This window comes from Trachinotus anak, unplaced genomic scaffold, assembly GCF_046630095.1.
Source record: "Trachinotus anak isolate AG129_WGS33_773 ecotype Australia unplaced genomic scaffold, CSIRO_AGI_Tana_v1 ptg000001l, whole genome shotgun sequence".
NCBI classification, from domain to species: Eukaryota; Metazoa; Chordata; class Actinopteri; order Carangiformes; family Carangidae; genus Trachinotus; species Trachinotus anak.
The window spans coordinates 21,700-596,110 of NW_027273852.1; the positions used below are offsets into that span (position 1 = coordinate 21,700).

The 574,411-nt window shown below is 41.2% G+C and overlaps 27 protein-coding genes and 1 long non-coding RNA gene across 74 annotated transcripts; 17 read left to right on the plus strand and 11 right to left on the minus strand.

The window, feature by feature from the left end:
* Positions 1-23,922: 23,922 nt before the first annotated feature.
* Positions 23,923-48,664, minus strand: col6a3 (collagen, type VI, alpha 3). Of its 5 annotated transcripts, XM_071475258.1 has the most exons (15): positions 48,231-48,664; positions 40,132-40,234; positions 38,985-39,617; positions 36,676-37,272; positions 34,356-34,946; positions 33,597-34,229; positions 32,891-33,481; positions 32,169-32,774; positions 29,911-30,513; positions 29,195-29,797; positions 28,059-28,652; positions 27,319-27,903; positions 26,561-27,163; positions 25,519-26,106; positions 23,923-25,399 (listed from the first exon to the last, which is right to left on the minus strand). In XM_071475258.1, exons 2-15 carry the CDS (start codon positions 40,214-40,216, stop codon positions 24,756-24,758), a joined length of 7,956 nt encoding a protein of 2,651 aa, XP_071331359.1. In that variant the 5' UTR covers positions 40,217-40,234; positions 48,231-48,664; the 3' UTR covers positions 23,923-24,755. The 5 variants fall into 5 exon arrangements, with proteins under 5 accessions (XP_071331359.1, XP_071331445.1, XP_071331535.1 ...); XM_071475344.1 differs by having other exon boundaries at positions 25,259-26,106; positions 48,231-48,662; XM_071475434.1 differs by lacking the exon at positions 23,923-25,399 and having other exon boundaries at positions 25,987-27,163; positions 48,231-48,593.
* Positions 48,665-69,014: 20,350 nt separating this feature from the next.
* Positions 69,015-105,166, plus strand: mlphb (melanophilin b). Of its 4 annotated transcripts, none has more exons than XM_071475701.1 (16): positions 69,015-69,172; positions 71,753-71,905; positions 82,234-82,455; positions 84,596-84,735; positions 87,120-87,167; positions 88,785-88,840; positions 90,786-90,878; positions 91,738-91,849; positions 92,700-92,941; positions 96,449-96,532; positions 98,926-99,213; positions 100,134-100,283; positions 100,382-100,450; positions 100,794-100,842; positions 101,389-101,483; positions 103,361-105,166. In XM_071475701.1, the coding sequence occupies exons 2-16, from the start codon at positions 71,781-71,783 to the stop codon at positions 103,385-103,387; spliced, it is 1,800 nt and encodes a 599-aa protein (XP_071331802.1). In that variant the 5' UTR covers positions 69,015-69,172; positions 71,753-71,780; the 3' UTR covers positions 103,388-105,166. The 4 variants fall into 4 exon arrangements, with proteins under 4 accessions (XP_071331802.1, XP_071331978.1, XP_071332072.1 ...); XM_071475784.1 differs by lacking the exon at positions 69,015-69,172 and adding an exon at positions 70,511-70,659; XM_071475877.1 differs by lacking the exon at positions 101,389-101,483.
* Positions 105,167-109,215: 4,049 nt separating this feature from the next.
* On the minus strand, positions 109,216-112,724 carry LOC139620471 (ras-related protein Rab-17-like). The gene is made up of 5 exons (XM_071476101.1): positions 112,278-112,724; positions 111,151-111,302; positions 110,923-111,048; positions 110,736-110,829; positions 109,216-110,335 (listed from the first exon to the last, which is right to left on the minus strand). The coding sequence occupies exons 1-5, from the start codon at positions 112,456-112,458 to the stop codon at positions 110,205-110,207; spliced, it is 684 nt and encodes a 227-aa protein (XP_071332202.1). The 5' UTR covers positions 112,459-112,724; the 3' UTR covers positions 109,216-110,204.
* A 2,450-nt stretch (positions 112,725-115,174) lies between these two features.
* Positions 115,175-158,515, plus strand: lrrfip1a (leucine rich repeat (in FLII) interacting protein 1a). 17 transcript variants are annotated; one of them, XM_071477548.1, is made up of 28 exons: positions 115,175-115,776; positions 130,499-130,585; positions 135,099-135,116; positions 135,291-135,362; positions 136,611-136,652; positions 137,846-137,896; positions 138,174-138,209; positions 138,993-139,049; positions 139,650-139,691; positions 139,835-139,891; positions 141,885-141,944; positions 142,540-142,623; positions 143,247-143,309; positions 144,226-144,303; positions 145,371-145,469; positions 145,913-145,939; positions 146,318-146,443; positions 147,437-147,508; positions 148,258-148,428; positions 148,686-148,778; positions 149,033-149,125; positions 149,281-149,373; positions 149,644-149,788; positions 155,736-155,785; positions 156,812-156,932; positions 157,018-157,097; positions 157,190-157,294; positions 157,382-158,515. In XM_071477548.1, the coding sequence occupies exons 1-28, from the start codon at positions 115,687-115,689 to the stop codon at positions 157,487-157,489; spliced, it is 2,220 nt and encodes a 739-aa protein (XP_071333649.1). In that variant the 5' UTR covers positions 115,175-115,686; the 3' UTR covers positions 157,490-158,515. The 17 variants fall into 17 exon arrangements, with proteins under 17 accessions (XP_071333649.1, XP_071333517.1, XP_071333349.1 ...); XM_071477497.1 differs by having other exon boundaries at positions 115,552-115,776; positions 145,371-145,508; positions 157,382-157,635; XM_071476232.1 differs by lacking the exons at positions 155,736-155,785; positions 156,812-156,932; positions 157,018-157,097; positions 157,190-157,294; positions 157,382-158,515 and adding an exon at positions 151,619-154,795 and having other exon boundaries at positions 115,552-115,776; positions 145,371-145,508.
* Positions 158,516-160,698: 2,183 nt separating this feature from the next.
* On the minus strand, positions 160,699-163,613 carry tyw5 (tRNA-yW synthesizing protein 5). Its single transcript, XM_071477671.1, has 8 exons — positions 163,416-163,613; positions 162,619-162,773; positions 162,454-162,523; positions 162,321-162,365; positions 162,103-162,240; positions 161,797-161,884; positions 161,572-161,688; positions 160,699-161,063 (listed from the first exon to the last, which is right to left on the minus strand). Exons 1-8 carry the CDS (start codon positions 163,494-163,496, stop codon positions 160,744-160,746), a joined length of 1,014 nt encoding a protein of 337 aa, XP_071333772.1. The 5' UTR covers positions 163,497-163,613; the 3' UTR covers positions 160,699-160,743.
* Positions 163,614-163,695: 82 nt separating this feature from the next.
* maip1 (matrix AAA peptidase interacting protein 1) lies at positions 163,696-166,667 on the plus strand. Its single transcript, XM_071477812.1, has 5 exons — positions 163,696-164,104; positions 164,237-164,308; positions 165,136-165,262; positions 165,388-165,538; positions 165,633-166,667. Exons 1-5 carry the CDS (start codon positions 163,721-163,723, stop codon positions 165,709-165,711), a joined length of 813 nt encoding a protein of 270 aa, XP_071333913.1. The 5' UTR covers positions 163,696-163,720; the 3' UTR covers positions 165,712-166,667.
* Positions 166,668-166,878: 211 nt separating this feature from the next.
* pgap1 (post-GPI attachment to proteins inositol deacylase 1) lies at positions 166,879-185,622 on the plus strand. Its single transcript, XM_071477930.1, has 26 exons — positions 166,879-167,212; positions 168,297-168,450; positions 170,353-170,528; positions 171,877-172,048; positions 172,395-172,555; positions 172,825-172,877; positions 172,973-173,039; positions 173,218-173,323; positions 173,512-173,570; positions 173,923-174,006; positions 174,394-174,446; positions 174,599-174,650; positions 174,731-174,808; positions 175,432-175,507; positions 175,593-175,666; positions 175,755-175,806; positions 175,886-175,952; positions 176,036-176,141; positions 176,259-176,297; positions 176,580-176,764; positions 176,891-177,121; positions 177,210-177,345; positions 177,570-177,620; positions 177,735-177,946; positions 178,648-178,752; positions 178,843-185,622. Exons 1-26 carry the CDS (start codon positions 167,081-167,083, stop codon positions 178,979-178,981), a joined length of 2,820 nt encoding a protein of 939 aa, XP_071334031.1. The 5' UTR covers positions 166,879-167,080; the 3' UTR covers positions 178,982-185,622.
* A 456-nt stretch (positions 185,623-186,078) lies between these two features.
* hecw2a (HECT, C2 and WW domain containing E3 ubiquitin protein ligase 2a) lies at positions 186,079-226,778 on the plus strand. Of its 5 annotated transcripts, XM_071478134.1 has the most exons (32): positions 186,079-186,387; positions 187,131-187,221; positions 188,050-188,561; positions 197,884-198,589; positions 202,150-202,257; positions 202,536-202,630; positions 203,899-203,965; positions 205,088-205,257; positions 205,368-205,507; positions 205,896-205,996; positions 206,076-206,923; positions 208,520-208,832; positions 208,949-209,041; positions 210,047-210,197; positions 210,645-210,751; positions 211,094-211,218; positions 211,674-211,859; positions 212,054-212,188; positions 212,485-212,605; positions 212,707-212,803; positions 213,018-213,101; positions 213,249-213,331; positions 214,746-214,866; positions 216,012-216,125; positions 216,718-216,870; positions 217,399-217,497; positions 219,012-219,141; positions 219,262-219,408; positions 220,825-220,939; positions 222,668-222,753; positions 223,040-223,152; positions 223,469-226,778. In XM_071478134.1, exons 4-32 carry the CDS (start codon positions 198,211-198,213, stop codon positions 223,578-223,580), a joined length of 4,593 nt encoding a protein of 1,530 aa, XP_071334235.1. In that variant the 5' UTR covers positions 186,079-186,387; positions 187,131-187,221; positions 188,050-188,561; positions 197,884-198,210; the 3' UTR covers positions 223,581-226,778. The 5 variants fall into 5 exon arrangements, with proteins under 5 accessions (XP_071334235.1, XP_071334148.1, XP_071334410.1 ...); XM_071478047.1 differs by lacking the exon at positions 188,050-188,561; XM_071478394.1 differs by lacking the exon at positions 188,050-188,561 and having other exon boundaries at positions 186,080-186,387; positions 212,503-212,605.
* Positions 226,779-227,747: 969 nt separating this feature from the next.
* Positions 227,748-239,993, plus strand: stk17b (serine/threonine kinase 17b (apoptosis-inducing)). The gene is made up of 7 exons (XM_071478711.1): positions 227,748-228,302; positions 231,691-231,903; positions 232,950-233,088; positions 234,457-234,583; positions 235,021-235,069; positions 235,455-235,634; positions 236,572-239,993. Exons 1-7 carry the CDS (start codon positions 228,181-228,183, stop codon positions 236,807-236,809), a joined length of 1,068 nt encoding a protein of 355 aa, XP_071334812.1. The 5' UTR covers positions 227,748-228,180; the 3' UTR covers positions 236,810-239,993.
* Positions 239,808-246,830, minus strand: cunh2orf69 (chromosome unknown C2orf69 homolog). The gene is made up of 3 exons (XM_071479392.1): positions 246,000-246,830; positions 242,957-243,195; positions 239,808-242,679 (listed from the first exon to the last, which is right to left on the minus strand). Exons 1-3 carry the CDS (start codon positions 246,297-246,299, stop codon positions 242,202-242,204), a joined length of 1,017 nt encoding a protein of 338 aa, XP_071335493.1. The 5' UTR covers positions 246,300-246,830; the 3' UTR covers positions 239,808-242,201.
* A 256-nt stretch (positions 246,831-247,086) lies between these two features.
* ftcdnl1 (formiminotransferase cyclodeaminase N-terminal like 1) lies at positions 247,087-253,983 on the plus strand. 6 transcript variants are annotated; one of them, XM_071478926.1, is made up of 6 exons: positions 247,087-247,196; positions 248,782-248,900; positions 249,250-249,345; positions 249,782-249,937; positions 250,607-250,795; positions 252,242-253,983. In XM_071478926.1, the coding sequence occupies exons 1-6, from the start codon at positions 247,153-247,155 to the stop codon at positions 252,676-252,678; spliced, it is 1,041 nt and encodes a 346-aa protein (XP_071335027.1). In that variant the 5' UTR covers positions 247,087-247,152; the 3' UTR covers positions 252,679-253,983. The 6 variants fall into 6 exon arrangements, with proteins under 6 accessions (XP_071335027.1, XP_071335108.1, XP_071334947.1 ...); XM_071479007.1 differs by having other exon boundaries at positions 247,122-247,274; XM_071478846.1 differs by having other exon boundaries at positions 247,137-247,274; positions 248,710-248,900.
* An 846-nt stretch (positions 253,984-254,829) lies between these two features.
* Positions 254,830-317,146, plus strand: LOC139621701 (nck-associated protein 5-like). 2 transcript variants are annotated; one of them, XM_071478589.1, is made up of 14 exons: positions 254,833-257,169; positions 269,547-269,682; positions 276,915-277,005; positions 279,795-279,950; positions 284,142-284,210; positions 286,825-286,863; positions 288,286-288,405; positions 301,428-301,607; positions 301,760-304,662; positions 304,987-305,101; positions 306,180-306,249; positions 310,669-311,055; positions 311,989-312,084; positions 314,017-317,146. In XM_071478589.1, coding segments are annotated over exons 2-14 (4,257 nt in total). In that variant the 5' UTR covers positions 254,833-257,169; positions 269,547-269,653; the 3' UTR covers positions 314,019-317,146. The 2 variants fall into 2 exon arrangements, with proteins under 2 accessions (XP_071334614.1, XP_071334690.1); XM_071478513.1 differs by lacking the exon at positions 314,017-317,146 and having other exon boundaries at positions 254,830-257,169; positions 311,989-314,010.
* Positions 317,147-321,511: 4,365 nt separating this feature from the next.
* LOC139622807 (ly6/PLAUR domain-containing protein 1-like) lies at positions 321,512-340,240 on the plus strand. Its single transcript, XM_071480455.1, has 3 exons — positions 321,512-322,825; positions 324,668-324,799; positions 337,295-340,240. Exons 1-3 carry the CDS (start codon positions 322,654-322,656, stop codon positions 337,534-337,536), a joined length of 546 nt encoding a protein of 181 aa, XP_071336556.1. The 5' UTR covers positions 321,512-322,653; the 3' UTR covers positions 337,537-340,240.
* On the minus strand, positions 339,392-370,024 carry gpr39 (G protein-coupled receptor 39). Of its 3 annotated transcripts, XM_071479763.1 has the most exons (4): positions 369,149-370,024; positions 368,682-368,800; positions 367,722-368,413; positions 339,392-340,239 (listed from the first exon to the last, which is right to left on the minus strand). In XM_071479763.1, the coding sequence occupies exons 1-4, from the start codon at positions 369,359-369,361 to the stop codon at positions 339,746-339,748; spliced, it is 1,518 nt and encodes a 505-aa protein (XP_071335864.1). In that variant the 5' UTR covers positions 369,362-370,024; the 3' UTR covers positions 339,392-339,745. The 3 variants fall into 3 exon arrangements, with proteins under 3 accessions (XP_071335864.1, XP_071336019.1, XP_071335938.1); XM_071479918.1 differs by lacking the exon at positions 369,149-370,024 and having other exon boundaries at positions 339,393-340,239; positions 368,682-369,063; XM_071479837.1 differs by lacking the exon at positions 369,149-370,024 and having other exon boundaries at positions 339,395-340,239; positions 367,722-369,057.
* A 1,470-nt stretch (positions 370,025-371,494) lies between these two features.
* LOC139622597 (solute carrier family 35 member F5-like) lies at positions 371,495-387,050 on the minus strand. 2 transcript variants are annotated; one of them, XM_071480026.1, is made up of 16 exons: positions 386,721-387,038; positions 386,002-386,116; positions 385,532-385,673; positions 384,537-384,686; positions 383,802-383,864; positions 383,570-383,651; positions 382,656-382,846; positions 381,198-381,279; positions 380,964-381,051; positions 379,689-379,753; positions 379,475-379,579; positions 378,386-378,545; positions 378,098-378,188; positions 377,111-377,265; positions 375,097-375,196; positions 371,495-373,203 (listed from the first exon to the last, which is right to left on the minus strand). In XM_071480026.1, exons 3-15 carry the CDS (start codon positions 385,664-385,666, stop codon positions 375,115-375,117), a joined length of 1,449 nt encoding a protein of 482 aa, XP_071336127.1. In that variant the 5' UTR covers positions 385,667-385,673; positions 386,002-386,116; positions 386,721-387,038; the 3' UTR covers positions 371,495-373,203; positions 375,097-375,114. The 2 variants fall into 2 exon arrangements, with proteins under 2 accessions (XP_071336127.1, XP_071336216.1); XM_071480115.1 differs by lacking the exon at positions 375,097-375,196 and having other exon boundaries at positions 386,721-387,050.
* A 241-nt stretch (positions 387,051-387,291) lies between these two features.
* sympk (symplekin) lies at positions 387,292-398,283 on the plus strand. 2 transcript variants are annotated; one of them, XM_071479464.1, is made up of 27 exons: positions 387,292-387,451; positions 387,756-387,887; positions 388,563-388,628; positions 388,920-388,973; positions 389,120-389,193; positions 389,300-389,426; positions 389,585-389,834; positions 389,941-390,111; positions 390,300-390,539; positions 390,658-390,809; positions 390,899-391,049; positions 391,611-391,833; positions 391,915-392,065; positions 392,178-392,413; positions 392,544-392,625; positions 392,714-392,827; positions 392,938-393,085; positions 393,989-394,149; positions 395,163-395,271; positions 395,360-395,460; positions 395,600-395,690; positions 395,998-396,099; positions 396,517-396,704; positions 396,800-396,976; positions 397,072-397,161; positions 397,353-397,532; positions 397,899-398,283. In XM_071479464.1, exons 2-27 carry the CDS (start codon positions 387,825-387,827, stop codon positions 398,064-398,066), a joined length of 3,669 nt encoding a protein of 1,222 aa, XP_071335565.1. In that variant the 5' UTR covers positions 387,292-387,451; positions 387,756-387,824; the 3' UTR covers positions 398,067-398,283. The 2 variants fall into 2 exon arrangements, with proteins under 2 accessions (XP_071335565.1, XP_071335644.1); XM_071479543.1 differs by having other exon boundaries at positions 387,318-387,367.
* A 708-nt stretch (positions 398,284-398,991) lies between these two features.
* Positions 398,992-401,875, plus strand: LOC139622693 (uncharacterized). Of its 2 annotated transcripts, none has more exons than XM_071480242.1 (8): positions 398,992-399,325; positions 399,779-399,868; positions 400,060-400,139; positions 400,254-400,369; positions 400,461-400,558; positions 401,207-401,275; positions 401,361-401,419; positions 401,570-401,875. In XM_071480242.1, exons 1-8 carry the CDS (start codon positions 399,134-399,136, stop codon positions 401,688-401,690), a joined length of 825 nt encoding a protein of 274 aa, XP_071336343.1. In that variant the 5' UTR covers positions 398,992-399,133; the 3' UTR covers positions 401,691-401,875. The 2 variants fall into 2 exon arrangements, with proteins under 2 accessions (XP_071336343.1, XP_071336427.1); XM_071480326.1 differs by having other exon boundaries at positions 399,000-399,325; positions 401,234-401,275.
* asnsd1 (asparagine synthetase domain containing 1) lies at positions 400,889-405,675 on the minus strand. The gene is made up of 3 exons (XM_071479671.1): positions 404,278-405,675; positions 403,821-404,002; positions 400,889-402,141 (listed from the first exon to the last, which is right to left on the minus strand). The coding sequence occupies exons 1-3, from the start codon at positions 405,673-405,675 to the stop codon at positions 401,895-401,897; spliced, it is 1,827 nt and encodes a 608-aa protein (XP_071335772.1). The 3' UTR covers positions 400,889-401,894.
* asdurf (ASNSD1 upstream open reading frame) lies at positions 405,597-406,587 on the minus strand. Its single transcript, XM_071480588.1, has 4 exons — positions 406,371-406,587; positions 406,075-406,128; positions 405,881-405,956; positions 405,597-405,736 (listed from the first exon to the last, which is right to left on the minus strand). The coding sequence occupies exons 1-4, from the start codon at positions 406,443-406,445 to the stop codon at positions 405,696-405,698; spliced, it is 246 nt and encodes an 81-aa protein (XP_071336689.1). The 5' UTR covers positions 406,446-406,587; the 3' UTR covers positions 405,597-405,695.
* Positions 406,588-412,147: 5,560 nt separating this feature from the next.
* Positions 412,148-421,222, plus strand: slc40a1 (solute carrier family 40 member 1). The gene is made up of 8 exons (XM_071481779.1): positions 412,148-412,501; positions 412,624-412,691; positions 412,984-413,143; positions 413,484-413,599; positions 416,098-416,224; positions 416,580-416,825; positions 416,936-417,574; positions 418,106-421,222. The coding sequence occupies exons 1-8, from the start codon at positions 412,468-412,470 to the stop codon at positions 418,420-418,422; spliced, it is 1,707 nt and encodes a 568-aa protein (XP_071337880.1). The 5' UTR covers positions 412,148-412,467; the 3' UTR covers positions 418,423-421,222.
* A 4,128-nt stretch (positions 421,223-425,350) lies between these two features.
* Positions 425,351-439,128, minus strand: wdr75 (WD repeat domain 75). The gene is made up of 21 exons (XM_071480714.1): positions 438,972-439,128; positions 438,597-438,726; positions 437,389-437,454; positions 437,022-437,121; positions 436,330-436,454; positions 435,939-436,009; positions 435,625-435,741; positions 435,371-435,459; positions 435,003-435,161; positions 434,639-434,698; positions 433,829-433,944; positions 433,398-433,573; positions 433,093-433,250; positions 432,089-432,269; positions 428,897-428,991; positions 428,714-428,809; positions 428,133-428,302; positions 427,307-427,366; positions 426,664-426,810; positions 426,375-426,466; positions 425,351-425,983 (listed from the first exon to the last, which is right to left on the minus strand). Exons 1-21 carry the CDS (start codon positions 439,055-439,057, stop codon positions 425,764-425,766), a joined length of 2,514 nt encoding a protein of 837 aa, XP_071336815.1. The 5' UTR covers positions 439,058-439,128; the 3' UTR covers positions 425,351-425,763.
* A 1,812-nt stretch (positions 439,129-440,940) lies between these two features.
* On the plus strand, positions 440,941-457,479 carry stat4 (signal transducer and activator of transcription 4). Of its 4 annotated transcripts, none has more exons than XM_071480838.1 (24): positions 440,941-441,080; positions 441,227-441,355; positions 442,469-442,604; positions 445,726-445,824; positions 446,663-446,803; positions 446,900-446,978; positions 447,135-447,220; positions 447,333-447,484; positions 448,629-448,787; positions 450,047-450,139; positions 450,256-450,315; positions 450,654-450,674; positions 451,183-451,276; positions 451,493-451,537; positions 452,479-452,562; positions 452,647-452,745; positions 453,024-453,159; positions 453,369-453,421; positions 454,064-454,158; positions 454,295-454,431; positions 455,525-455,716; positions 455,830-455,875; positions 456,071-456,176; positions 457,189-457,479. In XM_071480838.1, the coding sequence occupies exons 2-24, from the start codon at positions 441,228-441,230 to the stop codon at positions 457,210-457,212; spliced, it is 2,265 nt and encodes a 754-aa protein (XP_071336939.1). In that variant the 5' UTR covers positions 440,941-441,080; position 441,227; the 3' UTR covers positions 457,213-457,479. The 4 variants fall into 4 exon arrangements, with proteins under 4 accessions (XP_071336939.1, XP_071337026.1, XP_071337118.1 ...); XM_071480925.1 differs by having other exon boundaries at positions 451,186-451,276; XM_071481017.1 differs by having other exon boundaries at positions 446,711-446,803.
* A 1,634-nt stretch (positions 457,480-459,113) lies between these two features.
* Positions 459,114-468,561, plus strand: LOC139623174 (signal transducer and activator of transcription 1-alpha/beta-like). 3 transcript variants are annotated; one of them, XM_071481237.1, is made up of 24 exons: positions 459,114-459,235; positions 459,352-459,558; positions 460,132-460,276; positions 460,382-460,477; positions 460,716-460,793; positions 460,898-460,976; positions 461,058-461,146; positions 462,013-462,164; positions 462,326-462,478; positions 462,593-462,685; positions 463,399-463,458; positions 463,553-463,576; positions 463,699-463,789; positions 463,966-464,007; positions 464,308-464,391; positions 464,543-464,644; positions 464,924-465,059; positions 465,906-465,946; positions 466,128-466,204; positions 466,398-466,537; positions 466,821-467,000; positions 467,305-467,362; positions 467,479-467,540; positions 468,291-468,561. In XM_071481237.1, exons 2-24 carry the CDS (start codon positions 459,434-459,436, stop codon positions 468,413-468,415), a joined length of 2,232 nt encoding a protein of 743 aa, XP_071337338.1. In that variant the 5' UTR covers positions 459,114-459,235; positions 459,352-459,433; the 3' UTR covers positions 468,416-468,561. The 3 variants fall into 3 exon arrangements, with proteins under 3 accessions (XP_071337338.1, XP_071337417.1, XP_071337503.1); XM_071481316.1 differs by having other exon boundaries at positions 459,146-459,235; positions 459,349-459,558; XM_071481402.1 differs by having other exon boundaries at positions 459,152-459,235; positions 459,322-459,558.
* A 2,514-nt stretch (positions 468,562-471,075) lies between these two features.
* On the minus strand, positions 471,076-508,610 carry glsb (glutaminase b). Of its 3 annotated transcripts, XM_071481527.1 has the most exons (18): positions 508,189-508,610; positions 502,380-502,476; positions 502,060-502,181; positions 500,306-500,435; positions 499,029-499,108; positions 498,223-498,386; positions 495,492-495,550; positions 490,173-490,205; positions 489,203-489,261; positions 487,949-488,015; positions 487,089-487,139; positions 485,701-485,877; positions 484,552-484,683; positions 483,358-483,450; positions 473,880-473,941; positions 473,463-473,539; positions 472,742-472,805; positions 471,076-472,408 (listed from the first exon to the last, which is right to left on the minus strand). In XM_071481527.1, the coding sequence occupies exons 1-18, from the start codon at positions 508,494-508,496 to the stop codon at positions 472,261-472,263; spliced, it is 1,923 nt and encodes a 640-aa protein (XP_071337628.1). In that variant the 5' UTR covers positions 508,497-508,610; the 3' UTR covers positions 471,076-472,260. The 3 variants fall into 3 exon arrangements, with proteins under 3 accessions (XP_071337628.1, XP_071337788.1, XP_071337712.1); XM_071481611.1 differs by lacking the exons at positions 471,076-472,408; positions 472,742-472,805; positions 473,463-473,539; positions 473,880-473,941 and adding an exon at positions 482,559-482,845; XM_071481687.1 differs by lacking the exons at positions 495,492-495,550; positions 498,223-498,386; positions 499,029-499,108; ... (2 more) ...; positions 502,380-502,476; positions 508,189-508,610 and adding an exon at positions 491,220-491,373.
* Positions 508,611-509,330: 720 nt separating this feature from the next.
* Positions 509,331-516,946, plus strand: fkbp7 (FKBP prolyl isomerase 7). 2 transcript variants are annotated; one of them, XM_071481979.1, is made up of 5 exons: positions 509,331-509,712; positions 510,128-510,279; positions 512,073-512,200; positions 513,137-513,208; positions 515,194-515,326. In XM_071481979.1, exons 1-4 carry the CDS (start codon positions 509,360-509,362, stop codon positions 513,167-513,169), a joined length of 666 nt encoding a protein of 221 aa, XP_071338080.1. In that variant the 5' UTR covers positions 509,331-509,359; the 3' UTR covers positions 513,170-513,208; positions 515,194-515,326. The 2 variants fall into 2 exon arrangements, with proteins under 2 accessions (XP_071338080.1, XP_071338003.1); XM_071481902.1 differs by lacking the exon at positions 513,137-513,208 and having other exon boundaries at positions 509,345-509,712; positions 515,194-516,946.
* A 4,853-nt stretch (positions 516,947-521,799) lies between these two features.
* On the minus strand, positions 521,800-543,748 carry LOC139624294 (uncharacterized). Its single transcript, XR_011692372.1, has 3 exons — positions 543,480-543,748; positions 523,249-523,352; positions 521,800-521,938 (listed from the first exon to the last, which is right to left on the minus strand). It is a non-coding gene; the product is annotated as an uncharacterized lncRNA (long non-coding RNA).
* Positions 527,166-538,510, plus strand: LOC139623673 (alpha-tectorin-like). Its single transcript, XM_071482106.1, has 18 exons — positions 527,166-527,237; positions 528,713-528,788; positions 529,033-529,100; positions 529,653-529,883; positions 530,022-530,087; positions 530,473-530,560; positions 530,934-531,172; positions 531,434-531,587; positions 531,881-531,959; positions 532,040-532,102; positions 533,477-533,682; positions 534,737-534,868; positions 535,606-535,793; positions 536,026-536,174; positions 536,410-536,655; positions 536,965-537,127; positions 537,461-537,547; positions 537,815-538,510. Exons 2-17 carry the CDS (start codon positions 528,743-528,745, stop codon positions 537,545-537,547), a joined length of 2,205 nt encoding a protein of 734 aa, XP_071338207.1. The 5' UTR covers positions 527,166-527,237; positions 528,713-528,742; the 3' UTR covers positions 537,815-538,510.
* Positions 543,749-550,403: 6,655 nt separating the features above from the next.
* Positions 550,404-560,087, plus strand: LOC139623726 (uncharacterized). Its single transcript, XM_071482235.1, has 18 exons — positions 550,404-550,423; positions 550,590-550,665; positions 550,910-550,977; positions 551,523-551,753; positions 551,892-551,957; positions 552,345-552,432; positions 552,806-553,044; positions 553,306-553,459; positions 553,753-553,831; positions 553,912-553,974; positions 555,350-555,555; positions 556,312-556,443; positions 557,183-557,370; positions 557,603-557,751; positions 557,987-558,232; positions 558,542-558,704; positions 559,038-559,124; positions 559,392-560,087. Exons 2-17 carry the CDS (start codon positions 550,620-550,622, stop codon positions 559,122-559,124), a joined length of 2,205 nt encoding a protein of 734 aa, XP_071338336.1. The 5' UTR covers positions 550,404-550,423; positions 550,590-550,619; the 3' UTR covers positions 559,392-560,087.
* The last annotated feature ends 14,324 nt before the right edge of the window (positions 560,088-574,411 follow it).

The following is a 574,411-nucleotide window of genomic DNA, read 5'->3' on the forward strand; positions in this document are numbered from 1 at the left end:
AACAAATTATCACCGAGTGGTGGGCTGTCTCTTTCTTTCTGTTTCTTGCTTTTGTTTTTTCTTTTCTCACAAGCACCTACAGCTGGCCACTTCAATGTTAAACAGCAGGGAAGCACACCAGCACCTCTGTTCAAATGCACACATGCAAGCTAAACAAGTATCAAACTTCATTTCTCTCCCTCAGCGTAGGTGAAACAAGTCACTTGGCCCTCGAGGCGAGAGGCCGCGCTAGTTCACGTACCAAGTACAGTTGGTGATACCGCGGTGACGTCAGTAACCACAGTCTCCACGGAGGACTGGAGCTGCTGTTCCACATTGGGAAGGTCAGTGAATTCAGACACAGACAGAGCGTTACTGGGATGGTGGGCTATGTCCTGCAGTTCTCTGCTATCAGAGCCCCTGGTTCCAATTGTAAAGGTCAAGACACCCAGCCGTTTGAGAGCAGAGGCTGGTGCATCAACACTGTCAGAAGACCTTCCACCACTTAGCAATATCAGGACCTGTGGAACTCCTTCCAGGCGCCTGCTTCCGGCAGAGGCAGTGAAGACATTATCCCTCAAGTACTGGAGAGCTGCTCCAGTGTTGAGGGTTCTTCCGCCTTTGTGCCTCAAACCTCTGACAGTGTCGAGGATCTGGCCTTTTGTGGCGTACGTGTTCAGATAGAACTGCACAGTTGGATCTCTGCTGTACTGAACCACTGAGACGCGGTCTTTGTTGTCATCCACGCTGAGTGTCTCTACTACTCTTTGGACAAAGTCTCGCATAGCTGGGAATCCAGTCTTAGTGCCATCAGATCCATCCAACAAGAACACAACGTCCCTCCCCGGACGCTGTTTCTCCACTAGGGAACATAAGATTTGAGACACGTGTTTAGGTTGGTCTGTCAAATGTGTCCTGCGTGGAATTCACCTGCTGAAAGCTAGCCTCAACCTTTGCCACTTACTCTACAAAGGTGGCACAACTGTTTTGCCAAAGAGGCACTGGCTGACCTGAACTTAGTCAAATACACTTTATCACATGTCAATTAGCATCCTAGCATAAGCTTGGAGTGTAAAAATGGGTCACTTCCTTACCGGTTACCGTTGGCGTCATGGCCGTGGCCTTCACTAGCACTGTGCTCATTGCAGAGGAGAGCTGTTCTTGGACAGCGGGGAGGTCACTGAACTCAGACACTCTTAGAGCAAGACTAGGGTCATGTGTTATCTTCTGCAGCTCTCTACTGTCAGAGCCCCTCGTTCCAATGCCGATCACAGAGATGCCCTGTTGTTTGAGAGCAGAGGCTGGGGTATCTACACTGTCAAAAGACCTCCCACCACTTAGCAGGATCAACATCTGTGGAACACCTTGCAGGCGCCTACTCCCGGAGGAGTTTGTAAAGACATTGTCCCTGACGTGCTGGAGGGCTGCCCCGGTGTTGAGGGGTGCGCCTCCTTTGTGTCTCAGCTCTCTGACCGAATCCACAACATCCTCCTTTGTGGTGTATGTGTTCAGATAGAAATTGACCTCCGCATCTCTGCTGTACTGGACCACAGAGACACGGTCTTTGTTTTCTCCCACATTGAGTTTCTCCACCACTTTCTCAACAAAATCACGCATGGCAGGGAAGCCATTCCTTGTGCCCTCAGAACCATCCAGAAGGAATACGATATCCTTTTTGGCAGTGTCAACTGAGAAAAGACAGGAAGACAAGAAGTGAAAACCTTTGCCAAAAGTACACTCCTGAACAAATTATCACCGAGTGGTGGGCTGTCTCTTTCTTTCTGTTTCTTGCTTTTGTTTTTTCTTTTCTCACAAGCACCTACAGCTGGCCACTTCAATGTTAAACAGCAGGGAAGCACACCAGCACCTCTGTTCAAATGCACACATGCAAGCTAAACAAGTATCAAACTTCATTTCTCTCCCTCAGCGTAGGTGAAACAAGTCACTTGGCCCTCGAGGCGAGAGGCCGCGCTAGTTCACGTACCAAGTACAGTTGGTGATACCGCGGTGACGTCAGTAACCACAGTCTCCACGGAGGACTGGAGCTGCTGTTCCACATTGGGAAGGTCAGTGAATTCAGACACAGACAGAGCGTTACTGGGATGGTGGGCTATGTCCTGCAGTTCTCTGCTATCAGAGCCCCTGGTTCCAATTGTAAAGGTCAAGACACCCAGCCGTTTGAGAGCAGAGGCTGGTGCATCAACACTGTCAGAAGACCTTCCACCACTTAGCAATATCAGGACCTGTGGAACTCCTTCCAGGCGCCTGCTTCCGGCAGAGGCAGTGAAGACATTATCCCTCAAGTACTGGAGAGCTGCTCCAGTGTTGAGGGTTCTTCCGCCTTTGTGCCTCAAACCTCTGACAGTGTCGAGGATCTGGCCTTTTGTGGCGTACGTGTTCAGATAGAACTGCACAGTTGGATCTCTGCTGTACTGAACCACTGAGACGCGGTCTTTGTTGTCATCCACGCTGAGTGTCTCTACTACTCTTTGGACAAAGTCTCGCATAGCTGGGAATCCAGTCTTAGTGCCATCAGATCCATCCAACAAGAACACAACGTCCCTCCCCGGACGCTGTTTCTCCACTAGGGAACATAAGATTTGAGACACGTGTTTAGGTTGGTCTGTCAAATGTGTCCTGCGTGGAATTCACCTGCTGAAAGCTAGCCTCAACCTTTGCCACTTACTCTACAAAGGTGGCACAACTGTTTTGCCAAAGAGGCACTGGCTGACCTGAACTTAGTCAAATACACTTTATCACATGTCAATTAGCATCCTAGCATAAGCTTGGAGTGTAAAAATGGGTCACTTCCTTACCGGTTACCGTTGGCGTCATGGCCGTGGCCTTCACTAGCACTGTGCTCATTGCAGAGGAGAGCTGTTCTTGGACAGCGGGGAGGTCACTGAACTCAGACACTCTTAGAGCAAGACTAGGGTCATGTGTTATCTTCTGCAGCTCTCTACTGTCAGAGCCCCTCGTTCCAATGCCGATCACAGAGATGCCCTGTTGTTTGAGAGCAGAGGCTGGGGTATCTACACTGTCAAAAGACCTCCCACCACTTAGCAGGATCAACATCTGTGGAACACCTTGCAGGCGCCTACTCCCGGAGGAGTTTGTAAAGACATTGTCCCTGACGTGCTGGAGGGCTGCCCCGGTGTTGAGGGGTGCGCCTCCTTTGTGTCTCAGCTCTCTGACCGAATCCACAACATCCTCCTTTGTGGTGTATGTGTTCAGATAGAAATTGACCTCCGCATCTCTGCTGTACTGGACCACAGAGACACGGTCTTTGTTTTCTCCCACATTGAGTTTCTCCACCACTTTCTCAACAAAATCACGCATGGCAGGGAAGCCATTCCTTGTGCCCTCAGAACCATCCAGAAGGAATACGATATCCTTTTTGGCAGTGTCAACTGAGAAAAGACAGGAAGACAAGAAGTGAAAACCTTTGCCAAAAGTACACTCCTGAACAAATTATCACCGAGTGGTGGGCTGTCTCTTTCTTTCTGTTTCTTGCTTTTGTTTTTTCTTTTCTCACAAGCACCTACAGCTGGCCACTTCAATGTTAAACAGCAGGGAAGCACACCAGCACCTCTGTTCAAATGCACACATGCAAGCTAAACAAGTATCAAACTTCATTTCTCTCCCTCAGCGTAGGTGAAACAAGTCACTTGGCCCTCGAGGCGAGAGGCCGCGCTAGTTCACGTACCAAGTACAGTTGGTGATACCGCGGTGACGTCAGTAACCACAGTCTCCACGGAGGACTGGAGCTGCTGTTCCACATTGGGAAGGTCAGTGAATTCAGACACAGACAGAGCGTTACTGGGATGGTGGGCTATGTCCTGCAGTTCTCTGCTATCAGAGCCCCTGGTTCCAATTGTAAAGGTCAAGACACCCAGCCGTTTGAGAGCAGAGGCTGGTGCATCAACACTGTCAGAAGACCTTCCACCACTTAGCAATATCAGGACCTGTGGAACTCCTTCCAGGCGCCTGCTTCCGGCAGAGGCAGTGAAGACATTATCCCTCAAGTACTGGAGAGCTGCTCCAGTGTTGAGGGTTCTTCCGCCTTTGTGCCTCAAACCTCTGACAGTGTCGAGGATCTGGCCTTTTGTGGCGTACGTGTTCAGATAGAACTGCACAGTTGGATCTCTGCTGTACTGAACCACTGAGACGCGGTCTTTGTTGTCATCCACGCTGAGTGTCTCTACTACTCTTTGGACAAAGTCTCGCATAGCTGGGAATCCAGTCTTAGTGCCATCAGATCCATCCAACAAGAACACAACGTCCCTCCCCGGACGCTGTTTCTCCACTAGGGAACATAAGATTTGAGACACGTGTTTAGGTTGGTCTGTCAAATGTGTCCTGCGTGGAATTCACCTGCTGAAAGCTAGCCTCAACCTTTGCCACTTACTCTACAAAGGTGGCACAACTGTTTTGCCAAAGAGGCACTGGCTGACCTGAACTTAGTCAAATACACTTTATCACATGTCAATTAGCATCCTAGCATAAGCTTGGAGTGTAAAAATGGGTCACTTCCTTACCGGTTACCGTTGGCGTCATGGCCGTGGCCTTCACTAGCACTGTGCTCATTGCAGAGGAGAGCTGTTCTTGGACAGCGGGGAGGTCACTGAACTCAGACACTCTTAGAGCAAGACTAGGGTCATGTGTTATCTTCTGCAGCTCTCTACTGTCAGAGCCCCTCGTTCCAATGCCGATCACAGAGATGCCCTGTTGTTTGAGAGCAGAGGCTGGGGTATCTACACTGTCAAAAGACCTCCCACCACTTAGCAGGATCAACATCTGTGGAACACCTTGCAGGCGCCTACTCCCGGAGGAGTTTGTAAAGACATTGTCCCTGACGTGCTGGAGGGCTGCCCCGGTGTTGAGGGGTGCGCCTCCTTTGTGTCTCAGCTCTCTGACCGAATCCACAACATCCTCCTTTGTGGTGTATGTGTTCAGATAGAAATTGACCTCCGCATCTCTGCTGTACTGGACCACAGAGACACGGTCTTTGTTTTCTCCCACATTGAGTTTCTCCACCACTTTCTCAACAAAATCACGCATGGCAGGGAAGCCATTCCTTGTGCCCTCAGAACCATCCAGAAGGAATACGATATCCTTTTTGGCAGTGTCAACTGAGAAAAGACAGGAAGACAAGAAGTGAAAACCTTTGCCAAAAGTACACTCCTGAACAAATTATCACCGAGTGGTGGGCTGTCTCTTTCTTTCTGTTTCTTGCTTTTGTTTTTTCTTTTCTCACAAGCACCTACAGCTGGCCACTTCAATGTTAAACAGCAGGGAAGCACACCAGCACCTCTGTTCAAATGCACACATGCAAGCTAAACAAGTATCAAACTTCATTTCTCTCCCTCAGCGTAGGTGAAACAAGTCACTTGGCCCTCGAGGCGAGAGGCCGCGCTAGTTCACGTACCAAGTACAGTTGGTGATACCGCGGTGACGTCAGTAACCACAGTCTCCACGGAGGACTGGAGCTGCTGTTCCACATTGGGAAGGTCAGTGAATTCAGACACAGACAGAGCGTTACTGGGATGGTGGGCTATGTCCTGCAGTTCTCTGCTATCAGAGCCCCTGGTTCCAATTGTAAAGGTCAAGACACCCAGCCGTTTGAGAGCAGAGGCTGGTGCATCAACACTGTCAGAAGACCTTCCACCACTTAGCAATATCAGGACCTGTGGAACTCCTTCCAGGCGCCTGCTTCCGGCAGAGGCAGTGAAGACATTATCCCTCAAGTACTGGAGAGCTGCTCCAGTGTTGAGGGTTCTTCCGCCTTTGTGCCTCAAACCTCTGACAGTGTCGAGGATCTGGCCTTTTGTGGCGTACGTGTTCAGATAGAACTGCACAGTTGGATCTCTGCTGTACTGAACCACTGAGACGCGGTCTTTGTTGTCATCCACGCTGAGTGTCTCTACTACTCTTTGGACAAAGTCTCGCATAGCTGGGAATCCAGTCTTAGTGCCATCAGATCCATCCAACAAGAACACAACGTCCCTCCCCGGACGCTGTTTCTCCACTAGGGAACATAAGATTTGAGACACGTGTTTAGGTTGGTCTGTCAAATGTGTCCTGCGTGGAATTCACCTGCTGAAAGCTAGCCTCAACCTTTGCCACTTACTCTACAAAGGTGGCACAACTGTTTTGCCAAAGAGGCACTGGCTGACCTGAACTTAGTCAAATACACTTTATCACATGTCAATTAGCATCCTAGCATAAGCTTGGAGTGTAAAAATGGGTCACTTCCTTACCGGTTACCGTTGGCGTCATGGCCGTGGCCTTCACTAGCACTGTGCTCATTGCAGAGGAGAGCTGTTCTTGGACAGCGGGGAGGTCACTGAACTCAGACACTCTTAGAGCAAGACTAGGGTCATGTGTTATCTTCTGCAGCTCTCTACTGTCAGAGCCCCTCGTTCCAATGCCGATCACAGAGATGCCCTGTTGTTTGAGAGCAGAGGCTGGGGTATCTACACTGTCAAAAGACCTCCCACCACTTAGCAGGATCAACATCTGTGGAACACCTTGCAGGCGCCTACTCCCGGAGGAGTTTGTAAAGACATTGTCCCTGACGTGCTGGAGGGCTGCCCCGGTGTTGAGGGGTGCGCCTCCTTTGTGTCTCAGCTCTCTGACCGAATCCACAACATCCTCCTTTGTGGTGTATGTGTTCAGATAGAAATTGACCTCCGCATCTCTGCTGTACTGGACCACAGAGACACGGTCTTTGTTTTCTCCCACATTGAGTTTCTCCACCACTTTCTCAACAAAATCACGCATGGCAGGGAAGCCATTCCTTGTGCCCTCAGAACCATCCAGAAGGAATACGATATCCTTTTTGGCAGTGTCAACTGAGAAAAGACAGGAAGACAAGAAGTGAAAACCTTTGCCAAAAGTACACTCCTGAACAAATTATCACCGAGTGGTGGGCTGTCTCTTTCTTTCTGTTTCTTGCTTTTGTTTTTTCTTTTCTCACAAGCACCTACAGCTGGCCACTTCAATGTTAAACAGCAGGGAAGCACACCAGCACCTCTGTTCAAATGCACACATGCAAGCTAAACAAGTATCAAACTTCATTTCTCTCCCTCAGCGTAGGTGAAACAAGTCACTTGGCCCTCGAGGCGAGAGGCCGCGCTAGTTCACGTACCAAGTACAGTTGGTGATACCGCGGTGACGTCAGTAACCACAGTCTCCACGGAGGACTGGAGCTGCTGTTCCACATTGGGAAGGTCAGTGAATTCAGACACAGACAGAGCGTTACTGGGATGGTGGGCTATGTCCTGCAGTTCTCTGCTATCAGAGCCCCTGGTTCCAATTGTAAAGGTCAAGACACCCAGCCGTTTGAGAGCAGAGGCTGGTGCATCAACACTGTCAGAAGACCTTCCACCACTTAGCAATATCAGGACCTGTGGAACTCCTTCCAGGCGCCTGCTTCCGGCAGAGGCAGTGAAGACATTATCCCTCAAGTACTGGAGAGCTGCTCCAGTGTTGAGGGTTCTTCCGCCTTTGTGCCTCAAACCTCTGACAGTGTCGAGGATCTGGCCTTTTGTGGCGTACGTGTTCAGATAGAACTGCACAGTTGGATCTCTGCTGTACTGAACCACTGAGACGCGGTCTTTGTTGTCATCCACGCTGAGTGTCTCTACTACTCTTTGGACAAAGTCTCGCATAGCTGGGAATCCAGTCTTAGTGCCATCAGATCCATCCAACAAGAACACAACGTCCCTCCCCGGACGCTGTTTCTCCACTAGGGAACATAAGATTTGAGACACGTGTTTAGGTTGGTCTGTCAAATGTGTCCTGCGTGGAATTCACCTGCTGAAAGCTAGCCTCAACCTTTGCCACTTACTCTACAAAGGTGGCACAACTGTTTTGCCAAAGAGGCACTGGCTGACCTGAACTTAGTCAAATACACTTTATCACATGTCAATTAGCATCCTAGCATAAGCTTGGAGTGTAAAAATGGGTCACTTCCTTACCGGTTACCGTTGGCGTCATGGCCGTGGCCTTCACTAGCACTGTGCTCATTGCAGAGGAGAGCTGTTCTTGGACAGCGGGGAGGTCACTGAACTCAGACACTCTTAGAGCAAGACTAGGGTCATGTGTTATCTTCTGCAGCTCTCTACTGTCAGAGCCCCTCGTTCCAATGCCGATCACAGAGATGCCCTGTTGTTTGAGAGCAGAGGCTGGGGTATCTACACTGTCAAAAGACCTCCCACCACTTAGCAGGATCAACATCTGTGGAACACCTTGCAGGCGCCTACTCCCGGAGGAGTTTGTAAAGACATTGTCCCTGACGTGCTGGAGGGCTGCCCCGGTGTTGAGGGGTGCGCCTCCTTTGTGTCTCAGCTCTCTGACCGAATCCACAACATCCTCCTTTGTGGTGTATGTGTTCAGATAGAAATTGACCTCCGCATCTCTGCTGTACTGGACCACAGAGACACGGTCTTTGTTTTCTCCCACATTGAGTTTCTCCACCACTTTCTCAACAAAATCACGCATGGCAGGGAAGCCATTCCTTGTGCCCTCAGAACCATCCAGAAGGAATACGATATCCTTTTTGGCAGTGTCAACTGAGAAAAGACAGGAAGACAAGAAGTGAAAACCTTTGCCAAAAGTACACTCCTGAACAAATTATCACCGAGTGGTGGGCTGTCTCTTTCTTTCTGTTTCTTGCTTTTGTTTTTTCTTTTCTCACAAGCACCTACAGCTGGCCACTTCAATGTTAAACAGCAGGGAAGCACACCAGCACCTCTGTTCAAATGCACACATGCAAGCTAAACAAGTATCAAACTTCATTTCTCTCCCTCAGCGTAGGTGAAACAAGTCACTTGGCCCTCGAGGCGAGAGGCCGCGCTAGTTCACGTACCAAGTACAGTTGGTGATACCGCGGTGACGTCAGTAACCACAGTCTCCACGGAGGACTGGAGCTGCTGTTCCACATTGGGAAGGTCAGTGAATTCAGACACAGACAGAGCGTTACTGGGATGGTGGGCTATGTCCTGCAGTTCTCTGCTATCAGAGCCCCTGGTTCCAATTGTAAAGGTCAAGACACCCAGCCGTTTGAGAGCAGAGGCTGGTGCATCAACACTGTCAGAAGACCTTCCACCACTTAGCAATATCAGGACCTGTGGAACTCCTTCCAGGCGCCTGCTTCCGGCAGAGGCAGTGAAGACATTATCCCTCAAGTACTGGAGAGCTGCTCCAGTGTTGAGGGTTCTTCCGCCTTTGTGCCTCAAACCTCTGACAGTGTCGAGGATCTGGCCTTTTGTGGCGTACGTGTTCAGATAGAACTGCACAGTTGGATCTCTGCTGTACTGAACCACTGAGACGCGGTCTTTGTTGTCATCCACGCTGAGTGTCTCTACTACTCTTTGGACAAAGTCTCGCATAGCTGGGAATCCAGTCTTAGTGCCATCAGATCCATCCAACAAGAACACAACGTCCCTCCCCGGACGCTGTTTCTCCACTAGGGAACATAAGATTTGAGACACGTGTTTAGGTTGGTCTGTCAAATGTGTCCTGCGTGGAATTCACCTGCTGAAAGCTAGCCTCAACCTTTGCCACTTACTCTACAAAGGTGGCACAACTGTTTTGCCAAAGAGGCACTGGCTGACCTGAACTTAGTCAAATACACTTTATCACATGTCAATTAGCATCCTAGCATAAGCTTGGAGTGTAAAAATGGGTCACTTCCTTACCGGTTACCGTTGGCGTCATGGCCGTGGCCTTCACTAGCACTGTGCTCATTGCAGAGGAGAGCTGTTCTTGGACAGCGGGGAGGTCACTGAACTCAGACACTCTTAGAGCAAGACTAGGGTCATGTGTTATCTTCTGCAGCTCTCTACTGTCAGAGCCCCTCGTTCCAATGCCGATCACAGAGATGCCCTGTTGTTTGAGAGCAGAGGCTGGGGTATCTACACTGTCAAAAGACCTCCCACCACTTAGCAGGATCAACATCTGTGGAACACCTTGCAGGCGCCTACTCCCGGAGGAGTTTGTAAAGACATTGTCCCTGACGTGCTGGAGGGCTGCCCCGGTGTTGAGGGGTGCGCCTCCTTTGTGTCTCAGGTCTCTGACCGAATCCACAACATCCTCCTTTGTGGTGTATGTGTTCAGATAGAAATTGACCTCCGCATCTCTGCTGTACTGGACCACAGAGACACGGTCTTTGTTTTCTCCCACATTGAGTTTCTCCACCACTTTCTCAACAAAATCACGCATGGCAGGGAAGCCATTCCTTGTGCCCTCAGAACCATCCAGAAGGAATACGATATCCTTTTTGGCAGTGTCAACTGAGAAAAGACAGGAAGACAAGAAGTGAAAACCTTTGCCAAAAGTACACTCCTGAACAAATTATCACCGAGTGGTGGGCTGTCTCTTTCTTTCTGTTTCTTGCTTTTGTTTTTTCTTTTCTCACAAGCACCTACAGCTGGCCACTTCAATGTTAAACAGCAGGGAAGCACACCAGCACCTCTGTTCAAATGCACACATGCAAGCTAAACAAGTATCAAACTTCATTTCTCTCCCTCAGCGTAGGTGAAACAAGTCACTTGGCCCTCGAGGCGAGAGGCCGCGCTAGTTCACGTACCAAGTACAGTTGGTGATACCGCGGTGACGTCAGTAACCACAGTCTCCACGGAGGACTGGAGCTGCTGTTCCACATTGGGAAGGTCAGTGAATTCAGACACAGACAGAGCGTTACTGGGATGGTGGGCTATGTCCTGCAGTTCTCTGCTATCAGAGCCCCTGGTTCCAATTGTAAAGGTCAAGACACCCAGCCGTTTGAGAGCAGAGGCTGGTGCATCAACACTGTCAGAAGACCTTCCACCACTTAGCAATATCAGGACCTGTGGAACTCCTTCCAGGCGCCTGCTTCCGGCAGAGGCAGTGAAGACATTATCCCTCAAGTACTGGAGAGCTGCTCCAGTGTTGAGGGTTCTTCCGCCTTTGTGCCTCAAACCTCTGACAGTGTCGAGGATCTGGCCTTTTGTGGCGTACGTGTTCAGATAGAACTGCACAGTTGGATCTCTGCTGTACTGAACCACTGAGACGCGGTCTTTGTTGTCATCCACGCTGAGTGTCTCTACTACTCTTTGGACAAAGTCTCGCATAGCTGGGAATCCAGTCTTAGTGCCATCAGATCCATCCAACAAGAACACAACGTCCCTCCCCGGACGCTGTTTCTCCACTAGGGAACATAAGATTTGAGACACGTGTTTAGGTTGGTCTGTCAAATGTGTCCTGCGTGGAATTCACCTGCTGAAAGCTAGCCTCAACCTTTGCCACTTACTCTACAAAGGTGGCACAACTGTTTTGCCAAAGAGGCACTGGCTGACCTGAACTTAGTCAAATACACTTTATCACATGTCAATTAGCATCCTAGCATAAGCTTGGAGTGTAAAAATGGGTCACTTCCTTACCGGTTACCGTTGGCGTCATGGCCGTGGCCTTCACTAGCACTGTGCTCATTGCAGAGGAGAGCTGTTCTTGGACAGCGGGGAGGTCACTGAACTCAGACACTCTTAGAGCAAGACTAGGGTCATGTGTTATCTTCTGCAGCTCTCTACTGTCAGAGCCCCTCGTTCCAATGCCGATCACAGAGATGCCCTGTTGTTTGAGAGCAGAGGCTGGGGTATCTACACTGTCAAAAGACCTCCCACCACTTAGCAGGATCAACATCTGTGGAACACCTTGCAGGCGCCTACTCCCGGAGGAGTTTGTAAAGACATTGTCCCTGACGTGCTGGAGGGCTGCCCCGGTGTTGAGGGGTGCGCCTCCTTTGTGTCTCAGCTCTCTGACCGAATCCACAACATCCTCCTTTGTGGTGTATGTGTTCAGATAGAAATTGACCTCCGCATCTCTGCTGTACTGGACCACAGAGACACGGTCTTTGTTTTCTCCCACATTGAGTTTCTCCACCACTTTCTCAACAAAATCACGCATGGCAGGGAAGCCATTCCTTGTGCCCTCAGAACCATCCAGAAGGAATACGATATCCTTTTTGGCAGTGTCAACTGAGAAAAGACAGGAAGACAAGAAGTGAAAACCTTTGCCAAAAGTACACTCCTGAACAAATTATCACCGAGTGGTGGGCTGTCTCTTTCTTTCTGTTTCTTGCTTTTGTTTTTTCTTTTCTCACAAGCACCTACAGCTGGCCACTTCAATGTTAAACAGCAGGGAAGCACACCAGCACCTCTGTTCAAATGCACACATGCAAGCTAAACAAGTATCAAACTTCATTTCTCTCCCTCAGCGTAGGTGAAACAAGTCACTTGGCCCTCGAGGCGAGAGGCCGCGCTAGTTCACGTACCAAGTACAGTTGGTGATACCGCGGTGACGTCAGTAACCACAGTCTCCACGGAGGACTGGAGCTGCTGTTCCACATTGGGAAGGTCAGTGAATTCAGACACAGACAGAGCGTTACTGGGATGGTGGGCTATGTCCTGCAGTTCTCTGCTATCAGAGCCCCTGGTTCCAATTGTAAAGGTCAAGACACCCAGCCGTTTGAGAGCAGAGGCTGGTGCATCAACACTGTCAGAAGACCTTCCACCACTTAGCAATATCAGGACCTGTGGAACTCCTTCCAGGCGCCTGCTTCCGGCAGAGGCAGTGAAGACATTATCCCTCAAGTACTGGAGAGCTGCTCCAGTGTTGAGGGTTCTTCCGCCTTTGTGCCTCAAACCTCTGACAGTGTCGAGGATCTGGCCTTTTGTGGCGTACGTGTTCAGATAGAACTGCACAGTTGGATCTCTGCTGTACTGAACCACTGAGACGCGGTCTTTGTTGTCATCCACGCTGAGTGTCTCTACTACTCTTTGGACAAAGTCTCGCATAGCTGGGAATCCAGTCTTAGTGCCATCAGATCCATCCAACAAGAACACAACGTCCCTCCCCGGACGCTGTTTCTCCACTAGGGAACATAAGATTTGAGACACGTGTTTAGGTTGGTCTGTCAAATGTGTCCTGCGTGGAATTCACCTGCTGAAAGCTAGCCTCAACCTTTGCCACTTACTCTACAAAGGTGGCACAACTGTTTTGCCAAAGAGGCACTGGCTGACCTGAACTTAGTCAAATACACTTTATCACATGTCAATTAGCATCCTAGCATAAGCTTGGAGTGTAAAAATGGGTCACTTCCTTACCGGTTACCGTTGGCGTCATGGCCGTGGCCTTCACTAGCACTGTGCTCATTGCAGAGGAGAGCTGTTCTTGGACAGCGGGGAGGTCACTGAACTCAGACACTCTTAGAGCAAGACTAGGGTCATGTGTTATCTTCTGCAGCTCTCTACTGTCAGAGCCCCTCGTTCCAATGCCGATCACAGAGATGCCCTGTTGTTTGAGAGCAGAGGCTGGGGTATCTACACTGTCAAAAGACCTCCCACCACTTAGCAGGATCAACATCTGTGGAACACCTTGCAGGCGCCTACTCCCGGAGGAGTTTGTAAAGACATTGTCCCTGACGTGCTGGAGGGCTGCCCCGGTGTTGAGGGGTGCGCCTCCTTTGTGTCTCAGCTCTCTGACCGAATCCACAACATCCTCCTTTGTGGTGTATGTGTTCAGATAGAAATTGACCTCCGCATCTCTGCTGTACTGGACCACAGAGACACGGTCTTTGTTTTCTCCCACATTGAGTTTCTCCACCACTTTCTCAACAAAATCACGCATGGCAGGGAAGCCATTCCTTGTGCCCTCAGAACCATCCAGAAGGAATACGATATCCTTTTTGGCAGTGTCAACTGAGAAAAGACAGGAAGACAAGAAGTGAAAACCTTTGCCAAAAGTACACTCCTGAACAAATTATCACCGAGTGGTGGGCTGTCTCTTTCTTTCTGTTTCTTGCTTTTGTTTTTTCTTTTCTCACAAGCACCTACAGCTGGCCACTTCAATGTTAAACAGCAGGGAAGCACACCAGCACCTCTGTTCAAATGCACACATGCAAGCTAAACAAGTATCAAACTTCATTTCTCTCCCTCAGCGTAGGTGAAACAAGTCACTTGGCCCTCGAGGCGAGAGGCCGCGCTAGTTCACGTACCAAGTACAGTTGGTAATACCGCGGTGACGTCAGTAACCACAGTCTCCACGGAGGACTGGAGCTGCTGTTCCACATTGGGAAGGTCAGTGAATTCAGACACAGACAGAGCGTTACTGGGATGGTGGGCTATGTCCTGCAGTTCTCTGCTATCAGAGCCTCTGGTTCCAATTGTAAAGGTCAAGACACCCAGCCGTTTGAGAGCAGAGGCTGGTGCATCAACACTGTCAGAAGACCTTCCACCACTTAGCAATATCAGGACCTGTGGAACTCCTTCCAGGCGCCTGCTTCCGGCAGAGGCAGTGAAGACATTATCCCTCAAGTACTGGAGAGCTGCTCCAGTGTTGAGGGTTCTTCCGCCTTTGTGCCTCAAACCTCTGACAGTGTCGAGGATCTGGCCTTTTGTGGCGTACGTGTTCAGATAGAACTGCACAGTTGGATCTCTGCTGTACTGAACCACTGAGACGCGGTCTTTGTTGTCATCCACGCTGAGTGTCTCTACTACTCTTTGGACAAAGTCTCGCATAGCTGGGAATCCAGTCTTAGTGCCATCACATCCATCCAACAAGAACACAACGTCCCTCCCCGGACGCTGTTTCTCCACTGGGGAACATAAGATTTGAGACACGTGTTTAGGTTGGTCTGTCAAATGTGTCCTGCGTGGAATTCACCTGCTGAAAGCTAGCCTCAACCTTTGCCACTTACTCTACAAAGGTGGCACAACTGTTTTGCCAAAGAGGCACTGGCTGACCTGAACTTAGTCAAATACACTTTATCACATGTCAATTAGCATCCTAGCATAAGCTTGGAGTGTAAAAATGGGTCACTTCCTTACCGGTTACCGTTGGCGTCATGGCCGTGGCCTTCACTAGCACTGTGCTCATTGCAGAGGAGAGCTGTTCTTGGACAGCGGGGAGGTCACTGAACTCAGACACTCTTAGAGCAAGACTAGGGTCATGTGTTATCTTCTGCAGCTCTCTACTGTCAGAGCCCCTCGTTCCAATGCCGATCACAGAGATGCCCTGTTGTTTGAGAGCAGAGGCTGGGGTATCTACACTGTCAAAAGACCTCCCACCACTTAGCAGGATCAACATCTGTGGAACACCTTGCAGGCGCCTACTCCCGGAGGAGTTTGTAAAGACATTGTCCCTGACGTGCTGGAGGGCTGCCCCGGTGTTGAGGGGTGCGCCTCCTTTGTGTCTCAGCTCTCTGACCGAATCCACAACATCCTCCTTTGTGGTGTATGTGTTCAGATAGAAATTGACCTCCGCATCTCTGCTGTACTGGACCACAGAGACACGGTCTTTGTTTTCTCCCACATTGAGTTTCTCCACCACTTTCTCAACAAAATCACGCATGGCAGGGAAGCCATTCCTTGTGCCCTCAGAACCATCCAGAAGGAATACGATATCCTTTTTGGCAGTGTCAACTGAGAAAAGACAGGAAGACAAGAAGTGAAAACCTTTGCCAAAAGTACACTCCTGAACAAATTATCACCGAGTGGTGGGCTGTCTCTTTCTTTCTGTTTCTTGCTTTTGTTTTTTCTTTTCTCACAAGCACCTACAGCTGGCCACTTCAATGTTAAACAGCAGGGAAGCACACCAGCACCTCTGTTCAAATGCACACATGCAAGCTAAACAAGTATCAAACTTCATTTCTCTCCCTCAGCGTAGGTGAAACAAGTCACTTGGCCCTCGAGGCGAGAGGCCGCGCTAGTTCACGTACCAAGTACAGTTGGTGATACCGCGGTGACGTCAGTAACCACAGTCTCCACGGAGGACTGGAGCTGCTGTTCCACATTGGGAAGGTCAGTGAATTCAGACACAGACAGAGCGTTACTGGGATGGTGGGCTATGTCCTGCAGTTCTCTGCTATCAGAGCCCCTGGTTCCAATTGTAAAGGTCAAGACACCCAGCCGTTTGAGAGCAGAGGCTGGTGCATCAACACTGTCAGAAGACCTTCCACCACTTAGCAATATCAGGACCTGTGGAACTCCTTCCAGGCGCCTGCTTCCGGCAGAGGCAGTGAAGACATTATCCCTCAAGTACTGGAGAGCTGCTCCAGTGTTGAGGGTTCTTCCGCCTTTGTGCCTCAAACCTCTGACAGTGTCGAGGATCTGGCCTTTTGTGGCGTACGTGTTCAGATAGAACTGCACAGTTGGATCTCTGCTGTACTGAACCACTGAGACGCGGTCTTTGTTGTCATCCACGCTGAGTGTCTCTACTACTCTTTGGACAAAGTCTCGCATAGCTGGGAATCCAGTCTTAGTGCCATCAGATCCATCCAACAAGAACACAACGTCCCTCCCCGGACGCTGTTTCTCCACTAGGGAACATAAGATTTGAGACACGTGTTTAGGTTGGTCTGTCAAATGTGTCCTGCGTGGAATTCACCTGCTGAAAGCTAGCCTCAACCTTTGCCACTTACTCTACAAAGGTGGCACAACTGTTTTGCCAAAGAGGCACTGGCTGACCTGAACTTAGTCAAATACACTTTATCACATGTCAATTAGCATCCTAGCATAAGCTTGGAGTGTAAAAATGGGTCACTTCCTTACCGGTTACCGTTGGCGTCATGGCCGTGGCCTTCACTAGCACTGTGCTCATTGCAGAGGAGAGCTGTTCTTGGACAGCGGGGAGGTCACTGAACTCAGACACTCTTAGAGCAAGACTAGGGTCATGTGTTATCTTCTGCAGCTCTCTACTGTCAGAGCCCCTCGTTCCAATGCCGATCACAGAGATGCCCTGTTGTTTGAGAGCAGAGGCTGGGGTATCTACACTGTCAAAAGACCTCCCACCACTTAGCAGGATCAACATCTGTGGAACACCTTGCAGGCGCCTACTCCCGGAGGAGTTTGTAAAGACATTGTCCCTGACGTGCTGGAGGGCTGCCCCGGTGTTGAGGGGTGCGCCTCCTTTGTGTCTCAGCTCTCTGACCGAATCCACAACATCCTCCTTTGTGGTGTATGTGTTCAGATAGAAATTGACCTCCGCATCTCTGCTGTACTGGACCACAGAGACACGGTCTTTGTTTTCTCCCACATTGAGTTTCTCCACCACTTTCTCAACAAAATCACGCATGGCAGGGAAGCCATTCCTTGTGCCCTCAGAACCATCCAGAAGGAATACGATATCCTTTTTGGCAGTGTCAACTGAGAAAAGACAGGAAGACAAGAAGTGAAAACCTTTGCCAAAAGTACACTCCTGAACAAATTATCACCGAGTGGTGGGCTGTCACTTTCTTTCTGTTTCTTGCTTTAGTTTTTTCTTTTCTCACAAGCACCTACAGCTGGCCACTTCAATGTTAAACAGCAGGGAAGCACACCAGCACCTCTGTTCAAATGCACACATGCAAGCTAAACAAGTATCAAACTTCATTTCTCTCCCTCAGCGTAGGTGAAACAAGTCACTTGGCCCTCGAGGCGAGACGCCGCGCTAGTTCACGTACCAAGTACAGTTGGTGATACCGCGGTGACGTCAGTAACCACAGTCTCCACGGAGGACTGGAGCTGCTGTTCCACATTGGGAAGGTCAGTGAATTCAGACACAGACAGAGCGTTACTGGGATGGTGGGCTATGTCCTGCAGTTCTCTGCTATCAGAGCCTCTGGTTCCAATTGTAAAGGTCAAGACACCCAGCCGTTTGAGAGCAGAGGCTGGTGCATCAACACTGTCAGAAGACCTTCCACCACTTAGCAATATCAGGACCTGTGGAACTCCTTCCAGGCGCCTGCTTCCGGCAGAGGCAGTGAAGACATTATCCCTCAAGTACTGGAGAGCTGCTCCAGTGTTGAGGGTTCTTCCGCCTTTGTGCCTCAAACCTCTGACAGTGTCGAGGATCTGGCCTTTTGTGGCGTACGTGTTCAGATAGAACTGCACAGTTGGATCTCTGCTGTACTGAACCACTGAGACGCGGTCTTTGTTGTCATCCACGCTGAGTGTCTCTACTACTCTTTGGACAAAGTCTCGCATAGCTGGGAATCCAGTCTTAGTGCCATCAGATCCATCCAACAAGAACACAACGTCCCTCCCCGGACGCTGTTTCTCCACTAGGGAACATAAGATTTGAGACACGTGTTTAGGTTGGTCTGTCAAATGTGTCCTGCGTGGAATTCACCTGCTGAAAGCTAGCCTCAACCTTTGCCACTTACTCTACAAAGGTGGCACAACTGTTTTGCCAAAGAGGCACTGGCTGACCTGAACTTAGTCAAATACACTTTATCACATGTCAATTAGCATCCTAGCATAAGCTTGGAGTGTAAAAATGGGTCACTTCCTTACCGGTTACCGTTGGCGTCATGGCCGTGGCCTTCCCTAGCACTGTGCTCATTGCAGAGGAGAGCTGTTCTTGGACAGCGGGGAGGTCACTGAACTCAGACACTCTTAGAGCAAGACTAGGGTCATGTGTTATCTTCTGCAGCTCTCTACTGTCAGAGCCCCTCGTTCCAATGCCGATCACAGAGATGCCCTGTTGTTTGAGAGCAGAGGCTGGGGTATCTACACTGTCAAAAGACCTCCCACCACTTAGCAGGATCAACATCTGTGGAACACCTTGCAGGCGCCTACTCCCGGAGGAGTTTGTAAAGACATTGTCCCTGACGTGCTGGAGGGCTGCCCCGGTGTTGAGGGGTGCGCCTCCTTTGTGTCTCAGCTCTCTGACCGAATCCACAACATCCTCCTTTGTGGTGTATGTGTTCAGATAGAAATTGACCTCCGCATCTCTGCTGTACTGGACCACAGAGACACGGTCTTTGTTTTCTCCCACATTGAGTTTCTCCACCACTTTCTCAACAAAATCACGCATGGCAGGGAAGCCATTCCTTGTGCCCTCAGAACCATCCAGAAGGAATACGATATCCTTTTTGGCAGTGTCAACTGAGAAAAGACAGGAAGACAAGAAGTGAAAACCTTTGCCAAAAGTACACTCCTGAACAAATTATCACCGAGTGGTGGGCTGTCACTTTCTTTCTGTTTCTTGCTTTAGTTTTTTCTTTTCTCACAAGCACCTACAGCTGGCCACTTCAATGTTAAACAGCAGGGAAGCACACCAGCACCTCTGTTCAAATGCACACATGCAAGCTAAACAAGTATCAAACTTCATTTCTCTCCCTCAGCGTAGGTGAAACAAGTCACTTGGCCCTCGAGGCGAGAGGCCGCGCTAGTTCACGTACCAAGTACAGTTGGTGATACCGCGGTGACGTCAGTAACCACAGTCTCCACGGAGGACTGGAGCTGCTGTTCCACACTGGGAAGGTCAGTGAATTCAGACACAGACAGAGCGTTACTGGGATGGTGGGCTATGTCCTGCAGTTCTCTGCTATCAGAGCCTCTGGTTCCAATTGTAAAGGTCAAGACACCCAGCCGTTTGAGAGCAGAGGCTGGTGCATCAACACTGTCAGAAGACCTTCCACCACTTAGCAATATCAGGACCTGTGGAACTCCTTCCAGGCGCCTGCTTCCGGCAGAGGCAGTGAAGACATTATCCCTCAAGTACTGGAGAGCTGCTCCAGTGTTGAGGGTTCTTCCGCCTTTGTGCCTCAAACCTCTGACAGTGTCGAGGATCTGGCCTTTTGTGGCGTACGTGTTCAGATAGAACTGCACAGTTGGATCTCTGCTGTACTGAACCACTGAGACGCGGTCTTTGTTGTCATCCACGCTGAGTGTCTCTACTACTCTTTGGACAAAGTCTCGCATAGCTGGGAATCCAGTCTTAGTGCCATCAGATCCATCCAACAAGAACACAACGTCCCTCCCCGGACGCTGTTTCTCCACTAGGGAACATAAGATTTGAGACACGTGTTTAGGTTGGTCTGTCAAATGTGTCCTGCGTGGAATTCACCTGCTGAAAGCTAGCCTCAACCTTTGCCACTTACTCTACAAAGGTGGCACAACTGTTTTGCCAAAGAGGCACTGGCTGACCTGAACTTAGTCAAATACACTTTATCACATGTCAATTAGCATCCTAGCATAAGCTTGGAGTGTAAAAATGGGTCACTTCCTTACCGGTTACCGTTGGCGTCATGGCCGTGGCCTTCACTAGCACTGTGCTCATTGCAGAGGAGAGCTGTTCTTGGACAGCGGGGAGGTCACTGAACTCAGACACTCTTAGAGCAAGACTAGGGTCATGTGTTATCTTCTGCAGCTCTCTACTGTCAGAGCCCCTCGTTCCAATGCCGATCACAGAGATGCCCTGTTGTTTGAGAGCAGAGGCTGGGGTATCTACACTGTCAAAAGACCTCCCACCACTTAGCAGGATCAACATCTGTGGAACACCTTGCAGGCGCCTACTCCCGGAGGAGTTTGTAAAGACATTGTCCCTGACGTGCTGGAGGGCTGCCCCGGTGTTGAGGGGTGCGCCTCCTTTGTGTCTCAGCTCTCTGACCGAATCCACAACATCCTCCTTTGTGGTGTATGTGTTCAGATAGAAATTGACCTCCGCATCTCTGCTGTACTGGACCACAGAGACACGGTCTTTGTTTTCTCCCACATTGAGTTTCTCCACCACTTTCTCAACAAAATCACGCATGGCAGGGAAGCCATTCCTTGTGCCCTCAGAACCATCCAGAAGGAATACGATATCCTTTTTGGCAGTGTCAACTGAGAAAAGACAGGAAGACAAGAAGTGAAAACCTTTGCCAAAAGTACACTCCTGAACAAATTATCACCGAGTGGTGGGCTGTCTCTTTCTTTCTGTTTCTTGCTTTAGTTTTTTCTTTTCTCACAAGCACCTACAGCTGGCCACTTCAATGTTAAACAGCAGGGAAGCACACCAGCACCTCTGTTCAAATGCACACATGCAAGCTAAACAAGTATCAAACTTCATTTCTCTCCCTCAGCGTAGGTGAAACAAGTCACTTGGCCCTCGAGGCGAGAGGCCGCGCTAGTTCACGTACCAAGTACAGTTGGTGATACCGCGGTGACGTCAGTAACCACAGTCTCCACGGAGGACTGGAGCTGCTGTTCCACACTGGGAAGGTCAGTGAATTCAGACACAGACAGAGCGTTACTGGGATGGTGGGCTATGTCCTGCAGTTCTCTGCTATCAGAGCCTCTGGTTCCAATTGTAAAGGTCAAGACACCCAGCCGTTTGAGAGCAGAGGCTGGTGCATCAACACTGTCAGAAGACCTTCCACCACTTAGCAATATCAGGACCTGTGGAACTCCTTCCAGGCGCCTGCTTCCGGCAGAGGCAGTGAAGACATTATCCCTCAAGTACTGGAGAGCTGCTCCAGTGTTGAGGGTTCTTCCGCCTTTGTGCCTCAAACCTCTGACAGTGTCGAGGATCTGGCCTTTTGTGGCGTACGTGTTCAGATAGAACTGCACAGTTGGATCTCTGCTGTACTGAACCACTGAGACGCGGTCTTTGTTGTCATCCACGCTGAGTGTCTCTACTACTCTTTGGACAAAGTCTCGCATAGCTGGGAATCCAGTCTTAGTGCCATCAGATCCATCCAACAAGAACACAACGTCCCTCCCCGGACGCTGTTTCTCCACTAGGGAACATAAGATTTGAGACACGTGTTTAGGTTGGTCTGTCAAATGTGTCCTGCGTGGAATTCACCTGCTGAAAGCTAGCCTCAACCTTTGCCACTTACTCTACAAAGGTGGCACAACTGTTTTGCCAAAGAGGCACTGGCTGACCTGAACTTAGTCAAATACACTTTATCACATGTCAATTAGCATCCTAGCATAAGCTTGGAGTGTAAAAATGGGTCACTTCCTTACCGGTTACCGTTGGCGTCATGGCCGTGGCCTTCACTAGCACTGTGCTCATTGCAGAGGAGAGCTGTTCTTGGACAGCGGGGAGGTCACTGAACTCAGACACTCTTAGAGCAAGACTAGGGTCATGTGTTATCTTCTGCAGCTCTCTACTGTCAGAGCCCCTCGTTCCAATGCCGATCACAGAGATGCCCTGTTGTTTGAGAGCAGAGGCTGGGGTATCTACACTGTCAAAAGACCTCCCACCACTTAGCAGGATCAACATCTGTGGAACACCTTGCAGGCGCCTACTCCCGGAGGAGTTTGTAAAGACATTGTCCCTGACGTGCTGGAGGGCTGCCCCGGTGTTGAGGGGTGCGCCTCCTTTGTGTCTCAGCTCTCTGACCGAATCCACAACATCCTCCTTTGTGGTGTATGTGTTCAGATAGAAATTGACCTCCGCATCTCTGCTGTACTGGACCACAGAGACACGGTCTTTGTTTTCTCCCACATTGAGTTTCTCCACCACTTTCTCAACAAAATCACGCATGGCAGGGAAGCCATTCCTTGTGCCCTCAGAACCATCCAGAAGGAATACGATATCCTTTTTGGCAGTGTCAACTGAGAAAAGACAGGAAGACAAGAAGTGAAAACCTTTGCCAAAAGTACACTCCTGAACAAATTATCACCGAGTGGTGGGCTGTCTCTTTCTTTCTGTTTCTTGCTTTAGTTTTTTCTTTTCTCACAAGCACCTACAGCTGGCCACTTCAATGTTAAACAGCAGGGAAGCACACCAGCACCTCTGTTCAAATGCACACATGCAAGCTAAACAAGTATCAAACTTCATTTCTCTCCCTCAGCGTAGGTGAAACAAGTCACTTGGCCCTCGAGGCGAGAGGCCGCGCTAGTTCACGTACCAAGTACAGTTGGTGATACCGCGGTGACGTCAGTAACCACAGTCTCCACGGAGGACTGGAGCTGCTGTTCCACACTGGGAAGGTCAGTGAATTCAGACACAGACAGAGCGTTACTGGGATGGTGGGCTATGTCCTGCAGTTCTCTGCTATCAGAGCCTCTGGTTCCAATTGTAAAGGTCAAGACACCCAGCCGTTTGAGAGCAGAGGCTGGTGCATCAACACTGTCAGAAGACCTTCCACCACTTAGCAATATCAGGACCTGTGGAACTCCTTCCAGGCGCCTGCTTCCGGCAGAGGCAGTGAAGACATTATCCCTCAAGTACTGGAGAGCTGCTCCAGTGTTGAGGGTTCTTCCGCCTTTGTGCCTCAAACCTCTGACAGTGTCGAGGATCTGGCCTTTTGTGCCGTACGTGTTCAGATAGAACTGCACAGTTGGATCTCTGCTGTACTGAACCACTGAGACGCGGTCTTTGTTGTCATCCACGCTGAGTGTCTCTACTACTCTTTGGACAAAGTCTCGCATAGCTGGGAATCCAGTCTTAGTGCCATCAGATCCATCCAACAAGAACACAACGTCCCTCCCCGGACGCTGTTTCTCCACTAGGGAACATAAGATTTGAGACACGTGTTTAGGTTGGTCTGTCAAATGTGTCCTGCGTGGAATTCACCTGCTGAAAGCTAGCCTCAACCTTTGCCACTTACTCTACAAAGGTGGCACAACTGTTTTGCCAAAGAGGCACTGGCTGACCTGAACTTAGTCAAATACACTTTATCACATGTCAATTAGCATCCTAGCATAAGCTTGGAGTGTAAAAATGGGTCACTTCCTTACCGGTTACCGTTGGCGTCATGGCCGTGGCCTTCACTAGCACTGTGCTCATTGCAGAGGAGAGCTGTTCTTGGACAGCGGGGAGGTCACTGAACTCAGACACTCTTAGAGCAAGACTAGGGTCATGTGTTATCTTCTGCAGCTCTCTACTGTCAGAGCCCCTCGTTCCAATGCCGATCACAGAGATGCCCTGTTGTTTGAGAGCAGAGGCTGGGGTATCTACACTGTCAAAAGACCTCCCACCACTTAGCAGGATCAACATCTGTGGAACACCTTGCAGGCGCCTACTCCCGGAGGAGTTTGTAAAGACATTGTCCCTGACGTGCTGGAGGGCTGCCCCGGTGTTGAGGGGTGCGCCTCCTTTGTGTCTCAGCTCTCTGACCGAATCCACAACATCCTCCTTTGTGGTGTATGTGTTCAGATAGAAATTGACCTCCGCATCTCTGCTGTACTGGACCACAGAGACACGGTCTTTGTTTTCTCCCACATTGAGTTTCTCCACCACTTTCTCAACAAAATCACGCATGGCAGGGAAGCCATTCCTTGTGCCCTCAGAACCATCCAGAAGGAATACGATATCCTTTTTGGCAGTGTCAACTGAGAAAAGACAGGAAGACAAGAAGTGAAAACCTTTGCCAAAAGTACACTCCTGAACAAATTATCACCGAGTGGTGGGCTGTCTCTTTTAAACAGCTGGGAAGCACACCAGCGCCTCTTTTCAAATGCACGCATGGAATCTAAAAAAGTATCTAAAACGATGAATGCTAACCTCAACATTTACATCAAAGATTGCACAGCTTTTTTATCAAATATGTACTGCCTCACCTGAGCTTAATGAAATACTCGACATGATCTTGAGATTAAAACTTCAGTACCTTTCTTACTGAAAGGTACTGAAGTTTTAGTGGTATGAGTTCTCATTGGAGTTCAATTTAAAAAAAATTTGCAAAAGTTGGAAAGATTGCAACCAGCTGATGTAGTCCTCTTCATTTTTATTTGGACGTGAATTTACTCTTGCCTGACATATTTTCATTCACAATATTATATCTTATTTTCCAAAACAGAGGAATCAAACATGGCTTGACGTTTGTTTTTTACAGCATTGGCCATCCCCATATATGTGGTTTTATTTTTATACACTGTGCTCCTACACTAGCCACCTACACTTTACATTTCATCTGCTTTTCCTTCTATTGATTTCCCTCTTTAACACCACAAGGTTATTTTGTGCTCTTATTATAATGTTAAAAATGGAAATAGTTTCACTCACATGTATCAGAACAAGATCTGTATTTGAGCTTAACTTGAATCATGCAGAATACAATAGCTGTATAACATCTTACCCATCAGTTCTGTTTTTGAAATTTCTTTTTTCCATTTTTCTTCTGTAATTGCAGAAATAACTTGCTCTTGTATATTTGGAAGTTGAGCCATATCAGAAACTGATAAACTGTAACTTGGAGCATATGATATCTTCTCCATTTCTTTGTGGTCAGAGCTTTTTGTTCCAATAGTTAATATTGTGACATTGCTTTCTTTTAGAGAAGCTAAAGGCAAATCCACACGGTCACTTGATGGTCCACTACTTAAAACAACAAGATATTGTGGCACATTTTCTGAGTATCTGCTCCCTGTGGCAGCTGTGAATACATTGTCTTTAACATATTGTAGAGCTGCACCCATTTTGAGAGGTCTTCCACCTTTGTGTGAGAGCCTTCTGACAGCTGTTAGGACATCTTCCTTCCTCTTGAATGAATTCAGAAAGAAATTAGCTAGTGCCATATTGCTGAATTGAATCACAGCAACTCTGTCTTTTTTTGGTCCAATGTCAAATCTTTCTATTACTTTGTGCAGAAAATCTTGAATGGCTGAAAAGGCATCTCTGGTATTATCAGATCCATCCAAAAGAAAAACTATGTCTTTTCCTTTTTCATCACTTTCCTCTGTTAATGAAAATAGATACGATGAGATGAAAACAGATTGATGATGTTAATAATAATCATCATAAATATATTCAATGGTGGTTTCTGTAAATAATTATTCAAATAATCTAAATTCTTACCTGCTTTAGTTTCCTTCTCAACTCCCTCTTGAATAAGATGACTCATCAAACTTTTCTGAATACGAGGAAGATTTACAAAGTCAGGAACTGAGTAAGCATGATTTGGGTCAGAGGAAATGACTTGCATTTCAGCTGAATTTGACATTCTTGATCCAACTGCAAATGTGACAACCCCTGCAGCCTTCAGCATACTTGCTGGGCCTCGTGGAGAATCTCTCGATCTTCCACCAGCCAATATTACAAGTATCTGCTTGGCACCCTCATGATGTCGACCTCCAGCGTCTGAAACAAACACTTTATCCCTCACAAACTGTAGAGCTGCTCCAATGTACTGTGGCCTTCCGCCTTTTGGTTTTAGGCTTGCGATATGTTTAAGGACATCATCTCTTGTGTTGTAAGTATTCAGATTGAAATTGAGTTCAGCATTGTTGCTATACTGAACAACAGCAACTTTATCTTTTCCTTGGTCCAGGTCAAAAATGTCAACCATTTTTGCAACAAATTCACGTATAGCAGAGAATCTACTCCTGACATCATCAGATCCATCAATGAGAAAGACAATATCTCTATTCACGCTGGAGCTGGATCCTAGAAAAGTCCACAATCATCAGTTTTGTTATATATATATATATATATATATATATATATGTATGTATGTGTGTGTGTGTGTGTGTGTGTGTGTGTGTGTGTGTGTGTGTGTGTGTGGCCTTGTTCTGCTATATTCTTGGGGTCTGAAAATTGGGAGTCCATTATACTTGACCAAAATGCTGTATCCCAAAACTTTAAATGGCTGTTTAAGGGTTAAGATTTGGGTTTAGGGATAGGGTTAGAAATAGGTTTAGGTCAAAGCAACAGTAAGGGTTAGGGCTAGGCATTTTGTTGTGATGGTTAATGTTACAGTAAGGGGCTAGGGAATGTATTATATCAATGATCGGTCCCCATGAATATAGTAAGACAAGTACATGTCTTTGTGTGTACATAAAATTAGAGATTTATCAGAAATGAAATGATGTCAAATTAATTTATATGTGTTTTCACTCACCTACACCAGGGCTGGCTGTGCCTTTGTGAGATGCAATGGCTGAGAGCAACTGTTCTCTCACAAGAGGAAATTCAGACTTCTCCTTGATAAAATACTCGGCTCTAGGACTGTGTGTTAATTGCTCCATCTCCAGTCTATCCGCATTATTAACGCCAACAGTGAAAAGGGCAATTCCATCCTTTCTCAGCCTGTCCACTGGACCTAAGACATCGTCCTCTGACTTTCTCCCACTTAAAAGAATCAGTATCTGTGGAACTCCCTGCTCAGCTCTGCTTCCAGATGAAGCCGTCAACACATCTTTCTTCACATAATCAAGGGCTATACCAGTGTTCACACTGAACCCTCCTTTCAGTTTTACATTGTTCAAATGGCTCATGACATCATCTTTCACTGAGTATGTGTTCAGGAGAAAATCAGTAGTGGGCTCTGTACTGTACTGAATCAAAGCGACTTGTACTTTGCTTGGACCAATATCTATTGGCTTGACAAATTCTTTGACAAAATCCAAAATTTGTCTTTCACTTGCTTGCATTTCATTAGAGCCATCAAGGAGAAAAACAATATCAGCTCTTAGGAGTTCTAATTCTGCAATTATGGAAGGGTCTGTAATGAATACAAATAAACATTTTACAAAACCAACATCTTTGCTGTAAACAGAAATATTTGAATATATGTTCTTATATAACCATAAAACTTTTATGTCCACATAAATGGCATCTCTAAAATGTTAAAATGCAAATTATTGTTCTACTTCTTACCAATAACAGTTGGAAATTCTGTTGTTTCATGAGTGCCCTTCAATGTTGCCTCCAAAGATGGTTGTATGCTTTGCAGATTGTTAAAATTAGTCACATAAAAATTATGTGCTGGTGTGAAAGCAATGGTTTGCATTTCCAAAGTATCAGCATTCCTTGTTCCAATAGTAAATGCCTTTATTCCATTTTCTTTGAGTGACTGTGCTTGGCTTCTGACATCATCCACTGATCGCCCACCACTAAATACATACAGATACTGGGGGACTGATTCTTTATGTCTGCCTCCAACTGAAGCAGCAAAGACATTGTCTTTGACAAATGTCAGTGCATTGCCAATCTTGAGGGGCCGTCCCAATTTATGCCTCATTGTTCTAATAGAACTGAGCACATCCCTCTTGGAAGAATAGGAATTCAAGTAAAAATTGGCAGTGGCATCACGGCTGTATTGAACAACAGCCACTTGATCTCTGTTCTCACCTACAGTTAAACTTTCAACAATTTTTTCTATAAACCCTCGTATCTCTTCGAAGCCATTTCGTGAGTCATATGATCCATCAATAAGAAATACTACATCACTTTTCTTGGAATCTGCAACACAGAAAAAAAATGTGGAGACAAAGGCGATATGATTTTCTTAGGTAACAGGTAAGCAGCTGCAATGACAGTCAACTTTGATTCCCCATTCTCTTTATTTCTTAATGAAATAATGTTTTTAGTGAAAAGGTAAAAACTTTAGACCTTACCAAAACCCTTTGTGGGAGCAGTTTGCTCTAAATGGTGGGAGGCCTTTCTTAACAATGACAACACATCTTGTGTAACAGCAGGAAGTTCCTCATAATCAGTAATGGAGAGTGCATAATTGGGTTCATGAGATAATGTCTGTATCTCTAGGGTATCAGCATCAGTTGTTCCAATGGCAATTGGAATGACACCAATTTCTTTCAGCATTCTGACCGGGGTTCTTATGTCATCTCCAGATCTTCCACCACTCAGTAGAATGAGTATCTGTGGAACTCCCTCCAGGAGTCTACTTCCTGACTTGGAAGTAAATACATGGTCCCTCACATACTGAAGAGCTTCTCCAATGTTGTGAGGATGACCTCCTTTGTGACTTAGACCTCGTACTGCATCAAGGACACTATCCTCTGTTGAGTAACGTCTCAGGTTGAAATTAGTTTCTGCCGTGTCACTGTACTGAACCACAGCCACACGATCTTTGTTTGCATCAATGTTTAGGTCTGCCACCATTCTCTGCACAAAGTCTTTAATATCTGGAAATCTTTGCTGAGAATCATCAGAACCATCAAGCAAGAATACAACATCTCTTCTGCTGAGATCTGCAATCACACAGACATTTAAACAAATTGGTTGATATAAAACTTTTGATGAAAAGTGCAAATGTTCAGTTACCCCCCACATGCACAACAGCAGACCATTTTTGTTTTAATGCAGACCCTCTCATTTGAATCTCTGCTTGACAGAAATGGGAAGGACCACCAAAGAACATATCGGTAATCAAGTCCAAAAAAGGTGAATTTAAAGTATTTAAGGAATGGGTTGACAAAAAAAATAGCATGTTACATTTAAGTTATTTTCAATGCGAATTAAAAAATTTTGTGATGGACAAAAGTGAAAATTGTTTTATTTGTCTAAATATGCAAAATATTTGTTTACAAGAAAACTGTCATATTTCACTTAATGATCCAACATATCTGTGATCTGATGGCCAAGGGATCCAACAGCCAAAAGGGGTACCAGTCTGTTACTGTCCATCCTTGACCCCCAATTGAAATGAATGATTACAGGCCTATGTCAGTATGACAATGCTGATCATCTTAAATTGTGCACATAGTGAAAGATCTTGTCATTACAGTCTTACCATATGATGCTGGTTTAATAGCAGGGGTTTCAACCTTTGTGGTGGCAGAAAATATTTGTTGTTCAATGCCTGACAGATCACTGGAATCTGATGCAAAGAAAGCATGACTGGCTTCCTGTGAAATAGACTGAATCTCAAGGGAATCTGCATTCTTTGTTCCCACCACAAATACCATCACACCCATTTGTTTCAAGTTTTCTACGGCATTTCTGACATCATCACTGGACCGTCCACCAGTTAAGAGAACCAAAATCTGAGGGACACCTTGTTGATGCCTACTTCCAGAGGAGGCTGTGAAAACATGATCCTTGACATACTGGAGGGCTGCACCAGTATTGAGGGGTCTGCCTCCTTTATGCTGTAGACTTCGCAGATTGTCCACAACATTCTGTTGTGTTTTGTGTGTGTTCAGAAAAAAATCAGCAGAAGGTTCCCTGCTGTACTGCACCACTGAAACACGATCGTTGCCCTCATCCACACTGAGATTCTCCACCATTCTCTCAACAAAGCCAAGCATTGTCTGAAATTCATTTTGCATTTCATCTGAGGAATCCAGTAGAAATACAATATCACGTTGAATGGATTCAGTTAGATCTGCAGAACCTTTCACAGACACAAAGATGATGCTCAGTTAGAGTTACACATGAAGTTATTCAAGATAGATAGATAGATAGATAGATAGATAGATAGATAGATAGATAGATAGACAGCCTTACCCAATACATTCTCTGGTTTTGGTGGTGGTTGTTGTCGAGGCACCCTTTTCACAAATGACACAAGCTGATGATAGACGCTCCCAATATCATCAAACCGCAGCACAGAGAAAGCATAGGAAGGGTTATGTGCAATCATTTGGAGCTCAAGTATGTCCGCATTTCTTGTACCTACACAGAATGGAACAACTTTGTCCTGCTTTAGAGCCACAGCTGCACTTGCAACATCATCCTGAGATCTTCCACCACTTAACAGAATCAGTATCTGAGGGATACCTTCTTGATGTCGACTCCCCGAGAAATCAGTGAATGCATTATTTTTCACATAGTCCAGGGCTGCCCCAGTGTTTAGGGGTCTGCCCCCTTTATGGTTCAGCTCCTGAAGAGCGTTAAGAATATCTTGTTTTTCCGTGTAGGTGTTCAAATTGAAATGTGTCTGTGGATCTCTACTATACTGGACCACAGCAACACGGTCTTTGTTCTCACCAATACTGAGTGTTTCTACCACTCTTTGGACAAAACTTTTCATTGCTGGGAAGCCGCTCCGTGTGTCCTCAGACCCATCCAATAGAAACACTATGTCTCTTTGAGGGGATTCTAGTTCAACTAGAAAAGAATAGGAAAACCTTGTTTAATAATAACATAATAACATAATACATCAGTGTGGTGCAAGCAATACACATTAGATGGTTGGTAAAGCCATAAGAATAATTCAAACTACTTACTGCAATAAACAAGGTGTTAGATACCAGAGCACTTAAAAAAGGTAGATGAAATAATTAACAAACATGGAGAAAACTACAAGATGAGAGAAAATATTCCTCTTTCACAAATGAAAGATGGAAAGAGCTGAATAAAAGATTTCAGTATTCTTTATATCTAAATATTCAGTCAATGATGTGATTATCATTGGCTCAAGGAAGAGCTTAATGATGCCGATGTGAGGCTGTCAAGAAAGGCTCTCCAAGGCGCATGAGGAAAGAGGTTGAGAACCAAACAAGAGAGAGCATCAGGAAATTGTGTTTGAGGCACATGAAACTGACTGACATTCTTCAGAAGATAATGCAGTTTCATGATAGTTCAAACCCTGAAAGACTTGCACTAAAATGTAAGCGGGGAGTCTGATTCAGCTTCAAATTAGCAATGCCTCTTACCTACAACAGTAGGCAGCTCGATTCGTATTTCCGACTTGACAAATGCAGCTATCTCCGGCTGAATGGAAAGAAGTTCACCAAAGATGGGCAAGTTGAAAAGGAATCTGGAGGAGAGGGCAATTTTTTGAAGCTCCTCCTGTTTAGCATTTTTCATTCCAATGGCAAAAGACAGAATGCCAATTTGTTTTAAGTCCAATGCAGCTCTGGAAACGTCATCACTGGATTTGCCTCCAGTCAGTAAAAAAAGAATCTGAGGGACACCTTCTAGTTGTCTACTCCCAGATGATGCTGTGAAAACATGATCTCGCACAAACTGCAGAGCAGCCCCAGTATTCCGAGGTTTACCTCCTTTATGGCGAAGGCTTCTTACAGCGTAGATGATAGCCTTTTTGGATCTGTGAGTTTTTAGATTGAAGTAAACCGTGGTGTCATTACTATACAGCACAACAGCCACTCGAACCTTGTCTTCACCAATGTCTAGCTCTTCTGCCATTCTTCTGATGAACTCTCGAATAGCAGGAAGTCCATTTCTGGAGTCATCCGATCCATCAAGGAGAAACACTATGTCCTTCTTATTGCTCTCTGCATTAACAAGGTGATACAAAGAGAATTCATGGACGTAATGAAGACTTTTCTACACTCATGCATAGTCATTAGCATGAGAAAGAAACTCAGAAGCTCAGGGGGAAAAAATGACCAGAAGAGCACATATGACCTGTTGCCCGGAAAGAGTTATTTCAAGCAGAACTGCCAAAGAACCATCTTTTTTATCAAAAAGATGTATGAGAGAACATGGCAAGTTATCTTCAAAGTACCATTAAAAATGAACAATTGGAAAGAAGTATAAACGAGAGCTACATCTGGAAACCCTTAGAAATGCATAACAGTTGATTTTTCAAAACAGAGTAGATTTTATATCAACATTATTCATGAATATCATGCAAGAGAAATGTGTCATAATGAATCATTCATGATCTTATCATAAATTGTTGGGAATTTATGTTGATTAGAGAGAGGAGAGACTATCCTAGAGAGTAAAAGTTGTAAAAGTAAAAGTAACTTTAAGTAATCCAATTTCAGGCATATATTCAAATGTGGAATTCTTACCTACTAAATCAGAGATTCCAGTCATGGTTTCCTTGGTGTCTTTGTTTATGTTCAGTGTAGCAACAACTTGTGACTGGATTGAGGCCAACTTGGAGAAATCATTGACCTTGTATGTAAAACCAGGTTTGAAGGTAATCATTTCCAACTCTGCAAGATTGGCATCTCTCACTCCAACTCCCACTGACACAATTCCATGGTCTTTAAGAGCAAAAGCTGGGTTTCTTACATTATCAGCAGATGGTTTGCTACTTAGAAGAATTAGGATCTGGGGCACTTCTTCCAATCGTCTACTGCCCATGGAGGAAGTGAAGACACTGTGTCTCACAAACTGGAGAGCTTGTCCAATATTAAGCTGCCTTCCTCCTTTGTGCCTTAAATTATCTATGGCATTTCTAATGTCATTCTTGGTCTTATGAGAATTTAGATAAAAGCTGACCTCAGGGTTATCAGCAAACTGAACCACAGACACTCTGTCTTGGCCCTCACTGCCAGAGAGGCTCTCCACTATGCTCTTAACAAAGAGTTTTATCTCTGGGAATCCATGTCTTGTGTTATCAGAGCCATCCAGTAGGAACACAATATCTCTTTTCAGAGCATTGCTTTGTTCTAAGACATAACAAATAAGATTAGATTATTCTGATTAAGCACCAAAAACCAGCAGGAGTTGTGTTGTTTTCTCACAGCAAGTTTCACATGCTAATAAGAATCAAAAGTTTTCTTACCTTCATTAATGACGATGGTTAGCTGTTCCTTTGGAAGGCTCAAATAGTTATTGATCCTTGATGGTATGGTGGTAAGCTCACTGAATTCCTTGACGTTGAAGGCAAAGGAAGGGTTGTGTGAAATGGCCTCAATCTGCTTTGGGTCTGCATTCTTGACACCAATACCAAAAGGTATGACTCCGTCTGTCTTCAGGGCACCAGCAGGCTCCTTCACATTATCTCTGGATCTGCCTCCAGTCAAAATGATATTAAACTGAGGGACGTTTTGTGCAGCTCGGCCACCATTTCTTTCAGAAAAGATGGTGTCCTTCATGAATCGTAAAGCAGATCCTGTGTTTAGACTACGTCCACCAGCTGGGGTCAACCCTCTGACAGCTCTTAGCACTTCATCTTTAGTTTGATAAGTGTTAAGGTAGAAATTTGGAGTTGGCTTCTCACTGTGTTGAACCACTGAAACTCGTACCCTGTCAATCCCAATGTCAAGTGGTTCAATTACTTTGATGATAAAATCCCGGATGGCAGCAAAATCTGCTCGAACGTTGTCTGAGCCATCAATGAGTATGGCAACATCCCTTTCACCTCCACGAACAGCTGAGGGAAAACAAAATTAACTGTTATTCGGGAGACTTTTGATCCTACAGTTTGCTATTCTGATATCAAATTTACTTCATTAATAGAAATATTAATTTCATTAATAAAAACTCACCCGTTTCTTCAGGTTCTTCAATGATTGTTGTTACATCTGTATCACCAACCACAGTTATCAGCTTTGGCATGATTACTTCAGCCATAGCTGGTACATTTGAGAAGCTTGGCTCATGGTAACCCAAATCTGGAACGAAGGCAACTGTCTTCAGGAGGGCATCATCTGCTTGCCCAGAACTGACTGTGAAGGTCAAAACCTGAGCCAGAGCCAATCTGTCAGCTATACTTTTAACCTCATCATGGGGTGGACCACCTGTGATCAGAACCAACACCTGCTGGACACCCTGCCTCCTGCGTGACCCGGATGATGACTGGAACATTGTGGCGAGGGCATGTTTCATGGCAGCTCCTGTATTCAAAACTGAGCCTCCCATCAGCCTGAGTTGAGAGATTGTATTCACAACATCTTGCCTGTTGCTGTAGCTGTTCAAATAAAATTCAATTTTTGGATTTTCAGCAAACTGCAGGAGACCAATCTGGACTCTCTCAGGACGTACATCTAGCTGGTTGACCACGTTGATCATGAAGTCTCTCACGTAGGGCCAGTTAGTGCTGCCAACATAGTTTGAGCCATCCACAAGAAAGACTATGTCTCGAACTACTTTTTGAGTCTGCACTGTGGTTATCTCCACCACTAAGAGAAAGCACAAAAAACAAAAATTACCCATGTGTATGTGTATTACATTTTCAAGTTCATATTATGAATTCTTTTTATGACTTTTTGAAGTGTATAGAATATGCCTAGAAGTGAAAGGATTACCTGGCTCAGTGGGTACTTCGGTCACCACCACCCCAGCTAGAGTGGAGAGCGCATTAACAATTGCCTTTGGGTTGCGGCCCAGTGCACGGAAGTCCTTCATGAACACAACGCTGTCAGCAAAGGCAATCTGTTTCAGCTCTTGCTCACTGGCAGCCTTGGAGCCTGCAGCCAGAGTCAATACGCCCATTCGGAGCAGAGCCGCAGCAGGTACTTCCACACTGTCACTCGATTTTTTACTGGTCATCAACAGTAAAAGCTGGGGTACCCCTTGTTGAATACGACTGCCCCTCTCAGGCCGCAGCATATTTGTCCGCACGAAATCCAGGGCTGCTCCAATATTGACCGTTTGTCCAGGTCTTGGTTTTATAGCACCCAAAGCAGCAATTACAGAATCCCGGGATGAATGGGCGTTGAGGTCCATCTCAAGTCGAGGGACATTGCTGAACTGGGCCACACCCACTTGAACATCATCTGGACCAATAGGCATGGTGTCAACAAACCGCTTGATGAATTCACGCACAGAGTTGATTAGTGTTGCACCCATTGTACTGTCGATTAGGAAAATGATGTCTCGTTTTCCAACTGCCAAGACTGAAAAGAAAGGAAAAACACATTAATATAAAAGCTAATTTTAGGTAGTGTTATAATAATAAACCTGTAAATGCTAAAGGCTAACAAAGCCCATTAATGACATTCTGGAATTAGATTTATATTTGTATTTGATTATTTGGGTTATGTGTGAACTAATACTGACTTACTAAAAAAAAGGGGGATGCCATCTGAATGTTATATCAAAAATATATAGTTCGTAATTGATGTTCTGACAGTTACTTATACAAAAGACAGAAGCAATCTAAAAGCTATCAATTAAGTTTAGAATAAGAGAATAAAAATAGAATAATAAATGCTCAATGACATTAATGATTAATCAACAAAATTTAAACTAAAAACATTGCAGAGCAGAGACTAGCCTGGAAGTGGCACTGGACCTTGGCTCTTAATGGAGTCTTGTTTCCAGTGGTGACAGTTGATTGATGTCTACATAATTCATATAGTTCATAAAATCCCTTTTATTGTTCTCAACACTGCAATGCTTGTTAGACCTTTTGTGTTTGACAACAAACAATTGTATTGAAAAATAAGCTGCATATCTTTTGCATTAAATTATATCATTTAGTGCAGGAACTTAAAACTTAAAAATATTAAGCTCTACCAAGGAATATTTTGGGCATACATGAGATATGATATGATATGATATGATATGATATGATATGATATGATATGGACACAACAAATTATGAAGTTTTATGCAGCTTTTCAGATCATGGACTGTCTGTTGGATAAGTCACAGACTGTTTAATGAACCAGGTTCTGAATGGCATGGTAAGGTATCAAAGACTTTCAATTATAGGGGAGTCTGGGGGCAGTTGAAGCAAGCGACAGTTGCAACAAGTCTTATTTCTCCAATCAGAAAGATCCTAAAGTGATGACACTCTAGTACTGCACATGCTCGGTTACACCATCCACACATGAAGAAGATAGAAGACAGTTGTTGCTTTTATTGAAAAAGATTTGTTTTGGAGGTATGACTGCTGTGTTTTTGTTACACTGTGCATTATGTTCTGTCTGGCTGATAGGGTGGGGACAGTTGCAGCAATTTGTTGTACTGTCCCTAAGCTAAGCAGCCAAATCAAAACAGAGCACATTTTTATTCAAAATAGTCAATATGCAGCTAATTTTGTCCCATCGCAAAACAGATGCAAAAATAATTGCTCATTTTAACAAAAGACAATACAAACAAGGTATTTGTGGAATTATTTTGTTAGACTGTCATGTTCTTAAAATATATTTGGTTCTATGCCAAACAAAACTCAATAACTGTTCTATGATAAATATTATTAAATAAATAATTAACTAGAATACTATTGTATAAATGAATAATACTACAGTATGTTTTTTGTAAAACAATGCATACTTTCAGAATACTATGCCTATTGAGAGAAAAAGCAAAAGTTAATTATGTATATGTACATGTTGCAACCATCTGTGATCCCTGTTGCAACTGTCCCCAGGGTTGGGTTTGGTTGCAAAATCTAAATTTTGGTATGGAGTGGGTAATTAGCAGAAAGATGTAATTTGGTTGGTCTAACCCAAATAGTATCTGAGTGACAGAGGAAAATGCAAGAAGTTTTGCAACCAACCCAAGTCTCCCCTACTTCTCAAACATATCTTACCTTGCACACTAAATTAGATTCATTACAAGCTTTTAAGCTTTCCATAACCAAAGTGCCCCGCCCACATTTACAGAGATGTTACATACCTTCTGTGAACTCATTCTGAACTATAATGGTGCGCTGGACCACCCCGTTAATGTATGGGAACAGCTGGTCACCCATGCTTGCCACTGCTCTGAAATCAGGGGCTGACACGACAAAACTTTTGTCTGTAGCAACTGCTTCCAGATCTGCAGTGGCAGTGTCACCAATCGTCACGCCGAATGTGATAACGCCAGCCCTCTTAAGGGCCCGGTCACCAGCACCAGTATCATCAGTTGATGGCCCAGCACTGATAATCACCAGCATTTGGGGCACACCCTCGTCTGCCCTGCCCCCAGCTGCTGTGCTCAAAAGGCTCTCGGCCACATCTTCCAAGGCAGCCCCCAGGTTAGATTCGTCGCCCCCTGAGTAGGCAAGGCCCTTCACAGCTTCCAGGACTGACGATTTGCTGTCATAGCTATTTAGATAGAACTTTATCTCTGGGTTGGCGTTGTACAGGGCTAAGGCCACCCGAACAGTGTCCCTGCCCACATCAAGGCGCTCAATGATTCTCAAAACCAAATCACGAACAAAGGGGAAGTTTGCTGCTCCAACGTTCTGTGATCCATCAATTAAGAGTACTAGGTCAGCTGAATCTTGCTCTTTAAGGAGAGAGAGAGAAAACAAACAAAATGGAACTTGTGAAAGCGTTAACATAGTGAGACAGGGACAAAGAATTCAATCAAAGAACTCGTGCTAGCATGTCATTGCATGTGTAACATTCAGAGTGAACAAATCAATAACAACATTGCAAAATACATCATACTGCATGTAGGCTGAACCAAGGAGATTTCCGAACATGATGTTAGGAAATAATGCTTTGCACTCTTTAGTAATGTGATTTCTTTTCCCAATCACACAACAGTAATTTGGATTATTTTTGGATTACACTATTATGAATTGCAACTACTGATAGGAGAATAATCTCCATATCTTCTATCAGTAACAGTTTAATAAGACCAACACATATTTATATTTTTCACATATCAGAGGCAGATTGGAGGTCTGACACAATGTAAAGCAAATTGAATTTGAAATCATTTTGATTGTTATTTGAGTTGTGATAAATAGCTAAAAAAAAGGTTTATTGTGCCCGAATGACTGGTACTTCAACTGAAAAGCTAGCTTTTTCAAGTATTTAAACTGTTTAGAAAATAAGGAAAAACAAGGATTGAATGTACCGAAATTAATAATGAATAAAGTATTCAGGATGCACAGGCAGGTTTGAGCTGCCCCTTGTATTAGCTCCACTGAGTTCAGCCATCCCATGCAGACTCTTGTTATGGACCTCAGATAAAGTGACCAGTCATGACCCTGTGGTTCATCCTTGGTGCTTACAGGTTTACAGTACTTGAGAATGTATTACATGGGATCCTTTATAAAATGAGTAAAATCATTTATATAGTGGTAATGCTCCCAATCTATTACAAACTGCAATAACAATGTCTTCCTGGAACACGTCTTTCACTTTTGCATGAACAACTCTTCACTTGACTTCGCCTTTCTCATTCCAGTATGTTATTGTGACATATTACACATAATTTCTGGACATCTACATGTAAAAACATTCTCAAAGTACTTCTCCTGCAGGTCAAGGATGATTCCAGGCAGATTCATCACCGTTTCAAATACACAATATCGCACATATTTTACACAGATAGACATTGTGACTGATAAAGACAAACACACATATGCAAGACACATAAGCGGTGGTGCGTGGTTAGCTATTGTTAAAAGCTCATTGACTTTGAGGTGGAATGTTTTAAAGAGTAGGGCATCTCTGAGGCCAAGTTCTTTTCCAAAGGTTTTCTGAATGATTTTTTTTTTGTTTTCTGTTGCTGTCTGTACATGTGTCCTCTCACCTACAGCTGTAATACAAGCAGGCATTATGTGAAAGTGGTGTCTTAAATTATGGTTATGATTAAGGTTATTTCTGTATGCCAACACAGTACTGAAGTAAGTACCATATTTAAAAGCATCTGGAACACAATCCACATACAACATGGCTTTGCACAAGCATATATCTGTGCCATTATCACAAACTGAGTACCCTATCCTAAGATGCAGTAGGGGTGTCAATCACATGCAAATCGTACTGTGATTTTTTTAAGCATTAGGGACATATTAAATGTGGTAAGACAAAACAAGTGATGTTAATTTTGCAGGTTGACAGTGAAAGGTTATTGTGGTTAAAAAATATTTGACTGTGTTAATAATAAACTCCGGTAACGACCACATATGCAGCAGCTTAGCAGCTTCTTCCTGCACATGTGGACACATTAGTATAGTAGTGACACTGGTCCCATTTCATTACCTGTCCCTCCTCCAGCCACAGGGGCCTCATTTGCCAGGGGAATACCCCCTGACCGGGTCACTGCGCTGCAAATCCCCACTACTAAATCTTGAATTATATCCCGCAAGGACAGGAAAGAGTCTACACTGAACACATGAGTGTCATGGGGCTGGCTAGCCATCTCCCTGAGCTCCGACTCCACTGCATCCTGAACTCCAACTGCAAACACCTCCACGCCTGCCAGCTGCAGCACCTGAGCTGGCTCGACCACGTCATCCTGGGAGCGGCCGTCTGTTAGCACCACCACCACCTGGGCCACCCCTTCAACAGCACGGCTGCCAGATGCAGTGGTCAACTGTGTACGTATGAGGAATTCCAGGCCCAGGCCAGTGCGGGTGCCCCCACCACGATATGACATAGTTTTGATGTGTGCCAGGACTCCCTGTGTTGTTGGGTAGCTGTTGAGCTGGAACTCAGTTGCGGGCCTGCTATTGTACTGCACGAGGGCAAATTTAAACCTGTCCCCTCCAACCCGGTGCAGCAATTGTATCAAGTTGTAAAGAAATTGTCTGACATGCTCAAAGTTCTCCTGTCCAATACTCCAGGATGAATCCACTAGAAAGTACATATCAGCTGCCAACCCTTGTCCACAATCTTCGGAGGAGAGTGTTTGGAGGACAGAAGTGAAGACCAGTGAAAAGGATGCTTGGTGTTTGCTATCAAAATATCTGTAATGTTTAGGTCATTCTAAGTTTGACAGCATCATTCTGCTCTAACACTCCTTGGGCCTCTATTCAGATTTTTTGTCCCATATTGAGATACACAGTTTCAATTCAGATTTCATGATAATAATAATAATAAATATAATGGGAAAATAGCTAGTTCACCATCAATGCTCATTAGAATTTAAAAATATTCTATTTTATATATATATATATATGTTTTAGTTTTTGAATATCATAAGCATGAAGCATAAATCCTACTTTTCTTTACAGTCCAGATGTAGATTAAATATTTTTGGAACGGCAAATATAAAATAAAAAAAATGAATTAATAAAAATCGTGTCCCTCTGAGCACTGCTGAAAACTGGAAAAATCATTGTCTGCAGACCATCTGCAAATTGAGCACACTACTGACTGCAGCTGAGATTGATTTATTTCAACTTACCTTCCTGAGCATCAAGTTTAGGGAGGAGTCCTGCAAACAGGACACCCAGAAGGGCGCATAGCGGTAACAACCGATGCCTCCTCATCTTCAGAAGAGAGGACACCTGTGAAACGAGAAACATAAAAAAAATCTGATTATGAACCAGGAAGCAAAGACCTATTGTAATACATCAAGCAAGTTAAATAAGCACATTAAATGAAGAATTGTTTGAATATGAGTGTCTCGACAGTGAACATTTTACATGAACATGATTCTATACAAACTAGTGCCTTCATATTTCCAGAGTAGCATTTAGATCATGTTCTTGTAGGGATATCCTATTTGAATGTTTTTGCAATCCCTATTTCACCACACCACTTCTCTAAATATAATACACAACGTTGCACAAGTTTGCTTCTTTAGCCAAGAGTGTAACATTTAATCTTTGACACACCACACAAGAGAAAAAAACATCTCCTGTTGCTTTACACTGGAACAAATCATTTTCATTACATCACAGTATCATCAGGCAGAAGCCAGCATGTACCTCCTGTCCAAACTTGAAAATGATAGCATAGTATCTATCAATAAAAGGTTGCTATATTTGAATCAGACTGAAACTGTTAACTTTTGTGCTTGTGACCATCGACTCCCAGTGTAAGTGAGGGAGCTGCAGTCCTGTGTTGGTGCAGCACAGAGTGGTGATGATCAAAACCACCTGTTAAAACTACCAGCCAATGTGCTTTAGTAATTAACTCTGCTTGGCAATGGCTGAATTTTCCAACTCATAAAGTAATGTGTTCTCAAGTGTTGGAGTGTTGGACTGGAAAGTCCACCTTCGCAACAGGGGTGTGCGTTTTCTATTTGCTTCATATGTCAGTGGTTGTGCTAATGCAAACTCGCACTCTCTGTACTGACAAGGTTTCAGGTTTATTTAGCCCCACCCCCCCATCCCATAAATTGAGGATTGGTTTCTTAGGTTATATGACGTATGAATCCCTGGCTGTTCTGAATTTTCTGAACACTTGATTTTCTTTGAATCGGTCAAATTGATTCAAATGTGATTAAATATTGTCTCTAACCTCACCTTCCTTTTTCTTCAAGAGGATTACAAATACAGTTGTTCACAAATCTTTCGCTGTGAATAAACAACACCAGAACCATTCTCAACACAAACACACACACACACACACAATTATTCCTTAGTTCAGAAAGCCTAAAATGTCCTCATTAAACCAAATTTTCCTCATTGTAAAATCATTTCTCACAAAGAACTCACATACACACACCCCCGCACACACACACACATTTGTGCTTTTATACTTGTGAATAAACCCTTAACTTCACCCCGACCCCTACTCTAACCTTAACCCCAAAACCAAGTCTTAACAGTCAAGCAGCCCTATGAGAAGTCAGGAATGTCTTTACTTCTGTGACTTTCTGGGTCTGAACCTCAACAACAGTTCAAGTCCAAGAGCACACACATGCATAGACACCCAACCTATTAAATTTGAGACCACCCTGAGGTGCTAATGTGGGTGCAGAAGTACACCAGAGCAGCCAGAGCAGGAGCATTAGAGCAATTTACTTCAAACTGTAAAACTCTGATCCACCTTCATAATGGCACCCAAATTAACCAAAACTTCCAACTTTGACCTGGCAGACTCACATTAGTGTAATTAGAGGGGATTTTCATAAAAGCATATAAACACTAAAGTGAAAGTAGATAACAGTACCTCTGCCTGCTGGCAGACACTTTAAAAGCTCTAGCTCTAGAGAAAAAAAAGAGGTGTTTGGATCATAATTCTCACCATAGTATGTCCATTTTTGGGGGGAGAAAAGAAAATGTACACTAAATGAGTCATGGACATTATAACTGTGACAATGTCCTCTAGTGGAGAATGCAAGTATAACACTCCTTAAAAGGTCCTGATTTTCTAGAATAAAGTGGCACATAAAACCTGTGTACTGGTCATCTGTCTGTTATCATCAGCTTATCTAATCAAATATGGAGTCACATGAAGCTTATCTAAGTGGGGAGATGCCCATGTCTCTGTGTGTGAAACAATTCCCCCACCCAGGGAATCAAATCAGCAACTTTTCAGTCACAACCCTGCTTCTATAAAATTTATGCAATCATTAGTATCAATACAAAAAAAAAAAAAAAAAACGTTATCCACAGGCCAAATTATATCAAAGCACGGGCATAACAGACAGTGGATTCAGGACCCAGTTACTCTCTGATCTTACCACATTGTTTCAATTTAAATTAAATTAATTTTTGCTGAAGAAGAAAAGAGATCCTCTCACAAGAATAGGAAAGTCCATGGGTCAGCATGGCTTGAATCAAAGTCATCCACAATACACAGAAATAATGAATTATAAACATATGGCTGCTGCATTGATGCAACACTGCAGCCTTAAGTTTGTTGGAGTCACCGTGTTTATACTTTACTGTGTCCAGTGTTTATGCGGACCACACTTTGCAGATGGCAATAAAACTCTGAAAGTCTAAACTGGTTGGAAAACCAGTAACAGTAGAGTTGTACTCTGTTTTTGTACAACAAAACATTAGTTAATATTTACATTTACATTCACTCATTTGGCTCTTACCCAAAGTGACTTACAAGTGATATTGGCCATACAGTTAAAGACTGAGGAAAAATACTGAACTGAAAATATTACCGGCAGTTGCAGAGTACTATATCAACAAAAACATTTGCCCACTGTGAACACTAACTGGGTGGGGTCCTTCTCGTGCCCGTAAAGATGAGGATGATTGCACATTTCAGTTTTCTGTAACAATCTTTGTAAAACAAACATCTAAATTGCTTGAAGTGATTCAACCAAGTAAAGAAATATGTGTCCCTGCATTCCCCCAATGCTGTCACTGTCCGGATATAGGGCCTAAATCACTGAGTACCTTTATTTCAAGGAAATCTAAGCTCTCTTGGACAGTCTGACAGATGTTTGTGTTCTGCACTCATGCTCATGTGATTTCAGGTCACTCAAAAGCCACTTCTCTGCAGAGTTTGCCAGGCCTGGCCAGTGTGTCAACATTATGGCTTCCCCTCGCCGCCACAGAGGAAAACATGGTGGAGTCCTGTTTTCTCTGATATAAGCATCCAAAACAACAGCAGCATGGGGAATTACATTATAGGGTCAATTCAGTAAGAAAGTGGAATATTGATGTATTTTTGTGCAACTACCAAGTGACAGAAACTCTAAAACAAGCTGAACGTCCAATCACATTTGACATATTATCACCTGATACCTTAGAATTTCTTATTTACACATTCAACATTAGCAACATTAGCAACAGCAGCATTTATTTGGTGTCTTGTTTTGGGCAACCTTTTGGTCTTGACTAACTGCTGACGGAAATATCTGTCTATTTAGCTGCTACATGCTTCACAGTGTCTGTTACCAATGGTAACTGTTTCTGCCTCCTGTTTGGTGGTGGACAGGCGGTGCACGGGGGGATTATTAGAGGTTTTAACGGCTTCCTGCTCCTGGAAATGACGCTGATGAGAGCAGTAAGAAGCAACCACAACAGCAAATTCAAGTCATTAAACCAAAACAATGAGCTAAAAGCTGCAAAAACATTTTGTTGAGAAGCATCAACCAGCTGCAGAGGTGGTTGATAATTCTCTGTGGGTTCGGTCCTGCGTGTCACACATTGAAATAGAACTAAGATATAGAATAGCTAAGAATAGAAACAAAACTAAGATGCAAAAAGTAACTTGCTCATAATTTCCTCAGCAACGAGTTTGATTACTATCAATCCTTGTTAGCATCTTAAAAGGATTATAAAGTATCAGCCCAAATTATCATCATCAAACATGCTTGTGGATTTCCCAGAAAACTCACTAACTCCATTGTTAAGTCCTTCTTTCTGTAACACCTCAGAGAATTTTACACTCTGTCTTTGTATGTGCCCTCACTGATTTCAAATTATTTAATTTGCATCGAGCAATCCTGATGTTGAAGCCTATGTGATCCTTTCAGCCCATTTACTGTGGGTGTCCCTGGACCAGATTCAAGGGGGTAGGGGGAAATCAAGATTCTTTGCTTTGAGTGTCATTTTGCCATTGCTGCCAAGTCTGAAATGTTTAAAGCCTGCATTTAGGGGCTTTAAGAATCTGCAGATATACATGGGCTCTCCAGGTATATCTATCTTGTTGTAAGGCTGTGAAGGACATATATGTACACGATCATGTCTAATAAAAACAAAACTGTAAAGGATGAGGAGTTACATGCTGTTTTCATGTTTGTGTTTTTACATGTGTGTCCAGCAGTGTGTAATTCAGTCACCACAGTAAAATGTTCAGTTTATATTATCCACTGAGTAGAACATACTGCTCTGTTCACTGTATGAAGTGAGTGCTCCTTGCTCTGTGGGATAATTTATAGACAACAGCGTCAGTTCGCATTTACAGAACCAGACAGACCCTGCTGGTGCTCATGAGCGCACTGAAGCGCGTTCTGCAGCTGGACCTCACACACTCTTTTACAGCAAAGACCACACACAAACACACTCACACACACGAGTGCCATCATTGTCAGTGACAGGTAGCAATGTCATGTGTATGTTCACCCATTGCACTGATGGACCTTTGAGGACAGGAACAGGGAGGTGGTTCAGTCTCCTCACAGTAACAGAAGATGTCGAAATAGGTCTTTGTTGTTGCAATGGGTACATTTTCACACTGGTTTAAAGCCTCTGTAGATAGAGACGCTTGGCTTCACACTCACTGAGAAAATAAGAAAACTGCGAAATATATAGCCAGCAGTTTGCCAGTATAAAAAAAAAACAATGACAAAGTGCTGACTACAAAATAGAAGGAATAATAGAAGAAAAAATAGAAGAAAGCAGCTATAATTAACATATTTATATTAACAATGAATCACAAGACTACTCATCAATGAAAGGGGTCGTCTGCAGTGACAAACCCACAGAGAATTATTACCAAACTCTGCAGCTTCCCTCAGCAGCTTTCAGCTCATTGTCTCGGTTTTCTGACCCGTAGCTTTACTGTCTAGTTTCACTCTCACCTCTCTCATCAAAAGTCACTGTACTGTGTCTGCTCAGCGCCAAACAGCAGCTGTGGAGCATTTAGCTACAAGAGCCAGATCTTTCCCTCAGGGCTTAGTGGAGAACAGAGCTAATACTGAATACTGGATTTACATCCATCAAGTATGAAAGTTTATTCCGCATTAGTGACTTACGTTCAAATGCAACACTTTATTCTAACACTGAAAGGGGTGTCATGTTTATGTTGTGCATACAGTGAATGTTTTACCAATTTAGACATGTGCATTAAATCTTTACTTTCTGTCTACAAAGAATCCTGAGTTGTACATCCTGCCCCACTGGCACAGCTGCATTTCTTTGGCAACTAATTCTTCAGCTACAGTGCAGAGGAAGTTATATTATACCCCCCCAAAAAAATGGTGAATTTGATCCCTGCTGATGTTGTTTATTATTTCATTTTTGTCTTAATTGTGCCATTAATTATAAATGGTTTTGCAAATCAAGCTCACACCACCATACACACACCACACAAAGGACATTACTCAGCTTGCTCTAAGCAGCAGGAAACAGTCCAAGATCATTTGCATTTAATAAGAAAGGCTTAATGTGCAAACCACATGTCATGCCCCTGGGCTCAATGGATCACCCTTTCAAACTGGCTCAGCTTTAGCAGCTCCCTCAACACTTTATTACAAACTGAAAAATTAGTGCGTAAGAATTATACTGTCAGCAACGATTATTGATTCCATTATGCATAAATCAGTTCCAAAGACCAGTTTTGTTCTGTGTGTGCAAGACATCTCTTTACAAACTGGTGACAAATAAGTGCGGTCAATAGGGACGGGGCTTGTTTCCACACACTCAGTGTAAGACAGCTCTACACTGCCACTCACTGGCTTCATGCAAGGAAATATCACAACGTGTGAGACAGCACACATCGTCGTGCACCAGTAAACCTCCACTTGTATGAATCAATCACAGGGCTATATGGACCTGTAACCCCCCCTCTGCCCCCAGCTGGAAGGATGTGATGTGCCAGGTGTGGCACAGATGAAAGGAGGATTAATGATACAGTTAAAAGAGGGAGGGGGAGACAGGGCGGGCAGGCAGCTCCACACAGCTGATGTGTGTTAGTCCGTCTGACATCTAGCAGATGTGTGTTCCAGCACCATGGTCAATGTGAGCCTGCAGGCTGGCTCAGTTCAAGTATTAAAGTTGACACTCATGCAGTATTGGTTAGGATGGGAGAAAAGAAACACATGAGGAAAAGGCCTGTAGAAAACAAGCCAATAGTCATTGTTATCCGCTGAGTAAGGTCAGTTGATTTATCTCTCTAGACTAGTGGTATGTTCTCAATCAAGACATTGGAAATCCCAAGAAATGACCTCAGACACTTACTCTCTCTCAAGCCCAGTGCTCCGTCTGACCAGTGTATGACAGTGATATTCATTGTTTGCATCCGCTCCAATTATAGATTCTTTAAAAAGAGAACACTGGAGGAGCTCGTCCCTGAAGCTAGACCTGAAAAATGTTCCAACTTTCCAGACATCTGTGCTGCATCATGGAAAAAAAGACAAAAGTCTGGAGGGAGTGGACGAACAATAAAACATCCTAATACTGATTTATGCTGTATCTCTAAAAGCCTTTTGTTAAGAATCATCCTGATGCACCTTCGCCAGTGACAGTTCTGATGTTGGGCCCAAAGGGAGCTGCAGCACCGTCATAATGCCGCTAGTAAATTATATGAAAGTACTTCAAACAAATAAAACCAAATTTGGAGTGCACGCCAACTTTCCTCTCGCTTTTTTGAACAGAGACCAAGTTCTTCCTTAATGTATCATAGCAACGGGGTTACATGCAAACATAAAACTATGTGGAAGCAGTAGCTCATGAGAGTTATGACAAATTTCCTAGGTAATTTCATTATCATGCTACTCAGAAGAAAAAACAAGAATAATTCTCAGGAACTATTGCAAAAATAAGAATTCATTTGTGCACCAAATCCCATAAACACACACACACACACACACACACACACACACACAAGGAAGACACAGCTAAATTCCTCTGGCTGTCCTTGGACAGTCTTGTTGGAGAGGTGGAAGATTAATGACATACACCTGGTCCACTAAACCCTGCAGCCCACCACCACCTCCACCACCTCCACCCACTCCATCTCTTTTGTCCACTGCGCCCAGAACCCCTTCTGGTTCTCCTGGTACATCTGGCCAGTCGTGTGGAAAACACTTTCTTCACACTTTTCCACTCTTGCATTGGTTTCAGAGGGTGTGGTTTTGCCGCTACTGCTGCAGTGGAAACATCTACCCGTCCAACTACTCCTCTTTGGAGCTCTCAGTTGCGGTTGTGGAGATTTTGAAATTTGGATACTGTGTCATGAAAAAAAAATTCCATATTAACTGAATTACTTAATTTCAGAAGTGCACAGAAATGAGTTACTGAACCACAATCTGTTCCATTTCTTATCCCTTCACATATTTAGCAGATTATGATAGGAGACTTACATAATCAGCTGTCTTCAGATTATACTGCAGTTTTCACTCTCATCAAAAAACCTTTAACACTGAGTCACAGCTAAAGACCTCACATGTGGCATCTCAGGAATTACATATTTTCATCTCATGACACTTATTAGACATTGAAGCTTTGCAAGAACCAAGAAGGTCCAACAGAAGAGAAATATTTTCAAACTTTTTGATAAGAAAAGGAGAGCGCACACGCCCCTCACACTCCACTCACATGCATCATACATAACATTGCTGAGGTTTCCTCCTTCACCCTAACTGCGGCTCACCTCTTGCCCTTGCAGCACTCTGACCGCTAAAGTATAGGCTTCAGTCAAGCTGTTAAACGCATACTGTCTGATATTTATGAGCTATAAGCCAAAAACGCTGTGCAAACCTGTGATTAAGACACCCATCATAAGCACTCATGTTACGACTTAACTCTATGCTCAGGTCAATGCACTAGTTATAATTGACATACAATGCAATCAGGTCAATCTTTTATGGTGTAAAAAGCAAGAAATTAAGCCGTTATGCACAAAGCACATGTCCTTAAAACTTACCCTGAGCTGAAGTAGCTGTACTCCACTGTATTTGTTTTTGAAGAAAAAAAATTATATCAGTTATGTGAAATGACTGCAAGCTGGACTTTAGGTCATTATCCTCCTGGTAAATTCCTCTTGCTGGCTTTTCCAGCACCTCCCGAAGGAAGGCAGCTGAGCAAAGCAGTGATAAGAGATGTAGAGAGAAAGGGGTCCTGAGTGAAGGGGGGAAATGGTTGAGACAGAAAGAGACAGACACCCTCCCGGTCTCAAACCAGAGGAGCTGTGGTGCTGAGTTCAAGGCTGGGATGGGACAAACTTCCAAACTGCTGGAGTGCTGCCACCTCTCTCTCCCTCCTCCCACTTTCTCTAAAGAAAGGGAAAAAAAGAAAAAAGAGGCGGGAGAGAAGAGGAGAGGAGAGGGAGAGCGAGGGGCTGAAGAGAAGTAAATGAAAACCAGACACAGCCCTGTTTGGTCTGGATGTGAGCAGTGGGGAGGATGATGTCACAGATCTTCTAACCTTTTCCTACATTTTGCCATTTCTCCCTGTACCTCTGTAGGGCCCGTTTTCCTTTCTGTTTTAAAAAACTAAAATTTCTATAATTAGCTTTAAAATCACAGTTGAGTAAAAACATATTATAGTTTGAGTAACAACGGCTGCATCCATTTGTAAAGTGATTTAGGCAAAGCAAGTTTGTCATGAAGCTGATAATTAATGACTGATTCATCCTGTCACTTTACGTCCCACAGTCTCGTCAGCTGATAAATATGATGTATTGTCTCTGGACCATCTTTGAAAGAAATCTCACCCAATTAAACAATTAAACTCATAAACATGTTCTGGCAGAGTTTGAAAATGTGAAGGAAAACAGGGGCACGGTGCCATGAATGTAATTGTTCCGTGTGCTATAGAATAAAAATTAGCTATGAAGCTAAAAGGCAAATGCAGCCTATTACAACAACATTCATGAGTTCATTTGTATAAACACCACTTCACAGACGCACATGTTGCACAATATTTACAGTAGATGTAACACATTACATTACGTCTGTGATTTCATTCGATGTTTTAGTTGTGTCCCGGCTGCATCTATACACTAATCACCTTTCTCAAACTCTAGTACCTTCACACTGGGGAAAAGCAAAAATGAAAATTATACAAAGTACAAATAAAATTTGCAACATATATTTTAAAATAGGTCATTTTTTTGTACTGCCCTCCTGTAAAGAACAAGCCCATTGATCATCTGCGCAGCAGGTTATTTTGACCTATTGTTACGTTTTGTTGCACCTTCGCCAGTGACAGTTCTGATGTTGGGCCCAAAGGGAGCTGCAGCACCGTCATAATGCCGCTAGTAAATTATATGAAAGTACTTCAAACAAATAAAACCAATTTTGGAGTGCACGCCAACTTTCCTCTCGCTTTTTTGAACAGAGACCAAGTTCTTCCTTAATGTAGGTCATAGTAATTATGACAGGAGTAAAGGAAGAAGTCTGATAACAAAAGCTGTGTCCCAGTTCAGGGGCCATATTCCTTCAGAGGCTGCATTTGAAGACCAATAGCTAACGGTACAACTGTTGAAAACAAGGGTCTTGAAATTTCAAGAATTTGTGAGAAAAAAAAGTCATGTTGTGTCAAGGTTGCCAGATGACAGCAGCCACACTTTGCAACACAACGGTAAGGGCGGACAGAGCTGGTGACACAAAGTGAAAATCCTCCACAGACCAAACCATCTAATTTCAGCTCAGCCTTTGCGGCACAGACGGCATCTTCCGAAGGTAACTGTATGTAGAGCAACCATGGAGTAACTATGACAACAAAGATCGCCAAATGTTAAGGAAGTACCAGAATCTTTTCGTAAACCTAACCAACACATATTTGTGTCTAAACTTAACCGAGCCAAGACGATTTATTATTGTAACCATGACAGCCAAAGTCACCATAGGGGCACTACTTCAGGAGACAATCTAACCCATGGGTCGAGGGTTGGAGCCCTCAGCTCGACAGAGTGTTTTAGCCTCTTGTTCTCATCCAGCAGCAGCAGGAAGCTGTTTTCAGTGTGATAAACCATCTGTACACAACCTGCCCAGAAACAAGCAGCTCAGACACAAAATTGTGACTAGCTGGTGAACACACTGGAGCATTTAGCAGCTAAAGAAAAAGATATTTCCCTCATGAATTGGTGGTAACCAAAACAGAGCAAAATTTTATAAGGTGATAATATGAACATGTTGTGTTTTTAGTTTGTTCAGCTTTAAAGAAGTGCAAGTCATAATGTCAGTGCTAGGTTTGTGTACTCATCATTTACATGTCAACATCAGTACATTAGTGTATAGTATGGAATCTTTTATAATGTATACAGTGAACTACACGATTCACGAAATGGAGCCAAATAGAGGTGGAACTTCTGCAGCATTTTTCAGTCAGTGAGCTAAAACAGACTTTGTTCCCAGGGGTCAGTATGCTGTGAACTTAACTTCACTCACTCACATCTGTGTGAATAAAAGTTGAAAGTTGAGCTCCAACATCAGGTAAGGTAACCTCTGTTACCCCACTGAACTCTCTCTGCTGTTACACTATCTCTTAATTCTTCAAAAAGAGTGAAACTCCAAAATGCACCATATGGAAGTATTTACAACACTGGTCCCGATGCATCCATGTTCTGTTATTTGCTGCAGGGCTGCAGTGTTATGATGGTGCTAGGCAACCGCTGCTGTAATGTCCATTGAGTTACAAGCTGTTATACGTTCAGAGAGAAAATGAAGATCTGATAAGCAGCAAGAATGGAACAAAATGATGCTTAAACTGCTGCTGTTAATGACGTTTTTTTTTTTTTAACAGTGCAAATCAGTTCTTATTTAATGCATTTATATACATTGATTTAAGATCAAAGCAAGAAACGGGCCGATCAGCTAAACCCAAATATTTTTTCATCATTAGGAAACATTTCTTACATATATTCCCTTAGGAGTGAGCGCTAACCCAACGCAGACCCTTCAAAATCAAAACCTCACTAACAAGAACTAATCCTTATATTATTGGGTGATCTTAATGTCACGCTCACAGCTTTTAACAATTGTCTGAGTTGCAGACAGAGCTGACATCTGTGTTGAAGGGGTTCTTTGATGTATGCCACCAAGGTGACTTCATGTGGGCGGATGAAAGCGCAGATTGTTTCCTGTGATGCTTTAACAACTGCCAGCTTTCATAACACGGACAGGTATGCGACACAGGACAGATTAGAAAAAAGACTGGACTAAATGGTCATTTTCTTCAGCATCTAGATGACGTTTAGGGTGTGGTTGTAAAGGTTCCTACAGTATGTGGAAATTATGAAAATGTATCCTAAAGCCCTGTAAACCCTGTGAACACACAGTCAAGTTTATTTTATTCTCAAATAAAAGCAAGAGACTCCCCTCCACATAACTGAAGTATTCACACTGCTCTCTGGAAGTTGCTTTTCTCGCCTGTGAAGACGTTACCATTAGGAACAAACTGTTCACTGGCCTGTTTGAGGAAAATGCATGTGTTGATTCAACCAACATACTTATTTCCATTGGAGCATAAGCAAATAACTGGGTGGAGGTGGGAAGGCCTTAGCTCACTCGTACTGTGTCTGATGAGGAAAGTATTAATACTCACAGGAACAGTAGATGCTCAACAGAAGGAGCTGCAAATGGGAGAGAGAAGTTATTTTCTTTACCTTTTTAAAGCTGCCTCCCTTCAGCCATGACCCAACGTAAGTATGCACATGTGCTCACATGTTCTGGTGACTGATATTAATGCTTCCTAGTGTCACAAGGAAATAACTAATCAACTGACTATAGACTGCAACTGAAACTCACGTTATTAATAGAGAAGCAAAGCATCTCTTACCATAGTTAATATTAGGGGAGTGATATTTACTGTCTAGTATCTCTGTCTCCGGATACATTTTAAGGCCCTTACATTTACTGTATATCAAAATTCAGTTCAGAAAGATTAGATTAGATTAGATTAGATTAGATAAGATTTTTCAAGGACATCTGTAATCTGTGATCTGCTTGACAGCATGACCATGTCAAATCTAACTTCAGTGATGAAGAAGTGGGACGTGTTCATACTGGCCTTCAGCAGACATGAGTTCACACAGTCCAGGGGAGGTCAGGTGCCAAATGTTCAGTTTTACAAACGGCCTGGTTCAAAAGTACACCAGAGGTCTACAGAGAATTAACTTCTTTTTTTTCGTCTTTGAATTGGATGATATAAACATTACTGTTAAGTCCCCTATGACTGGACATATGTGGGGCACCGGCCACTGGTACCAAGTCAACTTCAATCCATCAAAAGACCCCACAGTGCTCCCCTCTACTGATCTGCTGTTTGACATAAGACCAGTAACATTAATGGCTGAAACACAAAGTCATGTTCACTAAAGTCAAACCCTTTCCTTTATATTCATGCACATGGTATAATACTAACCTGCACGTGTGCTGTACTTTCCACTTTCTGAATGACTTTGATTCAGTACCACCCAATGACTCAGGAAACTATGACACAAGTTATTTTACACAAGGATCTATGGTCTCTTCATGCAGCAGAATAAGTAATACCAGTTCAACAGTGAACTGTGGAAGCATTGCATATAAGTGTATGGTAATGTACAGACCAGTATAGCAACAATAAAGACAAGTGTTCTGTCCATATCAGTAGTCATCAGTACTGTTACTTGTTCTGTCAGATATCTCAGCTATTACCAAGCAGAGACGATGGGGCTTTGAGTTCTTTTTGGTGCTTCCAAAAGGTGGCCATATCCAAAAACCAAGCTACTGTTCATTTCCTGAAGTGGGATATAGCGATCACATCTGGACACACCACCTAAGGCATCAATCCAAATATGGAACTTATCTAAAGATCATTCTGTTGAGTCCTGAGTTGAATAAGTGGCGAGATCATAGGCTTCCGGTGCAAAATGCTGAGCAATCACTCTAAGTTTACTTGAAGGGGGGGGCAGAGGCCACTTTTGTTTGCTTTTTGTTGTTGGAAGGGTAGTTTGAGCATGGTGTAAAAGCTGTGATTCCCCTCAACAGTGTTCATATATACATATATGTACTATTATTAACACTTAATTCTAGGGTTTTGCACATGAAGGGTCTCTCACAAGGGTGGAATTGACAGCATGGAGAGCGGCCACATTTTCACTCGACATTCCAGGCTACTGAAGTCAAGCTTCATTGTTGCTGACCTTATCTACTTTTCAGTAGGAGCAGCCTCAGAGGAGGCCTCAAAAACTTTTTCAGCACCCAACAAGCAATTAAGATAAAATGAATGGGACATATTATCCATTATTCTATTATTGTAGTACATCCTTCGCCTTAACAGACCCAAGACTGATCCGAGAGTCTGGTACCCCTTTGCCCCACAATAAGTAATTCTGCATTTGAATCCCACCATAACCTGTCTTCTGTAATTTGTGAACACACTGTTGTTAAAGTAGAACGAGGTTTTAATTAAACAATATTAGTAGATTAGTTGGACGTTTTCTGAATCATTTCAATGCAAGTTTTTTTTTCAGTAGGGCAGTTTTCATTCCCTCTGTTCTGTATTTTATTTCTTTAACAATTAGGAGGATTTTCTTAAATGGGCCCAAAAACTCTAAAATGTCATTGTATCATTGTAGTTGTTGAGGTTTTGTATAAACTTGTGATGGACTGCGCACAAGGGAGATGACACATTTCACTAAGCTGCCACAACTTAAAACAAGTAAATGTGCTTTGTGGAATTGTGATGAAGAAATAGTGACATCTGTGTTTCCTATTTTAGGATCTCCTCCCAAGGAAGCCGTACACAAAATGAATGCATGCAGGATACAACAGCAGTCAGTGGTTTTTCTTTGTTGGGAAGACAGCTTCTGATTTTGAGCATAGAAGGAGCAAATAATTGTGTGAGAGTGCTGTATAGGCATAAGATGAAGTCAAAGCATATTTCTCTTATCATGACTTTACATAAAGTTGGAGACTTGCCAGTTTGCTGGGAACTTCCTGCAGTCTAATGATATCACATCATCTGATCAGTCACGGAGAAAAAAGAAAAACAAGTTTCCTTACACAACACACCCAAATAACCAAAATAGACTTTGAACATTTTGCATGCCATTAATCCACTTCACGCTGCCTGAGTGACAGGCCTCGCAAACACACAGCTAAACCTTCTCAATACCACAGGAAAATAAACCATAACAGTACAAAATGCAAAACAGGTCTACCCTGATAAAATACATTCAAAAATAGAAAAGGCTGTTAAATAAATATTAAGTAACGGTAACAATATTTGATCAAATAAATTGAATAATTGAATATAGTGATTAACGAATCTGTTGTGTATTATTTCCTGTTTTATTTTGATATTATCCTCTTTGTGTATCTGTTGGTTGATTTGCTTCCTGCCCTTGTACCTGCCCTGCCCCGGTTCCTAATTACCCTTGCCTTTATTTGGTCTCGAGCTGTGGCCCAGTTCAGGGGCCGCATCCATCGGAGGACACCGTCTACGAAGGTTTGCCTTCAAAACCATCACAGACCGCAAAGGCCAAACTGAAATGAGATGGTCTGGCCTACAGAGGATTTTCACTTTATGTCACCAACTGTGCTCACCCTTGCTGTTGTGACTCAAAGCACAGCTCCCTTTGCCTAGCAACCTTGACAACAAATAGTTTATATTTTACAAAAACTTGATTTTAACAGTTGTACCGTTAGCCACTGAACTGAGCTGACGTAATTGGTCTTCAAGTGCAGCCTCCGAAGGATGCAGGCCCTGAATTGGGACACACCTTCTGTGCATTTTTTTTCCCTGTTTTATTTTGAAATTATGCATCTTGTGTGTCGGTCGGTTGTTTTACTTCCTGTCACTTTGTCTCTCCTGCCTTTGTGATTGCCTGCCCCACCCCAATTAGTTTCACCTGAGCTACTCACTTTCATCCACTCATCTGCCTGTGAACCCATCTTGATTCATTAAAGAGTCTGCCTGCCTCTGTGTATCTGCATTGGATCCATTTCTCCTGAGTTCCTGACTTCATTGTGATCAGATCAACATAATGTAATTTATGTAAACATCTATATTTTGACTTTATATCAATATTATTATATTTATATTATTATTTATATTATTATTTTTGAATACACACAATGGAAACAGCAAATACACATCAACCAGTGTTCCTACTAAGACTGATATCCCCATTAGGAAGTGGATGCAGAACTGGATCTACCACATAACTCTGACAGATGTTCCAGATGTGTGATGTGTTCAGGTGTTAGAGTAAATTGCTTACAGATGACGCTGGGAGAGCAGAGTGGGGATTGGAGGCAGAAGGCAGTAAAAGAGAAAAACACTGGTCGTCACTGAGTGAGGAAACAGAAACTTATCTGTGTGTGTGTGTGTGTGTGTGTGTGTGTGTGTGTGTGTGTGGTGATGATGATGCTTAAATGTGCATCAGTATGTGACTGTTTTACCATACCTGTGTAAACCAGTTTTCTTCTGACAGTTAAAATAACATTTTTGTCAAGTGAGGTCATCTGGGTCAGGCATCCGGTGTTGGTTTGGCCCTTGGGGTGAAAACACTTTCATCAAGATAAAGGTCAACAGTAGCACAGTTACATTAAATAAAATTCTGACACATCTAAATTTTTATGTTTAGTACATTTTGTTTTTAAACTAAATACTTTAAGTCCTGAATGAAATTAGCTTGCTCGTCTGAATTTGCCATCCCAGTTGTAATGTGGACCATGTTCTGTCAACTATGATGTTCAAATATATGTGCATGTGAGATGTAATTTCATTTGTTTGATTTAAATTGAATTTGTAGATGGATTTTTTTATCTTTGGACAGAGCCAGGGTGTTAGGGTCAGTTGGTGCAATGCTAATCCAAGCTAAGATAACCTGCTTCTGGCAGTAGCTTCATAATTTAGTGTATACTGATTGTCTCAACTAAGTGTCTGCAAGAAAACAAATAAAGCATATTTTACAAAATGTGAAACTATTCCCTCAAGGTTCAGCATAGGGAATGCATGGTCCTCACAAGTGTACAAGCACAAACGTGTGTGTATATCTACTTGTAAAACTGTTTTGGTGCATATTTCGTGTAACTTTTTTTTGTTGTTGTTGATTTGCATGCTATGTGTTTGTGTCACTATGTGTGTGTTTCTGTGTGTGTGTGTGTGAGTGAGGCGTTGCTAAGGGACAAGCCCAAGAACAAGGCCAAAAACTATTTATACAGGCCATTTCCTCTAAGGCTGAACCCAGCCTCTTAAATCTGCCAAAGACCTGACATTCAGCTGCACATGTACTCATCACACTGCATCTGTTTAATCTCGAACGCTCCAAAAGCTGCATTTTATCTCCATTGTTTGTATTACTTCAGATCAGCAGTGACGATCAGGGTGAGGCAGAGAAGCTCCTTGCTCCTTCTTTTTCCTTCCTTCATCATCTCAAACTAACTCAGCATTTCCACATCAGAGGAAGTTATAGACAAACACTGAGACATGCAGTCATTACTAAAGTTGGAGCAAGGCATAAAACAGTCTTTTATTTAGCTATTTCTTCACAGTGGGAGGTTCCCACCTACTGTAATGTATTTTATCTAAGCATGTTGTTTTGTTTCTGAAATAAACAATGGAAACCATAATTGGAAAAACGTGGATGATTACGGTGAGTGAATTTGGGTAAAATGCTCTCAGATGAAAAACATAATTTAAAAGAAACAAATGTTAAATATATAATTATCTGCACTGAGCTGCTAATCATTAATGAACTGGCTAAATCACAGGCCCAGTTTTACTCATAACAAGAACATGACAAAAGGAAAGTGGTGCAGAGAACTAGAACAATTTTCATATGATGTAGAGGGAAAAAATTGCATCTGTCATTTGAGCTGAGCTGATATTAACAATTTCTCCAATTATGTTTGTCACTCTCTGTTGGGTCAATAAGAAATGGAGGAATTTTGAAAGCTAAATAGAAAGCAGACAGGCCAACAACCAGCCAAGAGGGAAAAAAACAAAAGACAGAATGTTTTAGGGCCACAAGGAGTTATAAAATGGAAATGTGTTGCACACATGAGGCGCGCACAGCTGTTTACCATCCTTCAGTTATCCTATTTCCTTTGATTTCCCTGGCTCTTATCAGATTAAACACTGATACTCTGGAATGACACCAGACGGTCAGATGACCTGCAGTGGTTGACATCACACTGACGTGGCCTTTTATTTCATCCCTTCATATTCAACTGGTCTGGTTAATTTGCGCACTGCAGAACACTAAATCTGTAAAAACTTAGTGAAAAAGTGGCGGGAAAAAAATCAGTTACAGACAAAAGCAGTCAGTGAAGTAGCCAGTGGCTTTTAGTGGAGTTTAGCTGAGTATTCTGTTCATTCCAACAAGTTGTTCAAATGTACCTTAGAAACTGTATTAAATATTACAAATAATAATTGAACAATACAAATTATGAAGTAAAAGGAATAAATTAAAGGAGAAACTCTGACTTTAACCCTACAAACACTCCAGTCAGCCTTTGAATGAAAACATTAAGGCTCATGCAAAAAGCCGTCCCTCTCTGCCTCTGGTTGTGTAAAGGCCAAACAAAACAATGTTATGTCATCATCCTGATCTCAGATATCATCACTGGGACTGAAAGCTCCACGTAACACATTAAAGTCTTAGAGGAGAAAAGAGGAGTCTACAGCCGTGCTAGCAGTGCTGAGGCTGAACTTGTACACAGTGTTAAAGCTAAATGCTAGCATGTGCATGCTAACGTCTTAGTAACAATACAATTTGCTAATCACAAATAAACACAGCTGAAGCTGATGGAAGTCTCGTTCATTTTTTCCAGTATTTAGAGAGTTTCATGGTATCTCTCCAAATTTCAGTCTGGAACAAACTGAGAGACAAACTGACACATTTTCAGAAATACAAACCACTCAGTAATATGAACCTGTACAAACCCTCAGCACTTCCCCTTTCATGCTTAACTGCAGCAAAGAAAAGAGAGCGCGTGCACTAGACTCACATCAGACTCAGTGAGCATTAGCCTGTTAGCTTGTTAGCCTGTGGATATTACTCCTTATTCCTGCCAAGTGCTGACTTTGGAGAGACTTGATGTTGCAGTTTGTTCAGGTTACATAACTTTTAGAGCCTGTTAGTGTCAATAATTATTTTGCATTTTGATTTAAATACTTTTAATGTCTTCAAGCTATTTTTTTCTGCCACTGTCATGATACAACATGCATACAAGTTGTTTATCTTTGTTTATGTACTGTAAAAGTACATATGTGCCATCAACATAATTATCACAGTAAGTTCAGCAAACACTTTTTGATAATTTATCAGCTGTATGTAGCCTACAGCTTACTGGCATATTATGTTGTGGTGTCCTGCACTTGTGGCCTGAAAGATGCGCAAAACTAATACTCAAAATTTTCAATAGCCTACATTAGAGGTCCACACCCAGTATATCATGTACCAGGGGGGAAAAAAAACAGTAAAACGTCCCAGCACTACTTGCTGCTCTCAACACTGAACTTTTAATAATGTGTCTTAATGTGCAAATGCACATTATGTAACAGATTATTGTGTTTTATGAAGACTTTGGTGCCAGTGCCTTACACAATAACAAAAACAATCTGGTTTAAATTGTAATTATGTTGTAAAGTGTATATGAAACCCCATGAAGTTAGCACTTACATTACACTCAGCTTGTTATGATAAATTCTGATGTAGAGCTAAGCATCTATGTATGAATGCAAAACAGAACAGCATCAACACTGAAAACGAAGCCATTATCTAAAATAAGAGATTTAACATCACTGTGTCTCTTATCAAGGCTCCTCTTTGGATGAGAGGATTACTCATGCCTCAGAAAATGCAAGCTGCAAAATGTGAAGGAACAAGTCATCTCTGTCCAAGTGTTATTAATCAATTATTTTTCTTTGAAATGTGTTCACATGGCTCCACTCTATTTTTCTTTAAAAACCACTTTGGGCAAAAGAGCTCACTAACATGACCAGTCACATGATGGACACATATTTCCACAGCCATTTTGGGTTTGGCAAACCTTTCTGGAATATTCCTCCCTTAGTTTTTCCCATAGCCGTGCTACAACTCTTCCTACATGACAACGACCTAGCAACTGACCACACCTTCTTCCCACACCACCCACTCAATCTCACTGGGCGGTAAATGCAAAAATGGGACCAGATTCTGTAATTTTGTAATGAAGATCAAATCTCACTGAGTGTCTTTGTGGACAACAAATGCTTTGAAGACTTTCCGTTATTAATTGTTTTCCATTAGGATTTTTGGCATGAGGGAAAATGTAATTTACAATTCTGATAACTCAACTTCAAGCTTTCCGTAAATGTCTATTCTGCAAAAAAAAGTAGCTGCAGTTTCTGTGGCTCCCTCTCTTCCCCACAAAAGAGGCAGGGACTGAATGTCTTTCCAACACTTAACAGTTGCTTTAACTTGCCTCTGGTGTATCACATCTCCCTCTCACTCTGCCAATGGCAGCCGCACAGCCCCCCCCCCCCACTCGTCTCCAGTGCTTCCCTGACTCACCCATCCAGCTGAACAATGCCCACCATTGAACTCTCAATGGGTGTCTTTAATTGACGGCTGGAATCTTTTAATGGTGTTGCCATGGCTACTCCATAATAAATTACATACGTTCATATTCATGAATGAAAATATATTTCAGCTGGATTCAAGATGGAAACGCGGTCAGACTCTGTGTTGTAGTCCTTAGTTGTCCTGAAAAGTCCCCACAGTTGCAAATGTTTAGGAGCTGACTCACTACATCGTCGCCTTTTCCACTCCTGCTCCATGAGTGGTATTTACCTTGAGAGGTTATAATTTCCATGATTTGGATAAATGAGTTGGCTTACTTGACATCTGGCAATAATTTTTGCTCCTTAGTCTTACAGTTTTGTTCTCCCGTTTTTCTTAATGTCCAATACAGCATTGCTGACAGTGTTTTATGGTAAAGAGGAGGAGATGAGGGACTGGGGGTGGCCGTGGGGGGTTCTGGGTATAATTAATTAAGAAGAAATGTGTGCTGATATGTTTAAAATGATAGTTTTGGAATTCTGCCTCATTAAACACTTTAGACCCTTGTGATTTTGTTAATGAGCACAATGTGTTGGTTGTTGCTTTAAATCAAACTAAAGTTACAGCAACATGGATACTGACCCAACAGATTGCAACTGGACAAACCTTTCAGACAAACATGAATAATTTTAAAAGAGCATCCAACTTGCTGTCATAACACAAAGGATATCTTACAATCTGCACCATGTAATCCTGAAAAACCTTAACTATGTAGCAGGGTGCACAGTGTGGTGGAGGGGATGCAGCCAAGATGTCTGACAGCATGGAATAATGTTTAAGACTATGAATTCACTGCTTTACAGGTTCACTTAGGGAAACAGTTGTTACATAATGGCAGAGGCACGACAATCACTTCAACATGGTAGTAAAGCAAACACCACTTTGAATGGATGCATTTGCCTTCACACTCAGTGCTGTATTTAAGGACAACCAATTCAGGAAGCTGTTCTGACTGCAAGTCAAAAGATCACTGTTCAATTTGGAAAACTAGAGTTCAGTGATTGAACCTTGCCCACTCTACATCATATAAATGATTTATCCTAATTGTGCAGCTGAAGTCCTTCACTGCAATCTTGGAGTGCATTGTTTTCATGTTCTCTAGTTTGCTTCCTCTCTTCCCTAATTCCAGGTGCATTTTATTATTATTAAGAAATCATCTACCTTTCCTGTGTGACCTGGAATTGTAATGCCACCATTTTTCCAGCTGATCCAATAGGAAATGGGTGAAGCAGCTTCAGGGTCTCTGAAGGAAACTTTGTATTTTCATGTCATAAACACAAAGACCACATAAAACCCACTTTGCCCATACTTAGAAGCTGCATAGAGCATTATTTATTAACAGTAAAACAAACAGTATTCCATGTTCTACATCTGATAATGCCAACAATCTCACTGAGAATCAACAGTTTGCAGTTTCACACAGTTTACAGCCTCTTGTAGCTTACTGTTCTAGTTGTCCAGATATGTTGATGAAGAGGTGGCAGCTCAGGAATAGTAGACTGCACAGGACCATACTTCTGGTCATATAAATAGGTGTCTGTTTACCATAACAGACTGATATGAAAGCTCATGGCTCAGTTTTTTCCGTGCGTCTCTGTCCACTAGAGGACAGAAAAAGCTTTTAAAATGAATATCCATAGTGATCACAACACCAGCCAGCGCCTAAATGTAATTAAGTTCATGTGTATTCACCCAGTGAAAAGTTTTACAGCTTATAAATGGGATTTTCTGAATAGTTTTGCTTGCTACCAGTCCTAACAATAGCACTATTTATTCTGAAGTCCTCTGGCCAATATCAGAAGATCATTCTAGTTTATTATAATTGGATCTTATTAGTGAAAGTCTGTCCATAGTTTCTAGTAATAGAGCTGGGAAGTCAGTGACATGGCTACAACAAAGTCCAACAGGCAAGAAACTCAGACAAACAAGAGGTTTAATCAGATTATCTGAACTACTACTTTTTGGTAATGCCCTTTAGTGCACAGGAAGTCTGTGGGGTACACAACTACACTTGGTAAGGTTGGTCAGAGTTGAACCAGGAAGTCAGTCTGTACTCTGCTTGTGCCTCTCGCCATATTGGACTTACTTTTAGCAATGTTGTCACGTTTAAAGATTCCAGTAATTCACCAATATAATCATGACTGCTGGAAATAATGATCAAACCTATGAAAAGAAGAAGTTGAATCAAACCATAATTATTCTTTTATGTCCGAACCCATCAGAGTTGGTGTGATATCTAGACCTGTCAGGTTTTTTTAAGGTGTATCACCAGTTTTAGGAGTTTCCTTTTATTTGCTTTGGTATATTACATCTTTATTATTTTCTACATTTTCTCCATTCATGTAATTTCCTTCATTCATGACTCAGCAGGAGAAACATCTCCCGTCTAGAGCCAGTGCAAAACGCTAGACAACTTGGAAAGACTGCGATGAAGACCGTGATGATGCACACAGCTGTTGCCCTCAGCAACTCAGTGTTTTTGAAGGAAGCATTGCTGGGAACAGTGGACCCTGAGGACATTCAGTGATACACCGTGTAAGGGGGAACTTTCAAAGATTTTTTTCCACTTAAACTGCATCCTCAGGATGACATTATATCCTACACCCAATCATTTTCAGAACAAGGCTGGTAAAATAAAGACTTACATCTTACTGCTTTGATGTATGCAGACTTTGTGTGTGTTTATTTGCAGCAGCTTAATGGTCCCATATTTTGCACCTTTCTGATGTTTCAGTTGAAGTTTTGATATCCTTAAGATATCAGAACATTTCCTTAACATTTAACATTTTCTGTCTTGTAGCTGCAAGCTATGTGACATAATCACTGTTTGCTGTTGTGTTGTTAATAAAGTTATTTTTTAAAAAGAAAAAAAAAGCTGGACAGAGGGCCCAGGTGGGCCATGCTGGGGGCATAGCTTACAGGTGACTGTTGCGGTGACATGAGAAAATTGCAAAAAACCTGACGGCTCGTTTCAAGGTACAGCTTCTGAACACGAGCTGCGTGCATTTCACTGTGGACTGAAGACACACTGAAGACTTGGCACTTTCACAGTATTTATATAGCATCTAAACCAAAGATCATACTGGAAACTTTTCATGCATCATTTCTTCATGCAGAGCATAGACATAGAGCTGTGAGTGTCATCGTAATTTCTACAGTTCAGTTAAAAAGCTATGATTATTTGGCCTTACGACCATTAAAACTGTCAATATGTTTTATAGTTTTAGAATCAGTGCTGTAAGTTGTCTAAGTCTAAGCAGAGCTCCTCAAATCTAATAAGAAAAACTATACTTTAACTGTATTTGGTATCATTTAAGTATAGGTTACAAATGTCCCCCCAACAAAATACATCTTTTGTAAATGCCCTCAAGACACCCCTATTGGCACAACAGCACAATTTTTCTGTCATTTATCAGCAGAAATGAAACAGTTTTCTGATTCTGTGATTGAGGATTGGTTGGGTTTGGACGCAAAAACGCCTTGGTTACAGTTCGGGAACAATTGTGGCTACGATTAAAAGAAACCAACATTGAGTGTTGGCGGGAAACTGAAGTTTAACTACAGTCTCCAGTGCCGGTTTTGTTCCAGGCAGACAGGACCCAGAATTCCTGCAGCGGCTACAGGGCTTTGCCTTTACCGGGCTTTTGCTAAAAGGACTGATGCTGTTGTTCTTGGAAGGACGGTCTCAGCAGGTATGAGGAAAAAAATGAAGCTGAAGAAGACTGAAGAAGACTCCCCCTTCCTTTGTCTGTCTTTATATTTCTTGTTTTCTTAAAAAAACTTTCACACAAGATATAAAAAGAGAGAGACAGTTTTAGTTTTTCCTCTATTGTATGTAACATGTGACAATCTGAAAAGACCCATATGTGTTACAGCACTAAAACTGTCTCTATAATGAGCCTTTGTCACTTGGTCCAAACAGCTTTCACATTAGAAAAAGAATGCATTGACAGCCAGTAGTGCCCAGCTGGAAATGTGAAAGGAAACTTTTCCAGCATGAAGCCTCCAGAGTTTTACAATGGGGGATTCCTATAAAACTACTGGCACAATAATCCCTATTAGAGAAAACACAAAGAACCTTTGAATATTAAATTTCAATCTCTGTTACAGTTCACAGTCGTACTTCACGTTTTTTACATGTATCAATTGCTTTTTTTATTATGTGAACAGATTGTAACATTACCTATAAAGTGAAACTTTCCCAGACTTTCTCAGTTGCCTGTAACACCATGTGGACTGAGTTCTATGTAAGGACTTAATTTTCTGTAAAAATCCAAAAGATGTGATGTTTATGCTCGCTCTCACTTTCTACCACTCCCCTACAGCGTCAAGAGTGTGCAAAACCAGCTAACGTTAACTTAGAAATGGAGTCTGCTAACGTCAACAAACAACAATTTTACCAGCACAACACAGACTCTAACACAAACTCCAGATAAGCAAAAAAAAGAAGATTTTTCTAGTGCCATACATCAGGGGAAAACTGGGTCAACATCAGCAGACAACAATATTACATTTATAAGTCCTATTTCAGAAAAACAGAACATTATAGTCTCAAATATAGTTTATAGCGAAACCTCAGTGTCTTCAGTTTTGTGTAGTCTGACTGGCCATCGGGACTAATGGGACAAATCCTGGTGGGCTCCTGCATCAGTGGGCCAGTGGACTATTGAAAACATTAATAGTTTTTACTGTTGCTTTCTGTCCCCTTACTGGCCTTCTCGGTGTGCCTGTCATTCAGGGCGTGCATTAGAGTGTGTTGCATACATGTTGCAGCAGATCAGCCCTGGCCAGTGGATGCTCCCTCCATGCACTCACCATCACGTCACCACTGGTCTCTTGTCAGTTAATCCCATTCACACTTCCCATGGTCTGGTGGCGATGGAAGGATAGACTGCTCCTTGAATGGCAAGAATCCCAGCGTCATATAGTGTTTAATTTCTGTCTCAGTCCAACCATCATGTCACTGTTTCGGCTGATGCCCAGGTTTGCTCACTCGTGCCCATGGAGTGTGAGCACACAGCTCAGGATGCTCACTGCAGGTCACTGGTGCCATTAATAACCAGGGTTTCCTGAATGTTACACGTGGAAATTTTAGGTGCAATTCAAATATGACGCACCGATTCAACCATAACAGTCTCCACTCACCATGTAATGCTAGATCTTAGAAAGATTTATGACAGAACCAAAAAACTTACTCAGACTTAATAATTAACATGGGGATGTTTCACTGTGTAAGGAAAAAGCTCACACATACTGGTTTTTGTCACTGTGGGACTATTTCCTCCTGTTATGGCGAGTGGAGGGAGGGGTGGGGGGGCGGGGGGGGTGGGGGGGGGGGGTGACCATTTCCTCCTGTTATAGCCTCAACACAGCATTAAAAACAGGCCCCTTTCCTGCTTTTCAGTGATTACTGGAGAGGAGGGCAAACACTCCAATGATAAACCATGAAGACATAATCAGTGTGGCTCTATCAAAGGGAATGCTTATACTGGAAGGGCCTAATCTTACAGTGGGAGAAAAAAATCAGGCATCAGAAGGAGATGCCAAAACCACATAATGATGACTGGTCAAGAGAAAAAAATGCTGATAAAGTCTGTGGTTGGTTTAAATTCTAACTGTTTGGTTCATCTTTGGGACAGAGATCTAGTTTAAACCAGGTATGAATGGGGGGGTCATGTGATCCCTATCTCTACAGTGTTCACTCGTTCCTTAATCACACGTCTGATAAATTCAGTTCTGAGATTACTTGATTAAGATAAAGATAGTTTTAACTGGAGGGATGATAGCCTCGATTAGTGCCTCTCGTGTGTTGAGTGTTTTGTTCAGTGCTGTGTGCACACCAACAGGGGGAGGTTTTGTTCCACCCTTCAGAGAAGTCACTTGTAAACCTGAGACTAGTATTGATATTTGTTAACTATGCTAGTGTTGTGACTATTTTTGGTAATGTCTGTCACTCAGTCTGTCCACCACTGAAATATCTCAGCAACAACAACATTAAAGTTCTTGTTCCTGACGACTATTCAACCCCTCTTGTGCCACCATGAGGTTGACATTTGTTCTTCAGAATGAAATGTCACAGCAATTATTGGATAGATTGCCACGATCCCTTAATGACATTCCCATCAGCCTCAGCTGTATATATGCTAAGTGCTAATTAGCAAATATTAGCATACGGACAACTTAAGACAAAGATAACAAACATGGTAAATCTTACATAAACTGAGCGTCGGCATCGTAGCATTGTCACTGCGATAGCAATGTCTCGTTTCACACAGCTCAAAGCAGGTATTTGAGCTACTTTACATCCTGCACTCAAAAACACACCAACACACTGTCTATCAGTCTCTCCAGTAGGCTAATGTATTTACATTGTGCATGTATGCGAGTGTGTGCATGTGTGTGTGGCTATGTTTGTCCACTAATGATATTTGCTATCTTATCTTTGCTTATGCCTCATATCTTTTACAACAGTTGTTTGCACACACCACAGTTGAAGGTTACAGATAATTTAAGACGTAATTCATTGTATGCATATAAATGGCGCAAACAGGATATGATGTCAAACATGCATAATGAGTACAAGTAAAAGATGACCTGAGCAATTAATTTATTCCAAAATGAAACACGCTATATGGCTTTTGGGAGAATTACACTTTCTTCATTCTTTTGGACAGTGTTGTGTGTATATTAGCACTCTGTGATATATTTCATATGACGGATACCCTCTGTCTCAAGTTAACTTAAAAAGCTCCGGTGGGGATTCTGCAGGACAGCACAGGAAAAGGGAAAATCAAACATGCAAACTGGTTGATCACGTGCTCTCCAGGATTTTTATACACATTAGCTTGTTTGCACTGGGAGTTATCCAAGATAAAAACGGGAGAAATTGAATGCTAACATACACAGGGAGATAACTGCAGGAACTGACTGTGCTGAAGCCAAACCTTTGTTGTAGTGCTGTTCTTACTGAAATCAAAGAGTTTGTGTTTGAGGCTCTTGATGTTTTAGGGGGATTTCCACACATCTGCCAGTTTAAATGATGACCAGCAATGTTGAATCATTTTAAAATGTCTTCAAATGATCATCAGCGCAAAAACCTAAAATGGAAAAATAATCTTTACTAGAGAGGTAGAAACTGTGTATTATATATAAAATATATTGCACAAGGTTTTACACATTAGTTTACAAATTATCAGAAACTTTACAAGTCTCCACAAATGTCCACATATTTAACGTACAGCAGATATTTAAATTATGTCACATCAGTGGTAATGAAAAACGGCTGAGCAAAAAAATAAATAATACAAGTATATAAATTGAAAAAGTTGGTCTGAACTGCCTCCTAATACAGTTTTATGTTATAAGCTGCTAATGATACTGTCTATATGTTAACAGCAAGTTAACAACATTAAAAATAAATTTCTACTAATTATACTGAACAGTTCAGTTTGTATGACACATACAGATGATTTACAAATTGCATGAGCCACCCAAAAATTGACACTTTATTCCATAGATTTAAGATTTTTTGCAAATTTTACACACTCAATTAGTTCATTTTATCTCTAAAATAAAGTGGTATTTTCTTTTAAAGGTGCTCTGAAATTCTTTGGTAATCATTTTAAGTTATGTTTATATTCAGTGTTTATCACCAAAACATATTCTGTGTGTCTGACATTTTACAAACATGTTGCTTTTCTGCAAAATGCATTTGCAAAGCTGTTGCAAACCTAAGATGTAGGCAGCCGTCCTCTTCCCTGCCTTTGCAGACACATTGCTGCATGTCTCTGTGTTTTACCGCTGCCAACTGTCAATCAGTGGAACAGTGTGAAATCAGCTGCGGGAATGTGTATGAGGTCACCTGCAGGGTTATTTGTGTGCATGAACATTAGAACAACATTATGCATGTGCAATCTATAAACAAAACTTGAACCCATTCTGAAAACCACTGCTCAATATCACTACTAGTGGCCAAAAACTTTCAGGTTAGATGTGCAATATATATGTACCCAATGTATTAAAGCACAAGACCATTTCTCACACTACATTTAAATTAAAAGTTTTTGTAAAGCCAACAGTTATTTCAGGGAGCAGGAGACTGACCTCATTACCATTCAAGCTCAGCCTTTATTGTGGTTGTGTGGGGAAAATAACTAGTGTGCAGTAAGTAGAATATAATAAACTTACAAAAATGTGAAGTGTAAAAACACTCTGTGTGACTAACATCTTCCAAAAGCCTGTGTTCATATTTATTTACTTCAGTGGAGGATGACAGGGCCTGTTGGTTGTGCAAACAAGAAAACTGGACTGCTGGACGGGTCACATGGCTCAAATCAACCTCTTGGAAAATATAAACCACCAAGGGAGGAAATGAGAGCTAGTCCTTATGTTTATCAGAAGAAAATGAGATAAATAAATGAACAATGAAAAGTCTTCCAACCTCAGCCCTTTTGATTTTCACATTCATTTGGGTTCTTCCTACAGACTCTGAGTGTGTGTTTGTTGTAATTGATTGGGAGTCTAAAGTGGCTGCCATTACTCCCTCCAACTCTGCTTCCACATCATATTAGAGTAACTGTAATGATATCAACATATAAAAAACAAATGTAACTTCTGAGTTGTAATCCCTGGTTTAAATATTTGGTTTCATATATGCAACCTGATTCCTCGCTGACGAAAGAAGGTGGACCCACCCACTGTGCAAATAACAGTCTTACAACTACATTCTGCCTCCAAGTAAAACAAGGAAACCAACACTGGGTCAATTATTAACAGGGAGGAAATATGTAGAAAAAAAGAAATTAAAAAAAGTAGTATTCTATAGTCATTCTCCCAATGTTTTTCCTTAAAGAATTCATCACATCAGCATAATAAAAAGGTGTCGCTTGTCAATTAATGCCACTGACATTTTGCTTCATTACTCTCTCCTGTATCATAGATCCATGGAATGTGACCAGGAACTTAAGCCCAACTGGCCTCGGTATAACCTCATGATCACTGCACTTTACTGTCCAAATGTCTAAGCAACAAAATGCCCCAAAAATAATTGCTTACAAACTAATTGATTTACCATTAATCAGGTACTTTCCCAGCATAAGTGCAAAATAAGTCTGCAGTGAATGTCACCAGACGGGGCAAAGCACACAGCCTGACCCTTTGAAGCAAAGTCAAGGGAGGCGGAGGGGAGGCTTGTCTCCCTCGCTCTCTTCCTTCTGGTTAACTAGACATGTGATTAGCATTACTGTCTGCTACTTAGTTTGCCCTGCAGTCAGCCTGGTGTGCCTTCAGAGGAAATACTGCCCAAGGGTTACTCAGTCAACACCAAGGTATGTCAGATTTACATACACTCATGTCGTGATGATGTTAAGAAATGAAAATTACTTGAAAGCATCTGACTGTGTTTTAGTCTGAGATGTGTTAATGCGATTTTAATCCCGTGGCTTCTTTTTTTTTTCTCTTTTCTGCTACTTAAACTTCAGTGGAAGGCAATGATTTGATGACCACACTGAGCATTTCATGTTCTTACTGGAGATATAATTCATGTATAATTCATGTCTTTGCTAGTTTTCTGAAGCAAATGCCAAATAGCCTTTGTGAGCTCTCATAAATCTGCTGAAAGACTGCAGAGGGTGCCACGTTGAAAACTCCATATAAGAGTGGTTTGAAGTTGAATAAAATTTCAAATGTGTGCTTTATCTGTACTGTTCTTTTGCTGGTAAAACTCTTCCAGGTTTGTGTGTCTCCACACCTGTTATCAAGCCCAACCTTCCCTTTGCAAACACAAGGAGTCCTTTAAGTGTGCACCTGTTGAGTTGTTGTGCATCAACAGCAAATTTAATGCAGAAAATCCTTTAAAGATATAATACAAGCCAGACTTTATTGGCTAAAAGATGAAGAATAACATACTGTGATTAATATTATTGTAATTTTTTTCTTAATGCTTCCTTAATACAACAGAGTAAGATATCAAGTTGCGCACACCCACTAAGCAAATACATATGGAGCCCTTGTGTACTGCGTGGCCATTCAAGTGTAAGAATTTAACTGTGGGAAAGTTGTAAGCAATGTTTTTTAAGCTGGATGAGTGAATGATGGGACTTGTTTTTCTGTCAAACTTGCTTCTTTCTACCATTGCTGCTCACTTGCATAAGCCGCAATTAGATTAGGCTGCCCAATCATTTGAGTTTTCTTAAGTGGCCTGTGGAAAACAAGACAATTATGTAATGTTCCTGAGCATTCCTTTACTCTTCCTGCATTCACTGGTACTGATCGTGTGTGTGTGTGTGAGGGAGCGTGGAGGTGTGTTCACATGTGTGTATCGCTCTGTCAGCTTAAGTGACATTACCTCATCCTCATGCATGAAACCCATGCAGTACGAAATCATGTGAAATATTTGGGTAGAATCCATTAAAAGAGACTTAAGAGATAAAAGTCCTGCAGTAAAAATCACAGGATAGATGCATGTGGCAGAGAGGTTTTAAGCACCTAATCTAAATGCCAAGTCATTGACCCATGATCAATACAATTATTCTGGTCTGCTTTGTTTGGACAAAACAGCAGCAACGTATCAGACTGACAAATGTTTAGATATCTCTGGCCCATGACCAACAGCTTGAGAATAACTGGAACACAAACACAAGAAAGCTATTTCATAAAGAGAGTGGGGAAACATATCAGAAAACACACTTTCTAAAGAGCTGCAGCAGTGGCCTTTTATTCCAATGCTTAATATGACTTATTTTCATGCAAATAATTATCTAAGGACCACGGGGACAAGAAGTCACTTATAACACCTCAGAGAGCGAAGGTCAAGGTGAGCGTCGTTCTTTAAACAGCAGTGAAGTAGTTTTACTTGTGTAGACCCGGCCTTTTACCATAAGCGGGCAGATCAGAAAACAGTCAAAGCATTTTGATAACATCAGGTAGGGTTATTTTGAAAGACGCTAACAAACAACTTATTATTATTGCTATTGCTACATAGCTGACGTTAGCATTAACAGCTGTTTACTTACCAGTCTAATAGACAAATGAGTTCAGCATCAAACTTCATTCCTTTATTCACCAAGAGCTGTCTCCAGAGGTGGAACAAAACACTTTCCTTGTACTGAATTTAGCAGCTAACCAGCTAGCTTTGATAGCGATTCACTGCAGCCTCCAATCTGCTCTGAAGACGTCGCTGCTCAGAGGGATTATTATAACCTCTTGTACTATAAAGACAACGATAACCGATCTGTTGTTAAGCGACAATCACCACCAACCGCACCTGGCGAGAAACCACGTTCAGCAGCAGAGAAAACCCACAAATAGCCCCTTCAAAGCTGCACTATTGAATATTGTTACATTAACAATGGCTCCAGTAACTATATGTAACTATGTGTGGGTTGCTCATAGGCTCTAAGTCAACATCAATGAGTCTGTCAGAAACTATTCTCAAGCTGTTGAGTCAGACCTGCAGAGCCATTAAGTGTGCAGTAAAGTCACAGATGTGGAAGATGTCAAGACAGCACAGAAATTGTTTCTTTGCTTGGAGTTTGTTTAAAGACAGTTTAGGGTTTTCTCATGCAGATTTTACATGGTTAGTCAATATTCAGCCTTTGCACTGGCACATGAATTTGTACCATGAACATGCCATGACAATCCCTGACCAACTGATTTAACACTGATTTCATGTTTCTTAGTGTTGCATAGAGTCACAGGCAGGACAGAATGCAGGTGACCTGATTTTGAGTGACCTACTTTTATCATCTGTAGTGTTTCCACTGCGGCTGCATATTGTTAAATTAGATCAAAAATTAGTATCTACATAAAATTCTCCCATCTGCTGACACAGTTCTTGACACTGTTAATGCCTAGTTGAACTTAATTTGCAAAGCAACCAATTTTCATGTTTTTTTTCCCCATTGTAGCCCAGCACCTGGCAACAAATTCAAAATTATGCCCGGTACCACAACAGGGAAGAAGCTGGATCTCTCCAAGCTCACAGATGAGGAGGCCAAGCATGTGTGGGAAGTTGTCCAGAGAGATTTTGACCTGAGGAAGAAGGAGGAGGACAGACTTGGGTAAATTAAAAAGAGTTTTTTAGAGTAATGACAGCATCAAATTGATCGTGTCTAAGTTACTTGGATGTTTTTCTCCATTTCCATGTTTATAATTTAAACTTTAGCCTCATTATAGTGATCAAATACAGACAAATAATTGTGTTCTATTGAAATACTTTTCATACTGTAAAATCTATATAATTAGTTTATATCACATGTTCTCAGCTGTGTCTTGTGTTTAGTGCAGTTTCTTCTTCATCCCTGTGATTTCTGGAATAAAAATCTGTTATTATTATTACAGGGTTATAAGTAGTGTTTTAGAGTTAAAGATGCATACAGCCAGATTATTTTTTCTGAGCTGGTTGTTACTTCATCTCTAAAGCTCCTGTTGTTGCAGGTCGCATAAAGAACCAATTTAAACGTTGCTTTAAAAAGCTTTAATAAGTTTAGCAAATCTAATTTTCCATCCAGGACACCTTGATTACTTTGTAACTGCATAATTGAGAACTGTCAACAGAGTAACCACACAAATGTCAGTTTTTAGCCTAGTTAGCATCTTGAGGAATGGTAAAGCCATTCAGTAGGTTAATCCAGACTCAAATAAACAATGATTTTGTACAAACATTGATGGTTTCTGTAGACAATGAATCCAAGTGACTTTGGTGAGACTCTACATTTTCATCCAGAGTTTTTGGTTTACAGTGTTTGTCTCAACATCAGTTGGATGGATGGACTAATTTCACCCAATCATCAGATAACTCAGATAACAAGCCCACCACTTCAGGGACCTGAAAGTTGCCCACAAACATGCTCGTGCCTTCACCTTTCATACTCATACAAATGTAGCCTATACGAAAGTGTGCACTAGTTATACACAGAACAAATAAACACATCCTAATACTCAATGTGTAACATTAGCATAATAAAATAATTAACACATGTTCATTTTTTCCATGCTAATTATTTTTTAAACTGCTAATAGAAAGACAGATTGATTCACATTGGATTTTATTTGTGGAATAAGTTGTGTATTTACATATTTTTCCACAATTCTTTTTGTACGTGTGGAAAGTGTTTTATATTTACAGATTACGTATTTACACACAGATTGTCGATCTGTTCCCACAAATAATACTGAGACGAATCCATGCCCAAAGCAGTGAAGCTCTGATTGTCAGCCTGGTGTCCAATAATTTTTAAAGTCAGAGTTGTGGTCCTACGCATCAATTATGGGGTAAAGGTAAATACTAAAATGTAATGTAACAGTCAAGCAGCAACCTCAGGGTAAAAGAATGAACCTGCAGTTCCTCTAATGACCACTAGAGTCTGACTCAGTGAGTGAGTCAGTCCCCACAGACTCCCATGTTAAAATGTCCAACTTTACAGCAGAAATAAACATGTTTACAGCCTGGAACAAAACACAGTTTTGGTCTCGAGAGCTAATTTCCTCCCTCATGACAACAGTCCGTTGAACGGGGACAACCAGCATGCACCACACACGCCCCACCTCTTTGCCCATTTTTCAATTAGCTGAGCGTTCGGCTGAGTCAGACTCTTCCAAGATGGTGACAGCGGCCCAGTTTACTCTGAGCTTCAAAACCACTCTTCAGAAACCTGAGGGTGATGTCACTGAGGCCATGAGCTCCAGGTCATAACAGACCCAGACTGTTCTGGCAAAACCCCTCAGTGCCTTGAACTGTAGCAGTATGTTCTGCCTTGGTAATGCAAAGGATCTGTAACTGCTTTCTAAAGTCTAAAGAAGATTTGTTAAAGATTTGTTTACCAATAGGACACTATAGGAATAGTTTCACATGGTGCTTCACTGCACTTTATATCACTAAGACAGGGCACTCAGGGTGAGCCAGGAATCACATGGGATACCGTAATTGGCAATCTGCTGTTTTTTATTGAGATAACGGATGATCAACCAATTTGTTGGATTTATATTTAGTGAAACTGAGCAGACATTGCATATAGCGCCGAAGGATGGACTAACTTTGTTGAGCTGCACGTCACAAACAGATGATTCACTCATTTGCTTCTAACTCACTGAGATACTGCTGCTCACATGTCTTCTTGGCAACAGTGACCAATGGATGGTTTAGATATCAAGCTGTGGGTGGAGGGGGTTTAGAGGGAATTTCCCCTTAAATTTGGATGTGGGATGACCTTTACACAGCAGCAGCAGCAGCAGCAGCAGCAGTAGCGGCACTACCTCTCCTCCATGATGAAATGAAGAAACCATTCAGTGACACATATGTTAAAGCAAGTTTTGCACCTGTTATGTGTATCTCTGCAATATCTGTATACCTAAAGTTACAAAACTCATAATGATTGAATGCTAATTGCCATTGATAAAATTCTTGATGAATTTGAGATAGGGCCCCTCTAAGAGAGGACATCACAGCTGTATAATAAAAGGTTATAGGAACCACTTTCAAGCCATTGTTCTTTCAGTTTTTTGATGCAATTCAGTGCATATTTCTGCTCCACAAAGACTGCTCCTTTTAGAAATCTTTGTAAATTTATTAAAAAACAAAAACTGAAAAAGTATTCAGACCCTTAATTCAGTACTTTGTAGAAGCCCTTTGGCAGTAGTCACAGCCTCTAGTCTTCTTGGGTAAGTCTCTATAAGTTTATACACCTGGATTTGGGCAGATCCTCTAACGTTCCATCAGATTGGATGGGAAGTGTCTGTGAACTGTCTTCTTCAGATGTTCTTTGGGGTTTTAAGTCTGGCTTTGACTGGGCCAATAAAAGGCAGTGAGGATTGGCAGTATGTTTCAAGTCAGGATTGTGCTTAAAGGTGAACTATCACCCAAGTCTCAGATCACGTGCACTCTGGAGCAGGTTTTCTTCAGTGACCTCTCTGTGTTCCCTTGTTCTAACCAGTCTCCCACTCCCTGTTTCTTGGGTTATTGGTCACCTCTCTGATCAGGGCCTTTCTTTCCTGGTTTCTCAGTTTGGCCAGATGGTCAACTTCTTCTTTCCTGGGAGCACCCAGAGTTTTAGAAATGGTTTCATACCCTTTTCCTGATCTATGCAAAAATGGCATTTTTTAAAATCTACAACATACTAGTGTAAAAGGTGATGGGGTCTGAATACATTCTTAATCCACTGTAAGTATTTTTCTAAGCTCTTAGACAAAGTGATTTCTTGTTTCTTTACACACAACCATGACCTCCAGGGAATTATCTGTGTTGTTTCTGTGTTGTAGATCTAATCTGAACCATTTTGAAATGTTACAGTTTTTGAATTCATTATTCATTCAGAAGATTTTCCATACTTCCTTGTTTCAGGCAGAGACGGATGAATGATCCCTGCTCAACAAACTAAACATAGTGCTATTGTTTGTGTGCATGTGCATGAAAGGGTCATTTTACACTGATTAACTTGCATTACCTCTGGAACCGTCTTGTCTCCATTCTACATTTCCCGCAATGAATGCAGACAGTCAGACATTTCTCACAAAGTGAGTTTAGGCCATCTTATTTTGTTCTATGTACAGTTTCATCAATGTTGCATATTCTTGAGGATTCACTGCTCATTCAAGAGCTGACCAAGGGATTTTCTGTCCTATAGGGCCGCACAGATGGTTTTTCAAAAATACAAGGACAACACTGTCTACAAGGACAACACTGTCCTTCAATTTCAGCCACTTCGGTTGCAGTTCCTGCCAAGAATCTTCAGCCATTTGTTTTCCATTCAAATGAGCTGTTGTTTGCAACTCAGGCAACTGGCGTTTTCATCCACGGCCTCTGCAATCTATAAATAGGTTCTGATCCTCATGTGGTTTACATATAAAACTGTCACACCTAAATCTTGTAAAGCCACATATGTTGGACCACAAAATGAAATGACTTATTTTGGCATTGATTTGTCCAACAAAATAACAAAAGTCTTTTTAATTGTTTTTTATTTGTGTGTGTGCATGTGCGTGTGTTAGAGCTTAGGGGTTAATTTATTTTAAAATTATTAGTCTTTGACTTCTTTCTATTTTTTGCTGTGTGAATATGTAAATAGGCAACTCTTTGCTCAAATGTTTGCTAACCTTAAAAACTCTGCAGAACCATGGCAGACACACAGATTTCACTTATTTCAGATTGAACCTCTTTTTCCACTTCAATCATATAATTTCAATACTCAGTATCTCTCTGGATTGTTGTCCCCCTGTTCTTACCTAGATAATAGATCCATAATAGTTACAGGTCAATCTTCAAACTCTATTCTCTTTCTAAAATCCTGGAAAAAGTAGCATTTACAGTACTGTTGTTTTATGTGGCTAAAAACTACATTTTTTTCAATTTTTAGATCCTCCATCGGCTGGATTGTTCCCAGTGGTCTGTAATTTGTTCAGTTCTCTTCTCCTTTTACTCCATTGTACACCACATTCCCGTTTGGTCACATTATTCAAAAACACAATGTTTCTTTCCACTGTTAGGCGGATGACACACAGATCTATCTCCCTCTAGAACCTCATAACAACAAACTCACTGACTTTAATCCTGCATCACTGCAAACTTTCTCCAGCTCAATGTCAATGTATCTTAAGTCATAGTATTTGGACCACAACGTGATTTTTCCACGTCTTGACATATTTTCCCCTTTTTTTTTTCAAAACATCTTAAGCCTGGAATATACTTGCTTTGTTAGTTTCGACTTTGCTACATAGCTAACATTAGCATTGACAGGTGTTTACTTACCAGTATAGAGGAAACAGAGTGAGTTCAGCATCAAACTTACATTAAACTATCACATCTTTACTTCTACTGAAGTTAGCACAGTAACCAGCCAGCCCCGGCCCGTCTTTCCACTAGTGACTCACTGTAGCCTCCAATCTTCCCTGAAGTTGTAGTGCTGCTCAGAGGACATATTATAGCTTCTTGTCTTGTAAGCACAACGATGGCCAAAGCTCTTCTCAAGCAACAATCCCCACCACCCACTCCCAGCATGAACCTCATTTGGCAGCTGCACAAACTTGCATATAGCCCCTTTAATTAATGCAGCTCTTAGGAGCAAGAGTATAAACAATGTCACAAAAGGAGGACCACATTACTCCCATTCTTACCTCACTATATCAACTCCCAGTTAGCAGTAGAATTTAATGTAAAATCCTGATGTTTGTTTATAAATTGTTGAATGGTTTTCGTGCAGTCAGGGACTGGAGATCTTCTGGACAAAGACCAGTGCAGTGGGAGCAGGACTTTCTCTACAGCTGCCCCTCTTCCTTCAGCCTAATGGTTCCCCCCATCTAATGAGATTTTCTCACTTCAATCTCTCTCTCTCTCTTATTCTCACTTTCACTAGCCCCGTGTAGTTTATGGTAACTTGGCAGACAATCAAATTGACCTAAGAGAGAGAAAAAGAGGAGACTAGAGATTATGATGTCAAGATGAAAGACTGAGAAAAAAGCGCACTGGTTCAAACTTGGGAAAGAACATCTGAAACAGCGAGTTAAGTTAAACTAGAGAGATTTATGTGGACAGACATGGAGAGAGAATCACTATGTATGGGAACGCTCAGACACAGACAGCTATGAGGCTTCAGAGCGTCTGTGAAGACCAAAGTAACGTCTGGCTGACGCACCCAGATTCCTGAGCTTTGCCAGTTAAGCAAAACTGCTGCAGTACCTGCTTTTAATCAAATGCCGTGGAAAAGTGATGATTTAGGGACAAACTAAAGTGTATTAGCTGGTAAAACTCCCCAGAACATCTAGAAAAGTATCAACAATTTTTAGAGTAAGGGTTATTTTTATGGCCTTCATTTTTTCAATTTGAAAGAAAGAAGAGAAGGAGTATCTCAAATAAGACAAACTGTGAGTTGGAAAATGAATCATTTGGCTTCATTTTAAGGGGGTTCTTTTTGAAATTTTATTCAAAGTGCTGTTGTGCAGTTTCTCTTTATGTACTTTATCACCGTGACTGTAGTTCCTGACAATATTTGAATATTCCTGTTGCACGTTGGTTTTACATTAACAGTTGTATCAGCAGTTTGTTTGGCTGTTTATTTTAGACTAATTTAAAGAGATAATATGAAAGGTAGCAGTGAATATTTAAAGCCACTGTTTTTACATTACCATGGTGTCAAATATTATCTACAATGTGAGGACAATCATCACTCAACTCTGCAGTCCCCATCCCGTCTTCAGAGCATTTTAGGATCTTTCAGCTCATTATTTTGGTTTTACGACTGACAACGTCATTGTTGTTTCCCGCAGCAGCCTTCAAATGAAAAACCTCTGAGAAAGCAACTGTACACTACCAGCGAGGCTAAACAGTAGAAAGACAAAGTTACTGACTATCTGGTAAAAACAGTGCAGCATTTTAAGAGCCATATGTTTCCCTTTAGTGGAAGTGGGTGGAGACCAAAACAGAGCTAAAAAGAGCAGATATTAGCCTTGCATTCAAAAACATGACTCCAAAAAAATCTGAATGGCTATGTGTCTTTTTTTGCTTTTGTTGGCTGAATACATTTACAATTCATACCTTAGTGTTGCCCCCAGAAAATTAAAAAACTGCTGCTGTAATCTTATTGTGTTTATGCTGAGTGTAAAAAAGCAAAGCAATGTTCACCTAATTAACAAAGATTTCAGCAAAATTAGATGAAAAAAAGACAAATTTCTTAGTACAATATCCACTTATTGGAAATATTTCATAGCTTTCAGCCTCATCTCATGACCTTCTACTCAGATGGAAATCCCTAAAAGGTCCATGCAGCTTAACTCACAACCCCTGCAGGGGGCACCACCCTTACTCACAAACTCTCACTCTTGGTAAGATATTGCAGTGCATAGTCATTGCTATTTAACCTTGCCGGCCATGTGTCAGTCCTTAGAGGGCTTGGAAGTTGCCTACAGCACACATCTTATTTGAATCATAGAAGGGCATCTTGTATCTCAGATCTGTGGGATTTGATGTTTCAGAGGAGGGCAGATTTAACAGATATTATATTTAAATCGCATCGTTAATGGCCAGCAGCTGTATCTGCAAAAGATTATGGGATACCTACAAAGTATCCCATTTATCCCAATGATCTGGGCTATAATTGACAAAGTATGGCCTTGAAAAAAACTTTAATAAACAATAAACATCCTCTCATCCTCAGTGATTGTCTTGCCAGACTCCACCCATGCTGTGTGACATTTGGGACTTGTTATCTGGATTTTTTCCTCTCCACTACTGTCAGCATCTCACAGGGAGGAGCAAGGCTGCTGCTTTTCCAATAATCAGCACAAGTTTGCTTTAAACGCTGCTGAAGAAAATGTCTGACTCAAGGCAATGAAGGCATTCATGACACACGTGTGAGGAGCCGCCAAGTCACACAGAAGGGAGGAAGGATGTCTTTGTTTGAGCAGGGTTTAGTTTTACTTCTTAAAGCTTCTGAGCTGAATTCAACTGAGGTTTTTGGTGGAGGTATAATTATTAGCTGCAGACAGATTTAATTTAGTGCGATTTCTCTCATTCCTCAAAAACTGATGAAATGAATGTATTGAGAACATTTCAAGAAAGAAAGTAACTTTCTACAATAACAAAGTAAGTGTTCATTTATATAAAGGAAAACTAATTAAAGGCTGAAATAGATGGAGTGTTTTGGCTAATTTTAGTACAATTACTGGAAATGAATTTGCAGAATGTTACTGTCAAATATGTTATTAAATAACTCATTACAACCTGTCATTAGTGAGAACTCTAGCAAAAAGTCGCCAACCACCAACCACCCACAGTGTTTTTTATTCTGCCCTGTTTTTATACTGAGCAACAGAACAATGGAGATCAGTTTTTTTTCTTTTTTCCTCGTAATATGAGGCTTCAACAAAATTAGTATTTATTTAAGTTTGACTGTTTCATTTACCCTGGGACACTGGGTCAAAGACATGTGAAGCCTGAATCATATAGTGTCATTCTACCCAATTTTAAGTATACTTCGCTGTGCTAACTGTTTTTTCTGTACTGTTCTCCATAACAACAATGAAGCCTGAGTAACAACAGTATCAACCCTTTCACCACCTCAGGCTGCTGAAGTCCTCTATAAGATCACCACTCTAAGAAGGCCTACATTACAACATATACAGAAACCTATATGAGGGTTAGGTCTGTCCTAAGTTCACGGCTCTGGTTCCTGGACCTCGGTTTACTCCAAAGTGAAAACACAAATGAGAAAGGTTATGTTTTCACCGGTGTCTGTTTGTTTATCCGTCGGCAGGATTAAGCAAAAAGTACTGAGCTGCACCAGCTCTGGTGAAGGGATGTGGAATTGTTTCATCTCTGTCTTTAACATTGCAAGATAGGAGATCTTTTGACCTTTCAGTCAGTATTTCTCCTTGGTGGAGGTGTGTGCTGTACAGAGAGCCACCCTCTTCTTCATTTTGTTGTCGTCTGTAACCCTCAACCCTTCAATCATAACAGATTTATGAAGCTCTATAGAACTAATCTTCTCCCAAACATCCACCTTTGTTGCTGGGTAAAGGTCATATTTCACCTCGTATTATTAGATTAGGAACATGCTAAAATAAAAAAAAACTAAAGTGTAAATTCTTCATAAATTCCAAGATTGTTATCCCTAGCCTCACATCTGGTTCACCTGTACTGGTAAATTAACATACACTGTAAATCAGGAAGAATTGCTCTGTACATTGTGGGCCATAATTCAAAGTGTCAAAATGTTTTGGAAAAATCCAGCACAGGACCACATTAAAGAACAGACAGATACATAGTGTGGGGGGGTATATAGAGTAGCAGATATAAAAGTAAACACATTTTAACACAGTTATCAATGTTGTACCCATTAAATTTAAATCAGTGAAGCTATATCTAATCTATTTCAATCTTTTTTTTCTCATTTGTAATGGTTGCACTCAGTGTTTCCTGGAGAAGCACTGCTGTACTCTGTGCCCTTACTTACTTTTCCATGTATAAATCTGGCACAATACTTACACACATTTGCCAAGACGAAGCCATGTGCTGACAACCATGACACCACTTATGTTCACATGAGCCTTTGACTTATAAAATCTTTGTTTTTCTAGCTGTTAAAACACAAAGTGAGTAATAAGTTAGAAATGTCCCTTCACGTGTATTCTCCATAGTTACCAGTTCAGCATTTTGGGTAATGAGTTTATTTGTTTTGTCTCTGAGAGATGAGTGGTGAAGGACATGGTTAGCCTGGCTTTACATAAATACTGGAGCCCGCCTGGCTCCGACCTACAAGCAGCTTAAAATCTGTCTTATTTTATGTACCTAAATACATAAACATGATTTTGAGAGTGGTGTTATAAGTATTTCTTGACAAACAGCAGTTTATCCATCCAGATAAAGTCAGCACAAGTTTTGGGTTGTGTCTTTGTGCAGGCATGACATTACCAAATTTGGCTGAGTCTCACTTTAAACAGAGAGCAAACAGCGTTTTGAGCCAGTATGGACTTAGACCACAATTTGCAGCAACGATTTCCTGTGCCTAGATGTGCATTCAAAACATGATTTAGCACTGATTCCTGCAGCCAGAACAAAGCAGTATTGTTAGTGTTTGTCCAGATTTAACAGAAGCCATATCACTAATGGCCACCAGATGTGTCTGCAAAGGGTTATGGGATACAGAGTATCCCATTTATTGAAAATGATCTGCATTAGAATTTACCAAACCTATTGTACTAATATATAAAATATATATTAGTTAGCAGCAGTCCTACAGTTATAAGCAATGCTTCAATGTCAAATACAGACCTTGGTTGAAGGCCATTTGCAAGTACTTATCAATGTTTTTTCTAACCTATCTCAGATTAGCAGATAAGTGTTGCGGCACAGTTACTACAGCACATGTCAGCATAGTCCACATCTTTACTGTATTGGTCCCTGAAGTGAAAATAAGTTCTGTATATTAACCACAGGACATCAACCTGTGACACACAGACACATTAAAGTTGTTTTCCTTTAAGAAACACACTCATCTCTTTTACTGTATTGAGCAGCTGGGATTTGTCTCATCTTTAGCTGCACAGCTCTTTTTAACATATGGTCTTTTTCTTTGTAAATGTGTGAAAATTAATTATGGCAGCGTTTTGGCCCTACATTAAGAGCAGATTTGATAATGCTGTCTGGAGACAAAGAACTTAATGAGAAAGGGGCCATGAGCACAGGTTTTAATGTTTGTGTTGTACCAGATGTTAGATCAAATTTGCCACAGGCATCAAAGATGGCAGATTTTTGTTCTTGTACATTGTTCTGTTAGCTGGTAGTTTGCCTGCTTTGAAGTCTCTGAGTACAGATGGTTACATAGAATTTTTTTTTTTTTTTTTATGTGCATTGGTTGAACTGTGCTTTCACTCTTCCATATTTCCAACTTTGTCTTTTTAGGGAGCTGAAGACCAAGATTGAGAGGGAAGACACCAAGAGAGAGCTGCTGGGGAACCAAACCAGTGTGACTGAGACTCTCTGTATTCGCTGTCTCCAGCCCTTCAAGTTCCTGGTCAACGGCAAGCGTCAGTGTCTGGACTGCCAGCTGTACATCTGCAAGTCCTGCGGCCGCTACAACAAGAAGGAGCATGGCTGGGTGTGTGACCCCTGTCGCATGGCCAGGTAGGAAATGACAGGTTAAAGACATGAAGTCTTGGGTAATCATGGTACTGTCAGGTCAGAATGGCTGACAGGCGCAGCAGTGTGAGCTTCTCTCTCAGAATAAAAACTTGTGATAAGAATGTGTTGCTCACTTGCTGCAGTGCATTTTTACGGATGTCATACATATTTTTCTACTTTACATTGGAATTAACCAAGTGGCAAAATTGAAAAATGAAGCCAACAACTACAGTTCCTAAATTGACCACTAGAGTCTGTCAACAGTGAGTCAGTCCCCACAGACTCCTGCGTTAAAATGTCCAACTTTACAGCAGAAATAAACATGTTTACAGCCTGGTACAAAACACGGTTTTGGTCTCTCGAGCTAATTTCCTCCTTCATGTCAACTTTGCTTCTTTCCTTTACTCACCAACAGCAGTGCAGAGCAACACCAACGTTAACTCTTGTCTCTGTCACATCTTTTCTTCTACTGAAGTTAGCATGCTAACCAGCTAGTCCCAGATAGGGATGCACCGTAGCCTCCAAACTGCCCTGAAGATGTAGCGATGCTCAGAGGGCATATTATACCCTATGAACACAACGATGGCTAAAGCTCTTATCTAGAGACAATCACCACCACCAGCTCCCACCAAGAAAAAACATTGTTGGCAGAGAAAAAATTACAGACAGCCTCTTTAAGAGTCCTGAGGCACCTGTTGACACTTATTTCAGCTAGTCTAGACTGTGTCATTGGTTTTCAACAAGAGCACTAAATCCTCCTTCACAAGAGTAAGACATTGCAAAGGGAAGTATACTTTTAAAGCATGTACTGACACCTTTGGGTGAACCCCCCAGCTTCAAATTAATAACGATTGTCACATTGGATTGTGTAACAGCTGGATGTCTCAGGCTGGCAAAAAAACCACAGACATTACATCACAGAGACGCTTGCCTGCTCCATACGGTGCCAGATCATGCAACATAATTCAACTTTGCGTGACCCCGTTTGCATGAGGCGACCTCCCAAGGGGGTACAACCCCGAGGTTACATAACGTTCACTCTGTGTGGAGACATAGGCACTGTATGCATAAATTCAAGTCTTAAATCATGTCTTTGTCGTTCTAGACAGTTGTGATTCTTCCCTGGCTGAGGTTGTCTCTGCTGACCTGCAGGAAAGTGCATGTGTAAACTAAACATTATACTTAAGGTGCAAAATGGGATGTAGTCTAAGGATGTTCACAGGTTTATCTGAACTTTATTGGAGGACTGGGTGCTAGTGTATAACTCCACTAGGCTTTTCACTGCAAATCTTATCAGTCTCTCATAAAAATTAGATAATGCTATTTGGTAGTGGAGCCAGTTTCATTGCACCAGAGTCTGAAGCTGCTGATGGGATTTTGACATTAGTCAGTTTGATGAAAAATGACAGCAAAATGCAGTCCAGGTCAAAGAATCAGTGGAGTTATGCTTTGAAGTTGCACTACAGAGATTTTTCATACTTGAACTGTCAGACATCAACTCAGAGAGGGAAGCAATTGTCCAGCTGCCGATGTGCACGTGAGTGTGAGAGCACTTCATTGATCCTCCACTGATTCACTAGCAAGTGGCCATACTTTGGTCTAATGGAAAGACAACTAAGGTCCGAGTGTTTGTTACAGTGCATGTGTGAGTTACGTGTCTTTGAAGATTCAATGTCTTTGACTGCACACACAGTATTTTATGGAAACTTTCAACACAGACACGGCTAAGATCTCCTTCACTGCACATGGTTTTGCTGCAGCACAGAGCTCCATATGTAGCCATTACACTATTGTTTGCTCAGGTGAGGCTGAGCACTGACGCCCTTTCACTGAACTCAGCCATTGTCTGGAACATACTGTGTGCTATGCATCTCCTGTTAGACCCTCACACTGACACCACGCTTTGCTCACCATAGCAGTCAGAGGTGGACAAAGTACACAATTGCATCACTTGAGTCAAAGTATAGATACTCGTGGTCAAATATTGGGTTAAAGTACAGTACTCAAGTAAATGTACTTCGATACTGTCCACCCCTGATGGCATTCAATAATTCCTTGCCCTTGCTGTTTGTATTTCCAGGTATTTAGTGTAATTAATCTGGTTTGTGTATAAATTCATGTCTCCATCCGTGTCCTCTAACAGGGTCCTCAAGATCGGCACCTTGGAGTGGTACTACGAAAATGTCCGTGCCCGCTTCAAGCGCTTTGGCAGTGCCAAGGTGATGCGATCGCTCTTCAAGAGGTTGAGTGGGGAACACAGTTGCACTCAGAGTGACCTCGGAGGTGAGTGGTCCAGTTTTTATTCTCGGCGTAGTTTTCTGTATAAAAAGTGTAATGATCTACTACTGAACTGGTTTTTGAAAGATTTTAAAGGTTTAAATCCTTAATCCACTTTTGAAAATCTGCATGTGATAAGTAAATGAATAATACTCCCACTAATTAAATACTGTCATGGTGGCCTGTCAGCAAAGAGATTAACCTCCAGCAGATGATTGAAACCTCTCAGTGGCCAGCAGTCAAACACTGTGGTTATTGTGGGCAGCCGCTATTGTGGGAATGTGCATGTAAATGTTAATCAGAGCGAATCAAAGGTTACAAACCCGGTAGAGTGTCAGCTCTCAGATCAAGGCTGCTTTGAAGGGGCAGCCTCAACAAATTTCCATCTGTTCCACTCATTTCTTTACAAGCCCCGAGGAGGTGCTGCAGGTCAGGAGTTGAGTGTGCTGGAGCTGCAGAGCATTGCTGGAAGTCTCCTTGAGCTTACCATGAGAAATCCCCAATAAATGAAAAGCCTTCAAGGAGATTCAACAGCTGCATATTGTACTGTAACTGCATGGAAAATGCGCATCAGATTTGTATCTGGTACATATTTTTGTATCAAACTGGAATCACACAGTTCAAATTAGTAAAACTTCATGACCAGTGCGTCACATGTGTGAATGGTGTCAAGTTCATGAATTGGACTTGGAAATGCATTTTTCCTGAGAAAACTCATGGACCTGATAAACAACAAAATACTGATTCTTTATTTTCATGATCAAAACCAATCGTATGCTGTGGCTTCCACCCAGTGGAACAGCTACAGGACATTAGACAGCACTGTCTGCCATCAGAATAAAGAACACCAATTATCAATCAGAGAGTGGTGTTCGTTTTTCCAGTAGAGTCCAGAGCCTTGGGGAATTTTTAACAGGGAGCACTCAAGTTGTACTGACAGCTCATAGTGGCCCAGCACTTTACCAAGACACTTCATGTGTCGGAGTTTTCCCTTAATTTGTCACCCATCTGCCTGTCACCCTTCATTTTTGTGACACTGAGTCACCAGAATGAAGTTTCCTCTCTCCTTTCAGATAGTGAGCCGTCATCAGCAGGCTGCCAAATCTGTCACAGGGTTTAATCTCTTCCATCTTTCCTGTTTTTCCGGTTCTGGCTTGTCGGAGCTGCGCTGAGTGCTGTCACAGACCTAGTCTCTCAGGCCTGGAAACAGCTCAGGCTGAGTCCTCCACTGTCAGGTTTTTATCCTTAATTAAGTGACCAGCGGCCTTGTAGAAATTCTGCCGTATGGGATATACACACTGTCTGCTGCACCTTTGGAGACATTATCACCAGAGGTACTAATGTGGTGGAAAAGTCCTGTTTATGTCTGCTGCTCATGTTTAAAGTCTGATGCAGTGACGGTTTTACTTGCCCACATAGCATTGTCAGTGTCCTGCAGCTACACCAAGAGCAGATACAAATTGTCTGTCAGCTTTACGCATTATTACACACAGCAGGTCTCCGAGTCAGAACATAGCATCAGGAGATCAATGAATTACGAGGAGACAGCTGGGACCTCTTCTACTGCTTACGCTGAGTCACCCTTGAGGATTTTGGTAGACAGAGCTATACAGAGGGAGCTGGTTGGCTGGCTTAGCCCAGCAGGCCTTGTGATCATCCAGTCACATGGCTCCCACTCTGTGCCTGGAATTGAAGGATCCAGGCCTGCAGGGCTCCAGCGACCAGAAGCAGAGAGAGAGGGAGAGAGAGAGAGAGAGAGAGAGAGGGAGGGACAGAGAGCAAAACTTTTTTTTTTGTCATGTACTGATGTGGATCCAGCTCCTCAAATGTGCACAGATGCAAGATGTGGTTATGAAACATGCTCATATATACACATGTTAACAGATGCATCATGTTCGATAAAGCCAGCAACTCATCATATGTAGAGATTCATGTGACCACCTGGATTAAATTCAATATGCAAGACTGTACACACACACACACGCACACACACACTCTATTGGTGTCTTTTTACTGTATGTATTTCGCTGTGGTCCGCTAGGCCCCTGTAGCTCGGAGGGTGTCATCCTATGTGTACATGGGGGAATGTAACAATGATGCTACAACAGCGTCTTTGTTCATACTCATTGCATAAAAACAGTTTAATTCTGTGAGTTGGCTACTTTAACCCCAGCTCCTTCATTTAATGCTGCTACTGCTGCCTCTGCTTCTGATTATCATTTTTATGTGGAAAGTATCTGAATTATCTCAATTTACTGAGTGATTTTCTATCATTAATGAATGGCAAAATTCTCACCTCATTCAGTGAGAAGGTTAATTCTCACTTCTAAGTTACATTACGTGAAATTTTAATGCAATAAAGTAAGTCTTCTCTCCTCTGTGTTTTCCAGAGCCCCATGAATATGACACACAGAGTATGCCTGATGTCCACGTCCACAGTAAGTACACTAAATGGACAACCCATACACAAATGTAATATACTGTATGTACATATGTTGAATTTCTATATATGACCTATTAGAAACTGGAACAATTTCATATATTGACATATATATTTAGCCAATAAAATGCAGTATGTTTATGCATATATACTTATTTTTTAATATAAATATATATCCATCCCAAATCCTGTCAATATATGTTGAGAAATTATTAAGAAAAACACATAGCATTTTTATATTTATGTTATTTTAAGAATCTTGCATATATATAGCCTATGGTTGCAACCTGTTATACCAAATAAAAATTAATCATATAGATATTTTTGATATATGTACATATACAAATTTTACTATGGGCATTTTATATATGTTATAAACGTATATCTTCATATATTCAGAGGACGTGTATGTGTGATAATAATCAACATCACTCTTGAAATAGGGTCATATATGTCATGTATTAGGCTACATTTCTGTATGGAAATCAGGGAAGTTTAGATATTGTTGACAGACATATATCTTTTGATTTTAAGAAACAACAAAAACAACAACAAGCAGTTATGTTTAGTTATGCAACCATGTGAGCATGCTAACCTTTGCCTCAAAACTATGCATCAAAAAAGACAAAGTAATATCACTTTGTTTTTATGGGGGGACCCTCTGTCAAAATGTACCTGATTTATATTTCTAAATGACTTTGTGTTTCACCAAATTACAACAAACGGGTTAATCTGAGCCCACACATTTCCTTCACCCCTGGCCCTCCTAGAGGGTTAATCCAGCGTGTGTGGTCCTCTTAAGATCCGTTCTGGAGTCATGTCAATGTTTCATAACCAGTGCATTTTCATAGCTGCCTATACTTACAATAATATTTTGTCTGAATATCTGTGATGATAATTCTAAACAGTTTGATTCTATAAGATTAGTTTCAATATTAAAGTTTCACATTAGACTATTAATATGATCTATTTGGACTCTTGAATGTCTCATACAGTGGGTACAGTGGTTTGGGAGCAGACCAAAAGGTTCTGGTTAGGCTGGAACAGTCAGTGCTCGCTTGGCTTTTATTCACAGTGGCACATCAAGAGAACAGGAGAAGAGCCTGGGAAGTTGTACTCAGGGATATTTAAAATTGTTAGTGGAAGTTATCAGTATTATTATGTCATTATCATCAGAGGTTGTTGCAAAAATCTATTTTACTTCATACTGGAGATTATAAAGAATGAATGCAGTAACTGTTCACAGTTTTTACTGTTATGTTGTTCTACATAAGCTTCCAACGTTATCTCTGTCTGTTTATCTATGAAGCTTCATCTTGACCTTTTGCCTCTCTGCAGTTTTTCTTGTTCCCAGTCTCTCCTCCTCTCTCTGTGTATTCAAGAAGGAATTTATTAATAAACACCCTCACATAAAAAGAGGCTAAAAACACATGATGTTCCTTTCTTATGCCTCCTAGAGCTGTTGTTTCTCTGCCTGATGGAAGAGGTACCGTGTGCATCTCACTGCAAAGACAAAGTTTCTTTCTGTTTCCAGAAATCATGCGCTTTCTTGTGCACCATCCAGTTTTTCTAAAAAGCTTCAGGTTAACAGTAACATGCCTCCCCTCTTTATCAGCAGATGGATATGAGGACCACAGTATGGATGCAACAGATTCACATCACTACAAAGGGGTACGGCAACTCTTTTTTTATATACATATATATATAATTTTCCTTAGAGTTAAGAACTAATAGTATGTGTGCTTCTTTGCTGTGCTTGCATTTCCTTATTAAATGCCTAAACTTTCTTTGCTTGTTAAGAACATTGAATAAACAGGCATCTTGCAGCCATTGTGTTGATAGTAAAGTTTTAGTGGGTTTGAGGGCAGCAGAAAAGATTCCAGTGATATGCATCATAAAACAAGAAACAGAAATCAGATTTTACTCACACAGCAGGTCATTTGCAGTTCTGGCCTTTTTCACCGTGCAAACCCACAAACAACACTGTACCTGATTTACTCATGTTCTGTTGATTTGTTGCCCACACCTAGCATGTCTGCTGTTTGTTAACGAAGATGTGTTTTGGTGAGGGAAATCAAAGCTCATTTGCAACACACACAATTTAATTCAGGTTGAAAGTAGCATTTTATGTGCATATGTTTTTTGAAACAAGGCTCCGCTGCAGGCAGCACTGATCTTCGTCACACTGACAGCTCCTTCCTCCGCTGAAAAGCAGAGGTGTTTTCTGCACGTGTAATCTACGTGATAAGACCCAGCCCTCACGAACAACTGGAGCGCCTTGAAAGTTGGTGACGTCGAAGGTTAGGCATGGTCGAACCGACACTGGCTGCTATGTATTGTGGGTAAATACCAGGCTGTCAAACAAAATCGCAGACATAAAAGAGTCCAAGAGGAGTTGAAAGAGCCTCTGGTTCAAGTCCTGAGATTGTAAAAAGGGGCACGGAGTCCACTGGAATTCATCATAAAACCAAGTCTTCTCTTGTTTATACCACAGTCTCTGTGTAATGTAGGAGCAAAGCTTTGTTTATTTTCAATCACTGCAGCAGCTGTCAAGTGGAAAAATTGTTGTCGGGACTCTTGGGCTCTGCAGGGTCTCTGGATGCTGTGGTTTTTTTTCCAGTGTGATTAAGGTTTTATTTATATCTTACATGATAGACTTTTGATGGATGTTACAGTAAGACAGACTGTGAGGAGGCCAAGTGGTGCTTCCTGCATCCCCTCTTTGATTTCACTCAGACAGAGGGCAGAGAGCCATCTGCTGTTCTAAAAACAGTACTGCCTTTTGAGCCACTCAAAGGAAACGTCATTTTCACCTTTCCAAAGAAGATGCAACACAGGTTAAGGTTTAGCATTTGAAGCTGGGATTCAGTGTCTTGCTCAAGGATGCCTATGTAGAGAGAATATTCTGTTCCTTTCTTTCTAGGCCTCAGAGCCAAATAGCATAGAAGATGTTCTCCTAACCCCAGTTTGTGTCTTTCATGTATTAACATTACATTTGTATGACAGAGCTCAGCAGTTAATTTTTGTGAAAAATATAAACCTGGTTATCTTCGTTGTTTAACAACACTTACCACTGTTCTGAAGGTGATATTAAAGATATATATTAAAGATATTTAATAGTGCAATTTTAAATATTATTATCAGTTTTACTGGTTTTGCAAAAGTTTTAGGCGCTAAAAGTAAAGTTCAAAATGAAATGATGAATATATGATGCTGCATGTTGTTGTCAAAAATGAACTGGGAACCAATCAGATGCCTCCTGATGTTTTCCATGATGTATACGAATCTAAACATTTAAAAATGCCTAAAACTCTGTATATTACTTTCTACTAATTCAAATTTTCATATGAGTAAAGTTTTAATATTTTGCTTATGTTTTATAAAAAGAGCTATGGCAAATGTAAATTCTGGGTATCTGGGTAGGACAAACAGTCATCCCCTGTCATGCTGAGTGCGTCAATGTGAGAACTTTTTGCAGTGGCAGGTTTTCTTTGGGATTGTATCCTTCCTCTCCTCTTCATACTTACCTTTTAATTTTTATCCTCTTTCTTACCTCTTTGCTCTGTCATCTCTGTCGGTGGCGGTGGCGGTGGTCATCCTTTTCTGCTGTCAAAAGATAAAAAAGGCCAAAAGGCGGCTAACTGTCGATCCCTTTGATTTCCAACTGGGCTGCGACTACTCCATCGATTCAAGAGGACACTCCGTTCAGGTAGAAGCTGGACGACTTACCACAACCAGCTTTTTCCCAACCCAAACTAATCTGCATGTCGGGTCCTCCTCCAGCCTCTTTTTGTTTTCTTTCTTTGCCAAACATTGTCTGCTTTTGCGAGACTATATTAAATTAGTGTTGAGCCCAGTCATTATTCATTCCTTTATCTGGCCACAATATGCCCATTGTGCACAACCAAATGTGCATGCGTGTGTGCAGTCTTGTCAGCTCATTAACAGAGTGCTCTGCATAAAACCAATGGAACCACAATGGTTGGATCACAGTAGACTATAAAATCTCCAGTGTTTCTATCTTAAAAGTAAATTTGATGCACAGTGAACGCCTGAGGAGCAGATGAGATGTTGTAATACTGGCAACGGGCAACGGCCAACATTATGCATTAACATAAACCCATGTCAGTAAAACAGCAAGTGAATAGGTCAGTTTGCTCAGTTGTAATTTTATCATAACGTTTATCAAAACTGGGTGGTATAACAAATTACTGCTGTGCCAGCACTTGAACCAGTACTTTAAGATCTTTGTGTAATTACAGTATTTCTATCATTAGTAAGTACAACAACTTTATCCGATCTGCATGCAGAGCCTGAAAACAGTATGTTCTACCATTAACGTACATAAATTAATTTATATATTGCCTAATAAATGTAAAGCAGCAGTAATATTTTCCAATTAACGCTGCCAATTTCATATCTACTGCCTTCACCCACTTCCTTTCTCTCATACACCTTTTATATGTCAAGTTTCTAGCTCGCCAGAAATAACATCAGCAGCTAATGTGAGCAACTTGTCAGAACAGTTCACCATCCTCATTTTTTTACCTCTCCACCCTCACTCCCAGGCCCCAGGCTCCCATGACGCCATGGTCATGGATGTAGAAGTGAGGGACTCGATGCTTGCTGAAGCAGATATGGCCTCTGTTTTCCACCAGATTTTGGAGGAGCAGCGCAAAGGTTTGGACTTGAGAATGGCTCCACAAGAGAGCCACAACAGATGATATGTTCAGAAACTCATACCGTACAGTTCAATAACTATGTTAACCTACAAAGTACAAGGAAACTATAGCTAGCTAACTAGCTAACTAGGCTACACAGCGCTGTACAACTATTGGCTTATTGGAAGAACAGCAACTTGTGTCCACTTAACTCAAAATTTAGTATTTGGTAATCGTTTGTAGTTGATACAGTACACCACTGCTTTGATAATTCCAGTTCTGAGCTATTTCCTGTACAAGGTATGTCAGTGTTAGCAGTCTGTTCATCAACAATATTTTCTTCTTTCTGAACATTTATTTAATGGTGACATGTTACGTGGTACTCTACAATCTTTTTTCAGTAAATATATTCCACCTTTAAGCTACGAGGCTAATATTTGTTGAGTACTTTGTGGTATAAATCCAACATGGCAACCTAGTGATAAGATCTGCTGTTCTTTGGGTGGATTCGTCTGTTGGATTTTGTTGAGTTAGATGAAAAGAATATGATAATAATAATTGTGACAATAAAGTAATAAACCTATGAAATACATACTGTGTGGGAATTAGCTGATATCTCATGGTTGTAAAACCTACACCACTGTTTTTGGACTATAATGCTGATGTCCTCATATGGGGTATTTTGACATTTTTCTCAAAACCTAAAAGAAAAACATATTAGCCAAAAAATGTAAGCTATAATAATCAGTGTTACATATTCTATACTATTGAAAGTGAAGTAACATTTTAATTTTGCAGCCATGAAATTGAATTGTACCTTAAAAAAATATTCCTCACTTCTTATAAACCCTTTTTTTGGTTGTGTTTAGATGACCTGCACTCAGACGGCCGGACTGCCCCATCCCGCTCCATCTCCCAGCTCAGCTACTCCTCATGTGGCAGTGGTAGTGCTGGGGGACCCCGGGGCAGCAGCAGCAGCTATCTGCCTGGCCCTGATGATTCGGAGGAGGAGCACGACCACTTCCAGCTCTACCCGCTCTACCAGCATCACCTCGGCCCCTGCAGCCACACGTCTCAGGAGAGCCTGAACTCAGCGAACGCTCCACCACAGGTCTTTAATATTATTGCCTCTCATTCATCCTCAGTGCATTACGTTCACTTGGCAGCTGCTTTGGGACCCTCATAAATACAGTTTAGATGGTTTTTTTTAATGTTGTCAAGGTTTTGTATTCTGTGGGTGGAGAAAAGTCTTTATTATACATTTGTGTGTGCATGCCATGCCTATTAACACATCCACACATTAGAAATTGGAAATGTGACATTCATAGTTTATAATGTTCAACCAACCAGCCAAACACCACTGCTCTCAGATCTCTCATATCCACCAATCAACTTTTTTATGTATATTCAACCCATATGGCTTTTAATAATAGTAAATAAAAGTTTAATGTTCAAGATTTTTTTCTTTGCCACAGTTCACAGAAATCAAATCTTTTATCTTTTTTTAGTATGGGATAAACTGAAGAAAACATCTTAAAGCACTTTAAATTATTACTATCCAAATATGGGAACTACTGGATAGAAGTGTAGACCTAGCTATTGATTTGATTTCTTTTAAAGATACTTAAGAGATGGTATAGTCTGTGGAAGGAAGACGCAGGACAATGACTAAAGTTTGACTGCGTGGTACAGCTCTGAGCTGACTGTAATGTGGCATGTTGGAAAGAATTGGCTTCATTTATATGTGCCAGTAAAGGGCAGGACAAGACCATAAACATGAACCTCATCTAGGGCAAGATGAGGTTCATGTTTGGGTTACATGAAAGAGGAATCGTTTGGCACAAAACCCAGCATAATGATATGATCTGTTCAACAATTAAATGTGGTTTGGAGTCACATTTCTGAAAGACAACAGCAAACAAAGTGATTTCCCTTCTTTCCCTCTAGACCTATCTAGCAGTGCTCTCTAACACACACACACACACACACACACACACACACACACACACATTCATCAGGCTGACACGTTATTGAGTGATGGAGGAGAGACAGCTGCTACATCAGAGGACAGTTACATACATTACATCAGTGTCTATTTATGTGTTGGCAAACAACTCAGTCCCTGGAAAGGATCACAACAACTGTTACTGATCTGCTCATGAGAAGCAGATAAACAAACTTTGTTTACCATTAGTTTGACCGACTTTGAGGACAAATCAATAATTCTACATGTGTCCTCATGTGTCCTCTGCTTTGGAGTTTATGTATCTTTGAGTTGAGAGACTCTCTGGAGTTCCTGTTTAGTATGAATAAGTATAAGTATAAATCTGATGATATGAATCAAAATATGTTCTTTGTTGTTATTAGAGATAAGGAATATGAAAACAAAGGATGTATTGAGTTCTGTGGGTGGGTGGGCCGGTGTTATCAGACCCAGCCGGCTGTGTGCTGATTTCCACCTTCAGTATCTTGTGTCATGGCAAATTTGTCACGCAGCTGGGCAACACACTGCGAGAAACAAACAGGACACCAAAGACAACACTCAGCCCAGATACGTGCCTGTCAGACATCAAAAACAACCGTGACATTTCTCATTGGCTATAAGTTCATAGCTTAGTCAGACAGCAGGTGCTCATCCTGTGCACGGGTGCTGCACTCCGTTCACCTGATGCTGATTTGGAAAACATTCGAGCCAGCAATTTCACTTGAAAGTCCAGTGACGTGTGCAATTTGATTATGTTTGTGGAATGAGACATCGGGATGAGTCAACAGGCCCAGACTCTGCACAGGCCCGAGGCACATGAAAGATGGTGTAGAGAAGAGTTACAGCATGTTTACAGGATTAATACACAGCCAAGTGACAAATTAAAGGGAAATGTGTATAAAAGAGCAGAGTAAAGGTAACAAATGTAAGTATTTCCATAAAAGGCACGAGGACTCACTGACTGGTGAATCATACGCTGTGGTCTAAAGTAGAGACATATGGGAGATTTTGAACATGACAACCAAACAAAATATACAAAAAGGTTCAGCAAAAAGTCTATTTAAAGGAGCTGCTTGTAAGTTTTTTTATTGCAACATAGCTAACGCAAACATTAACAGCTGTTTACTTACCAGTCTAGAAGAAACATTGTGAGTTCAGCATCAAACTTCAGGCCTATAGTCACCAAGAGCTGTCTCCAGAGGTGGAAAGAGACACCCATAGTCTTGTCTCTTGTCTCTATCACGTCTTCTTTCTTTTTCTTCTACTGAAGTTAGCATGCTAACCAGTTAGCTTGGGCCTGTCTCATCACTTTCCAATAGTGAGCCACAACACAACGATGGCCAAAGCTCTTGTCAAGCATCAATCACCACCACCCACTCCAATCAAGAAACCACGCTTAGAGGCAGAGAAAACGCACAAAGAGCCCCTTTACAAAAAGTAAAATGATCAATCAAAGTTAAAGCCACAGGGGAAAAAAAGTAATTTTATTCCTTTAGAGCTGAACTAAAACTTGGTAATTTGCTTCTTCAGGACTGTGTAGGTGTGGGTTGATCAGATTTGATTTCATTGGCTTGGAAACATTAAAAAGAAACAGCCCACAACTGTTATCGAGTTTGTTTTATTTAATTTGGCTTTGTCTGATTGGTTAATGATAATATGTGACTTCATCTTCTGCGCCACGTCTTCCACACCAGTGAGAAGAGCTCAGAGAAAAACTCAATACAGAAACCTTTCATGTGGAATAACCAAAACCATGTATTCATGTAGGAACCCATCAGTCATAATAAGTGATTAAGTGATTGAGAAAATATGTTTTCAGGGCCTTTAAACATCAAAGTTGTTGTGCCAGTCATTACCAATACCAATACCAATTAAATCATGATGTTTAGGTTATAGGCGGGAATAGGTGAGGAATAGGGCCAGGGTCTGGGAATCCTATGAAAGAGGGGTTAGGGAGGCTGGATTTGGACATAGTCTGAGAGGAACCGTTGTCTCAGCGGTACAACTCAGGTCACAGAAGTGCTTTTCACATCAAAGATAGGTCAGATGACTGTCTGCATGACTTCCTGGCTCGACTCTTCCTGCCTTCAGGAAGCCAATGGAAAAAAAGTATTATTGCATTATGAACCATTATCCAAGGGAACATTTCATTTATTTCACATGTGCAAGAAGACAAAGTGTAACTTATATGGTGTCATTTTTCTAGTAGGCTGTATTCCTTTTCCTTTTTTACTCTAAGTCAAAATGTCTGGACTGTCATGGTGTCGCTCAGGTTATTTCATAGAGAGGAACCTTTCCATTATAAAATATGATCAGATGCGGGGATGAGGTGATTTGGCTGGGAGCTCAGACTCTGATGTGACTTTGTGAAATCTCATCTAAACTGATGGCAGTCTGTGTTCCTGTGCCAATATGTCTTTTGACTTGTTCAGGATAAGTTTCTTTGTTTTTTTGTTTGTTTTGAGAAACTACGATGAGCTAACTACATATATTTTGTAATTCTCTTGAGCTCTCCAATTTATGTTCCTTAAAACCATCAATTTAACACCTCTGATATCCTGCTATCTGCTAATGTTTCTTTCAATATTATATCTTGTCTTCATCATCTGACTGTGGTCTCTCCTCTTTCTTCAGATCACTGACATGAACAGACGCATGTCAGCCATCGAGACCCTCCTGAACCGCATAGAACAGAAGGTCACCTCAACATATGATCAGGTAAATCCATTAAACCTCACAACACAGTTTCTAAATCACCATCATCATCATCATCATCATCATCATCACCAAATGAACAACAAACCTCGGAGCAGCTGTTGTGGAGGGAGACTTTGGGAATTGCATGAGGAGGAGAATGATGTTTCAAACAAAAAACATTGAAACAGCTGGTAAGAGCATGTTTACATGTGTGTTGCCATAGCAACGGGGCAGTGACGAGTTTCAGCTGGTCTGGTCAAATGATATAAAGTAGAAACTATTCAGACAGTGAGTAACAAACACTTTTATCTTGCTCCGCAATATCACTGTTTTGGTTGATTCTACTACCAAATGACAGACGAAGTTAGCACCTAGCTAGTCATAAGGTGAGTTTCCATCCACGTGTCTTTAAGTACATTTTCAATTTGTACATAAAATAAACCTGAGTGGAAATTAAAAGAACTCTCAAAATATCGTACAAAGGGTTTTTACACCAGGCTGAAGTGTAAACATTAGTGTATTGATAAAGGCAAAATGCAAACAGACGTAACCAATAAAACATGACGTACATGAAGCATGTGACCTAAATATTCAGACTTAAGAGACTGAAAACAGACCAGATGAAACATCAAATCTGTGGAGAATGAGAAGGAGACTGTTACGTTCCTTAAATTAATACATGAAACAATCATCAATACCATATTTCCATCAAATCAGCACCATCAGCTGTTTTTCCTGACGAAGCAGCTCCTTATATTTGTGAAAGGAAAGTGCATTAGTTTGAATTTTCTTTAAAATTAGCACTGTATTTGGTTGGAAACCCACCTACTGTGTGAGCATTCAGCAGCTAAAGGGCCAGAGTCCTCTAACTTGCTGATAAAGATGAAACATGACCTATAGTTTTATTTATGTTTCTTTAGTTGTGTAGTTTTTATAATTCTTTCCCTCCAAATTAAGAGGCAGCCAATTGTTTTCTGATGACGAAGAGGGGCACACAGTGACTCATATTCCTCCCCTTCTCACCAACAGTGATGTTTCATGTGGGGTTGATGTGTGGTTTTAATCGGGATGTGAGACCTGAAATCCTCACCAGTGAGCCAAGCCACAAAATCAGCAAACTAAATGAACACAGAGCTTAAGCTCGTATGGTGATTAGTGGCTGTTCTGCTTCACATGAGAGCAGTATTTGATAGACTCATGCTTTTCCACTCTTGTAGCAAATCACAGTTTATATCACTTTGCATATTGCACACAGAGAGCAAAGTCTGCATGGATTATATCTGTGTGAATGTCCATGTGAAAAGTACTGCAACCTGCTAGTTCCTGTTTGAGATAAAACGTGTGACAGTGGCATGATCGGGGAGGAGCCTATCCCAGCATGCATTGGGCAGAATGTAGAGCAACACAACTGGACAAGACACACAGCATGTGTCTGGCAACTTTTCTGTTCTTGCACAACTCAGTGATAATGGCTGCACATTTACCTCCTGAAAATGTAAATGCAACAGATCTTCATTTTCACACAGAAGTAAAACAGGTTTCTCGTTTCAGTCAAAGTCAGCAAGAAATGAGTCAGTTTCACGAAAACTCAGTAAAATGGTCCTAAATATGCACATGATGCCTACATACATGATATCACGCTGAAAGAGTAAGGCTAAAACTACACAACTACCACAACAACATCCTTGGCTAAAAGTCAGATTCCTCTCCAGTTTTCATTTTCATTTATTTTCATCTATTTATTTAAGGACAATGCACATTAATTACCATTACTGTAAACGTGCCGGTGTTAGCCAGCTGGCTAATTTTCAGCTGCAGATGTTTCAAGATTCATACACACATTCAAATTTACAGCGACACCACTGACGACAGCAGCAACAACAAAGAGAAAATCAAAAATGTAAAGATGGGCCATGCAAAGCAACTGGAAGCAGCAAAATATTAGCATACTAATATAACAAACATTATTGTTATTAAAGCTAGTTAGATAAAGTGATATAGCACAGTAAAAAAAAGAATTAGTTTATTCATTACGCTGCAGAAAACATACTGGGACAAACAAAGGATTTACTTTCTGCTGCTATTTTTCAACAGATCAGGTCTCAGGTCGAGTTTGGCTGAAGTTGCTGCAGTGTAAACTTTCCCAAACATAATAAAGAGCAGGATAAGAATCAAATCAGGAGGGCTGTGATCACATTGTCACTAACTAAGACCACCAAAGTGATCCCTGCTCAGTCTGTCTTTGGACTGTGGGAGAAAACTGGAGCATCCAGAGGACACACACAAAACCCAGTACACATCCATACATTTTAATTGATCTAATGATTCCCATCAGTCATTGAAGATACAAAGCTTTATCTTTCAGTGATGGTATCTTTCATTTTTTCTCTGCTCTGTTCCTACACACCAACCAGGCTTCTCCAAACAGCAGCTCTCCTCTTCCTCAGTGGGAGGAAGTGGACCTAGAGGAGCAGCAGCTCAGGCAGAAGCTGCATGAAATGACGGACAACATCAGTGACCACAGCCTCACCTCTGATGAGGACGAGCCCAGCAGGCCTCATTCCTCACAAGAGATCCCAGCGTGGAGGAGCCCAGAGTGGGACACCAAGCCCTCCAGACTGCCTACCAGACCTACATCCAGAACGAGCATCGTGGTCTCCAGACTGGAGGAGGAGCAGCCTCTGCAGACATACTCTCAGAAGGTAGAAAGAAAATAAATGAGCAAAACATCACTCGAGGAAAGTTAAGCATTCATATTTAACTCTTAGTTTAATGCCAGAGTTCATCAGTAACATACACACTGCACATCTGGCTTGTTGCAAATTCTGTGCTTTAGAAAAACAGCCTGGCTCATGAAATTTCATACCACCTCTGCTGGAATCCAGTTCAAGCACATACTGCAGCCATAAATCAAGTCACTCAGCCTTGGCGTTTATTTTTCCTTTGCATCCGTCGCACCCAGATTTTCTGAAACTGAGAATGCACCAGAAAAATAACTCCGTCTTAGATGCTGTGCTGAGTTGCCTGAGCTGTTTTCACTGGTATTTCTTTCTCTTCAAAATAGCAGAGCTACAGTGTTCTGGTGAGTAATGACATCATGCATTTTCACCACCGCTTTACTACAGTCCTGTTTGAGCTGCATTCCCTCTCTTAAGGGTTTAAAGTATTGCATAACACTGGAGGCAGGGAAACAGATGTCTCTGAAGTTTCAACCTGATAATGTTACCAAGAACAGCTCAACCCAAATGTAGGACACAGACTCTGAGCTCTGAGCAATTGACCTGGTGACACTAGACAAAAAGTCAAAGTATCACCAAAGTTATTATAATTCATAATGTCAAAATATGACAGAAATGTCAACCTTTCTCCTCAGGGTACCAATTTACATTTACAAAACTTCATGACAATAATCTGATAGTTATTGAGATATTTCAGTCCACAGTGATGGACCAACCACCTGATAGCCACACCTGACCACATGGCAATAACATTATAAAGTCTGGCTTTAAAGTGATGTTTAATTGTATTTTTGGCTCAAATAAGTAGCTATTAGACCAGTTTTTTAAAGTGAAAAACAAATGAAGATAGAATCTTCTCTCAGATCAAAACATTGCTCTTGTAGATGGACGATACCACAGATGGTGTGGAGAGGAAGTGGCACCCCCTAGAGGAGGGATCAAAGACAAGCTTCAGAGGCTCAACAGCTTTACTTGTGGAGCTGGAAGACCAGGTAGCTCAGGCAGCTGCCAACGTCCAGAACGCCCAGAGTGAGGTGAGGAAAGACCAGACGCTGAGTTAAGCTTCACTGGCAAATTAAATTTGTCTTGAAGAGTCAAAAACAATCGTCACCTTCTCTCTTCTTACCCGAAGGTCTCCTACATAGAGAACAGGATTGCTGCTCTGAATGCTGCTGGCATGCCTGGGGATAAAAGGAGAAGGGTAAAGACATTTAGTCGTTCATTTTATTTCGCTTTGAGTCAGGGCTGTTTAAAATTATTGTATGAAACTCTTTGTTTGTGTTTCCTTTGTTGTAAAGTGCACATATTGGAGTTATTATTAGAGACAGAGCTACTCTCAGGCTAGATTTAATCCTAATGGTTGATTCCTAACTCTGTGGCCCCTCCCTCAAATCAACCAATAGCGTAATTTCTATCTGCACAGCAGGTCTGTCTCTGATAAATATTTCTACTCTGCAAGTTGCCAAAAAGGCTGTATACTTTCTCGTATTCCCACATCTTTTTTTTTTGTCTTTCTCATTGTCTCCCACGTTGGTGTCTTCTAGTCTGCAATCCCGATCCAAGCAAGGAGACTTTCCCACAACCTTCCCACAAGTAAGAACCAGCGCTGCTGCCCTGGAGCTTGATCCCCAGGGCCTCACAACTGCCTCAAAACATCTTAACCTTGTTAAACTATAAGAACATGAGTCAACCAGTGAACCGATGAACACTGTGTCCTATTGTAATTCTGGCTTTAATTTTCCCAGCTGGATAGCATAAACTCGGTTCTATAAATGGTAGATTATTTTTAGGCTGAAAAGTGGTTATACATAAGTTTCCAGGGTATTAAATAATTTTTCACCCAGAGATTTTGTCCACAGAGAAGTTCAAATGGGGAACTGGGAGTCAAGTGCTACTGTAACTTGTTCTGTAACCAATAGTTATTAAGAGAGGAGTGTTTCTAATTCACTTTCCTCCTGATTAGTGTCCCTGACAGTAAGGTTTTTGTTGTTTCTATCATCCAATCTGCTTCCAGTGTCAGGTTACTAACAGAATTTCATAGAGAACTGTAGTCTGACATCCTAACTGTGCTTTTTAAAAAAAAAGAAAGGAAGAGCCAGTAGAATATGGATGCACAATGCAGTTGCTGTTTGTCTCCAGGCCAGGTGGACAGGTTTGTGAGGAACTCCCTCTACAGGGGCTCCCTGACGCAGAGGAACCCAGTGGCCAAGCCCAAGACTAGGGCAACCTGTGCGGTATGACCCCGCTCTGTGGTGCTGGGTGCAGTGAAGAGTTCACTTCCAAAATTACAAAGGCAACCATTTGGAAAAAACAGCACATACTCCAAAAACAATAATCAGGGCAGAAACTGAATGATGATAATCTAGAGACTCTGTATCTCTGTATACTAGAGACTTAGGGCCACAGGCTAAAGCTGGATTTATGCTTCTGCTTTACAGAGCTACTCTGTATCTATGACGCTACATGTGTGTGTGCTCTGAGGCTACACCATGGGCTACATCGATACATGCCTCCTTAAAGGTGCTATATGTGAGTTTTCTTTACTGCTGAACGTGGTTTCTTGCCAGGAGCGGATGGTGGTAGTGATATTGGTCACTTGCCGACAGCTTCAGCCATTATTACATTTACAAGACAAAAGGTTAGAAATTGATCATCTGATCAGTGCTACTTCTTCATCCTCTCATGCTGAACTGAGGGAAGACTGGACCCTACAGGGACTCACTGTCACAAAATAGTATTACTCGTGAATAGACTCTTGGCAATAGTTTGAGACTTAACCTTGGCTATGTAGCAATAACAAAAACTTACATAAAGCACCTTTAAAAATATAACTGCACATCACAGTTTGTTGAGAATGAAGACAACGGTGATGAAGTTAAAGAAAGACTGAGATTATATCAACAGCTGAAATCACACTCAGCTAGAAATGTAAATGTACACTTAGGTACATTAACTGCTTGCATTAAATCCAGCTCTAGCTTAGAATAAAGACTAACTCTGTCTAAAGGTTAAAAGAAAAAACCTGCCTACCAACTCAAATTAACATTCTTGGAAGTCACTGCTCTTTGCCAAGACATCATCCAGCACACAACTCGTTACAACTTCTCACCCTTCAGCTCTAACGTGTTAATTACAGACCATCAGGGATGGAGGTAGCTGGATTTTTCTCCCTCTAAGAAACTGATTTCTTTCCAAATGGTGCAATGTTGGAAATGAACTCTTTATGTCACGATAACGCTGGGCTGTGCCTGCTTTGACTGCTAGATCATCTAGTGGCTGGTTTCCAATCAGGCTTTGTGGTGGTTTGAAATTGCATTTTCTTTTATTCGTGCTTCTTCCTGTTCAGTCAGGGAATATGCAGATTCTTGCATAACTGAGGATGTACGCCCAACGTGCAGACTTCATTCAAGCTAATAATACATATTTAAATTATTTATTTATTTATTTATTTTACACTTGGGAAAGGTAAGGACCAAGTCTTTCTGAGCATTTTTATTTATTGTGTTGTTTGTTTTTTTGGTTTTTAAATTTCACTTTTGTTTTTATTTCATTTTCGTTTTGTTTTGTTTTGTTTTGTTTACATAAACATAAACCAGCATAAACTATTGATATGTACCCATCAAGCCTACATACTTTTATTTCCTAATTTGAAATAAACCAGTGTATGGATCCTGTCTGTGAGTTTGTGATTCAGGCTCCAGCAGTCCAGGACCGAGCCACTGCCGTACACTGGTTTATGAACACTTTCACTTTCCTTTGATTATCATTGATTTCGTTGCTTAGTTCTCACCCTCCATGCAGCTCTCTACCCAGCTGTGATATTTTTAAATTAATCAATGGATAAAAATGGTTGAAATCTGTTTATTTTAGGTTGATTTCCCTTCAATTTCTTTTCTTCAGCCTGAGTAATCACACACAATATCACATGATGATTCATAAGTCTTCAGTAAAGTTCAGCAAATTTAGACATTACAGACCTGTTATACTGCAGTTCCTGTTCTCGTTTAGTTTGTAACAATCAATCAGTTAATCCAATCAAAGAATTAAATGATTGATCACCTCATTATTAATCAACAAGTCAATCACTGCCTGTTTCTCTCTCTTCTTGCAGAAACCAGTAATGACACAGGGGTCGTGAGGAGGAGGCTGTCCATCATGTGACTGAGCAGTTTTTCTTGTGATCACACTTTGCCAGTTTATTACAGTTTGTAATAAACTAAAATTTAGTTGAATGAATTTAAGTCTTGTTAAAGAGTTTATCACTTACATCAGCTGGAGTGGGACTGTTTCAAGTTTTATTTAAAAATGTTTCCCTCTGATATTGTTATGTTATTTTACCATATTTATATTGCATTATTATTATATGTGATAAGGTGTAATTAAAGTGCTAGATATGCATCTTAGGGTATATATTAGATTTTGAGATTAATTTACACTCATGTAATTTGTTGTATACACAAGGTATATGCAACAAATTACACTAAACAAATGAAAACATGACATGAAATCAAGACTTTTAGTCCTATATGCACTTTTTCTACAGCTGGTGATTAACCAGTCCAAAAACAGGACTATACAATTTTCTAAAAAATGTTTTTAATGCTTTGTGAGGTTTTGTGTACGGAAGCCCTGGAAGACCAGTTTTTGTTTTTTTTCCATCTGTAAAAGCAGGTGATTTTTTTTTTTTCTAAGTTTGTTTTGTTTTTCACTTGCTCAAGTTAGTGTGTTTATTTATTAGTATTTTTATCAGGATTTGCTTTTTTATTTATTTAGTTTTGTTTTGGTTGTACTCATTTTGGCCAGTCAAAATAGGACTTAGTGTATTCATGTTTCCTCCTAGGTGACTTTTTAATTTCTTCATACACTCTCAACACAAGGTACATATAATGCACAAGTAAAAATTTTCACTTTCCTTTTAGGGCTTCCGTATAAGTTCATCAGTTTGTCAAGGATTTATTTAAAAAACCATTATAATTGGACATACAATTGAAATTATGTTACAGTAACAACAGCAGGTTTAACTTGTTATTTTCAGGTATATCACTTATAATGTATATGAATAAGATGAATACAGAATATAGAGACATAAACATGCAGTGGGGCACCCTGGAAGCCTAATGGTTCATAACATAACTGCAACACCTCCCCAGCCAGAGGAACGTTTTTTCCAAGTCAAACCCAACTCCCTCCCCATGTTTCCTGTCTCCCTACGCTCAAAGAATGATCTTTAAAAATATATATATACCTATAATTTCTGTATTGTTACATAATATCAAAAATCTATTCCTATTATAGTTGTTAATTTTCTGCTTTTCTGTATATTTGTCCCAATGAGAGATTTTTTCTTTTTTTTTAAAGCTATTTTTTCCATAATTGGTAGGTTTGTATTGAACTTGAATCGTAGTGTGGATAGACATTCTATATCTATTTTTCTTATTATCTCTATGATCAGTTGATTTCAACAGCAGTTACCTTTCTGAGGCACATAATGGATGCAGATGATAAAGGAAATTATTGTTTTTGATAGTTTTTTTGAAGATGATTCAAAGGAAAATACTGAATAAATTAATGGGGACACAGAACGGTTGCAGATGCTTCCAGACCACTAATGTTACTGGATGGTTCGATGAGGATGACACTGATATGACTCACATCCTATGGCCTTGCAGTCGCAGTTTTTCCTTGGATTAGTCACTCGTCTGTAGCTTTTAAATTGTATTCTGTTTCACTTTATTTTGTTATACAGTTTGAGATCAGCATTTTTACTACTGACAGAAATTCACCACTCACAGTGCCAACACTGATAAATCACTGCTAAACAGATTGTCTTAAGCCTCTGTTTAATTATACAACTAATTCTAGTTATTCAATAACATTTGTTGTATTATTAGTCTCATTAAATTATTTACAAACTAAACTAATAGTGTCTTTTTTTCATTGTAGCTACTAATGTAGTTTGAGATACATAGTTTGATAAATGTTATATCAAATATCATCAACAAATGACACAACAGCCCTGTTGGTCCCTGGAATCCAGAGGGAAAATTTTGTCAGAGGGCACAGCGCTTAACATAAGCTTTTAGGAAGTGGGACACTGCAGGAAAACTATTCCAGAATATATTAACAGTTAAGTAGGAATACACAACATTTCCACGTCCATAACATGTATTAAACCTATAATTTTGCTTTTAATCATTAAAAAAAGTAAAGATTAATTTGGTAAGTGAAGTGCAGAATCATCCCAGCAGCAACCAATGATAAGGATCTTGCAAATTGTAATGTTAAAGATCATTAAATAGATTTCTTTGTTATAATATCCTCCTAGAACATCCTCTTAGTTCATTGTTTATGTATGTAAAAATGAACTGGGAGCTGTGTTGGAAAGAACTTTTTGGATTTGGTGGTTCTGTTGGAGCACTAACAAAATCACTCAACGTAAATGCCAAAAAGCTGTAATTTTCCAATGTAAGTCTTTTGCATTGTAGGAATAGTGGGCTACATATTCTTCTTGCAAGGTGGATGACATCAGCATGTCAACACATTGCCACCCCTCCCGCTGGGATATAAAGAGATGATGAAACAACTGATCAACTGAAACCCACAGAGGTGCATCCTCCTTATAGAGCAGGTGAGAGCTCAATCAGAGGAAACACTTTCCCTGTCTGTTAGTCTTTTTATAATCACTTGTTGCTTTTGACCAGTCACTGGGAAGAGAAGAAGGATTTGCTTTGGTCAAGTCGTCGTTCCTGCACCTGCTCAGCTCTTGTGGCGTTTACTAGGATATAGTGAAGAAGAAGCCAGTGAAGTTTGCTTCTGTAGCTCAGCCATCCTACATTCATTGTTGCCCAGAAGTAAGTTTCATGTTTGCTCAATATTATTGTGATGTTTTTAAGTGAGTTGCAAAACCCGGTCAAGTATTTGTTAGTGAAGAGGTAATACAACCATGAATTCAAGGCAAAGCAGAGCCAGAAATTCAATTCAAACAGTCTGCTGAGATTAAGGGGGGACACTCATTCAGAAATAAGACTGATCCAAAGTCCAGACAACATGATGTGCATGTTGTTCTAGCTCTCATCCTTGTTCCATCTTTCAACCCACGCATCCTCTGGCGCAGATTTCTCATCTTTGTTTTTTCAATTTTCAAACATGGTGTTCATTTTGAGGCCACTGTGTTGGCGATGTGGTCGATGAAAGAAAATTACAGTTAACTGAAACGACAAAACAAGCAGATTTGTGCATTCCAGTGATTTGTTTTTGTCATGGGCATTAATACCTGCTGTGGAAACTAATGCCTTTCTACTTTGTGATTCCATAATACATTTTTCTTGCAGTTTTCTTTATCAGCAAGGACCACAGGATCAGTCCAGCCACTGTATTTATTTCATGCCTATCAGCTCTGATGGTATTCATTATCAGCTGACATGGACACTACAGTATCTACTGGAGTTGGATGTGATTTATTTAATTTTTTATTCTTTTGCTCCAGGTGAAGCTGCAATGAGGGTGTGCGCAGTACTCTTTGCTGTCCTGCTGTTGCTGAGTCAAGCTCTAAGCAGCTCTCATCGAGAAGGTTCAGTTATTATCAGAAGTAAGGAATCCTCAACTAATGAGGAAAATTATATGGAGACACAATGAGGTCAAAATTTAATGAATAAATATGTCATTATGAAACAAAAAATATAAATCATATGAATAAATAGACACAAAACATTTAACCATGAAATTGTAACATAAACCAATACATGTTTAAAATCCATCATGTGTTTGTTATTTTAGCACATTATTTATTCATGTTTATTGGTGGCCATTTTTATTTTTAAAATGTACTTTTTCCAAGAACTGTTTTATTGTATTTCTACATAATCCTTATCTTAAGTAATCCAGATAAACAGCGAGAAACGAGTTACGTGATTGGCTGTCACACAACCAATCACATACATTTTCATAAAATTTCATAATGTCGTATTAATTATTTAATTCTGTACACTTTGTGTCTCCATTTGTTTAACCCTATTCTTTTCACTCTTTTAAACAAGAACAGATACAAATGTGTTTTTTCTGTTGTTTTCTCCTCTGTTGTTTTGGGCTGGAACTTTATATCTGCATGACTGGAGCTCAAGTGTGAAGTGAAGTGACATAAAGCAGCTATTCCTCTTTGTATATTATATATATATTATATTGTATATTTGTATGTTTCTATTCATCATATTAACATTGGACCAAATTGAATGATAATTACAATTATTAAAAGCACATAAAGGATACAGTATTATATCATGTTTCAGGGGTTAAGTAATTACTTTGCCCTTATGACTGCAATGGTTGGATGACAAAATATAGGGAATTGTTCCGTTTAATATAACAAATTTGCGAGACTTGATGGGACTTGTCTCTTCTTTCACGTCTGTTTTTCATCTGTGCTGCTCAGATCCAGACATCGATGCGTCCTGGTACACTGGCAGAGGGATCAGACCTGTGGGGAGATTTGGCCGAAAAGCTGTGAGGAGAAATGAGCATCTGGCTTTCGTCACAGCCCGAGTTTACAGACCAACAGCGAACAGTGACAGCAATGTTTGGATGACACAGTGAAACAGCTCTGGATGGTTGAATGTCTTTTCTCATTTTTCAGTTCTCACATTGGTTTTGTTAACTAAAGATGAAAACTTAAGGAGCACCCTGGTGGGCGAAAGGTTACACCAAATAACTGCAATGTCTGTGGTTTGAATCTTTAGATCTTTGTCATGTCCCTTGTTTCTCTCCCCCATGTTTCCTGTCCACCTCTTCGCTAATAACTGTCCGATAAAGGCAAAAATGCCAAAAAAAAGTTGTATGAGTGAGATATTTGTGTTTTTCTTCTTCAATGCAATATCATGGTCAGTTTTAAGATTGCAAGCCTTGTACTTAGTGAGTCCTGGAGAGGGAGTTATATGTAATACTAAATGAACTACATGAATGAACAACATGGAAGAATAAAGTCAGAATGCAACCAGTGTTTTGTTTGAACCCCTTAGTTTTCACAGCAGCTGTTGCACCTGTAACTACACTCAGCTGTGATGTAGCATTGTATGGTTCACGATATACTGTGTTTTCAGATAGTGACCAGTTCACTCCAGTGAAAGTTGCTCAAGAGTTGTGTCCAGTAAGAAAGTGTTTTGCTGACCTGGAAAACTCCCCACACAAATAATCACATCACTCCCATTGAACTTTGTGGCTCAAATTATAATAATTTATGAATTCATAAGGCACAAAATCTGCTAATTGTTTTGCAGTTCTGCCTTGTTATATATGGAAAAGTCTTTATGGTCCAGTGCAATTTCAAGTGTGGCCACTAGGGGGCATGGATGTATCACCGGACTCAAAGATGGCACCCATGGACTCGCATGAAGACACAACAGACTCCAGTAGGCCACGTTTCCTTAGCCTTGCAAGCTGGGCTACTTCCTGTTATTGGAGATTAGAATTATTTCTGCAGCAAAGGGGATACACGCCTTTCTATTTCTTAGTTTTGACCAAGTGGCTGCTTTAGTCTAATTATTAGGAAGAACATTTCTATGTAGAAACAGTCGTTATTAAACAAACTCAGGCTAACTCAAGACTAACAGCTACAAGAATCAATGCAAAATATGACATTACCACATTTTCAATACACTTACATTTAGTTGTTTTTTTTAATAAAAAGTGTTAAATGAAAGAAAACCCACAGCCGATGGTGATGTATAACGGCCATTGATGTTCAGACAACAATAACCATGCAGATTAGCTTGTGAGTGCTAACTCTGCTCACGCTGGCAGCCGCGTCACTGCACTGCCAGGATTATTACCCAGGGTCATGAAGTTCTTCATATTTAGTTTTGCTTTCCAATCATCTTGTGTGCCAGAGACTCTTTGTTGTGTCACAGTCGAGCACTTAATTCCATTGTGCACTAAATTCAGTCAACTTTATCATCTTTTAAATAACTGACAGACTGCAGTTTTTCATTGTTTTATTTCTACTTGACTTATATTCATAGTTCAACAGTATAAAAGTAAGAAACACTTTTGACTTTTGAGATCATTCAAGAAGGTTACACAACATCTGCAAAATATGAAACAGCACAACTGAGGGTTGTTTTATATCCACAAGATTTATATACTCATAATGACGACCAAATCATCCCAGTTTTATTTCTTACTGTATTTCATCTTCTCAGTATGAGGTTTTTTTCTTTGTCCCAGTGAAGCATTCAAACCAAACAAGGACCAGCGGCCCCTCTGGCCCAACAGAAGTTTGGTTTTAATCAGCATAATAAAGCCCCTTTTCAGTGACGATTTATTATCTAAGATCTCTGCTATGGTTTAAATCATATGCAGTAAAAAATCTACACTGCCGTGCTCAGTTTTTTCTTTTTTTTTTACACTTTTTACGTGGGAAAGCCATGTTAAACAAAATTTTAATCATAGCAGGACATTTGTACATAGCTTAAAACATGTCTGGAGAGGAACTTTAAAAACAACAATCTCACAGGTGTACATAACCGTAAATTAGGAAATTTAATGAATCAGCATTAAGACAAAGAGTTGCTCTAAATAAAAATATTACCTATATTTTTTATACATTTTAGATTTTTCTTTATCATTAAAATTATTTAAGGCAAATTTCTGGGGCCTTTCAGTTCCCATCCACTGCAGGATACAGACTGAGGGGGCTCACAGCCTGCTGGAGGCTGATCCTAAACCCACTGAGGTGTAGAGCCTACAATACATGTAGGGTGTAATATAGACCCTTAGCTAAATAGCCGTTAGCGTTAATTAGTGTGAAGTAAAACAATCTGAAAATGTGTGACTCGGGGTCTCTAAGCCTTTCATTGGATTTTTTTGATGTACTGATACCAGCTGACTAACCTGGTGTGACTTTAAACTGATCGAGACCAACAGAGAAACTAGCCAAACGTCGACAGGATTGACGGTCACAGGGGTTATGGCCCAACTTTGCAGCAGGATGCGAAGGGAGCGAATGTGTGTCCGTGATGCAGATCCACCAGCGGAGTCTCCTTCCACTCTGGCAGACCTCCCTGCTGCGCTCCGACACACTCATACACCCTGTGGGCTGAGTCAAAGCTCTGTTACCAGAGACTTCACATTCACACTTGTATTACACAGAAACATACAAACATTTTAGAGGCTAGGAGTTCCAGCAGTTAAAGAAAAGCAGGACCTAGACTTAGACTGTATTTTATCGTTTTCAAACTGCCAGTTAATCACAGAATGATGCTGATGATGAAATGCATTTGCTCCTCGTGTTGGTATCTACTGCCCACTGGTGGCAAACGTGTGGTCTCTCTTTACATTTGGCCTTTATTCCCAAGATGATCCTCACCTGGAGACCCAGTCGATAGCCTTAACCTTCATGGTCTCTATTTGAAAGTATTTGATTGGTGGGACTTTTCTCAGGCCAGTCTCACAACATAACAACTTACTTTTTGTAAATTATTCCTCACATCACTTACCTATAGCTACAAGCAGCTCGCTGATTTGATCCCCTGACAGTGCTGATGTTTCTGTAAAGAATAAACCTCTGTCACTGGCCAAAGCCTGTCCTTCCTGTATGATGACAAAGAAACCATGATGACAGAGTAAGATACTAAATGCGGATCTATTGTGATTAAGTTATTACGTTATTTTCTTTGTCTGTACCTGCACTGAGACTTCCCTCTCCTGATCCAGGTCTCCCTTGTTGCCTACCAGCCACGTGACAGTAGATCCTGGGATGTAATGTTTCTCAAGCTCTTTCAGCCACACTTGAGCTCTGGTAAATGTTTCCTATGGTGACACAAGCACACACAAGTACACACAATGGTACATACACAGGCCAAGATAAGACAAAGTGAGTCACTTCTGTGCCCGTGTGTCTGTTCCTTTTACCCTTTTGCTGATATCGTAGATCACGAGTGCAGCGTGGGCTCCTCTGTAATACAGTGGGGTGACACTGTGGTATTTTTCTTGCCCCGCCGTGTCCCATATCTCAAATCGAAGGGTGACATCACTCAGATGCACCATACGGGTCAGGTAGGCACCTGGAGGAGCAGACGGCAAAATGACACCAGAGGAGATTCGTTTGCTCTCCAGTGAGTCTTCAGAGATGATCCTGACTGGATTATATTTGTGATATTTGCAGGTTTTTGGGTATCAGCAGATCAGAACATATGTATGAAGCATGTTGTCAGTTGCATGAAACAATATTAAAGGTCCCATATTGTATAAATTGAGATGTCCATGTGTTTTTTGATTATAACGCAGGTCTAGGTAGGACTTCTGGAACTTTGTGATGTCACAACAAAGCAGTCACCGCTCTCAGCCATGCCCCAAGTTAAAGTTGGACATTTTGGAAAATAGGTTTCACTAGAATGAGATGAGATGATTGATGTCACTCTCATGGCTCTACGTTATTTGGGCCAATGAAGCTGCAGCCAGGAGACCGTTAGCCAAGCTTAGCATGAAGACATGATGAAGGGTTAAAGCTGTCCTGGCTTTGTCTAACTGCAACAAAATCCCCATACCAGCTCTGCTGAAGCTCATGAGTTAACTTGTTATTTCTGGTTTGTTTGAACAAAAACTGAAGTGTAAAAACAATGGTTTTAGTTGTGGTTTTTCCACTGTTGTTGGCCAAGAACACAGTCAAGCACACACATCTCTGTTAAACCACAGCTTGTTGTTTTTAAACTTTGTCTTTTGTACAGATTAAAGAAACGAGGTTTAGCATGTTAACAAATGTACTCAGAAGTGCTGAAAGGTGGATTTTTTTTTAAATTTTGGACCAGGCCACACTAGCCACAAACTGTCCCCTGGCTGTATAACGTTATATTTAGACATGTGCAGAAATGAAAGTGGCATCAAATTTCACATCTAAGTCTCAGCAGACGACCAGATAAACATATTTGAAAAAATATCAAACTATTTCTTTAAGTTAAATCTTAAACTCACACATACAGGAATTTTCAGTGTCAATAAACATTGTGTGTGATAATTAACCACTGCTGTCACAAACTCACAGCCAACAGTAGGTGATGCACTCCTGAACTCATCTTTGACAAATCGCACTGCCAAACTTGACTTTCCCACACCAGAACTTCCCAGAAGCACCATCTTAACCCTGAGGGTCCTCACCGGTCGACGCAAAGTGTCACTGTGGAGTTGAGCTCCTCCTGGCACCCGCGGGAGATTCTCCCCCATCAAAAGACTTAGTTAACTAGAAAACAACAAGACAACACAGGTGGAAAAGACAAACAGCAGAGTCCAGCAAAGTCCTTCAGCCCTGATCCTGTAGGTGTTGTTTTCCTGTTAGGAAGCAGCAGCTCCTCCAAACAGAGTTAATACGTTGTCTTTGTAGTTGGAGTCTGTGTCTGTGCCAGCTTCGCCTTGGTTTACAGAAAATAAAAGTAAAACCAAAGTCCAGTCTTAACTTGTAAAATGCCAACAGCATAATCTCACTTCCTGGTGTACACTCACTGTTGAAACACAAAACTTTCCAGACTGTTATAAATTAGCAATCATCACCTCATACATCATGATTTTATTGGTAAAACTAATTGTAATGTTTCCTGTTAGTGACACAAAGGAACGTTTGCAAACAGAAACTGAAAGGCTTTTGGGAAATTTTGGTCTTATTTCCAAAGTTTGGTGTTGTTTCCCTTCTACTCAGCAATTTTAATTCACACAGATGAAAACAGAGGCTGTGTTCTGATTCTTTCGAGTTCATTTTCAAACATCTCAAAGAAAAACACGTCATTTTCGAACTATTTTAAACAGCATTCTATCAGCACTAAACTCCTGTATCAAAATGTGTGTCTTAGTATTTTTCATGTAAAAATAAGTCATTAGAAATTCATTACAAATTATAGGCAGAAATGTCTGCCCTTTCTTAATGTGCATGGGTCACAGAGGAGTTCTGCACAGGCTGCAGCGGGCCCATTTTCTCCAGGTCATGACACTGTATCCACACATGAGGGCAGCATAGCATTTATTACAGCCTTGCTGCAATAATAATAGTATTCTTTGTGTATTGTCACATTTTCTAATATGATAAATACTACACTGTAAAGACAGCATGAACAATTCAGCCGTGTTTAGATAAAAACTAAAAGTTGTGTTCCTATAACATTGCAAAAACAAAATAATTCATATTGAAATTATGAATAAATAAGAAAATAAATAATGAATAATTAAACTTAATGTGTATATTACTCAATTCCACATTTCTTGACAAAACAATATTGATTTGACATTACATTTAGACGGATTGGAAAAAAGTTTCTGCACATTTAAGGAGTTCAAAACTAGTATCACAAAATATAAAAATATCTAATGAGGTCACTATAAACTCAGCCCTGACTGTCCCAGACACACTATACTGGACTGTTACATCAAGATTATGGTATCTGCATTGTGTTTGACCGGCAGTGTAAAGCCATTCAGCACTGAGGTCTCGTCTATCTCTTTAAGGAACACAAGACTGTTTTTAGATCCGGCTGGTCATCATTAAAAATAGCAGAGGGAGTGTGAGAGAGTGAGATAGCCCATGCGGGAGCTGCGGTTTCTGGTTGAAGCTAAACCTCTGAACATGTATGGAGTCCCAGTCCAGAGGTTGATGCTGCATTCAAGCAGTCTGCGTAAAAATCCTGACCCTGAAATTTCACACATTCAAGGGTTTTTTTTATTCACAGATTCACCATCAGTCATTCCTCTTTTTTCACTTATTCTGGGTAAAGTGAAAAAAACTAATTTAAAAGAAACTGGCATGTGGGCAATTGGCATTGTAAGATTATAAAGAGCAGACGTGAAGCTTGTATTACTGAAATTTAGACTTCAAATGGGCCTATATTGGCTTCAATCTTTAAAAAAAGACCCTTTCTCGACAAATCCATTATATATTGTTGTATTTAATTTTCCAAAAATATCGAGATATTAATTAAAGATTCCACTGTCTGGCAGCGTTTTTACACAGCACCACACAGTTCGACCTAAAATAACTTTTACCTTTTCTTGTTTTAGTGATTATTTCCTCTCAACGAAATGTCACTGTCAAACATCATTGATGCTGACTGACACAAATTAGATCACAGACCCACATTTGATAAGATTTTATTTTGTCCCAGGATTTTTAATAAGATTTTTGCTTTACTACAGAAAGTGTTTGAAACCCACGACCAAAATGGTCCTACATTTTGTCACTGTGTTACTTATGGTGAAATTATAGTGAAAGTAGCCTAAATTACTCCCCTTTTTGCTGGGAACCCTCAGGCACCCCCCCTAGGACCACCTACACCAGACCCCATTATGGGAACCACTGCCATACCCGAATGTAATGTATTAAATTTCCATATAAGAAATATATGTCAAATAAAAACATGTGTAAAAATTCAATATGAAACCTATTAGTAAGTAGAACAATTTCATATATGAGGTATGTCTAGCCCATCCAAATGTGTATGTTTATGTGTGTATGCTTATGAAACAGACAAATGTCACATAAATATATATACATCCCAAAGCTTGTCAGTATATGTAGATATTATATACAGTGGGGTCCAAAAGTCTGAGACCACTTTCCCAGAATGGGAAGATAGACATGTTTAAAATAAGTAAAATGTAGAATTAACTTGGATATATAAATTAAATATATGTCGTTAACATATATGCTCACAACATGTTATACCATATTAAAATTTATCATACCGATATTTCTAATATGTGTACTTAAAGCTTTCTGTATCCAGAGGATGTTTATATGTGGTGATAATAATATATCCCACTAGTGGTAAATTAGGCCTGATATAGGGACATGTATGTGATGTTACATTTCTATATGGGCTCTGCATTTCCATTGTGGTTCCTTGTGAAAGGACCTGTGTGACTGAGGCAATCCATATATCCCACATCAAGTGAACGCATCTCGACAGTGTACAGGTTTTGAAGTCCGTGAGTGTGAGTCCCTGCCGTGGCGCCGCTAGATGAACATGAGCCCATTAAAACACATTTCACCGTGGCTCATCTGCTAGTTCATCTATCATCAATCTTGCGGGTGTGGAGCTGTTTTTATCTCCACAGAGTGACGGGCTGGGCAGCGGGCCCGGGTTAAAGGACGGTGAAAAGTCTGTGACTGAGCCCGGCAGTGAACGCCTCAGTCGCGCACGTGGGGCAGCCGTTGCCAGTAACCGTCGCCGTTTGAAGCGGACTCGGTCCCGACCGGACTGCGGCAGGAAAACGGGCTAAAAGCGGACCCATGCTGTCAGCGCCTCCGGCCGCGGTTTGCTTCGACTTTTTCGTCTTTTAACGTGATATTTCAGCGACACATGAGAACCCGGCGGCTCCGGCTGCGTCTCCGGCTCTGTTTGGATTACTCGGTGCGCTGTTGAGTGACTTTATCCGCGGCGAGTGGGTCACTGCCGTCCGGGGGAAAACATGGGGACCCAAGGCACAGGACGGAAAAGATCCACCAAGAAGGAGAGGTCGACGGCGGAGGACGATGCCCTGAACCTCATCGCCAGAGAGGTGAGCGGAGGATTTGGTCTAACGTCGAAAAAGTCTTTCCTGTTAGGTCTGAAGAGAGTCCATGAAGTGGTCTTCCTCCTAAAGATGAGCATGCTTCAGCCTGACAACAACACACTGTTAGATTTATGTGTTTATTTAATATACTGTTTTTTTTATGTCTAAACCCGGAGTTTTACAAGCACAGGAAGTTTCCATTGACCAAAATAGACTACCAACTTCACTCAAACTGTAAACTTCATAACTGTCTTTAAGCGACCACACTTTTGTTGAAGTCTTTTTGTCGTTTTTGACCATTTTCCTAAGTATGCCCCAAGTTTTCAGATTGATTTCCCACCTTTCAGGCAACTGTTGGTTCCTATTCTGTTGATACAAGATGGACATTAAGTTGTAGACACACATGTTACCTGGTAAAATAGCTGCTAGTAAGGTGTGTTGTGAAATCTCCTTTTTGGTTGGTCCATCTTGTTCAACACCAACATCACAATACACAAGCTGAAGAAGAAAAGTAATATGAAATGCACGCCTGAATGGACCTAAGAATAGAGGGATAGCCAATTAATAATAACATATCAAACTGTTGAATAATTTATTTTATTGTGCAAAGAAAATAACATTTCATTGCAGCAGGTGTGATCCAGCTGGATGACATCTTTTACTGAAGACGCAGATAAGATAAAGCTGTCAAAAATTACTGTGATGTGTTTTTTGCACATGCATTAAATGCTGGTTTTGCTGATCATTGTTTTACTGTAGAGAAAGATCTATCCGTCCTCTAGACTGCATGAAACACACGACCCACAGCAGATTAAAAATGGTTTAAGCCTTTCATGTGCTAACCTGCAGGAGTTATTGTGCTACCCCTCAATAATGCAAGTCTGGAAACCCTCTGTTGTTTCTAACAGGTGGGGAAGTCATGTTGTGACAGGTTTACACTGTTTCAAGGTTTCTAATCTCTGTTTCATGGCGAGTCTAGTGTGGCAGGTATAATGTCTAGTGTGTCTTGGAGACTTAAGTTTCTCTGTTTGAAGTGTAATACCCTGCACGCTTTTGTCTACGCTTGTGCCTCTGAAGTGTGAAACACAACATCTCAGTGTAATTTCAAAATAAAATACCAACCATTTAAATAAAGCAAAGCAAAACCTGACATTTACTGTTATGAAGCAACATTGTGCCTCTTTTCTCTGAGGATATAAAAACCTGAACTCCACCAATTCAGGGCCGCTCTGACAAACTTTCTTCAGTTGGGAGGAAGTTGGGTCTGTGCTAACCCAACCCGGATGTTTCATCAAATTTGCATATCACTTTTAACTGACACGCACATCCTCTGTAGTCATCACTTCTGTAGCTGTGAATGGTTGTGGTAATGGTCCTGAAAACTGCAGAGGTCTGGCTGTTTGACTGTAATCTGCTCTTTACTGCTTAGCTGACTATTTGCGGTGGAGTAGTGCGTCTGAGGTTGCACATTCTTGTAGCTGGTAATCGTTTCTTGTTGTAGTTTATTTGGAGTGGCAGGACTGTCACCTGGCTTTCAGGAGATGAGGAGTATGCTCAGTGAGTCAGCAGCGTCAGATAGACAATATCCAAATTGAGATTCCCTCTGCTGGATGAATCATCTGTTTCTAGTTGTAGCGAGTCACAGCTCCAACAGTAAAACATTAATTGCTGCCAGTTCTGTGCAACAAAGAGAAAGTCTGTGGCTTTAAAGTAGCATAGGGGTCAAGTCCCTCACTGGCAGTCCTCTGACAGGATGGTATGTCAGCGCTGATGAGTTGGCCCATTCTGAAAAAGAGTTTTAAAAATAGATGCTCCTGAAAGATCAGCTGTTGCTGCAGCCCAGTTTTAGATTGGGTCTATGGGTGGGGGATGGGGATGGAGGAGGAGGGATGTGGCTCACCAACTGGTCATCCTGCCAGCTTGAAAATGGAAAATCTGCATGGAATTGATAGGCAATGTAACAGTAATTTAAAGTTTTGGTCCATCAGTATCAGAGGGTCCAGAGAAACTGCTATTGCTGTAAACCTGGACCAAATGGGAGGAGACCACACAGCAGGAAAGAATGTCCTCACTGAATACCAGAGGGCTGGTAACTCTGCACTTTAGGGAGTTGGTTCCCTACGTCTGTCAAACAGTTTAAATCCACTTGTAAACATTCAGTCGTACTGCAGCATGAGGATGGCACAGTAATGAGCGTCACTGCTCTTACATGGACTGAAAAAGTTGGGCAGTGACTGTATTTAAACTGTTATTACCTTAAAATATCTATCTCGCTGTCAAATCAATTCACAAACATTGTTTGGGCTTTAATTTCTGTAATGGAGGGTGGCATTCGGTGGAGTTAATCTAACCTCGTCTGCAGCATTAAAACATGTCATCCACCAATCCAAGGGTTTCATTATATAATCCGACTCTGATTTCACAAAGAATTAGGCATAATATTTAATCAAACTTTAGAGCCAAACACAATGTTTTACCAAGGGACCTGGGCCTTTAAGTTCTTTAAGCCCACTGATGTAATTAAGAAATCAGGTGGTAGCAGTGGTGTAGAGTCATATGTGTGTCACCAAACTAATATCAATGTGAAAAGTGTAACAAGACATTTTGATGCATTAAAGTGGGACAAGCACCGGTATCAATAATAAAACCAATGATGGCTGAATTCCATGCAGCTACTTCAGGTTCAGGGTCCTGGTGTTGTTCATGCTGCGCTTGGGCCATATCCCAAATTTAATATATCTGTACAGTCCAGCCCAAATACCAAGATATATGATGTTAGCAAGTCAGTCATATGATTATATTGTGCTATCTTATGTTTAAGTACTTTTTCCTTTAATCAAACCTAGTTCATGCAGGCTCACTGTCATCCGTTACATATACTTGAATAGACTGGAGCCATCATTAACACCTCTGCCTTTATTACTGTGACAAGTCGAAACATCTTCAATGAAAAAGGTCTGTTTGTTCTGCCCTGCAACAAGCTAACAGAGTTAGCAACATGTCAGTGTGAGTCTGTACACACCCACACAGTCCTGAGTAAAGCTCTTATCAGGAAAGTCACCTGTGGGTTTATCATGGATGTACAGGGTCTTTAAATCAAGGCACTAACTGCTTATCAGCAGCAGCCTCAGCCCACACTACTGATTAGGTGTTACCAACTTGACTCAGTATATTCCACAGTTTGGAGAAATACAGTGACTAGTAGCCTGCCCATGTCTCTGAAAAGACACAGCAGCTAATTGTAGCTTTTACCAGATCCATCTGTGGAGAAGCACCAGCAGTTTAAAGGCGATAATTATCAATAAAGCTTACAGAAAAAAAACAGGAAAATGCAGCCAGAAGAAGAAGCCTGTGTCTGCAACACCAAAACATTATAGCCACCAAACACACAGTGATGTATTGTTGTTACTTCTAAACAAATGTTAAGTTTCCTACAACAGCTTGAATTCTTAATAAGAAGCACAGAAAACAGCAGTTAACATAAGAGGGAACTGTTAACACCACTGCAGCATGATGTTCCTGTAGCACAGTCACTTTCATTGCTTTTTTGGTTGTTGAGTCTTTTGGTTCCAGTAAAAATGTCTCTTGATATTTATTGAACCAATCAGGTCTGTTGTTCACCCTGATGAACAGGCCAGTCGCAGCTTTTGCTTTTGGTGTTTATTGACCAACTGGTTTATCATTAAGCTCCGAGGACAAGTTTGGTAAAAACAACCAAATCAGACACCCACATGGTGGGTCTCAGTGCCTGTGTTTGTTTAATGAAGTTTACACAGTTAAACCACAAATCTTTAAACAGTCAGGTTTGATTCCCATCATTGTCTCGTGTGACCGTGTGGAAATAATATGTAGCATTTGGCCAAAAATGACACAGAAATACTGAAAAAGCTTATTTTGGTTTGAGTGTGCATCATTTTTGTATGGGAAAAATAAAAGGGAAGAGTCCAAACAGGATTCTGTTATCTGTGTCTCTGGGTATGAGTTCTGCAAACTAGCTACTAATTTAGGAGTTTAAGTAATGCTAACATTTTCATGCAACCACTACCCAACTTTCACATTCCTTTATATGATACAATTTGTTATCTACTGTGTACATTTTAATGTACAAAAGGATAGACTCATCACTTGAGATGATTGTTGCCAGGTGACATGAAGAAATTAAATAATAATGATTTAAAGGCTCTGTTTATAGACCTTTGTGTCAACTGGAGAGCTACAGCCAGGCTTTTAACCATCAACATGTATCATGTACCACAGTGATTCCCCCTCAGTTTGGTGTCGGGTATTGATTATCACAGCATTGATAACAGTCCTGGAATTTGGCCCAAGGCAAACTCTTCCTTTCTTGGAAGCTTCTGGTACAGATTCAGTCGCGGTGTGTTTTACACCCAGAGATCACACCCAGATGTGTCACAGTGTAAATCTAGCTGAGTGTGTTTGTGTGCACATACTTGGCTTGTGGATGTTGTTAAATTTAACTGGACAGCACCCTTAAAAAACACTGACTTGTAGCTGAAAGAGTTATGTTCCTAAATGTCTCATCCTATGTGCTGGAAAGTCAAAACAAGTATCAGAAATAGAAGATTACAGTCAAGGTTATTTACAACTAAACAAAATACTCCCATTCTTGCTCTCACTGGCAATAACAGTTTATGTATTTATGTAAAAGGAATTTATAGTCATGATTTGTTATTAATAGAGCTGCTGCAGATTGGCTCACGTTGGGTTGTTGTCACAGAGGTGTGTTGATAACCACATATTTTAGATTCATGTCCAAGTGATGATTTGAAACATACAGAATATTTCATTAGACCGGATTCAACCATTTTTATAGATTGTGTCGGTTCTGTAAAGCCTCTGTTAACTCTGAGTCTGCCAGCTGTCAAAACTGCCCCATGGAGCTCTGTTCAAACAGCTGGATGTCTCCTCGTGTCTCACAGTGCAAAGTGAGAACTGGAGAGCACAGCATTCAGCAGCTTTGATTCGTATGTCAGCAAGACTCGGTGAAACTTGGATCTGGCTACAACAGCAAGACACCACATCTCTTTTTATAGTGCATGGACAAAACATTTAGAATGAGTTTGCAATTTTTGTGGCCTTGCCATTCACGCAGCAATTTTTTCTTTCAAAGTGTGACACTATTAGAGAAAAGGCCATGGGCTCATTTTGAAGCATGAATCAGCAAATAACATGTCAATGTGTCCTCATACAATTTAATTGTCATTGATGATGGTGCTAATGTTTCACAAAGTGGTGATCAGCTGGAAAATTTAAATTAAACCTGATGTTGGCACTACAGACAGGAGGAGGGATTACCAGAATTAGTAAAGCCATTTTCATATATGAACTCTGGAGCTGTCCTTTAACACAACCAGAGGATCTCTATGTGAGACAGCTTCTCACCTACTGGAAATACTAAAGGCTGCAGGAGGCAGAATAGAAACATCATCACTCGCTCGCTCTCCGGACAATGACCCGCTCTATTCACACATCGGCTCAATCGGACAGTAATCAGACTTTATACTCTCGCTGGCAGAATAAATTCTGTTTAGCCTCCAGCTGATTCGGACATTTGCGTAGCTCTTCAGGGTAACTTTTAGGGTTTTATTGCATGTGTGAAAGCAGCAGAATCTTCCTCTACTGACTGTAAACAAATTTACAGTCTGGCTCATAATCGTTACAGCTCTTTGTAGCCACGCTTTGCAGTGTCGTTCAGTCCAGACTGAAATATCTCTTGCCTTGAAATTTTGTAAAAACATTGGTGATCACCACATGATGAGAAGGGTGACATTTATTATATACCAGAAGAAAAATAATTTGGTGTAAGGTTTTAATTAAGAGATTAATTTCTGTAATTTTTTCTGTGTCCTTGTCTCTCTGTCCACAGTGCCTCAGGTTTCTCATGATACCCTGTTTTGTCTGCATGAGTTGGGGAAGATGATCTAAACTGGGAATTAAGTCTGCAGGTTGTTGCTGGGTGGCTATCAGAAGCTCAGTGAAGTGTTGAAGAGAATAGAGTATTTAGAGTAGATTAGTCTGGGGCTTGATGGCGAGGAAGGGGAAGCCCACCACACAATCCCCTTTTTCATTCTTACAGTCATCTAGGGAACGAGTCAGCAAGCCACAATCCCTCCTGCAGTCACAGTCAAGTTAATCTTTAATACAGGGGACAAGCAGCGACAGCAAACAGGCTAAATCTTCACTGAATAAATATTGAAGTTTTGTAACTGTGTCCTGTCCAATCTGAACACTCAATTTCATGTGGATGTTTAAATATGCTGCTCTTCCAAACAAAGCATTTAGTTTCCTGCATGTCCATCGAGGTGATTCTGCCACACAGTTTGGCTACAGCAGACTGAGATTTTCCAGTGAATACACATTATGCCATGAAGCACTTAAACAAGCATTAATGACCCTAAACAATTACTTGTGTATTTCCTGATATGCATAGATACACAAACCTCTGGCTTTAGTTCGGCTTGGCTCGCCAGACTCATGTCTCCTTAAAAGGAAGTGGAGGCTCTGTGTGTCTTGGCTTCCTCTTGATGACATCATCACGTGCACAGCCCATTGCAGATTGTTATCGCAAACTCCTTCCTGTTTATTCACCATGGCTCAGTTTTCTTCCAAATCTTAGGGAACAGTGGGGGGTGGGGCTCGTTGGGGAGTGAATGCAGGTATTACAATTGGTGAGATCAGGAGCCAGGAGGCTGCTGATGAACTTATAACATCTGATGGCAGCGCAGACCTAACCAAGCTGATAATGCTAGAAATAAGGAGGACCAAAGTGAGACAAAACACTAATTCAAACTACTGATTTCACCTGCTTAATAAAGAGCATTTAATACAACGTTTCTGTCAAACACCTCCCTCGAATGCTTACAAAAACAGTGAAAATCTTTATATACAAAAGGTAGGGTTCACAGTGACCAGTCATCACAAACCTTTCAGGAGGTAGAGCATTCACTTATCGGAAGAATCAGCAGTTTGGTTCCTGGTTCTTGTGGTCTGTATCAAGGGCTGAATGATATCTGAAAAAATTTATATTGTGATTATTTTGGCAGATACTGCAACAGCGATGTGAGCTGTGATTTCAGTTAGAATGATCGTTTTTTTCATTTCATTTTCTCTGAAAACATTTTTAAAATGATGTGATTTTTGTTAGTTCTTGTATCAAACAAGCATTTTGATATATGATTTGTAGGCCCAGGGCATCTCTGTAGCACCACAACTCTTATGGTTGTAACAATGCACAGTAAAACAATAATGTTGTGACACATTTTACCGTTTTTTTTTAAATTACAGCTCCTGCAATTTTTTACTCTTTTGCAAGTCCTGTGATCTGGCCATATTGCAGTTTTGATTATATTTCAATTAACTGTGCAACGGGCTGTATGAATATGTGTGTGAAGTGGTGAAAGTGGTTTGTAGTGTAAAGTGCTTTGACTGGTCGATAAGACTAGAGCGGTGCAGCCCATTTACCAAGTGAACTACTGCTACAATTTTCATTTGACCTCAATTGGATTTAGATCATTATAGTTTTTTTTTTAATTTATTATTATTTAGTTCATGAAATACAAACAGAAAAGACAAAAGTTACATAATGTTAGTATAAAATCAGCCAGCGAGTGAGCTCATCATTTCTAACCCTTCCAAATAAATTGAAACCCCGAACCAACCAACCTCAAACAATATCAGCCAAAAGCACTTTTAATGTCCTTGGACTTCAACTGTGCAGCATTCAAACAGCATTCAATGTTAATATAGCACTGAAAGAAAATTAAGCAACCATCATTGGCTAACATCAGAGGAAAAAGCTAACTTATAACAGCATCAGAAACAGCAAAACAAATATTGAAATAAAACAAAACAAAAATGGTGGTCTCTGCTTTTACTTTTTCCTGTTTCTCTTCTTTTTTACAGTATGTACCTTTTCACTGCAGCCTATGTTACATTATATTCTGGCTCATTATTCTGCATGTATAATACATATTTAGAATATTGAATCACATTTATTAGCTCAATAATACAACATGTAGAAAAGCACAGAGAAAATAAGAAAGGTTAATTTAATCATTATCAAACTGACTCAGTTGATTTATTATCAAAATAAATCAACTGAGTCTTGTAGACTTAATCAAATAAACCTCAATTCATGATATTACATCAAGGTCACAAGGACAGATTCATCCAAACTGCATCAGTGTCCCCATGAGCAAGACATGTAACCCTCTGCTACCTGGGTGTCGGTGCCCAGAGGGAAGGAGTAAACAGTGTTCATATGAATGTGTATGACTGCATGAAAATAGCACAGAGAAATAAATTATGTTTTGGAAATAAACATGTCACAGACATTCTTTCTGCTACTACTCTCCTGTTGTTAAGCACTCACAGCGCTACATTGTGTAACTTCCTGCTTCTTACTCCCATCATGCTTCAGTAGCAGTGAGAGTTACAACACAAACTGTTGCCTGAAGCACCATGTTCAGGCTACAAGAAGCTTCCTATTACATCCAGGAAAAACAAGCAGGGCCCCACAGTGTATAAGCAACTGGAAACATGTGGGTAACATCAACCAGAATATCTCAAATGATGGTTATACAGAGTTGAACATTACAGTGTTGCTCTAGTAAGACGTAGTCAGCAGTAGACTACTTGGTATTTCCATGTTTGCATCTCAGGAGAGTCTTAAATTTTAGGGAAAACATTGCGGTATGGTTTCCCTGTTCAAATTCCGGCTGCCTCCATAGTTTTATTTTTAGAAATGTCTGAAGTGTAGTATTTATTTTATTTCTTGCCTGAAGTAGCCTGCACAGTTGGTCACCAGTTTGTTTGCAGTGCTGAGAGCTCCACAGCTGTTCGTGTGTTTGTGGTGCGGCCTGAGGTCGACGTGCACGGATGTGAGAGTGGAGGAAGGCAGGATGACAGAGGCAGGAGCTCCTTGAGCAGTTAAAGGTGTATAATGCAAAAGCCAACTGAATGCCAGTTATTGTTTTTGTACTAAAATCTCAGTAAACCAGTCCTGTCTGTCCAGTCACTGTATTCCAGAGGAGAGAAGAGAGGATGAATATGTTGATGTGGTCAGTTATTAGCTCTGTGCTCAAAGCCATTGGGTTAACACGCAGCTGTGAGTGTCACAGCGAATATTTAACCCTGGCTTTCTCCTCACAGGCTACATACAGCCTGCTCTCACTTTATTGCTAGAGGTTGTTTGGGCCATATGTAGACTGAAGAGAAGACCTGCAGGCTATATACTTAACATAATTTGCAGGTGCAAAATACATATGTATTGTATGCTTTACTGAAAACACACTTCAAACATCAGTCAGGTAAGGCAGTAAAGCACCAGGCTGTCTGTATTAACAATGATGATATCAGTCTCTTCCAGGTAAACTAAACATGATTTTAGCTTAGGTTAGTGCATTAGGTTAACGTAATAATTGTTGATACACCACCATTATTATGGAAAGCACAGTAGCTAGTTTCACCATAATTTCTAATGTGCATTTATTGATTTAAATGTTACTAACTTTTTTTTTGTTTTATATTAGTGTGGCTTCTTGTTTCTTTCTCATCACACGGTTAAAACCAAAACTGTGCCCCTAGAACACCAACAGCCTTTTTTTAGTTAGTCAGTCTGGTTGGTGGGACTGAACTTTCATCCTCAACACAGACGAACTGATTCTGTGACTACAGTCAACCGATCTGTCATGACAACTGAGCAAACTCAAAATGCAAATGCAGAATTTTGAGTTGGGATTGTGTTGTCAGCCTTTTATTTCCATAGTCAAGAATGAACTTTGGTGCTTAAATTAATGATTTTTTCCAGTGAAGATGTAAAAATAAAAAAATTGAAAAAATATTATTGTTATTATTATTATTATTGTTGTTGTTGTTGTTAATTATATTTTTTATTATTTATTTAGTTTTATTGTTTGGTTTAAAAGAGATAAAGGTTTTCAGTCTCATATCTGCTCCTTGTGAGAAAAAGACGTCTGTTCAGTTGACTCATGTCTGTGGTAATATAATGAGCTCAGCTTTCTCGCAGCCACTCCCTTTTAGGAAGCATCTGGGAGAATTACAAGGTTCTGCAAAGAGGAACCAAACTTTTTTTCCCCCCAGTCAATCATCATCGTCCACTGGAAAATAAGCAAACTTTGTGTTTGAATGCACTTAATGGTCCCACCTCATTTAAACCCAGTCCAACCCCCAGCTGCACAGAAATCTGAGTTATTTCTGTTTTTCCTCTTTGTCCACGCTGTCAGCACCCCGGTCATTAAAATACCCGTCCATTTTAGTTGCTGAAGACTGGCATTCAGGGCGTGGGAAATAAGCTCACTGGAGACGGAGACAGCGCAGGCGGGCATTTAGTTCTGGTGGCACTTGAAAACCTTAGAGATTGTCAGTGGACACAAGGGATCAGGTTGACAGAGGCCAGGCCAGTACAGCTGTCCTCTACAGTCACCTCAGTGTGCTGCATGAACAGTGTAGGGTTGTGAAGGGCAATCCAAAACCGGTTTGTGTGTGATTCAAATCATTCTGACACAAGGTTTTATTTGCAGAAAGTTGGAAATATTCAAAGTTACACATATCATTAAAATGAACCTTCCCTTAAACTCTTATCTTTTTCTCTATGTTTGTCAGCATATGAACCATTTCAGAGGTTATGTTTCAGTGTTCAAGCCTCCATTTTTATAATGAACTAGCTCATTGGCTCTCTGGAGAACAGTCACCCCATTGAAACTGTGCTGAAGTAGAACAGTTCTGATAGAACCCACGTCCATGTAGGTCATTATAAATAGCTGTCAAGGGGGAGGAAAAAAGATGTGTGATTCTGTCTTTTGGCCTAGTTAGGTGCATCGCTCTACCTACAGGCACCTGTAATATACATTCATTCATATAGAACATGTGTGGAACCATAGATGATCCACTCATTTACAATGACTAACTGTAAGAAAGAATTTATTGTTATTCTAAACACCAAACTACTTCACCAAATGTTGAATAAATGACTATTGTCAAAATGACCCTAGTTCCTCTTTAACCATAAACAACACTCCCGCCCAGTAAAGAGGAAGTCAGCAATGTGCAAATGATGAAATCATTCACACCTCTGACTTTTGAGAGGGTTTTGAGGGGCTGCTACATTCAGACATTTAGTACTGACGCTACCAGTGCAGATACAGTTTACATAGTGGTGAGAACCCTGTGTTTGATGTATTGGAGACTTTTCAAATGACCTTTTTTTTTTTTTTTTTTTGCGTGTTCGCTTTTCACACTGAGACTGACACATTAAACTGACATCAAATTTTGTAAAAAAGAAGCGTCCCTTGCTTTCAGTTCAGTCCTGAATGTTCAATCGTTATCGTTGAAATAAAAAGTGCTCTTAGAAGGTATTATTTGGCTTCCATATTGTTACAGGGTTGGATGTGGGCCATCTAGATTTTCAAGTGGGCGATGAGTTGGAAAAGGTTGGGAGCTGCTGGAATAGATGATGACACAGTGTGTAAGCATCAAGTGTGTCACATCAGTTCACTGTTTTAAGGTGGGGTTTACCTCAGCCGCCCAATCCAGAGTGTCGACTAAGTTGTCGCTCACAGGAAAGTCTAAGGCAGTGTGATATGATTGTCTGCATGTCCTGGCACTTTATGTATTGTATTGTGGTGCATTGTGTTTGGTACTGTATGTTTTCACCCACCTGGCACTGAAATTAAAAACAGCAGAAAGCAGATTAGTTCCACTCCAACTGGATAAATAATGTCTGTAAAAAGTCTGTTTATGCTCTTCCCTCATTTGGATGAAACTGGGTTTGTACACTGACGAGCTGTTTGAGTGAAAGCCCTTAACCCCTGAGCTTGTTGTTAGATGGAGTAAGTGTGTACCAGTGCTCCTTCCTCAGAGCAAAGTGGCCATGTTAATGGAGGTTTTCAAGAGCTGTAGTTATGTGGCTGGAGGGTCGTGTTAATCCTTTGACGCTGCAACTTTGACACCCACAGGGTCATGAAGGTAAAATGTGGTTTAAGAGTGACACATTGTAGATGCATCAGCGCAGGCTTGGCATTAGATTTTAAGAGCTTTTTTTTCTGTGTCTGCAAGCCATGGGCAAAAATGTTAAGTATCCCAAGGACAATGAGCAATCATTGACTTAGAGGAAATGCCATTTAAGCAGCCAGTGAGTGAGTGAGCCAGAGGGAGAACAGCAATTTCTGGAATATCTCCTTCATCAATCTGTAACTCCTTTCAAGAGCTTTTTTTGTGATTTTTTTTTTTTTTTTTTTTTTTTTTAAGTGAAAATGTTTTATTTTGTGTTTTTATATATGCTTGACAGCAATGTCTTTTTATAGCGATGTTCTGGTAGCCATTCACACACACTGACAGGCAGGACGTTCCTGGCACACACACACAGTTTACTGTAGGGTAAAAGATGTCTCTATTCATGCAGCAACAAGCTGTTCTAACATCTCAGGCCACTGTCAACCACCACCTGTCGTTCTCCACCTCCACCTCTAGGACGTCTTAATAGCAGATTCAGACGGATGGACGTTACCTAAATTATTCTGCAGACTTCTGTCATGACACTATAACGAACCGAGAAACTACACACTAAATCCCATATGGACAAAATGGATCACTGCACTGACTTCAGAGGTTCAAAGGCTCAAGACCAAACCCATTCTAATAACTGGGTGTGGTCAGGTGTGGTTTGTTTTACTTGTGACCACACCAAACTGTGATGTGGCATTGTAAAGTGCTGATAGAGAAAACGGCAACCACTAGATGAAACTGCAAGTTAGAGGTTGTGGTGTATCATATTGTTCATGATAATACAGCTATAAATCATTTAGTAGTATAATGTCTTGATATCCAGATATTGATAATATTGTGTCATTTTGATGTTTTTACGAGAGCCCTACTGATTTTTGATATACCTGCTGGTATTAGCTTATTGCAGCTATTTCGGTATCAATGTGTGTGTCAGTCAAAAAGTAACAAAAAATTGTAAAATACCTCTTAGTGTGTATATTGGTCATAATTCTTTCAAAATCCCCACTTCTGAAAATCAAGTGTTTCACCTTGTTAACGTCCACATGATGTTTTGATATAATAAAGACGTATGATGGGTGAAATAATCAGTCAACACCATGACTGAGTATTTCCACACTTGAACTGCAGTGAACCAATGACGGTCTCATAAAAACAGATTCAGACAGCCAGGGATTCACGTCATACAACCTAAGGAACCAATCCTGTCAACTTGTGAGGACGGGGGCGGGGCTAAATAAACCTGAAACCTTGTCAGTACAAAAGCCAGAGTTAGAACAAATTAGAACGACCACTAATACTGTGTCAGCCACTGGCAGCTACAAGCTAACAAACAACATCAAGAAATAAAAGATGCAAACTATGCTAACCGTTCTGATTCATCTGCTAGTCTGTGCTGCATCCTCTTGTTACTTATCAACCAGCAGATACACTGAAACTCATTCAACTTTCTTATCATTGTGGAGACAGTGGTGCTTTTGGACTGTAATGCATCTATGAGAAGTTTTTCTAATATGATGGTATATTCATAAATATCTTAATTGCAAAAATATGATGCTGTGTCGTGAGTTTATTTTAAGGCTGTATCACTGTTATTTGGTTTTTAACCTGGTTGTAGTTATTCTTTAAGTGTGAAAATAAAATGTGGAACAACGATTCAGGTAGAGACATGCAGCTATCTATTACCTCTGTTACTTTATTTTAATCTCCTTTCAGAAGAGTCTTAAGAAGTAAAATAGCAACAAGAGTTGAACACTGACGTCATGTTGTTGTACCTTTTTGAAAACATTCATCTGGTTAGTGTTGAGGAGATCGAGCAGATTCCTTTAGTTACTGGATCAGAGCATGTTTTACTTTTTCTTTTTGAAAATTGAATGTGAACAGGATCAACTGAGTCATGACCATGCCTTTCCTTTGAAACAAGCGTTTGCTTTGTCTGTGTTTTCCTGTTGCTCGGTCATGATGACTGACATTGGGTGAACTGCATTAGGGCGACGGTAGGAGGGATCACAGCGACCCCACCTACAGGCGACTAAGCTGCAGTTTCACACAGTGTCTACCACAAAGTTAGAGGAAGGAAATGCTTACACACACTCTGTAACGCACACACATACAGTACACGCTCTGAGAGAGGTCCTTTTAAGGAAAAGGCCCTGCTCTTGCCTGAGTGCTAAGTGGAGCAAAGGCAATGCCCTCAAATACAGACATATAAATACATACACACATTTACACACTGTTGTGACTGCATGCGTGAAGATCCTCACACGACTGTAAACTTCTAAATACAATTCAGTAGATGTATTCAGAGTTTGAAGGACATGTTTATAGACACTGTTAATCCAGTATAGTGTGACACACTACAGTGGAAGGTCTGTGCAGACTGAAAATCACCAGCTCTGACATGAATTTTTAGTTGCATAACTGAATCTGTAGCACTGCACCTTTCAATGAAGGAACCATTCACTCTTTCTGATTTATCAGCTGGTAATTTAACATCTGCTGCATTTACCTCCCAACAATGTGTCCCAAGTTTCACCTCTTTTAAGACCTCTGTCGAGGAACTGGACTTCTGCTCACACGCTTGTTCAGCATTTATGGATGTTTAGGTGTGTGCCATTTGTGTCCGACTAAATCAGCCCTTGTCTCACTTCTGTGTTTCTATTTCCCTCTTTATCCGCCCCCTCAGGCCGAGGCCAGACTGGCAGCAAAGAGGGCAGCCAGGGCAGAGGCCAGAGAGATCCGCATGAAGGAGCTGGAGAGACAACAGAAAGAGGTATACAAGTCAAAATACACTCGCACATTGAAAATATACTTTGAGATGTTTTATCCAGGGCCTGCTGTATGCTGTGCAGATTAGTAATACATGACCCTAAATAACAAGAGGATTTCAGCCGTCTTGTTTGTTCGCTGTTGACCCTTTGGACCTAAATCATTTCCTGTCAACCTTGCCTTACACTGTTAAGCTGTGACACTTTGATCCTGTGGGTCGTAGGTCAGAGGCGTTAACAGAACTCTATAACTGAAGGCTTTGAACAGCACTGGTTGGGTTTGAAATAGCAGGAAAGGAAGTAAATAAGAAGAAACACATTATGTACAGATTAAGTAAGGACCAACTAATGAAGGACCCACCTGACCTCACCAAATGTCATGACCAATCCCACCAGGTCCTGGGAATTCATTTTGATAAGTGTTTCTTCCGAAATCTTATTTACAAAATGCAAAATGAAAAGATACATTAGATATTGGAAGATTTATTTATTCTTAATTTCTTAGTTTTATCCACATTCAACATTTCCAATAATAAAATATCACTTTAAAAGAATCAAATAAAACTCCTCTGATGGAAGATATTTTTTTACAGTGTAGGCTCCTGCTGTGTGGATTAGCACACAGTCCGCCAAAGCAATGAGTAGAAAGTCCTTAAAGAGGCTCACTAATTACTCGTTCAAGAGGGGTTTGAGCCTTTTCCAGTTAATATCAGGCCAAATTCACAGAAATCTTCCAAGTCTTTAAATGGAAACTTTTGAAGTCAATCCATAATACTTACTGTTACGTGTAATATGTGTGTTTGGATGGACATTTTTCAGTACAGCCCCTGTGTCTCTTTATGTAGCTCCAGTATATACAATACATAATGCAGCTGTACTGCTCATATTTACTCATCTGGTTGGCCACCATAGCTGATATCTGGAGGCCTCTGACTCTGATTCGATTCAGAAATGACCAGACCTTAATCAGACCTTGGAAAACAGGTCTTAAATGTTTGATGTTTTTTTTTTTTTTTTTTTTTTTTTTTAATAAGATAAATAAAATATTAAGCTCCTGTTTGCCAATAGGTAGTGCCAAAATTATACATCACAGATAAATATAAACGACTAAAGAGATGACCTCAGCGTCCAGCACCTCCAGACTCAGGGTTGGCATGATATTGTGTGGAACCAGGTGCACAGCTGAGAAGTCTGTGTGTGGTTGTGTGTTTGTACTGCAGATCAGTGGGGTATTACTTGTGTTTTTGTTTCTGTGCTCTAGCACCTCTGATCTGTACCGTGGGGAGTCGAACTTTTCCTAGTTCTCTATTCTTAACCTGGAGGTAATTCCAGACACACAAACAGACTTCTGCTTCTCACCTGGTGAGACTGAACTTTTGAAGGTTGCCCAACTTCTGTGTCCAGTTCCTAGGCTCCTAAAAGTGTTAATACATGTAGCCCAGGCAGCCTTCAACTCAGACCCCCTCCCTCAGTAATGTGTCCTGTTGTAAGTGTGATGGTTGGGACAAAAGAAGTCCTCTTCTAGGGGTTGGCAAAATGAATAAAATTCTATATCAGAGTATATGTAACATTTTGTCGCACTGCACGAAGCAAATGGTGGTCACACCAGATACTGACTCGTTTTCTGATCCATGACCCCACCTGCCCCCCCTCCCAAAAAAATAAAGTGCTCACCTGTAGCCCAAGCCACACAGTCACACATTTTTCAAAATAAAACTGCACATTTTAAAGTGGCCTTTTATTGTTACCAGCCCAAGGCACACCTGTGCAATAATCATACTGTGTAATCAACATCTGGATATGCCACATCTGGATGGATGATCTTAGCAAATGAGAAACACTCATTGACATGGATTTAAACACATCTGTGAACAACATTGAAGAGAAAGACGTCTTTTATGTAGTTAAAGAAAGTCTTAATCTTTCATTTCAACTCATGACAAATGGGAGCAAATACAGAAGTGTTGTGTTTATATTTTTGTTCAGTGTATTTAATAGAGTAGATATTTTACTCGACACTATTACAGACTCTTCTTCCACTAAGGTTTACTGGGATAATCAGCGCTCAGGCCACACCAGCATTCAAAACACAGGTGGTGAGCCCAAACAACAACAGTGTGCACACAGTCATACGCAGTGGATTAACGGTCATTGTTAAGCTGAGTCTGGTCAGGGTGGGTGTGTGTGTGGGTGTGTGTGTCTTTAAACCCTTTAGCTGAGTTCTAAAGTAGCTTAGCAGGCTGCACTCCTTGGTCCAGTGGAGCAGTTGTTGTTGTTGCGGTGTCGTTGACATGAGCAATGGGTTGCTGCGCTCTCAGCCACCTTCAGGGCGTTTGGATGTTTTCTCGCACACTGAAGGCAGAACTTAAAGGTGGATTATTGGCCGTATAGCCGCAGACCAGCAGCGTGTGGTTGCCTCTCTTGTTCTGAGCTGAAATCTCACTGCTGCGTCCTACTGTGAGCTCGCCTACATGACCGACTGTGGTCTCACCTGCTGACTGTTGAAGGATGCGACCTTTCCTGGTACCCTGAGGGCAGCAGGACGGCCGGGCGTCGGCTGGCAGGGAGGGGGCTGAGGGCTGCCCTAACCGGGCGCCCAGGAACCCCTCCGATCAAGAAGGGGAGCTCGGTGAGTTAAACAGAACAGTGTCAAACATGTCAGCAGATTGTGTAACCCATTTCATGAATGGGCTTATGACGGTGCCTGGCTCAGTTGCTAATTGGGTGTCCAGACATGTAAGTAGTGGACAAGATCCCTCCGGTCAGTTATTAATCTCTACTGGACTGTGCATTAATCATCTCTGTGCCACATGATGCTCTGGTGCATCTTGATCTTCATATTTACTGTTGTTCAAATTGGAAACAACATATTTTGCTTTTTAATTGAAAGCAGAGATGTGTGTACTTTTTTTTCCTTCTGCTGATGGAAGAATAGGGATATTTGAAAGTCCATATAGTTTCAAGGTAAATGTTAATGTGTTTTTGATTATAAAGCAGGTCTAGGTTCTATATTGATACTGTGACAGTATCAAAGCTTCAGTCCACAGAGAAATGCAAACAGCCTGTATTCACAAACTGAGCCTTAAAACGAGCCGTCAGGACTTCTGGAACTTTGTGATGTCACAACAAAGCAGTCACCACTCGCAGTCATGCCCCAAGCCCCGCCCACCTGGACCCACCATCCAACCTTGCAGGGTTTTGTTTCGTGTTTGCCTGAAATCTGCTATATCTTTATTCAGTCACTCAGAAAACAGTCAGTCAATCAAAAGAGAGGCTCAGAGCATCTTCTACATCTTCTAATGGATATCAATACAGGAAAGTGTAAATTATGGGACCTTTAATGGGAATATTATGAAATTGATTTATGATATTATTCCTGTACTCAACAGTTGTAATGCATCAGAGATTCCTGGCATTCTCAGCCATTTATATTGTGATATTTCATAAATAAATCTGACTTCTACAACTTAATGTCACCATCTTGGAAGTGAGAATGACTTTGTTTTCATTAGTAGACAAATGCAGCAAGTCCTCTGAGCCAGCTGATGATGCGGTGGACAAAGAGGTCAGCTGCAAATCGATTTCTGAAAGCCTGAATCACAAATCAGGAAATCTGTATATTGGGCAAGCACACAAGGAGACAGTGGCAGTAAATCTGGATTAAAGCACTGGTGCGATGGGATGGAAAGTGCAACAGTAAGGGTGGGGTGTGTTTTCAGTGCGTGTTGTGTTTGGTCAGTGGGGGTATTTAGAGACATGAGAGACAGAAGGCAGTTTAATTTAAAAGCAAGTGTGTTCGTCACAAATGGTAAATGAAGCTGCAGTGAACCACAGCAAGTGGTGGTTGATTGTTGTTTTTGATAGATGAACAAACAGAAATTAATTTTATTTATTATGTTTCATGATGGCCTGAAGTAGCTTTGATGGATTTAAGGGCAGGTCAGTCACAAAGACAAGAATTTGGATACTGCAGCAGATTTAATTTGTTTGCTTCCGCTCCCACAGGTGAGTGCAGGAAGTGTCCACCTCATTCTCCTGTGCTGTAATGTTTCTTTTTTTTAATTAATCTGTTTTATATCGATAACAAAATGTTCTGAAAGCTGATTCTGGATGTATCAGTAAAAAGAAGGAAACGTGAAGGAAGACTTCAGAGGTTTTGAGGACACAGTGGAAGTCGTCTGTACCAGGATCTGTCAGTCACGGGAACATGGACTTGAAAGTGACATAGCAGCACCATGGGAAAACGCTGTTCATGCTAAGTCTGATAGGTCTTTAGATTCAGTGAACTCGTGGTCTAGGGTCTTTTGCTGTTGGTCCTGCAGTGCAGGGGGGGTACTTCACATTCCTGAGCTCCTCTGGTGTTTTTTTTTTTTCTGCACGTCTCTCTCTGACTGACTTCCCAATGGCACACAACTACATATCTTTCTCCACCACCTGTCATCTTTGAAGCTGATTTATTTTCTCCTGTTTTCATGTTTCACTCTCTTTCCTCTACCCCTCATCGGTGTCGCTGTGTAGATCTTTCAGGTGCAGAAGGTAGGCCTCCTCTTCCTCTTTCCCACCACAGACAGTATTTGATTTGAGCTCGGTTATGCAATAATCCAATGCATTTGCTTCAAATTTTGCCCCAAGAGAGTAACAGAAGTCTGTTACCTGTGCTGGGTTTTCTGAACTGTGTTTCTCATGCCCTCCTTTCTTGTCTCTTATTAGAAGTATTATGGCTTGAACACCAAATTCGATGACCGTGCCGACAACAAATGGGGAGATATTGAACAATGGATGGTACAGTTTCCGTGCTGTGATGGCAACACTTAAAACAAACCTCCCACGTACTAAACACTATGCATGTGTCTGTTTGACATATTTTCTGTGTGTGTGTTGGCAGTTTTTTACAGTGCGCAGAGTCTGCTTTTGAATTCCCGATCATCCCGATAAGCCTTTTTAGAAAATAACAGATTATAATGAATCAAAGCTTTGGCCATTAATGATAATCCACTTACTGAAAGGAGCAGGGAGCCTGTTTGGCTTGACCATCTGCCCCACTGGTGTGAGACTGCATGGGATTGACTTTGTGTTGAATTTACCACTTTAATTACTTGGTTTGAATTGTCCCACATCATGACAGAGGTTCAGACAAAACAGTGAGGATATTTAGTGTGTGTGTGACTACTTTGACTAACATGGTGTGTTTTTGACTGAAATAATTCACTTATACATTGAGAAGCGTGATGAGATTTTGTTACAGTTTGAGGTGAAAACAGTGTTTTTGTGTTTCTCTTCATGTTGTCATAGTTAACTCTGCGTGTCAGTGGGTTTGTCGGCTGGATTGCTGGTTGAGTGTGATACTCTTAAGAACATGCATGGCTGATTCTGCGTGAGAGTGTCCTTTACATCAAGCCCTGGAGAAAAAAAGTTAACTAACCTGTTTCACTTCATGTGGTGTTGAGTCTTTTGCAATAAAGTCTACATAGTATGGAGTTCAATGGCATTTGATCTAATACGAAATCTGGATCTTTTCAGATCCCTTATCTTTTAGGCAGTTTGGTTGGTTGGGAATGAAGACATCTCTGTTTTTCTTTCACTAAACCACCGAGATGTCAGTGTGCTGACAGGGTGCTCTGTGAGATTCATTAACCCTGCCCTGACTCATTTTCCCTTTGGTACGGGGGAAAACAGCGTCTGGTCTGCACAGTGCTGCAGCTACATGAGCTGTGCTAGTCAGTGCTGTCAGAACCCATCCTATAAAGGTACATTTGGACATTCCTGCCTAATATTACACCTCATTTTAATTGACCAAAACCATTACAATATATGGAAGTATCATGGTCCTGAAAGGGAATAAAAACAAACTGATTTCAGTGACTTTAAAAGTATTTTCTTGGGCTGGAATGTAAAGATACCTCCCTGGACTGGCAGTTATCTTCCTCATCCATCTGTTTCATTGATCCTTGACATCTCTCTCCTCCTGCACACTCCTCATCACCCTTCTTCTTCATCTTTACCCCTCCCTCCCTCCCTCCCCTCATCCAGGAGGACAGTGAGAGATACTCACGTTCTTCACAGATACACATGGTTTGTAGCCTTCCCTCTATTTCCACCTCCTCATGCCTTTTCTCTGTACAGTGATACGTCTTCCATCATTTGGAAAAACACAACAGGGAGAAACTAGTTATCGTATGTCAGCTTCAGACTGACAGATTCAGCAGTACTGTGTCATAAAAAACATATAGTAATGAAAATACATATTGTAAATTCTCAAATAGTGGCTGTTATTTACATCTGCTGATGGATCCTTTATTTGTAAAAGGCTTATATATAAGCAACAGGTCTTAGTCACTAATTGTCCCTGTTTTATTTCATTTTATTAGTAAGAAGTCTTCCTGTTTTCTAATGTGCTCTTGGTTTAATTTGCACTTATTGCTATATATAAACTTAAAATGCCCTCTATGTTAACTGTTAAATTCAGGATAATCTATATTTTCACAAAACCAATTCCAAAATTGAAATTGCTTTATGCAAAGTGTCGAATTTCATTAGCTTCCAACATTAGCTTAACAACAATTGAAAAAATGGCAAAGTAGAAGCATTTTGTTTATCCTCTTTTGTTTAAATCAAACTATGAAACTATGCTGAATTTATTACAGTATGTTCAGATATGTATGTATCTCTATAGTACAGGAATTCTTTTTTATTTTTTGTTTTTTGTTTTACCAGACCTACCTTAGCAAGCCGGGCTAACAGACTCAGACATTCTTTGACTATTAGCTTTTATGTATTCATTACAACGTGCTGTAGGAAATCATAATAATGATCTTTTTGCCCTTAAGTTCATGATCTCCAGAAAAACAAAGGTGACACAGAACGACATTAGAACAATTGTTTGGGATCTCTATGGTGGCCCTGAGAGCTCAACACACTGCAACTGAAGAAAACACATGCAAATAAGCAAGCCAGGTTCATCACTTTTTAGTGTCCCCTGGAAACGCTTCCGTTCTGTTGTGAGTTTTTGCAGCGTGTTTGAGTATTTGGTTGTGTTGTTTTATTGCAGCACATGTGCTTTTATTGATAAAGAAGTTTTCTGAGTTTGTTTGTGTTTGCTTTATTTGCATGTATTCTCTTAGGTTGCAGTGTGTTGAGCACTCAGGGCTACTGTAGATCCCTCCTGTCAGAATCCACTGTTCAGTGTCGTTGTTCGTGATCATGATACACTGTGTCCCGTCTCCATGCTCTAACTGTCAATTTCAATCTCTTGCTCTCTCACACAGCTCTCAGACGAAGATGAGCGGATGTCAGTGGGAAGCCGGGGCAGTGTCAGGGTCAGTATGATTCAAACAGCACATGCAACAAAAATTTCTTCAAACTTTTTTTTGTTCCTGTCGCTCATTATCAAGCACCTCTGCTTTTTGAATTACAATGAATGGACCTCGTCCTCTTAAGCCTTTGGTGATGTGGAGGCAGTCTGTCTGTCCTTGATAACTTAACAAGGTGCTGTCAGTGTGGGTGACACATGTTGGTGGTGATGATGATGATGATGATGATGATGATGATGATGATGATGATGATGATGATGATGATGATGTGTTTTTGCAACAGTCGGATCTTGATGCAGTCGGGGCGTATGGTGGAGGGGTAAGGGCTGATTATTGATCATTAAACATAGGCTGTGGATTCATTTTTAACCCCCCCGGCTTGAAGGTGTGTTATTTGATTGACAGCTGGTTTGGTCTTACATTTACCTCCTTAATACAAAGCGTGTGTGTGTGTGTGTGTGTGTTAAACTTTTTGTCTAACTTATGAATTAAATGGCTTTTAGTAATAGAACATTCTGGGTTTTATGTTCTGTCGTGTGAGTCTGTGCTTGTAAAGGAAAGACTGAATAGTCGCAGCATGTGGGAAACGATACATGAATGTGGTCTAACTTAGTTTGATGTGATTCTGTGAAGGGGCTATGTTTGGTCATGTGTTTGTTTTTGCTGTTGTGAAGGAACATTGCCTACCTCGAGAGTCAGATAGATTTGATTTTGACAAAAGGAACACAATGTTGGAGCCATGTCGTTCCAACCAAAACACAGTCGGTGCTATTTTAGCCTCTGTTATGTCTCTAAATGTTACATTTTTTTCTGTACTACGTAATAGTGGAAAAATTCTTCATACTAATCATTTGGATGGGAATAATAGATCTTGAATATTTGGCTCAGTTGGTTATTAGCATTATTATTGCATGTTAATACACTGCAACCTGAGAATGCTTTTTACCAGTGTGAAGAGTCCATTGTGCATGTGGATGTAATGTGTGTTGTCTGTGTTTTCCAGGCAAGTTAATGATGTCAGGTTGTTATTCTGGTTTTGGCGTGAGAAAAGATTAGCGTGTTTTCACCCTTCATCGTTCTCAATCTCCTTTTTCACTCTAAGGGCTCCTCACATAAGAAGTCCAAGAAAAAGAAGAAACATAAGCACAAAGACAAAGATGTATGTAAAAGCTCAAACTGCACAAATGGATTGGCATCAGTGCATGGAAGCAAATCTGTCCCACCACATTTTGAAATTTAAAAGCCCATTAATTTCTAGCGTTGAATTGTTTTGCATTGAAATTATATCAGTTGTTTTTTTTTTATATTCTGAATTCAACTCTTGAAAATTCAAGAACTTATTTCATTGTTGTTTTTCAATGTTCACAAATTCAGAATGAAAAATTCAACATCTGTCACATGACCAGTGGAGCTTAACTTGATTGGCTGGATATTAGTTCAATTTGAGACAGAATCAGTTGTTTATTCTCAGTATTTCAATTGTTGAAACTGAATTTTTAACTCGCATTTTGGAATCTGAACTTGAGCTAGTTGAATATGTATGATTCAAATTTCTTACAGCTTGAGTTTTTCATTCAGAATTTTTCATAATTTAAAAATAAGGAAGAAATGGGTTGAATTCAATTTTCAAATTTTCAGATACATAATTTCAATGCAAAAAAATTTCATTGCTAGAAATTCACAGGCTTTTAAATTTCAAAATCTGGTGGTGATATGCTTTCATATCAGTGTTGTTCTTACTCATCTTCTTTATTCGCAGAGGAACGGCTATGATGACGATTACAGCGTCATATCCAGCAGGGTTAGTAGCTGTGTGTTCAACTGAGTGTGCAGACATCTGTGTTGTAGAATAAGGAACTTTTTTTTTTTTTTTTTTTTTTTAACTCTGTGATGCCTCCTGGAGAATCCTGTCACTCACGATTCTCTCCTCTCTCGCGCTGTCAGAGCTCAAGACTCAGTGATGACAGCAGAGTGTCTCGCTCCTCCAGGCTGGACCTGACGGTGCGTGTTGGCCTCCTCTGATCCGTGTTACTGACCAGCTCTGTCCTCATTGTCTTCAAAACAATATCTAGTTTTGCTGTTTGTATTGAGGGCAAACTGGTCTGTTGAGTGGGCCGGAAAAACCACAGTGTTTTGGTATGAAATCTAGTCACCTGGCAACTTTGATGGGTTGTGTGATTGTGGCCAGACTGAAACAGGATGCGACATGTTGAGATCATTAAGAACCATTAAGCAGAGGAAGATGTTGTGGGGTTTCTTTGTGTGAAAAACCTCTTGAAGATGACTGAATTTCCCAGCTCCTATTTCTGTGCAGAGTTCAGTTTGTGCGAAGGAATTTAATCACCTGGAGAAATGAACAGTACTTTCCTATGGAAGGCTACAATAAGTCATAGATAAAAGCCTGCTTGAAATAAAACAAAGAAGAAGACCTGGCAACTTTAAATGACAAATGTGTTTAAAATACAAGAAATAATGACTTCTTCATTCATCCTTGTTATCTTTCTTGTAAAAGGAAGAACTAAAGTTTGTTCAGGAAACCACTGGGACCTGGTGATAATGTTAAATGGCTTGAAAACCTGCTTCATTAATTTTACACTGTTATTTCTGGCCCTGTCTGACGAAAAGTGTTCTTTCAAGGATATGTTAGTTTTCCATTAAACCCAGTATTGATATAATGAGTCTCCAAACTAAAAGCTGGAGTCAAGACCATAAGTATTTGGACAGTTACATTAGTTGTTCTTCTGCACATTCAGTTTGAAATAAAATAATAGATTCTACATTAAAGCCCCAAGTCTCAGCTCTACTTTGAGTAGGTTTACATCAATATACAAAGGCCTGTGTTGTAGATACAGTCATTTTAACACATAGTGTCAAACAAAATCTTCATATTAATATATAATATAATATAATTAATATTAATATTCAAAGGAAGGGAAAAGGGGGCCCCTGATGGCCCCTCATATTGGCAGATTTTGCAATGACAACTATAAACCCCCGTAAACCTCCTACAAAGATGCTACACAGTGCACTGCTGTTGCACCAAAAACACCCAAGTAGGGCCTCTGATGATGTGTGCTGTAGCTAGAATCCACCTATTGTCTGCATGTGAGGTGTTTATTGGACATCTGTAAATTGTAGTATCTGACAATATTCAGCATGTGGGAGGTTGGGGTTGTCTTCAGTGTGCCTCCCAGAGTCTAGGATCTCCACTGGATTTTCCACCTCCTCGTCCTGAAAACCTCTTTTGGCTGCTTTGACCGTATGCTTAGGATCGCTGTCCTGCTGAATGATGAAATGTGGTCTAATGACTTTTGATGCATGAGAGCGAATCTGAGCTCCTGTAGACCTCTGCATTCATCCTGTTGTTTCCATCAGCAGTGAAATCATCAAAAAATCCCAGCGTACCAGTTCCTGAGCCAGAACCAGCACCATGTTTGACAGATGAGGTGGTGGCTTTAAATCAAGAGCTGCTTCTTTTTTTCTCCACACTTTTCCTCTTTCCATCATTTTGACAGAGGTTTATTTTATTTTCATCAGTCTGTAGAACTTCGTCCTATCATAGATTCTACATAGAACCATTTTTTATGTTTTTGCAGACTGCTGTCTAGTCTTATGTTTTTGAGGTTTACCAATAGGTTTACATCTTGTGGTGAATCCCTTTGGGTTGTGCTCATGAAGTCTTTTTGTGATCATGATAAGGAAACATGTCCGCCTACATTCTGGAGAACATTCTTGACTTGCTGTGCAGTCATAAAGGAGTTTTTCTCCACCGTGCAAATGACTTGTACTTTGACATTTTCCTGTTTTCCTGTGTGTAGTTGCTTTTTTAGAATGAACCTAAAAAATGTGTAACTGTCCAAATACTTATGGTTGGGAGGCTACATATAAATAACAGCTTGTGATGTGCCATGAAGTTGAACTTGTTAATACTGAAGTACAGCTGTGTGCAGCTGAGGGATGTTGATGTTGTTGCCTGTGCTCCCCAAACTCTCAGAGCTCCAGACTGAGTGATGACAGCCGGGTGTCCCGTGCCTCCAGATTAGATCTGCAGCCGGTGGGTGGCGCTGCACTCACACCACTAACAGCCTGTGGTGTGTACTAATCTTAAAGTCTACGGTTGTGATCATTAACGATTTGCAGTGTAGATTTTTCTGCCTGTGATTTGATTGTTTTTCTTGCTGAGGCATGTCGTGATTTCTAATCGAGGCGTTCTCTAAGGAATACAGTACATTTGTGCATGTATTTTGTTTTTTTTTTATGTTGAAATTTTACAAAACTTCCTGTTGTCTTGACTCAGAGTCTGTACAGTGACATGTTTTTAACTTACTCTGTTGCAGTCTTTTCTTTGTCAGTTCACACATTTTGGCAAGCACACTGATTGTCGAGTTGTGTTTCTGTATTAAAAACAAGCTTCAGAGATGAATGTCTGCAGCATTTGACTTTTGCTGGCAAGGAGGCACAAAAGCTTGATTATAGGTTGAAATGGAGCATTAGTTTAATTGGTTTGTGCATCTGTGTGCGTTTGTGGTTTGCTTCACATACATGGAGAAAGTTTGAGTTGCACTACAATGCTTCTTACTCATTGCTGTTACACAACTCTTGGCTCATTTCTCTTCCTTCTCTTCCTTCTTCCTCTCTCCTCACCTCAGAGCGCTTATGCTTCCTCTGACCTGTACAGTCTCAATGGTCTGTCCTCCTCCAGAAATCCCGGTTCAACTTTGAATGGTTATCAGGTCTGTATACAGACAAACGCCAGATGGACGCGTACACGTAAACACATGGGTGAAAAAAACACTTGACAAAGCTTTGCTGCTCCTCTGCAGCTTGGCCTTAAACCCTCTTAGGAGGAGACAGAAGAAAAGTGAATTTATAGTAGTGAAGTTAAGTCTCTCTTCATTCACCTGCTGTCTTCTCTCCTGCAAATAAACTTTTTGCAGTTCTACAGGTCACTCAGTCAGATGAGCCAGCAGCTCTATCGTAGGGTTGGTTCCATTCATTTCCAGCTCACCTTTTACCCACTGTTGCTTCCACTCAGTGTTAACTCACACCACTGTTCTTATGAGCTAATAATAATGAGTTTGTTTGTCTCAAGAGCAAAGGATTTGACGGTTAAGTCAAGAACTTCCAGTTAAACTTTTTAAACTCACTCAGTCACTGCACACCACTGTATATTTGAGTTTTAACTAAAGCCACATATCAGGCACTGAGGGCAGGCTGTAGGCTTCACAACTGAGTAGAAAAGCATGTAATAAAGTGTGCATCAGAGAAAAGCCATCGTCTGCACAAACATACTGCTTATACTGTGTGTGTGTGTGTGTGCGCGTGTGTGTCTGTGTGTGACATGTCACATGTGCAGAGCTCCTTGTATGAAGACAGTCTCTGCAGTGGACCACGGCGAGTCACAGGCTCCAGCTGCCATGTAAGATTGTGTTGATTTGACACAACTGAGAGTGACTTTAAGTGTGAAGTTTTTTTTTGTTTTTTTTGTTTTTTTGTGAAATTTAGAATTGTTTTTGTTTTGTTCTTACATTACTAAGACCTTCATTCAATTTTGAGTGCCATGACTGATAGAGTGGTTTTTGCTGCTCCATGGAAAATTCTTTAAAGGTCCCATATTTTAGACTTTTTTTATTTTGAAGTGTTGATATTCATAAGCAGATAAATTTGTGGTTTTAAGAACCAAAAATCTTCTCAGTGTAGTTTTACATCTCCTCTCTCAGACTTCTCTCTGGAGCTCTAGTAACAACAGGTCGCTGAGGCTCTGAGCCTGTCTTCTGATTGGCTGATTGTTTTCTGAGTGATCAAATAAAAATACAGCATATTTCTGGTAAACACTCAGCGAAACCAAATCCTGCACGGTTGGATGGTGGGTCCAGGTGGGCGGGGCTTGGCACGTGGCTGCAAGCATGGTGACTGTTTTATTGTGACATCACAAAGTTACAGAAGTCCTGACGGCTCCTTTTAAGGCTCAGTTTGTGAATACAGGCTGTGTACATTTCTCTGTGGACCAAAGCTTTGATACTTCAAAGTATTAATATAGAACCTAGACCTGCTTTATAATAAAAAAACACATGGACATCTACCTTTAGACTTTCTGGGACCTTTAAGTCTGTAGTTTGATCTAATTCTAGCTCAAAACAAAGTGTATATTCTGTATCTGCTGATCAAATGGGACTTAATGCACTAAACTAACAGTGATTTAGATTCTGAATTGTGGTCTCACTTCTCTCCCCATGATGCATTTACTACCAGTGTTGTTAGTGTAAGTGTGTGCGTTCTTGAATGTGTTTGACTGCACGTACACACAGAAACATGACAGTGTGTTTCCTCTGCAGCCTTTAGAGTACAGTAGTTACCGCAGCTCCAGCTCCAGAGCCTCCAGCAGGGCCAGTTCAGCCCGCGCCAGCCCAGTGGTGAGCCCTCACTCCACAGACACTCTGCTGCCTGCTCAGTGGGGTTTAAAGTGCATTAGCCCACAGTATAAAAGAATGAACATGACATGACAAATGTGTTTAAAATAACATGATGCTCTTATACGACAATATTTAGTTTATGATGCACTGTTTGGCTTTAGAGGAATTCAATACATAATAACACTGCGTTCACTCTGGATGTTGCAGTGACTCACAGTTGGCAGGGTTCACAGAATCTGACAGTGTCAAAACATCAATTGTTGGCGCAAGCAGGTATTACCTGGTGGACCTGCACGGCAGTGTGGTTACAGCAATATTAATGAGTTGCTGTATAGTTAGTGAGTCACGCACTGAAGCTTTACTCCCTGCAACAAAATCACATTAATGCCTGAAATGTATCTATGAAAAAGTCCAGTGCACAGACTGTGTGTCATTAATCCAGTTCACTGGGTTTTGGAAGAGCCACAGTGCAGCTGCTGATGGGAGCCATCTGTTACGAGCCTGTCGCTGCTAAGTGCTTCAGTTCAGACTCAGTCACAAAAAAAAACATTTTGTTTTTTTTAGATGTTTGTTGATTTATCAGCCACCAGTTTAGGAAGCTGTGGCTTCATCAGCACTAAATCTTGTATCTTTACTAAGTATTTTAAAAAGTAACTCTGTGATTAACCAGGAATCACGTTGACTCAGAAATGTGATTTAAAATAACGAATATATGGGAGTAGTTAATGGACAACATAATACATTCATTAATGTTTTAATGACCCTTTTATTTCATACATGCAGCTCGTTCACTTTCCTGTCTTTCTTTGAGAAAATACAAAATAGAAGTTTGATAATATGATTATTTATGTGTTTTGGCTCATAATGGCTCTTCAATAGGGACAGATAGAAAAAAAAATAAAAAGGTGAAATAGACTTCAGAGTTAATATATATGATATTTCTAAATAATCCTCCACTGTCTCAGCGTCTCCCCATGACTCTGACTGGCTGCTTTTTCCTGAAGTGCTGTCCTTCTCCCTGTTTGGTTTCCTTGTTGTTGTGTTTCGCCCCCTGGTGGCTGATGTAGGACAACTGTGGCTCTGTTGCCAGTTTTTTGAGGAGTGCGGCCAGTAGCAGCGGCCTCCCCAGGGACCTGGACGACGTTACTATTCCTGACTTTTCAGATGTGAGTCGGTTTGCACTCGCAGGAGGCCGAGGCTGTGAAGTGAGCTGAGTTACTGCTTGGTTGCTTTTTTTTTGTTGCCCGTTCTTCCTGTTTGTGCACTTTGTGTGGAGACAGACAGTTTGTCTTGTAACAGGATTGTGTTGTGTCAGATGGATTTCACGTTGTGGTGATATTAATTTCCGAGGTATTTTGATGCCACTCTACTAATCGTTTTCCCGTTGTTGCATATTAAAAAATGTATATTGTGGCCATGAATAATAAGGAAATTGGTCGACTTGGAAGTGTTGGTTTGTGTGTTCCTTTTTCACCAGGAAATATAAAGATAAATCTGCTGAGCTCCCTGTAGAAGGATTGTGGGACTTCCTTCCTTCCTCCACAGTTCATCCTCTTGGCTTTTATATCACCCTCTGTTTGCTCTGACTCTGTTTTATTTCTCTCAACAGGTGGAGGACAGAGATTATCTTGAGAAGGTGAGTGGACCACTTCACTAAATGTTGTGTTTTTAAGACTCTGATGAAAATCAAGTGTTTAACCTTGTTAACATCCATATGATGTTTTTGGGTCTGACTGAGGCTCAAATATTTGTCAAATATAGTCTCTTTGACATTTCCTCCACTAATCATATTGATACATGCTGCTGTCTCACCTGTCAACCTAGCGCAACCAGTGGTGGGTGGGGCATAAGGCCTGATCCAGATTTTTCAGTGAGGAAGAGAAGATGTGGGAATACCAAAATATTTATGGAGTTTAAACGTGTCTGGAGAGGAACTTTAATAATGAGAGGGGGCAATACAACATGTTGGACTTAATGGTGTAAGTCAAAGAAAAAATTTCTCTCTCTTTCTCAGGGATCTCGAGCAGCTTCTGCTTTAACTGCAGCGACCCTCACCTCTTTAGGTGGGACGTCCTCCAGGAGAGGAAGTGGAGAGACGGCTATAACTGCAGACACTGAGACGTCCATACGAGAAATCAAGGTAATGCTGAAAAGGGACACAGAGGACACTTCCTGTTGGAATGTGTTTTTAATGTTGCACCCTCTCAGGGTTATTGAAAGATTTTGATTAAAAAAATGATTGGACAGTCACTCAGGAATCAATAGGAATATTTAACTCAACTGAGCCAGTTGATGCTTAGAAATTAGTTGCCGTCGATCACAATTTAGGTTTCCACAGTGAATTAAACTTGATAAGGTGCAGTGTTGATGTTCTGTGTTCATTATATCAGTCACTTGCTTTTCAAAAGAGAACAGTCTGACCAATCGCATTCATTCTGTTTGCTTTAATGGTGTTTGCCTCCCAAACAGTGTTGTGGCTGCATTCTTTAAAATGTTTAAAATTAATGTCATATATTAATAGGTATAAAGTACTTTTTTAGTTTCATCACAATTTATTTGAGTAATTTATTTGATATACAATAGTTTTATTTACAACATGAAAGTCATGTCACTTTTGGTTTCAGTTGTGCTGTAATTTTTTCTATATTGACCGAAATGACCCGTCCAGCCCCTTTTAAGAAGTGAGAGCAGGAAACGGCAGCAGCTCTGTGTCGGAGCAGAAACCATCCAGAGTTAAAGCTCAGTGTTCACACAGGAGGAAATCCAGTGTAGAATAGGCACAAAGTCATCTCTCTAATAAAGATTTCCTTAATTAATACATAGTCCACCGTTCAGTCGATTTCAGTGAATGGGGAAAAGAAATAAATAAATAAGAAAGAAGAAATAGGTTAAAAGAAAAACACAATTTTATCAAAAATGTTCTTCTCTGCTGTTCTCTGCTGTGTAGGTGCCATTTTCATTCTTTCTGCAAAACACTGTCACTGTGATTATTGTCTGGTCATCAAACTTTCTGCTTCACCTTTCCTGAAACTGTCACATTGTGCTCCTCTTCCTCTCTCCTCCCCTTCCTCTCTGCTCCTCTTCTCCTCTGCCTCACTGCTCCTCTGCTCACTGCTGCTGCACTCTTCACCAGGAGATTCATGAACTGAAGGATCAGATTCAGGATGTGGAAACCAAGTACATGCAGAACCTTAAAGAAGTCAAGGTATAAGCCTGAGACCCTCTCAGAACTCCCCCCCCAGTTAACTAATGAGTTTGCTACCCCTGACTTACACAAGTTACTGTAGATTTTTTTTTTAAACTCACTATAGGTCAAATCCTTATTCAGTCAACTAAATCACAGTTACTTTACCCAGAGAGCACACTGGGTAGTTTAGTGAGATCCTGTGTCGTCCACTGCAGATCAATAAACTAACTGTTTATTTGATGAGTCTGGAGCCCTTCATATTAAAAACTGAAATAAACAATGAAGGGTTTGTTGTCATAACTGTAAAGCATATAATACTGTCCATGCAGTATTATAGGAGCAGCGCTGGTGCTCCAGACTCAACACAAACATTACACACACTGACAGTGGCACAAATCTGTGTGTGTGAAAATGCAAACTGACAATCGCACTGGCAAAGTCGCATCTGCATGTTGCTGTCTTTCTTCATTTTTGTGTGTGTGTGTGTGTGTGTGTGTGTGTGTGTGTGTGTGTTTCAGACTTCACTTCTTTACTTAAATCTATTCTAGTACTGACAGTTGTGAGATACAGATAATTACACAGGTTTAACTTCCAAATACTCTCCTGCATTGTCCGAAGCCTCCACCTGATGCATCCATGTGTTCCTACAGACTTACTGCCTGATAGAGGACAGTAAGGCTCCACAGTTTTCTTTGAGGATGCCTGAGGTGTTATATCTGAGCCAGCACCTGTTATATCCTCATATTCTCTCTATGTGATGACATTAGGATGCTTTAACAGAAGTGGAGGAGAAGTATCGTAAAGCCATGGTGTCCAACGCTCAGCTGGACAACGAGAAGAACAACCTGATGTACCAGGTGGACACACTCAAGGACTCGCTGATGGAGCTGGAGGAACTGCTGTCCGAGTCTCGCAGAGAATACGAGGAGAAAGTCAAGGTGCAGATACAACAGCCTCATCTTATTTAGTTTATATAGATGAAGGAATAGTAGGAAACCTGACTGACTCATGGTGATGATTACATACAAACCTTGTCTTTACTGAGAACCTCTGCTGACACAGATGTAGGAATGAAAACTGCTGAATCAGTTGCAGACATCACACTTGACAGCGATGGGAGCAGCTTTCTCATAATGTTTGTCGCATATTTTTGTGTGAAGTTATTGATTGTCAAACTGTCTCTTGTTCCCTGCAGGAATTTGAGCGAGAGAAACATGCCCACAGCGTCCTTCAGTTCCAGTTCAATGAAATGAAAGAGATGCTGAAACAAAGCGAAGAGCTGCTAAATGTGAGTATCTGTCTCCCACTGTGAACATGTGTCTCTAAGGTGTGAACTAGGTCTTTGTATCAGGATTAAAAAGACAGATGTTTACCAGAAAGTATGAACCAGCATCTCAGTTTATCACTTCGTGAAGCTGCATGTTTGAGGTGCTTTTCACACCTTTCTTTTCTTTTCACCCCCTGTACGTGCTTGCGCTGTATTTCTCTTTTTGCTTTCTCTCTCTTCCTCTCCAACTTTGTTTTCCTCTTCCTGCCATTCAGGAGATCCGTCAGCTGCGTATGAAACAGGACGGTTTTGTTAGAGAAATATCTGACCTGCAGGAGACGGTGGAGTGGAAGGATAAAAAAATCGGGGTACGGCCCTTGAGCCCTCATCCTACAGTTCTTTGTTTCATTAACTTGAATTCAGTATCTCCTTTGCATGACACTAAACACCTGCTTTCACTTTCACTTCTTTCCCACACATTCCCTCCTCCTCTGTGCTCTCTGCTGCTCGGGTCTCTGCTCAGGCCTTAGAGCGACAGAAAGAATACACAGACGCAATCCGAACTGAGCGAGACGAGCTCAGAGAGGAGGTGGTGAAGCTGAAAGACATCTTGAAGGTACTGGGAGTCAGTGTGTGAAGTCCTCGTTATTATTATATAAGGAAGGTAGAAGGTCATCGTTCTTCAGTGCATATACGTTCTATGTTTACTAAAAATATAATTTATGAAAATGTGATTTAATTTTTAGCTTTAATTTTTTTCCAAATTGTTTTTATACAAATTATCTTTTTTTCCATCAGAGCCAAATACACAGGATTTACTGTACACCAACTTATTTTCAATGTGTGTAATCTGTTTGACTAACGTTTGACCTTTCACTTTGTTTAGAAACATGGGATAGTATTGGGACCTGATCTAAACATCAATGGGGACATTGTTGATGCAGAAGTTGATGGGTCCCCCGGTGGAGACTCTGCCCGCCAACCAGCTCAGGATTCACAGACCCCCCCAACAGAGGGGAACAGCATGCTCGGTAAAACATTGTGGAATAAAAGCTTTGTTCTTCTAAACGCATGGCTTCATATAACACGAGCTGAAGACTTTCACTCCAAAATCCAAAATAGAAAACAGACAGTTCATCATTAATATAAAAATAAATAGTGAGTAGTGAGACTACTTTTATTTTATTTTTTTTAATAATTGGTATCTTAATTTTTGAATACCAAATGTCTCATTTACAATTCATTTCAATTCAATTCAAGAAACTTTATCTGTTCCCAGGGGGCAATTAAAGGGCACACAGAGTAGATGTTAAAAAAATACAATACACAAAAGAACGCACAACTAGTGCAAGACAAGCTGTACACAGTAAAGAAAACAAAAAGAAAAACAGCAACAATGACAACAACAATGGTGAAAAACAATAACCTGTGATGATGATGATGATGATGATGATGATGATGATGATGATGATGATGATGATAATAATTTTTATTATTATTATATTTTGGAGTGACCTCTTCAGTTCCCAGCGCTGTGCTGCTGCAGTGTTAAGTGTCACTATATCTCTGGTTTGCACTGACCTTAAAGGATAAGTCTGGTGATGATCTGTATTTTTCGTCAGAATTAAAAATCATTTTTGGAAACTTGGAAGGTGACAAATCATCTCAGCATCAGGTCCATTTAGTAGCTGTTCATCATGGATGAGAAAGGGTTAAAGTGAACAATAAATGTTTGAGCATCTACGATTTTACAGCAACTTAACAAACTCAATCTGCTGAGGAAGATGGATCTTAATTAAACTAAATCCTACTTACACATGTGTCTATACACTTATTCCTTTGCTCCATAGAGCTCTATTCTTGTCCAAAAGGCTATTAAAAACACATCAGTGAACCAGTGTTGCACTGGATGAGATGTTTGTGCTTTACCATGAACATGTTCACTGTATTTATTTTGAATCAGTCCCACAAACACTGTCCTGCTGTTGTTCAATAACGCACCAAATGTGTATTAATCCACACCTGAAAACAGACCCCAACATATGCCCAGCATCTAATCCTGTCTGGGTAATGTTTGATGAAAAACTACAGTGCCCACATGTTTCAGGATTTTTTTTTCTTTACTAAAAAAAAAATCTACATCCTCAGTACAAACCAGTGGGCTTGTAGCTGAGTGCCACAATCAGAACGTAGTGAGAGACAAACTAATGGATTGTTGATTAGCTTTGGTTGTTGAGGTGCAATGAGAGAAATGTAGAGAATTGCAAGACTTATCCTTAAAGCAACATCTATCTGATTGCTTTCCTGCAGTAAAGATTCCACTTTCACACTCTCCTTGTCTTCATTACTAATGTTTGTTGTACTAATGTTACTTTTCTCCTGCACTTTTCAACTAATACATTTTAGCTCTGAATCACCTCCAACTCTGTTAATGCTGTGGTGTTGATGTGTAAGGGTCTTTAGTGGCACACTGACAGAGTTGAACACTATAAAGCTTTTGAGAGGTGTTTTAGAAGCAAATAGTTTGTGGAGAGAACATTGATCTGGATTGTTGTATAGATGCTGTAGTAGTGAAGGCGGCAGCCTCAGAATTCTTTTCTTGTCACACTGATGTTCTGGGGATCAAGGACTTCATTTTGGCGAAGCTCCTGCCTTTCTTCTTCTTGCTCTTCTTCTTGTGCTTCTCTTGGTCATCTTGGCTCTGTGCTTCTTTCTGGCCACTGAACCAATCAGGTTTTCTGCCCTACCTTGACTTCTGCTGATGCACTTCCTGATGAAGATTACACTTTTTGAAAAATCATGTCTAAAGTCAACAATTTTTTTTGGCCTTTTATCACCGTGTGCTCTTCATGATCTCTCAGGAAACACAGAGGAGTCTCAGTTGAGAAGTAGCGGAGAGGAAGAGGTGGATCCAGAGCAGCATCAAGAAATGCTGAAAGAGGAAGCCAAAGAGAATCAGTTGAGCTCTGATTCACTCTGTAATGTTGCTGATGTGTCCACACTGGAGAGATCAAGTGAAGAACAGCCTGCAGAAGAACAAGAAACATGCTTACACACCGAGGAAGACACTGTTGGAGAAAGTGACTTCAGCAAGGATTTAAATGAAGACAGTAATGACTGTCCAATCACAGAAGCCAAAGATATCATTGTTTGCAGCCCTGCACCTCAAGAAGTTGTAACAAGTACTAAGGACAATGTTCAAGAAACAGAAATGCCTGAAGGGGGAGATTCAGGAGAGACGAGTAACCCAGAGGAGACAGAAACCCAAAGCAGTGATGATTTTAGAGAGACGTGTAACAAAGAGCAAGAAGAGCAAGAAAACAAACAGGAAGATGCTGAGGAAAGTAATTTGAGGAATGAAGAATCATATCCTCAGCAAGAAGTCGTTGAGGACATTATGAAAGAAAATCCACCTCATGAGACCGTCTCAGCTGTATCAAACACCGAACCTCAACAAGAGCTTGAGAACACCGAAGAGGCAGAGAACGATGAGGCAGAGGAGATATCCAGTAAATCTCAGAGCACTGCCGCTTCAGGGAAAAAGAAGAAAAAGAAGAGGAGAGGCAAAAAGAAAGGAGGAAGCCAACAAAAAGATGGCACAGAAAAAGAAAAAAGCAAAACAGAACAAGATCTAGAATCAGTTAAAAAAGATAACGGCTCAAAAACAGAACCTAACATTGACGATTCTGTCTCTGAAAGCCAAAAGGAATTAAAGATGGATCAAGTTAAGACAGAGCAGGACAGGGACAAAACAGAGGAAGTAGATGCAGCAAAAGCAGTGGAACCCACTGAAACCTTTTCTCACCAAGACGCTTTCAAAGAACCGAGAATGGATCATGTTACAAATGAGCAGGACAAGGAACAAACTCTGGAAACTGAGACAGGAGAAGAAATAAAAGCAGTGGCACCCACTGAAACCCTTTCTCACACTGAAACTCCCAAAGAAATAAGTGTGGATCATGTTACGACTCAACAGAACAAGGAAGAAAATTTGGAAAATGAAGTAGAAGCAGTTGAGGCACCTACTGAAACCTTTTCTCACATTGAAACTCTCAAGGACTTAAGCCCAGAACCCACAAAGGATGAGCAGGACCAAGAACAAACCTTGGAAACAGAGAAATTAGAAAAAGTGGACTCTATAACAAGTCCCCCAGAGGCCAGTCTCAGTACCTCGGATCTTGTTGACAACTCCAACAGTACAGAGAGCACTGATGGCCTTGACAAAGAGTGTACCTACAGTGTAGATGATGCTCTAAGTGGAGACATTGCAACTAATGGTGAAGGCATCTATAGTGAGTCAGAAATTGTTGATCGTGTAGAAGATGAAGTTGGGTCTGTTGATGAGATGAAACCTGAATGCACAGCTGATAACCCAGAAAACAGCCTTGAAACAAACAGTGATGAAAACACTGATGTTCCAAACAATGATAACGTTACTGCTGATGAAACTGAATCTACAAACAGTTCTGAGAGAGAGGGCTTGACTTCAGTGTCACCGCCAAATGCTGGCGACTTCACCGACGGTCTCAAAAGCTTGTCTGACTCAGAGCCACCATCAGAACCGTCTGTAGCGAGGAACTCACTCAGTGATGAGGTTTCTGATAAAGCTCCGGAGGAGGAAACTGAGTCAGTTAAAGAGCAAGAGAAACCAGGAGTACAGACTGAACATGACTGCTTTTCTCCCTGTGTCATTCCTCCTCCTCATGATGGTGGTGATTCAGAGCTAAAACAAGATGGACCACAAAAAGAGGAGCCAAACAGAGACTCAAAGGAACCTGAAGATTTAGTCGAACCAGACAGCTCCTCACGTGATGAAAGAAGTGAAAGTTGTGACAGTGCATCATTAATGAAAAACACTGATGCATTAGACACTGAAGAGAGTCTGTTGGAGACCGTTGCCCATGTTGAACCTTTAGACCATGTAGAAAGCCAGATGTTAGAGTGTGTGGAACAGACAGATGAATCAAATGCTAAAGTATCTTTGGGACCAGAAGAGATCAATACCACTGATGTGTTAAATACACCAGACTCTCCAAAAGATGCTTCAGAGGTTGGTTCCTCTGTTGAGCAGAACCACAGCACTGAAGACTCAGCTGTTGCAGAAGATCCTGACCATAAACTCGATCAGGAAAGTGAGACATCTGTTTGTCCTTCGGCTGAGCAACTCCCTGAATCCAGCAAAGACGAATCTGTGCAGGATTCATCTCAACCCACCCAGCAGGATAGCGATGAAGATGATGGTGAAGATGACGAAGGGCAGTCTTTTGATTTCGATGAACTGGATATTGACGCAGCTGTAGAGACAAATCCCCAAAAAGATCAAGAAGAGGAAGAAGCTGAAGAGGGAGTTGAAGTCAATGCTGATGAAAGCAACAATGTTAGTTCAGAGCTTTGCCAAAGTAATACTGAGACAGATGAAAATACACAGACCAAGCCAAGTGACGGCAATGACGATGAGGGTATCCAGGTAGATACACTAGATAAAGAGTCGGGAGCTGTGCCTCAAGACAACCAAGACTCTTTGGCTCCTGAGGAAGCCACAGCAGACGGGGCAAGGCACCTTACAGAGGAAGAAAAGGTTTTAAGTGCTGAGGAGTTAGGTGTTATTGCAGAGAACCAGGCAACATCTTTACCTGTAGAGGAAGGTTTAGACGCTATTAAGCATGAGTTGCAGGGTGACTCTTTGGTTTTATCAAAGAGTGTAGACCAAGTGGCTGACAACAAAGAGCCACCACAGTCAGGCAAAGATGTGAAGAAGAACGGCAAGAAAGGCAAAGGCAAGGGCAAAGAGGAATGCAAGATGTCTTAGTTCATATATGGTTTAGAATTATTTGATGTTCCTTTACAAATCTTTGCTTAGCTGCTAATGAAGTGGTAAAATAAATATCTGCAGAACCTCACAGCACTTTGATTATTTCCAAAATCAACATTGGTGTAAGTATGTATATTATTTTAAAAAATACAAATTAACAGTCCAAACATCGGTTGTCATTGAGGTCATATGTGCAAAAAAAAAAAATCATTTCTAGAGAAATAAAGATGTAAACTGCGAGGCAACAGTAGATTTTACTATTTGACAATACTGCACCTTATATCAGGCAATGTTTATTTAATTATTGATGCACATTTGTCATGCTGCTTGTAATGTTTTGTGGATAATATTGCTATGCAGTGGCCCTGCAACAGTATCACACACCATCTGTTCTGCTCTATGCAACTTTCATTCCCTCAAGGAACTCATTCATGTATGTTTCACAGGTATACAATAAAAAAAAAAAAAAACACAAACAGGTGATAATTGCCAAATCTCATTAAGACTCGTAAGAAAACCCGATTCTGTTCACAAGAGTTAATAAGTGTTGTTTGACTTGAATAAAGCCATTTCCATCTAAAAGGACTAAGGCAAATAAATGTATGATAAATACATGTTTGCATTTTGTTGCACTTAATGGAAACGATGAATGTGGTGCCTGATCAATGAAATGCCAATAAATATCCTGTTGTTACCAATTTGAAATCTTGATGTAAATGCATTTTTGTTTTTTGTGATTTCCTCGTGTGACATAATGAAAAGCAATGTGTCAGAAATGTTACAACCATCTTTTTCACTCAGCACATACACACTCAGATGTCCACATGGACATGTTGTGTGGTCATATAGTGTGGATGTAGTTCTACCAGCGCCACAGTCTGTGCATGCTAACATTCCCCCTCACACTCCACTCCATCACTTCCCCCCATGGATTCCTGCTCTGTTGCATGCATCAACCTCCCACCCTGACCCAGCCCCTCCCCCACACCATCCCCTTGGCTCCTCCCACCCCTGGTATGTTAACTTCTTTTGTTTTTTTTTAGCAGTTGTTATCATTGCTGTTGTATTATGGTGCTGTGATGCATCTTGTTTGAACTAATATGAGACAAAGATGTGAAATGAGCTTTCATATTGTTGACTTCTAAAATGTGTATTTTATCTTTTAGAGATTCGCCTGAGAAAACTGGTGGATGAGCGTGAAAAAATGATAGAGCAGGTGAGTCAGCGATTCGTCTGTTATCTAAGACAGTGATGTGGCTGATAATAGTGTTTACTACTGGTTTAACAATAGTCCCGGAGGGAAACTTCAGATTAATATCAGAATCAGAAGTGGTGAGTCAGAAGAGAGCTCACTGGGTGACACATTCCTTTATTACAATGAACACTACACACAGTACACTGCTGGTGTAAATACTAATAGAGCAGCAGATGTGTATTAATCTGCAGGCTGAAATGAACTAGTTGCTCCTGTGTGTAAAAATGTGTAGTAAATAAATAAAAATTGTGGCCTCCATCAGTTTTAGGGAATTATTGAGTCTGAAACAACATATTTATGCTGTTTTAGAGCTGCATTAATCTATATTTACATATAAACAATGGATCAAATTCTTACATGTTATGTGAAAATAGGCGATTCAGAGTGATAACCCAACTGTGCAGTTAGCCTCAGGTCTATGAGGAGTTTTAGTATCTTTCAGCCCATTGTTTTGGTTTTGTGTAACTTAATTGTTTCAGCAGACAAAATGAGCAACTAGTGATCAGCAGACAGACAACATTAGCAGCTAAGGCTGATATTTTTCTCAGGAGTTGGTGGTGACCAAAACAGAGCTAAAAGGAAAGTGACTATTGGACGTCAGGTCTCCAAAACACAAATTGAGATGTATCCTAATGTTTCTGTGTCTGCTTGGTGTTTAAAAAGGACAATGTTAGCTAACATGCTAGCCAAATATTCAGATCAATACGGGTCATAATATATAAAATGTATACACAACGTTCTTGTTATGAAATAATAAAAAAAATCCAAAAAAAAAAAAAAAATCAAAAACGAAAACCCTGATTAGCGCTGCTTTAAATGACTTTTCAGCAGGAACCAATTAGCAGGAGCGCCACAGACAGAGACACCAAAATATTGAATGACAGACTTCTGTGTCTTCTATTACAACAATGATAATTAGGAGGCCAATACTGTAACATGCATAGAGTGTGTTATTTATCATCTGATTTGTTCTAACTCCATCAACAGGTGAAGAAACTAAAATCCCAGCTGGAGCAGAAGTCACAGAAGAACGGCACCGACAGCAGTTCAACCCCAGATGGTGAAATAATTGAAAACGGCAACGATCCCAACATAATAGAACTACAGAGTAAGTTTACATGCAGCCGGCACATAAACGGTTCTGTCGCAGCGTCTCCTACAACTGAACATCTGCTTTTGCCAAATCTTTCCAGGAGACTCCAACAGGCAAATAAGCGACTTGAAGTTCAAACTCGTGAAGGCTGAACAAGAGGTCACTGCTCTGGAACAAAACGTAAGCTGAGCAGAATCATGAATTCAGACTGTGCTCGAAAACATAACCATAGTCTCAGTGAAGAAGTCTGTGTGTTTTTTCTTGGTCTCCAGGTGACCAGACTGGAGGGTCAGGTGGCACGCTACAAGTCTGCGTCAGAGAACGCAGAGAAGGTGGAGGATGAGCTGAAGGCAGAGAAACGGAAACTGCAGAGAGAGGTAGAGCGCTGTTGTCTTACGCTCACCAGCTTATTGAAGAGGCTCCTTTTAATTAGAAATCATCTCTCTCTCTGTTTCACCCAACAGCTGCGGTCAGCACTGGACAAGGTCGATGAGCTTGAGTCAAACAACAGCCACCTATCAAAAAGACTGGAGAAGATGAAGTCTAGTCGTGGCATGGCACAGACTCCATAACACCACCCCCACCCCCGCCCCCACCTCCTCTGTATCCACTCCTGGCTGATCACATGGAAAACGAGGCATCCTGCACTCTGGGTTTCTCTTTCATCTGCCTGATAGTGATGTTAAGAAAAAGCAAAAAAAAAACAAAAAAAAACAAACAAGAAAGTTAGTTATAATATCCACAGCATAGAGAACTCCACCAAGCAATGTGCCATTTCTTTGTCTATTTTCTGTCTGATCAGAATTCTTCATAGCGTTGTGCACACACCCAGGAAGTACATGAAGCGGGGGCGCCGACATTTGTGTACCTCATGACTTTTGGTGGAACTTCTGCACTGCTCTGCTTAGGGGGGAAAGGGCCACATGGAGAGCCCGGCACCAAGAGGACTTCTCTGTTGTCCGGAGTAGCGAGAGACAAAATGTTGCACTGCGCCTCTTCCTGCTGCCTCTCGTCCAGATTCAAGATATTTACCTGCCTTGCTCACATGGAGGACAGAGACAGTACCAGCATCCCCGGCCCGAGACTTTTACCTTCAGAGGGCACGAGTGCTTTGTGTGTGTGTTGTGAATGAAAGAGCAAAAACAAAGTGTATTTTCCTTTTCTGACCTTTGCATCCAAAGCCAAACTATTTTTAAAAAGTGTAAATGTTGGGGTGTGAGTCCAGTTTGTGTGAAAACTGAACAAGACAAAGGCCTCGCTCAGTTTTTACAACACAGTATAATCATCACAGTCAAACAGTAGTTGCTGTATGTTCTCCAGCAGGCTTAATGAATGTTGAGCAGTTTGACCCACAGTGTGTAGCCCCCCCCCCCCCCCCCTTCCTGGTTCATATAGTCGGTCACTGGCCGGCCCACGTGTGCACACTTTAATGCTGAGACTCAAGAAATGTGACGACGGGGACTCAAAGCACCGCTTTAGCAGGAGATACTGAACACACTGGGGAGACGCTGCTTTACAGTTTACAAAGCTTTAACATGTTTGTAAGGAAACCTAAAGAACTGTAATCTTTGTGCAATAAAATGTAAAATCATATGGTATCTGCACAGACTCAGGCCTGGACTCATATGTCTGTGTTTTATTCTACTGCCTTCATCAGGGTTGTATCTGCTGGAAACAAAATCATTTCAAAGTCCATTTACTTGCTTCTTCCAAGTGTTTTGACCATATCGCAGTCTTCATGAGCAGGTGGACTCGTCATGAGGCTGTCGTGTCTATGAGCAGACTGAAGACTGAAACTGGCAGGTGGAGCATGAATGAAGACTGTTGTGTCAGTGTCTAAGTTATGTGAGTTTTCAAGAAAAAAAAATCTTCATAAATCCAGAGGTAAAATGCAATATCTAGTTTTAATGGAGAAAAGGGGGTAAGTGCAAAACTATAAATTACCAATATTTGATCTCCAATAGTTTAACAGCATCTCCAGATCTTTACAGAAGCTGGTCCAAAAAAGAGTGGTCTTCTGAATCAGGTGTTTAAGGGAGTCAATGAGAAACTAGACATGAAGACGTATTAGATTTTTCATTTTTGGAGAAAAACATGAAGCTCAACTGTAGGCTGGCTGACTGTTTGTACAATCAGAAGATGTTTTCATGTATTCTGGGTAGATCCCTGTGTGACGAAGAGCGCTTCATCACCGGACAATGTAAATATGGCACCATGCACTTTGACTGTTAGGGGTATGGGAACATATGCACCTCAATAATTGCACAGACACTTAATCGGAACACATGCACTTTATTGAAGATTGGCACAATACATTTGACAACATTGCATTTTTGCACATGGCATAGCTAGACTTTGCACAATGGGCTGGAATATTTGGGTCCATGGGTTTGTCCTCTTTTAATTGTTATTGGATGGCGGGTGCTGTGTAGGCCACGCAGCTCCACCTGGAAAAGAAGGACATGTGAGTAAATGTGCAGCTATGTGTTACAGAACAAGACCATGAGCTTAGACTGAGCCAAGATAATGTAATGGTTGATGTAATGTGTATGTGCAATAAGTCTGTGAAGGTGCAACGAGGAAGCATAAATGGGTTAACTACTTACCAGTCTTTTGTCTGCAGGGTGTTCGGGCAAAAGGCTTCCCCTGACAACGGTCCCCATGTTTTATAGTTCCGGGCTAAACCAGGTGTAAATTGGTGTGGGGTGATTCAGAAACATGTATTTTATTGTAGTAGATGTAATGTGGGTTTGGGTTTTGTTTGTTAGTGAGGAAGTGAATATGTCTGTGTGTGGGGGTATGAGAATATGTATGTATGTGGGGCTGTGAGAAGGGGAAAAAAAGGTGTTAATCTGTGAACAAGCACTGGACCCCTGTGAGTGGAGTCTCCCGTGGTAATTGGCCAGTGCACAGTATAAAAGGGCGCCATTTTAACAACTTGTGTGTTGCTGGTCTGATGCTGGGATGCTTGCTCCAGAAAAAGGATAAATAGAAGGCCTCATCGGTTACACCTGCAAAACCTGCCTGTGAGTCATTCATTTGCTGTACCGTCCAACCGTAATTGTGGTCCATCTTACACCCTGCTTAGGATGACAGAGGGTGGAGCTATGCTGGAATGAGCTCATTATATTTTGTTATGTTATATCATAAGGTCAATAAACTTATCACACAAATAAGATTGGTAGCTGTAAATGATCCTGCAACAAAACCAACAGAAGGGTCCGAGAGGTCAGGTAGACAGTGTTCAGCCACTGTCACTGTTTCTACCCCAGATTCATTAATGTTTTTATTTCTCATAAAGTCACATGACTGCTTTACTGACAATATGGAGGATGATGTGATTAAAGTAAAACAGGCTAAAATATCTGGGGAATAAAGTTTAAGGTAAACTGGAGAAAAGACAAGCAACTTGTGACAGTCGTCTTGGTTTGCACCTCACTGTGTGTGTCTGCTCTTAAAATGAAAATAACATGTTAACCTATTATATATTCATATATTATATGAATTGAATTCATATTAATAAAAAATAGTATCTAAAAGAAAGGTTAGATAAATATTTGATTGAAGTTAGGTGCAGAAATGTCTTTTTCATTGACGGAAAACTGCAGCTGCTCTTCAAAAAAACAGCTTAATCCTCTTAAATATCAAGTGTTTATAATGTTTGTCAATCATCAGAAAAGGCTGTGGTGTTATTTATAGAAGATCTTTCAGCAGGAAACTGTACTGGACACTTTCCTCAACATTAAGATGAGTCAAAAAGTCAAATGAACAATGCAAAAGATGACACACATCTATTTTATTGGTTATTCTGCGTTATCCTAAAGGCTCATCCGGGTTTGGTGAACTGCCTGCTGGGTGATGCACTGCCACAGTCCTCCTGTGTATTTGTGGCTGACAGACTGTCACAGTACGTCCGCTTCTGGATTCGCTGAATCATGCGTCGCCCGTAAAAGTCTCGATAATCAGGTGGAAGTTCATCCAGGATGTGCAGGGCCCTCTCCAGCACCTGAAGGGCCCGAGTCGCAGCCACTGGGTCTTTATTACCGTACGGGTCCTTCTGGTCGTAGCTGTCGGCAGGTAGGTGGCGCCAGAACACATTGACCCCCACCCCAAACTGCAGCGCGGTGGTGTTGTGGAACCACAGGGCTGAGGAAAACAGCTCATCAGCTCTTTGTCATCATTAATAAATAACAGTAGAAATGTTCTGATCCTCACTGAACAGTTTGGCTGAAACTGAACAACAATAATCTTTATGTGTGGAGCATTTTCCAAAAACTGATTTGAAACGTGCTTCACAAACATTTGTGTTACTGTTACTTTTACTCTTCTGTGTTTTATTTGAGGTGTTGATCTCCATCAGAAGATATATTTGTGGTTTTAAGAACCAAAAACCATCTCTGTAGTTTTACATCTCCTCTCTCAGGCTTCTCTCTGGAGCTCAAGTAACAACAGGTCAGTCAGCCAATCAGAGGAGAGGCTCTGAGCCTCTCTTCTGATACTTTAACAGTATTAATATAGAACCTGCTTTGTGATCAAAAACATCTACCTTTATACTATATGGGACCTTTAACGAAGCCCAGTGAAGTACAGTATCCTGAGTCACAGAAAGCAGAGATGGAGTTATGGTTGGTTAATGTGGATAGTTCATTCTTACCAGGGATAAACAGCAGGTCTCCAGGCTCCAGCACACACTCGTAACGCTTCGCCTTCACAAAGTCAGGAAACTGGTTCAGGTCTGGAGCATCAACGTCCAGAACCTCTGATTTATCACCTGATGGTTACATTTAAAGGAAATTTGACACCGTAACATTATACCAAACTATAAAAAAATGAAAATGTGTTTGCATCCAATCAAATGACATCTACATCAGCCATTTACCTGAGAGGTAGAGGTGCAATGCATCCTGGGGGCTGTAGAGGACCACTCTCTTTGTCCCCGTCACCTGAGCCAGCAGGTTGTCCATCACCTGAAGGAAACACACCCAAAGACCAGAGGAGGGAGAGCGTATTGAGCCTGTTATCTTTAAAACAAGCTGCTGTCTCCGTCGCTTGAGATGAACTCTGACGTAAACACAAGATCCATGAGCAGCACCTGCAAAGAACTGAGACCGAGGAGGAGAGGAGACCATGGAACTGGGTCACCCCCCAGCTCCGAACAGCAGTTCACCTCACGTTAAACACTCACGTCATAGTGCGTCCACAGCTGCAGACCACAGGAGCTGATGCGGAAAACACTGGAGAAAAACTGCTCGGGTTCAAAGAAGCGAGGGACGTGAAAATCCTCTGCCAAGGCTGGGAACTGTTTGCTCAGATCAGCGGGTTCCTGGAGGGAGAGAGGGAGGAAACGCGTTCTGGTTCATTCTGACATTTTAATTCAAATCTCAGAAGACGAAGCCTGAATACCTTCCGGACGTCTTCTCCCAGCGATCGAAGATAATAGCTCTCATCCTGAAATCAGACCGGTCAGCCTGTGTCATTAAAGGAATACAACCTGCTGTAAAAACTACACGCCGTTGTCTTATTCTGTGAAACTTACTTCGCACAGGAAAAAGTCCGAGTGTTTTTTCTCAGATGCCCTTTTCACGAATTCGCTGAATGGCAGAGTCCTGTGAAACATCAGAGGAGCAGCTGAGGAATCTGAAAGGGAAGGTGGATTGATTTGTGTGTGTGTGTGTGTGTGTGTGAGAGAGAGAAAACCCACTTGTACGCAAAGTTTTTGCGAAGGAAGTCCATCTGTGGAACCGTGGAGACATGGATCTTCACCTCCTTGTCTCCTCCTCTCTGTGCGAGATACTCCACCGTCCACTTCTCCAGGCACGGCCCGAGACACACGCCTCTCAGCACGGCCGGCCTGCGCTGCAAAACCACACGCACTGTTCAGCTGTAGGTGCAGGAAGCCCCCAGGAGAGCGTCTCCTCCAGCATACAGCAGCCCCCCCCCCCCCTTATACAGACAGCAGGTTAAAGGTCCATCGGTTTTACACATGAAGTTTAAGACTCATCGTGGTGAATACACTGCTGCTCCGTCTGTGAAAACAGTTGTGTGATGCAGTCTGTGGTATTCTCTGCAGGAGCTTTGTCAAGTCTGAGAAAATAACTTAGATCATTGTGATAAATAATAGAACTTCCGATGTATATAAAACTTATAATTTCAACATATTGAGTCAGCTGAAACACCCGAATGAATGAATTTCCCCCCAGAGTGTGTGAAAACTGTTTGGAAAGTTGGCTAAAAGTAATGGATAAATGTTTCAGTGACACATTAACAGCTGAAAACACTAAAAGTAACAGATTAATGGAGAGTAGCTACAATATGGTGGATTTATTTAATTAGAAATATCAAATTAAAATACATGCAAGTTAAAATTAAGCAAACGAGACAAACTGGGAATATAGAGTTTGTAACTTTGCAGGAAGACACTGACCAAATAGTTTCTCTTTGATTTGGTGAGTCAGTAGGTTTATTGTGATCAGACTGATTATCTTGATTATTGATTACCTGGGGGCAGATGTGTCGCAGGAACACCTCCCTGTCTGCTCCTGTGAATATGGGCACAGGCATCTTCTCCTGGAGCTCCATTTATCTTTGTTTTGTTCACCAGCGTCTCAGGGAACAGCTGAGCTTCACCGGGTGTTACATTCTTAGTGTTCCCCCTAGAAACCAAAACACTATAGGTGACAGTCGAGGGCTAAAAAAACTACGTGTTTTATTAATAAATAAGAAATAAAGTGTTTGTTTAATGAATATTAAAAATGTCATCCTAGTCTCGGCATTTTGTTGCATTACTATCTGTTTTTATAAAAATGTGCTGTTTGTTCCTGCCCGGAAGATACAAGTACACGGACAAGCGGACTTCCGGTAGGGATAGAAAGATGGCGCTGCCCATGTTAAGAGGTTGTTACAGGTTTCCACCAACACTCAGCTTTACTCGTCTGTTTGTGAATGAACGAATCATCCTGAACCGGTCCGGTGCGACGCGGCTCCCTCCCTCATCGGCGGCCGGAGCGGCAGCCGCGGCCCGGGCCTACAGCTCCGAGCCGGGCAGAGAGAAGCAGAGCCAGAAGGTGGTGGTGGTCGGGATCCCGAACCCCTTCATCTGGTTCCGCACCCGGATTTACTACTTCCTCATCAGAGCCTACTTTGATAAAGAGTTCAACATCGAGGAGTTCACGGAGGGAGCGAAGCAGGTCCGTCAAAGCTGAGAGAAGAAGAAGCGTCAGTGTGTTGTTGTTGTTGTTGTTGATGATGATGATGATGATGATGATGATGATGATGATGATGATGATGATGATGATGGGGACGTTGTCTCCATGTTGCAGGCCTTCTCCCACGTGTCCAGACTCCTGTCTCTGTGCCAGTTTGAGGCTCTGGAGGGCCTGGTGGCTAAAGACGTGAGTATGGGAGCCGGACTGGTCCAAACTTGGCTTCTCCACTAGTCCCCGCACAAACAGAGACGCTCTCGGTGTGAAAAGTCCCATAAATAAAACACTGGCAGCGGCAGCCATTATAATTACAGAGAGAGTGAAAAGACAAATACCGTATTTATTAAACTTAATTCAAATAAAATGTAGGCTAATATTACATCAGGCAAATAAAATAAATTAAAATCATGACTGTTGCACTTTAACAGTGGTGACGACCAGAGAGGAGCAAGAGCAGTGAGGTTAAGAAGGTGTCAATAATGAAACCAAATGACCTCTATGTTACAATTATAGAGGGTGGGCCGTATATTTCTCCAGCTCTGGTCTTGTGTTTGTATGTCTGGCTTCACTAAGGCATCGGATACACACTTCAGACCGCTGCTCAGACAAATAAGACGAAGAGAAGCAGCAGGACAAAGGAGAGAGGAGAGGTGGTTAGACAGGCAGATAACATACTTCATTTATCTCTTCTGGAAATTTGATTTACAGATTGTCGAGCTGCTAAACAATGTACTGATCCACCTCCATGTCATGATCCACTGCCTCTGGCTGAGTTGTTGAACAAACATTAAGGAGGAACATCAAGTATAAGTGTAGGAAGAGTTATGCTAAAAAAAAAAAAAAAAAGACTCAAAATGTACAAATTACCAAAAATGAAAGTTCTCCTTATTCAGAAATGGTCATAGGTGCTGTAGTTTTTGAGATAATTCTACATAACAAAGAAAGATGAACTGAACACTTGCAGAGGTGTAATCTCTGCTGAAGCTGAGCTCTGTCTGCTCCTCATGTCCTCGCAGTTGATTGGAAAGCTGGAGGAAAAGTGCAGCCTGCTGCCGCTGAGCTACAAGAAGGCGCTCTCTGCAGATCCTGATGAGATCATGTACACAACGCCCGGAGACGTGGGAATCTACTATGATGATAACGGTCAGCGTGAAAGCGTTTATGTGAACCTTCATTCACTCGATGGCACAAAATGAGGAATATGATGTGATTTTCTATTAGTTTCGTTATTGTTGCGTCTTTAATCAGCGTCATTGCTGTTCTTCCAGGGAGAAAGTTTGTCAGTATCCTGATGCGTTTCTGGTACCTGACGAGCGCACGCCTTCCCGACGAGACCATTGAGGGAACTCGCATCTTCCAGGTGGCTATAGGTGGAGAGGGGGAGGCACAAACGAAAAGACTGCTGACTGCAAATTATGAGTGAGTGTATCTGTCTTGTGCGTATAAAATACTGAAGGAGCAAACTCTGCGTGTGACGAAGAATCTCCTCCTCTGATCTTTGTTTTCCTGGCAGGTTCCAAAGGGAGTTTACTAAAGGAGTGCCCCCAGACTGGACCATCACGAGGATAGAGCACTCCAAGCTTTTGGATTAGGCTGGTTGTGATTTGAGGCAGATGTGCCTCAGTTGCCGGTGGAAACTGGTCAAAGACATGAAATTCTGTTCAGTATTTGGTTTTCATAAATTGAGGACAAAACGGCTCAAGATTATTCACGGGGGGGAAACAAGACACAGCAGCTCCTCAGCAGGAAGTCGGAGGAAAGCACCAGAGCAAACCTGTTTTCAGCCTTCACTGATCCGGAACATCTGCAGAGTGTCGGCGTTTCTGATCGTGTTCCTCTCAGTCTCTAACATCCCTGAAACCGGTGATTAGAACTTGACATGGTCCGTAAACTCTTGCTTTGGAAGATTTGTGTATTCAGGAACAGAGGAATCAAATATTACTTTCAAGTAAATCATGGTCGTATTTTAACTATTAAACACCAGCAAGGTTTGGTTTACTGCAAAAGACTTAACACCATATGCTGATTGTCCCGACGCAGTAAATGCCTCCAGTTGGATACTTAAAGCTGATTTGCTGACGCCATCTGACCCAAGTCTGATGATGTGACTTTAAAATCTGCAATGAGATTTTTTTTTGTTTTTTGAATCAGTCTTCGCTCTGCTGTTTCACACACTTTCATATTTAGATGCGTAATGTCCTCGAAGGAAAAACAAAACAAAAAACTTTTTTGACATCATTAACCAAATGTAAAATCTCTGTTTCATGGAGACTGACTGGCTCCTGATACTGTATTTCCCAGTAGAGAACTTTTGTTTCTCTGTGTATGAATTTAAAGTATATATATATATATAAAGGTGTTACACTTCAATGTGCCTGATTTTGTTTTCCACACACAAAAAATGTCCGTCAGTGAGTATTTGACCTGTTGCAGTCATGTGACTGGAGATGTAAAGGCAGTGTATGTGCTGTGTCTTGTTTGTAATGGTGAAGGCAGCTTCATGCAGCTGCAGCAGGCCTGTGACTGTCTCATTAAAGACCTGAGAGATTGAGTTCGTTTCATAAAGTTACTGTAGTATTTTCTAAACTCTACATTTATTGTGTTTGTGCACAGTTGCAAAAACAGGAGAAAGACCATTAACTGGTCATAAAATGAGAGATGAACTCACACATGTTGACAGAAGTTCATAAGCTTGTGTTTCTCAACCTCAGTTTCATCAGTCCACGTACCCGCCCCTGTTTGCTCTCCTATTGGTCCGTTTCTCAGTGCTCGCCTCCCATTGGCCGACGAACCTGCCAATCACCGCGGTCGGTGGAGGGTGTATTTCCTGTTGTGGGGTTCAGCCGGTGAGAGGTGGCAGCCTGCGCGGTGTCTTCCCGGGCTCTCCCAGCGTCGCAGCCGGAACATGGAGGCTGAACGCCGGTAACGTCCCGCGGCCGGAGCCGGAGCCGGAACCGAACCATGAAGCTCGCCGCTGCCGCCTTCTACGGCTTCGCTGTGGGGCTTTTGGCGGCCGGCCTCCGGGAGCTGCTGACCGGCTTCGAGGAGAACAGATGCAGTATGACCTATATGTTTGAATACCCGGAGTACAGGGTGAGTGTCCGGGCTCATGCATGTGTGGGAAATACTGTGGGAATAATATATTGTTCACTTCATTTCACAGGCGTTTTTTAATGCACTTCCTGAAGGCTGAGGTTACCTGTTTACACCTGTTTACACCTGTTTACACCTGTTTACACCTGTGTGGCTGCAGATTAGCCAAAATTAGCCAGGTTATGAAACCATAAATCAAACCTTGATCCCTGAATCCTCTCAGCAGGCAGATCAGCTTTACAAGGTGGGGACGTGTGTTTGTCCAGTAATCCCCATGCAGGTCGCCCTCCTTTGCTCTTTATGCTCACTAATGTGCTCATCTGTGGGGCACAGCTGGAGGCAAAGCTTTAGTCTTTTTATTTATTTATTATGATGCATGGGAAGAAGGAAAAAGGAGCCTGTATATCTAAAGACAGCCTCTATCCTTGTTTATGCGCTTAATGGACATGGTCTCTTGAGTCAGGGTTAACTCCACAGGCACAAGAATAAAAAAACTATGAACATGCATTATTTAACAAAGATAATATTAAAAGCAAAATGGAAAAATAAAATGAATGGAGCTATCATACTGTAATCAGTGTAAGAAATCATGATGTGAGGTGATGCATATGAATATCATCATTTTCTCATCTGCTTGACAGGGAAATAAATATTTTTCAATATTTCAATATCAAACATAACACCTCATTTTGATTATTTTGTCTAACAAATGTCAGAAAATATAGAAAAAATTACCATCACAACTTTTCCTGGTCCCAAGATCAGCTGATTAATCATTTCTGGTCTAATTACTGTTGCCCAGCATCAGAGGAAGTGTTGCAGTCGTACAGTAGATGAACCACGGCCTCTAACAAAGGTCTGGTGAACTAAACCAGGAGATGAGCAGGGTTGATGTGATTTCTTTTTACTTCACTGAAAGTAGGTATTTAGACTAAATCAGGTGAGGTGGGAGGGAGGCGTTATCGGCCAGCTGTACAGTAGATGTACACGTGTGCTTTTTATTGACGCGCCACAAAAGGTTAAGGGACTGTGTGTGTTTGAATCTCCTAATCTGTGTCTGTGTGGATGCACTCTGGGTTCACAGCGCGTGGCTCTGCCTCGGCGTGTTGCCAGGCTGTACCCAGCCTACGGGCTCTACCTGTACGGAGAGGGTCTGTACGCCCAGGAGACCCGAGCGCTCAAACTCACCGGTGCCCCTGTGCTCTTCCTGCCTGGAAATGCTGGAAGTTATAAACAAGGTAAGTGCACAGAGTCAATGGTGGATGTCCCATGACAGGTTTTAGTACTGTCCTTGTTTTCAGATTTAAATGCAAGTGGAGGTCGTGCATCTTTTGTCTGTACAGCAAAGGCATTAAAATGCACAGTCAGGAGGAGGAGGAGACTTTTTTCATTGTGCTGAGACTGTTGAGGACATTAGGGCGGCTGTGTGCTTTTTGTTGATTAGCAGACTGGACTGTCCTTGAGTTTTCCACACAAGCTTTCAGTTTTGGGTGAAATACCTCTGCATATCACAGAAGCAGGTTTGGATTTCACATGTAAACATTAGATAATGTTTTTATCTTTGCAAAAACAGTCTTTTACAGGCATTTTACAACATTCTTGTATCATCTTTAATGATATTCTGGGCTCAAATTAGGGTCAGGAAACTGTTTTCTCTTGCTTGACAACACATTACCATCAGTCTGTCTGAGCTAGAAGCTAACGTTAGCATGTCTGAAGTGTAATATTGAAGATGTCTGATAATTTATTTATCCGTAGACGAGCTCTGGGTAAGTTATATTTTTATTTTCCAACTCATTCGATCTTCACCAACAACGATTCAGGCGTTGGATTTAAACACTTAAGGTCTCCCGACACGCCCCTTTATGCAGACCAGAACCGTCCAATGTATGTACCGTATGTATCCAAACCCACCACCTTCTGGTCCACCTTAACAGAACCATCTCTGTGCTGACTGGACTCTCCTGCAGATTTATTTTACATGTTTATAAAGGTTGATTTACAACTACACGCCTTTGTGAATCACTTGACAACCTCAGAATCTTATTGACCCTAATTTGAACCCGTAGACTCTGTGTTTACCAAGAGGTGCATCCAAAGCCTGATAAACCTTATTCCTCTGTGCTGCTGTCTTAGAGCTCCTTTGTTTTCCAACTCTATTTAAAACAGCACACACACAATGTACGTGTAGTTTATTTTAAGTCGGCCCCTGCTCCTGTAAATACTCACTAAGCACTGAATGTAGATTAATCCACTGCTGAAAATAGTCCCCAATTGATGCTCTATTTTCAACTGGTTATATAATGTTTGATTAAAAAGCTGTTTTAGGAAATTACTGAACCTTTTTTTAAAATGAAACTGTATATTTACGACTCAACAAATGAGCTTGGGGCAGTTTGCTGCACACAGGACAATGACGCAATAAGTACTGATAAACAGACAGTTTTTATGGGATTTACAACTATAAATAAACACAATAATGCTGTTATCCTTTAATATAGGCTTTAATCTGCTTTAATAAAGGGTTAAAATGCAGATGAGATCCACGTGATCGGCTTGATTTTTATTATGATTATCAATGTTTTTTCTCTACCTGATAACTGAGCCGTGCTCTCTGTGCTACAAAACCATATGGAGATTATCCCCAACCCCTGTTCTCTCTATCAGTTGTTTAGGAGAACACCTTCGTTTTTATTCACATGAAGACAAACACATTTTTTTTCACTGTTTGTGATGATTAATCAGCATTTTTTTGTCTCATATTCACACTGTTCTTGACTATTTTTTGAAATCAGCTGTTGTTTGATGAGCTTCATAAGTTAAACAACAGCTTGATGAAGCACCAGCGTCAGATCGGATATTGGAGGTTTCAGGGAAATGTTGCAGGCTGTGTAAAATTAATGAGCCTTTTTAACAGCAAAGTGAGAATTTTCTTTCTAGGTCACGAACAGCCGCCCTGATGATCTGGAGAAGCTCAGGACACGATGGCTCTGATCAATAATTCAAAGTATTTGAAAAAATAATACATGCATAAGGGTTGATAATTATAGCAGGACGTCAAGTTGCAAAGTAGCATGAAATCTGAACATATGGTGGTTTTACTATCTGACACCATCACATGTCTTCTCCTCTGCGTGAAGCTCGCTCTCTGGGCTCGGTGGCCCTGAGGAAGGCCGAAAACATGGAGGGAGGTCTCCACTTCAACGTGTTCACCGTGGACTTCAACGAGGAGCTGGTGGCCCTTTACGGCGGCAGTTTGCTCCGGCAGACTCACTTCCTGCACGAGAGCATTAAGGCCATCCTGAGGCTGTACAAGGTCAGGCTTCAAATATCATCCACTCGTCAGACAGGGTTACTCACTGCAGATCGTGGCTGTTGCTAGTGGAGTAATATTTCACTGTGGGGGGATTCATATCACACACATCACGTCTCTTCACCTTCTACATTTACATCTTTGGCATGTGGTTGATCCTTCTGACCTGCACATCACGCAGTAATAAAGAAGTTGACAAGAATAAACTGAAATTCCTAAATGCCAACATTACAACAAAACGCACAGTTAACATTAAGTAGAGTATCTTATTCCAGTGTGTAAATATTTATGTCTGTCAACCTACAGGAGATTATTAGTGTACAGTCAGGTCCATAAGTATTTGGACAGTGAAGATTTTGTCTCTTTACACCAACACAAGAGATTTGAAATGAAGCAGTCAAGATGTGATTTAAGTGAAGTCTTTCTGCTTTAATTCAAGGTGTGTAACAAAAATATTGCATTAACCCTTAAGGAACAACAACTACTTTTATACATATACATGCTCAATAGTAATTGAACAAACAAACAAACTGTAAATATGAGCATTATTTTTAATATTTGGAGGAAAATCCTTTGCAGCCGATGTCTGGCTGAAGTCTGTCACCCATAGACATCACCAAACACTGAGTTTCCTCCCTTGAGATGCTTTGTCAGGCCTTTACTGCAGCCTCCTTCAGTTTTTTTAAAGAGACAACTAACAGAACTCCACAGTGGTCAGATAATTTGATAAAAAAGAAATTGAATTAAGGAGCAGTCTTTAAATGTCATGACAACTAATGTTGTGTAAAGGACAAGATCAAAGGCACTGTTCAAACTCTCTGTGGTAAATGGGGATGATCAATAAATCAAGCCACATTTGCCTAATTTAAAACAAAGTATCCCATGTTACATATAATACTTTAAAAAGAAAACTGCCTCACTGGCTTAGTAAACTCCATATTTCCCATCGTTTTTCTCCCAGTTCTTTTGGGAGCCGTATGGAGTAAGTCATCTGTTCTAGGAGATGCAGATGTTTGAGGCCGGAAGTAGGAAAAACTGCTGTGTAAGAGACAGGGATCATCTTTGCTCAGTCCATCAGGAATATGTCCGAGATAGAGGGATGTGAGGGCTCAGGAGATAATTGTTGTTAAAATCCCTCCAGAAAGACCGGATGGAGCATAAATTTCACCACGTTCCCTCCGGCAGCAGAGCTGAGTACCAGTGCGTTCAGGCTTCTGTTTGAGTGATAAATCTAGTTTTTCTAACAGAAGCGTCTCCAGGTTCGGGAGTTGGTGGAGGAAGACTGTATTTCCCAAGGCTGCAGCCACATGTCTTCAGTTATTTGGTTTAACAGTCTGTTTTGTTCTCGTAGCATCTGAAGACCCCTCCGCAGAGCGTGGTGCTGGTGGGCCACTCCATGGGAGGGGTGGTGGCCCGGGCGCTGTTCACGTTGCCGCGCTTCAACACCAACCTGGTGAGCCTCATCATTACCCAGGCCTCCCCTCACCTGGCTCCGGTACTGGCCCTGGACCCGTACCTGCTGGGTAAGAATAACTCTCATGCTTAGGTACACTGAGACTGTCTGCTCAGAGTTATATCCTCATTCAGAGCAAAGACAACAGCTGATTACGCTGATTATTTACATACTTTTCCACCAGAGAAGAAGAGCTAATCAGTAAAATCATCTGCTCTGATAGCACTGAACTTTTTAAAATACAATAAGAAAAACAAAAATGCTGTCACAACAGGAAACCTAAAGTCAGGACTCAGATGTGGTTTGTATTGTTTAGAAATCATTTACATATACAAATATAAAAAAACACAGTATGAATTCACATAAATGGTGGATATTTGAAGAGGTTTTTCCTCCTCTGTCCCTGTCGTTTGTAGATTTCTACTCTGCAGTGAGACAGAAGTGGGTGAAGCAGGCCAACAGGCTCAGAAACATGACGGTCCTGTCTGTTGGGGGTGGTTACCGTGACTACCAGGTCCGCTCTGGCCTAACGTCCCTACCTTGTCCTGCAGGAGACCCTAATAAGTTGTCACTGGTGGTAAGATTTGTTTGTGAACTGGTGGAGCAGCACTATGGTTCGAACTTTTCCTGGATCCAGGGATGTTTTTTAACAACTGAGCAACTTCACCTGCGTTTGACTGACGGGACGAAGCCTCTTGTACAAAAAAAAAAAAAAACCCTCTCTGGGGGTTGTATTTTTGCCTTGTTGGATACAATACTGTGTAAAATACAATAGATAAAATGTAGATTGTGTTTGATCCTGCACTTCTCTTCTTTATGTTTCAATGTCTTCTCATCTTTACCAAGGCGACTGCAGTTCCCAGGACGTGGGTGTCCACTGACCACCTCTCCATCGTTTGGTAAAAAACAAGACATCAAGTTCTGGCCGACTGCATCTGTCCTAGACATGATTCAGGTTATTCATATGACGTGTGTGTGTGTCTTTGTGTTCCAGGTGCAAAGAGCTTGTTCTTGCGACCGTCAGGGCGTTCTTCGACCTCATCGACCCTGAAACCAGACAGGTCAGAACAAATACACGTTTCTCAAATGAATCTTTCTGTGGAAAATCTCACATGGAGAAATAAAGAGGAGTGTTTGTCGTGATAGAACAAATGAGATATTTAGCAGAGACTAGTGGGAGTCGTACACCCGCCAAATAATCAACGCTATCATCTCAGACAATCAGTGTGTTCTTATTAGTTCACAGAAAACCCGGAGAAGAAAATGGCTGTGCTGAACCATCACTTCATCAGACATCCTTTCAGGATGTTGGGAGAAACTCAAGACACCTCCATCTCCATCTTAGGTCAGAGCGAAAAACTTCATCAACAACAGGCTGGAATAATCACATACATCTATTTATTTAAAGCACTGTCCCTTTATTTTTTCATTAACTTATAAAGTAAAGTGAACTTCAGGTTTGACTGAGTGACTCTACTAAAGAATCATATTTACAAATTGCTCTGTTGTTTCCCTTCGTCTGCGTTTTTCCAGATTTTCCTGAAGCGTGGAGCGAAGTGAACACACTGCGTCTGGCTTACAGCACACCGAAGGTATCCAACGTTCAACCAAAATAATGAATGAACGGCTCTGGGTTAAATGTCTGAGTTTTGTTCTTGTTCAGGAACAAATTTAACTCGTTGCGATTTTCCCCTTTTTGCAAATTTAAAAATTGTTCCAATAGAAACCACTAATGAAAAAACAAGTTTGTTGTAATGCAGACAAATGCTGCAGGGACTTGAATCATCATATTGGATGATGATACTTAACTGCAGCCCTTTCTCTGTAAAATGTCTTTTTCATCTCATACAAATAAATGCAGACTAACATCTAGTCCCATCCAGCCTGATACAGATAGAAAATAAAGACGTACCAGTTGTGGTCAGTGTTGCTCTCTGTCTACAGGAAGGACAGGTCAAATACTTCCTGTTTGCTCTGTCGAGTCGGAGGAAAGCCTACAGCCATTTCTACTGCAGGAGCAACAACCAGGTGAGTTTTCACTAATGTTGTGTTGTCGTCCTTTTGTGGTTTCAGACTTCTGAATTATCAATGATTCATATAGACGCACACAGTGGCTTCAAAAAGTCTTCAGACCCCCTTCATTTTTTTGCACATTTTGTTGTGTTGTAGATTTTATTTTGAATTTTGTCCATTAGTCTACACTGTTTCTAGATTTATTTATTTATTTTTTAATTATTAAAGTCTCTCATTTATAAAGTATTCATTTGCTGTGGCTCCAAAAATTTTGTATCAAAATGGATAATACGAAAAAAATTTACAACAACAAACAATAGGTACAAATAGGAAACCCGCACTAAAGCTCAGTCATCAGAACAAATGGTTGAGGAGAAAAGTGACTGTGTTGTTGTCCAACAGGAGATGAGTAGCTGGGTGTACGGCTGCGTGCACAGGAACGGTTCTGGTTCATGGTGAGAACATGATTGTAGAGTCTCTCTACTCTCTCTCTCTCAATTCATGTCTTCATTTTTTCACCGTCCTGATTTTTCTGCAGGTTTCACTGAGAATCTAATTCCTCTTGATATTTGGATGATGTCTGTATTGTGTTCTTTGAATTTTCCAGTGTGCGTGCTGTAGATCTGTCTATGGGAACTGAGCTTCTGCCTCCATACAAGGTAATTTATCCTGTAGAGCCACCGCCCAGTCCAGTCTGAGCTGCTGTTGGTTGCTGCTAACTGTCCGTTATTGTCCTCAGGTCCTGATTCTGAGTCTCAGCGACTTGTCCTCGGTTACTCATCTGGTTGTTTCGGCTTCCAACCTGAACGGCCGACAGGTACTTGAAACAAAATGAGGAGTCACCTCTCTCTGCACAGATGATATGATCCTGCTCTGTCTGTCTCTCTAGTGTAAGAGAGGAAACATTAGCAAGAGTCTACAGCCATGCTCGCAGCTGGGGCTGAACAATCCATCAAAATATTACTGAAATCACAGGTGCCAAAGAGTAATATCCAAATCACAGGAGCTGCAAGTAAAATGTGTCACAACTTACTGTTATAAAAGAAGCGTCATGGTGCTACAAACAGGCCCCAGCCAGCAGGTTTGGTACAGGCCCCAGCAAAAAATCACATCATCATCACTTTTATATTTTTTTTCAGTAAGAATGAAATGCAAAAATTACCAATCCCGCAAAAATCATGACAAAAGGTCACAATATGAGTGAAAATAATCACAATATGTTTTTGCTTTTTCCATATCGTTCAGCTGTACCTGCAGCTTTGTGAGGCTGTACATAGATATAGTGAGCTAAATGCTAATATTAGGAGGAAAAGTCAGGGGATCACCAAAGTTATTAGGATTTATCATCTGGAAACTGTGTGGCATCAGAATCTGGTAGAATCAGTTTCTCATAACGAATCATTATTAATGTTAATTCATACAAAGTTTGTCTTTTCACAGTTTACGGTGGAGTGTGAGTGGCAGAGGCAAGAATCTCAGACTCTGTCCGTCCCAGCGCCACATGTCCTGTCCTTCGGTGAGTCGTCTTACTGTTGATGCTGATTGTCAAACTGCTAAGTGAAAAGAGACACGTTCCTTCTCAGTAACTGTTGGTTTTGCAGGTTTGACTGTCAGCGACGTCACCGTCAACTCCTCTGGACTTCTTCACACCATCGAGCTGCAGCACTTCCACCAGGTAGCTTCCAGTGATTTATTCAGTGCTTGTTAGACTCAGTATCCTTCGTTCCTACCGTGTCACTGAATTTTAACACCTGTTTCTTTAGGTCTATCAGGCTTTCAGAATTAATGTTGCAAGCCAGTGCAAAGTCCATAAAGGTGAGTTTGTTTTTTATACATAGACAGACACACGTGCACATCCTGAAATGTGGAATAATTCTTGTATTTCTGTCTGCAGACAGATTGTCCAACGTGTACAGAATAATGGTCCCGTGGTTTCGAGAGCACTCGTTAACCACAGTCAGGTCAGTTATGTCAGTGTCTGTCTCCAGGCTGTTCACTGTTTACATGACTTATTCACTGTTTCTGTTACGACTCTGTTCACCAGTGTGCCCTCAGTTACTGAGATCTCAGGGATGCTCCACACAAGTCGTCCAGACAACACCTCAGGTGTCCTCCTTCAGCTCCACACTGCCCCCAACTGCCAGTATAAGGTACAGCCTTTAGTGTGTGTCCTTAACATACATCCTGAAGACAGTTTATCATGTAAAACATTGTTTTTGTCATTAATAAGAATATTTAAAATTAATAATGTTTACACTCTGGTTTAGGTGTCAATAAGGACTTCATTACCCAGGGTGCTGGGACAGGTACAACAACTTTCTTATATTTATATTTATTATTCATTTATATTTTTATGGTATATTTGTATATTATGATAGTATAAAGACATATTTTTACATTTTATGTTTATATTTATATTTTAGCTTTATGTTTTTATTATTGCCTCTAATCTTACGTTATTGTCTCTTCTTTTCTGTTACATTTCTGTTCTTGAGGGAGCAACTGTAACGTAACCTAATTTCCACCATGGGGATCAATAAAGTATTCTGGCTCTGCTTCTGGTTCTGATTCTCTCTCTTTCCTGACAGATACTGAGGTTCTGTGGCCCCATGGTGCCGGTGTACATGGCTGTAACTCTCCTCCTGGCCTGTGGGGGGCAGCTGTCCTCCATCCTGAAGTCGAGGCGAGCTGCAGCCATGAGCCAGGTGGTGGGCCGTGGTCTGCAGCCTCATAAAGTCAACCTGCCTGTTTATACTCTGCACATCTTACTCAGGTAGGCGTTGGAAGTTTAACGTTGAAATTGAGTGTGGAAGCTTCGAGTCGTGTCCCACAGCCTTCTGACGTCAGTGTGGATGTTATATGATAACACCTGAATCCTGCTGATCTCTCTCCCCTGCAGCTGCAGCTGGTTTCAGGAGGTCTGGTCCCTTCTTCGCCTCCCCCCTATGGACGCCCTCCCCCCAACCTTCCCTGATACAACGTTTCATGAAGGCGTGCTACCAGTCGAAGAATGGCCCCACCTCCTGTCCCCTCTGCTTTACATTTTGGGGGCAGCCGTGGCGTACTGGGGGAGCACACTGCTCTGCCTGATCATGCGACTGATCTCGTTAATATTAGCTCCACTACACAGGTATGGTTGGACATTTAAACACTGAGGTATGTGATGTGAAACTGTGATTGGATCTGACTGCTGTTTTTAATTTCCTCTTCACCTGCAGACCATCTGTCTCCAGAGACTGTGGCACCCTGCGACCGCGGACCCTGCTCCTCATCACCCTCTGTCTGACTGTTATGGGCGTGACAGCCTGTGGAGCGTTGTCAATCTTTGCCGCCTTCCTGCTCCACCTCTATAGGGTGAGCCTTAAGATGTGATATGTGAAATAAAAGCAGTCTTCACCAGTGGTTTTGCAGAGCAGCATCAATAATTAAATCGGTTTCAAGACAGTTTTGTTTCCATTTATCCTTTGTCGTGTCGAGATGTTCAGTAGCACAAGCTAAAAATGTGCTAACTCTCAAAATATTGCAAGCAGACAATTACTACTGATTATGGTGCTTCTATCTTTTTTTACATTGCTCAGGTACTGAGGCTGCAGATGACAGAACGGTCTTTGAGTCACATGCTGAATCTGGTAAGAAATATTTAATTTGACGTCTCAGAAACTTTTACAGAAAACACACACAAAACATTTGATCCTCGTTGAATTCAGCTGTCAAATCTGTCAATTCTGCCACAATCTTTCCAGGCACCACGGAAGCACAAAGAAGCTGAGAATGGCATGGTCGACGCCGAGTGCTCGGACAGGCCTAAAGAATGTAATGGCGCCCCCCTGCTGTCTGAGTGTGTTCTGCAGGAGGTGAGGGATGACCTGCAGCTCCACCTCTGCCTGTCAGCACTCTTCACGCTGCCCATCATGCTCAGCGCACCCTCACTCCTCCACTGGATCCGCAACCTGAGGTACAGTGTGAACATGACTGGAGAGAATAGGCTGTTTAGTCATTGATGATTTCATAGCTTCAAGTATAGACTGCACTTATTTTAAATCAGACTTCCACAGACAGGAACATATTGGTGTGTGGTGTGATTCCTGTCTGTCACATGAGCGAGATCATCACTGACAATGTCCTGGAAAATTATTCCTGAGTGGAAACTTTGGTCGGAATCGGCGGCAGGGCAGTCTGCAAAACTGCAAAAAAAAAAAAAAAAAAGATAATAATAATATTAAAAGGAATTATAATTAAAGTGTATAAATAAAGAATCAGTCAAAAGGTTGGGCACATTTTCTGATATTATGAAAAATACTGCATATGGCAAGAAATATCGCAGTATTTAATATTTTTAAATATTGGCCAAAGCCTACCTCTGATTTTTTTTTTTTTTTTTTTTTTTTGTGGAACAGAGCTGAAAACAGGACCTTCCTAGCAACCAAAGTCCCACATTACATTAATTTCAAGTTTACGTAATGGTTATTTGTATGAAATATCTGGCTGATATCAGTTTTACTACATTGGGATTATATTTTCATGATCATTTTATCACTAAATGGCCAAAATTGATAAGATGAAAAGTCAAATTAATGTTCAGTACAGTGGTGAGGTGGTAGAGAAGGTGAATGACATGAAAAATCTCTGTTTAACCTGCGTTGTGATCCTCTCCAGATACTCCACCCACCTGGATCCTGACCCTTGCTGGCCACACATTGTGCCTCTAATTATTGTGTACATGCTGCTTATTAACTGCAACACTTTAAAACTCTGCAGCAGGTAGGACCAACACCGACACTCACATTCCTCATAAGCTTCGTTATCCTGTAACCACTGAATAATAACTTTTTCTTGATCTCTCTCTCTCAGCAAACTCCTGCCTCTGACTTCCTGCCTCCCTCTGCCCGTGGCCATCACCATGGTGACCTTCTCTCCCCTCCACCTTTACAGAGTCACCTACTTCCTGCTGGCGCCGCTCGTCCCTCTGGCCTTGTGTTGCCTGCTCTGACGGTATCTGGCTGGTTTCAGTCTTCATCTCTACCATAACAAGCCTTTCTCTAAGTTACAGCCTGACTCACTGCAGCTGGTTCAGACTGATTTGTCCCAAAAAGACTTGATGTATAAAACTGCCATGGAGCAGAGCCATAGACATACATAGCTTGGGGAACTGCCTGCTCGATGTTAGCACTAAAAGCTCCACGGCAGTTACACTACGTTTTTAAATGAGGAGATGTAAAGGCCTTGGAGCATTTGGTGCAAATATGGCTCTGTTGGATTGACCTGAAACCAAGTTTGCCTTACTCTGTATATCTATAGCTCTGCCTTCAAGGAGCGAGAACTCCGCCACCAGTGAAGCTACTGATACTAGAGACTCTCAACAGGGTGTTAAAATGTTTTGTTTTTTTTTCTTTCTAGTGTCCTGTAGTGGCGCTGCTCACTGTGGTCACTATGCTGTGAACTCTCACACTGCCTCCTGCTTAGCAATGACTTATAGCTGTGTGTAGTTATGGAAGCACCGCCACGAAGCCAGTGGCAGTGCCATACATTCAATTCGATAAGAAAAAAAATCCAAAGTAATCATGTTTACATTCACCGTTAATCAGTTATTTTTGATACACAACAATGACGAAGGATGTTGGTTTCAGCTGCAAAAGGTTTAAGTACGTGTGCAGGTTCCAGTGACTCACATTATTCAGAAGAAGATCACGATCCACTCCATGTCCTCTGCAAGACAGAGGTGGAGCTCATTTTCAGAAAGGTGGTCAGACTGAAGTATGCAGCATCCATTACCAGCTGGGACAGTGTGGCTTGCTCTGTTTTCACCTTATGTGTGTGTTTGTGTGTGTAGGTGGGTCATCGTGGTAAAATATGGTCCTGGAGACACCTAATGTAGCAGGAACTGGCTCTGCCCGTCTCTCTGTGGACAGATTTTGACACAGATTTTGGACTTCCTACTCCACTGACGTCCTTAGCCACAGTCTGATTAGTCCCAACTCAGTTTCATCATGAACTGAGAACATGTTACTATTTCAAATACTATTTTACTATCTCAAGTTCTCACTTGAGGAACGTGGAGATGCATTTTGCTGTCAGATCTGAACAGGGCCAATGACTGCTGAGTACTCATGTTATAATGTAGTACTGCCTGCTGAGTACTCATGTTATAATGTAGTACTGCCTGCTGAGTACTCCGCTGGCGTGATCCCATCAAAACATGGTCTCAATCTTGGGGTGCCACATAAATCTGTGTCTTGCCATAGCTTTAGTTTATCATAGTGACTCACACTTTCGTTTCCTTATTGTACACAATAGTGACTGTTAAATGGCCTTGGGCTTATCTGAAGGAAGCACCTAATAGTCTCGTAGGCAGAAATAATACTGACACATTTTCTTGTTTGAAAAAAATGAGCCAAGAACTCAAATGATCTCAAATCCTCCAATAGGTGTTGTGCATGTGTAAAAGCTTTATGTCTCCACTGTAACTCATCAAAACTAGTCCATCTCAGTCCTACATGTTCACCTGTTCTCTTGATAAATTCAAGATAATGGACATTTTCACAGGACTGATGTCATACTCAATCTCTGAGTTTCTCTTTTTCACAGAAATACTTTTCTCACTGCTCACTCCTGTTTCTTTCTTAAAAAACTACTGTCAATGAAACTTGAAATTTCCTGCACATATGTTTCAAATTAAAAGTTTCCAAATGATACATAATCCTCCTTTTTTTTAGGTTTTTGATTTGAAATATCAGTGCAGGAAGTGTTTAGTTTCACTGACAATTGCTTAACTTTGGTAAAAAAAAAAACAAAACAGCAAAGTAGAATTGAATTTATTGGAAACTTGGCAGCACTATTAGAATAGCAGCAGTAGTTTGACCCAAAAAGGTGACCTGAAATCAGTGCTGAATGGTGCAGCCCTTTGCTCCACCACTGCTTCAGTATCATCAAACACCACTTGCATCGGTGACTGCTGATTAGCTGATCCAATCACTCCTGTAAATCTGCGATCTCCCTGCCAGCTGCTGAACCGCAGGATAAAATCGAGCAGCTCTGAACAGGGTTGAGCTAACAGAAACATTTTTAATGCACAGTGACAAGCTAACTAAGCGCTGCTCACTTTAGCCCTGGCAGGTCAATGCTCATTCAGTCAACAGCCAGCAAAAGTAGTCACCTGTCGCACAAAAACAAGCAGCTGGCAGAGGCTGTAGTTTATAGCCTATAATCTAATTCACCTCATATGAGGCTGCGTGAAATATGACTGCGTCCTCTGGAAGACCTCTGCTTTACAGGGCTCATGGTGTCAACCAATATCCATGTATTACACGTATATTTCTGCACATTATATGTACCTGAGTGATACATTGTGTACATAAGACGTTGATAACATTATGTTGTTGTGGGTCACAGTGGATGTAATTAAGCTGATCAAAAGGCTTCAAAGTCAAAGTGAAAACTTATTTCTGAAGTTTGATCCTAATTAAGCATAAAATATAAAAGAGGTTTTTGTAGTCAATGCTTTTACTGTGACATTAAAGTGTTCAGGTGAATACTTCACAGGCGCTGTGGTAACGTTTGATGCAGAAACCTCCACGTCACAAGCCTGCTTCGGTCTCTGCGCCAAATTGGCAGTAATGCATAAGTGTTGGCAGGTTAAATGTGATTACACTGAAAGTTAATGAGCTGATTGTGAGATAATTATACTAAACAGACATAGCATAGCATACAGGGATTGAGCAAGTCATAAATATTCATTGGGTTTTTATGTTGTGGACACAGTCACATGGTTAAGCTCCAGACAAAGCCGGTCTCTAAGCTTCATAATGACTGTCATTACTGTGGTGGTTGGTGTTTATACGGTGCAGCAGCAGGTGTGTGATGTTGTTGGTGAAGCTTTGGATTAGTTTAAAAAGCAGGCTCTTACTTTCTCTAAGCCTGTTCAGTGTTGCAGCTGATTCACATGAACAGTATGAATCAAACTTCAAAAAACAACTTCAGGCTTTTAAAGGGAAATGTTTAAACCTCATAGTGCAAGTGGGATTTTCTTTGCTCTGTGCTGCTACTGTTCTGGGGTTGATAAGGGAATTGTCTTCATGGTTACAGTTTACTAAGGTGTGGTTAGCAGGTGTACAGGTGAATATTTGTGACCAAATCAGTTTAATTAATGTAAAACCAATGACAGCTGCTGGTCTGAAGTCAGCCACTCCTGGAGCAGTACAGCAAGTCTTTAAAAAAACAATCTTGTGACCATGTGAATGTTTTTTTTTTTTTTATCAGTGTAAGAACACATGGATTTCTTGCAGCTTCAGGTTTTAACCTTTTCTAAGCTGTTTAGCAGACAAGGCTGGAGCTGTTCTGCATTTCTCTTACTGTCAACAAAACCCTTGAGAAGACTAAAACCATCTCAGATCTAGATTTGTATCTGGATCTGGAACACCATTAATAAGTTTGATTTTGTGCATCAAGACCCAAACATTATTCCCTGAGAAATTGACAAATACATGACAAAAATGCCCTTGCAACATTAATTACAGTTATTAAAAAAAATCCACCAAGTTTAATTCAAATCAGTTCAGTACTTTTTGCATAATCCTTCTGACAAACAAACAAACCAACAAACAGACATGGATGAAAACATAAGTAAGAAAGACTCAAAACAGCTGTTTTGTTTTAGCAAACATTACTCCAACAGGGCTAAATAGTGCATTTGCTGGGGACTATTTTCAGCTGCGGATTAATCCACATTGGATGCTCTAGTAATTTATAGCAGCAGGACAGTGCCTGTGGGATTGAATCAAAATAAACTACAGTGTGTGTTCATGGGGATGAAGGAACATGTCTCAGTGCAGAAGTGTGGCTTACTGGTGTGTTTTTAATAGGTTTTTGACAATAATGGAGCCCTGTGGCACAAAGGAATAAGATACACCAGGCTTTGATAGACACACTAAACTTGTTTTTTGTCTTTTCGTGCAGTTTATTGACAGAGGGAAAATGCAGAACATATATAGAGACTTGTCTTTTAATTCAAGGTGTTATAAAAGGAGGACATAATATTGGATATCATGGATATAATGGAGTGAACCACTCTGGATATTCTGTCACATTTGTCTCAAGCCATCGTGTAGATTGTTGCTATGAAAACTGTTTCCTGTGTGGTGGGGTGTGCTGTGTGTTTTGAGAGTGGTGGGTTGTTTTGGCATACAGGCCTAACTTTTATTTTTTTCTTTTTGAATTCATTTGTTTTTGTTGCCAACGACTTAGCTGTTGCACTCTTTTGCCATTTTACAGTTCAGTGGGTCAGTTTAATAAATCTATGTAATATTGTGGATGATTTTGACTTGAAAAACAAATCAGTAGTGATTTATAAGAAGGTGTTGACTGCAAAGATGAGCGATATAGCTAATGAATGGATGTTCATCTCAAGATTTTCTCTCCGACAGCTGTTAGCAGCTGCTTTTGGTGTCTCATTGAGTTTTTATTTTATGTTTTATACCTCTGTTCAAACCGTGTCTTACTGTTCTTGCTTCGTGTCGCATCCTCTTGCTGTTGCTCACGCCCCCTCACGCCCGTGAAGCAGCTGCTGTGCCTTTCTGCTTTCTCGTGTATGCAGCAGTTCATCTGTTTCAGACCTGCCTGTCGGTCTAAAACCTCAGCAGCAGTCAACTGGCTAAATGATCAAAGGCCTATTGTGAATGTAAATTTACTTCACTGCTTCTGTGTGACTCACGAAAATCCTCAACACAGTGGTAGGATTTTAGATCTGCGTGACTTCATAATTACTAGACACTAAAGATAAGTTAATTAGGGACCAGTTAAGCTTGTCCCTCGGGCAAGTGCACAATCACACATCCATCAACATGCTTTGCAAAGACACCGCAGTTGTTCCCAATGTGAATGTACCTGCACTGAATGTCTTTATGTGTGTTTGAATTTATACAATACCAGTGACCAGCTTTTCTGTGCACTTGTCTGTTTGGTTCAGTTTCAGTGCTTCGACATGCACATTGTCCGCCTCGTTGTGAATTGGTGGCATACACGACTTTGTAGAACAAATTAGTAGAGATGAGAATTATGTTTTATAAAAATATAATTGTGATTTATATCGGTGTTCACTGTGATGATGTCGTGCCAGATGTTCAGACGTACACATAGGGGTTTTCCTTCCAGACTGAAAAGTCACAAAATCATTTTCTCACACAAATTGATGTTTTGGGATGTTAGCTGTTTAAAATGAGGTCTGTGTGTCTCTGTCTCTTGTCTCAATTAGAATATCTCGCATTTTAAAGTTAGAAAATCAGCAAATAAAACAATTCTTTGTCTTAAAGTCTCCTCGAATACGTCCAGAATTAGGTTGAAAGCTTTAAAGTTGGACTGGAATAATGCAGGGAATCTGATTCTCCATTTCATTAACGCTCAAGCTTAAATACTGCCATTTTAAAGCCAGTTAAACAAACTGTATATTCTAACATCTCACAGTTTGAATTTGGACAAAGGAATATTTACAATGAAGCATCAAGTCAATACATTATTGTCAATTATCTAAGTTGAACAAACCTGTATAATTTATGGAAATCAGGTAAACTATAAGTTAGTAAAATGGGAGCATTATCATCATAATAGCAGTCATCAAATCTCATATCAGTTGTAATTTTAACTGACAACTTAATTATATATTTAACAAGAAGTATGAAGATCTCACTGTCTTTTCCCGCTGACAGATGTCTGTCCAAATCTCACAGTGGGGTTTCTCATTTCTTTTTATGAGCTGATGTTTTTTGTTTCCCAAGTTATTTAGCATCTGAATCAAAGCACACTAAGAAAAAATATGCATCATGTGTTTCACTCACTTGGAATGATCACTTAAACTCCTTTTTTTCAACCATGAAAACAAAAGAACAGACTCAAACTACTAAAAATATTTTCTCAGTTAAACCAAATTCATTTTGAGGATCAAGCTTTTGAACAAACACAGCCGTACTGGCGAGTTTATTCCAGTATTAAATCAGCAAATCATAAACATGTTCTGATGTTGGTGCATTAAGCTACAAATGTGGTCCACTACCACGGAGTGACTCTGTCATTCAGTAATGAAGCTGGTCATTGTTCAAACCTTATCACAACCTGAATGTTTTTGGTGTCAATAATTTTGACGGCGAGACAGAGGTGGTTGTCTGTGTTCACTATCATTTTTCTTACCAAGTAATGAAAATATTTCACAGTGTTTATCTGGTAATATAAAAGTAAACATCATACTAAATGTTACTGCTGTCTGTAAGTGCTTTAACGTCTGGTAACCCTATCAGTTTCCTTTATTTCGCTTCTGCCTAGAGTGACTTTAAAACATGTAACCTCCGGCTAGCTGTTCCTTGTTGTGCAGAACTAGTTAGTCCTCTGACATTTACTGTTCTAGGTAATTAGGTGCAAGAAATGAAAACACGGGCCCCTTCACATCTAAGGGATGGTTCTTCTAATTTATATGTTTTGGTGAGGCTCTATTGTGGAAGAGTATTTAATCCTCAGGTTTAAGCATTGTGTCAAAATTGATTGCTTTGGTGTTTTTGTATTTCTCACATTTTTATCTGATGTCAATGTAAATGGGCAAACTGTGCAATTTTTGGCACCATTGTTGTTGCAATAAAACCAAGAAAATAATTGTAGCTGTTCTTTTTTTTTCTCTCCTGAGTATGAAATTAATATGATTTAAAAGCCTCCGAACTGTGGTCAGGTTGAAGGTAGGTGGGGCTTCTGTGGGAGAAATGTAAAGGCACCAAGCTGACATGAAGATAAAGCTGTAAATTGTCCCGTCTACAGGTTCAGGAAAATGTCAACAAAGCACAGACACACCCACACACACCAGAATAGAGGTGTACTTACTCATAATGAAGTAACACAGCTATGTAAGTGTACCACAGGTGTGTAGGGGCTTTAGCGTCAAATGTGGCTTGAATAACCTAAAATGTGGCTATACAATAGATAAACCCTTGTATCATGTGACTACAGATTTGCAGCCTTTAAATTTGAAGGTTTCATATTGTACGACATGAGATTTCCATGTTTTTTTTTGATGATAAAGCAGGTCCAGGTGCTACATAAATTTCTTAAATTTTCCTTAAAATTAGAGAGCGGTGGCTCGTGTTTATTTTTTCTGAAATACTGAAGCATTTTATATTATTAGGCTAATTACAGCACAGACCACCATCATTTATATTTACAGGTGAGTTTTATAATAGGCTGCAGTCTGTGACGTATGAATGGTCTTCCTGTGTGTCACTCAGAAAACAGCCAATCAGAAGAGAGATACAGAGACCAACACAAAACGATCAATAAAGTTATATTGAAATGGTTTTTAATATCTTCTTCTTATGGATATGAAAACTTCAAATAAAACACCGGGCAGCAGGAAGCTTTTGGTGTCTGGTATGTATTTACTTAAGAAATAATTTTGTTTTTCATTTTAACTTTCAAGATGAACTAAGTAACGCTGAATTAAGTAATTAAAAGGGAATGCAAACACTTCCGCAGTAAAAAGTTAGCCTGCCGCCTAGCTCAAGCTAACTACCAAGCTATCGGTCTTATACACCGACCGGAAGCGAAACAGCACAGAGCTAAAACTGACCTCAAACTGAGTGTTCAAGGAATAACAAACCAAACCAGGGCTAAAGGGTAGGGAAATGGGATGTATGTTCAACAAGTGGCCAGAAAAAACAGCAAATGTGATCATATTTGAGCTACGTAATGTCGGTTAGTTGTTTGCTAGCTTAATTAGCTACGTTAGCTAATTGCTATTAATTTGTCCTGGTGTATTTCTGCCCCCTGGTGGTCAGACGTGTTTCCTGTAGGTGTAAGATGGAGCTAAATGCTAAATGCTAGTTTAGCTGTGATTCGAGTAGATTTTGGGAGAAGTTAAGTCTGTTTGCTTTCAGATGTGTTTCCACTTAACCTGAACTTCACCTTCCTGAACCTAACCAGTCGTGAATTAGCCCTCTTAGCTGTAGCCCAACCTCCCCATCACCTTATCTCAGCCTGCTTCCAGATGTCTTCATTTAATGGTTAATGAGGGTGTGAAAATAAAAATACGTCGCTCTTATAACCGTGTCCACACTAACGAGGTAACCCCCTGTTTTTAACTTGATCCCTGCTGTTGGGGGTGAATTTTGCAGGGCTGCTGCGCCTCTGCTGACCGACCACCAGGGGGGGCTCCGGGTCCCTGCTGACACCTGGCTGAGCCTGCGGCCTGCGACAGTTCACAAGGTGTGAAATTACAGCAGCTGAATGAATGTGTGTGCGCTTTCCTTGTGGCTGCTTTATTGCGTCTGTGCAGGTGCCTCTTCACACAGGTGAAAAGTGCTGAGCAGGAATCGCAGGAACAGTAATAATACTGTCCTGCATTCGACATATTACTGCAGTAATAGAAGTATTACCACCAGAGTAGTCACTGTGCAGAGTGGGTCATGTCAGAGTGATGTGAAGGGTATATTACATCATTGCATCAATGCATAAGCAACGTTAAAATGTTGTAGTTGATCCACATTGAGCTATTTTAACCACTTCCTGTGCAGTTGAGGAGTTAAATCTCTAAAAATGTGTCAGATTGATGATGTGTTTTGCATATAAAAATGAATCTGTAAAGCAGTAAGTATAGCTCTCAGATTAATGTAGTGCAAAGAACATTGTTTGCCACTGAAACTCAGTAGCTTAGAGGCATAAGTAGCACAAAATGAAAAAAAAGAGGCACAAATAGGTCTTCCTCAAAACTGCACTTAAGTCCAGCTCTTACGTAAATGCACCCGTTGTCTCTGTGCAGTGTAGCTGTTCTACAGGTTGAATGCATCCAGCGCAGTTTCTCAGTTTGTCTGCGGGACGGGTCTTGAGTCGCCGCCCACTCTGGCATTTTCCCACATTAATATGCAGTGTGTATATATATGTTATCAAAAGAAAACCACATCTCGGGATCTACAGTCTTCTGAATAAATCCCTCCGCGCTACAGAGCAAAGAGAGTCACTCCACTGCAAATAACCAAACATTACGCCATCCTCCGGTAAGCTACGTTATTTATTTATTTATTTTTTTGCCTTTAGACTGACAGCGGTTGCATGCTCTGCCCAGTCAGATTTTGTGCATCTGCCGGGGCTGGTGGGAGGACGTCGGTCCTGACTGCAGCGCATTGCGATGCAGAGGTGGGGGATAAGGATGCGCTGCATGTATGAGCTGCACGCCTGAAGCCCACAGCGGCGGCAGCAGCAGCCTCCTGTGCGGACAAGGTGCAGGGAGGTGCTGGCGGAGTTCATGCGTACACCTCTGGGCGCTGCTGCCGAGGAGGGCCGTGGTGTCTCTGCAGCGCCGCAGCTTTTCAGAGGGATGCCGTCTCGATACGTGACTCCGAGCCCAAAGCTGCCCTGGCTCGGGATCTAAGAGGGAGGGAGGGAGGGGGGCCCTAGCGCGGCACCCCGCCCGTCTCGCCTCATTTGGACTGCAGGGATAACGACCTAAAGCGTGATATCCCCACGCAGAGACCACTGAGCAGGTGTCGGTGGCAGCGCTGTCTTCACCAGCACACCGTCCTCCTCCATCCCGCACCTCTGCGCCAAAGGTAAGCTCTGCTCTGCCACCCTGTGCGCCGTCAGGAACTGAGAGACCGTGTAGGTGTTCATGGCTTCCAGTACTGATGCTGATAATGATGATGATGATGATGATGATGAGGCTGCTCAAAACAGGGGAATATGTCATTTAAACAGCTGCAGCGTCGTCTCATGCGTGTCAGTGTTCTGCTTTTGTTGATTGTTCGGTTTTTGTTTTTTTTTTATTATTCGTGTATGCGTCTTGTGAAAGAGATGCATAAAAAGAAAATGACGTAGGGAATTCCCAAGTAATCCAATAGCGAGCGATGACACCTGCACATTCCGCTGGTGCGGTCCCTACATGGCCTGCTCAGTCATGTGCGCCAGGCGTCCGCTCAGATTGATTTGAAATGATTAAACTTGGAGACAAACTGTTATGTAACGTGATTTTAGCTGACGTGGTTTGGCTGTGAGCGGGGGTTACCTTCACATCTCCTTTAGCTCCGAGATGCCCAGCAGTCCTGAAAGTGGCCTGTGTTTACAAAGAATTTTGTAGTCATCGTTGAGATTGAGTGCTATAATGCAGCCATATGGACCTGCTGTGCCTTTGCTAAATTCCCTCTTGAGATCTTACAGTGCATAAATTGCTTGTACATTCCCCCCCCCCCCCCCCCCCCCCCCCCCCCCCCGTTGTGATCAGCTTTCAAGATAGGTTTAAATCTGCAAAACTGCTAACATGCACAGGTTTGTCAAAGAATATGAGACAGGAGGCAAATCTGTTGTCTGAGATGAACTGTAACAAGCAGAAATACAAATTGTGAATGTTTATTTTTGATGCTGCCCAGGTTGTGCACAGAACCTATAATGTCATAGTGTCTGATAACTGAAATATGCATGAGAAAGTTTTGAGTTGTGGATGACGGAATAAGAGGTGAGAGAAAAGTCAGAGAATCCAAAATGCCCCCATGTGCAGGGTCCAGAATTACTTGCTACACCCCAAAATTAAGGAAAGTGGGTGAGGAACTGCAGAAATCCACCTTTTGATATATAAAGAAAATACATAGTCTACACTCTAAACATGCAGAAAAAGAGCTGGCTGTGCACCTGAGCACACCTTCCACTACAGATATGTGCCTGTGTGCTGCACATTCAGGCCTAATAATGACAACAGGGTCTATTCTTTGCCTTGTGTGACCAACAGGTCACACCACAGTCCATACTAAAGTCTTCAAAGTGTAGGATTAAAGCAGTGTCACTCTGAAATCCATCACATGCTCTCCTGGGATGAAGACCAGCTGTCCTCTGTTTGGATGTGTTCATGTGCACAAACTGCTCCTGACTGACTCCTGTGCTCGTTTTGTTACACCTGTCAGAGCAGGACAACTTACCTCGTTAGATTTTCTTACAGTTAAGAACAAATGATTTGGCAACATCACATAATATTTCAGCATAGATCCACCAGTGTAGAGGTCTATCCAGCCAGAGGAAGTGAAGACTCCAAGCTGGGTGTGCTGCTCTTTTCCCAGCAGACATTTTGACTTGTCATAGCAGGAAGAGGGGTTAGCAATAACATTAACGATGGCTCTGTTCCGTTCAAGTGTCTCTGAAAGCAATGACAGTGTGACAGTGAGCCAGCATGTAAAATACTAGGGCCCTGAAACTGAGCAACCAAATGGGATTCAGCCATTTCAGCTTTTAACGTCTGTGCTTTTCCCGCTGTGATCTGTCAAAATGTCCTCTGTGAAAAAGACCTAATGTTAATGTGATTGTATTGTTAAGATTAAATATTTTTGATCTGTCCTGCAGCTGTACTCCCACATTAACTGATTCTCTCTGACATACCCCAAGTATTTGCTTATTTGAATCAGGAATCCTGATGTCTGTATGAATGAGAAAACTAAACCTAATTCCAAATTTGATCTTAGGTTAAAATTGCAGTGCCCATACGCAACGTGGGCTCCATACTAAACCTATACTTTAATTAATTACCAGCTATAATGCATCTGTTGCACCAAGCACTGAAGGCTGGCAACAGTTAGATTTGTGGTCCTGTGTAGACAGACAATGTGACATTCAGCATCGACTTCTTTTGCTAAATGAAACACTGAGCTTTTATGGAAAAAGTATTGTTTTAATATTGCTGCGGACGATATTATATTGGCACTGTCACGTTGAAGCATTTCAAACGATACCCCAACCTTTTATGCAACCTAAATTCATCAGAAAATCTATTTTATAAAGAATTAAATTAGAGTAGGGCGGAGTGATATGCAAAAAAAATCATTGTGATTATTTTGGCAGATATTGCAATTGTGATACGAGTCACAATTTAAGTTGGAGTGGTCATTTTTGCATTTTATTTTCACTGAAAGAAATATAAAAATTATGAAGATGTGATTTTTGTTTGGTCTTGTACCAACCAAGCGTGTAGCTTTATGTCTGGAGAGTATGGTTTGTGGGCCTGGGCATCTCTGTACCAGCACCATTTATGTTGTGACACATTTTACCATAATCAAAAAAAAAAATCACAGCTGCTGCGATTTGGATGTTGCACTTGATATTGTGATTTCAATAATATTTTGATTAGTTGTTCAGCCCTGCATTAGATTATGAGTTGCATTCCTTACACGTTGTGAAATGTAATGGTTCAGTGCAGTGAGGTGGTGAGAAAGTGTTTGTCAGAAAACAGAAACATTTTCCCATATCTGACACTTTTCATGTGTTTTATTTGAAGTGTTGATATCCATCAGAAGATATATTTGTGGTTTTAAGAACCAAAAATCGTCTCTGTGTAGTTTTACACCTCCTCTCTCAGACTTCTCTCTGGAGGTTCTGAGTCTCTCCTCTGATTGGCTGACTGTTTAAAGAGTGACCGAATAAAAATACAGCAGATTTCAGGTAAATACTCAGAGAAACCAAATCCTGCAAGGTTGGATGGTGGGTCCAGGTGGGCGGGGCTTGAGGCATGGCTGAGGCCGATGACTGCTTTGTTGTGACATCACAAAGATCCAGAAGTCCTGACGGCTGGTTTTAAGGCTCAGTTTCTGAATACAGGCTGTGTGCATTTCTCTGTGGACTGAGGCTTTGATACTTTCACAGTATTAATATAGAACCTAGACCTGCTTTATAATCAAAAAGGACATGGAAATCCCACTTTATACAATATGGGACCTTTAAAGTAGCAATCTTGAAGATCTCAGTTTCATTACCTTTGGCGATACCTGTGCCAGTACATGGTAATTGCAGTTTTTTTTTACCCACACTTGTCTGTTCCCTCACCCAGGAGTTCTGGCAGAACTCCTTGTAATCTTGCATGCAAGTCATACCAGTCACCTAGTTCATAAAACTGTAAAAAGCAAGGACTTCTATATAGTTTCGTCAGTGGGTCACAGGCACAATCACCATTGTGTTACCTCACAATAGATAGTGACTTAAAGGACACTTATTAAAATGAAAATCTTTGAGATGGACACTTTTAAGACTTTGGGCTATAAAGCATTTATAAGAAATTGAATTAGCTAATGAGTCAGGAGTTAAAATGGGAGATGGACATAGAGGTTCTGTAGTGATGTCACTAAGTGGCTCACTGCTTTATGTGTAGGTCATCATTCATTCATCATTAACGCTTTAGCATGTTTTTTATGGCTGTACCTTTCCATCAAATACTTTCCAGGTATTTCTGTTGTATCATTTGATGCACATTTCCCCAAAAATTCACTGTGACATATTTTGTATTTTTGGAAACTTTGGAGTTTCCACTAGTATTTCAAACATAGTTATGTGGGTTTGAACAGTGTGCACCGGCTGCACAGCCTGAATTTGTAATGACTGACCCCGCAGTTGTTGCTTTAAATAGAACTGATCCTTAAATATGGGTTGAGGAAAAGAAAAAAAGGGTCGTCTGTTCAGCAGCCCAGACGCTTCTAGCAGGTCCAGTATACCTTGGCATAGTGTACAGTTTTTAAGCCATTCATAAATCAATGTACAACCCACATCCCCATTTATAGAAAGGTCAGCGCTGTAAGGTTGAAGAGAGCCATATCAATCAGTCTTCTTGCTTAAATGCCATTTTCAGCTTGTCGAGGCCTGTCATGGAGGGATACCTCCTGAGGAGTGGCTCATCCCAGACATGTGCTCTCAGGCCGATGTGTTTAAAGAAATACTCCGTGCGGGACAGAGCTGCACTTTTTCCCGGAAGTGGGAACACTGTGGCACTTTGAGAGTGACTCACAAAGCTGCATCCTCCAGCGAGGCCTCACTGCAGTGAGTTGTAGTCAGGTGGAGGGCTTAGCCTTCATCCACCTTTAGGTCCATTTGGAGCTCAGTGTGAGTCTTTGTGAAGAGAATGTGTTTCCATCTCCTGAGTCAGAACAGCTGTTTTTGTAAGCATGGATGAGGTTGTTTGTTTCTGGCTTTGTCGAGCAGCAGTTCATTTGTTTTAGCGTGTAAAGCCTCTTCGTGCGGGTTGTGTTTTGTTTTGAACTTTATGTGTCAGTGAGGCACAATAAGACCTCGGTGCCACTGTGTGTGTGTGTGTGCCAGCTCCCCAAGGTGCCCGTTCTGTCAGGCTGTAAAGTGCTGCAGTCACCTCCACAGGGGCACAGAGGGGTCCCTCGGCTGACACCAACACACAGACGCATGCACGCACACACACACACGCAAACACACACGCAAACACACACACAAACACACACACAAACACACACACAGGGAAAAAGAAAACAGAGAGAAAGCAAGCAAGAAGGAATCCCTTTACTGACATCACAGCATCTATAACTCACAACACATGTTGAGTTGGCAAAAACACGGGGGCTGCAACTAGTGTTATTTTCATTATTGATTAATCCCATGATTATTTTTATTTAATTAATTGTTCAGTCAATAAAATGTAAGAAATTAGTGAGAATCTCAGTACCCTAGAGCCCAGCAAGATACATACAGTTAACCTGTTTTGCCCTAAGAGGAGATGACTATGCTTTCCATGTTTTTTTATTGTGAAGCAGCTCCAGGTATAAATACACAGGACTTCTGTAACTTTGTGATGTCACAACAAAACAGTCATCACTCTCAGCCATGCCCCAAGCCCTGCCCATCTGGACCCACCATCAAACCTTGCAGGATTTGGTTTCTCTGAGTGTTTACCTGAAATCGGCTACATTTTTATTGGATCACTCTTTAAACAGTCAGCCAATCAGAAGAGAGGCTTAGAGCCTCTTTTCTGATTGGCTCACCATCCTGTTGTTACTAGAGCTCCAGAGAGAAGCTTGAGAGAGGAGATGTAAAACTACACTGAGATGGTTTTTGGTTCTTTAAACCACAAATATATCTTCTGATGGATATCTACACTTCAAATAAAACACAGGAAAAGTGTAAAATATGGGACCTTTAAAATTATAGGATTGTAAACCCTTAAAACAAGATGTTTTTAGCTGCACATTAATACACGTTTTGGTGCTTAAGTGAGTATTGGGGCAGCAGGGCAGTGTGTGTGGGACTGAGGTTAAATCAACTATATGAAGGAACATGTCACCCAGTGCAACAGTCTTTCTCACTGATGTGTTTTAACAGAGCTCAGTGATACAGAGAAATAAGATATATCACAAGCAGCTCAAACACACATATTCACATTCATGTATGAAAAGTTTGTGCGTGTGAGTACAGCTGTGTCAGTTACCTGTGATTGTGACGATTCAATACATCTTCGTGCCATGAGGTGTGTAAGGGGAGGTGTGTAGACCTATTGCTACAATGGTGTCTGTCAGCCATGACTTTGACAAGGGACACTAGGCAAGACAAGACTTTCTCAGCCACTGCACTCACCAAAACACACCTGTCACAAAAAATGGCATTATTGTAAACCTCAAATACTTTGAAATCCTCTCTGACATCCAGTCCTCTGAAGAAATACCTTTTGACAAGATAGAAGAAAACAACAATCCAGCATATTCTGCCATGCTCCATCAGACCTTCTGCTGCAGATGTGTTTCTTTTTAGTATTCACTGCACAGTGGTGCAGAGCACAAAGTATCTGGTGCCTGATAACAGAACAGTGCTCAAATGACGATCTTTGCAAGACAGGTGTCAAATTTAACATCATCCCAGAGAATGGTTAGAATTAGAAACACGTTTTCGTTTTTGGGTCCTCAAATAACACCTTGTTTATCTGTGTCTGTTTCCTGAGAATCAATCACTAATCCCACATCAGGTCAGAGCTGTGCAGAGCAGTTGAACTGGGATTATAATGGGAAACAGGAATCTTTTAGAGGAAAAAGCATTGGAACGAGTCCAGGTTTTTCAGCGCCCCCTCCTGAGGTCATGTTTTGGTCTCTGCTGATTGTAGCTGGTAGACAAACTCTGTTTTGAGTGGGACTGGTGCAGCCACGGCATCTCCCACTCCACATCTGGGTTAGACAATGCCTGGTGAACATTAGGAGGGGGGGGGGGATTACTTGGACCACAGGAACACTTACATAACAACTCAGCAGTTACATATACACTTATTTTTGTTTCTTCTACAACCGCGGACGATTCTGCTTGAATATGGAAATGGCCCGGCCCTGCTGGTGCTATATGACTGTCCATGAGGCCATGTGCACACGTGAGCAGGATTTACGTATTGCTGCATCTGTGATGAAGGTTTTATTCTGTCATAAATCCCTGTATGTGGTGTGTGTGTGTGGGTGTGTGTGGGTGTGTGTGTGATGGAGCCACGCTCTGGTAATCTTGTCGAGTCAGGGACGTCCAGGCTTTCCTCATGTCAAATGCAGCAGATCTTATTTCAATATCAGCCCTGAGTTATCAAGAAACACAAGCAGTCCACATACATCAACCAGAGGCCAGTTCATCATTTCTGCTCAGTCAGTTCAAAATGCAAAGTGGATTGATTCAGATGCTTAAGAGCCATATATACAGTAAATTAGACAATTTTTCACGCAGATTACAGCGTCAGTCCTTTTTGTGTGTCTGCATCATTTTCTCTGTTTCTCTGCTGTTCTGGTTTCTGCAACAAGGGGTGTTTGGTCTAATGAGTTCTGTGACATTATAGGTTTGTATTGTACTGAATGGGATGTGAACAGTCTGAACTACTATTGTCCTCACTAGAATGTGGCATGTGAACAAACAACTAAATATTTTGTAAATTGAGAATATACCATCGTTCAAAGCCAGAATACTAAAACTTGAAAAAAAGATTATCTAGTGCTGACCATGTTTTTGTCTTGTAACTGTATATATTTAAATACGTGTAAAAGCATATTGGACGTCCTCTAACATATAGATGTCCCTTGTATGTAGCTACACATAAACCCATATCAGATAAATTGCTTATTAAATGTCCCATATTGTATAAAGTGAGATTTCCATGTCTTTTTAGATCATAAAGCAAGTCTAAGTTCTATATTAATAAGTGCTCAGTCAATAGATTAAATGTACAGGGCTCGTATAAAGAAACTGTGTCTTAAAACAAGCCATCGGGACTTCTGTAACTTTGTGATGTCACAACGAAGCAGTCACATTTTATAGTTGTTGCGAAACCAATACTAGTGTTAGAATGCCTCCAATACTACCTAAAATACTGTATATAGGATGTAGTGAGGCAAATAAAACTTATTATTAATTTAATATACTGCTACCAATAATAACATTAATGGGAAAGTAAGCAAAGTATCTTCTTGACACTGGTAAAGACCTAAACTATCTGCAATCGCTCTGAACATCATTGATGTCTGTCGTCACAACCCTACAGTGTGCAGCCGAAGAAAAAGATTTTTCTACATGATGGTATCTTATCAATATTTATTTAAAAAAAGGAAAAAATTGAATCAACACCATTGGTACAAATAGCTTATTCAACATACTTCTAATGGTGTTAATTTGCCAAATATTGTCAAAAATAAAAGAACGTGGTTCAAATAAAAGAAAAATCCATTCACCCATCAACAGTGAATGGAACAGTTAATATTTTATTTTTTTGTCCAAATTACACAAAAGAGATACAGTAATATACAAGCTTTAGATGTGCTGAAAGGCCAACTTCTTTTTTCTACCTTTAAACAGAGCTGTTTTCCCTGTTTCCAGTCTTTATGATAAGCTAAGCTAAAAGGTGCTGGTATTAGCTTCATATTTTAGGTACAGATATGAGAGTGGTATTGAGCTTGTCATCTGACTTTCTGTCAAACGGTTCCTGTAATAATCAAACTATAAGATAAAATGTCAGTGACAGTTATGTCATTTGTAGTTGTGGGTTTTCAGTTTTGCTTATTTGAATGCTAACAACTTTGCAATCCAAACTTTTTCATTAAATACAGTGACACAAACAGTGCACGCCACACACTGAATCCTGCAGAGGAGGTTTCAAAGCATGACTGAACAGCTCAATTTTTGAGACGTATACGCATTTAAAATGCCAAAGATATCAGGGCTTAGCTCAGACTACAGCCCACTTAGTTTTCCAGTGACTGCACCGGGCACACATTAGCTGAATATTACCAAACCTTTCTCCTTTGGATAAAAAAAAAAAAAAAAAAACAGCTTCTCAATCTGTCTAAAACCTGCCGCCCTTGGGTAGATTCTGAAGTCACATGTCATCCTTCCTTTAAAAACAAGATGGCTGTGGATGAGACTCTGACAGGACTCCCCAGACAGTTCCTAAACTGGTATTTGTTGATTGAAGAGCTTCCTGGGAGGCAGATACAGCTGCCTGTCTCCCCCTCTCTGTTTTACTGAGGCAGCCTGTGCTGACAGAAACCAGAGATGTACGTGTCTGTGTGTGTGTGTGTGTGTGTGTGTGTGTGTGTGTGTGTGTGTGTGTGTGTGTGTGTGTGTGTGTGTGTGTGTGCGATGGTTATTAGGATGATTTAAACATTTCTTCTTCCAGCTGTCTCATAGATAATGGATTTCAAATGAGGTATTTTAATATTTTCACTCTTCTCCACAGGGGGTAGATCTGTTTGCACCAGCAATAACAACATATAGACTTTAATTAAGTGTTTCATCATTCAAAGAAGTAAATAGTAAATTGTGTTCACTCCTTGCCATTTAGATACCAGTAAGCAATAAACTAAGAAAGGATAACTTACACAAGCTGTAAAAATAAAAATGAATTACAGTTGAATCCGTCCTCAGATACATTTCCTCTGTCATCAGAAAGGTTGTCAGAGAAGAAAGGACTGGAAGAAATGGCTGTGCAGGGTTATTTGTGTTGGTGACGGATTCTTTGACAGCAAACAACCCCCCCTGTTGACTAATGCTTGTTCAGTCATTTGTTGACGGTATGCAGTCATTGGTTTTGTTGTGTGCGAGCTATTTTGTTGCTCACAGATTTCTCTCTGTCTCTCCCTCTTTCTCCATCTTCAGGTTCCAATTGCCATTGGGTAACATGGATTGTTGAGGGATATCTTCAACTTTGACAGCTGTGTTAGGATGCGTGGACCAAAAATGCTGATAGTGGGGGCCTCTGTGTTGAAGGAATCTAAGGCTCCCATGTATTTCCTGTAATGACACTTCCTCAAACCAACTCTGACTGTTCAAACATGAGGATTTAAGTTGAGTCACCAGGGACGAATGAGCAAAATGCGTCATCACATCAACAGCCAGCTCAGTCAATAAGAAGCTCCTCATCTCTGCCTCAGTCTCAGCAACAGTTTTCCCTTCTCGTGGCTGTCTCTTCATCAGACACACAACATGCGCCCTTCCCTCGCCACAGCAGTCCTACCACCCAGGACCCGGTCACACAATCCACCCAACCTGGCCGTGGGAGGCCGTGAACACTTGTCAGCTCCACGAAGGCGCAGTCCGCACCTCCGGCACACCCTCAGCCCAGAAAACCTGCGGACTCTGGCGGAGAGGGGCGGGGCTGCAGTTGATACCGTCTCTGTCGTCAGCAGTCCCATAGGGCTTACACGGGCTAACAGCGACACAGACTTGGTGACCTTCCAGAGCCGGTCCTCGCTGACGGCGTCCACTCTGGAATACACACTGAACCGTGGTCAGAACCTCGTCATATCCTGGGATATCAAGGAGGAAGTGGACGCTACCGACTGGATCGGCCTGTACCACATTGGTTAGATGATTATTTTTACATATGTAGTTGATAGTAGAGCTGCTTTTAATTCTTCTGGGCAGGTCAAGGTCAAATCTCATGTCAGAGTCCCGGTCAAGTCTTGAGCCCTTGAGGATAGGTTCAAGTCACATCATAGGTCTTCATAAGTCTGTCTGTCTGTCTGCCACTGTCCTGTTAAAGTTTTAATTTTCTGGGATCTAGGACAGAAGGACAGAGACAGACAGACACCTGCCAAAGTACTCAAAAGTGACAGTGACTCGGCATTGGTGTTGGCATGGCAATAGATCCATCTCCATGACAACTGAGCAAACGTAATTTGGTTGAAAAGAGACAACCGTAGACACAACTATTTTCAAGGTGTAAAATTAACTTTCTTACTATTTTTACACTTTTATTTAAACTTGGCACTTACATAGTTTATTCTCACAAACCTTTTTCCACAGCAGACATTTTGACTTGTCATAGTAGGAGTATATAATGTTAACATCACTTAATCACTTAGGTCTGTTCAAGTGACCCAGTGGTGTGATAGTGAGCCAGCATTACTGGTACCAGGACCCTTAAACTGAAACAGCTAAATGGAGTTCATCAATTGTTATTTTTATCATTTACACCTGTGAATTTCCTACTGTGACATGTTAAAATGTCCTCTGTGAGAAAAGCCTACTTCATGCTACACTCGAAGACTGGTTTGACTCTAAATCAGCCGTGGTGCACGTGTCTCACAGTGTGATCTAGGACCATCAATCTGCATTAAGTAAGGTTTCATCATGTTCTCACAAAATTGTCAACTTTTGTGTTAAGTCAACAAATTTCAGAGCAGACAAGCCCAAGTTAAGTCTCAACTCCTCACTTTTGTGACTTGTCTAGCTCAAGTCCAAGTCTCAGATCTACAAGTCTGATAGTAATTCATATATTATAATAAATAGTTGTAATATATGATAGTAAATACTATACATTTTGAACATATATAAGCAGAATAAACAAAAACAAAAGACACAATCTCAATGCTTTGCTCACTCTGTACTGTTCTCTGTGCTTTCCCTAAAAATCTTCTTGCTGAACTCTTTCCAAAACTTGCTGGCACTCAGAACCAGAGCTGACTTGACCCCACCTGTCCTCAAAGCTTATCAGCTGATCCCGGTGTTTTATTATTGGAGGCCGAGAATAGCCAGGTAGAGTCTTGTGCAGGAGCTTCCATCTCCGAGTCGATACTGAAACTGGAGCTGTTGAGACTTAACACAGGACTGACTGAAGCTGAGTCAACAAGGAACAGCTCTGCCTTGGTGTACGATAACACACACACCATCACAAACCATGCATGTCTTGGTGTCAAGCAGGGTGGTCTCCAATAATGTATGCTAATCCTGCTTAGAGACAGGAATTTGACAGGGGGGAAATACATTGACCTGTGTGCTGAAGAAGGCTATCAGTCTCAGACTCTCTGACAGATCTGTCCATCATGGTGAAAAGTAATACAGCAGCAGCTGGGATCCACCGGCACATTTGTTTTTAACAATCCATGAATTCTATGCAGTTTTTCTTACAGAGTGAAAATTAAGACAAATGAGAATCTACTGCTGTTGCTGATCTTTACAAAGTTAAAGGATTAATTTGTTTGCATACAAAAAAACTACATCTCCCATTAAAAATTACCAGCATGCTAATGCAATGCATATCATAACTTCTTTTTTTTCCATGTCCAAAATATTCACCAACAATCTCTTTTAAAGTAATTGGTTTCCTGTTAAACAAAAAAAAAAAAAAAAACTCATCAGCACCCCCTCAGTCCTCAGTCCTGCTGTTATCACAGACATGTCTGAGCTAGCCACAGTCCCTCAACTTCCTCATGATGTTTAACCTGCAATGGTCTGGGGCTAATGGGAAATGATGTTCATTAAAGCCAAACCAAAAACTGAAATATTAAAGATGCACTCCACTGATTTTACACATAAAGTTCAGTTTACTTGTCATGAGATGTACTACTTACTTTGTGAAAACAGTGTATGTTTTGTATATTGTTTTTACAGGGGAGAGATTACTCATTTATTTACCATCTCTCCCGTCTCTTTACTCTCTTTCCTTTTAATTCTTAAAACCAGCTGTCCATTTTGATTCGCTTCTCTTTTTTTTTTTAAATTCTCATTTTGCCATGAATGTAATCTTTTAGCGCGCAATCAGACTCATATAGCAAACAAGTTCATGATGTGGTCTGGTGGCGACAACATAAAAGTTCCTGTCATTGGTGTATGACAGTAATGGGCCTTAATATGAGACAAAAAAAACAAAATAATAAAAGCGTTTTTTTTTTTTTTACATGTTTGCCTTGGAGACAAAGTAAAATTGTAAAAGAAGCTCTGACTGAAGAACTTGAAGGGGTTTAAAAGAGGGGGTCAAATGAAATGATGCTTTTGGCAGCATTATGGGAAATGTAGGATCCAGTGTAACCTACATTAGGGTATTTGTTGCTTCAGTTTGACCACTTTCTTTTGATAATAATGACAAAAGTCTGACTTGCAAAATATCTAAAGCTCACACACAAAATACAGATTAAAACAGGAGCTGCCCTGATGAAGATAATAAATTATTTTCATGCTTTTTCTAACATAATGTTTCAAATTGCAGAATTAATGTTGTTATTCCAGTCTGACAAAATTGAATGTGAAGACATCGCTGCCAAGTCCATAAGTTTGCCTTTTCATTATGGTGTGAAAGTTGTCTCTTTACACCAGATAATTACTGCTGTAATACAGTGATGTTGAGGGAAAATTGCAGCCTGTGAGCTGTTCAGTGTGATCTATTGTGTTAGTAATGGTCTCTGACTTCTGAGAGGTCATGCAGTTACTTTATAAAAGAATAAAGTTGATGTTTGTTTTAACTTGTTTACCAAATAATTAGCTACATTTCTGATGACCTCCAGGGCCTAACCTGTCTGAATTAGTCTCCCTTGTAGATGAGATGCTATGTGGGGGAGAGGCATGGTGTAAACTGCTGGTGCCGGGCGAGGCGTCAGGTCACTTCATATCGATCATAAGGCTGCCAGGACTTCATTATCTGCTCCAGGGTCTTATACCCCAGAGGGGCTACAGCTTTCCTTGACTAAGCAGACACTCAATGATAAGCAACCTGCCCTTCCCTCCTCCACTCCCCTTCAAATACAAACACACACAAGCATGCTCGCACTCACGCACACACACATATATTCTGTATACAATACGCAGCCCTCCCTAGAAACTCTCCAGCAGTCAGCTGAGTTTGGTGCTTCATTAATCTGTGTGCGAAAGTGCTACGTACAGCGGAATTCCCCCTCCCTGTTTTTAACTCAGAGGAAGTTTGGTGTTTGTCCTTCTGGTTAGAGGTTGTAGGGAGTTTATTTTGGGAATGGATTTCACTGATTAAAGAAATACACTGCAGACTAAACTTACTGAAAGGCAGAACAGATGCAGCTTGCTTGCAGTTTTTCCTAGCAGAGTCCGGAGCTTAGCCGCAGTCATCCGTTGTTTGATTTAACATTCTTTGGTTTGAAAATGTCAAAACACCAGATTTAACATCTTTTCCAGATGAAACCAGTCCATCCAACGTGTGGGACTGTAAGAACAGAGGGGTGAATGGCACCCAGAAAGGACAGATTGTTTGGAGGCTGGAGGCCGGGCCCTACTTTATGGAGCGTAAGTTCATACTTAATGATACAAGTAAAATAAATCTATAAAAAAATAACTTGCTCTATACTGTAAAATATTTAATCATCCAGAATTAAATTTTTTTCTGGTATACAAGGTAAAAAGGATTTAAAGTGTCATATATGCAACCATTGTTATGCTCTTGTGATTTAATGGTAACTGCTGTATATTAACCATATATTCAGAATTAATCTCACTATACGTCAGAGATTTAAAGATCAAAGTTTGCTTCCATCTCCCATAACTCTTCACTGCTTCCTCTACAGCTGAGACCAAGATCTGTTTCAAGTATTACCATGGAGTGAGTGGAGCCCTGCGAGCTACAACCCCCTGCATCACTGTGAAGAATCCAGCAGTCCTGGTCTGTGGCCCCCGTTCACACCTGATTAACATGCGTCACGGTTGATCCAATCACAAGCAGACAGCTCTAAGCACATCAGTTCACACCTGGCATTAGACCGACATCTCCACGGTGACCACTTGTGATCGGAGCTTACTTCACCGTTCATATGCAAATAAACACAGACATCAGACCAAATGTGTCGTTGTTTTCAGCCAGACTGAGTATGTCAGACTGGTCTGTTGAGAGAGGGAGAGAGAGAGGGAGCGAGGGAGCGAGGGAGGGAGGGAGAGAGGGAGAGAGAGAGAGAGGGAGGGAGGGAGGGGTACAGAGGGACAGAGTGAGTCAATGCACTGTGCAAACCATTACAGTTAAATACAGGTTTAACCATTTGAAAAACTAAAAAGAAATAGAAAATCAATATGTGGGGGTCATTGTTGATATTGTTGTGGGCCACCACAAATAAATCAATATAATCTGTGTTCGGTTCATTATTAATCAGCATTGGGATGAATGTCAGAGGACGTCAGTGGAGGAGGTGGTAATTCAGGACACATTCGTGTGGTCCAGACCACCTCCGAATGTGGTCTGAGTGATCGGATCTCAGATGCGTCCCCAGGTCATCTTGGGTGCGTTCACACCTTTACTTCCACTTGTGACCAGATCACCTGAGACTCATGTTAATGCCAGGTCTGAACAGGTGTGTATGTGTGCTTGTGTGAGCTCAGCTGTAGCATTATGGGTAAATTCGTATTTGTTGACATGTTGTTGAGATGTGAGAGTCACCTGCTGAAAAGAAAACTGCTTTAAAGCATGATTACATTACATTTAACAGTGGTGTTCACAAAAATCAGAGATGAATAAAGCCTTTAAGCAGATTTTAAGTTTCTACAAGTTGAGTTTTGAACTGAAATGAATATAAAACCAGTGACTGTATGTTTGGCTGGAATCCTCTCATGGATAATATTCTTTGAAAAATGGTCAGTAGTCATGTGAAGTTCACATGAAATGTACTTAAAGGAGCCTCACAGTAGTGTAAATACTTATATATTACCGAATCAGTCCCTAACACTTTGCCGTCCAAATGAGTAAAGTAATTGTCAGTGAGCGGTGCATCCTCGCTGCTGCAGGGTGCACTGAATTTAACCCCCTGCACCTCCCAGCTTGTTTTCTCTCTAGTATTTAGATTTATGTGGCTTCAGTAAGACAGACACAGGTGTGTGTTTGTGTCTGGTCCCTTGGTTTTTATCTCATGTTGGCAGAGTGTGACACTGTCTCCTCTCTCTCAGGTGGAGGGGGTGGCGGAGCAGGTGGGTGTTGAACATCCTCGGAAACTGATCAGCTTTACTTTGACAGGTGAGTTGAGAAGTTTCTCTGTTTATTTTATATTAGAAGACATTTTGATTGATATTATAAAGTGCATATTTTAGTGGCACAACGCTATTCAGACAGCTCTGTAGTCATCCTCAAAAACAAATCAGAGCAAATCTTGAAGTTGAGTCAGTAACGTGAAGTAGATTTAACAAAGCCCAAAAACACAGAGCAGACTTTTGGATTTAATCTTATCTTCATCTTTGTCAAACAGCTTCCTTTGGGAAAATCCAGAGTAAACTCTCAAAGCTGTTCAGGAAACACAGTGGTCCTTGAATTTAAAGAGGTGTTTTCCTCACAGAGAAAGACAGAGTTTTATCAGTTTTCTGTTGAAGGTGGGCAAAATCTGATTTAGGATAATGAGTTTACAAGAACACAAAGTCTTTTTACAACTTGCTCACACAAAACCACTCCGGATGCCAATCACCGGTATAAATTTTGGTAATTTTCAGTAATAAGACATTTGTGGACATTGGAGTGGATGTTAAATATAAACACCTTTGTTTTGGGAAAAGTTGACTTTCAGTCAGCCCACTTCAATACTTGTTTGGTCTACTGATATCAATGGAAATCAATGGAAAAAAAAGTTACCTCTTCAGTTCACCTACAAATGAATAAATGTACTAATTTATGGTCTAAATAGGTTTCCTGCGTGTGACAGTCACTGAGTTAACAAATTAATTGACACTTAGTTGTTTGTCTGTTGGTCGTATGCGTATTTGTGTATGAAGGTATGTGTATATATAAATTTTTTGTCTTTTAATATACATCCCTTTTTTGGATTGTAAAATAGTCTCTTGGATACATATTGTCTATAAAAAAGGAAAAGAAGAAAAAGGATGTTGAGAAGAGAAGGTTCTTGGCAATACTGTACATTTGCTGCAGACTTCTCACACTTTGTAACCACAAGGGTTTTTCTCTGTAATTGGTGAAATGTTCTCAATTATCCTCTAAATAAAGAATGGAAAAAAACACTTTCTTCTGTTGGCCATTATGTATCTGCAGGTCAAATTTTGCACCAGAAGGCAGAGAAGAGAGAACCAGTCCTTCTCTTCCCTCGCCTACATATTTGACCCCTGTGGTTATGAGACTGCTGTTTTGTTGCAGATTTGCGTGCCAACGGCCTGAAGAAGGGCATGTTTTTTAACCCGGACCCGTACCTGAAGATGTCCATCCACCCAGGGAAGAGGAGTGTCTTCCCCATCTTCAGTCATCACGGTCAAGAACGAAGATCTGCCATCATTGCTAACACCACCAACCCCGTCTGGCATGGAGAGGTGATTTACACGCCCAAAACCACTTTACCATCAGACACACACTCACTGTCAAACAGTATATCATCAACATGTAACTGACTGATGTTGTGTGTGTTTTTGTCTCTCTGCAGAAATACACATTCGTAGCACTAATGACAGACATCCTGTATATTGAAGTAAAGGACAAGTTTGCAAAAAGCCGACCAATCATCAAACGCTTCCTCGGTCAGCTGACGATCCCTGTGCAGCGGCTTATTGAAAAAATACCTGGGTAGGTGACGAACATGTGTTGACGCACACACACAGAATCTCACACACACAATCAGGGCATACTCTTTACTTCCTTTATGTAAAACAACCCAGCTTCAGAAGGACATTTATGATCCTCTGTGTATAATGTAAGGGCACAGGTTTGGTTTCAACATTGGCAGGGACACAACAACCCTGCCACACCTCTGAGACAAACAGGACTTTAATATGCTGTCGACCAAATGGTTTATTAACATAAGATCAGTGCGATCAGTGCGAACTGAGATCACTTAATATTGGTAGAGACATGTCCCTACTGTCCATCTGCAAACCCACTCTCTTGGTATAATGTTACAAACGCACCCTCACAGATCCCTCAGTGATGTTTTCCTCTCTGTTTGACTGTCCAGTGTTCAGCCTGTGAGTTTCCCTCTGTGTCGGCGTCTCCCCACTGAACACGTAAGCGGCCAGTTGCAGTTCAAAGTGGAGCTCACCTCAACTGGGCCTGACGGTAAATCTGCATTTAAATGGTCTTTGAGTTTTTCTTTACAGAAGTATTTGTTTTCATCAACCTGTTCTGCCTCCTTTAGGTGCTTCTCCTGATTCTATCATTGGCATTTCCTCCCTGAACGGAGCTCCAGGGACTCCATCTGATGATGAGGACCTGCCTCATCACCTTCCGGGGGTGGTCTCTGCAGGCCCCTCCCCTACTGGCTCCCAGGGCTCCCAAGGCATGTGGGAAGGTGGGGCCATGGCCTGCCCAGAGAAGGACCTGCCACTTGTTGGAGCTGAGGCGAGATATGTGGAGCCTGAAAGCTTCTCGGGCCATGAAATGCTCCAGAGGTCATTCAGTGAGGGTCTGGATGCTATTGAGGCCCCCAAGGGTCCTGGTGAAAGACCCCTGGGTGCGGCCTCACCTAAACTGCGCTCTAGCTTCCCCACACACACAAGGCTCAGCTCTATGTTGCACATAGATTCAGACGAGGACGAAGAGAGGTCGGGGGCCAATGACATCACTCCAGTGCCGCTGTCACCGCTGCTGATAAATGGAGAGCCTCTAGATGTCGGCGGTCCCGACGAAGAGGACCCGTTTCCTGAGCTACAGCAGGAGCCTGAGCAGCTGGAGCCCTCGTTGCTTGAGGAGGAGCCCGAGGGTTCAGGTGCTCTGGCAGAAGACGTGCCCCCCGAGGTCGACGTGGAGGGAGGTCTCGACCTGGATGATGTTTTGGAGCCAGACGTCTTCTCTGAGGTGGAGGAGGCGCCTTTCACAGAGGCTGTGTCTCATAACACTTTGCCAGAGGGAGGAGAGGTGCCTGAGGAAGGAAGGGTGCTTGGCGAGGAGCCCTCATCAGAGATCGACACCTGCTCCATGGCAACAGCCCCGCAGACGGTCTTCTCATCATCAGAGAGCTGTCCAATCACACTCACCACTGCTGTGGTGAGTTCATTATCTTTATCACGATTCAACTCTTTGTTCATGTGTGTTACTACAAAACCACAAATGTCGACATTAGGACTGTAACAAAAACGAATGTTCATTGTTTATTGATCTATTGATTACTTTGACAAAACAACAAAAACCAAATAATCAAAATGTCAGAAAATGGTGAAGAATTTCCAGTCAACTCACTAATTAACTCAAAATTAAAGAAATCCAAGACTCAAATTTCATGTAAATATATTTTAACATGTTTTATTTATTAGCAATTTTAGCAAGTTTGGATTTTATCAGGCGTTTGTGCAAAGTGTCCTGTGGGGTTTTTCTTTTACAAAAACAAGTTATGGTTGGATTCAGTGTTTCTTACCAGATGTACTGTGTGATGCTGAGTGCATTTCCCTCTATAGAAAACATTTACAAAGCCTGTTTTTTTTTATTTTAAATTATACATTCTTTACATCAATGTACCATTCTTCTTCTTCACTGCCTTTGTTGGTGCTTTTCTGTATTTGTTTGCTGTCATTAATCAATAACAGGATGTGAATTGCGTAGCAGGTGTGAATGTATGTCCTCATGATACCAGTGGTCAAAACTCCACATGTTCTCTTTAAACACTGAGACTGAAATGTTGAATGAAACAACGATTGATTTTTACTGAAATGCAGGAGCAAGCTAAAATTTAAATAATTAAAAAATTTGAATAAATTATTAAACAACTGTGACAGACGATACAGCTGATTGTCTATAAACTGAAACCATGATGAATGTGCATTAATTTACTGTTGTGCAGTGTAAACCTTCCTGTGAGGTTTATCTTGTCAAATCTTTTTGACGCACCTCCTTATACAATCTCCCAGCACTTATTAAATAGATGTTGAATACATGAATGTTTGCGACTGCACCGTAGCTTTACTATTGTCCTTTACTTGGATAAAAGCCTCTGCAAAATGAGTAAATGTAAATATAGATGTTTAATCTGCCAGAAAACTAAAACAAATGGAAACAAGGTGATCAACTTCAAAACTGCCTCTCGGCTAATATTCAGCATAGTCTGCTCAGCTGATCATATGACCATGCTCAGTCTACTGTGCTGTGGCTGAGTGACATTAGTTTCTTCACAGTGAACACGTTGTACTGAGCAGCAGTTTCTGCAGGGTCCTAGCCCCAGCTGTTCTTGTGTCACACTGCACCATAACACTGTACTGTACACGGTTGTAATTTTGTGGTTTGTCTGACTTGTTTTGTTCTAGCAGTGAATCTCTAGGACCAGAGCATGAGAGTGGAAACCAGTTTCTGTTTGTTTCCATTGAGCCGTCACACCTACGCACCAAATTATATTTGCATGAAGTCTAAAGTCTCTCAGCTTTCTTTTGTTGCCTTGGTGATGGAGCCAATGCTGCTCATGTTGTGAGCTGCCGGTTAGATTGACAGACTTCCTGTAATTCACAGATATTTTATAGCAGTAGCAGTGCAGATATTTTGCACCTCGGCTATGTATGTGAATCACCCAGTGAGGCTAACTTGTTTCACCATCACCTCTAAAATTATTGTCATTTTATCCGTCGCTTTCACTCATTATTTTCTTTTATTTTTTAGGATATTTTGCAGGAAGCGGAGGAGGGAGCGGAGACGGCCATAGATCCAGGGGGAGATGTGGTCCCCAGCACCCCGCCAACCACTCAAGCTGTAGACGATGAAGGGGGCGGGCAGGCTGGTGTCACTGAGGCTGAAGGAGAAGCTCCGGCAGCCAGCGAGCAACAGGAGGTGGAGGAGATCGGTGTAAGGAGGCTCAGTCTGCAGGCTGCAGGGGGCGTGGCTGAAGGAGTGGAAGGGGAGGAGACAAAGCCACAGGAGGAGGCGGGGTCTGCAGATTCAGAGCAGGTTACCACAGAAACAGACGGAGAGGAAGGTACTAGATGTTTTGTTTTGTTAACTGATCATCGGTGACGTTCTAAACATATTTTCACCATTTTCACTCTATTAAAACTAAATTCTTTCTGTGTTCTGTATGATCTCTGTGTTCAGGTACCCATGTCAACGGCCATCCTGTACGTTCGCTTCCCTCTGTACGTCACGACATCCACCGATACCAACGCGTGGACGAGCCTCTACCCCCCAGTGAGTGTGTGTGTCTGTATGCACCATATCGTTCGTCTGCTTTATCTCTTTATGCCACCATCTGTGTTTATGTGTCTGTGTTTGTCTCCATGTCCATGTTCTACTGAGTGAACCTAAGTAAAGCTACAAACTTTGGACCACAAATTATAACTCCAAATCACTTAAAGGAAGAAGATTCATGCAGTAGTTTCTCACTCTGTAATGAGACAAAGTGGAAATAAGGATAAAATAAAATTATCGGAAGCTTTGCAGACTTTTTCAGCCACATGAATTGGGCTTTAGTGAATTATTAAAATGTTTTAAACAGAGATTCATGGTCCCTAGAGGATAAATCCTAATGACTTTTGTGATCTCTTGACTTTTTATCTTGTGATGTTAATGGTTTTGGTTCTAAGTAAAATATTGAAACAATTATCAGATGGATTGCCTCCAATTTTGTGAAGACATTCATGTTCACAAATTAACTTTAATAACTTTGGTTACTCTCTAGTGAACAGGTCAAAGTTTAAATTTCACCATTACTTTATTTTATGACTTTTAAAAATTATGATTTTCATCAGTATCAGCTGTATTTTGTGTTTAGTGCTAATTAGCAAATGTTAGCTCGCTAATTAAAGTGGAGACCAGGGTAAATCTTACCCACTTAACATCAACAAGTTAGCATTGTCAGTGTGTTGATATTAGCATGGTTTAGACGTTAATTCATACTGTATATTTGAGTTAGTTTACTAAAAATATATGTACACTGTTTACACAGGTAATTATTTAGACATTTATGTTCACACAGTTAAGTATTTATGTATTTATGTTTACACAATTATTATTTACATATTTACAAGTTAAAATATTTCCATCTGAATGTTTAATAACTTAGTAATAATAACTAAGTTATAGTAACTTCCTGAATCCGTCTGTGTAGTTTCCCTCTTATTTACCTCAGACTAAGTTTACATTTAGGAATTAAACTAAACATCTCCTTTGAATCCACTGTTAATTTCCTCTCAGACTGGGAGGCTCGTATCGACAGCCATGGGAGGATCTTCTTTGTGGATCACGTGAACAGGACCACCACATGGCAGCGTCCCACCGGTCCTCCTGCCCCACAGGGCCTGACCCGCTCCAACTCCATTCAGCAGATGGAGCAGCTCAACCGCAGGTAGGCTTTGTAAAGAGAAATGTGCTTCTCTGTCCTCCATAGTGTTCTCGTTAGTAAATATTTACAAGTATAGGTATTTACTGAATAGGTTTAGTTTTTCATAGTGGCTTTCAACAGACTAGAGAAGCAAAACAAAGCTTGCGTGCTCACAAAAATGCCCACTCAGAGACTTATTTTGTTATGTTTTCTCTTTTAATGGGACATTGCCTCTGGGTTTCTCTTTGTTTCTCCTCATCTTGAGTTTTTTTCTGAACCTTTGAATAAAAACAGGTATACAAAGACTTTGAATAGGGGAGTGCTTCTGTATTGTTCTGTATGCACTGAAAATGCCTCAGTTTTAATCTTTGATTTTTATCGAAATAAGTGAATGGAAAAAGTTTTGTTCCAAGTCTACATTTGTTTGCTGAACTTGTGCAACACTATATTTCACCATGCTCTGAATCACAGATACCAGAGCATCAGGAGGACCATAACCAACAGTGATCGCTCAGAGGAAAGCTCGGTCGACCTGCTACCTGAACCAGAAAGTGAAATGATGCCTCAGTCCATTTCTGGTTAGTTTCAACAGACCTGCTACAAACAAATACACAAACAGAAAAAAATAGAGGTTTCATTCCCAAGACCTGTGCATCTGTTCTGAGAAACAATATTTTTACAATTAAATGACTCATCTCTGAGTCTGATATAAAGGTCTCGGAACAGCAGAACTCTACAGAGATGTTTTTATATCCGTGACACAAAATGTTTCATTTGTAACTGAAATTCCTTACTGCAATTGTTTGTGCCACAGTCTTATTATACTGTATCAAAACAAAGCCTTATGTTATGAAATGACCTGCACACCTGAGTGTCTCCCTGTTTCAAAGAGTGACTAGTCCATGTTGATTCTGTTGCAGAATACCGGCGAGAAAGTGCCGTCACTCACGCCAGCGGTCGCTCGCGCCTCTCTCTGCTGCTCCAGTCGCCCAGCGCCAAGTTCCTGTGCAGCCCCGACTTCTTCACCGTGCTGCATTCAAACCCTGTCAGTCTAACGTGCTTCATCTCTTCTGTCACCTTTGACCCTGCAGTTCTTCTACATAGATCTAGCTGCATGTGAACAGCACTCTCTACTCAGTGGTTTGGCTCAGTTCTCGTCACAGTTATTGAACTCAGACATAGTAACTGAATGAGCCACTGAGTTCACTGTGTAGTGCTACAATCCAGCACTGTATTACAGTGTATGACTGTATATACTGTTGTTCAGTACAAGTTACGAATCTGGTTAATGAGTTAAACATGAGTGATGGTCAGTGAATGCAATCATTTCTTAGAGATAAATAATTTATTATAAGATGACTTTGCCTCCATCTTTCTTTTTCATCATTATAAAAAGCATATTTTGGACTCTTTGGACTCTTCAAACTGATTCCAGAGCCGTTGTCTCGTCTGTCTTCTGTCTCACTGTAATGACCTCGCTGCTCCGCCCTCTCTACACAGAGTGCCTACCGCATGTTTACGAGCAACACCTGCCTGAAGCACATGATCAGTAAGGTGCGCCGGGACGCTCATTACTTCGAGCGCTACCAGCACAACCGCGACCTCGTCTCCTTCCTCAACATGTTCTCCAACAAGCAGCTGGAGCTTCCCCGAGGCTGGGAGATGAAGCACGACCATACTGGGAAGGTGTGTGTGTGTGTGTGTGTGTGAGACCCCTGACCTAGGATAACACCATGTGCATCCTGTCATTATAATCTCTGCTCAGTTGTCCAGCGCGGCTTTTTTAAAAATAGTCCTTATTTTCAGTGCAGAACATGTGAAGATATGTTTCTGTGAGTTTATCCGTGCATGACTGTCGGTATTTGCATCTCACTCTCCAGCCCTTCTTTGTGGATCACAACTGTCGCTCCACGACCTTCATTGACCCGCGGCTGCCCCTCCAGAGTTCTCGCTCAACCGGGCTGCTGGCCCACCGGCAGCATCTGAGCCGCCAGCGCAGCCACAGCGCCGGGGAGGTGAGAGACTACCCATCACCTGGAGTCAACTGAAGGCTCACACAACGATGCCATGTTTACAGAGCCCACTTTGAAGAGAAGAAGTGAAGTGAAAGATTCGTGTCACACCCTAACCCTCCTGGTATATTTTGAAAAACGGTTTGCAGAAGTGTAAAGACTAAAAGATTTATTGTTAGTGGGCGGGAACATGCAAACTAACAGGTATCCAACAGTGATAGTGGTAGAGATGCGGTCAGTTTTTGGTGATGACAGACAGGCGGATCGGTGTCAGAACTAGGATGCGACCTGAACTGTAGTGCTTCCTTTTGACACAGGTCGTGGACGACTCTCGCCAAACCACCCCGTCCGTCATGCCCCGCCCCTCCAGCACCTTCAGCGGCTCCAGTCGGAGTCAGTACCACGACATGGTGCCTGTGGGTGAGTGGGGCAGAACTGCATCTACACATGCATAGATACAAGTGTGAACACACACAAGACACAGAACGCACATCCCTAATTGTCTCATCTTATCCCTCCAGCCTACAATGATAAAATAGTGGCGTTTCTACGGCAACCCAACATCTTTGAGATACTGCAGGAAAGGCAACCCGAGCTTGCCAGAAACCACTCGCTCAAGTATGTCTCCCTTCCTCTCATTGTTTCCTCTCTTTCATTGCGTCTCTTCTCACTCCACCCCCACGCCCCTCTTCGTCTCCAGCCTTGCTCATCTCCAGCACCTCCATTATCATCATCATCAGTCATCCTCAACACACAGTTAACCTTTAATCCTGATGGATTGTGCCAGTTTACCCCCTGATGTTTGTGTTTGTGTGTGTGTTCGTGTTTGCAGGGAGAAGGTGCAGTTTATTCGCAGTGAGGGAGTCAATGGGCTGGCTCGTCTCTCTAGTGACGCTGACCTCGTCATACTGCTGAGGTGAGTCCTGTGTGTGTTTGTGTGTGGGTGTGGGCGACTGATTAAAGGCTACTTGTGAAAATTAGAACAAGTGGGCCCCACCACTCCCAGTTCACGTCCTAAATCCCGTTTTAACCACCTACACTAATGCTGCACTGTTGTCTCCAGCTTATTTGAGGAGGAGGTGATGTCATATGTGCCACCATTACTCCACCCAGGTTACTGCATCTCCTCTCCTCAGAGTTCCCCTGGTAAGTCTCTGTCTCACTCTGTCTGCATCACCCCATCTGCAGCAGCTTTATTAACACATTTTCTCTTTATTAAATTCTTACCTGTTATGAAATTCTACACCTTTCAGCATGGGATTTCGTTTACATTGTCTGATTAAATAGAAAAGGCAATTTCACAGTTCCATATATGGCATAGCTTGATGTCAGGCTCAGATAAAACATAGTGCACACTCAAATGAATAAAAGCACATTAGTAGCTTGACAGGAATAGTTAGTTGTTGAAGGTTAGAGTCGGGTTATGATGGAAAAGAATGACATCGGACAAGGTTTCTGTCTGACCATGCTGGAAGTCAAGTCAAGCCAGCAGTCGTAGAGATGGGACTGTCACAATATTGATTACGTACAGTGATAATGGTGCATGTTTTCAGACAGTCTTTACTAAATGTCTTTCATAGTGTTGGGTTCAGTTATTCATCTGAAAAGTGCCACAAAATGTGAAGAATGATCAAAGAGAGAAATTCAAACCCTGCTTCCTTTTTGTTGATCACCTGATCACAAAAATCACTTGATCACCTGCAACTCACTGTAGCCTCCAATCTGCCCTGAACATGCAGCACAGCCGAAAAGACATATCTTCTACCTCTGATATCATAAAGACGATGATGGCTGAAGCTCTTGTGAAGCGACAACCACCACCACTCGCTCCCGACAAGAAACCATGTTTGGCAGGAGAGAAAACTTACAAATAACCCCTTTAAACAAATTGTCAGCTAAAACTCAACCATCTTTAGACCTTGGAAATGTGTGGGGGAGGGGAATTACCAAAGCTGTTGACCATCGAACAAGCACCGCTGATGAAGTATGTGGCCACTTCAGATGAGTCATTAATTGAACTGCAGTTGACTTGTCCTCATCTAGTCTCCTTATCTCTATTTCAAATACAAACACACACACTGATACAGACTTCTTTCCTTCAGCTCTTCTGTCACTGTTTATCTTCTTCTGTCTGACCTTCTGTGTACGCTCTTCACCTCTTTATACTGAGCCTTCCTCTAACCTTAAACTGTTCCACCAAATCTCTGATGTTCACACATTTCCAGACATTCACGGTGAAGCTCAGAGCTGGAAAAACAGGTTCTCTGTCTCTGTATTTTGTCTCTGAAATGAATGAATGAGTAACACTGATGGAAAATAACAATCCAGGATTAACCTGCATACAGTGCAGGATTCCTCGCACATTCAGGCTTTACCCAATTTCTGCTTGGGATCATTAAAATTTAATTTTATCTCATTCTCCCTGTATCTCTCCCGTCTTTTTATTGTCCGTTAACGTCTCTGTTGTACCTACTGCCTGATTATTTCTCCGCCCTTTCTCTTTCCCTCTGTGTCTTTCTGTCGGTCTGTCTTCTTTCTCTCTCTCTCACTTATACCTCAGGCACCCAGCGAGCCAACGCCCGCGCTCCTGCTCCCTATAAGCGCGATTTTGAGGCTAAACTGAGGAACTTCTATCGAAAGCTGGAGACTAAGGGTTATGGCCAAGGACCAGGGAAAGTCAAGTATGTTTGAATACTGAGGTTTAAAGAGATCGGTGTATTGGTGTATCTCTTATTTAGCACTGGTTTATATAAAAATTATAAAAATAGCAATAATTCTTTTGGCCAGTTAATTCAATTTCTTTGTTTACTGTTAAACTGTGGTGTAAATGGAAACAGGAAGACAAGGAAGGAAGTGGTGTCTGTTCAGTAGTGGGTTGGGAAGCAGGAGAGTAGCTGTTCTGTCATTAAAATACTAAGGGGAGATTAGTTTGTCTGAAGGGATTAAAAATCATTATTTCTGCAAAAATTAAGTCTAGTTGTATGAATATCTACTAAGTATGAATATCTTGTGAATATCTTGGAGATTGGTAATTGGGCTTTACAGTGTTTAAGGATGTGTCAACAAATCCCATAGAAAAGACACAAACAAACAATAAATTCATCCGACTGACAATTATTGTGTGTTTCCAAAGCCTGATAATGTATCTTATTCCTCTGAGCCTCAGAGCTCCATTGTTTTCAAAACTATTAAAACACATCAGGGAACCACACTGTTGCACTGACTGACATGTTCCTTCATTATAATGAACACACATAGTGTTGTTTATTTTGAGTCAGTCCCACACGCGCCATCGTGCTGTAAATACTCACTAGAGCACCAAATGCAAATTAATCCGCAGCTAAAAATAGTCCCCAACAAATGCACTGTTTATCCCTGTTTGAGTAATGTTTGCTAAAAACTACAGTGTTCAGCTTTTATCGGAAATTACAGAACTTTAGAAAAAAATGAACTGTATGTTTTTTAAAACTGTATATCCTGACCATACTGTCTTTTGATGAGATTTGTTGACATTAAGAAACATCTAGATTACTGGCAGCCTTCTTGTTTATGTTTCATCTGTCAGCAGTGTTTAAATGTTAATACATAACATAGCATCAACTCTTCCAGTGTTAACACAGCCATAACTTCAAACCCAAAAACTGTAGTGTTCTCTTCAGCCTTGTTGTAAAGTTCAAAAGAATTAAATTAACTAATTAAACTAATACTGTATGAGTTTATACAAAGTAAAATGTCAACATAAAAAGCCGCCATTGCTCACATCAGGTCTAATTCTATTTGGTGTGTATAATACTGTTTGCATATTTCTCTGTGTGTTTGCTCCCAGGCTGATCATACGCAGGGACCACCTCCTGGAGGACGCCTTCAACCAGATCATGTGTTACTCCCGTAAAGACCTCCAGAGGAGTAAACTTTATGTCAGCTTCGTGGGCGAGGATGGGTGAGAAAATTACATTTCACTCCCTGTTCGTTCCCTCGTCCCGCTGAAGACAGTGCAGGTGTGAAATGTGTTTATTTGCTAACTGTAATCGATCCAGGTGAGTTTTACTGAGCGTTCATTCTTATCCTGAGCTTCACAACTTATAATTACACACACACACGTGGTAACACCCCAGTGAATCCACAGTCCTCTGGTGAATAAGCAGCTGGAGTAAGTGGGTGGAAAAAAACACACACAACATTTTAATATCAATAAGATCCTCACAAAGATGATTGACAGCATCTACGCTATGTTTTATGTCGTGTTTTTATAGATGGGGGAGTGACTGACAATAAATCCTCTGCTGTCAGTTCACTGTATAATCTTGTGTCCTTTTCTTGTTGCAAATGCACAAGAGCTGATGATTGTCGGTTTGTTTCTTTGCTGACATAACCACCAGCTCTCCAGACTTTAGACTGTCTACACCAAAGTCTAATATACAGTATATAATATACGTTTTCCCTTTAAGTGTTTTGTGTGACTGAGGAACATTCATTGATCCACGTTTCCTGCTGACATGTATACACTGTGTTTTACGATATTTGTTTTGCAGACTGGACTACAGTGGACCCTCCAGAGAGTTTTTCTTCCTGGTGTCCAGAGAACTGTTCAACCCATACTACGGCCTGTTTGAATATTCAGCCAACGACACGTACACTGTCCAGATCAGCCCCATGTCTGCCTTTGTAGACAACCACCATGAGTGGTGAGGTCTCCTTATGTGTCTGTGTACTGTATCTACAGAATGTCTGTCTGTCCGTTTGTCGTATGTTTGTTGAAGCGACACTTGCTGCCCTGCTAACTGTAAAGTCTTTGTTCTGTCTGCTCTGGCTGCTGGTCCCAAAATAGAAGCAATTTGCGGGGTGCTGTGTGGAAATTTGGATCATCTGTCTGAGGCTCACCAGTCAATTTTGTCTTAGTGACAGTGATTAAATGGACGAAGGATGGATGGATGATTGGAGAGATGGATGATCAGACTGATGAATGGAGGGGCAGACAAGTAGACCGAAAAATCATAATGTCGTAGGCTGGATGAAGAAGATAACGTGGTTAAATAAGGCCGTGAAGGAAACAAGAACTTAAACAAGTTTAAGATCTAAAAGGAATAAACCACCTGCATCTGGTTCTCCAAACAGGCCACATCACTTGATCTGAAAAGGGATTTGAAGACACTAATCAATCCAGCTGTGGTGCTGGTGCCTGGATTCACCTGTGTTTCTTGTGCTGTGTCCAGGTTTCGCTTCAGTGGGCGTATCCTGGGGCTGGCTCTCGTCCATCAGTACCTGCTGGATGCCTTCTTTACCCGACCCTTCTACAAGGGGCTTCTTCGCATGTGAGTCCCGCAGCCTGTTTCCCTCTGACTCCATATAACCTGCTGGGCCCCAGCATTTCCAATTAGATCCCCCTCGCTAAGTGTTAGACCTGAGAATATCAGATTCTCTCAGCCCGCATGGCTCAGTTTCCTCTCAGCTGGAGCTGCATCCTTATTAATAGCTTTGTCCAAACCATTTAAATCCTGCCAAATGTCTGCATTAAGGGTTGGGGTTAGAAGACAGATGTTTATGTAATAATAAGGGTTCTTAAAGGAGCTTTTTGTAAGTTTTTGCTATTGCCACATAGCCAGCGTTAGCATTAACAGCTGTTTACTTACCAGTCTAGAAGAAATGTTGTGACTTCAGCATCAAACATCACAGCTGTCACCAGATGTGGAAAGCAACGCCAATGTTAATTCTTGTCCTTATCACCTCTTTTCTTCTACTGAAGTAAGTATGCTAACCAGCTAGCCCCGGCCCGTCTTGTCACTTTCCGATAGTGACTCACTGTAGACTCCAATCTGCCCCGAAGACATAGTTCTGCTTACGTATTATACGTATTATAACCTTTTGGCCGAAGCTCTTGTCAAGCAACAATCACCAATAGGATTTATCAAACATACAGAGGTGTACACATCGTTTACAAATACATCAAATATTTCATGCTGCATTACAGGGAAATGTTCAGAAAATTATGCTATGAGACGCCTTGAATTTTTGATTTGCTGTAATGGTGCAACATAAGAAACACTCCTCATATGTTGACTCATAATCAGCATTTTTAGTTCTTTCAGTGTGAAAGTAATCCAGGTCATTGTTGTCTGTACATACATAATTTTCATGATGCAGATTTACCAAAAACCTAAAGAAATATAAGATTAAAATACAGCTATAAACAGCTAACTCATTGTCTCCATAGCAACTTTATACTTTGGGTTTACATCACCCAATAACATAATAATAATAATAAGAAGAAGAAGAAGAATGAGAAGAGGAATATATGTACACATCACACACATTTGCTGTGTGTTAAAAACTTTCTGACATAAAAGTCAATCCAGATCATTGTAATTTCAGCTAAAACATGTAGTGACAATGTAATAAGTTTGTAAATAAAGGGAGTAAAAAACCAAGCAACAACAGTCTGAAATTCAGAGATATGTTGGTCAAAATAAAGACACTGATGTTCAAAGTGTGCTGTTACTGTCATATAACTGGCTTGAGTAAAATGCTGAAAGTGCTTTGGCTTCTACTTTTCTTTATTATCAGTGTGTCTCTGTGAGAATATAAACCATGTCAAGAGGTTTATCTTGATACTAAATAATAGATTTAAACAAATGTTTCATGCAGTGTGTCATATTTTACCTCTACTTGAGCTACATCAGGGGAAAGCTATCTTATGCTGGTATACATCAGGTCATTGACCTCCGACCTCACTTCTTACAACGAGCCATGGTTTATGAGTTCAACAACCTGTCAATACATCGCTGACCCTTCTGTAAGCTCCGTGTGACTTCTGTCTGCGCTCCTGCAGCCCGTGTGACCTGAGCGACCTGGAGTTCCTGGACGAGGAGTTCCACCAGAGCCTTCAGTGGATGAAGGACAACGACATCGAGGACATGCTGGACCTCACCTTCACTGTCAACGAGGAGGTGTTTGGACAGGTAAACTAGCGACTGGTTAAAATAATTCATCTCGTATTTGTGAAATTAGTTGAAACTCAAGGATCCCTGCCTGCCTATGTGTGTGTGTGTGTGTGTGTGTGTGTGTGTGGGGCTCTGCAGATTACAGAGAGAGAGCTGAAGCCGGGCGGGGCTGGTATACCCGTGTCAGAGAAGAACAAGAAGGAGTACATTGAGCGAATGGTCAAGTGGCGTATCGAGAGAGGAGTGGCTCAGCAGACGGAGAGCCTGGTCCGAGGCTTTTATGAGGTACAGCATCTTGTTACTGAGGTTGTGAGCTTCTCTTAAATATCTGGGATTTTATGGCTTCAGATCACAGACAGAGAACCATTACTGTGTGACAGGACTGATGATCAATATCAGTGATGCAGTGTGGTTGCATCCCTGCATCAGGTGCCGAGATTTCCTGCTTTTTGATCAGTAAAAACCCAGAACACACACACACACACACACACTCCCACTGACATCTGGCATTTTCAGTGGTGGATGATGATGCTTTGAGCAAGAGAACAGTGTCATAATCCATTTCAACTAGAAAGGATAAAAACACTTGTGATCAAGCCAAAAGAGCAAATGACAAAGCAGAATTGTGTCTCAGCGGTACGGTGGCCCAGAGAGCTCAACACTCTGCAACACACACAGAAAACACAGATAGACACGACACACAAATTCAGAAAACATCTTCATCAGTTTGACAACGCATGAGCTGCTGAGTGATGAACCCTGCACAACAACTGTGTCCCAGCCATGTTCATCATTCTTCTGTTTCCCTTGTGAACACTTTTCTGTATTTGCAGCTCATGTGTTGTGAAATTGATGAAGACGTTTTCTGAATTTCTTTGTGTTTTGTCTGTTTATGTGTTTTCTTAAGTTGCAGTGTGTTGAGCTCTCAGGGCCACCGTACAGAGGACATAATATACATAATATCTGTTTTACTCTTGTTATTCAGCTCACCTGTCACCATGGAAACATAGGAGGTAGAAAGGGAATAGATAAATTAAAATAGATGGCAAAGATTACTGAGTATTATCTGCTTGGTAGCTGTTATTATTCCAGTGAATTTTAAGTACATAGTGTGTTTAGATTCTGTGCACTGTGTGTGTGTGTGTGTGTGTGTGTGTGTGTGTGTGTGTGTGTGTGTGTGTGTGTGTGTGTGTGTGTGTCTGTCTGCAGTGCTCCGCTCAAACTCTGAATAACAACAGCTCGACTTGTGCGTGTAGAGAAAACAATTTACGGTTTATAAGTGAGAGAAAATGGATTTTGACACCTGATAGCCCACAGACCTACGTGCTGTGAAAGCCCAGAGAGGACTTTAATCTGGACTGGTGCTTTTTTCTTGTTTTTTAAATAAGTAGTACAAACCCCACCCCTGCTCAAATGCCTGGTTTGGCAGGATGACAGATTACTGGGTCTTTGTGGGTTACATGTGTTAGTTTATAAGCACTGGTTTGCTAAACAAATCAAATCCCAAATTTACTATAAACAAACTGATGGAAACATTCTTCCCCAACAATGTTTATCCCTCTGCCATCTGCCTCTCTGTAACTGTGTTGTCTCAAAGCTCTGGAGGGCCTCAAACATCCCGATGTATGTGGGAGGACTGTGATAAATGCGCCGTATGTTTACCCATGTGTTCATCGGTTTGCATGTGTGTGTGTTCGTTAGGTGGTGGACGTGCGGCTGGTGTCTGTGTTTGATGCCAGGGAGCTGGAGCTGGTGATAGCGGGCACTGCGGAGATCGACCTGGCAGACTGGAGGAACAACACAGAGTACAGAGGAGGTATGTAAAGCTGGAGGGAGGCGGACATGGAGATGAAAGTGTTTGTGGCACGCTGACAGCGACGTGGGGAGGCCAGCAAAGTCAGTTGCATACAGTGGCTCTTTAGCCGAAACATTCATTCACACCTTGAAGCTGCAAGTGTGCAACCACTGAACCTCTGTTTTGAGCAGTGAGGGGCTGGATGCGTTGCCCTAGAGAACAATGGTGGTAAGTCATCTCTCAGCAGTTCTCCTGAGCTCTAGCGAGATGTAAGAAAAACTAAAATAAATGAGGAATGTAGATAACCACCTTCATGCTGAGTCTTAACAAACGGATGCAGCTGTTCGGCTGCACACCTGCCAACAGTCCCATTTTCCCCGGGACTCTCCTGTATTTCAAGCTAATCTCCCAGTTTGTTTGTCCCTGGAACCTTCCCTCAAACATTCTTATAATAATCGTCACATGGATTCATATATTTTTATATATTTGTTTGACGTAATCCAAGTTGCCAGATTATTTATGAAACACAGGCTAATCCAAACACATCTCTACAATTTCAACCCTTCTGTTACCACAACCGATTCCAGAGGTGTGTGCAGCTGCTCTCTGCACAGGCAGGCAGGACACCTGACCATGGAAATAATGAATTGTTGTTAATTTTATGTTCATGTAATGTTTATCCAATGATACATTTTGATATTAATTGGATATTGAAATATTTAAATCAATCTTGTTATGTGTTTATTATGGATGTATGTTATGTATATAATTTATTTATATATTGAAATTCAGGAGTAACTTCATCCTACAAAATGTACTCTTAAATGTGGAGTGTCAAAAAAAGTATTAATCCCTGTAATTATTGGTGTTATTTTTTGTGTACTTAACAGGCAGCAGATATGTTTCTTGATTTAGAGAAATAATTCCATTTCCTTTTTTTATGCTTCTTCCATTTATTTAAATTAGAAAAAACAATCAGACGTAGCAGTTCTGAAATAAAAGAAATGGATACAAATTTAACAAAAATTAAGAAAAATAATTTAAAAAATAAACAAATAAATGAATTAAAAAAAAAGACAAAGATTTTAAGTGACAGACTTCTTCAGACAAGTATTTAAGAATAGATATTAGTAGATAACTACTGACAAGCACGTCTTGTTTGTTACAAAATTGAGAGACTCAAAGTGACGTTCAATATCATTTGGAAGCAACGTAATTGAGGCAGTTGTTTTAAAAAATGTTGCTCTATGAATATGAAATTTCCCTGATAAAATCAGGAGGTCAATAATTCCTATTTAATCACAGTATCAGATTTCACTGTAATGTATTATGTATGTATAAACTTTGGGAGTTACAGCTATTTAATTACTGTAATACATGTTGTGTACAGTGTTCGGATGCAAGCGCCAGTGTCCAAAGCATTTATAAGAGATCACATTAAAGGGCTTTTTAAGGGTCTGGCCAATACAGTTGAAAAGCTGCCAGCATCAGGGACTCAAGAGAACTCAAACTGACGATCAGCCGCGGCTCAGTGTGAGGCTCTTTTAATAGAGGGATCGACTGAGGTGGACAGAACGGCTCCGGCCATTAAACATTAAACAGCAGAGCCCATTCAAACATCAGCGTGGAGACATGGTGGGGTCGGAGGTGGGAGAGAGGATCAGGGGACGGAGATCTTATTTGTTATTCATCTGACTCATGCACCATCATCATCAACCTCTACCCCCCCCCCCCCCCCCTTTCCTTCAGGTTACCATGACAACCACATAGTGATTCGCTGGTTCTGGGCAGCTGTGGAGAGATTCAACAATGAGCAGAGGCTGAGGCTGCTGCAGGTAGGGCACATGGGTGACTGCATGCACACAGGCTGCCCCCGTGTGGAGGCCGGGGGCCCTGCAGGCGGTGCAGAGACGTGTGCACTGCAAATCACAGACTGTGAAACCTTCACGTGACAGTGGTGATGTGCTTTAGAGATGATGTTAGTTTGATTCCTGTTTTCTTCAGAATAACATACGGAACTAAGAAGACTCATTTATCTGCATTTTAAGTGATGAATAATGACATTGTTTTGGTGTGTTGTTTGCATTCTTTTCAAGGCCTTTGTTGTCTTTCTGTCTCTAGTTTGTGACAGGCACTTCGAGTATTCCCTATGAGGGTTTTGCCTCTCTGCGGGGCAGTAATGGACCCCGCAGATTCTGTGTGGAGAAGTGGGGAAAAATCACCTCCTTACCCAGGTAGGATCACTGTCTCATACTGTTCACTAACAGGATGGATATGTCTTTATTCTATTCTTCTATTCTTTATGAGTGGTTAAACATTTCTCTCCCAGTCATTTGTAAATTGGTCAAATTAGCCTATAATCTAATTCAAACATCTGACCCCATACAAATAAGGCAGCATCTGATCTAAGTTCTATCCTTTTTATGTTACTGGGAATCAGGGATTGGGAAAAGTGTAAAATATGGGACCTTTGATAATCCGAGGAAGATGCTAGATTTTTGTTTAAAGATTGATTCCTCACTAATGAGTCATGTTCATGTGTCTCCACAGGGCTCACACTTGCTTTAATCGTCTGGACCTCCCTCCTTACCCCTCCTTCTCCATGCTCTATGAGAAGCTGGTCACTGCTGTCGAGGAAACGAGCACGTTCGGTTTGGAGTAACCTCAAAACAGCTCACGCCCAGGTTTGACTCAAGACAGGAGAACCATCTGGAAATCTTCCTTTCTCGCTTTGGGAGGGACATGGAAAATAAAACTAATATCCTCAAATGGCAACTACCCACCCGTGGATAACTCTGCTGTTTTTTTCCAGCTAGCTTTTTGACACTCCGCACGCAGGATTCATTCAAGTTTTCTGCTTTTCTCTCACGTTTCTGGCAGAGATCAGTCCAGTGAACACCTGGAAGAAAGGCGGAGAATTGGAGAATAGTTGAAAAAGCTGTACAGTACAGTTTCTTGTTTTCACGGTAACCTTTGTTCATCGAGCCACATGTGTGCTTTATCTCTTCAGTTAATGGCCTTGGTTACTGGATTTCTAGCATCTCACCTTCTCCTCCTCCTCCTCCAACCTGCACCTCAGAGACAGCTGCTCAAACACCACAAAAGCTCCCTTCTCCCTCCCTGGACCTCTAAACTGTGTCCTTCCTGCACCGAGGCTGCAGTGTTATAAACTGTAACACACACACACACACACACACACACAAATCACCTTTGCACAAAACACACTCAGACATGGGACATTTTGGTTTTTATTGACGGTGCAAGCCAGTGTTTCCCCCCCAAAAACTTTTTTATCAGCATGGAAATATATGACATTTTAGACTTTTAACTTGATACTGACCTGTCCTCCCTGCCTGTCTGACAACAGGAGATACACTGGTGTGCACACATATATACACACACACACACACACACACACACACACACACACACTCAAATAAACAAACAAACACAAAACAGTTGTTCTAAGACTCACAACACACTTATCTTTGCAGTTTTGATTCTTCAATAAGTTGGACAGTGAGTCAGAAATCATCGGTAACATAGTTATGGACAGTGTCATTGACCCATTGTAAAAACGACAGCAGGTTCCAGTCAGGACTGTTACCTTCAATACTGCGACATCAGAGCTCTGACATGAGCGTGAAAGGTTAAGACCCATCAGAGAAACGCAGCCTTGTCTTTGCAAACACTCAACGATTCACACAACCCAACACAACCATACAATATTACAGCATTAGCCTCACTCCGCCTGTACTTTCTTACAGATGCACTCACTCCAGTCCAGTACACAGACACATTGACTGACACACTTCAGTCAGACAGAAACGCAGGGCTCCTGTCTCTCAATCTCTCCACACGTCAATCATGAGCAATAGATGCACTTTCTCACACAGACAGATGACACCCGTCCATAAGTACGACACACAAAGTCCCTCTCACTGATGTAATCGCCTCCCACCCAATGAAAGTGATGAATGTACCAAAATCAGTGACTGAATGTATGAACCTCATGCAACTCTGTTCGGCCCCTGAGGAAAATCTCACACACACACACACACACACACACACACACAGGCTGAAGAGGAAACACAGAGTTTGGACGTGAAAGGAGGGAGAGGAAATCAAATGTGACGCGGGGTTGCTTGAGGAACGAGGAGGCGCTTCACTCAATGTTGGCACCGGATTAGGCCTTTGTTCGCTGAAAGACACAAACCTGGTGTCACCCAGTCGGGCTGCGGTGACGGGATGTTGTTTTTTTTTGTGCCTCTTGGATTTTTCCTGACCATAAAGTGAAATTTCAGAAGGAAAGCTGTTTTATTTCCTTAGGAAAATTAGACCAGATCCTCGTGTCTCTCAGATCAACTGTAGGAGCTGAGGTTTAAATTCCCTTAACAGATATCAACACAAGGGGGCAGCAAGGTGTGCTATCATTACTGTCAAAGAAGCAGTGATTTGTCCTGAATGAATGACCTGACCAGGTGTGGTGATGATGATGATGATGATGATGATGCACTGACCTTCAGGGCTGTATGGATATTGTACTTAAGAACTTCTGGCATGTGATAAAACATTTCTGTAACTCTTAAGTGCACAATCACAACCCAAAGGACCCTTTCACTCTGTCTCTCACACACTTTCCTACAGGCACACACACACACACACACACACTCATTTTCTATGGGGTGCATGCAAGATTACACCTACTGTACAGAGTCCTGTTGGAGCTAGACCACAGGGACTGGAATAGAGGTAGAGAGCCCCACACGTGATGTGAGATGTGGAGGCAGACTTTCGTATCCCAGCCCCCCCTCTCCCAGCCCAATACTGCATGCGGGATCTTCCCGGTCAGCTCTGTGAGCCGTGCCAGGGCAGAAACCCCTAGATGGCGTTGTGTAATAGCTCGATATTGCATGCTGAAATAGTGCAAACACACTGTCCTTACTAGCTTTTTTTGCATGAGGATATTGCTGTCCATTCAGAAAAAGGGGTGAGGGAGCCGGTTGAGTTGTGTCACTTTGGTTGTGGCGCTTACTTGAGGCATGCGGCCTTATGCTTACCTGGCACTGTCATACCGTGAGCGCGACGCTCATGGGACCGAGGTGTGGGGGGAAAAAAGGTGCTTCAGTCGCTTAGGTTCAGCTCTGGGATTGGACGATGTGTGAATGCAACAGTTTGTTTTCTCTATGACAGTGTAACGGCGAGCATCTTGGCAGCATGTTTCAAAAATGTTGTCACTTTAACACGTGTGCGTCTGCCTATCTTAGTAATAGGTCGATGGTTATGTTACATTGCTCATGAATCAGTGATGAACCAATAGGGCTGTTTTGATTTTGTGAAACGTGAGAGCACATGTACGTGTACCATGTGTGCGGTCCTGTTTGTCTCTTTGTATATAACTGTATATGTATGTCTGTCCTGTTGTGTGTATAAATATATATTTTGCACCGAATGTACCAAAGGTTTGGGGCTTGCAAAGTCAACCATTAGGCCTGCTCTCTATTTCTGTCTAACAAACACATCCCACTTCTGGCTTCTGCCAAATCCTTACAGAGCATCACCTCATGTTTGCTTGAGAGGCAGATTTCTGGCATGGGCAACAACGCTTCACGTTACGATTTACATCACTCGGTCAGTTTGACATTTTTCACAATGAGGCTTTTCTGCTGCAGAACACTGATAAGACTGATTACTTGCTTCACATCCAGATGAAGACAGTTGCACCTTTCTTCTTTCCTAGTGCATTTCTGACAGGACCTGGCTCCACTTTTCAGATTTCCACTCTATGCAAAGCTCCTGTATGTGTGTCTCCATTTCACCCCAATGATTGTAATAAAAGAGAACAAATGGCAAATTTTGATTAATGATACATGACCCTTATTTATCATTTACAATCATTTTGCACTAATCAAATGTGTAAATAACAAAATGTTTTATCTGTATAGTTATTATTCTGCTTTTATAAAACTAGAACACTTCATCATCAAGTAACCAACAGCGATTTAACCTGTGTCGCAAAAAGGAAAAAATACAATAAGTGAAACTAACTCAATGAAAATCTTAAAGATAACATGTTTAGAAATATGTTTTAAAAATATCAAACTATAAAACTATCCATACACATATTTTATACATTTGTAATTGCATGGTTCTGTGAGAAGTTTCAGTCTTTACGGGTTAGATGCTGAGGTCAGTGTGGAGCTTTCATTGCCTCCAGATGCTCTGCCAGATGTTGATAATTTTACATGTGCACAGCAAAATAAATTATGTTGAAGTTCACTTCTGCAAGGAAAAGAGAAACTAGATGAAATGTTTGACAAATACAAAACTGATGGTAAGTTAAAATAACAACATACCTAAGTCATATTAAGCACAGGAATCATGGGATACCGAGTGAAAAGTTCGGCTTAGCTCATCATTTCTAATTTTTATCTCACAAATATGATGCAGTATCTCAGAGGTTTTGCCATATTTGATAATTGACTCATACATATGACTTTTTAATTCATAGTTTTAACTTAGGGGTCAAATTCTTTAGAAAGTCAAAATGATAAACTATGTCAAAATTCTGATATTTAAAAGTACAAATAATTGACAATAAGAAATTCTGCCTGTTTCTCATATAGAAAATAAACAGTTTCAAATATCTCACAAATTAATTTCGATTGAACATCTCGTTTCTCTTGTATACTGAGGTCTTGTTTATCTTTGTCATGCCTGAATGTATCATCTGTTGTTATTGTCCGGGCTGGTTTCCCCTCCTCGAACAACCTCTCCACAATATTCACCTTTCAAATAAACGCGTCCACGCTTTTTTCAAACACGACCGCAGTGCGCATGCGCCGCGTGACGTGTCAAAGTGTCAAACGGGGGATGTGGAAACGATCAGAAACTCGGTGGATAAACTTTAAACTGAGCTGTTAAACAGCGAAAAGCGGCAGTTTGGATCATTTACTGACAGGAGTCACCCGTAGGTACAGCTTTGACAGACTCGCCGCTCCTCTTCAGATTTGTAAGAGGTTTAACTCACTTTTGAATCCGCGACGTTGACCCCGGAGCTAACGTGATTAGCGGCAGTTGAGCTAACCAGAGTCGGTAAACTAACCCAAACAACAGCGCGGTCACCGGCCGAGCTAACGTTGACATGTAACCGCTGCGAAGCGGGAAAGTGTTACCTACAGCCGCTTAGGGTCGTTTTATCGTCCGGCTCTCATTCACGGAGCGTCCAGTCAGGGGTGCCACCGACGGGAGAGGGTGAGAAGATGTCTCGGAGGCGGCTGGACAGTCGCAGCGGACTCTCTGCGGGGCTGCTCGGTGAGATCCAGACCGCAGTCAGCACGGAGCCGATGGAGAGTGTGTATGAAATCACCGGAGAGCTGGGAAGGTGAGGCAGACATCAGACTGCTGCTCAGGGGAGGGGGTAACCCTGAAACACTGAGGCCACAGAGCTGGGATAATCAAGTGTCACATGTGTAATTGATATTAATTCGGATTGTTAAGAGGAACGACTATTAGTAATGGTGTAAACAGTGCGGTAGAGAAAGCACTGCATTACAAGCATGTCTGCTCTCAATGCTCACAACCACAGCCAAGTAATTAAACCGGCAGGTCATAGGAAAACATTATCAGTGGATCAGTGCAGCAAGTTGAGCCTGAGAGTGTGTGAGTGTGTGTGTGTGTGTGTGTGTGTGTGTGTGTCATCCTTTTCCATTTTCAGTTTGTCAAGGCATTCACCTTAATGGAAACACACAGTGTATTACACTATCATGAAGTATGAGTCATTCAACAGAAGGCAGCCAATCCCCAGTTGTATAATCCCCAGATTATACAAGTACAACATATCATATACAAGTATGATGAATGCATATTATTTTGACTGTTGGTTATACAAAACAAGTATTTTGAAGACGTCATCTTATATTTTCTTAGCAGCTCATAAGTCCTGAACAATATTACAAAAGCAACTAGATGTTGTGACAAAAACATCTTTGCTCATCAGCCACAGCATTTGACTGAAAATGTGTGTGGAAACGTGCAGTTATTGACTGTAGAGACATGAACTGAGCGAAACAGTACCGTGCAATGTGCTGCTACATATTTACATATGAGGGTCACTTTCTGTTGCCTTACAAAGGGCTAAGACGGAGGCTAAACTGGGTGACTGAACTAAGTGATGTTATCTCTACAGATGCAGATGACATGAGACTCATGAACTGGAAACATTGAAAGGAAGCCTGAAGAATGTCCGTCTGCTCTGTATCTGTATCAGTTTGTAGTAATACATACTCAAGTCTGTAATTTTGGTTTTTGCTCTAATGTTTAGCTCAGATAAAGTAAATCACTGCACTGACGTTAACTTCGTTTGGATTCTGACTTAAACTTGTGAGCCTCGCGGTGCCAGGGACCTGAGTCGATCGTGCTACAGTAGACCTTTGTCATGTGTTTGGACTGTGTGCGTGACCCATGGCAACCACTCATGGTTGATGATCACACTCAGAGGTCTCTGAGGTGTGTTTGAAGTAGTGTGTCATACACCACGTACTGTACAATTCTGCTTTCAAAACCTGAGGAAGGAAACGAGCCCATGTGCAAAGCAGACTTTAAAAAGAAGAAATGGTACAGGCTTCTGTTCACTCCTGTGTGTGTGTGTGTGTGTGTGTGTGTGTGTGTGTGTGTGTGTGTGTGTTGTCAAAACAGGAAGTACTGAGGTGGAATATTTTTAAGAACATGATAAGGGCAGTAGTGTTAGGCAAAAAAAAAAAATCTCTATCTGCTCCTTGCCTTTTAATAATTTGAAGTAATTCATAGCTGTGGTACAACATAGTCCTTAATAAATAGATAGTGACCTTTAACTGTGGTCTGAGTTAAGCCGACGGTACACAGCGGCTGTGTATCTGTCACCTTTTTTATGTTTTTCTGGCCAGAAGTTGATTAAGGTGGATTTACTGAAATGGCAGAAAACCAGCTGTATACATGTAGATGAGTTTACATGTCATCAGGAGTCTTATTGAAAACAGTTGTACAGTGTTCTCTGTGGCTCTGGAGGAGCTTTGTCCAGAGGAAATAACCCTGATGATGTCAGCAGGGTTTTATTCAACTCAACACAACTTTATAATACACAAACAATAGACGACAAAAGGGAATTGTAGCATCCAGCAGTTTTGGCCTGTTTTATAGACCAAATGTCAGATTATTGCTGTGATTTTCACCGTTATTGTTTTCGTCTGGGGGCGTTGCAGTGGTGCAGTGGTTAGCGCTGTCGCCTCACAGCAAGAAGGTTCTGGGTTCAAACCCAGGGCCAGTTTGCATGTTCTACTTGCATGGCTGCATGGGTTCCCTGCGGGTACTTCGGCTTCCTCCTTCCATGGCAGCTGGGATTGGCCCACCACCCCCCACTGTGATAATCAGATAAGTTTTCAGATAAGTGGTAAAGAAAATGGATGGATTGATGTTTTCATCTGTCATCAACCCATACACTCATTAAATTACTGTAAAATTTAAAGTCAAGAATAATGACACAAGCTTTAGTGTGATGAGGAGCCAAGAACCCAAACATAGAAACAGTCACATGATCAGACTTTAACCTGTCAGGTACAGGAAGACATTAACGTTTCACACGGCAGTATCACGCTGGCCCATCAATGTGCACAAATATGTTTGTGTATCAAATGCAAAAACTGGATGAAAATACGAGATAGGTGGTGGTACGGGAGCCAGATAATTTAGCGCCATTGTTCTATTCTTTAAGAAACGTCCTCCTGGGTCTGTAACCTTCAGTCATCGCTCTTGGTGCTTGTAAAGTTGTTATTTTTGGATCAGATTTTTTTTTCTTTCATTGCAAGGTTTTGTGGAAAAGTGTTTCCGCAAATTGCATAATATGCCAGCTGAATGCCAAAGGTTTGTACCGAGGGGAGTGTACATCTAGTTCTATGGAGAGTTTCTAAATAATTTGTGAGGAATGTTGTCTTTGCCAAGCTGCCAGCCAAAGAGATAAGCTTCAAATTCAGAATCAAATGTGTCGTGGACACTATATTAGCGCTGCATGCTGTTGATCATTCTGTGTTGTTGGATTTCAGGTTCATCAGCAGGATGAATTGTGGCACTTAAATCTAACAGCCTCTTCTCAATCTTGATTATCATGAATAATTACCCCAGTAACCTGGAAATGTGAGCGCCAGGCTGTTTAGCAGTGCACTGGCCTCAGATAACCTGAACTTGCCTGTTATCAAATGTGAGTATTTGTATCGCACTGTTGTCCCATTGCTGCATTTATTTCCTTATAGTCATATGTCATTAAGGTTGGGCAATGTATTAAAGCTCCACACAGTCTAAAGGTAGATGTCCATGTGTTTGTGATTATAAAGCAGGTCTAGGTTCTATATTAACACTGTGAAAGTATCAAAGCCTCAGTCCACAGAGAAATGCACACAGCCTGTATTCAGAAACTGAGCCTTAAAACCAGCCGTCAGGACTTCTGGAACTTTGTGATGTCACAACAAAGCAGTCACTGCTCTCAGCCACGTGCCAAGCCCCGCCCACCTGGACCCACCATCCAGCCTTGCAGGATTTGGTTTCTCTGAGTGTTTACCTGAAATCTGCTGTATTTTTATTGTGTCACTCAGAGAACAGTCAGCCAATCAGAAGAGAAGCTCCGAGCCTTAAATCTCGTCTTCTCTTCCTAATATTACTCTCAGGTATGATGAACAGTGACCGGATGACAGTAACCTGTGATGTTCCATGCTTATCCTGTGACTCCTTTCTCTGTCCGTCAGGGGGAAGTTTGCAGTGGTCAAGCGCTGCGTGGAGAAGGTCTCAGGGAAAGTGTTTGCTGCTAAGTTCCTGCGGAAAAGGAGGAGGGGTCGTGACTGCCGGGCCGAGGTCATTCACGAGATGGCCGTCCTGGAGATGGCCCGTAACAACGCCCGAGTGGTCAACCTGCACGCTGCTTACGAGACAGATCATGACATCGTCTTGGTGCTGGAATAGTGAGTCCTTGACAGAGCCATTAATATGTTTTCTTTATTTAATATTCAGTAAATCAGATTGAATTAATCTTTTCACCTGTCTAACACTGTGGAAATCACAAATAAGCAGCTTAGACCTTTAAAGGCAAAGGGCAAAGTCCTGTTAGTCCAGTTTTAAGGAGCTGCCTCTTTATCTGCTTTTTTATATAAAGCTAAACAGCTCAATCCACCCAACAAGGCCCAGGGTGTTTAATGAATTTACTGCACAGCCTGGGCTGAACCTCTGGATGACTTGACTGAACACATTCTGACGGAGGCGTCATCATCATATCCTGACCTCCGGATCGGTCATGTTAAATCATGTTTCCATGTCTCACGTATCATTCATCTTCCTCCTTTTTATCAGCAAATCAGAAACAAGATGTGAGACATAGATTGGAAATAAAGGAACACAGTGTTTGTCTTGAAGTGTGTTGCTGGGATTTGAATACTTGTTTTCTATACTTATACTTATACTTATACTATACTATACTATACTATACTATACTATACTATACTATACTATACTATATGTCTATACTTGTTGTTTTTGGAGCCTCTTTAATCCTGAGAGCAAAGACAATGTGAACTCTTTCTCATTTTTCTCTTCTTTCTCATCTAACAAAACTTGGACAAATGAAAACACTGTAGAGAAATACCAAAATTAGAAACTTGAATAACTTGAAATGTATAAAATCAGATCCAGGCTCAGTTTTAGGGCTTGTCCCACTCTCTGACACTCCTACCTACAGTGAGGAAGCAAGAACAAGGTTGGTCTCTTGCTCAACAACACTTTGCCAGAACATGCAGAATCAAACTGGTGACCCTCCGGCTATAGGTTGGCCACTTAAACCACCACACCACCCTTCAATTTCAGTTTCCCTCGTCCAGAGTCCAGCACATCCCAACGGCATCAAATGTCACTGAATTGGCTGGTGTGTCAGCGACCATTTCCTGAACCTGCCCTGTGTATGTGTGTGTGTGTATCTGTGTGTTCACAGTGTGTTGTGTTTTCTCTCTTTGCTCAGTGCGGCGGGTGGAGAGATATTTGACCACTGTGTGTCTGAGGAGCTGCTGCCAGAGGCACAGATCACCCGTCTGATCTGGCAGACGCTGGAGGGAGTCCACTACCTCCACCAGAGCAACCTGGTGCACTTAGACCTGAAGGTTTGCACACACACACGCACACACACATACACACTGAATCACATGCATGAATGTGAAGCCACAGGAATCTATTTTTACATGTTTACACATCTAAGTGCTCAGCAGTGTATTTTCCCTTTTTTTAGAGCAGTTGCTCTAAAAACTCCCATTTCTCTTTTTCCATGACACAGTTCGGCTGAGAAGCAGGATTATAGGTGGGAGCAGAACGTTAGCTCGGGGCAAAGTGAGGAAGCTCAGCAGCACAGTGTAAACTGAGGGACTTTTACACCAGGCTGTGAAATAAAGGGCCTGTTGCTGACTGAAGATCTGGTGGATTCCCATGGGAAACACACAGGCTACATCCACACTAACAGTTCGGTTTCGGTCTCTTTCACTACGTTTACACCTGGCGTCCACACCACTCGAGCCCCTAAAACACCGACGTCAACGCTCACTCCCTGATTGGTCCTTATTAGTCACAACTGCCAGCGGAGAATACAACATAGATAACGAATTACCAGCTCTGCTCACCTTGTGCCACTGCAACACTTATCATCATTATTACTGTTATTATTATAATTGATAACATTGCATATAGGTATTATATGCAATGGACCCCCCCCAGCCCAGTTCTGTGTGAGGTTTTTCCTCCCCCCCATCATCAAATGCCTGTTGTGTTTCTCTCTATAATAAAGTCAGGTCTTGACCTTACACTGTAAAATACCTTGAGAAAATGTATGTTATGATTTTGCACCATACAAATACAGTTGAATTGTCTTTGGTAGCAGCTGTTGTTCAGTTAAATTCTGCATATTGATTGTTTCCCCGTTCGTAGTCTTTTCTGCATCTAATCAACTGCAGAGCCAACAGTCTGCTTCCTGTTTACACCAGCACGCACATGCCCAGTGTACGTGCATGGTCATGTGAAGTGCGTTTTCAGGTGTGATAATGTGGACAGAGATTATTTCAGATAAAAAAAAACAAAGTTTTAAAATGAAAACATAGTCGTGTGGATGTTGCCATAGACACATGATGCAAGTCATAGTCAGAAAATAAGGTGCCATTGTTTTGCAAAGAAACAAACAGACTGTGTACTGTTTGTTCTCAACCTCTCTCATAGAGAGTGATGCAAACGTTTATTAACAGTGTTGATACAGTGTCATATGGTTGATATTGTCGGTACTTAAACAAATAATCCTGTTAGACACACTAACAGGAAGTCCACACCCCTCCCTCAGAGCTCCCCTCAAAGAGAAGTTGAGAAAAAAAGTTGTGATATGTGTAATAAGTTTTGTTCCCAGGTTTAAAGTTTCTCTTATCTTACACCACTTCTGCTTTCACATGATGTTCACCATGTTTCCTCTCTGTGTGTGTGTTTTTTTTTCTCAGCCTCAGAATATTCTCCTGACTAGCCTGACTCCTCCAGGAGACATAAAGATCGTAGACTTTGGCCTGGCACGTAGACTGGGTGCGGTGGGAGAGCTCCGTGAAATTCTTGGCACACCTGAGTATGTGGGTAAGGTGATGTTCATGAAGCACGCTACGATCACGCTAAAGTGTTTCAGAGGAAAACTGCAGAGTTAAACCTGTCTTGTGGTATGATAATGGAGTCTCAGCAAATGAAGTTTGCAAATGAAGTGGTTTAAAGTTGTTGGGGAATCATTAGCTTCATTAGCATCAGTGACAGCAGATGTGCAGATGGGTTTTGTTTACATACAACAGCCCTGTTGTCCTATCATGCAGGAAAAACTGGCTCTGATCCAGTCACACAGACTTTGCTCTGCCAGCACCTTCATGAGTTTCATTTGTTTTTTATGTCAACTGTGAAACAGAAACACGTTTTTAAAGACACAGCTAAATTGTGTAAGTGCTGTCATGGTGAAACAAAGAAACAAAACAAACACAAGGGATGAAATGATCCAAGACTAACGACTGACTTGTTCTTTCATTCAGCTCCGGAGATCCTGAATTATGAACCAATCACCACAGCGACCGACTTGTGGTGAGTCAGCTCTTACACAGTCAGGAGTTATATGTTCAGTAGCTGCTCAGTGACTCGATTGGACAGGAAATGTGTAGTTTGGGAGATCATTTGTGATGACACATCTTCAGCCTGGAGTCCAGCAGGGTCAGCAACACCAACTGTGAGAAGCTCAGACAGGTTGTTTTTAAGGTGCAGTGTAAATCCACAAACCACAGAGTCGCTCTGTAGCAGTTCATATTTATTATGTCACTTTTGTGGCAGCCAGAATAATGAAAGTACAGGCTTTTTTCACTGAGATGCATTTGGTTGTTTTGACTGGAGTCATATCCATAACCAGCCGTCCTGTCCAGGCGCTCCAGGACGTGTTTTGACCGTGTCCCTCATGCATGTTTCCATCCCTCAGGAGTGTGGGTGTCATAGCCTACATGCTGGTGACGGGCGAGTCTCCGTTCGCCGGGGACAACAAGCAGGAGACGTATCTGAACGTGTCCCAGGTCAACGTGGACTACAGCAGGGACGCCTTCTCCAGGGTGTCTGAGCTGGCCGTGGACTTCATCCGCAAGCTGCTGGTCAAAGCTCCAGAGTGAGTAAAGACGGCGACAGTGTGTGACCTCAGCACCGGCTGGCCCAGAGGACACACACACACACACACACACACACGCACACAGTCAAATGATTTATTTTGAATGTTAACACTCAGCTGTAAACAAAAGGATGAAGGATGTCTGTCCACGAGGAAACACAACCCACATGTAATGTTTTAGTTTAGACACGTTCCACTGGTGTGTGAAGGAGCCACACACTCCCAGGAAATAAGGAAATCCAGATGATACCCTGAACACATCAGGGAACCATCACCTGGACTGTGAAGGTGTTCTGAATGTTGTACCAATGGAAAGTTGTACTTGACATTTTAATGGGCTTTAGATTCAGCTGCTGCTAAAATCATTTTTAAAATAATCGATTAGTCAGTTGATGAAGTGAAAAATGTGAAACATCTGAAGGTTCCTGCTAAACTTGGGCTGATATTCAATAATACTGAATATCCAAATGTCTGTTTTGTTTTTGTTTGTTTTTTTTGCAGTTGCCCTGCTGCCGAGTCCCACCCTCCTTTCACTGCTCGCTACCTTGGCATGTGACAAATAAAACAATAAAACTTTGACCTGCTGTCAAGTGGCAGCATTGGTGAAACAAACATATATTACAACAATATAATTATATTATAAACCCCACCCCCACCCCTCCAACCCCCACCTCCAACAATAATGTAGTATCGTGATATTTTGGTTGGACTGTACCCAGATATGAAATTTTGTCCAAGCCTAGTTTCAGTTTCTTAACCATTAAGATCTGTTTGATAGTGAACTAAACTGACTGTAGTTCAGACAAATCAACACATTTAGACACATAATATTAATTTACTTATTAATTATCAAATGAATTCGGAGAACAGCCACCACATTAATAGATCATGAAAACTCTTTAGCGCTGCAGTGTTTCACGTTGTGCTCTGACCACAGGGACCGGCCCAGTGCTGCAGAGTGTATGACTCATCCCTGGCTGTGGCAGCAGCAGCTCTGCCTGAGCCCCGACCTCGCCGCCACCCGCACCGTCCGCGAAAGGAGCAGCGGCACCAAGTGGGCGGCCCCGCCCGAAGACCCCGAAGACAAGGAGAACTTCCTGGAGTCCCCTCACTCTCACGCAAAAAGGTTTCGCTTCGACGAGGAAACGTCGGCCCCTGGAGACGGTGACTTTTGAAAAAGTTAAATGTAAAAAGGGGAGGAGCTGAAGGCAGCAGTGTTGTCTTCTTCCTCTTCAGCTTTTAAAGTCTTTTTTTTAAAGCCTCCACAAAACCAGCTGTCTACTGCCCACCACTCAGAGCGCTTAGGTTGTGTTTATATTCCACTAATCAGCAAGATCCACCACTCAGACCAAAGATAACCAGCTATATTTTGAGCTCTGTCACTGATCCACTGCTGTTCAAAAGTGTGAAAAATGTACATGTCTCAATTAATGCAGTGTGTTTAACCTAAAGTATTTAATTCCGTTTGTTATTTGAACTCCTTGGTGTTTTCAGGGGCTGCAGGAATCTGCTCTGTGTGTGTAGTTGTCCCTGTACCGATGAAGGCTAGCGGAGTATTTCTAGGGAAATCTATGCAATACTTCTGTGTATATTTGAATTCTTTTCTTCTGGAGGAACTTTATAGAAGTTAATCACACTCTGCCTTAAAGTGGGAAGTGAAGTGTTGTCGTCACCAGCCTCAGTCACTGTGTAGTTGCACTTGTGCTTCAGCAGAAATGTGATGTGGAGATAAGCGACTTCGCAGTGAGGAAGTGTGATAATGTCCTTATTTGCATGTTTAAGAGAACTGGGCACAGCTGGACAGGTGCATCATGGGAAACCAGGCTGAGTTTTATGCAGCTCTACGTCTCATCTCACTGGCCAGCTGATGCAACCTGCTGCTGTCCACTCCTGAGCGCCGTCTCTTCCTGCCTGCAGCGTCGCTGCACTTCTACTTGACAAACAACCAGCAGACGGACACACGTCCGAGCTTATTACATTCCTTATATGTTTGCCTTGTCCCAGAGTGTCACACTTTCATTTTCTCCATGTCAGCTATAGACGAGGGTTTAAATTTAGCTCAGGGTTTTAGATGCAGCTCGTTTTAATAACTTGAAGTGTGGCCCTCGTCCACAGAGCTGAGAGGCCTCCACATCCAGAGTCAGTCTTGTATTTGGGTCGTTATTAAAAAAAAAAAAAAAAAAAAAAAAGGTTTGACGTGAGCAACAAATCATGGTACTCATGGAATTCCTGTGCGTCCTTCCATAGTGAGAAAGGAACGTAGAACTGTAACGGCTCAGAAAATTAATGAGTCATGCAGTGGTTCATATGCCACACCCGCACTTACTCAAACGATTTCCTCACCGAGCGGCCGGTTCCTCTTTGTCGGCCGACCTCAGCACTTACTTCATGAGCACACGTTTTGAGCTGATAAGCAGGAGCTATTTCTGAAAGTTTGTGTGTTTGTGTGTCCTCGAGAGGTTCATTGTGTCTTTCAGTCCCTCACCAAAGCCATTCAGTCTGCTTTCACAGTCTTAGCATTGAAAGCTCCTCCAGTCCTCCTGGGTTCAGGGTGCCTGACGTGATCTGTTCCTGTTGTTTTCATCTCAGGACATGCTGCTCTCTCTCTGCTCTCTTTGTTTTGTATTCTTAATGTTATTCTTATAGGCCTATTATTATTATTATTATTATTTATGTGCTGGACTTATACTTTATATTTTTATGCAAATAATGTGCTCACATGATGTGTATGAGGAGGGTTGTGGGAGGCAGGTGATTTCGAATGATTAAGGTGTTATTTAAAAGAAGATGCTGTTGTGGTTACAGTGTAATGAGTAATAAATGTTTGACTGCAGTGAACTGGGTGGATGGAAGCCAGGATTGGTTATTTTTTTAAGGTGGTACCAGGAAGTAAAGTAAAATATGTGAAAATGGTTGTATGAGTCAGGTGGTTTTAGTCAGGAGGACGATGATTAAACACTTTGATGTGTCGGTCTTGAAAAAGGAAACAAGGGTTATTTCCCAAAATGTGGACCAGTTGGTTTACATTCTGATGTGGACTGTTAAGATATGTTGGTGTGAAAGGTATTCTGGGTAATGATAAAGTGGTAACGATGGTTTCACTGTAAAGTTTTAGAAAGAGATGGATGTAGCGTGACAGAACGAACCACTGTACAATGTGAAATATGAGGTGCTTGCTTGTAATTGCCAAATGAGTTCATGTAATGTAATGTAATGCTAGTGACTCCCAGGATTTGCCATCTTTTGTTCAAGTAAGACTTGAATAAGGAGGAAAAAAATAAAAAAATTCACCTCTCTTAATGTGCAGCGCTGGCAACTCTGATAGCTCTTAACCTCCAGTGAAACATTCCTCTTCTTGTTGCGAGGTGCCAAACTGAATAAGACCACATTGTGTTTGTTTGTTGTTGTCACCAGCCGGCACAAAGGCCTTTGTGTGGGAGAAGGGCGTCTTCAGCCGCAGCCGTGCTCTCATCTGAATGCTGTCATCCTTTAAAAACTGGAACACCACACTGTAAAAGATTTTCATCTCACTGAGTGAGCAGATGATACCGTCAGGAAATTACAGATCATTGTCTCTTTTACTACTGTATAAGGAAATAAGCTTAATTCATCTCAAGAGTTAAAACTTCTCAGAGTCTTGTTTCTAATACCTCTTGAAAATCATCTCGATTCAGGCTGACATGAGGGGCCTTGACAAAGGAAGTCTGAAACTTTCGAGCTCAGCTCTGCAGAAACAAGTGAGGCTGTTTTTCCTGTTGCGGCAGAATCTGTAAAAACAAGATTTAAGACTTGACATGTAGTGAATCTCGACAGAAGACGGACTTGTTTTGCAGTGATGTCAGGGATCTCACTTTGCAGGATGACGAAACGCTTTGGACCAAGCGTCTCGTGTTTGCTGGCATTGTGTATCTGTCATTGAACGTGACTTATGCTGTGGTGTTGATTCTGTTGTTTTGTACAAGCTATTGTACTGTGTTATTTTCAGCAGCTCGTCACTCGGTGGCCTCTGTGTGTGAGTGCTCATTGTCTGGGCGGGAGGTGCTCAGCTGGGCCGTCCTCCCTCCAGAAGTGCAGCGCCACTGATGTCACCTAACACTTGTTTCTTCTCTCTGACTGTAGCGAGACTGAAGGTCACTGTAGATTAAAGTCAAACCAGCCACAAGCACAAGCAAATAAATGTTGAAGAGATGTTTGTTTATTTTGCATTTTATATTTTTTTAATGTATGAGAATTCTGATTGCATCTGAAATGACTTAAAAAAAAAAAGACATAATCTGTATTGTATTCTGATCAACTGCAGGCTAATATATAGGCATCACAAAGCAAACTGAAAAAGCTCATTAAACATTGTAGAAAATATCTGATGGAGCATTCAATGTCTTTTGTTGATGCAAGTTTACTTTCTGCTTTTCTCCACACTGCTGCCACCTGCTGATTCAACAGAGCTGAGACAAACCACTTCCACCACCTGAGCTGCAGACTCTGCATCGTTAATCAATAACAGGGCAAAGCGGCATGGTGAAAATGTGTACCAGTTAGTGAGCAGATGATTACTGTAGGCTGTGCACTAGCTTAATAATATCTTTTTTTAAAACAGTTAATATCCTGCCCTGCTTGTATTCTCACAGGGTTTTTAAACAGCGCAACTCACAGCAAATAGTAAACACAATGGAATGGTCTGAAGTTACATTCGGCAAAATGAGCTGCAGCCTCAGCACAGTGCAAAGATGCTACATAAGCAGACAGAGCTCATACACAGATTGATATACATACTGCCAACAGTGGCAGGGCATCAGCAGTCTAACCTCAACAAGCTGCTTCATTTTACCAAACAGCTGAGGCAAAACTATGTGTATTTTCACATATTGCAAAGCACACTGCTGCAGTCAGATTAACAGAACATACATATAACACATTTCTGCATCCAGGAGAAAAATAAAATTAAGATATATTCTCTTCTTAATATAATTTACCAACTTGTTTCATTTAACAAAACAGTTAACATTGTAAACATCATTCGTTTGTCTAGTCATACCTTTTGTTATATACAAGGTAATTTGCTAGATTTTCAAAATAAAAAAAAAAACGTATGTGAGGAAAACGTCCAATTTAAAAGACAACAAATTCATATTAGTTTATGTTTGGAAAAAAATTACATTAAGTTTGTTATGAAATCAGCTGATATGTCAGCAAGAACAATGTGTTATATTAATTCTTTAAAACCAGTTGACAGAGTCTCACCTCAAGGTCCACACGTCACATGATCTTTAACAGCTGATGACGGCTCCATCGGCTGATGAAGATCACGTAATATGATCGAAAGCTTCACAGTACCCACTTCTAAATGGACGATGGGGAGAGATTGTGTTTACATCCACACTAACATATCACTTTTGCTACGTTTACACCGGACGTCCTCTCTGCTCCGGTGCTTGTTTGTTGTTTATTGTTCCTCATTCGTATGATTTTATACAACCAACCAACTGCAGAGTCGACAACCTGCTTCCTGTCCACACCAGCACCTGCGTGTCCAGTGTACGTGAATGGTCGTGTGTTTCCAGGTGTGATAAGGACGCAGATAATTTCCGTTTCAAAATGAAAACGTACTAGTGTGGACGTAACCAGTGTCAACTTGTTATAATATATAAAACAGAAGTGAGCAGATTTGGTGATGTGTGTCATGATAGTGGCGGGATATGCTGGATGAGGTAAAATTAAAAAAAGGAATGCTACCAAAATAAAGCCTCCCACTTTTGGTTTTTCATTTTTCTCGGCTATCTGACATTAACACAGAAAAGCTCTGACAAATTACTGGTGGAAAATCCACCATCAGGATCACACTAAAGGAATCACAACTGTTTTTAACTTTCTGACCAAGTACTTGGCGTAATTAGTACAATCATAAATCACCATTGATGAAGTCTGAACCTGAGAGAGTCAAGTTCAGACATTCAGACATTCACATGTCTAAAAGTAGCTCAACACAAGTGCAGGTATTAGGAGAATGTAATAAGCCAAACTATTAAAATAAGTCACAATATGAAACTGACATTTACACCTTAAATTATAGAAATTCCCTTTTAAGCAGAGTCAAACTGAAACACCATGAATCATTCATGTTTCTAAATGGAGAAGCTCTGCAGCCACTCAATGTGTGAGCCAAAATCAAATGTAAAAGCTTACATTTAGTCTAAAGAGTGAAATAATAAAGCAGGAAGACACTGGATGTACAAATGATCCAAGATCCGTTTTTCATACCTGCATATTCCCACTCGGGGCCATGGGGGAGAAGACTCCACCTCAGGTTAAGTGCAGAAATACAAAATACAACACACCAGCATACGTCACATGCTCTAAAGTCTGAGCCCTTAAATCACCAAAGAATTGAGGTAAAGCCAGCGAATAAGACACAACCTGTACTCTATAAGGTAAGCTAAAGCGCTCAGTGATGTTCAAACAATCAGCTCAGGTTTCTGGTGTGTGTGTGTGTGTGTGTGTGTGTGTGTGTGTGTGTGTGTGTGTGTGTGTGTGTGTGTGTGTGTGTGGTGTGAAGTGCACATAGCAAACTCAAAACTCCTGGATGACCCTGAAGTGGTTCTCGATGGAGGGGGGCTCATCCTCAAAGTGCAGCTTCTTACTCGGACAGGCCCCAAACTCCTCCAGGGTTTTGATGAAGTGTCCGTGCTCGCGGCCCACCCAGGCCCGCATTGGGTCGCACACCTCGTAGGGGGTCACGTGGGCGTGAACTGACACTCCACTGGCGGCCAGCTCCTTCAGCACCTGCTTGTCTGTCACCCAGGTCTCACTGCCCCCCGGGTGTCCGCCGTCCAGCCAGTACATGGCCGAAATGCATTTAATGAAAGGAGACATCTGCGGGTCGGCGCGGGCCCCGCCCAGCTCGTACACCATCTGGTTCAGCACCACGCAGCCTTTGCTGAAGCCCACCAGTGTCAGTGAAAACCCTGAGGGGATGCTATCAGCGCCTCCCTGTGGCTGGAGGGGGTTTGGTAGGTTGGCTCGCTCCATGGCGTGACTCAGCAGGGCCCTGCAAACAGAAATACTGTTGAGACGCGAACTGGAGCCTCACGTGCTCCTGGATGCACCGGCTTCAAAGCAAATTTCTTTGGCCTCTCCTTTGAATGAGGTTCTCTCAGACTACCTGTGACCACTTCTCTCTTTATAACTGCAGCTTTTTTTTTGTGCAAACTCGTGTTTTTGAGAACCTGACACAAACTTAACGTAAAGTGATGCACCTGACCAGTATAAGAAACTGACGAGTACCAAAAGCTGCCTTTGAATGCAAATGCAAAAAAGCCAAAAACCTGAGATGGCGAAACGCTCCGGAGTCAGGTGAGTACGGCGAGTGCTCTGGTGCCCCGAACATGTTGCTCTCCACAAAGTTGTGGTAGCAGCTGAACTTGTGGAGGTACATGCGCGAGGCTCTGATCACCCAAATGTATCGGTCAGGGAAACGTCGGCCCAGGGTGAAGGCCACCTGCTCCAGACTCCAGGAGAGCCACTGGGCTCCCTCAGGCTGCAGAGCCATCTCCTCCTGGAAGTTCTGCACAGACATCAAACAGAGAGAGAGAGATGATTGAAAGCTGCAATATACATGTTTTACCAGCACATACTGGATTCAAATGGGATATGTAGCCATCATTAGCTTTTCGTACACAGCTTACACAGCTGATTGAGATGAAGTGCATGTTGTAGCGTATACTCTCGTAGCTGGGGAGGAGAGGGGTTTGCTTTGCCGTGTTACTGGGCCTTTATACTCTTAAAATTTAAAGAAGGGACACAAACAAGCTAAAGACCTAAATTCCTCCATGAAAACAGACTGAAAGTCAAAGCTGTTTGCAAAATATATTCATGTTGGTTTCAATCTGTGACCAAAAACAAAACACTGCTGGTAACAGCCATGGTGAGAGTCTGACTAAAGACGTCAACACACTTGAGTGTATCTTTGGCCCATTTAATTAGTTCCATCAGCAGCTTCCTCTCACTTTGCTGTCAGACTGTCAGTGTGTGGTCCTGGACACAATGACTTCATTCATTTTATTTATATGCACACATCCCTGTGACAGTGTCCTGCGAATACTAGCGTCTCCTGGGAAATACCAGCACACTGTGGGAATATTAACACTTGCTAAGAAAGTTGCATAATGAATTGCAGATGAGGACAATGAACAGACGGACTGGGCACTCGTAATAAACGAGGGCAGTTCCTGAATTCTTGAAACAATTAGAAAAGAAAAACAAACGTGTGACATTTAATCTTCTTTTACTCATCTATATTTTGACACTAGATTAGTAAGTGTCTCTTCAACTTACTAAAAAAAGAAACAAAAAGCCAGAGACAGCTTTGCATAATCTGACAGCTGCAGCAATTACAGGTTTGGCACATGCTGCAGAGACACTACCATGTCTATTCTTTAAAGCAGTTTACTCAGAACTGAACACATGCTCACAAACACCCCTCTCCTTTGCTGATCAGCTCTGCACTTTCCTCACACAAACTTTGTTGGTATCTTTTTTTACTATGATTTCTTACAGGTCCAATTCTCTAAGGGCTAAGGAAAGGAGCTTCAATGCTTCTTTATCTCCTTTAGCATAGGACACACTGGACCATCCTTTACGAAAGGAAATGAGATAAGGCCATCCTGCAATTCTTTGCGTCAGCAACATTTAAAATACAGCTGTATGATATGGACATAAGTCGATTTTTATGCCAAATATCTTGATAGCGATACGGTACACAATATGACTATAGATTAACACTCGTTTGAAATTTTGCATACAGAGAATACAGTTACTACACAGAATATTTTATTGTTGCTTGATATTGATTGATCTATATTGTTGCCTTTTGCAATATTAATATTGTGCATGTTTATTTCTAGATAAGGACATGATAACGATATTTCCTTCAGTCCTGATTTAAAGCAGTGCCACTGTATTTTCACCACAGCAGAGCCACATAAATGCTATAGTATGCAATGTGTTATTGTCAGGTACTTTGTAATTCTAAAACATAAACTATTTACACAGTGGAATTCTGGGTATTGTAGTCTGGTTAGTTTCAGCTCCTACTCAGATAAACATGATCAAAGCATTTAACAAAACACTTGTGCATCATACACAAAGCTGATCCAACTCACAGACGAAGGTGGTATAAATACACAAATATGAATATCTGCAGCGCTGTGCTCTGATCTGTGGGCGGACAAGCTGTCACTGTGTGCACTACACTCTGCTTGATACACTTTCATTTGGTGATGAAAAGTGCTGCTTTTAGTTTAATTTTGTGACTATTACTGAGCTCGAGACAGGCTCATTCACTGATGAAGCTCCATATAAATAAACTTAACTTGATATCAATGTAGCTGAGAGCAGCCAAGTGTAACAGGGTCAAATATCTAAAATCATATGTTGACGTCCTCTCTCATACTTACTCATTTCAATCTATTGTGTGATAACTGGGCTACAGATTTGTGTTATAAAGTGACAGTTAACAGTAATTTATGCAAAATAAACTCCACTCATACTACATACCCATAGGAGGCAAGAAAAAGTTGCAAGCAAACCTAAATGTGTTTCCTATGTATGCAAGGACAGGTCATGGTTCAGTAAGTTTTATTTTATTTTTTGCTTTTTATGAAGCAGTAAAACAAAAGAATGACTTACTCTGCTGATAACCTTTTGTGACACCAGTAAGTGTCACATGTGTAACAGTTGTAAAAGCTTTTTACATCTGAAAAATACATTACAATTATCATGTGAATGTCTGGTGGTATTTACTAGTCATTTAAGTGAGCCATGTGACCAGGGCACACATTGTATATACCCTTAAATTACTTTTAAACCACAGGGTCCAAACAGAAAATCTTAAATGATAGATTTCAGTACATTTAATTTCAATACTTTTGTACACATTTTCTGTAAGTGGGTCCATCGTTATAGCTTATGTCTTTGTAAAGTTTATTCGTGGCTTATAATAATAAAGAAAACTGAGTGTAATCAACACATTTCTACAACCTCATCTTTTTAAAAAATGGCTTAAAGGATGCAAGGAGATGATGACTATGATGAACTTCATGCCCTCGGCTACTACCCCACAGGTTGTACTGTGTTTAAAATATTTGACCTGTGCAGAAACAATGACTGATACAGTTTTGATCTCTGCCAATATTTTACTTGCTTGTCTCGGGTTTCACTGTGGAGTCACCAGAGATGCTATGTGCCATCATAATTACTTCTAGTGATTAAAATCGTTCAGGAAGACCAGTCATGATCTTTCTAAGGACCCCTCGGATACCGTGAGACCCCTCCCAGACCAACTGCGTACCCAGCATCCGCCCCACTCACCTGAATATCCCCGTGGAAAAACACAACATGCCTGTTATTGCTCCTCTCCTTCGGCTCTGGAGCCCTGTGATTGTTTGAGTCAGGCCGCAGCAGCAGCAGGTCGTTACCTCGGCTCGGGATGTAGCCGGGCACCGCAGGCAGCTTCTGCAGCCACTGCCGCGGGCTCCCGGTGCATGCATCCCGGCTGGCCGCTGCATGCAGCCCCCGGGAGTCAGAGGATGTCGTAGATGCTACAGAGGTCATCGCTTTGGCCACAGTTATTAGAGTGAAACCCACCGCGACTGCTCGGGCGGATAGCATTGACTCTAAAATAAGAAAATGATTTGGCGTTTTCTTTCTCCGCGCAGTTACTCCATGCTGCTGATGTCACCTAGCTAGTCCACTCAGATAGCCGTGTTTGCTAGCAGCACAGCATCACATTATCGGGAGCTAACGTCAAAACAAGGCCCAGGAGCCTTATTACGTGGCTTTACTCGGACTATTTAGCATCTTCTAACCCTTGTCTTTCTCGCATTGTTGCAGTTTTAACCAAAAAGCTTCCACCATTTACTCAATTCTGACAGTTTGGGGTGTTTTTTTGTCCACGAAGAGGCGCTGTTCATCAAAAACAAACCTACCGACCGAAGCCGCCAAGGGAACAAACGGTTGGCACTTGTGCGCATGTCTGATTTTACGTGCAGGCGTAGAGATGATGCACTTCTATGTACTTCCGTTTTCGACTCGTCGGTGGACCGGACACATCCAAGGACAAAAAATATAGAAAAAGTAAAACAAACAAACGAGAAACAATAGCAATAAAATAAATAAGAAAATACACCAACGACTATATTCATGAATAAAAATTATATATATATAAATAACATACATTAAAAATATGCACACCACCAAAACACATTCATGATGCACATTATCCATTTAGTACCCCGCACACTTACACACATACAGACTTATATGTATGAAAAATAATCAACTAAATTAAACAACACACAGCAGAGAAAACTTACACAAAAAAAAAAAAAACGTTTGAAAGTCAGTTGCACAGTCTTCCAGAGAAGATACGTTTCCGGTGGGTCGGAAACAGGAGTGAACTATCTTGCACTAAACTGTCTACTCTTTAGCCACACATGCTAAACTCCACTGGTGCATATTTTCCATGGTGGAGCAGGACGTGAGTGGCTCTGCTGCAGAGGCATCAGAGTTAGTGCTGTGTTTGTACTTACTCAGAGAAATTACAACCTGAGATTGCACTGCAGATGTCAGGTCAATGTAACGCAAGTATGCCATACTTTGCTGACTGATATTTTAGGTTCTATGACACATTTCTGACTTGCATGACACAGATTAATGTAGTGAGCTAGTTCACACCAGGTTGGACTTTGAACATGTTCTGTAACAGCACGGACACTGATATGGAGCAACACCACTCAGTCTAAGGATTCCCATAAGCCACAATGGGCGACTTCATAAACTCTTAAACACTTCAATGGTTAAACTTTCAGATTCAGTCTAGAAATAAGGAGACTCTCTTCATCTGCTGAGAGGTAACCTAGACTCTAACACATCTTATTATACCAGTTTATATTCACTGGAGGAAGAGAAAACTTTCTAGATGCTCTTGTCAGCATGGTCATTTTGCAGACTTAGGGTAAGATGGACAATGTTTGTTTGTTTTGTAAAGACTTGTTCTGTGGTGAACCATCTGAAGATGGCATCATCATCAAAGACAATAATTAGTTTTGAATGTAACAGCTTATGGTTGATGAGAAAGAAACCACCACACTTACTGCCAAATAGCCAAGATGATTGAATGGCTCACACAGATGCATAAAGTGACAAACGTAAAGGTCCATGTGGACTAACAACTAAATGAAAAGTATATGACTTTGAGTGACTTAGACTTAATTTACAGATTATGTAACTTTGGTGGAACAGTATTTACACAGCACTACCTGCCGGTTTTTTAGCCAGCTGTTTCTACCATAAGCTCTTGGTCATTCATACACAGTTTACACAGTAGAAAAATACTTTTTAGTGTGTTGAACTGAGCAGCAATGTGTTTCAGGGCGTTTTCACACCTGAAGTTCGTTTGCTCTGGTTCCGATTCATTTGATGAGTTTGTAAACTTGTACCATTTTCCACTTGGTTCGGTTTAATTTCACACAGAAAAAGTTCAAGTGAACCGAAACGCATCACCACAAACTACGTGAGAATGTCCGCCTCCACTCATTGGTCAGATTGTCTGGGCGGGAACGTAAACAGGAAGAAGGTCCTGCATTCTGGACTGTGACGTCATACGCAGCCTAGATCGGCCTCAGAAATGGCATTTCTTCTTAGCTCTAATACGCATCCGGGTGAAATACCTGCATACTCTCCAACACCAGAACGCAGATTCACGTCGGTACGTCACCATAATGCTCTCCAGGGTCTGACCGAGCTCACCTGTTAGTGGGACCGGGTCATGTTCAGAGCCCTTTCACACCACAAAACGACCGGACCGGGACCACCTCCTCGAAAAGGTCAAGGTGCGACTGTTTGCACACCTGCCCAGACGAATTGCACCAAGGTGGAAAACGAACCAGGGTTTAATTTAAGCACCCTTAGTGTTTATAAATAAACTACTCATTAAAAAATACTTACTTAAGCAATCATTTCTGTCCAGATAAGTTTTAACTGTGAGTGGTAAAATGTATATCTCTGTCTTGTTTTTAAGCTTTTCTTTGCTTCATGTTGACGTCATGCTCTCAGCAGCAGGCTCAGTCATTCAGTGTCATTGCAGTTGCAGTAACATGGCCTCCAGTTCCTTGGGCAGGCGGCTGGTGGCTTGTCTCCTCAACGTTTCCGAGGCTCGCAGGAAAGACCTGGTGGAGACTGTGGCCAAGGCGGCTTTATACAACACCGAAGGCAAGAGCAATGTTATTCTGTGTCAAGAGAATTATGAGTAATGGCATATGCTCACCCTTGACCTTTATGTAAAGTTTGTTTAGGTTTTGAATGAGTCTGCAGTCTATGAATGCCAAAAAACTGCAATTTGATCACATATTTCTTGCTGAGAGGAAATAACTGAGCTGTTTGTTCTGAAGTTGCGATCGAATATTTGATGCATCCTCAGCGTGTTCTCCACCTGTCCTCCATGAAGGCACCAGTTGTGGAGACTTTGTGACCACATTGCCTCTATAGGAATAAACTCAGGACATACTACTAAATCAGAAATCATATAAATGAGGCATTTTTTGTAATTATAATACATCAGGTGTCAGACGAGAGGGGACCACAGTGCTGAACATCTTTAATGATCATGACTACAACCGCTCCGTCATCACCATTGTGGCCAGCATCGACTTGATCAGTAAGTATTTAATCTTAATGTTTTTTGCTTAAGCCTCATCGGGATATAAACTTTCTACGTTCATTTTCCTGCTCTGCTTGTCAGCTGCTTGTTGTAGCACTGCTGCTACAGTAGGGATTCAGTCTCTGTCCCCTGCCTCCCAGTCCTCTGAGAGGAAAAAAATCCTTTAATAAGCTTTGTTAGGGATTTAAACACAAGGAAATTCAGCATGAACATTTTTCTGGCAAAGATCATAGCGGAAAGTTTATCTTGTCGAGTGCGTATCCGACACACGACCTTCTGACAGTGCAGACAAAGCTGTCGAGGTTTGCGGCCTCATGTCCTACACTCACCTAACGGCAAATAGATCATACACATAATTAGTTACACAAAGGTGTAAACTTTAGAAATGACTGCCTTGGATTTCACTCTGACAGTGTTGTTTGATGTGTTCCAGGGGAGGCGGTTCTGTCTGCGTGCGAGAAAGCCTGTGGGCTGATTGACATGTGCGCTCACAGGGGGGTCCACCCATGTATGGGTGCCGTCGACCTCATACCCATCTACCCGCTGGGGGAGGAAGTGCGAGCGGAGGACTGTGCTAAAGAGGCTCGGGGTGAGAGGCTGTTTGTGCATGTGTTTGTGTGTGTGTGTGTTTGCGCTCTTAGAAATATGTCCCTGTCGGTTGAGCTGAACCGATAATGTATGTGTTCATTAGCTTCCAGGGCAGAGTCATTACTTGAGTCTGTCACACAAGACAGAGAGGAGGATGTTTTGATTCTACTCAGTGGCACAAATACATTTTTCCTTTTCAGTACACCCTGTATGATCCCACAGTGAAACTGCCGTTACCTCCCTGATATATTGTAAATGTACATATATAGTGTAACGAGCTAGAGGCTGATGATGTGAGATGCTTTGCTTCCTGTGCTGTTGGTGCGTTTCACAGTTTACCAGCTGACTTATTAGCCATGTGTGTTGCTAATAATGAGCAGTAGCTCAGCGTGTAACCTGCATGCCTGAAGTGTGCACTCAGCATGCTAATCTGTGTGGTGGGACTGCAGAATAATTACTGGCAAACTCACTAACAAGCACTGCATTTATGTATGCATGCATGTACAAAGTGGTCCATGTGTCCATATTTCTCCTCCTGTCTGAATGGTATTCCCTCAGGAGTGTTTAGTCTGTCACGCTCTCATGGCTCTAGTGTTTCCGAAAGTGCATGTGATGACATGCACTCCATTTGCTGGTTAACTAACATGTCTGTGTTCCTGCCCGGGCCCAGCTGTGGCTCAGGGACTTACAGAGAGGGTCCAGGGCACCAGTGCCTTCCTGTTTGGATGGGCAGACTCCCCCCTTCAGCGGGGGCTGGCACAGAGGAGGAAGGAGATGGGCTGGTTCAAGAAAACGCCAGACTTGCTGGCGATCGAGCCTGACATGGGGCCACAGCCGCAGAGACGATTCGGCCTCACAGGTGAGTCAGAGCTGGGAGAAAAAGCTGAAATTTATATCCCAGACATGCTGATGTAGGTAAATGTTTGAGCCTGAAAGGAAGGTTAGAATGTCTCTTTACCAGGATTATACAACACCGGTGACTTTATCTCTGTATTTACATGACTGTTGTTTGTTACAGCCTGACCACAGGACATCTCTCTCCTCTTGTCTGACCCTTTTAAAGGCAAAATCTAAACAATTTATTTACTGCACCTTTAACAATACATTCCTACACTACAATCCTCAGATGATATATAAACAGTGGGGTCTTAAAGTCTGAGACCACTTTCTCATTTATTTTTGGACCCCACTATATGTAGATTGAAAGCAGTGTAAGTCATTTTAATCCTTATTTCTACTGATTTTTGTCCTTTTGTTGCTCAACTCCAATATAAGAAATGTGCTTCTGAAGTGTTCCCCCTAATGCATGCCCCCAACTGCATTATGACACAGTAGCATTACAGGTGTTGTCACATCAACAGGACACAAACTATTATAGTAACTAGGGAAACTAATCTGTTATTAACTCCCTGTCAAAGCCGTGTGGCTGAAATAATAAACATCCATCCACCTTTTGTTCAGCACGCTTCGTTCATGAAACTGTGAACTGAAAAGGTTCAGTGAATCAGCATGAAAATGAAACGATTACCACGGGGACGACGTCCAGACACTCTGGTAGTCGCATACAACTCCAGCAATGAACCTACCAGGACAAAGATAACAACTTGTTTTGGCTACCTCAGAGTGCTGGAGCCTAAAATTAGCGTTGGCTGAACTTTTGTCCTCCAATTTCTCACGGTGTAGCCACATTAGCACATTAGAGAGGGATCATTTCACGGCCTTTATGGACAGCAACCAAACATCTTTGATGGTACATAAGGCGTGCACTGTCAGGACTTCTTTGAAAACAGCTGCTGGTGTTATTTCTCATGGATGACCTGTGTCCACACTGTCGTTCAGTCATGTAAATGAGTTATTTTCACAAAAAACCTTGCCAGTCATTGCCAGTGTATTTCTAGTGCCTCTTCAGTGGTGTTTGATAGACAGTTGAGATATGTTTACAGGGAGAAATGTGTTCTTGGAAGGGCAGAGATTTCACTCTCTCCACCAGCCATTGGATTAATAACCCATAATGCAGTGCACTTACCACACAATGCGTTTGAAAGAAAGGATGAAAATTGACCTGAGAAGGTCTTTGTGTCTTGTTTTTACAATCACTAATTACAGTGTTGTTGTTCTCTGCGCTGATGTGCTTGAACAATCAGAAAAGCTCCGAAGTAAATGCTCATTTCCTGGAGCTGCTGAAAGTCATTCTGGGAAATTCAGCGCAGCGTTTACTGAAATAGAAGCAGAAGAGACAGTTTGAGGGACAGCGGGTTCAACAGAAACGTACATTTTTTGCTCTGTGCTGGCTGATGTCCTGCAGGTGTCGGGGCCAGTCCATACGTCATGAACTGCAACGTCACGATCAACACCCAGGACATCGCCATGGGACGCGGCATCGCCACAGCCATTAGAGAGTCGACCCCTGGGGGCCTTCCAGGGGTGCAGGTGCTTGCCTTGCCACATGAGGGCGCTGTAGAAATTGCATGTAACGTGGAAAGTGTGAAGGGGAGCCCGCCTAGTCACATGACTGCAGGTGAACCCTGGCCGTCTTTCAGCATCGACGGACAGCCATACTGTCACGCTCCAGCTTCCCTCATCACGGCGAGGGTCTCAGAGCTGGCAGGCAGGCAGGGGGTCGGTACAAAGGGCACAGCGTTGGTGGGGTTCACTCCCCATGAGTGCAGGGGCTTGGCAGAGTTAGCACTGTCTCAAGGGATTGCTGAGTTCTGGAAAGAGCAGCGCAGGATCCGTATGTGAAAGCTAATCGTCGCCTGAACCAGTGAAACCTCAAATAATCTTTGTTTGATGTGACTTTAATTATCATGACAACTGACCATTTGTTAAACCCAGCACCCCTCGGTTTCCTTCGATGCATCTGTGGTAACAGAAAGCTGTTCCAGATTTCTCAGCTGTCGCTAGCTGATTTTATCCGCTTAAGTATCTAGTGTTAGCTAATTGCTAACAACACAACTGGCCAAATTGGTTGAAAACTGTATCCAGCTGACTCATATTAAAACAAGGAGCCTGGAAAAAAGTCTTAAATATGCACGTGATGGCTACATACGTGATATGATGCTAATATAATGCTACTGAAGCTAAAGCTGCACGCCCCAGGCTAGCTCACACAGGGTATCACTGGTTAGCTTCAGTGTTTACAGTGTTACAGACATAAATGTAATGAAAGCATATTCATTTTAACACAACCTTGATGTTGCTGAGTCCTCTGTCTAATTTAACCTTTAATCTCACAAAATAACGTAGTTAGCTACTGCTGTGCTCTTTAGCTTTGGAGACCATGCTACTATAGTGCTGTAGCTAGTTAGCCAAGCATGCTAACGGTTGCCTGGTACATTAGAGCAGACAAACACTGTTGAATCCATCCTTTATCATTGGCTCTTGTGTTTTTCTGCCTCTGCACCGGTGGTAGTCCATATCTCAGTAACATCTTGAGGTAACTTCTTCAAATTTGACACAGACATTAATTTGGACTCAAGGATGAATTGATTAGATTTTAGTGGTTAAAGGTCAAAGGTCAAGGTCACTGTGATCTCACAAAACACTTTTTTGGCCATAACTCACATAAAGTGATGACATTTTATATCCAAATGGTCAAAGGTCAACTTCACTGTGACTTCATAATGTTCTGCAAACACATTCATCCTGCAGCTTAGCTGGTTGGTGGAGGCGTGCAACCACGAGGTGGTGATTCTGGTTTGGCTTTTAGAAATGAAAATGAAATGACTCACCAACCTCTAAAGACCAAACTCGCCTCTTACTACAGGTCCATGCACACGACGTGGCAAATAATCCAAAGCTGTTGGCAAATGGTAAATGTAGCTGTTTATGCTTCTTTAATTGTTTACAGAATTGTGAATGCACCAACTATTATTAACTGGAACCTGTTTAATGTATTTCTACTAATTTATTGAAAGATTAATACTGTTGTAACACTAAATTAGATTACGAGTAATTAAGGAGAATTATTGACTTATTGATGGGCAGTTGACTTTGATAACCTTTGTGCTAGAAATGTTGCAGTAAATAAATACTTCATCAGTTAAATATGCTTTTCCTGGTTTTATTTTCATGAGGGGGCTCAAGTTAAATTTAAGGAATATTTCCTCTGTAACACACCTGTCTGCTCAGTACCTTCCTAATCTGACACGAGGTAAAAAAGATTTAGGTTTTTATTTCTGAATTTCTCCTCCACCCAACCAAGACCAAAACCATAAATCCCAGCACATCCTCCTCCAGAGTGGATTTTGAAATTTTTTAATGTGTGTGTCATTTCCTGTTTTGAGCAAATTGTGTTTACTGATGAGTCTCTGCTGATGAGTCTTTTCCCATCATTTTCCACTGCCGGCCTTACCATGCATGACTCTGTGGGACAGAAACCATATGTGTGTGTGAAACAGCTATTTTTATCACAAGTCGCAGACAGAATCATCCAGCACTTTGGCAGCGTTTCGATGGACATGTTGCACAGAAACTTACCAGCTTGTGCAATCCAGTGTAGGAATTTATCGTTTTTATGGCTGTTTAACATCAACATACATTTCTTGTAAATTCTATACTCAGTGTGAGTACATGATGCACCAGATTAACCATTTAATAACATGGAGGCGAATTTGGCCGGAGGACAGGTCAAGAATTAACTGGGGCGAGATGATTCCAGTCATTGCTTATATAAGGCCCGTATAATGCATTAAATAGCAGCACATTCAAGGAGTAAGGAGGGATGGATTTGATTCATTAGGTAATAATAACTGGGGCTATACTGATGCAGCATAAAGGCAGGGTCACAGCCATGAAATGCATCATAAGATGATGTTTAACTTCATGCCACATGTAAAGGAAATTAGTAATTCCATTTCCAATAGTCTGCATACACAGTGAGTGCTAATCTGTTAAGATTTACACACAAACCGCGGTCGTTTGAATCGCAAAGTCTTCCAGTGAGATTGGTATGCTTTAGCATCGGTGTCTGAATTTAATGTGCTTTCATTATGTTGTGTAATTTTTTATTTCTCTGCGTTTGAAGTTATGTAAGTTTTTTCCCTTTGAGGCAGAAGCTGTGTAATTTTCATCAATGTGTGCACACGTCTTTAGATAAGCTCTCACTGCATGAACATCCACCTCTTTGTGTGCCATCCAGCTGAGGCTCTTAGTCACACAAGCGACGCAGCAGGCTCCAGTGGGGCTTCGTTTCATGCGTACATACATGACTCTCTCTTTGTCACACACACATCCTTTCTCTCTCCTCTCTCACGTCTTCCTCTCTCTTCTGTATCTAGATACACATGCACATGCATTATACTATGGATGGTGCACACACACACTCACACACACACACACACACTCAGCCTGCCAGGCTTGGGAGCATCAAGGCCTAATCTAGGTCACAGCATAAGCCCAGAGGTATCCCGGTCTCCACACACACCCACACACACTCACGTTTTCAAATTTAAAAGATCGCTATTTTGACTCGACTAATTTTCCCTCAGCTAACGGAGAAAAGATTTTTTTTTTTGGTCCTGACGGCAGACGCACCTCACATCCCAGCAGAAAGACGACTTTAAACAAATCCAGTGAATTTCATATTTCCCCAAAAATCCCCTCCTCTATTTTCACTTCCTTCCCCCCCCCCCCCGAATAACCTCATTGGTTAAGTGACTCAGTCTAATGGCTCTTATGATGGTCACAAGGCCATCATTTCCTTCATTAAGTGCACTTTGGGATCCTTCTGCAGCACATCACCAAATCAACATCCACTTAGGAGACAGCGTCTCACTGAAGCCTAATCTACATCTATTCTCTCTGTGTGTGTGTGTGTGTGTGTGTGTGTGTAATCTGGTTGAAATAAAGACGTATCTTCCTGCATGCTGCTGCAGTTTGTGTGCATCCTTGCAGCACCATAGGATCCTTTTGATATGACTGAGCCTGACAGCGTATCATCCGCGATGCGGCCGTGTGTCACAGCACAGAAATAGAGGAGCTTATTTCTTTACATCAGTCTCCAGCCTTCTATAAATATTCCAAAGCTCTCTGTTCTCTCTCTCTCCCTCTCCCACTCCTTTCTTTCTGTCTTTCTTGCTGCTTTCTCTCTCCTCCCTCCCTTTCCCTTTTGCCCTCCCTCCCCTCCTTTCTTTCACCCCACACACTCTCTGCCTCCCACATCTTCCCTTTTTCCCTCTGCTCCTGTGGAGAAATGTGTGTCTTTCTGTCTAGAAAGAGGCTGTAGTGTCAAGTGGGAACAAAAACACTCTTGTGCTGCGTTTCATGTCCTGAGCCTGCAGGACGTGTTTTTGCCCTCCGCTGTCAGTCCTGCGGGGCTATTTAGTGAGATGACAGTGATTTTTTTATCACATCACATATAGAAATCACCTCCTCTTTCCATTTCTTACTGCTCTACTCCACAGATTTCCACCAATCAAGCGCAGTGTGATGGTTAAACCATTAATCTCATCTAAAACCAAAAACATTTACAAGGAAAGAAAATAATTTTTAAAAAAAGAGGCCAAGCAGATTTTATCTAAATCACCTGCCAGTTAGACGCCGCACAGTGTCATCCTCCCTAACCTATCAGTGTGGGAAGTGAGCTTGCCACCTATGAAGTCAGCAGCCCCCAACCCCCACCCTGAACACATGTTCAACATCCTCTGGGCACAGGCTGAGCAGAGCACTGAGACACAGCTGAGCATTAGAGAGGGAGAGAGAGGGAGAGCAGTGAGGTGGAAATATGGGTGAGAGTCAGGGAAGGACAGAAATAGAGCGATAAAGCAGTGAATTAGGCAGAGAGGAGAGGAAGAGGAGGAGGAGGAGGAGGAGGAGGAGGAGGAGGAGAGGAGTCTTTCAGTGAGGCGGTGATGCTTCCTGCAGACGGGGTTGTGCTCTTGTAGCTGAGAGCTCTCGTCGTGCTTGTGTGTGGATGTGAGAACCTCATGGATTTGCTCCAGTCTGGGTCTCAGAGGAATTCATTGCATTTGGATCCGAAGCAGCTGCAGACGGAGGATGCGACCGTGGCTGGATGCTAGGATCCATGCGGGCCCGTGACGCCTCCTCTCCCCGCTGTGGGCTACCTTCTTCCCCGTAAGGATGGCTCAGGCAGCGCTGACCCAGATTGCGGAGCTCCCCCCGGTCGGTGTGTGAACGTAATGCGGACGGGACATGCTCCACACCCCGGCAGAGAGCGCTCAGCCCGCCGCCTCTGCTGACATCTGTCCCCGGAGATAAACAGCGCCCGGCAGGGTAAGGACGCACTGCTCTGACCTGTGCGCTCAAATGTCAAGCTGATGGATTTTTTTTTTCTGTGTGTGTGTGTGTGTGTGCATGTTCGTGTGTGTGTGTTGTATGCATACACTACAAATCACAACAATCATGTAGATCCAGTTTGTGTTTTCCTTCTTGGACACACATACAAAATTATTCGTGCTTTTCCTTTCAGAGGCTTCACATTCAGGCTGTGATGCTGAACCCAATGCCATATTGTATGCATGCAAAATGCAGAATATCTCCATGTATAATGTATGACCTGGGACATATCATGGTGAGCAACAAGTAACTGCGCTTCCCCCATAGTACCAAAGAAAGTAGGCTAGGATGGCAAAGGCAGAGAAAACCTGGATGAATAATTTACCAAAGTCCTTTTGGTCTTTGAAAGCGTTTTCCTTCAGTCTGCTTTGAGGGAACAATGGACACGCAGAGGAAGCTATTTGCTCCTTCATACTTTTTTTATTTAGCTGGATCCCAAATGAACCAAAGTCAGCTCCTCCTCAGTCCGGTCAGCGCGGTGCAGTTCAGCTCAGGTCAGGTCAGTTTAATTCATGCAGCCCTTAAAAAGTTGATAGGATACATCACAGATCAGCATTTCCTCTACCACAAGGGACCTGACACTTATACCAGAGGTCAGACAGAGGTCAGGAGGTTAGCAAAGGCCGAAACTCTCTCATTTCATTTAGTAATAACACACACGTGTGATGGTGAGTGTAGAGAGCTGACTTAAGTCCTTTCACTTGTGATTATCATATTTATATTTCACATTCGTTTTCACCTGGATGCTGATTCAATAGCTCAGGAAAGACATTTTTAATTCCAGTGGGGTTTATTTAAAAAGTCACAGATGGGATGTCGTTTAATTATGGGGAAATGATGCGCATCTTCAGCCTCCTCTGAGAGACATTCAGTGGTTCACATGATAAGTGAGAGCAGGAGAGAGAAATTCAAACCCCGGCTTCTTCCTCACCTCCACACATCTGGCCAATCACAGCCTGAAGTGAGTGTGAATGTTATGGAAAGTTACAGAAATGGTCGGACGCACACGTGTATGTGTGTGTTTGCAAAGCAATTCCATCATCTGAAGAATCATAATGGCAGCTCATACATTTAGGTTGCACTGGTGAGTCAACTCACAATTTTATCATTTTGACACCTGAACTGTGTCATGTTGTAGAGGTTTTAAAGACTTGTCCTTATTAGTCAGTTTATTCAGTTGACTAACTTAATACTTTAACCTTTTTTCATAGAGTTTACTGATTCGTCTTCACAGCTAATGTATTTGCCACCTTAGATACTCAAAACTCACATCTGATGAAACAACATACTGTCACACCTTTGTCTTAAATAGATGTAGTACTATGTAGTATTAATGCTAAGGTCTCCTTCTGCACTGAAGCTTCTCACTTTTAAGTCGCTTGAGGAAAAGTGGCTGCCACATGAGGAAATGTAGATGTAAAGGTCTAAGTTGGTGTCTGGGTCAAACACCACGTCGGGTTTGTTTTAACAATGGTGGCACCGATGCCACAGGTGTTCAGATCTTATGTCTTCTTGCAGCCCACAAACGCTGCCAGCAACACAGACCCAAATCTGGGCCAGATTTCTCTGCTGTCAAGCACTTTATGAGGAACGCCACACTAACCCTGGGTAGTTCCTCCCTTTGCTCTCCTGTTCCACTGGAGGTGGATTCAGGTCTAGAGACTGGGGGGGCCGCTGAAGTTCACCGAACTCACTGTCGTGTTCATGAAACCAGTTTGAGGCGACTTCAGCTCTGTGACATGGAGCATTAGCCATTAAAGATGGTGAACTGTGGCCCCAAAGGGATGAACACGGTCAGTAACAATACTCAGAGAGACTGTGGCATTCAAACCATGGTTGGTTGGTGTTGGGGGGTCCAAAGTGAGTCAAGAAAACATTCCCCACACCATCACACCACCACCACCACCACCAGCCTGGACTGTTGGCTCAAGGCAGGCTGGGTCCATGGGTTCAGATTTTGACCCTGCCATCTGCTGCCTCAGCAGGAACCCAGATCCACCAGACCAGGCTATGATTACCCAGTCTTCAGCCTGTGCCCACCGCAGCCTCAGGATAACCACCGATAACCTGATGTGGTCTCTGCTGCTGTAGCCTCATGCACTTGAAGGTCAGATGTGTTGTTCACTCTGAAGCTTTTCTGCTTACCACCGTTGTACAGAGTGGTTATCTGAGTGACTGTAGCCTTCCTGTCAGCTCCATCCAGTTGGTCCACTCTCCCCTGACCCCTCTCATCAACCAAGTGTTTCCGTCCACAGAGCTGCTGCTCACTGGATGTTTTTGTTTTTCACGCCATCGTGATTAAACTCCAGAGACTGATGTGTGTAAAAAATCCCAGGAGATCAGCAGTTTCAGGAACCAGCTGATCTGACACCAACAATCTGGCCACAGTCAAAGTCTCTGAGATCACAGCTTTTCCCTCCACTCTGGTGTTTGATGTCAACATTAACAGAAGCTCATGACCTGTATCTGCAGGATTTTATGCATTGCACTTGGGTTTAATTTCACATCACCAAAAAGTGTCTCAAACTATCAGCTTAGCCACTGTATGTTTGTGTAGGTGCGGGGCTAATGACAGTTGTAGGAGCAGCAGAGTTTCCAGTGGTCGTCATTGTACCAGACTGGTTTTCAGACCGTGCGTGGTGCTGAGAACAGAAAGCAGAAAGAGTTAACTGGAGACGTAGCTAAATAGAGTGCTGAAGCAAAAGTGACAGCTGCGAATTACAGTAAAAAAAAAAAAAAAGACAAGTGAACAACTAGGCCCTGTCCCTCAAGGCAAAAAATTACCACCCAGACTCTGACCTATCACATGGATATAACTGCTCAGCTGATATGACAACCAGTATGAAAAATAAGGGTTTGTGAATCCTCAGAGTCAGTGACCTGCACCATCTCCTCGGCTATGCTATGATAGTTTGGAGTCCGTTGACATATTCAAGAGTAGAAGACATCTGAACAGTATTACTGTAGCAACATGGACAACTTGACCTCGATGTATAGAAAGCCTTCCAACAGGACTGGATGTACAGTAGCTCAGGGCAAGGGGATAACCATTGTCTGTAGCTGCATATATTTCATGTTTGGTGCATTGAAGCAGATAGTCTAATGCATTCGATTGGGAGACTAGATGAGGGCATTGTGCAGCCGCATAAAAGGGGTCAGCGGTAGCCTAAAGGTTAAAGAAAGGTTTTGACAGGGAGGGCTATCGCTGGAGTCTCTGCACTGGTCGGAAAAATGTGGGTTCAAAGTGAGTAATGTTCTCTTTCATTGTAGAGAGGTCTTTAAACCTGCAGTCATCAATATTTTTTTTAAATTAACATAATATCAATTTAATGGAGATTTTTTTTTGCATAAATTAGCTCATTGCTTTGAATGCAAATGTGCAGTATGTTCAAAGCCGCTCTTATTAAGCTCTCTGCAGCTGTTTCTATAGAAAAAGATCAGATTACAAAAGATCTGGTTTTTTCCTCAATGGATCAATAAAGTATTTTTCTGTCTTTCTATGTTGATTAACCTGCTGTATGCAGCCACCTGCTCAACACCAAGTGGCAGGAAAATGAGCAACTAGCTACTGAACAAAGCAATCAATCAAGATTAACACTCATATGTTTCTTAAATGTTGGTGGAGACCAAACAAGAGCTACAAGGAGAGTTGAATTTGGTCAGGTGACAAGAAACATGACTCTAAATGAATTCAAATCTGCTTTTTATGTAAAATGTCATTGTCTTTTTCAGCTGATACGTGTTGTCTGTCATGTTTTTATGTTTTTCTGCTTCCAAGTGGCAGAAAAAGATGTGTGCAGCTCATAAGCATGATATATTTATAGATAACATTTTTTGTGATATGGGTGCATATGATGAAACACAAATACACCATATTCATCAAGAGTTGTGATAGTGTCACATTCGCCACTCAGAGTGTTGATTGGTTTGTCAGGTAACACCAACTGTAGCTATGCAGTCAACACTGTCACAGCCATCCAACATCAACCAGGTGAAACTAAACTGACTGCAGCCTTGTTGTAGTTTTAAATATGCTGAAATATGTTAGCTGTGAACAGCTGTGTTTGCTGCTACTCTTACTGAACGACAGTATCAGTCATAAGGCTCCTTTCACAGAAGGAAGAGCATAAAGAAATGAATGATAGCTAAAATATTAATGTCATAATTGCTGAAATATGCATTGTTATTGTTAACATGTCAAAAAATTGTCCATTTACACAACAAATACAGACAAATATTCTACTTATTTTGAGTTGTGTTTCTGGCCAGTTTGTCCAAGCTGTTTTGGCCTCCACCAACTTGTCTGCCTCTTCAGCTGCCCAGGAGGTAGAGGAGGTCGTCCACTAAGTAGTTGTTAGATTCCTGCCTCCTCCAGCCCACATGTTGATTTACCAACAGTGTAACATCAGTGTGCATGTGGTAGAAAAGCACTGTATGTGCAGGAATGTGTAAATTGCAAACTTGAGTGGTTGATAAGACCAGAGAAGTGTTTTAGAAGTGCAGTCCATTTATCATAAATACTATGTTCAACTATGATCACAAGCTGGTTGCTAGCTTCCCGTGTACGCCTGTTGGTGCTGAGCAGGTAGTGAACAGTGTGTTCTCAGAGAACCTTGTTGGCTGCTAATGGCTGCTTGTTAGATGTGAAGAGCTCAGACTGAACCACTCACTTTATCTGAAAGCTTTAAGGCCAAAACAATGAGCTAAAAGAGGATAGAAACTCTGTGAGTCTTTTTCACTATTTTTTTTCTTACATAAAATTTTGCTGTTGCTGAGGTGATGGTCACAATACTGTTTTAAAGACTTTGACAACCAGCACAATAAATCAGTTGCTGATAGATTCGCTCTGAAACTATCAATAAACGTATTGGACTCCTCTGGCACATATATGAGCTCAGGTCTGAATACATGTGCAGCAGAGTGCAGCTGAGAAAGAGCATGAGCGCTTAGCTGACTCATTCCCTGAATAAATAAAAGTTAAAATTAAAAACCTAATCTGTAATAAATAGCTCTTCTTCAAAGATTTAACTTGACTCTTTGCTGCAGCATCACATTAGAGATTGGGAGCGACAGAATGGTAACAGCATTACAGTGAGTTAGAACCTTTGCAACATCAAGGATGCATACAAAATAGCTTTGTACTAAAAATATCTCATCCGAGGACTATTTGTGGAACGGAAGCAGAGAGGGATGCATAATACTTCCATGTTTACCGGATCAATTAAAAACCTCTCAGACACTGGCCTGATTTAGACAGATTCATGACCAACAGCGTGAATTGTTGTCTTTCTGGACATTTCAGTATTTCTCCATCAGTTACAGACCCTGCAGGGCTGAAAGGTATCTGTTAAAAAGCACTTTGATTTTGACCGTCCATCAGTTTACTGGCTGCTCATGATATTAGTGATTGCATTTATTCTATTGTTATTATGTTATTGATAATAATAATAATAATAATAATAATAATAAATAAATAAAATAATAATATTTTTGTGGCTCTAGGGATGGCACTGTTGGTCTGTCAGTTGATTTGCCCAATGCTTTGGTTCAGACCAGAATCTAAAAGACCTATTGGCTGCCATGAAATTTTATATACGCATTCATGGTCCCCAGGGGATGACTCCTACTGGCTTTTCGTCTAGCACCACAAGATTGGTATTTGTAACATAAAATAAAGTGAAATATCTTGACAACTATTGGAGGAACTGTCATGAAATTTGCTACAGCTATTTAAAGACCTAAAAGAATTGATTGATTTTTGTTTATCAACATTGATGGATTCTTGTCGAATTTTGGTTTCCAGTTGATTAACTATTCTGACCTTGGTGATCCTTTGATTTTTTTTCCTCCAGTGTCACTGAAAGATTGACATTTTTTGGTTGTTATTGAAATATCTCTCAAGCTATTGAATGGATTGCCATGAAATGAATGGCTCCATGTACATTCAGGCAGTTTATTTTATTTTTTTGCTTTAAACCAAAAACTAAAAAATATTTTCCAAAATTGTCAGTCATGCTTCCGTTCAACAACGAAAAATGAAAAAAGGGAATTTGCAAACACCACAATGGGACCATTTCTTTCAGGAAAAAACCCCCAGAAATTCCATGTTATTTTGGTTTTTGGTTTAAAATGAAAAGAATGAACTGCTTGAATTTACACTAATTAAATAAGGTATGCATGTGTAATAATTCTAAGAAATAAAAAGAGGCTCTGAGTCTCTCTTCTGATTGGCTGACTGTTTTCTGAGAGATTGAATACAAATATTGCTGATTTCAGGTAAAGACTCAGAGAAACCAAATCCTGCAAGGTTGGATGGTGGGTCCAGGTGGGCGGGGCTTGGGGCGTTTCTGAGAGAGGTGACTGCTTTTTTGTGACATCACAAAGTTCCAGAAGTCCTGACGGCTGGTTTTAAGGCTCAGTTTCTGAATACAGGCTGTGTGCATTTCTCTGTGGACTGAGGCTTTGATACTTTCACAGTATGAATATAGAACCTAGACCTGCTTTATAATCAAAAAACACATGGACATCTACCTTTAAGAATTCAAACTGTTGTAGCTCACTGTGTATGAGTGGTAGGAGTACCTAGAGCAGTATGTAAACTAACGAGTATGGAAAGACATTCAAGATAGAAATTTAAGAGAGAAAATAGGTGTCATAGTTTCACAACAAAGTGAAGGGATACAAACTATACTTAACATAAGAGTTGTTTATTCTCCTGGTTCACTCAGTGTGTAAGTTGTCTGGGTTACGAGTCTGATCTTGGCGTCTATACGTGAACCCAAAGACCCTGTCTACATCTACATTTCCTGCACGACTCATTTCCCTGTGTGACTTGTATGGTACAGTCACAGCACTGGCTCGCCACTATATCAGCAGGATGTGATTTGAGGGAGAAGTATGTATTCATTAAATACCCAGGGGGCAAAATCTCAGCGAGGTCCTGTCCTAATTCATTCCAACATCAATGCCAGAGGCTGAACGGCGGCCTTGATTATACCAATTTACCCCCCCCACCCACCCAAAAGGAAGACATGTAATTACACTATTTACACTGGAGTGCTTTCCTCACTGAAAAGTCCCTCAATAAACACACGCCAGCTCTGTTTTTCTTCTGCATTACAGGACTGTGATTGAAAAGTACAATACATTTTCAAATTGTTGGCTTGGTGGCACCGAGGTAGAGAAACATAGAGCTCTCATAGCACATTAGGCTACGTAAGGACTGTGATAGAAGCAGCGAATAATGTCAACTAATGTGAGCGCAGCAGTCAGTGCAACTGACTGTTGCATCACAATCAGATTACAGTTATAATTCAGATCAATTTGTTTAGACTGTAACAGCTAAATTGCTCTGAAGGTAATTCTGGGTATTTAAATGTAAGAGATTCTTGATTACCAACAGGTTTAGGCAGGTAAACGTTAAGCTGTAATTTAAAGTTTTCTCTCATTACTCTGAAAATAAAAACAAGAGAAACTCACCTCGAATATCTTTATATGTGTCTGAGAGCTCACTGCCTGGTTTAGAAAATCACACAAGCCTGTCTTTCTGTGAGGGAGCTGATTCATATCTATCTCATGTGCAGTTTCCAGGGACACTAAATACTGATGAACACATGACGCTGAAGTCAGCTACTTGTCAGCGACGTTGCAAAAAATGAAAATGTGTTTTAGTTTGGAAGCAGCTTCAGTTGATATTTTTATAGAAAACAGTGTGAAAACATTGTGACAATGTGAAATGTGTCTCTGGTCATGACGAACATCCAGAGAACTATCATCTGAATCTGCGCCTCCCCCTCAGCTTTGCTCAGCTTTGTGTGATGAGTTTCAGCTCATTGTTTATCTCTGCGACCCACAACTCTACCGCTCTGGTTCACTCTCACCGCTCTCATCATGTCGTTTTCGCCCACAGCAGGCGGCCGTTCTCAGAGAGGAAGCGATCTAAACCTCCAGCAGGCTCCCTGCTCGGCAGCAAACAGCAGACAGGCAGTTAGAGAGCAGCCGGTGAAAGTAGTGAAGCATTTAGCAGCTAAAGAGAGAGGTTTACCATACATGTATTCAGTGTATGTTATTAAAGTCCTTTTCTTTATTTTCCTTTCTATTGTCTGTTTGCTTGTGTTATCTTCAGTTGCAGTGCACTGAGCTGTCTCTGTGATGCTGCTTTGTTGGTCACTTCTGCACTTGATTTATTCAACTTTGAGCAACTACACATCTACATTTCAGTTGGAATCATTTCCATGTTTACTGAACCACATTTATTTGACAGCTAACATACATTCATGCTGATTATTATAAACCACATACAGTATATGCAGTAAAATACGTGCGTTATCTGCGTTAGTTAGTGAACTGTGGTCTTGTTTTCTGGACTCACTTGTCTCTGCCTTAATCCCTTATATTTACATCTGTCTGATGAATGAAAATCTTTATTTCAGTCCTATTGAGATGCATGAATGAAAGAATGAATGAATGAATGAATAAATGAAACCTATAGTCTAGATAGACAACAGAACTGATCTCTGTGGGTGATAGTTGCATTTGTACAAATCTGGTCCAAAGAACTGTTGTCACTGCGTGGATGAGGTTGAAGAATAGAGACCCTTCAATGTAATGGGCTCATAATGATGCACTTACAGCCGCCTGGTGTTATCTGTGCACAGTGTTAATGTGCAAGTGACATCTCCACACATCCGCAGGGAAACAGAAAAGGCTGATCTGTAGAAACGACCTCACTGTGGGTGTATCTGAAGAGGTTTAGCTCTAAATGAGAAATGCACTCATTGAGAAATGAGACACTTTACAAATGACCTGCAGGACAAACTGAGCGTTTATCATTACAACATTCAGTCACTCAGGATTTCATACTCACTTTACTACATCTAAACAAAGCCTGTGGCTCAAGACTTTCAGAGCAGGAGAAAGACGATTTGTTTAACAATTAGAAACACTTTTCCAGACCGAATCATTTTTTCTTTAACATGCATGTTGAGTGAAATGTATTATTTTATAAATATAACATCATATAACTCATTAAAGGTCCCATGTTAGTCAGATGGAGACAGTAAAATGGGAAAAAATCCAATAATGAACAGACGTGCACATGAGGAATCAGGTGATAAATTCAGATGATGCAAGACTGCAGAAGAGAATGAATGAAGGACGCCATCTGCTGGTTAAAAGCTGAGAAATGCAGCCATCATTAAAGTTTTGAATTTCACTTGTGCTTTTCCTGCACTGACATGAAAACATGTACTGTGAAAATGGTCCGTTCAGGTTACTCTTCTGGAAAACTATATTTAAGCCCCTGACATCAAAAAAGACAGTGGTGTGCTCTAAGGATGAATCTTAAAATGCACTCAAGAAACAAATGCAGTGTTCCCAGAAAAACAAAAGTTGAATCTGTTATTTGAAATTTAGGATTAAAAAAAAACCTTCACTTGATACATCAGTGGTTCATGGCACAAACCTCTTTTCTTAGCAAGAAAATGTGATCAGTGGAAAACCTCTGACTGTAATACAATGATTGTTTTTCCATTAAGTTACTCATACCATAAGTGGGTTTGGCTGTAAACGTTGGTAATGGAGGGATAGTGTAAACATGTATGTATAGTGTCTTTGTCTCCCTCTGTCATAGCTCAGACCCGTTACTTGATATTGTGATAATTAGTACTGATGCAAAGCATAGTTTTAACCTTGGTAGATCTTCAGTGTTTAAAGCAGGAGATATTATTCCCTGCCTTCTTTTTATACATGTATGATGCTGATATTGATGATATTGAGACACACCGAAGGGGCAAAACAAAACAAGGCAAACAACATCTGTCCCAAACCCTAATGGATGGTTCTACATGCCCAGTCCTAAAGAATAATTGCTGCCATGTTCGTCCTTTAAATCTTTTGTCATTGGACAGTCTACAATCTGCTTTTTATTGCATCTTTGAATGCAATAAAAAAAATAATGCAGACATTTTTCTTTTAAATGTCTTTTTGTACATCCTGTATGTAAAATAACTGCATGGATAAGTGTGATGTTCTACCACAAAACTGGTATTGCAGATTATACAATGTGATTAAAAGACACTTCAAGAGCCAAAGATGAACTTGCATCCTCTAACTTCATGTTTAAACTGCAGTGATCCCACGTCTTTGTGACTGACTGTGGTAGTGATCTGTGAACACCACTAGATGGCAGTGCCGATTCAGATTTGACATCGTTGCCAGGCCCCTGAAAATTAAAAAATATGACACTTTAAAGCCCTGGAAAAAAGCCCGAAGGTAACAGTTTAAGGGACCAGTCCAACCACATGAGTTCAGTTTTTCTCTCTGTTTGCTTCAGTGGTTTTGTCCCTGACGTTGTATCTAAAAAGTGGAAAAACTCCACTTGTTTAGTGCAGAGCTGCTGTCATTCATCATTCATGAGTACGTGCAGTGTAATGTAATTTAAAAACTGATTCATGATCGTCCCTGGCATGAAGGCTGATACAGGGTGATCACTTTGTCAATCACTTGCAATAAATTATTATTCTCTCATTTTTGTAATTATCATCTTGCAACAACAACCACTTTGCCAAGATTTTTATTTATTTATATTTTTATTTATTTGAGCCAGTTCCCAGAACAGTTCTGATTATTGAAAAAAAAACAACAACATTGAATGACCGTTACTTGAATGACCTTTTGTTGTGACCCCCAGGGTCTCTGTTTGCAAATACAAACACATGGGAACATTGCCTTGTGTGGGCGTCTTGACACTTGTGACTTCTGCAGCACATTTCAGTACACTTCATGAACTTGCTGTATTTATTATTATTATTATTATTATTATTATTATTGAGTAGGTGTGTCTTTGTGGACACAAATAATGGCACATTTCTGCTTGTTAACAAAGTTTAGTTGCGAGAAATATCTGCCTGTTGTCTACAAACTGTACATTAGAACCAGCAGTTGTAGAAATTTTTTATAGCTAAAAATAAAAACATTAGGTTTAGTTGCATTTACTTGCATTTTGCCTTGCAGGTTCCAGGATACCATAAGTTGACAAATATGGTGTAAATAATCAAATTATTCACGACCAAATTCCATTTTTCTCATGTTGGCTGTGATACAGTAAAACATTTAAAGGTCCCGTATTTTACAATTTTCCTGAGTTTTATTTGAAGTGTTGAAATCCATAAGAAGATATGTTCGTGGTTTTAAGAACCAAAAACATCTCAGTGTAGTTTTACATCTCCTCTCTCAGGCTTCTCTCTGGAGCTCTCGTGACAACAGGTCAGTCAGCCAATCAGAGGAGAAGCTCTGAGTGCTAAACCAAAACCACTGGTCTAATTTGAAACTGACTTTGTTGTAAACATGAAACAAAAACAGCATTCGTGAGTCAAGTGTGACTGTGAGATTAAAGCAAAACAGAAACAGAAAATCTCTTTGTGGCACTTATAAAATCTGGAATCAGTAATAGGACTTCATGTAATTCAACAACTCTTGTTCCTGTGCTGCTGCGCTGCATGGTGGAATAGAAATAATTGAGTGTGATGCCTAAAGTGAATCACAGGGAGCAAAACTGGTGGTTAGAGGCCGGTACTATAGAAAATTGGATCCATTATCAATTTGATTGACACCTCTGCTGGCCATTTGCTATCTCGCAATAGACTGACACTAAAGAAGAAATTAGCTTTTCTTAATGAAAATTCCTATTAAACTGATGCAAAGAAAGGATTTAACAAGCACAGAATAACCCACACAGAGATATGACCATATTATAGTCAGGTTTACAGGTCATTGTGTTGTACTGCGCTGGGTTCTTATCTCATGTTTACTGTCAGAACAACAACATGATCAGGTCACAAAAATGTTTAATCTCCTCTGAAAACGCTGCACAGACTTTTTCATTTCAGCAACATCTGGACAGGTAAACACCTGAAGGACGAACTATAAGGTAACAGGGTTATTATAATATTAACTACACCTGGACGTTTTCGACCAGAACTGTGTGAGGGCATCCTTCACTCTTTTTAGATATACAGGTATTTGTTTCCACAGTGACAGTTTACCTCAAGGCCCTGCGTAATGTCATGAGCAGGAGCGTGTCTGACTCACAACCTGTCAGCTGTGGGGAAAACACACAAGTCGACACTAATTCAAAACTACAGCGTGTGAGGTGGAGAGAGGAGAGGCTGCACGCTGGTCCGGCTCTTTTCCAAACTCGCTGATAAAATGTGCCTTTACAGACAACAGATGCACTGTATGTCTGAAATCTTCAGTGGGATTGTGATATGCAAGATTAACAACAAACTAACTGTGTTTACTCCTCTCCCCTGCAGCTACGCCACAGAGACTGATCCATACGAATAATCCCCAGCTGGAGAACAAACAACATCTGGGCGTGGAGAGAAGGGAGAGGGTGAGGTCTCAGCAGGGCGGGCGGCAGATGGTGACACTGCAGCAGCACTTCTCCAGGTAGCACCTCCACCACGCCAGGCTGGTGAAGCTGATTACAGTTACACGCTTTACTGCAGCCTGATCGAAGTTCGACCAGCTAATGACAGCACAGATACAATACTGTGAACGTTTACACATCAAAGTCCATTTACAGCTCTCAGAGAGTTGTAAGAGGCCTTTTGAGCTGATCGAAATATGATTCAAATTCAGATGGAGCTGAAACCGATAGATAGATAGATAGATAGATAGATAGATAGATAGATAATTTATTAGCTGATGGATCTATAGTCAGATTCTCTTGGGACATTATGCATGATGATATTACACTGACATAAGCTGCTTTTAATTGAATAAACATTTGTTTAAAGTAAAAAATTGTCCACTTTTGGTAACAGGAAAAAGGCAACAGGTTGAACACAGGCTGACATTAAAATTCTGTCTCTGCCACTTCCTGAACACAATAACTAAAGTAAATAATAAAACCTCTGTGATATTTATGGAGTAATGTAGGACCTGATTTCAGTATCTTAAGATGTATTTGAAAAATTTGACAGTGTTGCCCTCAATGCACTAAAACCATCAACTGTACAACGCTATAGCCTGTCAAGCGACATAAGGTTCTTCTGTGTGGTGCAACGTGTCAGGAATTTTCCCTTCTATCACTTCACCTTATGTCTTAGGCGGTAGATTAAAAGCCAGTGGCCACAGCTCAATGACAAAAAACCGTCCAACAGTGCAACAAACATAATGCATAGCAAACATCCATCAAACACCAAATGTGATGAACCGCTGGGCCTCTTCAGCAGCTTAATTAACTTGAGAGCTCACTATATGTAGAAAAAAAAAATCCAATCAGTTTTATTGGACACTAAAGCTTGATATGAAGTGTCAACCCTCTGCAGCGAGAGACGACCACTGTGTCCCAACTTATTGATCTCCCCTCCCAGCGTGTGATAAAGGGAAATAATAACCAAGCATTATGTCCAGCCAACTGTTAGGTTGCTGACAGCCCCTCCTGATCCAAGTTTGATCCCATCTGCATATGCTCAGCGAGGTGTGAGATTAGGCCCCAATGATTTGTGACTGTAAGTTAATTCACCTCCACCATGGAGAAGATATTTTGAACTGCTGCCCAGTATTTAAGGGAATTAGATATTCGTTTTTTGTTTTTCTCTCCTTGCTTGTTAGCTTTGGATGGTGCATCAGTCAGCTACAGAGCACAACTTATGATTATCAAAAAATCCAACTATGTATCCCTCAGATTGAATTTTTTTTTTTTTTTATTACAATCTCTTATTCTATAATTTTATTTCCACTCATTACATGCAGACAGTGTCTCCCAAAGCAACCCTGACTTTGTTCTGATGAAATACTAATTTACTGGTGATAAACCCAAACCACTGGCATCTAAGGACCTTTAATTTGTGCTTTGTAAAGTTCCGGAGAATCTTTTCTGTTTCATATTTTATTTGTAGAACAAGATATTTTAGATATTTTACACATGAAAAGATCTGGTGTGGTTTCCATTTGATACTACACTGGGCAATTACTGCCTTTTAAACTCACAACAATCATCTTAGGGTAATTGGCATCATTTGAGATGCGATTTAGAAAAAATTGAGATTATATTCATTTTTTTCTCCAAGTGTAACAACAATGTTCCTTTATTCAGCCGCTTTTTTTCCTCACACAAAATGATTGTTGAATCACAATGAAGAAATAAAAGATAATTTATCTTTTGACAAGTTTTGATTGAAGCATCTTTACTGAGAATTAAACAACTTCCCTTTCCTGTGATATAACACAGTGTCTTTGTGCAGATAGTATCACTGCTCTGTCTGCAGGTAAACTGAAAATACCTGCATACTCAGAGTTAAGGTGTACAGCCCCTGTCTGCTGTATGAGCCAGATATATGGAGGGAAACAGGCACCAGTGATCGCAGGTGAAAGCATGAGATAAAACATAAAGATCAGAAAACCAGAGCATATTCATGCACAGCTCTAAAGTTTTATTGCTATGGCTATATTTTAATTTTTGACGCACATTAATAGTGTTTTAAACTCTCAGGTGAACTACCACACATTGCAAACCACATGGAGCAGTTAGGAAGTCGACCTCCTTCATCTCTCTCATCGGAAAAGTTTCAAACCAATTAAAAAAAAAATGTATTGAAATGTAAAACAGCTGTGTGAGGTAGCAATTGTAATGTGATAAATTCTGCTTCAATATGTGGAACAATTACACATTGATTATACAGGCACTGTCAAGGCTACCATCAAAACTCTTTTGTTTTACATCCACACATTCAGTGTTGTGATGGCTGCTGTGGGATCCAGAACCACCTCAACTCAAACACTGTGAACAAAATAGTGACCAAATAATTTCAGATAGATTGAATAATTGTGCTTTCTTTTAGGATTTAATATTCAAATACACATAAATGAAGGATGAAAACCCATGAGAACAGAAGGGCATCAAGATGCTTCCCCATAAAGCTTGTGCTTGGTTGTGGCTCCGTTTTCACTGAGGTGGGGAAAGAGGTCACGTCACTATTTACGGGAGAAACTAGGACGTTCATTCATACATTGTTGTGCTGAAGGTCTTGCTTTGAAAAGTGTCACAGAGCAGCAGCAGAAACCCCTCTGGTAAGAAGGAAGGGGTCGTTTCCATTTAAGACTAATGTCTGTGAAAGGTCACCAAAGCAATGTTATGAACATACAGTAAACACATGCATGGGTGCACATGTGTGTGATGTGTTGTACCCAAGCAGCAACCTCCAGGGATGAAAAATGAAGCCAACACTGAAGTACCAAAAACTGCAGTTCCTCTTATGACCACTAGAGTCTGGCCCCAACAGTCCCATGTTCAAATGTCCAACTTTACAGCAGAAATAAACATGTTTACAGCTTGGTACAAAAACTGTTTTGGTCTCCAAGGGGCAAATTTCCTGCTTCATGACAACTGCACGCGGGTTAATTGTTATATAACTCACCTGTTTAAATTGTATTAATTGTGCTTGCCACAAACCAAGATGCTTGCCAAGATGGCAACAGCAGAGCAGCTCACTCTGAGCTTCAAAACCGCTCTGTAAAGCTGCCGAGTGAAACCAGATCCACATCTTCACCCTCCAAATGGACGTTAACTGAAAACATTGACCCATTATATCCATTCATCTCGAGTATAGTTTCTGGTGAGAGTGTTACTTCAACTTACTTCAGAAAACTGTTTTATTTTTTTGCAAAGTTTGTGGTGTCACCAGCACCATAGTGCAACATTTTGCCAGATCCTGTTTCCTACTGGCTGAGCGAGAGCAAATGCAAAAATTCCTTCAGCAGCATCTCTGAAACAAAGTTCAACTCAGAGAGACAATCAGACCACAGACGTCTCCTGCCAGACTGCAGTCATGAGACCGGGATGGCATGGAGAGTACGTGGCCTTGTTAGGGTAGAGTCAGACAGGGAGGGAGCTTGTTTTCCCCTTTCTGAGAGCGCTCAGCTGCCCATTATTCCCCTCATGGTCCACAGAGAGGCCAGGAGACCCACTTTCCCTTCAGTGCCCAATCACAAACACACAACGATGACTAACTCTGAACTGAGGAGACTGAGGACCTGTGTGGTTAGCCTCATTTCAAATGAGCAGCATCGGTAGGAAAGCAGCATGGGGTGAGTGAGGAGTGAGTGTGGAGAAAAGTGGAGGCAATGAATGAAATATTTCTGAGAATAACATGAATTTTGATAGGAATCAGGTGGGTTTGTGTGACTACATGAGGAGGAGGCATAATTAGACAAAACTCTGTGGAGGACCGGCTGTAGCGTGGAGGAAATATGATCCATTTTGCATTATGACAGTTGCATTTAGTGATGCCGTGAAGCAAAACTGAAAAATGCAGAAGGAGAACTGCATAATGTTACATTTTGTAAAATATTTTCTTCATACAGGACCTGTACAGGATTTGTAAACTGTATTGATGGAGAGTCTGTTGTGGCTTTGACCTTTACGCTGCCATTTGGGTGATTGTTGGTGGTCAAAGAAGGAAGGTTGAAATGTTACGTTTATTTCAGTTCAGGTTGTCAGTGTGGTAATGTCAAAAAGACGGCTTGGTTTAAAGGTCTCTGTTACTACGGTACTTGCCACAGTCTGTGCTGTTGGGATAGTAGAATAAATATGAATTTTCTGTATATAAATATTTCAGTAATACTTACAGGTAACTGGTTTTAATGTTGTGGCTCATTTGTGTATTATTCGAGTTAATCCAGCCATAAAGCCATTGAGAATAACTGAAACTACACAATAGGTTTTAAAGGGGCTATTTGTAGGTTTTGCTATGGTAGCTAACGTTAGCATTAACAGCTGTTTACTTACCAGTCAAGAGGAAACGTTGTGAGTTCAGCATCAAAATTAATTCCTCTACTCAACAACAGTTGTTTCCAGCAACAACAACAACGTTAACTCTTGTTTCTATCACCTCTTTTCTTCTATTGAAGTTAGCATGCTAACTAGCACGCTAGCCCCTGCCCATCTCGTCCCTTTCCGATAGCGACTCAGTGTAGCCTCCAATCTGCCCTGAAGATGTAGCGTTGCTCAGAGGTTTTATTATAACCTTTTATCTTTTAAATGTAACAAAGGCCAAAACTCACGTCAGGCGACAATCACCAGCACCTGGCAAGAAACCACATTTGGCAGCAGAGAAAACTCACAAACGGTCCCTTTAAATTACATGATGGTTCAGAATGAACTCTTTCACAACAGGTTACGGATAAATCAGCTGTAACCTGTTAAAACCAGTTGCCCGTGTTAATAGTTGCGTTTAAGTTCTTTCATTCTTATTTTGATTTAGTACAGTCTGGTGTTTACGTGCACCGACACATTTGTTTGGAACAGTGACAAATACGTCACGTGTCGAGAAACGTATTTACATCAAGCATGTGCAGAAAGAGCACAGTCCTAAAGTCATCAGGTTAAATCATTGACATTTTCCAGTTGTTGAGTTATATTTCTCCTCTTTATGAGTTACTTTTATTTTGTTGTTGTTGAATGAGAGACCTCAGAGAGTCAGACACTAACGGGACAAACTCAGTGGAGCAAACATCAACATGAAGCTGATCACTCATTTATTTCTTTCTTTCATCATATCAACCTGCACAAACTGCAGCAACTTAATGTAGTTCCTGCAGTAGGTCTTCCACACGCACTCTCTCATAAATTTAAAGTTTCATAGCATTTTCCATTCACTGGACACATTCAGATCCAAAGTACATCAGACACGGCACTGCAGGCATTTTCAGCATGGGTGGTCCCGATGGGATCTGAACCACCAACCCTGACAGCTTTTGTGGCCTCCTCGAGCCATTGAGCAACACGCAGTGACATGTGGTCTTTCAGATGCTCACATCAAATGGTTCGGTTTGCCTTTTTCTGGACTTAAAACTCAATGAATATTTGAGTTCAGTATTCCCCCATCTCACCGCCACCGCACCCGCTGCTTTCATTTTGGTCGGGTTTGTTTCAGGTCAGTGGCGGAGACTTGGGGCGGGAGTGCCAGTGGTGTGCTCACAGTCAGCAGTTAATGCTAATGGCTGTGCCACATGCATCAAACGGAGGGAAAAACCGCTCTGGAAGTGACAGAGCAAAATGTCACTGCGTGCTGGTCAGTGTCTATCAAGCATACACAGCTCAGGGGGGAAAACAATTACAAAATCACAATGCAAGACTTCACTGATACATGCGAGGCCATTTGAACAAATGTCAGCTGCAGTATTATCTGCGTTGTGAAGCCTTATGAAAAAATATTATGTGTCTAAGGACAAGGTTAATTTGCACAGAACAGCTCTGAGCAATAATAACAGACAAGGGATTGTGATGCACTTTACTGTGAACATGCTGTATATATGAGTATGGACAGTATGGATACTGTATAAGGTTTTAGGCATGATTTTTGAAAATTTGCCCATTGAATTTGCATCACATAAAACCTGAAATCAAACATTAGAGCTGCACTACTACCTTTTTTTATATAAAAAGTTTCCCTCAGCTCTAAGGAGCAATTTAGTGTCTTGTTTTGCTTTTCCTGCTTAAAACTTTACTGTATCGTCCAAGTCTGAATGCTCCGATCCGTGCTTGTTTCCAGCAGCAGCAGCAGGCAGCTGTTTTAAGCAAAACACCTCTTATAAACCCACCATACTGTTCACCACCAAACAGACAACGTTAGCAACCAGCTGGTGACCACAGTGATGCATTTAGTAGCCAAACAGCCAGATATGTCCCAAAACAGAGCTAAAAGTAGTGTGCTTCCACTCAGCACAGCTCCAAATGAATGCTAATGTTGCTCCATATCTGTTTCAACAAGCAGCTGTTTGCTAGCACATCAACATTACAAGGGCATAAAAGGCTGATGTGTTTACATCTGCTCCCGTTGTCCCGAGCTGAATTTTATTTTTCGTGGTTATCTACACGTTACATTTTCAAACAAAGTAGAAAACTCTATCAAAATATAAAAAACACAAAATACTGTATAATAAAAAAAAAGGTTTTTCTGATCTGATTTGTTTTAACATTTAAGCTGCACATGTATTTGTTCATTCAGTAGATGAGCCGTGTGTTAAGACCATTTCTCATATCATTACCACCCTTAAATTGCTTTCTGCTACCAATCAGCCTTGAATCATTGGGTATGGATGTGGAAAAGCCTGAACACTGCGGGTCAGATCATCTCAGGGGGAGCTGAGCCAGCGCTGATGTTGAATGTTCATGCAGTCGTGAATGATCGAGTGTAAAGATGCTCCATCAAAGAGAAATATCACTTTAACACGAGAACCTCGATCAACAGATTTATCAGCTTCACTTTCCCTCAGTTCTGTATCTCTGCAGCCAATTAGCAAACTCCATTTCTGTTTCCACTGGGCTGGAAAACTTTTTGTTGTGCTGGAGACATTGTTAACTTCACACATTCAGTCATAAATAGTGACAGCAGGTATTACATAAAGGCTCAGTCACTGATCCAAGTGTAAAGAAAGGTGTATCTCACCATCAAAATTCAAACAGTGGATTGGTATCAGCCATCGCTCCCAAGCTGATTGACATAATCGACATGTTTTTTGATATAATGTAAAACTGGCTTTGAAATAGTAATTATCTCTGATCATTATTCCTTTTGGACAATAAAAATAAATCATATTGATACAGTACTTACAATCACTCATCTCGTGTTCAGTGGCCTATAGACTGACCCGTTTTTTCTTCTTGAATGCAGCATGGAGGAGACGGTGCGAACACTACTACAGAACCAGGACTCGCTGGAGGGCCCCAAGGTGGACCCACTGGACCTCATGAAGGCATACAAGGTAGAAGAAGGAACTCCAGTCACCACTAGATATGTTAAAGTCCTTTTATTATCGTTCTTGTTTTTTAACACTGCTGTGGTGCTCATGTTGTCTTTGCCATCACCATTTTGATTTGAATCAGGTGAAATCTTATCTGCACATTTTGCAAATTGTTCAGAATTAGCCAAAAAGGTTAAATGATAAAGTGAAACACACATTGACTGACACATAAGTTGCACACACACACACACACACACACACACACACACACACACATTATGAATTTGTTGGTGTGGATTAAAGTGCAAAACATAATTCATAAAACCAATGAGTTAGGGTGTCTTATGTAACTCTTCTTCTTCTGTCCTTTTTATGCTAACGTCCTCCTGCCACTTTTTTTGAATCAAGGCTTTTTAATATTTGGTTTCTGCCATTTGACACTAATCATTCATGCAAAATGAGAAATAATGCAAAATTACAGTAAACAAACACCAAACAGTGAAAAGTCAGACAAAAGAAAGTACAAAATGTATGACACTTAATGAAGTAAAGATATTAGAAAAAGCAATAATGAATGAATTTGTAAAATGACAATGGCTCATACCCAAAATAAAAAACAAAAGTAAATCGTTTTTCACAGTATATAAGTACAATAAACAATCTCAATTATGAGACAAAGTACCAGGTGTGATTATCTGCCTGGTTGAGGAGCAAATCTGAAAGTTCTCACCCACCATGTTCCACTGAGCTTTCGCATCCAAACAATACATGATGGTAATGTTGAGTATCTACTTAATTCAAGAAAATAATGGTACAAAACAGAGTCAGTTCATTTCTGTTTCTCGTTTGCATTTCCCCAAATACTTTGTCAGGGTAACTGAATTTCATGTTTTTGTTGTACCAGTTTTATTCTTCTGGTAAATTGTGATGAAACCTGACTTATTTAAAAGAGTTAGCGCTGAATAATAAGCTGCCACCTCTGCTGCCACGAAGAAGATTGTTACAAAAAAAAAAAAAGAGTGGTACCAGCTGACAGTCATGGTGACTGTGGGTTTCTGCAGTACAGGTTCTGTCCCTGATGAAATGACGTCTGTGGAAAAAGCCACATTCAGTCAGAAAAGCTCAGCTAAAATACTCATATGGTTAATAAATTACATTCAAGGACACATGAACTGTTGGGAGGGAAGTCAAGACTTTGTTACCAATGCACCATCTCAGGGATGTAAAAGATGATATTTAACCCTCTCCTGCTGAGCTTTTACCGCATCTCTGCTGCTCTCTGTCCATGAAAATATTTGCCTTAAAAAACTAAATTTATCTTATGAATCCCTGACATACTCCTGCACTTCACAGTTAAATTGAGCAGACACTTCGCGTCCCAATGGAGTCCCTTTTTTTGGCCACCTGTTGAACAGAAGTCCAGTATTCGCTGGTGTTTTATCCTTCATTTGGTCCACCAACATGTGAGGAGAGCGTCCGTCTCTCTTTGGCTCGTGAAATGTTCCACGCTCTTTGCCAGTCACTTGTTAACTTTGTCTCTCTGCCATTTCACATTGAGCTCGGGAGCCGCAGAGACTGTCCTCACCAGGAAAATGACTGTGTTGGTCATTTGTTCAAACACTTTAAATCAGCTATGATTTTGTTTTTCTGACGAGTGAGCTGTTGCAGCTGTGCAAATAAGACTGTCCTCCCGAACTAGCCTAGACTCCAGGAGGATGATGTTGTTATATACAAGGCTTATGACTGTCACTCAGGAGAAAACAGGTCATGTCCTTCTCCTAACAACAGTCTGTCTACTTTCAGTTGCCTAAACTTTACCAGAGCTTAATTATAAAGGAGCAGAACAAAAATGCTATTAAGTATTTTTATTAATTGTTAATTGTTATACTGGTCATTTCAGAGGATGGTGACAAACCACAAACCATTAATGCTCCTATAAAAGCTAGTATTCATATAATAACCAGGGCCTGGCATGAACAAATTAAGTCTGGTCTCTATTAAATAATAATAGATAGTAAATAATAATAAATAATAAGACACTTAGGGCAGCAGCATTACCTGTAGCCTCCTACCACAGCTCACATTTAAACTTAGTATAATGTACTCCACAGCAGCAACAACATCATGTTGAAATTTTTCACACTTTTATTAATTTCACTTGTAGTCCTGATCTATGTAAAGCTACTTTCACTTCCTGTTTTTTTTGTCAAATTAAAATAAAAGGAGGGCTTTTAATGTGAAAATTTTAAAGGGAAATGCATGACTGTTGCTGTACTGATGGGATTAATGCTGTGGAAGTGGACATAATACTGAATCTATCAGGATAAAATTAGAAACAGAGGGTTGAGGTCAATGCTTTTATTAACAGTGGCCACTATTGAGAGAATTCATGGTGTTTTGAACATTGAACACTTGTTGAAGCTGGAAGAGTTGGCCTACAGCTTTATATTAAGTGTTGATGGGGCTGGTGGGTAAATTAGTCAACCATGCGGACAGGTCAACAAGTTCAATAGAGTAAAAGCTGCAAATACTGCACAGTGAGGTGTTGATTCCCAGTGAGATCGACAGTACTAGTTACACATCACTCATACACTTCACAGGGGGTTGTTTGATTCAATGTTAATAACTTTAAAGACTTTAAAAAAGTTTAAAGTCAAGCAAAGTGGAAATTTTATTTCTGCAGTATTCAGTGTTTTATTTAACCAAATGTATTCCTATTATAACTGGAGCCGACTTTGATAAGGAGAATTTATTCTTCATTTCATTGTGAATTTGAGGGATGCATCTTTGATCCACACTCTGTATTTCAGGACAAACTCCTGGAGGAAATGTGGAAACAGCAGGACAGTCTAGAGGGTCCTACAGCCACAGCAGCAGAAATGCCAACCTCGCCTGAGGCCAGCGGTGGATCGGAGGAAAATTCAAAGGACAGCAATCCCCTGCTAGAGCGACTCAGAGCCCTGGAGGTAAAGTGGATTGCATGGTCCACTTCTTCCCCTTCCCCCAACTGTTCCAAATTTCCCCACTACTTTTCCTGCTCCCCATGTCCTTTCCCTTCACCCCTGAAATGTCAGATTGATCGATATATTGCCACATGTTTAATCAGATTATTTCACTTTATATCTATAGAGACTTGGAATAAGTGAACAACTCAAGGACAGGCTTTTTTTTCAAGGACTGAATTGAAAATGATGTAGTGGCTACAAGAAGATCGCTCCAAGTTATTGTTTCCTTCATGTTTAAAATGGATAACAGGGTTGGTAGGGTTGTATTTTATCAATATTGTGTAATATAACAGTTACTGAGATTAATACACTAATTATCTTTTTTTTTTTTTTTTTTTACTATAGCAGAGGTCAGCAGATTTTGGCCTGTGGAACTAAATTATAGTTGTTTTTTTTCTTGCAGGGCTTCATCAAAGCCTCTAAGCATGCTGCAGAAATCTATTTCAGACTCCTGTGCTACAGCTTTAAAATGCTACTTTTGTGATGTCAAATTGGGTTTTATGGTGTTAAAATGCCAAATTTCTAGCTGAAAGTTCAGCTTTTTTTTTAAATCATTAGTGGAATCTGAGATCTAAGATAAAAATAATTCAAAAACTGCCTGAGGTAAATAATTCCTCAAGAACACAGAGGACATGAAACATATCAATTGTGCAACTCATTCATATCAGCATATAAAATCAACAGTATTAATTTGTTTAAATCAAACAGCTTCCAAATGATAATTAACCACTGTCACGTGTTATTCATGGCGTCTGAGTCTGTGTGGCTTCATTTGAAAACATCAATGGGACATGTAGATGACAAACAAGTACAACCAGCGCGTCATCAGGCCTTTATAAATATGGAATACTGCAGGAAATGAGACCCCATTATGGCGGAGAGTGATCTTAGCAGGCAGGGCAACAGCAGAAGACAAAGGAGTTATTCATATCCAGCAGGCGATAATTAAAATGCTGACAGGGTAGTTAACGTTTGGAGTCAGTGTTCCAGTGAATGTACAGTACGCCTCTCTGTCACACCTTCCCTGCTGAAGAGGTAATAGGACTGACCATCTGTTGAAAGGTCTCAGGCAGCCAGTATTGATCCCTCTGCTGTATGTACTGCGATGCATAGCCTAAAGGAAAACTCCACCTATTCACTTTCTTATTCTGCTTTGTCTTTGTTTTACTGGATGTGCTGTGATTTATTGACCTGTTCTATATCATCATCTTTTAATTTTCTAATTAAGATTAATAATGACAATTATTTTTGATGTGCCCTTTTATAATGAATGACTAATATTTTAAGGAAAAGATATTTGTTGACCTGTTCCTATAAGTTTGAGAATAATATTTCCCCTCATTCTGATTTTACTTGACTAGTATTGGTCTGGTATCGGTATAAATGAACTTATTCTTTCCTCACCAGGAGTGGACTTGTTAAACCCAGAAAAGTTGTAATCATTGTTGGTGCTGGTGTTACCGTAGGTGCGAGCAGATGTGAGGAGAGATTGTTAAAGGATGTCACACCTGGTGGGGGCTCATTTAATCCAACACATGCAATAGCTGGAACAAAAGGTGTCTGTGAGACTCAGAAACCTGGAGAGTCACTGAGTTAAACTCTGAACTCATTAGAGTCAGTGTATATATACAGTACAATGTGCTTTCAGTTGGCTGAGCGAAAAGCTTAACACAGATTAGTGTGAGCTGGTTTAATCTTTCTGCATTCTTTTGATGTTTATTATTCATCTATGAATATCCAGGAATTATGTAACAATTAAAGTGGCTTAAAGTCAATGATGCAGACTGATCCTTAGACAACTAAATGAAATTTATGTAGATTTCATGAAGCCCTGTGCAAATAGACCATCACTGAATCACATTACACTGACGCATCCTTTTACCTGGTTGGGTAATTGAATAATATCAAAATCCATTTGTGCTGACAGCTCGGTTTTTGCTGTAGCAGCGGTGGAGAGCAAAGTACATTTACTCCAAGCACTGTACAATTAGGTACAATTTTGAGGTACTTGTACTTCACTTGAGTATTTCCATTCTCTGCTACTTTATACTTCCACTCTATCAAATTTCAGAGGGAAATATTGTACTTTCACCTGGGCTGGGTTCCTTTTCACCCCAGAGAAAAAGTTCACTCCCCTGATTGTCATTGTATAATTCACACTGAAACTGCTTAACGAATCCATGGCGACATTTCCTGTTTACATCCCCAAAACATCATGTTTCTTCATTGAAACATGTATAGTACAACTCACGTGCAAATTTTTAGCAGTAGCCCAACTTATTCTGAAAATAACAATAAACAGCACACCAAGCTAAGACATGTCTGACAAAGCCTGTAAACAAAGAGAAAGAAAACCAAGCAAATGATTCAAATCAAACTGACCTAACACCAAATACATTGGTGTATTTTAATATAAAGTATTTCAGCAACATCACATTCACCATATGAATCTCCGCTCCTCGACAGTAGATGCTTTAGTGTCGTATCCTGCATCCAGATACTCAGAATAATATATAATTATTGTGTGTATTTAATTTTTTGTGGTACTTAAGAAAGCCTGCAAAACCCCTCTGTCCTTTGTGATTATCTTTTAAAATAAATAGCCCCCATTAAATTACACCAATTTTCTTGACTTCTTTGTTGACCCTGATGGGTAATTCTCAGTGTACTTGGTGGTTTTCATGCCGTTGCCTCTTCATGGTTGCTGCCTTTATTTTATCCACATTTGTAATTAAACTTTAACGCTGAACTGGAGAAACATTACAGGGTTTTCCATTTACTTTCCACTACTTTCCTGTCATTATGACACACTTGGGTACCTTCCATGTAATCTACCATGAAAGATGAAAAAAGAATCACAAAAAAGAGTGAGAAGATAAATAATAAAAATAGACGAAGCTAGCTGTGGTTTTTGACAGAGGAGGAGTCGCTGACTCTCCTCAGCTCCTCAACCAAAAAGTAATTTTCAGTGGAAATTTGACAGTTAAGCCTAAAACACTGATTGATGTGATGCTCTCTGCAGATCAACCATGTTAACTGTGCAAAAACAAGGATGAGGGAGCATGGTGGTTAGCACCCTGCCAAACCTTTACATCTTAGCAAGTGACTTATTTTTGCATTCGGGATAAATTTTGCAGATGTGATAGAATACACACATTTAAAAACAGTTCTTTAATTTCTATAAATTAAGACTTTAAGCTTCAGTCCTGAGGATATTAATCAGTATTATTTCAGCAGCCAGTCACTGGACCAGGTTAAAATATTGTGTTATTATATTATCTGTTAACACCTTGGGTTAGTGTGAGGATGATACCGAGCTGTGTGAGGATAGTTCTTCTTTGAACCTCCTCACTCCTGTGATTATGAGCCATTACTGTGATTTTCTGTGGAGCTGCTGTGCGGAGAAGTTGCCCACAGCACATGAGAGAAAACAAGCAAGCTCAGGTAGCTCAGCTTTTAAGATTTACTGGACTAATCATTTCAGTGGAAAGTCACCTCCTGAGTTCCCAGAATGCTTTTTGTTCCCTGTCGGGCAAAACTGCAGTCAGTAATTGAATTATACCTGGGGTACCTCGAGTGAGGCTTGCAGACACCGCGAGGATCTGCAGGATGCCTGAAATTTAAAGCATCGTTCATTTAGAACCATCGTTCTCCAGTGAACCTGCAAATCCCACAGTGCTGCAGGGAGAGAGCCTCTGGATCTGTCTGTCTGCCTGTCTGTCTGCCTGTCTGTCTGCCTGCCTGTCTGTCTGTCTGTCTGCCTGTCTGTCTGCCTGCCTGTCTGCCTGCCTGTCTGCCTGTCTGTCTGTCTGCCTGTCTGTCTGTCTGCCTTCCTGTCTGCCTGCCTGTCTGTCTGCCTGTCTGTCTGCCTGCCTGTCTGTCTGCCTGTCTGTCTGTCTGTCTGTCTGTCTGTCTGCCTGTCTGTCTGCCTGCCTGCCTGTCTGTCTGCCTGTCTAAGAGAAAACAACATCTTCAAAAGCTCACATTTATCATGTTGCACATTAGGTTTGTGCTGGAACGGCTATGTTACTTGCCATGTGTATTCAAGTCTAGCTGAGACGTGAAAACTTAACAAGTTTTTGCAAATTATACCTGGGTAGCAGTAATTACTCTAATCTTTGCAGTTTATCTGTCTCTTTTTTGTTTGTGCAGGCGGAGAATTCTGCTCTGTCGATGGAAAACGACAATCAGAGGAAGCAGTATGAACGCTGTCTGGATGAGGTCAGTCTTTGTGTTCTCACAACACTTTCAGGAACAAACATGTGCTCTGTCCACCTGCTTTTTGAGCCAGGGAGGGTGAGAGAAACGCTGCCACACCTCCAAAACAAAGAGGGCTATTTAATGCTGTCAACCAAATGGCTTATTACCATAAGATCTGTATTTACATTTAAATAAAAAATATTCACAGTAAACGATCAGAGACTAAAAGAAAGTAAACTTTATTACTTGTTAACAGAAAAGAGAGAAAAAACAAACAGTATTTTTGCATTTTTGTATCCAGCATCAACATTTCTATGTTCAGTAGTTCTACCAGTGCTGCAGTTCCCATAATCCCCTTGATTTCACCTTTAAAAAGCATCCTAGCTAAACTAGCACCTTGACAAGCTACAACAGTAAAATGACGCTAATCCAATGATGCATCAGTATTGACAATCTATTACTGTAAAGCTGGTGACGTTACGTAACTGTGTTATATTTTAAATCAATGTGGCTGCTCCCTGGTTAGTTTACTACATATTACTGACACGGTGGAGAAAAAGCTCCTGATGTCTCTTTTTTGGTGGCATAATATCTACAAAGTACAAAACATGTCGGCGTGGACAAAAGTTATGTGTTCCACAGTTAAAAGAGAACAGGGAGTCTTCTGACATACAAAATATTCACAGTAGGATACCTTGGTTTAAGTACTAAGGCAGTCCAGTTAGTTTAATTTATATCAACTATATCAAAACACAAAGTTATGTTTTTTAAGGGGTTTTTAAGAGTAACAGCAACTCAGCTAATGCTATCATGCTACTGTAGCTGGTACTAATAAAAACAGACATGTAACATTAAGTAGCATCAACTTACTTACTTTAGCAGCTCAGACAGACCAGAATTGGTTTCACAGTCGGCCTGGGAAAGAAATTCAGCCTTGAACTTATCCACTGGGACTGGCTGCGCGAATGACACTGATGGAGCTGGTAAAAACTTTAAAAACTTTTTGGATGCTTTGACAGTCCAGTGACCGACCGGGATTTGAGCCAGTACTCTCCATGGCCAGTCCTCCTGTGCTCTGGTCTCATCTCTTTCTTTGTCGGAGCCTTTTTAGCCAAAAAAGTTGTTTCTTCAGTGGAGGAAACACTGGAAGGTCGCTTTCACCATGAACGCTTTATACTGCACTGTGCCATCTCGCATGTGGGCAGTCCCTGTGTCTTTATAAATGTGGACACTACCAGACTGGCTACCAAAGCAAAGAACAGAGAACCTCAGAATACAACACACACAGAGGAGATGTAACTCTGTGCGGGTGCTCCACTACATCTTTACATAGAAAATAGTTGTTTGCTGCTGTATAATTGTTTAAAATCTTGTAGAGAGCTGTTAACCCCAGCCTACAGTTTTTATGCTAAGCTAGGCTCACCAAATTGTGACTCTAGCTGCATACTAAACACACAGTATTATGAGATTGTGATCAATCTTCTCATTTCGCTCTTGGAAACAAAGAAAATCAGCACATTTCCTAACTGATTACCTATTCCTTTATCTTTTACTTTAAGGTTAGACTCAGTTAATTGCTGGTCAGGCCGCAGACAGTCAGAGACGACCCTCAGCTTCTGTGGCTAAGACACTTGCATACACACTATGACTATTATCTATAGTGTTAGCGAGGTCCACGGAGGAAAGCCAAGAGAGGGGTATGTCTCTAATTGAAGCAGACAGACAACAGAGCCCTGGGCGGTTTGAGAGTGAGAGCTCAGCGCTCAGGAGGACAGACTCCTTCCCTCCTCTTCTCTCCCTGACAACACCCTGATCGTCTCTCCATCTCTTCTCCTGTTTTCCCTCCATCCCTCTCCTGCCGTCACGACCCCTCCACTTTATTTTTATTTTAGCAGCCTTCACTAATGGGCTTGTTACCATGGAGATTGCTGCCCATGAGAATTTAGCATATTCTGGCTTAGGACAGAAAAGAGTTTCTGCAGAGGGATTCATCTCTCTTCTGCTGCTTTTCAGTCTTATTATACACATGAATCGTTTTTGGGGGAAAGCATTCAGAGGGCTTCCTGTCATGGGCTGAATGAGCTGAGGCGAGTCGTTTTGATAGATAGATGATAGTTATTATTCCAGTGTCAAGGTATAATGTGTGGCTCTGCTTCAGAAATCAAAACGGGCAGTGGGGAAAGCAGATCCTACTGTTTTATAGCCACAAAAACAAACTCTTTCTGTTTTCTGTTAAGACATAGAAAAGTTAGGTCAATCTCATCCTAATTACACCAAGGCAACGAAAGACCTCCGGGACCATAAAAGAAAAAGACCTCTATTCAGATTTTCTTTGACAACATTTTGGTTTATTTATGTGCTGCGGACAAAGTTAGATACACTAAGTGCAGACAGCTACCATGTGATTTCACTAAATCTGAGTTTGTGATGCAACATGCTGTCAATTTGTCCTCACAGCATCTTACATGCCTCCAGATTCTCTCTGATGGTGTTCACAGTGGATCATTTTCATTAAAGGATGTCTGCATTTCAAAGCTTCACAGACATTTCCGAAAACCCATTTTAAACTAATGACCAGACTCCTGATAAATTTTTAACACTTTTTTCCCTTTCTTTTTCCTCGTGTCTCGTCAAGGTGGCGAACCAGGTGGTCCAGGCCCTCCTCACTCAGAAGGTTTGTCTCAGTCTCTGCACTGCTGAAGCATCATTAATCCAGACAGCTGTTAGATTCACTCAGATAAATGATGACTCTCACAGAGATGAATGTCACTCACAAAAAGAAGCATTAACAGCATATCTATTACCTCACGATCTTTCAAAGTAAAAGATAATCAAAATCATTTGGGGTTAAGTTTTGGTGATGTTTTGTGTTCCTGTTGTAAAAAGTGCAACTTGTTGCAGTTAAGCATCCACTGCCAATCTCAAGACATAGATGAGATTTGACTTGACAAAATCAAAAAAGACTTACCAACAACACCAATGACTTGTGACTTAACATGAACTGAAGCTTTTTGATTTGAAATTACCCAAAAAACAACCAATCACATGAGACAAGACCAAAACCTAATAAATGGTTGGACCATGTTGTATTTTCATTCTGCCTGTGTCAGCCGGTTTCAGCCTTTTATCTCTTACTTCCCAATAAATCTGTTCTCATTTATGTGTCTTTCTGTTCCTGTTGTCAGACAACAGAACAAGTTTGAAATAGTCACTGAAAAGTGGCTCATTAAGACTCCATGTTAACTTCCAAGCTGCTGCTGAAATCCTGATTTTATAACCTGCATAAGATGGACTCAGTCAATAACATGAAAACTGATCAAAGTGTTGGACCTGAGCTTGATTTGGGACTTGTTGGTCTTGACTGAGGACTTTATAGTTAAAACTAGAAATTTACTTGTGACTTACAAAACACCACCACCACTTCAATATTTACTCGACAGGACAAGAAGAGGAGCCCCTGTCATCTTCATCAAGCTGCTGGATTAATATACAGCACAAAATATGGTTGAAGCTTTTAATTACACTTTTGGATTTTGGAAAATGTTTTTCTAACTTAAATCTAAACAGTTTCAATAGTGTGACCAAAAGGCTTCTGTCATTTAAGTTAGTATTAATAAATGTATATAATAGTCTACAAGCGCAGTGCAAAAATAAATGATTGTAACAATAATGTTCAAACTTGCGATCAACAGTTTACTGAAAAGTAAAGAAGCATTTTGGAAAAATTTACTTGTATCAAATATATATATATATATATATATATATATATATATGTACTGCAAAGAAATTACTGCAGCCATCAGATAAATGCAATAGTTATAATTTTTAGTTTATAATTAATTTGCTAAACACATACTGATATTATAAATTCTTTATAAATTATATTTAAATAGTTTCACTTGTAATGAAAAGATTCACCAACAAAATGCTCAGTAACTTTTTGTTGCGGTTGCTGTGATGTTGTTGCTTTGCTGTCATGTGTTCTGTGCATAAATACAGCATTATGTCCTGCAGCTGTTATATTAGCATCTGATACACGTGTAGTCCCAGCAGTCGCCATTATCTGTCCATTGTTCTCCTCTTTGGGGGTTTCTAGGACTTGAAAGAGGAGTGTGTGAAGCTGCGGACCCGAGTGTTTGACTTGGAGCAGCAAAACCGCATACTGAGCGTGCTGTTCCAACAACGTGTCAAAATGTCCGCGATTCCTGTCTCCCAGGTAGGAGCACATGGTACAATGGACACAGACACTGACAGACGTAACCCGCTCCAAGGCTGTTTGAATTTTACATGAGCAGCGCTCCACTTCTAAAGGTTACTAACTTTCAAAAGGACCACAAAGAGAAAGAAATCCACCCAGAGTACAATTCAATTTAAACGTTAGCTTGTACAGGTTTACAATAGGATTTGGAAATGGAAGTGGATTCATTTGGGTCTTATATTCTTTCATTCTGAAATAGTGTGGTTAGTGTGACGGTGTAGAGGTCAGAAAATGTGCTGAGCATGTTTCTTTCATCAGGCTGCTCTCAGCCGGAGAATGTCAGGGATAACTGGTGAAAGGCCGTCTCGTTGTATTGTTTGTCGTCATGACAACCAACCTTCATAGCTGCTCTGCTCAATATCTTTTCTTTATTTTTGTGATTAAATATTTTTATTTTTCACTTTAACAAAAAAAGACATCAACTTAACGATGTACAGCCAGTGATCATCATAAGTTCCCCACCCACAAAAATAAACCAAGCAAAATAAGGTTCACAGGCAAAACAAAATAAGATTCAAAACACAGGAGAAAATAACGGAAAGCTGTGTGTTAACTTTCCAAATCTGTGGCTCCGAAACTTTAACATGAACAAGAACTTTATTTATCATCTGTGGCGGTGAACACAATGCACAGATTTCAGTTACTATTACGCCAAAGCCTAAGTTTATAGAACTTCATTGCTGACAACAGTAACTTGACAAACCCTGACAACATGCACTTAATGTGGCTGCAGCTTCCTGCTGGTCCTTCTTGCACACACCAGGAGAAACTCACAGCCTCACACTCACACTACAGTTGCCTGCAGGGCTCGGCTAGCACCACCACCATTTCCAGCAGCAGGAACCCTTATTGCCTGAAAGTTGCAACAAAATTGTAAGGGGAAGTCATTTTGGTCGTCCGATATGTCAACTGAGACGAGGTTAGGCAAGTTCATTAAACGCTGATGAAACTCGGGGCAAAGAGTCTGTTTCAGACACTTAAAGTCAGAATAATTAGTATTCTAGGAAGTCAAATGCTGCTGTTATATACTGTTGTCAAATTTATGTTTTCATTGAGGCTCATGTTTCTTTTAAAAGTTTCATGTTCCACCTTTCAAAGGTTCAAACTAACAAACTGCAATTATGTTATTTACCTTCCTTCTTGACCTCACCCTGTACAGTTGAATTTTATTTTAGCTGTTCCTCCTTTGACTCACAGGCTGGCTAATTCTTTTTTTATATATGAGTATTTTGAGGCTTGTTTACGCAACCTTGCTGACGGGCTTGATTTGGCTGCTTTGATCAGTGTCTAACAATAATAAGGCAGCACGGCTCTCATGCTGCTCAGAGCTGCCTGGATAGACACGTTTTCATCTGAGCCGATCCCTTTAGACCTGAAGTGTGTTCAAAGTGAGACTGGTGAGCTCGGCCATACGTGTGTTCATCTCCAAAGATAACAAATATTTATTATAAAACAGAGAAGCTATACACTGATCAGCCACAAAGTTAAGACCGTGTTCGGTAAAAATATGAATCTAAAGTCAGCTGTCCAACTTTACCATGAATAATTAATGCTGGATGATTTTCTTGATGGACACATAATTATTTTTGCATTCTGAGTTGAATATTTAAAGAAAACCTCTGCAGTGGATGGTTGAGCCCAGCTTGTTAGCCCTTTATTTCAGCTCTACATTCAAAAAGGTGCAAGCTGTAAATGAGAGAAACGTTGACTTTATTGAACTGCAATCAGGATCTCTTGCTGCTATTATCCCAGCAGGAATTACATGTGCTTGTTGAAGCCAATTACCACATGCCTGCAGCGTGCACTGTGCTATTGAACAGCTACAACTCTGCAAATACTGGAGCTGCTCGTCCACATGCTTTCATTTCTGGAAGGTGGCAGGGATGTAGTCCAGCCTTAATATGATTTCGTTTCATTTCGTTTCGTTTCGTATCGTTTCGTTTCGTTTCGTTTCGTTTCGTTTTGTTTCGTTTCGTTTCGTTTCGTTTCGTTTCGTTTATGCCTTCACTCCTCTTAGTTATAGTGTTTTTTCGATAAATATTGTTATGGCTGTGAGTGCAGCAACCTGTGCGAGTATCACAGAACAGTTACTATGTTACAGTTGCAGATTGAACAGCACACAGAATTAACACATACTCTAGTAATGGTTTAAATGTAGTGTATCTAGCTGATGTCATTACATTTGCATTTGTATTGACTCCTTTACTTCGCCTCGGCCACAGAAAAGACTATTTAGATGCATCATCGGTCTTGATCCAAACTTTTTTAAACTGTTGAAATCCTAATGAAGTGACACTCCTTTGGAGTCGGGGCTCTCGGCACGGTTCCTGTCCTCGGACAAACCTCGGGCCCTAACTCAGAGGTCTGGTTTCTTATCAAAGACAGAACTGCTCATTATCATAAAAAATACTGAATATACTGTACAAATACTGCAGAAATTCCCCTTTCCAGCCCCGGGGAAATTATCATGGAAACTCTGTGAATTCCCGGACCAGTTCATTAAGTATGCTGTGAGCCTAGCAGAGCAGGAAATGCTGTCCTTCATCTTTGACCTTTTCTGTAAAGGTCAAACTTGCAGACTCTGCAATAGGAGGGGTTCTGTCTTTGTAGGAGAAGCTGCAGAGATGCTTGGCTGCTTCTGCTGGAAACATTTTTTATTGTCTGGTTGTTTTTCAGTAAGTTTAAATCTTTGGTGGCAGAATATTTATGCTGCAGCATTTACTTAGGAAAGATCATTAATTAGTCAAAATAGTCCTAATATGAATGTATAATAACTCATAATATTTCTGGTTATGTTTTGACTGTTTTACCTGCAGTGTGTTTATCCACTCCTCTGCCACACATTTCAGCCAAGTTTCCTCTGATTAAACGCTCCATCTTCTGTGTAAAATAATTATTAGATCATTCTCAGGCTAGAAAATAGACTTTATTGTCTTCCATTTGTTGGTGTGGATGCTGGTTCCAAATCCTAGGAGCTACTTTCACTGTTTCACCAGGCGAGATGAATTTTTACAGCAAAAAAAAAAAATCCAAAATGTTAATAACACAACATTGCTGGCAGCCTGACGAAGGAAAAAAAAACAAACTTTTATGTGCCAAATACTGAGCCTTTGATTCACTAATGCAGCTTTCCCAGTTATCCAGGAGGCTACATTAGTTGTGTAAGATAATTATCTCGTGCCTGAAGCTTGAATTTTAAGCGCAGTTGTTATATTTGTCTCCAGCAAAGTCACAAACAAAAGTTTTGAAAACAAGCCTTGCATTTTAATCACTGATTCCAAAGTGTCAGGGTATTCTGATTGTTTCAGATTTGATTTCCTGCTGTGCATCGAGGCAACAATTTTATTTGTGGTTATGACAGATGGATGAATTCACTGAGAGAGGTTGGGGAATTTCAAGGTAAGATAATGATTCATTTACATGACAACACAAACTATTGAATTGATTAGAACGGTGAAAATGGATTTTATGGTTGTTGTTCATACAGTTTTGACAAATTATCATCTTAAAAGAAAGATGCAGATGGTTAAAGTAACGGAAAAGTTTGCAAAACAGATGCCAGTTTACGAACTACTTTTTATTCCCACTAAAGTTTTTGCAAATTACACGTTGGTTAATCTGCCAAGTGTTCATGTGCAGGGCTGAAAAATGAAGCCAACTTACCAAAACCTGCAGTTTCTCTAATGACCACTAGAGTCTGGCTCCAACAGTGAGTCAGTCCCCATAGACTCCCCATGTTAAAATGTCCAACTTTAAATCAGAAATAAACATGTTAACAGCCTGGTGCAAAAAACAGATTTGGTCTCCAGAGCTACTTCCTCCTTCACGACAACTGTACAGGAGGTGGAGGCTTGAAGTTATGCATAGTTGAGGGTGTGGCTGCTTTGAATGACAGGTGGGTGCACCAAAGTCTCGGATCCCCACATGCCCCACCTCTTCACCCATTTTAGCCTGGAGCCAAGATGGCGGCAGTGGAGCAGCCACCTGTGGGTGATGTCACAGAGGCTAAGTCCATCTTTATTTATAGTCTATGTAGCAAACAGATGCCACTTTACTTATCCAGCAGACATTAGCATTCACCTAGAGTTCATATTCTCTTTCCTTTACCCTGTTCCCACCAACTTAACCTGCTTTTTTATTCCCACTTATGTTTGTTCAAATGATATGATGGTTAATCTGCACTGAACATTTTGAATTCATGCCACACGTAAAAGGGAAGCTATACCCGAGATATTGCTAATTACATGCATAAAACCTGTGTTTGGTGGAACCTCTTTTTATGCAGAAGACATCCAGTGTGTCTGAAGGTCATTATCCCTCATAAGCCCCTTTTCTCTGAAGACCCTGGACTGCTCACCTGTCTGCTCACCAGGCCTCTGAGACCAGATGAACAGTGTGATTACTGCAACGAGAGATCGTGGCCTTTGTACTTTCACAAAGTGGGAGCAAAGAGGCCAGAATTCATTAGGCTCTACACTCTGTCACAGCTGCAGAGAGCACTTGAAAAAAATGAAGCGCAGGTCATTTCATTGTCCTCATCAGTGATGGAGAGAGGGAAATGATCAGTGATCGAGGGCTTTTTAATTGGAGACATAACACTGGTTGGGTATCAATTTGCCAGATAACACAGTGGTAATGATGCATGAATTATTGAAATGGAAAATTTGTTTTTCACTGAGAGTTATGCTTGTTAGCTTCCTCAACCACTGTGACTGCACACCTGTTCCCAGTCAGGTAGGCTGACTCTGAGCGAGGTTACAGCAAGGCTGCTCGCAAACTCGCGGGAAATAACAAGAGAGATCAGCTCTTTCTGTTTTTTCTTTTTGTTTCAGACTGTGTGTTTTACAAAGGGAATGTGCAAAGAATATTAGAGGCAAGAGAGCACAAATACAAGACGCATGAGCGAGGGAAACACGTTCATGCTCATAGCCACCTGCTCTGCTTAAGGACCCACTTGTTTCTATGGATACTGTTCAATATTATAATGAAAGCATAAACTACAGTATCTAATGTTTTAAAATGTTGGTATTAACATTACCCAAGTCTAAACAGTACATTAGGTAACAGTAGGTTATATGTACATGACCATGACAAGGATACATGCTAAAACCATAGACTGTAAATAAAGATGGACTCAGCCTCTGTGACGTCACCCACAGATTTCTGAAGAGCTCAGAGTGAGCTGCTCCACTGTCGCCATCTTGGCAGCACCTGACTCCGCCTTACTCTCGGTTAATCCAAATATGGGCAAAGACGTGGGGCGTGTGTGGCAAGCATACGCTCACCCACCTGTAAAGTGGCCACGCCAAAATATAAACAGGTGAGTTATATAGAAAAGTCACTCCCTACAGTTGTCATGTAGGAGGAAATTAGCTCTAGAGACCAAAACTGTTTTTTTTGCACCAGGCTGTAAACATGTTTATTTCTACTGTAAAGTTGGACATTAGTTTGCATGGTCTCCCCGTGTCTGCGTGGGTTCCCTCCAGGTGCAGACATGCACGTTAGGTCGATTGGTGACTCAGTAGGTGTGACCCGGTTTTGGATAAGCAGTATGGAATATAAATGAATGAATAAGACCAAGACACAGTTCGACACTGCAGCACGAGAACAATGGTGTGTCTCCATGTGTTCTACATGTATTGTTAACTGGTATAGATGCTACTTTTTAGCTTTGACTTCAATCTTTTAGCACAATGTCATGTATGTGAGCATCAAGTGCGTATTTAAGACCCCCTGAGAAGATGTTCACATTAGAATGAATCAGCATGTAGAGACTTGTAGAATTAACGTTGGCTTAATTAGCTAACTAGCTGCTGATATCTGCAAGCGACGGTTGTCATTTCAGCCTGCAAACATGAGAGGGCTGTTTTTGTCTGAAATCAAGGACATATTGTTTCAAAAACCGTTGTAAATTTTGATTAGCAAATCTGTCTGGTGTTATCATTTAGTGCATAACGTGCCGTGTGAGGACAGAAAGGCTGACAGATGTAGCAACGTAATTGAGGGTGAGGGGGGTTGATTAACACATGGTTTGTTTGATATGCTCAGCACATGCAGTGACCCATCGAGGGATACAGGCTACAGGGACCTGGATGATGCACAGACAAGTTCTGACAACGTGTTAATTTATTTCTATAATTAGACTGTGGCTCTTTTTGGTTGTTTCATTAACTGTTAGGACTGTTTACAACACTAACATCGTCTGCCTGTGCCAGAGAGCCCTGGCTGTTAAAAGTCTAGTGGCTCTGTGGCAGCGTCGTCTGTCACAATATTATTGTAATTCAGCGGTGGAGTGACACTCTGGAGACCCAGGACTGAGATTTTTAAACAGCGGCTGGTGTCTCCTTCCTCAGATAGACTTCCTGGGAGGGCTGCAGTGAAAGATGAAATGAATTTGTCATATTGCAAAGTCAAATTTATTTGAACCTTGTGTCTGAAAACACATTTGCTTTTGTCTGGCAGGAAAATTTACAACACAAATACAGTGTACAACACAAATAACAACTTTTCTCACTGGGCTCTTTTATATAAGACACATGCACAGATTGTACTGATAAATAACAATAAGTCTAGGTCAAAAACCTAGTGTATGCCTGAACCGCCTATGGTAAAATCCGGATTTTATAACCATGGAGATGTCTCAGAAAATCACCAAACACATAAGTTAAAGGCAAAGACTGAGCTGTCATTTCAGCCGTATTTAATGTTTAATGTAAACTCAGAGAGGAAGTTAGGAGAGAAAGACTATCAATCTTATTTTGTCTCAGACAGCCTCTCTCTGGGATCCACAATAGTTTAGCCTTAATTTACCTCAACTCCAGAACGTAACAGACTTGATTTATATATATGTGTGTGTGTATATATATATATATATATACACACACACATATATAGATAATACCTTTATTTCTTAACAGGGCTTTTATTGCTGTGTGGCAGGAAAGCTATTGTTTCATTTCTGGTTTCAGTTGTTTACATGTTAATCTGATCTGCTAGTTTCTTCAGCAGTTACAGATGACTTCTCTCTCTCCCTCCCTCTCTCCTGCTCTCTCTGCTCAGTGTGTCTTATGTTTAGTTATTCCTCTGCTTCCTTTGATACATGTAATGAAAATAGTTTATTTACTGTATTGGAGGCAGCTCAGTGTATTGAAAAGCTCCTCTGCTTTCCCTCAGTTCCTCAGCAGCTGGGAAAACAGGAACTCGGCTGACCGGTAGTGGAAATATGATCACTCAGTCAGTCAGTCAGTCAGGGATATTCAAGATTGCAGAGCTGGTGCTGTTGCAGTCCAGCCAGAAGGTTGATTTGGAAATGTGGCTGTCTTGAATTCTCTGTCATTTAAGGGCTATATTGTTTTTCCTTAACCACAGTTTTCTAGCTGCAGATATAAATTTGATACATCAATGATGCATGATACAATCTTCCTTATGTAAGTATTAATAATGTCAGTAACACACAGTCCTTCAGTGGAGCAACACACCGCACCATGCAGAGCTACCAACCAGTGCAGTTTGCTTGTGTTCCACCGGTTCACCCCTGCTTCCCCTCGTCTCTCTCTGCGGACTGACACCAAACTGAGCAGCGGTGCATCTAGTTAGAGCCCAGCCCAGCAGGCAAAACACTGAGCAGCAGCAGGGAGGGAGGGCGAGGGGGTGAAGGTGACATGAAAAAGAAAAGGCAGCAAGGTGTAGATGAGCAAGAAATATTAATGGCCTGCAGAGAAGGCGGTGGATGAAGCGGTAGTTGGTGCGATTGATGTAGTGAATGAGGTGAGAAAAGACCAGAGTGGAGAAGACTGTGGTCTACAGAACGGTTGAGTGAGTGTAACCTTGCTTTGGGCCGCTCGCGGTGGAGGGACAGACAAATTTGGATGAGATTGTGAAATTTAAAGTGAACTCCAAAGACCATCGTCCTCGTGGATGAATGGTTTGCTGATCACCAACCTGGTTCAGCTGCAGCGAAACTGTGAATAGCTTAATAACAAATTACCACTTCAACATCCTGGACATGCCACTATCTGACACTCTGTTTTCCCTGCAGACTATAAGTAGATACTGAAAACTGAATGGAGTTCAGGGTGAATGTTTCTAAAAACAACCCAATAAAAGCCCCAAAACCAACAATGAAGGGATCTGACTAAAAAGCATTGTGTGTGTATCCAAAGCCTGATATCTTGCCATAGAGCTCCACTGTCGTCCAAACACCATTAAAAACATACCAGTGAACCACACTGTTGCTGTGGATGACATGACATGTTCCTTCATTACGGTAAACACACACACTGTAAAACCCAACATACACTTTCCTGCTGTCAGGATTACCCAGATGGAACTGTTAAATATTTATTTAATTGGTAAGAATATAATATATATCATATAATATACGATAACGATGTATTATAATACATCTATGTGTACTTGTTCAGTGCTTTTAACTTCAAAACTCACAAAACATTGTCAGCTGGGATCATCCTGGAAATACTTCTGTTGTTATTTGTGCGACTTGTAGTGAGTTTGTGTATTTGGTTGTGTTGTGAGTATTTGCAGCCTGCATGTGTTTTCTTAAGATGCAGTGCATTGAGCTCTCAGGGCCACCATAGGATCCTTCCACCACATTATATCTTATTCTGCTTACAACAACAACACATGTGCGTACACTGTTGTGTTTATTTGGGACATGATAAGTGTTGATCAATTAAGATCTATGGCAGAGAATTAAATTGTCCACAGATTGTGTTAAATTTTCCATTAGTAAATCTTAAAATGTATGACGACAGTGCTCTGTGGAGAAGCTTCATAAACTGCAGACCCACCAGCTCACATGGAGCTCACTCTGTTATTCTGACTGAGAAGGCTGGAGATGGATGCAGGGATACTATGATTTATTTATACAGCTCTGTGAGCCTGTCTCAATTTCAGCCTCTGTTATGTGTCAATCTCTGAAAAATCTGGAATAGACACGTCCCATAATGCAACTTGATAAATTCTTTTAAAAAATCCTCCTGTCTGGTAACCACACATATATTTAATACTTCACACCCCCAGTTTATAATGCAGGCTTTCTATCAAAATTGGTGGTGCGCTTTAAAAGTCTGAATCAATACTAAAAAAAAAAGGTTGATTAGTAATAATAATAATTATGTGAAGATAAAGAGAAAAACATTCCTCACGTCACAGATTTAATACAAATGGTTGCAGTTTAAAGCAACTCCAGCTTTGATCTGCAGCCAGACAGAAAACTGCTTGAAAACAAGTCATTTTAGCACTTTTATTTATAAATGTGGCATTTATTTATTCATTCACTTACTTTTCCTCTTAGCCCCAACATCGATGTTCTTTCAAGTAAAAAAAATAGCCTGGCACTGAGCTTCTAAATGTCCCTGTGATCTCTCTATTTACAGAAGCTTCTGAGCATCAGACGGACTCAGTGGTCAAAGCGGAAAAAATGGACACACATGTCCATATTGATACTGTCATCAAAAATAGATCATAGATACCACAGATCATGATATTTGATTTGATGCTGGTTATATCCAATGTGACTCATTTAATGAACTTGCAGATTGCAGATCTGACAGGTTGAAGTTTGTAGGCTAAGTAAGTAAACTCGTTTTGAAAGCTGGTTCTGCACAGTGGAAAATACATTTTTTTAAAAAAGACAATAATAAAGACAATAATAAAGTTACACAGAGGAAAATAACATATTATAGGATAAAGCGCATCACATGTTAAGTGCATACGAAGCCTTGGTGGCTCACCTGGTAGAAAGTGTACCATTAAGGCTGCAGTGGTCCTGGGTTTGAATCCAACACATGGCCGTTTGCTGCACGTTCTCCCCTCTCTCTCTCTCGCCCCAACTTTCCTGTCTCTCTCTCGCTGTAACTATAAATAAAGGCATTAAAAGCCCTGCTTTATAGGTAAATAAAAGAATTTTAAAATCAATAGCCAACACGAGTGTGATGTGTGACCCACGCTGTGTATTTGTTAACAGTCTGGCACTCACATTTTGGACCAGCTGTAGTTGAGACACAGAGGATTGATTAAGGGAAGCGAACAGTGGATTGCATTAATCAAGACAAGAGGAGATAATAACATAATATCTTTTTGAGGTCTTGAGGAACAATATAGTTTTGATTTTTGCAGTGTTTCTCAGTTGGAGGAAACAGGATTTGACTGCTTTTTTTATGCGCCACTCAAAGTCCATCTGCATCTCCGTTTTTTGAGGCTTGTTTAACATTTGCTGCTAAGGGATCAATACACTGTTTTACTTGTATAAATGTCCAGAGAGCTGATGATTCCCTCCTTCATACATTTAGTGGTTGTCCTCTATCTTTCAATAGACTTTTAGTATTCATGTGGCTTTGGTGCTGTTGCAGTGAAAGTGACATAAACTTTTTTCATCCTATAAAATTATCATATCTGACTTTTATGGGACAGAAATGAAATTTTAAGAAAAGTCATTTTACAAAGAGGAAAAACATTAAAATATGTGATAGTGGGGGGAAAAAAAACACCTCCACACCCAGCCCCTTAGACTCGCCCTTGACTTTAAGCACAGCTCCACTCTGATTGAGGGTTTTGTTCAACTGTATCACTTGTGTCAAATCTCAGATACCCCTCGACACGCTGACTGTAATTAGTTCCAAGATTAATCCGAGCAAGTCTGGTCAGATGTGGCCTTCTCCTACAGTACTTGTGAAATAAAGGCTAGCACGGATAATCAAATAATAGGTGAATATCAATGAATGGACCAAATCACTTCAGTCCCAAGCTCCCTTATGCAATTATTTCCTATTCACATTAATTATGGCTAACAGATGACACTAATGACTTTGAAAGGAAGTTGGCCATGGCGGCTTTGCAAACGATCAATGCTATTTTAAATGGGGTCACAGCACTTGATACCTTTGGGTCCCTGTGACTGGAAATGACACCAACACAAACAGCATCTGCAGCATGCCGGTGAATAGTGCCAGCGTCTCCTGGTGACAGACTTGGCTTTTCACGCAGGAGTCTTCACAGATAAGTGGACCTATGAACCATGAAATGAAAACATTAAACTGTGAACCTCTGTGATGGAGAATTTTACCTTAAACAAATTTTTGACAAAATTGAGACAAAGATCAATATCAGATGTGACTCACTTGTCCATCTTTTATCCTGTGTAATGATCATAATCAAGGGTTTTTACTTTTGTGAGACTTGGCCTTGCGCCAAGCCAAGGCAAGGCAGCTTCATTTACGGGTATATAGCAAAATTTAAACACAGTGGTACATAGGCAAATATTCATAGTGAGAAATAAAAAATAGTATATAACCAATTAAGATGTTTTATTATATGTTCAAAAAACTAATACTCAAAAATGAACGACTAATCAAGGATCTCAGCACTGACATATTTTTTTAAACCTAGTCAAGTTTACGAAGGTATGTTACCATAATGGAAAACTTATCAATATCTTCTTCCACTATAAGTACACTGGTATCACCTGTTATTCTGAATAATTCATCCACATATGTTTGGTTCTTTAGTTGGCTAGTTTTTCACTTGCCACTGTTAATTTAATCTTGTTGCTATTTCATGCTAGTGCGGTTTCATCAGGAGCAAGCTGCGAGACTCTGTAATATATTGTGTTAACCTGAAAACAAAAAAAAGCTAAAAGTGTCTAAAAGCTGTGCAGAGTCACTCCTTCACCAGAGAAGTGTGGGTCATTACTGAGTCGTTTGATTCAGTTTCACATTCACACTTGAGACTTAGGCCCCACCTTTTTATTTCACCTACAGTAGATATATTTCAACAACAAAAAAAATATCCAAAAGCATTTAATGTCATCTTTAAGAAGGAAAACTCTTCTTATCTTCAATTAATTAACTAATCACAACACATTAGTTGGACAGACGACAGCTTGGTCAACACTACATGCAATTCCTGCTTCAGATGTAGAACTGGGGACTCAAAATAAAATTAATTTGATAAAATATTCAGTGAATGTCCTTTCAAGGCTTTTAGAATTCCTTTCACAGCTACCTCTGTCATCACATCTCTTAACCTTTAATACAAGTATTTTGTGTTAGCTGAAACCATTTTCAGGGGAAATATTCAGTGATATCTAGTTTCTACAAAACTCTTATGAGCTACACTTATGCCTGCTATTACACTAAACTATCCAATCAAGAGGCTCACAGTGTGCTTTTCTTTCTTTCTGCACAGCGTGCGTACACGGTCTCTCTGGCGTTGGTAGAAAACGGTTCCTTTCAGAATGCAGCCCAAAAATACAACCACAAGACTCATCAGGGAAAGATGTTATTAATAATGATCTGAGTCAGAGGAACACTGTGTGAATGTTGATTTTGGTTTAGTTTGTAGACTCTGACCAACACAAGAGCATCATCCTCCAACACTCGATAGTCATTGTGCAGTTACATTTGAAACATGAATAAACAGCAGATATGCTAAGAGGCTCCAGACTCAGTGAATAGGCTGCCTTCATGTCAGAACAGAGGCATCACTTCAAAATGTCTCATTCACCCGCCCCCTCACAATAATCATGGTTTACCTGCAAGACTACAGATTGTGTTTTAAAACAGGAGACATCTGACTAGTGGAGTGGAAAATGTCATTCCATTTCTCAATTAGCCTTTGGATGGAAAGAGACAGCTATGTTTCCAGCATATTGATTCTTTCAGATCTGTGGCAGAGACAAATGGAGAGCCAAGGGGCATTCTCTTAGGTTGTATAGATCGTTCACACTGTGAAGTGAATCTGTTGAATATAATGTCAGGAATTACATGAGTGAACAAACATTGAGTTCACCAGTGTGACTGTGAGCCATGATTGCAATATTTGCCAGCACTGATATATTAAATTGTAATTTCTATAGATGACTTTTGTCATTTACTGCAGTGTTTTCATAATTATTGTATAATCTGAAGTTATTATTAATTTCTGATCATTGATTACATAATTATAATTACATTTTCCAGGAGGTCCAAAGAAATGGAAAAGCAGGTATCCCTGCAGGAAGGTGGCCCAGCCTGCTGAGCCTAACATGCCCACGCAGTAGTGGTAGCGGCAGTGGCAGTGAACTGTCACTATCCAGTGCTTGCAGTGAGTACTCCAGTGGCTCCCACACTTGGGCAGAAGGACGTGGCCTCTCGAAGCAGGTGGGTCTCCTTCATCTTTCATTCATCTTCCTTCAATTTGAAGTGTAAGTAGGTTGTCAAAGTAGAGTACTTGTTAGCATTTTTAAATAAAAGCAAGTGGTCCATCTATAAATACTATTTCAGTAATTGTAAATATCTCTTGTAATGCACAGTGTGCCACAAGCCGGGACAAAAGGATGAGTGCGGGTTCAGTATCCAGCAATCATTCAGCTCCCATCGAGCAGACAGACCTGGGATGGAAGGAAGGCCACATTCTGAAAGGCCTGAAGCGTCTCCAAATGTGCAGCTCCAAAGAGGCGTCCTCACATGCATTGGTACCACACTGCAAAGACTGCATGACCTCAAATGAGGGCATATACTCGCTCGGTGTACTGTGTGGCCTACAAGGGGGTACAGCCAAACAAGCAGCCCCTACAAGTAAACCTTTCAAGGCTGAAGAAGCAATTGCTGCTCTAGACTCTGATGACGCAGATGATGAGTCACCTAAATTACAAAGTAGGAAATCCAGTGACCAACCAACAAAAGAGCATCTGTGCTTGGAGAAACTGGATGTTACTAGGGATGTTGATGGCAATTTTCTAGAAGATCCAGTAAAACCTGCTGGGAATTCTGGTCTTTTCCCCTCACCTGTGACAGACAACTTCTTATTTTTGGAAAGCCCCACACTGAAACCTGGTGTAAGCCCAACAGATAGCCTTACACGTCAACAGGAAAAGAATTCACTAGAAAAACAAAAAGCATCGGGCATGAAGTTCAGTGATAGAAACAATAACCAAGAAAGATCTACTGACCGTAAATCCAGACTTGATCATGTCAAAAGACAGCAGGGCAGGCTCCCAATCAAGCAAATGGAAGCAGGAACAGGCTCATCTATTCCACATACTGCAACAAGAGCTCTTAGCTTTGTAAATGAAGCCAGACAGCGCAGCTCCTCAGCTGAGGTCCCTCACTGCAGAGATCAGGGGAGTCAAGCTGGTGGTGAAAACCAGGACTACATGATTTCAGAATCTCCGCAGAGGAAACTGAAACCTCAGCCATATGATTCAGCAAGGAAGGCTTTTATTTTGCGGAGCAAGAGTGCAGATGGAGGACCAGAGCAAGCCAAGCATACACATTCTCCTCTCCACCAAAAGCTTATTAAGGGTCACAGGTCTAAAGGACCTACTGAGCACAGTGTTCCTAGCAAAAGGACAAATCTCAGTAAAACACATGGTTCAAGCAAAGGAGCATTATCTAAAGTCGAGAAAGAGGATGATATTACAGTATCAACAAGTTCCAAGTCTCTCGAGACTGTGCAGCAACGCTCTCCTCTTGCTTCCCCTGTGAAATACTCAAAGACATTTAAGCCTCCAGGGGTAAATGAATGCAAGAAGAGCCCAACAAAATCGTCTTTGCAAATCACAAAACCACAATCAAGCAGCGAGTCTGTGGAGGAGAGCATATATGACAACTTACCCTGCTCTCCACGAAAACAGCGTCGCCAAGATCAGCACTGTGATGTCTCCCATTCAGAACCTAGGTCCCCACCAGCCCCACCGCCCCCAGGTCGAACAACTTCTCTTCTTCTTAGGCCCAGTTATGACTCCTTACCCGAAGCTCATAAATCTGTAGGTCAGGCTCAAAGCTCTACAACTGGAAAGACAACATCAAACACCACCAGATCGCAATCACATCAGCTCTCTTCAGCTTTACAGCCTCAACAATCCAGTACAACTAAAGACAATCAACATACAGCCCCACAAATGGGTGCTGAGGGTAAGCCACTGAAAGATAACCCTGCTAAGCTCTACCCTACCCAATCATCCAAGATAACACCTGTCCCAGTTCAAGAATCTCAAGCTTCAGAGTCAAGCCAGTTATCTATGGACAGACCTGCCACATGCCATGATGAAAATGGTGCTCCCTCTATTATCCCAAGTCAGAGCATCTTACGAAGATCCCAACAGAGCATTAGTGAACCAAAACTTTCAGAAGTCTTGCCTCAGGCATATTCTAATGTTTACTACCATGGGATTTCCAATAATTCTCAGAGTTCCACTTCAAGAGCTTTAAAAATGGCTCTTCCTGTAAATGCTAAATCTAATGAGGCAATCACTGGACAGGAAGCCAGTACCTTCTTCATTTTCGGAAGACAGAACAAAGACGATACAAACTCTACTGCAAAAACTGTCCAGACATTTCAGACTTTTACATGTGATCCCCAGGTGACACATGAGGGGGGTGCTCATGACAGAGGCCGCAGAAAGATTGAAACCCGTTGTAATTCGCTGGATTCTGAGCCCTCTGTTCAACCTGTTGCATCAGACAGCGGTGTGATGTTAGATTGGGGATTTGATGAGGAAGGTTGGCTGTTTAAAAGGTCTGTGTCTGTGTCAACCAGACCTCTCCTTAAGCCAGTGATGGGCATGAATGGGGCCAAGGCTCGTAGCCAGAGTTTTGGTGCACGCTACATGGATAGGCCAAGCTTCAACAGATCTGGGAAGGTTCGCACCCAGATCAAAACACACTCAGGGAGCTCCTTGAACTCTCTTGGTGATGTCCTTCCAGGAAGTATGAGTTGCTCCAGCAGCTACCATTGTCCAATGAATCGTTCCCTTTTGAACAACTTCTTGATTGAAGAGGGCCTGACAGTTCCCTCACATTTGGGGTCCTCCAGTGAAAGACTTCAAAGTCTTAAACTCCAGCGAGAGCAGGCAAGGCGCCTTCAGATTGAGCAACAGTTTTCAAGCGCCTTTGGTGAGCCAGTTTCTGAGGAACCAGAGAGACAAAGTACTATAACCACGATTGAAGAGAAAGTTATGCTCGGCATAGAGGAGAACCTGCACAAGTCCCAAGAACAGGAGAGAAGCACTGAGGTAAAACAAAAATCTGGTTCAACCTTGGCAAATTGGTTTGGTTTTCGTAAGAGTAAGCTTCCCGCTCCAAATGGCAAAAAGACTGATACACCAAAAGTAAAAGAGGAGAAGAGGGAGCAAAAGATTACATCGCTTCTGGGAGGAAAGCAAGCAAAGTCTGACAAAAAAAGAGACAGAAGAAAAAGTGATGGCAAAGACAGGTAAGAAATTTAGTAAATCAATAATGAATGTTGTCTTTTGACTTGATTTTCAGTGCTTACACCGTCAGATTTCTGCATAGCTTAATACCAGTGACGTAATTTACTGCCACAATTGACTGATCATTTTATCAAGTGTTCTTAGACATATCTATCAGTCTCTATAGCCTTGAGACCAGTCCAGACACATCTTATACAAAGGATTGCAGCCAGGTTTCAAGAGATGTTGGGTAATTTATCAGTCAAATCACCCGGGGCGTGTTTAGTCAATACTGTATCAGAGGATCACAGTATGTAGTGGTTTGTTGACAAACTGTTGTCTTTCAGCTCTGTGGGGAGAAGAGAGTCTCATGATGCAGTGCGGGCATGCATATCAATGCCCTGCCCAGGAATGTCCCTGAATGAGATACAAGGACATACTGACATCAGTGGGGACTCAAAGGTAAATTTACTGTTTATTAGTATAAGTATAAAACAGGCAGTTATTTTATTGATATGCAGCTGATATTAGTTGTAATTACAAAAATGTTTATATAGAAAGCTGTGTACTCTGTTTTTATACAGGATGTTTGTAAATATATCATAAGAATTTCACCATGAAGACAAAATAGATATTAATTACAGATGTACTCTAAGCAATTAAGGGGCATTCAGACTGAATCAACGCTGCATTAACACAAAGCAAGGGATAGTTACATTGCTGGATGCATTACTTTACCAGTGAAACACTACAGGAAGGCTGTTTTGAGTAAAAGCTCTGTAAATTTAAAAGCTTCTTAGAAGGCAAAACTTTCCACAGCAATTTATAATACTATGAGAAAGTCATTTAAAACTCTGGAAATTGATCAAAGAGACAATTACGATCTTTTTTTTTGTTGTTGCAAAGATTGCACAGTCAACAGAAGAAGTACAGTGTTGCCATTACAAAGTAGTCTGGCAAGAATGTGTACTTGTACTTGTGTACTTACATTTGTGTCTGTCATCTCATTCGTTGGAGTTTATTTATTCCTCCAAAGAATGTATCAATAATTCAACAAGTTTTCATGTAGAGCCTCCAAAGTTTGCAAACTCTAAAAAGAGTCTTTTTTATTAACAGTCAGATGCACTTGATGTTTGTTGTAGTTTGAATATTTAATCACTGTTTAAAGTTCAAAACCTGTGAAACTGTGTACATGGAGGAATTTTTGTAGAAAAGCTAACAGCCCTCCTCTCACCTCCCAAACTCTGAAAAGCATGTCGACCATATCTCAGTCACAGTGATGCGTCAGCGATGCGTCAATCCAAAGACAGGATGTTGGTGAGATAATGTTAATGGAGACACCATCAAAAGAAAATGTGAGGAGAGCAAAGGCACGGAAGCAGAGTATGGTTACATTATAACTGTGACATTGTGAAGGTTAGGTTTTTATTGTCAGCCAGGGATGAAAGCAGGAACCGAACACTAATACTCCACATGTATGTCTATGAAAGAGCATGTACGTAACTTCTTCCTTGTTTTTGTACAAAAACACAAAATGCAGATGAGGAGTAGGAGAGCTGATGGTGAAAATGGATCTACTGTGAAGAGCCCCAACCAGGACGGAGTAATAGGTCAGATTTTTCTATTTTCTACTTCTGTTGACGTGTAAGGCTATTTTCTATTTGTTTGATTGTCCATAAATTCTTACAGTGACTGCAAGTAGTAAGTAATGAATCCCTCTTGAGCATCCTGGTTCATGAAAAACAGAACCTAGTTCACTTAAAAGTAAATTTAACTCTGTTCTTTTAAGCATTCTAGCTTCAAGGTTTTATCTGTGCTTACCATTTTACAGTTTGCAGACAGAAGTGAAGACGAAATATGACAAATATGTGTAAGTTATAAACATGATGAATATGCTATGAGCAGTCAAAAACACATGCCTAGGTTCTCAGTGTGTGCTTTTTTTCTCCATTTTTATGCTCATTTTATTTGTTCTACCTCTGCATTTATGTATTGTTATGATTGGCAATTCAAGTCAGGGCAAATAGGGACCATTTCATTACAGTTGTATTTCACACAGAGTTTGCCCTGTAATGGAGATATTATTTATAAGTGTGATTGCTCATCTTCACGGATCCATGCTCTGAAAATTTGCATGCACAGGCTCATCCAATCAGGATGAACGTATTCATCCAAATGAGGGCCCAAGCTCCGTCCTTTCCAGGCTTAGAAAGTAGCAGTAATGGTGATCTACTTCAGGTGATTTTGCTTCGACTCAAATGTGTTGTCATATTATCACAATGCCGAGGTGGAGCGAGGGGGGAATTGTCCTGAGCAGAGTGCTGTGTGGGCCTGAAATTTTAACTCCCCTAATGTTAATTCACTTGAGGCAAAGTGGCACAAAGTGGACAAACAGTGCTGCTATCAAAGATAGTGGCGAAGAGCAGTCTGACATTTACATTTCTGGAGCATTTTCATGGAGGATGACATTAAACTTCATACAGCTACTCGTCTGGCGCAGCGGATGACTGACTTTGTTTGTCCCCTGATGTTACCTCTAGTGCCACCAGCAGGTCAAAATTTTTACTTATTTTGTGAAATATTTCAACTGTCTCAACAACCATTGCATGGATTCCCACATAAGTTTGTACAGATATTCATGGTGCCCCATGGTGGTCTGCTGTAATGATACTGGTAATCTCCTGACTTTTCTAACCTGACGTATGCTTCATTAGAAACTGGAAATCTTTCCAGCAGGTTGACATTTAGTTTTTTCTTAAATAAAAATAATTTACCTTTACTTGAAAGTTAGTGTAGAGATAGGAAACATGGGGAGAGAGAGCTTTATGTCATGTAACAAAGGTCCCCCTGCTGGGAGTTAAATGGTTTGAGCCTTAACAATTAGCATGCTACCTGGGTACCCCAGACTCTTTTTTTTAAATTGTATATTACTACAAATAAAGTCACGGTACGACCCGTCAGAGAGATTTAATTATTAAAACGGATCAATGCAAAACAGCTGAGTCAATGAGAGCCAGTTATGCCCCTTGTTTACTAGAGTTTTTTTATGAGTAACCTCGCGTGTATTTGAACTGGGTCTCTCTTGCTTTCTGCACCTGTTCATTTTGGATTGGTTCTAAAACTTTGGACCAGAAACTATCCTAAATATGTCAAAACACTCAAGCTCCATTGTGCTCAGGGCAACTTGTTGCTCAGTGACACTTTGGTACAGATGTGATCTATGTCCCTCGCTCCCACACAATTATTTTCCACTCACTCCCTCGTGGAAACAAGGAGTGGTAATCTAGTTAAAAAGAGGGACAGACATAAAGTGGGTGAGTAGACAGAATGTAAAACGTTTGCTCCTTATTTCATTGAAATCACTTACTAAATTAAAAACAGCAGCTTATAAAACTCTCCACATCGCTCAGGTAGAGGGCTGGTGACAGACCCCGCTGAAATTTCGTTGGCCAGACTGACACCATCGGCAAGGCACTGCAAATATCAAGCATGTTTGATATGGACGGACGCCTGCCCTCAGGGGTTAATCACCTCATTAAATTTCAGCACTGCTCCAGCTAAGCACACTCATCCAAACCACAACTGAGTGAATTAACTTTGCCTTCAGCTGTGAGCTGAATTATGCCATGGGCCTCATGTAATGTTGACAGAGCAGTTTTCTACGTGGTGTTTTAAGATAAGACGAGACAAACATAAAGAAGAACAGTACAAAAAAAGGTGGTTTCACACTACACCAACAGACTGCAGATTTGAGGTCGTCAATATTCGACCACCAGCTTCTCAGACCAAAACAAATGGTTTGTCACCCCCACCTCTGGTCCCCCTCAGCCTCCACCTCCCGTCACGATCTCCGTCAGCAGGGCGCCACGAAGCCCAGGGAAAGCAGCCACTGACAAAAAAACAATCCAGCCACAACCATTAGCCAACGCTAGCATTGCCATGACATGCTGACATTAAGCTAGCTAGTGATAGCAACAAAAGCTTTATCGGCTGGGACAGGCACACAGAGAGGGCTGCTGAAGACACCGACTGAGCCAGTGAAAACTTTGAAAACTTCATGGATGTTTCGACAGTCAACAGAGATTTGAGGCCGTCGTCCCCATAGCCAGTCCACCTGTGTTTCCTTTCACAGTATGCAGATCTCCTGTTGTCACCATGACGACAAAGGTCCACTAATCCTGAGAAAGTAACCTAACCAGGTTGTTTTTGGCCATTCCCCAACATCAACCACATGCTTATTATTGTTACCATGGCGATGAAGGTCCGGTACGCTCTTACGGGTTGTGAGCGACCTGTATGGTTGTTTAGGTTGGAGGACGGAACAAATACAGCACATCATTCTCATTCACTTACAGTGCTATGTTTCCAAATATTAACGTCTCCGCAGTGCTGTCTTGTAACATAGCAACATTGACTGAGCTCAGGAACAAGAGAGAGGAAGATGTGAGCACAACAACCTCAGCCTCCATGTGAAAGGCTTGTTGAAACCAATCAATCCTCAGCCTCTGTGACTCCACCTTTCCAGGGAAGATTGTGTCACAGTGGTTCCTGTTAACTTCTAACTAAAGACCAAACCAATCGATAATGTCTCTGCTCTCTGTCGGGCCAGTTCAATTATTTGTTCTTGTTTACAACAGGACATGATGCTTAACCAACAGACGTAGATTCTTAAAGATAATATTTAATACAGGGAAGCTGCGTAGACAACCATTATGGATGTTAGTGAAGTTTCCAGGCTGAGGCTAAGAGCCATCCTCTAAATAAAGCTACTGAGATGTTTCACTGCTGGATATAAGGAAATAGTATCCAGTTTTAAACTGCTATTATACTGCATGTTTCTAGATTTTCATAACCTAAGACTGTATTCATTTATTCCATGGCAACAGTAGCATTTGTAATACTTTTACCCTTTCCACATTTTCATATTTTTTTTTAGCACAGCAGGACTTGTAATGTGACAAATTTGAAGAACTCAATTAATTTGAGCACTCTAGCTTAAAAAATTAAATGAGAGCAGAACTGAAGAAATATGAGCTTGAAGGAATTTAGAAGACGGGACTAAAGTCTCCTGTGTGCACGCTTTAATTAATAAAGGGGGGAGCAGCTGTTGCCTTTGCTCCGGTGTGTGATTGCCTATAGGTTCATGCTACAGGCTACATATTAAAACATAAGCCTGCGTGACAACAGCTGATACAAACAATGATACAAACTCCAAGGCTTTGCTTTTTTAGTCTAAAAACTCTGATCTAATGAAGACTTTTGTTTGACCAGTGCAAATTCTACACCTTTAATGTTAAAGTGGAGAAGTAACACATGGCTGGGTCTGTCAGGACAGTTAGGATTTATATATTGCAAATGAAATACACACATTAGCGGTGCATTTGGATTTCATTTCACATGCCATTATGTGCATTTCATATTGACAGTGTGATCAGTGCATGCCAGACAGTCACACACCCATTAACCAACATCTGTAAAACAAGCAGTGGTTCAAGTGGGCTTGATTTGCATTGGCTGAGTCAGTCTCTGTGGCCGTCTCTATGGTGTAATTAACAAAAAAAATCATTACCCTGCTTCACACTTACATGTATTTAGATTGTCCTGAAACAGCATTTGTGTTTCAGGACAAGTGAAAGAGTGAATGACAAAAAAAACAAGCAAAAAAAAAAACCAGACTAACTATCTGCTGTGTGTCCACATTGAGATGACCATAGCACAACAGTATGATGAAGTTGTTAGAGCTCAAACAAACAATTAGGATAATGTGGAAGAAATTACAAAGAGACATATCATATGATCCTGCAGAGAAGATCCGTCATCACTGCCCTCATTTGTTAGTGAAGGCTCTTTCACTGTTATCAATTCAGAGACACTGGTGCACAGTTACAGTACAGGGGATATAAAAGAAGACAAATTTAAAGGTTTCTTCAGCGCCACTTCAACCATGGTTACCCTGTTGTTTCATTCCTGTTGTGCTCCCTTTCTTTCCTCTACCCTGAGCCACTTCAACTGTTCTCCTTGTGCCGCAGGCTCCGGCTGCAAGATGCGAACGTTGGACAGTGGAATTGGGACCATCCCCCTTCCTGAATCCTGTTCCTTCTTCTCCTCCATCCTGCACCTCCTCCCCAAATCCTCATCAACCCCAGAACAGTCCCTCAGTCCTCCCAGTGTCCCCGGTTCCTCCAGTGAGGACGTGTCTCCTTCCCCATTACCCCGGTGGAGAATACCCTCCGCCTTTAAGGACAGCAGCCACGCAGGGGCGACAAACTCCCTGTCCGACTCCTCCATGACCCATATCCAGTCAGTGCCTTTCCCCACTGTGGCCTTCCTCCAGCCCATCCAACCCCAGTCTGAACCCATTGTGACCTCTGCCAGTGTGTGTGATACCCAGAGCAGGCTACCCAGACCACCGCAAGGTACAGTAAAGCCACAAAAGCTCCAGTGAGAAGCATGACCTTTGACCTGCAGCAGTAACAATAATACTAGTAGGATTTTCTTAAATCTTTCTTACTTTCTTCTGTGAGATTTGCTCCCATCTGGGGTCCAAGTCGGATTCATCAAGTTCCCTTAACTGCACAAACTTGTTGTAAACTGTAGTTTCAGCTTAAAATGATAGTTTGTGTTATTTGATATTATTATTTAAAATTTTCTATAGGTATAGTGATAATATCGTTATCACCAATTCTTTTATTCTGATCTTGTGACAGCTCTTTTTATAGCAGAACACACACTTAGCGAATGAAATGGTCCTTGCCTTTGAAAGGAAATTACTTCTGCAGCTAGCATGCTAATTGGCTGAGCATGCTGACGATTGCATGCTTAATTGTTTAGCTTCAACATATGGAGGGGTTTAGCTAATGGTCACAGATGTTTCGCTAAGTTGTTGGGTTACTTTAGACAAGAGTGCTACAGACACTGAAGCCCCTCAGGACCCACATCCAGCACAGATTGCTAACCTTGCATCAGACTGAGAGCTTTTGTGGTGAAATGCATATTTAAATATTTGTCTCCTGAGGGATTCCGGTTCTGACAAACAGTGAAGACTTTCGGCTGTTTGATTTAAGCAGCCTAAATTGTCACTCCATATCTGGAGAACTAAACCCAGGCTGAATTATAAATTTATCATCTTTCAAGTCGTCAGCTGCTGCTTCTTTACTGTCACTCACATCTCCTGCTGCTTTGAATTCAGAGTAATAATCTTGCTTTCTTTGAAGATGTCAGAGGTCAGTCTGTCAGTGTTAGTCTGTTCTCCCAACTCCGCATTTGACTCCTTTTCTTGACAGGAGAGAAAATTATGTCTGACTGCTGAGAAAACCTCTGAGATGAGTTTCATTGTGCGCTTTTTCCAGGTGGAATGGAACCAAAGAAGTTGACCTATATCAAATCGAAAACACGAGCCACCCCAAGCCAACAGAAAGAACAGACGAGACTTCAGCTCGCCAACTGTAAGACACAATGGAGGAGATTTAGTGAAGTGACACAGTTGGGAAAACTATTGGCAAAAATCCATGTCATAATCTGTTGCCCATTTATCATCAACCACGCTGTTCACATTTCGTTCTCTGACTTCATTATTCAGCGTCAAACACAGAATTCCCCTGGTAGGATAGTAATTAAAATCTATGAAAGTCAACTTGACCTTTTTTTACCTACTAAATGGCAGAAATGTTCAAATTCCAGACTAAATTAATTCACAAAAGTGTTTTTGTACCTTTAGAATAGATGAATAATTTTCTGTATCATTAACTTGGGGCTCCAGCCTTGGAAATTATAAAAGAATACTGTGTTCAAATTCACATGACAACTTAAAAACTCTCCAAATACTGAGGTCAAAAGACTTTTGCGAGCTAAAAACAGGCTTATAATTTCAGTCAGTTAGCTTCCCACACGTAATACATAACATATTTACAGACAGTATATTGACTTTTCTATTTGTTATATATACATTTAAGGTAAAAATTATATATAAAACCAATTAGAAATTGCAACAAATTCATATGTCTAGCTCACAAAATCATGTATGTTTGTGCTTATATTGTAGACATATGTAAATATATATCCACTGCAAAGTCTGTCAATATGTTGATGTTTTATATAGTACAACCCAAAAGTCTGAGACCGCTTTCCGAGATAGACGTGTTTAAAATTAATAAGAAATTAACAAAAAACATATGTAAGCATGTAGAATTTTATATGAATGTTATTTTAATACATTAACATATATAAATAAAATATATCATTAACATATATGGTCACATCATGTTATACCGTATAAAAATTAATCATGTATATATTTTAAACATATGGAAATATACACATTTCTTTGGTGTTTTATATTTGTTATAAACTTATATCTTCAAATATCCAGAGGATGTGTATATCTGATAATTTATCCCCTAATATTTGAGGTATGGGTTGTTTGGTTCATTTTCTTTGTGCACACTGAATGATTATATCATCAAGTGTGATCAAAGTTTCATAATTTTTCAGTAGTTCGGTTTTTTATTCATTGAAGATTAAGATAAATATTGAATCTGTTTCCAGTTGCTTTATCACACATGTTCAAACTTTGCCTTTCAAAACTGTCAGTGTAGCTGGTTGGTACAAAGAAGAAGAAAAAGGCAACAATATAGTTTCACATTGTAAGAACAGCACAGATTTCCTCACAACTGCACTTTAAGTGATTTACTTAACTTTAAAAACTAATCTCCGTCCTCATGGAGCAGAAAGCAAAGCTTAATGTTGGCGACTAAACACATGACTAACACAAGTTTCCCAAACATCATTTGCATCTCACTGCAGTACATTAATGCTGGTATTTACAACGTGTGTGTGTGTGTGTGTGTGTGTGTGTGTTTAATAATCTATACAACCTTATAAAACCTGGTATCGCTTTTACTTAGACAGCTGACTTATGCAGGAAAGTGATGTAACTTTATATCAACATGCAGGGAAGGAGGTTTCTGTGAATATCATCTCTGCTCAGTTCAATCAAATTACAAACCGTCTGTTTCAATTTGCACTTAAATCAAATTGCTCCTATGAAACTGATACATGTAGAGTTTTCTTCCCACAACACTTCAGTCCTATTAAAATCACCATAAACTGTAATTTCAGTAAAGAGAGTTGATGACTTCCTGGCTCACATGTGGAGGGCTGTATTGAAATATGTCATTTAACCATTTCTGGGGAACTAAACACACAACTATTGAGCATCTATCATGTATCCCTTCAACACTTTCTAAATGTTACTTTATATAAGCCATTTATAAGTGTGTGTTACTTTACTTTAAATGGCAGATTTTTCATCTTGGACATTATTTGCATGTCACAATGCAGCAGCTTCTCACTCTGCTCCACATCTTCTTCCATTTCAGAGTTTCTGAAGCTGAATGAGTCAACCTGAAGTGAGTAATTGAGCAACCGTTGGATTTATCTCTCTAACTCACATGGAGGATCCCTAAATCCCACACTCTGGACACTGTGTCTGTGACTGAGGATGAAACGCTCAGAACCGGACAACAAGTGAGCTTGGCAGTGTAGGCTTCCAGCTGTGCTCGGTGCGGTGTTGAGATACTCAGTAGCCTTTCAGGTGTTGTAATAAACCCTCTGGCAGCCATTTTGGAGGTCTGCAGCTCATCAGCTGTGAGCACTTGATAATTAGTTGTACAACTCTCCCTGCTGCATCACCAGAGCTACGCAGACATGGTTAACTTCTCTGCTGTTCTCTTTTCCTCTTTTCCTTGGATAACAGTTTGACAAAACCTTTTTGCTTGTGCTGCTCTGCACATCAACAGAGGTGAAAGCTGCAGTAACTTACTGTTTAATTGAACTTCTGTCTTATTTGTGTCTCATTAGATCAGTCGTACACACAGACTTCTATCTGTGGACATGTTGCTAAGTTGTTTTTATGCGTGAAATCCCACGTAATGCGCTGTTATCAACTGCTGCTGCGAGACTGTCCTCCTGTAAAGCAGCTTATTATGACCCATAGTTACGTTTTGTTGCTAGGCGACATCTAGTGGTCGTAGTAATGATGACAGGAGCAAAGGGAAAAGTGCAGTGACGTAGTTCATAGAGCGACAAAGTCCACGTCAAAGACAAAACACAGGAATATGACACAGGAGAGTGGTGTTCAATTCCCATGTGAAAGAAACAGTTTATCTTGTTTCTATGATCCCTGACCGATCGGCAAAGTTAACCACGTTGTTATATTTGTAACCATGACAACAAAGTTGAGGAAGTACTTATTTTAACCCAAAATCACCATCTTTTCCCAAACCTAACCAAGCCATGACAGTTATTATCGTAACCGTGGCAACAAAGGTCGGTACGCTGCTCTCGGTACAGTCCACATGTTTATTATTGTAACCATGACAACCAAGATCCAGTATGCCTGCTGCTGTATTTCGTGAGACACTCCTATGGGTTGTTTCAGACCTGTATGTTGAGGTTTGAGGACTGGATGGGAATCACTAACAATAAGATCAACCAGCTTCCGACTTGTCACACTCAAACACAGTCAGCTCAGGGGTGACATCATTCCCCGCTCCAACATCCGACTTCCACGTTATACAACGAGAACAATGAGCCAGAAGACGCCAAAAGCACTTCCACCTTACAGCTTCATTTGATTCAGTTTGATGATTAAAAACATTGATTAATGCAGGGTTAAACGCTGAAATAACTTTTCATAAGCACAGCCAGTTTGCTACCAGACCTCCATAATGGCACCAGCTGTGGTCACTAGTGCAGATTAGTGATGCAAATGCAAGACCTCCACTTAAACCTTGCAGAACAAAGGCTTTGTAGCTCATTCAGCCATGTGCGAACATTTTAATAAATGTTTATGTGAAGATCTAACCTGCTTTAGATCTAATGTTATACTTATGTCACTAATATATTTTTGATTGAAGCATCAGATGGAAGCTTATAATCTGAAGATTACAAGATATGATTTCCATCCTGAAAGTAAATACCTTATGTACAGCACTTACTACTGATTGCCATTCATGAGCTCTATACCTGACTGAGTAATGTCACTCCTTAAAGTGTGCACTAAGTTTTTTTTATTTTTTATTGTCACGGTGTTAATATCAACCTGCATGCAACCACCTTCTAACCACAAGATGCATCATATGAATCTGATATCCACCATCAGAGTTTCCTCACAAGAGGTGGAAAATACTGATATGTCAAACTTGATGTGCACTGTTGAGTATTTATGAAGCGTCACACATAATCTGTCGCTGCTTTGTGAGCTAAATCATCCGTAGTGAGACTGACTTTCATGCCTGCAGGTATTTTAAATAGTGAACGTCTCCTCTTGAAATGAAACTCCTCATATGTGAACTGCATTCTTCTTCTACTTCTTCTTTTTCTTTGCATTTGTCCACAGTTATGACGTCAAGACAAAGCAGTGAGTTTTGCATGTAACCTTAGTTATAAAGCACCTAGTAGGCACATAGTGGACATTGCTGTTGCTCAGGGAAAATACCATTTATTGTCTCTGATAGATGCTGTGGATTAATATGTGCAGTCATTTTACTGCAGCCGGTGAACACACCAGATCTCACTGCAATGTTTCAAGGATATTTAACCGTCCTCTTGTCTGTTTTTGTCTGTACATTTAAACTGTAAGATATCACACTGCGGTTGCTCAGTTTCTCTCTCTCTATTATGTATGCTGTGTCCTGTATAGTAATGTTTTTGGTGTCACGAATGCATCCTGACTCCCCGGACTTAGATGCCTTGCAACGTCCCCCCAACCCCCCGAACACACCTTTCATCTGTAGATATTTGCCAGATTGCATATTGCCAAACACTGCTTGGAGCTAATCACATATACAAAAAAAATGAATGCAACTAAATCTACATATCAGACTTGTCATGGTGACTATAGCCATATTCTTTTGAAACACTAGAGACATGTGATGTAGAAATATAAAGCACTGTAACCTTGCACAATACCATTAGTCATGTCATCTTACTGTATTTACCTCTTCTTTAAATCTTTGCTCACCTGCTACATGTATATTTGAGGTAGTATTTGCAGCGGTGTTCATGCCAATAGCAGCACACAGGTCTATTAAATGAAATATGTAGCGTTCGCAGGTGAAACGAGGTGTTAACGGATCAGGGAACTGATTGGCTGTATTGATACGGGTAGGTGGAGCATGGTGTCTGTGTTTTTAAAAACGGCTCGCATAACGAAGAGCGTCACTCTCACAAGAGTATTGTATTTTTCTAACATTTACTCTAATGCCCTGTATTTGTACTCAGCACTGAAGAGTGTAATTTACCATTTATTGCACATATTGTTACTCACTATTACAGTAATTCTCCTTCTAAATGTTTTTTTTTTCAAAACCCAATAATAACAGTGATGTTCTTGTGTGACAGTCACCTTAGCAGTACGAATTCAGAATTGTATATTACTTATATTCTTTGTTTTATGTCAAAGAAGAAAGAAAAAAATAAACTATTTCAATACTTACAGTACTTCAAGCATGTTGCACTGTGGTTTGTCGTATTTGACTGAGTCAGTTGAGTCAGTGTGGCTTTAAAAAGCTGCAGGTGTGATTATATGTTGACAGGGGAGACAATGTCCACTCCAGGCTCAAACCGTAGACTGAATATAAAGATGTAGCCTCTGTGACGTCACCGTCAGGTTTCTGAGGAGCGGTGTGAAGGTCATTGAGCTGATCCGCTGTCACCATCTTGGCAGGGTCTGACTCCACCTAACTCCAGGCTAATCCAAAAATGGGCAAAGAGGTGGAGCACATGTGGAGCCAAGACTTTGGTGCATGCCTGTTTGCGGTAAGCATCTCACCCACCTGTCACTCAAAGTGACACAGGCTGTAAACATGTTTATTTCTGCTGTAATGTTGGACATTTTAACATGGGAGTCTGTGGGGGCTGACTCTCTGTTGGAGCCAGACTCTGGTGGTCATTAGACGAACTGCAGTTTCTCATTTTTCAGCCCCAGATGTTGCCACTTGGCTCGAACCCAATCTCTGTGCTTGATGGAAGCACAACAGAGGCATCTTTACATGAACAGTGAGGCTAACTGACCTTTGTGACAACAATAACTGTTTTTTTTTTTTTTTATCAAATAAAATAAACAATTCGCAGAATACCTCCCAACATGTCATGAGCACTGAACCAGAGCTGCTCAAACTTGAGGCAAACTCCTGCTGGGCAGTGCTGACAGTTCTGTCAGCTGAAACACAAATTAAGGTTGACATCCATGCACTTCTAAAATCATACAGTGAGACAAACACACAACACATGAATAGTAATCTGTGTGGGTGCTAAGCTGCCTTTAGACTCCTAAATAAATCAATAACAGTCACTGACAAATTCTGTGCATATGCAGTGATTTTATATTAGCAAGTTATGTTTAGTGCCAATGCAGGAACTGTAGTGAGGTTGATATATTGATGAGGTTTGGATGTGTGTGTATAAGCACTGCCTGGCTTCGCTGGTCCTGTCTTGTGGTCATCATCTTTCCGTTAACCACAATCCTTCCCTCATCTGAAAGCATAGCTTGGGAAATATGTCGATTGATCCACTCTCTTATCTGTCACTTAAATGTGAGGTCAGGAGACTCTCAGCTGAGCTTAGCAGAAACACTGGGAGCAGCTAGCCTTGACACCCGTAACGCCCACAAGTTAGGGTGAGGGTTATAACATGTTAATGAGCACAGATAGTTGCATCCACCCGCTTCAAGTTTTAATGCCAAGCTAAGCTAATCGTCTCCTGGCAGACAGGTGAGAGAGTTAAACCTTTCATCTCTCAGAGATAAAGTGAGTGAGTGTATTTCCCCAGATATTTTAACTTTAACTAGAATAACTGGTTTTGGTTAATCTGTCTTTCATTCATTAGCTACACTGTTTATCCTTTACGAGTCATGGGAACCACCTGGTGCATCTTTGATTAATCTTAATCAGTAAACTTATTATAATTATACTGAAAGCATGCTTATGTTGCCATGTGCAGAAAGGAAAAGCCATCTGAAAAACACATATAGTAAAAAAAAAAAACAGTCAGGATAACTTCGTCTTTCCTGGCATAACAATGGCAGGGAACAAGCTCGAATAAAAAACCAAGCCAAAGGAGCATTTCTCCCGCTCTGGCCATGGGAAACATTTGGGCATTCGAGGTCTCGGGCCATCTGGTCCGACCGAATCCCTGAATTCAAAACTCTCTTGAACTGTGCCCATGACAAACCCAGCACCTACTGGGCTCCAGGCTGACGTCTGTGAGGGAAACAAAGCCAGAAAACATTTGCTTCAGTTTACCTCATTTCACATTTTCACAAGGACAAGAGGACATGGATGTTTGTAGATATAGATTACTGTATGTTTGTCGCGCATTACCTGACTGATTTGTGAGGTCACTTCATTAGGTCCAGATTCAAGTGAATGTTTACAAATGAGACACTGAAAAACATCATATCCGAGAGAAACATTCAAATATTGGACTCAATATGTTTAGTATGAAGGTTCCTGTAACCTTGTGCTGTTTGAGCTGCCAGAGTCAATGCTTTACTCACTTATTTACTGTCTTTGACATAATGACTGCCTTTTGATTTATAGACACTCATTAGATAACATTTTCCAAAGACAACAAACTTATAAATCAAGTACATTTTGTTCTAAAATCTTTAATTCCGCTTTTAAGATGCTGGGCTCACTGTGTATGCGGAGGTCTTTTTTTTTCCTGATCTGATGGTCAGTCATCATTGATTAACGTTGCAGTTTTAAAAAGCTCGATGCATAATGCCTCGCAGTGTGCCATCAGTCAAGTTATGACACGGAAGCTGCCGTAGCTGCTGCACATTTAGCTAAACTCTCCTGGATATTCCACTTATTGCTTCTGCTACTTCTAATGCAGAGAAGAGATTAAGCAAAACTCTTATATTATGAATTTTAAGCAGTCAGGAACATTTTTCTTCTTAAATAGTGGAGCATCTTTTTTATTCAAGTGACAGCCTCAGTAGCTGCACATTATGTCTTTTATGTTCACATCAGCAAGGTTTCACTTAATTATCTTCCTGGACATCTCATCTCAGAGTTAAAAAGTTCCTCAGTTGCCAATGTAAATCTTCTGATTACCTAAAATGCAATGTAAATGACCACTGGTTAATTTAGCTAATTTAAAGTTCCACCAAAGCAGAGATTCATAATATTTAATTGTGTCTTAATGTGCAATTATCCAAGTTCCAATTAAGCTGATTAGCATAGTAAATCACAAACAGCATCACCACAGCCCCCTGATGCAGCGCTGACACACTGTTTCATCCACTAATTAAAACAGGTTGATTATGACAACTCTGAATAAAACTGCTGGAGTTTAAATAGGGGATTGAAACAGACTAAAATCTGCTTCTCTTGAGACCAGTAAACAATGGCAGAGCATAACACCATCCTCCTTTGCTGCACATCAGCAGTTTGCCCTCATCTGGGTTTTTTTTTTTCTGCACTGAAATCCTCTTACTCCTTATGCAGCAGGGTGCTGGTAGGTGTAGTGAGGCATATACACTATAAATTAGTTTGGGGTCTGGTTAAGGACAGGCTGATATGGTGTCTGGCTCAGCACTGAGGACCACAGTTGAGCAGGAATTGTTCAGCCAGGTTTTTTTTTTTTTTTGAGCCCTGTATGAAATAATAGCCCAAACTGTGCAGCACTGAAGAAATTAATCCATCTTTTGAATTTGTGAAAGAGTTTCTAACCGGTTTTTACCCACCAAGTGTCGCAGACAGTGTTATTTTTGAAATACCTTTGAAAAGTGCTTAATTTCACAAAGCCTTATCGCCAATGGCTTTTGTGCCACGCAGACACACGCTGAACCAAACACCACCGCGCCTCTCTACTCAGCTCACTTATCTTAACCCTTATGATGCATTTCACTGCCTGCAATATTGTCCTCAGGCACATGTTGTTTTAGGTCTTGTTTTATGATTTGTTCATTAAAAGTTTAGGTCCCATGACAAAACTTTGGTTTACTCGTCTCATTTGTTTCCATTAAGGCCACAGGACAATGAAAGTTATGACGCATTAACAAACAACAGCAGTTTGAAAGACTTTTACAAACTTTCATGCATTATCTAATTCAAAAACCTTAGACAGGTTATGATAAATAAACAGTGGTTAGTGTGGGAGAGAAACCTCCACCTGGGCAAGATGAGCTCACATCCCACACCACTCTGCAGCCTTAATTAAAACTATATCTGCGTTCGATGTGATGGAGGCTTTATTGCAAATAAAACAAAACACAGCAACAAAACCAGTTCGGTCCTGGGAACAAACTGAGCTGTCTCCTTTGTTCATTCATTCTTATATCATATCTTACTCCTCCTGTTGTGGGATTAGTCCTCCTCCCGTCCTGCCTGACCCTCGTACCATAAAACTAATGTCCCTCTTATTTTTTGGTACTTTCCATTTCAGACGAAAACATGGTGTCTGATACTCCTTATTACCTCCTTAGAAATATATAAAAAAAGATTGGTTATTACACATTACAGTGCCTCAGCTTTCTATATTTCTTGGAGCATGCTTACAATTACAAAACATTCACTTCATTCAACTTATAACATAGTGAAATATATAATTATACTTTTAATCAAACAGATGATAATTGTTTACACATGAGAAAATAAGTAAACATTACATAAACACTCATGAGGAATTAAAACAAACACGATGAGTTGAAAATATTTCTCACATCATGATTAGGTGAAAAGGATCAAAGTTACAGGAAGTGAACTGCAGGTCAGTGACGGGATGAGACCTCCAGTCTGCTTCGTCACAGTGAGACAGTTTTCACACCCGTACTTTTCGCTTTTAAAGGAGCTATTTGTAAGTTTTGCTATTTCTACATAGCTGGCGTTAGCATTAGCAGCTGTTTACTCACATTTCTAGAAGAAAAACTTCATTCCTTTACTCACTGAGAGCTTCCTCCAGGGCTGGAGAACAACCCTCTTGTTTTGCTTCTATTTTCATCACTTCTTTTCTTTTACCAAAGTTATTGCTATTGTTATTTGCCATTGCTAACATATGCTATGTAGCAATGGCAAAACTTACAAATAGGTAATTCATTTCCTGGCTAATTAGCCAGTTAACGACCTTCAGATAACATGTCAGGCAAGACGAGCGAGGACACTGGAACCTGCTAATTAGTGCTAACATATAAATGTTTCTCAGGTCAAGTTTCTTAAACGTGATATTTGCATGAAAAATCCTGCAGAAGGCACCAACACCACAAACACAGCAAATTATCTGAAACCGCTGACTGCTAATTATAGATTAAATGGTTTTTAACTGGTCTGCTGCATAACATGTCACAATGACTTCAGGCTTTCAGGTTTGATTTATAGTATTTATATATTATAATAACTGAATAACGTCCAGCACACTCTGGTGCCTGTATGTGACTTCTGACCTACAATCAATGTTCAGGAGTGATGAAAGAAAAAGAATCCTTTCATTTGACAATGAAAGTTGTGTATGTACAGATTCTATATGATCTTTAATAGGTTCAATCTATTGAGTCACTGTGTAATGGACATAAAACTGAGAGCTGCTAATAAAGCTAATAAAGACTTAGAGGTCACAGCACTAAATCTGTGCTGAGTTTATGGTCTAATTTCTGCTTAATGATGAGCTATAAACAAAGCAAATGAAGATTCTGGGGTTGATTAACCAAGTAAGAAGGAAGAGCAAAAACATACAGGCTTCTTACACATTTTTCCTGTGTGTTAGAGCCTTTTTTGAAACTTCATGAAACTTAATTTATCCCAGTGGTGAAACCAGCTCCTTGCAGCAGCAAAAAACAAAAACAAAAAGCAGCCTCATGGGATGCACAAATACAATAAATAATGTCCACAGTAATCCTGATGTAGGGAAGAAACCAGGTTGAAGAAGGGGCTTCAGATGCACACCTATCGATCACATGGTAGCCCACACGTCGCGCACACGCAGTGGTGGGCGTGCACGACAGCAGATAAGATATGCGAGCATCGCAGGAGGCGGCAGGCTCACCATGCCCGGCTGCCAGCTGCCGTGTGTGTGCGCCTCCGAGCCGGGGAGCATCCGCCTCTCATGTTCCTGCTCAGAGTCGCACTAAGCGGACGATGCTGCTGTTCACCGCCTCAACTTTGCTCCTGTTCTTCTGCAGCTCAGGTAGGACCGCGCAGCTTTTCTGTGTCGGCGCTACGCGGGATTTAAAGCCTCTGTTAGGGTGTGTTTAACAGCAAAACTTCCAAAGCGGCTTTTTCTTTCTTTTTCTTTCTTTCTTTTTTTTTTTGGAGAAGGAGCGCAGGGCCTGGCTGAAGGAGGCTGACATGATAAAGTGGGAGACGCAGCGCACACAGCTCGGAGGGATCATTGTCTTTCTGTGAAGTTGAGCAGTTTTTGATTTTGTCTCGTCGTTATGATGATGGGAAAAAAAATGGATTTACATTTTCATTAAATCAGCACTCTTTTAATATATATATATATATATAGCCTATCGTAAAAGAGTGCTGATATATACACACATAGATTTTAGCCTCCAAAGCTGGTTGTGCCACTGCGCTCCGGTGCGTCTAAAATGATCCAGGTAAGTTTGGATGAGATCAACAGTGTGGAGCCCAGTCTCACTTTAAACTGTGCAATATCTCCCTGATCAGAGCTCCTCTGACTCTCCTCTAACGCAGGAGTCACAGTGGCACAGTGAAACGATGCGTTTTCCTCTTTGTGCCAAGGATGCGATTGATTTTATGTCGGGCAGTGATGGAGAAGTGATGGAGAAGTGATGGAGAAGTGATGGAGAATTACTCAGATCCTTGAGTAAAAGAACCAATTCAACAATGTAAAAATGATCAATTACAAATAAGACGTATGCATTAATATTTAACTTAAGGAAAGGATTAAATCAAAAGTCGAAGTGCCAGTTCTGCAAGCTGCCCTTCCCAGAGTGGTGTAGTATTAAATATCATATGAGATTACTAGATCGTAATTATTAGGACATTAATGTAAACCTGTATTTTAATGTTGCAGCTGGTTGCGCTGGATTTCACTGTAACTACTTTATATCGTGTTTGCATCATATTTTATAAGCTGATCACATCTTTGAGATGAAAGTTTTATCTGTAATGTAAGAAAATAATGTAGTGAAATAAAAATTTAAAATCCAACCTTCACCCTGAAATGCAGTAGAGTGTTAGGAAGGTGGCATAAAATGGAAATATTTAAGCAAAGTAACAGTAATTCAAAAGTACTGAAGTAGTTCATCTGTAAATGTACTCAGTTACCTGCCACACTGAAGATAATTACTATACATTGCACTTGACATCTATGAAATGGGGAGTGCATTTTTATATTGGATCCTCTATTAAAGGTAAAAAATGTCTGTTTGGAACAGACCATTTAGAGAATTTAGTAATGATGATATTACTGTTTATGTTCTCTGTGCTATAATTTAGCAATGCCAACATTGCTACATGGAAAGTATAAAAACATTTTAAATGCCACTGAATTAGAACAAAATGATGCGTGTCTGTCCCGACCTGTCACCATCTGACATGACCTGAGGGCAACTCTTTCCTGCTCTGAAAAACACTCAATAAAGTGAGTTGACTGTAAACAAGTAATTTACACAGTAGAAATGGTGAAATATCAAATATCAAAGCAAGACATGATGAAATGCTGCAACAACACGCTGGCAAGATAAATGTACCAGCAGCTCAAATGCAACTGAATAATTAAACACATCTGTCACATCAATTTGAAATGGTCGGAGCAGAAGAGACCAAAATATTCACCAGAATAAAACCAGACTTTTACTTTGAGGTGAAACTTTCGCATGAATTCTTTATTCACAATACTCGAGAAAATTAATGTAAATGAAAAAACGAGCGAGTGACATGGCTGATGGTGGTGGAGGGAACTGAATCTGGTGAAAATTATATAATGAAAATAGATAGATTCAATAATTGACTGTGTGTGTGTGTGTGTGTGTGGGGGGGGGGGGGGGTGTTGCAGGGCTGGCTCTGCAGATTCAGTGCTACCAGTGTGAGGAGATGACACACGACTGCTCCACCCCCGAGTTCATCGTCAACTGCACCGTGAATGTGCAGGACATGTGCCAGAAGGAGGTTCTGGTGAAGGATGATGGTAAGTTGATGCATCTTCCACCCCTCCACTGTTTTTTCCATCTCTGCTTATTCTTCTGTCGGTGTATTTCAGAGCAGAACAGGTTTCAGTGAGATCTGGGCGAATTGGCCTCAATCCAAGAACAATGGATTAGATTTTGTTTGTGATGTGGAGCCATGATTTCAGCCTTGAATCACAAGAGACTCAGAATCTGAGGAGTGGTCTTTCTTTTGTTGGCATGAAATCAGAAACTGCTAAAAACTGAGGTGATGGAAACTAATCTGTGTCTCACTCCTCAAGAGTCATCAAGTCGTTCACGAGCAGGATTAGTCTGTGTATCGTTCAGGCAGCTCTGTTTGCTGAAGCTGTGGAAATGTTGTCAACAAACAGGTGTTTTGAAATGATGCCGACGTGAAGTGAATCTGCTTGTGCTGCTGGCATGTTTGAAGTGTCCTTTAATACAAAGATAACACAAAGACACAGAGAGCTCTCCAGCACACTCAGCCAGAAGCCGGAAGGCTCAAAGTGATCTGAGGTCAGCAGAGATGGGCCCTGCACGGCTCTGCAGCTATCATCAGAGGATGAGAGTCTGAGCTGTGGGTCGCTATTTGAAACTGCAGTCATGGATATAAACTATTCCACTGTGTGAGTGGAAAATATTTCAGCTCGTGTTGTGTAGACAAGGACAGATTTGTGTCGTCTGTGTGTGAGCATCACTTTCAAAGAACCTCAGATGCTGCAAATTGTTGTACAACCTGTTGGAGCCTGACAGATATATTCCCCGAGCTGATATGTTGATGCAGATATCTTGGCCTGTTGACCAGTGAGTAAATGAAGTGTTTCCATCCACCTGTTTTTATGCACATCTTCAATTTCTGCATAAAGAACACAGAGTGGAAACTCTAGAAATAGAGTCCACATATTGCAAAAAAAGTTTTTAAACTTACCTGAGGTGGTCAGTACGGTTCATTTTGGATGGTGACAAAGCTGTCAATCAAACTCTAGTGTGGTTTGTTGATGGTCTGAAGGAAAATGGACCAATCACAGTATTTGGTGATGGTTAATTCAACAACTTAACTACCAATAAATCTGCTTTTCCTGAACTGTCCAGGAAGTAATCTCATAATCAATCGGTAAAAGTGATGCTGATGTAAAGCATTTGGTAATCATGGTAACCAATATACGCATGACTGATCAAGCAGACAATGGAGAGCAGTGCTGCACGAGACGTCTCGTTTTCATCCTGCTGTGATAACAACAACGATGCTCACAATCAGCTGCGTCGTCGTGAGCTCTCTGTGCCACCAGAGAACATGTAGACACACATGAGAAGCATCAAGGTGCAGCATGACCTGCTGTCAGTCCTGATGATGCTCTGATGATGCAGAATGACATCACCACAACTGGCCAATCAGTGAGTCAGCTGTCAGTCTGTGCAGCTTCATGTTTACTCCTCCTGGTTCATGTGTAAAAGTCCAATGAGCTGAGATCATTGAGATAATTTTTTATCTCTTGGTCTGGATGAAATGCATCGAGTGTGGGTGTAAAAGCATCTTTAAATGTCACTGAAGCTTCCACAGCACTGAGGAGAGAAAACCATCAGATCTGTTCAGAGATGAGGAGACTGTAACCTTCCTGAAATGAACTCGATGCAAATATAAATGTCAAACTTCCAACATGTTCTCTTTTTTTTCTTGTGTTTTTTTTTATTTTTTTTTATTTGAGGTTTCACTGGACCTCTTTTAACTATAGTGGTACATTTAGATGAAAACTTGTCTAGTGTCATTATTACAGGTGCCATGGTTACCACTGATGATGTCCCCTGTATTTTTTAGCAACCTCCGGTGAGAATAGCCTACACACTAACATTTTGTGGGTAATACGCAGGCAGATTCTAGTATGTCTGCCACGATACACTTAAACCTGCATTAATCAGTCATTTATATTAACAGTAGATCCTGTAACTACATGTAATATGAAAGGAGCCAGTTGTGGTGACAGCAAGGGAAAATAAAGAAAACCCAGCACGTTATGGAAAGCAGAGGGACAGAACAGTTCTAGTCCTCTAAAAAAAAAAAATAGTAATACATGTATCATACAGAAATAATCTGTTTTCAGAAAGAATTAAACATTTCAACATTTTTCTGGAACTAGTTCCTCATACTTCAGTCTATAGGCAACATCATGAACATGAAAGGATATTTCAAAATCAAGCAATTGGAGGAGATAAAAATTTCTCAGGTTTGCTATCTTTTCAGATTCCTGCAGACTCAGATCACAACAGTGGCCTTAAGAGCTCAAGGCAGCTTAAGAAAAACGTGCAAATAGACAAAGCACAAACTTCTTCATCAATTTGACAACACATGAGCTGCAAATACTCACAACACAACAGAAGTGTTTCCAGGGGACACTAAAAAGTGATGAACCAGGCTGGGACGCACATATTGTTCAATGATTTGCAAGTTCTGAAGTTAACAACATTAAAGAATAAGTGTGAATGGATGTATTATAATACACATGTTTAATACATCATGCAAGTGTGTCCCAGTCAGGTTCATCATGTTTTTGTGTCCCCTGCAATATTCCAATGTTTTCTGAATTTATTTGTTTTTTGTTTGTCTGCATGTGTTTTCTGAGTTGTAATGTGTTGAGCTCTCAGGGCCACTGTAGTTTGTTTTGTGCACATAAGTTCATCTTACTCAGTAATAACCTGCAGGTTTTGAAATATTGTTAAAAACAAATTGGTTAAACATCCTCTGCAGGTTTTCATTGCTCTTGCAGTTCATTGCTGCCTCTGCAGTAACGGGTAATGTGTCTCTGCTGTGTTTACATGTCTATTTGCTGCAGGTGGTTAGAACCCAGGCACTAAAGGTCACTCCTCCTGCCTGAGGTCCACTTCGTTTTCACACCCAGCGAAAATTGGTGGCCATTTTTATTGCCTCCCGCTACTGCTGATGAGCAAAAGCAATAAGCTCCTGTCTTTGGAAATGTGCCTCCCAATCCAAAGGGCAGACACACCACACTGTAGAGTCGACAGTTCTTTAATAAGAAAATTTCTGCCTGAATGCTCATGTACATCCCGGCCTTTATCTCCCAGTGTTATCGTTATTGCTGCTCTGCATGAAAGTAGGGCTTAGAAATTCAACCAACCGCACCTTATCGCTGTTTGAAATGCAGTAGATACGTTCACAATTGCACTTCCACCTCTGTGCAATTTGCTTCATTGATAAGAATAAAAATCAGTGAGGCTGTTCGATTCTACCTAAGTGTACTTGCCATACTTTGCATGCAGCTCTGTAATACAGATGTAGGAGACGAAGAAGCACTGAAGTATCTCCTCAGCCGAGCTACATTCTGCCCTCCTACTCCCAGATTGGCCCTCCTGTATCTGGAGGGGGGTTATACAATCCATCAGCTTTCCATCGATACAGATCTCCAGCTAAGAGGCTGCCTGACATCGAGGTATCAAGAGTCAACTTCCTCCGACGAGTAGAGACACACACGTACACACTCCATTCAGATGATGGCTTTTTTTCTGCTGGGATGAGCCCGTCTTTCTCCCCAAGCCTGTCTCCTAACTATCATCATCATTCTGCTCTGATTATGTCTTCATCAGTGAGAAAAGATGTGCTTTTACAAAACTGAGGACTGTTCCTCTCCCACGGTCTTTAAAGGAGGCACGATCGCCACGCTCCAGCAGGCCACCTCTCATTTCAGAGTCCTCTGCCCCTTTTTAGAAAGGAGTGAGAGTGAGATGTTCACTCTTCTGTTTCTCAGAGGCAATTTCAAAGGGACACTATATTAATTAATGTAAAAACACAGAGCAAAATAAGCAAAGGATTAGAGTTTGCTGCAATAATGAACTTATATTGAATTAATTATTTGTGCCACAAAGATGTTACACTTTGGTATTTTTGATGTCAGACACGTATTAAAGCTGCACTAATTAATTTTTGAGAATATTAGCCCATCATAACTCACTGCTGGTAAACAGAGCTAATAAAAGTAAACAATCAACTACAAGGTGCTAAAAAGTGAGGGGACTGCAGGGCTACAGGATAACTCTCTGCAGGTTCAACACATTGTGACATCATAAAGTTACAGTAGTTGTGACGGCTTGTTTTAAGGCTGTGGACTGAGGCTCGGATAATTTCACAATATTAATATAGAATGATGACAGAAGTTGTAGCCTTTTGTCGCTCCAGAAGGACGTGCATGAGGTCTGATAAATTGCATTCTCCAAGATGCTTGGAACAAACTACAGTAACTTCCCACTAGGAGCCGAGGAGAACTGGTACTGTTTTAAAGACGAAGGGTGGTCACATATGTAAAGTGTACATATTTATATATAACTGATGCAGCAGCACCATCACACAGAACCTTCCCTAACTTCCTTAAAACAGCCTTAAAATAAATGTTTAATGTCGTGCAGATGAATATATCTCAGTATCCATGTGTGTATTTGCACCACAGTGTCCACAGAGGCAGCGCACTAAGTGATGACAAGACAAATAAGTGTGATGATTCCCCTCAGGGTTCCTCTGAAAATCAAATAATAGTGGTCAGTGTGCGGTCGGCACAGGAGAGCAGTCCAACGGGAGTGTTTAAAGTCCCTCACAGTGAGAGGTGATGAGGTTTTATAATGACCTGGTTGATGATGTGATTCTGAAAATTTGTCTGGGTTGGAGTCGTCAAGTGGTTTCATGCTGGTCTCATCGCCTGAGGCAGTATCAGACAGCACCTCTTCTCAAAATTTCCCAGTACCCAATCATTTCAGACAAGTGGTGACCCAGTCCCAGCTGGTACAAGACCGACTGTCCTGGTCACACTGCTCCAAAAGATGAGGACACCACAGAGTCACACAGAGCAGGATGGAGACAAGCACCAACTGCCTTCTTGTCTCCCTGATTTCATGGCTTATCTAAATTAGCTTTTGCAATTTGCCAAAGTTAATTTACTGTATCAGGAAAGAGCAAATGAGAATGTGGTTAGTCATAGTAGTTTACATTCGTTTGTGCTAAATAGAGGGACTGCTCATGGCTGCTGAGTGCTGGAGTTTGATTGTTGGGGATGGTTTACTGACCTTAGATTATTCCAAGATTTTCAGAGATCACTTCTCTTTACCAAAATTAAACGCACAGGTATATTTTCAAGTTAAAATTAAAGCTTTGTCTCACTGACTGACATCACCACAGCGAGTACTTTAGATCAATAAAGACATGATATCCAGCTGCTGTTAACGTGCAGTTTAAGTTTAAATTCAATTTCTAACATTAAAAATTACTTCCTCCACTTTTAGCTTTGTTATGGCTCCAGGGATGATGGTGTCAATATGCTGGTCACTCCGTCAGTGGGTCACTTTAGTCCAGACTGAAATATCTTGACAACTATTGGATGGTTTGCCATTAAATAAGACGTCCGCTGACTTTTTCTCACAACACCACCAGGATGACATTTGTGATTTTTGTAAAGGACAGTGCCGCTGTGCCACTCTCTGGTGTGAGTCTGTGCCAGTGAAAAAAAGATTTTATTTATGTGTGTATGTCTGTGTATAAACTGTCTATTTTTATACACAGGTCTCTCTTGAAAAAGAGATCCCGATCTCAATGAGACTACCTGTTTAGATAAATATGGTGACCCACACAGGTCAAAACAATGCAGAAGCAACCACACAAATGCAAAAACTACAACACAAACGCAAAAGCCACAACACAAGACAAAAGCAACAACATAAATATAAAAGCAATAATGTAAATACAAAAGTCACAACACAAATACAAATGTTACAACACAGATAAAAAATCCACAATACAAATGCAAAAAGCCACAACACAAATACAAAAGCCACAACACAAATACAAAAGCCACAACACAAATGAGTTACTTTTTGGGGCATTTTATGTCTTTATTTGACAGGTCAGTGAAGAGACACAGAAAATGCAGAGACAGAGAGATGGGGGATAACATGCAGCAGGATGTCCAGCCGGCCGGGAGTCAAACCAGAGAATAGCATTCATCCGAACCACCCAGCTATTGTTGTTTTTGTATTTGTGTTGTAGCTTTTGGATGTGTTGTGGCTTCTGCATTGTGTTCACCTGTCTGGGCCACCATAGTTGTACTTGGAAGTGTTGTGTGTATATCGCGTTTATGAATCTGGTTGTGTTTGTGTTCACGTCATCTTATCCACATCGCCAGCTCCACTTTGAGTGAATGTGGACTAATGTTAGATGGACAGGGCGGAGGGGCGTGGTTGAACATGAGGTAGTATTTTTTTAAGGGGAGTTAATGAACCCACACATTGCGGAAAATATGAATTGAATTAACAGACAGTGCTAAATGTTGGTTTTGATCCTTTTTTGAAGAAGAATTTGGTTTTGATTGAAAAGGAGGTCTGGCTCTAAAGAGACCAGGTCAGCTAAATTAAGTTATGATTAATGCATCTACAAGTATTCCACCACAGATCTTAGTCATTTTAATGTCTCGATTAAATTATATTTTGTTTTTGTTTTTTTTGTTTGTTTTTTTTTTACCAAAATATCTGATGTCTGTTTAATTATCCTTGCTGACCATTTATCTGGATGATATCTTTACGTTGGCTCATATAACAACTACTTTCCTGCATAGTCAGGGTTGATGTGGATGGATAATAAAGCCCACAGAATAGACTGATACATGTCCAACCTACTGTGGGTTTTACACCACTCACTATAAGAATCTGTTGATCCAGTCACTTTATTCAGAGCAAGAAAAACAATGACTGTGTTGAATAAATCGTGTTATCTCCTGACATACAAGTTTGGATTGGCATCAACAAACATTTAACAGCTATTAAGAGCCAAATGCTTGTGTTGACACTGTTCAATGCTTTTGTCAAAACCACAGTGTCTGTGATTTATTTGGTTGAAATCTCATTTAGAGAAGCAATCGAAGGTTCTCCAGACACTTGGACATATTGGACAACTTCCTCCTCCCTGTGCAGCCGACCGTGCCGAGTCTCATTAGGCTAAAGCACGCCGGTTTTTCTCAGTGCCTGAAAGTTGATGAGAAATTTCAACCTTTTACCCAAAAAATAAACTCAGTAGTATAAATCAGACTGAAGAGCTTAATCTTTGAATTCCCAGCCACAAATTAAATGAAATCCCCTCCAAGCACTTCAAACATGAGAACTGTGTGTTTCCCTGTTCCCTGCTGTCTGAGATTCACTGTGGTGATATTTGCTCAACCAACGTGGCACAACACTGCACATCAGGGCCCATAGCTGAGACATATGGAATATAATCACAGTGTATTAGAGTGTATAATGTTTGTGTCCTGAATTTCAATTAGAGCAGTTTAATCTCAAGGTAACAAATTAAGTATCAGACGATTAACATAATCATCTAATTAGGCAGTTTTCTGTGATCTGTAATAGACTTGACTATTAATCAGAGTTTCACAGAGTTCCCTCTACTCCTTCTCACTGTTTTATTATTGCATTTAAAGTGCTGAACTGTCCCAACACATTTGTCTGTGGGGACAGCTCCTGTCTATTTGTGGATGTGCTGTGGAGGAAATATTTCACTTTGATGGTACATGGTTATCTGTAGTGTGCGCTCTTTGTAGGAGTGGAGTAGTGAAGTGAAAATGATATTTTCAGACATACACCCAGGGAGGCAGCCCACAGTAATATCACATACTTCTGTCTCTTATATCTAAACAATCGTAAATATGTGGTTATTAAAATCAAGTCTAAAGTGTCAAAAACCAATTAGACAACAGTTTTTTTAAAAGACTGAACATGATTTGAAAATCTTTAAATGGATTCCAAGCCAATTAAAAGTGATGTCATTTGCATTTGAAAAAGATTCAAGTTAACATAATCTTATATTTTTTTATAATATTAATTTAATTAATAATTTAAGTTAATCATTTAACCTGTAAAGGTTAAACAGCTTTACCTGTACAGATTTGTTCTTTAATTCTCAGAAGTACACAAGCTAAAAAGTGCAGAACTTGTGCTAATATGAATAAAAGAAGCATATGAGAATCTAATAGTAAAGAATAAAAACTTAAATATTAACAATAGTTTTGTTTAAATCACATTTCAATTAAAAAAATATAAAGATTTAAACTGACACTTTGAGGGGATCAAACAGGAAGTTGCAGATGGTTGAGGACTGAATGCCTTACGCAAAGACACTTGAGTAAAGCCACAGAAGACAGTAGGACATTCGCTGGTGTAAATACTGAAATGAATGATGTCTAAATTCCATTTAGCTGCTTCAGTTTCAGGCTCCGGGTGTTGTTCTTGACTTCTGACTCACTGGGTGGAGACAGCTGTGTTTTCTGTCAAAAATAAATCAGACATGAACTAAAAATGACGACACACACAACACAGAAAGTGGAGCAGCTGGAATTTCAATTAGCGTTGAAGCACCAGAGATAGTTGAAGTGTCAGTTGCCATGTAGACAGTTCAAAAGTCACATGTTGTCAGCTGAAGAGTAGAAATTGTGTCAGCAGATGTGTAGAGGCTGAAAGCAGTTGAACTGTCGGTCGACACGTATGAGATGATCAGTTTATTGTAACTGTAGCAATGACAGCAGCTGAAATGTGGATTAAAGTTGAAGCGTCAGAGATGAGAGTTTCCATTTGTGCACCGTGAGTGGCAATAAGTTCAAGAGCTGAGGAGCGTGAGTGAGATGATTTCACCCCGCCGGGTTTTCAACATCTCAGGCCGTACACATCAGCGTAAAACTTTCAGAGCGTCTGAAGTACGAAACTTCAATCACTGAAAAACTATGAAAAAGTTAAACCTACTCTTTACATTGAAGTTCAAAAGTTGGAGAGTAGTTTTAAAGTATAGATTGAGTTTCTGGTTGAAAGTAGCTGTGGTGTGAATGAGTGTGAAGAGGAGCTGAAGGTGAACAGCCCCTGTGACCTTCTGGGTGAGAAAAGCCATCACGCGTATTCTCCGTCACTGACACTTCCCACTAGTGTTACGCCTCATTCTGCACTGACTGCCTGTGTAATCACCTCTCACTATTTTCCAATCACAGCTCAGAGATAAAAGCCAACAGATTATATAAGCATTTACAATGACTTATTATTTAGTTATTTCATGTGTTTGCCTCCACGTTTCTTCTTGAGTCGTCTTCATAATATCGACTGCACCAAATACCCAGATATTTCGAACTATGACCCATAAATGATGAAATCTGGACTGGACATGCTCCGATCACAGCACTGTAAGATGCCATATCAAAAAATAAATCTTCAGACATGATCCAGATTCTTGCAAGAACCTTGGGGTTTTGGCACAGTGGCCATTTTAAGGGTTTCAGTAGAAACCGACAGAGATGCGGAGAACTCTGTCGTCCTGTCAGAGCTAAAATTAAAGATAAAAACGCAGGATGTGAGAGGACGGGATGTTTCCTTCCAGAGCTTTGCAACATTTCACACTCTGGATCACTCAACACCTTCAGCGACCTCCACTGATATTTGCAGTCTATAATAAATGGGAGGATACACAGTTTAGATGATCTGTATCTGTTGCACTCAGGGGGAGAGAGGAGAGAAACATGCAGAGGTTATAGGAAGTTCATGTGCTCATAGTAAACAAAATGTCACCCAAATGTTAAAGCCTCCCTGCAGTAACCTCACAAACGACTCTGACGCGTTCCAACAAGCTTCTTCACTCAATCAGTGCTTTATGGAGAAATAACGATATTGCTCATTGAAATGGTCACAGCCGAGGGTCTCCTCTTCAATTTCCAGTCCGACTGATGTGGATTACAGCTGCTGGAGATGAGTCAACCTCTCTGAGATGGATGCTTTTCAGAGGAGCTTTGAAAGTTGAATGCAGTCATTGGAAATAGCTCCAAGTAGAGTTTCTGTGTGTTTTGAGATATATTTTTTTCTTCTTCTTTCACCAAAGTAAACAGAACCCTCACAATCATTTTCAGCACAGATTTACTGTAAATGGGACACAGAGCCTGGTGCGTGTCGGGAGCCTTTCAAAATGTTGATCCACAAACACTATGCTGCTTTTGGAGCTCGTCATGGCCACAGATGGATGCACAGTCAATGATCTTACAAAAGGTTCACAAAAGAAGGCATAAGGATCGAATCGTGAACCGATTAATGATAATTAATGGGTAGCAAAGTAGTAGCTGGAAAAACTCAGAATCACACAATATAAAAGATAATAATTTCTGACATACTGTGTTAAAGTGTCTTAAGAGAGGGAGGGAAAATAAGTTCAAATAAGTGCCACTCAGTCCAGACTATGAAGACCAGAGGGCTTAGTCATGAAATGCCTCAGCTAATTACAAAGGAGTGCACAATATTAGGGATGAACATTGCTGTGAGGCATAACCTAGTGTTCACCTGCTTCTGTGAACATCAGATGCTGTCGTTATTATTACCAGATTTAAGAGATTTCATGGCTGTTTACTCGACTCTATCTGTGCTGTGCTCTTTTCAGTGCTAATCCTGTGTTTATTGTGCCGCAGCAGATGTAGACTTCTAAATCTGCAGCTCTGATATCATGAAGAAGAAAATTTAATTTTGGTGCTTTTAACTTCATCCTGACTGGTCACTTAATACTCCCTGGCTGATATAATTAAAAAGCCTAATTGCTTCCCTACAGAGGTGTTTCTGGCTGATGAGACCTCTGCTGAGGGTGAAGTTGGTTGCTCTGGAAGGAAAGAATGGATTCATCAAACTCCATGTATTTAAGATAAGAATGAAAATGAAAATATGCATGAGAATACGCAAATATGCTGTGTTTTATTTGAAGTTTTGATATCCACATGGTGTTTTTAAATGCACAGCATGTAACTGCCACTTGTCATAACACAAGCAGGCAGACGCTGCCAAAGCAAGACTTAAAACCATGTGCTCGTTACAACCAACATATCATAGCAAAGTCTGGGAATCGCAAGAAACATTTGGGATAATGTAAGTACATAACCAAGAAAATATTTGTAACATTTGAATGTGGAAAACTTACATATTATAACTTAAAGACTTTAAGCACCAAAAACCATCTCAATGTAGTTGTACTTTGCCTTCTGGCTCAGCTCCATCTTCACCGGAACGGTTTGGTGTAACACCTGCTTTACTGCTGAGGCTGCAGCGATCCGCCTGTCAATCTCCTGCCCTCACATGTGAACAGGGCCCAGAGACACTTCAGCTCCTTCACTCAGGAGTAGAAACTCCATCCCAACCCGAGGAGAGCGACCCAGCAGAGAACCATGGCCTCAGATGTGGAGGGAGACGAGACTGGACTAGTTTAGCTGAAGGCAGAAGATGTCAATAGTTTGAATGCTCCTCTCTTACCTTGTTCTGAGTTGGCATGTACAGCACCATGGCCCTGGAATTACCACTATTATTTTGACCTGTGTTTATCAATGTGCTCACAACAATAACAATGGCTCCATTCCACAGAGCGTCCCAGCAGGCCACGTCAGGGGATGAGCGTGCTGAGAAGCTGCCTGGAATGGGCTCAGCTAAATGAAATGCAGCCACCCCTAATGTTACTAATTTCACCTGACCTTTCCCTGCTTTGACGAGTTCAAACGTATGCCGTGAAAATCCTCTGCTCTGAAAAGGTCGCACAATGTCTGGTGCTTTCTGGGATCTGTAGTCCACATCAAAAAGCTCTGTAACACCTTTTCCAGTTAATGTCCTGCTTCCTTTAAAATAAAAATGCCACCAAATGGTTTTACACGTTCAACTGAGAAGAGCTCAGAGTTGATGGAGGTATTAATCTTATATTTCATTCCTTTAGATGTAATCTTCAGTCTGAGTGGCCAGTAAAATATATAGTAGAAGATTAACGTTTCATGGTCGAGTGTTTAAATGGCATTAAAGGAAACCAAACCATCACCCCCACTACCTGTTTTGCTGCAGGGTGGATCAGTCTGTATAATCTGGGTTAGTGCTGCTGCTTCTGCTGCTGCTTGATTGACAGCTGCATCACTTTCTCCCTGCAACTCCTCAATTTCTTCATTTGTCTGGCTCATATGGTTAACCACCTAATGTACTGTGTGTTTCTGCTGGCCCACTGGTTTTCAGTCGCTCAGTTTCACAGTTCACACTGTAGCTCACTGTGCTGCTGGTTAGCATTGAGGGGTAGAGAAGTAGAGCCCAGTGAAACAGTGAGCAGAGAGAAGTAAGGTCTGTGATTTTCCTCATTCATACTGCACTGAATGCCAACGTTGACACTGTGAGTTACAGTATGTGCATATCTGCTGAGCGTTTAATGCAGAAGAAGCTAAGTGTAATGACTTAGCTGCATTAGGAGCATTAGCCTAACAATAAAGAGATGTTGAAAATCATGTTTCCCCTTGTACTAAAATCCCTTGGATGATAAATTGCATCCGATTTATCAGTGTATGCACACATCGCAGTGTTTTTCTTTGTTCCTTTTCTCTCACACACACACACACACACACACACACACACACACACACACACACACCCTCTTATCCTCTCATTACGAGCCTAATGCCTCTGTTTCCGTCCCACTTCAGGGATACACTACCGCAAGTCCTGCGCCTCATCAGGAGCTTGTCTCATCGCTTCTTCTGGCTACCAGCAGTTCTGCACCGGCAAGCTCAACTCAGTGTGTATCACCTGCTGCAACACCCCGCTGTGCAATGGACCACGCCAGAAGAAGCGACCACAACCGTCCGCTGCCATCGCCCTGACCCCGCCACGGCTCCCAGTGTTTACTCTCTACATCCTCCTCCTGTCGTCCTCCGCCCTCTGCTGACACACCTTCACACGCTGAGTTAAGATGTGCATTAAAAAACGAAGACATGAACCAGAACTGTGTAAGCTGAGACATGCATATTTTTAAATTGTATATTACATAAGGTGTGTGGAAGCTTGGTACAGTATTTGTTTTCTTTACCCCCCTGCTTTTTGTCGCAGCTTGCCTCCAAAGAGCCACACGGCACTGGGAATTTTGAACATCACGCATCCTGTCAAAAAACAGGATCATGGTGCAGCTGCAAGTGAAGCTGGGTTAGGTGAGGTGGAGGACAGTGCTGTGGATGACACCGCTTCTAGCTATTTATTGGACAGCAGGTGGCTCATCCTCGTTTGTCTTTATTTATTTACACGGCAAGGTCAAATAAGGCATATGGCAGGAAAGAAAAAAAGTCAGATTCATCACTCGTCCTCCGAGCCTTCTCTGGAATAAATAACTCCATGATTAACAGTCACCGTGCTTGCAGCATATTTATGAACTCAGCAAGACTTATGTATGACAATGATATTGTTTAATGATTCTGGAAAGAAAAGGTACAGGGTGAAGAAAGATGCATATGTCAGTGATAGCAGCACCTGCAGCCCTCAAGCCTCTCGCAGGTGAAACATAATTTCGTCAGAGTGACAGCTCTGCAATAACCTGCAGTAGAAGCCATAAAAAATGTCAGTGAAACTTTTCTCTGCTAGTTCTGTAACAGCCGTTGCAGTCTGCTTACAAATATTGTACATAAAGCTACAAGAGCATGCTGAAATACACAAAACATTTTTCAAACTACTTAACACGTATTCTTTGCTAATGACTAGAATTAGATGTTTGTATTGAGGTGAAGCAACAGTAATAAAAATGAGCATTTGGGAAGTTGAGGGAAATGGAGAGTGGCTGTCAGTCCGGTCACTTTAGGAAGAGACTTTATGAGACTGAAGGTAGATCTGAAGTTATCCTCTATGACAGGAGGTAGTGTGATTACCAAAAATCTAATTGTAAGAGTTGCTTTTGCAGTAGTTAAGCTGAATTATGAAAAATGTGTTTCCTGCTTCTTTATGCTTTTTAAAGCAGAGTTTTCCTTCCTGTGGACATGACCTGAACCTTAAAGGTACCCTGTGGAGTTTCCATGTGAATAAACACAATGTTTACATTCAGTGTATCTCAAGCGATCTTTGAGGTCTAACTAACATCTTGAATGTGTCCCTGTCCTTCCATCCACCATCTTTTCTGATGCATTATTATGTTTTTTGGGGGCTTTAGTGCCACCATGTCAGAGGGTGGAACAGCATGAAGCTGAGGGGCAACATATAGCGTACATACAGCTGAATATCCAATGAAAGTTGTTCACTTTGTGCATGTAGTTCAGGCTTATTGTGGCTCACATATTTATTTGGCCCATTGAGCATGCTGACTTCCTGCTCTCCCCAAAGCTATTTTATTTTGTGCTTCTCTTCCTGACTTTTCCTTAAGGGTCAAATTCTGATAATACAAAGAGTGATTTCTGGATGTTTATGAGGCTCAGAAAATTCCATCAATCATTTTACAGCCGTTCCTTTTATGATGAATGTCAAAGGGAAAAAGTGTTTTTGGGACCAGCTCACACATGCCGTTCCACCCTCTGCACCCTCAACAGGAAAACAATGTGTCACCAGCAAGTTTATGAGTTTGTCCCCATGTGCATTATTGTTCAGATGATCCACAATACACTCACACACCCACAAGAACTCACTGTTGTTGTGTGAGTGTTTATTTTGGAGCCTGCTTGAAATCAAGATGATACATGATTTTAATTTGAATTAAAAATCACTTCGCAATTTGAATATATATATATATATATATGTATATATATATATATATATATATATATATGCAGGGATCACGAGGACCTGCACAGACAAACAGCGCTCCGCAGCTCCACAGCACCACTAGTGGTCAAAAACTCCACTGGTTACCTTTAAATTGGAATAAATCCTCATGCTTCACTGAATATTTGAGTTTTTGTATCGTCATTTTCTGACTTGACTAGATGCTTTCTATTGCGCCGAAATGTCAGCTGAGTGTGATCTGTCAGTGACATCCCTGATTTAACACTTTGTACTGTGAATACTGTGTGTAAGGAATATCTCTCTGTTTCTAATGGCACAACACAAGTGTTCTTGGATCAAGCAGTTTCCTCCATGTTTGTTTTTACTGTTGACGATGTTGCATTAAATTGTACAGCACATTATACTTCAGTCTCTGACGACTCATCTGTCTTTATTTTGACTGAATCCGGCCCTTCAGTCAGGCTGAGGGATGTCTGGGTTTTTGAGGCAAATCCTGAGTCACTATTAAAAGTTGTAAAGGTGGGAGGGGCTTTCTCTTGTGGAAGGGTGGAGCGTTTTGCGCTGCTTCGACGCAGTGACTTTATCAGCAGAGGCCGGAGGGAGCGTGCAGAAGCAGCGTGGGAGTACTGCAAGGTGCGCTTGTTCACGTGTTCGATGGTGAGGTGGCACCGCAGGACCTGGACAAAGACCTCCCTGAACTGCCTGGAGGAAAGGTTGTAAAGGAAAGGGTTGATGACGGAGCTGAGGTAGAAGAAGCTGTCAGCCACAGGGTGAAGTGTGATGTAGCTCTGGAAGTAGGAAGTGGTCCAGCGAGACTTGGGTACGGCGGCCATCATAAGGCGACGAATCTGGTTGGGAAGCCAGCACACCATCAGGGATCCCACGATGAGACCTGAGCAAAAGTCAGAAGCACAAAATATGACATGAAATAATGATCACTTATTTGTTTTCCTGCTTAGAAGACTGATATTGCTCTAAAATCTGTCCGTTAAACATAAGGCTACAGCCCGCAGCATCGTGGTGTTAGCTTTCCTTAGCTAATGGGCTGACACATAATATCTTATTTTTTAAATCCACACAAAAGCGACAAGATGTTTTAAGGCTTTCATGTTATGTTGGCTAAACCAACCAGCACCTTTGTTCGTACCTTTGTTTTCCCCTGTTTCCAGACTTTATGCTAAGCTACACTCACCAATCACCTTCAAATATAAGGGTGGTATCAACCTTTTTCAGCAGGAAAGCGTAATTCCCAAAGTGTGGAATTATTCCTTTAGAGAAATAAAGCAAGAAAGAATGAGGTTTTATTGGGAGGAGGATAATTATGCTTTAGTTTGTCTTAAAAACACTCACAGCAGGTAGACGTTCATGTTGAAGGACACACTGACGTCTGGATACAGTTTTGTGACTCAGCTTGTGTGGCAGAGCTTCAGTAGGAAGGCTGATAGATCTGATTTCATAGTCAATGAAAAATTGCATAACACCACTTTTGCGACATTATCTAAACATATGTATTTGGCCGCCACAGTCTGTTTGGCTTCTTGCCTGGTGTCGTTGGACATTATTATCACTTCTTACACAGGTCATCAGTTCACGAAGGCGTTTTATCCTCCCAGACTCATTTTATTTCATCTTTAATGAGGTGTCATATGAACTGCAAGCACTTCTGCACCTCCTGCGCAAATAAACCTGTTTGTCCTTGAAGTTTTGACACCAGTTTCCTCCAGGTTGTTTTCTCCGATCACCAAACTGACAGAGCGCTATGATGCAGACAGCATCCCTCTTTCCCTTCAGTGAGAATTTACATGGACACGACTGAAGTCAGGCTCCTGATATTTTATTCCTCCCAGTCTGATCCTACTTCCAGCTGTATCCTTCTGCTGGGACTCCACTAAATTACCAAACATTGACCACTGTTCCTGCATCATGCACCTTTGGCTACATATTTTTTTACCACTTATTCAGAAACATTCGGGATTGCCTCTCTGACTCCCAAACCAGCCTGCCGACATATCTCATCTGTCATCTGAGTCATGCGCTTACTAACACATCGTCTGGTGTTTATCCATTTCCTGCTGTGCCTCTAATGGGAAAATACACTGTGGCCAAACAGCCTTTCAATATTCACAAAATTACCTGGCTTGAGACATCACTTCCTGCTGAGGAACACAGATATTAACTCATTTATTTATAATACTCCCTCCAGGACAACTGGGGGGAAATACTTACTCCAGTGTCAGTTCAGGAAAGAATAATGTGAAAAGCTTTCTTTACTAAGAGGCAAATGTAGCTGGTGTAAATCATGGCTTGGTTAGACGTAAGCACTAAAACTACTTGGTAAAACATAAATTTTTTTAAGTGCCACGTAGCCACAAGACAAGTCCCAACATGTGCAAACACAGCTTTGGCTCGTCCATCAACCTGCTGACGTGACTTGAGCCAGAGAGCCATTAGGAAAGACCAGCCCCGCTTCAGAGCGATGTATCGTATGCTGTTGCTTAGCAGGGTCACTCGCCTCATCATCACAGGTTTAGGTTTGGTCCAGTGGCTTTTAAGCAACACAAACAGGAGGTGATGCAAATACAGCTGTCGATGATAACATCTGCTCGGCTCCAACCTGTTTCAATTCAGACAAAAAAAATAGACCTTGACCTGAGCGTTGACATTAAACAGTCAACTAATTGCTGATTAATTATCATTTGTTTTCAGTCATTTGAAAATAAGACGCCCCCATGCAGTCAGTACATCCGGCAGTGGCATTCAGTAAGTGAAGATGCCACCTGCTGAGGGTGAGGAGGCACATGGAGAAGTGTTTTATTGATTGAATTGACAGGCTTCATTAGTATGTGACAAGAGTGAAAATCAGCTGAATGCAGGGCCAATTATGGTATGCAAGCTAAGGTAATAGTTTCCTCTGTCATCTCCGAACGCAGAGACAGAGACAGAAGGTAAATGAACGCGTGGGGATGAAGGAGGGGACAGACCTTCTCCTTTAATCAGTGTTGCCATATGTCATTTTTTCCTGAAGGTTTGATAGATAATTAAAGGCACAATGGTAATTTAATGAGTCTCTGTCAAAGTGTCTGTAAATATATTCTCCTCTTGACCTTTTCAAAAACCCAGACACTTACTGGTTTGCCAGGCTCCTCACAAGTTTGCGGCTCCATTAGCATTTTTTGACAGCATCACCATTGTTTTAATCTATGAGTCAAGTTTTCAAATCCTGAAAACTTACACTGAAGAAAGATTACACTGAAGGGGAACCCAGTGTGTCGAAAAGTGACACTTAGAGGTCCTGGCCAAGCACCAGGATGTTTGTCTCTTTCTGAATGGCTCCTCCGTCGAGTATTTAATGGAGCATAGCAGGCTCTGATGTTAAAATGCATGATGCTTTTTAAATGTTTCATTTGCCTTCATGGTTTTTCAGGGACATTTACAGCTAGAGTGGAAGCCTGTGGAAATGAGTCATACACTTGTGTTATTTCCTGGATACAGCATCGGCCCAAAACATGACAGATACACAGTGAAACATCCTTCCAGCATGAAAACAGCTCAATCTCTTCTTCCTCACCCTCTTTTCTGTTGTCAAACATCACAGCCAACATCTGGCAGTGAGTGGGACAGACAACCCAGCTGAGCAAATCATTATTTCATGGTCGTGGCGTTACCTTCAGACACAGCCAGTTACTCAGCAGAGTGAGATTACACTTCTGTCGAGGGCCGTCCTCCTGTCTGTGGTCCAGGTGAATGACAACAGCTCTGCCGTGTATTTGGCTTTATTACCATTTAAAATGAACAATCACAAAGACGATTAGAGGCCACTAAACAATGTCTTCTTAAGTTAACCAGTACACGACCCCCAACCTTTAGTGGTCTGGCTTACATCATCATTTTTGCAAAACCTCCATTAACCCTGTACACACTCAAACACAGGCTGGTGTTTTCAGATTTACACGCTGGAGGTCATTTTGGAAAAACTCTGTTTTGGGAAGAAAGAATTTAGTCTGATTTAGTCTGGACAGAGCTGATATGGAGAGAAAAAATATGCAATCACAGTTTTAACCACCTTAACGCTGACATACTTCAAGTTGCATGTGTTCGTTTTGGAGACTTTCTACCCTCTAGCAAGGCTGGATTACCAACTGGGAAAACCAGGTAACTGCCAGGGCCATAAACCCTCAGGGGCCCAGAGGGCACCTGGTTCACCGTGTAGCAGTAACAGCAGTGAGCAATTAGTTTGTGGTAAATTAAATGTGAATTTCCCAGAACTGAAGATTAAAATTGCTAAACTTGCTTTCCAACCAAAACTCTAAAACACAAAGATATCTGATTTACAATGATATAAACAGAGAAAAGCAGCAATTTTGAATATCAAAAATGTTGCGGATAATTTCTTTTTGCCAATTAGAGACTAATTGTTTCAGCTCTAACTGTAAATATGTTTGATAATGTGCACCACAATGGGCCCACAGCTCAGTCCTGCCTCCTGCTGGCGGAGCACTGCAGTTTTTTTTAAAAAGCCCCCTTTTCCACACCTGAAGGCCAGTTGATTGGACCTCGCCAACTTTCATCCTGCCGTCCTTATAAATCAGAATCAGAATCAGAATCAGAATCAGAATCAGTTTTATTGCCAAGTATGTTTTCACATACAAGGAATTTTTTCTGGTGATTGGTGCAATTGATCAGCAACAGTGGGGCTCTCTAGCCTTGTTGATGAGGCTAATAGCAGATGGGAAGAAGCTATTTTTGTGGCGAGAGGTTTTGGTCCTGAAGGACCGCAGCCTCCTGCCAGAGGGGAGTGTCTCAAAGAGTTTGTGTCCAGGGTGGGAGGAGTCAGCTACAATCTTCCCTGCACGCCTCAGAGCCCTTGAGGCGTACAGGTCCTGGAGGGACGGAAGATTGCAGCCAATCACCTTCTCAGCAGAGTGGATGATACGCTGCAGTCTGTTATTGTCCCTCTCCGTGGCAGCAGCGTACCAGATGGTGATGGAGGAGGTGAGGATGGACTCGATGATGGAGGTGTAGAAGTTCACCATCATAGTCCTTGGCAGGTTGAACTTCTTCAATTGCCTCAGGAAATACATCCTCTGCTGAGCTTTTTTGATGAGGGAGCTGATGTTTAGCTCCCATTTGAGATCCTGTGTGATGGTGGTTCCCAAGAAGCGAAAATGCTCCACGGTAGCCACGGGGGAGTCACACAGGGTGATGGGGGTGGGTGGGGCTGGGCTCTTCCTGAAGTCCACTATCATTTCCACTGTCTTCAGAGCGTTTAGCTCTAGGTTGTTCTGCCTGCACCAGGTCACCAGACGCTCAGTCTCCCACCTGTAGGCAGACTCATCGCCATCAGAGATGAGTCCAATGAGAGTGGTGTCGTCTGCAAACTTCAGGAGCTTGACAGACTGATGGCTGGAGGTGCAGGTGTTGGTGTACAGGGAGAAGAGCAGAGGAGAAAGAACGCAGCCTTGTGGGGATCCAGTGCTGATGGTCTGGGAGTCAGACACGTGCTTTCCTAGCTTCACGTGCTGCCTCCTGTCAGACAGGAAGTCGGTGATCCACCTGCAGGTGGAGTCAAATGACACCAACTGTCCAAATGAATGAACACCACGCACTGCGCCGCTCCAGTTTCCATAAAACCCGGGGGGGGGGGGGATTTTTCCAGTGAGTTCAGATGTTTTAAAACTTACAAAGTTCAAAATTTGAATAGGCCACTAAAAATGTCACTTAGACGGATGATGCAGTCTGCTACTGATTAGCTGCCTTTATCATCAGTGGTTATACTCGCATCAAGGCAACAGATCGTGTATGAAATGGCTGTATCGCTCTTTAAGATGGCGGGGGTGGTGGTGGGGGGGTGTTTCTGACTGTCACACTGGCTCGTTGATCACAGCCTAAGCGTTCATCTGGAAAATTGCCACTGAGTCAGCACAATCCAGCAACATCCCTGATAAGAGGAGCTGAAGTTGTCAAAGTGCATGTGTGTCGGCCAGAAGGTTTTTGTGTGACGCACTCACATGTTGTTGATAAATCTTTATCGTTATTCTTATTATCTACGCTGACAGTCTCATCAGTGATGTCCCCAGGCTCTCTGACACACACACACACACATCAGCGAGACTCACTGTCTCTCTGCCATGAGCAAAATGTAACTGTCTGCTAATTAGAAAGCAATTAAACCAGATTATTGGAACAATTAATTGTCTGTCTTTGCTGTAATTGGAGTGCGTTTGATTGAGGCTCTCAGTCGCTGGGTGCAGTAAACAGAGGGGGAGAAAAGGAGAAGCTGAACCATTGTTTCACGTAAACATGATTTACACTGTCAACGTGCTGAGAGGGGTAAACACGCTGAAGAAGTCTCAATGTCACCTTCAGCTGCTGAAGCTGGAGATAAAAGCGTGACCTTTAACTTATTCCTCAACCTTTTCCCCTCCCTTCAGCTATAAACCTTATGATCTTCATGGAATCAAATCAAAACTACACTTTTTTGATGCATATTTTCAGAAATAACCACTTCACCATTTTGAAGTCCTTTAGTTATCTTTTTATAGCAGGATTCAAGATGCCTTTACTTACACAAGGGGTTCACAGGAAGTGATGCTGAATGTAATCCAGCGTTACAACAGCGTCACGGTCGACTGTTCACTGTACTCAATCAAAACTGCTGTCAAGGGGGTGGTGAGGGTGTTACAGCCCCCTTACTGTCAAAGTGTGGGACGCAGTGTGTAAATACTTGGATATTTTACCATAACTAAAAGGCTACCAGGAAATTTGAGTCAGGTCGGCTAAACTTGAGCAGAGATTCTGTGGGTACTGTAGCTAAACCATGGCGGTAGAAAAGATGTCTGCTCCGATCCGTAGAAACTTGAGCTGTAAAGACCTTGGGCCTAGTACTTGAGGGATATGCTGTATTTATATTTAGGGTGCTTTGTAGAGCAGTTTATCTCACATATGTTATAAATGATATTGTCAATAAATTTGTAAAAAAAATGCATTGCAAAAAATTACTTGCACGTTCTACTTCGCAGCATATAGTGCAGTATGAAATCCTACTGCATTTACAGTCATTATTGACTTATTAAGTTTGTTTGGCTGCACTGTAACACAGCAGCTGCTTCCTGCATGTATCAACACTTACTGTCAGCACAGCTAACCAAGGGTGTCACCAAATTAATCAGGACTCAAAGTTTAAGGGATTTTCAATATAAAAGTTAATCTCTTTAAACAAGTTTCTCCTTTAACTTTGTCAGCACCAGTTAGACAAATAACTGTGAAGCAGACATCAGAGGAGAAGCCCCGGTGAGAGCAGTGTTTCTTATCTGGTCTTATTTTGACAGGAGACCACAAAAAAGGATGATAAAATTTAAGAAAAGAAGCAAATAACTGCAATTTACGACATTTCAAAGACTTGATGGTGAGACAACAATGCAATTAACAGCTATTTAGCTACAGATAAGTAATAGAAATAAATTACACATATTGCAGTGCCTGGGCTGGAGGAAGCTGTGCCAAATCACTACAACAGTCTCTCTACCGTCATGGAGTCACGGGAGATTTGTAAAAGCAAAGTGTTTTTTTGACAGATTCATCTATAATGAAATATAAATACAAACCAACAATATAAATATCTTGCTGTTATCTGATGTGTTTGAAGCTGGAATCAGGTCGTGCAGCTGTCTGAAGACACTCAGTCTCTCCCACTCAAGAGTCCAAATCTGACCATGACCGCTCAGCGTCCGGTAATCGAATGAATATTCAACAGCAAAAGACTCTGAAATAACAATAATGAATAAACCAGCATATGAATGTTTAGCAGGGCTTTTTGAAAATGCTAAATTTCTTTCATAACTTACGGAGGAGCTTTCAAATAGAGGGCATCACCACATCATTGATGCGCTTCATTTCCATGATTGGAAACGCCTCCGTAGATTCAAATGGAATAATCAAGAGAAGGGAAATATTTCCTCCGGTATATAAGCACGCTGCCTGACTGAGGACCGGATCTCCTCAGTAGCCGCGAGGCCTGTACGACCACCTTGATTGCGTATTGATTGAAAGCATATGTCAAATCTATAACTACCAAAATGAAAAGTGTTAATGAAGGAGAAGATGAATGTGCGATGAAATTATTCAGATGCATGATGAGGGGAAAGTTAAGGAATGAGCCTCACTTGTTTGCTGCGTGATTAGGAAGCGATTTCCCCCTCAGAAGCGGCTTTTTTCAGCCTGCTTCAGTATGGGATTTACTGTGATATGAACCACCAAAATATACTGATTATTTCTGAGGCAAAGTTTGCATCATTGAAGGAAGATGTTACCTAAAACTTACAATGTAGGCTATAATTTATGTTTCTGTGGTCTACTTGGGTCTAACTGTGGAGCCTGAAAACAACATTAAACAGTTCACACACACATTCAGAATTAATAAATAAGTAAGTAATACTATAATATTTTCCTATTTTTTTGCCTTTACTACAAAACAGTTGATAAAATAGATTAAAGCAATAGAGGGGATCATGGCTGCTTAACTGAAAAACTAACGAAAAGCACTAAGCACCAGTCTTTTCAGCCAGCTACCGAGCTGAAGCTAACGTTGTTAATGTTTTGTTTGTTAATTATCCGTATACTGTATTTTAGCCTACTGCTGTGGTGTCACCATATAGAGTATTGTGTCATGTAGCTTAAGCATTTTAGCCAGCAAGCTAACACTGACATTAGATAGCTAACAGAAGTTTGAATCAATGACCACTATTAAAATTAGTCTTTGTTGTTTGTTCCTTTACATTTTGTACATGTGTTAAATTAAGTGAGTTATCTTAGCAGCGCAGTTGGCTAACTTGTTAATGCTGTTAGCTAACTTTGTTTGGTGTTAGCTAACTTTAGTGTTATCTAAAGTGGTTGGTGTTAGCTAACTTTGTTAGGTGTTAGCTAACTTTAGTGTTAGCTAAAGTGGTTGGTGTTAGCTAACTTTGTTAGGTGTTAGCTAACTTTAGTGTTAGCTAAAGTGGTTGGTGTTAGCTAACTTTGTTAGGTGTTAGCTAATATTGTTCGGTGTTAGCTAATTTTGGTGTTAGCGAAAGGTGTTAGTTGTTAGCTAACTGTGTTCGGTGTTAGCTAACTTTGGGTTTAGCTAAAGGTGTTAGTTGTTAGCTAACTGTATTAGGTGTTAGCTAACTTTAGTGTTATCTAAAGTGGTTGGTGTTAGCTAAAGGTGTTAGTAGTTAGCTAACTTTGTTCGGTGTTAGCTAACTTTGTTCGGTGTTAGCTAATATTGGTGTTAGCTAAAGGTGTTAGTTGTTAGCTAACTTTGTTTGGTGTTAGCTAACTTTGTTTGGTGTTAGCTAACTTTGTTTGCCCTAAATTGTGATGAGTGTACCAAAATAAATGAATGAATGAATTAATGAATGAATGAACAAAGGAGGTTAAAGATTAAAAAGAGCCAGTAAGAGAGAAAAAGGAGGATACATTATGTCTGGAGAATATGTACACACGATTGTTTAACTAACGATAGTCATATTTTGACTTGTTTAATAAGTTTTTACTTTACTTTTGGAGATTATTACATAGAAAAATACCTGCATGTGTTTAATCATCTTACATTAGAGTGAGTGAATTGTGTACATAACAAAAGTGCAGTGAAGAAAAGAGGAGAAAGGAGAGCAGAGGTGAAGCATATGTAAGAGAATAAGATACGTATTTAATATTTCTACATTTTCAGTTTATGATCACAAACCTTCATCCTCTTTTTGCCTAATATTTTATTCTTTGAGTGGAGGACATTTCCAGGGATGGACGGGGAGCTGAGAGAGTGAGAGAAGGAGAACAGGAGTAGAATAAAGTCCTGTACGGTTATATTACAGTGCAGGTCCATGTTCATCCCATGATGCTATTACTTAAAGAAAGGTAATATAATTTGTTGTGGATCCCTGATTACTCCATTAGAGCAGACAGTGTTATTATGGTCTGGATTTAATGTAGATTTTAAATGTGAGAACTCTACTCAACAACAACAGGTTTGAAGATTAGTAATTCTGTTTATGCCAAATGTATTCCCTACCCATCACAAGTAAATGCAAAATATTGACATCAATTTTTCTTTTTATGTGGCAGAGGAAAATCAGTCATTATCAAAATGTGTTGTCTTGTGTTTTCAGAGTGACGGAGACTGTCGGAGAACAATTAGATATAAAATATGATGCAGGCTCTGGACGATCCTTTTTCTCCAAATGATGTACAAATGTTTTGAAAAGTTTAGTGCATGTATGGGGAAGGAAAATCCTCAGGGAAGCATGTCCTCCAACCCTCTTAAGTCTGGGCTAAGCCCCGGATGTTTACAATTGTACCACACATAAATACAAACCACTGTTCTAGTGAAGGAAAATAAAAGAGAAATGTCACGCAGATCACTGAGGATACTGATCTGGTGGATGAAGCTGTACCAAGAGTCTATCCTGTGGATAATGAGCAACCTGTGATAAAGGCAAACATTATGAAAGCCTGCGACAGCGAGTGCAAATATCCCTTGAACCCACACACACCACCAGAACAGACTGTGGATGAATTACACCCTCGGAGAGTATAAAGGAGCTTTTTGTAGATTGAAACTTTGGCGTACCCGTCGCATAATAATGAATTTTTGGAACGTCAGATGGGTGGGTTTAACAAGTCCGCCAACTCAGATAGTGGCAGGTATACATCACAGAAAAACAGCCTTAAATTCAAGGGTTTAAAATTTAATTTAAAACATTGTCTGGTAATACCTCTAAAAACCGTGTCCTTCGTGGCAAACGTCTATTTGATACATAGAAAGTTCAACTGAAGCCTGATTGAAAATTGTTTTCGAAAAAGGACCAATTAAGGTTTCTTATGTGTAATAAATGCATTCATTGCATTAAATCTTATCCACGAAAGCTCATTTATGAGCCTGTCAGGCACAAACAGAGTGATTTCCTCTCCCACTGCAAATGGAGAAGGAAGTCACTTTTAGTAATGTTGCAATGAAATCCCGGAAGAGTGTGAATGAATTCATTTGGAGGCTAACAGAAGATCCTCCATCATTAAACCACTTGAATAACTCGAGTAAGACACGGGGGAATATTACTCATAATGGAACTAATCTAATCATTTTAGAAGAGGTTTTCTCATGGAGACACGGCTGCCTGATGACAGATAATCCCACTCTAGAGATACTTGTTTGTTATCCTGGAAACTTGGAAAAGGGCTCTATTGAATATGCACAGATGTTCTTCAGCAGAGTTGTGGTCTAATTCTAATGGAGTCGTTTTCTTCACATATTTACACTCAACATTTGAATAATGCAGCCACAGTTTGTGGATGTTTCAGTGCGAGTCAGTTTGGGTCAAATTCAGTCAATTTGATCTGTAAATTATGTTAATTCACATTACATTAGAGAGAACAGAACAGCATCAACCTGACCGGCTATTTTGACTCCAACATGTTCTCTCTCTGCAGCTGAAGGTTGAAGTTGAAGTTTGTCTTCTTGGACGAATCCACTTAAATCCCAAGGTCAGACCCGACAAGAGTTTAAACTGAAGCAATACAGAAACCAGAGGAAAAGAAAAAGAGCCAAGAACAAAATATGCAATATCAGTCCACTGTGCATTTTATTCAAAATGTAAAAATTATCCTCTGAGGTCAATAGAGATGTTGAGAAGTTGCTGAAAAAAAGCTCTGTGAGCTCTTTCAAGCAACAAGAAATGTGGGACTGATCACATTACAGCCAAACATCTGTAATATTTTTTCTGCTCAGAAAAAACATGTTCAATATTTTAGTTTTATTATTTATTTCACCAGAAGGTTGTTTTCACATTAATTTCCTTAAACCTGACTTTAAGACGTATATTTCATGGACGAGTCATTTTTAATAGAATTTCAAAACATGCAGGTTAAACCAGTGGTTCTCAACCTTTATGAATCCTGTGACCCCTAAAACCTAACCCTCGGGGTGAGGACCACTGGGTTAAATCAAGGATGGTGGTGGTTTCATAATCTCATCTTTTTAACTGTGTGCACATCACGTGTTCTGCCTGCAGAGCTACAGTACCTTTGTATCTGTGTGTCTCAATATGGTGCCGGCTCTGACAAGAGATTTAGTGCAGAACAGAGCAATGCTATGATAATTAAATGTAAAGAGGACAGAAGACCTGTACTTCAAGAGCCCTGCTTGAGTGGAGGTGCTCCTGAAATCAACAGTGAGGTTAAATATCTTACCTTCGGATCATATTATTGACAGTGTCGTAAATTATATGCTAATAACACACTGTACTTTGTACTTGTACTTGTACAGGTCAGGACTTCGCTGTCTGCTGTCTGTGTACTGCTCACAATAGTGTTTCAGTGTGAAACTGCAGAGACTTGCAATCTCTTCCAAAGAAGCTACGGAGGTGTTAGTGAGTGCAAAGACTTTATGCTGCTGCTGGTCATGTATTTTTCAGCATAAATGTGCCCGTATGTCATAAAATGATAATCTTGTGTATAGATGGAGGTGATTTGATGAAGTAGAGAATGTAATAGTTAATGAAGTGGTTACTCCTGCCAAGCTGAAGTGTACAGGTGTGTTCAGGGAGGGCTAACTGGTAAGCATGCTGGTAGAAGAAAGAAATGTGGTAGAAACAAGAGTTAAAGGATTGAAGTTTGATGCTGAACTCACAATGTTGCTTTTAGACTGGTAGGTAAACAGCTGTTAATGCTAATGTTAGCTATGTAGCAACAGCAAAACTTACAAATAGGTCCTTTAATGCTCAAAAAATATCTTTTATACCAGTGGTTCCAAAACACTGGTTCCGTTTGATTGGTTTATGTAGATCTATCTACACGGGTTCTGCACTGAAATAATGAACATCCAAGTAATTCACATACATTATGCTATTTTAATTAGGCCTATATATTAACAGTTTGTTGTGGTTTCTTAAATTGTTTTCAACAATTCACCACACACAGATTACATTAATTCTGTGGCAAGATACAGTGTATGAGACAAATCTAAGATTTCAGGAAAATGCTCTGGATATCAGAGCCAAGACTCGCAGGAAGTAATTAAATTCTGAAAAACACTTAACTGAATTTGACTGCTTTCTACGGAGTCAAACAAAAAGTGCTTCTCCAGGTGTGCTTGTCCCCAAACACCACATCTCACGCAGGCCTACATCAATCACACTAATGCTGGAGAGGAATCCAGACTCAAGCAGATGTCAGATTTACCACAATTAAATAGAGGCATCATAACAGTACTTCGTTTAACGGGTGAGCAGAATAACAAGGACCTAGCTGGACACAATGTCTCAGTTTCCCCTTCCTATTTATCAATCCACTCTGCAAAAACAACTTGGCAACTGTAGCTGACTTTATGGAGGAGTCTGCTTCTCTTTGTTCATTGTTCCAGTGCAGACCAGTGTTACCTCTCTGAGCTTTTCTTTACAGCACTGAAACAACTGGTGTGGGAACAGAGCCATTGTTTATGGGCTATTACCTGTATATGGAAGGATGATGGAAAAGGAGTAAGGACAAAAATAGACTGGTTGGAGGCATCACCTTTGTGTCCTCAACCTTTTTCAACTTCAAAAGTAAAAAGTAAATAAATAGATACAATTCAAAAAATTTAAATTAAAATGTTTCATTTTTCATTCCCAATGCAAGATACACATTCAGGAAATTTCGAATCACATTTTACACAGTTCATCATCAGTGTTGGGGAAGCTACGATTACTTTACACTGGAAGACAGTGAACTACAGCACAGAGAGAAATCTAGTTTGGTTCACCAAAGTTACTTCGAAAAAGTAGTTCAAACTACTTTGTAAAATAAAATATCAAATTGACAATGTACATGTGACACGAAATTAGAACAAAACATGGTACAGAAAAACCACATGCCAGTAAAAAATGCCACTCAACTGAGTTTATTGCAAAAAATGCCTACTTCTCTGCGGGTGATAACGTAAATCAAAAAACTAAAATACCCCAGTAAGCGCTGAAACATTAGCTTTAGTTTTATGTATAATAACTGCCTGTGTAAGTCCATGGTGATTCTTCCTCCAGCTGAGATTCAGGAGGTTTATTCCTGATGACACTGAGCAATGCCCACCCTTGGCTTTTTCACATGCACTGTGCACAAAGGTCAAGTGTGTGGTGTGGACTACCTGACAAATCCACTGCCTGAGCTGCATTCACAGTGTCAGGATTAAAGAAGAAGGCATTCTGGCCCAAAATTATTTGTAGTTTCATTAGTTAAATACACAAAAATGGGGGGAAAAAAAAGGTCATTTAACCACTTGAATCACTATGCACCTATGAGCAAACTACTGCAAAATGTAGTTTACCACAACTTCTCCCTAACACTGTTCATCAATCACAGATTTCCACAGCAATAAGGAACATTTTAAGATTTTGTATGTATTTTACTTTTAGTTTCAGCTGAAAGTGGCATTCACAGTTGTGGCTAAAAAGACACTGAATTAATGCATATTATTATATCATGCCACCAGAACAAGTACAACCACGAAAAGTACAGGGTCGGGTCTATTTAAAGAGGGATCACATTTAAGATTTGCCACAGCTGGATTTGCTCTTCCATTAAGGCAGCAGGACATTTGTTATCTTTGTCCTGTAATAATGTTAGGGCGTCCTTCTAACCTCTTATGAAGGACTCTTTTTCTTTCTCATCAGAGTTTTTGTTGTCATCATAGGCGGAAGTAATCTGGACAAGCAGCTGTGAGCAGTTATTGTCCTTCTGTCAGTTACTGTTCACAGCTTCAGTTTCATGATTGTTCGGTTAGAAAATAATTGAGACATAAATTGCTGTTCAGTCTAGTGAAGAGAGAAAAGTGATGTTGTTGGACAATATTACCAAACCTGTCGTGACTGTAGCATCACCATGATCAACTCAATAAAAAGATTAATTCATGTCTGTGTTGCAAATATAAAAGGCTTTTACATAATAATATTCAATAATATTCCACATTCAGCCTCGTCTTTGTCATGATGTCGCACAACAGGAAACCGAAAATGATGTCGATACTGTGCTGAGTACTGCAGTCCAGATGTGTTACCCCATAGCTATGCAGTTTCTGTGCACAATAAAAAAAAAAACTGGGTATACCAACTACAGTGAGGGGGCTAAAGAACAAACATGCAAAAAAAAAAAAAAAAAACGACTGCAACTTTTTTTTCACTGAAGAATCAGGAGGTAGCAGGAATTTTACCGGCCCTAGCCAAAAATAATAATTTTTTCAAGTTAATTTTGGACAGATTTAACAAACAAGACACTACCTGTTAACCAGTGAACCTTAGAGGTGCTAGTGAGCAGGTTTTGTTGCGTGTTTCTCTGTTTTAGTCTTCATGCTAATCTAAGCTAACAGGCTGCTATATATCTACAGACTATATAACAGACACATACATAATGGCTGTTGATCTACTACAAACACAACAAGCAGATAGCAAAATGAAGTCTGACCCATATGTTTCCACATCGGGGCAGATTCCTGCTGTTTTCCTCTATTGTCTAACTTGTAAAGTCCTGTTATCTTATGTGATTTTATCTTATCACATCTTATCTTAGTAGGACATGAGCCAATGAAGTTTCCATGTTTTTCTTTAAAAAAACAAAAAAAAAAACAGGTTGGTTAACCATAAATATCAAATAAAAAATTGGACATATACATGAATGCATCGTAGTGGGTTAGCAGCACACATACTTCATCATGCAGACGTTGCTGCCACAGAAGAAAAATAGACAACAAATGTGGAAAATGTGTCCTTTAGCAACAATGACGTGGTAGCGGGAGTCATTATTCATCCAGCGGCCACAGCCTCTGCTCTCATCTCCTGCATTTAATTGCTTTTTTAAGAGTGAACATGACAAAATATGCCAGCTTGTTTTGACTGAGGCAAAGCTCCTTGAAGCGCTGCATCCCACAGGACGTTAAAAAGCTCCACCACCCCCACCTGCCCCCTAACGCCTCCAGCCTCACCCTCAGCGACATCCAACATGACAAAGGCTCCTCGTTAGAGAAGAAGGCAGTTTTACAGCTTCGAGCGCGCTGCGATCGATTCCTGAGAAGAGGAGGCTCAGCAGCGTTTGGGTCTGATTTGGATCTAAAGACATGAAATTTTGCCTTTTTATGCGTTATTAACTTCTCACTCAGATTTTTCATTGTTAATTGTTAAAACATCAGTGTGTGGCTTGTGTGGCTGTTTTACTTCCTGTCTTTGTTTTTTCTGCCCTCCTGTGATTATCTGCCCTGCCCTACCTCCCTCCTGTATTGGAGTCTCTGTGTTTCCCTCCCTCTTTGTCAGTCTGTCAGATCAGTTCCCCTGTGTTACCTCATGCTTCTGCTTCCTGTTCAGTTCCCTCAAGTTTCCCAGAGACTATTCAGCTTGGACCACTGTTTTACATCCAGTTCTGCATCATACCTGCCAGCCTGTAAGCCAGACGGAGCATGTTTTTTTAATTAAATTTCACCACTGCACTGACTGACCTTCGCTTTGTGCCTGCATTTGGGTCCAGAAATCACCGAACTGTAACACCCTTAATATATCATGAAATGCTAATAACTGCGCGTATAAGAAAATATGGGCCCGATGAGTCTCCCACAGTGTGAGTTATGTGCTGTGAGTGACCGCGAGCACACCAGTAAGTCACGCATCTAATCTCCTCTCAAGGTTTCAGTGCTGCATGCTTTGTGTGAGGCTGGGACCATTACTGAAGTCTCTGCTCCAAATGTCTGTGAAGGTTTGTTTCATAAACTTTAACTTCACCAGTGAAACATGCTGATATAAAAACGTTGAATGAGGTGAATAACAATCACAGAAGTTTCACTGAAATTTAGTCAGCTGAAACTTTAAAGCTACACTAGTCAACATTTTTGGTTGGAAAGCTACAGTGCCCTGTAAATGCAAATGTCCGCTTCTAACTTTGTCTCTGAGGGATCATTTTACAACTTCTTAAAACTGAACTCACAGCTCAGTCTCTCAGTTTTTAATTTATGTGTTTGATGATTTTGTCAGATGACATCGTGGTTAAAAAAAAATCAGGATTTTAGCAGCAGCTTGTAAATGGATTAGAAGCTAACAAGTAGTCTTCATGGGCCACTTTCAGTCACTGTTTCAAACTTGTTCTGTTGCTGTATTAAAATACTGTATATATGAGCACAGAGAGGAGGAGGGAAGCAATCATCAATCATTCATCCATCCATTATCTTTCCGCTTATCTGTACAGCGTCGTGGGGGGGGGGGGGGGGGGGGGGGGGCTGGGGCCAATCCCAGCTGACTGGGGCAAAGGCCCGGTACACCCTGGACAGGACGCCGGTCTATCACAGCTGACATATAGAGACCAACAACCTTTCACGCTCACCTTCACACCTACGGACAATTTTAGAAAATCCAATTAACCTAACGCGCATGGGCCGTGAACCCAGGCAGACACAGGGAGAACATGCGAACTCCACAGTGTGACGGTGCTAACCACTGCACCACCTGCTAACTCAATCAATGTTTTTCTATTAAAGCTGATCTAATTATTATTTTCATATTAACAGTTAATTAATTGACTGTGTGTAATGTGGAAAGGGTTGCTGACCCACTTTCCTGTTCCCTTCAGCCGGAGGGAGAATTATACAACAATCGGGGGGGGGGGGGTTACGTTTTTAATTTATTTTAATTAATTTTATTTCTGAAATAATAAAAAGATAAAATTACAATCACTTGATTTCAGTGACATCTTTTTATATTATAATTTTACAAGTACAGGTAAGAAGAATATATAAATGTTTTAAACCCCTGTTGTTTTTACCTCTTTTGGGGGAGGGGGAGTCCAAGCCTTAAACAGGGAGGTCATTTGGTTCCACGTCACCACCTTTTTCCCAGCCAGAAAGCTCTGATAAACCCACTGTACACCACCTGTCCACCGACAGCAGGCAGACCAAGACAGTGGAGCATTTAGCAGCTACAGCACCACTGCAGTCAGCAGCTGATGGAGCCCAAAACAGTCACATGTACAGGACATGGACAGCAAATACTGGACTTAATAAAGTTGACTGTGGCAGCAACAATTCACAGCATCTTTATAAGGTGATAATAATTGGCCCAAAGTGACCATAAAGCTGTCAGATGAAGAAACGGATCCCCTGATCACATCATCCAAGCATCACTCAATCCCAGCTGCGAGTGCCAAGTGCTGGCATGCTGCAGCATTTTTAGTGTGTGTGGCTCTGTTAAGTACAGTGTTGTAAAGCAGATAAGTAAACACACCCACACAGTGCAGCCTGTGATTTCCCCTGTGAGCGCTGACACACCATGAAGCTACACAGTCACCCTCTCAGCCATCAGCAGGATTGTCTCCCAGGCGGCCTGGAGAGTGCAGACTGTCACTCGCAGGAAGGATTGCCTTTAGCTATGTTTGCTGCTAAGGGTCCACGGGGCTCTTTAGCTCATTGCTAAACTATGCAGCTGTCACTCAATGCACAGTAGATGCTGGGACACAAGGGAGGGTTTGAGAGGAGGAGTGTTGGAGGAACAGTCATCGACCTGCCCAAAGAGCCTTGACAAATCCTCCCTGAGGTTTATTTTATAGTTGGTAGTAAAAGGGTTTGAGAGGGGCCACCCAGCAGTATAAGCAGGCCGACAGGGAGTCAAACACAATAAATAAGCCCCATCGATCGGAAGGGGAGAGGTTCATGGGCGGCAATTGGGCTGTCGCAGAAGTTCGTGAGCTACAGCCCCGTTCTGGCAGACTGGCAGAAAGTGGCTGAGCAGGTAAGACAAAGAAGAAGAAGAAGAAGAAAGTTATGAATCCTGAGATTCTCCTCCACCGTTAGACGGCATCAGTTTATGACTGTATGTTCGAGGGTTCGTTGGATTTTAATTTCCTGCGTTCCACCTCCCTTCTTCTTCTGCTGCTGAGTGATCTTGTGTTTTCCTGATTCTTTTAGTGACACTGGTATTAGGAAAAAGATTTGTCCTTGCATGACTGATAAACCATGAGCCCTGTTTGCACTTGACCAGCGACACAAAGGGCCGTTGTAATTCAGGAATTCCCCCCTTGCACATGTCTCCCTGTGATGCACTGACACAGCAGGTTATCTCTGGATAAAAATGAAACTTAGTTAGTTTCTAAGCATCTCAAAGCCAAAAAGCTCTTATTAATAATTTCCACTTCAGTCTCCTCACAACCAAGTGAGGGAAGAGAAAAAGCACAGGAGCAGCACGGTTTCAGAGCATCAAAGGTGATTCCTCAACAGGTTTTCACAACAACATTTTTTCATCAGGATGAATATTTCTTCTGCTTAATTCAGGCCTAATTCACTGAACATCATCAGTGCCGACTGATAAACTTAATGAGACTGATCTTTGTTCTTCCTTTATCCCTCTGTCTGCTTCTTATTTCTCTTCTAATTTTCACTTCCACTTTCCCACTTTGTCAAAGTCTCTAAATTCACTATTCTTATGTCAACCTATCTGACTAAACATCTCTCTGCTTGTGTTCTTCTTTCAGACCTGCTCCTGCCCACCCACCACTTTAACCTCCAGGACGTCCAGACAGACTCAGCCAAACGTTTCGATCCACCACCTGCTGGTTTTACTGCACTGCCGTCTGGGTGTGACACTGCAGGATCTCATCTTATCACCAAACTCTTTCTTTGATGCTCAGTAGATACTGATGTACATCAGTGGATTACAGGAAGCCTATAGCAACACAATTAGCTGATCCAATGTGTAAATGTCGAGATTTTAGCAGATTATTTTGTGTTCGGGTCTGAAGTGCTGTGTCGGAGGTGTCTGAAACACGGATCAAACATGGGAGATTATTAAATGTACTTGTTGGAGCAAAACTGCACAAACATGTTGTTTATCAGCAGTCAACTGTACTTCAAACAACTGAGTAATCCTGCAGGATGAAAGAGCCGCTGCTCTGCTTTTTACTCCAGTCTGAAGCTGAATGTCACACACACACTACAAAGGTTCATGTGATATAGTAGCAGACATTGTAACTTGTGATACAAAGCACACAGCGATGATTTTGTGCAGTGATAACACAGGTGAAGACACAGGATTATCACTGATAATGAGGAATAACAACAGCGCTTTCCGCTCTTGTATTTTCCTCAAGTGTCCAAACACCACTTCTTTTCGTATCTCTTCAGTCTCAGCGAGTGCTCCCATCACAAATGGCCTGCAAAGGTCAAAGGTCGCAGGCCAAAGGCAGCAAAAGGGAATTAATATTCATTTCGCAAATGCCGGCAGCTCACGGCGACTGAAAAAAGCAATCTAAAGCAATTAACCTTCTGCGCTGGACGTGACGTGTGGGCAACTTCATAGGGATGTTCTCTGCTTTTAATTACTCTCCATTGTGGCAGCGCCCAACCGGGATTAAAAGTTATCACAAGGTAAAGTCGAGCGGCGGCAGAAACGTGGCCACTTGAGAGATAACTGACATCATCAGAGTGAGACTCTGCAGCGGGTCTCCTCTGTCTGCCGACTACAATCACAAGTCAATTCAAATTAAAACCCAAACTCAAACAGGTAATTCTTGAGGCAGAGTGAGCCAGCAGTCAATAAGGATGCAAGCGAATACTGTTGATGCCAGCAGATGATGTCTTGACCTCCCCAGTAATATTCAATAAATGTAATATTCCATTGTGAGGATGTTGTTTATGGGGACTGAGCTCTGCTATGAATTTTGAAGTAGTTATGATAGACATGGTAATGTTGGAGAGGAAGGCAGGTGAGGTGGTCAGAATATGGCCGTGTCGTTCTCAGGAAATCATAATTAGGTTCTTAGTTCTGTTCAGTTATTTTGAAATCACTTCAATTACCTGCACTTCAAATATGGGTGTAATAAAGGTTTAAATATTGCACTGACATATTTCTAGTATAAGAAACACACAACCCACTGTGTATCTGAACTCATCAATATTTATACACACATCAATATTTATAAAACTTCAATATTCTAGTCTGTTGGTTATAAGTAGAGGAAAAACCTTGAGGGAAAGGGTGTGGAGACGGAGCACAGTGAACATCCTGCACAATTCCTACTGAGATAAAGCAGAAGAAAACTGCTTGCATAAAAGACCACCACACCCTCAGGAGTGTCATTACATGTAAACTGATTCAAAATCAGTCAAGCCTGTCGAGTTTTAGCCTCAGACTTCCGCTTCTTCCTCCCAAAAACATCAGTTTTCTCTATGCAGTTTGGAATTACCTTTTACTTTAAGCCTAATAAAGGATTATCTGATGAATAAAAAGAAAACCCCAGCGGAAAGAAACTCCCAATAAACAGAGCTAAAAACAGAATTAAAGCACAATTCAGTCAACAGCTTTAATACATTCAGTACTGTTGTATATATAACATGGTAACAGTTATTTCTTCCAATCAGGAGCAGGTAGATTGAGTCAATTTCACTGTTCTCTGAGCTGAGAAAAATAATGTTCTTTTTAACTTTTTAACAGTATTTCTGCAGCACAATTTAGAAATGCCTTGTAAGCTGATTTATTTTCAGAAGGTATATGCAATGATTTAGCTGAGGCACACAAACAAGTAACTAGAATATAAAGATGCAAATATAGTGACAGACAGGATCATATGTTTTTCTGTCTTTTATTATATCTCAGCTAATTGAGGCTCTCACTCAGTATGTTGTTTTCCCCAGTTACTAGGTTTATAGCCTCAATTAATAACTCATCAGGAAAGAGGTAACAACACACTGACTGACTGAGTAAATGCAAAGTGTAACTGAAGGCTGGCACTTTGAATTTAAAGTTATAATATGTAACTTTTCCACATTAAAATGTCTAAAAATGACTGGAACTACGTTATGATTTTTTAAAAGTTTATGCCAAATGTTTCCATCAAATCTCAAACCAGAGAAATCTGTGATTTTAATCATTGTAGGTCCCTTTCAGTGGGTCTCCTGTCAGTGATGTCATCCACATGCGTCAGTGTTGTGGTTGTCCAGTTTAAAGCCACATTTTAAGATAAACTTTTTACACCTTGGTTGTTTTCAATGGTATATTGTAAGTGGATGAAGCAGCCATTTTCTTTAAAACTACAGTTTGCGAACCGCTGAACTACCATATTCTGTAGTGCAATGGTTGAAAAAACGTAGTTCCAAAGGAAAGGGCTGATTGATGGCAGTATTACGTGGAGAAAATATTCAGATTAAAGTGTACGCTTCACTTCTCAGCTCAGGTTTGTTTTCAGTGCCAAAAATGTAATGTCACCGTTCCTGCCCCACACCTCTCCTGGGGAGTTCCCCTTTTACAAAAAACGATTTTTACAATATTAGATAGTTCACAGTGAAATGTTGGGTCAGTATTAAACACTACACATCACACATCTTATCAGCTGTCAGCTGATAAGCCACAAGACAGTCAGACAACATTTTTCTGCTTCAAGTATTTTGCCCACAGTCTGATTGTTTGTCATAAATGAAAATCAGCCTTTGAAACAAAAACCATTTTGCAGAATTCCCCATGTTGTTGTGTTCTGATAAGCTTGTTAACCACATTGTTCAAAAACCCATTATCTTCTATTACTGAGGGAATCTATCCATTCAATCAAACTACCTGCAGGAACATCTTCATCAAGCCAGCGCTTCATTACAGCAGTCAGCTTTCTGTGTGGGGAATAAATAGTTTGCTCTGTCTGATAACTGTAATTACTGAGTTCTCAGACTGAAACACTGCTCACATTAGAATTAATCTCTGGAAACATTTGTTATGTATCAGCTAAATGTCTTGCAGAAAAATTAACATTTCTCCAGCATTCACCAACATGCATAAAATGATTCAAAAAATAAAACAGAACTAGTGAAGCTCTTCACCAGCTGTAAATGATCCACTGACTTGGAGGGGCTGAAGGATGTGAATGCCTCCTGGCAGCCAGTTTGGAAGTTTACCAGATTATTAAGGATGATTTAGTTTGGCACTTACATTAAGTTTGAAGAACTTGAAAATTTTTTTTATTTTTTTTGTCAAAATTATGCAGAACAGCTCAAAGACATTAGACAACTGACTAATTAGTGAGAAAAAGTACTAAAAGTAAAAGTCAAACAATAAAACTTTAACACAGTGGATAAAATTAGAGGACACTGAGGTAAAAATGTATTAGTATTAAAACAAATTCAACTGTGTGATTTAAAAGCATAAATTGTGAATAGTGGTTCTTTGTTAATGTTGCATTAATGGGGGCAATGTAACAAGCTTTAAGGAACCTAACAGTCAGCCTTATACAGTCTTTGTGGCTGTTGCATTTGCAAACAGTTGCCTACTTACATGCCCAGCAGACATTTGTCATTTTTCTCTCTTGTTTTGGTCTCCACCAGCTCCTCAGGGAAATATCTGGCTCTTCAGCTGCTAATGTCTCAGTGACTCTCAGTGTGGCTGATACGCAGTTGTCCTGAGGACTTAGCTTAGTTACAGTCACAGTGTCGAGGATGCAAACTGTCATAGAGAAAAACATCTTCCAGAGCTGAACCGTCCAAAATGAAAAGAAAGATCCAAGACCTTTGGTTCCTTGAAGACAGAAGTTTTCAGTTTGATGTTTGACATTAGGAAAATGTTTACCGAGGTAATAAATCAAGTGAGGAGTAGAGACATTTTCTCATAGACTTCAACACAATCAGACTTCTCTTTACAACCAGTGGAGTCGCCCCCTGTTGGTCATTAGATAGATGCAGGTTTAAAGCTCTTCAGCATTGGCTTCACTTGTCAGACCTGGAGTCTACGTCCATTTATATATACAGTCTATGCTTGAGCCCCAATTGTTGTATTTGCCCTATACTTGTTTATAATTTGGTAAACTGGCACCATTAAAAGTATTACAACTTATCCAGTAGCAGCTCCTGTTTGCAGTGTACACATGGACGCACAGACAACCAACTTTGAAAACTTCAAACGTGAAGGAGCATCTTTTTTGTATGATCTCTAAATGGATTTGGTCATGATGGACATCAAACCTGCGTTATCCTCAGAGGGTATGAGTCACATTGGATCTATAAATATGTGTATGGTGCATCTATTTTAGGCTTGGCTCTAAGAAGAAGTGTGTTTTCTGACACAAACAGTGACAAATGGGCGCTGGGGGATTTTAAAGTTCCTGCTTTCATGAGCTGTGTCTGCTGCAGCTGCAACTGTTGACCTTTTGGATAAGCTACAATTCAAATACGAGTTATATTAATGTCAAATTTAAAAAACAAACCTGACACTATTTTATTATGCTTCAATGTTTTGCCATTTAAAAAAATAAAAGGGTTATTGTTTTCTGTTTCACAGTTCATATTTTGTATCCCACTGAATACATCATTGAAAACTTTGAGAATTTATAGACAGAAACATTAGATACAACACAACAGTAATAATTACACATAAATATGTGTTTCATTGACCTGTCAGCAAAAAGCCTGGTTATAAAATCACTTCCCTGAGACTAAGCTGTAAATATACACAATGAATTCCAGCGCTGTGATTCAGACACATAGTTATCAGTATTTGGTCTACACTTAATGTCAAACTGATCCAACATGGCGTCATTAGTGACTGATTTCAAACAAATAATGGTTTTGTGTGTGTGTGTGTGGGTAGATACACAGGATGTGTGGTGATGACACACTCTGGAATGCAGAGAAGTGGCACGACAAAGACACAACAGACTAAAACCAAAGTAAAAACACTGTTTGTGGTCTCACTAGTGAAAATATCCAATAATCACATTAAATTGTTTAATACCAAAATCAGAGTTTTCATCTTTTATGGGAACATTTGCATGTGTGTAATTTTGCCTGTAAATATAAATGTAGACTTAAGCTTTTTCTGTATCTTTTGTTATTTCTTTTATATATGTTTTTATTAATTAATTAATTAATTTATTTATTGCAGGGAGCAGAACAAGCTGTATAAAGTGGAGCAAACAACCACATATTCACTTATCATATCAGCATTAACTTTGTGTTGTGTGTCTCACAACATTAACTGTCCTTTCAGCTTTGTTTCGGCTCCCGACCACTCCTGAGAAAAATATCTGGGTCTTAAGCTCCACTTTGTTCTCCAGCTACAGTGGCGGGAAAAAGTAAGTGAAGCCTTTGAAAATATCCGAATTTACGCATAAATTTGTCTTAAAATATCACCAGATCTAAGTTACGATTAAGGACGAAGACAATCTATTGTGTATTGCTCTTGTCCATATTGAAAACAGCATTCAAACACTCTCAGTGTAGATTGGAAAAGTTATGTGAACATCTCAGCCAATGACATCAGCAAAAACAGCTAAATGGAGTCAGGAGTTGATGAACCAGGAGTCCAGTCAATGACAGCAGAATAGAGGTGTGTGTTAGAGCTTCTTTGACTTATAAAAAACACTTTTAAATTTGCTGTTCACAAGTAGGATCTGCTGATGTGAACCAGGCCCCACAAAAGAGAGATCTCAGAAGATGTACGATCAATAATTGTTTATATCAAACTACTCTCAAAGAGTTTAGATCTTCATCAGTCCACAGTTCAACAAAGTATCTATAAATGAAATGATTTAGTTCTTTGGCTTCTCTCCACTAGAAGTGTGCACCCAGTAAAAATGACTCCAAAGGCACAACGCAGATGGAATCATTGGAGCTGGTTAACATCAAGTCCAACATACACAGATCATCAATGTCAGGACAACACAGAGGAAGCTCCAAAAAAAAAAAAAAACATCACTGTGAACCTGAAGTTTGCCAAAGAGCAGCTTGACTCTGCACAACTCTACTGGGAACATGTTTTACAACGTGTTTTCGCTGCCTCTGCTCCAGGACAACTCCACATCATGAAGTTCATCAAGATCTCTTAGAGGATAGTGTCAGGGCGGTTCCACCTGCTGAAGCTGAGTGATGCAGCAGGACAATGACCATGAACATCCGAGTAAATCTACTACAGAACGACTTCTACCAAAGGAAATCCACATTCTGGAGTGACCCAGTCAGAGCCCAGACCTTAACCCAGGACAGATGCTGTGGGATGATCTGAATCCTGAGAATATGTCTGAGCTGAAGCAGCTCTGGAGGAACAACGGTCCAGAACATTATGCAGCTTTGACCAGCAGCAACTGGAGGAGCTGGTTTCAGGTTATTGGTACTAAACCAGTTTTTACATCCAGGGATTCACTTAATTTTTCCACCAACACTGTGAATGTTTAATGGGTGTGGTCAATAAAGACACAAAAGATTGTAATTGTTTGTATGTTACTGGCGTAAGATGAAGATCATCATCCTTTTTTTTTTTTCAGTCAATTTTTTGAGGGGTATTTAATTACACCTTTATAAGACAGGACACTGTGGAGAGACAGGAAATGAGGGGACAGAAGGGGGAATGGGATTGTGTTTCTGCCGTATTTTATGTCGTACAACAAAACGTGAAAATGTCTTGAGCTTGTGTTATTTTAACCATCTAACCAAAAACCCATTCGAAAAAACCAGAGACTTCAGGAAAAGGGACCCAGAGGTGCTAAAATGCTAATTTCCAGGTTTTTCGGACTGACCCAACTTTATTGTCGGGTAGCCGGTGGACAGTGGGTTCATCAAAGATTTTCCTCTGACAGCCACTGTCTGCTGCCTCTGGAGACAAGGTCAATGGGAGCTTCCAGTGTGAACCAAAACAAGTGAAGTTGCAAGTAAAAAAAACAAATCAATAAACTGAAAGACACTAAAATGGTCCATAGAGCTGAGAAGGATGCAGATTTGGGTTGTCATTATACATAATTCATTGTTAATATAAAAAAAAATATTGATTTGTCTTTCTTTCTTAGTCCATCTTTAAAAAACTGCATAATACAGGGAATAAAAGTACATTTATATGAAACAGATTCCTCCTCCTCCAGGTCCTGGATTTCAGTTCTTGTGTGTCCTGTTTTCTGGCAATGTGCTGTTTATTCATGTTATTCACTCTCTGTGACCAGTTCACTGTATGACTAAGGGACCTGGGGATTTCTGCTGTATGTATTAGTGTGTCTTCTATCTCTCTCCAGTTCAGCCTGTTTCCAGTGGAGAATATCAGCCAACTAAATCTATGAGTCCCTCCCTTTTCATGTCAAATCCTACCTGATGGCCAACGGAGCGAGATGGTGCTCATGTGCTCAGGATGTTCACCCCAGTGCTCACATACAATTTATTCAGCAGATTTTGTTATTAAAATTTTATCTGATGGCAGTGTTGGCACCCACTGCACCCTTGACTTGCACTCTCTGTGAGGTCTTTTGTGAGGTTTCTCTATTTTTTTTTGTCCTTGTCAGGATTCAGTGGCAGTTTTTAATTGTTGTATATGAATTGAAGTTTTGGGTGACTTGTTTTATTCTGACTTTTCTGAGTTAAAATATGAGCATGAAGCCTCTTGACAAATAGGGGCCACGTTAAAGGTCCCATGTTTTAACCTCTACTGTGTTTTATCTGAAATGCTGATATCCATAAAAAGATATATTTGGGGTTTAAAGAACCAAAAACCCTCTCAGTGTAGTTTTACATCTCTTCTCTCCGGCTTCTCTCTGGAGCTCTAGTAACAGCAGCTCAGTCAGCCAATCAGAAGAGAGGTTCTGAGCCTCTCCTCTGATTGGCTGACTGTTTTTTGAGTGATTGAACAACAAATATAGCAGATTTCAGGTAAACACTGAGAGAAAGAAAGGAGGATGGAGGATATAAGGTTGGATGGTGGGTCCAGGTGGGCGGGGCTTGGGGCCTGGCTGAGAGCAGTGACTGCTTTGTTGTGACATCACAAAGTTACAGAACTCATGACGGCTGGTTTTAGGGCTCAGTTTCTGAATACAGGCTGTGTGCATTTCTCTGTGGACTGAAGCTTTGATACTTTCACAGTATTAATATAGAAACTAGACCTGCTTTATAATGTCAAAAAAGACATGAAAATCTCACTTTATATAATATGGGACCTTTAACAAAGGGATCAAACATGTTTCTATGGACAGAGATAACCTTCAACAACATTATGCAAACAAACTTAAACAGGACACAGTCACTATGACAGAGTGGTTTATCTACACGGTTTCTTTCAGTTCAAGAACAAACCCTAAACAGAAGCAGTGTGTATCAGTTTGTTATGTGTGTGTCTGTGAAATCCATCATTTGAATGGTCATAACATTGGAAACAAAGCAAACAGAGCACAGGACTTCTCTTTATCATTTCCACTTGTGAGGCAAAGTCAGTGGGGTAATTACACTGGTGTAAACCAATGAAGAGGCTGATGGTAATAAAACGACATCACACAGACACACACAACACCGTGCACAATGGCCCAAAGAGACCACACACACATAATACAAACAATCAGAGCCCTACAATCATGTCTGATCAAACACAGATTGTGGAACAAGGTATTAAAGCAGCAACCTACCAAGAAAAACGATGGTCTGCTTCCTGGCCATCTTGACCTTTGAACTTTCATGTTTGGCTGCTCTTTGCGGTCCATTGCTTGTTCCATCCAGGGAGGTCACAGGTCTCCGCAGGACCAGGATCATGGCCCGGCACATGAAGGCCACGCAGACCAACACGATCATGTAGACGATGAAAGCCACGAAGAGGCTGACCCTGTACATCACCCAGCGCTCCCTCAGATTGGTGCAGAAAGTCAGATTCTGGACGGGGGTATCTGCGAGAAAGGGGATGTGGCCCTCTGTTCCCGTGGCCACCAGCAACGGCAGGGCCACGAGCACAGACACCAGCCAGGCGAAGGTAATGAGGGCAGAGGTACGTTTCCCACCCAGGGCTTTGAAGCGAAACGGGTGGCAGATAGCCACGTAGCGCTCGAAGCTGAGTGTGGCTACGTTGAGGATGGTTGCGTAGCTGCAGGCCTCAAACAAGAAGTTGTAGATCTTACAGGAAGCGTTGCCCGACGCGGACGTGAACGGGAACCAGATAGCGCTGTAGAGCTCCACCGGCATGCCGATGAGGAGCACCAGCAGGTCAGAGCACGCCAGGCTCACCATGTGGTCAGTCACATTCTTCTGCAGGTAGCCATTTTGCTTCAGCACTTGTGTCACTCTGATAGTGACTGAATTACCCACGATCCCCGTCACCAGGATGAGGCTGTAAAAGACAGTCAGGAAGATTTTGAGGGGGTAGTTGGGTTCAAGTTGACTCCAGTCTTTCTCATCAGCTATCTCCATTTCCTCACTCATGGTTACGAGCGGTGAGCTCAGATTTTCCAGGTATTGATTTTGTCCTTCAGCTTATCAGTCCTGCTGGGCGCAGTCGCCGTGATTAGAGCCAAGTTCCAGAGGTGAGCTTATATATCTTTATATATGTTTAGAACAGCTTATACTGAAATTACGCTCTAAATATTCAGTGTCTTAACCTTAAAGTCCAGCGAGTGGCTCCAAGCCTGGTCCATCTCCTCCCGTTACAGATGATCATCTGGGATCCCCCGGGAGTCCTCACAGGTCCTAGTCCACAGTCTGGTGGTTTCACCTCAGTCTGTGCAAAGTATTAGTCAACATTCAACTCCCACAAATTTCCTCCTCCCTCCTGCGAGGGCAGGGCGGTTAAACATTAAACACTACTACAGACAGCACGACTACTGAGGCCTGGAGTCCTTATCTTCAGGGCCTTTCACAGAAACATTTTGTTTTACTTTCAATTAGAGTTGAGATTAGAAACATGGTTAAAAGGTGTTGAAACTTGCAAACAGATAAGAAAAAAACTGTAAAAGTAGTCCTGATTTTGACCAAATAAATCAAACTGAAAGAGATTTACAACATAGTAGTTTTGATAAGATAAAAATGAAGATATGAGACACTCCGAGATCCTGAAAGTGACACTCACCTTAAACATGGCTGAGAGCGTGAACTTAAGAAATGAAAACAGACAGTAAACATGTAGGAAGACAGAGAGCGCAAGCGTGAACAAGGCAGGTAGCTTTATGATTAAAGAAAAAAAAAAAACAGGCAGGGAAGTTGAAAAGTTCAAACGGGAACGAGACTGAAATAATCCAGGCACAGCAGCATGAGTGAGGTGAACATATTTTCCAGAGTTCATACCAACAGATCTGACTTTATCTACCACAGATGAAATTATGCTCCTAGAGACTGATGTTACTTGTTTACAGTGTTAAACTAAAAAAGAACAGGTCTTTAGAAAAAAGCATCACAAAGCTTCCTCTGCTGTAACCGAGCTGAACTGATACAGACGGGTTGAAGCTGATCGGGCTGAGTGCCGTCTCTCAGTGATTGAATATTGTCGGCTGCTGTCAGTTAAACCTTCGTGTGCTGCGTGGCCTCACATTACCAGCCAGATGTTTACTGTCAAAACTGAAGTAAGTAAAATCAAGGTTGATTGTTCATTATGATCCTGAAGCCTCTTGTCTCAGATCTCATTTGAATTATCTGCTATTGTGTTCAGATGCCTGTTTTTAATCACATAGCATGAGACCATACATTTGTTATATCTCAGTAATGAGGTGCTCATGTGTAAGAGACTGCATGAAACTGTCTGTGTGACTTTGAGATAAACACATCATGAGCAGTGCTGCACTGTGTCAGCTAGAAATTAGCCACAGCTGTCAGATGTTAAAGGAAAAAAAGACAAACGTGATGGCTGACAAACACGAAGAGGACTTCATGAAGTCTCATTATTTACATTATGAAACCAGTCATGCAATGGAGTTTTAAGGACGACATAGCTTACGTGGAGATAGTCATCTTTTTCCTACAGTTACAAAAAAAACAAAGAAAAAGGATGTCAAGGAAAACGCCTACTCACTTGAGTGTCCACTTGAAACTGAAGAAGTTAAAAAGGACCCACTCCAGGTCTGCACGACATCCCTCAGGGAAAACATTCTCTGTACCCTGTGGGATGTAAAAGGTCTGCTGCTTTGTGTTCCAGCAGGCCTCCATTATCTGAATTCAAAGCCATCATGCTGCAGCGTACACTAAAAGGAATTTCGGCACAAGCACAATGCATGATGGTGTAGATTGATTGATTATTGATCATCAGTTCTACTCTACTTTGCATGATGCATCCCAGCTAGCAGTGTACTATCAGCCCACTTAAGGTTGGGTCGTGGCAAATCTGGCGTACTGTCGGACTCTGGTGACGTTACGGGGCCGAGCCTGAGCCGATAGCTGGAGATGTGCGGCTGAGTACGGGACAACCAAACTCAGGCCACATTGGACATAATGTATGTGGCCCACATCTGGAAACATCAGGGTCAGGCTAACAGCAATACCAAGATAGCAGCAGACTGCGAACCTCCAAATGACTGTCACAATATGGTCAAACATATGGAAGTGATCAAATTTATTTTTGATTAAGATTAATAAACACCAACCTTAAAGTTAATCTTAATCAGTTTTGACTTAGTTGTTAGCTGGTAACAGCGTCAGAAATCAGTAATATTAGCTCTTATTAAAACAAGTGTTGGTGTGTTAATTAAAGGTAAGTGAATGTTACTAAAGCCCTGGAGTTACATGTAAAATTATTGATTTTAAAAGCACTTCTTGATTCTTACATTAGCTGCTTAGCAATGTTAGTGCATGTGGGCTAGCATTATCGTGCTAATATTTGGCTAGCTAATTGCAGGATTCTATGACACCACTATATAGGGTATAATAATTCACTATACATTCAGACAGCACAACAAAATGGCAAACTCCCAGTGTAGTGGACTATCTAGGGCGTGGTGAGACACAACCTGAGTGAACGTGCCAGATGTAACAAAATCACCAATGGGCGTTGCTTATTTATCACTGATTTATGTGAGATCACCATGATTTTGACCTTTGCCCACCAAAATTTAACATCTCATCTTTGAGTCCAAGTGAACGCTTGTACCAAATGTAAAGAAATTCCCTCAACGTGTCAGTGAAATATCAGGTTCACCAGAAACGGGACGAACAGATGGACAACCTGGAAATATGCAAAGGTATAAAGATGTAGCTGGCTGTTAAACAACCACAGCAACAGCTCTGTAAACACAGCTGCATCATGGTCCAACACCCCCCCATTTAGCCCAAACAGCCATTACTGAACTGGGCAAATGACAGAACAGTTTGACCTGATGGTGGCACCAAGCATCAGTCTACACAACAGATGTGTTTATGGTCATAGATGATAGCAGCATAGAAGAAGTTCTGTCTCCTCCTGTAGAAATTCATCATTTAAAAGCAGAGATTTAAAACAATATATTTTAATAGTGCAGTGTAAGTATGAAAACAGTCTTGCAAAATAACAGGGTTATTTAAGAGCTTAGGCTGATAAAAGGGACATCGCTATCTCAGCCTCTCTGTGGGCTTTTTTTTTTTTTCTTTTAGATATAATAACATCTTCATTAATGACACTTAAAAGACAAAGAAATAAAAACAAGACAAAGAACCTGAGAAAGAAAAATATAATCATATCCATGATTCCACAAGCACCACTGATAAAAGATGAAAAAAGAAAAAAAAAATCACTTTCTATGCAGCCAACATGAGAAACATCACCTCCTGTAAAAACCCTTCATACCTGCTGTCATGACAGAGGCAGCAAAGACATAACAAATACAACAATGAACAGGAATGAAATCAGTTTCCATCTGTCACTTAAGTGCTCAACCCATTGACTGACCCTCGTCGGCTGCTCATTTCCTTCTCCCCTTCATACGTTATAAACACTCCATAAAGATGTGCACACATCTGGCGTTTAACAGGATGAGTGGAACAGCATTTGCATCTCACCTTCAACTGTAATGTTTACATGACAGACACTGAGGCTGCTAAAAAAAAAAAAAAAAAAAAGCTTTGTCTCATCACATGAAATCACGAGCAGTAAATCAATGGATCACATACAACGGCCCGACTGACGTGATATAATCTCCGTTGCAACTGAAAGAATTCGGCTGTGATGCAAACTCTTCCTCTGGCAGTAATCGTTTAAATAATACATCAAATATGAACTGATACATAATCTCAGAAGATAAAATTGTAGTGTTCGTCTGAGGTTCACAAACAAACATCAATACTCTGCTAATGTTTCACTGTGTACAGTATTTACATCCATTTGAAATGGAAGCTGCCCGTTCAAGCAGACGACCGTTATTGCAGCGAGACGTTTTTGTAGCTTATAGCGAAAGGCTGTCAAAGTTTGTGTCTCTGTCACAGTTTGTCTTCAAGCGCCCAGCACTGTCAGTGGAACAGGGGGAAACAAGAAGGTCTGTAGGGTGTAGTGTGGTTTCAGTTTTCTTCTTCCAGCATCAGACCAACAATGTTTTCCTCATCAGAAGAAAATAAAACTCATCTCAGACTGAAAAACAGATGTGCAGAGATGCTTTCAGGACAGTGTTAGTATCACCTAAAGGTCTGAAAGTATCATAAGATAATCAGAGTTCGCTCTGGACAGTTCTGTCGTTACCAGAGCTGCTGAGGCTGGGAAACATGAACTCATCACTTTAATGCATTTCTAATTCTATCTGATTATTGGTCACGAAAAGAATGCAGTCAAATACACTGACTTGAAACGCAAGAATCCCAGATAGCTCCATTGTTCTGCCCTGGTGATACTAACACCATCAGAAAACACTAGGTTTGCTCTCTAAGTGTGCAAATGGCCATATGATCATCATCCTTCATGATGATGACTGAAAGACACACATGCAGCTACTCCACCTCTGTGAGTGTCATGATCAAGTTCAACATGTACCGTTTCATTTGGTCACATGACCCAATAGTAATTACTAATAATGTTAAATGAGACCCTCAGTCAGCGATGACTGAATGACTGTAGAAATGGCTGGGTCGACTTAGAACTGTAGAAAATAAATAGTTTTAACAGGAGGCACTGGGGCAGTTCAATGTCTCTGAAAGCTTCCAGATTGTCTGCTCAGCGAGATCCACAATCGCCACCTGTGGAGATGAAGAAGAAAAATATTACTTAATATTACAGCATCCTAACTTCCGTGTTTGAAAATAAAATTACATGAGAAATACAAATAATTAGAATTTTTGGGGGACAAACCGCAGCCCTGTCAGTTCTCTGGATTAAACTTTAAAGAAAATAAACATGTTTGGGTCTGGCAGCCTAGCATGGATTTTCTTTTTATCATATAGATTAACAATCAATACACACAGTAATCAAAAGGTTTACCCATAATAAAATAATCTATTATGAAAGTGGACACTTTCCAAATCAAGTGCCATCAGATGAATCTATCACAGGTGAATTCTAATCAAGGTGTAGAAACATCTAAAGATGATTCAGAGAAGTGGGAGGAAGCTGCGCTAAATTTCAAGTGTGACAGCAAAGTGTCTGAACAAATTTTGTCAATGTGATATTTCACTTTTTCCTTTTCAATAAATTTGTAAAAACAATTTAAAATTCTGTTTTTTACTTTGTCATTATGGGTAATTGAGTGCAGACTGCTGGGGGAAAATGAATTTCAATGATTTTAGCAAAAGGCTGCAGCATAATGTGAAAAAACTGAAGGGGTCTGAACTCTTTCTGAATGTGCAGTATTCACCCAGCAAACAGGTTTAAGTGTGTTCTGAGCTCAAAATCTCTCTCAGACCTGCTGCCAATAACTTTGTGTGTTTAGGAAGCAAAGAGAAAAGCTTGACTAAACCTACGAACAGTGAGGAGACAGCAGCTTCACTGACTTTGTCCAGTGGGTGGCTGAGCTCTGATCTAAAATATTTATGTGACGATCATCCTGTCCAGCTCGTCCTCCGTCCATCTTACTCAACACGTCCAAACACTGAGGGCGTTAGACAAATGCTTGACAGATGTTCAGACCAAACAACTAAAGGAAACCAGAAATTGCAAGATACAAATTGCAAAATACTCTGCTATGATTAATATTTTGTTTAACATGGTTTTCACACATAAAAGTTTAAAAACATGGAAAACTAGGGCTTGAGGCAAATCTACATTTACTTCCTCTTTGAGAAACCTGGGTCAGGCTTTGAGCCCCGCCCCCCACCTGCTTGCTCCAGGTGTCCAGGTGAAAGAGCAGAGAGTATGAAGATGGTTCTAGGAGGAAACATCAGAGAGACTCAGGCTCATGTTTGAGCCTCAGTCAGACCCAGACTCAGATGAGGAGTCTGAGACCAGAATCAGAGACTAGCAGACGAATCAGAACGGTTAGCATAGTTAGCATCTTTTATTTCTTGATGTTGTTTGTTAGCTTGTAGCTGTCAGTGGCTGACACAGTATTAGTGGTCGTTCTAATTTGTTCTACCTCTGGCTTTTGTACTGACAAGGTTTCAGGTTTATTTAGCCCCGCCCCCCGTCCCCAAAAGTTGACAGGATTGGTTCCTTAGTTCTATGACATATGAATCCCTGGCTGTCTGAATCTGTTTATATGAGACTATTATTGGTTCACTGCAGTTCAAGGTGGAAATAGTCATGGCACTGACTGATTTCGCTCATTATATGTCTTGTATTATGTTAAAAACATCATATGGATATTAACAAAGTTAAAAAACTAAAGATTTAAAGCTTTCAAAAATTTTTATCTTTAAAGCTGCACTACTTCATTTTTTGGCCACAAGGGGGCAGCGAAGAAAGCTGAAAGTGAAACACTGACATAATGTCATTTTTTTGAGTTGTAGTGGTGAATGTATTAGTAATTTGTATATTTAAGCTATTTAAGCCCGTTTTTAAAGATTTTTCAGATTTTTTTCAGTGGGTAAGATTCTAGTTACTCAGCTGATTTATGTGTCCTCATATTCACATGCACATTACAAACACCAATCAACACCACGCAGGTCAAGTCCAAGAGGGGCTGAGTGATCATTTACTTGTGTTCCACTGCTGGATCATGAACAGAAGCTTCCTTCGCTGGGGGAGACGGTGTGTAAAGGAATAAGGCTTTCAAACTGCTCACTGTCTTCCGGCAGTCTGTAGGCGGAGGGAGGGGGATGTCAGTCATCATCACAGTCATCATCTTTGACAACCATCGTTATCATAATCACCCCTCGCCAAATGGGAACAAGCGTTCACAGAAGAATAGATCACATAACTGCTGCGGAGAGTTAGTCAGTCGAGCATGTACATCTGATTACAGACTTGACTTAGCGAGGCTGCAAGTCTATTGTCCTTGTGACAATGTCAGAGAAGAAAAGAATAAGTGTGTGTCACGGTTAAGGTCGATTAATTTTTAATAGGTCACGAACCACAATACAATTAAACAACTCACTATCTAATTTAAACTTTAAAAGCTTCAACTTTTTTAACACCTCAGGTGAAAACAATTTCATATAATGTTCACGTTTTGTAACCTGCACAGACATGAGTGTAAATTGACTACTTAGCCTGGCCTCAGGTGTGTGTGTGTGTGTGTGTGTGTGTGTGTGTGTGTGTGTGTGTGTGTGTTAAAGGCAAATGGAAGTCATTTTCACACATTAAGCACGCCTGTCTATTGACACTCTTCTTGCAGTTGCGTCATGAACGCCATGGTAACCACATCTGACGCTACCAAGTCCACTAGAAAATGACTGTACACAAATAATGGCTCAATGTGACTAATAACCAGTCTGGAACAAATAAATAGACCTGGAACAGAGTGTTGTGTGGATATGGTAATGTGATTAGTCCGATAAGATAAACTGGCCTCCAAGTCATAGAGTAGTAACTGTAATACAGGAGACGTGTTTTGTGGCTGTTTTTGCACCAGTGGTTATGTGTCTAATCAAGTCCATCTTTCATGCCTAATATCAGTTGTTCCCATCAAACTCAAGGACCCAACACAGCATAGTTTGAGACACAGATCAAGGTTAACTACAGTTAAAACACTTGGATTTTCATAATGAGAATTATCAGGCTACACAGAAGCTCACAGGTGACAATTAAAGAGAGAAAGAGCCTTGAATGTGCAACAATTCTCAACTGTGCTGTGTCACAGTGATGGTCTCTTGCACACAACCAGGCAGCAGCACTCAGCCTGTTTACTAATGTTAAATTTAAAAAATATCGTAACTTCTATCTTTACACATAATATATAAAATCAAGCACTTTAAATGAGCCATGTCTATTTTAAGAAACTTTCAAGGATGTCAAGGTAACGTAAAAAAAATGCTATTTCTTTGATGCAGGAAATTAAATTTAAATTTTTAAAATTTTATCCTGATTTGAGACGATCAATTAGCAACACGAGCTAAACTGAGATGAATGACATAAAAGGAAATACTTGACTGTGACGTCACTGTGAAATCTTGCTGTTCTTCAGCAGCCACGTTTCCAACCTTGTATCAAGATGTTAAAACCAAACAGAATACACTGTTTGCATATGATTCAGATGTAATGACAGATGTTTTATGGCTGTACTTTTCTCTGTTTAATAACTGTACAACTGCACACTGCAAGAATTGCTGTTGTGTACTAGAGCACACACCCACATAGGTTGAGTTTCAAAACAAAAGCACTTATTTATTTTTTTATTTTGTTAGATTTTTTTGACAGTTCAACTGATGAATGCAACCGTTTCTGGCTATCAAATGACAAATCTCAGTTGTGTGACATTTTCTTGGATCAACCAAAAGTCAGAGCTTTCAGAAAAGTCCGTTCTCACAGTAGCATTACGATGCAACAGTAATGAACAATAACAGCGTTGCACTGTATCTCTAGTGGATTACAAGTAAGAGTCAAGTCTCTTGTTTCATAGTATCAAAAAATGTATAAATGGCTGCTTGAAAATGGTCACAGGTAAACTATATGTCATTTATAACTATATGTATGTTAGCTAGAGCACTGATAGATGTGGTTAATGTGTAGGGTATTATATCACATGAAGCTCAGTGGAGAACCAGGGTGTACCTCTGAATGCGATGTTTCCGGCAGATGAAGGCGTAGACTCTCCTCAGCCCTACCAGGACGGGGTCCCAGTTGTTGTAGTGGCATAAGAGCGTGGCGATGAAGAAGGAGAGGAAGACAGGGACCGCCCCGGCAAAAAACAGCCACGAGAAACGAACCTGTCCACCCACACAGAAGAAAGTAACCAGTTACAACTAGTGTCAATACTGGACTTCAGTTTCTTCAATTAATTTAAAACCACATGGTCACATTTCACAGGTAATTTAACCTGAAGCCTAATGAATAAATAAATAATTTACATCATAACATTAACTTCAATCTTCAATATGACAAATACAGAGGTAACAAGCGGTGACTGCTTTGTTGTGACATCACAAAGTTCCAGAAGTCCTGACGGCTGGTTTTAAGGCTCAGTTTCTGAATACAGGCTGTGTGCGTTTCTCTGTGGACTGAGGCTTTGATACTTTCACAGTATTAATATAGAACCTAGACCTGCTTTATAATCAAAAAACAAATTGACATCTATGTTTGTACAATATAGGACCTTTAAAATTAAATATAACTAAAATCATAACAATATTACTTATGTTAAAAAATACATTTAAGGACTAATTTACATCCATTAAATTGTTGTTGCCATTAAATTGTTTTATTACCTGAAAGAGAGAAATTATTGAGAAGGGTTTGGAAAACATAGAAGTGCACATTAACATTAAGATGACTTATAATGACTTGTAACCAATCATCACTTTAACTTAACTAAAACAGATTGATCAGATTAACAATTTAGCTATAACTAAATATAATTTTATTAACATTTTAAGACAAAGGCTTAAACTATTAAAATCGCTGCCTAGATTATCCAGACTATTCATTTTGCAAGTCACTCTGACTCACTATCCTCAAACTTGCCGATGCCAAACATACATTATCTTGACTCTTATTTCAAACTCTGACTCTGATTGTGAAGTACCTGCTGTGGGTTCTTACCTTCTGCATACAAATATCTGCCATAATAGAGAGTGGGATGGTGAGGCTCAGTGCCAGAGTTCCAATCAGAGATGATGTGAGGAAACAGCCCCTGCGGACAGAGATGAAATATTTTTAAAAATAATGTACATTATTCAAAACAAAGTTCAAACTTTTATATTAATTCAGTTTAATTCATCAGGGTGGTATCTGGATGGAAGTTCACTAAACAGTATAAAAATAAAGCGTTAATCGTGATGATTTGGTGCCAGAATTGTGACCTCTATAAACTTTGGATCATGTGCTCACCAGAGCCAGAGGAACTCAGAGAGAACGGTTCCGATGAGGCCGTTGATGAGGATGTACGTCCACACCAGCTGGCTGGGAAGTTCAAAGGCCTCAAAGCCCGTGTAGTGAAGCAGGAGGAAGCCCGGCCACAGCAGCAGCAGGTTGAACAGACCCACAAACCCTGAGAGACACAAGTGGTTCAGCTCAGACAGCTCTAAAGACAACCTCTGTCGACCACAGTAGCTTCTGGTTCATTTAATAAAACCTGGTACAAGTCATCAGTTTTCTGCTGAGTGCTTTAATACATGGATAGAGGGCAAACATTGTTAAGAAATGACTACAACATTTAACCAGAATTATCTCCTTGTGGTTGTATTCCTCCACCAACCAGTAAAGTTGCAATTTAATCCATGAGCTGCAGTTTAAACCTGAATGGAAAAAGAGGTTGCACACTTGGGAGTATTGCACTTGATGGAGATACTGTACTAAAATGACACACTGCCCTGCATTATATCCACTGGTCAGAGTGAGGGTTCCTGGCAGAGGGCATGTTTTAGATAGGTGCAGACTTGGCAGAGTTCAGTTCACAGATGGCCATGGGTTAAAACTGTTCCTCAGTCTGCAGGTTCAGGATTTTATGGCCCTATTGCGCTTGGCAGAGGGCAGCAGGGCAGGTGATGTCCGGGCTGGGATGAGCCTTTGAGGATGTTGACTGCTCTGAGAGAGATGCGACTTCCTAGGAATATGGGAGTTGGGAACCGTTTCCATGCTGTCCCCATTGATAAAGAGATTAGATTCTGAAATCACTTATTAGTTCTGTTTGTTTTCTGGGTGTTTAGTGCCAGGTTATTCTCAGAGCACCTGCCTCCCCGATGGTCTCAGATTCTGTCGCCACACACACTCCCCTGGTTGGCCTCGATGTACATCAGCACTGTACCGGACTGTCTGAAGTAGACCCTTCAGACAGTCCGGTACAGTGCTGCCTCGGAGAGTGAGCTGGAGCCAGCAGCAGTGGACTCTGCTAATCCTGCAGTGGACCTGGACACTACAGACAGCACCCCAAAAAAAAAGACTGGTCCTTAAAAAAAGATCTACTGAATATTTACTTACCAAAGAACATGGGAATGTCAAGCTTATCCTCCCGATCCACTCGTCTCTTGATCATTACGATGTAGACGGCGTAGAGTATCGCCCCCGCCAGTGACCACAAAGACCCTTCATAAAAATGTAAAAGTCATCACATTTGGAAAGGGGAGTTCAAACTATATTAATTACACAATAGGGATGTGAAAGAGGGACAGATACTTGCTGTCTCCATGGTTACCTATGACACCTTTCCCATCAGGGTTGTCCATGCTGGAGAAGCTGACAAGGGCCACACCTCCCATGCTAAACAAGAAGAAGAAGAATCCTTCATTCACCAGTGTTTTTACACACACAGGAATTTTACCTCTTCAGAGTGGGCTGCTTCACCATTGCCATCTTGGCAGCGCCTGACTGCGTCTAACTTCCAGTTAATCAAAAAATGGGCAAAGAGGTGGGCGTGTGTGGAGCCAAGACTTTGATGCATGCTGGTTCGTGGCCAATACACTCACCCACCTGTCACTCAAAGCAGCACACCCTCGATTTAGCACAACTTTAAGCCTTAATAAAACTTAAAACAGGTGAGTTATATAAAAATTCAACCCCTGTACAGTTATTATGAAGAAGGAAATTAGCTATAGAGATCAAAACCATTTTTTTACCATGCTGTAAACCTGCTGCAAAGTTGGGGATTGACTCTCTTTTGGAGTTTAGTGGTCATTAGAGGAACTGCAGGTCTTGTCACTTCAGCCCTGAGTTTGCTGCTTCGTTGCAGCTGGCCGAGGCAATGGTGTCAATAAATTAAATGTTGTGTTCAAAGTTAACATTTTTTTTCCTGAGTGTGGCACTGGAGGAAAGATCAGGATGTCAAAAAAAAAAACAGTTTATCCACTTTTTTGGATTTTGTGGAAATCTGGCCAGCAGCTGTCAACATATCTTTGTCTTAACTGGGCTAATGGGTTTTAGGAAAGAAATAACATTTACAGCTCCTCCAACAGATGATTTTCATTTGATTTTTTCAGTCATAAATCAGAGAGCGTAATCAGAGCAGCTGCTGTGTTCGCACTGCTTAGCCACTTACCACTGGCCACTGTGGAAGGAAATAACTTTCACAACATTATAATATCAATGTCAGACTCTGACCAGTGTGATAGGTTTAAATAGGCAGTTAAAAATACTCAACAAGAAAAGGTTTGGATTTAGTGGCTCTAAATATGAGCCAGTGTATTCGGCATAATAATCAAAGGATATGTCACCAAGTGTAACAGAACAGCTGACAGCCAGACAATAACTGTTAGCTGAGTAAATACGCTGTTGCTTTTATTTTCTTCGTGGGTTTTGTTGATAATAAAATGATAAAACGTCACAACATCACATCATGAAATATAAATGTAAAGCGTGAAGACACATCAGGCAGATACAAACATCACAAAACAATACATCCACTCATGTAAATACACAACCTCCCAGCACGCCCCTCTCAACTCAACTGCCAACATGTTCATTCAGCCCGTACCTCAGAGCCACAGCCAGCAGTTTGGACAAGGTGAAACGGTCGCTGCTGTTGCTGGGAAATATGGCGGCTAAGATGAGCGTGAACAGGCCTGAGGAGGGAGAGGTGGTAGAGAACGGTTAACAAATATACAACCTAACCAAGGCTCATTTCCCCATTTTCCTTTATCACCTTTAAATTTTTGTTATTGTCATGAAATTCAGAGAGCGAGAGAGAGAGAGAGAGAGAGAAAGTCACCTGACGTGGACGACAGGATGTTGACAATTGCAACCTGCACATCGGACAGGGCTTCCTGGTAGGACAGGTTAGCCAGGAACCACTGGAAGACAAACAGAGGCAGTGCGGTGATCATTTGTACAAGGACAGGATGAAATGATAAACACTTTCCAACACAACAGGCCTGTGGTAAATACCCATGAACTGTTGTTAAATTTTAAGTCAACTCAGTTGTCAATCTCTGTTTGCTGTGTGTGCCTGTGTTTGTTCTGCGATTAGGCAAACATCTCTCTCTTCCTCTTCCCTGTCATCTATCCACTTTCACTGTATAACAAAGGTACAGACTAATACAATAACTATTAGAAAGTGGAAAAAAAATAACAGGAAACTCTTAAAACTTACTTCACTAACAGCCTCTAAAATTATAACGTAACACAACTTTGACAGTAGCAAAAAAAAATTATTCTAACATGAAGCTGAGAACTGCCTCTTAAACTGCAGAGTTAAAGTTCAACCATCAAAATTACATGATATCAATAATATGAAAAATAATAGGAGGAAAAAGCTAGATATAATATGTAATCACTTGTGTAATGTGACAAAGTAATAACCACTTTCAAACCTTGGAACATAATTTCCAAACCGCGAGGTCATCAAGTGATCAAATTTAGGCCTGTGTCAAATCCTCTGCTTTAATACTTTCCAGAACTTCTTCATTGTGCTCAGAGATGATTAATCTCAAATTAAAAGCAGTTCATTTAAATTTACATTTATTCACTTGGCAGATGCTTTTATCCAAAGTGACTTACAAGTGGAGGAGACCTTGGTGGAAGCAGTAAGTACAACATCAATTCAATACGCGCAAAGATCAGGTAAAGAAGTCCATAGTGAGAGCTAGTTAGACATGTTAAGGCGTTAGAGGTGCTCCCTGAAGATATGATTCCTCAAGACCTTTTCGGCTGATCAAACATGACACCCTGGTTTCTTGTGAACTTAGTTGGGGTAACACATTGAGAGGCAATTTTGATATCAATAGTTCATCACTTAAAAGGCCACAGGATTAATGACTTGCAGTTGTATGACTCTCTGCTCAGTCACATCATTCTTATAAGCCAATGGCAGATCTAATCAGTTCGTCCTGGAGTCCAAGTGAACATTTGTGCCAAGTTTGAGGGGATTCCCTTGAGGAGTTCTCGAGATACTGCATTCATAAGTAAAATTTGGAGAAGTTTCTTCAAGGCGTTACTGAGATATCATGTCCATGTGAATGGGATGGACAACCTGAAAACAACATGCCTTCGCGCCAGTGACAGTCAGGACCAGAACTGAGAATCCTGATTTCTGAATGACTTCTCTTGATTTATTTTGTTTAAACAAATTCAGTGTTTTTCACATCTCATCTCCAGCGGAGCTATGAAATAGGTCTATAATTTCATACAGAAATGTAAAATACAAAGTTGTTATTCCAGCTCCACTCACCACAAAGCAGAAGAAGAAGCTGATTTTGGCCACATCAGTGATGGTTAGCTTGCCCACTGTGCGCAGCATGGCTTCGTGGTCCTTGGCAGCCGGGTAGGACATGCGGGACAGCTTGGCCTCCAGAGCCTGAGTGGAGGGCAGCTGACGCACCTCCATGATATTACTAAAACGCACCCGGTGCTTTTTGGAAGCTGCAGGGCGGCAGAGATGGGAGAGAGGAGTGAATTAATGAAGGTTTTATTCAAATGCCCAAACACAGAAAATGTAGGGTCATTTTGAGGCTCCATCTGTATTTGCAACAAGATCATTCATTTCACCAAATTACACAAAATATCCTCCTTATCAGATGTTAATGCATGTCTGGGCTGAACACAAGCATCATTTTCACTACAGGTGCCAAACATATGAAGACCTGAAATTCAAACACTGCAGAAACCCCAATAAACTGTCTGGGAACCTCTGCAGTGGGGCTCTGGTCTCTGGAGCCTGTCCGTCGGCTCTAGAAATTGAGGTCAACTTTCCTGAAGAGCATCACTTAAGTAGGAGGGAAAGTCAAAAGAATCATCATGATTTTTAGGTTGCTATGTGAAAAACAGCAAAATCCAACTTTTCGTCATGTTGTTCTTATCATGACAGGGTGTGAAAGAAGAGAGACAAAAAGACAAATAGATGTTTCTCATGCTCAATGTCCGACAGAGTGGTTCCATGGTTTTCATGGTTCAGCACTGCCCTCTGTTGTTCCAATTTCACTCTCATTAATGAGACTGAAATGATGATGTTATGTTAAACATGAATCATGAATACAAACATTTAAGCAAACTTATGAGATCTGAGTAAATTCAGAGGGAATACAAGATTATAAATGTGCTCCATGCTTCATTTTTATAAAGAGAAAATATCAACTATGTACTCACAAGATTCACAGTCACCAATCAAACAATTTGAGTGTTCAGCAGGTACGTCCTGGAACTTCACTGGCACATACAGAGGTTCACTCTGCACAAGAGGAAAGAGAAAGTCAGACATTTATAGTTGTTAAATAGTCATACAAACCTGTGTCTTGACCCCCTCCACTGACAACAGAATAGGAAATAGTAAAAACTGTAAACAGTACGCTGCAGGTAGAGTCGTCATCAAGCTACGTACCAAACAGTTGTTCACAGTAGTGTCAGTGGTGCAGGGTGCAATGTAGGCCTCCGCATCAGCAAACTACAGAAAGATGAAATCAAACTGTCAACAGACCAAAGGCTTTCTGCTGCACTGACTGAAGAGTCATTCACACTTTTATCTCATCTGAGAGTTTGTTGTTTTTCAACCCAGGCCCTAAAACACATTCAGCAGTAGCTTCTAAGTGAGCTTAGACTTCAATGGGATGATTTTTTGGGCATCAAAAACCACGATTTATCAGTTTTTTTGATTAAATAAAAAAGAAGCTCAGTCTAGACAGACAGACTATTTTGGCCACTAAAATATGTAACAATCCATGATCCAGGTTTTTCCACAACTTTCTGCTTCTGCTGCAGATGTAGCAGAGAAAGACAAAGTCAACTAGAGACCATCCTGTGACGGGATCACTCCAGCCACGATGTTCCAACCCACAAGTCTGAGGCAGTACTCATCTTCAAACTCGGCCTTCATTTTTATCTCAATTACACACCTGTAAAGTTTTGTGACTGTATCATGAAGGTTGTGACGCTACCATGGTGACAAAAATCTGACACACACACGCACAAGGTGAAAACAATACCAGCCCCATCATCGCAGCTGGTAATAATCCTGTCATGGTTTGTGATTCAGTATCTCTGAGGAGGTGAAATGCAGGGTCATAGAACATTTAAACACACCGCCCCCGTGTGGTGAGAGTGTGGCTTGACTACTTACAAATGTAGAGCGGCGGCGTTTCAGAGTCCCAGTGCACTGCTGCCTCCAGGGCCGCCACAGCAGGAAACCCAGCAAATACAGCACAAACATGGAGGTCTTGGTGAACGTGCTGAAGAAGGGTTTGTTGTACTCCTGTCGCTTGAAAATGTACTGCAGGAGCAACAGACAGGAGGAAAATGTTAGGAGAACCAACTCACGTTTACACCTTCAGAGCGGCAGGTTTTGTTTCACGTGTCTGTGTTTTTAATTCACATATGTTTCACCTCAGACACTCCTGCTGTTTATTTTACTTTGCATTTCTAGTTTGTCAAGTTAAAGTTCTTCCCAGGAGCACAGAGGGAGAGTAACATTATACCTACTCAACCTAATGTAACACTTACTACTTCACTCCACTACATGTTAAAATGAGTACTTGTCCTTTTTCTTCTATTTATCTGATGGCTGAAGTTACTTTGTTGTCTTTGTCTAGATATTTATTTTTTCTGATTTTTTTTTTTTTTTGCTGGCTACTTCCATCCACTTCTGTCCTGCTAGCCCAGCTTTCTCTTTATGGTGCCACTGCCACAAGAAATGGCATCCAATTAAGATGTTTAAGTTTAAAGCAGTGAAATGATCTGCAGCTTTAACTACCCAGCAGTGTATAGAGTAATTAAAGCACCTACAAATTTAAATATGTGCACATTAACACATTTTTAATACTAAGTTAAAACAACTTTTTCACATTTGATGGTGTTGCAGTTTTAATGTTAACTATTAAGGATTTGAGTATTTTATCCAGCACTTGTTAGGGGAGAGAAGGGAAATGTTTTGTCATGCATTGTGGCACAAACAAAACACCACACCATTGTCTGCTGATCGCATCATATCTCAGTGCACTCTGGTTACTGAGTAACTCTGCACCCTTCTCTTGTTTCACTCCTATTGTTTCATCTCGCAGTACAACCCAACTCGCAACAGCAGGTGTGCAAAACTGACTGACTGTGACAAGTCCTTACTGAGGTTAGCTCGGAGGAGGCTACCCAGATGACATCCACCAGCAGGAGTATCACAACCCCCAGGGCCATCCGCCTGCGCTGGGCAGCAGAGCTACCCTGAGAGCTCATCCGATTCATGATGAATGCCCATTCCATCGGGACGCTGACAAGAGAGGCAAACACAAACTCAGAAAGTAGCCCACTGCCAACTTTTAGAAATCACGAATTAAATGATGACTTTACTTTTAATACTGCCAACACAGTTATAGATTCTAACAAAGGAGTACAACAACGTTAGACTTAGTAAGATATGTGTCTCACACTCTAATGCATAATGCATGACATGAAGCCCTATTTCAAATTACATTTGCAAAGACTCTGGGATCATAGTTCCCCTAAATCTTTAAAAAACCCGCAGGCATCAAGTAAGAGAAAGGTAAGAGACAACCAAAGAGCTAAGAGGAAAAGTTTAGTTGCATTGGAGTACACACCTGTTTACCAGTAAAATCCACACACTGAAATGTTATCCGTGGTCTCTCCAGCTCCCAGCTCAGAGTCCGTGAGCACAGTCAGAGCCAAGCGAGGGAATTCACAATTAACAGAAACCTGCCACAAGAAGAAAGCAAAAGACACACGTTGTGTTGTGTTGTGTTGTTTTTAAGACCAGCAGCTGTGGCTCTAATGTCACAACAGAAACGCTCCTACTCTTAACAAGGTGTGACTCAAAAACCACCAAAGACTTGCTGGTGAAAAATATGTTTGCATATTTGCTACGTGCCAGTTAGTTTCATGTCAGATGGAGGCTAAAACACACGTAGCTGCAAATTCAAACAGTTAGCTTTATCTGTTTTATCTGTTTATCTGTGAAGGTGCAGATAAACAGATAAAAGCTAACTTCTGCTGTGCGTGAAGTCCATTAAAGTTCCTGTGGTCAGACGAGTCGCCTGTTCCACCCCTGACAGCTAGCGAAGCATGCTAGCTACCAAACACAGCCTATAGGTCAAAAAGTAATGCTGCAGGTTGTATTTCAGAATAACGTTAGTGGTAATTCATTAACAGGAGCTGGTTCAGGTCCACCTATTGGTCTAGTTGACGCTAGCAGGTAACATCTCGCGGAAACGTCTATTTGTTTATGGATAACTCACCAGCTAACCGCTAACAAGCTTGCTTGATTAAACGATCAAATGCTTTAATAAAGTTGTCTTTTTACCTGAATGCGAGAAGCGGTCATTAAGTTCGCGCCGTTATTCGCTTGTCTTTTCATGCTCTGTGGAAATATCAACAAAATCAATCCGTTTTTACGATAAAATTATTGACAGCCCAGTGGTTGTAAACATTAGCACATCCTGCCCTTTTCACTATCAGGTGACTTCACTTATGTGGCGCAGAGGATTCTGGGACATGAAGTCTTAAAGTGGCGAATATTGTCATTCAAACTGAAGTTTAAAACTTAAGGTATGTTAATTAACAAAGTTAAAGTAGCTAAATAGCCGACATCACTTTATGTTGTTATATGGAGTTAAAGATAAACATTTTGGCCAGGGAGCATTTCTTACATACTCAAAACTATTAATTAAACTATTCTTTTTTTAATGACGTCTTTTACGCAGTGATTTATAGCCTGCCACATTTTGATGACAGACAGTATTTTCCTTTCCTAATAAATCTTCCTAATATCTTGTGGAAGTTTTAAGTTTTGTGCCGCCCCCTGCAGGAGGAAGCACGTCCTCCAGCAGGGGGCGGCTGCCTCCTCTGTGCTGTGCGCTCATTAACAGTAGAAGAAGAACGGCGCCGCTTTCTCAATTAAATATGGCCGCTTCCTTTATGGGCGAGCAGAGTGAACGTAGTGTGAACTGAGTACGTTAAAGCGTCCACTTTAATAAGTTTGTTATGAATGAGTCGTTTGGTGTTGCTACGACGAAGTAACGAGTCTCTTTTGCTGTAAGTAGCCGAGACATATGCGTTAGTATAATGTCAAAACAGCTCACAGGGTTAGCATTGCGGTTAGCATGGGGGCTAATGCGCTAACTTGTTAGCTGAAACCAAAGTGTTATTGATTGTGACACTTTGCGTTAAAGCTTTGTTATTCACGTTTTATAACTAATGCATTTTACTAGAAGTAGGTAGGCTAGTGCTATAATCAGTAACATGTAGCACCTCACACTTGCTAACACACTCTCAACCTCATTGTGATAAGTGTTGGCGGGTTGTGATATTAATAACATTAGCGTTTACATGTTCGCAGGGGTCCCTGTGTTTAGGAGCGGTTTTGAAGACCATGTTATCTACAAAGTGAGACACGCAGAGCATCATCATGGACCTTTCTCCGGAGGAGGGGGAAACTTCTCGTGTTATAGATATGACCACCAGTGAAAAGGTAACGCTGTGCTGTTTACACCCAATGCTGCGTTAGAGGGACGAGTAGATCTGAGCTTTATATGGACATAACAGAGATATTTAGTAATGGGACCAGATATGAGATTGGGATGGTTTAGGGATCGACCAGTATACGAAGTACATAATATTTACAAGTGTAGGTGAGTGTATAATCACTGCAACGTGTTCTCAGCCTGGTGTTTGTGTGTTTGTTTTCCTGTGAGACAATTTCATACTCTACCAACTGTAATTAAATATTATATAAAAACACAATAGAAATACTCAAAATATTGATATAACAGTATTGAGTCAGTCAGCAATATTGTGATATAGGTCAGGATCTCATAGTTTCAATGGTCTACTTCATTCACTTTAAAGCTTTTGATTTCTCCACACTTTTGTACCCGTTGTTCTTACCTTGTAGGTGTGTTGCAAACCTGTGCTCAATATGAAATAGTATAGAGATTAAGATTTGAGATGAGAGAGTAAGTGGACAATCAGGACACTGTCTAATTAATTCCTGCAAATGGACAATTTCCATATTTGTAAATATGTCTGGTTTTAGCATTGAACAGCTGAACAGGTCAGAAAGAGAAAAACATTAGGGAGGAGAATACCTGAGCTATAACACTTTACACATAAACAATAACAGAATTGGTTTTCTTTTCGCTCTCAGGTGGTGGATCTCCTGAATCAGGCAGCTCTGATACCCACAGATGAAAAGCTAACTGTGCTCAAACAGGTTTGTAATCTGATCTCTTTAAATGACGTTTTCACCTCTGTGATATCTGACAATAAGTATTAATATAAAGCGCTTTCATGGTCATGATCTCAAACTTCAACTGATGTCACATCTGCATGAAATTAATGAATTTCCCTGAATTTCCCACGGCAATGTATTGTAAGCTGTCCTGGGTGCATCCCTGCTCTATGCCCCAGTGTGTGCTGGGATATGATCCACATACTCACAACTATATAAAGAAGGATATATATACATGATAATCCTGAATCAGTGAGTTGTTTTAATTTTCAGGTCCAGGAGCTCATCATCAACAAGGATCCCTCTCTTCTTGACAATTTCTTGGATGTAAGTAAATCTGCATACAGCTTTCTTAACTTATTGTAGTTTATTTAGCATGAAATACACAGGTATAAGCTTTATTAAATTTAAAATGCACTGTGCAGTAGATCCATATCAAACCTGATTCATAATTCTGTCTTTTCGTCCCGTAGGAGATTATTGCTTTTCAGACTGATAAGTCTATCGAAGTGCGAAAGTTTGTCATTGGCTTCATAGAAGAAGCATGGTGAGTTATTAGACAAGTTTACTGATCTCGTGGGTGTAAATTTCATGTTGATGAAAAGAAACTGTTGCAGCTTCCTCGATCTTTTATTGTTTTCTGTCTTTTCCAGTAAAAGAGACAATGAGCTCCTCCTCAGACTGGTCGCCAACCTGAACATGTTGCTGAAGGATGAAAGTGTGAATGTGGTGAAGAAAGCCATCCTCACACTCACCCAGCTCTACAAAGTTACACTGCAGGTTAATACAGTAACAGAAATACTCCAAAGAGGAAATTCTCTACATCTGCGTCATCTACATCTACGTCTGTTTTTTCATAGGAATATACAACAAAATCAAGTTAGTATTACGACTATCTGTTGTCGTTTCACACTCTTTTCTCTTCTCTTTCATGACAGTGGTTGGTTCGCAACAAAGTGGTATCAGACATGCAGGAGGCATGCTGGGATTTGGTCACACAGATGAAAGGGGATGTTCTGGCTTTGCTGGATTCTGAAAATGACGGTGTGCGCACTCATGCCATCAAGTTCACAGAATCACAGATTATCACTCTGTCGCCGCGGACGTCAGACTCCGACGTCCCCAAACGTCAGGAGGGTGACATCAGCCTGGATAAAGTTCCCAAAGATCACTCGTACATTCGATATGGTACAGATATTAAAGCCCTGTCGCAAGGACAAATATATTAACACATTGTAGAGTCCCATCCATTGAAGCTCATCTTTGTCCAAATGTCATGTTCATTTCCCAACAGATGCCTTATGTGAGGAGGGAAAGTCTGCACTGGAGAAGCTGCTGAAGTTCATGGTCCATCCAGCCATTTCCAGCATCAACCTCACCACAGCACTGGGTTCACTGGCCACCATCGCTCGTCAGAGGCCAATGTTTATGTCAGAGGTGGTGCAGGCATATGAGACGCTGCATGGTAAGTGAGCCAGTGTTGTGTAATGTACACAATCACAAAACACCATTGAAAATGTTTGTGTGTCAGCCTTATATTGGATTTTAAAGAGTGACTTTTTTTTTCTCTGTATCTTTTAGTGTAAATTGTTGTGCTCTCCAAAGCAATATATTAAATAATTCTTTTCTTTCTGGATACTTGAACCTTTCTAGCAAACCTGCCGCCCACTCTGGCCAAGTCTCAGGTCAGCAGTGTGAGAAAGAATCTGAAGCTGCACCTGGTGGCGGTCCTCAAGCACCCGTGCAGCCTGGAGTTCCAGGGTCAAATCAGCACCCTGCTGCTGGACCTGGGGATGCCCCAGGGTGAAATCACCCGCTGTACACCTGCACTGCGGGAGCAGCGCAAGCGGCCTCGCCACGAACAATACACAGAGGGGAAAAAGGTCAAGATGGGTGAGTGGTGATCACAGAGTCACAGATGTGATTGTAGAAATTAAATTGTGTTTGCTAAACATAAGTGGAAATTTTTCAGAGTGACTCTGTTTGATCAGTATTTATGCCATTTGTTCAGAGCCGACCCTGATTGAAGATGATGAGGACAAAGAGGAACCCGCCCCTCTCACTACACCCAAACCCGCAGCTGTTCCAGTCGCACAGTCCGCCATTGACCTCACAGCTGAGTTCCTGCACCCACTGCTCAACCCCGAGAATGTAGCCAACCTGGTGAGCTGCGGAGGCCTGTTTCCTGTTTGTTCCACTCACTTAAACCTGGCTGTGTGACAGTTCAGTTTATACACCTCTGTGTCGCTTAGGTGCTCATCAGCATGGTGTATCTGCCTGACGTCATGCCAGCATCCTTCCAGGCCACATACACACCTGTGGAGTCGGCGGGCACCGACGCCCAAATCAAACATCTGGCCAGGCTGATGGCCACACAGATGACTGCAGCTGGAATCGGTCCAGGTTGGTAACAAAGACATGTATCGTGAGAGGGCAGAGAATTTATGCATTGGCTGTGGTTTTGTTTTTTTGCCATAAATTGTTTTTTAATTGCAGTTGAAAAATTCAAGCCACACTCATATTTCTAGGTCAGATAGGGCTCCAACTAACAATTATTTGCATTATCAATTAATCTGGTTGTTATTTTTTGATTGGTTTAAAAAATGTCTGAAAATTGTGACATAATGAAAAGTCAGAAATTGCAAGAGCTGTGTAATGTAGTTATATCAACATGGGTGTATACTACAAAAACTAATGAATAAAATATGTTTTTGTATTTATGTAGTAGTTATGATTTTTTGGAGTCAGTGTTAAATTACCGTCGACTTTGTGAAAATTGTTAAATATCCTGCCTCATTACAAACAGTATCTGTCACAACTGAAGGAATTTCACCAAACATGTTAAAAACTAGTGCAAAATGTGAAAAAGGAACGTTGGCTAAAATATCATGAGATCTGGATTTTTTTTAATTTTCAATGTCAGCATCTGCTACACACATTTACTGTATTTACTGTATGTATCAGGACTGGAACAGTGCAAAGCCCGAGAAGACGATGCAGGCAAAGAGGAAGGTAATGAGGAAGACTCTGGAGCTAAAGACCTGCTCATCAAGCGCAAAGTTCCAGCCATGATGGTGGGCCAAGCGATCTCGGTGGTGGGAGGTTACGCAGAAAAGGCTCCAACCCCTGAGGCTCCAACCGCCGTCAAGAGGCTTCCTGAACCCATCCTACCTACTGCACCAACCAAGTGAGTCCTGGAAGAAGTAGTAAAAGCTGCAGCTTTGTAAAAGTCGCACTTATTACCCTTCATCGTTTTGTTCTTTTACAGGACGACAGGGGCAAGTGGGAGGAAAAAAGTGTTCCGGTTGTCAGATGTTGTCCAGCCTTTATCGGAGACCCAGATTGAGACGTTAACCTCCAGAGCAGTCAAACGCATCCTCCACTCAGAGAAGGCGATCGCTCAAAGCGGCATGTCCCATGTTAGTGCTCAACCAACGCTCAATTGTTCATTGTCGTTTTAAAGACTGAGAAGCACTTGAAGCAAAAAAAATGCCTGTTTTTAAAGGTAATCCGACTAAATCTGTGCTGCAGGTCCGGGTGAAGCTTCTCTCCAGGCTCGTGACGCAGTTTGAAGGGATGATGAAAGAAGACGTACTGGAGTTTATCCTAGACGACATCAGGACAAGGAGTGACCTGGCATTTTCTCTCCTCTACCAAGAGTACAACACTTACCTCAGCCAGCTGCCCTCCGGGCTGTTGGACAGCTATGACCACTGTCTCTTCACGCTGCTGTCAGGCCTGCAGGAGAAACCGGAGCAGAGGGACGGGTGAGGACGTTTTTTTCTAACTCTTATTTAAACAAAAGGATAGATGGTTTCCCGGTTCTTTAATTACTGTTTATTTAGTGATACTTATATTTTCAGCTTAAACTGAATCACATTTTGTTTTTACTTGTAGACTTTTCACCAAACTGGTTCTGGAGGCTCCCATTATAACAGAATCAGCCTTGGAAGTAATCAGACGTTACTGTGAGGACGAGGTAAGCGGCAGGATAAAGCCACAGCGTCTTGTGCAGTGTTAGCTCCTGACGTGCCCGCTCAGCTGTGTGTTGTTACCTTTTGTTTCAGTCCCGGGTGTATTTGGGGATGACGACCCTGAAGGAGCTCATTGTCAAACGGCCCTCGAGGCAGTTTCAGTACCTGCACGTGCTCCTGGATCTCAGCTCACATGAAAAGGAGAAGGTGAAAATATTATGTTAACCTGCAGCTCGTGTCTCCACAGTTTGCTGAACTAATTTCTTTTTCGTGTGTGTGTAGTTGTCATATTTTTCAGTGACTTTGTTGTGCTTCAGGTCCGGACCACTGCCTTGGCTTTTCTGAAGCGCATGTACGAGAAAGACCAGCTCAGAGACTACATAGAGAAGTTTGCCCTGAACTACATGCAGCTTCTGGTCCACCCCAACCCTCCATCTCTGCTCTTCGGGGCTGACAAAGACACAGGTCTGCGATACACGTGGATAATTTCAATATGATGATGATGATGATGATGTGTTTGTTTTGTTTTGTTTTTTTTAACTTTCCTTAAATCCTAGAAGAATCCCTGAAATCCCTGAAACAATAAATTGAGTTTAATAAGGTCTTGAAGTCATGACCTCATAAAGAGCAACTTTACAATTAGTGCATATGTACAAGCCTTTTACCAGCTCGGCTTTCTGGTTAACATGTATTTTAACACAACTTCTCAAATTCAATGCAAATGCAATTACAGCCGTCATTTAAAAAAAAGGTTGTCTGCCTTTTCTCACTTTTTTTTAGATCTAAAGATGAGTAAACTGCTGTAATGTAATTTCTTTTGTAGATCTTGTTCACTGCAGGATGCACACACAATCAACACACAGTTTTTTAGACCACTTTTGAATTTTACAGGTCAGGCTGCTACAACACAATATCTTGTGCAGAAGGATATAAAAGATACTGTTGGGCTCAAATATTTTGTCCTGAGGTCAGCGTGTGAGTCTTCAGTGGTAAAGGTGTAGTCAAGACTGAACCCAGACAGTCACTTCGTAAATGTGATTGTGAAGTAGGTTTTTAAACAAAATTTACCACGACAGACACAAGCTGGCTTATTTGAAGATGTATAAACTATTAGGACAGCATGTATAAGTTATAGTACGGTGACGACACTACTTGAGGAGGGACCCATTCACAGACCCTGTCAGCTCACTGGCCCCAGAGCAGCTCCACTTCCTATACTTAACACTGTTGATGTTCTTCCAACTAAAGTCAGTGTTGTTCAGGGATGGAAAAACACTTTTCATTCACTTTTCCTGCAGGTCAATTGAACAAGCAGCCTCCCCATTCTCAACCCTGTAACCTCACGGTGTTGTGTGTTTGTTGAGATAGAGGTGGCTGCCCCCTGGACTGAAGAGACCGTGAGACAGTGTCTGTTCCTCTACCTGTCCCTGCTTCCTCTCAACCACCGGCTGGTCCACGAGCTGGCTTCTGTCTACACTGAGGCCATTGCTGACATCAAGCGCAGCGTGCTAAGAGCAATAGAGCAGCCTGTAAGTCACCTCTCACTCGTCACACATCTTAGTTTTTTTTCTCCTTTGTGCAGAGATGAGGCGTGCAGGGAAGATTGTAGCTGACTCCTCCCACCCTGGACACAAACTCTTTGAGACACTCCCCTCTGGCAGGAGGCTGCGGTCCTTCAGGACCAAAACCTCTCGCCACAAAAATAGCTTCTTCCCATCTGCTATTAGCCTCATCAACAAGGCTAGAGAGCCCCACTGTTGCTGATCAATTGCACCAATCACCAGAAAAAATTCCTTGTATGTGAAAGCATACTTGGCAATAAAACTGATTCTGATTCTGATTCTGATTCTGATTCTGAGATCAGTTTGAAATTAACATTGACAGTCTGGTCAAGTCAGTTCATCAGTATTTGTGAACATGAAAAACTCAACAACTGAAAAAAAACAGAAACAAGGTTTAAGTTCATACCAAGTGTTTAAAGCTGTTCAGATGAAAACAGTGATCAGGTTTGTTAGGGCCGGAGGCTGGACCGAGGACAGGGGGGCTCGTCAGCTGTTTTAACCAACGGATGTCGCTGGTGAGCTTTCAAAACCATTACATCAAGGTTTCCATGTGAGCTGGTGTAAATGGCAGAAACCCTGGTGGTGTTTACCCTCAGGTAACAGTAAATAATGATAAGAAGATAAGAGCCAAAGGCAGAGAGTAATCCTCAAACACAAGGTTGTGTGGTTTTAAGCAGAAGGATGTGTTCTTACTGTGCCCAGCAGTTTTGTTTGTCTGGAAAATCTAGCATGACAAAATCAAGTGAGGGCAAAGTCTGGACTGAGTGTTTTTAACAGGTTTGTCTGTAAGAGAAGAGAAATTGGAGCAAACAGTGTGGTGCAACTTCTTCACTGTCTCAAACTCGTCATGTCATGTAAAAACTACATTTTCCAAGTTTTTCTCCAGAGGAAACAACAAAAAATGTTAAAATAAATAAATGCAACTCTTGCACTGTGTTCACGTTGAATAGTACTGAAAAGTTTTCTCATTGTTTCTGTAGATCCGTGGGATGGGGATGAACTCACCTGAGCTGCTGCTCCTGGTTGAAAACTGTCCTAAAGGAGCAGAGACTTTAGTCACTCGCTGCCTGCACATCCTGACAGATAAAGGTAAAAAGCAGATGCACAATGTTAACTTTGTACTGAAGCACAAGAGAGCTGCTGATGTGAAAAATAAATCTTTCTTTCCTCTGTTCAGTGCCTCCGTCTCCAGAGCTGGTGGAGAGAGTGCGAGACCTTTACCACAAACGAGTGCCGGATGTTCGTTTCCTAATCCCTGTCATAAACGGTCTAGAAAAGGTAACGTTCTGAAATTCACCTCAATAGTGTAGTAAAGGTATGTGTGACTTATAGGGTGATTTGGAACAAGTTAAATATTTGTAATGTATGTTTATCGAACTGCATTTCAGTTGTCTCTTTTTGTTGTTTTCTCATGAAGAATGAGGTCATCCAGGCGCTGCCCAAGCTGATCAAACTCAACCCGATTGTGGTAAAGGAGGTGTTCAACCGTCTGCTGGGAACTCAGCACAGTAAGAGTCATTTATGTCTCTCAGTGGTGGATGTGCTACTTTCCCTCCTAATCAAATTTATCAAGAGCTTACATTGGATTTAAGTTTTATCCTAAATCATTTTATGAATAGAATATTTTGCTTTTAATGTAATTAATAACAGTCTTTACAATACAATTTTTATTCTCCTTTTCTCTTGTTTCTTATTGCCTTATTTTCAGATATTTTGTTATAATTTTATTCAACAAGAATTATTCCAGTCTTCTGTTGGAGATCATTTTAGGTGAAGGACACTGATGTATTCTGACTGTCTCGTGTTGTGTTTCAGGTGAGGGCAGTTCATCCGTGTCACCTCTGACCCCAGGAGACCTGCTCATCGCCCTACACAACATAGACTCAACTAAATGTGATATGAAGTCTATCATAAAAGGTGTGTGTTCAGTGATATAAGCCTTTGTTGTCTGTTTTTATCAGTGTTGATCAGTTGGTGCTTTAATATGTTGTTACGCTAATCTCTGCGATTGTTTTTATAGTTTTCTATTACCTTCATATCAGAGGTCTCGTCCTATGTAGCTACTGAAGGGTGTAGCTCCATCACTGCCAGGTTTTCTCGCCAGGTGCGAGTAAATAATAAAGATCATTTCATGCCCACACAGTAACTAGATGCTGAGATATGTTTACGTTTGTTTTTAATGCCTCTGTAATGGATCATATTGGTCATATTCAGTCAAATATAATCGGGTGAATAAAAAGCTGAACCTTTCAGTTACAATCAGTGGTTCATGGATCAGAGTCTGTTGCATCACTGCTCTTAATAAACAATAAGCTGTTTGTGTCTGTGCTGCAGCTACCAACCTGTGCTTCGGGGAGAAGAACGTCTACACGTCGGAGGTTTTGGCAGTGGTGATGCAGCAGCTGATGGAGCACAACCCCCTCCCCATGCTGCTCATGCGTACCGTCATCCAGTCCCTCACCATGTATCCTCGACTGGGCGGCTTCGTCATGAACATTCTGTCCCGTCTCATTGTGAAGCAGGTCAACACCTTCACTTTCTGCAGTGATGTCCCTCTGTAGAAACTCAGCAGTTGTCACCATATTTGCTGTCTAACACCGTTTATGTTCCTCCATAGGTGTGGAAGTACCCTAAGGTGTGGGAGGGATTTGTGAAGTGCTGCCAGAGGACAAAGCCTCAGTCGTTCAGCGTGCTCCTACAGCTGCCGCCGGCCCAGCTGACGAGCGTGTTTGAACGCTGCCCGGAGATGAGGGATCCTCTTCTACAGCACGTCCACTCCTTCACCCCTCATCAAGTAAGATGTTTTACTGAACCTCATTCACAGTCCACAATTCTGTTTCACTTGGGATTTAACAATTTACCAACTGTCTCTGTTTTTCTGTGCAACAGCAAGCTCACATACCGGCCTCCATCATGGCGGTGCTGGAGGCAAATAAAAAAACACAACCGAAACCTGCTCAGCCTGTCGTGGACAAAGAGGTAATGGATAAAGATGCTGCACATACTTTTCTGTGCCATAAATGGTTTATGTCCTTCAGTCACAAACGTTATTTGTTGTTTTACTATTGCTCTATAGCCCCAACATTAGCTTTAACAGCTGTTTACTTATCGGTCTTGACATCGTCCACTGATGAATTCATTATTCTGTCCCTCTCTATTTTATCATACAGGATGATGCAATCACTGCTCCAGCTTCCTCAGTTTCAGAAGAGGCTCCCAGTGCGACGCCGACAGAACCAGAGGTGCCAGTCCAGCACGACCCAGCCATCACGAAAGATGAAGAAGAACCAATGGACCAAGAACAGTTAGATCCAGTGATACAGGAGGAAAGTGTTAACACTGTTTCCCAGGTAAAATTAAGTTACTTGGAATCATAAAATTGACTCATCAGACTTATAAAGTAAATAAAAGTGTATTTAAAGGTTTAAAAGTTGAAAGGTTTTAGCAAAAATAAAGTTTTAAAACATTATTTAGCTCAGAATGGGGACCACAAAATATGTAGAGTTGGGTTAAACAGATTATAGTTTAAAAGAGTGATTCATTTTTTGGATTTATGTGTACCATAATCAACAAAAAACTATTTAGATATATGTATATAATCTGTATGCCCCAGAAAGTCCTTTTAATTGCAACACACAGTTTAATTTGAATTTGATGAAAACTACAACTAAAAGGTTTCGCTGACAGCTGTAAGCTAATTTTTAATCTCTTCTCAGGTGGAGTTGTCAAGAAGAAGTGAAACACCATCACCTGAACCAGAACCAGCTGAGGAACCAATGGAGGTGTCTCAACCTGGACCTTCAGATCCCCAGGAGCCAGAAAAAGATGCTGAAGCTGACGTCACTGGACCTGAAGCTGGAAGCAGCTGTGAGGATGTAGAATGACTGCTCAAGACACATGCACTCAATAAATGAACATTTCTGTTCTCTGTAAACAGCACTCAGTCTTTTCAGGATTTCTTATCAAAAAAAATTAGTTTTTGTATTTGTAGAAAATGGATTTTGAGGAAATAAATACAAGGTAAATGTGTGTATGAAAGCATTCAATATGTCTTCATGTCATGTCGCGTTGGCAAATAAATAAAAAACACTGGTTTTCTCATTGCTCACAATCAGTTATTTTACACTACTGCCAATATTTCAGCATGAATCTATCACATGCATGGCAGAGACCATTAATAACAATGTTTGGTTTTGGACTCAGCAGTATCTATGCAGCATGTTAACTCTTGAAAGAAAATCTCAAGACTCATACTACACATACTGACGTGTTTGTGTAAATTTGCAGCAAAAGCAAAATGTATAAGATGACTTATGAAACCACTTCACTGGCTATGGATACAAGTGGTGTTATAAATACCAGTTTGTAAAACAGAATGGTCAGTTTTTATTAAGTTGTGTAGCCAGATTGGTGGTCAAACTTTAGTTTTGTGGTCTTAAACAGCTCTTGTGATAGGTAATTATCACGTGTGAGAGTATGTTTATTAATTTTATAAAATATTGGGCACTGTAAGCTTGTACATGCACAGAATTTTACTTTGTGGGTTATGTTGATTATCAAATAACACTATATAAGTCTCTTAATTTCTTAATATAACTGGACCAATATTTGTTCTTCCACAACAGCAGGGTTACCACTGCTAATATGCCTGGCCCACCACCAGTTGATTTATTGTTAAATCAAAATGTTAACTTGCGTTTGTTTTCTTGTGAAATCACCGGAAGAAGTGTAACTTTTATTTTGGAAATATCAATCGGAAGCGCTATCAGCCCGACGCAACTCTCGCGTAACCAAAATTCCAATCATTGGCCGAACGGCAGATCTCGCGAGATGAGCCCAAACCTGTGGAATGTTTTCGAGCTTTTAACCGTTTCCGCTCATCAGCCGTTAACGGCCGTTAAGGTAACGAAGCTACCGGCTAACACGGCGCTTCGCCCGGTTCACAGCTTCAATGAAAGCTGTAATTCTCGCCGCTGGATACGGAACCAGGCTCCAGAGGGATGTGGTGGCCGACAGCAGCGGGAGGTTCGCTCACCTGGCCGGCACTGCCAAGCCGCTGCTGCCGGTGGGACACTGCGCTTTGATTTCCCACTGGGTCAATGCTGTGACCGCCTCTGGCGCCGTGGACTGTATCTATGTTGTTGTAAGTTATTCATGAGTTAACAACGTTTACTTAAATACATTAACAGATACTTGTACCTTACTTTTGTGTTGTGTTATAATAAATATATTATATTCTACTACATTTCAGTGGGAAACAATGTACACATGAACATATATATATACACATGCTTATATATATAACTCATGACGCATTGTTAAACGTTAACTTACCTGTAGTATGAACCAGTTGAAATTAGCTTCATGCTATTAGTTTCTATTATAATATTATTGTATTAAAAATAATCCAGTAATATACATAGAAACATGACACTAGTTAAGGGCCAGCTGTAGTAAATTTTGCATATTATACTTGTGTTTATAACTAGGATCAGACTATTTTGTGGTATTTTTTGAAGGACCAGGGTGTGTTAGTCAGCCTGATGTTCAGGTCTGACTCTGACCTGAGAATATGTGCCTCCTCTCCTCTCCACAGACCAATGCTCTTTACCAAGCTGCATTTGAAGAGTGGGCTGCAGGTTTCACAGATGTCAAGATTCTCAGCGATCAGACAAGAAGCAATGATGTAAATAAAGTTTTACAGTTATTGTTTATCACTACTTAATTGGCATGTTTTGGCACTTTTCATAACATTCACTGACCCATAACCTCAAGGCTCTAGACTAGACTCATGGTTCCTTTAGACCAGAAAGAGTTGAATTTCATTGTTTGTAAAGAATAAACCTGTAAATGAAGCTTATGTTCTGATTCCACCAGGAGCGTCTTGGTGCTGTGGCCTGCCTGCAGCTTGCAGTAAGGCACTTCAAGATAGAAGATCATGTTGTAGTTATTGGAGGGTACGTATTTAAATTCACAGTATCAGTGCTACCATGCAGACACAGGTCTTAGAGGTATGAAATGAGGTCATGTTTCTGACAAACTGATACAACTCTCCCTTCAATCCTAAACAGTGACACTCTCTTCAAAGAAGATTTTAGCCTCAGTAAAGTTAAAGAGAGGTTTTCTGATCTCCAAGCAAAGTGTGAGGACAACTGTCTAGTGCTCTCATACCAGTGCAAAGATGAAGGTGAGTTTTACAGCTAAGTGATGCAGCTGAGGTGCTTTTAAAAGCTGATTGGGAAGCGGGTGAATCTCATCCTGTGTCTGTGTCTTTACAGAAACCCATAAATACGGGATACTGGAAGTAGACAGCGATCTGTGTGTCCTCTGTATGAAAGAGAAACCTCTTCCTTCAGAGACAGAGTCAAGGAGAGCAGTAAGTTTACCATAAACACTAACCAGGGCCCATAAAAGAATATTTACAATGACAAACAACCTTGTAGTAGAAATAAAATATCACAGGGACTGAACTGAAATTCTTACTCATAGTCTTGAGAAAAAATAGGTCATGCCAAAAAAGCTGCAAACCAGATTGTCTGTCCCTACAGTTAGATGCAGTTACATGGTATCAGGACAGTGATGCAACTCTTGTGTTGTCTGTGTTCACCAGCACTTTGGATTTGAAATGAAACTGACTGACTCCTGATGTGCAGCTTTTGTTTGATGGTGTTCACATCAACATCAGTTGAACAATATAGGAACTGAATTAAAGATAAAGATATTATTTTAATCTTTGGGAGCAAACCATTTGCAGTCAATGATAACTGTAATGTTGCTGACACATAAACAGGTTTTTCCTCCATCCTGATCTTCAGAAGGTGAAATACACAAGTACTGCATTTACATTCAGCTCATCATAAAAACTCTCTTTGGTCGTCTTAACTGTTAACAGCTACATTGTCCTGGAATTAGTGTGATCATTGTGATATTTATATGTGAAGGTTACTGGTATTTCAATTCATGTATTTATCTTTGACAACATTTTCAGGCAACAAGCAGCTAATAAGTTTTATCTATGTTTCAGTGTCCTTGTTTCTATGTGTTTTCAAAGAAAAGCCTACCTCTGCTGGACACCTTCCTCGAGGAGAAGAAGGTAAATTCAATATGACGTGAGAGAGAGAGAAGTAAAATATGTGTTTTTTAATTTCACTGTAATGTAGACTTTTACATTTCTATAGGATGCTCCTATTGAAGAGAAAGATGCCCCAGGAAACTTTGTGTCTTGGCTCATTCCAAGGTAATTTCTGAGAGTCAGGGATCTGGGTTTTACTCAACAAAGTTATCCAGATAATTTAGTAATCCTGCTTTGTGAGACAGACAACTAATACATTTTTTAAAATCCATTTGTTAGTGCATTTCTCAATAAATGACTTTTTTTTTCTTTCAGGAAGCCAGTGTATGTTCATCAGATTTCTGGCCGTTTTGACGTTGGAAACCTGCCGTCCTATATTGAATGTGACCTTTACTTCAGAGAAAAACTTCAAGATGTCAAGTCTTACATGGTGTAGAGGAAACAGAAATGGATAAAGACACCATATTTATTATACTGTGTTTTAAAAAAATATCCAATCATCCAAAAAAACTGAAATGTGACATCATGGCGAGGACTCTGTAACAGTAAATCAAGAACCGTGGCTGTAAATATTAATTTTATGATGATGATTTTCTATTAAAATTATTTCTTTACTACTCAGTTCAACCAATTGATTTCTCTACCCAGTGACAAGTCTTGTGCATTTGTCAGAGGCCTTTTCATGGCTGTCCTCCATCTTTGCGATGCGGGAGCCAAACTGCATGGCTCTCTTTGGCAGGACTGCTGACTGGCCGAGGCCCAGCTGTTTCGCTGTCAGCCTCAGGAGGAGCTTCTCCCCGACACCTCGAGGAAGCGACAGATCTGCCTTCTGCCAAACAGGCAGAGAATTCAGGTAGCTCACCACGCCCTCGTCCAGGTAGGGAAATCTGCAGATGCAAGAGTCATATCTGTTAGATTGTACACTCTGAACAATGAGGGTGAATGGAATTTCATCTATGATGCTTATAGCATTGATTTTCTTTTTTAAATGTACTACATTAAATATCTTGCATAAGCAATAATATGCATAGAGACTACTTCTCTTAGGAAAAAAATTCCACCTTCAGCCCCTGCTCAGGGTAAAGTTGGGACATATTGTGCAAGTTCACACTTTGTACCATCAAAGAGTAATTATGGTGTAATTTGTCCCATCCTAGCAGGTGCACAAAGCTATTGTGCGAGAAAGAGAAAGATCGAGAGAGAAAGAGACTGTCAGTCAAACAGCGTACACATGCCCACCCAGACCTGAGACCAGGTCTAATCACACCAAATAAGTGAAAACTGCTGTATGTGTGCACCACAGGGTGTGCAGGCCCTTTAGATACATACTTCTAATCTAACTTTAATATAAACTAATATCAAAAGAAGTAATCACAGTAAGTGAATATTTATAGATGTTATCTTCAGATTATCCTCAAACAAATAAACTTGCTTTTCGTCCGTGTTCCATTCCTCTGAAGTTTTAATATTTATGGCAGGATGGAGCCTAGCTCATATCTATTTCAGGTTATCTCTGTCAAAGTGTGGTTACTGGACTTTTTATCAGCACTGCTATCACATGACAGCAGGAAAAACGCAGGTGTAGTTAATGACATTAAAGATTACAGCCTGCACCTGAGCCCTCACATTTGCTTGCTGGCTTATTTGCATGTTGTCCTGGAAACCTTAAATGAAGCAGAGCCATTGTGAATGTAATGAGTTACAGCTGCGTCTCTGCTGCTATGGCAAGTCAAAGCGAATCAAATCTGAGTAGAACAGCTATCACTACTATGATAAGTCAAAAGGTCTGCTGCAAAAAAGGCCTATTAGCCCCCTGCACTTAAGACCAGATGTCTTCTCCTTTCATGTCATGTTGTGGAGAAACTCAGAGAAAATGTACATATTTCACAAAGAAAGGGTTTAAGCTGGATACTTCCTGACTAACAAGTTGCTGAACCGTTCAGAGCTGTAATTAGTGTGTCAGTTTGAACTGTACCCTCCTTGTCATAAGTCCAGTTTGAGGCTTGTGCTTCCACTTTTTACTTTAACTAATACAAACCATTTATACTATAAAACCTGTGTTTTTCCAAACTTAAAGGGACGTTACAAATAGTACTGCTGCAATCATTTGTTGACAGAAAATGATTCTTTCAAGTTAAAGGTTCACTGTGGAGTTCACCACTAGTAGCGCTGTAGAGCAATGTTTTTATGATTTATGATTAACAGTCACTAACAAAGAAATGAAGCAATGAGCCAACACAGACAGTAAAGAGGCAAACTGCAAGCAGGCGAACACTGATATGAACTATGCACAATGTTTTTAATCAGCTTTGCAAATGGAGGAAAGTGCACCTCAGACCTGACCACGTCTTGGTCAGTAACGATGATGGTAAACATACCTTATCCTTAATTTAAAGAAAGCTCCACAGGGCACCATCAATGGTGATGTAAAAATACTATTTTTGCATTAAAAAATTAAATACTTTTTGAGTTCTATACCTGTTGCACAGACAAATTATGCAACTTTAAGTCATCACTTCAGCTTTGGCAACTTGAAATTGGTATTTGGATTAAGTTCCACACCTACCTGGCCTCCTTCCCATGGTCTCCTATTACTCTGTCATCTCTGCCCAAATTCCTGGAGGAGATCCTGCCCAGCTCCATGGCCAGTTCCTGGATCAGTCCCTCATGTCCAGACGTCTTGAATCGGACTCTGTGTCTGGAGTAACCTGCTAGCTGCTCATCTGCCCCAATTCCTGTCAAAATGACCTGCAGTCATAAAGTAGCAGAACAGAGAAGCTATTAATTACAATTATTTTGTTTCATTAACTGTAGAAAAAATGCATTAGTGGTTTATTACTTTAACATTAATTATATCCCCTTCCCTTTAGTAGCCAAACAGTTTACCTCAGCATACGCCCAAGTGTAAGAGCCCAGGGGACAGTTACATCAAATCTCATGTATTGGTTAAAAGGTTAAAACGAGCTAATCGAGCTTTGTTCCTGGAAATGTTCAAAGTGCAAAGTCTGATGATTGTACTTCACCTTGGCCGCTGATGTGAAAGGCCTCTGGTCATTGTCCTCCGTGATGAACCCAGTCCCTCTTGCTGCAAACCACACAGCACATCCAATGCTGTCATCCAGCACTGTATCCAGTGGATGCACCAAATGACAAATGCGCCCCTGCCGCATTTTCTGCAGCTCCTCCTGCGTCACATTGATTTCAACAAAATTCCATCTTCTCTCAGGATTCAAGTCTTGTAATTCCTTGAGACCTGCTTTTCCGGTGATTCTGTCTGGAACGTCAAAGGGGCTGGATGTTCGGGAACCAGCTTCATCAGCCTGAGACTCTGCCGCCTTATTTTTGTGCTTTTTCTTTGCAGACTCCTGCTTCTTTGGCGCCTGTAGTTTAAACGCTACGTTGAGAAGGTCTATTGGTTGATGAGCTGGTATGTGACGGTCAGCCAAGGCAGCCAGGATCATGGAATCGATACCTCCTGAGAAGAGTATGGCAACACTTGCACGGTCATTATCAGGTGAACTGTCTTGCTCCTCAAAAGGCAGAGACTGGACACGCCGCCTTACTGCCTCACTCAGAACATCAATAAGACAGTTCACCTCATCGTTTCTCTCTTTGCTTGCAAGCAGCTGCTCCAGATCTTTGACAGTTGGATGGGAGTTTGGATGAGTTTCTGTCTCATTTAATGACTTTGGGATGGACATATTAAGAGGACACACGGGTGAGGTGAGTACCAGTCCTGACTGATTCATCACAGCAGTGCAGCCACTTGGAACAGACTCCAATACAGTTTCACTACAAGTCGAGATGACATCATTTCCTGCATTAGCCCATGGATAAACCTCAAACGTCACGGTGCCAGCTTCTGCAACTGTTTTCAGGTCAATCCTGTACACGGCAACAGCTGGGACTTCTTTCCAAGTAAACTGATCCCTCTCAGATGTGTGAGCTGCCACAGAGGTCAGGGTCAAAACCTCTGCATCAAATTTCCACAGCAAACTCCGCCTGCCAAAGAAGTCTCTGCCAAACCAGAGGTAGTCTCCAGCCTTTTGGTAGTAAACAAACCCCCATGGCCCCCGTATAGTGGACAGTACAGAGAGAATCTCTGAGGGGCTGCTGCAGGACGACAGCCTCTGAGAGACAACAGCAGTGTCGTTCTCCTCTGACATCACCGGCAGACCTCCAAAAATCTCCCCATTCCACACCAGCACGTTTCCAGCGTCGTCTTGAAGCGGCTGAGGAGTAAGACGACCTCTCATGTGAAGAACGTGGGCAGAGAATAAACACTGACAGCAGGGGTTCTGTCCCGTCACTGTCAGATCCTGGCTCGACTCGGGTCCTCTTCGCCTCAAATGTTCATAAACGGTTTTGTCCCACTCAAAGTGAGCGGGCGACAGACTCAACAGACAAAAGATGCCACACATTGTTGCGGTGAAGATCAGTCTTACATGTCCTGCAATTCCTTTTTCATATTATCCAGTTCCTCTGGAGACAAAAAAAAATTTAATCTATTATTTTCATCTACTAACGATGCCACATGATCAATATCTATGTGCAGCCTAAATTATTCATTGATAAGACAGACACCAGTTAGTTAATCCATCAAATTGTTTACAGCTCTCAACTTACTTTTACATGACCCCAGGGTCTGACTTCTGTCTCCCAGGAAGAATATGTTACTGTTCCTCTGTTGGATGTAGACCTTCTAAAATTAAATACACACAAAATGTCCATGAAATATACAAAAATACACGTTACTGTAAATAAACAAAAACAAAACCGAATGTTTCACAATAATAACTTTCTTTACTCTCTCTACTCACCCTGTTTTTCTTGAGGTTGGAGAGCTCGTCCACTACAACTTTCTGCTCCTTGATCTGTAATTTAACATCATGAATTATTTCACTGAGCCGATTTAATGGACTCTCTTTAGGCTGCAAAAAGTTTAGAAGTTAATCTAGCAGTCCGTCTGTTTGTACATTCGTGTAAATGTATGTATTAAGCCACAGATGGACTTATAATGTCATCCATAAATGCAGAGTTGCTAACATGCATGTTTAGCAGCTAACATTTGTAGCTCAAACATTAGCTACTAGCTACGTGTTTTGGCTAACGGTACCTTTTTGTTCAGTTCCTCCTTCAGTGCAGACTGCCCTTCAAAGTTATCGTCGTTATCCCGGTTTTTAGAAGACATTTTGGTCAAAAAGTTCAGCTTGTATTAAGGTTCTTGAAGCCAGTTCACGTCAGTGTAAAGACATGTTTAACGTTAGCGTCGATGAAAGCACTTCCGGGTACGGAGGCCTGTCCGGTCCACACTCGACTGCCCCCTGGAGGCGGGAGGTGATTCTCCACTTTAAAACACATTTCCGCAAAAATAAAAATATAAATATTGGTTTTCACTCGCTTTAAATGTATGGTTGAATCCTCAATGTGTAAATGAAGTAGAATGGAACAGAGCAGAGGATCTTGCCTTCAGTTTTTAAGTCTTTTAGCTTCTTTTCTCTCCTGCACAAACCTGTTTGCTTCAGATTCTTGTATCTGGTACAAGTAGGTGAAAGAGTGCTTGTATATATGTAAGTTTTCTTTGTGTTCATACAATATATTTTATAATAATAATACTTTTTACTTTTCCTATTTTCTTATTGTTTTACCTTTTATGTAATGGTCAAAAGCCAAAAATAAAATACTTCAGTTTTATGAGTCTTCAAATGTCCCAGGCATCATACTATCTTTCTAAAACATCACATTATAATTAATCCTGTAGAGTATTTCAGAGAACATGCGTGCTCGTTACATTTCAATCCTGACAAACTCTGCACACACGTTTGCAAAACAACCTATTGTTCTCATTAAAGTGCCATTCACTGGTTTTTGCTTTCAGAGCCAGTCAATAAAAGGAATTGTTCACAGAGCTGTAGTCTGGTCAAACCTGCCCGAGGGCCCAGCCAGTATGTCCGTCTGGTCTTGATTAAAACAGACACACTCACATTTACATCTCCACACAATCACACCACCAGACCTGCAGGACTTTATACTGAGATGGAAACACACAGTGAGAACACACAGTTTCAAACGCTCAGGACTCTCCACTGTGAAGCAACTGTGCCCACCACCGAGTGACCGTGATGCTACATGTTAAGTCTCCAAATAAAACTTCTGCCAGTCAGTACAAGGTCAGCTCCCATGTTGTTGTTTCCACCTCGCTGGAAACTTCTCTCAGATGATGAGAGAAATAAGGAAATCATCACACACACACACGCAAACACACTCTCCTGTGATCACAGGAGAATCACAAGGGAGGGTAGGAACAAAAAAATCTGGAAAAAGATGTGCAGATCTCTGATGTAATTTGTGTCAGTTCAAAACTCAAGGTTCAGTTTAATGCATTGTGACACACACACCACCACAGTCTGTTGTTTGAAACTGGTTTTATTGTCTTGTCATTCTCGCCATCATAGGAGATACACAAAAATAATGAAGTTAAACAAAATCAGAGCTGGATCTGTGAAGCTGTACCCAGACAGAGCTGTGCTGAATGCCAACATCACCATGCAAACATGCTTACAATGAAAATGCATTAAAATGAAAAGGTGAAGCTAATTTTAATTACTGTATATACTGCTGGATAGCTTGTGCATTTCCCCCTATGGATCAATACAAACAGGTCATCTTATCTTATTTTAACCAATAATAATACATCATCATTTCGTTGTCTATTAGCCTATATTTTGTACTATTTTTTATTAAGATATCAAATAAATAGTAGGAAGTAAAATGTAAATATTTGCATTTGAATTTAAGTGGAAGAGTATAAATAAGTATACAAACAAATTTCAGCTCAAAACTACAAATGTCAATCTCATGGTGACGCAAGAGAAAGAGTCAGAGGTTCACCAAAGTCAGTAGGATTGATCCTCTGAGGACTATGAATGCCTGCAAATATACCACTAACATGGTTAAAGCTACTGAGAGAGAGCAGAGCCTTAATCATTCCTCTGGAGCATGAAGAAATTTAAACTAGAAACCTTCTGGGCAACAATCCGATAATCAGAGATTCACCGGCCTGACAACAGTCAACAACCAGTGAGGAAAAATGACCCTGGAGGACACAGATGTTGATACGGCTCCAGCAGTTGGTCAGGCACCCCCTGAACTTTCAGTGCGACTGACAAACACACCTGTTTGAGGTCTCACGTTGGCGTGCTGCCTACCGAGCTGCAACGTATTGATCCAAAACAGCTGTCAGATGTTTGCTGTTTCATTCCCTGGAAACAAGGGATGTCATTTGGGGAAAAGGTGACCCGGACAGTGACTTTTGATGTTTGTCGTTCTCCTGTGAGGAGCAGTCAGGTCCTGGGCAGTGGTGGTTTTCCACAGAAACAATAAGACCACAACGCTGTTATGTTCCAAAAATGGGTAAAGGTAATAATTATAATCATTGTTTCTGGGGTTCTTTGGTCACTCACATGCTTGGTAATCTTTCTATGTCCAGATCCTTGAGTCTTTGGGAGACCTCAAGAGCCTAGACTCACTCATACAAGCTCGGTTTCACTGAAACACCTGAACCAAGCGACTCTTTAATTCCTTTCAGCTCTCCGAACACAGTCTAAGGCCTCGGGACAAAACGTAGAAGCCCTGCATGAAAAATAGATGAATAACCTGACCCAGCCTCCTGCACATAGATCCTAATGTGACATTTCACATCATGCCACCTCTATCCTGTCTTTCACTGTGGCTTGTGAGGCAGGCAACTTCAGGCCAAGTCATTCTCATATTTTTGTCCTGGAAGTGTAAATTTAGCCTGCGTAAACACAGCTTGTTGTTCCAGAGCCAGGTTGAAAGGAGATCCCGCTCTGGTGCAGACGAATCTGCAGCTCAAACGGCCGCAAAATGACAGAGCAGCCGTCTGACCGCTGATGACAGGTACTCTACCTGAGCCTGGCTGACACACCGGCCCACTAATAGTGCGGCTGGTAATCTGTTTGTACCAGCTCAGTGTGTGCAGACTTTCAAACGCCTGAGAGCTCTCTGTGATCCTTGAATAGGTCACAAAGGGTTAGAAGTGCCTATTGTCAACACTCGGCTCAAAATAAGTGCTTATGTTACTTGTTAGGGTCAGTTTTGTTTCCTCGTGCGATGAGATGGCACAGAGAAGGTCTGTGTGTCGCTTTGGGCACATTTTTCAGATGATTTAGTAGCCTAGCACACACATTTATTTCGGCTGCAGGCTAACTTATTGAGGTTATACTGCATGTGGATGATGACTTTATCAAGGCCGGTTGGCCGGCAAAGGATCAAATATTAAAGGCTAAACACAGGACGGGATTAACCCACGAGGGGGATTACATCGGCCCTGAGATGTGGGCCCCCGATACCCACACATTCTCCTGCTCTCTGTGCACTATGGATGAATAAGTAGTTCACGGTAACTAAATAAAGCTGAAATAATAAAGGCCCTGGAGTAAAAACCATGTGCTGTGGTTTTAGGATGTGGACTGTTTCTTGCCCAGGTGCTTGACAACCTCATGGCGATGATATGTTGTTTTTAAAATGACCTCTCACATTTACATTTGTGGATTAAAGAAACAAGATGTAATGTGTTAATTAGATGCTGGTTTGTTACCTTTGGATTGTTTCCCACTGTTTCCAGTCTTTATGCTAAGCTAAGCTAACTGTCTCCTGGTGGTCCCTTCATATGGATCGGACAGACATGTGGTATTAATCTTCTTTTTTACAAGAAAGGGAATAAATGTATTTCCCCAAATGTGACTCTGGATCCTTCAGGTCCTCTGAAGGTCCTGAATCTCAGAATATCTTCTGATGGCACAAACTAAGAACACGTCTGCCCCCTGTAATAATATTTATGAGAGGAAGAGGAGGAAGAAGAAGCCCCACCCTTAAGAATTCACTGGGATTGGACTCATATTTTAAAGTATGTTGTAACAGAGCTGAACATCATGATGACAGTTAATTGGATAAACATGGCCACAATGAAAATCTCTCAAAAAGAAAGAGGAGGCTTTTCAGCACTCGTCATTTTAAGGTTGAGGTTTTTGTTTGTGAGTGTCTTTGGGCTTTGTTTGAATTTGAAGGAGATTATTATTGTCACACTTTAAGCTTTCATATCACTGCAGGGACGACTTGAAAAACTGGATCAGAGAGAGTTCATGAGTTGGTGCAGTGCTGCAGTGACTGGTTTCGGGATATAACCAAGACCACATGTGCATCAGAGCCTTCAGAAATAAAACACTTGATCTCAGTGGTATCATATGAAAAGATGCAGCACGCTACCGAACTGTAAGTGCTGACATTATTCATGACACAGTGGAGAGCCCAGAACATCCCACTTGAGAACAGAGGTTTTAAAGTTAGTGGGGGTCCCACTCAGCTGATAACAGTCTTTTATAGTCCACAGTACAACGTAAAGTTGCAAGAAACATATTAACCATGGGCTCACTGAGCCAGTGTTTATCACTTTTTATGGAAGCAGGCCATCAATGCAGCCTGTAATTACAGATGAGATTCTGTTCTGTTGACATAGGTGGACAAATGCCAGTCATCCAAATACATGCTCTGAACACAGCTTTTCTCCGTTCACCGCGGAGCTTGATTGCAGCAGGTTTCTGGATAAACAGCTTCACCGGGTCAAGGCAACACCGGCAGTTTGCTTTGCCAAAATGTTCAAAATGTTTGAGTTGAATTCGTGTGGTATCACGTGCAGAGCCAAGTTAATCTTTCACTTCTTCCAGCCCCTTTTTCCTCATCAGCTGTTCTTCTTTGTACCACCAACGTATTAATTTCTCTTCATCACAGTCTGAAGTGATATTATTGGATCTGGTAAATGTGAAGCTGTAAAACATATAAAACAATTCTCCATTTACTGTTATATTACTGTTATGACTGTTTTATGACTCTCAATCAATCAACTGAGGTTCCACTGATAGCAGCCATAATCTAATTTACAGATTAACAGGTTTGGTGTGATCTGACCTAATTCAATCTGCATCTCACCAAATAAAAGGCACCATATCATTGTAAACAACATCTCCTGTATAGTCTATATTATCTTATCATGAAATATGATTTACTCAATTAACATTTTACTCCACTACATTTATTTAACAGCTTGAGCTACTATATTTCATAGACTGTGATTTTACCTATAAAACATTTCATAAATCAATAAGATATGAGCCAGAATAAACTACCTAACGGCATATAAGTTAGTTACAGTACAGTAGCAAAATGCACACAGGAATGCATCAGTAATAATATTGAAATGATATAATATATTATCATATATTTTGCATTTACTTTTGATACTTTCAGTACATTTTCCCACCAGCCCATACACACAAATGTAATATATGTACATATGTTGAATTTCCATATATGAAATAGATGTACATATAAAATATTAGCCAATACAAATATATATGTTTATGTATTTATGCTTATATTGTAGATATATGATACATAAATAAATATCCATCCAAAAGCCTGTCCATATATGCTGATAGTATATACAGTAGGGTCCAAAGGTCAGGCCAGAATGAGAAGAAAAGAAAGAAAACATGCTTAAAATTAATGAGAAAAAACATATATAGGCATATAGAACTTTTATATGTATTTTGTATGAATAAACTTACATATATCAAGTAAATGGTCCATACCATATAAAAAATCATCATACAGGTATTTTAATATATTCACATATACAAATTTTACTATGGGTATTTCATATATGACTGTTAACAATGACAAGGGCTTTTTTTTTTTTTTTTTTTTTTTTTGGCAGGGCCTGTGCGGTGGGAGGACCACATTTGTTTTTGACAATGTAAATATGCGGGTCATGTGACCGCCGGAGTATATTCGAGGCGGGACGTAAACACGGCCGCAGAGGAGGGCGCACCGTGAGACGGGTCGGCTGCGGGTCCAGCTCCGAGCTTCGGGTGCTTTTTGCGACTAACCAGCCTTTTAGGTTATACAGTTATTTCTTTCCGACTTCAGCTACAGTGATAGCTAAGTTTGGAGAGGAGGAAAGGGGGAGAAACGTCGTGTCTTCTGCTTGTTTTTGTGCAGCGTTATTCGGCGGAAGCCCGGGTCGACCCGCTTTATAACACAAAAGAGGAGAGAGCGGAAAGCAAAAGGGAAAAAAAACACAAAAAAAATAACAGCACTCACTCGGTTGTTTTTGCCTTTTGGACAGCTTTAAAATGGATCATTCTGGATCTAAGAAGACGTGCTGTGGTAGGTTTATTTCTCATTGCATTCCCAAGCGGATCCTTCGTGAGGAGGGAAAAGATGTACACGGACCTCCAGCGGTGCAACCTCCTGAGTTTATTCTGACAGCTGAATGTTTTTATTCACAGAGTCCATCCGGGAGTTCTTCACTTCAGCTAAATTCCTCATTTACATGGGGCATGCTCTGTCCACATGGGTAAGAGACAGTTGTGTGTTTGACACACCGTGTTTATTTGCAGGCTTCATGTTCATCATGATGACAGGCTGCTTCATGTGGGGATGTAACACAACATCAGTGTGTTGTTGTGTTTTCTGACTGTCATTACAATACAAAATGACATGTTTGCTCTGTGTAGCTCGCCACACAATACTGGGCTTTACACACAGGGTCCTTATTATGTGTCCAGCGCCTAAACCGCATTTCCTGTCAGTCCCCACCTGGTTGCCTTGAATCAAGTCTGCGTTAATTAATGAATTTGAATCCCCAGGGTGACCGAATGTGGAACTTTGCCGTGGCCGTTTTCCTGGTGGAGCTGTACGGGAACAGCCTGCTGCTCACGGCCGTGTACGGGCTGGTGGTGGCCGGCTCTGTGCTGCTGCTGGGGGCCATCATCGGGGACTGGGTGGACAGAAACCCCAGACTCAAAGGTGAGGCAGCGCAAAATCTAGTTCAACCTATATATTCTGCTCTTGATTGATTATCATAACACAACTGCAAAAACCTTGACTGTGAAGCAGTTTCCAAGAGATTAAATGAGATCTTAAAATGTTAAACACAATGTGCAGCTTTTCCTTTTTCCTCTCTTTCACAGTTAGATGCACCACTTGTGGCAGGAATGTTTCTCCAGAGCAATTTGGCAAAGACACTATCAGATTAAATCAGGGAATGTTTCCAGCCGTCTTGTGGAAGTGCACTAATGAATCAGACAGAGATGTGTTGTCTTTGATTAGATTTCTGTCCCTAATGCTCATCGTGGTGTTTCCACAGTGGCCCAGACTTCGCTGCTCGTCCAGAACAGTTGCGTCATCGTGTGTGGGATCCTCCTGATGGTTGTTTTCCAGTTCAAAGAACAGCTTGTGGAGCTCTACAATGGATGGATTCTGGTAAGATCCCCCCTGTGCTGTCTCTTACACGCTTGCTGTTTCAACGCTGATCTGATGGGGATTTTCACTGAAAGCTTTTTAACCCCCGTCTCCTCAAGTACGACACTCTGACCCCTGAAACTCACTCAGCTCTTACTGATATGTGCGCCGACGTCAGTCTGATTTATGGCCAGTTACAGATGAGTGACATGAGAGTGATGAACTCCCAGCAGACCTTTGAGTGTTCCACTAACTTATATTGACAGAGTCAGGTAGTTATGACTTTATTTTTTTTTTTTCCAGGAGGAAATTACTTTTTTGATTATTCTTTTGTGAACTTGAAATAATTATTTTGCAATCACAAAACAAAGCTCATTGTGGTGCCACAAGAAACAATTTGGTTTTCTTCAGAAGGAAACAAAGCATGAGAGGAAATTACAGAACACACACACACACACACACACGTCCTCAGCAGCCGTGCATGGGAAACAGTTTGTGTCAGTGTTTTTTTACTAGAGGCTTGTTTACACTTGTTGAGCTACATAACTTCAGCAGAGCTCCCTCAACACAAAGACTCGGGCCGGATTCTGCAGCAAACCCAGTCTGAGACGCAGAGTTGCAGACCAGGCAGGTTGGCGTCTGCCATGGGAGACCGGTCGGGGTGTTGGGTTGAAACACAAAGCCTTTCTGTTGAGGGGAATGTCTCCAGCGTTGCCCTCTGCATTTGTGGGACGCCTTTGGGTTTCCAGAGAACGAGGCAGGCGGGTGGAGTGGGGTGGTGGTGCACAGTGTCGGAGTGAGTGTGGAGGTGGAGACAGGTTGGTGGAACAGGAGATTGAGTGTTTCGATGACGGCTGTGGAGTCAGCAGGATCTTCAAGGCCTGTCACATGACACTGAGAGAGAGAGAGAGAGAGAGAGAGAGAAATGTGGCCCGGCCTGTTGAAGAATGTTTTCTATTCTGACCCGAGCAGCTGCATTACAGTTTACATACAGCTCAACAAACAAAGTGTGTTTTCATAAACGGGCCACTTCCAGACAAAACATTATATGTATCTTAGTACTTTTGTCTCCAGTGCTGCTTTATTGCTGCTGCGGTCGAGGTCACATGTTGCGTATTACATTAACTGTCACACTGTTTCTCTTCAGCTGCTGTTTTTCTCTGAATTCTATAGATTTTTTCCACAGGAAGATATCGATTTTTTTTTTTTCTAGTTTACATATGATAACATGTAAAATTAGCACTTGGTCTTTACTTTTGGTTAAAGACTGTTTATGAAGTGAAGTGTGTTCTTCCAAACTGACAACTATTCAGGAACTAAGTCTCATTTTGCAAGTTCATTTTCTATGTTTCAATGTTAGAATTCAGGTTTCACCCAAAAAAAAGGTGCTTGTCATTGAATTTCACCAAAAACTGAGAATATGAGGGGTAATAAAGAAGTTCAGTATATCTCAGTGTGTCTTATACAGTATATCTGCTTTTAAGGAAAGGGTGGTGTCTATATTTTTCTTTTCCCTTTCCTCAACTAAAACCGTTACAAGACCAAAACTGACAATGTGTTAATTCGTTTGTCAATACTCTCTGACTTCCCTGTTTGTGGCTCTCGGCCTCAAGTTAATTTGTACCAACTGAAGACTATGAAAAACAAAACAAAACAAAAAAAAAAAACACATTTTAATTTCCTCTAACAGTGGGGTCTTGCAGTTTTAATAAGAAAGAAAAGCTGTTTTTAATTTTTTAAAATACTGGATACTAAGGCTCAACAATTGATCGAAATATTATCAAAATCACAATATGGGCAAGTACAATATCAATATCTGCATTTTTTTTGTTGTTGTTGTTTTTTGAAAGAGGTACAATGTGTCACAACAAACCATAAATGAAGCTTTGTGGTGCTACAGAGACGCCGCAGCCAACCAGTCATATTTTCCACACGTAAAGGAACATGCCCGTTGGTACAGACCCAACAAAAATCACATCAGCATATCGAAATCTGCTAAAAATAATCACAATATAACTTTTTTTTTTTACATATAATTCAGCTCTAATGTGTCATCTGAGGGCTCACAAGATGATTAAAGAAATAAAAAAGAAAGTAGATCTTTTCTTTTTTTTAATACTGGAGACTTTCACCTCTTCAGTGAAACAAAACAATCAGAGAAAATTTAAAAAATCACTTTTTGTTTCTCCTGCTTATAATTAATGTGTCCATACTCTGTGATGAAGGGTCACAGAGTAGATATTTCTCTTCATAGAAGTGGTAACGAGCCAGTAAGGTTGGGAACTGCAGCTCTGGTTGGTATTTGCAGGACAGCATATGTGGGACTGAGTGTGTGTGTTCATGGTAATGAGGGAACAGGTCACTCAGTGCAGCACTGAGGCTTATTGATGTGTTTTTAATAGTGTTTGGACGACAGTGGAGCTCTGCGGCACAAAGGACTTAACCAGCTGTTTCCAGAAACTTGATATCGAATCAAACAAAATAAGAATCATTTTGTTTTTTTGGGGTTTTTTTTGTAGACAACTTGCTACATTCTGGTCATCACCATCGCCAACATCGCCAACCTCGCCAGCACGGCCACATCCATCACCATCCAGAGGGACTGGGTCGTGGTTGTGGCGGGTCAGGACAGCAGCAAGTTGGCAGGTCAGTGTCTCTTACCTGCCGCTGCCTCCTCATCATATGTAGGCCTCACGTGACCTGTTATCAGATGTGTTCAGTGGGGCAGACTTTGAATCCTGGACGCTGACTCACTCTTTCTTTGACCTTTTATATCCCTGCAGTTTCCCCTGATTGTTATAAGCTATTTAAAAGATTTGGTCACATGGTGGAAAACGCTTTCAGCACCTATGAACTCAGTGACTCTTCTCAATCTGCTGTGCCAGTACTGTCAGCCTAGTAAAAACTGAACGTGTAAAACCTACTAAAAGTATGATGGGATCAAGTTTTTCCTTCACTTTCACCTGCTTAGTATCGACTTCCACCTCTTTGTATCAAACAGACATGAATGCCACAGTGCGGATTATCGACCAGCTGACCAACATCCTGGCTCCCATGCTGGTGGGCCAAATAATGGCCTTTGGCTCCCATTTCATTGGCTGCGGCTTCATCTCTGGCTGGAACCTGTGCTCCATGTGCCTGGAGTATGCGCTGCTGTGGAAGGTCTACCAGAAGACGCCGGCACTGGCCGTGAAAGCCGGACAGAAGGAGCAGCAGCAGGAGCTCAAACAGCTCAGTCCCACTAAAGGTAGCCGCAGGAACCTCCAGTTTATATCATGGGGGACAAAAATCCTGTTAGAAGTTTATAACAGTGTTTTATGTACAACTGGATCTCTTCATCCTTCTGCCCTTTTGCAGACTTGGAGAACGCCCAGAGTCCTGAGGAGTCCTCTCAGCCGCTGATGAATGAAGCCTCAGTGGTCGCCAAGCCCGACTCTCCACAACAGCACGGCTGCTGCTACCAGGTGACCGAACCGCTGCGCACCCTCAAGGCCGGCTGGGTGGCCTACTACAACCAGAACATCTTCTTCGCCGGCATGTCCCTGGCCTTCCTCTACATGACGGTGCTGGGCTTCGACTGCATCACCACGGGCTATGCCTACACGCAGGGCCTCAACGGCTCGGTGCTCAGCCTGCTGATGGGGGCGTCGGCCGTGTCGGGGATCTGCGGCACTGTCGCCTTCACCTGGGTTCGCAGGAAGTGTGGCCTGATCCGTACAGGCTTCATCTCGGGCGTGGCTCAGCTGTCCTGCCTCATGCTGTGCGTTGTCTCCGTCTTCACTCCTGGGAGCCCCTTCGACCTCAGTGTCTCACCCTTCCAGGACCTTTACACCCACCTGATTGGAGAGGCGACCCTGCCCGAAGCTGACCACAGCCTCACCAGCGTTCTCACGGGTGGGAACGCCACTACTCCTGCACCGGCTGCAGAGCAGCCCCCTCTGCAGTCCTACATGTCTGTTAGTCTGCTGTTCGCTGGTGTCATTGCTGCTAGAGTTGGTGAGTAAAGTTGTTCCCCTTGATATTTTTTTTTGCCAGATCTGGTTGTAGTAGTTGTTATATATATATAAAATATATATTCAATTCAACTTTATTTGTATAGCACCAAATGACAGGATACATTATCTCAGGGCACTTCACAGGGTGAAGTGCCTCATTGATTGCCACTGAAGTGAATGGTGCAAAGTCTAAGTTGAGGTTTGTTCATTTTATTTGAAAGGAAATTAGAGGTGTAGGAATTAGTATCCGTGCTTTGTTGGCATATTCAGTTCCTTTCATAAAATTATAAGAGGTTGTTCCAAATTATGACTTCCTAAAGGTGAGTCAGGCAGGTACCTGCAGTTCCACAGGTTGAATGTTTTCATTAGTCAACAGACTTTCACAGCAAACCTCTATAGGTCTGTCAGAGTAATATCTGCAACCTTTGATGCCAATAATATGTCCTGATAGTTCCTGCCACAGCTACTGTAAAGTCTTTTAATGTAGCTGTAAAAATACCATTAGCACTGACTGCTGCTCTCTGTCCTGCAGGCCTGTGGTCCTTTGACCTGACAGTGACCCAGCTCATCCAGGAGAATGTGATCGAGTCAGAGCGAGGTGTCATCAACGGCGTCCAGAACTCCATGAATTACCTCTTAGACCTGCTGCACTTCATCATGGTGATTCTGGCTCCGAACCCCGAGGCCTTCGGCCTGCTGGTCATCATCTCCGTCTCCTTCGTGGCCATGGGCCACATCATGTACTTTAGGTTTGCCTTCAAGAGCCTGGGTACCCGCCTCTTCCTCTGCTGCTCACCGGAGCAGAAGGTGGAGACGGTAGACTCCCCCTCACTTCCTACCACCGTCTAACTCCATTAAAGAGACTCTGTCCTGGGTACATATTTCTCTAGCCTTACCCTATCCCTGCATCTTATTTATCTGACTTACCTTATGCTTGTAGCTGGCAGAATGCTAATGCTAATATAAACCTTACAAAGGTAACTTAACATGCTGTGCATAGCCACTAATAACGTATTAATCATTAGCAGAAGGAGGTTCACAGTCATAGCAAACTAATCTATAGTACAAGTGTAGCTAAGGCAGGATTTCTGCAACTGTTTCATTCTGGGAGTCAGATGAGAGCCGCAGCCTTTCATCTATGGGTTTAACACTTGCATGTACTGTCGATCAAGAGTCCATCACCTCTAGGCTCGAGTTAAAGACACCAGTGAAATAATCTCCGCTTAACAGCCTGGATCTAGCTGTACAGATTTGTAACCGGTGCTTCAACTAACAAAAGAGCAAAATGAGGGAGAGATGTTGCAGGGAAGCAGGCACTGAGGCTTGAATCAAGGAGGGTGGGGGGCCATCAGTCTGAGACACTAACAGACAGAGCGGCCCCTCATTTTTTGACACCTCCCTCTCAGTGGCGTCTTTGGTGCTGTAGCTGCGTCTGCTAGCTGTTCTCTGATAGCCTACTCTTTGGTTGCGACAGCTCACACACACACATGTAGGTTGAGCAGGTTGCGGTTGCCTCTAGAAGGGGGGTGGGTTCCTCTTATTTGACCAAACACAAAACTGGGATCCAGTCTCTTTAATGCATGAGCATGAGGGTTATGCAATTAACTGTATTTATTCAAGAGCTGCAGACGGTGGTTTTTTTTTTTTGTTTGTTTTTTATAATAACTGTATCTTCAGTATTGTATCGCGCTCATGATTGTGCCATAAGAAACGAATGAGAAATCCTATGCACCCTTGTCAACAGTTATCTCAGTTACCAAAGTCAAAGTCCATATGTGGCATAAAAGGAAGTGAGGGAAACCAGTTATCTGTCTGAAGCATTCCAAATATATATTTTTACATCAGGTGACAGTAGTGTAGGTTCACTAATGCTTTCTTATAACCCCAGTATATCTGAATATTTCTAACCCACTCTGAGATTGTACTTAATTTTTTTTTTTCTGATAGTTTACATCAACAGATTCATTCTTGTCACCTTTTTTTGATTTTTATTTTTGAGTTCTCTGGAGTGATTTTTATTCAATCATGATTGTTGTTGTTGTTACACAGGCACTTTAAGTGATTGACATCTGTCATTACACCCAATGCATGATCAGGTATTTGATCAATACTTTTTGCACAAGGCTGAAGCCCCGACTCCCCCAGAGCACAACCCTATTTCAATCACTTATAGTCTCTCTGTCGGTCTGTTCAGGCGCTGTTGGGGGGGGATTGTGGTTCTAAAAGGCACATATTACTCAGCACCACATGTTCATGAGGAAAAACTGGATCAGCCCCTGTGGAAAAAAAAAAAAAAAAAGTCTGAATATACCCCTCAGTTTACTTCAGGTGCGCCCCGTTTCCTCGAGAAGTCCGCCAGGGAGCTTAGTCAGCATCCCTGCTCGGATCTCAGTTTACCGCCCCAGACTGCCATCAAACCTCGGACCTGGACTCAGGAGTCCGGGTATTCGTTCTCAATTCTCGAAGCTTCAACTGCAGAGGAATCATTTTACTAAAGTCAAAGTCTTCTGTTGAGATCTTCGGCTTTACAACACCAGTGTAGAAAATTTATTTAATAGTACCTCATAAAAAAATTCTTTGCATGCTACTTTAACTGTGAAGTGATTTAACTGATCAAACATTTGTCTCTTTAGGTAAAAAAAAAAAAAAAAAAAAAAAGGGTCTCCAAAAACAGTTAAAGATCACAAACATTGGGAAAATAGCTTTGAAAGATCCCAAACAAAGCAACTATAACATAGCTTAAACTACTTCCTTCAGTCGTTTCTGATGCCTTACTGTTATAAACCAGCTTTGACAGCTGTTAAACGCACACATGTGGCTACATCAAGAGTTCGTAGCTGCGCCCCACCCATGGCCAGCCGGTGTTTGCCAAGATGATGGTGGTGGTGGTGGGTCGGGAGGGTATTTGGGTTGGAAACAGGTAGCCTCAGCAGATGTGGGAGAACAGAGGGCTGCTTTTTAGCTGCACATTCCCATGAAACCTGGTAGAAGAAGTGGTGCTGAGTCAGGATGTCTGCAGGTGCGCCGCGAGGGGCAGACTGAACCAGGGACGGAGCTTAATTGTCAGATCCCACCCGGGTTTAATGTGACCTCAAACTCAAAAGTCTGTGCACGAAAATAAAAAAAACAAAAACAGCTCTTACAACGGTCGGCCTGCTGATTCAGGAATATCACACATGGCCATAAACTTTATATTTTTAATGTAAATAACATTACCTGTCAGTCAGTTTAAACTTACATAAATATACAATTACAAAATGTAAAAAAAAAAAACATTGTGTTTACTGTGTTGCGCCATTTGTCTGAAACTTTTTTTTTTTTTTACATGTTTTGTATATCTAGTGTTAGCATTTTATGTCAAATTGAGGTTTCATTCAGATTTTTGAAATTTGTGTATAAAGCAATTTCTGTATTCATTTCAATACATCTGTATCATACTGCTTCAATCTGACGATATATATATCTGTGTGTGTGTATATATACATACATGCATATAGATCAGTGTTATTATAGTTCAATAGGCAAAAACATTCAATCATTAAGGAATCAAATTCATTTTTATGTAATAATCGCACTCCACTCGATATGAGGATGTTGGTACTGCTTGTATTGCATGAGGTTTCTTGAATAAAGAAAACCTTTATGATCAGCTGTTTGTATAGCCCTATCTGTGTGTGTGTGTGTGTGTGTGTGTGTGTGTGCAGCCTCAGTTCTGGGCTTGTCCGCTGCTGTGTGAGGTCACATACCACAGAAGAGTTAGCTGCTAATTTCCTCCCCAGAACCCATTTTGTCTCAGGCGGCCAGTGTTAAACTGACTGACTTTAAGCTGAGCTGGATGATCTGGACTTGCGTGCCAGCTGAAAAGACAAAGAGTGACCTGGTTTTGCGCGGCACAAGCGACAGAGAGGCTCGGCCTGGGACACGCTAACGACTCTTTCTCTGCATTTAGTTCCTATTTTATCATTTTGTGGCATTTTAGCATTTTAACACTTGATGTATTTCCACATTTAATCACTGATGCACTTATTAAAATTGACTGTACTTTGCTCATGAGGGGTGAGTACCTCTTTAAGAGGTTTATATAACACCAAATACCAAAACCCTGCTAATCAGTCAAACAGCTAATGAATACAATGGTACCTTATGGAATCTCTGTGGGCATATTTCACTCTGGATCAGAAATCAGTTATATAAATATCTCACATTTTAAAAAATGTTTCTGCAGTTTTGTGCCCTATAAAGATCATTACATTTTGAAAGATAGTAATAAAAGTCCGCGACACATAAATCTGCAGCAAGGTTACTAATATGACCTTTAAGTTCCCGTACAGTCTAAAGGTAGATGTCCATGTGTTTGTGATTATAAAGCAGGTCTAGGTTCTATATTCATACTGTGAAATGCACACAGCCTGTATTCAGAGACTGAGCCTTAAAACCAGCCGTCAGGACTCCTGGAACTTTGTGATGTCACAACAAAGCAGTCCCCACTTTCAGCCATGACCCAAGCCCCGCCCACCTGGGGCAACCATCTAAAACGACAGGATTTACTTTTATCTGAGTGTTTACCTGAAATCTGTTATATTTTTATTTGATAACTCAGAAAACAGTCACCCAATCAGAAGAGAGGCTCAGAGTCTCTCTTCTGATTGGCTCATTGACCTACTGTCAGAGAGATGCCTGAGAGAGGAGATGTAAAACTACACTGAGATAAGAAATAATGATAATACTAAGTTTTTGGTTCTTAAACCTAAAAATATATCTTCTTATAGATATCAACACTTCAAATAAAACACTGGAGAAGTGTAAAATCTGGACCTTTAACCATTTTTATTCTATGGCAGCAGATTTGTTGTCATATATCAGTTTCATGCAAAAGGTTCAACATAAGGAGCAACACATTAAAAGCATCTTTGAAGGACCACAGTCTTTACAGGGACACGGCTGCTGACTGTAGCGAAAGTCCAATGTCTACAGACAGGAACTAGGACTCCAGATAAGTGCCAGCCCACAATGCAGATATAGTATCTCTTCCTCCTTATGTGTCAGATGTATACTGTCCCCTGGAACCATGAGCGGTCACAGAGGCCGATTTTCTCCCAAAAACCAAACTTGCATGTTTGGTCAGCATCTGCCAGCGAAGCGTCATGTGAACATCATGTGTTTTGTTGAAGCCAAAGTTTCTTGGATAAGATTTTCAGTGTAATTTCAAAGGTGAGGTTAGAAATAATATTTAACAGATACCACTGCTGATAGGGAAAGTAGGTGTGAGAGGCTTAAACGTTGCGCAATTTCAGTCAGTCACTTAAAGCATGTGTGTTCATGTTTGTTTGCTCCGAGCTGGACATCTTCTTAGTTTTATGCAGCACATTAAAGGACTAGTTTGACATATATTTACTTATTTAGGATTAGATAAAAAAGATTGATACCACTAAATAAGAAGCCACAATCAACAGCCAGCTAGCTTAGCTTAGCTTAGCTGAGGGAAACAGCTAGACATTTGCATACCAGCTCCTAAACCTCATTCATTAACATATTATACCTTGTTTGTTTAAGCTGAGGAAAACCAGGCGCCTTCACTGCCGTAACACCACAACTTTTCATTTTGATTCTATTTTTTTTTTATCAGGTTAAGCAAACAACATATAATGTGTTAATTAATGAGCTTTAAATGCTGGTAGGCAAATGTCATTTTTACACACTAAACAAATTGTCTAATGTAATAATTAGTGAGCTGTGGGTGGGAGTGTATATATATATATATATATATACATACATACATACACACACGTGTTTTCACATATCTATAAATGATGTTGCTGCTGATAAGTGTCGTGCACCTTGTTCAAGGATCAATGTAAAGCAACGGTGCAAAAAGTGCAAAACTGTTATAAAGTTTTATGGTTAAGTGAGATTCCACAGTCTTTCCCCTTTGTATTTGTTTCATTTCAAAGTTTATCATGAATATTCAAAGTTTTTTCTGTTCATATTTACTGGATCTGCTTTACAACCATGGGTCAAGTCCATAAAAGTGACACATAAACCGTTCAGGACTTGATAAGTTTGATATATATATATATATATATATATATATATATATATATATATATATATATATATATATATATATATATATATATATATATATATATATATATATAGTGTGTGTGACCCAGATTAATCGCTAAAGGTCCAGTCAGGGCCTCGATGTGTGACGACTGCAGAGATTATGAAAAGACTTGACGACCTGTCCTTGGTAGTGGGAGACCTCGGGCTGCTGGAGCACCTGACTGAGAAAGGAACTGAAAAATGCTGATGAAAATGTGCTGTTTTATGCGATCCTGGGAACCAAACGTGACCTTCTCCTTCTGAGAGAGCTTACTCAGGAATTTTGGGACTTGTTACTCAAGAGTCTTCCGTGTCCGGCCTGAATTTACAGCACCAATAACATATTATTTCAAGGTCCTGGTGACATAAGCAGTTCGCTGTTGAAGCTTTCCAAGAAAGCAATCAGTAACTGTTACATCAAATATCATGGGCAGCATTTCCAGAAACATGTTAGGTATGGATCGATTGATTGACTGATTGTTCCTTCTCTCTTAATGCCGATTCCTTTTTATGAAAGCAACAGGTTGGTTAGATGCGAGTCATAGTTCACCAGCTTATGCAACCTCGGAAACGTCATCTGCAGATATAACCTCCACTCAATTACATCACACGGCAGTGACAGTGGAAAAAAGGCGAGTTTGGACTCTGGAAGGCACTGAAGTCGTGTGTGAAGGTGAAGGATGAAGCAGGCAGCTTAAAGAAAGAGTTAAATCTTTTTTTATTAAATTTCAAAGTGTAGAAAAATGTGTAACTGCAAATAGATGTGTTTACAGTGTATATATAAAAAGTTGTCACCATGGCCTCTGGCTTTTTTCATGTTTTAGCTTTGACTCAGTGGATTTAATTAAGAGTATTTGTAAAAGAAAATGTCTATAAATTGATCACAATTCAAAATAAAGATGGCAAAATAATTTAATCCATTACTACACTGGTGCATCCAGCTGTAGGTCGTGTATTAAGTGAAATATTAGGCAAACTGGTTAGAAAGCTAATGGAGATGTAAAAGCGGGATAGTTAAAAGTAAACTATAAACAGGTGAAACTTCTGCCACTTTAACAGTATGAATCCAAATTTGATCAAACCTAAAGAATTAAAAAAAAAAAAAAAAAAGCCTAAACATCAACATTTAAAATGCTGATAGTCTGAACTTATCTGAAAAATAAATCAGCAGAAGCAGATAAGAAATGTAGAAGACACTGAATATCTTCATGAGAACAGTAAGATCAATCAAAAAAGAATCCTCAGCTTTTGTTTTGTAGACTTTTGGATCCAAAACTGAGCTTTTTTGATCATCATACTGAACCCGTGTAAACTGTGAACAAGAAACTGCACATCAGCAAAAACACAATTTCCTTCACTAAATCTGGTGAGGCACCATCACGCCCAGCAGTGTGGGGATGCCTCTGTGCAAGAGGAAATGGAGGCTTTCTTAAAGGCAGCAAGTAAAAGGGTCCTGTTTACAAAAGTCACTGGGAAGAAGATTGTTGCCAACAAACTGCAGATAAATCTAAAGAGTCCAACAGAGCTCTTACATGCTTGTGCATCAGTCGGAGGAATGGTGTTTGTTTTGACTGGTGAAATGTGTCAGAAGAAGAGAATAGAGAAATGATCGAATGCTCACGTTGCCTCAGACCTGCAGGAAATACAGAGAAATCCTGGAGGAAAAACCTGCTGCAGTGACACGATAAAAGATTTATTCTCAAACATGACTCCAACCACAAACATCCAGCCAAAGCTTCACAGGAATGGCTCAAATAATAATAATGTTTGGGTTGATCAAGTCAGAGTCCAGTTCTCACTTCAGTCCAGAGCTGCAGGCAAGAAAACGGCTGCTCACACACGATCCTGGAGCCCCAGCACTTTTACAGAGGAACAGTTCAAATGTGTAAAAATAAATGTATTCAGGGCTGTAACTGCTGCCAAACGATCAGATACTTACACAAACATTCGTTTTTGTATTTGCAGGATCTGTTCTGGTTTACTGGTGAAAAACAAGGTAACATTAAAAAAAAACCTGCTGCTGTGGTGAAAACTTTCTATGGTCACTGTATCTGTGTGAGTGTCTGTTTTTGTACATGGTCATTTTCAAGAGTCCAGGACGCCTGCAAGCCAGCTGTGGTCAAGTTTCTTCACCCTCCGCAGCTCCTTAATCTGGGATTTTGTCATCGGGGGGGTCGCAGTCTCTGTTGCCCGGTGACCCAGTGACGCCTCCTCAGGTCTCGAGGCGCTGGATTCCATTTCCCCCTCTGAATCCTCTTCCTCTTTATCGCTCTCCATTTCCTCCTCTGCGTGTTTGGTTTCCTCCCTGAGGCCATGGGAACCACATGGAAAAAAAAAATGGTTAACGTGACTCTGCATATTTTCAGAGATAAACAAGAACCAGTGCACGTTTCCCCATGTGCACCACTTCAGCCAAGGTCTTCAGTTGCTGAATCACGAGGAGCCTGATTCCTGCAGCGTTTCGTAACTGACATTATCTGACCCACAGTGATGAAGTTAATGAGGCATCAAATATATATTACACCACCACACCCCCCCCCCCAACCAACCAAACCACATTAAACAATTAATAATTAACGACCGTGACTGTATTATCCACTCTGTTCGGACTTGATCTGTTTTCATTGGCCAGTTCATTAATAAATAAACAGACTCAGATTCAGAAGACGTGGAATTTTTGAAGCTCGACTACTGACCTGGAGTCTGTGACGGAGATGAGCAGAGACTGTACAAACATGGAGCAGAGGAAAGAGGTGGAGGGCAGGACGTGGGCTGGGGTCTGCAGAAGCTGTCAGAGAAACAAGGTTTAAGAAAACTACAAAGATGATCTCACATCGACATTTCCACAAAAATCTGAAACTCTTAACAGATGAGCAGCTTATGTTCAACACAAAGAGATCGAGGGGCTGAGGACAGACTGTAAATCCCCTGAGGGACATTTGTGATACTAGGCTGTATGTAAACATGCAGCGCTGAACTACTGACCTCTTTAATAGCAACAGAGCCCTGTGGCAGAGGTGTTCTCTCAGCAGGCAGGGCGCTCAGCGCGTCTTCATTTTCCTGCTGCTGTTGCCGGTGTTTCCCCAGCAACAGGTAGAACGGTGTCATGGCGACACTGTCATCGATCACGAGCTTGAATGGGGAGGGAGCATAAGCAATGTCAGAGAAAACAGGATGATTCACACTTATAGAGATGAAAGAAGATAAATCTTCAGCACTGATGTTTTTGTTTGATGCAGAGTGGAGACAGTAAAGATGACAGGGTGTCGTCTGTGGATGATTTGTGTTGCCTCTGTCCAATAAGAGACCAGAAAAAGCAACAGATGGATTGTTTATTGTAGTTTTAGCAACATGTTGCCTGTGACTTTAAACACATTGTGCTGGGCTTTCAACATGACTTCCCCTCGGTCTTCATTTCAGAAGAAAACATATGAAGCAACAGCTGAATACAGGCTTCGGTCCAAGCTCAGTTTTCACTCCAACACACTCAGTAACACGAGAACCTGCTGACTGTCAGATGTGAACTTTCAGAAAACTGCTGCAAACATCCTCGCTATGTGACACCTTCAGTTTTTGAGCCCGAGGCCAAAAGTGTTTGCAGCCCTCTGATGTCGAGCTGCGGCTGTACCTGTTTGCTGGACGCCATCAGTCTGTCCTCCTCTGCCTTGGTGGTGAACGTCATGAGGTCCTGCAGGGGAGAGCGCATCAGTCAACAGCATGAACACAGTCAGAACACACAGAATGAGCTACTGAACAATGCTGTTTTTGTGTCAGGTGTCAACGTCACACTGTAACTAAACTTTCATGATAATAACCACGACCTTCAGATCACATGAAGATGTAACAGGTCCTGGCTTCAGTTTGGTTTGGATCAATTCACACATTTCCTGCTCAAGATAAATTTTGTCCACATCTTTGTTTTAATTAAGTTTCAGGGCTGCAGTTATGTGAACATGGAGACAAAAAAAAACAAAAACAAAAACTGATATCTATCTATAAATTATGCAGTAACCCTCTCTGCCACCCTGCTTAAACCCCCTTTGCTTTGCACTCCCTTTGAACCAGTCAGTGTAATCTCAGAAATGCCAAAGCAAAGTGAGAAGAAGTTTGATCAGCTGGGTTTGAGGTGTTAAATGAATATACTTTTTTGAGTACTTTTGGTCGGAGCTCGGTTTCAATTTCAGGACATGTTGATGCTGTAATGATGAGCTTCCAACTTTGTGTAATCAGTTTGTCTTTGTCCTGGTTCAACATAACTGTGCACCCGTGCACGACTCCAAACTACATCAGTAATGCTGTGTGAAGGGAGCATATACCCGCAGCCTGGTGCATTCAAGACTAAAGCTTGTTTCTGTTAACACCTCCCATCAGTGTGAAACCGCCCGACCTTCTGTTCTCACCTTTATAGGGAGTTCAACATAAACTCTTGAGTGTTTCGTGACGGGGGTGTTTACCATGTACTGAGTGAGGAAGTAGAGCTGCGAACAGTTGAGCCACTGGCTGCTCTCCTCACAGCTCTCCAGCATCTCCTCCCGTGGGGCAAAGACAGCGCGAGTCACCTTCCCCGAACACACGGCCTTATGGGAAAACAGCGGCCGAGGCTCACTGGGCTTAAACACAAACACTGAAACAGAGAAGGAAAAAGAAACAACAGCAAAAATCACAATTCACATCAAACAACTCAGCTGACAGGTATAAAAAAAAAAAAAGGACATGACAATAGGACTTATTATTATTATAACATAATTATTCAACAACACAGGGATTGTTTTTACTGTCAAACCAATGACCAACCTGTTTATGTATTAACTTTTTTCCATAATAACAGAAATATTTTTAATTCCCTGAACACTGACTTTGGTATTTTTTAAAATACTCATCTATAGACTTAATTGGACACTGTGACATTATCAGGTCAGATTTGTGCTACTTTATTAAAGCGTCATTAACATGTTGAGAAATTGTTGCTAATTTGATCTGTAAAAACAGTTTTCTGTGAGGTTTGAGAAGTGATTGCACCAGATTTGCAGCTTACAGTCGGTGCATTCGGCCTGGCAGCAGAAGGCAGCCATGTTCTCAGAGAGGGGGTCGGCCAGCAGCAGGCTGATGTCCATGGAGGTGCTCCACTCCACTGCCAGACAGGAGAGGAGACGGGGTCAGATAAAGTATTACTCTAATGAATGCATTCAGTTGCAGTTTGGTATAGACGTGGTCTTACAGGAGCAGGTGAGGAGGTTCCAGCAGCACAGCAGGTTGTTCGCTGTGGTTCCCAGCAGATACTTGGAGCAGCTTAGTCGCCCAAAACAAAGATCCCTGATGGAGAGAGAGAGAGAGAAAAAAAAAGTCCCCTTTAGTTTTCCTGTGACTGTAAAGAATCCAAAGTGCACCCCCACCCCCCCAGCCTCAGCCCCCAGCCTCAGCCCCCAGCCACCGAGCTGCACACACCACACATATTTCACAGGATTAGCTTTTGAAGAGTTTTCTGCTTTGGGGGGTTCAAATGGGAACATGTAAGCAGGGTCTGAACACCCACCAAGAATCAATAACTGCCCCCTACACACTGCTCAAAGTCTGCGACAGTCCCACGGAAAAAAATGTATTCATTACTTTTTCTTGATTAAAATTACTCCTGTCAGGTCAATTGTATCCGCTTTATCAGTGAGCGCAGGCGTGACTCATTCCTGAAGTTACGTGGAAGGAGTTGGGAGTTGGTGAGGTTGGAGGGGAAGCAATTGACCCAGCTCTACACATCCATAGGTGGTAGTTATGTAAGGGGCACTGGGCAGCTGTCACAACAGCTGACCATTAACATCTTCCACTTTCTCCCCAGTTCAACTTTGAAGTCTTGTTACTCACTAATTCCCACAATTACACAGGAAATGTCTCCTCATTCTGAGAGGTTTTCTGAGTGTGACTGAACAAGGCTGACTGTCAGTTACACATTATTAAGTCATTCATGGAAGAGGTCAAACAAATAAAAGTCTGCCACTAATTAAAAAGAGGCCTTTTCTAATGCTTTCGACGTTTAGAAGAAGTCTTTTTTTTTTATGCTCATCTCTGCTGGGTGCTTCATTTTAAGATAAACTGCAAGTCACCTCTCTTTTGTTTTTCTTGCAAATTTACTAAGAGCTGATTCAGAGCTCTGGGCTTGTTTCAGAAAAGTGGTACAGAAACTAGCACCAGAAGTTGTGTGTCCCCATTGACCTGCCAAAATTTTCAAGACTCCAGCAATATTGCGAAACTTGTAGCCCTTCCCTGTGTGCAGTGGGCTGACAGGCAGCACTTCTTTAGCTCAGGCGGTTACATCTCCTTTCTGCTGTGATAAACAACACCCTGGACTTCTGCCAGTGTGTTAAAGAGGTCATTTAACTGCTCACAGACATCCACCGCTGAGGGGCCTCCACTGCAATCAGCCAACTCTTCAGTGAATCTGTGTGTGTGTGCGCTTCAACTTAGTGCTACTTCTGTGTCTTTTTGCTCTGAATATGAGTTTTTCTTAAAAAAATAAGACAGGATCTGAGTTAGGAGGGTGTGACTCATCCACTTTTATAATCCAAAAAAGATTAGAAACAAATCAACAATGAGCACTGGGAGATGTTCCTTTATTTCCAAATCCAACGCATTCTGTAGTTAATTTTGAGTTTATCCCACTGCTGGTGTAAAGACTCACTAAAGCACCAAATGTGTATTAATCCACGGCTGAAAACATTTGCTAAAAACTACAGATGAAACTACACTCACTGACCCACTTTATTAGGAACACCAGACTGTGACGGTCCCTCGTCTGCTTGATTTCTGTTAGTTGTTTCCACGAGTGAGAGGCCCGTCCCTGATAGTCGGCTGCCCCTGAAGGGCTGCTTGCCTGGAGCTTCTTTCTCTCTCCCTCCTGCCAAGCAGCCACACCTTGTGATAATTTTTCTTTATTTTTCCCCAAACACCCTTCAGTCATCCCTCACATTTCCATGTCTTATTTAGTGCTATGTTTGGTTTAATAAATTCTTTATTTTAACCTTCAGCCATTTGTGGACTCGCATGTTACAAACCAGGAGCCAGGTCTGTAACCAATGTCTAGTGGTGTGATTCTCACTTAAGGCGCAAGAGGTCCTGGGTTCAACTCCCAGATGAACCCCCATTCATTACAGACCTGAGCTCTCCACTCTGGCACTCCTGGAAACAACCAACAGAAATCAAGTAGTAGAGAGACCGTCACAACGCTAACACTGGGTGGTTCCTCTCTTTGCTCTCAAACTGCCTCAGTTCTTCATGTCACTGATTCCTCCAGATGATGGAAACGTTCCTCTGTGAGTGCATCACATCATTTCTGCAGATTCATGAACATTAAAGCTGCCAATCTCCTGTTCTACCACATGATGAAGGTCTTCTACTGGACCCAGATCTGGAGACTGAACTCATTGTCCTTCACTGTTCATGAAACCAGTTTGAGACGATTTTTACAGGAGCATAATCCTGCAGGAAGTAGTAGTTATCTGAGTGACTGTAGCCTTCCTGTCAGCTCTGTCCATTCTCCTCTGACCTCTCTCATCATAGTGTTTCTGTCCACAGAGCTGCTGCTGCTCTCTGGATGTTTTTTTTTCTGACTCTATTCTGAATTGAACTGAGCTGAAGGTCCTGATCTGTGTCCTCAGGATTTTATCAAGTGCACTGCTGCCACATGATTGGCTGATTGAATAACTACATCAATAAGTAGGTCTACCAGGTGTTCCTAATAAAGTGCTCGGTTAGTTTATATATTTGTGACACATATAGTATCTTGACCAACTTTTAAACATTTATGTCCTCAGTAGGAACTCACTGCCCTGGTGCTGAGTGATGCAGACAACACAGGGAAGTCAGAAACTATTTAGAGACAGACTGTTGATTTTGGTCTTTTCATGGGAAAACATAAAACAAGAAGAACCCTTTTCCTTAAAAATGTAGTGTCAGATATTCTCATGTCCAACCACATTGTTTTTTTAGCTGAGTGTGAGGCCTTGATGTTTCTTCATCCACTCAGCATTTCTTATATCAGTTTGTACTCATCTTACACACTAGTCGTTCGTGACAAATCTTGTTGTGTCTTTCTCATTAAGTGTGTGTTTGTGAAATAACCTTAAAAGTTTTGCTCAATTATTTTAAGTTACTGGTGAAAACACGATATCTTTCAGTACAGATAATAAAATGATTCTTTGACACCTTACTTTGCTGAGTTTCCATAAAAAACATATTTTCTTCTGTAAAATAGTTCACACTTGTCAAATGTATCACTCTTTCATCTGTACAGGTAGATGGAAATAAAAAGATACAATATAAAAATCTGACCAAGCATTCAATGATCATTTTCAACACTTCACAGTTTGACCCCCTGCCCTGCTGAATCTGTGGGTGCCTGTGTGCATGTTTATGCTCTGACCTGATCGCTCCTGGCGGCTGGGACAGAGTGGTGAGGAGCTCCCAGGAGGACGGGCTCCACAGAGTCACCACCTCCTGAAAGCTGACCGCCAGCAAAGACCCATCGGCTGAGAAACTGCAGCACTCGGGCACCAGGCCGTGATAGGCTCCCACAAAATCACACAACCAGGAAGGACCTTCATCTGTTCAAGAGGAAGGAGAGAGGGAGACAGACACAGAGAGAGTTAGATTAGTGAGAAACAGCCTCATTTGGCTGAAACCTGAAAGTCAACTGATAAAAGGGTAAAGCCTGGCACCAACAGAGTGGTTTGATTTTTTTCTGATGTCTGAGACTGAACATGTACAAAATCACGGTTCTTCAAAGCACTTTGGATAAAAGAATCTGTAGCATGAAAATAATGAAAGGATAAACTAAAATGTTACACATTTAAACTTTCCTCTGTCACAAAGTCTTGGCTAAAAACCAAAGGTAACTGTGCGTTTGCTCTTACAGCCCCCAGACTTTGTAATGCCCTGCCCGAGGAGATCAGCAAGGACAAAGACGGATTACCAGTGATGTGGCTTTTCATCGTTGGAGAGCGAAGAAAGAAGAGAAGGGGCCGAGGGCTGACACAGATGTCGCCTTACTGCACTTGGACAGGTTGGTATTTGTAAAATATTTGGAGTAGGTTATGTAGCTTTTACATTTACTCTGTCTAAATAATGGATTATTGTCTTGGAGGCACGCCTCCACAGTGTTTGTGTTATTAGCCAGAGGGGGGAGAAAGGTTCTGAACGGCAGGTTTAAAGATAGTTACAGCCTTAATCCTATGAATGAGGACAACTCACACAAAGCTATGCATGTTCCTCAGTGAGCATTAACTCCTAAAGAAAACATAGGTCTTGAGCAACTAATTCACACCAAGAGTCAAGTCAAAAGAGCACAGTAAACGTTACCACAGCTGAGCAGCTCAGACAAACTCTTTTGGTCGAGTGAACTGTCAGACACAGAGCCTGGGCGCTTACCCTCTGTGTGGGCTGGTGCGGCCAGCTGCCAGGCTTTGAAGTGTCCGTCCTTGCTGGTGGAGACCAACATGGTGGTCTGGCTGTCGGTGGCATGGCAAAAGCACATGGCTGTAATCCGGGCCTCGTGGGGGGCCGAGATGGTCGTGTTCAGCACAAAACTGCAAGCGATTCAGTGAGAATGTCGCAGGGTGGAGATTTAGAATCAAGAAAGAAAACTATTACTAAACCTTTGCTGTTACACCAAAACATTATTAAATTGATTTTTGAGGATATAGGAACATGAGATAACCTTTAGACATCTGTACCTCTGTGTTTGTTCATCAAACGCCCAGAGTTTTAAATTAAACTCCAGCTCCGCATCTTTCTGTTTTCTCTCTTCCACTGTTGCTAGCCAGTTTCCAGAAGCATTGAAGGCGGCCTTGACCACCTCAAACTGCTGCAGGCCTGACTCATGAATGTACTCCTGCTGCACGATGTCCAGCTGCACAAAACAGATGATGATTTAGCTGTCAGGGTTAATTCAAACCAAGATGTAGCTTAAAGTATTGTTAGGTGAATCTGTGGGTCAGAATAGATTTGTGTTCCCATCCTCAGAAATTTCTGACTGTGTTTCAAATGGGTTGTTTTTAAATACTTTGAACCATATTTAGAAAATTTCAGGAGCTGAAACGGCGTCACATCAATAAAAACCCCAAAAAATAAATAATAAGCTCAGTGTATACAGCAGAGTGCTTACATTGTAAAGCAGTTTATCTCTTTGCAGGGAGTAAAACTGCAGGTGGCCTGGTTTTCCGTTCATCACCATGGCTCTGCTGCGCGGGTCCACCATCAAGTCTGTCCTGACACTTTCTCCTGAACCACAACAGAGAGAAATTATAAATCAGCTGCTTCAGTTAAGTGCACAGAGTAATGATTTTTTCTCTTTTTGACATTTCATATGAAGAAAGAAAGGTTTGATGTTAAAAACACAGTTTTCCACTAAGTCAATGTAATACCACACAAGGTATTTCTTGTTTCTTGTTAAGAGTTTTCTCTGCCACTGAACATGATTTCCTGCCGGCAGCAGCGGGGGGGCAGTGATGGCCGTTCGCCAAGAGCTTGTTGATTTTACAATAAAAGAGGTTATAATATGTCCTCTGCTTCTTCAGGGCCACCCAGACGTTACAGTGACTCGGTATCAGAAAGTAACAAGAAAGTCTGACCTGGCCGGGGCTAGCTGATTAGCATGCTAACGTCAGTAGAAGAAAAGAAGTGACAGAAATGGAAACAAAACAAGAAGGTTGCCTTCCACCTCTGGAGACAGTTGTTGGTGAGTAAAGGATGAAGTTTGATGCTGAACTCACAACATTTCTTTTAAACTGCTAATTAAACAGCTGTTAATGCTAATGTTAGCTATGTGACTGGTTTATTGGTTACGATGAAAATAATGGTGATTTTATGGTCAAGATCTTCCTTAGAGGCAAGATTGGTTTATGTTTATGTGTGAACAAATGCAGCATGTTTATGAGCAGTGCACTTGCTGTTCCCAGCCACAGTTTGCACTCACCTTTGACCAGGCCCTGAATGACAGCTGATACTTTGACACAACTCTGGATGATAGTGATCTCTAGAACAAGGAGGAGACAGAGATCAGTTTTCCATTAACAATGAAAACTCTGCATGGAGACGCTACAAAAACACACACACACACACACTTCACGGCTGCAGTCACTGCTTCCATTTGTGTTTCCTTTTTCTTCCCTCAGTCAAGGACACACATGAGCGCAAAATCTCCTGCTGCAGTTCCACTAGAGGCCACTAGATGGTGGCTCCAAAAAGGTTATCAAAAATGCACACTTGATATACAAGCACGATTTCCACAACTACTCTGTGTGTCATCTGAGTGCATGATGCAGCTAAAAGCTCCTTACTGTTGTCACTGTGTGAGGTGCAGAACAGTGCTCCATCAGGTGAGACGGTGATGTGCGTGATGGCAGCACCCAGGCGAGGCAGGAAGTCCTTCTGGCTCTCTTGGTTGTACCGCCACTGAACCAGCACCGACTCCAAGCCTCCACTCAGCAGGTTGGTGCCTGGTGACACAAACCAGAAATACATCCAGAGGGAGGAACAGGGCACTGATGCTTTTCTCTTAAAAAAAATAAATGAATATGAGCTTTGGAAGGACTGGTCAATAATATTTAGCATACTGTGGGAAACCCAGATTTGATTCCACTTCACTGCACAGAATATAAGGAAAGAAAAGGAGCAAACGGTCAGTCAACATATGACATGTGTGTACCTTCTGGAGTGAAGCGCAGTGAGCTGACAGCACTGTGGTGCCAGTGCAGAGTGGAGTATGTGTACTCCTTCTTGTGGTTGAAGTTTCTCCTGAAAGGATAAACAGTCATGTTAGACTACTACACATACTGCAGAAAAGGACTGAAGCAAAATACACAAAAAAGCAAATGAGCAGTAGGTTTTTAATCTAAATGATTGTTCACAACTATCAACACACTGGGTGGGAGTGCATATTTTTCAAGACACTACACTCACCACAAACGAATCTTGCCATCTTCATGCCCGGTGGCGATGCAGTCATCTCGTGGGTGGCAGGCAACACATGTGAACGTGTTCTTCCCTCCTTTCTTGTTGTCTTCTTTGAGGGAAAACCTAGAAACCCACACAAGGACAGATTATGTGGTGTTGTTAAACATCCCCAAGGCTTTGTGGATGAATGTGGGTTTGTGAACATCATGGGTTTTATGATTCATGACCTTTGTCACATGTGGTAACTTGGCTCTTGGTCTCCACACCATTTTGTGTCTAATGAACCATCTCTACACCTGGGAACTGATGCGTCGGCTCACCTGTACGACTTCTGCTTCTTGAAGAAATAGACCTCGAGCTGCAGATCCTTAGCTGAAGCGATAAATTCCCCCTGTGAGGACAATAACATTTGGTTATTATCACATACAAGCTGGATCGTGATTTAACAACACTGATCCAGGATCTACACCTGAAAACTGCTCTTGAAGAAATTCTGGTCCAGTGTTGTGGGGCTTGTCCCCTCATTTACCAAACAAACATATATGTGATACTATATGTTCACTTTTGAGTAATAAAATCCATTATCTTAAGTTTATTTTATATTTATGCTCCCATTGGGTTGCAGCAGGGTTAGGGTTATGATATCTGTCTGTTCCCAGTTTGGGGAGTGTAACAGTTCATGATGGGGTGCTGGTGAACATGTGTGCATACCCCTCTACCAAACGCAATGGCTGCTGGGTTGGAGCTGACGTCACTGAGCACAGCAGAGAGTTCTCGGGCCTCCACCAGCTGATCTCCGCTCTGGGGCAGATGTACCGCAACCAGCTGGAAAAACTCTGCACACACAGGCACACACACGCTCAGACATTCTTACCCACTGACCTCTCACCCACTTTCTACTTTGCACTTGTTGAAGCCCCTGTGAGAGCAATTTGACATTTTCTGTGTGTGGCGCCTCCTACAGGCCGTATTAAATCAAGATAATGCATGTGGAGCCCCCAAAGCACCCCGATAGAGTGACGGCTCCAGTTTTTACCAGGATGATCTCATTTTTTCTACAAACAAATGTTTCTGCCATTTAAAAATAAAACCAACAAATCCACTGATTTCAATGAATAATAAGCTGCTGTATGAAGTGGTGAGAAACTTTCTAACAGTCCAGCCTGGTTCTCAGTTTCCATTTCAGCATTTTTATTGATTACTCTCATCTTTTTCTCTGTAGCTGTAGCTCAATGATTACTCAGTAACTGCTTAAGGTTTTGGGTTCAGACTGAAGTTGGCAACATTGAAAAGATCCACTGGCATTTTCTTCTACAGAGCACAAAGGGTGTCTGAGAGATGCTGAGACAACTTAGATAACAAACTCGAGAAATCATCACAGTTAGAAAAGACGTCAAACCTACCAGATCTTTTGTCACTCAGCGTCGGGGTAACAATAAAGATGACTCCTTCGTGGTTTGCAGATGCGTAGATGGAGTAAATTGGATATCCGATGACGTAAGTCTGGAAGAGATCACACAGCTCTCACACATGGAGTTCAGAGAAAACGCGACACAGACCCTTTCTCAGACTGATCCCTAACCACAAGTCCTTCACTACTGTGTCACTGCACATAAAGTCACCCTCACAGCTGTGGGCGGCTCTCTGAACGAAGGGCTCAGGTGTAAGTAAACAGGTAAAGTGTGATTCAGATTAATTCAAAGACAAGTAGGTAGGACTGGGACAAGCCACAAAAACTGGAGAGACAACAACACAAGAGTAAAGCTGTACCTTAATGAGGATGCCATCTGTGAAGTCCCAGAGTCTGACAGTGCCATCTGCTGAGCAAGAGTGGACCTGCAACAAAACAGGAACATCAGCTCAGGAGCAGAAATGCAATGCATTGATCAGTACAGTTTCTCACACACACACACACACACACACACACACAGTGTCAGGGATGACACTGAAAAAAATTAATTTAAATATTTCACTTAAGCTTTATTTACATTAAATATTTGAATACAGCAATAATTTGCCCCAGTATTGCTTAATCAAAGGGCCCATAGTAAAGTCTGCCCTGGCTGAGTTTTACTTATATACAGAAGCACAGCCGTGACATAAACATACAGGAAATGACTAATTTAATAATGGTAGAATTCAAGCTGCTACCTGTTTTCCTTATAACTTACTTTAGCAACTACATCGAGGATAAATACGAGGCTGTAACAATGCATTTAATCAGGCTTGAATTTGAGAAAAGATCTTTGAGTGAAAATGGGAAACAACATGACAAAATCAGACATAAATACATGTATAAACAAAAGCAGTTACAGGCCAGCTGCCAAACTAAATGACATATTAATAATCGGATCACAGCAGGTTTGCACTGTTCATTTTTATCTTTCATGATAGATGGATCTATACAATTTGTTAGTGATGAAAAGAATAACAGTCAAATATGATTAGCAATTAATTAATAAGTTATCTATAGGCAAAGACACGGAGCACTTGCTGGTTTCAAATTCAGTGACAATTTGCTGCTGTTCTCCGTTATGTAAATTTTATATCCTTGGGTTTTGGGCTTTTTCTCAGACACAGATGGCTTCTTCAAAGACAAAAAGAAGAAATAATACAAAGTAGCAGACAAAATAATTAAGATAAAGTTATGTTTCTTTAGTCTGCTTATGCTTCTAGGACAGTTTCTTGTTCACAAAAATATTGCTTGTTTAGAAAACCATCCCCAAACTGGAGAGGAGCTGGTTGGTAAAGTGGGTTTATATTGACAAGGTCCGATTTAAGCGACCACACTGTCACTTCTCCATTCAAACATAACACAGTTTGCATCCACTGCTGTGAGCTGACTTTAAGGTAAATATTGTTCTGTTTACACTTCAACACTAGCAACAAGCCCTCCTCTTCATGGCGAGTTAGCGGGGCTTTTAAAGGAGTAAGACAGAGCTGCACTTTTTCCAGACTGGGTGGAGAGATGTGTGTACCTGCAGGTGGTTGGAGGGTTTGAGCAGAACACCTGTCACCAGGTCGGTGTGTCCCCGCAGGTCGTGGATACACTCCTCCGTGGAGGTGCTGAACACCTTCACACACTCTCCAGAGGCGCACAGGAGGAAACTGCAGGAACGTAAACCACATATTTCACACAAGAACCTATACTTTATGGACAGAAGACGGTAACTGTTTCAGGCTGGGAAGTTGTGTATATTACATTTTCTTTTTACTTTTTGTAAACAGCAGCAGAAATGTTAGCTGTTAGCAAGCGGCTTGCTAAGGCTAACTGCTAGCGCCAGCTCATAAAAACCCGAAAAGCCGCGATAATGTTTTATTAAATAATATCGGATTAAAAAAGACACACTAACCTTGAGTCATTACTTATGACAGGCTCCCTGAAGTTTATTTTACTGCCGCCTCGGTGAACCACGCGGATATCCCCGTGTTCAACCATGTTTTTACTAAAGTCAACTTTCACCTCTGACCCTTGACCCTTCTTCTTCGTGGTGTTTATCCCGGTTGTTCGGCGAGCCACGTTATAAACGCTTTACTGCCACCTACTGGACTGTAGTTTGTGGTGTGACGTCCGTGAATAAAATAAAATAAAATAAAATAAAATAAAATAAAATAAAATAAAATAAAATAAAATAAAATAAAATAAAATAAAATAAAATAAAATAAAATAAAATAAAATAAAAGAGATGAAACAATGTGAACAGAGGGGGTTTATGTAAAAAAAACTGAAAAACACTTTCTAGATATTACTGTTGCTCTAAGGTGAATAAGGTAAAGAGAAAGTGAGAAACCTGGGTATAAACACTTTTTATTTATGTGTGGTTTGCCAAAGTATAGTTTGGTGTTTTACCCTAGCTTCCTGTTTCTAATATCTATGTCAGCTTGTGAACTTTCATTTGCTGGTCGCATGCAGTGTGAAGCACACTTCTCTATCTAGACATCCCTTGAAAGAACAAAACACAGGCAACATTTCACTGGATTTAATAATTTCTCTCTCATAAATCAACATATAGGCCTACAGCCTACGTAATATCATAATTTCAACCTCAACAATCAGCTGATTAGCCTTTGTGATTCTCTAAATAAAACAAACTAAGCAGTGAAAGGGTCTATTTATTCAGCAAATCTGTTCTATTAGTTCAATTTTACAGTTATGAATCTGTTAATGAACTGTCGTGATTTGAGCCATAGGTTTTGTGGTTATGAGAAAACTGCTTTTCAAGCTGTGGGTCAATTATGAGAAAATATCATTCACAAAACTTCAGTTAATTTATCTGGTAAATACAATGCACATTTCAAGTTTTTATTATGCTCTCTCACCTAGATTTTTATCTCTCACTGAGCCAGTGGGCGGTATGAAATCCTGCTCCAGTTCTGTTGGTATTTCACCTAAATCTGTGCTTAAAAATGCTCTTGAGTCTATTGGTCCTGTTACAAAAAGCTTTTTATCTTACTTTTATCTGGCTATTGTACTTTAAACATGCAGTTGTTCAGTCTTTTCTTAAAAAAAAAAAAAAAAAGGCCCACAGGTTGTGTTTTATTTTAGAAATGTTATAAAAAGTTGTTGCCACACCGCTCACCGCCGTGTCAACCACATAGAACATTTTAGATAAATTCCAGAGGTCTTCCACTGAAACTGCTCTTCTCAGTGACATATCTGACTTATCTGATGTGGGTGGCTTTTGACACTGCAGATCACTGAACCATGACTCAAAGACGGTGAGACTCTGGGAGTGCCCTGCACTGGTTCCTGTCCCATCTCTTGGAAAGGACTTTGTCCCTATAGATGTGATACTGCTGCTGTTTCCTGTGGTTTACCTCAGTGCTGCGTCTTCGGTCCTATACTGTTTGCTTCATATAGGCTTCCCTTAGGTCACATGATTAGCAAATTGAAATGTCTACACAGACTATTGTCTGCACATTTCACACACTTTTGGTTAAACACATAAAAGTAAATTACAATTTTTACAGAAATTAGGTTAAATCAAGCTGTTTAGTTTTATTAACAAGAGAGGCAAATTACACTTCATATGTTAATTATATTACATATGTAATTATGTTATTTTTTCCAATTACTTAAACAGTCAAATTCTCCATGAGCCAAAAGCTTTTATATACATAACAACCGGAGTCACCTGGTTTCTAGTTTATTTCTAATGAATTCCATTTGGCACCAGTGCGCCCTGTGAGACAATCCCAGTTTTGAGCTGTGTGTTCATTTTTACCGGAAAGGTGTGTGTGTGTGCGTGTGTGTGTGTGTGTGTGTGTGCGTGTGTGTGTGTGTGTGTGGGCGGGGTTTTTGAAGCTGCTCCCTCACGGTTGGGGCTGCAGGCCCTGGGTGGTGTCAGCCTGAGCGGCGGCGCTTCCTGAACAGAGTCACACTTAAAAAAACGAAAGTCAAAGAGGGAAACAAGTGCACATGGTGAATGTGACTGACGGGAAGCAGCGCAGAAACGTCACAGGTAACAAATGCGACAAAAATACCATTCAATTGAAAAAATTAATTATTACAATCAGTTAATATGAAATGGAATAAATGGTAGAATATGATGGAGGATGCTTCTCGGTCGGTGAAACCCTGATGTGCGTGTTTTTGTGCCGTCTGAAGCATGAGCCAGTGGAAGCAGATTCAGCAGCTGGAGATCAGACTCCTCGAACATGTGGATTATCTGTATGATGATAACTTCCCCATGGACATCCGACAGGGTCTGGCCAGCTGGATCGAGTCCCAGGATTGGTGAGTCCACTATCCGCGCCGGGGTGTGTGAAGGAGGTGAAGATGGTCTCATATGGGAGTTTGAGAGTTTACAGTAAAAAAAAAATAAAAATCACATCAGTCGAATTACAGAAAGAAAAACATATTTCATTTCATGGAATCAGGTATATCAGAGACAGATGTATCAAAACACAGACAAAAAAACAACCTCAGAACTGGCCTTACAAGTGTGGGTGAAGCGACATTTAAATTCAGAGGCATTAAAGCCTGAGGAATCCCTCTGTGGAGCTACATATAAATGTGTTGGCAGACTAGTTGACACTGACCTCCACAATACTTCTGTGTCCAAGAAGAGAAGGAAAACTATTTCAGTAAAGTAATAATCATGCCACAGGGACTAACAATCACTTTGGTTTTAAACATAAATAGATCAAATGATGGTGTGTAATGTAACAGGGGGTCATCCAACACCCAACTCTCATGTCTCTGTACTTCATAGCGTCTTTCAGCTCCTTGTTTTGGTTTTACTGCCGTCTACTTTTTTTTCTGTCTCGAGATCAGTTAGAAAAGCCAGTGATATACCTGTTGTAGTTCAAATCAGGAGACTTAATAATGGACAGGAGCAAGAGTCCAAATCATAATGTTGCTCCATAAATGCTTAATGTGGCTAGGCAGCAGTTCGTTAACACCCATAACAACTGTATAAGTCATAGCTTGTCAGATATTGTGTTTTCAGCTTGTTTTGCTGCCCCTAAGTGGCCAAAAAAAATCAATAAATAAAAAAAATCTGTTACTTCACCTTGTTTTTCTTTTATTTTCCAAACTGGTAAATGCAGTATTGTCCTCTAGTGTTCACATTATGTCACATCCATGTTGGTTAGCAGCTATACAACCATACATAACAAACCAAATCATGCCAAATGCCATTCCACACAAGCTAGCATCCTCTCTTTCACAGCCTGAAATGCTCCTAAAAAAACATCAGACAGTAAACAAAGGGGTTGGTGAGTATTGAATGTTATGAAGTTATGTATTTTTATGCAGTTTTCTTTGAGCAGACATGAGTTAACTTCTTCTTCTTCTTCATGGGTTTGGCCGGGAGTCTCCTAAACATTTCCCGCTGTGTGTTTGCAGGGACACGGCAGCGAACGATGAGTCAATGGCGGCGGTGCTTTTCACCAACCTGCTGTCCCAGTTGGAGAGGGTGCGTTCTCAGGAGCAGAACTTCCTACAAAGGCACAACATGAAAATCATTCAACAGCAGTTACAGGTGTGTCACCTTTCTTTCATCCCTTCAGGTCCTAATCATGTCAAACTTCAGAACTCATTTTCAACTGGGACTTTTCTGTCGTGCAGGTTTTGATAAATTGCTCAGAAACACTGAAAACATACAGTTTGTTTTGTTATTCGACACGCTCATGCTTCATGAATGACACAAACAACTACTACTACAATATGCACTGAAGGAGAAAGCAGTGTGTCTAGACAGGGGGGCGTAAACAAAGGGTAAACAAAGAAGGTGCAAAAGACAGCTATGACTGGAATATCTTACATGCTTTCGATGACAAATATTAGTGCAGAGCAAATAAAAAGAAAGAACCTCAGTCACAAAACAAGTATTAAATTATGTATATGGAGGAATTGTTTTATAAAGTTTAAGGCATGAAAACCAGAAAGGAAACGCCTGTGCTTCAACAGGGGATGAAAAATTCAACCATAAACGGATCATCAATTAAATTCATGTCTGATATGGAGAAGTAGTTCTGAGGCGTATTGTATTTGTGTACTGGGGGGAAGTAAAGTATATCTGCCGTACATTGAACTTTGGAGTGGGTTTGAATGTGTCACTGGTTTCTGGTTTTGTGTTGTTTTGCACTTGGTGAGTGTTTCAAATGTCAAGTAAAGTGAGTAAAGGCCAAGTGCCTTTCACACAAAGCTAAAGATAATCTATTCTGTCACAAATTATGCATTTATTGCATAAAAATACTTGTAATAAGTACAATGATAACACAGGCAGCGAACAAGCATATATGATTGTTTGTTTGCCTGTGGTTATCAAGAGGTTTCGTGCAGTTAAGCACAGCTTCCTTCAGCTGTGACGATGTCCCTCATGTTATTGTATCCTGTAGGTGATCTCTTGATGAGCTCATGAGAGCGTAGCTGCTGCTCCTGGAGCTGCACAGGATGTTTGGTTGAAGTCAGAGCGAGCTGACGTGAAAAGCCTCAGCAGCACATTTCATTCTAGAAAAGACATATACCTTTACAGAACGACGGCTTGAGGCCGATACCGCTGTTTCCTGTGCGTCTGAATGTCTGTGTGCATGTGATAGAGTCAACACTTCTGAGAGGAAGTAGTTACTCTTGTGTGGTAGGCAGGGGTGCTTGTGGCTTGTTGTTGTTGTTGTGATGTGAGAGTAAAGTTTGTATCATCAATATATAAAACACAAGAGAGATTTAAACTGGAGCCACGCTTGAATCTGTCTTCCATTTGTTTGCTTCAAGCGGAATCGCTGTAGGGGAAAACCCCCGCTGTCTGTCTGACCTTCACTGATCTTCATCAGAAATTCAGGAAAATGTCAGTTTGTGTGTTGGTTTAACTGACAAATGGTCACTGAGATGTGGGTTGTGTAAGCATCACTGCAGGAGGATGTGAGTTTGTGATTAGCAGCCTTAGAAACACCAAACCAAACCAACAGCCTGTGCTAAGCGCTGTGGTTGTTACTGTAATGAAAGTGTGTGTGTAGGTGTGTGTTGATGCATCCTCAGTCATGGTTCTGGCAAATGATGCCGATGCATGTCAACTTAGTCACAGCTGGAGGCGAGAGAAAAAGTTTCCTCTTCCCACAGCAGAATTTTTCGTACTTTTCGAATCGTTTTGGTTTTTTTTTTTTTTGCTGTTGGGCGAAATATCACCACATTCTCATATGGTTATATAGAGGCTACCATGGAGGCAGGAGTCTGACTGTGGGGAAGTCTGTGGCTTTAGAGCCACTGAGGGAATATAAAACATTGATTTAGGTCATTTTTTTTTCAGCATTTAGGCCTGTTCTGAGCTGTCATTGCTACATTGACCTTTGTGTGTGTATGAAACAGGACAAATAAAAAAGTTTGAGGTCATTCCACATCAAAGATCAGTTTATGAATAACAGGAATTGCTACCTAGCCTGTGAAATAGCTGTTTAATCCAATGAAGCCTTGATGCACACTTTACGTTAGTCTGCATTTCTGACCAAAAGCTCATAGAGTTGTGACATTTAACACAGGGTTACGTCTGTAGCGTGAAAAAATGTTCGCTCAACAGCTGCCATAAAACGGGAACAAGAATAAGGCAGAAGAAGAACGGTTCACAACCAAGCATTAAAGGAACGAACCCAAACATTAACATTACAAGAAAAAAAGAAGGTTACATGTAAATATAAACACATAGGTCACCCACAATTGTACGCAGCATGTTTTGGCGTCGTCAAGGTAACGTCACAGGTCACAAAGTGTTGTCCCGTTCCTGCTTATGACATTTTGAGCCCCTGCAGCCTCAATCGCTCATCAGGTGACATCATTTAAGTCAGCGAGGGTTCAGGGCTCAGGGCATCACAGTGATGTCACCAGGGTTATAATAGGGGGTTGGCCCAATGAAAAGATGCCATTGGTTGCATCATGGAAAAGATATCTCGCCCCTTCTCCAGCTCTGTGGAAGTACATTCATATATTTCTGGTTTGTCCCTTTCAAACAGTCCACCACATTTATTAAATCTGGTCTGAAAACAATGAGCCTCAAACATTAATTTCAAACAAAGGTTGATAATCGGCTAAAATCATTAACAAAAGTAAAAAATTACAAAACAAAATCAGAAACTAAATATCAAACTCCATATGAATAAAACCATATAAGTCTTTCTCCAAAGCTGCCACAGTATCAATCTTTAAAATATAATGGAATGGGCACCATACATTTTTTTATTCATCATTAACCAGTTAAAGTAGCTGCACATTGCTTCATCATTGTTTTTGTTTTGGTAACTCGATCTGTCACAAAGAAGGATCACATCCTGGAAATATTCTCCGAGAGTCATATGATTGTCAGGGCTGCAGGCTGTAACGTCCATAGAAAAAAGTGGCTTTGCTCCAAGTATCTGTGCACACCTTTGAATTCACACATCCTATTTTCACTTTCTCTATGACTGGAGTATATGTCCTTTTATATCTTGCTAGAGTCAAGTTGAACCTCATTCCTTTGCTGATGATATTTCCTCTTCATAATTTCTGGTTAGAAAGATAACACATGCTGTGGAGGCTAAATACCTTAACCATGCTGTCGGTGTTTTTATGGTTCAACTTTATTTATTCTAACTTGGACCGTTCTGTATTCGTGTTATTTGTTTGCGGCCCCACAGGTGAAGTACTCCACCAACCCCGCCGTCATGGCCAGAGTTATCTCCACCTGCCTCAGGGAAGAGTGTCGTATCCTCTCCAGCGCTCGCATGCAGGAACAGGTTTGTCACACCGTCTCCCTCGGTGGGAAAGTCCCTCTGCTACCTTGATAACAACCACTGCTGGTAAATCAGGGAAGCTACCAGGAAGAGTGTGGAATGGTAAACACTTTGATCCCTGGCACTTACAGTAATCGTTTCAGTGCCGCAATAACCATAAAGAAGATTGATTTTTCTGTTCCAGAGAGGCTGATGCAAGTATGTCGTAAAACAGAATAAACAAGAACTGACAATAATAAATTGTCAGATAATAATTTTAGCTATAAAACAAAAAATCTTTTCAGTGCCTCAGAGATGTGTCTTCAAAGATAGTTTGGATAGTTTATTGATAAAGATTAAAAGGTTTCGCAGCTAACAAATTTTTCCAGTTAGCTAACAGAAAAACTGAAAAGGAAAAGGTTGAAACTCTGGTATTAAACATATAATTGTCCTTCATTTCATATTCTATTAACTACAGTGTTCATGATGTCAGTGCAAACTGACCATGTTCTGCAAATACAGCATCTAGTTGCAGCATTCGTTGCAGTGTTGGAAAATAACCATTATACCAAGTATACTGTTAACCAAGTATTTCAGCCTCTGAGAAACATATTACTAATTAGCATATCTCACAGCCTCACTGAGCAACGAGCATGGCTGTGGACTCTTTTGAGAGCAATAATTTATTAACATCAAGAAAATGAGTAGCAGAGTTGTGTTTGGGTGTTTATCTTCAACTGTTCTGTTTGTGTGGAGTGGTTAAACTACTGTGTCCCATCGGTGAATGTGTTTTTTGTCAGCCATTCCATAATGAAGCCCACATTACAAACAGTTCACATAATTTTTGATCTATATGTTTCAGAAAATTTATAAAGAGCAAAAGATGACTATAAAGAAACTTTCTGAACAGGGTCCACTGGAGAAATCATTGCAGGACTCTGTGGCTTTTGAGAGGCAGAAGAACATGGACAACAGAGTCAGCATCATCAGGGGCAGCGTGCAGGTAACTAAAAAACTGTCGGGGAATATCAAAATAAAGATATTACTACATTTCATACTGTAAAATTAACTTCAAAAAACTGTGTCTGTCTATGTCTAGTTGATGGACCAGGCGGTGAAATACATTGAGGACATGCAGGACGACTTTGATTTCCGTTATAAGACTCTACAGTCTCGGGGTGAGCGCTGTTGTAAGATTTGCACACAAGCTGTGAAAAATACCAAACTCATTGCCTAAATTAAAACAGTGTAACTTAACACTAGTGTGTGAAAAATGCATAGCCTCCAACACCCAAGAATGTGCTGAAAACTACATGGATGTGTTTGTGTGTCAGAATCCACAGACAGGAACTCTGATATAATGAAGCAGGAAGTAACAAGACTACAGGAAATGCTTAACAGGCTGGACTTTAAAAGAAAGGTAAGCATTCGCATCATCATCGGGACAAAATGTGAGTGTGAGTATACAAATACAAACTTATTTAATTTACATTTCACAAACCATCACGACTGTTCTTCACACCCCCTGTTAGGAGATCCTGTCAAAGATGGATGTCGTGATCAAGGAGATTGACGACCTGATGACCTCTCAGCTCAACCCTGAGCTGCAGGACTGGAAGCGCAGGCAGCAGGTCGCCGCCATCGGTGGTCCGCTGCTCACCGGCCTGGACCAGCTGCAGAGTTGGTAATGAGCATCCCTCAATGTCTGCTGAGATCTTGACTTTCATCTGATTGTTTTACTGTCGTACAGTTACATAATTATGTAGGTTACATAACCACATACACGTATATCCAGAATATGTACGCAGTGTTGTGCATCACAGGAATATAAGCGGTACTCCAGTGTTGTAACTATAAAGGTAGAGGACCCACAATACACCGATTAAAAAAGAATAGCAGCAGAGGTCGAGATATCTGACTCTGGCTTTTAGTCTCTAGTATGATTCAAGCTCCAAAAATCATGGATTGTACATTTCCCATGATGCAACCAAGAGCATCATGGGCTGCCTTGTAAATGCCCACTTCTTTGAGTCTCCACACCTTCAGTTTTTTACACAAGCTTTCTGTTATAAATTTGAAATTGCCAAGCCAAAACTAAAATTTAAAGATTATTCTATATTATTTTGTAATACTATTCTATATCATTACACAATTTTATTATTATATATTATTATATTATATTTTATTATTATATATTAGTATTGTATTATTGATCATTATTATTATTATAATGCTGTATGTGTATATATGTGTATATGTAAATATGTGACTATATATTATTTTGCTGTTTCATTATTATCATTATGACACTGTTCATATAATAGCTATTATCACTATAATCATTATTATTAATAATAATAATGATGTCACAGTGTCTTCTATGTCACTTTGTGTTAATCATGTTTTTTTCACCAATAAAATAAAAATAAAACATGCTAAGAGGCTAAACTAAGGGTAACATGGCATACAGCATGTCAGCATTGTCATCTGTGAGTATGTTAGCATGCTGACATTAGCATTTAGCTAATGCACTGCTGTAGAGCCTCATAGACCTGCTTGCTGTGACTCTTTACCACAACCGTAACTCAGGTACATCAACCTCACAAATGACCCTTATAGGTTTTCGGGCCTGAAAGATGCGTCAAACACAGCCCTGATTTTTGTCTCAGACTATTTCTGGCCAAACTTCACTATTTCTAAGTGTGAATTCTTGCCCATGACGGCTCCGCCCACATCAGTCTGATATAATATATGAAAGTCACGTATGACATAAGCATTGAATCTCTCTCTCCTCCTCCTCGTCCTCTTCTCCCCTGTCCCCCCTTCAGGTTTACCCTGACAGCCCAGAGTCTTTTCCAGATCAAGCGTCAGCTGGACAAACTGGGGGAGCTGGTCGTGAAGGTCACCTACGAGAGCGACCCAATCCCACTGCAGAAACCTCAGATGGAGGAGCGAGTTAAATACCTCATCTATCATCTCATCAAGAGGTACTCTGAGCACCACACAAAGCAACACAGGCAATGAAACACAACCAACAGTTTGGACATGTACTAAGGCTGCACAAGTAATTGAAATATTATCGAAGTGCAATATCCAAATCGCAGGAGCTGCAGTTTTTTTTTTTTTTTTATAAAGGTCAAATGTGTCACAACATAAATTTATGAATGTAATGTAAATACATAGCGGTGCTAGAGAGATGCCCCGGGCTAGAAATCATATTCATCTACAGATCTTTTTTTTTTTACAGACCCCAGCAAAAATCACATCCACATCATTTTTATATTTTTTCAGTGGAAATTAAAAAGCAGGAATTGCCATTCCTACTAAAATCTAAATAATCGCAGTATAAATTTTTTTGCATATCGTTCAGCCCTTACATGTACTTAAAAAATGCAGATAACACATGTGCTCATTTGACTTTTTTCAGTTATTAGGTTTGGTTTGAGCATAAATATTTTGATGTGCAACAATTTAATTTTCCTTTTTTTCAAGTGCTTCTAGTTGAACAAATTTCCATTTCATAAACAGAGAAGTAAATAACAGCACCTGAAGGAAGTAACCTACTTCTTACAGCGACAAGGCATGAAGGCTTTCTAGGAAGGAGTCTTTTGATTGTACATAGAGGGGCAAGCACACCCACACCTGTGTAAATGAGTAACATGACTTCCTCCTTTATTGTTCAATAGAGAACGGTGGTAGACACAAGACAAACACAACTGACTGTGGTTTGAACGTGATGGAAACTGTAATTGATGTTATTATTATGTTGTGTTATTATTATGTAAGGTTTCTTACATAGGTAAGGTTTATGTAATTTGCTGTATGTCCCTATTATTAACTAATCTTGTCTGAGTTTTGTGTATTTACTGAGTAGTTTGAGCCTTTTATTTGCATTTAATCTCAAACTATTTCATATTTTGCATTTTTTTTATGTATTTATATAAATCTTTATTTAAGTGTCTATTATGTATTTATGTATTAGCAGTTCATGACGTGGGTATTTGTTCTTGAACTTTTGATTTAGCTGTTTTTCGTCGTGTGATGTTGTTGTCATGATGACACCGCCCTCCTTGAGGGTGTGGCTTCTGGATGTTTCTTTCAAAGATGCATCTCGTAAAGTGATTAAGCTGAAATGCGTTAGTTCTTTGCCCCACGTTGAACAAGAGGGTTTATTTATCTGTGAGGGAGCACCGCTGCTGCCGTCTCCTGAACACTGTAAGTGATATGAGGTGTGGTTTGTTCTCAGCTCGTTTGTGGTGGAGAAGCAGCCCTGCATGCCCACACATCCACAAAAACCCCTCATCATCAAGACTGGGGTACAATTCACCACCAAAGTCAGGTATCATTACGTAACCTCATATGCTTTTTCTTTTATTATTGCTTGGTGAAAAATTAGTAGTTGTGTTGGTTGAGAATGTAATTAAGCATCTTCTTTCTCTTTCTGATTCCTCCCAGACTCCTGGTTAAACTTCCAGAGGTGGATTATCAACTGAAAGTGAAAACAACATTTGACAAGTGAGATTTTTATTTTTAATAAAAGAAAAAAAATATGACATGTGTACACAACTCTAAAGTATTCTAGAAGAAGAAGAAGGAGAAGAAGAATTTTATTTATCCTCAAATCAAATAATATCTGTTATTAAGATTTACTAATAAAAACAGAATATACACACATAAAAATAATAATAAAGGTAACACACAAACACAAGTCAAGGTAGCGAGGGCACAAAGTGCATAAATTGCATATATTCTATATATTTATTGATGTATCTGTAATGTCAAAGTGGTAACCTGCAGATGAATTTGTCTGTGCACTAATCTTTTTATTATTGTGTGTTTGTGTGTGTCTCCAGGGACCTACCCCCCGGCAGAGTGTGAGTACAAACAACCTCGAAACAGGATGTTGGGCTGTTTTAATTTTAGTGCAGATATAAGCAGTGGTGTACTGTAAGCTAGCAAGTGTCGAGAGCAGTGTACTAAACCAGATCACAGATGTGCATTTAGACATGTTGTCACACTGCAAATACTACAAATGAGAATAGAGAACGAGAATACCACTGTGAGAAACTGGTTAATTCCAAATCACAACTTTGAGGAAAATGTTTGTCTAAAATATTTTTCTTTAAATTTCTTTAAAAATATTTAAAAAGGTCTACATTTTGGTTTCTTAAAGTATTTCACAGTAAGTGAATCTTTACATGGCCATTTCATGAGTTGGAGAAGGGCATCGTTCCCCAGACCACAACCTGTTCAAGTCCCATAGCTGAGGTTTGATAGCTGCTAAAGTAATGTGAAGTTGTTTGTTGTTTTATAGTTAAAGATTTTTTTTTCACATTTCAGAGATAAAATCCGTTTTTCTGTTTTACTGTCTTTTCTCCTCAGAAGTCGTCAGTTTTTCATCCTGACCAACAACACTAAAGTAATGGATATTGAGGACTATTCCAATGGCTGCCTCTCAGTGGAGTTCAGACACCTGGTAACACAACCCACTCACTGTCTGATTATATTTATGCTTTATGAAGTCATTGTATTAGCTCACTCTTCTCAGTGGCTCTCATGCAGTATCAATGGACTAAATCCAGTTTCACACACACTCAGATGTGGTGTAAAACATGAATTAGTTTGTCAGTAGTGATTGGTTGAACTCTGTTGCTGATTTTAAACCAACTGACGCTGAGTTTGTATTTTATAGCAGTTGAAAGAGAAGAAATATATCAATGGCACAAAGGGGAACGAGGTAAGAAACGCCCTCTTAACACTGATGCAGTCTATCTACAGTGCATGCTGCTGAAAGCTTTAAACCTGCAGTGTAGAGCTGCTGTCTCCTCCCTCTGGCTGTGGGAGTTCAACACTGTTGAATACAAAGAGATTTCCACAGTTCAGATAATAACTAATTATTTAGCTATTATACGTGTAGTAGGCAAATGCCAACCTGTCCAAAAGGCCACATCCACGTCTCAACTGAGGAAAAGTAAAATCAGTGATAATCCGTGTTCGTCCTCGCCCTTCATTGATGTGATCCTTCCTCTGAACGTTGAGTTTCTTTTTTTATCTGGAGCATCAGAAACTTTTCTTAGACACCTCCTAGGTTTTTACGCCATACTCCTGCTGCTGTAGCTGCTCCGTCACTGTGGCAACGCTCGCTCCTTCTGACTCCACGTTCTGTCATCTACATGAACATTGTAAACATTTTCTGGAAGCTCAGCACAAGCAGCCGACAGACAGCTGCTTGTTGTTCCCTGGACTTTTTATTATGTGTCCCCCGTACAACATGGTACAACATGTTGAAGGTTCCTACCCAAGGATTTCACCTAGGAACCTTCGGCATGTTGTGCCATGTTGCAAGGGGGACACACAATAAAAGAGTCTGAGGACAAAATAATGCAGCTGTCTGTCCGGTGCTTGTGTTCGATGTTTATAATGTACATGTAGACAACAGACCTCCCTCCTCAGCAAACTCGCTGGTTGACGTAAAACACATCACGACAGGTGAACAGCGCGGGAAAGTCGCCACAGGTTTAAACTGCAGTATACTGAGGAACACAGACTGATTTAACTGGTGCCATGACAAAATAAGTCATTACCAATATTTTTTGATCCATCACTTTAAGATTTCTAGATCCAATGAACTGTGACCGTTCATAAAGCAGTGCTGAGGGGTGTCTGTGTGTTTTGCAGGGTCTGCTCTCTGTGACAGAAGAACTTCACTCCCTCAGTTTTGAGGCCTGCTTCACGGTGCAGGGCCTCACCATCGATCTGGAGGTCAGACGCAGCGTTGATTTTTACTTGATGACTGGTCTGTTATTGTGGCAGCAACTTGTTTATTGAGCGTGTGGATTCTTTCAGACGTGTTCTCTGCCACTGGTGGTCATTTCCAATGTGAGCCAGCTGCCTGGAGGCTGGGCCTCCGTCATGTGGTATAACCTCCTGACGGATGAGCCGAGGGTGAGCCAGCACACTCTGATAACAAGTGTTTCTAAATGACTTTTAGAAAATGGAAAGTGCTACGTACACACCAGCTGCCAGTTTATCACACCGAGCTGAAACTAATGCAGTCTTCAGTTTTAGATCGTGGTGACTCAGCTTCACAGTCACTTCTGAGGCTGTAGTTTGTCATGCAGTTGAATCTTATTACATCACACTCAGAGATGTTTCCAAAAAACTCTTCCATGTCACCACTTTTCACCTTTATTCTTTTCCCTCACTTTCCTGTTCATTCACAGAACTTGGCGTTCTTCGGAAACCCGCCTCGAGCCAATTGGAGCCAGCTCTCCGAGGTTCTTAGCTGGCAGTTCTCCACCTTCGCCGGTCAGGGCCTCAACAAGGAGCAGCTCACCATGCTGGGAGAAAAGCTTCTGGGTATGTTGACCCCTGAGGTGGAGTTGATTTTTGAATAAGAAAAAAAAAAAAAACATGTGAGGAAGCTTTAAGTGACTCCTCTTCCCAGAGAGATGATGCTGGTTGTTCAGACCCCACAGGGAGATGTCGACCTGAGGATATCAACACCTCAGCTTTGGGTTGGGTACCTGGGTACAATCACTGATGTTATTTAACGTATCTTTCTGTAGGTCAGCACGCCTCCTGCAGTGACTATCAAGTGTCCTGGTCTAAGTTCTCAAAGGTAAGTATTAAATTACATAACCACACACAGCACCATGTGGTCTGATCAGAGAGTCTGTTCTGCGCTCCACGCCGGCGACAGCCAGAGGATTATTGTTGTCAGGCTGTCCGTCCGTCCCATTCTCGTGAACATGATATCTCAGTGTCACCCTGATGGGACTTCTTCAAATTCAGCACAAACTTTCAATTAGACTCAAGGACGAACTGATTAGATTCAAGGTCACAGTGACCTCACAAAACACAGTTTTGACCATGTGAGCAGAATATCTCCATTGCATGTTGAGGGAACTTCTTCAGATTTGGTAAAAACATTCACTTGGACTCAAGGATGAACTGATTAGATTTTGGTGGTTAGAGGTCAAAGGTCAAGGTCAGTGTGACCTCACAAAACAATGTTTAGTCATTACTCAAGACTTCACAAAGCAAATATAGGAAAATGTCACACAAATGGTTTATATTTTATGTGACTCTGGATAAACAGGGATGTAATCTGAAACGAGTCTGAGTGGTGGAGGCGAACAACCGTTAGGTGGTCATTCTAGTTTATATTTTATATCTACATCACACACTGTACATAATGTGATGCTTAGATGCCAAATAAGTGCTCCTTGTCTCTCTGTCCATGTGTTGTGCATTCTTCAAGGAGAATATTCCAGGGAAGCCCTTCAGTTTCTGGATGTGGCTGGACTCCATCCTGGACCTCATCAAGAAACACTTGCTGCCAGTCTGGAATGAAAAGTAAGCCCACATCTCACCCCATCTTACCCTCCACCCTTCTGTGACGGTCCCCATAAATTTCTGCTATTCAGTAGGACTGTGATAACACATTATAGAGACAAAGCATGAAAAGTGTGAAAACGTCTCTTTTTTTTAGCTACATCATGGGTTTCGTGAGTAAAGAGATGGAGCGCACTCTGCTGAAGGACAGAGAGCCGGGCACCTTCCTCTTACGCTTCAGTGAGAGCCACCTTGGAGGAATCACTTTTACCTGGGTGGAGCACAGTGACAACGGTGAGGTCTCTTTCTAACATAACCTTCCCATCAAACCAGTTGTATAGAAAAGCAAAGTAAACTGCTGTTTTTGTTAAATGGTGACTTTAGCTTGTTAAATAATTATCCTTAATGGGAAATCCCATATAGATCCTAATTAAGTTTTTGTCTGGTTAAATATTCCAGGTTCAGGCTTCTGGACTGCTGCCTTTACCTGACCTAGTGCTATGCTTTGCCAATAATAACTTCATACAACACATCCTTTTACAGCACATCCCTCCTTGATTGTGTTAAATTGTTTTAGAGCAGTGTCACTGAAGGATCTTCTGTTTCATTTATGAAACATATGAATCCTGACAAAACTGGATGAAGAAGCGACAGAGTCAATCCGCCCTGCACTAGCTGTGGCCATCAGTTGCCCTCTGACCTCTGGAGTTGTACCAGAACTTTTCAAAGCTGCTTGTGTTCAACCGCTGCTGAAGGGACCTGGTTTAGAGCTCACAGAAACTAAAAAAAACATTCAGCCAACTTCCAAACTGACCTTCACATCAAATATCCTAGAAGAGGTAGAACTAGACCAACTCATACTGACACTTAATAACAAAGTTTTAATCCAGTTTCTGCAAGTTACACAGCACCGAAACTGCTCCTTAGAGTCACCAATGATTTACTGATGGCTGCAGACTCCGGTGCACGTTCTGTGTTAATATTGCTTGACTTTGAGCTAAACAGGGAGCAGGTGTTACTGGAAATGCTCCTCATATTTAGTCAACAGGAATTTCTTTTTGTTCCTGTTTTCTGAATTAACTTCATGAGCTGCTCAGACTAAACGCCACACAGATCAATCCAGGGACCTATTTACCATTTACCCTGTGTTTCCTTCATTGAGAGGTTTTGCTAGTGTGTGTATATGAGTGGTTGGATGCATATTTGTTAATGATTATGTGTGTATGTATGTTTGTATGTATATGCATTTGTTTTTCATTATTTACCTTTCAAAATTGTCCCTCATTGTTGATCATGTTTTGAATTTTCTCACTTTTGGAAAGCGCTTTGTCCTTATTGCTTGGAAAGTGCTCTATGAATAAAATTATCATTATTACTATCACAACAGGAGAAGTGAAGTTCAACTCTGTGGAGCCGTACACTAAAAACCGGCTTAGTGCTCTCCCATTTGCTGACATCATACGAGACTACAAAGTGATCTCAGACGGTTTTGTCCCAGAGAACCCGCTCAAGTACCTCTACCCCGACATCCCCAAAGACGAGGCCTTTGGTCGGCTTTACAACAGTCAGCCTAGCAAAGGCAAGGGTGCAAAACCTTTTAATGTTTTTTTAGAGCATGTTTTGAATCTTTATTGGTTGACAAGATTGTGGAATACAACACTAATCTCTCTCATGTCCCTGTTAAATTTCCAGTCCATCCATACATACCATCGACCCTGATCCCCATCTCGCAGTTGCGGTGAGTTTATTCCTACATGAGAAGTTCATTCAGCTTCATTTTATTATCATAGTTTTACCCTGACATTTAATTTGTGGGGTATGAATGTTGATTATGCCACATTTCTTCATCACATCATAATGACTTAAGTATGAATTTCCACTGACGAGAAGCAGTGCCTTCACTTGCATTATCTCCCTCTCCCTTATATCCCAGCTCTAATTCGAGTGCCACGCCACCGTCTTGCCAGTCTCCTGAGCCCCCAATGACTCCTGGGGAGTTCGACATGCTCAACGAGCACCTGTGCTTCAACATTGACACCGTGAGTTTGCACACTTTGTTATCTGGTCAACTGTACCACTTCTGTTTTAAAGGATGATGTTGGCAATATGTACTATTTTCTTGTTGTAATTCAATCCCATGAAAAGACCAAAACCAACAATGGAGCGATCACACTAACAAGTGTTGGTATTGTGTGTGAATACAAAGCCTGGTACATCCTCTGTGCTGTAGAACCCAGATTCTGCCATACTGCTGCACTGGGTGACATGTTCCTTCATCACTATGAACTCTGTAGTTTATTTTGACTCAGTCTCTTATACACTGCCCTGCTACTGCTGTAAATATTTACTCTGCACCAAGTGTGTATTCATCCGCAGCTGAAAATAGTCCCCAATAAATGCACTACTTACTCCCATCTGAGTGATGTTTCACAAGCATTTTTATAATTGAAACAATCCATTCCTGCAACGGATGGATAAGCAATACAAAAAAATGTTGAAAGATGGGGTAATATATATATATATATATATATGTTTAAAAGAGAAATATAGAAAAATACCAGCTTTATCCATGTGTATGTGGGTGTTTGTGTTATCATCTAAAAACAGTGTTAGAAAAAGACAAAACAAATGAACAAAATCATCATTGAAAACCAACATTATCACACAACAAATGATATGACACAAATAGTAAAACTCAAGTTTTCATTTAATTTTTGTGCTGATGCTGTAGTGTGAAAACACGGTACAGTCTTACCACATTAGCATTAACATTAGCACATTAGTATATTAGCACAATAATACTGGTATTAATATCTTTTCACATTAATTTAGCATTAAAATATATATATGTTGTTGTATTCTGTGTCTGTGTTGTTGTATAGGCCTATATATGTTTGATGTTGGATTATGTGATCTGCCACAGTGAATAGTGTTTGCATTAATATGCTAATTAACTTGTACACTTGTTTTAGTGTTATAAAACTGCTAGTCTGTTTTTGTCTTTTTGTTTTGTATATTATCTGCTGCTGATGATGTCCTTTTGCTTTACAGATGAGTTCTCCATATTCAGAGTAAAAGGAGATCAAATGCGACATTTTGCTCAAAGGTGCAAACAGAGTTTTCCCACTGACCTGACACCAGCCTCAGGTCCACGTCTACATCTTGATCACCATGAAGCAGTCTGCCTTGTTTTTGTTGTGCTGTTTGTTGTTTTTTTGCATTCACAATTGTTCTTAAAAGAAGGTTTCATGTCACTCTGTTTTTACTGTAGATCTGTGACAACCTGCTCATATTTTAACTATTGAATGAGTTTCAGTAAAGCCTATGTTGTAAATAAAACAATTTGAATGTGTTTATTGTGATTGCAACGTATATTGACAATAGCTTTCTACTATGTTTCACTGGCACCACTGTTTTGAAAACTTTATTCTAACAGGTCACAGTTGAAGCTGTTTTCATTCGACCTGTGTTGCAAACACACTCATTCACATAATTGTTAATTCGTTCATTAATGGTAAACTCGCTGAAATGTACAGCGCTTTTATTTTGAAAGCAACCGGAAGTCAAGCGGCCTAAAACTCTCCGCTTTATGCGTGAAATGCGGTGATTCACGCCCGCAGCTCCTGCGGCGTTTATCGAGAATCACGTGATTACCAGAGAGCGCTGGGCGGATAGTGATCAAAACAATGAGCCACAGTCACTGCTTTTAAAAAGGTCTTCAAAAAAAACAACAACTCACATGTCAGAAACATGTTGTCCTATCAATAATTGATTATATACAACTAGAATATTACACAAAGAGTCTTATACCTTTGAGAGACAGTGTGCAGAACCTGCCAATATGATGACTTTTAATCCAATAACCTTGCAACTTGCAATACAGAGCCGCTGGACTGGTGTCAGTCTGAGTGCAGGTAAATGCAAGGCCTGAAATCTGTCTGTGAAAGTTTTCATGGGGTCAGGAGCAAGTCAACATCTACACAATTAAATGAAAAAAAAAGAGATGAAAAGGGAATTAAATCCAGTTTTTAAGATCATGGTGGGTTTTATGAGGGCATAATATGGGGAATATAATCTTGTCTTTTCACATTATACGCTGGGGTAGAGCTTTTTCATAACAGACATTCTGGGCACAGATTAGATGTCCATGACAGCCATCCTGCAGTGGGTCCCTCCTTAAAATACAGGGCCCTCAAATGTGCACAGGCAAGAGGAAAAACACCAGGGTCAATGTTGTTAAGTACATTTGTGCCTCTTAAGTGAAAATGTCTGTTGTGTAACAGGCACCCAAAGGAAACAGGGACCACACCCTAACAACTTTTGGTGCCACTGAGGCTCACATTGTGTCAGTCTGTTTATTTTACATGTCCAACACCATTATTACGTAACCAAAAATTTCCCAAGAATGAAGATTGTGTTTATTACCTAGTCATGTATTCGATTTTTAATGCCTAAGATCACATTTCCTTTTGTTAATTTAGATAATTTAGTCTTCCTGAAAAGTACTAACAAATGTTCTGTTTCTGTTTGAGCCTTGATCTACAATGATCTAAAATCTAAGGTAATTATCTAAAATGAACTGCCTTTGATTTTAGTGCAATCTGAAACTTTTACAGTTTTAATCTCTGAGATTCACCTCTTGAGAAATGCTGTGAAATTTTATGTGTGAAGGAAATGGATATGACTCCATAGAAAAAGCCTTCCGGGTTGTGGTGTTGGGCAATTTCAGAGCAGTGAGAGAAGAAGGTGCATTTCCATTATTTTGACCTAAACAGCATCAGAATCACAGATGGTGGGGTTGATTTGTCTGTGATGAGCCAGTAAACTAACAAACACAGCTCCCCAGTGTAAAAAAAACAAACAAACACTTGTGCCTTTTAGTGTTGTGAGGGCGGAAATCAGGTCTGTGTGTCTGTGCTGACTTGACACAGCCAGTGGGGCCGTTTCTGGAGAATCACGTGGTGCGTCGGCGCTCCGGTTATAAATACCTGCGCTCCCACTCCCCCCCCCCCCACACTGACGGCTCCGTGCGCTCCCGGCCGGACCCACGCTGGGACCTTCATTCATAAGGGACATCGACCACAAACAGTAGCGCACGGTAAGTTGTTTGTAGGAAGAAGAAGAAGAAGAAAAGCCATGTTTTTTTTGTTTTTCCTGTCTAACTTTCGCTCTGGAGGCGCGCAGTGTTTAATGTGCGCGCTGTTCATTCAGCAGTATTGTTGCCAGAGAAGCCACCACCGCCGCATCCACAGGCTCTGCAGGCTGTGCGCCCACTGCCTGTGCCCGGTGTCTGCAGATGGCTCAGTGGCAGGAACTGCTGAGGCTGAACCTGGTCCAGGGCCGGCTGACTGAGCTGTACGAGAGGAACTTCCCAAGACACATCCGCCACTGCCTGTGCCCCTGCATAGAGCGCCTGGACTGGTGAGAGGGGTTTTGTCAGCTCTTAGTGTGTTTAGATGGTGCAGTTTACTACATCAATTGTGCTTAACTAAGTTACCTAATTATAATTATAATAATTCTAATAATTATAATTGTAATTAATGCGCACACAATGCACAGTCTTTTTTTAACTGGCCTTCCTCTTGAAATATGATCTGTTTTTTATTTTACGTATTACTGCCTACGAGAGTCATAAATAAATAAGTCTTCTGGGAAACACACACACACACACACACACACACACCTACACACCTATAATAATAATGATAATAAAATAATAATGATAGGAGAAGATAGGACAAAAGCAATACAGCTAAGGAAAATACAGCTGCAAATAAAGTTTGTTGCCCAGGTTACAAGTCACTTCAGCCTAATGTTTGGCCTGACTTTGCTTTCTAATTGGCTGATTTAAAATTCCTTTAGTTTGAGGAAGCGGTAGATAGACTCATCCTACCCCTCCTGTGTTCGAGGCTTTCCTCACCTACAATAACTTTGCTTTCCTGGTGAGTTTTAATGCTGAATAATTTTTACACAGAGTATGTTTCTGCTTGTTAGGGACGCAGCAGCTGTGGATGAAAATAAAGCAAGCGACTGCCTCCATGCTCTGCTGATGTATTTGAATGAACTGTGGAGCCATTCTGTCCAGGACAACTGCATTTTGCCAGGACCTGATTTTCCAGGGATGAAGGACTACCTGGTGGTAGGGAGGACATGCTGTTATATGGACTGAACTTGTTATTAACAGGATGGACACTACATCTCTTTCATGTTTTTTTTTCTCCTCTTCTATTTTCTATTAACTTAGAGAAACTTTGAAGCTGAGCCAATGACCTTGGCCATCATACTCTCTGAATGCCTACAGGAGGAAAAGAAAATCCTGGTTACAGCCTATAATAAACAGGTATAATGACTGATATCAGTTGTCACAGTGAACTTTATATTTCAGTTTGATCAAGTGCAGTGCAGATTAATATCATACCTCCGGTGCTCTGTGACATTTCTCTCTAATTCACTGTTATATTCTGTCTAAAAGAAACGTATTCCGCTTTTTCTTATGTTGCTTTGAACGTTTTGTAAGAATCTCTACCTTCCCCCAATAACAGCAAAAGAGTGAAAGAAATATCTTTGTTTTTTATCAGGATGGTGGCAGTGCAGCCGTGAATCAGAAATGGAGAGAGCTGGACAACGGAGTCAATGAGATAAAAAGGCAGACCTCGGTAAACTCATCTGGTCTTTTTTTGATTGCACAGCTGCTTACTGGTTTGTTAGTCATCCCAGGATCCTATTATTTCTAAATCTCTGAACTTTAACCCTAATGCAGGAAGTGAATAAAGAAATCAAGGCGCTGGAAGTCCTATATGAAAACCATGACTACATACTGAAGACCTGGCAGGATAAAGGTGTGGTAGGAGACATAAACAAACAGATGACAGGTTTGATGTGAGCTCACTCTTCATTTCTATCTCTTTTATCATTATCAGTGGAGCAGTGTATTGGATTGACCCAGTCCCAAGCTGCTGTGAAAGAGGAGTGCCTTAAGCAGGCTAATTTTATCAATCAAACGAAGCAGGTACTGTAGATGCATCTTTAACTTTTAGACTTTAAAGGTCCCATGTTTTACACTTTTCCTGTGTTTTATTTGAAGTGTTGACATCCATAAGAAGATATATTTGTCATTTCAAGTATGAAAAACCATCTCGATGTAGTTTGACATCTCCTCTCTCAGGCCTCTCTCTGGAGCTCTAGTAACAACTGGTCGGTGAGCCAATCAGAGGAGAGGGTCTGAGCCTCTCCTCTGATTGGCTGATTGTTTTCTGAGTGATTAAATAAAAATATAGCAGATTTCTGGTAAACACTCAGAGAAATCAAATCCTACAAGTTTGCATGGTGGGTCCAGAGAGTGGTGACTGTTTTGTTGTGACATCACAAAGTTACAGAAGTCCTGACAGCTGAATACAGGCTGTGTGCATTTCTCTGTGGACTGAGGCTTTGAGACTTTCACAGTATTAATACAGAACCTAGACCTGCTTTATAATCAGAAAAACACATGGACATCTACCTTTAGACTGTATGGGACCTTTAAGCATTTTTTTACAGCACACTTACAGTATATCCAAGAAGCTGTTATTACTGTCTTACCAGACGTGTGTTAAAAGCCAGTCATTTCTAATAAGTGTTGTTCAGATAAAAATTAAATTATTCTAAGTATTGATTTTTATTCTAAGATTTTTTTTTCATTGAGCTAAATGCAAAAAATGCATTTAAAAAATAACTGAGGTCAAGTCATGGATACCTCTCTGGGTAAAATGCCTCATATAATGATTCTAAACTTCACCAGTGTCTAAATCGTTAGTAAGGTCTCTGTTAAAGCAGCTGGGTTAGAGAACCTCCTCATAAGCATAATGCCTGCTGTGTTGTTGTTTTGTTTCCCTGCAGATGGTGCTGCTGCAGATAGGGAAAATTTTAAAACAGGCCGAGCAGATAGTTGCAGCTCTCACTGATGTGGAGCTGCCTGCGTGGAAGCTAAGGCAGCAGATTGCCTGCATTGGAGGTCCGGTGGACACCTGCCTGGACCACCTTCAGAAGTGGTAAGAACTTCCACAGCCCTGCATTGGCTTTTCACATGCCATGTCGAGGAGGATACTTTGTGTATTGAAGCAAAAGTCTTTCTGTCCCAGCTGCCACATTTAATGTGTAATAACAAAGTAGGTGTTCTGTGTTCCTGTGCATACTTATGTTCTATGTGCAGGTTCACGGCTGTGGCAGAAGTGCTAGTACAAGTCCGCAAAGAGCGGCAGAAACTACAGGAACAGAACAAGAAATACAACAGCAATGATGCCTCCGGCCTCCATGAAGAAACAGAGAAATCTGCACTGTCCCTGCTCACAAAACTTCTTGCCAAGTGAGACATGGCATCAGGACTCCTATGTTATATACAGTACACACACACACACACACACACACACACACACACTTTCACATTGTTAACATGCTTTGTTCTGGTCTTCTATGGCAGTGCTCTAGTGGTCGAGAAACAACCTGTCATGACGACTATGTCACAGCGACCCCTAATACTTAAGACCGGGGTGCGGATCACAGCATCAGTTCGGTAAGTAACCAACACAGAACTGGTATGAGTCTTATTTGATAAAATAATTATCAACCATGGATCGATTTCAGGCTACTCACTTTACAAGAAATTAAGTTTTTATGCCCCTGCCCTGGCAACATTCTCACGAGTACAAACACTCACTTGGACTCAAGGATGAACTGATTTGATTTTGGGGCGGAGTCAAAGGTCAAAGTCACAGGGACCTTTTAGCCATTACTCAAGACTTCACACAGCAATTAAACTAGTCTGAGTGCCGGGGGGATACAACCGCAAGGTGGTCATTCTAGTTTTTTCAATGTGCAGTAGTTCTGAATGTCCATTATAATCCAATAACATATTGTACTGCAGGAAGTGTTACTGTAATTCAAATGCAGCGACCACTTTTCCTGTTAAATTACTGTAATTGTGATGTTATGGTTTTCTGAATTAACTGTGTTCACTTTAAAAAGCACAAAATGTTCCCTGTGTCAAGATGAAAGTAGCTTTAATCTTTTAAGTATCATCAGCTCACCGCCTGTGAGCTTGAAATGTGCACCCCCTTTATTATGTCCCAAACAATCACTGCTTCACCACTAAACAGCCTGGGAGCTACATGAGGTCAATAGCATGAAACACACGAATATTTACCTTTTTAAAACATTACTTTATGAAGAGGCAACTGGAAATGATGGGAGGGAGTGATGGTCAGTATTTATTTCTTGTCTTCTCAGGTTCTTAGCAAACCTCCCTGAATTCAAGTGTCTGCTCAAAGTCAAACCTGTATTTGACAAGTAAGTCAAACAAAGACTTTGCTCTATATAAAATTTTGACTGTTTGTGTTTTCTGATTAAAATCTTTTTGTTTCCTTTATTTCCTAAAAATCAGGGATGTTGAAGAAACAGTGAAGGGGTAGGTAAAGGGTACTCAAAACCATTAGAAGACCTGAAAAGTAAAGTGATCCATTAAATTTTTTATTTTCGTTCTTAATTAATTGTTGAACATAGACTCACTGTGGTCTGATGTTTTTGTAGGTTCCGTCACTTTGATTTCAACAGGGATAACAGTAAGGTGCTGGATGTGGACTTGCCCGGTGGAGGCCTGGTGGCAGAGTTTGCACACATGGTATGAAACTGCACAAACTGCTGAGATTAGACGCTGAAGAAGAATTAAACCTCTGTTCATTCTGTCATTGATCAAACAACAAACATATATCTTTGTATTTCATGAACAATACATATAATATATACATCACAGATGAATATTGTACAGTATATAATGACATTATAATTTTTTTTCAGGTTCTCAAGGAAAGCAAAGCAAGAACCAAAGGTGCATGTCAGGTAAGAGGGGATATTTAGATGAACTCATTTGTAGCTGTAAAGAAACACTTGCTCCTCTGTGTATCACTCGCCACCTGCTGGCTGTGGACATTTAACACCACTAGAGGCTCTGATCTAATGTGTCATTCATAGGCATGAAATTGATGTGGATCACATTGTGTTTGCATATACAGTACGCACCTCTTGGCGCAACAACAAAAGAATATCTTGTATTGACACTTAACCTGTGTCATCCATAATTACAGTACTTAATACTATATCGTATTAGCACTTAATGCTGTTCTTTTTTTTCTCCTTCAGGGTCGTCTGGGAGTCACTGAGGAACTTCACAGCATTAAGTTTGTGACGGTGTTTCAGCATGCTGGAGTGAGGTGTGACGTCGAGGTGAGCGAGCGTGACATTGAAGTTACAGTCAGTCATCTTCAGCTTCACTGAAGCACAGAAGAAATTCTCTCTGCTGTTTTACTTTAAATGTTGGTGCAACAATGGAGGCCAGGCAGTTCACTAACTGGTCTTCTTCTCTTGTGTTGTTCAGACCAGCTCCCTGCCTGTGGTCGTCATCTCCAGCACCAATCAGGCCTCCAGTGCCTGGGCCTCTGTCATGTGGTACAACATGCTGTCCACCAGCGAGCCGAGGGTAAAGCATCGCACCTCAACACAGCAAATAAACAGTATCAGCATCTACAAGTTAAGACATGTTCACATTACACCAAAATATTTTACATTTTGAATATTTTGTAGTTTTAGCCTTAATTTCTCGTGTCCGGCCACTTCCATTTTCTTACTTGTTATTGTGCTGTATTCAAGTTCATATTTACCAAACTTCAAACTTTTAGCCTTTAACTCACGGTCACTGTCACACACCTGTGTCTGTGTCTTTTTGTAACTGTATTAAAACTCTGATTTCATTCTCCAGAGCCTGTCGCTGTTTGTCGACCCTCCTCCACTCACCTGGCAGCAGCTGTCGCAGGTTCTCAGCTGGCAGTTTCTGTCCATTGGCCAACGAGAACTTGATGAAAACCAACTCTCCATGCTGAGAGACAAACTTGTGGGTGAGTGTTTTGGCTGCTTCTCCCGTTTAATTGAACCGTGATACTTTCTAGTGGTAGCTCGCAAAAAGGAGTTCACGCTTTGTTAGAAATGTTGATCTCAATCAATTTTTCCAGCAAGTTTTAATTGCAAAATACAGTGATTGTTTAAACAGACCTTTTCATGACAGTAGCAAATCTCTCACATATTCAGGGTCTGTCCTGTCTTCTCTCTGCCTGGACATCTTCTCCTCTCTCCTTCCTGTCTGAAGAAGTTGAAGATTATTCCTCTGAACTGACAGTAAATTTATCAAATGTGTAGTGTAGAGGAAAATTGTCTTAAATCATAATCACAATCACTTCAATGGTAAACAGCATATTTACCATTAACTAACAATGACACAGGTACAAAGTAGAATCCTGTATTTTCCAGCCCCGCTCCCTTTCCTTTTCTCTCCTGCCACGCACACAGCTTACATACTGACCTATTCCTGAAAGGAGCTGCTCTGCTCCTCTAATGATTTTCAGTTTCAAACTTCTCAAACTTCCTGCAGATCTTGCACAGACATGATAAATTTGTGTGATTTGCTGGTTTTGTTGAAGCTGCTGGCGTCCACACACATCTGCGCATGCGTGTTATGAGTGCAGTATTATAACTGATCTCAGTACAGTAAAAGCTGAGCCGACAGCTTTCCAAGCGCACTTTGGCTGTAGCTAGTCACCAGTTGACAACAGTTCATCAGTTGGACTCAGTCAGTCAGGAATTATGTTTTTGATGTTCTTGAATTAAACGTTGCAATGATGGACATAAGATATATTTCTCTATTTCAGAGTTCATGTAATTTTTGTTGTGACTGTGTCTCTTCACAGATGATCCTGATGGTCTAATTCACTGGAACAACTTCTCCAAGGTGAATACTGAGCAAAGTCCTCACTCAAGTTTACACAGTTGGTACAACTGGTGAGATGTGTGTGTGTGTGTGTGTGTGTGTGTGTGTGTGTGTGTGTGTGTGTGTGTGTGTGTGTGTGTGTGTGTGTGTGTGTGTGTGCGCACGGTTTTCACACGTTGCCTTTTACCGTCCTGTGTGCCAGAATGAAAGTGCCTGGATCTGGATTGATGGAGTCCTGAATTTGATCAAAAGACACTTGGTGGATCTTTGGCGGGATGGGTAAGACACATCTTTAACCATCTATCATCCACAAATAATTACCACATTGATAATGAGACAGTGGTCCTCATGGGACCACTAAACCTATAACACTGTCTTCTGGGTGTTGTTATTTGGGAATGTGGATGAGGATGAGGTCATCATGTCTCCCACCTCACTAACCTCTTGTTCTATTATGCTCGTGATTTTTCAGGGCCATCATGGGGTTTGTGAGCAGGAAGACAACACGGGTCCTGTTGGAGAAAAGACAGACCGGGACCTTTCTGCTCCGCTTCAGCGAGAGCATCAAAGATGGAGCCATCACCTTCAGCTGGGTTGAACACACCAACGGTGGTATGTTTCTGTACAAAAACGTGTGTTCGGGCAAAATTCAAAACACTTTCAGATGAGGGTTTTAACGATTCAGGTTTTTCAAGGCCAATAATTTTGGTATTTTGGAAAACTCTTTTAAGTAGTTGGACAAAGTTACACTGCCAGCATTTTTACACTGTCGTGAAATGAAATCAAAGCCAGAGTTTGCTCAGTTATTTTGGAGAAGTATCCGAGCTGCTGGTCCTGTCGATACTTGTCTGCTCAGGTTTGCTTACATATTTCTGTGTACATGTGTCCCCTACAGAGACCTTTGTGCATTCAGTAGAGCCATACACCAGGAAGGAGCTGTGTAGCCTTTCTCTGCCGGACATTATTTACCTCTACAATCTGAAGTCTGAGGGGAACACGATCAGGAATCCTCTGCTCTATCTTTACCCAGACATCCCCAAAGACTCTGCCTTTGGAGACTACCGCACCATCTCTGGTACTGACTCTTTACCTCACCCTGAGATTCAGATATTCACCAAGTGCAACAATAGACAAACAGGAATTTGTTTCGAGATGGTGATTGTTATTTATGTATTTGTGCCGAATTAAACACTGTGCTGATCTGAAGCTCTGCACACTCTCCAATATGTAATGACTAATGGATTTATAATGTTAATGTTGCCATTACAAACACATAGATTATCTGATGTACTCTAAGTCTGTGTCGTATTATTAGAAACATACTGGTCTTGATTGAACTTGAGCCCTGTGATGACCTCTAATCATCTCTGTTCATGCAGAAAAGGAGGAGCCTAAAAACATAGATGGCTACGTCAGCAGAACACACACTTACTCACAGTAAGTAAAATGATATAAAAAACAAAAAAAAAAAACATCACAAATCTGCTTCACAAATATTTCACCACTCATTGTTTCCTGATGTACAGTAAAAACTTGTGTTTTTTTATCTACAGAGATCCAACACCACCTTCCCCCCCACATCAGGATCCACACATGGACATTGACGCAGACATAAGTGTGGGTTTTTACTGCTAACTTAATTCTCAGTTAACTCAGTGTGGACATATGATCAGTTTATTGGCTTAAAGACATTTACACATCCAGTGACATTCATTTGGAGTCGTGCTTCTGGCCACGCGACAAATTGAAACTCTTCTTTCAGCTCTGTATTAGTCTCCACTAACTCCGAGGGAAGATACTGTGTCTGACTCTGCTGAATGCTCCTCTGTGGTCGTGAGCTAGCTGCTGACTTTGAGTGTGTGCTGTTTGGCTTGAGTTGTTGCTGGAAATGAGGTAGATGGAAGAGATGGGACTAAACCAAAACATTAAAGTTGTGAGCCAGAAAGCAGGTTTAGTTTGTTAACCCTGAGCTGAGGTAACATACTGTTAACACTGACGTTGGCTGTGTAGCAGCAGCCGAACTTAGAAAAAGCCTCATCCTCAGGCTCTGTCGGCGTTGTTTGCGCCTTACTATAATTATTACTGGCGCAATGAATCTTGGGATAGATTGCCCAGGAAAAGAGGAACATATTTGAAGGAGCCTTCGAAGTGGGACAGTCTAGTCGCGCTGATGTCCTCTGATGGACACGGCCCCTGAACTGGGCCACATGTGATCCAGTGTCAGTATGAAAATGTTAGTGCAGCTCTTACAATCTCACTGTTTCACGTATTCCAGGTTTTTCTCATAGTTTGATTTTTCTTGTTTGTATGAGACTTTTACTCTTAAGTTAATTCAAACTAAATCTTTTTCTTCACCTGCAGATAGAGGATCATCAAGTCATTCAGGAACTCTTCCATGATCTCCTTGATTTACCGAGTTCCTCTTTCCTCTGGACATCGAGACAAGACACAGCAACAACTCAGGCCAACTTTTTCGATCCTGGCAACTAGTGATGCACCGACTGTGAAATTCTGGGCCGATACCAAGGTTTAAAATAACAATTTGGCCGATAGCTGTTATAGATACCAATGTTTTTTTTGTTGCTTTTTTTGTGCCAAAGAAACAATGAAATCAATATAAGAAATAACTTAACTGTTTTAAAGTCTTTAAGACCTTCTCACTATCTTTGAATAATCACAAATTAAATTCAATCATACTAATTTATGAAACGGCATTTAAAACAATTTTAATTCAGAAACATTTTTAGTCTTTTAAAGGCTACAATTACTTATTGTTTTTCAGCATACATAGCCCAGAAGAACTTTTTGTGGAAAATAAATTTGATGCAGTTAAATTTATATGCAATTAGAAAAGCAATAAATCATAAAATAAATAAAACATAAATTATGAATAAATATAAATGTAAATGGGGCCCTCTTGTGTGATTCACACAGAGTAAAGTGTTACCTTTAAGCACAAGTCACCTGTCAGTCGATCACCGCTACCTCACCTGTGTGCCCCGTGCTCTCTCTCTCTCTCTGTGTGAACAGCGCGCTCTCTACTACGCTTCTCATGTGCGGCACCAGCAACAGGCCTAATCCTCAGCTCCCGTCAAGTATCCCTCATGCACGTTGGTCCTTATATCTGGGATCCAGTGAGGTTGCAATGCAGAAAACAGGATTTGACTCAATTTGATCAAAGCGTTTTGTGTACAGCCTCTTGTAATGTGGCGTTAGTTGCCTCCTCGCTTCGAGACGATTCAGGAGGGGAAGACATCTGCATGTCTCTGATGAGCTGAATTCTCTTGTCAGTTGTTCAAACGGGGAGAAAAGTGTAATAATGTTTTCAACTATCCCCTTTGGTGCTCAGTGAGAGTTGCGGGGAGGTCGTGGTCTGCTGCATATGTAGCAAGTGCATGCTTTTGTTCAGGAGGGCTTTCCAGCATGTAGAATGCAGCCTACTGTTCCACCGAGAGGCCACATGTTGCTGTAGCCTTTTGGGTTTCATCCTGCAGGCGTGAGGAATCACAGGAACACGTCTCACAAACTACATATCACAGATCTTTCTCAGAGACGGTGAAATACTCCCACACAGCCAATATTATCCGTCACTTTTAGTTGAAAACAAACTAGCGGACACAGCTCACCTTGCCCTGTTCCCCATGCCAGGGTCGTGTCCAACCAGTGGCCGTTATTGGTGTTACTATCACCTGCTGGCAAATGACCACAAATAATAGTTGTAGCAATTTAGCCAGCACAAAGCTGATGCAACACAACAGATAAAAATTGACCTTTCCCATCGATGAATGTAATCTTTTTTGCCAATGTGCCAATGACAATTAACGAGGTGAATATCGGTCGGTACCGATGTACAGCCGATAAATCAGTGCATCCCCTCTAGCTCCTCCTTCTGAACACGGGCCGGATTATTTTATCAATCAACTACAAGGATTGTAGTTTTACACAGATTTTATTCTATATTTTCTGGTGATGTTTTTTTTTTTTTTTTTTTTTTTTTTTACAATACTATAAAAAAATATCTTGTTTAGATAAGTGTGGTGTTGATGTTAAGAGAGTTGGGAAACTTACTTCTGTTTTTATATGTTGCATATTTGACAGACAGACATCTTACATGTGCAGAGGTTGTAAAGGAAAATAATGCTGCTGTTGGTAAAAATGACAAAGCTGTACTGTATCTTTTTTTTTTTTTTTTTAACTTTTATTAATTAAAATAAACATTCAAAAGCATTTAAATCAGTGCAGTCCCTAATGATTTACGTCAAGTCAAACATATAACTGACCATATATGTATTAGAAGAGTGAGCTGAGTCATTTAAATCTCTTGTAAAAGTCAAACACTGTGTTCTAGTCTCTACTAATAATCAGCTGATCAAATAAATAACTGCCAAAGAGCCTGTTTCACTACACCTGATGGAGCCTGACACAACAACAGAGTTAAAGTTAAGGTCCTCTGACACGATGTAAAGGTTGAATGAATGAATACACAGTGAAACGAGCCTGTATTTACAAAAACCACACGGAATGCACAGATTCCCATCTAAACCTCTTTAATATAAATGTAAATACACTCTACTTTGAAATTATACGGTTTAAAAAAAAAAACTGTGGGCCGTAAAATATTTTCTAAACTTCGACAACAAAGTCACCATAAAGTTTTATTTATGACCAAATATCTGAAAAAACATTCCCACCAAGCTCAGCTGCTCTGGGTGTTTAGTGTTAATTGGTTAGATGTAGCATGCTAACATTAGCATCACAGAGCCCCAGCATGGCTGTAGACAACACCATCAGGTTTCCTGCTCGCTGATGACAGTGAGAGGGGTCAGTGAGTCAGGGAGGGATTTGTCTAAGGTGTGTGTGTGTGTTGGTCACGATGAAAAGACAACAGGCACTGTGGGTGATAACTGGGTGGCATTAATGCGCTGTTACACATGATTCCATCAAATTAAAACAGAATGACAAAGAAGGAAAGTACAGGCCTGAAGAAGTTTGGATTGTGAGGGAGTGATGATCCGGTCTTTGGTCCATCGTATGCCAGTCACTGTCCCTGTGTGTGTAAGAAATCAGATAGCAGCCGTGCACTTCAGGCAAACTTCTCTCATTATCATATAAGCAACAAGAAAAATGTGAAATAAATTATTTGACATCTCTGAGGATGAAGTGTTTTAATTTTTAATCACTTATTATTGCAATAAACATATAAACCTTTTTTTTTTTAATGAGCTGATATTAACCAAATTCTATCATTTAAAGTATGTGTTAAGTTGCAGCTTTGACTCTTTGACCTTTTGGCAAAATGTGGTATATTCCTGCAGTGCATTGATCATTCACATTGATCCTGGCCATGGTCAGTATTTTGGAACTCCAACACCAGCAGCCGGTTTGATTCTGCTCTGCAGCCACTGAATCTTTCTTCTGACACAAAAAAATGAAAATCTGAGAAAAGATTTAGTTGCTGACATTGTTGATGGAGGATGTGATGTGGGTGGGGGGCAGATGACCTACCTGCTTATCAACATTATATTATCTGCATTCTTGGTCAAGTTTAAACCCATGAAACAGAAAAATGTAACTAAGCCAAGAAAAATAAAGAAACCAACGTGCCTTTATCACAAATAAAACAGACAACACGATCTTATGTCGCAACTGAATTTTACAGGTTAAAAAGTCTTTCTGTGAAATAAATAGTCGCTGCTTCTATTGAAAATGTTGCCACTGAGAAATACATTCAGAGTACAATCTGTCCAACGTCAGTGGAGACGCGAAGCTTCATAAAACCTGCTGACGGCCTCGCGTCAGTCGGGAGGACAGGCACATGACTGCGGCGTGAGCATGATGCCTGGTCGTTTATACACGTTTACACAATCAGACACATCGTACAGTTTATAGCCATCGTTTCCAAACACCTCACTATCTCACAAAACTAATACAGTCAGATTACCAACACATTACCAGGTAGAGAAGAGTATCAACAGAACTGTACTTCAACTAAACTATTACACTGTGACAGACTATACTGTAATATACTGTAAACATTGCATTACAGATAATTTATATGTTGTTATATAATTTGTTTAAACAGTATTGATGAGGCACACACACACACACACACACACACACACACACACACACACACACAACACACATTACATTATGACAGAGGTGAGGGGGTGAGATGAAGCAGAGCAGTGATATACAGCCGGACCGGACGAGACACAGCAACAGAGGAAAGCAAAGCACTAAGCCAGCACTGATGTACAGAGTAATTCCAGAAAAGCTCAATGGTCCTCAACTAAAAAAAAAACTCCTAAGTGCCGTAGATATGTGCAGCAGGTCTACAGCAGGCTGTCCAGGCTCTTCTCAGCACTCTCCTTGTCATCAGTCCCAGTGGGGGGGCTGTATTTGTCATGGTACTGCTGCAGGATGGTGACCACATCATGGTGGCCGAAGTGCACCGCTTCGTCCATCGGCGTGTTCCCCCATCTGTGCAGGAGAAACATTATTGGAAAGAGAGAAGACAAAACATTATTCTACATTCAACAAGTTAACAAAACAAACAAAACATAAAAATGTAAAAAATATCACATGCTTGCACAAACCATCTCCATGGAAACATACCATAGTATTACCTACTTCTTTGTAGTCAGTGCTGGAGCATTAGCTTCACTTACATCAGGGCTGTTAATCCTCCAAGTATACATCTACATAGGGCTGGATATCCAGCTATGATACTTTTATGGACTGACCAGATGAGTCTGATACCGTGGAGGATCAAAGACTGATGGAGGGAATGGCCTCGTGTAAACAAAGACTCACCTGTCTTTGGGTACGGGGTTCACCTTGCAAGCCTCCAGCAGGAAACGAACCACCTCTGTGTGTCCTGGAAGTAGAGCAGACATGCAACAGGCACTTCAAATACTGTCATGCAAAAGTGGTGCAGAGCCATTTCAGATAAATCCAAATCTCTGACAAAGCAGTTTTACAAACAGCTGTAATGTTTTCCCTGCAGCTTGTTTTGATATGTCTAAAACCATGAGCACTGATCTGCTGCTTTAACAGCCTCTATTCTTCACACATTGAAGCTGCTGCAGGGATGAACTCCCATGGGCTCGCAGTCAGGTTCCGTCAGGACGAGTTCCAGTTCATCCCAGAGGTGTTAGATGGGGTCTCGGTTCAGTTTTCCCCACACTCAACTGGGAAAACTATTTCCCCATGCAGCTGAAACAGGAATGAACCTGAGGGCGTCCTGCTAGCTCACCTGATAGCCCTTGTACCATTAACAAGGCTGAGTCCTAACCCCAGCAGCCCAGGCTCTTGGCTGCATGTCAGCCCCCTCCCTCCCTTTCTCCCTGCCTTTCACTCTTTACAGCATCAATTCCAATAAAAAGTGGAAATGCGAAAAAAAAAAACCACAAACAGGAAAGAGCCTTCTGCAAACTGCAACCAAACACCATTTGTGCTGCCACAAAAGCGAGAGAAAGGTGTCCATATACTTTTGACAATATAGAGTACAATATAGAGTCAGGCTGCATGTTACCTTCAGCTGCTGCCACATGCAGGGCCGTTCTGGAGTCGTAGTCCCTCTGCTCCATGTCCATGGACGACAGCGCAAACCTGCACACACACACATAAAACTGTGCATTATACTAACTTTATCAGTATAACTTCTAATAACATTCTCTTCAAAAACACACTGATTGTTTTGCTAAACTATATCACAGATGAAGGCTGAAACAGACAGATTCTAGTCTCAGATTTTCCCTTTTTGATCAAATTAAACATTTCTAAAGCTTCCTCTTGTTGCCACTAGAGGTCACTAAAGTTCAAAACTGCCTCATGTAGCTCAGAGGGAAAAACACCATTAAGAAATGATTATACAGTCCACATGCGAGGGATTGAGTCCACTGGTAAAGAAAGTGATATAAGCCTGTGTTTGTCTGTGTGGGCTGTTCACCTCCTCAGGGCGGAGACGTCTCCGGTGTAGGCAGCAAACAGCAGGTTGATAACAGACTTGACCTGTGGACAGAGACGGAGACAGACAGAGAACATTTGCAGAAGGACGCCAGAGTCTCGCCACCATCACTACTGCTACACTTCACTACTGTTAACTCAAGCTGCTACGACCAATTACACAAAAATCACTGTTTTCACAAAGGACAAGCTGGGATAAAGCAATAAATGACTTCCTGCATAACTAATGTTACACAGTCGATTTCTAGGCAGCACTGAGGGGAATTTCACTGTCATTCACTCTCATATAATAACATTATATTATATGATTGGATGTTACCACCTCATAGTGACAAACGTTGATCGAATGTACTTATTTAATTGTGAAAGAGAACCTCAGCTAACGACTATCACAAAGTTACATCTACACAACAAGAACACGACTGATCCCTGCATCAGTCAGACTTACCATCACCAGGAGTGAGTCATTTCCTACAAACAAAACCTGAAGAGTTGAGTCTTACAAAGGAACATTAAAAGGAAAACACTTAAAATATTAAAAATAAGATTATATCTCACTTATAGCTGTGTGCATTATCAATTAATCAGTTACCTGTGGATTATTCTCTTGACTAGAATAGCAATAAATGTCCATTATAACTTCTCAAAGTCTAGGTTCACTTGTTTAAATTGCTTGTTGTTCAGTTTGCTTTCATGGAGAAATATTCACATTTTGCAAAACTACAACCAGTGATTCTTTTCATCAGATGAATCCATTATCGTATTTTTCTGTTCACCTACTAATGAATTGATTGAATAATGGTTTTGGAGGATGGTCTTTGTTTTGTGTAACTGGATTTAAGATGAGAATATTCATGAGGACGTCATGGTTAAGTTCAAGCAGAACAAACAACTCTGCACATGTACACAAGGGTGTGTATGTGCAAATACACACAACACTGCAAGAAGAAGCACAACACATTAACACTGCAGACAACCAACAGTTCAGCCCATGCAGCGAAAGCACGACCATTTCAAATATTATAAATCCAGCAGGTAAACAGAGCTGAGCTGAAACAAGACGCCACAGCAAACACTTCAGGTACTTATGAAGCAAACAAGATAAAGAGCAGGTGAAAGATGCCGTGAAGATTAAAGAGTAACTTAGCTCCCTCTGAACTTCCTGTCGGCCTCCAGAGGTTTAACGTCTCATCTTGCTCCAGTGACATCAAATGTGATATATGTAAATATTATCTATAAAACCTATTAGAAATGGAAACAATTTCAAATATTGACATATATGTCTATCCTGTTGTTTTGTAGACATGTTATGTGAATATAAATCCGTCCCAAAGCCTGTCAGTACATTTTAAACATTAGGGTCCAAAAGTCTGAGACCACTTTCCCAGAACGGGAAGATAGATATGTTGAATATTAATGAGAAATTAAGAAAACAATATACATATGCATACAGAATTTTTATATGTTTGTTGTTTTAAAAAACTTAATAAACTAAATGAAATAGACTCCATCATATAGATATTTTAATATGTGTGATTAGCAAATTTTACTCTGGGTATTTCATGTTATAAACATATATCCTTACATATCCACAGGACGTATATATGTGATAATAATATATCCTCTTATAGGTAACATATATGGAAACGTCCCTCTTGGTATAAGGACACATATGTCGTGTATGATATTATTGTATGGGAGTAGGCAGAGCTTCATCCAGAGAGGGCAGCAGAACCCTGATCTTCAGAGTTCAGTTACTCTTTAAAGACATGACAGCAGGGACCAAATAACCAGACTATTGCAGAGCATCGTTTCAGCCTAATAAACGCCTCTCTCCCTCACAGGCCTTCGCTGCTGCAGAGACACGACTCGGGTTCTGAACCGTGGCCTGCAGCCGACATGTACAACAGCCACACAATCCTCCAAAGCAAAAGACCAGGGCTCGTGTTCCTCTGTCCCTGTGCAGGCTAGTCTGAGGGTCAGGCTTCAACTTTCTTTCAGCGCCTGAATCAGAGTTTATACAGTTTTTAAATGAGTTCTATTGTGTTGAAGTTACAGATCATATTGTTAACTCTCACTAACTGTGCTGCCACTGATAATTTACAGCCTTTATTTGTTTCTACACTGATGTGGGCCATTGTCTGTTCAGTAAACTGAGACCCGTGTACAAAGACTAAACTTCTGTTGCTTTATTTCCTCTGGACAAATTAAAACCATCTCATCATAATGTCTTAATGAAGCAATGAATCATCTCTGTATCTATGGGGGACATTAAAGTCTCTCTTTTTAACAGACTTTCTATGTTTACATATTGATTCCCTAATCAATATGTGAGTTAGAATCAAATGATTGCGCAGGGATGTGATCACTGATGATCACGATTTTTTATATGATTACAGAAAACATTCAGTTTACAGAAAAACATCAGGCGCCGTTTGAGTTTGTTTCATTGTCAATTAATTAAACATAAAAATGAAGCTGCTGCTGATGCGTTTAAGGACCTGTTGTAAACCTGTAAACCTTCTCGTTTAGCTTCTTCTTGCTATGAGAACTGGGATCCTACATGAACTAGTTTCTGCCAGTTTTGACTGTTTAACATGAGAGATTTGTGTTTGGCTGGTTAGCTTAGCTAGGCTGGAAACAGCTAGCCTGGTTCTGTCCATCAGTAACAAAACTCACCTACCAGCATTTAGAATGCTTGTTGTTTGTTTGTTTGATATGTACAAAAATGAGTTGCTGTATAACAGTAAACCCATATTTTTTTTTTTACAATTTGTTTTGGTCTGGATTAAACATAAAAAGTGAATAATAAAGAAAAAAATGACTCACTAAAGATGCATTTTAACCTTGATTATTGCTTATTTACTCCTATATTTATATGTCAGATTTAATATTCAGAAGTATGTCTTGAAGGCAAGTTTTCAGGAGTTGAAATACACAGAATAATCCTTTATTTACTGCTGCTAAACTCTTGCAACTACTCAGTTTCCATAAAACCACAGGAGTGAGTGAGGGGGCGATCAAAGCAACAGGAGCATCTAATGAGAGAAGGTTGGTTGTGGTAGAAGAACATTTGTGGGCGCAGAGGAAGAGATGTTAGAGAACAGTGCTTTATTGGGTTTTATACAAGGGACACCAAGGCAACAAAAATCTTAAACACCACAGTCACTGTCGTGTCTGCAAGTTCGTCACAGCCAAGGAAAAAAAAAAAAAAAAAAAGCCAAGCAAAAGTATTTACTCTGAATCGTGAAGGAAGACGAGTTCATGTCTTTGCTTCAGACAGGACAGTTCATGAGTTTATGGAGACGTTACAGATTTACAACCATGTGACAGAGAAAAGAAATCAAAGTTTGACAGTCATCAGTCATGAGCTTGGAACTGTACAGTTTCATCTACTGTAGGTTTGAGGATTTGATTTTCAAATTTTTTTTTCAACTTTTAAACATGTGTTTCCTAAATGTCAACAATAAATCTTTGGCAAAAACAGACGCTTTAAAAACGACATAAATAAATATCTAATATTTGACCGAGACATTAGAGAAACGTACAATTCCAAGGTCAACAAATGGTAATGGCAGCGATAGTTTTTTAAAAAAATGTATATGCAATTTCAATGTCACAAGGGATAAAATTTAACATAAATAAAAGACATGTGAAAAGAAAAATCAAATGAATTTAAAACATGGGATTAAAAATACATTCATCAAATCAGACATAAATATGCATGCAAGGAGGAGATGAGAAATCAAAGAGAGAAAAAAAAAAAAAAAAAAATCATACATGAAAAATGTGGTGATTTCAATGGTAACACTCATAACTGCATTCACAAGCCATTCTGCAGAGTAATGATCAGACTTTGAGGAGTAAGAAGAGTTTCACTGATTATAAACTTCAAGTAACACGGCTCCTTGACCTGCCGGCGCCAGTGACACAGTTCACATAGCAAAGCGGGACAGATCAGATCATCAACCCTGATTGGGCCAGGCTCGTAGACACGCAGGCACTGGGTTCCAGATTTGTTGCCAGTAAGGGGGGGGGGGGGGGGGGGGGGGGGGAAGAATACCTTGTAGCAGCAAAGAAATAAAGACGTGCACATTGTCACGAAGGAGAGGCTGATTCCCTTCACGCACCTTTCGTGGTCCAAAAAAACAAAAAAAAGAAGTTGAGACCGAGATGAGAAACTGAAGTGAGAGCTGACATCACATCTGAGGGAGAAAGAGCTGATCCCACAAACCGACTCATTTCATGGAAAAATAACTGAACCATAACGAAGCTGACTTATAGAAAATTATAAAGATGACATCACCGTTTAGCTGTGCTGCATCTGAGCACACAGATACTATCATCTGATGACTGGACATTTAAAGTTGTAGTCCTTAAGATTATCATTGTGGCTGAAGACTCTACTCATCTGAATAACGGATAATAATGTGCAGATAACTACATGCAGTGGATACATGTGCTGCTTCCTCTGTGCATGTTCCCTTGTATATTTTCACACCACGTGAATCCAGAAGTCATTGAATTCACATGCACTTGACTAACGTGGTCACTCAGCCCATGCAGCTGATTGTGCAGGTTTACGTGCACTGTAGTAACCTGGTGGCTGTAAAGCTACATGGAGCAGCTCAGGTTTGGAAGGCGATGAGAAGATGCTGCTTAGAATTTACTTTTTTTTGGTGTGTGTGTCTGTATCAGAGCTGAGAGACGGCAGCGGACAGACAGACAGACATGCAGACAGACAGACAGACATGCAGAGCTTTTCACTGCAAAACTGTGAATTCTACAAGGAGTCAACTGTGAAAAATGACCTTTCTTTTATTTATTCAAACTTGTTTTTAAATGCTATTTTAATATCATCTTATCTTAATTTATTTCCATGCCTTTGTAAAGACTAAATGGTGGTGTATGAACTTATTAAGACTTCTGGAGGCTGTTTTCTGTTAATTTCAGATTAAATTCAACTTTTTTTTCATCCAGCTGCTCTGCTGAAGCTTCTCCTGTCTGCAGTCTCCTGTCAGGATATTCTGGGAATTCCTGGGCTTTAAGACTCATCCCTGCAGCACTCCAGCAACCCTGTTATCCCTCTACATGCCAGTCATAAACCGTATCAAACAGTGTCTGAAATGATGAAAATCTTAAGGATTATAACTTTGACAAACTGTCCACTGCAAACTTCAGCAGAAAGTGACAAGATGCATGAATAAAATCGTTCCAAGTAGCCGACAGGATACTGCAGAGGCACGGAGGCTTCTGAAAACTGTACCTCTGCACAATGAAGAGCAGAAACTTTAAAACAGGAAAAACAATAAGAGACGTCCATGACTTCAAAAAAAAAAAATTCAAAATAAAAAAACTTTTATTGACGTGACGGAGTAACAGCGGGGTATTATCAGCTGTCGCTCAGAGCTCAAGTCAAACCCCCCTGACAAACACCGCACACCAGTTGCACAGTTTCAACAATGACTGAATAATAAACAGATAACAACCCCCCTCCCCTTCCCTCCAGGACAGTCATGATAGAGCGACATCTAAGGCATCTGCTGACATGACATTCATGTGCCGAGTGTTTCCGTTTCCTGGAGGAGATAACACCACAAAATGGGAACGTCTGAAGTGTTTATTCAACACACACTCTGCTCTGCTGCTGAGGATCATCACTCATGTGCAAACACACACACGCAAACCTATAGAAGCTATATACCGCTGCTGCTACGTACATTCACAAGTTCAGTAAGTTACGTCTATGGAAAGAAGTCTTGATTAATGTACAACCTTAGTTTAAGCGTAACACTTTAAAAACAATACTGGATACAGGTTCTGCGTGTGTTTGCATAACGACACTCGCAACACACTTTGTGTCTACAGCAGGGCCACGACAGGAGCCACACACCGTCACCATCACCGACTGAAATGAAATGCAGGTCAAGCTGAAACGAGCGAATAATTCAACAACAACCGTGTGGTGATGACGGCAGAGGTCACGACCCAGCTCAGCCTCAGAGAGAGAGAGAGGGCATCACTCTGAGCGGCTCCGTTTGGAAATACTTCCGGTTTTGGTCAGTAGACGTCGACGAGTTGAAGTTGTGTTCAAGCGATGTAAGCTACAGTTATCCTAGCCTACGTTTCTCCAGAACGAGCAGCTATACAAGTAGTTATAGTTATTTCTAATGTGCAGCATTACACAGGTGTCCCTGTGTGTTTTTGGATCAATAGGTTTGATGTTTCTAATACAACTTGATAACATCTGTGTGATATCATCTTCCTCTGCTGACAGAGCCGGGCTTCGTTTGTAATCTGCCAGTGTCATGTTAGTTTCTGTATCTGCACTTCAATGATACCTTTACTCTAAGGTATGTTCTGCTTCTCTCATTTAACAAAAGAAACCAAAGATCTTTGGAACAGTCTAGAAGACAGGAACATTTCTGACCTAAAGGGCCTGAAAACCGCTATCGAATCAGCTTCTTACTTTGAGTCCAAACTTTTCTGCCAAAGTTAGACGGGTTCAGTTTCCCACACTCGTTTAAAGTTCCCAAAACTTTATTGGGCTGGAAAAAGGGAACGATTTAATGTTTTTAAATGTTGGAAACTTTGGTCCAGAGTCACATCATTTATTTTTTCTTCTCTGAAGCTTTCATCATCTTCCTAGCTATAAAATGTAGAATTAAATGTACATACAACTGCTTCTCTGGTTTGATTTATATCTGACCTGATCTTTTATACAGATGTCTGCCACTTTACTCTGTGAGACAGACACAAAAGTGTGTGTGTGTGTGTGTGTGTGGCAGGTCACACTCTGGACAGGTCAACATATAGATCTTTACTTGCCGTCTCTGTACAAAGCAGTTACTAATATTATTATTTTTGTGCGCAGTGTAAAGGACAGCGATGGTTTGGGAACGCAGCCTGGCTGCAGCAGCCACCTGCTGCTCACAGCTCAGGCTCTTACGGCTGCAGCAAACAACACACACGCAACTGCCCTGGTCAGCTGATGCAACTCTGAGTGTACTCACAAACCATAGACAAACAACCAGCCACACACACACACACACTTTTTTTTTCCCCATCCAAACTCAGCAGTGGCTCAGACGCCTGTTCTCATCACCTCACCTCTCTCCGGAGCTTTTTGGTTCAGCTAACTTTTGATGCTTATGTTGCATCAACAACATAATCTGGAGGAATCACCTGTGGCCCTGCACACATAGTGAAATTCAGGCTTTACTGGAGTTTCTATTTTCAGTGTGTCATCTCTCTTCAAGTCGGCACAATGCACAACAGCTGTGTCTCAACCCTGGTCCAGGTTCTCAGGACTCCAGCACCTTGACCAGTTCATGCCTGTTTTATATTCCATTAATAAAAATATGGATGGGGCAGAAACGATGTTACAATTCAACATTATCCCATTTAATGTTTACAATTAAAAATTATTCCAGCACATACAAATGTGCAGTAAAATCTCCTGCATCGCCTTTTCCTTTCAGCGTCCAGCATGTGAGACTGGAAATACTGTAGTGTTTGTGAACGTTTCGTGACTGAGTCACAACAAACACGCAGCTGATTGCAACCATTGAGCCGCAGCAAAAACTGTTCAGATGTGTCCTCAAAATAATGAATTCTTTGTATTGATGCGTTTACTTTCATGTGTCTAACCTGAAACGTCAACGACTTCCAACAACTTCTCTATATGAAGCTAAACAGAAAATTTGCCTGAGCTCCTTCGTCGTCCAGTCAAGAAAAGTTTAAAAAAAACTTTTGTGTGGCTGAAGGAAACTCAAAAGAAAATTTACTATCGGTGCATCCCTAACATTGATTTTACTGTGTGTGTGTGTGTGTGTGTGTGTGTGTGTGTGCGTGTGTGTGTGTGATTAGAACTGAACGTTTGTCCGTGTTTCAGTTCAGCGAGTGGGACCACGCAGCCTCCGAAAGCCGAAACACATGCGTCATTAAAATCCCTTCAAAAATGAGAAACTTAGCCAAAGCTGAAGCATTCACAGCTAACTGATATGTTAACAATATTCTCCTTTGACCCAAAACCAACGCACAACGTTACACAGCCACGTTGATCCTCTCCTACAGTACATCAGCATCTGCATTCATGTGCTAATCTCTAGCGTCTAAGGCCTCAGTGTGAGCTACAGGAAGCATCATTCAAAGAGAGTAGTCTGTGTATTTAAGACTGTGGGTCTAAAGACTGAACTGCACTGAAGCTCCACACATGCAAACACACTCATACGTCATTTTTCTTCCTTTCGCTAAAAATAAACATAGAATTTCAAATCAACCCTTAGCCTACGTTTTAAATAGGATTCTGATGAAATAAAAAAAAAACAACAAACAATAAAAACAACAAAAAAAACAAAACATAAAGAAAATAACATTGGAATAAAGGGGGTGAGATGAAACAAGAGCACAACCTGTACACTGTACATCAGATCCTACACACACACACACACACACACACACACACACACACACACACACACGCGCGCGCGCGCTAAGGCATCAAGCAGGTGGAGGCTACGAGTTCATCTGGAATTCAGAGCAAAACAAACAAGCAGTAACTCGTCCCATTTTCCATCACAGATACAAAGAAGAGAAGCTTCCCAGTCCGTCCACACATGAAGTGCTTCACAAACAATAAATAATCCTCTACATTTATATATAAATATCCAGGGGCGGGGGAGGATGGTGGTGGTGCTGCGAGAGATCAGGTGAGGTGGGGGTGTGCGGGACAATGGATCTCCTTTTCCTTTTTCCTTTTTTATTTTTATTTTTATTTTTTTTTAATTTTTTTAAATAGTTTTACTCGCTGACAGTGTCCATCCTATAGACTACAGTGGTGGAGCTGTCCTGGTGCGACTCAGTGGGGGACACCTTTTTCCATAGAGGGGCTTTCAGAGCTAGCTCTTGTTGGAGGCTCTCGTAATCCATGGGTCCGAAGGAGTATTGCTGTTTCAATTGACACGGATAACAAATTAGTCTCAGTGCCTCAGTGGGTGTGTATGTGTAGTGTGTGTTGTGTGTGTATGTGTGTTGTGTGTGTGTGTGTGTGTGGTCTGCAGCAACAACAATCCACTTTTCGTCAGCGTGGGTCTTTTGTTTAAGACAGCTGATGCACCAGAGAAAGGTGCAAGTTGACACTTTTTGTTTTAACAAATTTAGGTAATTTAGCTTCTGTTGCTGCAAAGTGAACAACATGCGCCCACTGTAACGACCACACTAGAAAGAAATGAGTGAGTCTAAAAAAAAAAAAAAACACCTGCAGGGAATTCAGAGAGAGGCGTCTGTGTTTTTTCCCTTTGGGTGTACGTTACAGTTATGGAGCTAAATACCAGCCTGCAGCTACAGATCAGCAGTGACCTCAGTGTCACCCACATTCCTGGAGAAGGTGAGCCGATCAGTGTTTTGTTTTGTTTTTTTTTCTCCTCCTTGCCTCACAACAAGGTGTTGTGCGTCCTTACCCGCTGGTCCCCTCCTTCTCTGCGAGGGTCGTGCTTCTTGGCAAAGTGCCTCAGGTTGTCGTAGTTGTGGAAGTTGAAAAGCTCCACGAGGTCCTGGAACGAAAAGGTCGATAGATGCATCAGGAAGGTGAACACAGCTTAAGTTGTTCTGATTCTAATAAAAGTAATAGAAACGGGTCTGATTCTGCCTGAAATACTGGATCAGGAATCAGCGAGTATGTGTCCAATAGCATCTCCACACATTACTGTTTAGAATAAGGTACAATAAAATCTTGAAATCATGTGACACCCGGGATATATACCACTATCAGAACTTGTTGTTCACATGCTGACTGTGTGCTGTTGGCACCCAGCTCACAATAAATACTCCAGGTAATCATTAATCAAATTACTAAACAGGTTCAGTCACTCTGAAAGTGTATCAGCCATGAACACTCAAGGACGCTGTTGCACAATTTCCAGTTATTATTAGCTTTTTCTCCCCTGAGGGATTTTTATCTGTTTGTGTACAAACACTTATTTAAAGGAGATTTATTTACATCACTGGTTTGGAAACATTTTGACTGATAACACTGAGCTATTCACTGATATGAAGTTTATATTCTCAAAGGTCAACTTCTCATTTGACCTTTAAAAAGGCTTTTTTATGAGTTTTCTCTGCTGCCAACGTGGTTTCTTGCCGGGGGCAGGTGGTGGTGATGGTGGCATGAACTGCTACGTCTTCGGGGCAGATTGGAGGCTACAGTGAGTCACTACAGAAAGTAATGAGACGAGGGCTAACTGGTTAGCATGCTAATTTCAGTAGAAGAAAATACGTGATAGAGACAAGGTTGCTTTCCACCTCTGGAGACAGCTGTTGGTGAGTACAGGTTAAACTCACAACGTTTCCTCTAGACTGGTAAGTCAACAGCTGTTAATGCTAATGTTAGCTATGTAGCAATAGCAGAACTTACAAATAGCCCCTTTAAGAATTGCACATCTAGACAAAGCAGAAATTTTTATGAGATCTTGATGCACTGAGTGACTCTGTTTTCTTATGGTGCATATATTAACAAAACACTTTCAGCTCTGACAAAAAACCTTATTATAATACTGGAAATTAATTTTAGCTCTGCTGGTTGCAGGTGTTTCTACTCCAGGCTCTGATCACGCTTTCACTCGTCAGGACGCAATGATCTGCTCCTCTGTTCATACCGTGCAGAACTGTATTCCTCTGACTGAGTTGCCCAGCTTGTCAAGTGGAGGCGACCAGCACATGATGCCCATCACGTTGGGTACAACCAGCAAGATCCCCCCCGCTACTCCAGACTTGGCCGGCAGACCGACCTGCAACAGGGAAAACAGACGGGTTACATAACAGAAGATGGGCTGTGCGTGTCTGCAGTATCAGCATGGCAACAACACAACGCTGAGAGTGGAAAGAACAACAACACAGCTTCAATTATCAGAGCAATCCGATTCTTATCTCCCTCCTGCTCATCCTGTGATGCTAATAATGAAGAACCTTTGCAAATGTGTTTCCATAAAGATATTTTTCTGCGGAGAATGTTTTTCAGAACAGAGGTCACTGTGTCTACCAGAGTGGACACTGTTTCCAAAATCCGACTCAAACCTAAAGGAACAAACACTGCAGTTCAGATCTGATCTATCATGAGACACTGAAGAGCTGAAGATGTTCACACGTTGCTTGATCTCTCCGCACTTCTCTGCTGTCGAGACCTGTCTCGTTAAAATAAACCGTCTTATCACAACAAACACCTCAGCTCAGTGGACCATGTGATATGACAGCTATGTGCTGCTGAGGCAAATTAGGCCTCTACAATATTGTGGAGGCACAATGTGCTTGTATCAAGACTTAAACGGTTCCAGTAAAAAGTTACAAATTATTTCAACAGAATTTTTAGATTATTTCAATATTTGGTCAAAGTGACACTGATCAGATGTACATGGACAAACTGAGTCCTCCATTGTGTCTATTTCCTCTGAAGGGTTTGTACAGTCTGAGCTATGATCATGAAAATTCATCCCAGAGTCAAACAATGATGCGAGCAACAGGACTCAGCTGTAACCAATGAGGATGCAGAAGAGCAGGACCAGCAGTTTGTAAATCTGTGTTTAAAGTCCATGTAATATTTTACTGCAATAACAGTTAATTTAAAACTAATGATTTACTCAATTACACCATTTACATCAGAGAATTAAAGAAGACACGTGATCAAAGAGCTCCAGCTGAAGGGTGAAACTCAGTCACTGTGGATGTCGATGAGTTAAAGCATAAAAAGTCGTCTACTCGACCAGATCAGCTCTGATTTGTCATCTTGTGAAAACGGGTCTTCTACTCACGTGGAAGGCGAACTGTCCTGAGAAGTCATACATGCCGCAGGAGTGCATCAGACTCAGTGTGTTCCTCACCGCCTCGGGGCTCAGCACGCGCTCGCCCGTGATTGGGCAGATACCACCGTTAGCCAGGGTGGCTGCCATGACGCTGGCACTCTCACAGGTCACCTCAATGGAACAGAGCTGCGGGTGGGGGTCACACAAAGGACAGTTTATATCAGTCTGACATGATTGAGGTGAAAATGACCCTGAAGTATCTGAGCTGGTCTAGTTCTCTAAATGACAAGGAAAAGAGCTTCAATGCTTCCTATCTTGTCTTCTTTAGCATAGGAAACACCAGACCCTCCTTCACAAAATTAAAGGACAGAATGACGTCCCACAATTCCTTGCTGCTCCAACATCCTCCTCCAGTGTGTAAAGCACTAAAAAATTTTTTTTTAAATCTAATGAACTAATGTATAAAAAATGTCAAACGGGCCCATGTCAGGAAACCCTGTGTACTTGAGTCTGAAAATAATTCATTCTGGTCCTTTACTCAGTTCCTTATTTTGAATGAATTATTATTTATATATCAACTTCCTTTCATATTATCTTATTTCAACATTTCAGTCCTGTTTGCTTAGTAGTTGTGGTTAGAAAAGGAGAATTTATCGTCCATGTGTTATAAATAAAGGTACAAAAAAAAAGTGAAGTCGGTTTCTCTCCACACCGTGTTTGTCTTTTCCTAAGTCCTTATGACCTCTCCTTCACATCTTTCCTTGACCTCAGGACCTTTTCAATCGAGGTCAAGGAAAAGTGGTTAGGAAAGGAGATTAATTTGACTTTTCGGCCGCAGCCTTGGTGGAGGTGACAAAAAGAGACATGACAACTTCCACACAGAGCGAACGGGCTCATCGATCAGAACCATCAGACTCCAACACCATCATCCAAACATCAAAAGAGGGATGATACTTTTAGAAGTGAGAGGGGAGAAGTGGGAACATTCACATGCATGTTTCCCACTAATGTTTGTTCTTCTGTGTCATTATTAGTCTGTTTGTCTTTGTGTAAGTGGTTCCTCTGTCCTGGAGAGTCTCAGACTCTTGGAGAATCTATGATGAGGAGGCTCTGGAGGCTCATGGTGGAAAAAAACACTTCACAACATGTTGGGTTTTCCTTTAACTTGACACATGTTTCTGGCAAAGAAGCCGCTTGTAGCACAGACATAAGTAAAAATGTTAAAAAATAGAAACAAAGGGACACGTGGGTGATACTGGTAGAAGCAGAAACAGGATCAGGGATAAAAATCAATAACAGATGAAGAGCAGAAACAAAACGGGAGAACAATATTCTGCTGTTAAAAATAATACGAGTTGAAAACTGATACTGAAAAGAAAAATCACTGCTTCGCTCACCTGAAAGTAGAAGTCCAGTACAGATGTCATGTCTGTCCCCTCTGGGAAACACTGCAGAGAAACACAACAGTTTAAAACACAGATGAACATTCATCAGCCACCGAACATTCACATGATGCTGCAGATACAGAAGAGTCAGCTGAACTGTTGAGGAGCCTCTGCTCTGGGGAAAGATGAGTGAGACTATCAAAGGTTTATCAGAATCAGGCAGTTCCTCTGAAGGTAAGTGTAAATTAAAGAGCTGAGGGGCAGAACAATCTTCAATCTCCTCACTCATACAGGAGGATATTTCTAATTTATCTGACAGGGCATTAACTTCCTTCTACAAACTTTCAAACAGAAATAAATCGTGCCCCACAAAGCTTTTAACTTAGCGTTTTTCCAACATCAAGACTTGAGTTAAACTTTAAACTCAAAAGTGACAAATATATATCATGCACTCCACACTGAGAGATTTATTTAAAAAAATAAAAACACTGCCGCTGGATCAGTTTCTGCACCAAGTTACCAGAAGTGAAGCCAACATCATTACACACACATTAAACGTGACAAAGTGTGGCATCAGATTAGGTCATTTTACACATAATGAATCATCTCTTTATCTCTTGTGGCATCAGCTGACAGACACTGTAGGTTTCCTCCATTAATTATGGATGATGCTTCTATTCTTGTAATCTCATTAATCTCTTGTTTTGACTGTTGGTTTTCACGTGAAACACTTTGCAACTCTGTGTAGAAAAGTTTGTAGGTTTTTTTTAGTCGGTTTCATTTTGTTTTTACGCTCTCGGGCTGAGAAACAAAAGGAGAGATATCAAAGTCAACAAAGTCAGCAGTCAGGTGTGACTCATCCGAGGTCGAACCTTTTTTTCTTTCAGGTAGTAGCCGATGGCGAAGTTCCTGTCCCCTGACTCACGCTCCGACTGGAATCTGCCACACAAAGAGCAGAGCACTCCCATTACACAGAGGAAGGAAATGTTTGCACTGTGTGTGTGTGTGTGTGTGTGTGTGAGTGAATTCCCTCACCCACACCCCTCATGTGTACTGTACAACCACAGCTCTTCTCATGCTCCATGTGATGAAGCTGTAACGTGAGCCCCAGGACTCGGGTCTTTTTCCAGAAACATTGTTAGCATGTGGTGTCATCATCACTCGTGCACATTCAAGTGACCTTCATGACACAGACCCCGGCTCCAAACCTCACCCTGAACACAGTGGCTGACAAATCAATAACCACCTTACCTCACTGCCAGTTAGCTAACGCCAGAGTTTGCTGGTTAAAATACTTTGACCTGCCACAGCTCTTCATTTATTCTAATGATAAATATCCATCGAGCTTCTGTCCTGACTGAACATCCTGAGCATTCACTCTCTCTGGTTTCATCCACTCGTGTCACAGTCTTTCTATGGAAATACTTTTCCTATGAACAGTCACATCTTCATTGTGTGCAAATGCAAACATATGTAAACTACATGGCCAGGCTGACGGTGCGTTAGAGGCAGGTAAATATCAAACGTGGCAGATCTATAAAGATGTTCAACTGCTCTAGAGCTTTACCTTCCTGTCACAACAAAGTGAAGTTTAGCTCTTTCTGATTCACTCAGCTGAGCTGCAGCTGTGGGTGTGTAGGAATACGGTAGTTCAGTGGTTGAGAAAAATGTAGCACCAAAGGAACCTGCTGTTTTGACGGGAAGATAAAGCGCTAAAAAATATTCTAAATGAAATGATCATTTAAAATGATATTGGATTATTTCGGTCAGCGTCTTTTAAACATGTTAAAACATTTTGGTGTGAATCTACTGCAGGTAACACACTGACTACCTCACACAACCCCACATCAAATAACCCGAACTAACCCTTTAACGTGTGGGTGTGTTTATAACTTTGTTGCATCCGTTTGGGTGGAACAATTAACTAATTACTATTGTAAGTGGTACAGGACAACAAGTAATTCCAGCTGTGTGAGTGTGTAGGTCGTAGTTCCTCAGAGCAGATCACCTCGGACCAGTCACTGCTCTTTATGCTGTTGGTGCATTTTGTTTTCTGCTCCTCTGGTGATCGAGGGAGAGATTTATTAACTCTGAAAACAGAAGATTGAAGATTTCGAGGGACTTACGTGGCGTTGCTGAAACCCACGTACTCGTTTCCTGCCATATTTTTCAGAAAGTTCATGACCTGGAGGGAAAAACAGGAGGAGAGTGAAGAGTGACGACTTTATCAACAGAGGTTCATGGTACAAGGTTAAATTACGTGCAGAGCATTTCTACCTTTACAAAGGCTGTGCCCCCATTCGACACAACATACTGACTGTAAACAGCACGTTTACAGACCGAGCGTCACAGTAAACTGATGCTACTGTATTTAGAAATGAAGTATTTATGTGTCCCAATTATAACAAGATACTAATAGTATATAGTTCATCACATACAACTGTCTTAGTGTTCCCTTTAAATTACTATACAAAAAAAGCTATGAGATGCTTCTCCTTTTCCTTTGTGCATTGCACTATGGGAAAATCAACTAGGGCTGAACGGTATCCAAAATAAATCAATCAATTAATAAATCAATAATTTATTATATTATAGTGAATATTTTGGCAGATATTGTGATATGACACAGGATTTCAGGCCGATTGGTCATTTTTGTATTTAATCTTCATTGACAAAATAAAATGTAAAAGATGATGATGGGATATTTGTTGGGTCTGTTCTAAACAAGCATGTTGTTCCTTTACATGATTTATAGTCCGGAGCATCTCAGTAGCTCCACGATGTTTCATTTGTGATTTGTTATTGTGACACATTTTACCTTTATCAGAAAAGAAAATTGCAGCTCCTGAGATTTGGATATTGCACTTTTTATATTCATTCATTCAACAGCACATTTCAAAACTGAGCTGACTTTGTTTTGCCACTTTTCCAGTGTCCACATTCAAAACCTGCTCAGGATTTGTCTGTGATTTGGGACACAGCTTATGAACATCATGCGTCATATTTATCACCAATTTATCACCATTCTCTTTCACAATGAAACTAACTAATTACCTCAGTGTTTCATGACTTAAATGTTTGACTTCTTATACTTACATAGTCAAATTTTTCTGCGTTGCCTGCACCTTGCTGAGGACATAGGAGAAGAATGCGAGGTTAGCTCTTTTCATTCACAGAGGATAAACACAGCACTGATCAGTAACACTGAAATGATAAATCTACTGCTGAGAAATTAAAACTACAGAATTGAAGATGTGAATATTATTACAAATAAAAAATAAAAAATAAATCACATGAGCTTTGCCAGAGAATTATACAAGTACAAAATATTAATAAGATTGGCTTTCAAATAGGTTACAAAGAGGCAAGTCTTTTGGAGTTAAAGGGAGATTTAGTAGACATGCGTATTACCAGTTTAGCCAGTTAAAGAAAAACATGTCTCACCATTACTCACTGATTCCAAATATCACTGTCTGTATATCATATCTATAAGAGTGGAAACACCAGAACAGGCCTGACTGTGTGTGTTTCTACATAAAGTAAGACTGTATGCAGGTAGGTTTGTATTATGGGTTACCATAATGCAGGTGTGCGTGTGTGTCTGTGTGTCTGTGTGTACTGTAGGTCAACACGAGTCATCTGTGCAAAGAGCCTGTCGGCCAAAAACAGGGGGTAAGGAAGGGAGAAGAGGGAGGAATAGTCTTCCTCTGAGAATAAAACTCACAGCTTGGAGCTCAGTGTTCATTTATCAAGTCACAAGCTAGATGATGATGCTGCCTAGTCCCACAAAGAAAACACAGCAGAGGAGAAAAAAAAAAAAAAAAAAAGGACACGCATGCACATTTAAAGTGCTATAGCAATTTGACATGAGTTCAAAATACTGATCTCTTTATGTTTTTGATGGTTTTTGTTTTTAACTTTACATTTAAAGAAAAGCTTCATGTGTGACTGACGTACATTTCAAGTTCTACACTTTACTGTGCAGAAGAAAAAACATAAGTGACACTGATGGAGGTGTTAAAGAGTCACTAAATGGGGTTTCTACAGAGCTGATTGGAGGAGAGAGAGGAGGATCGGGGGGCGGGGGAGGGGGGGGGGGGGAGAGTGCGAGGAGATAGATATGGAAAAGGAAGAAAAAATTACCAACGTCATTTGACCTGCAGCAGCAGTCATTATTTCCCACAGTTCCTAAGTCTGGAAAATATGCAACAACATACAAAAACAGCAACAACATGTAGCCTTCAAGTACCATGTAACAACAGTGTTTTGGGGGCAACCATCCCATAGTTTTCCCCCCACCGAGGTCAAAGCGAAGAAGGGCAACCCGACCCACAGCTTGACATTTGTGCTTCAGTAAGAAAAACAAGAACAACACATTGAGACACTGGTGACAATGGTGAGCGGGTGTGGACACAGACACACGTTATCGTCTCAGCAGATGTGAGGTGATCTCAGTAAACAGTTGGCTGAGTGATGGAAGAATAACCTGTTCACACAGCTCTGCACTCGCTGCAGTTTGCGCAGCCTGCATCATAAATCCATCAGAGAAATGTTGGGTGACCTGTTTTACTTGACTTCTGCGAGTAGAGAGTAGAGCTATTGTGGGGCATTTAAATGTTCTTCTGCTTTATCTTTGGTCTGCTCGCACCACTGCCAGCCATGTTTGAGGAATAGTTCAACATTTTAGTTAAAATGCTTACACGCTTTCTCATGTGTGTGCGTACAGAGTCCAGCTAGCTTAGCATCAAGACTGAGAGCAGGGTGTAACGGAACAAACAGAAACATTCAGTCGATACTTAGTGGTTATGTGTTGGAACCGTTTCTTGGTACAATGATCACATGGTGCTTCTCCCTTGTTGTTAAAGTCGGTTGCCAGGTCTGGTGATGTCTGTATCAACATCAAAACCTGCTCACCAACTGTGTCTTCCAACCTGCTAACAATGCAAAAACTACAATTACTGCCTTGTGGTTGTTCACCTCTGTCACCCAGACTAGTTTCAGATTACCTGTTTAACCTGAGTCAGATAAAATATTAACCATTTGTGTGAAATCTTTGTCATAATTGCTGTGTGAAGTCTGAAGTAATGACTTAAAAGTGTTTTGTGACCTTTGACCTTTGACCACCAAAATCTAATCAACTCATCTTTGAGTCCAACTGGACATTTGTAGCAAATTTGAAGAAGTTCCTTCAAGTTGTTACTGAGATATTATCTCTGACATAAAAACACAGCGTCTATTGTCCACACAACCTCCCACTAAAACCTCAAATTACCATTTTTATATTCCAGTTTAGCCGTTTCCCTCTGCTCCCCAGCTAGCTGAACACATCTGGACCCCAAACACAACACTGTAAACACAACGTGGCCAAATGATCAAATGTACAGACACTAACATTCATTTTGAGCTGTTGTTGGCTCTTTTTGGTCTCCATCAACTCCTAATGGAAATATCTGGCTCTTTAGCTGCTCAACCCTCCACTGTGGTCACTACCTTTGTGTGTGACCACAGTGCAGCACGATACAGTGATGAGAATCTGGAGAGTGAATCAAATCTGTGAAAACTAAAAATGCTAAAATGTTAGGTGGAGTTGAGGAAGCTGCAGAGTAAGGTGATAATTCTTTGTTTATCTGGTGATAAGACTTTTGTCTGTTCCATCCACTGGCTGCAGCAGCATGAGACTAGCATCAGTCTTTTTTCCTTTGAGAGAAAGCAAATAAGTGTATTTCCCAAAATGTTGAACAAATTCAAGAAGCCAACTTACTCACTGCTGTCTGTGATTATTTTCATTCAACACCATTCACTCTAAACTTGTTTGACACAGTGTTAACTGGCTAACCAGCTGCAAATCCCGACGCAATATTTCATGACTTCAGATTTGTCCAGAGTTGAGCAGCGACAGAAACAAATTTGTCTCAATGACAGAACCTGTTTTGTCTTGAACACGATAACAGGAGAGTAAAATCCCAGACAGGAGCAACAGTCGGCTTCTAAACACCGCTGGTTAATGAGCAGATCACAACCCTGCTACCACAAACCAGATGTGTAATGATAACAAAAGTTTGGAGTCAAGGTTGAGTGTTTATTTATGATGCAGAGATGAATAATTCTCCTCAGTGCATCGCAACCTATATATTTTTAATTTTAAACTATTTGAAAGAAAAGAAAAATGTCTTCACTCAGTTAATGATCCTTCACTGGATTATTCATTAATCTCTGCTGAGCAGCACCATGTTTAAAAATTAACTTGTGTGGAGCCGACTTGAGAAACGTGCCGGGGTAAAATGGGTTACTGTGACAACTGTGTTGTCATCTTTGTTGTAAATGGACAATAAAAGCAGCAGTTTACCATATATCTGGGCTCTTGTCAGGATTTAGGGAGGACAACCACTTGCTCCACTTCTTAAGCAACTGGAAAAAATAGTTTTTTATGTCTGAGGCTCCTTCTGACTGGAATAACATAAACATAAGAACCAGAACATCCTGTTTAGATAATAATTGTTTATTTTACAGATGATTTTACTTTATTTTATTTCTGTATAAAAAACACAGTAAATTATACCTGTCTAATCTGTATATCTGGCATTTTCTCTGTGGCCATTTAGTGTGTGTACCCATTTTTATTTATTTTTTGATGTTTGTGTGTTTATTGTCTTAACTGTTGTGCGTTTCTTGACTTGTTAATTGTTACTTTGTTCCCATGTTTGTATTATATGTTAGGACCCCGTTGAAAATGAGATGGTTCATCTCAAGGGCTTTATCCTACAGAATAAACTCGTATCATCATCATTTACGTCGACCATCATCACACGGGCTTCGTGCACCGCAGTGACGACTGACTCAGGCTTGTAGGTTTGCTGTTACGGTTCAGCAGCACAGTCTTTAATCCATAATCCTAAAGTCTGCATGATTTACGACTATCTGGTCAAGAGTATCAGTTACAAGTTAAATATGTTTGTGATTGTGAGGTGATGATGTGGAAGAATCACAGGTGAAGAAACTGAATTTTAAAAAAAGGAAATGGGATTTCGACAACACATGGACACTGAAAACACACAGGCCCCTGACACTGAGACTTGTGACAGAGCTAATCTGGCGCCTATAAGCACAATAGATCCAAAGTCAAATTCAAGCTCACACAGGCCCCATGCTGCAGCATGCGTCTTAAAACAGGGAGGCTGAAGATCTTCCCTCTCTGGCTGGTTTATTCTCCAGTCAAATAGAAGCTAAAAATCACACCTCCAGGCTTTGATAACACATTGTTTCTCAACAAGGATGAAGCACATTCATTAGTCATTTAATTCAGTTCAAAGTCTAAGTGCTGGGCATAACAAAAGGTCACCTCCAGAAGAAGCTGCAGTCAAATATCAGCCATTGATTTTGACAAATTTTGTAGCAATAAACAGATAATGTGTCAACAATTAGGAAAATGTAAGAAGACGCTAATTTCAAGATATTAAAAAGCAGAACTCTTTCAGTCTGTGAGACGCAACAGAGCTGGTACAGTGAAGGTGTGTAGACAGCTCCTGTGTGAGTCTGTGTGTGTAGACGAGTGCTAATAATTCACAGCCAATCACAGGATGTAAAGAGAGTTTGGTAGAGATACAAGTTTTGATCACCAGCAGCTGCGAATGTGAGAACCTGTCAACAGCGCTGGGATGGATTTAAACCAGGTTCAGTCTTGTCTTTGTTTGGGGTGAACCTGAGAGCTGCAGCTTGTTTGACTTGATGGAGAACAGCTTATTTGTTTTTGTGACTTGTCTCTGTCACTACACCCAGTTACCTAAAAGAGGCTCAAACCGGGCGACACCAAACTCTGGTGAGACTCGATGTTATTCGACTTCCTGTCCCTCCTCACCAACAGACTGTTGCAGGTCTGTGTCTGACTCGCTCCCTGTCCAGGTTATTTTCAGCAGGGACAATAACCATGTGTGTGCTGGGGCGGCTAAGCACCCTTCAGGATAGATTAGCACAAGTCTTAATCACAGCAACAGGACACATGGCAGTGGACTAAGCTAGTGACGCTGAAATACCTGAAGCTGAGTCAAGAGTCATAAATATCTGAACACACTCAGTCTTATAGTTACTGAAGCTGTGACAACGCTACAAAATAGGAGCTACACAGATTCTGACAGGGTGTTAAATCAGAAAAACAATCGGGATTATTGTGAGTCTTCTAGAGTCGGTTTCATTGTGTTAAAACAAAAGTAGGTTAATTATTCTTATCTGCTGTCAGTGTTTACTGTATAATAACCTTCAATTTATCATTTTATCTCCTCCTTGATAAAACGGCTCAGTGAAACAAACCCTACAGGGAATTTTCTAGCTAAGGATTCAGTGGAAATGACACAGACTGGACATTAAAAACACACATGAAGAAGAAGGAAAAAAAAAAAAAAAGAGTGCTACTGCTTTTACCTTTATCAGTGAGGTGCAAACAATAGCGCCGGCATTCACCATGGGGTTGTGGGGCTTATCTGCAAAACAACAAGAGCTACAGTTAACACGCTGCAGAGGGTCAAAGTGCAAATGTTTAAAGTCTGAGAGCTCCGTCTATAGACACATCAAACAATAACAATCACACATTGATTCAAGAGATTACTGACGATAAGCTCATAATAATAATAATATCTGTATCACTGGCATGTTGTGTGAAGTAAACTGATCTTTGCGCTGAGGGATTAATCAAATTTTATTTTCAATTAGGATTTTGGCTTTTCAATGAGAACAAGATAATTGATATAAAACATTACAAAACTCATCCCTCCATCCACCTCCAGGTTATGTTTCGGTGTTGGTGAGCAACGTACGTAGGAGTGCGCCATCTTGAGCAGTTTGCTGGTTCAGAAACTTTCTATATGTCCTGTCAGATATCTTTAACTTAAAAAATCCAGAAAAAATCCAATGCTTTTTTATTTTGAAATCTGTTTTTATATTTGATGTTTTGTCTTTTTTGGTAGTGCTTGATATTATACTAGCTTTACTATCACAAAGTGTGCTGCCATGGTTGATGTGTTGCTTTCTTACTTTCTAAAACGTTAATAAAAAAGTGCGTTGTGAAATTATGATTAGGATGACTCTGTGTCTGTCACAGAAAATATTGGCTTGAGCATCCATCGATCTATCTAGTTAGCTAACTAGCTAATTACTTGTTTCTCTGTTGAAGAAATTTTGAATGTGAAAATGAGGATATAGTGAAGTCTTTCCTGTTCCTGTTAATCATTCCCCAGCTGTTGACATTATGTGACTTCTCACATGGTTAAACTAAGACATAACAGCTGCCCTCCATTTCCATAACCAACCCTGAGAGGAGCTCACTTCCTCTTCCTCTTCGTGGTGGAAACACTGGGTTTTTCCTGCACAGAGAAATACGAGGCAGCCAAACTCTAGCAGGCGTTGCAGTTTGTCGACTTCTGTCATTTGCAACTGCAACTGTGGCCTAACGCCAATGTGGTGGCGCTGTATTGTAATCAGCACGGTGCACTAGGGAAAGGCGCTGCCGAAACTGATAAAGAGGAAGAGAAGAGCTGCCTCAAGGAATTTCCTCCACAGAGCATCTGTTTGTTCCCACAGCAGGAAAGTGTGAGGCAGCGGCGCCCTGATATTTCACGGCTGTCCCTGTAACATAATCTGAATTTTGGAAAATTTCAATTAAAAAAATTTGTAATTCAGCCAAATCAAATAAATATCAAATAAAATTTTCAGCAGGTGCAAATTAAAAAAATTCTAGAGACATCAACAGTGAATTTGTAAATGTGACACAAAGGCAGCATAGGTTTGTTGTAGAGTTAAAAAAAGAATTATGTTCATTCTCGTCAGATCTATGGATTATTATTTTCAATTAATCAATTAATTTTGTCTTTAAAATGTCATGAAATTGAAAAAAGCTTAAGGCGACGTGTCCTAAATTGTTATCGTTTATTCTCGTCCTTGTGGAAATTCCTCTGGTTTCACTGGAACTCCTAAAATATGCTGCTCGTAAGAAGAGTTTGAGCCAGCTGAAGGTGTGGTTCACACGATTAGGATGGCACAACCCCCGCCTCGTTTTTGAGCCAGGAAAAACACTGCGAGCAAAACTCCACGACGAGAGAGGAAGCCTTCCTCCCTCTGAGATCTAAAGGAGGTCAAGTGCAGCTCTTACATCACCTGCGGCTCCTCACCGGTGTGTGATCGCCTTACACAACAGGACGGCCACGGGGCCGCGGGGCCACGCTGGCAAAACTCCCACACAGGATGTGATGACAAGATGGCTGCAGTTTAACAACCGATCTGGGGATTGTGGCATTTCCTCTGACAAACCAACTGCGACTCGGACCCCGAGATTTTGCTTCACATCAAAACATCCCATAAGTGTAGAAATATTATCCAGTAATCATGAGCTGAGCAGCCACTCACATGTTCAGTTTAACCCAACCAGAGCCGTTTAAAAAAAAAACAAAAAAAAAACAGTTTCCACAAATTCCTCTAGTGTCAGTGTCTGACTCATTCACTTGGCAGCTCAGCACATCTCTCTCTCTCTCTCTCTCTCTCTCTCTCTCTCTCTCTCTCTCTCTCTCTCTCTCTCTCTCTCTCTCTCTCTCTCTCTCTCTCTCTCTCTCTCTCTCTCTCTCTCTCTCTCTCTCTCTCTCTCTCTCTCTCTCTCTCTCTCTCTCTCTCTCTCTCTCTCTCTCTCTCTCTCTCACTGATGCTAGATCTAGACCATCCATGAGCACTGATGAGTCACTATCTGGGTTTTTTAATGACAGACCGTCCCTCCTACTGTCACTGGGGTCACGGGGAAGTGTAGCAGTCTACGTACATGTGGGCCTGGAAAAGCAGCATCGAAAACATTCTTCTTTAGACGGCCACGCGCTTGTTTACAGAGCCGATGCCAACACAAACGGCTCTGAATCGTTACATCACAAGGTGATATCACAGGTTGTCGCTGGCAGTTTGCACACAGATGATGCAACTTCACTAAGATTCAATCCCACTCACTTTGATTTGAATAGTAACAATGTTATTCTGCAAAAACAGGAAACACTAACTAAACGCTGCCAAAGCCCTCCGACACCACTTCATCATCAAACTCACATCGTCAGGTCTCCCCTCACACACATTTGTTCTTCAGAGAGAAGTAAAGAAGAAAAAGAAAACTCGAAAGTCTCACCGTCTTCATTCAGGAAGAGCTTATTAAAGCGCAGGCCGCTGGGCTCCTTTCCAATGAAACTGTGCACGTACTCTGTGCCATGGTCGTGCACAGCGACGGCGTACTTCAGGGGCTTGACACAAGACTGCAGACAGAAGGGGACCTTGGTGTCTCCCACTGTGTGTCTGCAAAAGACAAAAACATAACATATTATCTGAGCAGGCAGAGCAGCTGCAGCGCTGATAAAGATGTTCAGAGTGAAAACGATGGAGGACACATGAAAACGTAAACACCTCGAGAAGATCCACAGAATCATGGAGGAGTATTCTGGGAAAACTCCAGTGACAGTGTTACAGCGTAATAACAGAACTACACGATCTGTTCAGCGCTGGTGTTATCTTTATGACTTCCTCTGTCACACAAACACAACATATGCACACACCTTTTTACAGCTGCCTATCACAGAACAGGACCATTACACTGAGAGGGTCTCCTCGAACTAGTTTTGCTTTTAATGGGAAACACAAACACACAACACACAAAGTTGCTAAAGGGATCTGACAAGTCGGTAAATCTAACGACAAAGGAGCCAAGCTGCTTGCCTGTGTCAAATCATTTTGAAAGAGCAACATCCAATGAGGAAACTCCAAGACCAAACATTAAAATAAATGAATAAAGATAATAATAAATATTCAAAAATCACAGTTAATGACTCAAGATTTATCCTTTGTCACATACATAGTTGAATAACTGGCAGTGAAATGTGAAATCTGGCTCCTCCTTTAAATGTGCCACAGCGAATAACAGACACACAAACAATGTCTCACCTCTGACCGTCGACTGTGCACAGAGAGACGGCCCACAGGTCAGGGCTGAATTTGGCGAGCTGAGGAATGTAGTCTGCGACCTGCAAGAGAGGTGAGGGAGTTTAAAGAGTGTCGGTGCAGCAGCAGTTCACCTTACACCTCTGACGTCTGCTCAGGCTCGTTTTTCAGTGGGAAGCCAATACGCCGATACAGCACACAATAAGAAGACGGACAGAGGTCAAATCCTCATCTGAGGATCAGGAGGAAAACCCACCCCGAGGTCCTCGTGTCATAGGACAAAGGGCTCTGTTCACTCTCTGTCTCTCATCTGTGCACAGTTGAGTTGTTGGCTGCAGGTTACAACAATGAAGATATTTAGTTGTGTGTATGCTGGTCAGTTACACACACACACACACACACACACAGACACACAAACACACAAACTGTTTCGAAATCAGCTGGCTGTGTGTGGCTGTGGGCTCAGATTACTCATCTGCTGACACACCTTCTTCACCGCCGACATTTCGACCTTTTCAAAGCAGGGAAAGCTCACGTGTAAATATTAACATTAACGATTGGCCCCATTAAGTGTCCCAGCAGGCCTTGCCAGTGAATGAAAAAACCAGAGGCCTGGAACTGGCTCACCTCCATGAACTGCAGCCATCATTAATGTTATTAAATCATTTGTGCCTGTCTGGATTTCACAAGTCAAAATGTCTCCTCTGAAAAGGACTACAGAGCCTTCTCTCAGCCTCAGGAGGGTGTAAACTACCACGTCCCACCTCCAGTACACATGCAGTCGCTACATGCTTTTCAGCTGAGAGCAGGAGCTTCAGTGTGGGCGGTTCTTAAAATCTGGGAATCAACGCCAATATTTCTCCCTTTTCATGATTTCGCTGCTCTCCCTTTTTAAAAGTCGGATTTCTTTTTTTAAGCTAGCACCTAAAATGACCCGACTCACCACACAGAAAGCTGCAGCCAAAGAGAATCCACACCAGTACGTAAGAGTGGCAGACAGCTCACTGCTGCTGGGAACACTACTACGATACTTTTAACATGATGCAGGGCGGATTTTTCCCTTGAGATCGATGGGTTCGAATCAGATCAGATCAGAGTGCTGCTGGTTTCCATCCTGGATAAGCAACCAAAGATTGAGCTACACTTTTGACACCAGCTGAACGCAGACGGAAAACCACGCTGATGGTAATGAACCTGCATGGGCTAAATAATAATAATCATGATGCACTGGGAGAAAAAAATAAACAAACAAAAAAAGATTCATGGATCTAAGGACACACCTGTCCTCCAGAGAGATTTTTGGCATTCTCATACAGCTCATCAATATGGGAGGAGAAGGACTGGAAGTCTGGGATGACGAACTTCTTGCGGAAGGCCTGAGTGAGCAGGACAATGTTGCTCTGGACACACCTGACGAACAAAAACCACAAACAGCATGCTAAAACACCGTGACTGCATGCAGTTAAAAGGAAAAGTTTGTCAACCAAGTCTGCCCTCCCCCCTCCCCCCCAAAGTCTGACAAACTTCAGTGAATGTCAACAGAGATGACTGATGAAGAAGCTTCATCGTTACACACTGATCATCTGCATTTTTGCATAGCTTGAGCAAGATTGAATCTATATTGTGATGAATAATGAATTTCCTCCGACTGAAGGAAACAATGTTCGAGACATTATCAAGGGCTTCAGGGTCATGTCAGTGTTCAGGTTTTAGTTTTAAAAGAATATTTAAAATTTGAACAGACATCAGTGTCAGTGACAGAAACAGCCTCCAGAACAAACTTCTCTTTAAGCCTTAATGTGTTACTCATACGATATAAATGCTTTTAAAAAGGTGGTTACATTAGAAGACATGAAACTTTGGTGAGTGAAAATTGGTTATCAGAGGGACTGGGGATTAAATTCAACTGTAATTCATCAGTTTGTGTATTTCAAGATATGCTATTATTAGAGCTATGCTATCCAAATCTTTATTCATCAGTTATATTTAAAAAAACATGTTGTAATAATGGCACTTGGGATATAAAGACAGAGTGGTCGGACTCTAAATATTGTCTTGTGGTTGAAGCTGTAGTTGGTGAAGAATAATTGTCTTGTTTTCATTTGTTTTGTCCTCTTGTCATTTTTGGCTTCACTGTTCAGATTGTGGGTCTTTGTTTTGTTCTGTTGATGTGGAAAGTTAAAATGTATTTATGGGAAATCTAAATAACTTCTTTCTCAAGAAAAAAGTAAAGAATAAATAAAATAAACACTTGACAACTTCCTGAAGACAGAAATCTTTTGACTTTTACTTGCATTTTGAAGAAAGGAAGGAAGTTGGGAGTTTCCCACTGACTTGAATCTAGAGATTTCTTTAAGTGAGCATCTAGCAGCTGGTTTACGACATAAACCAATGTTTTCAATATTTCTAGCCTGGCAAATAAAACCTTATTTTAGAGGCAGAAGGATAATTATTATACCATTACAGTAATAGATTCATTGGAATCTCATAGTTGAATCTTAATTCGTAACAAGCCACCGATAATGATCAAAAACCACAAATAGCTGAGGCAGGGTCAGTGGACTTCACTACCCAGCTTTCTGTTTTTATATTGTTTTTTGAACCTCGTCTGTCACTGCTTAAACTATGTTTTTAAAGTTATAATTATTATTATCATTCTGACATCATCATAAATAAATGGCATCTGGTAAATCTTATATTACTTCCATTGATTCTTCAATAACTTTTATTGCATTAAGAAATAGAAGAAGCTCATTCATAGATTTTGACAAGTCACACAAAAACAGAATCACTGCCCAAATGCTGTTTGATGGATATTTTTCTGTTTTGCATTTATGCAATATGCAAATTTCTACATTTAAGTATGTGAGAATTTGCGCAATAAAAAAATATGATCATCAAACTGCATAATACACTTTGAGCGGAAGTGAGCACATGTACTTGGGAAATGTGATTTAAAAAAAAAAAAGAGGCCCACCATGGTTGGTGTATATGATGGAAGCACTGAAACACGCCAGGAAGTGACCGGACTTACCTCTTGAACAGGTGCCTGTCCAGTGTTACGCCATCTGATGTTTTCTTTAGAGTTTCTTTGAGGGTTTCCATGCATTCCTTCAGCCGGGGGTCTCCAGTGCGAAGCCCTGTGGCCTTAAGAGCCTAAAACAATAGAATGAAAGTATAACAGTAACCGTACATCAATGTAAATGAGCTTGAGGCACATTTAGGAACAACTCTGAACAGAAACTACGTACGGGCAGCAACCAAAAACAAAGAGAAACTTGGTGTCACTTCATGTTTTTGCAGTTATGTGACCATTAGGATGGATGTTAATGTAGCTGAATCTGAAGGACTTACTGTGAGAAATTTGTGAGCAGGAATCTTCTCTTGACCTTCTGCGACTGTGTAGAAGAGCAAATCCTCCAGACTGGGGAGGATGCCTGCGTTTCTTCTTCTAGGTTAGAGAAGTGGTAGATGGACATGTGTAAGACGCAGCAGTTCCAGTAACATGAAAGTCCTCAGAGAAGTAACCTCTGCTAAAATGACTTTGTATATGAACTTTTATCCTTTTATTATTTCAAATATTAATATATCCTTCTGCAGAGATGATTCTGAACTACAGGACTGCCCTTTAGCACGAGCCACAATTAAGCCCGTTCCCACCTGTCCTGCCAGTGTAAACACTGAGCTTATCTGTGGCTGCTGATACAGTCTTATCACATTAGTGAGGGATGTCAGTGTGACACACACTGGAAATATGCAAACCAAATATAAGCATTAGCCACAGAGGTGCGTGTGTGTGTTTGATCACAGCCTTTATTATGTATAAACAGATTATATTACTTCTGCTGGCAGCTCTCCCTGATGGATGTTTTATAGTCAAAGCTGAACTGGTACAAAGGAGGGATAAATTAGCTACTGTCGTTTTTAGGTTATAGATTTATGGATTATAGTAAATAGAAAATTCATCTCCAGCATGAACAAAACACAAAAAGTTTAAATGCAGTTTTCAACTAACAGCTGCACTTCAGAGCGTCCACCTGTAAAATGTCAGTGATGGAGGCGGAGCGACCTTTTCCTTTAACCCAAAGTGCCGCCGTTTGCTTTTTCCACTGGACACACACTATTAGTGTGGGCACAATTAACAGAAACTGTTGGCTTCTATTGTATTCACACCACTCCATGATTCACTTGCTTACGACACTGTGTGTTGGGGAAAGCAGCAGCTACCACAATAAAAGGACAGGAACAAGACTGAGCAGTAAATAGATGACACCAATTAAATTAAAAAAAATATATATATCCCTTCAAAACAGACAATAGTTGACACTAAATACCAGCATCCCTGAATGCAGAATGGTGCATGGTCACTGCTCACGTACCTGTAATATTTAGATTATGTAAACACATACTACGTGTCCACTCACACGTTTTGGCGGCCGTGTCTGGAGCGGCGTTAGACCAAGGCCCAAATTCCACAAATTCTCTCGTCTTTACGCTGCTCAGCGCACTGCGGCTCCTGGATTAATAAAGACAACATCGTGGCCTGTTCACACACTGGCCGTGACACAGCAGCGGGATCTGCAGTGCAGCAAACTCAGCTCAGTACAGAGGAGGAGTCTCCGAATTTAGGTTTTCCCTTGTTAAAAGGAACAAGCAGCAGTTGTTGAGAAAACTGCTGCTTTGTGGTAACCAGTGCATCTTAATGTGCGACGTCATCTTCCACAAGTGGGTGGTGTAATAAAGCCAGGAAAAAGTTTTCAACAATCCCACCTCACAGCCTGTCCAGTCAAAGTCCTTTTCTTTTCATCAGCACATCTACATTTACTAATTCAAGTGTAATCCTTCAGTTTACACTTCAGAATGATCCCAGACTAATTCACTCATTTATATCCCACCCTCACATCCTGATTCTGAAGACCATGCATCACATTAAAGCGGCAACAACGCTTTTCAATTAACACATTTCCATGAAAGTACAAACTCATCTATCACACTGAAGCTTCACAGTGCACAGATTCAACGCTTCTGACCTAACCCTCAGTCAGAGCTGCACCGCGGCCACATCAGCATTTGAAATTCCAGGATTTCAGCCTGTGGCCTTCTCCCTGCCTTCACTCCCTCTCCTTCTGGCACATCTTTCTCTGAGCAAACACTCCACACACAGCCAAGGTAACAGCGCCTGAGCATGAGCACACAAACCAAGATCGACTAAAATGCCGTCTGTCAGGCGTGCCTAATTCAAAAGGGACTGTTATCGACCGGGCATCTGTCACTGGAACGCCACTTCCACACAGTAGAGTCAACAAGTGACCCGCAGAGTCACAAGGCCGCCGGGGAACTGGTGTGCAGGTGTGCATATGCATCGTGACATGTTTACGAGTATGTTGAATTAAGGACAGATTAATTGGTGGCAATTTTTTTTTTTTTGCCGAGTGTTTGCCGCTGAATGTGAGACTGAGACATTATTTCAGTGTTTGTGAAAAGCTCATTAAGCGCCAACACACTCTCTGTAGCCTGGGAAGTGTTTGTTTTTGTAGTGCAAGCACGACAGCACTTTGTGCAGCTGCTGCAAAGGATATGAGGGCAAATTAGGAGGTATTTGGGCAATTAAAGGGGCACTTATGAAATATCTCCATTTAGAACTTACTTAATTGCTATATAGTTAACCAGGGCAGAAAAAGTGGCAGCATTTTTTTTTTTTTGGCTGTAGGACTACTTTCCACCCTACCATTCGTGCATCTCTTGGACATGCAGCATTGATTTCTGCACAACAGTGATTCATGCTGCGAGTGAACTTCATCTGTCACAAACACCGACGAGCAGCTTACTGCTACTTGACAGGGCAGATGGATGAATTAGCACATATCCATATCACATTATCCTGTGGCTGGTCTGTTTGATTTTGGCAGTCGGCGCCAGCCATCATGAACTGAACTAGATGGGCAAATGCACCAGAGCGTGCGTGTGTAAACTGCACAGACAGATCAGGTGTGAATGCCTTGTTTCTCTGAATCTGCACTTTTAAGAAGCTCTTCCTCTTCACAGGCAGATGGCTTGGTCCATTCGCCTCTGGGTGACTGCTCATTTGTCTGAGCACAACTGGAGAGAAGATAAAGACTCGGCTTTGGTTTGAAAACCTATTTCTGCTCTAGAGTTGCAGCTCTGTGGGATTACAACATGGTTTTAATGCCCAGTATTTCATTACTTATACAGCACTCTGCGCAGTGTAACATACACAGAACTGCATCAAATCCTCTACGTCCTCTGCAGCTCCTGTAGCTCAGTAGAAGGATGCTGCACTGGAACATAAATAATCGTATATACCACAGGTGCTTTGAGGTGCAAGAAATGCTAAGATTACTGTACGTTCAAAGATGTGAAAGGCAGACAGCTTGCGCTCCAGGTTCAAACAGCAGACTGCAAAAAGGTGGCTTTCAATTCTCTGGCCTGAGAGTGTGTAAGCAAGGTGACATCAGTGACTTAACACCAGGCTTAGTTTCAGCCAGCAGTGTGTTACCGGCTTAACACCAATTTGTATTTGTCATGTGTATCGCAACTGCTGTTCATCCGTTTTTGACATATTAATCTTGCCCACCTCCGCCCATCAAAGCTGTAACTGATCCCATAAATTGCTCGTGGTATATGGCTGCGAGCCAAGGAAGCCCTAACTGTTCAAAATGTCTGTGGGGCCTTAAGGTACTAACCACCCAGCACCGTGTTTTCCTGTCAGTTATACCTGGAAGCAGCTCCGGTGATACAGATCTGTCTGCAGCTTGGCAACTAAACCCTGCAGTGTCAAAAAAAAAATGTAAACATTTTGCTCGATTTCAGAATAAAGGAACCAGAGCAGAGATTTCACTCCGTCTTGCCTATTTCAGTGTTCCCCGTTTCTCATTGCACACAACGGGATGTTAAGTCATTAACCTCATTTCCTTCTGTGGTTTATCTTATGAATCATCATCATCAGGGAGACACAACACCTCACGTGCATCCACACTTCCTCTGACCCATGAAAATATGAATCACAGGACAGAGCTGAAGCACTGAGAGCAGTTACGTTTCCAAGCGTGGTGTCATCCCGAACATGTGAACACATTCAGACTCGCCACTTCACGCCACGGTGAAAACACTTGCTTTGTTTATACCCGTTTTCTGTTTTCAACAAGATGTTTGTCTTGCAATGACCCGGAGGCTCTGTGACGTATCACCAGCTACACGGCAGGACCAGACAGAAGCAGCATTCCTGCCTGCAGCCATTATCTGCTGTAGCATGGAGCCTTCCAAAACATAAACTTTAAAAACTTAGTGAGGCTTTAATGCTGGGTTCTTCTTTGTGTTTCCACTGTATCTGAGTAGAATCCAGCCATGTATCAAACACTAACAATGGCCTGGACTTCTCATTGAAAGTACCTCACTGTACTCGTACTTGCATGTGATATCACTTCCTGAGAAGTGTGGGTATTTGGTGCCAAGAATTTGTCCCCAAAGAACAGAGAGAAAACTGAGATTAAAAAAAAAAAAAGCAGAACTTATGACAGAAACTACGCAGTATGTCAGGTTTTGGGAGATTCCTTCAGTGGTTATTAGACGTTGGGAAGCTACTGACCCAGAGAGGACTCTGCTTATGTGAAAGCAGACTCAGCAGTGCGGCATTTACATTGGCAGAGCAAATCCAACCCCTTCCTGAAGACACAGCCTCGTCCTTGTGTACCCTCATATCTGGGTCAGGAAATATCCCAGTGATTTTGGCAGCAGTGAGATCATAAAAACACCCTTCAAAAGGCAAATACATGCACTGCGGTCACTGTACAGCTGGTTTCGGGGAATAGGACTTGAAACGCGAATTGGCCGATATGGATAATTTAAATCCAACAATGGCAAATGAGATTAGTACTTTCCAAAACCACCAGCACTTTCATGCATGTCAGGAGAATACTGAAACAATGGGGCAATTCAAAAAATGCCAACAGAACAGAACTGGATCTAAAGTTCTGCTGTAAATCTGACTAAAGATGTAGACATCACCCATCAGCTGATTTTAAAATCAGTGGTGGGCTTTGGTCTAAAAACATACAAACATTGAAGTAACGTCATGGGATGGAGATGGCACTCAAAACCTTATATCAAATACTTGATAGGAAAACTTAAGAGTGAGTTGTAAGGTCTCATGTGTAACCATACAGAAGTGGCTTATAAAATCCACAAATGTGTCAAGAACTGATAAGAAGAACAGTTATGCACAAATGGTTTGCATGAAATTTAATAGATATTGTGTCTTAATGTAAATATCACATTTTTATTACTATATATTCAGTTTACCTCTGTCACATGAAACAGAGGAAATCACACACACAAGCCAAGACTTTATCTCTTTATTTTCCATTTCCTATCAGGCCGCTGTCCGGCTGAACCAGACAGAAAGCAGACCACCCCTCTCCAGCTGAGACCTGCTGCCACTCCACTGTGAGTGAGTGGGAGGTCACAGTAGAAACCACTAGAAGCCAGTCAGTTACCGGCAGCAATCATTCTTCTCACCAACAGGGCGAGAAAAATCTAACATCCTTAAGAGGTCTGACTCCACTGTGACAGTCCTGAGGTCACAGATTTTGGTTGAACTTCTTTATACTTTGACCTTCAGCTTCTTAAACTTGAAGGTGGATGCCCCCCCCCCCCGCCCCCCACCCTCACCCTTGACCCAACAACAGGCCCGGTGATGTTTCACTTTCAAAACTGCTGCACCACGCTGCGTTTTGTCTCCACAGGGAGAGGCAGCTAACCCCAGGTCCTGATGAACTGTAGGTTAAGCGGCCGCAGGTATCTGAAGGCGCTGTATTTATATCGCTCCTTGGCACAAAGCCACCGGGAGGCTGAACCAGTCCCACATGGCCGGGCGGCTGCTGTTATTAGGCCATGAGCTTTATTCTTACAGAGTATTACACACGAGGGTGTTGGGTTAGGTCATTGCGTCTATAAGCAACATGTGTCTTACTACAAGCTGTTGGTTAATTAGCTACATTTCTCTACTGTAGCGTCTGAGAAGCCGAGGGAATATCGTTACATCCGCTTGCGCCGGCATGCGTCATGACTCGCCATAAATGCCGGTCATACCACCGGCCTCTATCAATGAGTCGGTACATTCTCCCAGAAAGCTCTCGAAACCTACTTGTCGCTGGCTGCTTCGCTGCCGCCCGCATCCTTCTTCAGCTGTTCGTCCAGCTCCACTGCACCCTCGGTCTTCGCGCAGTACGAGCGGGCCGGTGTGGCGCAGGGCGCGGTGCGGAGCGCCGGGCGGTGCGCAGCGGCATGGAGGACCTTCAGTTGGGTAGACGCGGCTCGGGCATCAACGGAGGCGGCGCCGGAGCAGCAGTGGCGGGTCGGCAACCAGGTCCTCTGTCTACAGCCGGGCAAGGGACGCTTGAGGGTGGCTTCAAACAACTCCTTCAGCACTGTCGAGAACCTAAAATGTAACATCTCAATCCTGTCAGGCAATTAGAGAGAAAGTCGTGTTTCCAAATATGTGTCCGGTGGCAAGTGTGGAGCTGCTCAGATGCGACTGCAACCACGACGACTGTCTGCTGATGACTCACAGACGCCGGGGCCCAACAAATACCGGCACCTTCACGCCCCTGCCGCTCCTATTGGTGGAAACGAAGTGACGTCGGCGTTCAACGATAATTTATGAGGCCCTCAAGTTCCCCATTGGCTCGTCTTCATGTCTATTAATTCTATTTTTTTTTTTTTTTGGACAGTAGGATGATTGAGCCGGTTAGTATTGTCTTCTATCCACCATCCATAATCTTATGTGGCGCATTCAGTCAGTGTTATTATAAATGTTTTCACTTTCCTCTTTCTTAAATTCTTAATTCACTGCGTCCAATCTTACAACAGTCACAGTTATGATTGTTATTAATAATGGTATAATTACTCTTGGGTATCTAAACTGAAATGGTTTGTTACAAATTGTATTTTAATTTAAAGAGACGTATATTACTGCTTCACCATTTGCTACATTCATGTGTTTTTTTTACATTAACCTGTTCCTCTATATCCTGCTGGCATAATATTATGTAGGCATTTTTTGTAATTTCAGGGGGAAAAAAAGAAAAAAAAAAGCCACTAAAGCAGTAAAGTGTTAGTTTTATACACTACTCACATTGACTCTTTTAGCTGCACAGAGCTTACATGTATGTTTTTCACATTTTTTACATATTTTCCACCTCCATTAGTCTGAATACTGGGTAAATATTATTTCACAGGCAGGCTGTGTGCCCTCGGTTTTGTCTGTCAGGTAGAGATTACGCCACCGCTGGTTGCTACAGGGCCGTACATGACTGATGCGGGAAGGAAGCAGAAACCCCCTGACAGCCCGCACTCAGGGCAGAAAGGTGCCCGTCGCCCTGCAGCAGCTCTCCACCTCCTGCGGTGACTTCAAGCGTCACTGTCAGAAGTTGCCACGAATACACAGCGGCGTGATGTGGAAGCTCGTAAGCTGCACACTGTGCCTCTTTGTGTCCTCGCAGCTCGGTTTGTGGCGTGTTGGGGCCACGGCAGAAGAGCTGCACGGCGAGGTGAAGGTCGAGGTTCTGTTCAAACCCGAGGAGTGCACTCAGAAGAGTAAAAAAGGAGATCTGATAAACCTTCACTACGATGGGTTCCTCGCCAAAGATGGTTCCCAGTTCTACTGCAGGTTGGTGGTCAGAGAAAAAACGTAGCTGCAGTTGATATATATGATATTTATCATAATGTTTTAAAGGTCTACATGCAAATGTGACACTGGCACTTATATAATTATTATTATCTATGATTATTTGGCTTCCTCTTGTCAGGAGTAATCACTGCAGGTTTAACGTTGCATGCTGTATACTAAGGTCTTCTCTGTGTGTGTTTTAAAACTGTAAAGCCCTTTATTTCAGTGCAACACATATTGAGTTTATTGTTAAATTGATAGGGACTCAGAATACTGGAAGTGGGGTTAATCCTGCTTTTAGGCCTGAATGAAAATCTGCCCATGAAATTAGCTCAGATTCATTCAAAGGCATATGTGCTGTGCAAATCCTATTCATGTTAAAGCTGACTGAGTGACTGTATTATTTCTGTCTCAGTCGATCAGACAAAGCCGGGCATCCTCAGTGGTTTGTGCTGGGTGTCGGACAAGTCATCAAGGGCCTGGATATTGGGATCATGGATATGTGTCCTGGAGAGAAGCGAAAATTAACTGTTCCACCTGCTCTGGCGTTTGGAGAAAAAGGCAAAGGTGAGTAAATGTAGCAGGCGATGGTTTTTGTTTACAGTGAGTTCCCCACATGATAATATCATAGTTACATTTTATCTCTTACCAGATTGTGATTTTGAGGTTTTCATTAACTAGAGTTCAAATATATTTTATATTAGGCCTGACTGAACAACTTATTACCTTGGCTCATTCATATAACTGCATATATCAGGTTATCTGGCCACCACCATTCTGAGCTTGAAGTCTGTAACTTCAGTTTACACATCCCCGCCAAACAGATTAACAATAAATGACATTGCATAGAAACCTGTGAGTTATGTTGGAATAAAACATAATGTCAAGCTCCAAAAACACTGGATTTCTACATTACCCGCAATGCAACTTGAAGGCATCTTTTCATTAAACACACAGTCTCTCTGTCTGATAAACATCTGCATTTAGAAAAAATAAAACTCCTCGCTCTCAGTTAGCAGCACAGACTTTCTGTGATAAATTTGCCAGGTTTATTTTCTCAGACTTAACAAAGTTCCTCCAGAGCCCCAGAGAACATTATGCTGTTTACTGCAAACTGTTTTCACAGAGGTAAACTGTTCTTTATGGGTAAAGTCAGTGGAAAAAGTACCAGAAGGGTTTCAGTTGCATTATCACACAATTGAAACTTGTTAAGTAAACTGTTCTCTGACGGATCACCTGTTTCAAGCAAGTTTGATGCCTGCAAGTTGGTTTTCATGCCTTGGTGAAATTATTGTGTGTTAGTGGCCACATGGAAGATTTATTATTATTATTATTAATTATTGATTAGTGAGTGAAGAACAATAAATCCTGCTGATACAGTTTTTCAGTATGGTAACCAACTGTAATGAAGAACTACCTTCATGTTGTCTTGTTTTCTTTTTACAGCTCTTTAGTTGAAAGGGCATCGCACCCCTCGCAGTGTCTGCTACTCATCTGTCCATGGCATGTGCTGTAAGCATGCACAGAGGTTTACAGGTCTCTGCTTCCTTCCTCTCTTTCTTGCATGCATTGGAACAATGCTTTCAGAAAACTAACAGCTGACTGGTCTTTTACCTTTGTTAACTATTCTTTTCTGTAAAACCTCTTCATGTTCATAAATGCACTACGCTATGAACTGATGGCCTGGGAGTCTGAGTTTCAGGTTTGATCACTTTAATTTAACATTTTGTCTGTGGAGGAAATGGTTTTTGCTGAGCATGCATTTTTTGATGCCAGTGCACTAGTTACAGTGAAACCACTTACTTTCCCCCTCATTAAAAAGTAAGAACTGTTATTGCATGTTGGTCTAGTTAGAGTATTATCTTTTCTTGCCAAGCGTTTAAATCACTTACAAGGTTTTTTATTGAAACCAAAAAATAAAAAATAAATAAAATAATTGAAGTGACTAGTAGCTGTTTTGTTCAGTTGATCACTAAATCTGAAAAAGCTAGAGCTTGATAAAATATAATTTATATTTACCTCCACTGAGGAGGTAACATTTTCACTCGTGTCTCTTCCTGGTTTTATTAGTTTGTTTGTTCGTCACTAGGATGTAGGAAGTGCTGAAACGATTTGCACCAAACTTGTTGGAGGGGTGGGTATTAAACCTTGGGCAGATCAGAATCATTTACTATGAATTGGATTTTTTAATACTCTGAAGTCTGACGTATGTTGTTTGACTTTAGCCTTGGTGGAGGTCTGCGCTCTCTGAGTGCCCTTCTAGTTAGTAATGTAATAATAATAGTCATGATTATGGCATTAGAGCTGCATGCAGTCTTGTAAAATCTTTATGCTGTGCTCTTTTCCTCCCACTGAAATAGATCCAGTGCCGCCCAATGCTACGGTGGTCTTTGAGGTGGAGGTCTACTCAGTGTCCAGGGGCCCACGCACTATGGAAGCTTTCAGACAGATAGACGTCGATAAAGACCAGAGTCTCACTAAGGCTGAGGTAACTATAATTTAGATGCTGTTAATAATCTCACAAGTAGCTCTGACAGATGACAGAGTTTTATGTTTATTTGCAATAATTTTTATTTGTTAACCCCCCTGTTCTCTCACCTGAAATATGTTCATTTTATTTATTGATTTATTTTTTGTGGGGATAATATTTGACCACTGCTTTTATCCAACTTGGAAAATGTAACATACAGGTCAAGCATAAAACTGAAATAAGTTGTAGAGATAGATTTTGACAATGTCTGTTTGTTATGACAATAAACCCAGGAGGATGTTAGTTTAAAAACCTCACAGAATGGACAAGGGGCAAATGTGTTCACCTGGGTGTTGTGTTTGCATCACTGTCAATTAGAGGTGGAGCTGATAAATACCTGCAACTACTGCGGAGTCATTTGTCCCCTTTCCCATGGCTGACAAAAGCCAGATGTTAGCGGGTGTTAGCGGGTTCTTTGACCAGTGTAAAAGGGGCGTAAGAAATACTTAAAGCATGTAAGTACCCCACATTTTTACACCACCCCACATTTTTGCTGATAGATGTATTTTTAAAGTTTGGAGAGAGCCACATTAGCTGTTTGACCCTGCTTCCAGTCTGTATGCTAAGTTTAGCTAAATTAAGCTAACTGCCTCCTGGCTTAGCTTCATACGTAACGTATGTATACGGAAAGAAAGTAAATAAGTGTATTTCCCAAATTATTAAGCCCTTACAATGTCAAATATTCAATTAAATTAGCATAAACCACCTGATAAACAACAGCTCCAGGGCCTTGGCACAGTTGGTAATACCTGTTCCCTAAAAATGTGTTTTCCATGCCAGATGCCAGATTTTTCAATGACGTTTGGTATTAGGAGACTTGACTTGACAGTACACGATGTGAACATACATACGCCAATTATAATGAACTTGGAATTTTCCCTTGGGTACACACAGAATTCCAGACCAGACCTGTTGAACGAGTCCTGAACAGATAGTGCCTGGGGCCTTGATTTACCTCAGCTGCAGGTGACAGGTCTTTCTTTATCTGAGACAGGCTGTTATTTCTTCTTCCCTCTGTGTGATAAGGTTTCACAGCTCAGTCCAGTGCGACGTTCTGTACAGATAAGGATCCAGTAAAACAGTGAGCGTCTCACCATAGTCTTTGTCTCTCTGGCTGTAGCCTCGTTCACACAACATGATAATGATGCTTGCCCTGATGGATCAAGGACCTGTCGTGTCATTAGGAGAGTTTACCACCCTTACAATGCTTTTATCATTTTCCTCAGACCCAATAAAACTGGGTTTGTGATAAATGATGAAACTTTAAGTTCATGTTTTAAGCTCAACGCCAACATGGACCTGTTGATGATGCTAGAAGGCAGAGGATCATCATAGTTATTACAGTTCTGACAGGAACATGAATGTCTGGTCAACCACTGCTGGATGTATTGTGATGAAATGTGGTTCAGAGTGGTTAACTGACTGACACTGAGCCACGCTGCTAACCCTGTAAAACAGATACAATACAATATATTTAATGGATAAAAATGAGCTTTAAGAAGTGATTTAAAGGAAGATAATTATCTGGTGAGCTGAGGAGCCCTGAGGGCAAAGATCCCGTCTAGTCTTAAATCTAGACAACCAGTAGTTCAGGTTCAACACTTTAACCCTTTCATGCACAATGTCCACTTGAGTGGATGGAAATAAAATGTGTTAAACAGCATTACAAATACAATTTATTTTATATTATTTGATTTTATCATTGTATTCATTGATTTGTTAAATACACACATTTTCTGTTTCTGTTCTTCAGATGCACAATGTCCATTCCATGTGACATTTCAGTAACTCCTTAAATAATTGGTGTAAAAAAAAAAAATAATAATTTGTTCTTTTTATTCCTAAAGATAAATAAAAACACTTGGGAAAAAAATCCTGACTGAAGCTTTCATAATTCGTGCATGAAAGGGTTAATCTGACACATAATGTGGAGCCTTTGAAGTATGAGTAACCAGCATAGTGATGATGAGAGTGGAGCAGATGCATTTGGTACTAGTTGGATCCTGTTGAGTGATTTGTGCTCTCCACCTCTTAAGACACTACCGAGCCTGCAACCAATGATTTCGATTAATTGGCTTGATCAGTATAATGTCAGAAAGCAGTGAAAACCAACAGTAATGATCGATGTAATCAGCTTATTGCTTCAGATCTAGTTGCAGTTGTCCAGTGTGAGGGAACAAAGGCGTCTGTGCCAACCTCTGAATCTAAATTTGTGCCAAGGAAGCAGACACAGCTCTCACTTTGGTTGTAAAGGGACCGTATGACTCGTAGCAATCGGCCCAGTACCGTATGCTGTTGCAGTACCCCCCACAAAGCCCCTTGGGGGACACGGTCATAAACCTTCTCCATGTCCACAAAGCACATGTGGACTGGTTGGTAAAACTGGACCTCAAACTGGAGAACACCCTTCAGTCCCCCTTTTTTAAAAATGGGAGCCACCACCCCAGTCTGCCACTGCGCAGGTACTGTACCCAACCTCCACATGACATTGAAGAGCCATGACAGGCCGACAATGTCCAAAGCCTTCAGCGTCTAAGGGCGTCACAGTGTGCCATCTAAATTTGGCATTAGAAGAAGAAACTAACAACACTATTGTTTTTTTTTTTTTGTTTGTTTTTTTTGCGTATTTTTTTTAACAACAATATTAATACACCAAAACACCATGGCAGAATTGAAATTATTAACTTTATAACAACCAAATGTGAGGAACATTGTTGTGCTGCCAAACAGTTTATAGTCATGATGTTATCTGGATTATTGATAGCAGATTGAACAGGTGCTAAGGAGTGAACGACCTGCTATCAGTACCACAGTATTATTTATCACCAGTGTGATGTGTTGATAGAAGAGCACAACAGGAGTTTATTATGTAAGAGGACTGTTGTAAAAATCTATTGTTGGTCTGTTATTGATCCTGAACATGTGACCAATGAAGTGTTGCTTTTTTTCAGGTGAAAGAATATTTGAAACTGGACTTTGAAAAAAGAGGGAAGCCACGTGATGAGCCTTTCTATGAGAAGATTATGGCTGATATATTCCAAAAGAATGACCAAGACAGAGACGGACTGATCAGCGCAAAGGAGTATAATATTTATCAACACGATGAGCTCTAGTGTCAGAAATGGTCCTTTTCTTTTTTTAGTTGACATACTTTGATAAGGAAAAATCCACCTTCAGATATTGTTACACTGTTTATGATTTTCAGTAAATTCTTGGCCTGTTTTTTTTTAGTCTTCACTTCAACATGCCTCATCCTTCTTCTTCAGTCAGTGGTTTCCTGCTTCCTACCCTTGCATGCATCTGTCGAAGACTGATCTATAGTTTATTTCTCCTTTTGCCATTTTTCATGTTAAATGACATGAATATTGAGAGAAGTCTTGGCTTTTTTTAAATCTTAATTGTTTGTAAAAGAAATACATGAAGTCAGGAGGGGTCACAACACTTACAGTAATGCTCAGACCTATATCATATAACCTACAGTGTTACTGATAGAGTAGGGCTTTTGCAAAAATCAGTTCTTCCTAAAGACAGTGTCCCTTTCCCCCAGAATTTCCCCCCTTTGTCTTTTCATACCCTCAGAATATAGGTCCACTTTTCTGTTCAGCATAACTGATTCATTATATTTATAAAGGTGTCCACCAAGGGGCAATGCTTCTGAAGCCAGCACCTTGTAATTGTTTTCTTGCTGGCTGCCATCTAGATCGCCTGGATGTGTGCGTCACATCTATAGTTTCCTTTGGGGTGAGTACAAAGCAATAGGGTGTGAAATGACACACATTAAAACCCAGTGTTTTGGAAATTATGAAATGGCTTGATAAAGGTACAAGTCCAGAATATATGTATGCGGTCTTCCATTATTGTCCCACATCTCCTACATGGCAGTGGAATCTCCATGTGTTGGCTTTTTGAGTGACTCACATTTCCTTTAGAAATCTCTGTGCTGTGAAAAAAACTGTAGCTGTGAGTATCACAATTAGACATCACGTTGTCCATGTTAGGCCAGTTGTCCATGATAATGAAAAGAAAATTCTCACAGACTTCTCCATCTAGGCTGTAATTTATTGCTATGTTGCTTTGGACTAAATAAATGTAAATGTAAAACATCAAACACCTAAATGGGAACCAAAATGCTTAGCTGTTTTTTTTTTTTTTTTCAAGTCTTAAAGAATTTCAGGGTGGATAGTCTCTCAATTTTAACATGACAGTAGCATTAAACTATGCAAGCAAGAACATCTGCATCCCCTGTGAAAACATTTCTGCAAACACCACCAAATTTTAGTATTTAAAATTTTTTTTGTGTGTTTTGGTGAACATCGACTCAAACCACAAGATTTTACAATGTTGTGGCATCAGTGGCTTTGAAACTGGAACACGGATGTCACAGAGAGAACTGAGATGATGGCTCAAGCCAACACAAGAATAGCTCCATCGTTCCCACCTTCCTGTGAACGTTCTGCCCCCTGATCTGCAGCGTTGCACCGGTCCACAGAGAGAAGTGGCTGCCATACTCTTTGAAGACCAATATAAACGAATGTAAATCAAATGTGGCTGAATATAACTGATGATTAAAAACGTGCATATGTGTTGTGGGTTAAAATGTTTACAACTTTAGTGTACATCTTTTTGTCATGATTATCATTGTAATAAGGTGAACCATTGTTGTATTTAGTTACACAATAAATAAACCGTAAGTAGAAAACCACAGTATGTCCCATGCAATTCAGATTTTTCTCCTTGGTTGCAACCATTGATTCATGGGCATTTTCCCCAAGAAGACAAAAAGGAAAATTGCATTTGCATTTAACTTCCAGTTGGAGTGAACGTGAGGACAGATCTTGTAAGACAAATGTTTTTTAGTGTTAACTGTGTCCAAACTTTTGACCGGTACTGTATGTCAGTGTTTTCCATGTATGATTATTCATAAATGTGTTTTGCCATCGTGAGGTCAGTTGCTGTAGCAATTTCCCTTCATTGTGTATTGAGGTGCACATACACAAACCCGCCACTAGAGGGACATGTCCAGCCAAGCTAGAAGCCTGTTTCTGAGTGAGAGATAATGGTTACATCTCCAAATACTTCCATGTTCATTTGCAAAGATACATCTCTCTATGATCATGGTTCAATATCCTATGTGTAGCAGTAGTTTTCTGGTAAATTTCGGCATACAAGTAGCACTTTGATGGATGTTTTAAAGAAAGAAGAAGAAAAAATACTTATCTTAAGTGCATGTAAGTAAAGGTATGAAGTCAGGCATAGTTCATTATAAATTATCATTAAAGTGTCAGATTTTACAATGGAGTTGGGTGTGTAGCGGATTATGTCTAGAACATATATAAAAGAACAATATAAAAAGTATCACATTTAAGACACAAAATCGAGTTTACTGGTGTGTGGGGAAAAATGTAATAGTGAATTTGGATCGAAGATCTTACAATCTAGAATGTTCATATTCAACAGGAAACATTCATGTCTCTTTGGAAATGTTTGATAATGCTATGTAAATCAGTAGTCACGTGGTAAAGTTGGGTATACAAGTTGTATAAGGTTTCTATTAAATCACAAAGGATCATTAAAATGCCAGATTTTTCAGTGACGTTTGGTATTAGGAGACTTGACTTGACAGTACACGATGTGAACATACATACGCCAATTATAATGAACTTGGAATTTTCCCTTGGGTACACACAGAATTCCAGACCAGACCTGTTGAACGAGTCCTGAACAGATAGTGCCTGGGGCCTTGATTTACCTCAGCTGCAGGTGACAGGTCTTTCTTTATCTGAGACAGGCTGTTATTTCTTCTTCCCTCTGTGTGATAAGGTTTCACAGCTCAGTCCAGTGCGACGTTCTGTACAGATAAGGATCCAGTAAAACAGTGAGCGTCTCACCATAGTCTTTGTCTCTCTGGCTGTAGCCTCGTTCACACAACATGATAATGATGCTTGCCCTGATGGATCAAGGACCTGTCGTGTCATTAGGAGAGTTTACCACCCTTACAATGCTTTTATCATTTTCCTCAGACCCAATAAAACCGGGTTTGTGATAAATGATGAAACTTTAAGTTCATGTTTTAAGCTCAACGCCAACATGGACCTGTTGATGATGCTAGAAGGCAGAGGATCATCATAGTTATTACAGTTCTGACAGGAACATGAATGTCTGGTCAACCACTGCTGGATGTATTGTGATGAAATGTGGTTCAGAGTGGTTAACTGACTGACACTGAGCCACGCTGCTAACCCTGTAAAACAGATACAATACAATATATTTAATGGATAAAAATGAGCTTTAAGAAGTGATTTAAAGGAAGATAATTATCTGGTGAGCTGAGGAGCCCTGAGGGCAAAGATCCCGTCTAGTCTTAAATCTAGACAACCAGTAGTTCAGGTTCAACACTTTAACCCTTTCATGCACAATGTCCACTTGAGCGGACGGAAATAAAATGTGTTAAACAGCATTACAAATACAATTTATTTTATATTATTTGATTTTATCATTTTATTCATTGATTTGTTAAATACACACATTTTCTGTTTCTGTTCTTCAGATGCACAATGTCCATTCCATGTGACATTTCAGTAACTCCTTAAATAATTGGTGTAAAAAAAAAAAATAATAATTTGTTCTTTTTATTCCTAAAGATAAATAAAAACACTTGGGAAAAAAATCCTGACTGAAGCTTTCATAATTCGTGCATGAAAGGGTTAATCTGACACATAATGTGGAGCCTTTGAAGTATGAGTAACCAGCATAGTGATGATGAGAGTGGAGCAGATGCATTTGGTACTAGTTGGATCCTGTTGAGTGATTTGTGCTCTCCACCTCTTAAGACACTACCGAGCCTGCAACCAATGATTTCGATTAATTGGCTTGATCAGTATAATGTCAGAAAGCAGTGAAAACCAACAGTAATGATCGATGTAATCAGCTTATTGCTTCAGATCTAGTTGCAGTTGTCCAGTGTGAGGGAACAAAGGCGTCTGTGCCAACCTCTGAATCTAAATTTGTGCCAAGGAAGCAGACACAGCTCTCACTTTGGTTGTAAAGGGACCGTATGACTCGTAGCAATCGGCCCAGTACCGTATGCTGTTGCAGTACCCCCCACAAAGCCCCTTGGGGGACACAGTCATAAACCTTCTCCATGTCCACAAAGCACATGTGGACTGGTTGGTGAAACTGGACCTCAAACTGGAGAACACCCTTCAGTCCCCCTTTTTTAAAAATGGGAGCCACCACCCCAGTCTGCCACTGCGCAGGTACTGTACCCAACCTCCACATGACATTGAAGAGCCATGACAGGCCGACAATGTCCAAAGCCTTCAGCGTCTAAGGGCGTATCTCATCCACGTCGAAGAGCTTCTTAACTACCCCAGCAACCTCTGCCAGGGTTATGGGTAAGACTTCCCCCGAGTCTTTCGACTCTGCCTCCTCCACGGGAGATGTGTCAGTCGGATTCAGGAGTTCCTCAAAGTATTCCTTCCACCACCTGACAACATCACCAGCCTGGTTTTCCTCCTTGGCTGAACACAGCCTGGGTCAAGCCCTGCTTCCCCTTCATGAGCCACCAGACAGTTTGCCAGCGTCTCCTTGAGGCCAAATGTAAGTCTGCATCCATAGCCTCACCGAACTCCTCCCACATCCGAGTTTTTGCTTCTGCAACCACTGACACTGCAGCCCTTCTGGCCGCCTGTCTATCTGCTGCTTCTGGTCAACCAGGTCCTAAAGGCCTTCTTTGGCTTGATGGCATCCCTCACCACCGGTTTCCACCAGTGACTACTTGGGTTGCCACCTCGACAGGCACAGATGACCTTGAGAACACAGTTCCCTTCTGCAATGGAGGCTTTGACCATAGCCCTCTCAGACTCCATGTCCCCAACTTCCCCCTGGTTGTACCAGAAATTCTTCTGGAGGTGTGAGTTGAAGACCCCACTGACAGGGGCCTCCGCCAGAAGTTCCCGGTTCACCCTCGCTACACATTTGGGTTTACCAGGTCTGTCTAGCAGTCTTCCCCACCATCTAATCCAGCTCACGACCAGGTGGTGATCAATTGACAGCTCTGCCCCTCTCTTTACACGAGTGTCCAAAACATACAGCCTTAGATCTGATAAAACTACCACAAAGTCAATCACTGATCTTTGGCCTAAGGTGCTCTGTCACCAAGTACACTTATGAGCCAAATGCTATATGGCCAAACTACAGCTAAGGTCAAAATTATTATGAACTATGGAACATTTCCCTAAAATTCTGCCAAATGTTTGCATCATTCATAAAACTGTGCATAACCAAACATTCATCAGCGTTAAGGCCTCTATTTGGTACATTTGGGAATGTAAAATAAATCTTCAGGTTTGCTTTATACCAAATGTAGTGAAAATTGAGGGGGTCAAACTTATTAGCCCCCATGTGATTTTTTGCTTTCAAACCACACCTGAGCAAACAACAGCTAAGCAAGCAATCAGAACTGAAATCTACTTAAGGGACTCCAGTGAATAGGGATAGTGGCATTTGAACACTTGATTGAGAGGGACTACTCTTGGCAAGAAGTAAGAAATAATTTCATCATGCTGAAAAGTTAAGAAATCAGTCTGGAACTCAGAAAGAAGATAGTGGATGCTCATCTCAAGGAGACTCAAGTGTTTTGAAGTGTCAAGAGCAGCTGTGTGTTGCATTATTGCAAAGCACAAGGAGACAAACTCTGTTAAAAACAAACCTGGGTGTTGTCGATAGCACAAGATCTCCAAAACTTTGGAGAGGAAAATAGTAAGAGACATCAACAAGAATCCCCGGATCTCAGCTACGATGATAGTTGCTGAATTGGCCTCTTCTGGTCTTGATGTTTCAAGGAAGACTGTTGTGAGGGCTCTTTGTTGTGGTGGGCTTCAAGGTCATCAACCCAGAAAAACTCCATTGCTCACACAGAGGCACATCAAAGCCAGACTGAAGTTTACCGATGGACATTTGAAACATGGAGATGAGTTTTGGAAGTCTGTCCTTTGGTCTGATGAGACTAAACTTGAGCTGTTTGGGCACATGGATGCTACTTTTGTTTGGCGAAAGAAGGGAGAGGCCCTCAATCCTAAAAACACAGTTCTCATGGTAAAACATGGAGATGGAGCATAATGCTGTGGGGCTGTTTTGCTGCCTCAGGCACAGGGAACCTTGTTTGCGACATTCCATGTCATCACAACCGTGGTTGAATGTTACTGGCATCACTGAATGGACTTCTTCACTGGAGGTAAAAATGCACTGCATGCAACAAAACTATTTCACAAATTTTAGCTACAGGTTGTGACACAATTTCAGCCTCAGTGACAACAACAGATCAGCCATCACAGTGTGATAGTGGATGTTCAGAGCTGTACTCAGAAATGTGACTGAGCAGGAATGTTTTTAAAGGGTCATTTCACTTTTTACAGTTTTTCACAATAGCTAAAACAGTTTTATCTGTGATCAAGATCAAACATTGATTTCAGATCAGACACAAAGCCAATCACAACAAAAACACAACTGAGTGTTCATTACACACTACATAAAAAATGGAAGACACGGTGTTCAGAGTCTGTAGCTCCAGAAATGTTTATTCTTTACAATAAAGGTGGGAAATAAAGAGTCTGCCCATGGCAGCAGGAAATATGTGATGAGATCCCATGAACAGTGTCCTGACAGAGTGGTTGTGGTCTGTTCCCCTCTTTATCTCTGTAATTACACAATAAGAAAAAGGCTTAATCTCCATGTTTTCCTGATGTCAGTTGGTTTTCCAGTCCTGTAGCTGTAGGGTCCCAGCATTAACAAAGATACTCAGAGCATCATTTGTTTCTCCTCTGCATTTTAAAACCCTAACATACAAGATGGCAGATGAAACATCAGGTATAGCAAGCTCCTCAGAAATATCTGTGCAGCCCCTCTATAGAAGAGGCAGGTAAAAATATCATGATAACAAGGAACAACTGGGGAACAGTATCACTGTCACAGTTTTGATTTATTGATGTTGAACAAGCAGAAAATTCAAATTAATTATGTGTCATTTAAAGCGCACATCATGCATTACTGGTTGTAATTTATCATACAAATCATGTTGTCCTACAACTTTACCAATGTGTTAAAATGAATATTTTTTTGATGAGGTAACTGATTAATGGACTAACAATTGCAGAGCTGAACCATACAGAGAGACAGCGTCCTCACCATGTGACACACTGTAGTTTGATTTTCCGTCAGAATATGGAAAAAGTGTTTGTTTTACAGTAATACCCTGATATTTAATGTTCAGTTTCCACAAAATGCAGTTGTATTGATTACACTGTTATTACATATTAATAAACATAGACAGTTAAACACATGCTGTCCACCAGAGTAGACATGTCAAAAACATACATGCAAACTAAAAAATATAAAAATATTTTCTTCGTGTCAGACGTCTGTCCTGCGTCCCTCACTTGTCATCCCATGAACAAAAACACGGTCTATTAGAGCAAATTTCATCTGAAATCAATGTTCTTCTTGGTCAGAGTTTTCCTCCTCCTCTTCCTCCTCTTCCTCTCAGATCATTTTCCTCCATTGTTTCTTTCATCCTACAACAACCTGTCTGAACTGGATTATACTGGTTTCATGTGAACAGTTTTGAGGTATTGTGTGTAAGTTATGACACCTGTACTGTAATTGTGTGATTTAACTTCTGCTACCTGTGGTTTTTACCACTGTGCATGAAAGTGTGTTTTACAAAGAGGCTGAATGAGATATGCAACTTGTGTCTCACCAGGTGAAAATTGTTTATGCTTTTGCCAAAAGTTTTGATTGATTCTTCAAACAGGTTGAGGCCACTGAGCATTTGGTTCAGAGGATGGGCTTCAGTGTTTTAGCAATTCAGAAAAACACTCAAAGGTGAACTAGTTTGTGTTTTTGCCTCCAGTGAAGACGTCTTAAAGAGCATCATCCATTTTCTTTGATTTCATGGCATAAAGACTATGACTGAGCAGAAATAGTTATAGTTATCAACGGATACACACCTGCAAGCATGGCTGACTCAGCCTCCCAGGGGCAGCTCCTGGGAAAATATTACTCTGTTGACCCCCTCCATACATGGCACCCAGAACCAGACATTACCCCAGAGCTGAAATGATTAGTTGATTGGTGGTAAACAGAAACAAATGAATGACAGCAGCACCAGTGGATTTCTTTCTTTAGCATAGGAAACACTGAAACTTCCTGTATGAAAGGAAAGGAGAAAATGCCGTCCCACAATTCCTTGCCACAGAAACATTTCAAGTGACATTGTAGTTTAACCCCGGCCAACCCACATAAATCTAGAAACAACAGAGCATCTGTTTTATGTTTGTGACACGATCCCAAACTGATGGAAATCCTTGTCTGAGCTCCAAATCCATAAATATAGATTTATTCTCTTTAAATCTGTCCAGATTTCTAGTAACAATATCATCAAACTCTACATACTTATTCTGAATATTATTTATTCTGACCTCTTGCTCAGATCTTTATTTTTATTTAATTATTATTTTAATGGATCAACTTTCTCTGCTTATGTTTTCCTTTCATGTTATCTTATTTCAAAATGTATATATATATATATGTGTATAAATAAAGTTGATTTTTAAAAAGAGTCTAATGAAAGTTTAGTCAGATTCTCTCTGCACTGCCATGGTCTTTTCCTGAGTCCTTATGACCTCTCCTTTGCATCTTTCCTTGACTTCATGATGTTTTCCATTGAGGTCGAGGAAAAGTGGTTGTAAAGGAGATTATCCTGAGTTTTTGACCACAGCCCATATTTTCCTTATGTCTGGATCTAAAAGTCTGATGTAAAGGTCTCATGAGGTTCTTCTGTTTGATGCAAGTGTTGCAAACAGAAAACAGTCATTATATGTATCACCAGGTTATTTAGGACCAGGACCAGAGAACTGACATTCATGTCCATCAATCTCACTGTCATCACCGAATGGATGTTTCATCTGCCATCTTGTATGTTAGGGTTTTTAGGTGTGGAGGAGAAACAAATGATTCAGTCACATTCCTGAGTACAGCTCTGAACATCCACTGTCACACTGTGATTGATGATCTGTTGTTGTCACTGAACTTAAAGCTGTGTCACAACATGTAATTAAAATTTGTGAAATACTTTTGTTGGGAACAGTGTGTTTTTGCCTCAAGTGAAGACGTCTATTCAGTGATGACAGTAACATTCAGTGACATGAATGACACTGTCTCTCTATATGGTTCAGCTCTGCAATTGTTAGTCCATTAATCAGTTACCTCATCAAAAAAAGATTCATTTTAATGCACTGGTAAAGTTGTAGGACAACATAATTTGTATGATAAATGTTGTGCACTTTGATTGACACATGATTAATTGTAATTTTCTGCTTGTTCAACATCAATAAATCAAAACTGTGACAGTGATATTGCTCCCTAATTGTTCCTTGTTATGATATTTTTATCTGCCTCTTCTATAGAGGGACTGTACAGATATTTCTGAGGAGCTTGGTATACCTGATGTTTCGTCTGCCATCTTTGGATGTTTTTAGGTGCAGAGGAGAAACAAATGATGCTCTGAGTATCTTTGTAACTTTGTGAATGTGTTGAAATGAATATTGTTTTGATGAGGTAACTGATTGATGGTGTTACGTCCACTCGTTGGCCACCTGAACCAACTCACCTGGATCAGTCAGCTTTTAGTCGCTTCTTCATCAGTGGACGTCTATATCAGCCTCCCAGAGCTACTGTTTTGCCCTTTTTTCCCCTTTTGGCCACCAAGCTGCCCTTTAGCCTGTTGTTGCTGGGGTTATTTTCTTTTAACTTATCAATGTAGGGGACGTTTTTGTAGGGGCTCACTTCCTTTTCTTTTTTAACAAAAATTTTCTCATGTTTTGTGGACAGTCAGGGAGGTCAGAGTTTGTTTTTTGTATGACTGTGTAGGTCACCTGAGTTTTACTTTCTAGATAGCGTGGGGGGCTTTTGTAATTTTGACCTTGGAGACCCTGACGTTTCTCCTGACGTTTCTCTTCCCTGCGTCTCCTGATTCTGTGTTGGTCTTGCTGTATTTTTGTTACCTGTGGTACTCTGGCAATAAACACCAGTTGTAGTTTGCTTTTCCAAACCCAAGTGCAGTACTTGTCAGAATATGGAAAAATTATTTGTTTTACAGTTTTTGCAAAATGCAGTTGTATTGATTACACTGTTATTACACATCATAAACATAGACAGTTAAACACATGCTGTCCACCAGAGTAGACATGTCAAAAACATACATGCAAACTAAAAAGTAAAATTCAAAATATTTTCTTCGTGTCTGACGTCTCGATCTAAATGTCTGATGTAAAGGTCTCATGAGATTCTTCTGTTTTATGTAAGTGTTGGAAACAGAAAACACAGTCATTATACAGGTCAGCAGGTGTTTTTGGACCAGGACCAGAGAACTGACATTCATGTCACTAAATGTTACGTCATTACTCGATTGATGTCTTCCCTGGAGGCAGAAACACACTGAACCCAACAAAATTTTTTCATAAATTTTAACTACAGGTTGTCACACAGCATCAAGCTCAGTGACAATAACAGATCATCCATCACAGTGCGACAGTGGATGTTCAGAACTGTATTCAGGAATGTGACTGAGCAGGAGAAAAATGTCACAATAAAAACACATGATCACACACAACATAAAAAAATGGAAGACAGTCTGTAGCTCCAGAAATATTTATTCTTTATATTATAAATATATACAGTATATACCACAGAGAATCTAGTGAGAATGTGTTGTACTCTCTGTCCTGCGTCCCTCACTTGTCATCCCATGAACAAAAACACGGTCTATTAGAGCAAATTTCATCTGAAATCAATGTTCTTCTTGGTCTGAATCTTCCTCCTCCTCTTCCTCCTCTTCCTCTCAGATCATTTTCCTCCATTGTTTCTTTCATCCTACAACAACCTGTCTGAACTGGATTATACTGGTTTCATGTGAACAGTTTTGAGTTATTGTGTGTAAGTTATGACACCTGTACTGTAATTGTGTGATTTAACTTCTGCTACCTGTGGTTTTTACCACTGTGCATGAAAGTGTGTTTTACAAAGAGAAAATTGTTTATGCTTTTGCCAAAAGTTTTGATTGATTCTTCAAACAGGTTGAGGCCACTGAGCATTTGGTTCAGAGGATGGGCTTCAGTGTTTTAGCAATTCAGAAAAACACTCAAAGGTGAACTAGTTTGTGTTGTTTCATCTTAAAGAGCATCATCCATTTTCTTTGATTTCATGGCATAAAGACTATGACTGAGCTGATGAACATGAACAAGAAATACAAGACATGCAGCTCAAAGTGCTTCACAGCAAAGAATTTACACCTCACACATTCTTTTGACGATGTGTACACGTGATTTTTTTAGAGCGAGCCAAATTTAATACAGTGAAGTGAAAATGCAAAATAAAGAGGAGACACAAATTTAACATAAAACATAACATAAAACTCAAATTCATCATTATCAATATAAGTTTTTCATAAATGGAAATGATTGTGTTTGTATGATCAATATTTCCTTTAACACTGTTTAATATGATGTCCTCATTATTTATTGTGAGGCATTCTGTGAACTCTTTCCAGACTAAAGAAATAGAAATACTAAAATACTAGAAATACTAGAATCCTAGAAAGACATACATAAAAAAGATAAATGTAGACATGCATAAATAATACAAAACATACAGAAACAGCTTTTTTTCATTACTATCTTATTTTTATTTTGCATTTATTTATGTATTTAACTATTTATTTCTGCATTTGTTTTTACTTGTCATTGTCATTTTACTTGTCATGTCATTTATGGTCCCTCATAGTTTGGCACGTACATTTACTTACGTCACCTGTCTCTCGGGCTGGATACACATAAAAGGGTGGAACATCGAGACTTGACACCACCTCTCTCAGAGACCAGACAGCCGAGGGCCTCCTCAGAGAACATCTTCTCCCAGGTGGTCCAGAAACATCCAGAAGGTAAGACACCCAGTCTCTGCCTCTTTGTTTCTGTACTGTGGTGAGTCAGGTCCAGAAGACCCCATCAAAAACACACAAACCTGTCCCTATTTATTATACTTAATATATCTGTCTTTATTCTGCTCAAGGCTGGACTGGAATCTTCTTCACTTCAAAATGTCATGTCATTTTACATCAGGACGTCATATTTACTGAGGTGTTTTGGGATGGACATATATTTATGTAACATATGTCTACAATGTAAGCATATATACATAGACATGATGATGATATGGGCCAGATATATATGTCAATATCTGAAATTGTTTTGATTTCTATCATTATGACACAGGAGAGCGGTGTTCAATTCCCATGTGAAAGTAGCAGTTGATGTTGTTTCTATTATCCATGACCATTTATTGTTATTATTGTTACCATGACGACCAAAGTCAGGTACACCTGCCGCTGTAGGGCCACTATTTCAGGAGACGCTCTGGTGGGTCGTTTCAGAGGGTTGTTGGCATAGAGTGTGTATAAAAATGGACATAGACTCCAGGTCTGAAAAGTGAAGCTTTTAAACCTGCATTCTCTCTAATGACCATCAGGAGGTGACTCCACTGGTTGTAAAAACAAGTCATATTGTATTGAAGTCTATGGGAAAATGTCTCAACTTCTTATTTGATTTTCCTAATTAGTCTATGTTCTCAGTCACTAGTTTCAAGCCTTCTTCAATACAACATGAATTTCAATTTTTAAATTATGGTCCATTTAGAGGAAAATAGACCATAAAGCAGGGCATGCATTGGGGCGGGGCTACCATGTGATTGACAGACTGTACCACACACGGCGACCTGCCTGACAATCAGGATAGAGGACAGAGCAGGTCAGATCCACCCCTCACTTCTGGTCTCAAAAGAAAAACAAAACAATATGGCCACAGACAAATTCCAAACTCGAGGCTTCAAAGTTCACAAACCAGTGTTTGTTTGTTTGTTTGGTTTAATACACGTATTTAATTTCTAACTGTGACGTCTGAACCTGAAGCTCTGGTCAGATTTAGAGGACGTTTCTGGTGAAGTCGTTCACAGCATGAAGCTAAAAACAGATGTTGCTGCCTGTGACTGTGACCCTCCAACTGCAAAATTTAGTTTATTAGCCTGTTTCCACAGAAACACTTGAAAATTTAAATTTGAATGCTCTCCATACCAGAATCAAATTAAACAGTAAACTTGATTTTATTGTTGTCATGTTTTATTTCAGTTACTCATTTTTAAAATGTGTCTTGTTTGGAGGCTGATCCAAACCAGACCGCGATGGACTCATAGAGACTGTGGGTTTATGTGATGTGTGATTGACACTTTCATGTGTAAAATTGTGGTCTGAGATCAGCTGAACTGAACTGAGTGAGATTTCGGGCGTGATGTCATTGTCACTGTGCAAACACTGGTCAGAGTTGTGACGTGTGAAGGTGAAGGTGTGACTGCTCTGTCTTCCAGCTCTCTGTCAGCGGACCGCTGTCCTCCGACATGCTCTTCATCCTGTTTTACCTGGCTGCACTCAGCCAGACTGCAGGTAAGAACGCACACACCTGAATCCACACGGCAGCCATGTTGAAACTCTACCAACTCTATCACCTGACCTGAGATCATTGTCCAGCTGAGTAGTTAGTAAACTGTGAACTGTTGTCTTGTGAGTCTACATGGCTCCTGTAGGTTCCTCTAGGCTCCTGGGGGCTCTTTGTTTCCTAACATTTGTATTTGCAGCTTTTCCTGCTGATTGTCTTCACTAACTGACTGTCACCATGTCTCTTTTTCAGCTGCTGAATATAACAACATCAGCAGCTGCCCCATCACTTATTTTGGACGACAGTACACCGCGTTAAATGTGAGTATACAGCTTCATGTCTTTGTCCTTGTTGATCTTTTGTGTTCATGTTTGGTGGAGGTCTTCTCAGGGCCACAACGAGACTGACGAGGGGAAAGCGTTTGACTGGGACTTGTTTCAGTTTGTCTCAGAGAGATTTACAGACAAGGATTCCTCTGCAGGACACACAGATGAGACTGATCTGAGTAGACACAAGTCTCCACATGGACACGCAGAAAAACAAGGCTTGGGGATGCATCTACCATTGCTTTTGTGCTCAGCAGACCAGTGGGGGGAGAAAGGAGGGAGAGTGGGTGGGGCATGGAAGAGAGAGAGAGAGAGAGAGAGAGAGAGAGAGAGAGAGAGAGAGAGAGAGAGAAATGCAGGTGTGCAGAGCAGGAAGGCATTTAAGACAGGAAGAGAGGTGTTTGAGGTGTGGTCCTGGTCCTGCACTTCAGCTAACATGATCTCCAATTATGGTTTTTATGTCTTTTGATTACACTTGCGCACATGCATTATGAGTTTCTGCAAATCACTGTTGTTTGATTTGTTGTGTCTCCCTAATGTTAACAGATCTCCATCAGCAACGACAGAACCGCAGTTTGTTTCAAAGGGATGAACAATGAAGTGGACGAAAATGACTGTCTCCTGTTGAATTCTCATAGGATCAGCGTGGTGGACACGAACATCATCAATTCAGATAAGGGACCTGGATCAGATTTTCATTCCAATCTGCGAAGTCTCACAGGTTCTTCAACTTGTGCTGTTGCACTACAATTAAAAGATGCCTCTATGAATGCGATTGTGAGTATTCTTCTGTTTCACCAGAGTCTGTCTGAATATCTCTTATAACGAACCAGCTCACCAAAAAGCTCTAAAGAATTTTTCTGAAAGCTGTTTTTTCCCAACAGTTTCTGAGTCTTACCTGTTTCATCTTTGCAGGGATATATAGAGTTCCGCATGTTTACGACACAGACAATGAAATTTTATGATGCTCTACCACCATTCGTAAGTACATGTGCAACATGGATGGGGAGTAGTTGATACAGATTGATTTCTTTGACAGCATGATGTCAGAGGTAGGGTCAGGTGGCATGTGGGCACACACACACACACACACGCACACACACACACTAGAAGTGATTCAGATGGAGCTGACTGTTTTCGACATCTTTACAACTCATTAGACGAATAATTATGTTTCAGTCCCAGTTAAGGAAAGCAGATGGTCAACCGGTATCCTCTCAGCCAGCATGAAAGCTCCCAATACGTCATCATCACAGACATGTTTCTTTAGTTTCAGTTTTAGCTCAGTTTCTCCATAAAGTCTTGTTGACTATCTTCATGTGTGTCACTGTGTGGCAGTGACCTCTGTGCTCTCGTTCCTCTGCAGAACGTAGAAATCCAGGTCAGTGGTCGGACAAGGGAAACAGTGACTATCTCAGAAAGCATTTACAGAAACATCCATGCATGCTCGCAAGGTTTGTGCTTACTGTTTAATAACCACTTGGGTCAGTTCATCCAAATTACAAACAAACACAGTTCCTGTCTTCTCTCTAGTGGCATCTGATGTTAAAGAGTCAACAACAATGCCTAAGTCTAGAACTCAGGTCCCTGTTAGAACAAACTGGTTTTCACATGGAACCAGTCCTCCAAGTAGTTCCAATAAAATCACAAACCACAACCTAAACTCCACTGACCTCCACTGGATCAGGGTGGAGGTAGAAATCTTGGAGAGCTGGGTAAACATGAGGAAACATGTTGCTTTGTAATGCGAGGGAACTGACTCATGAACGGAGTCCTAAAGGCCAAATGATAATGTTTTAATGTTGCTCTTATTTCACTCTCTTTAAGGTTGTAGAGGCACTGAAAACATATGCACTGTCAACAGCGTCATTGGCACTGATTTTGCTGGCCAACTCTTCCCTATCAGGAATCGCTGTGCTTACTCTCTGATATCATATGATGGTTTCCAGCTGGTTGGAATCAACCGGGAACGCCGCCGTAAAGATATAAATTTTCTGGACCAGCTGATCTTAGTTTTGGAAGAGACGAATGTGACGATTCTCATGGGACAAGGCGGGAGAGTTCAGGTGAGCTGCCTACAGCCACAGTTTCATGTGGAGGGAGTGATTTCTCAACAGCATCCAGGTGTTACTGTGGGTTAAAGTTTCTTCCTTGGTGATTGTACTGTCCTTCAACAAAGTCTCTTTGAACTGTGGTGGAGGGGACGTGTCCAAACTGGACCTAGCGGACTAGAGAAGCAGAAGCTGTGAGTGTGGAGTAAATGAACTTCCTCTTCACCTGTGTTGGTCATGTTTGAACCAGTGTTTTCTCCCTCTGCTGTGACGCAGGTGAACAACACAGAGCTGAGCCTGGACACCTCGCCTGTGCAGCTCATTGGAGGCGTGGAGCTCTCCAAGGACCAAACTGGAGTCACCGCCAGGTTGATCTCCTCCAACACCTCTGTCTTCTTCAATGACTACACCGCACAGATCCATATGAGAGGTAGAATAAAAACAAAGTGGCAGATTTTACTCCATGACACCAGGATTCATAGGATAACAATGAACAACTAATATTATTCATTTTTGATGGTACTGTGTTGGTTGCTGAGAGATTTGTTCATGAAAATCTTATCCACTGGATCACTAGAGGTATCTTTGTTTTGTTGAAATGAAACATGATAACCACAGAGAGTTGATACTGTGGCTTTTTGGATCAGTGGATGACGTCTGTCTGTTTAATGAGCCGCCATGTGCATCCAGTCTGACTTTTCTTCCTCTGACTGTTCGTGTCAGGCATCAATGGCACTGTGCAGGGTTTATGTGGCCAAAAGACTAGTGGCGATTTCTTGTTGCCTGAGTACAGCTCCCCCGGGTGAGTCGCTACACCTCAACATCCCACTGCATTTACTGTATATAAATACACACCCTGACCCTCTGCTGCCCCCCCACCAGCTGTGAGGTGCCATACAGTGATCTGCCTGACCCGACCATCAACCACACCCAAGTGACTGAACAGTGAGCATGCACACACTTGAGCACACACACACACACACACACACACACACACACACACACACACACACACACACATTCAGTTCAGCTGGTGTCACTGTGAGGAAAAGGACCTACTGCCTCATATTTCATGTTGACGAGTACATTTACTGTGCAAGTACAGCACTTAAGTACAGGCGGTAGAGGTGGAGGAAGAGGTGACGTGATAGCTGAGTGGTTAGGGCACGTACCACATGAGCGCAAATGCTCTTACCTGATGGGTTGCAGGTTCAACTCCTGACCAGACCCCCTCTCTCTCTCCTCCCGTTTCCTGTCACTCTCTACTGTCCTGTCCTGTCAAATAAAGGCACAAAATACCCAAAAGATATCTTTGAAAAAAGAGGGGAGGAGTGAGAGGAAAAAGAGAGAGAGACCAGGAACAGCTGTATATACTTTAGATAATCATGTTATCAATAATGACAATAAATAACAGTAATAATATAGTAATAATAAAAATAATCAACAACTTTTTTGTATAGCAGCTTTCATACATGAAATAGAATAATAGCGGAATAATAATCAAATAATCAAATAAGAATAGTAAGATAGGAAAAAATGAATTAGACACATAATTGAATAAATTAAAATGGATTAAAATGGGTCGTAACTGTCAAAGCCTGCACCCCCAACTTTCCCACAGCTGCTGCTGGACAGCTGCAGAGTTTTAAGTGAGCTGAAGTCTCTCTGTAAAAAGTGCGTCACAGCGATCAAGTCGGCCTGAGATAAAGGCATCACTCAGTCTTTCAGCATCATTCTCATGTATAAACATTTGTACTTTAGCTGTTTAAATGGTGTGAAAATTGTGTTTTCATCACTGTGGGACTTGAAGCTCAGATCTGGATCCAAGAAAACACCAAGACTTGTAACCTCAGGTTTAATCCAGGGAGATAATTTCCCCAGATTATTAAACAGCATTCCTCTTGTTTTGGGGACGACTGGTAGGATTTTAGTTCCGTCCTCATTAAACTTTAAGAAATGATCATTCATCCATTTATTTATTGCTAGAAGACGGCAGTGAAGGAGTTTATAGCTGCAGCATCATTTGGTTCAGCAGAGATGTACAGCTGTGTGTCATCAGTGTAACTATGGACACATACATTGTACTCTCTGATGCTGTCACCAGGTGGCAGGCGACACAATGGCAACTGAGAGAACTTGTTACCCACCACCCTTTTATTCTGGGACTGTTTCAGTTTTTGTGTTGACTGGAATCAGTTTCAGACCAGACAGCACACCTGACACCTGTCCTGTACAGAACGTGACAAACAAAACTCTGTCTTGTCCTTTTTCTTTATTGTCAATTGCATTTGAACTCGGCGGTTCTGTCTCCCACAACAGCTGTGCTGTCCTGAATGTGGCGCCCTTCACTGCCTGCCACCAATACGTCAACCCAGAGGCCTTTATAGCCTCTTGCATGAACATTCTGTACCAATATCCAGCAGTGGACGGTTTCAGTCAGTGCCAGTTCCTGGAGGCCTACACCAGAGCCTGCAGCATACAGGGAAACATCAATCTGCAAGGCTGGAGGTCAAACGTCAACTGCTGTAAGACCTCCACTGTCACTCAAGATTTATTCATGCAGTCATTGGAGAAGATGCCCTTATGAATGAAAGAGCTAAAAAGATTTTCCACACCCTGCTCTTTAATAGCTCATAACTATAAATCCTCAGTGAGTCATTTATTAGCCACCAATTAATAAATCTTATAAACACTTCATAAACTACAGGAAAGTGGTTCTAACATTTTCACTGATCTACTCTAAGTCAGAGAGTTACATCTGCCATTTTATCCATGTGATGTGGTGTGACAGTAAGGAGACAGGAGGAGTCATAACAACTCCTTTAATCACTGTGAGATGGTCTCACGCTGTCACTGCCCACAACCAGTCAGGGGCTGATAACCAGCTGCCATTACTGTTTATTTGTCACTTAATTCAGGGACAATGCACGTGAATCAGCATCACCGTGAATGTGCCAGCCCACTCACTCTCAACTGCAGGCATCAGGCCAGATGTTGGCATAGGTTTGGTCTCAACGTTGATGGTTTATAAACACGTAAGATCAAAACGTCATGTGTGCTGTGCAGTTGAGACAACAGAGGACAGGGAGTCATCTGAAACACTACATTTACACCCATGTTTGAGGTCCCGCCCTCTCAGCCAATCGAATGCTAGCATCCCTAGATGGGAATCATCTAATGAGTTCGCTCCAAACACAGTGCAAATGAGTTCACTCAGCACTTAGACTCACAGCAAACAGCACTTTTATCACGCTGACATGCTCGGCAATGTTATGCTCTGCAATAACAGCAGTTGTAGATAAAGCAGTCGTCAGTATGTGGATATCACTACAATGTTAAAAGATGCAGCTCTAACTGTAGCCACGTACGTTGTACCCAAACCACGCAAGACCGACCCTCCTGGCAACACTCAACAGAAAAGTTCACAGCACATGAGACAATAATAATGAAACCAGTGAAATGAGGAGATTCTGTTCTAGAGCCAGGTCTTTACAGAGTCACATGACTGGCTGAGGGACCTGAACCTGGTCTGTCTGACTGACCTACTGACTCTAACACTTTTCTGTTTGATCCTTTCAGCCGACCCCCCGGTCTCCTGTCAGGGCACCTTCTGTGGCCCTAATGAGTTCTGTAGCGTTGACGTCAGTGGTAAAACCAGCTGTCTCTGTCGGGCCATTTTCGCCTCCACACTCCCATCAAGAGACGCTTTTGGTGAGGAGGAACCGCAGCTGCACAGCGTGATGTTTATTATCACAGTTTATAGGTAGAAACATGAGCTGAAGACGCACCTTTTGTATGGGCCCCAGAACCCTAGGGGCCCCAGACACCACGTAGCTTGGATCAACATAATATGATTATTCATGACTGTGGTAGAAATTGGCCGTGGCAGTGAAAATAATCTGACACTTATTTTATTATTATTTATTATTTTATATTTGATTGATTTTTCCAGTTTGTTAAATGTCAGGAAATAGTTAAAATGCCCTGAGCACTCAAAAAATACCTGTCGTGTTCACTGTCAGAAATCTGGGAAATAACAAATATTCATAAGCACAAACAAGTAAATTGTTTTTTTTGATATTTTTCTTTTAAAATAGATTTAAATGATAAACCAGTTGTCAAACTTGTGGGTCTGTATGTACCAGAGACACTGGGGACTTTAAGCAGCGATGGTCGAAGGAATGGCTACGGCATGACACGTATGACATAGATTCTATCTCAACACTTCCTGCCATTGCACTGTTCTTCTATTGCGTCCCTTCAACCATCGCTGCTGATTAATGATCTGACGAGTATTGATCAGTGGAGTGACTCATTCACAGAGGTCTGCTGCTGTGGAAACGTCTCCTCCAGCAGCAGGACACCGTGAGACGTTGTGTCTTTATTTTCAGTGTCACATGTATGTTTGTGTTTGTGTTTCAATCACCTCGTCTTGTCCCACTGTTCAGGCGAGCCGACGGTCTGCAATCAGAGCTCTGCCTCTGTCACCCTGGTCGGTTGTCTCCTGGCGGAGAGAGGCATCGACTACACCGCGCTACACCTCAACGAGCCGAGCTGCAGAGGTCACGTGGACAACCAGACCCGTACGGTGACCTTCAGCTTCGACAACGCCAACACCTGTGGGACGGTGGTCATGGTGGGTGTTTGTCCTCTGCTCGCTGACTCTCAACAAGCCAATCAGCTGAGCTATGCAGTGTTTGTGGTGTGTGTGGGCGTGGTCAGGATGCTGCTGCTCTGACCTGGATTCTTATTCTGTCGTCACACCTCATAAAATGTCAGGCGTTACAGGAAGAGTGTTAAGATGAATGTGAGGTGTTGTTCACCTGAAACCTCCTGTAGTGACTGTCTGAATCCCTGTGACCCTGCAGGCCAACAACAGCCATCTCATCTACAAGAACTCCATCAGGATACACAACGACACTGGCATCATCACTCGCCAGGACCAAATCCAGGTCGACTTCTCCTGCTACTACACCCAGCCAGACATGAAGGCCATGTCCTTCAGAATCCAAGACAGGTGAGTGACTATGAATCTCATCAGAGTCAGAGCGTTCAATGATGCATTCTTTATCAAAATGAAAATAGTTGATGAAAAATCAGCCACAGCTTCAGAGCTTCAACCAGAACGATGGCGCTGAGAAACTGATTCCACACACGGTTTTAAACGTGGTGAACAGAAGCCAAAGCTTCAAACACTAACATCCCTTCAAACCTCTACTCTTTGTGTTTGTATATGTGTGTGTGCTCTGCAGCTCTGTGATCGAGCAGATTGTATCCGGAGTGTGGAACTACACTCTGACCATGAAGGCCTACACTGACCCCGCCCACACACAAGCCATCGAGCCGAGCACCAGAATCCAGCTGCAGCAGACCGTCTGGGTGGAGCTGAAGACCGAGGGGCTGGACAGTAACCTGGTCGCCCTGGTGATCGACTCCTGCTGGGCAACTGACCAGCCGTCGTCCAATGGGAGTCTGAGATACAACCTTATCATGAATGGGTGAGAGACACAGAGGTGGCAGCCGGTCTTAGTGTTTCACTGCTGCTGATCCGTCACATCCTCTTACACTTTAACTCCTCGTCGGAATAAACCATGCTAAATGTACAAAAAGTTGCTCAAAATCAGCGGCTACAGGACAATTAAAGTCTGACATGGTTAAGCTGTGGTACAAAGTGCTGTGTTTAAATTGGTGGAAGCTGAACTTTGATAGACTTTGTCAGTTGCTCATCATTTAAGATGTTTGGGGATCAAACCTGCGACTCCCACGGCAGCTGCTGATGTCTGCTGTGTCTTCCTGCTTCTGTGCAGCTGTGCCAACCCCACTGACAACACGGTGAGGGTGATGAACAACGGATTGGGAACGTCCAACTACTTCTCCTTCAGCATGTTCCAGTTCACTGGGAGTAGCAGCGACGTGTACCTGCACTGCAGACTGAACCTGTGTGCCAGGTTGAACAGAACCTGCGCCCCGGTACGCCCTGGTCCCCAGATCCACTCACACATACATGCAGTTCAAGTCACACATTGGCTTTTTTTTTTTTTACATGATTGATAGGCAAAGCGATATAGGTTTATCCAATCACTGATTTGTTCAGTGCACCTACTCAGCACCAACATGGCACTGAAGTCACCTGGTGTTATCATTCAATCTGTCTGTTGTCTGCACAATTATGTTGTTCAACAATCTGAGCATGTAAGTGTTGAACAGAAGAGGCAGTGAAGAGGCTAACAGTGTAATGCCAGTAGTAAAAGGGAAAAGTTTTCTATGAGCAAAACTTTATCTGTGTGTTTGTCTTTGTCTCAGAGCTGCGGTGTGAGAAGACGCAGATCTGCCAGGCGTAAATATGAAGATGAGAACCCAGCCGTCATCACCATGGCCTGGAAAAATTAGGTAAGACACACCTGTGTTGTTGGCAGGTGATGAATAGGATCAAACAGAGTCAGGTGACGTTGGAGGTTGTTGCTGTTTTGTTTTGATGACAGGAGGGTTTTACTGCATGACTGAGAGCCAGATGAAGGGTGAAAGTGTCGGACAGATAACTTTTAAAAATGCCGATTTCTGTCACTGCACTGCAGTCTTGGAGAAAAGTCAAGGGCAAGTCTTCATACAGCAAGGACTAAAAAAACAAATCCTGGTATGTTGTGGTTGTCTTCTCAGGTGGTTTCCATGGCGACTTGGACGAATTTACAGGCTGCCGACATTCTGGGTGACTCCAGACCATTACTTCGTCCTGATCAAGAGCATGGATGTCTGAATCCCTTTGGTTTCAGACCAGCTTCTCCTGAAAAGATGAGCTCAGCTTTTATTAGGCTGCTGTGAAGCCTACAGACAGATGTGCACTATCCACACTGCTGATCCTTCTCCAGCTTCCACTGGATCCCTTCAGTCCAGCTCAGAGGATCTGACATTACTGAGCCTCAAAGCAGCTGAGCCACTTTTCTGCAGTTACTCATCCTCTCAGTTAAAGTGTGAGACACTATAACCAATTCTGATATTTTTCCTATACTTATTATAACGAGGTGAAGGGAAATGCATCATAACCGAAGTATAACATCTATATCATATCTACACTGACTGTTAACAATGTGAAATGAATACTGGGTCAGGGGTGTTTGGGGGTGGCAGCAGTGTACTGAATAGAGTCTGTATGGGAGATTTGGGGGTTTTGCCTTAAGTAGGTTTAGATGTTCAGTTTGGGAAGAAGTTCTTGAGGATGGCGATGATTATCTGTCCTGTAAAGTGAGTGTGACTTCAACTGAACCAAACCTGTGGCCTGAATGACACGGACACATGCTGACACGTGCTGTATCACATGTCATGAAATAAATAAAGTGGATGTGGGTATAAGACAAACATGAGTCTGAGTTTTGATTTGATTTGACTTTGAAGTGTCCACACGTCTTTACCCCGTGCATGGGTAAGCACATACAGTACAAATATTTGGAATTAATTTAATTAAATTTCACAATTAATTAAATTAAATTAATCGGTACTGTTAATCACTCAAATAACACAATTTCAGGATTTTTTTCAACATGTGAGCTCTATTTTCTATTTCACTCTGGGTATCCTTTCACGGTACATCGCCCATTTTAGCTGTAAATTTAACATTTGCTCCTTTTTTTTGAAATAGTGCCAGCAGCAGACCTTTGTCACCACGGTTACAATAATAAACGTGCAGCTAAAGCTAAGCTAAGGCTAAGTTAAGGCAGAAACGACTTTGGTAGGTTTAGGAAAAGAATAAGTACTTCCTTAAAATCAGAAGACCTTCGTTGTCATGGTTACAAGAATAACAACGTGGTTATGGTGGATGGATAAAAGAAACAACATGAACTGATGGTGTCACTTAGGAATCAAACGGCGGTCTCACGCGTCCTGTCGCTCCTGTCATAATTACTACGGCCACTAGATGTCTCTTAACAACAGAACATAATTATGGGTCATAATAACGCCTGTTTGCATACATCATGTAATTTACTGCTCCCTTGTGGTGGCAGCAGGGTATTATGCCTGCAAACTAGCTTGCTTTCCAACTGTTGTACGTATCATTTCTGTCATTTTTGTGTTGTCGTTGTTGAAGGCAGGAACTTGGCAAGTGGAGAGGAAAGCAGCTTAATTTGGAGGTTTGCGGATGTGCATTGAGGATAAATTTGATGGAGTCTCTGTGTATCAGCCAGCTAAAGCTCAAACTGGTGCCTCACCAGACCAGAATCTGGAACCATGAGATCTGGAGCTCATGATAAGAGCTTTTAATAAGGAGCAGCAGCTAATATTTGAAGTCTTAATAAAGCTTAAAGTCTTCATCAGAGTAAGACAAGGCAGCGGTGGTGTGGATGTTAGCATCATGTTACAGTTTGTTGCTAGGCGACATCTAGTGGCCATAGTAATGATAACAGGAGCAAAAGGAAAAGTTATAGGGTGACAAAGTCCATGTCAGGAGGAGGTTGGGGGGGGGGGGGGGGGGGGGTCAACAAACACAGGATTATGACACAGGAGAGCGGTGTTTGATTCCCATGTGAAAGTAGCAGTTTATGTTGTTTCTATTATCCACGACCGTTCAACAAAGTTAACCACGTTGTTATTATTGTAACCATAACAGCAAAGATTGTCTAATGTTGAGGTTGAGTAATTAAGTTAGAGTAATTATTTTCCTAAACCCAACCAACCCATGGCTGTTATTATGGTAACCATGGCGATGAAGGTAGGTATGCAGCTCTCGGGACAGCCGAGAGCTTGTAACCATGACAACCAATGTCCGGTATGGCTGCCGCTGTATGGGCTCTATTTCAGGAGACATGTCCATGGGTCGTATCAGAGGGTTGATGGTTGTTCAGGTTGGAGGAGAAACAACAGCATTAGACTTAAAGAGAGGAGACTGATGTTTGTTTCCAGCTGATTTCTTTTAACCATGAATGACAGTAAAGGTCCCAAACCCGTTAAACTTTCCTTAAAAAAAAAGGGACTTTAAGCAGCAATGGTTGAAGGAAGGCTATGGCGTGACTATCTCAACTGTTGCAGCCCAACTGTCTACAACTGGTTTGCTGTTGTAGACAGTTGGGCTTAGTGACAGCATCGTAGAGTACAATGTTACGCTAGTTAGTTACGCTAACTTAGTTATGCTGATGACACACAGCTGTACATCTCTGCTGATGCTGCAGCTATAAACTCCTTCACTGCCTGTCTTCTAGCAATAAATAAATGGATGAATGATCATTTCTTTAAGTTTAATGAGGACGGAACTGAAATCATTTACTTTATTGTGTGGCCACAGTCACATTCATTGAACTGGTGTTTTTTTTCATATCACATCATATTTCCGCTATTTCAGAGGTCTATCAAGCAAGTGACAGAACCTATAGAACTAGTCTGAGCTTTTCATAATAAAAGCTAAAGGCTTGTTTGAACTATAGAATTGCTCCACTTGTCTACACTTTTATTTTGTAGACAAAATCACTAAAGAGGAAGTGATTCTGTGGGTAACTGTTGCTGCCTGTTGTCATGGTTAAAATAATAATTAAATAATAATAAAGCTAACTATGGGTCATTATATTTTACTTTATTGGTAAACCTTATACTCATAACATTTAAATGTAATATATGTACATATATTGAATTTTTGATATTTGAAATATATGTACATATAGAATAGAAACATATATGTAAAAATTATATGTGAAACCTATTAGAAATTGGAACAATTTCATATAAAAAAACTATTTCATACAGATATCTGGCCGATATCATCATCATGTCATCAGTCCAAAAGTCAGAAACCACTTTCCCAGCATGGGAAGATAGAAATGTTTAAAGTTAATGAGAAATGTATAAGAAAAATATATATAAGCATTTTGAAATTTTATATGTACATTATTTTAACCAACTAACATATAAATTAAATATATATTCCTAACATATATGGTCACAGCTTATTTCAAAATTCATAGATATTTTAAATATATGCTCACATACAAATTTTACTCTGGGTATTTCTTATATGTTACCAACTTAGTGTATATCTTCATACATGTGATCATAATATATCCCCTTATAGTTATCATATATGGAAACATCACTCTTGATATAGGGACATATATCATATTACATTTCTGTATGAGCAGGTTGTGTAAAATCCTCCTCCAGCAGACACTTTGTCTTTTTAACTCTTGAATTCTTTATGGAGAAGTCCCCAGTGGACTGACTGACCACTGATCTTCTGATTATTTACTGAATATTAACATTTACCGCTGCAGACTCATCACGGTTGAACCACATATTAACTTCTATACAGTTTGAGTGGTTGTCGACCAGGACTAGTCCAAAAGTAAAGAAAACACCACAGTAAACATGACATGCTGATGTAAAACCTCTTTTTTAGGACATTTTGAAGAATAGAATAAAGACAGATTTATTAAGTATAATAAATAAGGACAGATTTGTGTGGTTTTGATGGGGTCTTCTGGACCTGATTCACCACAGTGCAGAAACAAAGAGGCAGAGACTGGGTGTCTTACCTTCTGGAGGTTTCTGGACCACCTGGGAGAAGATGTTCTCTGAAGAGGCTTCGGCTGTCTGGTCTCTGAGAGAGGTGGTGTCAGGCCTTCTATGTGTATCCAGCCCACAAGACAGGTGATGTCTCAGGTGTTAGGCGACACTTTTGCACAAGCTTGATTTTAAAAACCGGTTTTGGAGCATTACAGAGTGACGGTGGGCTAAGTGAACTCAAAGAATTGCCACATTTTTAGCATACCTGTGTGTGATCAGTTTTTTTGTGCTTAGCTCTGGTGCTGTACAGATCCTGCTGGTAGTTTCCAGCTAATTTTATTGCCTGTGTTGACCACTCTCACCAGGATAATGTATATGAGTAAGTCTGAGGAGCCCAAACAAGGACATTACAGTTTAAAAAATTGCTTAAGAACAATTTTGAAGAGGAGAATCATTTTCTGAAAACACTTAACACAAGTCACAAAATCAAACACCCAAAGTGCAAAACTACGAGGGACCAAAAATTACACAAGTATAAATAATTAAATACATAAATAAATGCAAAATATAAAAAATTGGTAATAAAAATTAGATTTCTGTAGTTTTACATGTATTCATTCATCTATTTATTTGAGTGTTTATTTATTTATTTATTTATTTATTCATGCGTTTCTTATATACAGCACCAACATCAGTATCATCACATGCCACTTCCGGAGCCGTGCACACACAGGGCTGAGGGTCATACGCCTTCCTCCACCATACTGAAAAGAACTCTGGATTGAGAAGGGTGGAGGGTCCTGAACAAGAAATTGTGGGTGATCAAGAGACCAGTTTTTGATCAGGGCTGAGCAATGGAAACTGACATTGTCCCATACCACCACATATCTGTGCTGCCCTGCATCATCCATATGCTCTGCTGGTATCACAGTGTGGTGTTGTGGTGTAGGTTACTCACCTGTCGAGCCTAAATGTCTGGGTGATCATTCGGACGTAATTATTTCTGTTTATGAACTGTTAGATTCCTCTCAAACATATATTGATAATGATGAATTTGAGCTCCATGAAGTTGTCTGTTTTGTTTCATGTTAAATTCTGTGTCTCCTCTTTATTTTGCATTCTCACTTCACTGTATTAAACTTGTCTAGCTCTAAACTATGTGTACACATCGTGAGGCGTAAATTCCTTGCTGTGAAGCACTTTGAGCTGCATTTCTTGTATGAAAGGTGTTTCATCATTATTATTATTATTGTTGTTATGTGTCAAACAACTATTTCAGTGGTTGTGAGTCATTCATGTTCATCAGCTCAGTCATAGTCTTTATGCCATGAAATCAAAGAAAATGGATGATGCTCTTTAAGACGTCTTCACTGGAGGCAAAAACACAAACTAGTTCACCTTTGAGTGTTTTTCTGAATTGCTAAAACACTGAAGCCCATCCTCTGAACCAAATGCTCAGTGGCCTCAACCTGTTTGAAGAATCAATCAAACCTTTTGGCAAAAGCATAAACAATTTTCACCTGGTGAGACACAAGTTGCATATCTCATTCAGCCTCTTTGTAAAACACGCTTTCATGCACAGTGGTAAAAACCACAGGTAGCAGAAGTTAAATCACACAATTACAGCACAGGTGTCATAACTTACACACAATACCTCAAAACTGTTCACATGAAACCAGTATAATCCAGTTCAGACAGGTTGTTGTAGGTTGAAAGAAACAATGGAGGAAAATGATCTGGGAGGAAGAGGAGGAAGAGGAGGAGGAAAACTCTGACCAAGAAGAACAGTGATTTCAGATGACATCTACTCACCGTCCCACCCGAAATCTCAGTCACCAACCTGTGCCCAGATCTAGTCCTCTGGTCCAAGTCCTGTCGTTGTGTCTTCATCACTGAGCTGACAGTCCCTTGGGAGGATGCCATTGATGAGGCATATGAAAAGAAAAAGCTGTGGTAGCTGAGGCAGAGGAGCGGGTCTGGAGGGTGACGGTGGGCTGCAGGGGCTTTGTACCTGGTTCCAAGTCACCACATCAAAGAAGACATCCCCAACTCCACTCAAAGCAAGTGCTGTGCTGAATTGTCAGGGATTGTAACACCTAGTCATATGAAGCAAACTTGAGCAATTGTGAAAAACTGTAAAAGGGGAAATGACCTTTTTAAAAACATTCCTGTTCAGTCACATTCCTGAATACAGCTCTGAACGTCCACTGTCACACTGATGGATGATCTGTTATTGTCACTGAGGCTGAAGCTGTGTCACAACCTGTAACTAAAATTTGTGAAATATTTTTGTTGGGAACAGTGTGTTCTTGCCTCAAGTGAAGACGTCCATTCAGTGATGACAGTAACACTGATGGACATGAATGTCAGTTCTCTGGTCCTGGTCCTAAAACACCTGCTGATGTATACAATGACTCTGTTTTCTGTTTGCAATACTTGCATCAAACAGAAGAACCTCATGAGACCTTTACAATAGACAGTTAGATCCAGACATTAGGAAAACATGGGCTGTTGAATATTTTTTTCTTTGATGAGTTAACTGATTAATGGACTAACAATTGCAGAGCTGAACCATATAGAGAGACAGTGTCATTCATGTCACTGAGTGTTACTGTCATCACTGAATAGACGTCTTCACTTGAGGCAAGAACACACTGTTCCCAACAAAAGTATTTCACAAATTTTAGTTACAGGTTGTGACACAGCTTCAAGTTCAGTGACAACAACAGATCATCAATCACAGTGTGACAGTGGATGTTCAGAGCTGTACTCAGGAATGTGACTGAATCATTTGTTTCTCCTCCACACCTAAAAACCCTAACATACAAGATGGCAGATGAAACATCCATTCAGTGATGACAGTAAGATTGATGAACATGAATGTCAGTTCTCTGGTCCTGGTCATAAATAACCTGGTGATACATATAATGACTGTTTTCTGTTTGCAACACTTGCATCAAACAGAAGAACCTCATGAGACCTTTACATCAGACTTTTAGATCCAGACATTAGGAAAACATGGGCTGTGGTTGAAAACTCAGGATAATCTCCTTTACAACCACTTTTCCTCGACCTCAATGGAAAACATCATGAAGTCAAGAAAAGATGCAAAGGAGAGGTCATAAGGACTTAGGAAAAGACAACGGCAGACATGAAGAAAATATTTTGAATTTCTATTCTTTAGTTTGCATGTATGTTTTTGACATGTCTACTCTGGTGGACAGCATGTGTTTAACTGTCTATGTTTATTAATATGTAATAACAGTGTAATCAATACAACTGCATTTTGTGAAAACTGAACATTAAATATCAGGGTATTACTGTAAAACAAATACTTTTTCCATATTCTGACATATACTGCTCTTGGATATGGAAAAGCAAACTACAGTGTGTCACATGGTGAGGACGCTGTCTCTCTGTATGGTTCAGCTCTGCAATTGTTAGTCCATTAATCAGTTACCTCATCAAAAAAAGATTCATTTTAACACATTGGTAAAGTTGTAGGACAACATGATTTGTATGATAAATTACAACCAGTAATGCATGGTGTGCGCTTTAAATGACACATAATTAATTGGAATTTTCTGCTTGTTCAACATCAATAAATCAAAACTGTGACAGTGATACTGTTCCCCAGTTGTTCCTTGTTATCATGATATTTTTACCTGCCTCTTCTATATAGAAGGGAGCATATAGAGGGGCTGCACAGATATTTCTGAGGAGCTTGCTATACCTGATGTTTCATCTGCCATCTTATATGTTAGGGTTTTAAAGTGCAGAGGAGAAACAAATGATGCTCTGAGTATCTTTGTTAATGCTGGGACCCTACAGCTACAGGACTGGAAAACCAACTGACATCAGGAAAACATGGAGATTAAGCCTTTTTCTTATTGTGTAATTACAGAGATAAAGAGGGGAACAGACCACAACCACTCTGTCAGGACACTGTTCACGGGATCTCATCACATATTTCCTGCTGCCATGGGCAGACTCTTTATTTCCCACCTTTATTGTAAAGAATAAACATTTCTGGAGCTACAGACTCTGAACACCGTGTCTTCCATTTTTTATGTAGTGTGTAATGAACACTCAGTTGTGTTTTTGTTGTGATTGGTTTTGTGTCTGATCTGAAATCAATGTTTGATCTTGATCACAGATAAAACTGTTTTAGCCCAGACCACCTTCCTGAAACATCCTTCATCCAGGAAGGGGAGACACAGCAGACCAAGCCTTCACCTCCAGACTCATGCCTGCTGAATACAGCCAGGGACTGGGAAAGGTCTGTTGACCTAAATCAGAGACTCACCTTCCCACCAGAAATCTCAGTCACCAACCTGTGCCCAGATCTGGTCCTCTGGTCCAAGTCCTGCTGCTTTGTCTTCATCGTTGACCTGACAACTTTTCAGCTGAGGCAGAGGAGAGGGTGCGTCCAGTGGAGGTGGGCCGCAGGGCCTTTGTACACAGTTGAACTGAAAGGCTGCTGAAGGAAGTGGGCATCAGAAGGCAGGCCCAGCGGAAGGCAATTAGGGAACTTGCCACTGTTGCTGAAAGAAGCAGTCACTGGCTGTGGCTGAAGCAAAAGGAGGCAGTATGGGCTGCCAAATGACCACAGTCACCATGCGACACACCCAGGTCTGGTCAGGCTGTGGTGGGCCTGCCTCGGCTGAGGGTGTCATGACAAAAGGCCAAAACAGCCAATGAGGTTGGGCTACACAACTGATGATCTGTTATACTGGTGGAAACATCACTAAATGATCATCATCAAGGTCACCACAATAAATCAAAACTGTGACAGTGATATTGCTCCCTAATTGTTCCTTGTTATGATATTTTTATCTGCCTCTTCTATAGAGGGACTGTACAGATATTTCTGAGGAGCTTGGTATACCTGATGTTTCGTCTGCCATCTTTGGATGTTTTTAGGTGCAGAGGAGAAACAAATGATGCTCTGAGTATCTTTGTAACTTTGTGAATGTGTTGAAATGAATATTGTTTTGATGAGGTAACTGATTGATGGTGTTACGTCCACTCGTTGGCCACCTGAACCAACTCACCTGGATCAGTCAGCTTTTAGTCGCTTCTTCATCAGTGGACGTCTATATCAGCCTCCCAGAGCTACTGTTTTGCCCTTTTTTCCCCTTTTGGCCACCAAGCTGCCCTTTAGCCTGTTGTTGCTGGGGTTATTTTCTTTTAACTTATCAATGTAGGGGACGTTTTTGTAGGGGCTCACTTCCTTTTCTTTTTTAACTAAATTTTCTCATGTTTTGTGGACAGTCAGGGAGGTCAGAGTTTGTTTTTTGTATGACTGTGTAGGTCACCTGAGTTTTACTTTCTAGATAGCGTGGGGGGCTTTTGTAATTTTGACCTTGGAGACCCTGACGTTTCTCCTGACGTTTCTCTTCCCTGCGTCTCCTGATTCTGTGTTGGTCTTGCTGTATTTTTGTTACCTGTGGTACTCTGGCAATAAACACCAGTTGTAGTTTGCTTTTCCAAACCCAAGTGCAGTACTTGTCAGAATATGGAAAAAAAATGCAGTTGTATTGATTACACTGTTATTACACATCAATAAACATAGACAGTTAAACACATGCTATCCACCAGAGTAGACATGTCAAAAACATACATGCAAACTAAAAAGTAAAATTCAAAAATATTTTCTTCGTGTCTGGATCTGACGGATCTAAATGTCTGATGTAAAGGTCTCATGAGATTCTTCTGTTTTATGTAAGTGTTGGAAACAGAAAACACAGTCATTATACAGGTCAGCAGGTGTTTTTGGACCAGGACCAGAGAACTGACATTCATGTCACTAAATGTTACGTCATTACTCGATTGATGTCTTCCCTGGAGGCAGAAACACACTGAACCCAACAAAAATTTTCATAAATTTTAACTACAGGTTGTCACACAGCATCAAGCTCAGTGACAATAACAGATCATCCATCACAGTGCGACAGTGGATGTTCAGAACTGTATTCAGGAATGTGACTGAGCAGGAGAAAAATTTTGATTTCAGATCAGACACAAAGCCAGTCACAATGAAAACACATAACACAATCACACACAACATAAAAAAATGGAAGACAGTCTGTAGCTCCAGAAATATTTATTCTTTATATTATAAATATATACAGTATATACCACAGAGAATCTAGTGAGAATGTGTTGTACTCTCTGTCCTGCGTCCCTCACTTGTCATCCCATGAACAAAAACACGGTCTATTAGAGCAAATTTCATCTGAAATCAATGTTCTTCTTGGTCTGAATCTTCCTCCTCCTCTTCCTCCTCTTCCTCTCAGATCATTTTCCTCCATTGTTTCTTTCAACCTACAACAACCCATCTGAACTGGATTATATTGGTTTCATGTGAACAGTTTTGAGTTATTGTGTGTAAGTTATGATACCTGTGCTGTAATTGTGTGATTTAACTTCTGCTACCTGTGGTTTTTACCACTGTGCATGAAAGCGTGTTTTACAAAGAGGCTGAATGAGATATGCAACTTGTGTCTCACCAGGTGAAAATTGTTTATGCTTTTGCCAAAAGGTTTGATTGATTCTTCAAACAGGTTGAGGCCACTGAGCATTTGGTTCAGAGGATGGGCTTCAGTGTTTTAGCAATTCAGAAAAACACTCAAAGGTGAACTAGTTTGTGTTTTTGCCTCCAGTGAAGACGTCTTAAAGAGCATCATCCATTTTCTTTGATTTCATGGCATAAAGACTATGACTGAGCTGATGAACATGAACAAGAAATACAAGACATGCAGCTCAAAGTGCTTCACAGCAAAGAATTTACACCTCACACATTCTTTTGACGATGTGTACACATGATTTTTTTAGAGTGAGCCAAGTTTAATACAGTGAAGTAAGAATGCAAAATAAAGAGGAGACACAGAATTTAACATAAAACATAACTTCATGGAGCTCAAATTCATCGTTATCAATATAGGTTTTAGAAGAATGTGACAATTCATAAATGGAAATGATTGTGTTTGTATGATCAATATTTCCTTTAACATTGTTTAATATGATATCCTCATTATTTATTGTGAGGCATTCTGTGAACTCTTTCCAGACTGAAGAAATAGAAATACTAAAATACTAGAAATACTAGAATCCTAGAAATACATAAATAAAAAAATAAATGTAGACATGCATAAATAATATAAAACATACAGACACAGCCATTTTTCATTACTATCTTTTTTTATTTTGCATTTATTTATGTATTTAACTATTTATTTCTGCATTTGTTTTTACTTGTCATTGTCATTTTACTTGTCATGTCATTTATGGTCCCTCATAGTTTGGCACGTACATTTACTTACGTCACCTGTCTCTCGGGCTGGATACACATAAAAGGGTGGAACATCGAGACTTGACACCACCTCTCTCAGAGACCAGACAGCCGAGGGCCTCCTCAGAGAACATCTTCTCCCAGGTGGTCCAGAAACATCCAGAAGGTAAGACACCCAGTCTCTGCCTCTTTGTTTCTGCACTGTGGTGAGTCAGGTCCAGAAGACCCCATCAAAACCACACAAACCTGTCCCTATTTATTATACTTAATATATCTGTCTTTATTCTGCTCAAGGCTGGACTGGAATCTTCTTCACTTCAAAATGTCATGTCATTTTACATCAGGACGTCATATTTACTGAGGTGTTTTGGGATGGACATATATTTATGTAACATATGTCTACAATGTAAGCATATATACATAGACATGATGATGATATGGGCCAGATATATATGTCAATATCTGAAATTGTTTTGATTTCTATTATTATGACACAGGAGAGCGGTGTTCAATTCCCATGTGAAAGTAGCAGTTGATGTTGTTTCTATTATCCATGACCATTTATTGTTATTATTGTTACCATGACGACCAAAGTCAGGTACACCTGCCGCTGTAGGGCCACTATTTCAGGAGACGCTCTGGTGGGTCGTTTCAGAGGGTTGTTGGCATAGAGTGTGTATAAAAATGGACATAGACTCCAGGTCTGAAAAGTGAAGCTTTTAAACCTGCATTCTCTCTAATGACCATCAGGAGGTGACTCCACTGGTTGTAAAAACAAGTCATATTGTATTGAAGTCTATGGGAAAATGTCTCAACTTCTCACTTGATTTATTACCTCAGTAAATGTTTTCCTAATTAGTTTATGTTCTCAGTCACTAGTTTCAAGCCTTCTTCAATACAACATGAATTTCATTTTTTAAATTATGGTCCATTTAGAGGAAAATAGACCATAAAGCAGGGCATGCATTGGGGCGGGGCTACCATGTGATTGACAGACTGTACCACACACGGCGACCTGCCTGACAATCAGGATAGAGGACAGAGCAGGTCAGATCCACCCCTCACTTCTGGTCTCAAAAAAAAAACAAAACAATATGGCCACAGACAAATTCCAAACTCGAGGCTTCAAAGTTCACAAACCAGTGTTTGTTTGTTTGGTTTAATACACGTATTTAATTTCTAACTGTGACGTCTGAACCTGAAGCTCTGGTCAGATTTAGAGGACGTTTCTGATGAAGTCGTTCACAGCATGAAGCTAAAAACAGATGTTGCTGCCTGTGACTGTGACCCTCCAACTGCAAAATTTTGTTTATTAGCCTGTTTCCACAGAAACACTTGAAAATTTAAATTTGAATGCTCTCCATACCAGAATTAAATTAAACAGTAAACTTGATTTTATTGTTGTCATGTTTTATTTCAGTTACTCATTTTTAAAATGTGTCTTGTTTGGAGGCTGATCCAAACCAGACCGCGATGGACTCATAGAGACTGTGGGTTTATGTGATGTGTGATTGACACTTTCATGTGTAAAATTGTGGTCTGAGATCAGCTGAACTGAACTGAGTGAGATTTCGGGCGTGATGTCATTGTCACTGTGCAAACACTGGTCAGAGTTGTGACGTGTGAAGGTGAAGGTGTGACTGCTCTGTCTTCCAGCTCTCTGTCAGCGGACCGCTGTCCTCCGACATGCTCTTCATCCTGTTTTACCTGGCTGCACTCAGCCAGACTGCAGGTAAGAACGCACACACCTGAATCCACACGGCAGCCATGTTGAAACTCTACCAACTCTATCACCTGACCTGAGATCATTGTCCAGCTGAGTAGTTAGTAAACTGTGAACTGTTGTCTTGTGAGTCTACATGGCTCCTGTAGGTTCCTCTAGGCTCCTGGGGGCTCTTTGTTTCCTAACATTTGTATTTGCAGCTTTTCCTGCTGATTGTCTTCACTAACTGACTGTCACCATGTCTCTTTTTCAGCTGCTGAATATAACAACATCAGCAGCTGCCCCATCACTTATTTTGGACGACAGTACACCGCGTTAAATGTGAGTATACAGCTTCATGTCTTTGTCCTTGTTGATCTTTTGTGTTCATGTTTGGTGGAGGTCTTCTCAGGGCCACAACGAGACTGACGGGGGAAACCGTTTGACTGGGACTTGTTTCAGTTTGTCTCAGAGAGATTTACAGACAAGGATTCCTCTGCAGGACACACAGATGAGACTGATCTGAGTAGACACAAGTCTCCACATGGACACGCAGAAAAACAAGGCTTGGGGATGCATCTACCATTGCTTTTGTGCTCAGCAGACCAGTGGGGGGAGAAAGGAGGGAGAGTGGGTGGGGCATGGAAGAGAGAGAGAGAGAGAGAGAGAGAGAGAGAGAGAGAGAGAGAGAGAAATGCAGGTGTGCAGAGCAGGAAGGCATTTAAGACAGGAAGAGAGGTGTTTGAGGTGTGGTCCTGGTCCTGCACTTCAGCTAACATGATCTCCAATTATGGTTTTTATGTCTTTTGATTACACTTGCGCACATGCATTATGAGTTTCTGCAAATCACTGTTGTTTGATTTGTTGTGTCTCCCTAATGTTAACAGATCTCCATCGGCAACGACAGAATCGCAGTTTGTTTCAAAGGGATGAACAATGAAGTGGACGAAAATGACTGTCTCCTGTTGAATTCTCATAGGATCAGCGTGGTGGACACGAACATCACCAATTCAGATAAGGGACCTGGATCAGATTTTCATTCCAATCTGCGAAGTCTCACAGGTTCTTCAACTTGTGCTGTTTTCCTACAATTAAAAGATGCCTCTATGAATGCGATTGTGAGTATTCTTCTGTTTCACCAGAGTCTGTCTGAATATCTCTTATAACGAACCAGCTCACCAAAAAGCTCTAAAGAATTTTTCTGAAAGCTGTTTTTTCCCAACAGTTTCTGAGTCTTACCTGTTTCATCTTTGCAGGGATATATAGAGTTCCGCATGTTTACGACACAGACCATGAAACTTTATCATGGTCTACCACCATTCGTAAGTACATGTGCAACATGGATGGGGAGTAGTTGATACAGATTGATTTTTTTGACAGCATGATGTCAGAGGTAGGGTCAGGTGGCATGTGGGCGCACACACACGCACACACACGCACACACACACACTAGAAGTGATTCAGATGGAGCTGACTGTTTTCGACATCTTTACAACTCATTAGACGAATAATTATGTTTCAGTCCCAGTTAAGGAAAGCAGATGGTCAACCGGTATCCTCTCAGCCAGCATGAAAGCTCCCAATACGTCATCGTCACAGACATGTTTCTTTAGTTTCAGTTTTAGCTCAGTTTCTCCATAAAGTCTTGTTGACTATCTTCATGTGTGTCACTGTGTGGCAGTGACCTCTGTGCTCTCGTTCCTCTGCAGAACATGGACGTGCAGGTCAGTGGTCGGATAGAGGAAACAGTGACTATCGCAGAAAGCATTTACAGAAACATCCATGCATGCTCGCGAGGTTTGTGCTTACTGTTTAATAACCACTTGGGTCAGTTCATCCAAATTACAAACAAACACAGTTCCTGTCTTCTCTCTAGTGGCATCTGATGTTAAAGAGTCAACAACAATGCCTAAGTCTAGAACTCAGGTCCCTGTTAGAACAAACTGGTTTTCACATGGAACCAGTCCTCCAAGTAGTTCCAATAAAATCACAAACCACAACCTAAACTCCACTGACCTCCACTGGATCAGGGTGGAGGTAGAAATCTTGGAGAGCTGGGCAAACATGAGGAAACGTGTTGCTTTGTAATGCGAGGGAACTGACTCATGAACGGAGTCCTAAAGGCCAAATGATAATGTTTTAATGTTGCTCTTATTTCACTCTCTTTAAGGTTGTAGAGGCACTGAAAACATATGCACTGTCAACAGCGTCATTGGCACTGATTTTGCTGGCCAACTCTTCCCTATCATCAGTCGCTGTGCTTACTCTCTGATATCATATGATGGTTTCCAGCTGGTTGGAATCAACCGGGAACGCCGCCGTAAAGATATACATTTTCTGGACCAGCTGATCTTAGTTTTGGAAGCGACGAATGTGACGATTCTCATGGGACAAGGCGGGAGAGTTCAGGTGAGCTGCCTACAGCCACAGTTTCATGTGGAGGGAGTGATTTCTCAACAGCATCCAGGTGTTACTGTGGGTTAAAGTTTCTTCCTTGGTGATTGTACTGTCCTTCAACAAAGTCTCTTTGAACTGTGGTGGAGGGGACGTGTCCAAACTGGACCTAGCGGACTAGAGAAGCAGAAGCTGTGAGTGTGGAGTAAATGAACTTCCTCTTCACCTGTGTTGGTCATGTTTGAACCAGTGTTTTCTCCCTCTGCTGTGACGCAGGTGAACAACACAGAGCTGAGCCTGGACACCTCGCCTGTGCAGCTCATTGGAGGCGTGGAGCTCTCCAAGGACCAAACTGGAGTCACCGCCAGGTTGATCTCCTCCAACACCTCTGTCTTCTTCAATGACTACACCGCACAGATCCATATGAGAGGTAGAATAAAAACAAAGTGGCAGATTTTACTCCATGACACCAGGATTCATAGGATAACAATGAACAACTAATATTACTCACTTTTGATGATACTGTGTTGGTTGCTGAGAGATTTGTTCATGAAAATCTTATCCACTGCATCACTAGAGGTATCTTTGTTTTGTTGAAATGAAACATGATAACCACAGAGAGTTGATACTGTGGCTTTTTGGATCAGTGGATGACGTCTGTCTGTTTAATGAGCCGCCATTTGCATCCAGTCTGACTTTTCTTCCTCTGACTGTTCGTGTCAGGCATCAATGGCACTGTGCGGGGTTTATGTGGCCAAAAGACTAGTGGCGATTTCTTGTTGCCTGAGTACAGCTCCCCCGGGTGAGTCGCTACACCTCAACATCCCACTGCATTTACTGTATATAAATACACACCCTGACCCTCTGCTGCCCCCCCACCAGCTGTGAGGTGCCATACAGTGATCTGCCTGACCCGACCATCAACCACACCCAAGTGACTGAACAGTGAGCATGCACACACCTGAGCACACACACACACACACACACACACACACACACACACACACACACACACACACACACACATTCAGTTCAGCTGGTGTCACTGTGAGGAAAAGGACCTACTGCCTCATATTTCATGTTGACGAGTACATTTACTGTGCAAGTACTGCACTTAAGTACAGGCGGTAGAGGTGGAGGAAGAGGTGACGTGATAGCTGAGTGGTTAGGGCACGTACCACATGAGCGCAAATGCTCTTACCTGATGGGTTGCAGGTTCAACTCCTGACCAGACCCCCTCTCTCTCTCCTCCCGTTTCCTGTCACTCTCTACTGTCCTGTCCTGTCAAATAAAGGCACAAAATACCCAAAAGATATCTTTGAAAAAAGAGGGGAGGAGTGAGAGGAAAGAGAGAGAGACCAGGAACAGCTGTATATACTTTAGATAATCATGTTATCAATAATGATAATAAATAACAGTAATAATATAGTAATAATAACAATAATCAACAACTTTTTTGTATAGCAGCTTTCATACATGAAATAGAATAATAGCGGAATAATAATCAAATAATCAAATAAGAATAGTAAGATAGGAAAAAACGAATTAGACACATAATTGAATAAATTAAAATGGATTAAAATGGGTTGTTACTGTCAAAGCCTGCACCCCCAACTTTCCCACAGCTGCTGCTGGACAGCTGCAGAGTTTTAAGTGAGCTGAAGTCTCTCTGTAAAAGTGCGTCACAGTGATCAAGTCGGCCTGAGATAAAGGCATCACTCAGTCTTTCAGCATCATTCTCATTTATAAACATTTGTATTTTAGCTGTTTAAATGGTGTGAAAATGGTGTTTTCATCACTGTGGGACTTGAAGCTCAGATCTGGATCCAAGAAAACACCAAGACTTGTAACCTCAGGTTTAATCCAGGGAGATAATTTCCCCAGATTATTAAACAGCATTCCTCTTGTTTTGGGGACGACTGGTAGGATTTTAGTTCCGTCCTCATTAAACTTTAAGAAATGATCATTCATCCATTTATTTATTGCTAGAAGACGGCAGTGAAGGAGTTTATAGCTGCAGCATCATTTGGTTCAGCAGAGATGTACAGCTGTGTGTCATCAGTGTAACTATGGACACATACATTGTACTCTCTGATGCTGTCACCAGGTGGCAGGCGACACAATGGCAACTGAGAGAACTTGTTACCCACCTCTTTTATTCTGGGACTGTTTCAGTTTTTGTGTTGACTGGAATCAGTTTCAGACCAGACAGCACACCTGACACCTGTCCTGTACAGAACGTGACAAACAAAACTCTGTCTTGTCCTTTTTCTTTATTGTCAATTGCATTTGAACTCGGCGGTTCTGTCTCCCACAACAGCTGTGCTGTCCTGAATGTGGCGCCCTTCACTGCCTGCCACCAATACGTCAACCCAGAGGCCTTTATAGCCTCTTGCATGAACATTCTGTACCAATATCCAGCAGTGGACGGTTTCAGTCGGTGCCAGTTCCTGGAGGCCTACACCAGAGCCTGCAGCATACAGGGAAACATCAATCTGCAGGGCTGGAGGTCAAACGTAAGCTGCTGTAAGACCTCCACTGTCACTCAAGATTTATTCATGCAGTCATTGGAGAAGATGCCCTTATGAATGAAAGAGCTAAAAAGATTTTCCACATCCTGCTCTTTAATAGCTCATAACTATAAATCCTCAGTGAGTCATTTATTAGCCACCAATTAATAAATCTTATAAACACTTCATAAACTATAGGAAAGTGGTTCTAACATTTTCACTGATCTACTCTAAGTCAGAGAGTTACATCTGCCATTTTATCCATGTGATGTGGTGTGACAGTAAGGAGACAGGAGGAGTCATAACGACTCCTTTAATCACTGTGAGATGGTCTCACGCTGTCACTGCCCACAACCAGTCAGGGGCTGATAACCAGCTGCCATTACTGTTTATTTGTCACTTAATTCAGGGACAATGCACGTGAATCAGCATCACCGTGAATGTGCCAGCCCACTCACTCTCAACTGCAGGCATCAGGCCAGATGTTGGCATAGGATTAGTCTCAACATGGTGGATATCACTACAATGTTAAAAGATGCAGCTCTAACTGTAGCCACGGACGTTGTACCCAAACCACGCAAGACCGACCCTCCTGGCAACACTCAACAGAAAAGTTCACAGCACATGAGACAATAATAATGAAACCAGTGAAATGAGGAGATTCTGTTCTAGAGCCAGGTCTTTACAGAGTCACATGACTGGCTGAGGGACCTGAACCTGGTCTGTCTGACTGACCTACTGACTCTAACACTTTTCTGTTTGATCCTTTCAGCCGACCCCCCGGTCTCCTGTCAGGGCACCTTCTGTGGCCCTAATGAGTTCTGTAGCGTGGACGTCAGTGGTAAAACCAGCTGTCTCTGTCGGGCCATTTTCGCCTCCACACTCCCATCAAGAGACGCTTTTGGTGAGGAGGAACCGCAGCTGCACAGCGTGATGTTTATTATCACAGTTTATAGGTAGAAACATGAGCTGAAGACGCACCTTTTGTATGGGCCCCAGAACCCTAGGGGCCCCAGACACCACGTAGCTTGGATCAACATAATATGATTATTCATGACTGTGGTAGAAATTGGCCGTGGCAGTGACAATAATCTGACACTTATTTTATTATTATTTATTATTTTATATTTGATTGATTTTTCCAGTTTGTTAAATGTCAGGAAATAGTTAAAATGCCCTGAGCACTCAAAAAATACCTGTCGTGTTCACTGTCAGAAATCTGGGAAATAGCAAATATTCATAAGCACAAACAAGTAAATTGTTTTTTTTGATATTTTTCTTTTAAAATAGATTTAAATGATAAACCAGTTGTCAAACTTGTGGGTCTGTATGTACCAGAGACACTGGGGACTTCGACCATCGCTGCGGTCGAAGGAATGGCTACGGCATGACGCGTATGACATAGATTCTATCTCAACACTTCCTGCCATTGCACTGTTCTTCTATTGCGTCCCTTCAACCATCGCTGCTGATTAATGATCTGACGAGTATTGATCAGTGGAGTGACTCATTCACAGAGGTCTGCTGCTGTGGAAATGTCTCCTCCAGCAGCAGGACACCGTGAGACGTTGTGTCTTTATTTTCAGTGTCACATGTATGTTTGTGTTTGTGTTTCAATCACCTCGTCTTGTCCCACTGTTCAGGCGAGCCGACGGTCTGCAATCAGAGCTCTGCCTCTGTCACCCTGGTCGGTTGTCTCCTGGCGGAGAGAGGCATCGACTACACCGCGCTACACCTCAACGAGCCGAGCTGCAGAGGTCACGTGGACAACCAGACCCGTACAGTGACCTTCAGCTTCGACAACGCCAACACCTGTGGGACGGTGGTCATGGTGGGTGTTTGTCCTCTGCTCGCTGACTCTCAACAAGCCAATCAGCTGAGCTATGCAGTGTTTGTGGTGTGTGTGGGCGTGGTCAGGATGCTGCTGCTCTGACCTGGATTCTTATTCTGTCGTCATACCTCATAAAATGTCAGGCGTTACAGGAAGAGTGTTAAGATGAATGTGAGGTGTTGTGCACCTGAAACCTCCTGTAGTGACTGTCTGAATCCCTGTGACCCTGCAGGCCAACAACAGCCATCTCATCTACAAGAACTCCATCAGGATACACAACGACACTGGCATCATCACTCGCCAGGACCAAATCCAGGTCGACTTCTCCTGCTACTACACCCAGCCAGACATGAAGGCCATGTCCTTCAGAATCCAAGACAGGTGAGTGACTATGAATCTCATCAGAGTCAGAGCGTTCAATGATGCATTCTTTATCAAAATGAAAATAGTTGATGAAAAATCAGCCACAGCTTCAGAGCTTCAACCAGAACGATGGCGCTGAGAAACTGATTCCACACACGGTTTTAAACGTGGTGAACAGAAGCCAAAGCTTCAAACACTAACATCCCTTCAAACCTCTACTCTTTGTGTTTGTATATGTGTGTGTGCTCTGCAGCTCTGTGATCGAGCAGATTGTATCCGGAGTGTGGAACTACACTCTGACCATGAAGGCCTACACTGACCCCGCCCACACACAAGCCATCGAGCCGAGCACCAGAATCCAGCTGCAGCAGACCGTCTGGGTGGAGCTGAAGACCGAGGGGCTGGACAGCAACCTGGTCGCCCTGGTGATCGACTCCTGCTGGGCAACTGACCAGCCGTCGTCCAGTGGGAGTCTGAGATACAACCTTATCATGAATGGGTGAGAGACACAGAGGTGGCAGCCGGTCTTAGTGTTTCACTGCTGCTGATCCGTCACATCCTCTTACACTTTAACTCCTCGTCGGAATAAACCATGCTAAATGTACAAAAAGTTGCTCAAAATCAGTGGCTACAGGACAATTAAAGTCTGACATGGTTAAGCTGTGGTACAAAGTGCTGTGTTTAAATTGGTGGAAGCTGAACTTTGATAGACTTTGTCAGTTGCTCATCATTTAAGATGTTTGGGGATCAAACCTGCGACTCCCACGGCAGCTGCTGATGTCTGCTGTGTCTTCCTGCTTCTGTGCAGCTGTGCCAACCCCACTGACAACACGGTGAGGGTGATGAACAACGGATTGGGAACGTCCAACTACTTCTCCTTCAGCATGTTCCAGTTCACTGGGAGTAGCAGCGACGTGTACCTGCACTGCAGACTGAACTTGTGTGCCAGGATGAACAGAACCTGCGCCCCGGTACGCCCTGGTCCCCAGATCCACTCACACATACATGCAGTTCAAGTCACACATTGGCTTTTTTTTTTTTTACATGATTGATAGGCAAAGCGATATAGGTTTATCCAATCACTGATTTGTTCAGTGCACCTACTCAGCACCAACATGGCACTGAAGTCACCTGGTGTTATCATTCAATCTGTCTGTTGTCTGCACAATTATGTTGTTCAACAATCTGAGCATGTAAGTGTTGAACAGAAGAGGCAGTGAAGAGGCTAACAGTGTAATGCCAGTAGTAAAAGGGAAAAGTTTTCTATGAGCAAAACTTTATCTGTGTGTTTGTCTTTGTCTCAGAGCTGCGGTGTGAGAAGACGCAGATCTGCCAGGCGTAAATATGAAGATGAGAACCCAGCCGTCATCACCATGGCCTGGAAAAATTAGGTAAGACACACCTGTGTTGTTGGCAGGTGATGAATAGGATCAAACAGAGTCAGGTGACGTTGGAGGTTGTTGCTGTTTTGTTTTGATGACAGGAGGGTTTTACTGCATGACTGAGAGCCAGATGAAGGGTGAAAGTGTCGGACAGATAACTTTTAAAAATGCCGATTTCTGTCACTGCACTGCAGTCTTGGAGAAAAGTCAAGGGCAAGTCTTCATACAGCAAGGACTAAAAAAACAAATCCTGGTATGTTGTGGTTGTCTTCTCAGGTGGTTTCCATGGCGACTTGGACGAATTTACAGGCTGCCGACATTCTGGGTGACTCCAGACCATTGCTTCGTCCTGATCAAGAGCATGGATGTCTGAATCCCTTTGGTTTCAGACCAGCTTCTCCTGAAAAGATGAGCTCAGCTTTTATTAGGCTGCTGTGAAGCCTACAGACAGATGTGCACTATCCACACTGCTGATCCTTCTCCAGCTTCCACTGGATCCCTTCAGTCCAGCTCAGAGGATCTGACATTACTGAGCCTCAAAGCAGCTGAGCCACTTTTCTGCAGTTACTCATCCTCTCAGTTAAAGTGTGAGACACTATAACCAATTCTGATATTTTTCCTATACTTATTATAACGAGGTGAAGGGAAATGCATCATAACCGAAGTATAACATCTATATCATATCTACACTGACTGTTAACAATGTGAAATGAATACTGGGTCAGGGGTGTTTGGGGGTGGCAGCAGTGTACTGAATAGAGTCTGTATGGGAGATTTGGGGGTTTTGCCTTAAGTAGGTTTAGATGTTCAGTTTGGGAAGAAGTTCTTGAGGATGGCGATGATTATCTGTCCTGTAAAGTGAGTGTGACTTCAACTGAACCAAACCTGTGGCCTGAATGACACGGACACATGCTGACACGTGCTGTATCACATGTCATGAAATAAATAAAGTGGATGTGGGTATAAGACAAACATGAGTCTGAGTTTTGATTTGATTTGACTTTGAAGTGTCCACACGTCTTTACCCCGTGCATGGGTAAGCACATACAGTACAAATATTTGGAATTAATTTAATTAAATTTCACAATTAATTAAATTAAATTAATCGGTACTGTTAATCACTCAAATAACACAATTTCAGGATTTTTTTCAACATGTGAGCTCTATTTTCTATTTCACTCTGGGTATCCTTTCACGGTACATCGCCCATTTTAGCTGTAAATTTAACATTTGCTCCTTTTTTTTGAAATAGTGCCAGCAGCAGACCTTTGTCACCACGGTTACAATAATAAACGTGCAGCTAAAGCTAAGCTAAGGCTAAGTTAAGGCAGAAACGACTTTGGTAGGTTTAGGAAAAGAATAAGTACTTCCTTAAAATCAGAAGACCTTCGTTGTCATGGTTACAAGAATAACAACGTGGTTATGGTGGATGGATAAAAGAAACAACATGAACTGATGGTGTCACTTAGGAATCAAACGGCGGTCTCACGCGTCCTGTCGCTCCTGTCATAATTACTACGGCCACTAGATGTCTCTTAACAACAGAACATAATTATGGGTCATAATAACGCCTGTTTGCATACATCATGTAATTTACTGCTCCCTTGTGGTGGCAGCAGGGTATTATGCCTGCAAACTAGCTTGCTTTCCAACTGTTGTACGTATCATTTCTGTCATTTTTGTGTTGTCGTTGTTGAAGGCAGGAACTTGGCAAGTGGAGAGGAAAGCAGCTTAATTTGGAGGTTTGCGGATGTGCATTGAGGATAAATTTGATGGAGTCTCTGTGTATCAGCCAGCTAAAGCTCAAACTGGTGCCTCACCAGACCAGAATCTGGAACCATGAGATTTGGAGCTCATGATAAGAGCTTTTAATAAGGAGCAGCAGCTAATATTTGAAGTCTTAATAAAGCTTAAAGTCTTCATCAGAGTAAGACAAGGCAGCGGTGGTGTGGATGTTAGCATCATGTTACAGTTTGTTGCTAGGCGACATCTAGTGGCCATAGTAATGATAACAGGAGCAAAAGGAAAAGTTATAGGGTGACAAAGTCCATGTCAGGAGGAGGTTGGGGGGGGGGGGGGGGGGGGGGGGGGGTCAACAAACACAGGATTATGACACAGGAGAGCGGTGTTTGATTCCCATGTGAAAGTAGCAGTTTATGTTGTTTCTATTATCCACGACCGTTCAACAAAGTTAACCACGTTGTTATCATTGTAACCATAACAGCAAAGATTGTCTAATGTTGAGGTTGAGTAATTAAGTTAGAGTAATTATTTTCCTAAACCCAACCAACCCATGGCTGTTATTATGGTAACCATGGCGATGAAGGTAGGTATGCAGCTCTCGGGACAGCCGAGAGCTTGTAACCATGACAACCAATGTCCGGTATGGCTGCCGCTGTATGGGCTCTATTTCAGGAGACATGTCCATGGGTCGTATCAGAGGGTTGATGGTTGTTCAGGTTGGAGGAGAAACAACAGCATTAGACTTAAAGAGAGGAGACTGATGTTTGTTTCCAGCTGATTTCTTTTAACCATGAATGACAGTAAAGGTCCCAAACCCGTTAAACTTTCCTTAAAAAAAAAGGGACTTTAAGCAGCAATGGTTGAAGGAAGGCTATGGCGTGACTATCTCAACTGTTGCAGCCCAACTGTCTACAACTGGTTTGCTGTTGTAGACAGTTGGGCTTAGTGACAGCATCGTAGAGTACAATGTTACGCTAGTTAGTTACGCTAACTTAGTTATGCTGATGACACACAGCTGTACATCTCTGCTGATGCTGCAGCTATAAACTCCTTCACTGCCTGTCTTCTAGCAATAAATAAATGGATGAATGATCATTTCTTTAAGTTTAATGAGGACGGAACTGAAATCATTTACTTTATTGTGTGGCCACAGTCACATTCATTGAACTGGTGTTTTTTTTCATATCACATCATATTTCCGCTATTTCAGAGGTCTATCAAGCAAGTGACAGAACCTATAGAACTAGTCTGAGCTTTTCATAATAAAAGCTAAAGGCTTGTTTGAACTATAGAATTGCTCCACTTGTCTACACTTTTATTTTGTAGACAAAATCACTAAAGAGGAAGTGATTCTGTGGGTAACTGTTGCTGCCTGTTGTCATGGTTAAAATAATAATTAAATAATAATAAAGCTAACTATGGGTCATTATATTTTACTTTATTGGTAAACCTTATACTCATAACATTTAAATGTAATATATGTACATATATTGAATTTTTGATATTTGAAATATATGTACATATAGAATAGAAACATATATGTAAAAATTATATGTGAAACCTATTAGAAATTGGAACAATTTCATATAAAAAAACTATTTCATACAGATATCTGGCCGATATCATCATCATGTCATCAGTCCAAAAGTCAGAAACCACTTTCCCAGCATGGGAAGATAGAAATGTTTAAAGTTAATGAGAAATGTATAAGAAAAATATATATAAGCATTTTGAAATTTTATATGTACATTATTTTAACCAACTAACATATAAATTAAATATATATTCCTAACATATATGGTCACAGCTTATTTCAAAATTCATAGATATTTTAAATATATGCTCACATACAAATTTTACTCTGGGTATTTCTTATATGTTACCAACTTAGTGTATATCTTCATACATGTGATCATAATATATCCCCTTATAGTTATCATATATGGAAACATCACTCTTGATATAGGGACATATATCATATTACATTTCTGTATGAGCAGGTTGTGTAAAATCCTCCTCCAGCAGACACTTTGTCTTTTTAACTCTTGAATTCTTTATGGAGAAGTCCCCAGTGGACTGACTGACCACTGATCTTCTGATTATTTACTGAATATTAACATTTACCGCTGCAGACTCATCACGGTTGAACCACATATTAACTTCTATACAGTTTGAGTGGTTGTCGACCAGGACTAGTCCAAAAGTAAAGAGAACACCACAGTAAACATGACATGCTGATGTAAAACCTCTTTTTTAGGACATTTTGAAGAATAGAATAAAGACAGATTTATTAAGTATAATAAATAAGGACAGATTTGTGTGGTTTTGATGGGGTCTTCTGGACCTGATTCACCACAGTGCAGAAACAAAGAGGCAGAGACTGGGTGTCTTACCTTCTGGAGGTTTCTGGACCACCTGGGAGAAGATGTTCTCTGAAGAGGCTTCGGCTGTCTGGTCTCTGAGAGAGGTGGTGTCAGGCCTTCTATGTGTATCCAGCCCACAAGACAGGTGATGTCTCAGGTGTTAGGCGACACTTTTGCACAAGCTTGATTTTAAAAACCGGTTTTGGAGCATTACAGAGTGACGGTGGGCTAAGTGAACTCAAAGAATTGCCACATTTTTAGCATACCTGTGTGTGATCAGTTTTTTTGTGCTTAGCTCTGGTGCTGTACAGATCCTGCTGGTAGTTTCCAGCTAATTTTATTGCCTGTGTTGACCACTCTCACCAGGATAATGTATATGAGTAAGTCTGAGGAGCCCAAACAAGGACATTACAGTTTAAAAAATTGCTTAAGAACAATTTTGAAGAGGAGAATCATTTTCTGAAAACACTTAACACAAGTCACAAAATCAAACACCCAAAGTGCAAAACTACGAGGGACCAAAAATTACACAAGTATAAATAATTAAATACATAAATAAATGCAAAATATAAAAAATTGGTAATAAAAATTAGATTTCTGTAGTTTTACATGTATTCATTCATCTATTTATTTGAGTGTTTATTTATTTATTTATTTATTTATTCATGCGTTTCTTATATACAGCACCAACATCAGTATCATCACATGCCACTTCCGGAGCCGTGCACACACAGGGCTGAGGGTCATACGCCTTCCTCCACCATACTGAAAAGAACTCTGGATTGAGAAGGGTGGAGGGTCCTGAACAAGAAATTGTGGGTGATCAAGAGACCAGTTTTTGATCAGGGCTGAGCAATGGAAACTGACATTGTCCCATACCACCACATATCTGTGCTGCCCTGCATCATCCATATGCTCTGCTGGTATCACAGTGTGGTGTTGTGGTGTAGGTTACTCACCTGTCGAGCCTAAATGTCTGGGTGATCATTCGGACGTAATTATTTCTGTTTATGAACTGTTAGATTCCTCTCAAACATATATTGATAATGATGAATTTGAGCTCCATGAAGTTGTCTGTTTTGTTTCATGTTAAATTCTGTGTCTCCTCTTTATTTTGCATTCTCACTTCACTGTATTAAACTTGTCTAGCTCTAAACTATGTGTACACATCGTGAGGCGTAAATTCCTTGCTGTGAAGCACTTTGAGCTGCATTTCTTGTATGAAAGGTGTTTCATCATTATTATTATTATTGTTGTTATGTGTCAAACAACTATTTCAGTGGTTGTGAGTCATTCATGTTCATCAGCTCAGTCATAGTCTTTATGCCATGAAATCAAAGAAAATGGATGATGCTCTTTAAGACGTCTTCACTGGAGGCAAAAACACAAACTAGTTCACCTTTGAGTGTTTTTCTGAATTGCTAAAACACTGAAGCCCATCCTCTGAACCAAATGCTCAGTGGCCTCAACCTGTTTGAAGAATCAATCAAAACTTTTGGCAAAAGCGTAAACAATTTTCACCTGGTGAGACACAAGTTGCATATCTCATTCAGCCTCTTTGTAAAACACACTTTCATGCACAGTGGTAAAAACCACAGGTAGCAGAAGTTAAATCACACAATTACAGCACAGGTGTCATAACTTACACACAATACCTCAAAACTGTTCACATGAAACCAGTATAATCCAGTTCAGACAGGTTGTTGTAGGTTGAAAGAAACAATGGAGGAAAATGATCTGGGAGGAAGAGGAGGAAGAGGAGGAGGAAAACTCAGACCAAGAAGAACAGTGATTTCAGATGACATCTACTCACCGTCCCACCCGAAATCTCAGTCACCAACCTGTGCCCAGATCTAGTCCTCTGGTCCAAGTCCTGTCGTTGTGTCTTCATCACTGAGCTGACAGTCCCTTGGGGGATGCCATTGATGAGGCATATGAAAAGAAAAAGCTGTGGTAGCTGAGGCAGAGGAGCGGGTCTGGAGGGTGACGGTGGGCTGCAGGGGCTTTGTACCTGGTTCCAAGTCACCACATCAAAGAAGACATCCCCAACTCCACTCAAAGCAAGTGCTGTGCTGAATTGTCAGGGATTGTAACACCTAGTCATATGAAGCAAACTTGAGCAATTGTGAAAAACTGTAAAAGGGGAAATGCTCTTTTTAAAAACATTCCTGCTCAGTCACATTCCTGAATACAGCTCTGAACGTCCACTGTCACACTGATGGATGATCTGTTATTGTCACTGAGGCTGAAGCTGTGTCACAACCTGTAACTAAAATTTGTGAAATACTTTTGTTGGGAACAGTGTGTTCTTGCCTCAAGTGAAGACGTCCATTCAGTGATGACAGTAACACTGATGGACATGAATGTCAGTTCTCTGGTCCTGGTCCTAAAACACCTGCTGATGTATACAATGACTCTGTTTTCTGTTTGCAACACTTGCATCAAACAGAAGAACCTCATGAGACCTTTACAATAGACAGTTAGATCCAGACATTAGGAAAACATGGGCTGTGGTTGAAAACTCAGGACAATCTCCCTTATAACCACTTTTCCTTGGCCTCGATGGAAAATGTCAAAAGGTCAAGGAAAGATGCAAAGGAGAGGTCATAAGGACTTAGGAAAAGACAACGGCAGACATGAAGAAAATATTTTGAATTTTTTTTTTTTTAGTTTGCATGTATGTTTTTGACATGTCTACTTTGGTGGACAGCTTGTGTTTAACTGTCTATGTTTATTAATATGTAATAACAGTGTAATCAATACAACTGCATTTTGTGAAAACTGAACATTAAATATCAGGGTATTACTGTAAAACAAATACTTTTTCCATATTCTGACATATACTGCTCTTGGATATGGAAAAGCAAACTACAGTGTGTCACATGGTGAGGACGCTGTCTCTCTGTATGGTTCAGCTCTGCAATTGTTAGTCCATTAATCAGTTACCTCATCAAAAAAATATTCATTTTAACACATTGGTAAAGTTGTAGGACAACATGATTTGTATGATAAATTACAACCAGTAATGCATGATGTGCGCTTTAAATGACACATAATTAATTGTAATTTTCTGCTTGTTCAACATCAATAAATCAAAGCTGTGACAGTGATACTGTTCCCCAGTTGTTCCTTGTTATCGTGATATTTTTACCTGCCTCTTCTATATAGAAGGGAGCATATAGAGGGGCTGCACAGATATTTCTGAGGAGCTTGCTATACCTGATGTTTCATCTGCCATCTTGTATGTTAGGGTTTTAAAGTGCAGAGGAGAAACAAATGATGCTCTTAGTATCTTTGTTAATGCTGGGACCCTACAGCTACAGGACTGGAAAACCAACTGACATCAGGAAAACATGGAGATTAAGCCTTTTTCTTATTGTGTAATTACAGAGATAAAGAGGGGAACAGACCACAACCACTCTGTCAGGACACTGTTCACGGGATCTCATCACATATTTCCTGCTGCCATGGGCAGACTCTTTATTTCCCACCTTTATTGTAAAGAATAAACATTTCTGGAGCTACAGACTCTGAACACCGTGTCTTCCATTTTTTATGTAGTGTGTAATGAACACTCAGTTGTGTTTTTGTTGTGATTGGTTTTGTGTCTGATCTGAAATCAATGTTTGATCTTGATCACAGATAAAACTGTTTTAGCCCAGACCACCTTCCTGAAACATCCTTCATCCAGGAAGGGGAGACACAGCAGACCAAGCCTTCACCTCCAGACTCATGCCTGCTGAATACAGCCAGGGACTGGGAAAGGTCTGTTGACCTAAATCAGAGACTCACATCTACTCACTGTCCCACCAGAAATCTCAGTCACCAACCTGTGCCCAGATCTGGTCCTCTGGTCCAAGTCCTGCTGCTTTGTCTTCATTGTTGAGCTGACAGATTTGGGAGGATGCCATCGATGAGGCATATGAAAGGAAAAAGCCAACTTTTCAGCTGAGGCAGAGGAGCAGGGCTGGAAGGTGAGGGTGCGTCCAGTGGGGGTGGGCCGCAGGGCCTTTGTACACAGTTGAACTGAAAGGCTGCTGAAGGAAGTGGGCATCAGAGGGCAGGCCCAGCGGAAGGCAATTAGGGAACTTGCCACTGTTGCTGAAAGAAGCAGTCACTGGCTGTGGCTGAAGCAAAAGGAGGCAGTATGGGCTGCCAAATGACCACAGTCACCATGCGACACACCCAGGTCTGATCAGGCTGTGGTGGGCCTGCCTCGGCTGAGGGTGTCATGACAAAAGGCCAAAACAGCCAATGAAGATGGGCTACACAACTGATGATCTGTTATACTGGTGGAAACATCACTAAATGATCATCATCAAGGTCACCACATCAAAGAAGACATCCCCAACTCCACACAAAGCAAGTGCTGTGCTGAATTGTCAGGGATTGTAACACCTAGTCATATGAAGCAAACTTGAGCAATTGTGAAAAAGTGTAAAAGGGGAAATGCCCTTTTTAAAAACATTCCTGCTCAGTCACATTCCTGAATACAGCTCTGAACGTCCACTGTCACACTGATGGATGATCTGTTATTGTCACTGAGGCTGAAGCTGTGTCACAACCTGTAACTAAAATTTGTGAAATATTTTTGTTGGGAACAGTGTGTTTTTGCCTCAAGTGAAGACGTCCATTCAGTGATGACAGTAACACTGATGGACATGAATGTCAGTTCTCTGGTCCTGGTCCTAAAACACCTGCTGATGTATACAATGACTCTGTTTTCTGTTTGCAATACTTGCATCAAACAGAAGAACCTCATGAGACCTTTACAATAGACAGTTAGATCCAGACATTAGGAAAACATGGGCTGTGGTTGAAAACTCAGGATAATCTCCCTTATAACCAATTTTCCTCGACCTCGATGGAAAACGTCATGAGGTAAAGGAAAGATGCAAAGGAGAGGTCAACAGCAATGCAGAGAGAATCCAACTGAACTTTCATTAGACTCTTTTTAAAAATCAACTTTTTTTTGCTTCTTGGGAACCACCATCACACATGATCTTAAGTGGGAGCTGAACATCAGCTCCCTCATCAAGAAAGCTCAGCAGAGGATGTGTTTCTTGAGGCAGCTGAAGAAGTTCAACCTGCCAAGGACTATGATGATGAACTTCTGCACCTCCATCATTGAGTCCATCCTCACCTCCTCCATCACCATCTGGTACGCTGCTGCCACTGAGAAGGACAAAAGCAGACTGCAGCGTATCATCCACTCTGCTGAGAAGGTGATTGGCTGCAATCTACCATCCCTCCAGGACCTGTACACCTCAAGGACCCTGAGGCGTGCAGGGAAGATTGTAGCTGACTCCTCCCACCCTGGACACAAACTCTTTGAGACACTCCCCTCTGACAGGACCAAAACCTCTCGCCACAAAAACAGCTTCTTCCCGTCTGCTATCAGGCTTATCAACAAGGCTAGAGAGCCCCACTGTCACTGATCCCCCTGATCCCCAACCACCAGCACAAATTCCTTGTATGTGGAAACATACTTGGCAATAAAACTGATTCTGATTCAGATTCTGATTTATACATAAAACACAAGGACCATAAACACTGCTTTCCTAACCACAGAAACAAACAGGATTGAAATTCTGAAATAAGTAAACATGGAAGGAAAACACAAGCAGAGAAAGTTGATCCATTAACATAATAATTAATTAAAAATAAAGACCAGAGCAAGAGGTCAGAATAAATTATAATCAGACATAAAAATGTAGAGTTTCCTGATATGGGCGCTTTTGACATTTTTATACATTTGTAAAGTGGAGAAAATGACATTAATGAATGTAGCATTTTGCTATGATGATATTGTTACTAGAATCTGGACAGATTTAAAGAGAATAAATCTATATTTATGGATTTGGAGCTCAGACAAGGATTTCCATCAGTTTGGGATCATGTCACAAACATAAAACAGATGCTCTGTTGTTTCTAGATTTATGTGGGTCGGCCGGGGTTAAACTACAATGGTGCGTCGCTTTAAATGTTGCTGTGGCATGAAAGTGTGGGACGGCATTTTCTCCTTTCCTTTCATAAAGGAAGTTCCAGTGTTTTCTATGCTAAAGGATTCCTCTGTTTTCAGGTCAATGAGTGAAGGAAATTTCACATTAATGCTTGTCATTCTAAACTGTTTCTAACATGTTCATATGTTCCTTTTATGGAATTTCTTGTGACGCACATGATGCATGTAACACCTAGGTTCACTGAATATATTTTCCATGTAAACGCGACCTTATATTTGACATGATGTTGCACACCTCATCTGTTGTGGCTTCAGGCAGGGTCAGTTGGACGTTGGCAGAGGGGAGCAGGCTTCCTGTTTGCTCTGTAGAATGGATCGACCCGTCTCCTCTACCTCACACTAAAGCACATCCACACGGGCTCAGTCTTCCACGTGTTTTCTCCTCTTGCTGGTGTTTCCTCTTCATTGTTAGTCTCTGAGGCTTTCTGTGTCATAATCCTTGGTTTGACTGAATTGCCTCATCCTGTCAGGATGGATTTCATCTCCTGCCAGAGTCTTCTGAGCTGCTGTGTCCTTTAACACCTGGGACCTGGCAGGAGGAATAGCTCTTAAGGATCCATCAACCACTGAGGCTTGTATAGCCATGGAAAGAACAGGGTTGACCACAACAAGTGCCTCACTAGCCATGGTCTTTGTGAATTCAGGTTGACTGGGATATCCGCACCTATGGTATCACAGACAGCCTGAGTGGAAGAGCACTTCTCTGGATGCCATAGTTGAAACTCTCTATCAGATGTTCAGATAAAATGGGGTACTTAAGGATGTAGAAGTGAGATGTGGTGGAAAACTGACCAACTGACTGCAAAACAATATTTATGACTAAGTGTGAGATGAGCTTCAGCACATCCATGCACAGATCAATCAGCTTATCCCTCACATCTGGATTGTAAACAGCCTCGCTCACTTCTCTCCACTGTCCTAAAATGAAAGATCAAAAACTAAAGGCGAAACAGAAATAATGCACACAAATGTTATAATTGTATTCAAATGTCAGCGAGACTCCGGAAGAACCTCGTTGTTATGGCAAACATGGTGGAAATATCTGGCACAGTGGAAATTAGGAAGAGGCAGTGATATGTCTTAAACTATGATGCACATGTTTGTGGTTTTTCGTGATGTGAATGTTGATGACTTCATCAGGATGCAGGGAGAAAATAATGGATCAGGGGGAGGTTCTTCAATGAGACAGCGCAAAGTCTAAAGACTGTAAAGGCTGCAATCCAGCAGATTCAAGCTTCTTTAAAACTCTTTCGTTTATTTCCACCAAACAAAATGCAATATCCACCACTTTATAATCACTTCTTTGATTTGTTCACAGTTTCCTTTTTCACTGTGCTTTACCAGAAGAAATGGTTCTACTTTTATTCGACAATACAGTTACGATAGGTGAGAGAACAAATTGTTGACCTACTCTGTTAATGTTTCAGAAGATGATCAGAAAGGTCATGTTTTTCCCTAAGCATGACTTCAGTTGTGTGTCTGCAGTACTGTTGAAGGTGTATATGTCAAGATGCAGATTCAACTACACAAATCACTGTGTTGTGTGTTTGTTTCATTAAAGAATATATATTAACTTGTATTTTACACATTTTGTGAGAGTATTTGTGTTATTTGATGTGGATACCCATCTGGACACAGACTGATTTTACACTTCAAAGTTTGTTGTGATTCTGAACATGTGAAAAAATTGTATAAAGCCTTTTGTGTAAAGTGATGTCACAAATATGAAATTGAAAAGAAAGATATATGGTGTGCGGAGTTAGAACGAATCTGACTGAACTGTTGGTGGTTGAGTTGAATTACACTGCAAAAGATCATGAAGGAATCTTTTCTCATTTACTCAACGTCAATATACCTTTTATTAATCTCAAGTTAATTCAACTTACATTTTCTAGATTGAATCTTCAGACCACTTTAACATGAGTTTTTCTGACATTAAATCTCGTGACTTGAAAAAGTTAAGACAGCCAGAGACACAGGTGATATATGTATAGGTTAATTATAGGGGGATGCAATTATCCAATTGGATGCCTTGTAGGCTACGTACGGTAAAATGTATACAAAATGGTTTCAAGCATCACTCCTGTTTGCTTCTTAAGAAGGTATAAACTGAGCTCAATTAATAAAATGATAATGAGGTCTGTATGTATGTAGGAAACTAACTTTATTTATAACACATGGATAATACATACTCCTTTCCTAACCACAAAAACAAACAGAGCTTTTTCTCAAGTCCAAAGCAGGTGAGTGCTTTTTTCCTGGTGGAGTTTTCCATTTGCTGCAGAGACATTTCTTTATTTTGAAGGAGGCTCAGTTAGTTTGGACTGAGTTTGTGGGTTAGTTACCTGGAAAAAAAAATCACATACTTCTTAATATTTTGAAAAACTGTATGAAAATCAACAACAGTTGCCACATTTTAGGGGCAAATTTACTCAGCTTTAGTAGCAAAAAACCCCAAACTCACACACCAAACAAACCTGTTCAAATGACATGGTTGTTACGGTTTAACATTTAAGTCAATGGTCTCCAAGATGTAAACAACATGTTTAAATGGTAGGAACTTGCCTTGTTAAAGCTGATTGTGTGTTGAGCAGTACTTCAGTCCTGTCACTAGAGGTCACCATAGACCAGCAGTCCAGAGAGGAACCTGGCTCCTGTGAGCTCAGTGTGCACCCCTGCTCCTAAACTTTGATTTATCAGTCAAACAACTGTTAACACAGTGATTCTTGAGTGACTTGAAGTGTTGCAAAGTACGGACAACAAACATGTTTACAAGTTGTTTCACCTGCATTTATTTAGATTTGTTATTCTGAGTTTACTGTATGTGCAGTCACCATTAGAGGTGATCAAATACACATCGGCCTTATGTAATTTTACACCTTTTTATATTTCATCATCAGCATCATCATCAACCTTTATTTATTTCTCGGAGATACATTGAGGGTTGACCTTTCAATGATGCCGAGATTACAAAAGCAGAAACAAAGCAATCAATCAGAATACAAATCAGTTTCAAATAAAACAATAACATTCAAAAACGTTATGATTTAAAAGGTTTAGAAGCATATTTCTGAACTTTCCCAATGTTTTCAGGGAATCAATATTTAAAGTGCATTGTAGAGTATTCCAAGAAGAAACCAAGTTTCATTTGCAACTTTTTTTCCAAGATTGTCCAGATGCAGTTTGAAAGTGATTTTATCATCTATCCAGATGCCTAAATATTTATAATGAGAGACTCTCTCAATTCCTGTGCCATTTAAAGTGCTAATCTGAATTCCGCTAGGATCAATTTTCTTAGCTTTTGAAAACAGCATATATTTTGTTTTGTCAAGGTTTAACACAAGTATAAGTTCAGTGAGCGCCTCATGCAAAGCAAAAAAAAAAATTTGGAGATTCTCAAGAGCCAATTATATGGAATCTGCCCAGCAATATAGAATTGTGTCATCTGCATACAAATGAACATTACAGTTAATTAATGATTGAACAATATCATTAATATAGACTGTAAACAGGACTGGCCCTAAAATTGAACCCTGAGGGACCCCTTTTGTTATTGGTAAGAAAGTTTATTGAATGCTACCTGATTTTCACATAGGTAGATTTGGAACCATCTGTCAGCAGTCTGGTCACAACCAATATTCATCAGTTTCTGTAGAAGCAGGGCATGGTCAACTAAATCAAAAGCTTTTGAATAATCGATGAACAAGGCAGCACAATGCTTCTTTTACAGTTTTCACCACCCCCATAGTTGGTACGGGTGTGTACGAGTTTTGTGTTCAGGCTGCTTCCAGTAAACTCTAAAGTTGAGTGTGCGAAATGGGAATTTACCTAGACTATGCATGAGGCAGCGGAGCTCAGTTTCTCTCTGTGTACTTCAACTCACTTTCTCTATTTCAACAACTCTGCCATCTTGCTCATGATTCTCACCATAATAACTTTGTGTGTGTGCTCCTGTACCCATGCTTCACATGATCTTGTGCTCACTGAGTGACGAGCCAACAGGGGGTGTACTCCTCCAGCTCTGAGCATAAAGCTGATCTGTGTTAGCAGACTTTCCTGGTACATCCCTGAGAATGGAGTGTGATTTTTCAGTTTTATCATATGATTTGTTTCTGATCACTCAGGTGAAGAGTGGGTTCTTCTTCCTCTTCTTCCTTCTTGTATCTCTATCTGTCTGTTTCTACCCAGCTGACAGAAGAGAAGTGGAGCTTCTACTATTTGTCTTGCACTCACATCCACTAACCATCATGTGTGGCCACTGAGGTGAAATGACTCAACACTGCTGCAGAAGAAGATTGGCCAGTCAATTCTCCAAAAAAGGTACGAAAAGGTAACATTTTGGACATAGTTTTTCATAGTAACCATCTTACTGAGTCTTAGCTTTTCTTTTGAAATTCTGAATCCATCTGTTGCAGCACACTAGTTTTTAAGACTCCCGTTTTGTGTGTTGAATGTATTCTGGCTCTCCCTCCAGGTCCACCTGGTGATGGTGCGGTACCATGAAGTGGGTCGTTTTGCTTTTTTTCCCCTCAGCTGCACCCTTATCTCATGTATTCTGACATTTTTGTGCTGTTGGCAGGATAATCCAGGAAAACAGGATCCAGATCTTCTATGATTAATAGCGGCCGGAGCTTTTTATATTGGTGTGAATCTGTCAGCTGACAGGCCAGGGAAGGTTGTCTTATGCAGACAAAGCCTTTGAGTTAAAAAGATGATAAGTCCTGGTCCAGTCGGCATGAAAATACTGCCTCCTGGTGGGGTTTTTAGGAAAGGATCAATTTCTTTTGTGTTTTTTTTTCTGAAACTCCAAATTTGATATTTTGTTGAGATGAGATCCTGTCTTGTATATGGCTGTAAAAAATTTACCTAATTTTTAATTGGTCAGTGTTGGTAAGACACAACTTGTTTATTCATAATTTTTCCATGTGAAACAATCCTGGAAGACTACGTTTTTAAAATCCAATTCATCTGGTTTGGATTACTGTGTAGTGGTGTGTGCCATCAGCACCACAATGAGCTGCGTGGAGCTGAGGGTCAGTTATGGAAAGTAACTTAGTACATTTAATCAAGGACTGTACTTAATTTTGTGGTCTTAATTGTGGTCATAATCTCCGGCTCTGACAGGTGCTATATACATAAACTTACTTATCATTATTCTTCTAATTATT

Bases quoted from the DNA above. Each gene is read 5' to 3' on its own strand.
- col6a3 (XM_071475258.1), bottom strand. From the start codon at position 40,216: ATGAGGAGGCATCGGTTGTTACCGCTATGCGCCCTTCTGGGTGTCCTG. The intron at 33,482-33,596 runs GTGAGTTTTTAT...GTTTTCCCTCAG, and splicing joins TGAAGAACCTGAAGAAACGG to CTGTTCGTGGAGGTGAAAGG. The intron at 25,400-25,518 runs GTAAGAATTTAG...TTTCATTAACAG, and splicing joins TGAGAAGGAAACTAAAGCAG to AGGAAAGTGATGAAAAAGGA.
- mlphb (XM_071475701.1), top strand. From the start codon at position 71,781: ATGCCCGGTACCACAACAGGGAAGAAGCTGGATCTCTCCAAGCTCACA. The intron at 99,214-100,133 runs GTAGAAAGAAAA...TTGCTCTTGTAG, and splicing joins TGCAGACATACTCTCAGAAG to ATGGACGATACCACAGATGG. The intron at 100,284-100,381 runs GTGAGGAAAGAC...TCTTACCCGAAG, and splicing joins TCCAGAACGCCCAGAGTGAG to GTCTCCTACATAGAGAACAG.
- LOC139620471 (XM_071476101.1), bottom strand. From the start codon at position 112,458: ATGGGGGAGAATCTCCCGCGGGTGCCAGGAGGAGCTCAACTCCACAGT. The intron at 111,049-111,150 runs GTAAAAGGAACA...GTGTCACCATAG, and splicing joins TCTACGATATCAGCAAAAGG to GAAACATTTACCAGAGCTCA. The intron at 110,830-110,922 runs GTACAGACAAAG...GTCATCATACAG, and splicing joins AGAGGGAAGTCTCAGTGCAG to GAAGGACAGGCTTTGGCCAG.
- lrrfip1a (XM_071476232.1), top strand. From the start codon at position 115,687: ATGGGGACCCAAGGCACAGGACGGAAAAGATCCACCAAGAAGGAGAGG. The intron at 138,210-138,992 runs GTAAGGGCTGAT...TTTCACTCTAAG, and splicing joins TCGGGGCGTATGGTGGAGGG to GGCTCCTCACATAAGAAGTC. The intron at 144,304-145,370 runs GTGAGCCCTCAC...TGGCTGATGTAG, and splicing joins CAGCCCGCGCCAGCCCAGTG to GACAACTGTGGCTCTGTTGC.
- tyw5 (XM_071477671.1), bottom strand. From the start codon at position 163,496: ATGGAGCTCCAGGAGAAGATGCCTGTGCCCATATTCACAGGAGCAGAC. The intron at 162,241-162,320 runs GTATTCAGGCTT...CTCTCCCTCCAG, and splicing joins TGGGAGAAGACGTCCGGAAG to GAACCCGCTGATCTGAGCAA. The intron at 161,885-162,102 runs GTGAGTGTTTAA...TGTTTCCTTCAG, and splicing joins AGCTGTGGACGCACTATGAC to GTGATGGACAACCTGCTGGC.
- maip1 (XM_071477812.1), top strand. From the start codon at position 163,721: ATGTGCTGTTTGTTCCTGCCCGGAAGATACAAGTACACGGACAAGCGG. The intron at 164,309-165,135 runs GTGAGTATGGGA...ATGTCCTCGCAG, and splicing joins AGGGCCTGGTGGCTAAAGAC to TTGATTGGAAAGCTGGAGGA. The intron at 165,263-165,387 runs GTCAGCGTGAAA...CTGTTCTTCCAG, and splicing joins AATCTACTATGATGATAACG to GGAGAAAGTTTGTCAGTATC.
- pgap1 (XM_071477930.1), top strand. From the start codon at position 167,081: ATGAAGCTCGCCGCTGCCGCCTTCTACGGCTTCGCTGTGGGGCTTTTG. The intron at 168,451-170,352 runs GTAAGTGCACAG...CTCTGCGTGAAG, and splicing joins TGCTGGAAGTTATAAACAAG to CTCGCTCTCTGGGCTCGGTG. The intron at 177,346-177,569 runs GTGAGCCTTAAG...TACATTGCTCAG, and splicing joins TCCTGCTCCACCTCTATAGG to GTACTGAGGCTGCAGATGAC.
- hecw2a (XM_071478134.1), top strand. From the start codon at position 198,211: ATGCGCCCTTCCCTCGCCACAGCAGTCCTACCACCCAGGACCCGGTCA. The intron at 219,142-219,261 runs GTAAACTAGCGA...GGGGCTCTGCAG, and splicing joins ACGAGGAGGTGTTTGGACAG to ATTACAGAGAGAGAGCTGAA. The intron at 219,409-220,824 runs GTACAGCATCTT...TGTGTTCGTTAG, and splicing joins TGGTCCGAGGCTTTTATGAG to GTGGTGGACGTGCGGCTGGT.
- stk17b (XM_071478711.1), top strand. From the start codon at position 228,181: ATGTCTCGGAGGCGGCTGGACAGTCGCAGCGGACTCTCTGCGGGGCTG. The intron at 228,303-231,690 runs GTGAGGCAGACA...TCTGTCCGTCAG, and splicing joins ATCACCGGAGAGCTGGGAAG to GGGGAAGTTTGCAGTGGTCA. The intron at 235,635-236,571 runs GTGAGTAAAGAC...CTCTGACCACAG, and splicing joins CTGCTGGTCAAAGCTCCAGA to GGACCGGCCCAGTGCTGCAG.
- cunh2orf69 (XM_071479392.1), bottom strand. From the start codon at position 246,299: ATGCTATCCGCCCGAGCAGTCGCGGTGGGTTTCACTCTAATAACTGTG. The intron at 243,196-245,999 runs GTGAGTGGGGCG...ATGTCTGTGCAG, and splicing joins TTTTCCACGGGGATATTCAG to AACTTCCAGGAGGAGATGGC. The intron at 242,680-242,956 runs GTTTTTGGCTTT...TTCTGTTTGCAG, and splicing joins GGAGCGTTTCGCCATCTCAG to GGCCCTGCTGAGTCACGCCA.
- ftcdnl1 (XM_071478846.1), top strand. From the start codon at position 248,735: ATGCTCTCAGCAGCAGGCTCAGTCATTCAGTGTCATTGCAGTTGCAGT. The intron at 249,346-249,781 runs GTAAGTATTTAA...GATGTGTTCCAG, and splicing joins GGCCAGCATCGACTTGATCA to GGGAGGCGGTTCTGTCTGCG. The intron at 249,938-250,606 runs GTGAGAGGCTGT...GCCCGGGCCCAG, and splicing joins CTGTGCTAAAGAGGCTCGGG to CTGTGGCTCAGGGACTTACA.
- LOC139621701 (XM_071478513.1), top strand. From the start codon at position 269,654: ATGGTGACACTGCAGCAGCACTTCTCCAG. The intron at 277,006-279,794 runs GTAGAAGAAGGA...TCTGTATTTCAG, and splicing joins ACCTCATGAAGGCATACAAG to GACAAACTCCTGGAGGAAAT. The intron at 304,663-304,986 runs GTAAGAAATTTA...GTTGTCTTTCAG, and splicing joins AAAAGTGATGGCAAAGACAG to CTCTGTGGGGAGAAGAGAGT.
- LOC139622807 (XM_071480455.1), top strand. From the start codon at position 322,654: ATGCGAGCATCGCAGGAGGCGGCAGGCTCACCATGCCCGGCTGCCAGC. The intron at 322,826-324,667 runs GTAGGACCGCGC...GGGGTGTTGCAG, and splicing joins CCTGTTCTTCTGCAGCTCAG to GGCTGGCTCTGCAGATTCAG. The intron at 324,800-337,294 runs GTAAGTTGATGC...GTCCCACTTCAG, and splicing joins GGTTCTGGTGAAGGATGATG to GGATACACTACCGCAAGTCC.
- gpr39 (XM_071479763.1), bottom strand. From the start codon at position 369,361: ATGAACTCTGGAAAATATGTTCACCTCACTCATGCTGCTGTGCCTGGA. The intron at 368,414-368,681 runs GTTAAGACACTG...TGTCTTTTACAG, and splicing joins GCCACTCGCTGGACTTTAAG to CCTCATCCTGGTGACGGGGA. The intron at 340,240-367,721 runs GTAGGTTGCTGC...ACTTTTGCTCAG, and splicing joins GCAGACCATCGTTTTTCTTG to GTCTCATCGTGGGATCCCTG.
- LOC139622597 (XM_071480026.1), bottom strand. From the start codon at position 385,666: ATGGAATGGGCATTCATCATGAATCGGATGAGCTCTCAGGGTAGCTCT. The intron at 381,052-381,197 runs GTGACTTTCTCT...CTCCCTCCTCAG, and splicing joins CATCCTGTCGTCCACGTCAG to GCCTGTTCACGCTCATCTTA. The intron at 379,754-380,963 runs GTACGGGCTGAA...CTTCTTGTTTAG, and splicing joins CTGCTGGCTGTGGCTCTGAG to CATGGGAGGTGTGGCCCTTG.
- sympk (XM_071479464.1), top strand. From the start codon at position 387,825: ATGGACCTTTCTCCGGAGGAGGGGGAAACTTCTCGTGTTATAGATATG. The intron at 389,194-389,299 runs GTGAGTTATTAG...TGTCTTTTCCAG, and splicing joins GGCTTCATAGAAGAAGCATG to TAAAAGAGACAATGAGCTCC. The intron at 396,705-396,799 runs GTCAACACCTTC...GTTCCTCCATAG, and splicing joins CCCGTCTCATTGTGAAGCAG to GTGTGGAAGTACCCTAAGGT.
- LOC139622693 (XM_071480242.1), top strand. From the start codon at position 399,134: ATGAAAGCTGTAATTCTCGCCGCTGGATACGGAACCAGGCTCCAGAGG. The intron at 400,559-401,206 runs GTAAGTTTACCA...TCTATGTTTCAG, and splicing joins AGACAGAGTCAAGGAGAGCA to TGTCCTTGTTTCTATGTGTT. The intron at 401,276-401,360 runs GTAAATTCAATA...ACATTTCTATAG, and splicing joins CCTTCCTCGAGGAGAAGAAG to GATGCTCCTATTGAAGAGAA.
- asnsd1 (XM_071479671.1), bottom strand. From the start codon at position 405,675: ATGTGTGGCATCTTTTGTCTGTTGAGTCTGTCGCCCGCTCACTTTGAG. The intron at 404,003-404,277 runs GTGAAGTACAAT...TTATGACTGCAG, and splicing joins CTTTCACATCAGCGGCCAAG to GTCATTTTGACAGGAATTGG. The intron at 402,142-403,820 runs GTAGGTGTGGAA...TTGCATCTGCAG, and splicing joins GACCATGGGAAGGAGGCCAG to ATTTCCCTACCTGGACGAGG.
- asdurf (XM_071480588.1), bottom strand. From the start codon at position 406,445: ATGTCTTCTAAAAACCGGGATAACGACGATAACTTTGAAGGGCAGTCT. The intron at 406,129-406,370 runs GTACCGTTAGCC...GTTAAATTACAG, and splicing joins AGGAGGAACTGAACAAAAAG to ATCAAGGAGCAGAAAGTTGT. The intron at 405,737-405,880 runs GTAAGTTGAGAG...TTTTGTCTCCAG, and splicing joins GACCCTGGGGTCATGTAAAA to AGGAACTGGATAATATGAAA.
- slc40a1 (XM_071481779.1), top strand. From the start codon at position 412,468: ATGGATCATTCTGGATCTAAGAAGACGTGCTGTG. The intron at 412,502-412,623 runs GTAGGTTTATTT...TTTTATTCACAG, and splicing joins ATCTAAGAAGACGTGCTGTG to AGTCCATCCGGGAGTTCTTC. The intron at 417,575-418,105 runs GTGAGTAAAGTT...TCTGTCCTGCAG, and splicing joins TGTCATTGCTGCTAGAGTTG to GCCTGTGGTCCTTTGACCTG.
- wdr75 (XM_071480714.1), bottom strand. From the start codon at position 439,057: ATGGTTGAACACGGGGATATCCGCGTGGTTCACCGAGGCGGCAGTAAA. The intron at 434,699-435,002 runs GTAAGGAGCTTT...TCCTTGTTCTAG, and splicing joins CACCTCACACAGTGACAACA to AGATCACTATCATCCAGAGT. The intron at 426,811-427,306 runs GTACAGCCGCAG...TCCCCATTCAAG, and splicing joins TGATGGCGTCCAGCAAACAG to CTCGTGATCGATGACAGTGT.
- stat4 (XM_071480838.1), top strand. From the start codon at position 441,228: ATGAGCCAGTGGAAGCAGATTCAGCAGCTGGAGATCAGACTCCTCGAA. The intron at 442,605-445,725 runs GTGTGTCACCTT...GCGGCCCCACAG, and splicing joins TCATTCAACAGCAGTTACAG to GTGAAGTACTCCACCAACCC. The intron at 448,788-450,046 runs GTACTCTGAGCA...GTTTGTTCTCAG, and splicing joins ATCTATCATCTCATCAAGAG to CTCGTTTGTGGTGGAGAAGC.
- LOC139623174 (XM_071481237.1), top strand. From the start codon at position 459,434: ATGGCTCAGTGGCAGGAACTGCTGAGGCTGAACCTGGTCCAGGGCCGG. The intron at 459,559-460,131 runs GTGAGAGGGGTT...TCTGCTTGTTAG, and splicing joins TGCATAGAGCGCCTGGACTG to GGACGCAGCAGCTGTGGATG. The intron at 465,947-466,127 runs GTGAATACTGAG...CCTGTGTGCCAG, and splicing joins ACTGGAACAACTTCTCCAAG to AATGAAAGTGCCTGGATCTG.
- glsb (XM_071481527.1), bottom strand. From the start codon at position 508,496: ATGTTACATTTTAGGTTCTCGACAGTGCTGAAGGAGTTGTTTGAAGCC. The intron at 489,262-490,172 runs GTAAGTATAAGA...TTTTCCCTCCAG, and splicing joins ACGCAGAAAAATTTGACTAT to GTCATGAACTTTCTGAAAAA. The intron at 472,806-473,462 runs GTAACATGCAGC...CTCTACTTCCAG, and splicing joins GCATGTGGCAGCAGCTGAAG to GACACACAGAGGTGGTTCGT.
- fkbp7 (XM_071481902.1), top strand. From the start codon at position 509,360: ATGCGGGAAGGAAGCAGAAACCCCCTGACAGCCCGCACTCAGGGCAGA. The intron at 509,713-510,127 runs GTTGGTGGTCAG...TTTCTGTCTCAG, and splicing joins GGTTCCCAGTTCTACTGCAG to TCGATCAGACAAAGCCGGGC. The intron at 510,280-512,072 runs GTGAGTAAATGT...CCACTGAAATAG, and splicing joins GTTTGGAGAAAAAGGCAAAG to ATCCAGTGCCGCCCAATGCT.
- LOC139623673 (XM_071482106.1), top strand. From the start codon at position 528,743: ATGCTCTTCATCCTGTTTTACCTGGCTGCACTCAGCCAGACTGCAG. The intron at 532,103-533,476 runs GTGAGCATGCAC...CTCCCACAACAG, and splicing joins CACACCCAAGTGACTGAACA to CTGTGCTGTCCTGAATGTGG. The intron at 535,794-536,025 runs GTGGGTGTTTGT...GTGACCCTGCAG, and splicing joins CCTGTGGGACGGTGGTCATG to GCCAACAACAGCCATCTCAT.
- LOC139623726 (XM_071482235.1), top strand. From the start codon at position 550,620: ATGCTCTTCATCCTGTTTTACCTGGCTGCACTCAGCCAGACTGCAG. The intron at 552,433-552,805 runs GTTTGTGCTTAC...ACTCTCTTTAAG, and splicing joins CATCCATGCATGCTCGCGAG to GTTGTAGAGGCACTGAAAAC. The intron at 553,975-555,349 runs GTGAGCATGCAC...CTCCCACAACAG, and splicing joins CACACCCAAGTGACTGAACA to CTGTGCTGTCCTGAATGTGG.